The sequence below is a fragment of the Camelus dromedarius genome, chromosome 4 (genome assembly GCF_036321535.1).
Source record: "Camelus dromedarius isolate mCamDro1 chromosome 4, mCamDro1.pat, whole genome shotgun sequence".
Lineage (NCBI taxonomy): Eukaryota > Metazoa > Chordata > Mammalia > Artiodactyla > Camelidae > Camelus > Camelus dromedarius.
The window spans coordinates 28,298,875-28,875,590 of record NC_087439.1 but is presented as its reverse complement, the minus strand read 5'-3'; the positions used below and the strand labels follow the sequence as shown (position 1 = coordinate 28,875,590).

The 576,716-nt window shown below is 35.5% G+C and overlaps 3 protein-coding genes across 16 annotated transcripts; 1 reads left to right on the top strand and 2 right to left on the bottom strand.

The window, feature by feature from the left end:
- Window positions 1-91,542: 91,542 nt before the first annotated feature.
- On the bottom strand, window positions 91,543-421,293 carry MBD5 (methyl-CpG binding domain protein 5). 9 transcript variants are annotated; one of them, XM_064484759.1, is made up of 16 exons: window positions 420,566-421,160; window positions 284,388-284,499; window positions 283,581-283,676; window positions 260,399-260,546; window positions 210,808-210,930; window positions 156,307-156,480; window positions 147,027-147,699; window positions 143,763-143,865; window positions 142,514-142,694; window positions 136,035-138,170; window positions 122,915-123,940; window positions 121,106-121,314; window positions 116,521-117,729; window positions 106,059-106,132; window positions 95,050-95,125; window positions 91,543-92,149 (listed from the first exon to the last, which is right to left on the bottom strand). In XM_064484759.1, exons 7-16 carry the CDS (start codon window positions 147,137-147,139, stop codon window positions 92,078-92,080), a joined length of 5,199 nt encoding a protein of 1,732 aa, XP_064340829.1. In that variant the 5' UTR covers window positions 147,140-147,699; window positions 156,307-156,480; window positions 210,808-210,930; window positions 260,399-260,546; window positions 283,581-283,676; window positions 284,388-284,499; window positions 420,566-421,160; the 3' UTR covers window positions 91,543-92,077. The 9 variants fall into 9 exon arrangements, 8 of the variants coding, with proteins under 8 accessions (XP_064340829.1, XP_064340831.1, XP_064340828.1 ...); XM_064484761.1 differs by lacking the exon at window positions 284,388-284,499 and adding an exon at window positions 263,315-263,355; XM_064484758.1 differs by lacking the exon at window positions 284,388-284,499 and adding an exon at window positions 155,907-155,982.
- Window positions 421,294-421,385: 92 nt separating this feature from the next.
- Window positions 421,386-485,321, top strand: ORC4 (origin recognition complex subunit 4). Of its 5 annotated transcripts, none has more exons than XM_010974755.3 (14): window positions 421,391-421,638; window positions 455,467-455,540; window positions 458,117-458,193; window positions 458,764-458,854; window positions 464,474-464,549; window positions 465,007-465,092; window positions 467,627-467,675; window positions 469,496-469,647; window positions 472,209-472,382; window positions 476,510-476,596; window positions 479,528-479,636; window positions 480,377-480,472; window positions 480,554-480,621; window positions 482,783-485,321. In XM_010974755.3, the coding sequence occupies exons 2-14, from the start codon at window positions 455,484-455,486 to the stop codon at window positions 482,969-482,971; spliced, it is 1,311 nt and encodes a 436-aa protein (XP_010973057.1). In that variant the 5' UTR covers window positions 421,391-421,638; window positions 455,467-455,483; the 3' UTR covers window positions 482,972-485,321. The 5 variants fall into 5 exon arrangements, with proteins under 5 accessions (XP_064340825.1, XP_010973057.1, XP_064340826.1 ...); XM_064484756.1 differs by lacking the exon at window positions 455,467-455,540 and adding an exon at window positions 461,948-462,035 and having other exon boundaries at window positions 421,392-421,638; XM_064484754.1 differs by lacking the exon at window positions 421,391-421,638 and adding an exon at window positions 454,237-454,256.
- A 384-nt stretch (window positions 485,322-485,705) lies between these two features.
- On the bottom strand, window positions 485,706-569,907 carry ACVR2A (activin A receptor type 2A). 2 transcript variants are annotated; one of them, XM_064484753.1, is made up of 12 exons: window positions 569,718-569,907; window positions 569,193-569,325; window positions 519,228-519,435; window positions 515,694-515,803; window positions 515,355-515,509; window positions 501,096-501,239; window positions 499,101-499,244; window positions 497,969-498,114; window positions 496,149-496,263; window positions 493,530-493,668; window positions 490,182-490,312; window positions 485,706-489,481 (listed from the first exon to the last, which is right to left on the bottom strand). In XM_064484753.1, exons 2-12 carry the CDS (start codon window positions 569,245-569,247, stop codon window positions 489,287-489,289), a joined length of 1,542 nt encoding a protein of 513 aa, XP_064340823.1. In that variant the 5' UTR covers window positions 569,248-569,325; window positions 569,718-569,907; the 3' UTR covers window positions 485,706-489,286. The 2 variants fall into 2 exon arrangements, with proteins under 2 accessions (XP_064340823.1, XP_010973045.1); XM_010974743.3 differs by having other exon boundaries at window positions 569,193-569,907.
- Between the last annotated feature and the right edge of the window lie 6,809 nt (window positions 569,908-576,716).

Here is a 576,716-nt window from a genome sequence, read left to right as displayed (position 1 = left end):
ATCCTGGCTCTAATCTCAAAAAGCACAGGGCTCAGAGTGAGAGGGGACCATACTATGACAAGGAGGAGACAGGTACGGAATGGGGAGGGGAGATATTAATGGGTCTGGGGACTTCCCTCTGGACCTGTGTGGACTTATTCAGCTATTATAGCTGAATCAAGCATGGATGGACGTCACTTTGAAGTTCTTAAAGGGACTTATGGGGTATTCCTCTAGGCACAATATTATTAGGATCTTCTCAGGATTACTTTATCCAGACTTACTTTGAATATTTACCAGAAAGGATATCTGGGAAATTCATTCCCAAGTGGCAAGTAAACAGAAAGAAGTTTTACAGGCCTGCTGGAGATGGGGGGGAGGGCTCTCTAGACGCTGTACCTATCATCCTTCCAAACAAAATCTGAGAAGAATGCGTCATCATATGCGTGAGAAAATAAAAACCTGAGGAGGATGAGGCTTTTCCAGCAGAGGAAACAGTGAACTCGCTCATGACATACCGGCCAAGTGTCAGAATCTGCTTAGGACTCCCCAGGAGATGGGACTCTTGCAGCCAAGTCAATGGACTGCCAACAGCAGCAGAGGAGCAGGGAGGAGGACATTTAAGAGAAGAAGTTGGCAATATAGACCTTGCTTCCAGGGGCAGCTGGGAAGTAGAGACAGAAATCTCTGCCTGTCGGGATGGTTTCCCTCCACGCCCCACAGCAGGGGTGTTTCCAGATTGTTAGAGGAGCACGGGGCGCAGGAGATGAGAAGTGTGATTCAGGAGGGAATGAAAATAGCCCAACGTGCTTCATCTCCCCCCCGGCCCAGCTCCCAGCTCCTCTCTGTCTCTGCAGAGTCTGTGATCATGTCTGAAGGCAACTTCTTCCTATACCCCAAAGGCTAGAAGCTTCTGAGAGCTCAGCTGTCAGGCGAGCACCCGAGAGGGACAATGACGACAGTGAGAAGCCACATTCAGGCTCTTCAGCACTGGGAGATGAAGAGAACGCTAGCAAGTCTATGAATGGCCTCTGAGGCTGTTTCGCGCTTATAAAGTCCTCCTTTCTCCTTTTGCTGAAAACTCCCATGGAAGTGAAAGGAATCTCTGTCTTGTTTATCTCAAAGCGGGGTTTGTAAAAAAAAAAAAATTTTTCAACATTATCTAAGTAGCTCCTTGCTGGCTAATTTTCAGGGCTAAATATCTCAACTGCTCCAAAACATTTATTTTTCATATTAGTCAAAGAAACCGGTGATGGGGTCTGACATCAGATATATTTTCCATTTATACATTCTGTTTCTCTTTCTTTAGGGAGAGAGCCAATGCTTAAACCTTTTCAGGAGCTTCTTTTTTTTTTTTTTTTTTTTTTTAACAACTGCTCACTGATAAGAGTTCATCAGAATAAAATCAACTTCAGGAAGCAGGGGAGTTACTGCAAAGTGTCCTTGTTATTTGGGATCAGTGAACTCCAAATCCCTTAAAGCTGTTGCAGACCCACAAAAGAAGCCTGTCCCCCTGTAGAAAAGTAAGCAAGAGTGTGCCAGGGACACTGGAGAGTCATGGCCTTTATCTGGGGGTGTGAGTGGAATTCCAGAAGTGATGTCTAAGTGAGTGTGTACACCGCACCACTGCCTCACTTCCCTCATGTCCAGGAAGCAGGCACAAAAAAGCTGTGTGTGTGTATGTGTGTGTGTGTGTGTAAGCTATAATCATGCTACAATTACATCATTCAAAATAAGACTATAAATAATTTCAGTGACAGAGACACACTGACACACTCAAGATACCTTAAAAAATGTTTGTTGGGAGCCACGCTTCTGCTTCTGACACTACTGCTGCTGATTTTTAAAAAAATGGAAACCCCCCCCCCCTAAATCCAAATACCCTGCCATTGGGAGATCAGGATTGGAGTAGCATTGGATGACAGGGTGGTGGGTGATGTGTCCAAAGTCACATGGGTGGCTTCCTGTTCCTTCCGGCCTGTGCCTCCATTTCATTATTTCTGCTTTCTCAGAGTTTTTGCTTCCTCATCTTACTCATAGTTTCTGTTTCCTCTTAATTTCTCTGGCCATGTGTGGATCCAACTGTACCTCGCAATCTCTCTCAACACACCCTTTCAGCCCCGAGCTGTCTTCTCCCTTCCTCACTCACCATGTGTTTCCACATCCCAGATTCTGGGAGCGAGTTTGATGGCTCAGCTCTTCTTTTCCTATACAGCTGGCTGTCCCGAGCTGGGCTGCCCTTAGACACAGCCAGCTGTAACCTAGGCATAGGATCACGCGGTTCAAACAGTGACAGTCTTGACAGTCTCTTGCTTGGGGGCAGTGGATGGGGCAGTTAATAGGAGATTGTTAGGAGTTTGGGTACCACAATTGACATGTCTAATGTAAATGTGTGAGTGTGCAGTTAAAATGTCCTCTTAGTTTAAATTTCTATTAAGGATTTTTAATATTGGGTTTGTCTCACAGGAATAAAGTTCATACTTGTGTGTATGTATGTCTGCCTTATCCTGCATAAGAATTCTGAATGAAAAAAAATACCAAAGAATATGCATCTCAGTTGAAATGTTGCCTTCTCATGGAGTCTTTCCTGACCATCAAATCTGAAGGAACCACTGAGTCACTTGCCCCCCAACTCCCCATCACTTCCTTTATTTTCTTCATGGTTCTTATTACCTGAAATTACATTAAAAAATAATTTAGTGCCTCTCTTCCCCTCTCCCTGAGACCATAAGCTTCTTGAGGGCAGGGACTTGGCTGATCTTGTTTAGCATTTTATTCTCCAGCACCTGAGACAGTAACAGGCACAATTAAATATGAGTTAAACAAATGAATTAATAAACAAATGGAGTCGATGATGAATGCATCGGAGAGCTCCAGCTTTAGTGTATACAAGAATCATTGGTTCTTGTTAAAAATGCTGATTCTTTACAGATACCATGATTGAGCTTTTCTGGGGAAGAGCCCAGGATTCATCACTGTAAACAACCAGTGATTCTGATGTGAGTTTGCAAAGACCACATTTTGAGGTACACTGATGGAGTTGAACCTGCAAGACCTTTGACTTGAAATTCCCCACCCAATCAATACAATAACAAACGTGAGATTACAGGGGCAAGCACTTGGAAGCTTGGAGCTTGTTCCCTGTGTCATCAAGGGCTGTCATGAGCTATGTCCTATCAACTAATCTGTTGTTCACAACCAGATCATTGGCTGCTTTTACCAGAAGAAAGAGAAATGGACGCTGGGCCAGCATAAACAGCAGATTTCCACTACAAATATCTTGGCAAGATAGCATCACTCCCAAACTCCTCTTCATGGTGGTGAGGAATATTTCATGACCTGATTTCTGAAGACCCACCCAGCCACACCTGTCACAGCTAACCAGTCTCACTATTAACAGGGAAATGCTGACCTTCTGGCAGCTTCTACCAGACCACCATGCTCTTTATCACCTCTGGGCAATGGCATGTTGGTAAATGTTCATCAACCGGATCTTCCAAGGCAAAAAAGCCCTGCTAAGTAGTGTTTGCCAATTTCTGTGGTGTAAATTCTCCCACCATGACTGAGTGCAGGCTGTCGGCATCAAGTCACTAAACGTGAGGTTGGAGGAGAGGCGCACAACTAACTCTTCTGGGAGGTATGCATGGGCTCCAGCCACCACTTCCTCTGGCTCTTTGCACAGTCTGTTTTTTCTGCCTAGAACCACCTTCCCCAAGTTCCTCCACTCCCTGCCACAATTCCAGGCTAATTTCTATAGAGGTTCAACCTGTGGCCCGGCTGTAGCCACCTTGTCTGGGAGCAATGCTCCTCCTACCTGCTTCCAAGTTCCCTGTGATTCCCACTAGTGCAGATGCTCATGAGCATCTCCATTAGACCACGTGACATCCACCAGACTTGCATGGCACCCAGCACACAGTGAGTACTCCAAAATGTTCATTGCATGCCTGAATGACTGTACCCTTGTGTCCCACAAAATCTCTGCACAGGGGCAGCTGTCAAGTTGACCTGGTACGAGGCCATGGTGAACTTATTTATTAAAGATCTAAACAATGCAGTTTGGAAATGACTTTCCAAGGCTGGTCGCTGGCTCATTCTCACTTCATTAAGATGCTTATGCCCCAGAGATCAATGATTGCACTTTTTGGTCCCTAGCCGTGTTTGCCTTCATTGTCCCTGAAGCCCCAAGGAGGCATTCATTAGTGAATGAGCACCTCTCACAAGGATGGAAGATGTCTATTTGTGAGCTGAGAGTTTCGCTTGTTTTTATTTGTGAGAAATGCTCACCAGAGGGACAATAAAACCATCAGGATTGGTGGGGGTTGGCACGGCAGAGGATGCTGAGACAATGGTGGGAGGGAGATAGGGACAAGGACCAGTCAGGAGGAAAATTTGAGAGTTACAGATTCATTCTCAACATATTTTCTGAGCTGGGAGGAAGTGAACATTCTATAGTCAAAAGGCTTTGAAGGTTGGTTTAATGTTGCACCCTCTTTCTGGGAAATTAGAGATAACAGATCCTTCTGACCCTCAGCAATAAAATATAGATCAGCACCTCAAAGAAGGGTCAGTGTCTACTTGTATAGGAGGTAGGAAATGAACGGTTTAAGCTCTCTGGGTACCCAGTGGAAGAGACCCGTGTGCCCGTGTCCCTGTCCTCCCCTGCGCCTCCACCCCAAGGGTTAGGGCTGGAGCGGTGCACAGGCACACATTCATGGGCGCACCGGCTGCAGCGCAGACAGGAAGTGGACGGCCGACAGCTACTGCCTCCTGAGTGTGCTTTTATAATTATGTGGACTCTGTTGAAAGGGAAGGGAACAATCATTTCTTGAGCCTTGTAATTTCCATAGCATCATTGTTATAGGAAGAGTTTTTTCCTCTTTATTCTTTGCTTCACTGACTCCTTATATTTCCTCCAACAGTTTCTAAAACAGTTTCACATAAGAGCAAACATTTCCAGAGCTCCATTGCATACCAGCCCTGTAGTTAGATGGAGGTAGGAAAACAGAGGCCTTGATCTCTGACACTAAGAACTTTACAGACAAAAGAAGAGGTTCTTTATCTGGTACCATGATTGCCAAGGGAGTCCAGAGATGGCCTTCAGGGGTTTTGCACATGCCTTGACCTTGAATGCAAAATTTCAACTGTTTGGGGAAAGGACCCATCACTTTCATTGGTCTGTCAAAAAGGTTCCTTCCTGAAGCCCACAATGTTAAGAGTTGGGCGATGATGTAATAGAACAAGGCTGCACTCAAGGGATCAGGAAAGCACGTGGTCTCAGAACAACCCTGTGTGGGAGTCAGAGCTCAGAGGTGATGCCCTGAAGGAGAAACAGGTGGGCTTGGGCCTTGGACAGGTGAGCTTTAAATCCTGGCTCTGCCACTGAGCCACCGGGGGACTTTGGGCAAGTTGTATGACTTCCCTGAACCCTGGTCCTCACTTGCTGTGAGGTTTAAATCGGACAAGGTACACCATGTTTGAAAAGCTGTGCGACACGGCACAGATTATTTTTAAACAGCGTGTCAGTTATATTTCCCAATGCTGTGCTCAATAGGTTCTTCCGTCTCCAGACCCTTTTCAGGTGAAGAACTTCTAACTTTAAAGCAACGAGTCCAATTGTTCATCTGAAAAGGTACAAGAAGTACTTATTTTCTCTGTTTCTAGACTTTTGTGAATGTTCTATAGTGTACTGAAATTTAGAAGAATTTTACCTGGAAAGGTGTCTGGAGGTTAAAGAAAAATAATATAGAGCCTATTATTTGAAAATGCTGCAGCACACTGTTTAAAAATAGGTTTGTCTATGTCCCCAGATTTTTCAGACACCTCTATATACAGGTTGTTGAGACACCATTATACTTTGTTTTCTCCTGGGGAGGAAGCAGAGGGGTGTGAGTCCCAAGACAGCAGCCAGCAGCACAGCGAGAGGCCCCCTTGTTCCTGGTCTGCACGCCGCCAGCTGTCCGCCGCCAGCGTTGCCACCACCCCCAGCCTCTGTCCCTCCCAACTGCAGCAGCCTGGTGGCGTCTAGCTGTCCTCCTCCAAGTGCTCATCCCTGACCGATGACCACCCTGGGTCTGACCTCAGGGGAAAAGACCACTAGTCCGAGAAGAGTTCAGCCGCATCTATTCACATGAACACGGTTTTTAAAAAATGATGGTTAGAGAAGGAGAATCCTGGAGGAGTCTTTGTCCCCGCTCCTCAGGTGGGGTGCCCTGCTGGGTGCTCCCAGAGGGCCCTGCACTTCGCCCTCTCAGCTCTTTGCACCCGGATTGCAACTGCTTGCTTGCCGCTCTGTCTCCCTCCCCGGCTCATATCCAGTGCTCACTGGTCCTCCCTGGCTCACAACCAGTGCACACCAATGCTCACCAGCGCATCATGGGGCCTGCATGTGCTCACAAGTATCTTTCAAAGAACTACTTCTTGAAGAAACTGTCTTCCTGAAAACGTTGCTACTGAGATTATAAAGTTACACTTGGAGATAAAAGTTACTCAACCAAGAAATGTCTTGTTAGTAAAACCAAACATCTGAGCTACAACTTCCCAACTGCTTTTCACCTATGAAGCTGTGACGCCAACATAAGAAGATACATAGCGTGCAAATCAGCAAAATCACTTGAATCAGCGAATTTTACTGATGAAGCAGGGAGCACTAAGGTGCTATCTAAGAGTCCTGGATCCACTTCCCAGGCAGTTTCTCTGGGTGAGCAGCACACCAAAGACACCTTTGGGTCGGGAAATTGAGGGAAGTGGTTCCCAATCCCAGCAAGGCAAAGGTTCACCTAGAAGGTTTTTGCAAAATACAGTTTTCCAAATTATAGTCCTGGAGATGCTGATTCAAGAGGCCTGATGTGGAGCCCGGAATCTGTTTTTAAGTGCTCCCCATGATTTAGTTAACCATTTAGGTTTGGGGACTGACTTCTGAGGGACCTGTAACTGAGCAGCCTTGGACTGGTTCTCTAGGACTCACATCTCTAAAGCAGTGGTTGAGTATGTGTGAGAATCACCCACAGACCTCATTAAAAATGCAGATTTCACATCCAGTAGAAAGTGGCTACAACGATGAAGAGAGTCAACAGCAAATATAGGTAAAAAGTGGGAGCAGCTGAAACTCTCATGACATTGCTGATGGGAGCATAAAACTGTGCAGTATTTTTGAAAAACTGTTTGGCATTTTCTTATAAGGCTGAACATACGTCTACTCTGTGATCAAGCAATTTCACTCTTAAGAATTTACCCAAGAGAAGTGAAAGCATATGTTCACATAAAGACTTGTGTACTAATTTTCAGAATAGCTAAAAACTAGAAACAGTTTCTGGTGGGCACACTCTAAGGTGGCTCCTGATAATCCACAGCTTTGTATAATTCCCTTTCCTCCAGTCTGGGTGAAGTTTGTGACTTGTTCTATCCAATATAGCAAAGGTGATGGAATGCCACCTCATAATTATGTTATATAAGATTCTGTTTTACAAGACTGAAGAGGGAGCCTCTCCTGCTGGCCTTGAAGGAGCAGATAGCCATGCTGTGAACTGCCTAAGGAGAGGGCCACATGGCAGCTGGTGGCCAGTAAGAAGCCAAGATCCTCAGTCCCACAATTGCAAGGATCTGAATTCTGAACTTGAAAGAAGTCCTGAGCTCCAGACAGTAATGCAGCCTGGCTGACACCATGATTGCAGTTTTGCGAAATTCTGAGCACAGGGCCCAGCTAAGCCATGTCTAGACTCTTGACCCATGGAAATTGTGAGATAATAAATTTGTGTCATTTTAAATCGCTGCATTTGTGGTAATTTGTTATACTGCATAGAAAAGGAATACACAATTCAAATGTCCATCAACAGATGAGTGTATAAACACAATGTAGCACATTCCTGCAATGGAATACTACTTAACAGCAAAAAGGAACTAACTATTGATTCATGTAATGACATGGATGAGTATCAAAAACATGTTGAGTTAAAAAAGCCTGACTCAAAAGAGTATATGCGTGTGATAGAAATGAGAACAGCGGTTGTTTCTGGCGGTGGGGTGGGGGGACTGGCTGAAAGGAAACTTTCTGGAATGGCAGAAGTCTTGGTTGGGGTGGTGGTTAATGAGGTACGTATATTTGTCAAATCCCATTAAATGGTATACTTAAAATATCTGCATTTAATTGTATGTAAATTATACTTCAATTTTAGTGCCTCTGCCTTCCAGATTCCGATTCAGTGGGTCTAACCCAGGCAGCAGGATAGATTCTTCATTATTAACAAGCATCCCCAGACAATGCTAATGCAGAAGTCCTTAGACCACATATTTAAAAACACTACCAAGCAGTGGGTTATTTAAGGAAGAAGGATGGAGGAATCAGAAACATATGGTTTCTTCTGACTCAGTCTAGCTTTTTCCCAAGAGACCTGTATTCTAATTAGAACAACAATGTCTTCATTTGTTTTTCAGCCAGTCAGCAAGCAACTTCATTCAGTTCAATTATTTGAGAATTTTCCAACTACTTGCTATTTATCTTATTCAAAGAAATTGTAACACATAGCCATTCTTCCCAAAGACCTAAAAATTTAATTGAGGAAAAACGCCTGTGTATGCATGAAACTGGAAACTTCAACTGCAATGCAAAGCAAACAAAATCATCACCCACTCTACTCGGATCTAGTTTTTCTTGGTCACTTTCCCGATAGCCCTGCTTTTGTCATTTTATCTTTAAAGTCACCTTTTTATGGGATAGTTAATCACTTTAATGATCATGCAGACGTTGTTCCCCTTCCTAGATTTCCTCCATTTTTCCAGTCTCAAAGGCTTTTCTCTCATTTTATCCGCTTTTGTTCTGATTGGCCACAGACCACATTGCTGAGAGGTTGCAGGAGCTCTCGGCTACGGATCATGACAGAAGTCAGCCCCACCTGCCTTCCCCGATGTCTTGGCGAAGCTCTTGGTACTGCCCCGTATTTCAAGAACCAAGAAAGGAAACTTATTCCAATCAGACGCCCAGCTGGACAGATGAAATACAACATCTCAATTCCCAGATGCTGCTGCTCTTCACTGAGCTTACTTCACTTGGGGAAATTTCTGTTAACTATCTTAGCATCGAAATTTAATCCTAATTAAGTCTCACAATCTATAATGTTCATGCAGATTCATACTTTTGAAAGCTTCCTGACAATTTTCTACTTCATTTTCCTCCATTCCAGGTCATTCTAAATGATGTTTTTCTATTATGGACAATAAAATGGTCAATGGTCCAGAAAATAATGTTTATCTTTGGTAATACAGATGGATATTTTCTCCTTTATAATGGAAGAGTAAGATACACCAAATTGGAAAAGGCTTTTCGAACGTATTGTTGTTACAGTTAATTCCTATTCATCTAGGATGTAAATCCAAGGGCCTAAACAAAACAGTACATTTAAAGAAAAGTAACCAGGATGGAAAATGCACAGGGAATCTTTGGTCCAAAGCAGGGAAGGCTCAAATGGGCCTTCTAAGATAGGACGCACTGACTACATGACTCCAAGAAGTAAAATCATGTCTAGGCTTGGAAGGAATGGAGTGACAGGGTTTAGTGCAATAAATAAGGAGCCATTTTCTTATGATGGCTATTGAAAGCTATATTAAGCTTCTAGGGATTGTTTACTCATTTTCCATGTCTGCCATAAGAAATCACAAATTTAGCAGCTTAAAACAACACCCAGTTATTACCTCACAGTTCTGTGAGTTTTAGGGTAATTTGTTACGGAGCAACAGAGCACTAACACATGTGGCTTTATCCATAATGCATCTTTTTTCTTGCATTCCATGTCTAATCCATCAGAAAATCTTACTGACTCTATTCATATCCATAATCTGACCATCTCTCACTATCTCCACTGCTACCACCATGGCCCATCATCTCTCTGCTTCCACGCCTGCACTGCCTCAGTCTGTTCTTAAAGGAGAACCCGTGATCCTTGTAAGACCTCAGTTAGATCATGTCACTCCCCTGTTCAAAACCCTGCAATTTTTTCCTCATTTCACATATAAAAGCCAAATTATTAGTGACTCTGCATGTGGTTCCCTCCCCACCCCATCCTCTCAGATCTCATCAACTGCTAAAATACACCCACCCCCCTCCCTATCCTCCCATCTCCCCCAACACTCCACACTCACCACACTCACCTCTTTGCCTCTATTTAAATTTGCAAGCCCCTCCACCCTCCACACCCCTCCCTATATCCTTAGCACTTATCACTGCCTGACAAATGTTCAGGGCCAGGCCATTTCTGTCTAGCCCAGGACTCCTCTAATAGGCAGTCTCACCCCAGAGTTCCCCTCTGGGTTGGCAGAGACACTGTTAGATTTGCATAATAGTCTCAAGGTTTTCTTTGCCCAATTTTGCCTCCTTTTCCTGTTATCTTTTATAGGCATTACCCCCACTCATTTGTTGCACTCCTAATTCCATCTTAGTGTCTGCTTCCCAGAGACCAGAACCAACACATGTACTGGTAGAAGCACTTTACTTATTATTAATTCATTTAAATGCTTGCCTTTCCCCCCTTTTAGCTTCTACTCGTAGAGCTTTCAAATTTTCTTAGGATCTAAAATCCTAGCAGCATGGGAATTAACTAAGCTTCCTAAATCCTTATTTTTATCAGCAAAACTCTTCCTGGTTCTTAATCTTAAGTCATGACAAAATCCCATTTTTCCTTTTTGGAAAGAAAGTAAACCTTTGCTAGACCTTTTGGCCCCTTTAATTACCTCTGTCTTTTCACTGCCACACTTTCTAAACGAGCTGTCTCCTTTTTCTCTCTGTACACCTGTTCATGGACTTGGCCATCTGACTTCACCCTGCTCTCCTGGGACCCTGCTGTGGCTGGCACTCTCAAGAACTCCCTGCTTGGAACTCTTGCCTCTGCTGGTTAGTGGCCCATATCATCTCCTTTCCCCTCCTCACTCATCTATTTCTTCTGGATTTTCTTTGCTTTCTCATCTTCTCCTCCACCTCTGGTCTGGATATTCCCAAAGGCACAGGACTTGGGCCTCTCCCTTCTGTCTCTGCACACTTTCTTCCAGAGAACTCACTCATCCTCATGGCTTTGGCTGTCACTTGCAGATTTCTCATGATGTTGGCCTCTGTCACTTCAGTGCTTTCTTACCACTTCAGAAATTCCATAGAGGAAAGCTGGACATGGAAACCAGAAACCATAAGTGTAGACACTAGTAAATTTGATGACCAAAAATTTAAAACACTTTCATGGTTAAAAATCCAACAAAGGAATATGAAAACAACCACTGAGCTAACCTATCATAACCAAAGTTAATAGATTAATCATACATTGAGAAAAAATATTTATAATTTATATGGCAAATGACTAATTTTCTTACTATACAGACAACTCTTACAAATCCATTCAAATACCCCAAAATAACCCAATAAGGAAAAAATGGGGAAAAAGTATGAATAGAAAATTTATAGGGTTAAAGAAAGGGAAGTGGCTGCTGGGACAACTGGATGTTGACATATGAAAGAATGAATTTGGACCCCTACTTCACAACATATACAAATGTTAACTCAAAATAGATCAAAGTTCTCAGTGTAAGAGCTAAAACTATAAAATCCTTACAAGAAAACATACATGTAAATCTCTGTGATCTTGGATTAGGCAAAGGTATCTTAGATATGATGCCAAAAGCACAGGAACCAAAGAAAAAATAAATAGGCCTTTTTCAAAATTAAAAACTTCTATGCATTAAAGGACACTATCGAGAAAGTGAAGAGACAAGTCACAGAATGTGAGAAAATATCTGCAAATCATATACTAAGGGATTGGTATACCTAGAATATGTAAATAACACTTACAAGTCAACAATTAAAAGTTAAACAAGTTAAAAATGAGCAAATAAACAAATTTTCAAATAGGCAAAGCATCTGAATGGATATTTTTTCAAAGAAGATACACAAATGGTCAATAAGCACATGAAAATCTGCTCAACCTCAATAGTCACTAAGAAAATGCAAATCAAAACCATAAGGAGATGCTACTTCACACGTACTAGGGTGATTATAATTTGAAAAAAAAAAGGGCAACAACAAATATTGGTAAAGATGTATAGAATTGGAACCTTCATACACTGCTGATTGAAATGCAAATAGTGCAGCCCCTGTGGAAAAGTTTGGCAGCTCCTCAAAAAGTTAAACACAGAGTTACCATATGACCTAACAATTCTATTTTTAAGCATATGCTCAAGAGCACTGAAAATATATATTCATACAGAAACTTGTATGCAAATATATATAGCAACATTATTCATAATAGGCAAAATGTGGTAACAGCCCAAATGTTTATCAGGTGATGAATGGATAAACAAAATGTGGTATATCCATACAGCAGAATATTACTCAGCCATAAAAAAATAAAGGACTGATACACGTTCAACATGGATGAACCTTGAAAACATGATGCTGAGTGAAAGACACCAATCACAAAAGGCAACATATTACTTGATTCCTTTTAGAGGAAATATCCAGAATGTCTTGGAACTAGACAGAGGTGGTGCTCATACAATCTTGTAAATACACAAAAACCACTAAAATTTATACTTTAAAATGGTGAGTTTTATGGTAGGTAAATTATATCTCAATAAAAAAAAAGTGGCTAATAAACATGGGAATACAAGATCAAACTCACTAGCAATCTTGAATATTCAGACTAAAACAACAATGAGGATTCATTTTCCCTATTAGATTAGCAAAGATTTAAAATCTATAACACATACAGCATTTCATGGTTGGAGAGAAACACTTATATTCTGCTGGGGGAAGAGTAATCTGGCGTATGTGTTCATACTCTTTGAACAAATAACTTCACTTTGAAGAATTTATTCTATACTTATATTTGCACATATAAGTAATGTTTAAAGCTGTTACCTGTAGTCTTGTTATTAAGAGTTAAAAACTGAAAACCATTTAACTGTACAGCCATATAATGAATGGAATGTTAAGCTACTGAAAAAACAATAAGGTAGCTTTATATGGAAAGATGCTCCCAGTATATTGTAATGTTAAAAAAAGTTATCATATATTGTTATGATATACATATCTATATATAGGTATATGTATATCAGCTGTAAACTTCTAAAAATGTTATATTATATATAACCATATACCTTATATATAAATATATGTACATTATATATAAAATACATCCCATTTTTACCCAAAATGTATGTTTGCATGCATATTAATTTGTAACATACAGATTAAAGAAACATACATTAAAATGTTAATAATGGTCTTTGGGGATGAAAGAAGATGAAATTTGGGGGAAATTTTACTTCTTATCTATGATTATTATTTGTTTTAAAAATAAGCATATTCAAATCTTCTGTAATCAGAAAAACTAAACACTATTTATACAAATTAATGAATATCTTGGAAGCTCAAAACAGAATATGTGTACCTTATGGCCCATTTTAAGGTGTTTTGAAGAGACTATTTTAGAGAAGTAAATAAAAGTTCTTAGAATCTGCCATCTAAGATATCCTGGAATCCTATTTTTCTTGAAGTAATTCTTTATATGTGTTTATCATCAGTTAATTTCCCCCCCTCTCTCACACAGTTACTAAGAGTTTTTATATTTTTCTACCTAAAACATAAAAGAGCTGGGACTTTGGAAGTAAGAGGCTTCTGCTAGTGGACTGTAATCCTGCTACATAGAGGGTGGCTATGCCTGTGAGGAATGATTAATGGCTAACATTACTCTGATTATCAATAACTTCACAGCTAACAAAGAACTCTGCACTTCTCACCTCATGGAACTGAGGGACCTAATGCTATTGCAGGTTCCTGTCTCCTTAATCACTGTGTCCCTGGGATCTGGCTCAGGCAATGTGCACCATAGGTGTTTTTTCTAAACTGAACTGAACTTGAGGAGAGAAATAGGCAGAAGGATCCCAATTAATCACATGCACTGAAGGTTGGGGGTGGAAATAGGGCATGAAGAGGAGAATGGTGAAAATAGGAATCACCCTGAAGCCATTTAATAGGATTTCAAATTTCCTCCCCCTTCCCATCTTACCTTTATGATCTAGACAGGGAGGCAAGACAGGAAGTCCAGAGGAAAGTGACAAGGGGGAAATGGACAAAGGGAAAGGACAAAGGTAAGTTTCTCCAAGGCCCCGTTTTCCAGAAGCCAGTCATAAGCCCTGAACTGCAGGGTAAGTGAAGAGTATGAAGTTGGCCTCGATCAGATAACCGTACCAAGCACTTCATTGTTTGTCCTCTAATCACGGTGAATTGGTTTGGGGGCAGAGGGGGAGGTTGCTGTTATTATTGCTTTGTTTTGTTTTTTGGTTTCTTAAAGCCAGCCATGGTCTGGTCTCTCTTCAATATTTAGCTGAATTATGTCAGGAGGTTGCTATTTGAAATTGTCACACTTTTCAAAATCCTCAACCAGTGGGGAGCATGGTTATAATGCAAATGGTCCAAAGTCTCCTTCAAAACTGCCAAACTTGAGGTTTCAGGTTGTGGCTTGCAGTTGCTTTAAATTCTCTCTTTGCTCTGAATTCTGCTCAGTTCAAATGAAATTCATGCTTCCCACATCAAGACAGACAGGGAGCCATCTGAAATTTCCTGAAACACCTGGTACCAGGCAGGTTGAGGCAGGCAAACCTGTCATGCTGCCCTTGACAGGTTTGTGATACCATCTTTTTTTGGTCTTTATGTTATTTACTGGCAAATTCCAAGTAATCTCAGTACTGATGAATCCAAAACAGCTACTGTGACTGCGCTATCACCACCCCCCAGAGTACAGACTTCCATTGGTCCAGAGCAGAGATTTTGCAAACTGGAGGCGATGTGACCCATTGGTGGGTGGCACAAACAATTCAATTGATCATGACAGAATTTAAAAATAATATCAAGTAGAATAAAATGGGGGGGAAGGTCAGAATTTATAGTTCATAGGAAAGTAAGAACTGTTCTATGATACAAGTTTTAATTATATACATGTGTATGTTTATTTATGTTGTAGGTTACAATATTAAGTGCTTTTCTTACAGTCATTGTCAAAAGAGGTTGATGGCCACTGATCTAGAGTGGAAGTTGGCAAACTACAGTTTGAAGGCCAAATCCAACTAGTTGCCTGTTGTCTACATGGACTGCAAGCTAAGAATGGCTTTCACATTTTTAAATGTTTGGAAAACAATCAACAGAAGAATATTTCATGACTTGTGAAAATCATGTGAAATTCAAATTTCCATATTTCCATATTGTCCATGAAGGATTATTGGAACAAAGCCATGCCCATTTGTTTATGTACTGTCTGTGGTTGCTTTTCCAAGAGTTGGGTAGCAGTTGCAACAGACACTTTATGGTCCATAAAGCCTAAAATATGTACTATCATTACAGAAATAGTTCACTCACCCATGATCTAGAAGACTCATTTTTATGATGCACGTTCTTCAAGTCTGTATAGCTGTTCAGCTTGGTTTGCAGAAGAACTGGGGCTAAGATCCGAGAGGCTTAGAGTATGAGATTTGGGGAGAGTGGTGGACACTGCCGCTTCTCCCCACATCCCCTGGGATCGCCTGTCTTGTTTTGTGTCACCCTCCTCTGGCATCCAAGCCTTCCAACAGCCCGCATCTGCAGCTTTTTCTGCAGAGGCTGCCTTTGGGTTTCTGGACCTAGAAGAGCCCAGGAGTTTCACCTACCGCAGGCAGGCCCTTGGCCAGGATGCAGGGGTATGCAATGCTAATTCTCTTGCCTCAGGTCATGAGGACAAAACTCTGCAGGCTAACCTCCACTCCAACGGGTACCCTGTGGATCAGGCCATGTTCTCCTCCAGACTTGCTGGAATCACAGTCTTTTTTGTTTTGTTTTGTTCTGTTTTGTTTTGTTTTGTTTTGATTGTGGAATCACAGTCTTGTTTGACCTCTTTCCCTTCTCTATCCTGCCTGCCCCATTCCCTCTCAGAGCTCTTTCTTAACACTTGGGGACACATGGATCTCAGAGTCATCTTCTGGGGAAAGAAGATGTCTTCCTGCCTCAGAGAGAAGGGGCGGGGGTTGGGGGGTAGGACTGGGGAGACGTTTACAAAAGGCAACTTTATGGACAAAACTCTGGCTTAGGGTGCCACCAACCTGTCCTGCTGAATCTGGACACTTTGCATGCTGCCGTTGGTGGTTTTCTCCTTGAAGACGAACCTGCAGTGTGTTGCAATCTCAAACAGCTCTGGGGGAAGTCAAGAGAATTGAATTCTAATTCCAACTGATCCGCTGGGCAAGTAGTAATCTCTGTAAGACTCATTTTCCCTCACTTGAAAAAGAATTAGACCAACCAGTTTTTAAGGTTTTCTCTCTTTTTGAGTCTTGTTGTGAAATGGATGGTTGAAACCACCTTCTAGATGCTGACTAATTCCCATCCGGCCATGGAGCCCACAAACTTGGCTGGGCTCCAAAATCCAGACCCGAGCACACAACCCACACAGCAGAGGTGCCAGACCTGTCACCTCAGGTGGGCACCCAACTCCAGGGGGTCAAGTGCTCCCCTGCGGCAAACCCAGATGTTGGCAGCCAGTCAGCAGCACTCAGAGTCTTGGCTTTTCTAATGTAGAGGCACTACCTGTGGTTTGTGGCTTTAAAATTAGGAGCTCTCCCTCACCCCCCATCCAGCCTGGACTCTGCTGTGCTGGGCTTCCAACATGGCACCAAATCTTTGGGCTGCTCTCCTTTTCTGTCTCAGTCATGCTCCATGGCTGGCCGTTTTGCACCAATCCTATCAATGTACCAAAGCACGCACCTGTGGGAAAGAACATCTCCAGTGGACACACAGGAAAACCTATAAAGGAAATAGGGAGTGTAGGGTGGGGTGACGAGAAGGTCGGTGACTGTAAGATGGTACCACTTTATTTTTATCTCACTCACTATAAAAACTTTGAACAACATAGAAGGATAAAAAGTATTTCTTCAGCCAGGTCTAAGGACCCCGAGGGATTCTAGACATGTCTGAAACCTGTGAGTTCTTTACACAAAATTATTTACAATCGTATCTATTCATTCTGATAATATTTTGATGATTAAATACGAAAAGCACAATCATCCCGATTCCAGAGGACAACCACATTCAACTTAAAACCAGACCTCAATTTTCTCACCTTTGCTTTCACTTGAGTTTACAGCTTCAGGAGTCAAGAGACAAGGTAAAGGTGTATTTTTTCCCCCACAATGAAATCACTTTATTGTTTACTTTCAAGGTTATGTAAATAATCACGATCATTTAAAAACATTCCAACAACACACGGAAGGGCAGGGCAAAAGTAAAAAATCACTCAAAATCCTCTTCCTCGTGCCATAAACATGACCACTCTTTCCTGGTTTTTAACTTTTCATGAGTTGGAAAACAGGTCTAACTGCCATAAAGGTTGGCAGGTTCCAACACCAAAATGATAACTGTCACTCTTATGTTGAATTCTTTTCTCCTCATCAAGATAAAACTTCCCTTTAGCTGTGGTAATTTGCACTTGAGTGGCATTTTCATACACGAAGACTTCAGTTTTAAAAATTATTTAATAAATTGAGAATTCAAGTTGACATCCTTAAAATTAACATAATTAAAATGAGTAATGTACTACTTTAATTAATGAGGAATAGAGAGAAAAGACCAAAAGCAGATTTAATATGAAAATGGTGCGTTTGGGCTATCTGAAAGCCACAGGACATCATACTGGTGGTCTTTTGAACATTTCATTTGCAGATAAAGTAGAAATGATGATAAGAAAGCTTGAATTATGGTCATTTTTTAAATGACATGAATGACTCATTTCCATTTTTTATCATTTTCTTTCCAAGCTTTGACTGTGAACTCTTTTTTGAAACTGCATTTTTTTCAACATCTGCAAAAAATACAGCAGATTCAGGAATTTTCCAGTTCCCCACAATATTTGATGCTTCAAAAATGTTACAATAACCTTACTTTTAAGGGAATAAAACCCATTTAGAGTTATCAGGTGTCATATTATTAAAATTTATTCATAGTTTTAGTTAAATGTTGTCTGATAATCCTGAATTTCAAACACTGACATGAAATTTTTCATATTTTAAAGCATAATAGCAATAGAAAGAGTATTGTCAAAGTCCAGTGCAAAATGATTTAATATAGACTTGTACCTGAGAGACACATCCCTCTATAATTATAATGTTATCAGAGATCTCATTTCATCATAACAATATCATCTATCAATTTCAGTTTTTCTCATATAATTTTGGGGCATTTAATTTATAACTTGCCCTTGGATTTACATTTCTATTAATGCTCTCACTTTCTGGGATCCCCTAGTTGATGCTAGGAGCACAAAGAATACACTGATTTCTAATACTTGTACCTATGTAAGTAAAATTTAGGATTAAATATTTTAAGCTAGTAGTGAATAGCCAGCCAAAGAACTATTTTTCTTTAGGCAATCTATACATTATTCAAATTTAAGAAATTCCAGTGTAAGGCTAAAAAAATGTTTCTTCTTCCTGTTGCAGGCTTTAGATTGTGAAATATGTATGTAATATATATAATATATATGTGTGTATATATATATCAGTGAAACCATTTATACGTGCTATTCTTTTTTGTTATTGAAGTATAGTCAGTCAGTTTACAATGTTGTGTTAATTCATACATGCCCTTTTGCAACTTGAATTTTTTCTCAATAGTATGTCACAGAACTCATTCTTTTTAATGGATATAAAGTATTTTGTTACATGGCTGGTTAGCCAGTCCCTCATTAAAATATTTTTGTTGTTTCCAGATTTCACATTCTCATAAGGAACATTGAGATGAACATCATTCTTCATTTTGTAAAACTGTGTAGGGAAATTTTATAGATGTGGAATTTCTGAGTCAAAGAGAATGCACCTTTAAGTTTTCGTCTACATTGTCCAGTTGGTTTCCAAAAAGGCTGTATCAATTTTGTATTCTACCCTCAGGGTAGGAAAGTGTTGCCACATTCTCACCAACACTGAGCATCATAGAACTTTAAATCTTTGGAAATCTGACAGCACAGAGAAGTAAGAATTGTGTAGAGGATAAATTAGGAGTTTGGGATTAGCAGATACACACTACTGTATATAAAATAGATAAAGAACAAGGACTTACCCTATAGTATAGGGAACTATATTCAATATCTTGTAATAACTTATAATGGGAAAGAATCTGAAAAAGAATATACGTATTTTTTTCTTTATTGTATACCTGAAACTAACACAACATTGTAAATCAACTATACTTCAATTAAAAAAAAAAGAATTGCGTGTGAACTGGGTTGACGGTATTCTATGTTTCAAATGTGTACTGTGACTGTTGAAATATAAAATCATTTCAAAGTGTTATGGCATTAAGTTATTTATCATTATGCATTTTCTCAATCAATAATGACCAGAAATCACAGGGAATTCTCCGTGGGGCAGTTGCTAAGTGTGTGTGTGTGTGCAGGTGTTGGTGTGTGTGTGAGGGGGGTGTGTCTCGGAAGAGATTAACTGATGAGCACATGATTACTGCCTTTGCTGAAGTGGAGTACTGATTGTCATGGATGGCTGAAGATCACCTTCTCCTGAAGAGACAGAATAACAGGGCAATTTCAGAGTTAAACAAAGGTATTTGCCATCACAGAGTCCAAGACTGGGTCTTAAACTCATTAACATAACACAAAACTTTTAACTTGCAGACAATTTGTCTGGCCTTTTGTCTGGAAGTGGAGCGAGGCGATTCCGGAAAGAGCCACACAGGACGATGCAGGAAAGAAAAGCAGCCCGACATCCAGGAGCTGGTCTGGACCTCACAGTTCCGTCTTGTCTCTTGTTGAACATAAACGATTTCACAGAACACTAACGTCCAACAAAGCCAGTCTATGACCACGATGGCTTAGGACAAAGACCAGACCACCCTGTTATTATGTCTGAACATGGACTAACATGGATGTTTCCAAACCACAAAAATGACCAAACATCCTCCTGCGCTGGCTAGTAAGACCGGGTGCTGCTTCCTTACCGATCCCAGCCTTAGCTTCCCTTCAATTCTCTCCCCTTCTAGATAAGATGCATTAAGACGTCAAATCATAGAACTGCCTTTGCTTTCTGACAGCATCCAGTCCAGAGCAAGGCCCTGTTTCCTTGACCCTCCTCAAAGTCACATAACACAAGCTCAAATCTCATCCTAAGTCCTTCCTAACATCTCCTGCTGAGATGTCAGTTTTCCCTCGCTGAAATGAGTAATGCACCCAACTACGGATACGTTTCTTCTGTCCGTCTTTGGCTAAAGGACGCTGATGGGGGGAGCAGGTTATCTTCTAGTAGAGTCATTTCAGGGGACCACACAAGGGCTGCTGCCCAGAACTATTTCACCTGCCTGCCTTCTACAGGTAAGACCTGAAATTCCACCGTGAGAATGTTGTTCCTTCAAGTCGCTGATGACAACTTAGGCAGAAACGTTCTCAGAGGAGAACAAGCCTTAAAAACACTCTCAATCATAGAGTAAACCATTTCTGCATTTCATTTATTTGTTAAATTTCCTTACATTTTAGCTCTGAAATTAGGACACCTCCTATGATCTGTGGCATCTTAAATTCTTTGAAACGTGATACTTCTGAGATTGAGTTTCCTCAATTGTGAATTCTAGTGGTGGATTAAATACTGTTTCCCAAACCTTAGTTATTTGCATACAACTCTCACAATTTTTGCTATATGCGTGTGTTAGGGAATAATGTTCATATTATATTTGTCTTCACAGTAACTCACTTTTATAATTAACTAAATGTAGTTTTCTCCTCATAATAATATCCATGAAATCCTGAGCAAGATATGCTAGTTATAGCTTTCCCTAAAACATATTAAAATGCATATACAATGATAAAAAGAAGTTGTAAAGTATTGCTCATATTCCACCTAAAATCATCTCTCTTATTCCCCAGTAAGTAGTGGCTGTGTCATCCTTGGACAACACTGAACTAGCTGATCCCTAGGTGTCGCCTTGGCTTCTAAGTTTGGTGTTTCTCTGGTTCTAAGAGGGGCACAATCTGCCCACCAAAGTTTACAGTCTAAGGGTCAAGACTGACATGGACAAATAGGAGAAAAACATACAATCATACATATTTTTAAACACAAAATAGATCCTATTAACTATTCATATGGCCTTTAAGTACAGATAATTATGTTGGAGTCACTGGACCTTGAAGATTAATTAGCTTTATGTTGGTATTTTTACCACCAGTTTTCTTGATACTTGGAAATACACATGAGGGATTTCAGATACAATCTTTGTTTCAAATGTTTTGGGGGGTGGGATTTTGTTTGGGAAATAAGGAAACAGATTTGTTCTGAGTAGTCTGGGAAAGCATCTTAGAAGAAAAAAGATTTTCGAAATTACACAAACTCTTCCCTTTGTTACGACCAGCCAGAGGACCTTCTAAGCCTTGTAATTCAAATATGTTTGGTGGACATTGGCATGGCCCGGGAGCTTGTTAGAAATGCAGTTTCTCAAGTCCTAACAGCAGCCCTGCTGAATTGAATCTGATTTTGATTCATATGCATGTTAAGCGTGGGACACATTGCTCTAAGCCACCAGAGCCTAACTTAGCCACTGCTTACCAAAAAATGGTCCTGCAAGGACACATTCCAGGTCAGGCAGCAGGAAACCCAGAGGTCCCTGATGGATTAAATACATTAGATTCATGTGCTTCCCCTCCACGTCTTTGAGGGACACCACATTACACAGAACACTTAGGAAGTGAAGATTTATTTTATTTAGGGGAAAAAAATAAACATCAATTTAAACTAAAATCAAAACCCCAAGCCACAACTTGTGGTCCAACAGCTGACTGAGTCTAAGAATAAGATGAAAATAATACTCATTTTCTTCCTTCTTTGGACCGTCTCTACCATCTCACTCCCCCTGTACCCGCTGGCCCAGAAACACATCTGTTCTCCACGGTAAAACTGCAAGCCTCAGTGTGAACACGTAAAGTGATAAAGATTCATACAAAGAAAAATATTTATGGGTGAATTTATTCACATGAAAAAGAAAATGTCATGTTTTATGTGGAGAAGGCACAGGCATTTCTATGAGAAAACATTTTCCCTGGAAAACATTAGCCCAGAGGATTCCTTTATCTTAGAACCCCTGTTTCTTCTTTTATTCATTCATTCAGTCAATACCCAACAAATATTCATGGAATGAATGAATGAATGAAATCATTTCCCCTCATGGACAATAGCCTAGAAAGCCTCCTTCCTCTTTCAGCCCCTCTGGAAACTCTGGATTCTTTCCAAAGGCCATTTGATAGGATGTTTTCTGCCCTCCTATCAGCAGAATAAAATCAAAAGCGTTTTTCAAATTTTCAGTGACTAAGCAGAAATTGGTTATTAAGAAGGCCAGATGAAATGAGCCAACCAGAAAAAAAGCAAACAAACAGCCAGTGGCTGCACATAACCATGGAGATTCTGTCTTTTTAAGGGAGCCACACTCGAATCTTTAGACACAAGAGAAAAATTGCTTTATTTTTAATATATTCAAATTCCTTATTCCTAGGTTTCCATTCTGAACTCAAAATATACCAGGCTCCAATACTGCCACCATTTTATTTCTGTGTCTTATTTCATCAACGTATTCAAAAATTTCCCGACTAGCCTCTCAACGTTTGCTGTGGGAGGTGATAAGGTGTTATCGTTTGAATATTATCTCATGTAATTACATGTCATAACACAGACTTTGATATATCCATAGGAATAAGTCACTTATTCAAGCTTAAATTTTCCTCAGTGTGGACCTTCTGACAGGCACATTTCAAACCCTGAATATTAATGCACTTTAGTTTTCTCCAGGGGCTTTCAAGCAAGGAGGAGGAATAGGAAGGAATGGCCAGTTATTGTGCCCCTATTCTGTGCCAGGCACTCCCTGGGAGCTTGGTAAGAAATAAAGGTGGACAAAATACAAGAATAAAAGATATCACAAGTGACCTACTATGTGCTGGGTATTATTTCAAACTCTAAGTGTCTTAGGCAGAAATTCTAACATACTGCTTCTCAGTCCTGGCTGTACAATAGAATCCTCTGGAGTGTTTAAGAATATTTACTAATGCCTGGACTCCATTCCCAGAAATTCTGATTCAATTGATTGAGGTGGGACTGGAGACATGAGGGGTTTTTTTGAAACTCCCTAGGTGATCTACCTGTGGGCCAAAGGTGAGAACCACTGCTGTGAAACATGTAGTTCATAGTATTATATTAATATCATCCATATGTAAGCCTAAGTGGTAAATTTATTGACAGTTCAGTGTACATAAGGGATAGAATATCTTTCTTTATGATTCTTGAGAACATGGGCCAGGTCTTTTATTTCTAGTATCTGTCACAGAGTATAATCACTAAATGTGTGTTGAAGATCTTAAAGATGACGATTGGGAAGCTGCTTGAAGTCACATTCACACTGCCTGGCCCATCTCAATCAAATATATGTTTGTTAAGTGAAAAAATTCAATTAATGAAGGAATGATGATGGGGTGACACAGGGTTGTATTACTTCCTTGAAAGAAGAAAGACAGAGAAGCCCTGCCAGCGCCGCCGGCCCCGGCTCCATGGAACTCTCCTACCCGTCTCCTCAGCAGCGAATGGTGAGCATGAGTTCTTTGCCACAGACGAACTAGAGAGCCCCGAGCCCTTCTCTGGGACAGCTGTGGAGGTCCTTGCACCCTTTTCTGCTTCATCTGAGGCTCCTCACTGCCAGGGTCAAGTTGTGATCAGATGGGGAGATGAGGTAGAGAGTGCCTTCAATGGAGGGGATCTGACACGACACTAGCACCACAGAAGAAAAAAGAGTTCCATGGACTTTGGTAGCCAATGGCTGAATTCTGCTGTGAGAATATCTCCTTTATTTTCTTACTTGGAGTCAAACATTTGCCCTTTAAAATTTTTTCCCTTTTTGATCCTAACTGTGGTGGAACTGAGCTCTCAGGCATTGAATGAGATTCATAAGATTGAGGGATATTACACATGTGTATGTGTAACTATAAGTTGTATGTAAATGTCACCTTCTATGAAAGAGTTCCTTTGAACAATTTGTGATGCCAGAATCTAGGTAGCAACTCCTGCTGCCTTGGTACAAACTATGCAAGATGTATCACATTGTGTCCTTACCATTGGAGCATCCCACTAGATTATAACATTTTATTACAGAGATTTGGCTAGATTGGGAGTCAAATTATTTCATGAAGCCTATAATAAAAGACATTTTCTGACATTGTCACCCTCGTTGGTGGACATCAGTCTCTTCCCCAAATGCCCATATACTAGAGAACTTTCCAGTATTTGACATTACTCTATGTATCTGGTGTGTGAGGCTCTATGTAGGATATTCTAGGAGGAGGTCACATGCTGTAGCACCAGCCACTGTAAATGCAGGCAGAGTTCCCAGGTGTCTCACCTGGCAAGATATTAGTTCAGACAGAAGCTCTTACTGTTTCTCAGACAGACACACAAAGGGCAACCCCTGAGGATACGCACAAAGACAGCAGGAAGTTCCTCAGAATTCTGGGAGTCCTGACTACACACAGATGCATTCCAGGATACCATCTGGAAACGAGGACATTGGCAGAAGGGTTCACTTCTATATGATGGCAAAATTGTAGGAGAAGGATCTATGAACAAATTAAACAACTTTCCTTGTGTTTATGTTCTTGATTATGTTTTACAATGCACCTGACTTCTAGAATGAGGAGATAGGCTAGAAATACATTTCTGTATTATACAAGATATAAAAATACATAGATCCAAATGTCTCATTCTTTCTTTGAAGGTTACTTCTGGTTATAATCATCCCATTTCACCTGCAAACTGCCTCTTTATCAGCTTCTACCAAATTTCTTTCCTCTTTCCTCTTATAATTTTGCAGTAGCCTTTCTCCTACTGTTCCAGCATCTTCAAAACTTTCAATCACCCATTTATCAAATCAACTCTTCCTCCCACCACCAATATTTAACTGCCAGGGAATAGTTATGATGAAGAAAATCAGATGAAGTGCCAACCATATTGTCTTCATTTCCCTGACTCAAATCTTTCCTGGGATTTTGTTTATAAAAGATTGACTACATCATCCATAGTTTGATCTTTTTTTTTTTCCTTTCACATTTCTTCAATTTCTCAGTTTCTTTACTGAAAGGAAATGACTCGAATCATCTAGAGAAATATATTTGAGAATTAGAGTTGAACACTAAAGGGGATATAATAGTTTGCTAGAATTCCTGTAACAAAGTACCACAAACTGGGTGGCTTAAACAACAGGAATTTATTGTTTCACAGTTCCAGAGGCTAGAAGTTGAAGACCACAGTATGGGCAGGACTGGTTCCCCCTAAGGGCTGTGAAGAAGAATCTGTTTCACACCTCTTTCCTGGTTCCTGATGCTTTGTTGGCCATCTTTGGTGTTCCCTGGCTTGTAGAAGCAACACCCCAATCTCTGCCTTCATCCTTACACAGCATTCTCCCTGTGTGTGTGCATCTGTCTCCAAAATTCCCCTTTTTATAAGGACACCAGTCATATGGATTAGAGCCCACCCTAATGACCTCATTCTAACTTGATTTCTTCTATAAAACCCCTATCACTAAATAAGGTTACATTCTGAGGTACTGAGGGTTAGGACTTCAAATTCTTGGGGAGGGGGTCACAATTGAACCCTTAACAGGGGATTACTTTTTCTGAGCTGCATGTGGGGACTGGGCTACGCCTTGCTTCCTCAAGAGCAGACTTGATTAGACAATGGGCAGTTCCTCTCAGTCTCATCCTGCCTTTTGACCCACGACATTGGACTCACTTGGTATCATCCTTCAAAGGAAATAGGCGTTACTGGAGTGAGTAGAAATAGTGACTGGGTTTCAAGGAACCTGCCCATCATCCCTGTGGGAGAACAAAAGCTCCCTCCTGCTCTCTACATCCTTGTTTCTAGCCCTCCTCGTCCCTCCCCACTCCCCACCCCTTCTCCCCAGCTGTAACCCCATCTGACATTTTCTTCTGGCCCTCCTCAGAAGTTACTCTGGCTTCAATCACTACCTGCTGCTTTGCAGAAAGACAAGGAAGCAGCTTATGGAAGTGTCTTTCTCAAACAGCAGATATGCTGAGCCTTCCTGCTGTGCACCCTTTGTCCCCCTCAGCCCTTGCCAGCAGAGAAGGACAATCAGTGACCCAGCAATAGGCTTATCTATGACTAAGGAGGACAGTGGGAGGAGCTGAAAATGCCACACTGGAGGGGAAATGAGTTAAAAGCGATGGAGAGTAAATGAAAGAGTCCACATAGCCATCTAGAAATTTCTGCCTGAAGTTTTGGTTCATTTTCCCAACCAGTCCAAGAAGTTTCCAGTGGCCTCCTAGTTACAGGACAGAGCACAACCCTTAGCCAGCTCTCAGGCCTATGGGAACAAAGCTGCAGATCTGAGTGGTGGTTTAGGTGGTTCTGTTTTTGTTTTTATTTTCCCAGCAGAAAAGCCAGCATTTGTTCTCAACTAAATCATTTACAACTTCGTGTTTTCCTGATGCTCTGACATCAACCAAAATAAAAGGTACCTTTGCCTCAGGGAAACCTGTAAGCCAACAGAGTTCACGCAGAGACTAGAAAAGCCTCCAGAAAGCCATCTCCCAATACATCTGGGTATTAGACTTCCTAGAAAGGTAATTATGAGGGGAATCAAGAGACTAAGAAAAAAGGAAAAGAAAAGCACATTTTGTTTGGGAAGATTTTGGCAAAGGGCATAACCTGGGTGTGTTGGAAAAGGCAAACATCCTAGAGAAAGAAATTCCTCTTACCAACTCTGTGGCTTAACCTTTTTGAACCTCAGTGTTTGGTTTTTAAACTTGCCAGATGGGGAAAATAATTCCTGTCTCAAGAATTAACATTAAGTGATTATAAAACAGTTAAGAAACAAAGTTTCTCTGTGTAGCACAGGGAACTATATTTAATACCTTATAGTAAGCTATAAAATGAAAAAGAATATGAAAACAAATATATGTATGCATACATATGACTGAAACATTATGCTGTACACCAGAAATTGAAACATTGCAACTATACTTCAATTAAAAAATAAAATAAAAATAAGTAAAGAAATAAATAATATTAAGTGAGATGATGCAGAATAACAATGACGAGTCATCTGTAGGTAAAGTCTCCCACCCATTTCAATAGAAGTATCTCAATATAGTTTGGATTCAAAGATAGAAAAGGAAAATGAAAAACAATCAAAGTGAGAAAAGAAAAGTAGCTGCTTAAGGCTGAAGCACCTCTCTGCAGGGAACTTGCCTACAGGACACCTCTTACCCTGTGGCATCGGACTCGCCAAAGCAAAGTTGAGACCACTGACGTGCTCTCCCAGGAGCTGCTCTGACTGCGTTCTCCCCAATCCAGACTCAGGCTCCTTCTCAAAGCATGTAGGTTTGTGTGCCCAGAAACACATCCACCTGCACACACATGTTTACTGACTGACAGGGAGACTTCAGTGCTGTTCTGCCGCAGGAGCTGAGGAACCAGGGAGACTACCTTGAATGACTACAGCTCACTCTAGTGCCTCCCTTCTCTCCTAGTAGTGGACTCTTTGTAGTGCGCAGTAACTGGCCCTTGTGTTGTCTTGTCTCTGCCCGTGAATGAAGGGCTGGGAACAAGTCTGTTATTTCTCTTTTATGCACTGAAGTTCCACGATCCTGAGCAGACAGTCAATTCTCAATGAATGAATCTAAACTAGATTTCCACTCTGGCTGTAACAGCCAACTTGTGTTGGATCAACTCTCCATTGAACCCAACTAAATAGCTGAAGTTTTAAAAAGAGCTATCTGTTTGAAGTCATCAGAGAGTTACCATGGCAGCAGAAATTAGGGGCAGGGTCCTGGAGAGAAAGGAAATGCACTGAAGTGAGACCAAGGTTGGGGCCATTTCTCCCCTCTGAGCATTTGCTGATTCATAGGAGGGATGGGGCTAAAAGGCTGGGGAATCTGACCCGAAAGTGATTCTATTCTGGGCAAATACAATCCGCAAGTGATGGCTACTCAGCTCTATCGCAATAAAGTTGGGGGGAAAACCAAAACAAATGCTCCTTGAACTCTAAGGGGAAAAGAAAGGGATGGCTAAGGGACAGAGGAGCTGAACAAGCCTCAAAGGACTGAGAAAATAAAAACTGGAGCCATGGGTCCACGAGGAGAAGGGGCCTCAGGCTCACAGCTGTGAACCCGGAAGGGCTGGAAGGGCCGCAGTAAGAAGACAGGAAGAACCAGGAATAGCTCTGTCATCAGCAAGGCTGAAATCCAACCTCAGATCAGACCAACCCAAGTCTGGATTAAGGCAAACGGTCCTACTCAAACTGCTTTCCGGAAGCAAAAGTAAATCCACTCTGGAGGAAGATAACACTATGCAGAATTTCTATACTTTTTCATACAAGTATTCAACGGCATTTACCTTCATGTAGCTCTCCTACCCTTGCCTTTCGGATCCTCCTGATGAGATGTGGAAAAGACATGGACAGTCAGAAACCCCAGCCCCTGGTCTGTTTCCTTATTTAGAAGGTGAGACAGGTTTATCCAGCTTTGAAACTCGCCGTTTCTGCATGTGGAACTGGACTCTGCCTCACCCTCGCTGTGCTGCCTCCTGTTTCAATCACCTCTTATTTACCCCACTGGTGAGGGAGGGATTCCTGCCCCAGGGCTATGGGGATGGCTGAACAGAGGACATCCAGCACTGGTCATATTGGTACAGATATACTCACAGCCCTGTGCACACACACGTGCTCACAGCCCAGGGAAGGAAGACACTACATACCACGCAGGGCCACACGGGGGCTGCACTTGGGAACAGACTGAACCACAAGGGGCTGCGGGAGGCAGGCTTTGTAGTATCAGGAGGGTGGGAGCAACCCCTAGTTCCTGAAGAAAGATGTAATGGGCTTGTCTGAAATGTTCCATGGGCTGGCTGGGAAGCTGGAATCCACTTCTGGGGAATAAGCAGGAACTGCGCCTGGTCCTTTTGATAAGGAGGGTGGTTTGGCTAAAGGAGCTCTCTGTGGGCACCGAGCGGGGAGGAGAACGTGCATTTAAGCCATTTGAGGCTTTCCTAATTTTACCAGTTGTAAAGATGGCACACAATTTTGAGCCATCATTTCAGGCCTCCCATCACACCTCCCAAGAGAGGCGGCCACGTATCTATGCCCAGTGCCCAACTTTCACTCCCCTCTTTAACTTTTCACTTATCCTTACATCTTATGCTCCGTACTGCTTACAGTTCCATGGCTCTCGCCAGAGTTTGGGTCCTTATCACCTCCCATCTGTGGTGATAACGTCATGTAATAGGCTTCTCTGCCTCCATTTCTCCCCTGGTGGAATCTATTCTTGTCACAGCTGACATAGTAATTTTCACAAAATACCACTTTAACCACATTGCTTCCCAGCAGCAGCCCACAACCCTTCCATAGCTCCCTGCTGAACTTGTGATTTGGCCTCCCCAGTGGTGTGAAAATGCAAGGGTGGCTGGCACAAGGACAGGCCAGCTGAGCTAAAGGTGATCTGCTGAGCTTCAAGAGCCAATGCTCTCACCTCAGGATAAAAAACTAGCTACCTGGCTCTGTGATGCTACTTTCTAAACATGATCAGGTAATAAAACTTAAAAAGTAAAGTTAGTGCCAATTATCTTATTGACATTTTTCTTTCTGGTAAAATAGATCATCTTGGTTGAAAAAAAAAAAGGCTTCTTATTTATCAGAGTCAAAAGGAGTTATTTTCATTTTGAATGATTAAAAAAGATGTGGTTGGAATCATTTTAATTTTTCCTGAATTGATCCTTTGCAAGAAAAAATTGGGGAAGGTAGGTCCATCATAAAGGCTTTCATTTTCCCCGCTAACTCCCCGGATACATTGCCTGTCACGGGGACCACACAGTATCTTCATCACATAAATCCATCACTCACTCATCCAGCTGACTTTTTAAAATAGTCTTTATTTTTTAGAGCAATTTTAGGTTCCCAGGAAAATTGAATGGAAAGTGCAGGAAGTTCCCATATACACCCTGCTTCCATACTTGCACAACCTCCCCCACAACTGACATCCCACACCACGGGGTACATTTGTTACCTTAGATGAACCTATATTGACACATCATTTTCACCCAAAGTCCATAGTTTACATTAGGGCTCACTCTTGATGTCAGATGTTCTATGGACTGGACAGATGTATGATGACACGTATCAACCACTGTAGTATCACACAGATTTTCAGTGCCCTCAAAATCCTCTGTGCTCTGCTTATTCATCCCACTCCCCTCACCCCCAACCACTGGCAACCACTGATCTTTTTATTGTCTCTACTATTTTGTCTTTTCCAGATGTTACATATTGGAATCATAATATGTAGCCTTTTCAGTTTGGCTTCTTTTACAGAGTAATATACATTTAAGTTTCCTCCATGTCTTTTCATGGCTTGATAGCCCATTTCTTTCTAGTGCTGAATACAATTTCATTGCCTGGATGTACCACAGTTTATTTATTCATTTACCTGCTCAAGGACAGCTTGGTTGCTTCAAAGTTCTGGCAATTAAGAGTCAAACTGCAGAGGGGAGGGTATAGTTGCATGGTAGAGTGCATGGTAAGCATGCACGAGGTCCTCGGTGCAATCCCCAGTACCTCCATTAATCAATCAATCAATCAATCAATCAATCAAATTATCCACCCCTCCCAAAGCAAACACACAAACAAACAAAAGAATCAGACTGCATCTTACACACATTTAGCCTTGTAAACAAACCTACCTGGGCTGGCCAGGCCAAATGAGACTGTGGTGGGATTCCCAAAATGCAGCAGCATCATTAAGCACTGCTATACACGGGGAGTGTTTAAGACAGCTGCTAACTCCACCCATGCACAGGGCTGCATTATAGGATGCAGGTCTGGGCACTTTTCAGTGATACCAGATTTCCCCAGTAGAAATTAGATGGTTAGCCACCACAAGCATTTACTGAGTTTATTCAATGTTTGAGTGGGTGATGAGGTAGGTAACATGACTAGCTGCCCTCAGGAAGGCTGGAGAGCTGCGTAGAGAGCTCTTTACTACAATAATGTTTGTAACAATTAATATTTATTGAGCAAGTACTAAGTGCCAACTACTACTGGAAGGTATTTCCTCCAATCCACACAGTGACCCTACAAGGACATGGTACAGAAGAGGGAGCTGAGGCTTAAGAGGGTTAAAAGAAAGCCCTCTCCAGCTGAACTGCATTCAGGACAACCTGGACCTGTCTCCTGTCCATTTGTTGGTGTCCACAGGAAGCTACTCCTTGAACTCTAAGGTCCAAGATTATGTTCTCTGTTACTTTCCTTCTAAGCCAAGCACAGGATTAAGGATGCCAAAGAAAAACTTTTCCTTGGATTCCACATACACACCCAAATCCTAAAAAGTACAACAGGTCTCATCCTAGCCAGGAACCTTGATGCCTTCCTCACAAACAGCTTGGTCTCCTGAATTAGAGCAAGATGAAGACAGCTAGCCAGACAGGACTGTTCACTTAAGAGGGAAAGGGAAGAAGGGAAGTCATTCTGAGCCTTTGGGGTAGCAGACTCTGCAGTTTTTGGCTATCTGACCCAAGAGATTTCTGTGACAAGCTTTCCAGGAGATATGTTGATTGAAAAAGAAGACTGGCCAGGGAGATCAGAAAAGGAACCACCACCATAACAAAATAACAAAATACTAAATAAAGCAAAGCAAGTAAAGGAATTAACAAAATACAAGGAGAAATTATTAAACTGAAAACAGTAAAACTAATATAAACAAGTCCCAAAGCTTAACAATAAAAATATGATAGGTAATCCATACTCGTATTCAACGGAGCTGGTCTAGCTACTGCCACTGCTGAATGTCCAACTGACTAGCAACTGTAACAACACTGAGTTCCCAAGAAAGTGCCATCCTTCATGGAGACCAACCAATTGGTGGTAAGCTGGTTATATTGAACTCCTCCCACTCTGCAAGGGTCAGTGTTCCCTCTTGACTAGAATGGACACATGTCACAGGTTTTGATTTGCCTTTCCAACATCATTGTCCAAGGACTTCTAGAATGTTTCATCTACCAACACAGAATCCTGCACGGTAACACAAAAATCGAAGGGATTCATTTTACAGCCAGGGAGGCAGGCTGTGGGCACATGACCATGGGATCCACTGATTCTATTATTCACCACTCCACCCAGAAGTTGCCAACCTGATTAAGTAATGGGATGACAATGCTGAGGTGCCAGCCTAGAAAGGATACTATCTTCTAGGATGCAGAATGCAGCCTAAATGATGACCACTATGTAGAGCTATGTCCCCAGTGGGTAGAATTCATGAGTCCAGGAGTCAAGGGGCAGGGGAAGGGCTGGGAGAGGATGGCTGTGCTTACCATCACTCCCAGTGATCCATTTGGGAAACATAGGCTTATAACTCCTACAAGCCTCTGTCTGCAGGTTTAGAGGTCTTGGTTCCCAGAGGGAGAAACTCTTCCAATAGGACTCACAGAAAAAGTGCCATTCAACTTTAAGCTGTGACTGCTGCTTGTTCACTTTAGGCTCCTTGAGCAAAGAGACCAGCAGAGAGGCAGAGGGATTACTCCCTTGGCGGGGGTAACTGGCCCTGACCAGCCGGAGTAGGTGGACTACTTTTACACAGTGGGACAAGGTAGATTACATTTGGCACCTGGGTAATCCATTGGGTGTCTCTTGGTTCTCCCCTGCCCACATGTGATGGTAAATCAACAAGTGCAGTTACTCTGACCTGAGGAGGGCATAGCAACCAGGGACTCAGAAACCTCAGGGGTGAAGAGCCGGGTTCCCCCCAACAGGATAGCCACCTAGACTAGCAGAGGCACTAGCTGGGGCTGAGGAATATCAAGACTGGATAGTAGACAATGAGCATCAGTTGTACCAAGATCAGCTGTAGCAGCAGGGGCTGCAATTTGTGTCATTAACCTTATTTCAAGTTTCTGCAGGGAATGGAGGTAAGTGGAGGACATGCTTCCAATGAAATGAAGTTATTATTCTAAATGGTACGCTGAGTGCACAAGGGGTGGACTGTCCGGGACACTGTGCGTGGCCTGGAATCCCTCCTCAGGACTGAGGTGCTCACTCCTCCAGCTGTTGGAGGAGTGTTGTTTGCTGGTGGCATGGCTCTCAGTGGAGTCTCTCCCCAAGAATTGCCCTTGACTGAAGGAAGCTACCTCACGCAAGATCATGTTCCTTGCTGGTCAGCCAGGACCTAGTTGACATGAGGGTCCAAAGACCTGGCCCCCTACCTCAATTTGAGACATTTCTGGATGGTCTTCCCAGCTTCAGAATTGAGGCCTCTGCATCACAGCTCAACTTCTCCCTCCATCCATCCTGTTTCCCTCACTCCCTCATGGTGTTGTTCCTGCAAACACACCCAAAAATCCACCTGCACGTAAATCTCCATCTCACAGTCTGTTTCCTAAGAAATCCAACTTATAATCCAGGTGATTGGACATTTTAGAAGCTGGCTCCACCTGCTATTTTGTGGCTACCAACCACAGTATCCTTAAGAGGCAAAAGGGAAACTGAGGGCAGGGAGTATAGAAAGATGGCAGAGAAATCCCAGGAATACCCTCCTTGTATCCTTGGCTAATGGTTGGCTGTTTAGGGCAACAGCAGCAGGAGGAGTGAGGCCAGAAGTTCCACAGGCTCAGACGTTTTCCTTTTCTCTCAATGTTTCTCACAGCGCCTGAGCCAGAGGGCCCTTCTCATCACTCTTTTGCGCTGATTATTCTGCCTTTTGTGGCATCTTTGAGAGGCCTCCCGTTAAGCAATCAGCAAAAAAGCTAACTACCGCCAGGAATGAAAATAAACGTGCTCCTTCCACTCTGCTCTTAAATGTCTCCTCAAAGAGACACTAAGGGATATATTTCCTAAGCAGGACATGGCTTAACATCTTTCTTTTAAAAAGGACTTTTAGCAGCCTACAGTAAAAGGTAACTTTATCCAAAAGGAAGCTTTATCAACCTCAGAATCATTTTTTCACATTTCAACTTTCTAAAAGTGATGTAATCGTCTATTTGTCACCAAAAGACATTTAGAGCATTTAGAAACAAAGGTATAGACAATGAATGAATCAGAAGATTACCACTTGTGGTTTTGGGAGCCCAGCACAGAGAGGGGAATTTGGCTGTACACTTCAGCCAGATTTTCCCACAGTTCCAAATGTAGACGTCTCCATGTTTTTCAGGTCGGCATCGGAGTAGGGATACATGGCAAGCAGAAGAATGAAAAAAACGGTAAATGAAGGGTTGCTGCTGCTTCTGCCTTGCCGCCAGGCAATCATACCGAGGGAACCAGAGAGTGCAGGTAGGTTCAAAGAGACCAGCCGTCAGCGAGCTCCCCTCCCTGCTCAGGGCCTCTCCCAGGCTCACTCTCCAGGCCCCAGGAAGCAAAGGCAGGAGATTGCCCCTTGATTTGTATTATAATTCTCTCCACTCAGGCAGAAAGTAGGGCTTTGTGAGTGCCAACTGGTGTGTGGAAGGAGATGGCTGGAGGTATTTCCTTCAGCCTGTCCCTGGCTTCCTGCCACGCAGGTAAGGACTGTTGTGTAGAATGAATGCTATCCGTGCCACCTGAGAACCTTCAGGTCACTAAAGGGACAGTGTATCATAAGATGCATTGACGCAGCATCCCATCGGCCTCACAGTCAATTTCCTAACACACTGGCTGTCCTCTCCTCTCTTCCAGAGGCTGAGCTGTCTGATATGCTTTTCCGCCAGCAGATGGCTTGACATCTCATGGCTGGAATACACAGTTATAAGAATAAGCACAAGCAGAAGGGGGCCCTGCCCCACCCCCTTGCTCTTCCTCGGTGGGGTCTCCAGTCCTGACCCTCCTTTCTGCTCTTCCTGGCATCATTCTCTGGCTCCTTTCCCGAGCACCAGGGTAGGGATATCATCAGAAGGCCCAGGAGCTTCTTTTATCAAGATGGCCTCACAGAAGAGCCACTTTGCACCTACCAGCAGTAACTGAGCCAGGATGTGGTGATGCTGAGAAACGCCGCCACATACTCTAGAGGAGGGCTGGGGACGCAGCAGGGCAATGCCTTCACACACACCCACGCTGCTTTCACCGGCTCACACCCGGGTCTGGGCAACACTGGCTCCACAGGGGACATTTTCTATAGCAATCCAGAAGGCTCTTCATTTGTTTTCATTTAGGAATGGTTTTAATCCTTGAAGATGGCTGCAGTCTGACCAACATGCCCACCTGCAGGCTCAGGAAGACTTCTGGTTCCACAGAAGAACAGAAGACTGTGTTCCATCACGGCCCAGATATTTTTACAGAACATTTTTCTGAACCTCTACTTCATTTGCCAAGTCCTCTCATCAGAAGCCTTTCCACCATCTGCAGGTCCAGCGATCTCATTCAGTCCTGTGGCTTTAGTCAGCTTGCCCATGGAAGAGATGAAACATGACCGCTGCTGTGATGGAGTGAGCTGGTGAAGACACTTTGTGTGTGATCAGGCTGCTTCTAGAAAAATCTCTCCACCCTGACAAACTTCTGTGTGCTAACTATGGATAGAAAGTTGGCTGAGAAAACACTGTTCTTAAGTCCTGCCATTGAGGTGTGGCCCATGCGATGATGGAAGCGTGTACAGAAACAGCATAGGAAGAACCAAATTATCCTTTTTCTTTCTTTTTTGTTTTGTTTTGTTTTGTTTTTTTCCTTTGATGAAGAGGTGGTCAGAAACCCTCACAGACAGGTGAATGGGATGTTAAAATACAGGCCACAAATGCAGGACTCACTGGAAGGAATATGGGCCCTGGAGTCACACATCAAGGTCCAATATTGCCTCTCCTCCCCATCAGTTGTGGGGCCTTGGGTAAGTGACTTAACCTCTCTGTGTCAGGGCTTCCTTCTCTACAAAATCAGGAGAAACGAAAGTCCCTGTCTCACAGGCTTATTGTGAGGACTGGATGGGTTAACACACGTGAAGCTCTTAGCACAATCTCAGGCATATATTAAATGCTCGGTAAACATTAGCTAGCAGACAATTTTGAAACATCTGCTTTTATTTTTCCTGTGATGGGAATCTTTCCATCTTGCCTTACAAAAGGAGAAGAAAAGCAAAACCCAAGAGATGGGGAGGAAAGAAGAGAGGAAAAAAAGATGGAGCTGGAAAAGTGAAAAAAGTGAAGAAGCAGGAGGCAGCTCCTGGGGGTGGGTGGCAGGGTCTCCCACGTGGGCTAAGAGAGAGACGTCTCCCCTGGAGGAGTGAGTTATATATTCCAAAGAAGATGCACTGCCCAGGGTCTCACAGGAACCAGAATGAGATCATTCACAGGGCTTCTGAGAAGGCTGAGAGGCTGAGTGGCCACAACTGCGAAGAGGGCACACCCTACAGTTTCACATGTCAACCCAGGAAGTGATACAGCATCAGCAATGGGGAAACTGAGACAGGGCACCCAAGGACGCCCGGCCACACACTTAACATGTGCTGTCATGTGTGTTATGTGTGTTGTTATATGATATACAGAATCTTCTATTGATTAAACTTTTTGATATAAATATGAAACCAGAGTATTAATCTACTGCTTTATATCTTTAAGAATGCTGGGGAGAAGGGCAGGGAGCACCATGTCGTTTGACTATATTTCATGCCATTTAGTACCTGGCAAGTGTGTGTTAAAAAATGACTTGATGTGGGTTCCACCAAGGGATGAAGAGGTGTTTCCAGGTCGACAAGCAGGAACCAGACAGACATACTAAGCAAGGGGAAGAATGTGTCTGAAGCCTAAATATGAAGAGCAGCATGGTTTACACAGGATGCACCGGCAGTAGGGTCTTACCTGAGCCTAAAGAGCCAGGAGAAAAAGAAGAGGCTGAGGGCTGGGCTGGGCTAGGACATTGTGTGTCTTGTCTGGACACTCGAATCTCATCTTTCTAAGCTGTGAGAAATCACTGAATGGTGTTGAGCAGGGAAATGTCAGCTTAGAAACACAGCGGAGAAGGGTTTCAAAGGGACTGCATTTGGACAGTGGGAAAAATATGGTCTTCATCAAGTCTTGAGCTAAAGCAGAAGGATGCCAGGGGATGGGCAATGCACCTCCTGGAAGTGAAATCAGAACTTGGAGAGCTTATCAATAACAGAAGGGATGACTCCCTGGTTTCTAGTTTGGGTGATTGAGGGGGTGATGATGGCAATTCAGACAGAGTGTGTACAAGTGTGGAAGATAACTTCCTTTTTGGACGCAGGATGGAGAGGAGTGGCTGGTGGGTAGGGGAATGTGTGTATTTACAAGTAGAAGGAGTGGAGTTAGTGAAAGATGCTTTCTGAAACTCAATGGACAAGACGTTTAGGTTACCTACTGTTTTAAATTATCTTTGCTACCTCTCTTCTGCAGAGAGGGAATATGTAAGACACTCCAAAGGCAGAACCAACAACTCACATTTGCTACGTGCTTCCTTTGTGACTTCTTCAGGGAGTTAAGTACTTTACCTATATTACCTCACTTTCTCCTCAAAAGAGTCTTATGAAATGAATATCATCGTTGCTAGTTTACAGGTAAACAAATTGAGATTCAAAGGGATTGGGTAATGTGCTTAAAAGCCTCACAGTTAATAAATGGTAGAGCTGAAACTACTGTATGAGAGTAAAGAAAATTTCAGGAAAGAAGTAAGAAGAATTTTTCATCATTCATATTCAGTGGAGGGAGGGAAAGACTGATGAGAAATTTGGATGAACACATGCATTTTGGCAACTTTATTAACAACTTACATTTATTTTATGTTCATGCTTTCAAAACATGTTCACATGCCTTTATCTCAGACTTCTCATAAAATATCTACATGAGGCTGCCAGGACTGACGCTAGTATTGCCACCAATCAATGAACAAATGTTTGTCCAGCATCACCATTGAGGGAATCACTGCTCACAGGGTGTTTGCTGAGTTTCCTTCATGCTCCTGCTCATGGGAGTTTACAGCTGCTAGAGAGTTGTTACAGGGTACAGTGTAACAACAGGATGGAGGATGCATGCTCAGGATCTCATGAAGGCTATAAATCATTACTTTTTAAACTATATCCCCCAGATCTTAATGCCTCTAGGGCAGTGGTTCTCAAAGGGTGGAAGGATTTTGTCCTCTGGCAAAATGGGGGACATTTGGCATTGTCTGGAGATGGTTTTCTCATTCTCACAACTTTGGGTAGGGGGTGCCACTGACATCTAGTGAGTAGAGGGCAGGAAAGCGGACATTCATCCTACAAGGCACAGGACAGCCCCCACATCAAAGAATTAGCCAGCCCAGGAGGGCAATAGTGCCAAGGTTGAAAAACCTGCTCCGAGATAATAGTTACTTAACTTGAATTTCATTTTTTAAATTATACTTAATTTTAAAATAGTAATAAAACAACAGATATACTGAAAATTATTACATACTAAATTTTAACACATTATACTCAGCAAAAGATTAACTTGTGCTGCCAAATTAAATGTTTTTGCGGAGAACTTGGACTAAATCTTCCGGGCATAGTTATTGTAAAGGAGAACGATTTCTTAACAAGATTATCCACTCAGAAGAATATCCTACAATTTCCAGGTAAGTCATTATTTTTTTTAAAGTGACCATTTCTAACTCTGTGTATATCAGGGTTTTCTCAATAAAACAGAAACAAATTTAGAAGCTGAGGCTGACACAAGACTGCAAACTTTCATCCACATCACTTAATTTCATATTTTTGTATTTATGAAACAACCTAAATGATTGACTTCAAAAGTAAATGTCCTTAAGTTTGAACTTACAGATTTGAATTAATGAAATAGTGACCTCATCTGGAAGAAAAAAATAAAGGCCTGTGCTACTAAAAAGAAATTTTAAAACCACTGGTACAGGGCGTAAGATCCAGGGCCTGGCCCTCAAAGTGTGCCATTCAGACAGGCAGCATCAGCTTGTCCAAGTGCTTGGTGCACGTGCAGAATCCCGGTCCCCACCGCAGACCTCCTGCACCAGGATCTGCACTTCAACAGGCTCTCGTGCATCTTAAAGAGTTTGAGAAGTGCTTGATCTACAGGCCTTCACAGAAATGGACTCAAGTAGGGCCGAAGGTAGTAAGGCCCGCAGGCACGTGGGGGTGATTTCAGCAGGGCATGATCCGAATTAACTACACAGGGAAATGCGAGGAGGGCATTCCGGGTGGGGGAGGGGCAAGGGGAGGGGGCTGGGAACAGACCACCCTGGCCAGACGCCGGTTCTGGCAGCAGAACCCTTCGGAGAGGTTTGAACTTGGGGCTGAGAGAGGCCGGCCACCAGCCAGCCCCCCACCCCCGCCCCCCGCGCTGCTTCGGGTCTTCTTACCTTGTTGACCGAGCAGCCTCCGCTGAGTTCCAGGCCAGGGTCCCCAACCACGTCGCCACCATGAATCAATTAAACCTTCAATAGCCCCGAGAAGTTGGGGCTCATTATCTCCATTTTCTAGATGGGGAGCCAGCCACTTCCGGAAGCTGTAATTACCGAAGGTCAGAGGGCACCTGCGGCCGGAAGCCTGGGCCGTAACAGCGCGTTCCGCCGGCCCTTCCAGCTTCTCCCGCCCGGGGCACAGAGGCCGCCCCTGTGAGCTCGGGCCGGGAGGGGGTGGGCTGCTGGCACCTCCTCTCAGGCTGGGCTCTGTGGAAAGAGCAAGACTGGAAGCTCCGCCCGAGGGAGCAGGCGGCCGAGGGGGCTGCTGGAAAGATGCTGGGACGAGGCAGCCTTGGAAAGTGAGGGTGGGGACCATGCTGGGCAGGGTGCTGAGGGGAGGGCTGCGAAGGAGGCGGCCAGGGGCTGTTCCCGAGAAGAGCAGGAGCTATGACAGCCCCCCAGTCCAGCAGCGAGGTAGCTTCAGTTGAATCAGGAATAGGCTAGTTTTCTTAAGAATACAAACAGGCCGAACTGAAGGCTTGTGTGTCAGCTGAATTCTTCACAGGCCCGCCGTATAAGCCCTGGGAAACAGAAGGTGCAGCAGGGCTGGTGGCCTTTGCTAGGTGGCTGTGGACACTTCTGGGGACAGAGCAAGGGCTCCTGGTCCTGGTGGAGGCTGCATTGTGGCCTGCGGCATATCCGTGGAGGGTGGGAGACAGAGGCCGAGGTTGCTGGTGGGGAGAAGCATTGCTTCTGCCTGGGACCTCCTGATCAGCCCTAATTTTGCTAGGAGTCTGTCACAGCTTTCCCTTGACCGGATTCTAGCAGAAGGCCGAGTGACCAAGGGATAAGAGGAAGGGCCTCCATCTCAGCAGGGCCCCCTCCGCCGCCATCCTGAAGTCGGAGCAGCTGGGACGCCCCCTTGGCCCCGCCCCCACCGCTCAGGGCATCTGTTGACATCCAGCTGGGACCCCTTAGCTCTGCCTTGAGGCTGATTCATCAGCTCCTGGAGGCTGAGTGTGTCTAGGCCCTGCCTCCCCTTGATGCTGCCCTTTGATTCCTGGCTAATGATTCCCAGCTGTGCAGGGTCCTGAGTTTGTTCGAACTTTCTGGGAAGAAAAGGCTCTGAAACCTGAGCCCTTTGCTAGGTGGCTGCGGACACCTTGGGGACAGAGCAAGGGCTGCTGGTCCTGGTGGAGGCTGCACTATGACGTGGGACATATCCGTAGAGGGTGGGAGGCAGAAGCTGAGGTTGCTGGTGGGGAGACCAGGGAAGTCACCCTCACCTCTTGGTATCTCAGGCCTCCTGGACAAGCCTCAGGCGTGAGATCTGTCCCTAAATTCAAGGAGTGATCTTTGGGACAGGTCTCAGCCGAAAGAGTCTAGGACTTGACCGGAGCAGAGGGACATGGTTTTTTTTGCCTCTCCCCCAAATTCCCAAAACTGACTCTTCTGGGATGTTTAGGATCTGTTCCTGACAGCTGCAAAAACCCAGGGAAGGGGTAATATTAAGGTGAGAACTCCTTACTATAGGAAGGCTTCTGTAAGGTACAGCTAACAGAAATTGGCAAGGTTGGGGAGAGGTGAGAAAAGTGCGGAGGCCCCAAGTTCATTGTTACATACGTGGTTAAGGGGTCCCCTAGGAAGGGTGCTCCTCTGTCAGGTGGTCGTGTGGGTGCATGAGAATCTCTGGGGGAGCACTTCTGGGGAGGGTGGGGGGAGAGGAGAGAAAGGAAGACAATGAAGCTCAAAGCTGAGTGGTCAGCCCAGCACCAGCCCCAGCCCAGGCACCTGATTTCAAAACCTGGAGCCCTAGGCGAGATAGCATGGCCCTGTCATCAGATACTACATAGCCACTAAACCACACTGTTCTTTAAGACTATTTAAGTAGATGGGAGACCCTCATGATGTATTCATAAGTGAAAAAAAAAGTTTGGATTACAAATAGTACATACAGATCCCACTTATTTTGTTGAATGCACAAGCAGACACACACACGTACATCCAGTATGGTAACTGGAAGTCACCAACACATCCACAATGGTTATCTCTTCATAGTAGCCTTGTGGGTTATGTTTATTGTCTTCACGTTTTTGTATATGTTCCAAATTTCCTGCAATCAATGTGCCTTGCTTTTGTAAACAGAGAGGACAATAACTGTTTACTTAAATGTGCCACAGGTTCCCTTTAAACTGTGTGAAGTGTCAAAGTCAGTGTGCTGTGGGCCACTGAGCTGGGGGCTCAGTGGCAAGGTTAGTTGCCCCAGAGCACCTCTTCCCCCTTCTTCCTTCCTGCAGGAGCCTCAATGCTATCTCTGTCACGCTCCATTTTCCCTTCCAGAGCCACTTCTCTCTTCTTCACTTTGAGCCCCGGGAGGCTGCCCTTTCTGGACATCAAAAGCCTCAGTGGGGTCTGGCTAATAAGGGATGCAGGCAGGAGATCAAAGGCAGACAGGAGCTTGAGGCTGCGGTATTGATTCCTCTGGCTTCTCCCAGTGGGCTGGCTGTGTCTCTCTTTTGGAGTCTGTGGCTCCTTCAAAAGGCCCACCCCACACAGCTGTCTCCAGGTTCCCTGCCCTACCCCTGCAGGCTTTGGGGTGGAGCAGTAGGCAGAATGGTGGCTCGACAAAAGACACGTCCACATCCTCATCCCTGGATCTGTAAATGTGACCTTATTTGGAAAAGGGGTCTCTGCAGATGTAATTAAGTTAAGGATCTTGAGATGAGGAGATAATTCTAGATTATCCAGGTGGCCCAAAATCCAATGACAAGTGTCCTTATAAGACAGAAGCAGGAGATTTGACAGATGGAAGAGAGGAGGCAATGTGACTGTTGGGGCAGAACTGGAGTGACATGGCCACAAGTCAGGGAATGCCGACAGCCACCAGAGGCTAGAAGGCAGAGACCAGAGTGTCCCCTAGAGCTTCTAGAGGGAGTTCCCAACTTTTAGCCCCCAGAACCATGAGAATAAATTTCTGTTGTTATAAGCCACCTATTTGTAGTCATTTGTTACAGGAACTGTAGGAAACTAAAACAGGTGGTAATGGGTGCTCGGTTAATAGCCCTGGTGGTAGCCGTGGTGGTGCCCCGGTATTTTTGTGGTTTCTCTATGCCTTCCCCAAACCTTTGTAAATAATCCCACTCTTAAACTCTCCTCCAATCACCCAGTTGGTGTGAGTCACCCATTTCCTGCCTGGAGCCTGTCTTACATGGTTTCTGCCTCCCCCACATCCAGGGGTGGATCCTGATTCGTCCAAGCAGTCTCCTAGCTCTGGTCAAGCAGAGGGAAACCTGGGGGCTTCTGGGACAGCTCCTTGCTCCTGTGAGGGAGCCACAGGAAGAGACGGTCCTCCCCTCCCACGCCTTCCTCTAGACTTGAACATGTCTGGGCATGATGCCTGTCATCATTCTTGACACCACTGTGAGGCAGCTAGTGAGCCAGTGAATCCATCTACCAGCACTGAAGGTGGTCCTGCTCTGGCCTTTCTGTCACATGAAATAATATATTTCTATATGTCTTATTTCAGTTCAGGTTAGCGTTATATTGTTAGCGGCCGGAAGCCTATTAAATGATGGAGAATTAGATTGGGTGTATGTTGCCTTAAGGCGAAGGTGGTCAAATGGCTTTAAATATCCCAGCAACTTAAACCAAAACTTCCAAAACTTGAAAAATCTTGATAAAAGATATTCATGACATATTCAATGTGCTCACTCTTGGTTGGCAAATAGTAGGAAAACAAAATGTGTGGACATTTATAGTCAACCACCATGCTAAACAGGGAGAGGGCCCGAAACAACAGTAATAAGTTACAACGAAACAACTCTGTGTAACATAGTGGGGTTTTCAGTTCAGCAAATAGCCATTAAACCCGCTATGTACTAGGCACTTAGCACTGGGATATCAAATGGGAATGAGATATTGGTCATTTTCCTTGAGAAGCTCATAGATTGTTTTTAAAAAATCTTTCTTTCCCAGGTTATATTTTATCCAAATCACGGAAAAATAAATGCAAAACTTGTACTCTTCACTTTCTGTACTACTGTTGATTGTGTACTTGGTGAGAAATGAACTCATTAAGGTCAAAATGAATGCAATTCAGAGGCAGAAAAATAGAAAGGAATTTGATTCAGAAAGATCACATACACAAATTGTGGGAGCAAAGTTGATCTTTACCCAGAAATATTGAAAACTAAGTTGTGCTTGTAAAGTATTATTTGGAACTGTAGCCAAGTATTTCCCAGGGTCCCAGTTTGAAGAGAATTGGTTGAAGGCTTCTGGGGGTGGGGACTATCGTTATAGCATAGCCTGTGCACCAAACTTCAGAGAATAAAACTGATGGAGATAGAGCCATTTCTTCACCAGCCAAGACCTCTGCCCCTCAGTTCCAGGACCTGGCAGTAGACGTCCCTCAGCAAGTATAGAGGGGTTCCTCAATCAAAAACCACTGCCACCAGCCTGCTAGTTCAGTAGATAGCCATTCCTTTGAGTCAAGTAGGACTACTCCACAAGTCCTCTTTAAAATACTAGGACCATTGGGAGGGATATACAAATTAATTCACAACAGTAATTCTTTTAGTTTTCAACAGAGCTCTGAGAAAATGGGGCACTGGGGATGAAGAAGGGAGCTTAAGGAACTGTTGTTTGGGAATTCTGATACAGCTGGCTCATTCAAATTGGAAATCCCTGGGAAGGAGAAGGCTGAGTGAGGGGCCTGGTGACTAACCACTTACTTGTGCCTCTCTCCTTGGCCCTATTTCTCATCTCTGCCTAGCCATCCTCTTTTGAGAAATGCTTAAATAGAAGCTAGCCTCATCCAATGAACTTTCCCAAGGTTCACTCCATGGGACACTGGTTCTACAAGATACTCTTAGAAGATGCTGTGTACTGAAAGCCCTTGGAGAGTCATATGTAGGCACGCACGCTGATGCCTCTGAGAAGTCCTGCAGATGGGAATCCTAATTGGTGTTCACATAACCCAGCATTTCCCAAACTTTTTCTTTTTTGATAAAAGAATTCTTTTGTGCATATGAATTATGTCTTTGAAACATATTCTGAGAAATGCTTATCTGATGCTTGTGGTCTTCAATTGCAGCATTTGCAGTCTGAGTTTTCAGATAATACAGTCCTACACCTCCTTCTTTTGCTGTTTTCCCTTGTTGATGCCATCCTATAGCATGGGAGCAGGAAAGAGAAGAGGCCACATGTACCCTGAACCCTCTGCTGTTTCTTGTCGGCTTCCCTAGCAAACGATTTAGTTGGGAACTGAGAATCTAGATAATTCCTTACTTTATAGTGAGCAGATTAGCCACAGATTGCAATTATCCAGACTCTCACTTATTTCTTAATTTGGAAAAGTTGGAGTTGTTCTTAGTAAAACTTGGCTCCTTTAAAAGCAGTAGCCACCTTCGTAAGCTTCTTTTTATTATCTTATAATCATTGGAAAGAGCCAAACATCTCTCCTCCCCAAGGACAGCTGGTTTAGGAAAACTACCATTATTCCTGGCCGAGCATAGTTCAAATAGAATCATGACAGGTGTGACTGGACGTCCAGGATGTTGCCTGGAAGCTGCCAAAGTACCAAGTATCTGAGACCATGAGAGACAGAGCCATGGGCTCACTCTAAAGGGAGAATGCCATTGGAGGATTCTACACAGGGGAGAGACAAAATCTGACATTCATTTTCCTCTGTTACCACCAGAAGAGCAGACCTTTCCAGTCATTTATTGTCTCCTGAACTTGCAGCCCTTTCCTGCTTTGCTCGTTGTTTGATTTGTCCCAATTTCCCACCCTTCCTTTCTATTCCCTCCCAAACATTTCCATTGTGTCTTCTGGACACTTCTGCCCCCTAACTCCCTGATCTAAAGTTCTCAGCCTGTAACGGCCTTCTCTACCCCTCCCCTCCTGGGGCCTGGCTGGTCCCCAGGACACTATTCCTACAACTCTTTCTGGCAGAGCCTGTTGGATCTCGTAGAGCCCATGAACTTCAGGGTCAGGAGGTGGTGTTCTCTACGTGTTCTCCATTGTTGCTCCTGGAGCATAACTCCTCCTGTTCCCTCTTACAAAGCCCCTGCCTGTCAGAGGGTCCTGCCGCCTGACTCTACAAATAGATCACATGTCCTTGGTCACTGAGAGCTACATCCCCTGTTCTCCGTCTTCCTCTCTGCACTGCTCTGCACTGCACTTCCTCTCTGCCCATCTCAGTGTAGTTAACCACACTGACGCCCCATACAGCACCCTGGATGCTCCCCTTCTCATCTTGAATGACATTTTCTTCCTCCATTCCACCTCAAAGTCGTAGTCTGAACCTTGTCACCACCAGAAACAGTCCGGCCTCTGCAAGCTCAGATGCCCACTGTCTTCCGCAGCCTCCTCTCCTTCAGTGCACTTGTTCGAGGGCAACAATTCTTCAACTCTGTCCCATTGGCTCCACCACTTTTTACTATCCATCAGCTCCCAAGTGCACTCACTCCTCTTGTATGGTTCATGGTCCATCACTGTACACACTCCCTTCAAAAACTCTCATCCTCACAGTCCCTTGACTTCTATTATAGAATCTTACAAAACACTAAATGGATCCAACCATCCATTTCTCCATACCTGCACTCAAGTAATTTAATGTTACTATGGAAAAGCCACGTAAGCAGACTGTTTCCACTTTCAGTTCATGATCGCAGCCCTCAAAGGGCTACTCAAAATAGCTGGGCAATGTTACTGTGTTTTTCCAGTAAACCAGTGTTCATATTTTCTGAGGCAACTTTTCTATACCTTTTTTATCTTTAAAACTCCCACAACCCTTCCTGCTTCTTACCCTCAGCCGATGAAGTCTGCCCATATTTCACTGAGAAAAGGGAAACTAGCAGATGTGAACACCCTCATTTTTCCATCTTAAATCTACACATCTACAATCGTTGGCCTCTTTTTCTTCCCTCTGGTCAGTGTGTCTGTCCCCCATCAAAGGCCCATCAGTCCACTGGTGCTCTGAGTGGCCTCCCTCATCCATTCAGTCATCCCTCATCAGCGTCTCCCTCTCTGCTGGATCACGCCCACTGGTGTACACCCATGCCTTGTATCTCCCCTCTGTTTCTTCTGTCATTTATACCATACTTCTAAATAACACAGCTATTTTTAGCTTCTTCAATTTTATACACTTTCAATTGCTTTCCTGCACCTTCCTCATGCACACTTCCCCCCTTCCATCCTCCCAATGTAATTATATCACCATTTTTGGCTAAATCAATGTTCAGTGTTTGCATTACCATGACTTAAGTACTCACAGCTGAACCATATAGGATGTTATGCTTTTATGGGTCAACCTTCTTTTTCTTGGAGTTACTAATTACCTAATTTTTTCATTGCTTAGTTTTAAAAATATCTATTACTAAATTTTTATCAAACTTGTCAAACTATAAAGCCCCTCTCATGAATTGCAGGTAACCAATCAACATGGCTTCATAGACTTGAGTCCAGTGCCTTGACCCTTGTGGCTGAAGTATGGCTTAGTCGGCAGTGTTGATCCGTGTTCTTGAACGTGGTCCCTCCAGTGTGGTGGTCAGAGAATAGCTGGGCTTCTCACATCACAGCTCAGGACTCCAAGAGTGAGTGTTCTAGCAAACAAGGTGGAAGCTTTATGGCCTTTTAGGACGTTTTAGGTAGTGTTTAAGTTAACACTACATCACTGTTTTGTAATGGCTGACATAGTCAAAAGCCCACCCAGACTCAAGGGGAGGGGGCATAAGTCTCATGTCTCTATGGGAGGAATGTCAAAGAATATTTGTGGCTGTGTTTTTAAACTGCTAGAGATACACACACTCATACTTGCATTTGAGTGAAATGTCTTTGGAGGGAATCACAAGAAACTGGTAAGGGGAGAAAGGTGACTAGAGACAGAGATAGGAAAGAGACTAACTTTGCCATATAAGCCATTCTGTATCTTTTGTAATTCTGCATCATGTGCTTGAACTACCTTTTCAAAAAATTAAATATTCTTAGGCACATGAAAAGATGCTCAACATCATTAATTATTAGAGAAATGCAAATCAAAACTACAATGAGCTATCACCTTACATCAGTCAGAAAGGCCATCATCAAAAAGTCTACAAATAATAAATACTGGAGAGGGTGTAGAGAACAGAAAATCTTCCTACACTGTTTGGTGGGAATGTAAATTGGTGTAGCCACTGTGGAATTCCTTAAAAAACTAAATGAGTTACCATATTATCTGGCAATTCCACTCCTGCATTTATCTTGAGAAAACTCTAATTTGAAAAGACACATGCATCCCAATGTTCATAGCATCACTATTTACGATAGCCAAGACATGGAAGCAACCTAATGCCCATTGACAGATGAATGGATAAAGATGTGGTACGTATATAATGGAATACTACTCAGCCATAAAAAAGAATGGACTAATGCCATTTGCAACAACATGGATGGATCTAGAGATTATTGTACTAAGTAAAGTAAGTCAAGCAGAGAAAGACAAATATCATATGATATCACCTATATGTGGAATCTAAAAAAAGAATACAAATGAACTTATTTACAAAACAGAAACAGACTCACAAACATAGAAAACAAACTTACCAAAGGAAAAAGGGGGAAGGGATAAATCAGGAATTTGGGATTAGCAGATACATGCTACTATACATAAACAGAAAAACAACAAGTACCTATCGTATAGCACAGGGAACTATATTCAATATCTTATAATGACCTATAATGGAAAAGAACCTGAAAAAGAAATATATATATATATATAATATAATATATATAGAACTGAATCACTTTGCTGTACACTTGAAACATTGTAAATCAACTATACCTCAATTAAAAAATTAAATATTTTGACCATGTCACAGCTTTGCCTGGAGCTACACCCACCCCTAGAGTCCACATCAGTTTCTAGGATACTCTAGACCACTGCTGTCCAACAGAACTTCCTGTGATGATTCGAATATCTCTGCACTGTCCAATGTAGTAGCCATTAACCACACATGAGTATTACAATTAAATTAAATTAAATTTTAATTCCTTAATGGTACTAGCCACAGTTCAAGTCCTAAATGACCATAAGTAGCTGATGGCTACATCTTGGACAGCGCAGCTCTAGAATGTGGGATGCACTTACACAAATGGGATGAGGGTGGGGGAGCATGAGATTCCTTGAGTCAATGGTCTCTAAACATTTTTACACGCGTCTTTCCTTAAACAACTTTAAAGAAGTACATACCCCCTTGCAAAAATCAAAATTGATGTCCAAATACTTCATCCTTAGTTTGAAAGTTTGTTTTTGTTAGGCATTAAAAAGATTAAACATTTCATAAGATGAGAACGGACTATAATTAGAATAAATATTTCATGAGATGGTTTGATAAGATAGCTTTAATTACTGAATAATGCAGACTGAATCTGAAAGAACATGTAAAAAATTTAGCACCACTAACCTATCCTGCTTCAGTTGTTCTAAATTTAGAGCATCTCAATGTGGGGCACGCTTCACCCTGAACAGAAATATGTACAAGACAGGGAAGGACAGGAAGCCCTGAGGGGCCAAGATGCCTTGATGAATCATTAAAGAAGATCCCCGAAACCAATATGTCAATCTCCCCTTTTCCTGGCTTGAGGAAGATTTTTACACCCCAGAGCAGAGCTCCATGTGAGATTACGATGGGTGAGGGCGACATGGGAACTTTTACGAAATGATTTTAGAAATCTGTGCTTGGAAGTGAAAACTCTGAAAGTGGATTCTCTCTAGATCATTCATGAACACTCCCCCTTGAACAGTCTGTAGACCCTCCAGGGTACTTGAACCTGGATTTGAAGACAGCTGCCACAGGAAGATGGAGGCTAAGCTTGACACCCAGGTCTGCTGCTGCTGCTGCTGCTGCTGTGGATGTTTCCATGGAAACCTGCCAAGGAGTGAAGATGAGGGCAGTCCCCTGGGGCGCCTTGAACCGAGGCAGGGTCACCCTGTCAGCATCCCTGCCACAGGCCTCTGGTCTGCTCACCAAGGTTTGTTTGTCACTAAGGTGGAATTCTGGCCAGGGTTTCTTCCACAGAAGTGTGCTTCTCTTGTCTGGAGTTTTTAAGCCTGTTCTGGGTTGAAAGGACCAAACTCAGGGCTGCCTTCCTTCAGGACTTGGGTAGAATTGGCAGGACAAGACTGATTCCTTCCTACCAGTCAATTCTGCTCCAACATTTCCCTCCTCATCATTGCCCCCTCCTGCCCTCTCCATCTAATTACTTCAGACGGAATGTAGAGAATCACTGTTCATTAGAGCAAGGGGATCAGGGCTGAACAGGGCTGACTTGGTGCAACCAAGCGGGCAGTGGACTAAGTAAGGGCTGGTTAGAGCCTCCCTCTCAGGTGCTGTTATAGCTGATCTGGGATTGCTCATAAGGTGAAAACCACAGGAGGTCAAAATTTCTCTTTGAAGTCTCTGAAATCGGCCTCTGAATGCAACTCCCAGGGTGGGATTTTTGTGCCACAGTGGAGACCAATACAGCATCTCTCAAAACGTCCAGTATGAAAATCACTTTTTTTGATTCTGGCCAAGTAAGGATAAAATGGTGTTTCTTTGGTCAAATGCTAAAGGTATGGTTAGCTGACATCTCAGCGTTATATTGTATAAAAAGCATATTTCTTTAAACCCAAGAATCATACTCAGTATGTGGGTACTCACACTGTGAGGGGCTGGAGGGAGCTGAGACCCCCAGGGCAGAGCAGAGCCCTGTTTCTCACGCCCCACCTGACATCAGGGCTGGACTCATGGGCAGAAGCACTGAACGTGCTTAGATGGTCATTTAAAAACTCCCTGCCCCTCTTTCTTGGCCCAGCAACTTGTAGCTGATGCCAGGCACTGCACTAAGCAGTCTGTGCAGATCTTTCAGACGGGGGTTAGCACATGAGCCCCGCAACCTCACCCCTCTCCCCATTTAGAAACCCCACCTCTGTCTACTTGCAGAGTCATAAGAGGCATTCACACCGAGGTCCCTGAGACTGCAGGAAGTGGCAAAAGTGGCAGCAACGAAACACCTGTGATCGAATGAGTGTCTAAATGGAGCCTGTCCTGGAGGGGAGGCCATAGGAACCCAGAGACACACAGCCGCTGAACAAGCTGAATTGAAAATGAAGATGGATGGGTTAACTCTGGAAAAATGAAGGCACCTCATTGGCAAGAGGAATGCCATCTTGATGATCTTCAGGGGAAGAGGCTTAAGCCAGCATTACATTTTCTCTCTCTCTCTCTCTTTTTTTTTTTTTTTTGCCCTGGGGTGACATCTAAAACATCAATTAATAACTACTAAAGTATGTTGTCAGTTTGCCTATAATTGTCATTTTAAAGAAAAGTGATTGCCTACTATGAAGATGGTTGGTTTAACAGCTTTTAAGACTTGTATCCATTTATTCTCTCCTGCTCACCTAGGTGGTGCTCACTCGTCTCTCCCTGGAAATTGATTCCATATCAGCACTGTTACAGGATCACTTACACACTGCTGCTTTTCTTCTCCCATCCCGTCCCCTTCATTAAACTTACACTGTCCATTTCCCAAAATGCCACCAGGGAAGGTGTGCTGAGGTGAGCTCACAATGCGGGCCCCCTTGGGCCACTACCTAAATAGCCCATCCCACCCTGCAGACGCCAGGGAAGAAATAAGGACGAAGAGGCCCTGGGAACAAGAGGCCAGCTGCGGATGACATCAGCTCCTCAAGGGAATCGTATTTCTGGTCCAACTCTGCTGATGACTGCCTTCTGGTATTTTTAATGATAACTTGACTGATGCTACATTACCTCTTCACTATGTTTTATTTGAAGTACCCATTATCAAACTATCAGGATGTTATTTATCCAAGTAGAAAAAAGGCTGGTGTTTCCCTCTTTAGCTCGGAACCCAGCCCTTCTGCATCTCCCTCGACATCGGGACACATTTGTTGCCATGCCCCTGGCTCTGCCTGCCCAGAATTATTAGTTGTCTCATACAGTCTGCTCGCACACCGTTAGGGGCTATCTTTTAAACATCTCTCCAAGCACCAGCTCACAATTCTGCTCCCACTACAGCCCTGTGAGATGCCCTTCCCCTCCTCCCACTCCTTCAAGGCCTGGTTCAAGGTCCCTTGACACCCAAAAAGTATTCTCTCCCTTCACCCATACTGATATCTTCTTGCTCTGAACTCCAGGAGCACTCTCAACCTGCCCAATTCCATGGCCCCTATTTCTGCCTTGTAATTGTTACTGTGTTTCTACGGACAAGTCTTTGCTTCCCAACCAGATAGACCTTCACCTTCGTCAGAATGCAGACTCTGGTTTATTTACCTTGATGCCCTCTGTCACCACCCCACCCCCACCACGACTGGCACAGTAACTTGTAAAAGCATGTGCAGCATCGGCTCCGAAACATGATGGACAGCCTCCACACGTGCAACTTATGGGCTCCATGGCTCTGCTGAAGGGTTCTTGCCCAGCCCCCCTGTTCCACTGCAGACCCATCAGAAACTTTGGTTGCATGGGCCCAGGTGGCCTTGGGGACCACATCCTGGATGCTGGATGGCAACCACTTGGGTGGCCTCTGCCACTCTGGGTGGGATCACACTGAGAGTTAAGGGTTGTTGAGTCCCTCAAGCAGTAGGGAACTCAAGATCACAAGATAGAAAGGATCCAAGGTAGGCCCGGCCTTTGCTGTATCTTTCACTGGAATTCCTCAGATAAGTGAAAAAAACCTTTTCATTCCCAGCCACCTGAACACTGTATTCACTGTTCCTAGCCCTATCACCTCCCACCGCCCACCTACTGTGTCCCCTGCAGGGGAGTTGTAGCCCTTCCACGTGGCCAGGGGTGGAAAGCTCACCCAACAAAGGTTTACTGAATGCCTACCTTGTGCCAGTGAACAAATTAGACCCCTGCCGCCATGGAGCTTATAATTTAGCAGGGGGAAGGCAGACAACAAACAATGCACGTAATCCAGAGCAGTGTCATCCAGGACGCTGGCATGTGGTTGAGTGCGACGGGGAAAAGCCGCTGAAGTAGGATGGGGAAACAGAGTTGGGCAGTGAGGGTCAGCGAACCGCCTCAAGTATTGTGGGTCACAGAGGCTAGAGAGCTCTTTCACTTACGGAAACAGCACTTGTATCTGCTCTGGGGGGAGTTTCGGGTAAGAACGGGGAGCCTGGTAAAGCTCAGGGTTGTGGTGGAAGAGGCGCTAGAAGGAAGTTCCTGGGACTGTCCTGGTGGCACTTGTATTAGTTTTCCGGGGCCACCACAACGAAGTGCCATGAACTGGATGCCTTAGAACAACAGAGATTTGTTGTCTTACAGCTCTGGAGGCTAGAAGTCCAAAGTCAAGGTGTCAGCAGGACTACGCTCCCTCTGAAAACTGCAGGAGAACCTTTCCTTGCCTCTGCCTAACTTCAGGTGATTGCTGGCAATCTGTGGTGTTATGTGCCTTATGCCTGCATCACTCCATTATCTTCCTTGGTTGTCACAGGGCGTTCACCCTGTGTCTCTGTGCCTTCACATGGTCATCGTCTTGTAAGGACACTGGTCATGTTGGATTGGGGCCCCTCCTACTTCTTCAGTACACCCTTATCTTAACTAACCACAACTGCAATGACCTTATTTCCAAATAACACCCATGTTGAAGTACTGTGGGTTAGAACTTCAGCATACCTTTTTTAGGGGGGCACAATTCAATCTTAACAGTATCAGATTGGGAAGAAATGGAGTGCAAGCCAAAGACAGGTGTACCCTCAGTGCAGTCCAGCAGGAAAGAGAGGCAGGGACGGCCGTGAAACTCTCTTGAAGTGGAAATATTTTCAGAAGGCAGACAAACAAGACTGGGCACAAAGGTATGGGTTTGGAAGAAAATAAGCCTTGCAGAGCAGAGTGAAGGGAAGAGAAAGTAGGGCAAGAATGAGGATGGCGGAGGGAGAGGGGGAAAGTGGGCGTCTGAGCCCAGGAGGGCACACGGGCAGTGAGAGGCATGGGGAAGGGAGGGCAGGAAGCATGGTCTGAAGGACAGGAAACCGCAGACTTGACGTAGGAAATCTCGTCTTTGCAAGTAATTATTTTGGAGTTCATTAAGCAACTTCCTGCCTGAGGCTGGAGAGCAGTGGGTTTTCTGTCCAGCAAGCTGATGGTCTTGCTTTGTCTTGCTTCAAAAGTTAGAAGGGCACCTGGGAAGAGTCCAGGGCCATGGCATTTTGAGCCAGGTCCCCTGAGCTGTGGACCTGAGATCAGGCTGACAGACTCCGCAGCTCGGGGGCTGGCAGAACTGCCTGGAGGAGCAGAGCTGCCTGCTTTGGGAGGTGAGCCCAGGGCCTCGCCAGTCACTGCCACCCCACCCCCACCCCGGGAGCAGGCACAGCTCAGGTCCTCCCAGCTCCCTCAAGGGCAGAAAGTAACTGGCAGCAGCTAGACTTCCCCATACCAACCTTCCCATCTCTGCTTGGAGGGTAGTCAGCCCTAGTTCAGCTGCGAATGAAAGCGTTGGGATTGGTGTAGCGAATTTCTCCATCTGGGGTTCTAGGGAGCCAGATATTGCCTCCTTCCAGACACAGTGCTGTAATTAGCACAGATCATTGTGAAACACTGACCTATTTTTCACAATCATCCCTCAGCAGATTTGGAAAGGAGGTGATGGTCCTTCTACAACCTCTAGTCATCAGCATCCTGGGCTAACACACTTGATTTCTAGATGGAAGTAGTTCTGAACCTCTCATGTCCCCTGGCAGTGTCCATCAAAATGCCCCTATCCTGTGTTTCATTTTGTTTCCTAATAGCTGACAAGTATTTAATTGGATAAGGCAATTAGAACAACGTAAAAGAACCTGAGGTGTTAATAGATGATAATCCTTAACTGACTATTTGATTCAGAGATTTTGGTTTCCCAGAGCAGGAAGTGACTCTAGGCACTTAAGCAGAGAAGTCACCTACTGGAAGGCTAGGCATCACTCATGGTGTGGGCAGAGGGCACAAACCAGGCTAGGGTGGGAGGCCCCGCAGAGGTGACACTTGGGAACCATCTTCTTGGCTGCTGCCCCTGGTGACTCTGGACGCTTGGCACCGCTCCCTTGGACTCCACTTGGTCATGGCAGCTGTGGATAATCTCCAGCCAGCCTGGGCCACTTCCCCAAGACGTCCTGGGCTGCAGCACTAGGTCGGAGCACCTGGTCCCATGTCAGTCTCCACCTGTCTGGAGGTGGGGAAAAGACCATCCATAAATTTTGTTTCTATAGTGGAAAGTGGAGCCTGTTTTCCTATTTTGGGATTCCTCCTACTTTAGAATTCCTCCCAAATAGGAAGTGCTCAATGTGGGCAGCCCAAAAGAACGGTCTGCTAGAATAATACTTATGTATATTCATAAGGGTCCCCAGGACAACTCCCTAATCCAAAAGAAGCCTCTCCTGGGGATTTCAAGCACCATCCACAGCAGGTGGATCAGGAGACTTGCCTAATGTCATAGGCAGAAGCCCTGGAGTCAACGCTCAGTTCCTCTGATTACAGATCCAAGTGCAGTTGACCGCAGTGGCCTCGTTAAGTGCCTTGCACATAGCTGATGTCAACCAATATTTGTTAAATGAGTGAACAAATGGTGGGCCTTCCACTATGCAATCACCTACCTCAAACATGTCATGAAAAGAGGCAGGATAGAATTATCAATCAATAAAATGAAATTCAAGGGCCCTGGGGTAAGGGGCTTATTCTCTCCAGATCTCAGTCTCTTTGTCTTGTAAGATAAGAAGGTGGGATAAGACTGATTTCTAAGAACGTACCTTCGAACAAACTGCAATAAAAATTTTGGTCACATATGAGACAGCTGGAAACTTGAACACTGACTAAATAGTCTGATGACGTTAAGGAATTACTGTTAATTATTTTAGGTGATATACTGATGATGTGGTTTGATTTTAAAAAGTGCCTTTGTCTTTTAAAGATGTATGCTGAAATAATTTTGGATGAAGGATTTGCTTCATCATGAATTAGAGTATGAAAGCAGGTAGGAAAACAGATGAAAAAAATTGATCATCATTAGCAATGCACACATGGGAGTTTGTTACACTATTTTGTCTGTTTTTTATATGTTTGAAAATTTCCATAATAAAATGTTTTTGAAAACTCACAACTCTCTTTTTTCCTGCAGCCCCTGTGGCACCCATCTCAGGCAGAGCCTGGTAGTTGCTCATCCAACATATCTTGCTCCTAGGCTCTTTCCTCAAAGAACTCCAGTTCCATCCAGGTATCCACTCTTCCATGTACAACCCTGTGATCAAGGCTGGGTCACCTCATCCCCACCTCCAGCCCTGATTTGTCTCAACCAATCAGAGCGAGTTCAGCCTTCTCACCAACCATTGGTTCTGGAAGGACATGGGATGCAGAAGCAGTTTGCCAGGGCTTCTGAGAAGGTCCCTCCATATTGTCCTGGGGGATGGTGGAAGCAGCACTTCTCTCCTGCTAGAAGGAAGGAAGTGGCCCCAAATGCCACCAGTAGCTGTATCGCATCCTAGAGGAAAACTAGCCCCAGGATGAAGCTAATATGCTGAACAGCATAGCAGAGAGATGGAAAACAGCTGGGTCCTTGAGTGCTGAGCTGCTGGATCAAACAACCCTGAAGTCCACCCTCTCTCTGGATTCCCAGTCACATGATATAACAGCTTTTCTTTTTTGTTTGAGCAAATTTGATTTTTTCAACCAAAACCGTATATAACCAAGAGTATCCTAACACATACAATGTTCAGTGAACACTCCCCTGGACTATGGTGAATGAGGACCATGCTAAAGGCAGGGAGGCCCTCGTCCCCCAGTGACCACCACTGTTTGGGATGCAGGAAGATGACAGTGTAGGGTAAACCAGAAGGGGAGCAGTAGAAGACATTTATCAGAAGGAGGAGGCACTGGGATGCCCTGCACCATCTTCACCGTAGAGTGACATTTCTTCCTAATGTCAGACCATCCTGTTTTGAATGCCACTAACCTGAAGCTCCAGACACAAGTATAAGTGCCAGCAGCAGGAAAGCTGTGCCCAGCTCCTGCACTGTGGATCGCCTTTGGAATACAAGGGGACCCATTCCTTGGCAGAACAATCATCACAGAAATTGTGCAAATCCATCTGTATTATTAAGGAGAAAGGCCATTTGAAGGAGCAAGTGGCAGGGGAGGGTATTCAGCCTTTGGAAGGCTCTGGCTTTCCCCACACATTAGAGATGGAATTGCCATCCGTATGTCCCACTTCTCTCATCCTTCTTAAATTGATTTGAAATCCAAGATGGCGCCCTTGAATGGAGCCTGGAGGCATTCATAAAGCAGAGAGCATCTGCGCTTTCTGGGAGCTGGTGGTGAACATTTCAGGAAGCAATTAATACATAACTGAGGAAAACCTCAGAGTAGGGGCCATCCTGGACTCTTCTGTCTTGGCACGCAGCCAAGCCCAACTTCTCGCCCGATTACTCCTTAGTCTCTTGTTGATTGATGTTGACCCTCCCCTTTCCACCTTCTCTTCCTCCGCACCTTTGCAAATCATCACCATCTTTCACCCAGACGATTTCAATAGTTCAACAGTCTCCTTGAATCAATTCTTACCTTCTTCCAACTCCATTCTTCCCATAATAGCCGGAATGATCCTTTAAAAATGCAAATCTGCCAGCGCCTTTTCCTTTCCTAGAACCTGTGGATTGCTTCCCACTGCTGATCATGTCCTCCCTGCCTCTGCTGACCTCCCCTCCCCTCCCCTCTGTACCTCCCTAGTTCCCGCTGCTCTAGAATCCTGGACATCTTGAATTCCTTAAACACAGCCATTCTCTCACCTCAGGGCTTTCCATGTGACTGATCCATCAGTTTGGAAGATATCTGCTTTCTACCCCTCCCCCTCATTTAAGCATAGCCGACTCCTTTAGGTTTTATCCTAAATGTCACTTCCTGGGGGAGAAGGTTTCTTACTCTCTGCCCCACCCCCAGCCAGGTTACATCCTCTTTAGGTGTGCCCACAGAATCTTGTCCTTCTTCGTAACGGACAATACAGTTGAAAACTTTTGCTTAATATGTTTTTTGGCCATTAGATTTAAGCTTAAAGAGGGTAGAGATTTTGTCCATGTTGCTCCAAGCTCCATCCCAAGCACCCACACACTGCCTGGCACGTAATCAACGATTAGTCAACAAATCCTGGTTGGCTGCCCGTCAGGTGTGGCCACTGCTGAGGCCTCCGAGAGTGCGGCCTCAGTGACCTCTCGGGACTCTGTTTAGCTCTTAAGCGTCCACAGAGCTTGACGCCTACCAGGTTCCCACCGAGGGAACAGAGCATGGAGAGAAACAGGGGTAGACACATCAGAATCCACTTTGGAACCTGGAAGAGAGAAAATGGCTTATTAGAATTCAGGACATGCCCCTCATGAGCAGACTTGTTTCTTACTGTTTGCACTAAAATGTTTGGTGTGACTCAAAGGTACAGACAACAGACTTGAAACAGAAAGCAAAGGCAGAGAGGAAGAAAGGCTGGAGCCATTTCCTGTCCCCCTGCGGCACACACGGAGAGGGACCTCCTCCTTCTGCTGCTTCCTTGGTGATAAGTAGAGGCCTTTCCAGTCCCCACTCTCCCCTGGGCTGCAGGGAGGCGTCAGGGGGAGAAGCCACAGCCACGATGTCCGGGGTGGGGCCGAGGGAAGGGCCAGGGAGGGGACCCGCTGGTCTCTCTCTCCGGGGCATCTGGAGTAGGTCAGCTTCCCCGGGGCCACACACACCCCCCACCCTGCCACGCCAGGCTGTTGGGCCCCCCTTTCTAGAGCCCCCTGAGCCTCGTCTCCATGCTGGGCTTGAGAACACCCGCTTGTCTTCAGAGTCAGCCACGACCACTTGAAACTCATCGCCATGGGTCCTTCTGGAAAGGATGTGGAGTCAGCTGTGGAGAGGTGGAGACTGTTCTGTCAGGGAACGGATTGCTGAGGGGGTGGAGGGGGAGCAAGGGCCGGGGTAGGGGTAGGTGAGGGCCACGAGAGCCCAGGGCCGGGTGCCCGGACCCAGCCAGGCGACTAAGGCATCATGGCCCCCGTCAGGTGCCCTGGGAGCCCGAGCTCGTGGAGCTGGGGAAGGCCAGGAGCTGGCAAGCCCAGGGGTGGTTTGTCAGAAGGTGCAGGGGTGGCGAGATGCAGCAGGCCTAGGCCGAGAGCACTTCACTTCCCCCAGGCTCACTGTCTTCTGCTAACACGGTCTTGCCGATCTGAAGAGAAAGGCACGTGGATTCCCTGGCACACGGGAGGCTCTGGGCTCAAGAGGCAACCTGTACGGTTGTTACACAGAGCTGAGCTCACGAGCCTGCCCTCATTCCTCCAGCTCGCCAGGCCACCTTCAGAGCGGTCTCTCTAACACGCCAGCCGGTCCTGTCATCCTCAGCAAGGAAGCTTTCGATGCCTCCCTGGGGCCCGTGTCAGAACTCCAGCAACTTTTCTGCTGAAGTATCCCTGACAAGGGTATCGCTCGCCCCGGAGCAGCAGAGATGAAATTTCTTTTAAGTCCCTTGTTCCATGTTAAAAATTCATGTGAATTTTTGTATCTGACTCCATAATATATTCATGCTTGTTTTAATATAAATATATCATTTTCTTCAAATATTCAAATAAACTGTACAGCTCTAGAAAGTTGCTGGGAGAAGGGGGCTGGGCTTAACCCCTCACATCTGAAATTCTGTTTAATTTTCCCCGTAACCCTATGAGATAGAGCCTTTAATTTTTCTGTAAAAGAATTAACACATTATAGCCTTTAGAGAGCAGGCTGTGAGCCTCCCCCACAACTTGAGTCCCTAAAAGGAACCCTTGGAAACCGTATCCGTGGCACCATCATGTCCACTGGCCTTGCCATGTTGTAGACCACCCCTGCCCCCTGGAGTCTGTGAGGTGTGTCTTGGCTGAACTGCCACTTGCAGACACAGTTCTGACCCTTTTAACGGAGAGCAGTGGCCGCCTGCCCATATCTCATTCTGTTAATTGAACGTAAGCTTTGGCCTGAAGTCAGCTCGGTCAGAAGCCAAGAGAGGTGATAAAGGGGGAATCTAACTCAAGGCTCTTACCTGATCTCTGTTTTAGATGTAGCTGAACCTGATGAGGGGGCATCGTCCAGTGGAGTCATGAGCTGGTGGGTGGCTCAGGGATCTGTCGGCATAAAGAGAGGAGGTGATGTGGACTTCAATTTAGAGCCTGGTGGGGAGGCAGGATGGAGCGGACGTCATGGTGTCTGTCCCCCTGCCCGTGGTTGAGGGGATGGGACTAGAAAGAAGCGGCAGGTGCTCAGTGAGCTGCTTGCAGCAGACACTTTGGAGAGCCAGGTCCAGAGAATGAAATACATCGGGTCACCCATGTCTGTAGGGAATACAGGGGCTCAAAGGGAAGGCAGTGCTCCCAGAGATCCTGGCCAAAATGGTCACGCACGGCTGCACAGGCAGTGGTCAGCAGTGAGGGCGCCAGGAAGAAGGTCCTGAGAGACGAGATTGTTTCTCATGCAGAGAAGGCTCCAGCGATACCCAGGGGAAGCCTTCAAGGGGATGCCAGGGCAGAGGCAATGGGCCAGTATAATTTAATATTAACATCTATGTGGCCAAATAAATATCCAGGAAAGGCTTGGGGAAACTCAGTTTAGAGAAAATTTCCTTCAACCAAGTATATAAATACATGATTTTTTTTTGCCTATGTATGTCCCTAAAAACAAAAACAAAAAACCCAGACTGGAACTTATACATCAAGTGAATTTGCCCCTTTAAAGTGGTACCTCAGGCAACAACATGAATGGCCTTGGAGGGCATTATGCTGAGTGAAATAAGTCAGACAGAGAAAGACAAATACCATATGATATCACTTAAATGTGGAATCTAAAAAATAAAACAAACTAGAGAATATAACAAAAAAGAAACAGATTCACAGATACAGAGAACAAACTAGTGGTTACCAGGAGAGGGAAGAGGGGAGAGGCAAGATAGGGGTAGGGGATTAAGAGGTACAAACTACTATGTATAAAACAAATAAGCTACAAGGTTACATTGCACAGCACAGGGGATATGGCCAGTATTTTATAATAACTATAAATTTTAGTTATTATAAAAAAAACTTCAAAAATTATGAATCACTACATTGTATACCTGAAACTTATATAATATTGTACATCAAATATACCTCAATACAAAAATTCAAAAATAAAAGTAAAGTGGTACCTCAGAAGGTTACACACACACTCCAAGATGCTCACGATATTTGCAGAAATTATATTTGGGAACTGACTTCAGAACCCTCCTGTGAGTCATGCTTTAGAGTCAGCTGGTTTGATCCCAGCTTATTCTTCAGATTTGCCTTTGAGTAATTTCTGTCTGATTCCAAAGATAAAATCCTCTCGCAAATTATTATGCTCTTTAACCAAGCCCGTTTCTCTGGAGACAGTATATTTCTCGAGCCAAGGGGCACGTCTGCTGTGTCTGTGGCCACCCAAGCTCTGGCCGCGCACTTCAGCAATGCTGGATCAGTATCTAGTTCTGCGGTTGTTCACTCCGTAGGGCAGTTTCCATCACTGTCATGTCTTCTACACGTTGCAGGCATCAAAACGTCTGCCTTCTCTTCTCAGGTGGCTTTTGGTATCAAATAGTTAATATTTATTCCAGAAAAGGAAGGGTTATTTAAATCTGCACCCACCAGAACCCACAGTAGAAACACTTTCTGGAATGAGCGTCAACCGTTTAGCCTTATCTGTCAGTTGACGTCACAAAGAACAGTCTGTCAACATTTTCCCCGACATTGCTTTTCTTTTCGGGGGCAGAGAATAAAGATGAAAAAGCATAGCTCTGGGAGCACACAGAACAGAGAGCTGGCACTCAAGGGATTGATTATGTATTCACTTATTTATTACAGTTTTTAAAAAATGGCCCAGCTGCTTCGGCTTACACAAGCTGGGCTGAAATATTTCACTCGATAGGGTTCTCATCTGGCGGTTACAACACTGAGTGATTTAATACTGAGGGTTTTTTTAACTCTAAAAGAAGAAAATCAAAATTAAGTAAAAAATAATATTAGTGCCTAAAACTGGGATTCAAACATTCAAGTGTTTTCAGGGAATGTCCACTGCCTTTTTTCCCCTCCTCCCTGTGGGTTGAACCACAGGAACCACCCCTCTTGAAAGAATTTGTCCCATTGCTCACCAGTGTCTCTCATGTGATCTGGAAGGCCCAGGCCCACACCTGTTCATCTGCAGCCTGTAAAATGCTCCCAGGTAACTCGGATGCTGATCCTTGGTTGAGAATAGGTGATCTATATCCTATGGTTTCTCTCCTACGATCATCACTATTCCTGACGAGTTATGTTCTGGGCAAATGATGGACCAGCTCAACTCCAACTACCCCCGATAGGAGGAGGAATTTATTGGCTCATGTAACTGGGAAGTCCAAGCGGAGATCTGGCACAAGACGTTGCTTGACTGAGCTGTCAAATGCTGTCACGATCAGGAGTCTCTCATCCCTTGGCTTGGCCCCCTTCTGGTGGTGTTTTGCTCAGACAAGCTCTCTTGTGGAGGCAAAAGGGTGGCCGGCTGCTCTGGCCTCAAAACCTCCAAGTCAGTCAGGAAGCTAGGCTTTATTCCTCAACTGTTGGAATGAAATTCTGTGATCTGACCCTCTCCTTGGTCTAAATGGAGTCTCAAGTAACCCATCTCATCTGTACCAGGCTGTGTCCCCTGGAGGAATGCAGAAGCCAGTCTAGATGTGTGAAGCAGAGAGGGATTTAACTTCAGTATCAGCTGCTTACAAAGTTGTTGGATCGTCTGAGGGAATGAGTTCTGGGTTGAATCTTTAGAAGTGACTGCGAGAATACAGCAGAACTGACCCGCTGGGGAGTGGTGGGGGAATCAGGAGGCCACATGACAACAGCTGAGTTCAGGACCACGTCATATCTGTGAATCAGAGATCAGGAGGCTGATGGCACCATGGCCATTGCCACCAAACTGCTTCTTAAACCCAAGACTTGACTGACCAGATGCTGGGCCACGTCTGCAGGAGAGAATGTCTCAGTGAGCACGTACGCCCGCAGGAAACATGAATGTCGCAGGGGTGCCATCTCTTCCGCACTTCTGCCTTCCAAATCTAGTTTGGAAATTTGGGGATAATAATTTGCATTCAGATTGTTGCCTGTGGAAGAGTCTGGAAAAAGTAGGTTTTAGCTGTACAGTCTCGGCAGCTCAGGATGGCACACTGGAGAGCACTGAAAGTGATGCCGAGGGCCAGAGCCCCACATGGGGAGGCTAGGAGGGTGCAAGGCTGCACCCCCAGCTTCTGGGACCAAGGGAAGGGGCAAGTCCACCCGCAGCCTAGGGACTAATAGTGGGATGAGGTTGCTTGTCCAGAGGAAATTAGTTTATAGCATGACCATTATACTGTTACTGGAAGGAGAGGAAAAAGATGCTAGGTGACAAAACCCCCAAAATGTCCCCTGCGAGGTATAGGATGCTTTATGGTTTGCAGGTACCTTCACCTGCATCACTTCATTCGATTCTCAGAAAAGCCCCACGAGAGAGAAGGTCAACTACTATGATCCCCTTCTTACAAACGAGGAAGTCCAGACTCAGAGGTTAAGAGCTCACTCCAGCTAACCCCTTCCAGCTGGTGGGAGGCAGTGCTTAGATTCAGACCCCAACTTGTGACTTGAATCCCCTTCCCTTGGGCTGGATTCCAACGTGGAAGAAACTTTTTTCTGAAACAAAATTTCCAAGCCCCGGCTCTCGTGCTCAGAGCCCTGTGCCAGGCGCTTCTGCAGGAGCGCTTCCCCCTGCTTTCTGCTGTCTGCGTGGCCAGACAGGAGCACGGGGCCATGGAGGGCTCTTTACAAGGAACCAGCTAGGAGATCTGCACGAGCAGTTTGGATACTTCGCCCTCCTTTCATTTGGCCTTTATTTAAAGAATGAAATAGGGAGTTTCATGTTTGTTTGCTTAATACTGAGTGTTCCAAGATGCCACAGTATCATTTAAAATATCTGAATTTAGGGCATAGATGGGCTCCTGTTCTCCCAAACAGCAATATTTTTAGCATTAGCCATTCCCACGTAAATGCAAAATCTTCTTTGATAATAGATCAAAGCAAATCCCTCCTCCCAGCCTTCCTTGTGGGCTGCGAAATGACAGGGTTTGCATAAACCAGATTGGAGCCGCGCAGAGCTGCTACCAGCATTACAAATGCCTCCTGGTGTCAGCACCCGGGAAAGCCTCGGCTGCTGCCTGATCAGCAAGAGCTTCCCCACCGCAGACCCTGGGACACTCGGCCACCACAGTGACAGAAATCTCAAAACTGGACCACGTAGTATCCGAGCAGCACCATGTCTTGAAGAAGGGGACTTGCCTTGGGGCCAGTGGGGCAGCAAGAATTGGAGGGTAGTTCCTTGGGGAAGAAGAGGAAGCTCAGGGCCTGCCCACATGGCTGCTGCCTGCAGACGGCTCCATCCCACTGGGCAATCAGGCCAAAAGTGTTGGTGACCAAGGAGGTTCTTCCTCTCCACGTGTGTGGTTGGGTCATCACACCCCTAGAATCCTCAGTCTGTCTCAGCGTGGGCTGCTGTAACAAATTACCACAGCCTGGGTGGCTTAAATCACAAATATTTCTCACATTTCTCTTCTTCTCAAGTCCTCCCATGCTGGAGAGCAGAGGGTGGGGGGAGAGAGCGCTCACACCTTCTTCTACAAGGACACTAATGCCATCATGAGGGTTCTACCCTCATGACCTAATCACCTTCCAAAGGCCCCACCTCTTAATACCAGCACATTGTGGGTTAAGTTAGGATTTCAACATAGGAATTTGAAGGGACACAAACGTTCCATCCATAACACTATCCTGCTATGGAGAAGGCCCTTAGTAGGAGCTGGTTACCCCTGGGTCCTGCTGCAAAAGTGGCCAAGTTGGGCTAGTCTTCTAGTCACTCACACCAGGCCCTGGAGAACTTCAATGATATTTCACACGCTGAGCTGATTGATTTTCTTTTCTCCCATTGCTTCATTTTGACCAAGTTAAGACAATAGTTACATTATGGACTGAATTGTTTCCTCACCCAAAAGTCATATGTTGACATCCTAACCCCAGTACATCTCATCCTTGGGCTTAATTGCCTCCACTTAGAATATTGCTTTGGAAATGCTTTCACCAAGTGCCCCCAACCTCAGAAGAAGTCATAACCTTGGTGATCCCAGGGTGTCCCACAGCAACATAACTATCTCTAAGATCTCCTCCTTGACCTTAAAAATTAATGTGGAGTATACCATCCTACTCTGTAACATAGGTGGGTGTATATCTGTGTTTTGGGTTACTTGTAGCTGAGTGGAGCGAATGCTCTCTGAGGATGTGTCATGTCTATGGTGGTGTCTTCTAGTGCCTCCGGCACATCGCTGCATATATCTAGGGGTCTACGTACCCCAAGTGATCAGCCAAGGCTTAAGCCAGGATGCAGAGAAAATATTAGAACTCCAACTCCTAAGTATTTTTAATTGTATCATTTGGTGTATGTTCTACCCATATTATTAATATGTTACAGCTTTGAATGCAGTATAGGTATTTACATGTCAATAAACAGATAAGCAAACAGGCACACATTACAGGTACTTGTGGAAGTTTTCACTAAGAGGTTGCTACTTTCAGAAGTGTTGGGAGCACCTGGCAACAGTCCCTTCCTTCCTTCCTTCCTTCCTTTACTTCCTTCCTTCCTCCCTTCCTCCCTTCCTTCCTGCCTGTTTTCTTTCTTCCTTCCTTCCTTCCTTCCTTTCCTTTTTCTTTTCTTTTCTTTCTCTTTCTTTCTTCCTTTCTCTTTCTTCCTTCCTTTCTTCCTTCCTTCCTTCCTTCCTTCCTTTCTTTCTTTCTTTCTTTCTTTCTTTCTTTCTTTCTTTCTTTCTTTCTTTCTTTCTTTCTTTCTTTCTTTTTCTTTCTTTCTTTCTTTCTTTTCTTCCCTTCCTCCCTTCCTCCCTTCCTCCCTTCCCTTCCTTCCCTTCCTTCCCTTCCTTCCTTTCTCCTTCCTCTCTCCCTTCCCTCTCTCCTTCCTCTCTTGCCCTTTCTCTCTCTCCTTTCCTCCTTTGTTGGTTGCAGTCCTAGCTGGTGAGAAAAGGCGGGGGAGGTACAGGGCACCCCTCGGTCAGCTTTCTGGCTGATCTATGGAGGATGCAAAGACTGGCTTTCCTGATCCTTCCACGTGTACTGCTCTTTCTCTCTCTCCTCTCCTCCATCTCTCGGACTCCATAGGAGGGCAGCAGCCGAGGACCAGTCGGCCAGTGAACTGACTCCTTAGAGAGGCCAGGCCAGGCCAGGCTCGGTGGGCCCCCCGTGGTGCTTCCTCCCCACCTCCCCCAGATGTGCCTGGCCCCTCCAGGACCCCACACCTCTAGATGTTCTGGTCTTTCTTCACCTTTCCCCCCACCTCAGTCTACATGAGTCCTCCCCACCCACCACCTTCCTCCCCAGGAGAGGCCCCAGTGAACACGTCCTGGCCTTGCTTTCCAGGTGGGGAGAGAGCAGGTGGCTGTCATGGCTCCATCTTTACTAATTGGAGGCCTTGGGCTGACCCCTGGGACACCTCGCCTTTACTATCAGCCCATCTTTCCCACAGCATTGCTGTGGGGATTTGGACACTGGAAGTTTATTAAGGAGCACTGAACAGCTTGTGAGCCGTTTCAAACAACTTGTCAAGGCTTAATGGGACAATATCTGCTGGGCATAGCTGCGTGTGTCACGTTGATTTTTGTTTTGTTTGTTTTTTGGTTCTTTTTGGGGGGGTGGAAATTAGGTTTAAAAAAAAATTTTTTTTTTTAATGGAAGCACTGGGGATTGAACCCAGGACCTCCTGCATGCTAAGCACATGCTCTACCACTGAGCTATTCCCCCCCTTGCATGTTGATTTTTTGAGGAAAATGTTTTTCTTCCTGTTCTGTGTAGTTTTCTCCTTTCCCTTTTCTCTCTTTTTCACCCAAGGAGATACCAAAGCCCCCTATGCTTTTGTTTTTGGAAAGTCTGTGCCCTTGAGGGGATGAGGAGGAGGAGCAGGAGAGAAGGAGAGAGGGGTGCCTCGTAGGAACTCAGCCCACAGGGAAGAATAATCTGCTCCCCTAACCTGGGGGGAGAGGGGGTCTGTGGGCTCCTTGGGCCCCAGATCTCTGCCTTCTCCTGGCAGCACTGGGCGGGGGCTGGGTGGCTCCTTGCCCCATGCAGCCTGCATGTCCTCCTAGTGCCTGGGACTAAGAACTTCTCTCGGAGGAATCACATGAATGTTGTGGAAAATAAACCCCAGGCTGGAAGGGACTTAGAGATTCTGGAGTCCAACTCCCTTATCTAAAAAATGGAGACACTGCAGCACATATTGGTTAAAATGACCTGCCCATGATCACACAGCTAGTTAATGGCAGAGTTTCTTAGGCTTTTATTTGGAAAATAGTTGGTTTAATAATTTTTAAAGATAGAAACAGGGTGATATACAACATGGAGTTTTTACCTTCTCAAATTTAAATGTAGCAATCTAATATTTTATAAGCATTTTATCATTTCAAATGATCACCCTATTTCACCCTTTAAGCCTATTTAAGATGTGATATAAACATATATATACACATATATACGTGTGTGTATACACATACATACAATGGAATACTACTCAGCCATAAAAAATAAAATACTGCCACTTGCAGCAACATAGATGGACCTGGAGATTGTCATTCTAAGTTAAATAAGCTAGAAAGAGAGAGAAAAAAATACCATATGATATCACTCATATGTGGAATCTAAAAAAAAAAGACAGACAAACTTATTTGCAAAACAGAAACAGACATAGAAAACAAACTTATGATTACCAGGGGAGGAGGGGTGGGAGGGGATAAATTGGGAGTTCAAGATTTGCAGATATTAACTGATATGTATAGTATAGATAAACAACAAGTTCATGCTGTATAGTACAGGGAACTATATTCAATATCTTGTAGTAACTTATGGTGAAAAAGAATATGAAAATGAATATATGTATGTTCATGTATGACTGAAGCATTGTGCTGTACACCAGAAATTGATACATTGTAAACTGATTATACTTCAATAAAAACACACACACACACACACACATACACAAAAAGACCCAGAACTGGCCACATTTCTTTAAAGAACAGTGAAGTCACACCTTGAGTCTCAGGGACACAGGATTCTCACTGACTCCCAGGATCCAGAAGGCCAGGGACCCAATAAAGACACCACCAAACTCAGGCAAGACCTGAAGTAATCTGCTTTTGGAAGTCACATCCCCTTGTCTGCGTGGACGTGTGGGAAGTCTGAAAAACTCTCCAGCAAAGTCCCAGTGCTCCAGCAGGACTTGCTGGTGGGTGGGATATGAAGTGAGGGGGTGGGAGGTGTCCAGGGTGGCCCTGGCCTTCTGGTTTGTGGATTTGTGAGAAAAGAGGATGGGGATGGGTCGGTGGCTGGGCAGGAGGCAGGAATGCACAGCTCAGATCAGGGCAAATCAGGGCAGAGGGGCCTGTGAGGTGGACGTGTTGGGCAGTGGGTTGAAGAGCATGAGTTTGGCCTTGAGAGGCTGGAGCCCTCTGAGAACAAGACCTGCCTATTTGCCATTGCAGCATTAAGGCTTCCCACGGTACCTGGCACTTCACAGAGACATATTTCTGGGACAGAGGAGTCAATCAGCCAAAACCAGTGAGGTTATAGAGGGAAAACACTTGAGCGAGTGAATCCAGGCCCACGTGTCCTTCTCTGAAATCTTGGTTGGTAAGTCATCTGTGTTCAGTCTCCCCACCTGCCCACCTCGCTCCCGGAGACACGAACAGCCAACAGGACGGGGTGAGGGAGGGCACTGAAGCCTAGGGGACCCCACAGCCTAAGGCATGGCATCCGTAGCAGAGCCAACCATTTGTCTATTTTTCCTTCCAGTTTTCCTTTTCTTACTGAAGAGGGACTGTTCCTGAGCCAGGTAAGCTCAGGCCAACTGGCCCCGCGGCTCGTGCACATCTCGGTGGTCGTGTCCTCAGCCCTGGGTCCGTTTCCATGCTCCGAGCCTGTTCTATTTGGGGAGGGGCTGGAAAGCGTTGACTGGGTCTGTGTGTGTTGGGAGCACTTAGGGGTAGAGGGAGACTGTGACGCTGTCTGCACACATTTCCAGAGCAGGAGAAAGATGTACATTGCGACCCTGTTTAATGGCCTTTGTGACTTGGCTGCTCTCTGAAATGCACATCAGGCATGGTGTCAACTTTAGGGTTTTCAAGAATGAGGTACCAGAGACAAACTTCCTGAAAAACGAATCGAATTGTTAGCAAGCACCAAGAGCCTCAAAAATGTGCAGACTTTCGTCCAGCGATCACAGTTGGCGACATCTATGTGGAAGACACGCCCCGAGCTGCCACCCGAAGCATGTCAGGCTGTACGCCCACTCACGGCCACCTTTGAGAGGGCTGCCCGCCGCGTGGTCTCCACAGCCCCATCTGCATGTCACACTTAAAGCGTTCTTTTATGTAGACTGGTTCTCTTCTTAATTTTTATGAGGAGACTTTCTCTTTTGTCTTGACGTTCTCAGCATCTCAGCACCCTCAGCTTGAACCCAACAGTCACTTTCGATCTGACTTCACCATTTTAGGGACACACCTGATGTCACACAGAGGTCACATTTTCTCATACACACATTTGGAGATTCTGTATTGAGGAGAGAGTTTTCCTCTCTTGAGGTGCTCATTTATTCTAGTAACACAGCCACTGCTCAGACACCCCCTGAGGCTCCTTTCAGAATTGCCTTAACCGCTGTCTTTGGAGTAACTTTGATGACAGCAAGTCTGTCACTGAGGAGGTCAATTTAGTTTTAAGAACTACAGGAAGTCGTATCAGGCAAGTCCAGTGGATAGAGTGGGTAATTTAGCTAGGGGATAGCATTTGGGGTCAATCATGAGAGGCAACTGTGAAGCTACAAGATCCCCCACCCCTACCCCATGGCTATGCAGGCTCTTCCAGAGCTGTTTAGACTAGGGGGGCATCATTGGGATATGTAGGAATGTCCCACAGGGCCAATTCAGAGGGCACTGGGGGCTGCATTACCCATGCCATAGACACTGCTTGTCCCCTCAGCTTCTCCCCAGGGCCAGGCTGACTCATGGGCATATCGATGACTGCCTGTGTGAGGTATTTTAGAGACATTAGAGATGATCCCCTCCCTTACTCACTCACTTGCTCATTTACTTGTAACACAATATTTAACAACTATTTGTGAAGGGATGGTTCTGAATCAGGCATTGTCCTATGTGCGAGGGAGGCAATAAAGAACAAGGTAAACAGGATCCCTCTTTTGCTAAAGACTATAATCTGGCAGGAAGAGACAGTCATTGAACAGATGATAATGCCAAAAATTAAAGAGTTAAATTTTTGAAAAACTCTAAAAGAAGTCAAAATATTTTTTAAAATTCTTAACAATGAGTTTAAAGTTTAAAAAGAATTCCTTTCAGTGAATGGATGTTCTTCTGCTAACCACAAACAAAACTTGAGAGGAAGGCATATAGAGATGTGGTTAATTACTAACACCTTAGTATGAATCAGTTACCACACTTCCCCCTAGATTACAGCCGGAAAAGGCCTTTATTCTAAGGGTCATATGGTAGGATTTTAAAAAACAGCTTTATTGAAATATTATTCACATGACATACAATTTACCCCTCTAAAATGTACAACTTAGTGGCTTTTGGTATACTCACAGAGTTGTGCACTCCTCATCACAATCCACTTTAGAGCATTTCCATTACCCTAAAAGAAACCCTGCACCCCTCAGCCATCTCTCCCCAATCTCTCTTCCCCTAGCCTTAAGCAGCTGCTTTCTGCCTCTATAGATTTGCCTAATCTGGACACTGTATATAAATGGAATCATAATGTGAAGTCTCTGTGGTTTCTTTCACTTACAATTATGTTTTCAAGGTTTACTCACGTTGTTTCATGTATCAGTACTTCATTTCTTTTTATCACCAAACCATATTCCATTGTCTGGATATAACACATTTTGTTTGTCCATTCATCAGCTGATGAACGTTTGGGTTGATTCTACTGTTTTGGCTATTATGAATCATGCTGCTAGGAACAGTCTTCACGTGGACATAAGTCTTCACTGCTCTGGGGTATGCGTCTGGATGGAGAATTGCTAAATCATATAATAACTCTACATTTAACCATTTGAATAACTGTTAGACTGTTTTCCAAAGCAGCTGCACCATCTTACATGTATAAGTGCTCTGTATATGTATATGTAAAGATAAAAGTGCTCTGAATTCCCCATATCCTCACCAACACTTGTTATTATCTGGCTTTTTGATTGCAGCCATCCTAATGTGTGTGAAGTGATGTCTCATTGTGGTTCTGATTTCCTTTTCCCTGATGGTTAATGCCGTTGAACATCTTTTTCTGTGCTTATTGGCCATGTGAATATCCTCTGTGTCTGTTCAGATGCTTTGTCCATTTTTATTGTTTTTTTATTAACTATAATAGTTCTTTATATGTTCTAGACACAAGTCTCTTATTATATAAGTCTCTTATCAGATACATGATTTGCAAAAGTTTCCTTCCATTCTGTAAGTTGTCTTTTCACCTTCTTGATGGTGTCCTTTAAAACACGGTAGTTTCTAGTTTGATCATGTTCAGTTTATCTTTTTTCTTTTGTTCTTCATGATTTTGGTATCACATTTTTTTTTAATTGCCTAATCCAGGGTCATGAAGATTTGCAGCTATAGTTTCTTCTAAGAGTTTTATAGTTTTAGTACTTACATCTTGATCCACTTTGAGTTCATTTTTGCAGATGGTGTGAGGAGAGTAGGCAGGCAAGTTTTAATATAAGTTTGAAGAGGAGGGATACAAAGCACAGAGGATACCCAAGAATAAATGAAAAAATGTAAAGAAACATCAATAAAAAATTAAGAAAAATGGAGTCATTAGTTCACATGAAAGAAACTTTTTGTGGACAACTCTATGAACCCCACTTTGAGACTACCACCAGTAGGTGTATGGAATTCATCCAAGTGGTAGAGATGGCGAAGTGGGAAGACATTCCATGCAGAGGAAATGGAGACCACATGAGATCAGAGTGCGGTGCACGGGAGGGTAGAAGGGCAGTCGGGCTGGCTGCAGCACTGGTGTGACAGGAGGAGATGTTGGTGGGGGATGGGAAGAGCATGTAAAGGGCCTCTATGTTGGTCTGCTCAGACTGCCACAACAAACCACCCCAGACTGGGTGGTTTCAACCATAGAAATGAATTTTCAAACAGTTCTGGAGGCTGCAGGTTAAAGAGCAAAGTGCTGGTAGGTGGGTTTCTCCCGAGGCCTCTCTCCTGAACCTGTAGACAGCTGCCTGCTCCCCGTGTGCCTGCATCCCTGGTGTCTTTTCTTCTCATGTGGACACCAATCCTATTAGATTTGGGCTCCATCCTTATGACCTCATTTAACCTTAATTACTTCTTTAAAGGCCCTGTTTCCTTATATATAGTCACACTGGGGGTGTTAGGGCTTTGACATATAAATATTGGGGGAAGGGTTCACAATTCAGTCCATAACAGCTTCCAGGGCTACATTCAGGGGCCAAGGCTTTACCCCACGATTTCACTCAGCAATGATATGTCAGGTTTGTGTTTTTAAGAGTCCGCCTTGGCAGCAGTGTGAATTCTCAGAGAGGGCGGAGCTGGAGAGGGGGCCTGGCGAGGGAGCTGCAGCAGGCATGTGGGATGGGGTGACGATGCCTGAACTAAGGCAGCGGCAGGGGGAATGGAGATTGGATGTGGAGGGATAAAGAACCGTCTGGTGGAGGGAGCTGCTCTTCACCAAGAGGAAAAAGACAGGCAAGGGGCATATTTAAAGGGCAGCTAGAAGAGCACCCCAGAACTGAGGTGCTGGTGGGGCAGAGGGAAACTGAGATGAGCCTTAACGGATCCAACAACAAGAAGGCTGGAGGCGAGCTTGCTGCCCTGGTTTCAATGGAGGGCTCCATGCAAGCCGCAGGGCAGTGGGCAAGCCTGGGGCTGCCCGGCCACCCACTCTTCACCCCTCCTGGCAACAGAATGGCAAGTTTACGAGCTCTGCTCTCAGCTGGTGCCCTACCCACAAGGATAAAGAACAATAACAAAACTTACAATGCAAACCAAGACAAAAGCAAGGAATCAAGACATGTAAACACAGAAAAGAATATTTTAAAAGTGAACACAAGGGAAGGAGTAGAGAGGGCAATTGTAATGCTCTTCCGCAGCGTCTTGAACAGGGAGGAGGAGAGGAGATGAGGTCTTTTTGCTCAGGGTTTTGTTTTGATCTTTGATGAGTAGGGAGACTTGCTGGGAGAGGCAGGCAGAGAAGGAGAAGCTCGAGGTTCCTGGGAGAGGCTCGCAGGGAGTCAGGAGGGGCTGGCGCAGATGGAGGACTGGTCTTAGACAAAGGGAGTAAGAGGTTTTCAGCAGCAAGAAGTCAGGAGGAAAGGACAGCCACACACACGGCACAGGCAGTTTCATCTTGGGAGGTGAGCGGGCTTCCCCCTCCTGGGTCACAGGATGTATCAGCTGGGGCCTTCCTCCTACTCTCCTGTGGAGGAACCTCAGCCTCTCCCGCCCAGTCTCCTCCCGCTGTGGGGGGCGAGTGATGGGTTCTCACTGGGCCCCAGCTCCACTCCCTCGCTCCCTGCAGTGGGGGGAGGAGGTGACGGGCTGAGACACTGACTCCTCAGAGAGCCTAGGCTGGAGGCCAGAGGAGGATTTCAGAGATAATAGTAAGGTGCTTTCAGCCCCCGCTTTGCAGAGCCTCGCCTTGGTGGGCAGGATTCTGGAACTTACCCTCCCCTTTGATCGGAGCACCTCAGCTCATGTCTACCTCCCTTGTTTCAGCTTCCTCGTAAGATTTCTTTAGAAGAAAGCCTTTTTCTAAAAACCCACAAATCTAGCACAACCGCCTCGTTTTTCAGATAAGGAGGCCCAGAGAGTAAACCCTCTCGCCTTCCTTGTTCTCAGTTTTCAGTTTTGATTTTGGCGTTGGACATTTTCTTACATTGAATCATACTTTTTACCCAAGTTCCAAACTGGAACCAAAAGAATTACAGTGAAACAAATTTCCCTTGAGAGCTGAATTCAGGTCAGAGACATTGGCAGTGGCCGACAGGCAAACAAGCGGCCGGAAGCGAAGGAGGCACAAGTGGGAAGCTGCTTCTCTTCCCTCCACTTCCTCCCGTGCCGGCAGCCGGTGAACACGGGCCTGGAAGCCGACTGGCAAAGGAGCCGGGAGGCCCTGGTCTCCCGTGTCACACATTGTGTCCAGAGTTACATGCAGCCTTGGAAACACCTCTCTGCCAGGTGCCCCCTGGCCACTGACTAGCCCCTCCAGGGTCAGATCGTGTGAGGCAGGAAAGAGAAGAGAAAGAAAGGGGGACACGTGGGAGGGGTTTGTTCCCCTACCAACCTTCCCAGTCCGTTGCTGCCTGGTTGCCTGTCAGCTGGGGCTGCCAAAACCAAACACACATGCTAGGCAGCTTAAGCAACAGAAGAAACACGTTTCTCACCACTCTGGAGGCTGGAGTCCACGAGCAAGGTGCCGGCAGGTCTGGCTTCCCCTGGGCCTCTCTCCTTGGCTTGGAGATGCCTGCCTCTGCTGCGTCCTCACATGGCCTGTGTCTGTGCCTGCGCCTCTGGGGTCTCCTCTTCTCGTTTACGGACACCAGTCCCATTAGATTAGGGCCCCAGCCTTATGACCTCATTAAAGGGCCTGTCTGTACCTGCAGTCACATTGGGGGTTAGGGCTTCAAGATAAGAATTTGGGGGGACACGATTCTGTTGATAAATGTCCCTTCACCCCTGAAGTAAGGATGCTTATCCTCTCACCCAACTCGTCCTGTGTCACCCAAATCAAGCCTAGTGCAATTCTCGATAAGTCTTTCAACAGCGCAGACGTGGGCTGGGAACACAGGTGCTTCTGCTTCACTCTGAACTCCTCCAAACCCAGCTGAACGCCGGGAAAGGTGCCCTTGCCTAATACAATGCACGTGGGACTTCCCTGCCCTTTGGAGATTTAGGTTAACCTTGGCCCAAGCTCTAATTCTATGGCCTTCCTACAGTTTCCTTGCCTCAACATCTCCGGTTTCTCTCTGACTTTCTGCCAAGTTCCTTGGGCTTCTGGGTCCCAGACTGGATACAGGAGTCCCTCCCTTTACAATTTACACATGCGCGTGTCCAGACACAGGCAGCATTTTCACGTACCTCCCTGATGGTTTCAGGTGGGGGCAGAGATCACATCGTACAAAACAATCTTCTGCTGTCTCCTCCTGGCCCCTCTCAGCCCCTACTTTCCCAAAGTCCAGGCCCCCGACTGATCTGGCCTCTGAGAAGTGGGGTTCAGGACCTGTGTGTAGAGAGTGCTGTGGTGTGCCGCCCAGATCCCCTCTTGCAAGGCTGAGGCACTCCCCTCCCTCTCCCCTCCCCATCCCCTGACCCCTTCGCCCCTCCCTGTTCCATCTGCAAGGGATGTTGCCTGCTGAAGCTCTCACAGCTGAGTCTCTTCCCAGGCCCTGCCCTTGACTCAAGGGAGCTGTCTCACCTAACAGGGCACCCTAGACCCAGGGACTTCTCGAAAGAGGTGGAGTACAAAGGCACAGCCCCAAGTCTCAGTCTGGGACCACTCTGACAGGCTGTTCCAGCTCAGGCTCCCCAGGGAACTGGCTGCTGCCTTTGATGCAGCTTCTCCATCTGCCCAGTCAGGCTGCCCTTGCTCCTCACAGGTGTCAATCCTGAGAGCATTCCCTGATAAACTTCCTGCGCTCAGGCTTCCACCTCAGAGACTGTCTCCAGAAAACCTGACTCAAGGCCTCAGGTCTGGCTGCCACAGCGGGCAGCCCCAGCTTGGTGCTCTGCACTTTCCCCAGAGTCCTGGCTAGTCAGATCCTGTCCATTTGTTATCATTGTCCCCACTTTACTGACAGAGCCACTAAGGCTCTGAAAGGAGGAGGCATGCAGGTCCAACCTCACTCATTCCACGTGTGGCTGTGTGCAACTCCCGTTGGTCTGGTTAGTTAGTTAACTTGTCATGCGGCACTGTGGGTGCCTGACAGTAAAACTAAGAGACATGGTCTTGGATACGGGGGAAGGAAAATCTCCCTCTCACCCTTAATCTCATCCCTTTGTGCTTCTTTGCACATCTGCTAGGCAATAATCCCTTTTTCTTTTGAACATTTCCAGTCTCTCTCTCCCAGAAAGCTCAAATCTCCCCCTTCTGATTTAGTTTGGGTTCTTTTGGTGGCCAGGAACTGAAGCCCATGCTGCAGAGCTCACATAGGCTCAGATGATCTCAGAAAATCCAGTAAAACTCAAGTGCCTGCCCTTAGGAAGGGTGGTCTCATGTCCCTTTTGAGAGGCAGTGATCAAGGTGGCTAAAACAAGGACCTGGGAGCCAGCCTACTTAATTTGATATCATGGCTTTACTGCAGGTAACCACAACTTCTTTTGTCTTGGTTTCCTCTGTAAAATGAGGTCAACCATAGCACCTGTCTCTTAGGATTGCTTTGAGAAATAAATGGGGTAGTACTAATGTGAAGACTTACATTATGAAGCACCGTAGGTTGGTTATTGTCACCTGTTACTCATGGCTTCTCTACTTTTCTCCTTGTATCTGTTGTTCTCTTGTTCTTCTTTCCCAGTCACTTCCTGTGGGTCCTCATGACTTATGTGTATGCACATGACCAGATAATAGCCACTTCATTCCCCTCTACTTAATTTTCAGCTCCAGGATCCATTCCCAACCTGCCTTTTGGCTTGGGGCTCCTATGAGTAGGAAAGTGATTGTCTCTAGTCATCTTCTTGAGACTAATCATTCAAGCATCAGGTCATTGGCAGCTTAGTTTGGCCCTCCTTCAGTCAGGTGCCCCCATTAGTCCAATCATCTGAGTCTGGAAGCATGAAGAGAGCCGATCCCCTCTCCTCTCAGCAGGCACAGTGGGCAGGGGTAGACAGTATGTGAGGGGAGTGGCGGGAGGGCAGAAACCCCACGTACACTCATTGCCTCATCCTGTCAAACAGCTCAATCCTTCGACTTCCTCCATCACTATGGTTTCTCTCACCACACAATATGTTGAAAGAGTATCTTTTTTGATAGTTTTGCTTCCTCTTCACCTCCTTTACCCCATGCACCTGACTGCCGCCTCTACCCACTTACCTCGAAGCATTTCCTCGAAGCCCCTATTTGTCTCCTAGAAACAAAATCCACAGACATCTCAGTCCTTCTTCTCTTTGAACTCCCTGCATCATTGAGCCTCCCAATCACCCCTCCTCTATGAAATCTCTTATTCTCCATGCTGCTAACCATCCTTCTCATCCTCTTGCCTCACTCATCAGCTTGGCAAACTTCTGCTACTTTAACAGATACTCGGGTGTCAATCCTTCTGTCTTGTAAGATTGTAAGCTTCTAGAAGTCAGAGACTGTGTCCTACACAACTCCATATTCCACAAAGCCTTCCACATAGTAAGTGTGTAATTTACACCATGAGCGTTTTATTCAACCTTTGATTTTGTGCTGCAGTAACAACCTCCAAATCTTAGTTGCTTAAAACAACAAAGGTTTATTTCTTGCTCATGGTTCATGACTCTTGCAGGTCAGCTCTAGCTCTGCCCAGCTCTGTCCAGCTGCATTCTACAAGCCTCATCCTTTGTGGAATTGAGAGCAAATGAATAATGATCATTTAAAATTTAAATTTGTGGATAAAGAAAACAGCAAGAACCATGACAGAAATATGCAATGGCTCTTAAAACTTCTTCTTGGAACAAGCTCTGTCACTTCTACTCACAATCCATTGGCCAGATCTAGTCCACAGCCTAGCCTGATGCTGGCGGGTTACAGAACCAGGAAGACACCACAAGTATGATAGCCACGAAGCCCTTTTATACGAAGAGGGTTGTGGACAATTGAAGAAAGTGCTACAGTTTCCACAATGTGATTAAACAATGCCTTTTAAGGCACCACTGGCAGAGAGAGGCTTAAAGGTATTGCATAGCAGGTGTCATGGCATCCCTATTTCTACACAATCCATTTTAAGTTATGGCTCCAATCAGAATATAACTAACTCTTCACATGAAAATGAGCATAAAGCACTTCCTCCTTTTGGTGCTGTGACTGTTTTTCCATATCCACAGAGAAACAACAGCCATCAGAATGTGCAGGTGGTAGAGACAGGAAGCTACAAACCCACAATACTAGGGCCAGATTTTTCAGAGCTTGATGAAGGAAACTGAAGCATTTAGTAGGAAACGATTGACACTTAGCGTTTAATGGGTATGTTTTCTGCAAAGGTAGGTGCAAAGGCTGAAACTTACCAAGAATCTGTGGAGAGAGGCAGCAGACGACACTGGACAAGAACACAGGAAACTCTTAAGTTGACCTAGATCAGACCAGAGCTATGCCTTTCACTAGACAGGTTAAGAGTTATTGCCGTTTCCCTAATGAAAGGGAACCAGAGATGATCCTTGAGGGCTTTTGTTGTTAAGCACAAAGAATAAAATCTGTCCGGTTCGCACCGTAAAGCACTGGGTTAGTCTCAACAAGTACTTGGAATTGGTTTCATAGACTCACTGAAGAATTGTTATGTAACTGGACCGAGTGGGACCTACCTTCTCGTGAGATTCCTGGTACCTAGAGTGGGCAAAACAAGGTCAACAGCCGCTCAATCCAGAACTGAGTCTAACTGAGGTTTGTGTGTGGGGGGGGTATGATCAGTGTTGTAGGCACTCAGTAAGTATATGCTCAGTGGAGGAGATTCATCCTTCCTGGAACAGACTGGGCCTGATGCCAATTCCTGGGAAGGATGAAGAGACCCCTAGTGGGACCGCAAATAGTTAATGAATTCCATCACTCTGTCAGAGCCGTGAACTACTTGTTACAAGGCGCAATTTAAGAACCCAGAGGCTAAGGCCCTTCTTGTTAGCACTGGCTGATTCTGAACTATCTATGATACAAAACTCAGCTCCTAAACTAGCCATAACAATAAATCCCACTATACCAAAACCCATTGTGACATTCTTTGCAATTTCAGTGAAGATTTTCAGAGGCATGGGGGAGTTCACATTGCAAAGCACATAGATTCTTTCTTGTAAATTTTTTTCACAAGAAAGAAATCTCTTTTAGATAAGTCTCTTCTGAAATCCCCTCCTGATTCTGTGGGAAATGGGATGGGTTGGAGGGTCGGAGACCTGCCTCTATCTTCATCCTTCCCCCACAACAGTCAGTACCTCCTCCTTCCAAGAAGCTCTCTCCTGCCCTGCCACTCTCTCTCTCCTGAGTGGCTGGGAGGCTCCCTTCCACTCCACAAAGGAATTCTCACAGCATCTTTCCCTTAAGTCTAACTTCCTCCTTCCAGAAACCTTCACATAATAGCTACCAGGAAGATATTTTATCCATTTTGTTATGAACTGTACAAATATGTTTTTTGTGTGAGGTTGGATATAGTTATACATCCACTTATTAACTTTGTGAAATCTGTTTCACTTACCTGATTGTCATCTTATACATGAGCCTGAGGAAACATGACCATTTGGCCTAGTCGATACATTTGGCTTGGACCCTGAGCCTGCCTGGGCTCCATTCCTGGGGCTGCCACTTTCTACCTGGGTCAAACAGACAAATTACCTAAACTCTTTCTGTTTTAGATTCCAGATTTATGAAATGGGGAAATAATAGGATGGGGAGTGGTATGTCATTTAACTCTCACAACACGTACAGTGCTTAGCATTGTTTCCGGCACACGGTTATGTGTTCCCAAAATGTTAGCAATTATTTTTACCTTAGCAATATTCATATCAGTAAAGAGAATATATTCCAATCACATATTCTGTTAAAAACTTATGTAGTGGTTTTAAACATGTCTGCAAATTTTTATCACTCCATCAGGAGAGGCTGTCGAATTCCCCTCTTGCAGAATAGGGGCTGGTTTGGGGCCCCCTGCTTCTAACCAAATGAACTGGGCAGAAGCAATAACACAGGACTTAGGAGGCTACGCTAGCAAAGGCGATGCAGCTTCCACCTGGCTCTTCCTCATGTGTCGTGGCACACTTGCTCTTGGAACCCAGACGCGATGCTGTGAGGATGCCCAGAGCACACGGAGAAGCCATGTGCAAGTGTTCCGGCCAACAATGCCAGGTGAGGTCCCAGCTGACAGCTAGCATCAATCAGCCACTGGACATTCATTATGACTCCTCAGGCACCATCTGACTACAGCCAAGACCTCAAGCAACAAGCACCTCACCGAGCTTGGGTAGGGACACACGGGTGATGAGCACACAGCACTGGTGAACCTTGAGTTGCCACTTATGTTCTCTGTTCTTATTTCCTAGCTTTTTTCATGGGTGAATATCATAGTTGCAGGGCAACGTATGAGTCACATGTCATCATCTAAGTGGCCTCATTTTTAGACATGTTGACAAATATACCACTTTTTTGTCCCCTAGGATGCAAGGATGTGACACTGGAATATGCCACCCCCATCTTCTCTGCCATCCTCGATACAATTATCAGGTTTTCAGGTCGTTTCTTTGGTCTTAGGGGATTTGTAAATCTTGGCCATGGGAATTACATGGGACAGACATTGGGATGGGCTGGTGAGGGTTTCTCGTGCCCCTCAAAGCTCATCCTATGCGGCTTCCTGTTCAGGTCCTGGAAAAAAGCATTATCTTCTTGCCTCAGGAGTTTTGCCTCATATAATCTTTATAGTGAAAAAGAGAAAGGCAAAAATCTATTCCAGGGGAGATAATAGCCTGCTGTGAAATATAAGAACAACATGAACACATCAATTGGATTGTTTCTGGTTACCACATCTGTTTGATTTAATTCAGTCCAACGAAAAGGAGAGTGTAACGTGCTAGGGGTTGGGGGGCACCCAAGTTATACAGAGAGAGTGCTTCAGGAGACCATCTCTTCGTTGTCTACCCTGAGTAGGTAGAACTGATGAAGATGAGCACCATAAGCCCTAGCAAAAGTCTCCTTCATAAACATGGATTAGCTAGAACAAGCTGATCACTAGCCCTCATCCATAGAATCTCAGAACATTAATCAAAGAAGAGCTCTATTGTTCCTTTAAGATCATTAGGCACAGTGAGTAGTGTGACTTGACCAAGTCACATGGATAACCGGGAACAGAGCTGAGATCACAGTATAGGCTTTCTGATTCCAACTTTATGGCTCTGGGTTCTAAATAAAGCCCAATTAAATTGCTGACCTTAGCCTGGTCATTCCTCATGCCTTAATTTTGGAGGTCAGTGATATCTTGACTTAGCCTCTCAGAAGGAAACTGGGTTTTTGCTTTGAGGTCAGTGGAGTAAACTTGAGCTGTTGGCATTTTCCCAGGAGGATAGGAAAAATTAGCCACCCCTCTTCTATGGTCAGGGTGACCTTTATAAAACAACATTGTATGGTGCCATAGAATCTGATGGCCATCATAACACTCATTACACTTTAATAATTTTTTGGTATCTGTCTTTGGCACTAGACTGTATATTCTGTGAGAGCAGGAACATGGCAGCCATAGTTACCATTGTATCCTAGAATAGTGCTGGCATGTGCCAAGTGCACAATAAATATATAGAGGAATTGCTCGTTTGGTTTAAAATGTTTCAAATGGCTTTCCACATTCTGCTGGCCTAGAAGACCTGCTGGCACCTCACTTTTACCAGGAGCTGACTCCTGCTTACTTTCTGGGCTTATTGTCTACCTTTCTCCTTCCTGGACATCACATTCAAAGACTTACTGAGTCTCTCCCAGTTTCCAGAAAGCCATGCTATTCTCTACCCCTTCAACCCCCCATCCTGCCCTGGCCTTTGTACTTTTTTCCCTCTCTCTTGAGTGTCCTTTATCCCTCTTGGTACTGCCTGAATTCCCACCCTTCCATAAGTCACTTACCTGATTCCCCAATATTTAAGCCTCCCAGCATCCAAAGCTCTTTGTAATTCACACCTGATTTGTGGCTCTTGTCAATGTATTGGAACTATTGTTCACAAGTCTTTCTCATTCACTGGAACAAGAGCCTTTAAAGGGAGGGGCCTTTATCTTAAAGATAAAATGCTCCATAAATGTTTATTGAATGAACAAATAAATGAACAATTTACCTCCCTTGGAGATCTTGGCGTTATTTGGAGAAATGGATGTCTACCCGAATTGCTTTTTGGAAGTCACCATTGTCTATTTTTTAGGCTTATAAAGTCTCCAGAACTCTAGGTTCAGATCAGAAATCTACTGTGAGCCAGTATCCTTCTGAGCTGGGCTCCCCAAGAAAAAGTGTCTCAGGATAGTTAACTCCAAGATTTCTAGGCAGTTTATCTTTGTGCCTTGAAACGACCTTAATATATGAGTCAATACCTTATGCCATCAATAGACAACATTTTGCATTTTTTGCAAAGCACCTTCATATGTATGTTCATGTGAACTTCATGACAACCCTGTGGGGTAATATCAGTTCTCCTAGGGACAGATGAGAAAATTCAGGTTGAGAGAAGTTAAGGCACTTGCCCGAGGTCACACAGATGAGATGGGACTAGAACCCACTTCAGCTCCTTTTCCACAATACTATGACCTTATGAATGAGCTGCCTAGAACCACACACCAGAACTTTCCTGAGGCTGGGAGTGCACAGAGTACACATGCAAGTGCACACTTAGGGTGTCTGACCCAGGTGTGTGAGCTGACAGTTCTCCCATGATGCTGTCAAGCCCTCTTCTACCGGAGCAGCAGCAGCAGTGCTGGGCCTACGGTCTGGCCCTTGCATACTGGATCAGCAACCCTCCTGAGCAGGTGACCCTGTCTCACATCCAAAGAGTTGCATTTGAAAAGCACTTTGAGCTTATGGAAAGATTAGGGTTATTCATATAACCTAATATAAAACATGGTTTCCATGTCAGTTATCAGATTTTTCGTATGCTTTCCTTCCTTTCTTCTTTCCTTTATCTACCATTTAATTAGAATTGAGCACAGAAAGTCGAATAAGAAAAACTGGGCCCCTCCTCAAGGAGCTCTTGTTGACAATTCGGTTCAATCACTGCCTTTGCTATCAGAGCAGCATGTTATGACCTCCCAGCATTTCATCACTTAGAGTGATCTCCAAAGCTGAGTGCACACAGCCCTGGCACAATGCAAGATAATCCACTAGGGTGAGAGAGGAAAAAATAAAAACTTCTATTTCTGTTCGGTTCATCTCGATCTTTCCTAATTTTTATTTTGGGTGTTTTATAACACAGAGAACATATTAATGCAGGAGTGTACGTAGTACACACACACGTATATTTGTGTGTAGTATGTCTTCAACTTTATTTTTATCATACTGATAAGGATTTCTGATAATAAAGTTTGGAAACCACTGCTTTAGAACAAGAAAAAGCTATTCTTTGAGGCAGGAACCACATCTCTTTTTTTATTTTGTCTTCTGCTAGAAAGCTATGGTATTCTCTATGGCCTGACCTCTTGGCTGACCTGGCTGCCTTGGTAAGCACAGAAACACAGTGCACAGACTTTCTCCTCCTCCTAGGAAGCCACACCTGCTCCACGATCACCTTGGACATTTGGGAAGAGCTAGAAAGCCAAGGGAAAGATGGGGGTCGGGGGAGTCTCTCTTCAGCTTTGCCGACCCTTGCTCAGACAGATGGCTTGTCCAGAGAGAGCCAGGGTGTTACTCCACGCCAGTTCTTGCATGCTTTCTTTTCCAGCTCCTGTGAATTCTTGCTTCCCACTCTTTGCCAAATAAACCAGAATAGTGAGACTCAACCTGAAATCACAGGCGTCTGAACTTCCACGCTTGTTTTGAAATTTGCAGGAACCTACCAATTCTAGATAATCCTTATTTGATTGGAAAAGGGGGACAGAGCCTGTAACAGGTCTCAGAAGATTTCCTAAGGATATCTTCCCTGACCATGAAAGCTGCTTAAGATTAACTTGGCAGGGAGAGCTATGTTCTAGGAGGGTTCAGTCATAGTCCAGGGACCAAAGCCTCGGGCGGGCGACCAGTCATCCTGGCCATGTTCCTGACAAGCAGTGTTCCACAGTGGCCCAGGTTGCTAAAAAGACAGGAAACCCCAAAGAGGCCCTGCCCCTGGCAACTAAGCATTCAGATAAACCTACTCCCTGCACCAGTGTTTGACAAATTCTGCCCCCTCTTTCAGTAAGATGTGACTAATATTTCAGCCTGAAAAGTATTTTTCATACACTTCAATACTGCACCTAGTTTTTTTTTTTTTTGGTCTAGGTACAAAAAAATCTAGGTTACAGTATTTACACATAAACTTCCAATTAAGAAGTAAATAACAATCCCTAACAGCAGTGAAAAATACTCCTGGATCATTGGTTCTTCCCTCTCCTCTTTTAAAAGCATGCCTCAGGGTATTCTCTCTCTTCATCTTCATGCTACTCTTCTGAGGACAGCTCACTCTAGGCTAGTTAAGAACACCTTCTTCCCACCCTCCGTGTTGTCAAATCTTTTGGGAACTTCCTGACACTTGCTTGGTTCAGAGTCTTACTTCTCTCAAGAGCACCTGTGTTTAAATCACAGAAGAGAAAGAAATGGTTCAATGTGAACAGCAGGACCCCCTGAAGTGACCGGTTCTTTCTTTAAGGTAAGCAAGGGCTGTGTCATTTCCATCCATGGATAAAGGAACTGATGGAGGCTCTGCCGCTATTGTTAACACTAATAAGACCAGCATAACATTTACTCTACGCTCGACATACTTCTTTTTGAGGGGAGGAGGTAATTAGAGTTCTTTCTTTCTTTTTTTAATAGAAGTACTGGGGATTGAATCCAGGGCCTCATGCACACTAAGCATGCATTCTACCACTGAGCTATAACCTCCCCTGATACTCTTCTAAGTGCTTCACATAGATTAATCTATTTAATCTATTAATCTATTTAATCCTCAAGCAACTTCATGATCCTATTATCCCCATTTTCAGATAATGAAACTAAGGCACAAAGGAAGTAATTTGCCTGAGGTCATACAATCACTGAATGACTGGACTCACACCCTAGGAGTCTGGCCCCAGGACCTTCTCAATGACTTGTCTTAAATCAGGGAGCCAGTCAGTGGCAAGAACAAGGACACCAAATTTCAGTCTCTTAAGTCTCTACATTCCCCAATTTGACTGATTTTGTTGTTTACACTTTTCCGTCTTCTTGAGCTACTTACTTGAAGAGCTGGTTCTAACTTCACTGAAGGTTAGAAGTTCTGTTAGAAGCTCTGGGTACCACAGCCAATGCACTTCATGGAGAAATCATTCTCCAGACTAGCTTATTGACACATCGTTTTGCTGGTCCATTTCTGCACATGGCATTATGCCAGTGGAATTCACCTACGAAACACCCAGGCAGCAGATTCAGAAACTCTGGTCTGGACGGGGAGCATCAGAAAAGGTCTCAGTGCTGCCCTGGACAGCTAAACAACTACCTTTAAAGGTTTCCTGGGGAGACAGCCACTCTCCCCACAGCTCCTCCTTATGTCTGACAACACCTTTCCCTGGGAGCAAGCTCCCTCTTCTCATCGAAACCTTTCAACCTGCAGCCTAACAAGGCACGTTCCCTGAGTACCTGTGATATGCGAGGCACTAAGAGCTTATCTGCTCCTTTTTTTTTTTTTTAATATGCTGAACAACTCAAATGGCTTTTTTTTTTTTTAATGCTGGGGAAAATGTTCACCTTTCAATGGTGAAAATACTGTTAACGCAGTTAGAGAGGAAACAAAGTAAAAAGTAAATCACACATACACACAAATATATATATAAATTGACCAGAACTCACAGGACATGTAAGCAATGTTTCCTTAAGTAGAACTACTGTTTTTTGTACTTCAAATAGACTAACATATTATCTCATTCAATCCCTAATTAAGCCCATGAGGGAAATGCTGTCATTGTCCCTCTTTGTCAGATGAGGAAGCTAAGCACACGTAGGTTAAGTAACTTTCCCAAATCAAACAGCTGGTTATAGGCACAGTGTAGATTTGGACGAGAGGACCCCTCTCCTAGGCCCAGTTTGTAAACGTTATAACAGACCGCCTCCCTGTTGAGCCTCCATTTCCTGTGCACAGGACCCTGTGCTGGAGAGAAGGGCTATCTGAGGGCATCTGGATCATAGGATTGGATGCCTGTTATGGCATTGCTTCTGCCTTTTTTTTTTTTTCAAGTGATAATTAGCTCTAAAAAGTCCTCGAGGCCAGTGTTCCTTGACTGCAGGAGGTGACTAATTGTGGTTGGGGATACCCTGAAGGGCACGTAGATAATCACAGGCCAGAATGGATGATGAAAGTCCACTGTGGTCTCACAGCAGAGGTCCTTGTTGCCAGATGGCCTTGTTCTGGGTGCTGACTCCCTGGGGTCCTGCTTTCCTGTGCTTTCATGATCCTTGCTGCCCACCTGGTACCTCCGACATCTCTGCAACTTCCTGTTTTCTAGTGCCATGTGAAGGATAAAGAGATGGTGCCAATGGCCTGGACCCGACCTGCACTCACCTGTGTATTCTAGGAAGCAGGCCTCGCTCTCTAGCAATCTACCAAGAATGCTTTGGGACTTCAAACTTTCCCAAACTCTGATCGTCAGAGTAGAAACATTATTGCTCTACTGACAGAGCACTCATTTGTGTGAAAGAAATAGGGAACCATGTTGCCGGCAGTAGCTGTACGTGTGCCGAATGGCATTTCCTCGTGACTATTAAAGTGAATTTACACAAAGAGAGTTAGATACGTACCTCACGACTGGGATAGAACTCGCTCAGCAATGTAATATGAAGAATTACGGTGGGACCAGATCTTTTAAAAATTTTGCTTTTAAAAAAATGCTGCAACTGGAATATAGCCAACATTTTACAATAACTTCTAAGTGGAGAATGATCTATAAAAAATCTTGAATTGCTACTCACTAGGTCGTGGAACTAACAGAGGACCGTAAATCAACTGGACAAAAAGAAAATGCTGCACTTGATGTCGTCCCCCTCCAACTGCCGGTTCTCCACCCCACCGCCAGAATAATCCTTCTCAACCACAAAGCTGATCCCCTCAGCTGCTCTTTAAAGCCCTACAAAGCCCCCCCTGCCGCCACGCCGCTGCGCAGCCTTGATAAGACCAGCCTGGACGCCCACTTTGCTCTGTGCCCCACTTCTCCACACACTCCCCTCGCGCTCTGCCCTTGCTTCCTCTAATCTCCAGGCGTCACACAAGCCCTTCTCTCTGCCCCTGACAAGCTCTCCTCTACCGTCCCCCAGGCCGCACACTTCTCCTTTGCCTAATTCCAATTCACCTTTCCCTGATCATCCTCACTCAAGCCCCGTCCCCATTAAACTGGGCCAGGGGCCTGCAACGTGCTGCCCTATCCAGCCCTTACCACTCTCTGTGGTACTTACATGTCTAAGTGGCCTGCTCCTTGGGCAGCTCTGTGAGGGCAGAAAAGGGGTCTGTCTTACTCACGATTGCATCCCCGTCGCTGCGTGTGGGGTGCAGCATAGACTGAAACTCAACACATATTTACTGAGTGAATAAATGTATCAGTGTATCTCCGAGATCTACGGAACTGCTTCCGTCAGAACTCAGAAGAGGATCACACCAAAACTAACGATAACCTGAAGGAGGCTACCGCAGAGCGCTGTTAAAGCAGACACACACATACTCACACTTCCCCTTGGCCAGCTTCCTCATCTTGACTCAAGGGAGGCAGCTGCACTGTCACTGGGAAGCCTTCCACCAAAGTGGGCCAGCAGTCTTCTCGCAGACTCTGAACCACAGTACTTAAGGAATTCCCCTAGGCCTTACCTGGGAGTTCTCAAACCATGATTGTCCCGGTCAGTCTTACGACCAAAAGTGTCAAATGTGTTCCAAATGAGACTGAAGCTAATGTATTCACTTCCTGAACTATGGACTGAGAAGCACTCCTTTGGCATGGGTTTTGTTTTGGATTTTGATTGAGGAATCAGTTTCCTGTTGATTACTGCATGCAAAACATGCCCACATTTTACACAGACATATGTTCCATAACTCATTCTGTTAAGGCAGTGGTTTTCAAATCTCACTTTAAGTGTCTCCCACCCACACCCCCTACTCCCACCCCCAGAGACATCTGGCAGTATCTGGTGTCATTTTTGATTGTCACAATTTGGAAGGGATGCTACTGGCATCTGGTGGGTAGAGGCAAGGGAGGCTGCCAAACATCCTACAGTGCACGGGACAGCCCCCACAACAAAGATGAGCTCACCCCAAAGCCCAAAATGTCAACAGCGCTGAGGCTGAGGAGCTCCGCGTTGAGGTGACACTCCGAGACATCCTGGCGCACAGGAACTAAGCCCTGTTTGTCTGTGAGGTGCTTTCCATGAGGTATGGAAACAAAGCAGAAAAGAACACATTAAAAAGCAGTAAGAAGGCTGTGGTTCTTCCCTTCCCTGTGATGTAGAAATTAAGATGCACAGCCTATTTCTAAAGTAGAATAATTTCATTTGGCAAGGTTTCCCAGTCCCGGATCAATGAATTGCCAATGGAAATCTCATAATACAAGGCATTCGGTGTGGCATTGAACAGACTCTTGAGTGTGAAACATTTTGGTGGCTTCAAAACCATATTTGTTTTTCACATTGAAAATGTTCAGGTCATTTTCTTTTCCTAAGATTATAACCATTTGGATAAAAATATCCATCGGATATGCAGGTGAAATGTAAATTGCTGCTCTTCTACACAGACAAGCCAGTGTATTTATACTTAATCCATAAAGGCATGATGTTACAAAACACATTTGTATATTGTGAAGCCATCTGGCATCAAACTTTCCAATTTATAGACAACTTTGTATTTACATAACAAATTATTAAGTCAACCATTTTTCTGGTTTATAAAAGATCACTGAGGTACACACACAGTGTGTATAAAAGCAGATAAGGCTGATAATACATATTTACAGTAGATACAAGTTAATCTTTCATATTTGAAGATAATGCTTTTTATATATTTTTTCTGTATCAGACTCCCCACTGTTAGCAGGATTCCCAAGCTTGAGTTGTTTATTGCTTTTCGGCTTACTGATCCCATGTTCACTTCTGGATTGTTTACACATATGAATCACTAATGTTCTTATCTCTTTGGCTAATGCAAATGTGATAGAGTGAATGAAAGAAAAAGATAAACTAATTCAATATTACAGTTCTGGCTGGTTGATATAACTTGTTCATAGTCCCCAAAAGAGTCAAGTAATGCACAACTCATTTTACACTACACACAACATTGAAAAGTCTTGAGTCTTGCATTACACCACTTGGGCATAAATGGGCAAAATAAACAAGATATCAGATTTTCGGTAAGGTCTAGAATCTTTGCTTTCTTTTCAGAAAGAGCAATGTCACACGCACCCTAGATTTTAAAATCTCAATGCAAAACCACTTGTGACTTACAAGGGAACATTGCAAAGTGCATGGAAAATTACCAAAGTTAACTACAATGTGTTATCATGGTCTGAAATGAAAAAAGAATTACCTCATGGGATAAATCAGCTAAGAATCTTCATAAAACTCATAGAAAGCAGAATAATCACCCTCCACTCCTACCCAAATTCTGCAGTGTTATGTTCAAAAAAGAAGGTTGTGTTCACTTAAAAAACAGATACAGCAAATAACTCAAAGTCAGGGTTCAAATAAAAGACTAAAAGTGGCCCATGATATCACAAGGAATGAATATTCTTCTCAGAGAATTTACATGCACAGTGGTGCTGAAAAGTACAAACCAAAAACGTTTCCTTAAATAAATAAAAACCCTGATTGCTTTTAATGCTACAAACAAGACAAATTAAACAAGAGCTGCTCAGTTAGTGCTCATTCATTTGAGATAATCTTTAAAAACTACTTAAAGGTGTAGTTTATTCTCCTTGTGCTTCCTAAGACTATTAAAGGGCAAAAAATAAAATCAGATTTCCTTTTCCAAAAGGGACTATTACTTTCTTTAAAGGAGCAAAAATTTTCCTTTCTGTTTCCATCTTCAGATTTGTTGGGGAAAAAAATAAGTTTATTTTAGGAAATAAAAAATGTGCTAATGTTGAAGGGCTAGCCTTCCTTTTGAAAAATGAATTGGCTTTAATACAAAGAGAAAGAAATGGCTCTATGGGCAAAATTCAAGTGTGAGTGACCAAGTTTTTAATTGTAAAGTAGGTGCAACATTTAAAAAAATGTTACAGCACTGCATGACCTGTAATGCTAACAATATTTACATTAACTGCTTACATGAAACCATATAACTACAAAAGAGAGGGGAAAACACCCATGTGGACTGAAACAACACCCTGCACCCACATCGAGCCATAAGCAGCCAGTGACATCATGGGCACAAACATACTTTACATGATCTACTGATGTAAAGTATTCATGGGTGGGGAAGCACAAACCTTAAAATATCAGAAAGAAGGCTTGGATGACACAAATTCAGTCTGAAGACAAAAAAGCAAACGCTAAAAAAAATTCTACACACTGACACACACACACACCCATGTATATGCAGACACACCCAGTACACAAACACACGCATATGCTGGGAATCTGTCAATAAAAACCACCCTGTAGACAAAACAGTAGAAAAGCAGATTGCTGGGAAAAAAAAAAAAGGACAACACTAATGGTTTAAACATACCAACCACATCAACTTACAACAAAAATACGTCAACTAAAGTACACAAAAGAATACTTGGGGTGACTGTGTGAAGAAACAGGCAGGCAGTCCCACCATTAAATGAAAGACAAACTCAACCTACCCCCAGGAGGAAGGGTTCCTGCCTCCAGGCCATGAAGCCCAGTGTAGCCGGTTGCGTTCCATCAGTCTTGGGGGTAGGAGTGAGGGTGGGAGTGAAAAGGACAGAGAGACACAGGAGACCTGGGGGAAGAACTAAGAACCGTTGATATCAAAAGTGAGCCCAGATGGAGTGCTCTGTGCTGTGGCCCCAAGAAACCAAATGAAGGAATGACCTTGGTCTCCTTTTTCCTGAGTTACTGGAACTCTGCTACATCACGGGAGTGAGGAGTTTGGGGTTGCGGACAAGAGAAAAGAAGAGGGAGGTGGTGGGCATTAGAGGGTTCAGAGCCTGCCACTGGAGGGCCTTAAGCATTAAGCTGCTGAGTAAGCCCCAGGCGAGGGGAAGAGGCCGTGCTCTCCGAGGGGTCAAGGGTTTGGAGGCCGGGTTGATGGTTCTAAGAATAAAGGGATAACAGATCCCTTCCTTTGACAATCCATCAATTGAAGTCAGGCTGTTGGCCTGAAACTTGGCTCAACTGCCTGGGAGCTAGGGTTATACCACCACCACAAAAACTGTGGAAAAAAGACGGAAAATTATATTGTGCTACGTTTCTTATTAATAACCTTGTACTTTACAATGGCTCACAGTTTAAGGTTTGTATACTTGCAATGTAGTATTTTCTCTCTACATTTGTTTCACATTTTTTTCCTTACTTAATATAACATAAATAATTTGGTTAATAGATTTAACCTGCACATTTCAGCCACATTAATATATATAAGAATCTGTTAATGGTATAAATAATTATTTAAATAAAATAAATCTGATATGTTACATAATACTGATAAAAAATTACCATTGCTAATAATTTCGTAAGCCACCTTAACTTCTGGTCTAAGTAATACTGATGAGTGGATATAAAACTTTCTTTGATGATTTGTATTTACTTTTGCTACTACAGAAAAAATTAATTATAATCAACCTTACCTCTGATAATGGTTTCAAAGTGGAGCTTTTGCCTCCATGTATGGAAACAAAGTTTTATCTTGTCAGGTATGGTCTGCAAAAAAGAAAACTCAACTCTGAGCTTCAACGGTGGTCCAGCATAAGCTACCTAGTTCAACAGGTGGCTATCAAATGTTAACTACAGAAATGACTGAGTAAAATAGCCCATCTAAGTTTTTTTTATATAAAACCTATTCTACTTTAAAACTTAGGTAAAAAAAATACGCAACAAATGGTTGCAGTTTCTGAATTCTTAATTTAGACCTGTGAGCCCTCATCCCTTTAGAAATCTGCAAGGTTTCGATTTCCTAGACACCCGAAATCAAGTCCAGCACTTCCAGGCAAGGTTCATTCCAAACAGACAATATAAATGGACACTCAGTGGTGTGCAGTGTATGTCATAATTCAGGTAATAACATTATCATGCCTTTTCTCTGCTGTTAAGTACAAAAACAGCATCTTTTACATTATCATAGAAAAGCATTTAGGTTGTATTTTTATTTATCACTTTACACTGGTAGTCTCTGGTAGGTGTACTCCATAGAAACCAAAGAATTTTGTACACTATTTCTTTGTACAATAAAAGATAAAGTGTGCATTAGGTACGCTTGTACATGACAATATTGTACATTATTTACATTTCTGATATCACCATGAAATTCTGTATTTTCTATATACAACACTGAAAATTCTTCAGAAACATTTGGACTATTTCTTATAATCACAATTTTAGTATTATAGAAAAAGAGTTTCTCAGTAATCTCTTGACCACTTATCACTCTCATCATTCAGGATTCCGATTGGTTTTCCAGCATTCACTATCCTTCCTGATCAAAAAAATATTGTATCACGGTATCATCTTTTAGCACCCTGTGGTGGTATCTATCTGCCACAGTATAAATATTGACATAACAGTGGCTATATCAATACTTATATACAGATACATCTGTGCATATTCCTTTAAGAAACACTGCGTGTTGGTGGAGTAGTCCCTGTTATCTGGAGATCTTCCTCCTCTTGGGTTTGGGAGGTCTCATTTGTCTGTCTCCCTGTGGGATTTGGTGAACCTGGAAATAAAGAGGTAGGGGTGAAAAAACAACAACAGAGATTGAAATCATAAACACCATATGATTTGTGATGAAGAAACAGGGTAGGGAACAGACTCTGGCTTTCATTTTCAATCCCTGCTATCCTATCCTGAGGCATTTAAAATATTTATCCAGACCCCAGGTCTCAGTGTGCCCACAATCACCACAGAGGATGAGGACTCTTGGAAACTGATAAGCAGAGCAACTCTGTGGACTTCCCATCCAGTGGACTACAGAGGAGGAACTGGAAAAACTGTGAGACATGGGAGGTGCAGTTGCTACCCCTGCCATACATTTAAGAAGACCTTTCTCACCGGAGATCCTGGGGTCATTAATTTCACTAGCATCTGGAAAAGTGGCTAAATCTATACTAAACATACCTTCTTCTTTACTTCATCACCTTACATATTTTTTAACTGCTAAGAAGGGTCAAAGATTATAAACACACACACACAGCTCAGCCCAAGAAGGTTTGTTTATGAGAAGGATCAGGATGAAAAACAGAATAGCACCACCACCTGTTGGCAAATCTGAGCTTGTGTAGTCTGGGAAGAGTAATTCATACAGCTCGTCTTCGTATACCAGCACGGAAACTAGCAGCATTTAGGTCTGTGTATCAGACTGAACAGAGGCGGAGCAGTAGCAGAACTCGATTCCCAGGTATCAGACAGCAGGTATGGTTTTGAGAGGCAGAGGACACGTGGTGATCAGGTGCCCCACGTTGTATCATGACTGTTGTGGTACCGATAGGAGGGGGCAAGGTCAGGACCCAGGAAAGGCAGGATGGGCCCAGGGCACCAGGGCAGGGGTGTAGCAAATGCTTAACAACCAGCTCTCTGTGGAGGGACACAAGCCCATTGTAGCACATGCCAATTTCTGTGGTATAAGTATTTCCACCACGGCCAGTTTCAAGCTACAGAACTCCAAGTTAGGAAGAGATGTGCACAATCAGCTCTCGAGATCCACTGCAAGTTGGCTCAATTGTATGTTTTAAAGATAATGTTTAGGTAACAGCAAAGTCCATTTGCTATTCAGGGTCAAATACAGAAACCTTTAAAAAATGTATTTTAAAAATAACACCTATGAGTTTTTCAAACTGCCTCATCCTCCTAGCCCCTCCATATACATTCCTTAAAACCACTAGTCTCTGATAAAGAGCCAACTGAAACCTTTTTAAAATTGAGGAAAGAAGCCTTTATTCAGGTCCGCAAATTAGCAACCTGTGGACTAAATGTGGCCTGGAAAGGTATTCCATTTAGCCATATTTTAAAAAATAGTTGTCAACACTAAAATAATGAGAAATTTTACTTCTAGACTTTCAGCATCTTACGAAAAATGGGAAGATCTTTCAACACTGGCACGAATGCCCACACAGCTCAGGTCTGCTGGAGCAGGAAGCTCCTCCTGGAGACAGCACACCCCCAGGATGCCATGGTCCCCATCACTCCTGACTGCCTGCTGGCCACAAAGACCGAGTGTCCTGAAGCAGAAACTAGAGAGATGCTTGCCCAACCCATTTCTCTTCCTGAGCAGGCACCATGCAGAAGACAACGACTAGTCCCCTTGAGTTAAGGAGGCCACATGATTGGGTCGGGCCAGGGGAGAGTCAGCAGAAGTGATGAGCTTCCCGGTCTGGCCCGTAAAGCCTATTCCAGCAGTCCTCTGTGTACACACTCTTCTCTCACCTGCTGAGCTGGATGCAAAGGATATACTGGAGCACTCTGAGGCCCTAGGGAATGGTGGTCACTAGATAGAGAAGGAACCTGGCCCTTGGATGGCTGTGTGGGGCAAGCCTTTCTCCAACCAGAACCAGACCCAAGTGAGAAAAAGGCTGAGTCGGTGCGCAGCCTACCTTGACCAGTGCATCTGAGCTGGCATTTCTCAATCCACTCAAATTGCTATTTCCTTACACCTGACTCATTTTACTTATTGATATCGTTTGCCTGGCCCTAGAAGTTGCTTGAGTTTATAATCCCTGCTCCAGACTTTTCCTATAATTCTATCAGGAGATTTAATCTCTCTGGGCCTCAATTCGCTCATCTTTGAAATGATGGTTTGGATCACAAAAATCTCTGAAACCCATACCAGTCCCAACATTCTATGAATCCAGAACTTACCTCTGTCATTCAATAGCCACTGGATGGCTTGTTAGGATTCAACCTTGTTAACACAGTGTTAAGTAAAAGGAAAAGAAATTACCTTTCATTGCTGAATAGCTTTCAATAATTCACATTTTTTAAGAGACTACCAAAATTATATTTTGAGCGTTTACATTAGCCAATATGTAATTTAGAGAATAATAATTGAAGTTCTCAGATTCAACACTATTCCATGCCCCATTCGATACAAATGTAAAGAAAATGTCAACTCTACTTCTTTAAAACCAGAGGTTACAGTGTTAAATAATTTAACAACAGAATTTTGTGCCAAATGCTTTTTTTAAACGTAATGGTAGAAAGGAAATGAGAGATTTATACACTCTTGATCTTGACCTTGTGTTCAATTTCCCTTTTAGTTCTATGGACAGAGTGAAATTTACATTACTGAATATTTAGGTGACGATAATGACCACTGCTATTCCGAGAGTCACATGCAGAAAGCTGTGAATTAAACTTCAATATTTGCTGCTCACATTTTAAAAGAATGTTAATGTAGGGGGAAAAAGTTACTTATCTCAGAAAAAATACATAGTTGATACTACTAGGTTATTTTTTTTCTTAAGTTATTTTTAATCTTTCCTGGTATCAGTCTTTTTTTGAGCCTAGTAATTTAGTATTGCTCCGTGAGCTGCTTGACAATATTTAAGAGACTTTACCAAAAAGTATAATACAATTTAGTTTCAAAGAAACACAGTATAATGGAAAAATAAATTAACTTACATTCCCAGACATTTTGTCCAGTTCACTCATGGCCTCATGAATAGCAGCTTCTAAATGGTTATTTAGCTTTCCACTTCTGGAATTAATGAAGACAATATACCACATTAATAAATTGAAGAAACAAAATCTCAATTTAATTCCCTAATCAGGAAACAGAAGTACCAATTCCATGAGAGAAAGTCAATTTATATTCACATTTGCACAATTCAGATGACAAAACACTGGGATTCTCACAACTGAATACTAATGGTAAAGTCACATAACTACAGAAAAATGTAAACCCGTAACTGGGGAAAATGGATTCTTTCCCCTTCCATACACTTCTTCCACAGTCATGCTTTTGCAGGAAAGCTGGGCCATGGGTCTCTTTTCCTGTAGATGCTGCTTGTCCTTCTCAATTCCAGCCGGCCCTGCACTGCCTTTTGTTCTGGCTTGTTTCTCTCTCAGGCAGCCAGGCTGTGTGGCCAGAGGAAGGGTGGAGGGGCTGAACTGCAGGCTCTGGCCACTAGGGAGCGCCCTCTGCCCTCTCTGGAGCTCCTGGCTTCAGGAGCTGAGGGAGTGAAGGCTGAAGTCCTGAGGTGCTTTCATTCTAGGTGGGAAACAGCTTAACTCGCTACACCCGAGGCTCAGCCAGTTTCCCCCAAACCAAAATGACAACAATTTGAGCAGATAAAGAATGACAGTCTCAGAATGTCCATCCCTCGTCTGGCCTTTTCTGTGCACTCAGCGTACATTACCCGTACCGCTACACACATGGACCGTCTGCCATTATTGAGAATTACACCTAGGAAGACACTGAACTAATTACTAAAATCAGGCAAATCCACACTCTCCATCTCTGTATTTAAGTCCATTCTAACAAACTAATTTTTCCTCCTTTATGCATATGAATAATTACTCCATTATTCTGAGTACAAAGGTGATTCGTTTCATTTATCTTGTCATGACAATTACCAGAAAAGCTGCAGAGGTAAACCTTTCCAAAACAGGCTGTTAGCATGGCTTTTCAAGAGTTAAGTCCTATCCCAGCATCTACATGGAAATTGGAAATTTGCAGTTGTGGAAGAATCTGGCTCGCACTCCCATTTAGATTGGCTCACATCGTGTTTAAAAACATTTGAACTTTAGTGGAATGCTTTCAGATGAGGCCTTTTGGTTTACCACAGCCCTCCCCAGGTTTCCCCCCTCATACACCAGGACTGGACAATTCATACATTTACTTTCTGTGTACAATCTGAGTGGTATACTGCTAGGTACATCGTGGATTCTCCACATATTTACTAAAAAAAATATTTGTCTAAAGCTAACATAACAGTTCTATATTTTGGGAAACATACGTGCACTTAAGTCAGTTTAACTGAAAGGAAAAATACATTGGTTTTAACTAAATTAAAAGGGCGATGCAGCACCAGTTGCTTCCCACCACCTTTTGTTGGCCTGTAAACCAGCCTCTAGCTGTTATGTTTTTCCCACTTACTTTTAGAAATATAAACAATGCAGAAAAGTACATAGAATAAATTAGCAACCTCTACCAAACCCACTTCCAAGAAAAAACTGTTAGTAAATTACGTACTTCCTTTCATTCTTTTTTAATTAAAAATTAAGCTGAAGTTCCCATTTGTTATTAATTCCTAGTCTCATTCTTCCCCACTCTCCTCCCCAAAGGCAAACTGTGTTGTGTATGCTTTTAGTGTGTTTTTATATTTTATATGGTATATCCATGAACAGTTCCTAGTATTGTCTTCTATGTGTTTTCTATCTATATACACACAAAAGGTGTCCTGATAGGCTGACCATTCTGTAACTTATCTCTTTCCCTTTTACTGCTATTTTTGAGCACTGTCCAAGTTGATATAATCTATTTACATACTATCTTTTATTTATCTACTCATTCTAGTTTTAAGGGGCTCTGGGATTCTTGTGGAGTCGGTCTGAGTTATTTTCCCAATGAGGAGTTAAGCATGATACTGGGTGACTGGGTAGGAATCCAGTCCCAGGACTCTGCTGAACTGGGGTTGGGCTGGGACCCCTTTTGTGAGCTGTTTGGCAAAGATCTCGACAGTATCACACACTGCCTAGTTGCTTGACAATATTACACCTTGTGTAATGTGCTATATAGATTTATCCTTACTATTTCTTTTGTATTTGTATAAAATATTTTTATTCGTATGAAAGTATAAACATAAGTTTTAAAAGATATTTTTATTACAATATCTTATGGGTTTAAAATTGACTATGTAAAAGTTCTAAATGTCTAAAAAAAGGTAAAATGTTTCAGCGAAAAACCATCAGAGAATCTTGGTTCTCTCACCTTTACCTTAATAACAAAAATTTTTTAAAAATAGCTAGTGTGTATTGAAAATCTTACATGTGCCAAGAATTATGTTAAATCTTTATATACATTATTTCATTTAATCCTTATAATAATCCAATGAAGTAGGCATAACAATGGTTTGTATGCAATACTTCATGACTTTTCAGGGAGAACTGGTGAAACCAATTATAATTTTATAATGAAGAAGATGGATATCTAACTACAAATAGTTTTCAAAAGTAATGAATAGAGTCATAAAATTTTTCCCTGCCTATGAAACATTGCAATAATATCACCATTAAAATATAAAAATAATTCAACATTATTGTTCAATGAATAAATAACATTTTAGGAGTTCGTGATTTCATTCTTCAACAAGATATTTAAAATGTTCATAAACACCTTGTGCTAATTTAAGATAATTAGTATAATGTTTTTCCTTTAACAAACTTAAGGAGTTATTAGAGGGGGAAATGACTACTTTTGGAAGAGAGAATCAATACAGAGACGTGGGGCATGAAATTACATGAATACATCATGAGAATCAGGAGGTAAAGAGAGACTCTCCCAGATGGCAAGTCTGCATACCAGTTTTTATCCCAGCTCGTCAAGTCAGGAGAGAATGAGCTTAGAAGAGGAAGAAAGCTCCGTGAGTTCATGAAATGAGTAATCAGTCAGAATTCAGTCTTCGAGTCCAGAGGGCGTCCTTGTGGAGTCTCTTCTATTTTCTCTTCCCCATGGACATTTAATAATAAACATTTTTACTAATGGACACTCTAAAACCTACTTGATTAAGCAATAGACATTCATATAATCACATTTCTAGTTATTAATGGAGCTAATTGCCACTTCCCAACTTCAGTGCCTATATTGTCACACATTATCCTTATCTTCATTAATTAAAAAAACAGGTACACATCTGTGAACGTGTATGAGAAATAAGAGGGAAATGAGAAATTGCATACTGCTCTATACTATTAGTTCAGAATTTAAGCAACTCACTTCGTGTAGGACAGAACAAATTGCGATGAGAACTAAATGTCAAAAATCTTAGATTCTAAAACCTAATCCGTAGAGAAAGTATGCAGATTTAAGAAAATATAACACGTGAGAGATCAAGGTGGTGGAGTAGGAGGACACTGAGCTTACCTTCCCCCACAAATACATCCGAAATACAACTATATGTAGAGCAACTCTCGCTGAAAATGACCTGAAGGCTGGCAGAATGACTCTCCTAAAACCAAGGCTATAAAGAAAGATCCACATGGAGTCTTGCAGGAAGAGAAGAAGAGCTATCTGGCCAGGACCTGCACCCCTAGTGGGGGACTCAGAAGAGGGGAGATGTCACAGACTTCTAGATCCTCCTTGGAGAGCAAAGGGTTCAAGCCATATATTAGGCACCCCAGCCCTGGCATCTGACACTGGGAAGATTAGCTTCCTTAGCTGGTTCAAAAACAAGAGGGGCTTATTGGAAGGCTGTAAGAAACCAAGACTCTGCTCTTGAAGAGTGCACACATAGACTTGTTTACCACCCCCCGTCACAGACAGGAGGCAGCAGATTAGAAACAGCCCAGGGCTCTGGCTGGCTTGCCAGGATCACCCCAGCACACTCCCCAGCCTGCACTGGGCTCCTGCTCCAGCTTCTCTTGCTCTGGCACTGCTCTCCACTAGGGCGGAGGCTGCCATTGCCAATGAGAGTGCACACGCTTAGAAGGGATGGAGCCTGCACAGACCTTGGCCCTGACTCTGATCAGAGAAGAGGCAGCCATTGGCAAAACCTGCTCAGTTGTGTGGCACCAACCCCTCAAGCCCTGGCCCAATCTCTAGCTAAGGCATGCACATCAGGGGAAGAAATGAAACCAATACAGAAGTGCAGCCCCAAACCCTCAGGACCCAGCCATAACCCCAACCAAAGCAGAGACTACCATCACACCTGGGAGAAATTCAGCTCCCTCAGGGCTCCTGTTTCAGCTCCTCAGGCTTCAACCTCACCCTTCATAGGGCAGTAACTAATCACTGACCAAAGAAAAAACCCTAGCTTGCACTTGGTTCTGGCTCTAGTGCCTTCAGCTCCAGTCTTCCTCCCAGGTGGTAGCTGCCAACACACCCTGGGGAAAGGTGCAGCCAGTGCTCACTTCAGATCCTGCTCCCCTACCAAAGCCACTGGCTACATGCAGACTACAAAGGTATGCTCCCACACACGGACACACCTTCAAGACCAGGACAGGTAACTGTTTCACCTAATTTCGCAGAGATAGAATAAGTTAAACAAAATGAGAAAACAGAGAAATATGTTTCAAGAACAAGGAAAAAAAAATTCTGAAAAAAACCCCAAAGAAACAGGGATAAATAATTTACCTGATAGAGAGTTCAAAGTAATAATAATAAAAATGCAAATTGAACTTGGAAAAAGAATAGATGAACACAGTGAGAATTTTAACAAATAACTATAAAATATAAAAAAGAACCAGGAAGTGCTGGAGAATACAATAACTGAAATGAAAGATATACTAGAAGGAATTAACAGCAGACTAGGTGATACAGAAGAATGGATAAGTGATCTGGAAGATAAAATAATGGAAATCACCCAATCAGAACAGCAAAAGGAAAAACCAATTTTTAAAAATTGATAGTTTAAGAGACCTCTGGGACAACATCAAGAATACTAACATCCGCATTATAGGGGTTTCAGAAGGAGAAGAAAGAGAGAAAGGGGTAGAAAATATATTTGAGGAAAATATGGCTGAAAACTTCCTGAACCTGAAGAAGGAAGCAGACTTCCAGCTACAGGAAGCACAGAGTCCCAAACAAGATGAACCAAAACAGATCCGCACCAAGACATAACTAAAATGGCAAAAATTAAAGACAAAGAGAGATTTCTAAAGGCAACAAGAGAAAAATGCAGAGTCATATACAAAGGAACCCCCATAAGGCTATCAGCTGACTTTTCTGCAGAAACTTTGCAGGCCAGAAGGGAGTGGCATGATACATTCAAAGTGCTGAAAGGGGAAAACCTGAATCTTAGGATGCTCCACCCAGCAAGGTTATCATTGTGAATTGAAGGAGAAATAAAAAACTTCTCAGAAAGGCAAAAATTAAAAGAGTTCTAAATACTAAACCAACCCTAAAGAAATGTTATACCGTCTTCTCTAAAGAGAAAAGAAAAGGCTGTAACAAGAAGTAAATATCTATAGGAAAGGAAAAAATCTCATTAGTAAAGGCAAATACATAGTAAAGGCTAAGGATTAATCATTTAAATAAACTATTATGAAGATTAAAAGACAAAAATTTGTAAAATCATGTATAACTACAATACTCAGTAAAGGGATAAACATGAAGATGTAAAAACATGACATCAAAAACACAACGTATGGAGGAAGGGAGTAAAACATGTAGATCTTTTAGAATGTGTTTGAACTGAAAGGACTACCTATTTCCAACAAACAGATATAGTTATAGGTCAACAGATATGAACCCCATGGTAGCCACAAATCAAAAACCTACAATAAGTACCCAAAAACAAGAGGAAAAGGAACACAAGCATACCACTAAAGAAAACCATCTAATTACAGGGAAGAAACTAAAGGAAGAAGAAAAGAACAGGAAAGAACTACAGAAACAACTAGAAAACAAGTACTACAAAGGGCAATAAGTACATATCTATCAATAATTACTTTTTTAAAAAATTTAGTGGGGTGGGTATATCTCAGTGGTAGAGCACATGCTCAGCATGCATGAAGTCCTGAGTTCAATCCCCAGTACCTCCTTTAAAATATAATAATTACTTTAAATATCAGTGGACTAAATGCTCCAGTCAAAAGACTTTGGGTGGCTGATTGGATAAAAAGACAAGACCCATCTATATGCTGCTGATCACAATGGTATAAAACTAGAAATCAGTTACAGGAAGAAAAATGCTAAAAGCACAAACACACGGAGCCTAGACCACATGCTAGTAAAAAAAATCAATGGTCAATGAAGAAATCAAGGAATCAAGAGGGGAATCAAAAAATACCTTGAGACATATGAAAATGGAAACACAACTTTCCAAAATCTATGGGAGGCAGCAAAAACAGTTCTGAGGTAAGCGTACAGTGATACAGGCTTACCTCAGGAAACAAGAAAAAATCTCAAATAAACATCTTAACCTTCCACCTAAAGGAATTAGAAGAAGAAGAACAAACCCTAAAGTCAGCAGAATCAGATTGAAAAAGGATCATACAGCATGATCAAGTGAGATTTATTCCAGGGATGCAAGGATAGTTCAATTTTCACAAATCAGTCAATATGATACACCACATCAACAAAATGAAAGATGGGAAAAAAGCACAATTATCTCAATAGATGCAGAAAAAGCACTTGACAAAACTCATCATCCATTCATGATAAAAATTCTTATCAAAATGGGTACAGAAGTAATATATCTCAACATAATAAGGGCCATTTATGACAAAGCCACAGCTAACATCATACTCAGCAGTGAAGAGCTGATTTTCCAATGAAATCATTAAGAAGACAAGGATGCCAATTCTTGCCGCTTCTATTTAACATAGTACTGGAAGTCCTAGCCACAGCATTCAGCCAAGGAAAAAGAAACAGTAACAGACTCCTAGACACAGAGAGTAATTACCAGTAGGGAGAGGGTGGGGTAAGGAGCAAGATAGGAGACGAGGATTAAGATGTACAAACTACTAGGTATAAAATAAATAAGATACAAGGATATAATATATAGCAGAAGAAATAGAGTTAATATATTATAATAACTTTAAATGGATTTTAATCTATAAAAATATTGAATCACTGTTGTACACCTAAAAGTAATATAATACTAGAAATCAACAATATTTCAATTAAAAATGAAGAAAATTTAATACACTAAATATCATTTCTTGGTTTTAAAGTAAAAGTGTGATTTATCTTATCATTTTATCACTCTCTAGCTTCATAAAAATCAGGTTACTGAGTATATTTATATGTACATATAGAGAGAAGATTTGATACTCACTTAAATGAAAATCATATCTAAAAGGTATGTAACTTTTTCTTTAATGAAGTTATTTCCTCTTTTAAGTACAAAATGACCCTGAGTAATTCTTTAATAAATATGTTAATATTTCTTTTGTGATTAGGCTGTAATAAGCATATCACTTTAAATACATTAATTTTGTACAGCTTGATTGTAGGATATTGAGGGTTGAAATGACTACATAAAATGCTCTAAACATCTACTATGGTGATAGAATGTTTCAACTGGCAAAAATATGTGACAATTTTGTTTGTTTCACCTATATCTTTACAATAAAAATTACTGTTTATTAAATACCATGTGCCAAGTACTTTGTTAAAGTTCTCTTTATATTATTTATATCATAAAATTTCTAAGAAGTAGGTATCAATATGCCTATTTGAGAAATGAAGAATTTAGGCTCAGAGAGGTTAAACAACATATCCAAGGGTACACACAGCTATGTAGTGATGGAAACAGGATTTGAACTCAGGTCAAAAACCAGCTTTTTAACTGCCTTGTTGCAAATGCCACCTTCTTTTCTTAGTCTTTCTTTCTCCTTTCCCCCTTAATCTACAAAAGTAGTCAACTCTCTAATATATCAAAAATTCTTCCAGTTATTCCTCAGGAACTTTGCACATTAAGGGTAGAAAGAAGAGTAAATAATCTGTATCAACTCTCTCTACGCCCTTCTTATTCACTCTTGAACCCATGTCCACTTTGTTTTTACACCTCTACTGGAAACTCTACACTTTTGTTTTATATTCTACCAGAAACTGTTTTCAAGAGATTACCAATGGCCTCCAAATTGCCCAGTCCAATGGAGATGTTTTAGATCTGTCTTACTGGACCTCTGTTGATCATTCCATCATCCCAGAAATTCTTCGTCTCTGGCTTTTGACACACTACTTCCCTACCCCTGATTCTCCTCCTCCTTTCTGATCATTAGTCCCATCTCCTTCAATATCTGTAGTAAATGTTCAAATGTCCCAGCATTCAATCCTTAGCCCACTGTTCAAATTAGTCAAAGTATCTCTGTGCGACTGCAGTCATTTTTACATAATCAAATACCACTTCTTCCCAGTTACAGACTTGTGCCTGTGGGATCACAGGTACCTCACATTACACTCAACTCTCCTGTGTTCCCCATTTCAGCATTCCCACTACCCACCAAGTCACCCAAGCTAAACCCCTGAGATCTGTCCTTGATTGCTTGCTCTTCTTCACATTCCAACCAATCATGGTGATGTTCTGTCAGTTTTACCTACTAAATATTTCCTGTCTGCACTCATTCTCCATTCTCATTGCTCCCCTCCTGGTTTGAGTCCTCATCCTCCCTTATCTTCTGCCTCCTAAATGGATATGCCTGTCTCCAATTTTGCTCCCCTAAAATTTATCCTCCCTACAGCCATATCTAAAGTGAAAATTCAACCCCCTGCCCTCTTCAGGCACTTCCAATAAGATAAAGGGACTTATGAGGCCTTCCTAGGCCCTTCAGGATCTGTCTCCTGCTTACACCTTTGGCTGCACTTCTTACAATTTCCTGTCTGACACTTTAAAGTCCTCCAAATCCAACTGCTGATCTCATCTAAAGGCTAGTCCACCCCACATCATCTTGACCCTTGTTTCCTTTGTCTGGCTAATACCTATGTAATGTGTAAGGCTTGGCTCGGTATCATCTCCTCTACAAAATCTTCCTTGACCCGAGTTTAATGCCACTTTTCTATGACCCCAAAATACACTATACATATTCCTGTCATTATAACTTTAACATTTTAATTATTTGTTTCTAGAACTGCCTCCTTCAGTAAACAGTGAAGTACAGGGATTATAGCATTGTGCCTGACTGGCATAGATTTTTGCTATGTTAGTTTCTTTGAATTGGGGAATAAACAGATGATTAAACATATGGGTTCAACATATCATTCATCACTTCTGTGATCTTCAACAATTATTTAAGCTATTTGTGTCTGAGTGTCCTCATCTATAAATGGGTTCAGTAATTCTGGTCCATCTTTGATTGGGAGGATAAAATAACGGATTTTAAATCGTACATGTAATATGTATTCTATTAGGTATTTACAAGGCAAGTCAATCTACTTAGACAATGGTACAATAAATAAAGCTGCTTTGCTTAATATTTTTGTCTTTTACCTCTCCAATCCGTACTCTAAGTTCATGGTTCCATGAGAATTCCTTTAGATAATGCCACTTAGGACCCATATAAAATCACCACAAATAGTAAATTGGCTTTGAAGAAAAGATATTTAAATTGCTGTTTGTTACTCATTACCTTTCAGAAGTTGCTTAATAGCAAACTGATGAGGAAAATATAGTTCACTTCAAGGCAGTATATCCAAATATTTGGAGGAATATTTCATTTTTGGGTTATCAACAGTTTTGGATATATCACACATAATCCAGCTAAGTGGCATATCTCATTGGAGGAAAGATTTTAGGAATCTTTTATGTCAAATAAACAAGTAGTATTGAATATTCTACAAATAGCAAATAGCCCATTGCAATTTTGTGATGTAGGTAATTTCTCTCCTTTCATCCGGACCTTGTATTAATTTTACAGGCTTTATCCTAATACTAAGCTCTGTGTTGTGCCACTTCAGTCAGAGTAGAGGGGACTTGCCTCACTGTGTTTCTTGTCAGATCTATAGCGAATCTGGTGCTTCGGCCCTCACCAAAATTGTGCCAACTTGCTACTTTCCAAAGGAGTCCTGAACATAGGGACACAGGAGTTTTCCCCTTGCAGCTGGCATCTTTTTATGAGACAGTGAAGAGAGTCTCCTCAAGATTGTTCAGGTTGAAAATTTTACCTCTGGCAAGAATTACTGAAGACATCACTAAGATAAAGAATGCCCTTTAATAGATATTATTATCATTATATAAATCCTTACACAAGATACACTACTAGCCATTATGATCTCATAATTCTCATATGTTTGGTAATATGAAAATTATAGTAACTGAATAGATACACTGTTTATATATATATATTTTAAATAACTTTCCATGTACATATATAGAAGTGTATTTATAGTTCCCTACTCTAAAATAATAGTTATGATAGATAAAACTACATTGTATTATAGTAGAAATTGTGTTTCAAACATTATCTACTTGTCCATACTACATTTACTCAGAATAAAAAGATCTAAAAAAACTTGAAGAATATTAATGTCCCAAAGTTCAACTTCTTGCTATCATTCCAAAGAAGGCCCTGCTCCAAGAAAAAAATAATTATTTACCATCACTTTGACTAACAGTTAATCTGCCAAAATTATTCCCATGTGTACAACTTGGAGGTACTCCCCCTTTGTGATGTATTTGAATTACAAAGGGCTAGACTCTTGCTACATTTTCAGAGCCTATTTAATTGCTGCATGTTGAGAATATTAATCATATTTTCTTTCCCACTAAATGAGACGGATGGAGACAGAGGGCGTAAGGAAAGAGCTGATGAGGAGGGAAATCCCACACACAGTATAAACCGTTAAGAAAATATTTTCTGTAATAGCTAATTCATCTATAATGGTCCTCTGGCATGATACAATTAAACTGTACTTAGGCAGGACCCATGATGGACAAAATCAATGAGATTTCCATTGTCCCTTTGAAGACAAATCAGTAAATTATACCCTTGAAAAATAAAATGGAGAAAAAAGAAATAATGCTTACTTTCTGTTCCTTTTCCGGGCTCGGCTGTAGGCTTCTAAACCTTCTGTTAGTGTCTTCAACTTCTCGGGCTCCACCTGAGTGAAGGCATGAAGACCAAACCACATTACCAGACCTGCAATTGTTAACACTGTTTTTAGTTTCCTGCTGTACAAGCAGGTGCTGCACTGGGGGAAAGGAGGTTTAAATTTCACTGCCCTGTCAAATGTTTTGTCCTTGCTTGAGCAGAGGTTGACTCCATGGCTCCAGGCTGCAACACCAAACTGTTGGGCTTTCAAGTTGTCAACATTTTGAAAATAATGTTTTTAAGTATAAAATTTGGAATTTAAATAACCAATTCACAAAATCACATTAAGTCAGAGATGCTGGTTGGCTTTCTCCACTGCCTGATACTCAGCAAACGCAAATCTGTATTCCATCAGGGATGGACAAGAGCAGTGGTTAGTGGAGGGGGTGGGCTTTGGAGCCAGCAGATGGAAGTCTGAATCCGAACTCCTCACTTCCTAGCATGAATAGAACACTTCAATTTCCTGAGCCTCAGTTTCCTCCTCTTTAAAATGAGGACAATAGTACCTATCTTCCTGCTAGGATTGCTGTGAGAATTAAAATGCACAAGTCACGTTGAACACTTAGCCAAACACAGAGCAGCTAGTGTTACCTAGTATGTATCAGGCTCTGCAGAGGCCAGAAAATGAGAGGGGCCAGTGGGCCATGCAGAGTCCTTAATGATGGGGGAGGAGAGTGTTGCTGCACCTGATGGGCACACCCTCTCCCCCATCCTGCTTTAACACCGTGTGATGCCTGCTACCCCATCACAGTGCACCACCAAGTGGTGGCTGGAGGTTTTGTGGGGGAGGGGAGGTACAGTCTTTGCTACCTGCCCCCAGTAATCTCTATCATGGTTCTTAAAGCCATTTCTTCTAAGAAAAACAATTAATAAATAGTAAAACCTGTACATAATTTGTGAATAAAAACACACTTACAAAAACACTGCTACTTTAACTGATCTTAAAAAAAAACACACACAATCTAAGTAGAAACAGTACTGCTTGCTGTATAAATACAGCTTCAAAATCCCCCATCTCTTAACCCAATTTTCCCCCGCCCCTACACTACTTTTATATAAAAATTCAGAGGTTGCCAAAATGCCTAATGGGTAAGAAAATATACACTAATAAGTAAGGAAATTAGTAACTTTCTCTTTAACTCTTCCTGACTCATAAGCATCATTTATAAATAATTTTTCTTTGACCCCTTCAAATCTAGTACACAGTAATGATTAACAAAGGGTTTCTATTATCAAGTCTGAAAGCAAGCATTTCTAATTATTCAATGAGAAAAAACAGTCAAATAGTAGAAACACTTTCCTTTTTATGATTTTTATATTTTATCTTAAAGGATCCAAATATATACAGAAGTTCACTGGGGATACCCAATCTATTGTATGCCAGAGACAAGAGACAACTTTGTTCCAATAACACTTCCACAGGAGTGATGAAGTATCTTACTGGGATGACTGAAAAAGCTTAAGTAAAATAAATATATCCATGTGTTGTTTTAAAAAAAAGTTCCTGGATACATTTTCACATTTCATGTTAGAAATGAGATTTCAGCTTGTATTCACTCACACAAAGAGAATATGAAAGATATTTTGCACATTACATTTATGTAATTTATAGCTAATTCCACTTATATTTAAATTGCTTTCTTGGCAGCAAGGAGAAAGCTCCCCTGTAACATAACCTATTAGACACAAACTGGTGTACTGAGCGATCTCAGAAGGGACTGATGCCAGCAAAAGCAAGCAGATTCACAGTGAAACAAAGCAACGCACCCCAACGAAAACATACACTTTTGGTCTCAATTTTAAAAAACTAAGTTAGGTCAAACTATTTTTTTTAAATTGTCTATTTTTATTTTTAATTAAGTAAGGAATAGGGGCAGTAAAAACATTACTTATGCATTTATTATGTAGAAGGCACTGTCTTATTATTTAATGTAGTAATACTGCAAACTAGTATTGTTTTGTTATTTTATAGGTAGGACTAAGTGAGTTAAGTAACATGGCCAACACTGAAACTCAGGTCTCTCTTCACTGTGTCAACTCCAATATACTTTGAAATATACATAATATATGTGTGTGTGTATACATACATACATACATATATACATGCATATATATATTTATGCACACACATATTCAAAAAATTAGGTCAAGTTATTTTAAATCCAAGTATATTTTAACAGAAATTTAAATGATACTTGCTCAAATTTATCTTCAACAAATTTTTCATGCTTGGATAATTTTCTGGTGATTTTTCTGAACTAATTCTCTACCATAACTTCATTTAAATATGCCTCTAAGGCTCTCAGGTACTCTCCTAATAAACTATATTATTTATAAAGGATTCAATGACCTTGAAAGAGAAAGCAATAATGGTGCTTTCTGAAACTAAATATAAATAAGATACTCATCAGTCTGTATTTCTGACATGACAAGATCACACATATCCAGGGGTAAACGTTTAGTTTATTTGGTTTCAGAATTTTAGTGCTCTTCTCTATTGTGAAATATAATACATGAAAAGTGTGTGCTGTTTCTGGGGAACTATTCATGCACTTACACAATATTCAAGAAAGTCTTTAAAGATACCTCTCTGCAAAAGGTATCAGGGAGCCAAAAAATTTAAATTTCTAGTCAAACAGAAATCACATTTTATGATTTAATGAAAACTCCCTCATAAATTACTTAGCTAACTTGGAAATGAAGAAAGCACTGGGAATCAAATACATAAATATAACATTAAAAAGATTAAATACATACATGTATTTTTAAATAAAACTTATACTGAATGAGCAAGTAATTTAAAACACTATTTTAATCTGTAATTTAATAATCTTATATTCTTGTATATCCATCCACAAATTAGAAGTTTTCCATCAATTATTTGATTCCTGTCTTGGTGAGAAATTGGGAGAGGACTTTATAACGTATCTTTACTCATAATCTGTCAACATATGCTCATTCTAGTAACGATGATGCTAACAGTAATGGCTATCATGGGATAACTCTTTGCATATGTGTCATTCAAGAATTAGAAAAAGATACCCAGAATCTATATGTACTTTCAGCTCATACATTACTTCATGAATAAATTTACACATATTTTTTCACTCCTAAATCCCTTCTTTCATTCAGATTCTTGAGATATAATAATTCTTTGACATAAATAGACCTATAGCCTGTTCAGCAGAGCTAGAAGCACACCTATAAAGCCAAACATTGTTATATGGTGAAAGTCTAAGAGTTTTCTGAACAAGTCTGAATCTTTGGTTACTTATTTTGTTCATAAGGCACATATTAAACATTCAGTAATTTAATTAAGTTTGATTTAGAGTCAGCACAGTAGCATGGAGTATATCCTTAGAAGGAAGTCAATAACAAAAGGAGACACAAACATTTCAGAGAGCCAAATGGGCCCTCTGAAAGCAAGGTATAATATATATTAGAAGAACCTGGATCAAAGAGCCTAGATCACTTTTGAATAGAGCCCGTTAACTAGAGATGATGTCAAAATTCCCTGCAGGCTTTAATCCCTGATAACAGGATTAAAGCTCTCGGTCGTTACTTTGCTGGTACTGGGCGTTGAGGCAAAGCTGTCACACAAAGGTCAGAGGATGGAGCACAGCCACTGCGCAGATTTCAGAACAGAGACAGAACAGCTGACTTCAGTCTCCCCTTTCCATTCTTCACTTCCCCACCCAACTCTACAATGCCACCAGCTCCTGTTGTTGGGGGAATGGTATCATGCAAAGAGTACTAAGCTTAGAGCTAGGAGGCCAGGACTGGGGCCTGGTTTAACCGCTTGCGATTCGTGTCCTCAGGGATGCCACTTCTCTGAGCTCCAGTTTTCTCATCTGTAAAATGGAAATAACTGTGCACATGTTTATGGGTCATTGAGAGGATCTAAAAAGATAATAAATATGAAGGTGCTTTAGAAACACCACAGCAGTCTTTCCCAAAGTGCCCCCAGTGGCATGTGAAATTGTTATAGGCAGAACATGAATAGATCTTTAAACATTTTTAATAGTTATATATTCATACAAATTTATACTAGAAAAATACAAAAACACTATGCCTATGATTTCACGTATATCATATCTTAGAATAAGACTAGAAGTTATTTGCAAGCGGCTTGAATAGTGCTTAGTATATAATTTGTGTCAAAAATATTTCTTGAATGAATAATAAATGAGTAAATAAATTTTAAAAATTTTAACTCAGTATAAGTAACATGCAACTTGAGCTAAAGTCTGGAAAATGCAGTTCTGAAGCAGTAAGCAAATATGAGGCATTTTTTAGGTTTGTTACTATCAAACATTTATTAAATAGTAAATATTTTAGTCTTCAAGCTGAAAAAGTCCTGATAAGTGCAATATTTCAATATTTTCACAACTATGGAAATGAATGATAAATAATTTGAGGTAAAAATTTGACTCACCTGTGACAGAAAGGATGAATCTAATTTTCCAACAAGAGTACTTAAGGAAAAATCTGTAAAGTGAATCACACTTTTTCCAACTGGACTAAGCAAATCCACATTATTACAATTTTAGTCAGTGGCACTATCTGAGGCTTTGTGTGTGTGTGTGTGTGTGTGCACATGCTTCCTTTCTTTTTCACTTTGGATAGCAGTGTTTTTAAGTACTAGAGAACTATACTACAGGACTAGAGTAAATCTATTCTAAATTTGACAGCAAATTTCATATTAATCCACAGCACATAAATAGAATTAAATGCTTTGAATAAATTCATATTTTTCAAGACACACTGTATAAAAGTTCATGTAACAGGAGCGTGTATTTGCCTCACACCTGAAATTCCATTTACTACTAACCATATGAAAGCCGCATTGACAAGCTCAAGAACTCTGTGCTTGGTCTCAGTTATATATGAAAGGAGATAGGCCTCCTTTTCCTTCTTTTCCTCATTAATATTGCTCAAGAAGAAAAAGAGTTCACAGTATTCCACAATTTATTAAAGTTTACAGTCTTAACCTATAAGCTTTGTACTCAGTTTATCACTTTAGTCTTTTCCTTAATATTCACATTTTTGATATTACCTAGTTTCTTATTACTGTTCAAATTTTGATCAGGCACTGACTTTGCCCGGATATCATCTTGCTTATTACTTTCCAAAAACTATTTTGCTCCCTTTTGAAAGAGATTCTGTTGCTACAGAGCACTGATAGCCCCTGCCACCCTACCAGCCAAAACACAGCCCCAGTATTGTGGATATTGATTGGGTTTAGAGAAAAGAATTCATTTCCAGCAGAGGTTAAGAAAATACATAAGGCAAAGGGAATACACAAAGAACACTTTCAACAGAGAATATAGGTACCAAAGAATACAAATAGCTAACACTGACAATCAAACCCAGAAAAAATGTTCTGCAAATTAAAATGTTTAAACATCACAAGAGGGTATACCACCCAAATTTCGTTCCTAGGCTCAATTTCTTAAGTTACACATCCCCAGAATGCAAGTATAAGCTGTCTTTGGTTTCACTCCATACAATTGTGTGATACTGAGCTGATATATAGTGATTGTCCCCAAATAAATTTGGTATGAGTTTTAATAATGTCCTCAATGACTATTCAAAGAGCTACTTTTATCTCTACCTGCCAAATATAACTCTGTGGAAAAAAGTCAAAGTGTAAGTCCAGAGAAGGAGTACCCTACCCATTGCTTTTAAAAACATGTCTTCATTTAATCAGGTGAGGTTGAACCAAAATGTAGAACTTTTCTGGGTAATCAGGAGATGTCTTTACCTGTCCAAAAACAATAAACATTTCATTGAAAGGAAACATTTCAGAGCCAATATAGAAATACTTTCCAAAATTTGGCTCAAGTCAGAATACACATTGAATGTAAAACCAATGAAATATAAAGACCACTGGGACAATTTTCAAAAGGAGTAAAAATGATCTACTCAGAAAAAAATAAGAATTTTATTTTTTGGTTATTACTCGAGAGTCAACTCTTTTAGGCTAGTTAATGTAAGATCAAGGATGGCAGATGTTGATTACAAAATATATTTTAGAAAAAAATATTTTTCCTATTTTAAAATAATTATTGAAATAAATACATAAAGAATACCATTTCCTCTCACAGTTGCATAGGCCTAAAATGTTTGTACATTATAGTGTATAGGTGTAATGCCAGAGGAAGTCATTGTCCTTTCCAAGAATTTCTTAATACTGTGCCAAGATCTGGCAGTACATTTCTCCTGTCATGACTAAGCATTTGAGTCTTATTCCTGGCCACTAAATCTGAAATTATAAAGGGTTCATGCTTCAGAGAGAAACTTGCACCGTTCCTTTAGAAAAAATATAAATGTCTTCTAGAACATACTTCATTACAAACTGATAAAGGAAAAAAATATATTAGTAAGGAGATACCACTTCTTGAATGGTAATCATACAAGGCACTTTAGGACAGTATAATATAAGTGTGGTTCAGCCCAACTTTTCATAGACTGTTAAAAAATCTCTACTCATATACATTATTGAGTGTGTTAGGGAGTAGGAAGGTAGAGGAAGAAAGTCTGAATTTACAGCTTTTAAAAACACTGGGGAGAGGGGGAATTTCAAGTTCATTCAACAAACTAAGTGCTTAAAAATGCTTCCAAGAAGAACTGCTGCTTGAAATGAACAACTCATGTTAATTTATAATCAGATACACCAATTTGTATGCAATGGCCCTGAGGTTCATAAAAAGTAGTTATAAACTACTTCATTAAATATATTACTTATTATCCTTTCACACACACCCCCAACCTGGTTAGTAAATCTGTTATTCATGGATAATGCATATGTAAACAATAATGAAGGTCAAATTACTGCAATTCCATAGTGGTGGAATTCAATTAATAAGGTTGTTTAAAACAGAAAACAGAGGGAAGGAAGCTAATTTTGAGCCTCTTTTGTGTACCATCTATTTATGGTATTGCATTTAATTCTTAAACATCATTCTGAGTAGGAATTAATATTCCCACTTGAAGGATGAGGAAGTATCAGCTCTGGAGATTAGTAAACCTGCCCAGGACCATTTAGACAACTGGCAGAGCTGGGCTTAAATTAAGCTCACATCAGAATGCCGGAAGCCCCAGCCTCTTTTTGCCACACCCTGCTTTCTCTCCAGTTCTCTGTAGACTGTTCACACAGTGTTTGGTGCTTAGAAACCATACCTCCTAGAAAGTAATCTCAGAAACTGCAGGAATTTCTAATGCATTATTAGCAATTCTGTTGCATTTCATACCCTGCCAAAGTTTAAAAATGTCTTTCTAAAATCATAAGCTGACCAAGTCATTTACTATCACAACAAACAGTTGGCCAAACTATCAACTTATAGACAACATGGAGATCTCAGCCCCTGGCAGATGTCAGTGCTCCGATCATAGCACTGACCTCTCAGTCCAGAGACCACGTATGCAACCTGAAAACATGAGAGGTGCCCGGCTTGCTCTGAATTAGTAACCTGCAATCTTGTTAATTCATTATTTATTTTTTTCTACTTTGCCTTCTTCCAAAAAGAATTTGAAGTGACTTGCTGAGAACAAAGACTGTAACAGGAAATAAATGATCGGTTTGTGAGATGTAGGGGATGGGAGGGTGGAGACGAGATAATAAATCTGTTCTAAAACTTGAGTTAACGTAGATTTTATATGGAGGGATCTGACAGGATCTTGGATTAATTTACTTTGGTGGACAAAGAAATACTAGTATGAAAAGCTGAGAGGCTACAAAGGTTTTAAATGATAATGTGTAAGAAAATTGTTTACCAAAACTTTTCTTCTGAGATACCACAAAGATAAATACTAGGGGTGGAATTAGTAAGATTTTACTATAATAAACAAATTGTTTTTGAAGTCAGCCTCTATCTTTCTCTCTTGACTTTATTTAAATGTTAGGCATCACCACAGTATATAGAAGGAAACCTAATACGCTGCTTACCTTTTTAAAAGCAGAAGTCTGGCAGCAAATGCACAAGACTTTATCCAACATTGTGAGGACTAAGGTGTTCTATGTAAATAAAATTTACATTATAATTGGTTCACGATTTTAAACCAATTTTAAACTTGGCTGCAAATGTAAACGTGTTTCACAGGAAATCCTTTCAAATAGATCATGCTTTGCCTTACACAGATACTGACCATAGTTTAATCTGTTCTTGATGGACCACGATCATCAAGACATCAGGCAAAGGAGACCTGGCTTGAAGACAGAAAGACCTGTACTTGAAATTTCACCTTTTCTGATGTTGTAAATTGAGAATGATGTTGGCTATCTGGGCATCATTAAATAAGGTATGAGGAAGGCCTTCCTTTGTTTTGTGAACAATAGGAGGGGAAAAAAAGCACTTGTGAAGTAGTACTTTGTTTTCTAATGTGCAAAAGTGAAGTAGTCCTAAAAAGACCAGAGGTTTCAAAAAATGTTAAGTGCCCTAGAGCTTTTAAGGCTGTTATACCTTGCTTTTTAATGATATATAAATATTTCATGTGATATCATTAATATTTTATTATATATTTTCAGTTTTTCACCTCTAAATGTCTGCTTTCAATTATTTCTTCTGATTCACTAAAAATGTTTTTAGTGTATCTTTATATCAAGGTTTTGATATCAAAGTTTTGATACAAAATTACAGTGTCAGCCATTGGGAGGGAGGATATTTGAATTTACAGAAAAATTTTATGTTCCCTATTAGGAATCCATCTATTGTCTATAATGAGGGAGATGAATCTGGATTTTTGAAACATTTGTTATTATTTCATAGTGACTGAAAATCTGTTGCTTATTTAAATAAAGCAAAATAAATGTTTCATGGACTCTTAGATAATGATTTTTTTTTTTAAGTGCATCTTCCTAAACATCAGTGATGAACTCAGTCTCAGGAGTTTGCTAACAGACTAAGCAGAGGATTAGGACCACTGCTTAATGGGAAATGTGTTAAAACTACATACCTTTATTCTCCTGAGGACATAAAAAGATATTTAGACAAGGCATTTAGGACAGGAAGAATGTTTCCAGGAAAGGGAGGCCAGCCATAATCTTTTCGTTAGTTAAGCTTTTTTTTTGTAAAATGGCACATAAAAAAGACTTTGTTTCATTTGCACAGAGATTATAAAACAGCTCAATGTCTACATCCTGTATTTGTAGCAGTTCCATTTATATCATAAAAACCCAATTTTGCTGTTTCTAATTACTTTTTGAATAAACTGTCAAAAATATTTAGGTTTATCAACCTAAAGAATGTTTGTCTGGTCTCAGAGAGATTAGAGAATAAAATGTTTTGTGAATAGGAGTATGGAATTCATTTTCTTATCAAACATAGAAACATTATGCCTAGAGTGTACCCTGACAAGTATATATTAGGCATTATAAGCAACAGGTTTAAGGACCTCCCGGTCATTTGGAGAAAGACAATCCTTTTATTGTGCTGGCAAAAATGCTTTTGGTTTCCTGCCATTAAACCTAAGTGCCAGTGGAGGTTTGAGCAGAGTTGAAATAGTTTTATACAATATACTCTTTAAGAGAATAATATATACCTGTAAGAGGAAGTTTTACTTCCTAAGGAGAAGAAAAATTACATGTTTCTTGATCATATGTGGGGAATGTGCATTATTATCTCCTCCTGGCCAGGCATAAATTTTTCTATCTACTTTAAACATTCTGCATATTTCTTGCCTAGTGAGTCAATTCTACCAATTGTGAGGGGGGAGAAAAGCCCAGAAGACCCCTACTAATTTCTTCTAAATTGAATGGTAGTTTCATGGAGAAGTTTTCATTTAATTTATGTGATCAGATTGTGTTAAGTAGAACCAGACTATGGGGTTAAACATTCCCATATGTTATAAAGACCCAGAACTTTTCCTGAAAGGAGACACTATTCTGAACTCAGATGTTACCTGCTGCTTCCAGAAATGGCTGCAACTCCATCCCAATTTTACCCTCTCCCCAGCTCTATATGTCACATGTCATCATCTGGGAGAGATGCAGTCCCCTGGCACTTACTGTCATCTGGGAAGACCCCTACCTCTGCCACACTGCTGGATTCCAACAACCACCAGGTTTTTTTCCCGAGTCATTGCTGCTTGCCTTCATTCTCTGTGTATGGATGAAGAATTAGGCACATGCAGGGAAGGAAGGCAAAGTTAATAAAATTCTGGAAATCTGGTTCCTGGGTTAGAGCCACCCTAAGCCCTAGTGGGATCTACAAATGCTTCACAACTCACCCCTTGACGACATGACATTTTGGGGACTATAACCATCCCCTCTTCATTTTATGCTCCAGAAGTTTGTGAGACCTCAATGAGTCATGAAGAATCCAAAGTGATGACAACCAAAAATAATAATTGATATCTGAACAAAGGTTAATATTTGACAATGGATAAAGATTGGTATACCTTCCTGTCCTCGGGGCTTTGTTGACAAGAATTGTGAACGTCGTCTTCTCTTACTAATTTTCCAGGCCAGGAAGTCAGTCCTTTGATTTGGCCCCAGACCAAGTCGCCAACGTTGAACGTCCTTGGCCTGTAATGTATCAACTCATTTGAAGAGGGGGAGTCTGGATTCCTTAGGTCATCTTCACTACTAATGCTTTTAGCGTCTGAAGGACTAGGTACACACCCATTAATGCTTTTGGCATTAAAGTCTCCATTGTAATGGATGTAGTCTTTGACCAGAGAACTTTCCAAGCTATTTGAGGAGCTTGGAGATTGCTCCTCCAGGACCAGGTCTTGCTTTGTGGTGCTCAGCAGCTCTCCAAAGCCCCGACTCTGTCGAGGTCTGTTCCCATTAATGTGTGCACATCTTTCCACAGTGTTCTCTAGTCTCTCCTTAAAACTCATCATAGTTCTTTTGTAGTTATTATACCTGAAGTTTTCTTCCAGAATTTTATCCCCTTGACAGTTTCTTGGTGGTAACAATATTGGGTGCTGTTCCCCAGGAAGAAATGGCAGTGCAGAGATGTTGTTGGGCCTTTCGTGACAAGGACTACTGTGGATATGGCCTGGATGATCTAAAAATTCCTCACACTTCCACCTGTTTCTCTCCCCTCTGGGGCTTTGCTCCCCATCCCACTGCTTTTTAGATGCATGGCAACTTGCCGACTTGAAATACTCAAACCCATCTCCTTCGTTGGAGTTTTTCCCATGGTCCATGTTGCTGGGCAGCCGAGCCCCTCTTGCGTTCCTCAGCCGACCATCATGATCGACACTGCCCATGTTTCGTCCATGAATGACTGCACTGACAGCACTGGGGAGACTTAATGGGTCACCAATCGAAGCAGTGAAGGCACTCATGGCACTCAGAGCTGGAATGGGGCTGATCTGAGTTGTACTGTTGACTGCAGTGGTGATGACAACCTGCATTCCTTTGCTGGCTGCATCAACAACAGCTTTGTAAATAGCATCCACAGAAGCATCACCCTGGCCACCCATAACAAGGCCATCCTTCACTTGCTGACCAAGAGATGGGTCAATCCGCGGTTGCAACTCACAAGGTGTATCTTGGAAAGGTGGAAGTGTAGTGTTTGGATTTTCAGGAAGTGCTGTGAGCCCTGGCTGAGTGCTTATTCTTTTGTTTAGGAGAGCTGCATCTTCCTGCATTCTCACCTTAAAGAAATAGACAAGAAGCAGTGAGAGAAAGAGAAAAAAATTTTAAGATCTCAAAGAGAAAGACCATAATTTTAGGATTTATCAGAAGACAAACAAATATAAGAAGGAAGAAAATAGAACAAGACTCAAAAATGAAATTAAAAGTCACTCTCTACAGAAAGGCTTATGTCTTTATCATATTTGGGTACTGTTTCTTTGATTGAAATCATGTAACAGATTTTTTAAAAATCATCATTACTAAACATTCTCTAGAAAAATTAAAGTTCATGTGGTTGGACACAAAATGTTTCCAGGTGATGACTCTATGTTTTTAGTGTCATTACAAGTTTTGCAACTTGAGATTCGAAGAGAGAAACAAGTCCTTCACCAGTGCTGCTCAAATTATAAAGGGAACCAGATTTTGAAAATGATTTCTAACTCACTGATATTTCTACTGAACTAAGTGAAATATAATCTAAAATAAAACAAAATACGTATACTCCTTTCTTAACAATAAAATATTTCTGATATGACGCTAACTTTTTGAAGTCTTTAGATAGGGTAGTAACATCTACTCTCAACCTTATGAGGCCACTGGCTGAGGGACACCCTGATGCTGTTAACAGTGAAGATGGCTTTCTATAGAAGTGACTCTCAATTGGGAAGAGGTGAAGGGAGGGAATGCCCACCAGGAAAGAATATCAATGCTCAGGACAGGAATGATGAGTGCAGTTTGAAAAAGTCCACAGGTTATTCTAATTTCACCAACCCCAGCTAAGAATTGTGGCTCCAGATCCTTGATACTTCAGATTTTTCGCCTCAAAGGTCACTCTCTTCTTGACTTTACATTCTTCCCTACTAAACCAGAACCTGGGATCCATCAGCACATAACTACTCTCTTGCCAGTCTCCCCTTGTCTACATCCACTAGATAGTTTCCCAATCTTGGATCAATTTAACTGCCTGCCTCATCTAACTTTATTTACCGTGAGGATGCTGACTACCCATCCATAAGAAATTAATGGCTTCCAATCACAGCTAGGGGCCTATGTTCTCACTGATTCTGTGATCTTCTCCTTAGGTATCTCTCCTCTTCACAGTATTCAAATCTTTATCTACTTCCTCAAGCCAGCTGCTAGACCATTCCCTACACTCTTCTTAGTCGTTAACCTTACTTAGCAGAGAAAATGGAGTTCACAGGGTAAGAATTTTCATAATTTTTATGCCCTGCTACTCCCTGGCAGCACACAGTTTTCAGTTCCCCATCCTGTGCTGCTTCCCAGTGTAAGTGGAGCCCCTCTGCTCTCTGAGAGTAAGTCCTTGGTTTATCCTCTGGATCCCAAGTCCCTCCTCAGGGATTCTGCGTTATCTATTATCCCTTCTCTCCTTTATGTTCAGTCTCTTCCACTTCTTTTTGGTCTCTTTCCTTTAGCATTCTACTATGTGCATGGCTTCCACATTTCAAAAGGTTGCATTCAACCTATGCCTGCCTTGGGGCAACTACTTTATTTCTCTGATGTTCCTCATAGTTGAGTTTTTGAAAGACTAATCCACACTCTTTAATTCCTAACCTTTTTCATCCTTCCATCCACTGCATTCTGGCTCATGCTCCCACCACTCCACCAAAACTGCATTCCACCAAGTCACTGGTGCTATTCTAACCGCTGACTCTAATGGATTCCCCTCAGGCTTTATCTACTCATTTGCTCAGTGACATGGTTACGCACTTCCTCTTCTCTTCTAAATTATTTTATTTTGAGACACAGATGAATATTTTCTCATTGTCAAAAAAGAGAAAAGTTTTCTTCATCACTATTCCCTACCCAAACCTATACTTCTGTACCCCATTCGATACCATTTTTTTCTCAGAAGTAATCAATTCTGGAGTGCATCCTTGCAGACTGATTTTTAATACATTGAAGTGTGTAGGTGTGTATCTAGTTTCCCTTCTTTCTTTCAGTCCTTCCTATCTCTCTTCTTTCTCTCACATAAATGGTATTGTATTTTAGTATTGTTCTAGGACACTACAGTATTGGAATTTTGCAATCTTGCAAGTCTCTCCATATCAGATTGTATAAATCTACCCAATCTGTTAAACTACTAGGTAGATGGATATAGCATAACATATTTAACTACTTTCCTATTGATTGTATAAGTGATTTCTAATTTTTGACACCACAAATCAGGTGGTAATAACCATTCTGGATTGTGACCTTTTGTTCACATTTGAGGATTTCTCCAAAATAGACACATAAAAGTTGAACTGGGTCAAAGGAGATATATATAATTTATATAAATACATATATTTTAAAACTGATAACTATCAAATTACTCTCCAAAAGGACTGCATGACGATACAATCAGACCAACAGTATATCTGAAAGAATCCATTTCCCCACACCACCGTCAGCAAAGGATATCATCAATCTGATGGATATATTAATGTTGTAATTTGTATAACTCTTACTATTCTTTCCATGTTTATTACTAATTTTTATCTAATTTTCTCTGAATTGTCTGTTCATTTCTATTGCTCATTTTTCTAATCAATTATCTTTTTTTCTTCCAGATTGATAGGTGCTCTTTTTATATTTTGAATGGAAATTACTTGCTATTGTTATGTAAGTACTTTCTGCCAGGTAGCCCACTTCCCTTTAACTTTGTTTAGAATACCTTTGATCATTCAGATTTTAAAAAAAAATTTTATTTTGGGGAGTAGGTAATTAGGTTTGTTTGTTTGTTTGTTTGTTTTTTAGAGGAGGTACTCAGGATTGAACCCAGGACCTCATGCATGCTAAGCATGTAGACTACCACTGGAGCTATACCCTCCCCCTCAGATTTTAAAAAGTTTTATGTATTCAACTCTGTTACCTCTTCTCTTTTTGACTTCTTGGTTGTGTGTCTTGCTGACAGAGCCTTCTCTACCCCAATATTATTTTAAAAATCTTCTGTATTTTCTTCGTGCATTTATTTAGTGTTACATTTTCCATCCAACTCCTTAGCCTATCAGGAATTTATTCAGTTTGTAGAACTAAAAGACGATCACGTATCTGAAGCCAGGGAGAGAGTGGTGAGAGCTGGGGCTAGAGAGTGAGGCAAGGTAAGCATATTAAAGATGTAGATTTTAATCATGGGAACACAGGGAAACCACAAAAGGGTTTAAGAAAGTAACATGATTTACTAACAGCTCTAACAGAACCACTGAGATGCTCCAGGCAAAATAAAATAAACTTCACACAAAAAACTGGAATGTTTAACAATATCCGTTACTGAGAAATAATAGTCAGTAGAGGTAAAAAGACATATAACCTCCTTCTTTTGTCTCTTCTTCCAAAATAAGTAAAGTAAGTAGTAGACATTGTTTTCTACTAAAGCAACCCAGGAAAGGAGAGTACCTGAAAGTTCTGAAACAGACAAGCCATGGGGTTATTGTTAGCTGGGCAAGGAATTGTGGACTGTCCTTGAAATGCCTGGAGGTTCTGGTACCCCTGAAGAAGCTGCTGCTGTTGTTGACTTGGAGGAAACATCTGATTGTTGTTTAACAGCGACTGTAGATGAGTCAGTTGGTGGTTATTCAAAGTATTGTTAATTGAGGACATGTCACCTATAGTTTGAAAAACATAAAACATAAGTCAATGTGATTCTTTGGAGGTCCTATGCCTATCTTTGTTGAGGATTCCTGAAACAAAAACTAAAAACTAGACTTACATGGTAATTCTTTTCTCTTTTTCTCCTCAAAGTCTTACTAAATGGTAAGGAAAGAGTAGTTTTGTTATTTAATTTCATCTTTCATAATTAGTGCTTTGATTTTGTATCATGGAGAGACTAGTTAGTCTTTGGTCTATCCACTAGCCAATCCTTATATATTGATCTTCAGTCTTACAGAATTCCTTGAAACTGTTGTTATTAGAGCACCTACAATTAAAGGTTGAAATTAGTCCTAAATGCCTTAGCAATCCTAGGTATTTGATAAGATGGTTAAAACAAGTGGGTCTGATCAGGTGGTGTTTACAAAATTTGGTTTTTAAGCCACAATCGTCAAAACTACCACCAAATAAAATCAGATTTGGTCTAGAAACATGTATTTTATTTTTAAGTAGAAGATTGCTGTTTACCTAAAATTAAAATTGTAAAGAAAGCTAATAATATAAAAGAATTCATTGCCATAATCATTAAAAATAAATATTATATAATTAGGGTTAGTTAACAACTAAATTTATATTCAAAATTCAAAATTAACTTGTTTTGAAATTACTTTGAAATTATTTTGAGGATAATGTCATAGAAATTGTCCTATAACTTGAAATATGTAACTCTGTAATGCTTTTTAGATTACTTAACTACACTGATCTCAGTGCCAAATAGAACTAATTAAACTATATTATAAAGGCTTCCATGAAATCTGGAAACATATTTTTTTTACATATTGAAGATGCCCTTGACAATATCATACATATTTGCCCATGTTTCCAGGCTTTATGGACACCATCTCTGTATTGTCTATTACAGTTACCTGTATCTATCAGTTGCATATACTTGACATTATTTTCTAACGTTTTGGTGATAAAATAATCTACCTAAAATTTTTTTTGTTTTTAAGCCACAAAGTTCTAAAGAATAATACTGTCAGAGAAATTCTAGCAGTAGCTGTTGGGGCTGTCTGTTTCCTTGAACTTAGGCGAACTTGAACTTTGAATGTTTTTATGCCTTGTTTCTTATTTTGCTGGATAAGCATTTAGTTTTGTTTATTTAGGGATCACCTGGAAAAACACTTCCTCAAACTGTTTTCATCCACAGTGCAGCTGCTCATACTAACCCTGTGATGCCACACCAACTAAAATTCAAATAAATGTTATTTTTAAGGTGTACCTGTGCTTTATTATTTGAAAAATAAGACTCTACTTGGCTTAAGAGAATGATAGGTAGGTTAGGTTTAGGTGGCATCAGAATTAGGAGATTAAGGAGAAAGCAGATTAAAATGGTATTTAGTATTGCTAGAATAAAGGAAAAGGAAAAAGCCATTTTCATGTTTGTATAACTATGGTTGTGTGTGGGTGTTATTATATTTAGTTCCTTAAGCAAGCTGTGACATAACAAAAACATTTTTAAAAATAGTGTGACAAAATGGAGTTTTTTTTAAAAAGGAGAAAATAGAATTAGAAAAGCGTTTCTTTTGTAAAAATTTGTGAAAAAATTTAACTTACCAAGCAGACCTGTCCCCAGTAGAGGGTTAAGTAGCTGTGGCACCACAGAGTTACTGTTGAGTTTAGCTGGACCAGGTGGATTCCCAGCATTATTAGATATATTCAGCAATGTTTCTGCCATTGACACCACTGCTGTCCCACCAAGTGTTGAGACAGTCAGTGCTGCCACTGCTGATGATGTAGTGGTTGTGGTAGTGGTTGCCTGAGAAGAAGTTGCTATGGAAACCTCTGGATGATTAGTGGTGTTGGCCGATGCTGAGTTCAGGATACCTCCCAACAGCTGGGGATTCAAGGCCATTAATCCTGAGGCCCCAGTGACAGCTGGGAGGAACAGGGGGTTAAAAGTAGTGTCACTGCCTGCAAAGCTTGGTAAAGGGTTCCCCAGGGGGCTGGTTAAAAGGGTCTCAGCTCGGCTGTTCTCTGACTGATTGCTTGGCAAATGGTCTGATGGGGCTGTCATCTGTGTTAATGAGAGTAAAGGGGTATTTTGCTGTTGCAAAAGATCTGAGATGGTCAGATTGAAAGATGGCAGGGGAAGCATGGCAGCTGCGTGGGCTTGGTTCTGAAGCAGGGCTGCTAAGAGTTGAAAGCGAACAGGCTGCAATACCTGCCCATCCATGTCACCGGAGAGAAAAGCTAAAGCAGCGTTTACATTCGGGTTGAGAAAACCTAAAGAGTGGAGGTTGATCTCAGACTTGCCTTCTCCTGCTGAAGGCTGGAGGATATTTAATAGATTCTGGTTTAGGAGATGCTGTTGATTCACTGGCAAAGAGATAGGTAGAGAACTGAGGAGGCTGGGGTTCAAGGGGTGTGGAAGATGGTTGTTTGAAGTGCTGTTGGATGGAAAATGAAGTGCGTGCTCCTGGCCAACAAAAGGAAAATCACTCCCAATGGGCAGCTGACTCTGCAGTGGGTTTCCAGCTGCGGTGGTGACTATGACGCCATCTTGAAGAACAGATGTGGTCTTTGTGATGGCGGGGTGGTTGGTACCAGCTATGGCTATGGAAGATGATAGTCCTGAACCGCCTAAAATAAAGGGAAACAAAACCACTTGTTAATTATGGATGTTAAGGAAGACTACTCCATAAAACTACATTGAGATAAATTTCAATTAATTTGTTACATCATCTTTGTAGTTTATAACCAAATTAATTGTAATTAGAGATGATTTGACATGTTAATGAAACTTTAACTTCATACTTCCTAACCTACTTTGAACATAAACATATTGAAAAAGTTTAGCACATTAAGAAATAGCTGTTCCTAACTATCAAATATCTTGTTTTCCACAGCTGGACAAGGTGAAAATGGGAGAATCTGTGTTGTAGTTCATTCAACTGGGGACAAAAAATAACAAGATTTTGTTTTTTAAAATATATTTTTACATTTTTTTTTAAAGTTCTTGGTCTTTATATATAATACTAGTACTTGCTTTTAATGGGAAAAACAAGCAGAATACGCATGAGAACACAAAACAGACAATAACAAGTACCTATGTAGGTAACTATTACCATTTTGGTGTATAGTTTTCTGGCCTTTTCCCACCTGTATGTGTATAGTACGCAGATTACATATATTTTTTAACAAAAACGGAATCATACTGTTTTGTAACTTTTTTTCATTTATCAATATATTGTGAATATCCTTTCATGTTAATGCATGTTAACTATAGGTCCATTTTACTAGTATCATGTATGGATATACCACAATTTAATCAACCCATAATTGTGGATATTTTTATCATTTATAGTCTCTTACTTTTGCAAGAAACACTATGATAAACATTCTTACTCACTCATTTTTGCCAATATGCTCAATTATTTTCTAAGGATAAATTCTTAAAAGTGGAATTCCAGGGACAAAGGGTTTACATATTTTTAAAGCTCTGGGTACACACTGTCAGACTGCCCTCCAGCGAAGTTGATCAATATACATTCAATTCACATTTCTATAAACAATATAGGTAGTGCTCATTTCTCTCACCAACACTGCATTTTATCATTATTTTTAAATCTTTGTCATTCTAATAGCAAAAAGATAATTTATACTCAAAGTCAGAACAGTCCTCACTCAAATAGCATTCTTAATCTTGAAAGTCCTGTGTATGCTAGACAGGAAAATTCAGGGAATTTAATCATAAAATTTTAATTGCTTATAATAATTGTATTAGTTGTTCTCAATCCAAGCTGCACAAAGAGTACCTGGAGAACGTAAGAACAAAGAAAGCAGTGTCTGGGCCCTATCCAAGACCAGCTGAAAACTCATCTCTCGGAGTACAGCCTGGGTAGCAGTATCCTTTGAAATCACCCTGGTGATCCAGACACACAAGGGGTGAGGTGGGGAGAGTGAGAACCACATTCTGTTGAAAGGAATCTACATTCATTTTTTTTTGAATAATGTCTTACCCTAAAGAAATGCAGTTTTATATAATACATGTGTTTGGCAAATATTTATCATTATAAGCATATACATTTAATTTATTAAACTATTAAACATGTATACATTATAATGAACAATACCAGTTTTCCTGAAAATGTAAAATAATGCACTTTACTGCTGTAATATGCCATCGTAACAAACTTTATATTTGACCACGTTACCACTGAGGACTTGTCCAAATACACAGAAATGTATCCATAGTTGAAATAGTAGTACAAATATAATGATCTATTCTTGTTTTCTCCTAACAGAATAAAGCGAGAATTTTTCCTTTTTGACATACAGACTTTGTATTAATATTTTTAATCATGTGGCATATGGATTGACCCGATTTACTGACTATCTGATAAAGTTTGGCATTTATATTTTGATTTTTTTCATCCTTATATAAAACACAGGGATGGACATCTTCCTGCATAATATACTTTCCTACCTTTGAATTTTTTCTAAGAAACGTTGGCATGATTATAGTGAGAATCAAAAATAGATAAATGAAAGGCTTGCAATGTGTAAAAGTATACAAATAAAAGCAGTTATCATTGTCATCATTATTGCTGACAGCTGTAATTCACTGTGGTGATGAGGTAACAGTAGTAAGTATAAATCAGCATATCCAACACATGTATCTCTATAGCACGACCGCAATCTTTCCTAGCTGTTGTGGTCTACTTTTTTTTTGTTGTTTACAGTTCTCAGTGTTTCATTCAAAGGAGGAAATAAAATGCTGAAGTAGTCATACGGTATACAATTCTTTAAATATTAATTCAGATTTGTAATAAAACAATCAACACCTTAAACATTTCATTGCTTCTCAAATCTTGCTATTTCCATAAATAGGTACTGTGCTTTGTTTGCTTTTGGAAGCCATATTTTTAAACAAGTTAATAAAAAAACTCTTATTTACTAATAATCACCATTTGTGGCCTTTTTCCTATCTGCTAAATAACAATGACATATTTAAATATACAGACCACCATTTCCCTAATCAAATACTCTAGTGTGCAAATGACAATGCTTTGTAGATGAAGGACTTCTTTAGAGGTTATTATTCTTTTATCTTTATTTTGTAAGAGAGAAACATCCATATTTAGGATTCATAAAACTAACCATTTGGGGACATTATTCTAAAGTTCTCCATCTAAATATTCTTGAGGAATGACAAGAGAAATATAGTTACTCTGGGTATATTTTTGCATCACAAACAAGAAGGTGGTGAATAATACAAGCTTCTTAATGATAATATGTGGATCAAGGCCTATTTTTTATTTTCTCTAATTTTCAACACATCAATTCAACAATCAAGTATATTCTGATGAACAAAAGGGTAGAAATGGTGACACAAAACAACCAACCAACAACAACAAAAACACAACAGCCTGCTCTTTCTTTCCAGAACTTAGAGTTTAGGCAATGTGATAAACATACAGATCTCCCAGTCTCTCTCAAATATACATTTATTGAGAGCTTATTACGAACCAGGAAATGTTAAAGCTCTTTGCCTACAGCTAGTGTAACTACAGTGCAATGTGCTAGGAACTGTAGCAGGTTTATAACAAGGGGGCAACTGTAAAACTGAAGGTGTCAGGAAAAATGAAGCAAGTGATAACATTTGATCTGGGATTTGAGAGTGGAACAGCAGATAGAAAGTGCTTTTAGCAGAAGCAAAGCAATTTTTTTTTTTCCAAAAAGGAGATAACAAAGTGCATGGAGGGTAACAGTGTCCTATGCATGCTCAAAACAAAGAACTATGACTGAAAATATTGTATGCTGCTTTCCCACACACCCCAGCCCTCTCACTCATGGTTAAGCTTGCTGCCTTAGATAAACAGTGAAGAAATTTCAAATCATCTTTCTAAACCATTTAAGGTAAGGATCACTTCTTATTTCCCTCTGTATTTCCAAGACCTAAGAGTCTCTAACACGTGGTTAGCATTCAATAAATGCTGGTTGAATCAATCTATTAAGATTGTAAAACTTACATTCAACTTCTAGAAATCAAATCATTGATGCTGGGTGTGTGTGGCAGGTGTGTATGGGGAAAAGGAGGTAATACAACCCATTTGTTGAGAAAGTGAGAACAGACCCTCTATAGTACTGGTCCAATGCCAGGAGACAAGGCACACTGGAAAGGAGATGGCCGGACGATGACAAGTTACTTTAGAAGACTCCCAGGTGTACCAAGGAGTTAAAATGACTAAAGGGGAAGAAGTCCATTCCAAGGTATTCTGAGCTCTTAAAGTCACTCATTAATGCTTGGGGTCAATTGAAAGAGGGTTGAATTTTTATAGCTCAAGGGAAATTGTAAATTGCTTATTTCTGAACCACTTAGTCTTAAATAGGCATTCTCTGGTGAACTTACTTCATAGTTCTGCATAAAACCCATCATCTGTTGAAGTAGGTGGGCAAAAATGTTTTCTTAAAGCTGATTGTTTTTTTTGGAGGTGAGCAGCCAAGATGTTTTGTGCTTAATCTAATGAAAGAGGTAGTTAAAAAAAAAGTTTAAAAGAATTAAAAAAAAAAAAACAAAAAAACCCCAAACTATTCACTAAACATTTAGCAGTTAAATAACCAAAAGGCAGCTGGGAGCCTGGAACAAGTTAGTAAGTTGGAGACCTTTAATTGGAAAAAATGATCATTTCACACCAGCCAGCAGCACCATGAACTGGCATAATTTCTTTTTCTCATTGTTTCTGTTGCTTTTAAAAAAGTAGGAAAGAAGACTGCAAAGCCAGCCAAGTAAACTTTCCTGGTATGAGATCATGTGCTTAGACACCCAATCAGAGACTGAGATAGTCCAGTACAATGAGGAAACAACAGTGGTAGCTTTTCCAGTGGGATAGATTTCAAACTATAAACAGTATTCTTTACACACACATATAATTTATGATGTGTGTGTGTGGTTGTGTATGTGTGCATATACAGAAATAGCATCAGTATCTTTATAATGATTTTTAAAGAATATTTTCCTATTACTAAATCTCATTCTTAAGATGTTTTATCTGCTTCATTTTTAAAAAAAACTTTTCAAAACAAAGGTATGTCTACGTCTTTAGATTTCCCTTCTTTGTCACCAATATTCTTTGAGAAAAGTCACTGTTCGTGTAATGCTTGCTAAACTCTTTCACGGCTGGCCCTTGAATAATAATATTGTTGTACATGATTTTGTGTGTGTGTAAGAGAGCATAAAGCTTGTTCCAATTGACCAATAGGTGTTTTTAAAGTGTCATTATACTGGTTTGATCTACAGCTCCAATTATGAATAAATACTATTTAATGCTAGAAAACATTTTCTAAATTAATATGCCCAAATACTGATTTTTACCCATAAAAAATGTAAAAACCTAAGAAATAAATCATATAGAAGGCACTCCTTCACTATTTGACCTTTATCATTTGCTTTGGCAAGTATACTTTAATTGCAGTCAGGGTCAGTGGTAATCCTTAATAAAAATGAATGCTTCTAGAGACAAGAGAAAAATATCATGCCCTAGTGAGTCTAATGAATATAATTCACTTTTCAATCCCAAGGAAATAGTAAAATTTTCTCTCTATATTTAAAGGGTTGATTTAAGAAATTGGAAGATAACTTTTATGAGAAGTCTAGATCTTCCAACAAGATACAATTTTCTCGTGCCTTAGCAATGACATGGTAACATGTATTTACAAAAATATACCAATCTCTATCTTTGTGCCTTGGATCCTGATGTAAATTCCTAGCATTCCTTTACCAGGAGTAGGCAGGAAGCCCTAGGGACTAGTGGCTATTTGTTTTCCACAAGGAAGGGAGGGAGGGACCTAAAACTAAAGCATTTAGGAGAAAAATAAGAGGAGGAAGGGATCAATGGCAGTATCTAAAGAAATACTTTCCACTCTCATCAGGGCCAACCTCTGGGGTAAGAGGAAAGACCAGTGGAAGGGATGCTGCTTGAATCCTGGAATATGAGATCTGAGTGGTTATGACTGTATTGAGGAGGCCGGTCTTATGGTGGTAATGAAGTCAGACAAAAAAATGTGTTTTACTACTGATCATTTCTGCTTTCTTAATTAATACACAGAGTTACTCTGAAAAGTGTTGAAATGAAAAACATGCTTGAGATTTTTCACTGTTTCTCAAGTAACAAAGGTTTTTTGTTTTTTTTAAACAAATGCTCTTTATCACATTTTTCTTAATAGTTATTGTAAGGAAACGTTGAGAAAAGAGGTTAAGTCTCTCGCTTGGTAGGATTTCTGTTCTCTGAATGTGCTAAAACAACAGTTAAAATGCTCCATCCATCAATATTCCAACTGGAAATTTATCTCATTTTGTTTAATGAGCAGAGCAAGCTGAGTTTCTAGATTTTGACAGCTAGCTTTGTATCCTTCCATTGTAGACTATTTTATCTGTGGTACACAGCACACACTAGGTACTCAGTAACTATTTGCTGAGTTAATTACCTCACGAGTATTCTAAGAGTGTTCAGACCTATTTGGGGCTGTAAAATCAATTTAGAATGCCCAACTAGTATATTTTGATAAATGAAATAGGAAAGAAAAAAAAAAAGAGTACATTGTATAGCTTGGGTATTATTTTGTAGAAACTGTTTCTGTTAACTTACATATATGAGTGCTGGGTCACGTTCTGTTAGCGGGTGATAAAATCATTTCAGTGAATCATGACTGTCGTAAAAAATAGAAACTAAGATAGGATGAGATAGAATGGGATCAAAAATGTCAGAGTGCATCACATGTAGTAAGTGTTTTCTTAGGAAACTTTTATTTGTTGTACATTAAAAACGTATCTCCAGTGAACTGTAATGCAAGCTAATTTCTTGCTCTGGTTAGAAGTTTAAAAAAAAAGTTTGGAAAACACTGCTTTAGGACCAAGCCTCTCAGTTGCTCAGCTCTGTGGGGGCTGGTCTATGGAGTTGTGCTCCAGGAAGCTTATTTATTAGACTATACTATGAGTGGTATCCCTGTGGAGCTGTACAGCACAGGCGCCCTGCTCTAGGGTATCTGTGATAAATACTACTCTCTTACCTATAGCCATGAGTCTTGGATAGATATTTAGAATTTCCCTGGACTAGCTCTCACCCCAGGATTATCTCAGCAACTCCTTCAGATTTCTGTTTGTCTAGCTCTATTTTTAATCTGTAAAAAGGTGAGTTGTTATTTTGAATTTGCAATAAGTATAATTCTTAGAAAATAATTTTTACTCTATTCTTTGCTTTGTCGGCATTAATGTTGCTTGATGTAAGTTCCTAGAAGATAAGAAGTTTACGATTTGATTTATTTAGTACTTCTGCATGTGAGAATGAAATCTATTTTGATGACACCATAGGAATATTTTTAAGCATTAATTTTAATGAGTCAAATTTTTGTAGAGTTAACATTACTGCCTAGAACTTGGGTACTTTTAGAAGCTGCTTCAATGTTTTTAGACCACTTGATTTTAGTAAATAATAGCTTAGGCATCTCCTAGGGAACTGAAAGATTTCTAGTGGTTTTACAAGTGAGCTTGGTGTATTACAATGGAATAAAATTCTTCCAATTTGCACACTGGGACAATTTATTTCTTGAAAGGTACAAAATAGATCATTGAATCAGCAAACATATCACACCACTCTGAGTTCTGTTACCACCTTTGATTACATAAACTCAATGTCTGAAGTCAAACATATTTTAACTCCTTCTTTTGTACACAAGGAATCATTAAACCTGGAATATGTAAACAAAGCAAGTGGTGTAACCCTGATATTAGGAAACCTTAAATAGCAAGACATTGTCTGTTGTAAAAATATCTTACAGCAAAGAAGAAATGGCTCATTTTGCAAAAATGTAACTAAAAGAATAGACATAGATTTTTATCACATAGTCAAGAATTTAATATAGTTTTGGTATTTGGTTAAAAAACAAGAGCAGAGGGCAACTTTCAACCTAGAAGCCTGTGCATCAATCAGATGAGGGATAAAATCTATGCATTAAAAAACGTGGGTGGAAATACTTTCAATAGCAACTATGATTAATTCAGTCACAACCTTAAAGGAGTCTCTGCCTTTCTTCACTCTACATTAGTCTATACAGGACTAGAAGATCATTTCACACAAACATCCCATATCCTGAGAGAGGTAACATATACAATAATCCACCCTGGAGCATTTTAATCTTGTTATCTTTTTGCACCTATAACCTCAAATGTAGGAAATGACAATTTCCCTTTATTTTCTTTACTGGTATGTTTTGAGAATAAATAAATACATAGAACGACAACAACAACAACAACAACAAAAAAACAAGCTTCTACTTTGCAGTATTTTATCCAAAGTGTTATTTTGTCTTCTCTAATTTTCTTATACCTACCATATCAATGGCTGCACTGAGTTTCAATCAAATGTATTTTGTGCTGAAAGAAAACACTTTTTTCCAGAGTTTAAAAAATATATATAAATATCCATGAGCACATATTTATTCATAGGTTTATTTATATTCTTGTTAGTCACTGTATATCTTTAAGAGTTAAGGCAAATAAATGAGTTATTTTCTCTTCTGGTACAAACTCATTCTCTGACTATAGTCCTCTCTGAAGAGGACTATATTTTCATGTGCTTAGAAGAGATGATTAAATGTTTCTTATTAGGAAAAAAAAATAAAACTCATTTTAAAGTGAAAAGGTTATATTTAATGACTTTATCAGTATTGAAGGAAGGTACGGTTCAGTTATTAACTGGTTAGCAGGATAGTCTAAATCTTTTTGCTTTTTTGAGAATTGTGAAAAGCCACAGGGCCAAGGAAGGATGGGTTGTCATGTGGACACTGACATGGCTGGGTCCTCTGCAGAGGCCCAGGTTACTGGCATGAGTGTTTCTGTTCTCTGGTAAACATGAGGGCAGCAGTCAGAGGCCTGAGGAGGCATGGGCCTGATGAAATCTGCCAGTCAGGGGCACTTGATTTTGGATTCCTCCCTAAACCAAAACACCACGGGACACATGTTGGAACCACTTAAGTGCTGAAACTTGTCTCACTTCACAAACTGGAAGTTGCTTTAAATGTACACTACTGATGGATTTCAGAACATACCTGCATTCAGCAGTTTGAGTGTTTGGACTGAGAATCAGGAACCTTGGGGTTTGGTTGCCAGATCCACCAGAGCTTTGCTTTACAACTTGAGGAATGTCACCAAGTATCCTACTGGTCATTTTCTAAATCTGTTACATGGAAATATTAAACTTTTCTTGTCATTTTATATCTAAAAAGCTAATAGAAACCTGTAAACTTTACAATGAAAAGTGTTTAGAGAGCTTTAGTGGAAAAGCAATTTAAAAAACCCAAATAGAATTACTAAAACCTTGTACGTTCTTAAGTTTTACAAATGTTTTCTAAGAATTTAATATTTTTTATCATATATATTTATTTTTTACTATTTTTGTCTCCAATTCCCATATGGGAGTCCTACGGGTATTTACATATAAGCCTAAAAAAATCAGTATTTGAGTTGTTTATGACAGAAAAACTCTGTTTAAAAGAAATTTCTGAAAATAAATAACCAATCAAATTAAATGTTTTCAGAGTGATTTCTGGTTTTAACTGTTTTCACTGAGGTCTTAAGGTAACATTTTTGAGCTGTTGCTTAGGAGAGTGGAAAAAAGGCACTGGATTGAGCAGAAGGTCACTTGAGTTCTGTCCAGCCTCCACTACCACAAGGAAGAGTTGGGCCATGTTACCTGGGCTCTCTTCCACCCTCACTGTGCTATCATGCTCAGAATGGCAGACTAGCATCTGCAAAGTCGCCCCCTTCAAAGGTCTGCTGACATATCACTCAATAGGAAACCCTTTTTATCTGAATAAGTGAGGTGATACAAGTTGATTTAAACAAAGGTTACCAAATCTGACACACAAATGAGGGGCAGCTCTCTTGATATTGTGGACATTTCATTGAGTGACACAAACATCCTAATTAATATACTAGGATATTAGAGTCCAAAGAGAGAAGGCAAAATAACTTGACTTTTGTCTAAAAGTGCATCAGAATTTTACATTAATTTTACAATTAATGCACATTGCATCAATGTGCATTAATTCACTATCTGTTGGATATTTTTAAAGACTTGAAAGTGGAAACAGTATTTTTGACAACTAAATGTTTCAGATGAAGAACTTACGCAGCTGGGAAGAAAATGGATTTTAGAATCAGATGAACCTGAGTTTAAGTCCTAATTCAGTTATGTATGATCTTGGACAGTTATTTAAGTTCTCTGAGGCTCAATTTATTCATTTGTAAAATGAAGACAAGAATACTTTATACTTTGGAAAACTGCATAAATTAGAAATAATACATGTGAATCACTTAGCATATTAGAGGTAATAAAATGTGTTTTTCTTCTAATGTCTTACTGGTCTGCTAGGAACACCTAGCAAAACTTAAGGGGATAGCTGTGACTGTCATTAGCTGTCTCACTCTGAATGCCCAGCTTTGGCATTTATTTGATGGATGAATAAATGTCAGTGTAAATGACTACTTAGCCTAAGCAATTATAATGACAGTATATTCAGTTGACACAGTTGACTGTGTATCTACAAGAAACATATCAGAGATCTCGTCAATATTCAGCTCATCAAAAGTTACACTAATTAGTAAATCTACCCATTTTTATAACCAGCTGTGTATCAGATCTATGTACATTAATTAGTATTAATTTTATTAGGTTTAATGCTTAAAAAATTCTTACTGACCTAGATTTTTATCAAGCATATGCTTCCTGTTAGCTCACACATGATTGGTTATATCCATATCATTACTAGACATTTATTCCTGTCCCTTTTAGCTATTTTTATGCTAACTTTTCTTATATTAATAAATTTTCAACATGTGTGTTTTGACACTCCCAGCACTGGCAATCCAGATCTGATGTTTTACAGAGATGCATGGCATAAGAAAATACATGTCCAAGACTATGTAAAATAATTCTAAACTTGACAATCAGAAGAAACAAGAATATAAATAAATGTTGGTCTTTTCCATTATAGATAAATTAAAATACATCATTAATAAAAATATGTACACTTTGCAATATGAACTCAGACCTGAAACAAAGTAAGTTGAGGTAAGGGATATCAAAATTTAAAGATATAATACAATGAGACTAACAATGTCTCACCTAAATGATTGAAGGTATACTTAATAAATATAGCGTATTTTTAAATAGCTACTGATTTTATGTAACTTTAACCTGCTAAACGCATAAGATTAAATTTTCATTTGTTTAGAATTATCCAAAAAGGAATGAGTCATTGAAAAGCTGGAAGCCCCTTTGGAATAAATATCCGGTTAAACACATAAAAAATAGTTTCATGAGATTCCTTAGGTTAAGAATATCAAGAAGGCACTAATCATTTCAATTATCTTCTTTACCTTATATTCTTTTTAACACAAGAGGTCAATGAACAGTTCTTCATTAAATACTGACATCAAAACATAACACATAACACAGGTTGTGGAAAATGGCAGGTATAAGCAGTGACGCCAGGAAGGAAAACACTTGATTTTGCTACAAGCAACAAAGACATGTAGGTCATAATGCTGTTCCAGCACGGTGGGAGAATACAGTTGACATATATCTACACAATAGCTTATTATTATTAAAAGCCTCAGCAGTTTTCTCATTTCCAGTAGCAATCGGGTTTTAAAGGCCCACTGTTTTCATATCTGAACAATATTGCCTCTACAATCATCTTTTATTTCCTCCCTGTCATTTCCCACCAATCTCTCAAATCATTAATGTTGGTCTGGCATATTCATTCCAATATTTTCATGATCAAATTTTTTGATGGCTCAATGAATTTATCTCTTCAGTGCTTCTTTACAGTTTTTTATAGCAATTTCTGAGGATGCTACTGAACAAAATACAGTTCTTTCTAATGTGTCTACTTTTAAATAAACTTGTCTCCATTAATAGCAGGTGAAGAGATACAATAATGTCAATGGTAAAAATAATGGTTTAGTTCTACAAGAAAACTGTAAAATAATTTCAAGATCAAAAATTCTGGAAATCAGGTTTTCAAGCCTTTTTTTATTAGAAAACTTAAATTATTACCTTTTTAAAAAAGGGAGTAGCCAATATCCATTTTTGAATTTTTTTCAAACAAATAGTAATAAAGAATAGCAAACTAGGATAAGAAAACACATTAGAAGACAGCTTTCTACTTCATACAACTTCTAGTTACCTTTTCCTATCCATTCACCTATTTCTGGTCAGCAGCAAGAACAAAAAATCCATTTATTTTTGCCTTTTTTGGGTTTTCCAAGATGAGCTTCATTTACCTGAATACAAACAAAATCTAAGGGAAACGGCTTTTATATTGGCATAGACCACGCACATGTCTCATGAACCAGGAAATCCTGCCTTCTATGGCTTCTTTTGTAGTTTAGAGTCCAATGGTTATATAACCAACTGAAAGTCAAACAAAATCAAAATGACACAGATTGACAACAAATAACGGAAACACATGGAATCCTCTTGGCTGTTATTTTTTTCTAATAGACAAGTCCCTAGCACTCTGTAAATAAAATTATAAATACTAAAGAAATGATGAGAATTTCACAATGGGGAAAGGATCATTTCTTATCATAATAAATATTTTGGTACAAATTTTAAAAAACGTATAAAAGTTTAGTACCTTTGGGTACTTTTTTCTAATAAAACCATACCTGCTTCAGAACTTGTTTGATTATAGCTGCTAACAATGCTGTTTGGTATCACTGGAGTGGAGGACGTTGAAATTCTTGACTGAGGTGGATTGGGATGTAATGAATTTCCTAAAGCCATGCCCGACTGACTGAGCATCCCACAGTTCCCGCTAGCCTGAATCTGATTTATTAAACCTGCAAGATGGTGGTTTGGGACTGGACTGTTACTGTGAACAAAGTTAGTGTTTGCATTGTGGCAGTGCACGGCTTCCCCTCTTAAAGGTATGTTCTGTGTCAGTGAATTCTGAAGAACACTGGAGTTCATATTGGGATCGGTAAAATGCAGCTGGTTAGCAGAGCAAGGCAATGCAGTATTTGAGCCCCCACAACCCGGGGTACTATTGCTACTCAAGTGAGAGCTTTGACAACTCATAGACTGTAGTAACTGAGACATTGAACTGATGGGAAACGACCCCTGACCCTGCTTCCTTAGCAAGTCGGGTCCAGGTTTAGGAACTGCAGAACTATCCATTTGAGACTGTCTGAGCAAACTCAACACTGTGGTAGGTGGCTGTTTTCTTTTCCGCAACGAGTCTTTCTGCTGAGACATCAGCTTATCTCTTAGTGCTGCTCGACCACTTTGCCCTTCACCTGTTGGGAGAAGCATGTTGGCAGTAGGAGGGAACATGGTGTTTAAAGTGCTATGTCCTTCAGTGTTGCCACTGCCAGCAACAGCTCCAGAATTGCTACTGCTGCTACTGTTGTTACCAGCAAGTTTGTTTTGATTTGCTAGCTGTGCTTTGGCTGCTGCTGAGAGTAAACTACTTGCTGGAAAGGAGGCAGCGTTGTGCTGGTTCAAGATCTGATTTAAAGGCATTCCCAGCAAACCAGGCTGACTCTTTACAGAACCACTTCCGGCAGATGCAGTAGGAAAAGCTGCACTGCTTGGGGTATTTAGTACATTACTCATTCCAGCAATTAATGGGTTAGGGATATCCTTGTACTGATGATGTCCATCGGACTTGGTAGAAGGGCTTGATGGCATTGATGGCCTTGGGGACCCTATTGTTGACCTTGGTGACCTGGGTGGAACCTTAATACCACTACAAGTGGCCTGGGGTCCTAGAGGTGGCATCATGAAATTTCCGTGATCTGATGATGTGGAAGATGAGCGTGATCTTTGGGGCGATGCTTCAATCCTTCCAATTCCAGTCCCCATCATGTGCACTGGGGATGTCACTGGAGAAGGGGACAGGGAGGTTGAAGCTGAATGCTGAATTCTTTGTACATGACTCCCATGATTCATGTGACCAGGTTTTACGGTTGGCAAAGGGAGATTACTTGGCAAAGGAACAACAGCAGGAGGCATGCTTACATTCATCACAGGTACCTGAGAGTGGACATTTGAATGGAAACTAGTTGGATTAATGATAACAGGGTTCTGATTCACCGGTTTACTAGGTATAGGGTCAAGAATGCCAAGTGGATCTTTCTCAGATGTTAATGGCTTTTTCTGAAGAGCACAAGAAGGTGGAGGAGGGGGAGGTGGGCCTTGGGGTGGTTTGTGGTGGAACATTGCTCGTGGTATTTCCATATTAGTTGAAAAATTACACATTGGTTTTTTCATTACTGGACTCTTTGTAGTCAAGGTTGGGGAAAGAGGTATGTTAGTCCTTCCAGCCATTGCACAGGATGACTGTACAGGAGAACCATGTAGCATTACTGAAGGTGGAGAAAGAGGAGTCCTATTCAGGTGAATAGGACTAGAACTGGGAGCTCCATGAAACCCAGGATTACTTCTTGTGAAAACATCAGGGCTTCCAAGTGGGTCAGTTCTTGGAGAGATTGAGCCATCTCCATATATCTGGGAACCTGACGATGCTGGACTGGGCAGGCCTCCATGGCTGCCACGGAATGGAGATTTCTGTCCGTGTTCACTGCTGCCCAATCTCTGCCGGGGGTAGACAGGGTGGAGTTCTTGTTGCTGGCTTCCAGGCAGTTCTTGTACATACAGCCTTCCCATGGCATTTGACGATCCAATCATTAACTTGAAAGGATTCTTACATTCAGGCATTACAGAATTTGTAATTCCTTCATGAGACTTATTTCTTACAGATCTTGGAGTTGCTGCCCGTGAAGGTACTACTGGAGTTGCATCTGATGTGAAAGAGAAACAAAAATTTTGTTAGTAGTCTCAATTCTTTCGCGTTGGGATGGGGTGAGGGAAGGAAAAGAGGAAATGAGGAAGGGAGGGCATCCGGAAAAAGAAATCGGTGAATAGAAAATTTGCAATTAATAGAAAGTTCTGTACTCTACATTAAATTTTGATTGAACAATGCACATTATTCTCCCTTAGCTGACCGAAGGTTCTCAGTAACTGCTCATTACTCCTGTTTATCTCGTAACTGTTGAGAAAGGATGGGGTTCTGAATCCATACATACTGGCATTAGCCACTCTAGTAATACATATAACGTGCAAAATCAAGATCGACAGCCCAGATGGAAATGCTGATGTTACTATCTTTTGGATTTGAAATTTTTAAGAACACAGTTAACAATAGAAAATTACAAACTGTGTGGCGAAATATTTTTGTGGGTGATTTAAATGAATTGTCATTTTCCCCAGAAAAAATGTTAATCGTATAAATATCTCAAGCCTTACTAAAATCTCCTCAGGACAGCCACAGAAACTCTTCCTTATCCCAACACTTTTACTGTGAGAGTGAAGAAGTCTTAATTTTTGTGAATTAAGTGAATGGGATTCTGAATCTTTTATAATGGGCGTGATAACAACAGTAAACACTGATACTGCAATCACACTAACTTCATATCAAGTTTGTAATACTGAAACGCTGCAATTTCTTTGCCCTTTATCAGTCATTGTTGTAAAAACAGCCTTAGTCAACCAACTTTGGTAGAAGATTGTAATTCTTTTATTAGGATAGAATTCTTAAGCAAAATTTAGTCAGAGTATGAACATCTTCAGTACTGGGTTCCAATTGAGTATTCTCTTTTTTCACAGTGCATTGCTCCCTCGCTGGCTTTTTGGAATCCATTCAGTTCTTTTGGAGATCAGACAGAATATAGTCAACAAAAGCAAGCTGGTTCATCATACAGAATTTTCATTCTATCATGTCAGAATTCTAGGTTTAAGTATTTTTTAGCCCCTAACAATGTTTAACTATTTTATAAAGTTGTGACTTCTAAAACAGGGATGGCACATGAAATTAGTTTCACATGCAAATTCCCATCAACTGGTTAGTGGTGGCTGCTCAGAGAGCTGTGTTGAAGGATGCTGAGCTGTAGCTGGGCTCTGTGAGAAAACACCAATGAGTCTACAACAGGCACAGGAGATGAGGGTGGTCTGTTCATACCATATACTGGCCATCTCAATTCTGAGACTTACAACATATCAGCAAGTATATATGGATTCATTTGCACCCCGAGGTATATTTACTTAAATGGATAACAGCACATTTAAAATAAATACACTTCTCCTACCAGCTGGGTAGTATACAGGTCAAATCATAACATAACAATTTCTAAGACAGTGGTTCTTAACCTGGGGTAAACAGAAGTCTTGATATGGTATATTCAAGAAGAGAATGTGGCAAACATTTATTTTTCTTGGGAAATGTGGGCTTTCTGTTTCTAGCATTGTAGAGATTCTTTGATAGAGTGATTTCTGAATATAATATATGAAAAGTTGAGAACCAATCAAATAAGAGAATTGCAGCAGATGAAATCAATTGAATTTATTTTCCTGATAAGGAAAGATTTTTAAAGTTTGTAATCAAAGAAATAATATGTGAAAAATATTTGAGGCAATGTGCTTGGCATATAGTAAGAACACAGTTGTCTGTGTTAACATCACTAGCATTATTAGAGGACTGATTGCATCCTCTTTAGTAATAAAACCACCAAGCTGTATTTTTTTGTTTATCTATATAATTATCTACAGTTCAATAACTAAAAATATAGACATTGGCATTTTTATATTCAACAGAATTTGGAAAGTAGCTGTGGTTTAGAAAGGATTTCTTTCATACTTGAGAAAAATACTTACCATCTTTAAAATAACAGGAATACTAAACAAATAAACAAAAGTCATGCTATTTTGTTATGTTGCAGTTAGGAACTCAAGTATCACAAGAGTTGGCAAATGTAAATGCCAGGCACCTGTTTAGTGCTTTCCTGTATATTCAGAAGGAACTTTCCAAAGAATAAACAGAAACTAATTATATGTTTATGGATGTAAAATAGAAAACTACTACATGTGTCTTCTGAACTTTTAATGATTTAAATCCCAACCTAATACTTTAAAGTTACAAAATTGAAATCAATACTATGTTTAAAGCTGGAAAAAAGAGTAGAAATTAATCTAATAAATCATAACATTTTAAAAGGAAATGGAGATATACCTCTTATACCTGTACTAGTTAAATATTTACATTTAATTTCAATAATGAAACTTGCATGTATAGGTATGACAAAGGGCCTAGATCAAGATTATGCTTGAGTCATTAAAAAGGCAACAAGATAGAGGTGAAGCAGTTTGGTAAGATGTGAGAACGGCAGCAGATGTGAGTATGTGCAAACACATGTGCAAGGTAAGATGCAAAAATGAAAACATACTTACACCAAGGTTGCAGGATAATGGTACATTTTAAGTCATTTATTACTATTAAATGTCTTCAAATTATTGCAATATCTTATAACTTAAAAAAAAGTAGCTCATTAAAAGAAAAAGAAAAATTTGCTAAAATATTTTTCTTTCTTACATACCTTAGTGGAGTAATTTTTTCTGATCATTCCTGTTAAAGTTTAAAGGTTAGAGGGTTATGGGAGAGGAGCTCTCTGCTAGTAACTGCCAGATTTGTCTTTCCTGGCTCTCTTCATGGGAATTCTAAGTGTGAATCTTTAATGACCTATACAGTGTCACGACTTCTCTTTGTGTCTAAAGCTGTCAGTGATTTAGCCTCAATTTAACTATGCAGGCTTAATTTTCCACTCAAGCCAGATTAGTTTCCACATCATTCCTTAATTATGCCATACTCCTTTCGGACAAGAATTTTCTTATTTCCCTTATATATCTGAATCCTACCATTTTCCAGAGCTGGTTCAAATTTGCGTTCTACCGTGAAGTCTTCTCTGATCACTTCAGGTTATAGTCCTCACCCCTGTTTTTCAGAACTGTGCAGAACAATGTTATCCTTCATAAACAAATGCTTTGGTGTTCAGGCATAATTTATCCAGAACCATTATTTAAGTGTTAACTGTGATATTTTGGAGAGTTCATATTCTAGCCCTTAAGAAAAGAAGTTCCTCAAAGTGAAATTCCACAAATTACATATTAATCATAAAGGGAAAATGTACCTCAACAATGTACATAACTTTAACAAACAATCAAACTTAATGTCATCACTATAGGATAAACTGACATTATGTGCTTCTTAATGAGGACATAACATCACCTAAGCAGCAATCCTACCAAACTGTGTTTAACCTGAATATAAATATGAGGAAGTAATTAGGCAAACCCAAATTGAGGAGCATCTGTAAAACTGGTGTAGACTCTTCAAAAAATACCAATGTCATGAAAGATTTAAAAAGACTGGGGAACTGATGTAGATTAAACAAACATTAACAACTACTTGCAGTTGCACAGTCTTTGCAACCTGGATTTTAAAAAAACATTGAATTAAAAAAAACTGTAAGAAATTATTAAGACAACTGGAGAAATGTGAATATAGACTGCATAACAGTAACACTATGATATCAGTTTTAAATTTCTTGAATGTGATAATTAGACTGTGGTTTATGTAGAAGAACATCCATGTGTACTGAAATATTCAGGGATGAATTGTCACAATATATGCAACTCCTGCAACAAAATGTTAATTGATAAATCTAGGTGAAGAGTACATGGGTACTCAATGAGCTGTTCATGAAATTTTTCTGCAGCTTTGAAATTTTTCAAAAATGAAAGCATGTATGCATATATGTGTGTTAGATGGAGGTATAAAAAGTTACTGGCAGGGTGACTTCTGTTAGTAGATGTTCAATAAGTAACTGTGAAATGACTGAAAGAATGACACTGCTAGTTCCGGACAGCATTGCTAGTTGCATTTGCAGACGTGATACCACACATTCCAATGCAGCCCTAGTAAAAATAAAAAGACTACATTTGTTTCCTAAAAACCAGTGGCACTTTCTCTTTTGTTAGCTCAGCTCTATGTACCTCCATAGCATATGTTATGTGCCGGTCAGTGTTTATTCTGCTCACTTAACTAATGATCTGGATAGGAAATTTTGGGAGACAACTTCATGGGAATTTTCCAAAGTAATTTTGTTTGCTCTTTGTAGTAATATGATAAAATCCACATAATTTTAAATGCATTGTGCATGTCAGAAAAGCTTGGCAAAGTGATTTCTAGTGACTCCTTCTCCAGGAGAAGAGTGGGAGAGGAAAACTCCTAAACCCTTTGCATATTACATACTTGTTCCTCCTCCGGGACTGGTGAGCACCAGAGAAGGATGTGGGGCTTCCATGCTTTTATGAAGTGTGGCCACTGCAATGATTTTTCTTTTATGTATGCATAGCTTTGTGACATCTTCATCTGCTTTAACATCTTCTGCAGTTCTCTGTTTCACAGCAGCTCCAGGATCAAAATTAAACACCTGGAAAAAGCACAGTCTTTGTTTAAAATATGTCTGTAAAAATATTAAGTAAAAAGATCTCCTTGTTAAAAAAAAGTTTTGCATAGATTAACCCATAAATCTGAATAAAACTTTCTCAAATTTTTAAATTTAAGAAAAGCAACTTTATATAAAACGTAATAAATACTTCCGCTGAACTTATGGTTTTTAGTGGCTGGGTAAATAATGAAAATTATCCTGATTCTAAGATAGCAAAGAGAAGCATATGGAAAGGTATAACATATCTGATAATGTTCCCAATTTTAGATACTTCCTGATGTTACAACAATACAAAAACAGATGAAGTATAGTTTAAAAAAACCCTAAAATCTGACATCGCTGCATACTAACTTTTTCTTTGGCTTTATTTTATTGCTATATTAATATCACCTTATCACTGATTTAAAAAATATACTACTCTATTTAAAAATACTTATTGTGTATATACTTACAAGCTGTTTCAAATGGTTTTTTTTTGAATGGGGTGACACACAAATAAAAAGATTAAGTTGTCTATTAATCTTTAGTTCATAAAATTAGCACTATTACAGACATTCAGAGAATAATAATCTATTTCTATAGTAAATATTTTATCATCTAAAATGATTTTACTTTGTGCCTTGTGAAGGAGTAAAACAGTTTCATTTTTGGCTAGGAGGTTCAGCTTTGTGATTTTAGAAATATTTGTGGCAGATTTATCAACACCAGTGCTAAAAATAACACTGTAGACTGAGCAGTAGGGAAAGAAAATATTGCACTGTTAAATAGTGAGCATGGGTATAGCTCTAATTAAAAGATGCAAAAGAGGTTTTGATGAAATATTTAATATGAATATAGGTCTGTCACCTTTGAAAATGATTCTTGGACTTGAACTATTTTCCACAGTCTTTAAGCATTCCAAAATGCATGCAAAAGATAACTAATTAAAGACTTAAAAACGTATATATAATTGGAGAAGTAATATAAACATGAAATGCCAAATGAGAAAAGCAAATATATGAAACACCTAAAAATAGGAAATTGCTGATACATCTATTGCAAAATGGTTACCTTGGGAAGAATAAGAGGACATTCCAAGCCACACTTGCATGTTCCGTCAGTAAGCAGGTATGTTTTAACCTGCTCCAAGCAAGATAACAAAGACCCACTGGGACTGTAAAAATAGTTTAAAAAAACATCAGGAAATAATTCTGACTGCACATATTACATGAAAAAGGCATAATTTATAGTCTTACTGTCCTTTGCAGGATAATATTTTCCTACTAAGGAAAAGCATTTTCTTTGTCAATATTATGTTAGCTACTAAATTATAGCCTTTAACACTATCGCTCTTTCTTTTGAACCAAAATATTTCTCAGAAAAATACAGATCTTCATAGAAAAGTAAATATAAGTATTTTGAAAACCAAGAGTGGACTAAGGATGGGAAAAATGCTATTATTCTTAAGAAAGAGCAGGCAAGAAAGGAACAAGAAAACTACATGGAAGTAATCACTATCATTTTAAACTAGAAGATCTACTTCTAAAGCTGTTTGAGGGAAAACTGAAATTTAGGAACATGCTGGAGGTCAAACCAGGAAGTCACTAAGTTTACAAAAGTTTGAGCCAACAAGTTCTGCCCTTTAATTTTGGAGTCTGGAACCAAGTTGTCCGTGTGTGAAAACTGGCTTCTCTTTTTTTTCCCCCTTCATCTATGAAGATAGATCAGTGTGGCTCAACTCAACTTCTACTGAAGAGCCAAGCTGCACTGATAAGGAGAGAGCCACGCAGAGCTGACAAAGAATGGGGAACTCTTGAGGAAACAGAGATTTAGATGGCAGCAAGGTGCCTTGCAGGTCTTTGGTTACTCACTGGTTACTGGGTAGTGCTCTCAATGTTACTAGTCGTCAGGTCACAGAAGTCAGCATGATAATGTGAATACTGATCAAATTCAAGTCTACAGATTAAGTACTAATTCAGATGACAGGATAAGTCTTTAATGTTTTATTTACAATGAGGGTTAGTTTAAAACAAGCAATTTGCACTTTAGGACTTTTATTAATGTGTTGATTTTACAACTTGTATGCATATTATATTTTGAAAATTATTATATACTTTTCATTCAAGAATATCTTTTATTTATGACTATTTATCAGAACCTTCACTTAAGCTTTCTGATAAAATTTATCCAGAAATAAAACTCCCCATTTTATAAGCAAAGCATTACACTACTGGTGGAAGACTATTCTGCTTCTACAAAAACACAGGGAGTAGTTTTGTATCTATGAATAAACCAGCTTTAAAATGCAATTCATATTTAATTTATGGACTATCATATAAGTGAATTTTGCATGTAGAAAATCAGAATTAAAACCCTCAACTTTGTTAACTCACCCATTCATTTGTTTAGGCTAACAATATTTTTCAGATGATACACAAAGAATAGTAATTCCCATACTACAGACTAGAGTTCCATCCCATCAATATGGGCAGCAAGATGTTTTTGGAGGTCTGATAATTTTGATGAAATAAAACCACAGTCATCATGCAAAGACTTGGTAAATTTTGTGAAAAGAAACTGTCTAACGTGTTATAGTTAAAGAAACTGTGTGACTGAATCCTAGAGGAATTTAATTGTAAAATTAAACTTGAAGACAAGAATTCCTGAATTCTATTACAGTGCTCTACTCTAGACTCTTTAAAAACACTTCCTCTCAATCAGTCAGTTGGGTTCTTTCCTTCAGTTGTTGCTCTTTAATTAACTTTTGGGAGTAATAATTAACACAAAAATAGTTACAAGTCTTATGGCATAGATAAAGCTTAGAAGATTGGAAGCAGGTGGGAAATTCAATGTGCAGCCTCAATGCCACCCTGAGGCAGGAGCAGCTGGAGACTAACCTAAAAATTGTAAGCAAACTGCACATTGCAAAGGGAGCTGTAGAAGGAGGGCTAGCTTCATATATGTTCAAGCAGTAATTTAACCAGTCATATGAAAACAAATTAAACCCATGCTAACTGAATTTATCTGAAGGTGTTTCACCTTATCTAGCAAGGTTAGTTTCCAAACTAATCTTTAGTGTACAGACTGGATTGGGAGAGCTCAAACTAACTCACAGTAACAGTGACGTCTACTCAGACTTGGAAAATCATGAACAAGATAACTGACAGAGTCCCAGACTTTATTTGCTTTAACTTAACTCTCTCAGCAAGCTGAAAAAATTATTTATCTTCCACAGAGGTGAAGATGAAGTAAAACAAAACAAATAAAAAACCCCGAAAATGAAATTATCAAGATTTTGGAGTTATTTGCTCTAAGTTGAATATATATGTTGCTGCTTACAAACTAGAACAACCATAAATATGAACATTAACACTGATATCTTGCTATATTATACTGATAACAAAGTATTTCTGGCAGTTTGTTAACAAATTAAATTAAATTCCTCATTCGTATAAATACATCTTTGCATAAATGAGAATTCTGTTGAAGCTGAGAGACAAATAACCACACTGAAAGTAATAGCATTAATGTTATGATGCACTGAGATATCTCTTAAAAAATTCTATTTGTAATAGTTGTTGCAAAGATTTATGGTATCCTAATCATATACTCATTGATAAACTACAAAGTAAGGAACTTAGGTGCCAATTACTTAATCATAAGACTAAAACTTCTTGCCAACAGTTCAGTTATTTCATTCAACTTGTTCTACATAATAAATGCCGTCAAAACTTTAAAAAGCAGGTATTTACATGTTATTTGCATGCTTTTTACTTGTGAGATGACTCCATCATGACTTTTTCTTTTTTACTATTATAAGCAGGAAATAGAGTTAAAAACTACAGAAAAAACAGGGGAATTATTTTTAGTTAATATCAGGCATTAAGAAACTAATACTTGAGATTGCCTGTATATAAAAACACTCAACCTAACATCAGAATAGTCAGCTGAAGCACTATGAAGGACACTATAATGCTGTCAAGAGACACTGGGTCTATTTTCAGTATTTCACATTCTTCTGTGAATACAGTAATGATGCTTATGTTTCTTTCAGAAATCTTCATATTTTTCTTTATCCTTGTTACAGAGATAAGCAGAATGAAATTTTATATGAAAACGAACAAGGCACAAAAATTCTCTCGTTACCTAAGGCAATTTACATTGCAAAATAATATAGAATAAAAACACTCGAATATTTCCAGCACAAAGATCATTTATTCAAACTGATTTGAGGTGCTGTCAGTCTCAGTATTTTTCAACCTCAGAGGAAAAGATTATCCTCCTTCGTTTTGAGATCGCAAACTTGGAGGTAATGAGGTAATAATAAGGGCTCACCTGACATAAAGCACTCCGTTTTGATCCACACGACGCTGCCAACCCACAGGAACTTGTATAGCTGGAAGACCTCCATCCTTGTCCCCTCCGTCACACTCCTTGCCTCCATTCATTTTCTGTGTCTGCTTGGGACTCCCCAAAGATATCAGCAATAAGATGATATCCTTATTTTACAGGGCATCATGGCTTTCAAAAATGGCCAACGCAGCACAGTTTTCCCCAGACTGTACAAAATGCATTGGGAAGCTTCGGCTCAGTTTGGAACCAAGTCCTTGAAATCTGCCATTGTAGAGAAAATCAGTTTCCCATTATCATCTACATTAAATAACCAATATTTAACTTCTAAGGATGGTCTACATGGGTAAAAACGAGTGCTTCTGACTAAGGAAAATCATATTCACCAATGCTGGCACCTGTCTGAAGTGGGGGAGGGGAGGAGTGTATGTTTTTAGTTCAACATTTTGTCTTGAACCTTGATGCTGGACTAAAATGACCTCTATTGTTTAGAAACCGGTCTCATTTCTACAGTGTGAGTCAGTTAATATTTCCAGGTACTACCCGCCTTTATAGGCCACATTCTTTAAACTTTCTCTTCATCTTCCAATCTGAATCCAAGATGCTGCACGTTGGTTCATCTGATGTTTTCATGTCTTCAAAATTCCAACAATGTAGCCTGAAACATATGTAAATATGTAAACACTATATTTAATGATGGAAAATTGAGAAGCTGTACACTTTTAAGAATAAACTGGTAAGTGTACCAAACCACTTTGATGTCCTCTGCTGTCAAAATCACATGTTGAATTCAACTCGTTCTCTTCTTCCAACCTGATCCACTTACTCCAGTTAAACCAATTTGCTTGCTCTTCACCATTGCAACTTTCTCATTACCCATAATAATGGCATTACACATATACACACACACAACCTCCTTCTAACTCACAATAAAAACACAGAAACATTATCTATCACCTCTTAGGACCTGAAAACTAGAAAGCTGTGTGTTAATCCAATCACTTTTGAACACTTTAACTCTATATAGCCCTATGACTGACTTTTCTAATCACCATATTGAGCTAAAGAAGAAAGGATTTCCTTTTTTTTTTTTTAAGAAAAAATTAAAAGGAAATAAACTTACAGTACATTACCAAGTACGAGGAGGTTTTCCCCCCGTTGTTCTTGGATATGAGTGGGAACTGCTTTGCAGTTAAGACAAATTCCCTTCTACCATGGGGTATGTTCTTAATTCCTTTATTAAGTCACAAGTTGCTGTCTGGGGAAGACATACTGGCTTGAAACAGCAGCAATCAGTGCTAATGTGGAATGCTTATAAGAGGTCATCTTAATAGAACTGTTAAATAAAAAAAGATGGCAAATAAAAATTTAAAAAGATTTAGTACTTAATCCTGGTGGAGAATGTAATAACACAATTGCTAGCATTATTTGTTGTGGCAAACAAGCCTTTTTATAATCAATTTAATATACACTGTATGATTGCACTGTGGGACTCATGAAATTACACTGAAAGATGAATGAAAAAAACTGTTCCAGTGTTATAGGAGTGAGACTTGTGGTTTGTGATAAAAATATACAGTGACAACATTACTCACAGATTAAATGCTGAATCTCAAACAACTTAACTGGAAGTGAAGAAGATATGCTCTGGAAAACTATGTTCAATGTCTTAAGATTCATATAGAAGTATTTAAACTGTTTTAAAAATTTAAATAAAAATTAATATTTTGTTTTAAATATGCATGTATTACTCAATCAACAGATTAAATAGTATAAATAGACACAAAACTACTCAATCTGCATTCCTAAAAGCCTACATATTTAAGTTAAACCTCAAACCTTTTTTTAGGTCTCTTCATTGGGAAAGCAAGAAAATGCTTTGTAGTAAAAGGCATCATGTATTCAGGCATATGCCTAATTTGCAGCCTTGCCTGTGAGACAGATTAAAGGTGTAATGAAGCATATACTAATTTAGCTGAAAGTCAGGAACCATGGAGATAGGTGTGAGAAACACTGGTAGGCACTAGGAAAAGGAGTAAAAATGTACTGGGAGGAACGTGGGGTAAAAGTAAAGTGCCAAGCAGTACATTCTCAACAGTGACTCAAGCTACTAATCTGCATTGCTGGGTCCACTCCACAGGGCCTGGGACAAGCATCATTGTTGTTAATAACATGGGGAATGTGTCAGAAATGCAAATCCACAAGCCTGACTCCAGGCTTTCTGAATTAGAATCCCTGAGGGGACAATCTTCTCAAACAAGCCCTGTAGATGAGGCTAATGCATACTCAACTTCCAGACCCACTGGTTTAGACTAACGCCATTGCTTCCCTTCCCCAGGACATGGCCAGGTTTACATTTCCACACCATGGGGGCAGCCAGCCCTTTACTTCCTTTTGTTCGTGGGAGGGTCATCCTTTTTTTGGCTGAAACTTCAGCATTCTAGAGGTAGCTCAACTGTAAGGGCCTTAGGAACCCCCTACAGAGCAGGGGTCCAGTATCTACATAGTAATCTATTTATCTGTAAGTGGCATTGATTTTCTCAACATTCATTTTGTAAATTTGGAAAATTCAGAGACATTTGAAGATGCAAATTAAAACTGAACTGTAATCTCACTGTAGAATAATAACCACTGCAAACATGGATAACTTTCTTTCATTGCTTTTAGAACGTTTTAAAAGCACACACTAAAAACAGTTCACTATAACAATCTGTGAATCACCACTCCAAATTCAGAATGTAAACATTTTGTCATTTTTGCTTATTTTAAAGAATAAAACACTTAGAAGATATTACAGATGAAGTTCAATACTACCTCTTCCCTCCATCCCACTTCTCTTTTTAGTCCTATTCCCCCCTCTTCTAGCCAAGAGGCAATCAACATTCTTATTCTGCTCTGTATCTTTCCAGGCTATGTTTTTATATGTTTATTCCCTATGTATATATGTAAACAATATTTGGTGTCGTTACATGTATTTTAAAAATTTTACATAAATGCTATTATATATTATCATTCTGAAACTTGCGTTTAAAAGTTAACATTGTTTTGAGAGCTATCTCTGTTGAGATATATAGATCTACCTCTGCTGCAGATCCAATTTGTTAATTTTTAGCATCTGAATAGTATTCTATCATATGACTTTACAGTTATTCATCCATTGGTAGATGAGTCACAGTAACATCAGGTTACAGGGTCTACACATTCAAGCTTTTCAGGCACTGTCAAACTGCTCTCTAAAGTACTTACACTGATTCTAATTTTTTAAAATGTATAAATGTGCCTTTTTTCCTTTAAATATTGAATCATTACCACTTTGTACTTTATTTACAACTTGAGCATTTTTCTATGGCATTAAATATTTTTGCAAAATACGACTTTTAATTGCTTAGATTTTTCTTGGATAGGTGTTTATAATTTATTTACTTACTTCCCTTTTGTAGACATAGATTTTCTCCTAAATTTTCACAATTACAAATAAATCTAAGGTAAATATCTCTGTACATAAATCTATGGCCATTTTGATAATTCACTTAGAAGTATTTACTAAAATAGAATTGTATAACTTTAGGGCCCTTGATAAATTTCTTAAAGTACCAAAGAGTAGTTTTAGGAAAACACTTCAGGCCATGTTTCTCAGACTTCTGAAACCTAAGCATGCCCTCTTTTGCTAAATATCAAAATCAATTCTATTTGCCCCCAAGATTCTGATAACTATCTTCTACCAATCATTTAAGATTTAGTCAAGTTTTATTTTTATAGTTTTATTATTAAAACAACAGTTTCTCCTCTTTTCCAAATTGAATATAAAAAAATACATATTCACAACTTTTTCACTTCACCTTCCCTAAAGATAGCATTATCACCCACCATGTTTATATGGCTTGGTTAAGCCCAACAAACACAGGTTAAAACAGAAAAGATATTATGATATGAAAGGCAACACCATCTCACTAATACTCAGGATCAGGGATAGATCTTATACTTTGGACAAAACTTAAACTTATTTCACAAACATTTCTGGCAGCAATAATAAAATTCAAAAAGTGGGATGTCCTTGTGTATGTGTTCAGAGGAGAGTATCTTCCACAATTCTACTAACATTTTCATTTTCCTACTGCCTTTCAATATGCAAATTAGTCTATGAGAGTTGGGTTTTGATGAAGTAACTTGATTTACTTCTTTGTATTGGCTTCATTCAGAATTCAAATTAAATGTTACCTCCTCAAAGAGGCTACATTGTAAACACTAGGTATTCTCTCACACTCTGTTAATTCACCGATAACTCTTATTATCCGATTTTTTTTCTTATCATTTATTTGCTTGCTTATTGCCTATCTCTCCCCATAGGAATGTAAACTGCTCAAAGCAGGAAACTTGTTTCTCTAGGTTCCTCCCATAGTCCCACTTCCTGGTATAGTGCTCGGCCCAAAGTACATGCTTAAATAGTTTATGAAGGCTATGTATATTTTAATTAGCTAACATAGTTTTATGTTCGAATTTTTACCATGTAGGCTTGTAAAGTTTTAGCAACATTTGCGTCTAAAACGAAAGACAGTTTTTAAGAGAACTCAGTAGAAGCCAGTAAGTATGCACGTTGACATAAAATACAAAGAATTATTTTGTTTTGCTCTAGATTTGTCCCAAATCATCTCCCAATCTCTGAGAAATAATTTCTGGGTAGAAAACATATGATAGGGCTTCTAGGAAAATTAACATGCTAACTTTATACTTTATTTGTACAGTGCATAGAGTTTTATTTAAATGATTTATATACACACTTTAACTGGATTAATACACAAACTACTAAAATCAATGATGTAACAATATAAAAATTAAACATATTTCAACATATTAATTGCTAATTAATGCAACAGACCTTTATTCTGTCTGCTTTACCAACATTCTTATCAACATAATAAATTCACTGTTATGCAGTGCTAAATGTATATTTTAAAAGTTATACCCAAGACACCACGAAGACTAAATATCAGAGAATATGACATCATGAAAGTAAGTAGCTAATCTTCTGAATAACATCAAATGTTATACATTCTTCTGAATGATATCACACAAACTAGATTAATGGTAAACATAACTAATTGATTTTTAAGTCATGTGATATTATGAGTAAATTCTATTAAAATTTTTATAATGACATCATGCATTACTCTTGTGCTCAGTGGTGTTACTGTATAAACAGTTGGACAGAATGAATACTGAATGAACTATTGATTTATCATGGAGAGATGATGTAAATTAGGTGAAACACCAATATTTAGTATGTGATATAAGCCGAAATTATCATTTATACTTTTTATACAGTGATTATAAACTTCACTCATGAACTATTCGAAGTTAAGAAGTAGACTCCACTCTGACATTTGCAAGAAAGAATGCCTCATGTTCTCCAATTGAGAAAAAAGGCTCACATATAACCTATCTCTATACTTCAATTCCAAAACAATATGTACATGCAACAACAGATATGACTGGATTAACAAATAACACGAGCATTAGCATTGTGAAGAGTAATGTCTGAGTGGCTACAATATTATTATCATTTGGATGGGTAATAAATGGATATACTCATCATCTTTCCATCATTATTAGTTAAATTATGCTTGTTAGAGTAACCCTAAATGACATTTCCCCTTTTCAATTATCTTTCACCGTCATATCGATTATTTTAACAGCTCCTTCCCAGCACGTAGCCAGCCCTTCCATCCAACTTTCTCATCTGTTTTTCTTTTCACCTGTTTATTCAAGCTATGCATTTTCACTTATGATAGAGCATACTTACCTTTTGGTTATATCTTCTTTCATAAAAAAAAAAAAACAAACAAGCTTCCAATAGATTAGTCTCATCTTAACTCTGGTAATTATTTTCATTTGGTTCTTATCTTCACTGTGCAGCCACCTCTCCCAAAACATACCTCTCAGATACATCTTTTGGAAGAGACCTAATGCCTCTGCCAAGCTTTGGTTACTCACCCCAAAGTACGATTTACATTACCATAAGCACATCTTTTCTGCCCCGATCACCGAAACTCTCTACTTTCAAATCTCCTTGCCCTTTTAGTGCAGAAGAAATAAACATTCAAAAACTGCATGATGATCACATTCACGTAGAAAGGTTACATTTTTTCACAAACTGTGAAAAGTAGAGGGATAGGTTCCTGAGAGTAAGGCCAGTCCTCAGAGTCAAGGTAACAAGCATCTTAACCTATGGCCACCTATGGTGAGGAGGATTATTTATACAGGCCACTTCATGCTACCAACGTTCAGCAACTTACACATCTAGTCACACACAAGCCTTTAGAGGACTAAATGCTGAATGTCGTAGACTGAGATTGGCCACAAATACCTTGCAGTTCCTTCCATTAAGAGGTGGGATTTATTTCTTGAGACTTTGAATCTAGGCTGGCCTTGTGACTTGCTTTTGAACAGTAGAATGTGATGGATGTGCTACTGTTCAAGGACTGAGCCTAAACCTCAAGAAACCTTGTATCTTCCACTCTTGCTACTTGGAATGCCATTGTCACAGGAAGAACCTGAGCTAGCCCTTTGAGGATGAGAGACCATGAGAAGAGAGAGAAGTCCAGCTGAAGCCCCAGATATGTATATGAACCCAGCCAACACCAGGCAGAACAGGGATAAGCTGTCCCAGTTGAGCCCAGCCTAGACTTCCAACCCACAGAATCATGAGTATTATTTCAAATAGCCAAACACTATACTGGAAATGATCTGAAAGTCAAAAAATAGGGTTTTATTTAAATTAATTACAATATTGAGAAGCTATGGAATTCTACCTTTTAATAGTTTGTAACCTTGGGCAAGTTAAAAAAAATGTCTTTCCTTATAAAATGGAGACTATGACCTTATAGAATTGCTCTGTACTGGGGATACAATAAGTTAAACATCTTAAACTAGTGCCTAGCACATAATAAATAATTAAGTTATTATTTATACATAGCTATTAAAATCATGTTGCAGAAAACCTAATTGCACTGGGAAAGGTCCATGACATTGTCAGGTGAAAAAACACACAACGAAGTTGCATGTATAGTTATAAATCTTTATTTATAAAAGTGCTACTGTATATGTAGCTATAGGAATAGAACAGTCCTATCTTTTCAGTGCTTGTCTCTGAACAGGAAGACAAGGAACTAGCAGGAACATGAGTGATTTTTATTTTTTAATTGCTTTTCTGTATTTTCAAAATTTTTTATAATGAAAATGTGTTGGCTCTGTAATCAGGAAAAATATTATTTCCAAAAAACTTAACGTCATAAACAGCTAATTAATGTTTCCTCAATCCCTAAAAGCATTAGGGAAGATTTTTAGTGGAAACAGTCACACACTTTGTGCCCAGTATTATGCTATTATTTTTCTTTCTGTTTTAGCCAAGTAGAGAAAAAGATAGGGAAAGTCAGGAAGAATGCCACATTAATCTGAATGAATTAAATACTAAAAAGAAAAATTAAGGTTATCCCTTTCATTGGTTCTAAAATGCCTCAAGTTGTCACTCTTACTTTCCTGCTCGGAATGCCATCTCCAATTCCCACTCACGTTCTTCACTAAACCAACTTCTGTTTATCTCAATTAAAATGTCACTTCTTCAGAGAAGACTTCCCTGGTTTCTCCAATCATTATCTGGCTTTTCAAGTCTAAACTAGGTTCCCTTTATAGTTCTCCCTTATAATCTTCAGGAATTCACATATATTACTGCACATAACTGAGCATTTTCTTTGCCCTTGCCATTCTACAAGACTACAAAGAAAAAGTGATTGAGACAGTTAACTTCAAGTTAAACCTTCCCTTTGTGCCTTTAAAAATACAGAAGAAAAGTGAGGATTTGTATGCTTGTAGAAAATGCTTACTATACATTTTACTTTCTTAAAAGCCCAAAAGTGAACAATCGCCACCTCCCAAATACATATTCTTAAAAAAAAATTCAGAGAACTTTTTTTAAGTATAATAATAGTCATACCAGAACATCTATGAACTAACTGATAAACTCATTATAACTCTGAGGGAAAAGGTATCATTTATTTCTGTATATTAGGCATCAACAGAGTTGGCTATTTTTGCTTTTCTGTAGTGTAGCAACGTTTCTTATGAGGAATATTTATAAAAAATACTTGCTAACATTTACATAATCCTTTTAAGACTGCACTAAGGGTTATTTTCACATTTTATCTATGCATTACTGGTATTTTGGCTACTCAAGGTATAGCTCAATAGGTCACATCATTCTTGAAAAATAATGTACATCTATTTATCTATCTATCTATCTATCTATCTATCTATCTATCTATCTATCTATCTATCTATCATATTTAACCAAAACTGTACTAAGAATGAAACAACTGTGACGTATCCTTTTAGGGGTTGTACAACATACTGAAATAACTAATGTTTATGTACTATTACTTAATAGATGTTTAGCATTCTTCAATTCACCTGGCAATGGATGCCAAGTTCCTACCTGGAGTGATCAATTCTGTCTAGAGGTAGTGGTGCCCCTTCCAGTAACACTGGCAACCAAGATACTCAAAGTGAAAAATAGGACAATTCCTCAGCCATTGAAGGAACAAATATATTGTCTCTAAATATGTATAAATACCTAGGAAAACTCAAGTCTAATCAACATCTCCAGCAAACATAATTAAATGTAAAAGATAACCATAATCTAACTAATTATCTGATAAGGTCTCTCAAGATGCAGAAGGAAGAAGGTAGTCTCTGTGAGGATTCTAGACAGGGGAGCCCCAAACATACAATCTCTACTAAGTTCAATTAAATAAATGACCTTTTACTGTGTTTAGCTCACACATCAGGAATGAGATGAGTAAGTAGTAATACCTGAGGATGTTTAGTAGTGTCATATGAAAAGTGTCTCAAGGAAACTCCATTTTGTCTTTGACTGCTCACTGGACTGCTGAGGAAGGCAGAGAAAATGTAGCAATCAAAGAAAACTTACGTACAAAATATTCAGGTTGGAGAGGAAGGGAATTTCAATACCACAAAGCCAGGCATAGAATAGCTTAGAGAACATGCTGAAGAAAAGAAAAACCTGTAGAAAAGAAAGTCTCCAATTTAACAAATACATAAGCAAAATGTAAAACCAAGTTACAAACAGGGCCAAATCGCACCTGCAGATGTATTTGGCTCGTGTACAATTTGAAAATGATAATACAAGTGAATTCACTGACAATATTTAAATCAAAAGATTTCACATGAAAATGTGAATTTCCTGCTTTACCTGAGAAACTGGACAGTGTGGTAACACTAGGTCAACATTCCTGCCTTGTGCCAATTATCTGGAACGGAGCAGGGGCTGCTCCTTCAGGAAGGACTTGGCTCTCCAGTTCACTGCAGTGGCTTCCTGCTTCATTCCCACCAGTCTGGCCTCTGTAGGCACTTGGGTTTCCAACCTCTGGAACAGAAAGGACCTTGAGATAAGGCTTGAAGTGACTGTACTCCTTGACAAGAGGTACAACTTAGTTTTTTTAATGACCACTTAACCTACACTTTATAGTTCCTTCACAAAGGTAGAGGATGAGCTCTCAGTGGATCCTCACGCATTGTTAATACATGAAGGAATGCCAGGAAGCCAGTTGAAACCACAAGCACACACAGTTAACTTTCTTAATGAAACTGATTTGACTCTGAGACTCTGATGGTTGTTGAGTTAAAGGAGGTAGAGGGTACAGAGAATTCTCATCCAACTTCAATCCTCTTTCTCTCCTTTCTTAGCACCATTGTTAATAATACCACATTAACACTATCTCAGGAACTTATCTTGGGATCAAAGAATTATGAAACCAAATTGTACATTACCATTATTGAGTTACAAAATGACATTCTCCCCCTGACTTTCAAAATTGCTTTCTTTTAGCAAATAAGAAAAGAATTTAGAAAGACTTTCAAAAGTATACTTGAGGCCTTACGTACCTCTTACTTAATTTTCTTCTAGCTATCAGGGAGGCAATGACAAGGTTCTTTCTCAACTTAGGTAAAATAATCTTTGGTGCAGTCTAACTTATTTTGTGCTGTTTCCACAGTCATTGAACAACCTTCTGGTTATTTCATGGATTTCAGAGGAGCTTGAATATCATTAAGTTGGTGACTTGGATATCAGATATAAGTATTTCAGTCAATGAAAACAAACAAACAGGTGGCCTGGTTTATAAACTAATTTCTTGGAAATACAGATGGTCTGTGTCAGAACTTAGAGGTCCACCACCCTTGAGAGAAATGGCAAAATCAATTTTTTAAACTGGAAGTGTAGAGATCACATCTTAGACTGTAAGTACTCCACAAGGTGCTTCTTTCCCTCTGAGATCTTTTATATCTGGCCTACTTTTTCTTTTGTCTTTTTCCAGCACTGTATTTAATGTTTTAAGTGTTTACTGGGGATCAACTTCATGTGAAGCACTTCATGAGAAGATACTAGGAACCCATTCATAAAGTGAACACAGTCTCCCATCTTAAGGAGCTTACTGCCTGAGTGGTGGAGGGTAGGGAGTTGGGCAGTCAGGTAAACGGGTAAGAACACTGAGTGACACCAGCTATGACAGGGGTCAGTATGGAGTGCTACATAAGCACAAAGAAAGAGCTAGTCTAGTTTTCAGGGATCAGAGAAAGGGGGAGGCAGGATACATCTAAGGATGCATAGAGTTTATGTAGGCAAAGAAAGATTAGTAGGAAGCCCCAAACTTCACCTAATCCATGCAAATGATCTTAGTTCCAAAAGATTAATATTGAAGATCTTATATTTGTCTGGTAATAATAATTCCAATATTGTACTCATTTTTAGCTGGTAAGAAGCATAAAGATCGCATTTTGTTAGACCTTTTAACCTTGAGATGTGATAAGTGGTGAGGCATTAATGAATATTTTCCACAGGAAGATCTGGATGCCTCCCCGATGCCTTAAATAGAAAATGATGACCTGACATCTAGATAAGCAAATACTGTTTTGTAGAAGAAATAATGTGAGAGAACGATGATTCACTTCAATAAGAAAGTAATATTAGATGTGACTGCAATGGAAGCAGAAGCTAAAAGAAGCAAGATATGGATAAGGGAGCCTTAGCTTATAGACAAAGTAGTTCAAAACTGCTTGGAAGTATATCCTTTAATAAAAGAAGTCCATAAGCAATGAAAATAAGATGACTATTGTGCTAAAGTTATTTTAGCCAAATGTACAAATACTGGCTGACATCCTACCACCTTCTGGGATCTTATACATACACATATTAGCTCATTTAATCTGTGTCACAACCCTATTGGTAAGTACTACTATTCTTTCTTTTCCAGAGTTGAGGAAACCGAGGCAAGAGAAAATAAATAATTTTACCTTCTCTTTTCCTCTCTGATGATTCGTTTTCCCCTTTCCTTATTTTTTCCTCCTTAGTATTGATCACTATCTAATATACTATGTATTTTACTATTTACTCTGTTATCGTGTACCTTCTATGATAAGAACATAAGCTCTGTGAGCATATTAGTCATTGTAACAGACAAAAATCCTCGCTGCTTTCTGCCCTGGGTTCAATGGCTCCTTGAAGGCAGGCCTTGTATCACAACTTCTTTATTTCTCATAGCGCAAAGTACAGAATCTTACATATGCTGAAGCCAAAATACTTGTTGAGTGAATGACGAGCGTAATTAGTCAGTAAGGATATGCAGAGCCGTTGCTGTGCTTAGCACTGCATGTGTCACCATAAGGTAGGGAAGCACAAAGTACCATCAGTTTTCTCAGAGAACTTAGGACCAGAAATATAATCATAAATAGAAAAGCTCTTGATGATATGTTAAAATGACTCAATAATACACAAGGTGGTATTAAGAAAAAAAAAAAACAAAAACAAAAACAAAAACTGTAGGTGCGTATTCAACCAAAATTGAATAAAGATTAAATAGAATCTACTTTTCTTATTTTATTTTCAGCTCAATTTCTGGATTCAGGGACTATCTCCAGTGCCTGGAAGAGTATCTAGCACACAGAAAATTACTTGTTGAATAAATGACTGTCTGCATACAAACTATGACATTAAATGCTAAATGGCATGGGATAAACTAAATATACCACAGGAACTCAGAGATGGGGTAACAAATAAGAGAAAGAACAGTTAACTAACAGGAAGTTTGGTATCCACAATTTTCTCGCTGTATAACTTTGAGTAAGACATGTAACCTGAGCTTTAATTTTTTTCAATTTGTTAAGATTAATGGATTGTACTAGATCAGTAGTTTTCAAACTACTTTAGTTGTAGATCTTTCTTGTCTAATAAAATCTAAATGGAAACTTCATTATAGAAAACAAAAAAGAGATTTCTTGGTAATAATTCATTTTATAGGACCAAATTATAATATTACTTATCAAGATCCATCAATAAGAATAATGGACTATTTTGATTAATACAAACTGTGAAATCAACGCATATGGGTGACAGTTGCAATTCTAAATCATCTTCATCAACAAATTTATTTCTATACTTTGTTCTGACTTTATAATATTGAGACAAATCTGATTACCACAGAAAGCTATTGCAAATGGCAACTTTTTTTTTAAAATAGCAAATTTGGCTTTGGCAATGCAAGATCTCGGCAATCAAAACGGTCTAGAAGCTTGAAGGAAAGTAAAGAAAACCTTGTTTCCAAAACTGAATGACTATATCTAATCACTACTCATGTTTCTGGTCATGAACACAAAACATGGGCAAGAACTACCCTAAACTAAAATTAAGCAGGAAGACTTTCTTTAATACCATATTATCACATTAATTTGCCATTGCAAAACTGCAAAGGAGTGATAAGGATATGCGGCATGAAGACGCACCTACGTCACGTCGTGTTTATTTAACAGAGTACACGTTTGCTGCAGCTGTTCTCCTGCTTGCATAATCTGATCTGGATATATAACAGTGGACTCAAGTTTTTTTTTAAAAAAGCCCAGCTGAAAACTTAAAAATAAAAATGCATACTCATAAGAGGTTCAAACATCTACATGAAAATTGGTATCAAGGCTTTAGTCAGTAGTTCATAAAAATAAAAACTAGCAGCACAGTTTATTTTTGTTTCACGATGTGTTCATGTGTTACAAACTGGTATAACACATTTCAGTGGGCATGTTATTTTTATTACAGTGTTAAAATACTTAATATAATTTTATAATTTAAATTTGTGTCCAACATTTGGAAAACTGAAGAATCTCCTCTGAGCTGGATGTTCTTCTGGTCCTTCCAATACTGCCATTTGTACATAAGCTAGAAAAGCAAGAAAGACTTTATAAAGATGACTTCAATGTTTTCAGTTCAATTTTATGTATGTTTACTAAGGTAAGATACCCAAGGGACAGGGAAGAGCCTGATCAAATTGAAGTGGAGGACTTGTGTGAGGGAGTATCATAAATACCACTTTAAAAAACATGTCAGTCTTCCTATAGGATGAACCTCTATGCAGATAAGCTAAAAACAGCCTTGGTATGATAGACCCATGACATTTCTAATATAAGCACTGTTGGTCTACAAGTATCTTAACTTACAAATGCAATTTCATTCCTATGTAGTTATTTTCTGATAATGACATCTGTCAGATAGAGAATAACTTTTCAGTGATTTTGCCTTTATTTACTTGAAGAACATATTCTGATTTGAACTACAGAGGAAACTCGCTTAACTGACCTCCACATAAACAAATCACTGAATTAATCAAAACAGCATTTCCATTTGAAACAGACAAATGCTTACTTCTGCTCTTACCAGTTGTATTCTATACTTTCTAATATCAGTTGTGGTTTTTCCAAAGCTGTCTGAGTCAATAACACTTGCTGGTGTCATTTAGGAATTTAATAAAGTATTCTGTAAACAAATGAAATATAAAAAGAGAATGACTGTTCCCATGAAAATTAAGTCGAAAGTATAGCTTTTAATACCAGCCTCTTAAGGAATGAGGTTGAATGAGATGGGAAAGAGGAGAATCTCAAGGAGAAAACTCTAAAAATTGTGGTTAAAAGCACAAATTCTGGATCCAGACTGCTGAAATTAAAATCTCAGTTTTCCTACTTGCTGTGTGACATAGGGTAAGTTATATCTCTGTTTTTCAATTTTCTCATCTGCAAAATGAAGATAATATTAATATCTACCACACAGGATTAAGCAAATCGAATACATGAAGACTTGTAAAGTACTTAGTGCTTGGCTCATAGCAAGCATTATGCAAATATTTGATAAATAAATAAAAATAGCTGGCTGTAAAGGAAATCTCAATGACTCCAAACAACTGAAATCACAAATAATGTATCATCTGATCAAATTTCCATACAGAATGTCATAAGAAAATGATATCCTCAAATACCCCTGTGTTTGTAAAATTTTAAAAACAGTCACTTATACATAGGCAGCAGTGAAAGCCAATTTGAGGTCAATGATTACGAATTTATGGCAGAATCTAAAATGTGATTGTATTCACCAGAACTCGACTTATTAGACAAGACAGCAGCGTGGACAGAGTTGGACCTCTGGCTTATTGAGTACAGGCATAGAAAATACAAAAACAAAAGAGATTATATGATGTTTGGAATTTAATATCAAACTATCCTAATATACAGAAACATTTACATAGAGTAGGGCAAGAGAGAATGACAAAGCAAATATGGCTAAATGTTAATTGATGAATTTGTATGAACAGAGTTCTTTGCACTATTGCAACTTCCTGGTAAGTCTGAAATTATTTCAAAATAAAAAGTTTTAAAAATGTAAGAAAAACACAAACAAAAATAAACTAGGATCAGGGTTTTGAAGAGGGATGGGCAAAAGACAGAGGGGCAGTGAAGCTTGAGATATGGCAGTTGTGTTACTGAAATATGGAACTTAGAATCTAAGCTGGAATAAAGGTTTAAATGAAGTTAAAGAACAAGAAGTACAGGTATCAAGGGAGGAGGAAAGAAACTAGGGGTATATAAGAAGCAGGAGAAACAGTCTGACCTGAAGGAGCTAAAATGTTGGGGAGATGAAACATAGATCTTTGAAAATTATAAGGCAAAAGTGATTAAATGCTCAAATAAATAAAGAGGAAAGAAAAATTCTATATCAGGTCAGAACAGGTTAATATTATAATGGGCTGTTCTACTGTTGAATCTCTTCCCTACCTTGCCTAATTCCCTTAGCCTCATATATAGGTTGCAATATAACTCAAGCTTAAAGAACTGTTTACACACACACACACACACACACACACACACACACACACACACAAAGAAAGAAAAAACAAAAGAAAAAGAAAGACAGAAAGAAAGTCAATTCATTTTACATGAATGGAGAAGGACTAAAGACTACATTTGGTAGGTAGAGAAGGTTAAACCCTTCTAGAGAAGTTCACAGAAATGTGCTCTCTCTTAGGTGTTTATGTGGAATTAGCTTGGTCTTGAATATTTAAGAAGACAAATGACTATTAAATGAGGTATGATTAATAGAAATAAAGAAATAAAACTCTCAGCACTTGAAGTCAACATGCTCATTTACTTAGAAAACCCAAATTGGAAAATTATTAGAACCAATGATAAAGGTATTTAGAAGGTACCTGGGTATAAAACCAACATACAAAAACAAGAAGGGGATGATAATTGCCCTATCCAATAGTAAAATGTACTTAAAAAGTTGTAGTATTGGTACAAGAGTAAGAAAGTAGTGTAATAGAAGGGACTGGACACAAATAAACCCACAGATATGCAAATTAGTTCATGCAGAGATGGCATTTTAAATCAGTAGGAAAAAGATGGCCAATTCAATATATAGTGCTGGGACAACCACACAGTCACTTGGAAAAAAAATGAGTTACTTCCATAATTCATGTAATTCCCCACAATGGATTCCAGATGATTCAAGACTTAAATAATAAAACTAAATCAAACTAAAATATTATGTATAAATGCATTAAGACAGTGTAAAGGAATATGTTTATTTGTACCATATTTATGAAGGTCTTCTAAAGGAGATACAAAAAACAAATGCCATAATGAAAAAGACTTAAATTTGACTACATCAAAATTTAAAACTTCTGTTCAGCAAAAGAATCACCAAAAAACTTAAAAAATTGATAGCCCGGGGAAAAGATCCATAACATATATAACAGAGTAAGCATTAGTATATGGAATGTATAAAGAACTTCCAAATATTAGTAAAAAAGATAAAATCTCTCCAGTCAAAAATGGACAGTAAAAATGGATAGGCAAACAAGAGGAAATGCAAAAGGCCAGTAAGCTTATCTTATGTGACATTTTAGATATCCCACATAAGGATTTAGTACTTTTAGTATCTATGGATGGTGAAATTAGGTTCTTTTTCACATCAAATGCTATGAATTTCCAACCTTTTCTTCCTTGGGTGGCTTTAGTAAAAGTAATCTTTTTTATCATATCTTCAGAGACTAAAATTACATATTAGTTCAAAGAAACATTATACTGAATATCTACTATCTATCTAGGTGTTCAAAAACAAATAACACATGGTATGTTCCCTCAAAATCTGTGGAATAACTTCTGGAAACCACCTGGGAACTTTATTTAAGAGGCATGAAGCAATCAAGTACTTAGGACAGAATTATGTTTATTTTTGGCAATCTACACAAGCTGAAGTTCTACTTTCAAGAACTGACTCAGGTATGAATTTTAAAATATAATACGGAGGTGTATAAGGTCCAATTACTCATATCAAATTCTGTTTTTCTCTGTTCATTAACTTGGACTTTAATTTTTACAGCAAAAAAAGTCTAGAACACTAAATATAAGCCTTTATAAAAGAATTTCACTTTGTTTCTGTGTTTTTTATTATGTAAACGTCCTTGGAATTCTTCAGCTTATAATTTAAAGATTTTCCTTGGTGACTTAAAATGTTTAAAACCCTTTTTTGGACTGAGAATGAAAACATGACAGTAATCTTGATACTAACATTGAACATATCAATATGTTACATTTCAGTTTCAAGAATACTCAGCATGGAAGAAACTCTTGGGAATCTGGAATGATTTGGAGGTTAAAACACTAAAGTTGGCTTAGGAGGCTTTAGGAATATTAGGAGATGAGATGATGCAAGCAATTTTATCTCTGGGAAAATCAATCTAATGTTAATGAAAAAATTTCTATGGCAACCTGATACAGATGCAAAAGTGCAGAACAAAAATATAAAGCTTTTTTTAGTTCTAACTACAGGTACTATTTGAAGACTTTACTCTTTATTGCCAATTTTTATTTCTAAACTTCAATTGGGGTATCTTTTAATACTTTAATTTTTATAGTTTTCAAGAAGGATACTGATGTCTCAGATTAACTAGTTAGCTAATAAACTAGTCTACTGACCTAGAGAGTCAAAGTATCTGGAGCAGGTTATGTACCTTTTAGTACCATTTATTAATTGTAGCTCATAGCTGAGCGCTATTACTATTTATTGATTCATTATTTTTGGCAGAAAGATATCCAAATTAGAATCAGAAAACAGATGTTGGCATATAAATCATCTATTAAATTTAGCAGACAACAACAAAACATAGCTATGAATTTTTACACTAAAAAGAAGAGAAACAAATAAAAGGAACTTACCTAATTTATAAGAAAATAATCCTGAAACCCTTAAGTAAACTGCAAATTTAGACTACCAGGTTATTTCTTACTAGTAATAAATAATTAATAAATAAATACAAAGATGTGATTGCAATGAGAATTCTAATGTTTCAGGCATGAATAGTTCAAAAGACAACTGCAGCAATAATTTGTATATTTTAAGTATGACAATATCATACTTCAATAGACAATATCATTTTTGAAAAAAAGGCAGGATATTGTAATACAAATGCCATGATTTAACAATTGTATTATGTGACTAATGCTGAATGATAAAGAGATTAAATTCCATATTAGTTCATGTTTTTAACCTTCGTTTTAAATCAGACATCACAAACAGCTCAACTACCATATAAATTCTATTTTTCTATGAAAATATCTGGTAGCCTCAATCAAGCTCATAAATATATATGACTATACAAATAAATATTCATATATATATATAGTAAAGCCACTGGGAAATTTCATATTACCAAGCCTTCATTAATCTTACAGAAATACAAAGACTTGCATTAACAATTAAATGTGAAATTATATTTAGTAAAAATGCATGTTGTGAGATGATAATGTTAAACTTTTTCATTCCTTCAGCAATAGAGGCGTACAGTAACTGGGTCATACTGAATCAGTAATTCGGATAATGAAAATTTTACAATACCTATATGTCCGTTCTTTCACGGGACTTTTTAATACTTAAGTATTAAATAAAATCTTTGTTGAAAAGTTAGTTTTATGATTTGCCTTCTAATATGTTTATTCATTCATTCATTCAGTAAAAAATATATGAACTAAGTATAAAATCAAATGAAATTATTTAAATCCTTCATTTGGGTCCACTACACAGTTCTAGGCACTGGGGATACTACAATTGGGAGGCTTACCTTGTAATGGTGGAGACAGACCAAAAACCAATAAACAAATACATAAATAACTGCCAGTCATGTTAAATGCTATGAAAGAAACAAACAAGGACCTAAGAGAGAACAAGGGTGAGAGGTAGGGAAGATCTCCTTTACAGAGATGGGAAGTTCTCCCTGAGGAGATGAAATTTAGTCAGATCTGAAAGATGAGAGAGAAACTGGCCATGAGAAGAGAATCAGGGGAAGTGTATTCTAGGCAAAGGAAACAGCAAGTGCAAAATTCCCAGAGCTGGACAAGAGCTGGGTATATTCTAGAAACTGAAGGAAAATCCATGTTGCTGGAATGTAATGAAGGAAGAGGGGAGTGGCATGAAACAGGCAGGCAGGGAATCACGTAGGGCTTTATTATGCATAATCATGTTGTCAATTTTATTTTAATTGCGAGGGGAAGCTATCAAAAGAGCATAAGCAGAGGAGCGTCAAGGCTTTAACTGCACTTTAGAAAGGTATCTCTTTTTTTGCTGTGTTAAGAATGGATTGGGTGAAGCAACCTGCTAGAAGTCTTTGTGATAAAGGCTGACAACCTGACAAAATTTTGGATGCCTGTTCACAACTGTGTCTTAAAACTGCTTCTCTGTATTTAACTCTGACTAAAAATAATAGGTATAATTGGAATATAATTGAAGAAATGGGTCATGTTATCTTGGATATTGTAATAGCGCAGGAAGGGCACAATGGGAGTGGTTACACAGGGATCTTGGACTTTGGAAAAGTGTATTTTAAAGTATTCAAAGACAGATAATAGTGCATTATCCACATCTATTATAAGGAAACCAAAGAAGTTTTTGAAATTAAAAAAAAAAAAAAAAGAAAGAAAGAAATGACACTCTGACCATGACTAAGTAGCCTAAGCCCAAAGATGAAGAAACCAGAGAGTTTTCTGTAGAGGTTCAGGGAGTTGCACAGGGAGCTTTCTATGTGGCCTAGATATAAAGAGGTCACATTTAAAAAGTAAAAGAAAAGGCATATAAATCTAAGAGTCAGCCTTCAAGACTTTATGGGATTTGACCTCTGAATACTTCCTTAACTTCATTTTGCACCACTCTCCTCTTTGTAAACGATTCTCCAGTTGTGGCCTTTGTGCTGTTCCTTGAGTATGTCAAACTTATTCTTGACTTTGGGCTTTTACAGTTAAGTTCACTCTTCTAAACTCTTCTAATAATTGAGCACAAATAGCACAGCAAAATGCCATATTGTTTATATTCTTCATAACACATATTCCTAACTAAAATAATTTGTATATAAAGTTATGACTGGAAAAATAAGATTAAGAAAAAGACTTTAACTTGGATAAATACTGTAGAAATAAAATGAAATTAACAAAAAATTAAATTTCAATTTTGTTTCTGTTTTCTTGATCGAACAGAATAAACCTTATGTCAAAATGTAAAACTAAAATTTGATTAAGAATAAATTATAGGATTCTGGCTTCCAGCCAAAATGTTATTATAGGGGTCATATTTGCCCTCTTGCTTAAAATAACCAAAAAAAAAAAAAAAACAGGTAAAAGATATGAAACAATGGTTTTTTAAGACACTAGACATCAGTCAATCAAGGACAGTGACCTTCAGAAACAAGAAAACAAAGCAGATGAGCCCTGGAATGTCCTAGCTTACTGCCTTGAGTGAGTTTCTAGTCTGTACGCAAAGAGGGTGAACCCAGCTGGAGCTCAGCAGACTGTAAGTTGAAGAGATGTAGCTGAAGAGTCAGGGAAGATCAGGCAGTGTGTTTGCAGGACAGAGTGCTGGAGAAGAGAGAGCTGAAGAGAGAGAGAAATGAAGAAATCTATGGAGAGTTTCCTTTGAGTTTCCAGGTGAGTACTGATCAGTCCATGCATATGAGGTAAATAACCGAGGCTGAGGGAAGAACTCCCTGAAAGGATAGAGAGAATGGCACTTGGCATTTACAATGGGCTGGGAACTAGAATACTTCGTAAGTCATGAGGCACAGGGTAGAATACTCAAAAGTGTCTTGCCAGGAGTGGGGAATACATAGATTTAGACTAAGCACTGTTCTGGCACCACCTAATGATTTTTAAAAGCAAGACCTGAATGGGCAAATTGTTATTTCCAAGTAGCTTAACTGCATTCCAGAGCAAAGCTGAAGAGAATATTTAAAAGCATACAAAAATACCCAAGACCCAACAAGGAAAAATTCACAGTGTATAAGATGAAATAAAAATCATCAGATATAGAAATAAAGCAGAAAAGTAAAATGCATAGTGAGGAATATAATCAGTTAATCAAGGATGAAATTCCAGGGAAATATGCTGAGTGAAAAAAGCCAATCCCCAAAGGTTACATACTATATGGTTCCATTTATTTAACATTTTTGAAATGACAGAATTTTAGAAATGGAGTATAGATTAGTTGTTACAGGAATTAGGGGTAGGAGTAGTGTAGGGGCAAGTAGAAGTAGGCATGGTTATATAAAAAGGCAACATGAGGGTTTCTTGTGGTGATGGAACTGTACCTTGACTGTGGTGGTGGGATAGAGCTGTATAGAACTAAACACACACACATGCACATGGACGAGTACAAGTAAAATTGGGGAAATCTTAACAAGATTAGGGCTTTGTATCAGAATATTCTGGTTATGATATTACACTGGTTTTACAAGATATTACCATTGGAAGAAACTGGGTAAAGGGTACATGGGATTTCTCTGTATTATTTCCTACAATTGCATGTGAATCTATAATTAACTGAATAAAAACTTCAATTAAAAATCAATCAACTGAAACTGATCCAGACTGACAGATTTTAGAATTAGCAGATAGGAAGACTGACAGTTATTGTAACTGTATTCCATATGTTCAAAAATATAAAGAGATATACAAGATGGTAAAAAAAAAAAAAAGAACCCAAATTGAACCTCTAGAGATAAAAACTATGAGATGAAAAATATACAACAATAGAAACTATCCAAAATGAAATGGAGAAAGAAAAGAGATTGAAAAAAAAAATGAACAGAGTTATCAGTGACCTGTAGTATGATTCAAGTGTAATTCAAGTGTGTAACTGAAATCCCTGAAGGAAAGAAGAAAGCAGAGGACAAAAAAAAAAAAAAAAAAAAAAAAAAAAAGATTGATGAAACAATAGCTAGAATTTCCCAGATGTGATGAAAACTATAAGCCCAGAGACCCAAGAAACAAAGTAAATCCCAAAGACAAAAACCATGAAGAAAACTACGCCAGACTGCTCAGAACTAGAGATAAAGAAAAATTCTTAAAAGCAGCTGGGAGATGGGGAAATATGTTATGTACAGAAGACCAAGGTTAAAGATGATAGCAGATTCCTCACTGAAAACAATGCACGTGAAAAGACTATGAGCTCTCATCTTTAAAGTCCTAACTCTCCCCTCCCCACTACACAAATCTGTCAACCTAGAATTCTATATACAGCAAAAATATCTTTCAAAAATGAAGGTGATATAAAAGCTTTTTCGCATATACAAAGCTGAAAGAATTTATCACTAGAAGACTTTCAGTACAAGTAATGATAAAGTCCTTCAGCAAGGAGCAAAATCATACCAGGTTGAAATTTGGACCTAAGACAAAGGAATGTAGAGAACCTATAAATACTAATTGTATGGCTAAATACATAAACTAATTTTCTTATATTTAAATTTCTTTAAAGATAATTGATAATTTAAATTTTAAAAAATGTCTTGTAGGATTTATACTCAGTGTAGGGTTTATAGCCACATGAAAAAGGAAGATAGAAAGAGAAGGGAAAAGGAACAAAGAAAAATGGGACAAATATAAAATAAGAAACATAGGACAACTAGCAAAATAACAGACTTAAATCTAACCATATCAATAACCATAGTCAACATAAATGGTCTAAATACCCCAACTGAAAACCAGAGGTTGCTAGACTGTATAAAAAAATAGAAAGCAAAGCTCAACTATATGCTGCCTATAAAAATCACACTTAAAATATAATGACAAAATAAATAAAAAATAAAATTACAGTCAAAGATAAATTCTATTAACAGTAATCGAAAGAAAGGTAGAAGAAAGAAAGGGGCATTTGTTTTGGCCCAAACTGAAAACAACTCAAATATCCATCACAGGTGAACAGACAGGTAACCTATTTGTGGTATATCATATAGTGGAATATAACTCAGGAAAAAAAACAAACAAAACCACTGACTCATGTGATAGCAAGAATAAATCTCAAAGTGATCATCTTGGGTGAAAGAAGACTAATGAAAAAAAGAACATATGCTGTATTATTTCATTTATATAACATTATAGAAAATGGAAACTATAATGACAAAAAGCAGATCAGTGGTTCTTGGGAGCATCAAGGAGGTGGGGAGAAAAGGGAGGCAGAAACTAGAAGGAAATATAAGAAAACTTTTGGTGGCAATGCATATGTTCATTATGTTTTTTTATTTAGAGAATATTTTATTAGTTTCTGTAATCAAACCCATGTAGATAAGACCTTACATATTTACTACAGTGCATTACCCCTGTACAAATGGAAAAAATTATGTTTAATGTTTCTAGATCAATATGGCTGTTAATTTCTATACAATGCCAACCCATGGTACAACTGGGATACTTTTTCCAAAGCTGACAGCACAGCTAAAGTTTCCAAAAATTCAAAAATTATATATATATATTATATATATATTATACACACACACACACACTATATTACATATATATATTTATTTTATTTATATAAAAAGGCCAATAGCAGTATGTTATGCATCAATAGGAGCAATAGTTTTTCCAGGTTCTGCAGTCATCTGAACAAAGTGAGAGACATCCAGCACGTTCCATTAGAAAAAAAAAGGTAAAAAACAAACCCCCAGAAAACAGCAAAGTTCTATTACTGTTGTGGTACCTGGCACCATTTTTTAAAAAAATTAGCTTCTCAATCATCATCTGGAAAGAAAACATTCTAGAATAACGTCATTAAAAACATCTCTGATTAAGCACAGTCACTACCATGTATCATAAAGCAAGTACAGGATATTTTACATTCACAGAGGTATGACACGGTAACTGCCCTACATCTATAATATTAGAGGATATAATTAAAAAGGCATTATTTGAGACTTGATTCTACTTTTCTAGCAGAGGGCCCAAAGGATGGTTACGAGACAACTCTGGCACAGAGATCCACCTTCTTAGATTAGATTTCCTTTCTTTACTGGCACAGTTCTAGGTACTCACTGCTCTTCATGAACATCACCTAAAAACTATTTAAAAAAACAAACAAACCAAAAAAACCACTGGATTCATACAAAGATGACCGAGTAGAGGCAAGCAAGACTCAACGTAATAGTATTTTATCAACTCTGTCATGTCTGAATAGTAAGAGCTCCATGGAGGAAAGGAGATGCCAAGCATCACTTCAAAGCTTCAGGCCACAACCAGAACACAGCATCATTTCAAACAGAAGCAGTAGCCAAACACTGCCCATTTGGGTATGTTCAAGGATGCTGACATTTCATCATCTGCTCACTGATCCAGGAAGAAGGGGAGATCAGTTACTGTACTTTGATTGTGTTAAACTCAGCCATCATGTTACAGAAATAGCAAACTGCCATAATAAAAAATAAGGGTCCTCTATCCAGCACCAAATACCTTCTGTTCTTCACTATATTTGTTCATTATCTTAATTGTGGTGGTGGTTTCACATATGTCAAAACATCAAGTTGTACTCCTTAAATATGTGTTGTTTATTGTATGTCAACTATTGCAATAAAAAAACTGTTAAAAATAAATAAATAAAAGAAGGAATGACTCTTCCTTACATAATAATTCCAATCAATAAATGCAGAAGAAATGAGGAAGACAGAAATCACTATTAGGACACCACAGTTATAACTGTGGCAGGCGTGATCAATGAATGCTAAAAATAGTAGGTGAAGGTTTTAAGAAGAAATAGGATATTTGTGTAGTATCAAGTATCTCGTTCCAAATATCTATTAATTACAAAGAAGGAAATAGAAACTTTACAGTGGAGAAACCTGACAGTCACCTACGAAGCCAAGTGATCAAGGATAATATCATCAGTAATAAGACATACCAACATCATGTGCCATCTGCTCTAATGCACTGAGAAGGGGCCATCACTGCCAAATATCTGTCCCCAAAACACATAATCTCAACCTAATCAGGACAAAACATCAGATAAACTCAAACTGAGGGACATTCAACAAAATGACTAGTTAGTACTCAAAGCGTCAAGGTCATGAAGGGTAAGGAGAGACTAAGAAACTAACAGATTGGAGGAGACTAGGGGGGCAGGAGAATGAAATGTAATGTGGGACCCTGGACTATATCTTGAAAAGAAAGTACATTAATGGGAAAAATAATGGTGAAATCAGAATAAAGTCTACAGTTTAGTTGATGATACTGCATCAACATTAATCCTTAGTTTTGATCACTGGATTATGGCTATGCAAGATGTTAACATTATAGGAGGGTAGGTAAAGCCTACATGGAAATGCCCTGTATTATTATTATTTTTTGTATATATATACATATATATACAAAATATATATATATTTTATTGAAGTATAGTTAGTTTATAAATTTTTGCAATTCTCTCAAGTAAATTATTTCAAAATAAAAACATTTTTAAAAGAATAAATTACATGCTCAGACAGGTGAAGAAATAGTAACAGATCTCTTACCTGCATCTTGACCTACATGATTGCCTGAAAGAAATGAATGAGAGAAGCTGGAGATGAAATGACAGGATTGATGATGGTAACCTTTGAAGAACAATAGAGACTAGAAGAGATGCTGGAAGACTAGATAATGAAATTCTTTCTAATTGTTTTGAAAAGGAAAAGAATGTGAAGATCTCAAATCAGAAACCTGTCAGGCTTTAAATTGTGCTTTTTAAGACCTGCAAGATTTCTAGAAGGAATTAATGAACAGATAGCTTTGCGCATGTTTAGAAAGGAAGGCAGTGATAACTATGAGCTAATTTAGCTTCACCAAGAACAAGCCATGTCAGACTAACCTCAATCATTTCCTGAAAGTATTGCTTGCTTGGCAGATCTAAAAAATACTCTAGAGCTAGTAAATTTGATTTCAAGAAGGTATTTGGCAAAGTCATTATAAATCTTGTGGACCAGACAGTAAAATAAAAGCTAGATAACATTTCAAAAATTGTCTATATTCATTATTGACTGAATGACTACATATTTATATTTATGATTCAATGTCCAAGTTCAATCTCTTATTAGAATTCTCTATTGGCAGATCAAAAGGCTTCTTCTCTGCCAGCCTATCCAAATAAACATTTTCCATTAACTAGGATGAAGAAACACTGAGATGGAAGAATGACTGATGATTGCAGAACAGAATTAAGATACAAATATCCTTAAAGGGACTTTAAAAATCACCTTTAAAAATAAGATCAAATGGAAGATGGAGGAGATGTAATTTATAGCACATGATATAAAAAGACATTTTTTGGCTCACTTTAAGCTCAGTAAGTCTTGCTGAACAATATAGTTGGTAGAAGGGCCAAAAGGATTATACTTATCAGAGAGTGATATTTGGCCTACATTAGGGTGGGGAATTCCTCTGATAAACTGTAAACTTTTCCATATTTCATTCATCAAATGTCTTTAGTTTACAGAAAAATGAGAATAAGTGAATTTTTATGATAGACAGAATTTCCAAATGTCTTTGAAACAAGAATCTCTCTTGAAAAAATCATCCTGCCCAAAGAGAATGAGAGCCAGGATCTCATTAAAACTAGTTTTTAATTATACTGGTGAATATGGGTAGAACAAACTCTCTGTTAGTAAAATGGAACAGCCTCCTTATTAATGTATCATGGCTAATACTGGGTGAAAATATTTCATATATGCTAATTTGGCATAGGGCCAGGATGGCAGTAGACCTAGAGCTGGAGAAAATAAACAGGAGAAGACAAACACTTATTAAACACTGGTAACAGATGCTGGGCAGTAATTTTCCTATTGTGCCTGACGTGCTAACGTTGCTTTAACTAGAACGAGCTCCATTTTTATATTATATATTAAGATTCCATTAGATAAAAGTTTCCTATATTTATAAATAAAACATGCCCTCCTCAAACCAGTGATCTGTTAGAACGTAAGGATTAGAAAACAGAAGTATAGGGGCCACAGAATACACACTCATGAATTAACCAGAGCAAAATAAAGCCAGATATAATCAAGTAGGCCATGTAATCAGTTTGCCAGGGATTGGTAATCTTTGGTAAATAGTTTGTCTCAATAACAATCCCTTTCCATTTCACACATTTTTATCTCATAGAGAGACAGTGAGGGACGGCACTAGGATTTTGAGAGTGAGACTAGAGAGAAAGGATACAATTGAGTAATATTTGGGATCTGAAATAAGCAAGTCATAGTAATTATATAGATGTGCAGGGCCTGAGGATGCTGTAAGGAGTCTAGGAAGGGGATGGCAAGTAAGTTTTAATTCACATACTATCTGATACAGCATGGATCTCAGCAGAAAAATAAGACAGTGCACTCAAATTGGGTAATCTGTGAAAACTTTACCTGCAGAGATGTGGACAAGATTTAGGAGAACTGGCAAGAGAGAGTATATGACCCCAGGGCTAGCAATACCAGAGACCCATTATCACCCCTAAGTCAGAAAAGAGCAGTTTCTGGAATTGAAGAGGATGTGACATGAGTTGTGTCATTCAGTGAAGGGATGCAGCCAACCTGTGGCAACTGTTGTAAAAATAAATATCTCAATCTCATTCTCCTCCCATTTTATGATCTTCTGTGAATGCCTCCCAGCAAACCCACCAGGAAGACAGAAGGCGAGAAAGCTCTTGATTTAGTCCTAAAGGTGAGTGTGTAAAGAGCTGGGTGAGAATAAGCAGGATACCAATCCTAACTGATTGAAAGTTTGCCTGAAACACCATGTGGAAAAGGATTCTGTGTGTCATTTAACCTTATTAGAACAAATAACCATGAGAGGCATATGCCTATTATGAGATGGAATGAGGCAGTATCAGCATGTGCTCATGGGTCCTACATCTGTAATAAGCATGGGCTGGATGAAAGGCAGCCTGTGTGTCATATGTTTTCCAACTCTGGCCTATGAAGACTTTCATACTTCTAGTTTGTCTGAATGGAAAATAGCTATGCCAACAAATGAAACAAAAAAATACAAGAGGAACAAACTTGGGAGCAGGGATGATAAATTCAGTTTAGGTTATGTTCACTTTGAGATGGTCAAAGATCATCCATGAATATGAAGTTTAGTGGGGAAGTCTAGCCTGGAAACGGGAATTTTGGAATCAATAGTGTATATATGACAGTTGAAACCATAAAAGTGGGAAGAACATAGACTAAAAAAGTCATGGGTAAAAACTATAAAAGGGGGAAGAATATAGAGTAAAAAGAGTCATGGGTAGGTAGGAAATCTGGGGAATATCAACATTTTAAGTAGAGGGCACAGAAAAAAAACCCATAGAAAGAAAAAAGAGCAAGAATATTCAGAAAGTTACAAGCAGCACCATGGAATGTAGATTCATAGAAACCAAGGGAGTAGAATATTTGTAGAAGAAAGCTGCTATGAATGTCAAATGTTGAAGAATAGGCAGTGAAGTAAGGACTGAAAACTTTCCACTGGATATGACAATTAGAAGATTACTGGTGCCCTTGGTGAGAGCAGTTCCAGGAATATAATGAGAGGAGCTCAGATGCAATGGGATGAGAAGTTAATGAAAGATAAAGATGTGAACACTGCAAATATTGCTCTTCTGAGTACCATGGAGGAGGTGGATGAGTCAATGGTAGCTAGATGAAAACAGGATCAAAGGAGACTTTTTAGAGTGACAAAATTAAACTATGAGAAGGAACTAATGGAGAGAAAATAAATAAATAAGAATGAGAAAACTATTAGAGACGGCTGGAATCTGTTTTATCAGTATGTCCCTAGGGGAAAATGTCTTCCCCACACCCCTCAATACAGGTGATTGATTATGGTAGGGATTTATGTTGGTTAATGACCTATTAAGAAACAATGAGTTGAACCAATTGGATTCTCATAGTTAGGAGTATGAACTAAGAAATATGGAAATAGGTGGCTGATTAGCAGTGGAAACTCAGATGAAAGGGTAATAAAATAAAAAAGAATAGTGCAGTAGTAGTAAGCAATATTAAAGCTGAAGTTAGAAAAAAAAAATGAATGGATAACGAAAGCATCTGTAAGGGTGAGCACAAGGAAGTTAGATCTTAGAGAAACAGAAGAGTACACAGATGTGTGGGGAGAGGCAGAGGCTCCATGAGAGACCATGTGCCTCTGGACGAGTGACATGGAAAACCGTTTTGGTATCTGATAGCTTTCCAGTTATGGTTCACTGGTATTGTGACACTAACTCACCTTTTCTCTTAACATGATTGGGTTTCTTTTCCTTGAATCCTAAACTCCAAAACTAAGACAAGGACTAAAAGCAAAAGCATGGAGGAGATATGAAAGGAAAAGTCAAGTGGAAAGGGTTGCCTTGAACAGGAAGGGAAAATCCAATGCTCAGTGATTCCAGAAAAGAAAAGACAGGTGTTGATGCAGGAGTATGGGAGGAAATCCACAGCTCAAATATTTATCAAAAAGCAAAAAAGATTAAAATTAAATGAGTTAAATAAGCATTCAACTAAGGAAATTGGAAAGGAGCCAAAGAGCAAGCCCAAAGAAACAAGAAGGAAACATAAATACAGGGAAGGTGATGTAGAGAACACCACCAACAACCACCACAACAGTAACAAATAAGAAGACTAGCAAATCAAAAGCTGATCATCTGAAAAGATTAATACAATAAGCAGACTTCGGGCAAGCCTGAGAAAAGACAAAAGACAATGTGCAAATAAACAAAATACAGAATGAAAAAGGGGAAATAACTATGGACACTACAAGATTAAAAAAGAATGGGTATTATAAACAATTATATATTAAAATATTTGAAGAGATGAAATAAATAATCTCCCAGGAAAATATAAAATATCACAACTGTTACATGAAGAAATAAAGAACTAGAATAAGTAATACAGAAACTGAAGTGGTAGTCAAAAGCTACCCCTCTGAAGAAACCTCAGGACCAGATGGCTATGCTGGTAGGCTCAACCAAATTTAAAGACATACAGAATTTATATTTCATGCAGTTTGTTCCAGAAATACAAAAAGAGCAAAAGTTATCCAAGTTATTTATAAAACTAATATAATCTTAGCTAATAAGATAAAAATAATGCTGCAAAAAAACAGTCCAGCCACATGGTGAATTTAGTATGGAAGAAAGCAAAAATACGACCTCACACATTTGTTAATGTAAAAATGCATTTGCTATTTGTAAAATCTTGAGTCAGAAGATTTGTAACGTAAAGCAGTAAAAAGTATAAATAATATACTAGACAGTAATTAAAGTTAACATTGCCGAAAAGTGTACCTTAAAGTTACAAGCATGACATTTTCCTTCCAATTCAAAACTACAATGTATCCTCAGTGGTTCTCAACAACTCCTTTTCTTACTCCCAAGAGATTAGTCCTGGACAAGGAGATGTCTGCTGTTGGCCCCCCAAATCTGGTATATCCGGTTAAACTGTTAGGATAATGTAGAAGCACTGGTTTATAATGCATAGGAACCAATGAAATAAGCAGTTTGTTGTTTTGATTGTTGAGGGTGCACAATCTGTTTCTCATTATGGCTTCAACATCTACTCCCTGCTAATCTGTGAAGATGACATAAGGCTAGCAATGCCTTTGGAAAAGGGAGATGTCACTCACAGACCATGTTCTTGTTTCTGTTTTGTTACTTTAACTGGTTAGGGGAAGAGAAAACCTTGGGTAATGCACTGTTTACTTCCCTTAATTTCAGATTTTTGACCCTGGAAGTGGTTTATTTCTTTATGTTAGTATCATAGGAATTGAAGAGGAGATTTTGAAACCTATGGAAAACATTAGGTGACCAGATTTAAAAGATTAGATAGGAATACTTTCCCACAGGATTATCAAACTTCTCAGTTGTCTAAAGCATACTGATAGTTTCTTTTTCCTTTATCCAGAAATTCTCACAGGAGTGACAGCTGAATAATTTGTTAGAAGGTCTTTATCTTTACTTTCCTTGGTCTCTATATAACAAAAAGGATAACAAAAGACCTGCAGCTTAAAACATTTCTGGAACTAAATCCCAGTAATGCAGAGCTAGAAGAAATATACTGTAACTTCTACTCAAGAATTACAGGCTGTATTTAAGAGGCTGAAGGGCAGTGATTTTTTTTTTTGAACTTAGTTTAAAAGTGCTCCAATTTGCAGTAACATTGAATGAAGGAATGAGAGAGAAACTTTCATTGTAAACATTATCCCCTAAATTAATATTTCTTTTTCAAAAGTTAATTAAATTAATTAATTTATTTTGGTGGGGGGAGGTAATTAGGTTTATTTAGTATTTATTTATTCTTAGAGGAGGTACTGGAAATTGAACCCATGACCTCATGGATGCTAAGCATGCGCTCTACTACTTGAGCTATAACCTCCTCCCCCTGGACTAAAATATTTTTTAAGTGAATCAAGAGATAACAATTCCTAAACTCATTGTAACAAAAAAAGAATGGGACAGATTTTACAAATGCTATCTATACTCCAGACCTGACAAACAAACACAGGGCAGTCATAGGCTGCAAAGGATGAAGAGAAGTTCCTCAGGTAAACTAGTGAGGGAAGACCATTTAGCTCAGAACCAGAGCTGAGGCTGGTTCTCCTTAGTTTAAGTGCTGTTTGATTTAAACCAAAGTATGAAAGAACTGTAATGCAGTTATAATACCATTAAGATGTATTTTGGAAAAATGTTCAGCATCACTAATCATGAAGGAAATACAAATCAAAACCACAATGAGATATCACCTCACACCTGTTAGAATGGCTATCATTAAAAAGCCAAAAAAAAAAAAAACCAAGCAAAAACAAAAACAGGTATTGGCAGGGATGTGGAGAAAAGGGAACACTTGTGTACTGTTGGTGGGCATATAAATTGGTGCAACCACTATGGAAAACAGTACGGAGTTTCCTTAAAAAACTAAAAAATAGAATGACCATATGATCCAGCAGTTTTACTTCTGGGTATTTATCTAAATAAAGTGAAAACACTCATTTGAAAAGATATAGGCACCTCCATGTTCACTGCAGCATTATTTACAATAACCATCAGATGGAAACAACCTAAGTGTCCATCAATGGATGATGAATGGATAATGAAGATGTGGTGTATGTAACAGTCCATTATATATTTATATATAATGACATATTATTCAGCCATAAAAAAGAATGAAATCTTGCCATTTGAGACGGCGTGGATAGAACTCAAGAGCATTATGTTAAGTGAAATGTGTCAGGCAGGGAAAGACTAATATCATATGATCTCACTTCCATGTGGAATTTAAACAAAACAAAACCCAAGCTCATAGATACAGAGAACAGATTGGTGATTGCCAGAGGCAGGGAATGGGTGGTGGGTGGAATGAGTGAAGATAAGTCATGGCGATGTAATGTACAACATGTTGACAACAGTTAGTAACACTGTGTTGCATATTTGAAAGTTGCTAGAAGTGTAGATCTCAAAAGTCCTCATCCCAAGAAAAAAAATTTTTTTGTAACCATATAGGGCGACAGTTGTTAACTTGACTTATTGTGGTGATCATTTTGTAATATATACAAATATTGAATCATTATGTTGTACACTTGAAACTGATATAATGTTATATATCAATTATACCACAATAAAACAGTAGTAATTTGGAGGATGAAACATACCTAAGAAGGCAGGGAATAAAGCTTTTTTAGTTCTCAGGCTATGGTGTACGTAAGTGGTTCTGGAATTGTAGAGTGTTAAAGAATCATCAGCACTACTTGTTAAAACGCAGATGCACAGGCCAGACTGATCATATTCTGAGAAGATACAGGGTATCATTTAGGCATGTGTATTGTTTAACAAGCATCTCCAGGTAATTTTGGTAGAAATGGAAGTCTAAATGCAACATCTTGAAAAACACTGGTCTAAAATCTAAAAAAGAAATAAGGCTATTTGGCAGTTCCCCAGTTGATTTTGTTAATGAAAACCAATCAAATCCCATGACAAAGATTTGGAATTTGGAATCATGCTATGTTACTGTGTATTATCTACACTGCTCTTACTACAGAAATAGCTATGGCAATAATAAAATGTCTTGTCTTCCAGAAAACCCATTCTAATATAAACTTTGGTCTACATTATTAGAAAAATAGACATCTGCAATAAGTAGCACCACTCATATTCAGATAAAAACAATGAAGTAATTTCTACTTTGTGAGAAAAATGTAAAAGAGAAATTATATAATATAGTGTACCAGACTGAGGGAAGCTACAGCAAAAATTATTAAATGTTCTATGCTTTTCAACAGTCCAATGTGTCAGAGAGAATTGAAAAAAATGGATACATGCAAAGGTCAATAGAAATATTCTTTTATAGAATACATGTTTTATATCTATATCCCTTGAGGAACAAATGCAAAACCTGAGACAAATATTAACTTATCTATTTTCAGAATAATGATTTGTAAATATTTGCTTTTATCTGACAACTTTATCAATACATTTATTAGGTTTCAGGCTGTTAAGCTTTTATAAGATACAGAATAATTGAAGAAATATGCCTACTGAAAAACATCTGGACACTTCCATTAATTCTTACATGTTTACTAAAATCAGGCAGACTGAACATATTAGATGGGAATGTTGTCTGCTGTTGAGAAACTCATTTTTTGTTTTAGGTGACCCCAAAGTACATTACTTGCGAAATACATGATGTCAAAAGAAAAACACTCTAGAGTCAAAAATTACTTTCAGGAAGGAAAAAGATTTAAATAGTATAAATTACATTAATTCATTGGGTTTTTGCTAAAATTCCTCATATAGAACGCAGAGAAACATTGTCATTGAACTATTCAGTATAGCAAAGCAAGACTGTGTAAAAAATATAGCTGGGCTACAAATTAAATCTGTAAACATTTTTTTGTTTGTTTGTGTGCTGAAATACAAGTTTACATGATAAAACTGTTTTTAGATACAGATTTATCTCCTAGTAAATACTGTTCTTTAGCACTGTTTTCTGAAACTTCTAAAAGATAATCAACATTTCTCTAAGCCATTTATGAAAGGTAAAAAATACCTTGAAATATAAATTGTGACTATCTAAGACTAAATACAATAATCAGAAACCTCAGAACGTTTTCTTCTCTGGTCTCTTACATTATTAGGTTATCAAAGAGTCCTGCGAGTTTCACTTGACTGGCTTGAAATGTGGACTTTACAGACTTACATGGTTTATGAACATGTGTGTTAAAGGATTTAACCATTCCTATCTTAATTAGGTCCTTTTTCTAGTTAGAGAAATAGAAAAGAAATTCCAAAACAGGTTAATATCAAGTAGATATTCCCAAGTAGAATTCCTCAAAAACTGTTACGATTTTTCACTGGAATCCCATTGATCTATGAATCAATTTGGAAAAAAATGACACCTTGACTATATTTAGTCTGATGTATTAGTGTGACTCTCCATTTGGAACTTTAATGTTGGTCAATAAAGATTATAGTTTTTCCATAGAGATCTTGCATACTTTTGTTCGTTTTATTTCTATGTATCTTTAAGTCTTTGTGGCTGTAGTAAACAGCATCTTTTCTAACTTTTTTATGTTAGAAATTCAACTTATTTTTGTATATTGATTTTCTTAGTCAGCCACCTTGCTAAGCTCTCATAGTATTGCTAAGAGTTTATCTGTAAATTATTTTGAGTTCTCCATGTAGACAATAATGTCTACAGATGAAGGCAGTTCTATTTCCTCCTTTCAAATACTTATATTTGATTTCTTTTCTGTTTTTGCTGTGGGGACTGACTTCTATCGCAATGTTAAATTGTCTTGTTAAAGAAAATGTCTCTATTACTTTGGTAAGAATACTGTTTGCTGCATATTCTTGATAGATACCCTTTATCAAGTTAGGGAATCTTCCCTTTTTTTCCAATTTTGCTAAGAGATTTTTTTTCCCTCCACCAATTTTAGTTGAATGAGTCAACTAAGTTTTTTAAAAAATCTATTGAGATGACCATGTTTTATCTCCTTTAATCTTTTACTATGCTAAATGACACATATAGATTCTCCCCCACCCTAATGTTAAACCATGCTTGCATTCTTTTGATGTCCTTCTTGGTCCTGATGTATTTTCTTTTATTATACATTGTTGTCTTCCATTTTTTAATGTTTTGTTTAGGATTTGATGTTCACATTCATGAGTGAGGATGAATGGTGCTTTTACTTTCTCTTGCTGTCTTTGTCTGGTATGGATATTAAGGTTTTGATATAGATGTATATTGCTGACTTTGGGGATATTCTTTTTTCTATTCTCTGGAAGAGTGTAATTTTGAAATGATTTTTATTTGAAAGGTCAGAGGTCAGTTTAACTGTCAGAATACTGGTTTTGTTTTTGTTTTTGTTTTTTTAAAGAGTAGGTTTTAACAAAGTATTTAATTCTTTTAATGATTACAGGATTACCTCAACTTTCAGTTTTTTCTGGAGATACTTCTGGTAAGCTATAATTCTTAAGAGTTTGTATATTTTACTTTTTTCAAAATTTATTGCTATAAAGTTGTTTTAATATCCCCTTATCCTTTAAATTTCTACTTAATTTGTAGGTGTGTACCCCCTTTTTTACTGATAATATCATTTATTTCTGCCTTTTCTCTTTGATTTTTAATTGAGTAAACATCTAGAGATTTATCTACTTTACAGGTCTTTTAAAAGTAATTTCAGGCTTTGCTGATCCCACTTATTAAATGTATAGTTTCCATTTCATTAATTTCTGCTCTTTGTTATCTCATTCTTCCTTTTTTTTTTTTAAAGCTATTGTTCATTTCTAACTGATTACATTGGAAGCCTAGGTCATTGATTTTCAGCCTCCCTCCCTTTCTAATGTAAGCATTTAAGGTTATGTATCCTACACATTTGATATGTTTAGTTTTTGTCCAATTAGAAGGATTTCATCTTTGGTTTGTGAGTTATTCAAAGGTCTTTTTTCTTTAAATTTCCAAATGTTTAATTACTTAAAAATTTATCTTCTGCCATTGGCGTTTATTTATATGTCAGAAAAAAAAAAGATGTGACCTGTAAGACAGTTTTCTGAAATTTATTGACATTTTGTGGAAAAAATATGGTCAATTTTTGTAAATGAGTAATCACTTGAAAAGAATGCATATTCTTTAATTATTGGGTGCATAGTTCGATCAGACAAATGTATGTTATAATTTATTATGATACTGAATTGATCAATTTCTTTCTTTAATTTTACTGAGTTTTAATATTTTAATATGTTTTGAAGCCATGTTTTTATGAGTATAGAGACTTGATATTGTTACATATATATATTTTTCCCTTTTATCTCTTTTGTTTTGCCCTGGTTGTTGGGAATTTTAGGCATGTGCCAGTTCTCTAACATTTGTTCTTGTTTCACTTAAATTTTAACCATTTCTCTCACCTCCCAAACCCTACCTCTTGCAACCACCAATCTATCCTCTGTATCTATAAGCTTTTTTTTTTCTTTTAGATTTTACATATAAATGAGATCATACAGTATGTGTCTTTCTCTGACTCATTTCACTTAGCATAATGCCCCTGAGTTCCATGTTGTCTCAAATGGCAAGATTTCATTCTTTTTATGGTTGAATAATATTCCATTGTTTATAGACATCATATTTTCTTTATTGATTCATCCATCAATGGACATTTAGGTTGTTTCCATCTATTGGCTATGGTAAATAATGCTGCAATGAACATGGGGGATTCATATATCTTTTCAAATTAGTATTTTCACTTTCTTCAGATAAACACTCAGAAGTGGAGCTCCTGGATCATATGGTAATTCTATTTTTAATTTTTTAAGGAACCTCTATACTGTTTTCCATAGTGGTTACACTAATTTACGTTCCTACCAACAGTGCACAAGAGTTCTGTTTTCTCCATATTCTCCTTAACACTTATTACTTCTTGGCTCTTTGATGACAGCCATCCTAACAGGTGTAAGGTGGTATCTCATTGTAGTTTCGATTTGCGTTTCTCTTCTAAAAAATTTGATAGTAATTCAGACTTGAGCAAGAATGTATTACTTTTCTCTTTTTAAATATTACTACATTTTCTTTTCAATTAAACATTTTAATTTTAACCATAAATAATAAAATATGAATATCAATTTCTAATGTTTAATTATATTTTTATATGCTGTACCTCAGTCTCTCCAAATTCTTTCAAATCCTACCAATATTAAAAATAGGAAGTAAGCCACAAAATATTTGTTACTTTCCAAATAGGTCAATGGATAGCAAAAAGATTATATGTTTGTAATTATCTGATCACACATTTATAAATATTTTCCCAATATATATTAAAATATATCTAAGCTATATACCAAATTCTGAGTTTAATTAGAATAGTGGACACTATGGAAACTAGCCAAAATTAATAAATAAAAAGTATTGTTTAGAATTAGGGAGTTATTTCAAGACGGAATAAGATCAACATCTCTCTTTTTTTTAATAATAGGAAAACCTTAAATATTTCTGGTAAGAAAAAAAACTCTCTAACACAGCTGATGGGCTATTTATAATACAGTATAAAAATTGAAATTATCCTGATAAAAAGCTGAATTATTTATTCCATTTAAAAGCAATACAAAAAGAAATTTAATCATGCTCTCATACTTGCAAAGCTATATACCTTATTAAGCAGTAAAAGAAACACTTAAAGAAATTAGATGTTATTCTTCAATTTTGGAAAGACACGTTCCTAAACTCCTACAACAGGTTAGCAGTTTTGGAGGTTAATTTGAAAAAGCAGCAATATGATTCAGGACAACTTCTAACTTTATTAGGAAACCAAGTGTCATTAAACCGATTTTTTTTAAACTATTTTATTTTTGCTTAGAATAGTTAAGGATTAATATATAAAACTATTTTACTCATACAATCTATATTTTTTTAAGAAGTGAACATATATGTAAATTAATGACTACTGCAGTAAGCATTAAAAGAAAAAGGCAATTTATATGGCTTATTTATAGTTCCTTGCATATGCACTACATTACAAAAGGAAATATAGAAAGGTATTTTTAAAGAGGGTTTCCAGGCTCAGTTTCAAATCTTGACTACATAATAGCTAATTTCTGTATTGTGGGAACATCTTTTCAAGTAAATGTAATGTAATGACAAAGTGGGTACCTGTATTTCATTTGTTCCCATGATAAGCTTAAGAAATATGTACTCAGTCAAGTAACCAAGGTTTTGGAACACAAAGTTTAAATTCAAAATATGAACTCACTTTCCTTCTCCCTTCATTCCTATAGGCACCCACAGTCAAGACTATCCCTAAAGAAGGAAGAGGATGTAGAATATTTACACTGTGCAGGAGGCGCAGAAGGCTCAGTGAAAGGGAATGATTGGAGGAGGCTACAGAGAAGAGATATTTTTCAACCTCCTTTTTATATTTATATTATTTTCTACATTCTGATGAGAAGAATTTAGGGGAAGCAGTGAGAGACATAACTGCAACATCAACAGTAGGACTGTAAGAAACAGAGAAAGTAGTCAAAGGTGGCTTCTATTAATTAGTGGAAGCTGTCCACTAAGAAAAGCATAGCTATATCTTAGTGGCTCTCAACTGGCAGTGATTTTGTACCCCAGCGCACATCTGTCAATTTCTGAAGACAATTTTGATTATCATTTTGGGTGTGTGTGTGTGTGTGTCTGCATGTGCTACTGGCATCTGGTGGGTAGAGGCTAGAGATGTTGCTAAACCTATAACGCACAGGAAAGCCCCCAACAACAAGGATTATCCATTCCAAAATGTCAATAGTGCTGCGGGTGAGAAACCTTGCCTTACAACCACAGATGTATTTCTCTCCTTCAGTTCAAGCATGAACGATGGTTAGAGTTCATATTTGGTGAAAGTGATTTACTGAGAAAATAATCTGTGTGCTTACTGAAGGCAAAAATTGGGATAAATTTCCCAGAGAAAGACAATGACTTACATCTGACCCCTAGATATTTTTAAATGATGCAATAAATATTTAAGATGAAAATTAATCTAGTTCACTGTTATCTGTGGACACTGGTCACCTATGGATGCCACAAAGTTTTGAACACTTTCTTTATATTTAGTTAACTTTTTACAATATGATTCCAATCTTCTTAAGGCAGAAACTGGAAAACTAGGATTCTCAGACTGTCTTGCAGCTAGGCAAGTATCTTTGGTCCCAGCAATCAAATTTACAGAGTGATTTGAAATTGGAAGCAAGCAGCCTGAGGATGCAACCCTTTTTGGAGAACTTATTTGATTCTTTGGGGATAACAGTCGTGTTGAGACAGATGCATCGTAAGTACTGGGTGCCAGTAGAAATAGTATTTTTTGCTAGAGGAGCTCCTGGAAGATGTCTGGACAGTTTTATTAACTTCAGAGCTGGCTCTCTGGTCCTGTTGGAGTCTGTTAGCAACTAAATTAATACCTTTTAATGTATCTCCTTTATTGTTAAGCTGACCAGAGAGGGTTATATTATTTATAATAAACAGTCTTGATGGATACAAAAATATATGGTTTAAAAGTATTTCTTCCCTGAACTCTTTTGTTACTAATAAAATAAAGATTCAGCAGTAAGCCTAAGATATGCTATTAAACCATGGTGTTTTGGATCTGGTGCTTATAAAATTTTCATTAATAATGTATTTTATATTTTAGAAAGGATGCTAAAAGAAAAGTCTAAGGCTGTGGCATTCAGGATCAATATTTAACATCATTAACTCTGGGGTGTATGTATCTTTTTGAATTAGAGTTTCCTCCAGATATATGTTCAGGAGTGGGATTGCTGGATCATATGGTAACTCCCACACCACTAAGAATGGCCATCATCAAAGAGTCAACAAATGATAAATGCTGGAGTAGGTGTGGAGAAAAGGGAACCCTCCTACATTGTTGGTGGGAATGTAGTTTGGTGGAGTCATTATGGAAAACAGTATGGAGATTCTTTAAAAAAACTGAAAATAGACTTACCCTATGATCCAGGAATCCTACTCCTGGTCATATATCTGGAGTAAACTCTAATTTGAAAATATACGTGAACCCCAGTGTTCATAGGAGCACTATTTACAGTAGCCAAGACATGGAATCAACCTAAATGTCCATGGACAGATGACTATATAAAGAAGTTGTGGTATATATAAACTAGGGAATACTACTTAGCCATAAAAAAGAATTAAACAATGCCATCTGCAGCAACATGAATGGACCTGGAGATGGTCATAATAAGTGAAGTAAGTCAGAAAGAGACAGAAAAATACCATATGATATCAGTTACATGTGGAATCTAAAAAAAAAAAAAGGACACAAATGAACTTATTTACAAAATAGAGACAGACTCACAAATATAGAAAACAAATTTATGGTTACTGGGGGGAAAGGGAGCAGGAGGGATAAATTGGGAGCTTGGGATTTGCAGGTACTAACTACTATATAAAAAATAAACAAGGTACTACTGTATAGCACAGGGAACTATATTCAACACCTTGTAATGGCCTATAATGAAAAATAAAAAAAGGAATAAATGTATATATAAAAATAAATCACTATGCTGTACACCAAAAATTAACACAACATTGTAAATTGACTATATTTAAAAAATAGATATTAATGTATGCTAGATAAAGTGTAGGTTCACACCTCAGGGGGGAAAAACTTACGAAGTCAACATAAAGGAAAGGCACTGTAATGGATCTTGGAGTGATAAGTTTATGCTAAGAAAAGATTTAAAGGAAAAAACAGGTTTGAAGCAAAGAAGGATTGAATTCTAAGTTTTTATTTATACACACATTGTTGTATATTAAGCAGAATCAGCATTCGGAAAGTCATCACAAATCTGTCCAGAGACAAGGGAAGTAGGAGTAGAATGAGGAAATGGGGGTTGGGAAGCTGGATTATTCTTGCATTTTGCAAGCATCTATTGAGGGTTGACTCTTACAGGTCTTAATGAGGCTGTGAGTTATTTAAAAGTGAGGAGGCCTTGATTGTAATGGATATAATTTTTAAGAAATTAAAATTTCAGTCAAAGATACGGTAATATTGGGGCATGGGATTAAGAGGTACAAACTACTATGCATAAAATAAATAAGCTACAAGGATATATTGTATAACACAGGTAATACAGCCAATTTTTATAATAACTACAAATGGAGTATAGCCTTTAAAATTGTGAATCACTATGTTGTACACCTAAAACATGTAGTGTACATCAACAATTATTCAATGAAAAAGACTTAAAAATGGATCTAGTAAAAATTTATCAATAAAAATTCTGGTAACGCAAGTAAATAAATAAATTAGATAGGCAACACAGAGATATATAGCTATTATTTGATAATAAATTTAAATGGAATAATCTACAAAAATATTGAATCACTATGTTGTACACCTGAAACTAGTATAATATTTTAAATCAACTATGTGTCAATAAAAAAAAAGAAGTGGTAAAAAAAAAAAAAACAACAGAACCTGGTCTTATATTGCTTAAGGATCTTTTACACTGTAAAAGAGATGATAACTGAGGATTGTTAAACATCTACATATACATTCAGAATTTTTACATCCTCTATCTTTGTAATAAAGACCTTTTTAGTAAAAGAATACATGAGCATTGTGTATACACACACATACAGAAAGATAGGGCCTGTGTGCTAATGTACTAAGCTTTGCAATATTCTGGGTGTGGCAAATTGGCATCTAGTTAAGTTACTCCAACTCAATCAAGTATCCCAGTATACTATATAAGCGATGTTATCAGGTAAACCTAGATTCAATACTTAAAAGGAATGCACGAAAAACGAGGGTATGGAGGAAAGCAACAAAGTCAGTTATAGCATTAAGAATAATTCTAATTAGTACATACAAAAAAAAAAGGATCATAGTCATCTGATGACTACTTAAGAGTATTTTATTTGGTTTGTGTTTTGAGGATTTTTCAATAAATGTAGCTGGTTTCAGAGTCTCCAAAAAAGGTGACTTGCATGTAGACAGAAGCTTATCTATTTTTAAATTTAAGCCATCACCAATATTTATATCATATCAATACCATTAGTTTAAATTTTTCAAAATCGTAAAGGTTTTAACATACTTTGGTTCAGAAAGTCTTACAGTTTATCAATTATTGGAAGGATAATGGATGTAACATATGATAAATGAAAGCAAAAATGGCATTTGTAAAACCTCTCCTTTCAACAGCAGATACAGAACACGTTTTTATTTTTCACTATATCAGATATAATCAGTAGGAATTATTGCTCTGTTAGGTCACTATGTACTTTTCACTGTAATGAAATGGTATCACTGAACAAGACTATTATTCCCTAAATAGACTGAGATCTATCAAAATCATGAGTGGAAATAAAAAAATAAGTAAACAACTTCTCAAAGATACTTTCTTCCTCTGCTCCCTGAAAACTTTGAATAGTTAAGCTTATTCAAAAATTAGGTTTTGCTTTCCTGTAATATTATATAACCAATTTTTAACTTTCTACTAAAGTCTGTACTTACCAAAGTTAAAATTTAATTTTGCAGACACATCTAATTCTTTTAAAAATTAGATGAATATATACAACTGAACAATGTGTTCATTCCAGTATGCAACTAAAAGATAATATATAGGTCTTCATTACACTATGGAAAGCTAATTAGAACAACTGATCAAAGAAAGGCTAAATTACTTTTCCTTAGTTACCATGCTAGCAGAGTTGGTGAAAATCAGAGGCAGAATTGTAGAAAATAACAAAGACTGCCCAATATCCCAACTTCAATTACAAGTGACTTTTCATTAAGTCTTTTTTGTATAATATTTAACTATTAAACCCCTCAAAATTCAAGAGCCACTATATTTTCTTCCACTTAACCTTATTCATTTAAACTCATGTTCTCTTTGCTAACCTTTCCCACCTTCTTATCTTTCATCTTGATTTCTGTATTCCCACTCTTCTTTATATTTGGAAATCTCCCTCTCTGTTCAAGGCTGTTTCTCCAAATTTATTACTATTACTTTGCAGAAACACTGCATCATGATGCTTTTCCTACCAGTGAAGGCTCACAGTGTAATCAAGATTTACTGTCTTTCACATACAAAGATGAAGGTAACGATCCAACAATCATTTAGTAGGACAAGAATTTGAGTTGGGTTTGAGTAGTAAAGGATAAATTTTCACTAATGAATCTATAGTTTTCTTTGGGTACCTCTGAAAGCCAAAAGTATGTGTGAGTTGTGTGGCCTGAACTGGTGCACACCAGTTAATGATAAGGAGGCCAATAGTCAGAAGAAACGAGAAATATTTTCTTAGGAAAAAAATTCCCATTATTATTATTTTGGGTATCTAATGTAGATGACAAGATTGTATGTGTAACATTTAACATATCAGAGACAGTCAATAAATTGGTAATGTTAATAAGACTAATGTTTACCTTGAAAAAAAGCTGATTTGGATCACAAAATTTACCTCATATTTTACTAACCCCATCTTTGGTAGCCAAAAATCACTGTCTTCCAGAACAACCCAGTATGGGTCAGGAGCTCTTAGCACATTGTGCTTACTTTTACCACATTTATTATATTGCACTGCTATGGTTCAGTTTGCTTGTCTTAAGCAATTTGAGAATGGAAACTACATCGTCTATGTTTGCACCTTTAATCCAATTATAGAACCTGGCACTTAATGTGCATGAATTATACTGAATGATTGAATGAAAGCCAAAGCAGCTTTTCCAACTGGGCATTCAATCACGAACACTAAGGGTGTATTTAATATATTGATGTTTTCTATAGGAAGGTCACTGGATGTATAAGAGAATTATAATACTGGTATTATGGACAATCACTTTTCAATTCCCTACTGAACTATTTCTTTGAACCCACACCAGTGAGGAGATTAGACAACCAAAAATGGCTTTCACAAGAAGTGTAAGAGGATGATGAAACCATCAGAAGTAATACGGACATCAACTTGAGATTCTGTGCTTTTCTTTCCCACTCTAAATTATGAATTTCTTAATAAAAAATCAGAAAGTTTAGAGAAGCTTTAGCAAAATTCTTAAAATCTTGAAGTTCTGGAATTAACTTAGTATTTATAGTCACTTCCTAACATTTTTTTTCTCCTTCTGCTGGTTGTTGATATGCTATAACCTGATATTCAGATAAAAAAAAAAAAAGAAGAATGGGTTTCTCTTTTTTATTATGTTACAATAAAATTCTGGCTTCAAATCTGGGAGTGAGACAGTTATTCCCTTGCTAAAAAAAATCTGAATGAGAAAAAAAAAAGTAGGTCAACACTGGCGCTGAATCCTTTCTTATGTAAATAAGAGTGCCAAGATTTAATTCTATAAAATAATCTTCCATGATGACACGTGACCATTTTCTCAGAGAAATTATATGGTTGTTAAAAGGGCAAGAATATTTATTGACATGGTTTTATTTAACACATTTTGAATGTGGAGTATAAAAGTGTTGGTGGAATTAAAAAAATAAGATTCAACAGAAAAAATCATTTGCTGAAATGCTTATACACTTTCCTTTTCTTAGAAAGCTAATAAATATTCTGTGAGAAAACAATACTTCATCTCTCAACATTTATAATGTTAAGAATAATAATATTCCTTCTTACACAGAAGCATCAAAACAATTTTAAAAACCTATTTCAAACATACTCATATATTCACACATACTTGGTCCCTCTTAGTTAATCCCTCTTACTTAACACTTTTGTTTTTGGTTTAGATGCTTAGATTAAAAAATTATACCAGTTGATATCTGAATCTATTACAGTCTTTGTCTCCCAATTATCTATGAAATGAAAAATATCTTTAAAAATTAAACTACAGTACAATTTGGTTCTCTGGATTTTACTCTGACTTGTCAACTCTCAGTATGAACCAAAAAGTAATATTTGAATTCTGAAAAGAGTCATACAAGACCATATAGCTTATGGGTCCAAATAAGGCAGAATTTATACTTTGAAAAACGTGAAAGAAGTAAAACATACTTTTACTTCCTTTATGTAAATATATATATATGTAAATAACACATATAATGTAAATGCCAGGTTTAAAAATAATTGTGATGCACTCAAAATATTTAAAGATAGTGTAAAAATTATCCCATTTAAAGAATAAAACATACTATAGTAATTTATGACACAAAGAAAAGATCAAAAACTAGAAATTTTTTCATACAAAGTCTTTTTAAAAAACATCTTTCTCTAGGAAAACTCCTACACTGGTGGTGGGAATGTAAATTGTTGCAGCCACCATGGAGAACAGAATGGAGTTTTCTTAAAAAGCTAAAAATAGAGTTACCATATGATCCAGCAATCCCACTCCTGGGCATATATCCAGAAAAGATGAAAACTCTAATTTGAAAAGATATATGCACCCCAATTTTCAGAGCAGCTCTATTTACAATAGCCAAGCATGGAATGAACCTAAATGCCTGTCCACTGATGAATGGATAAAGAAGATGTGGTACACACACACACACAAACACACACACACACACACACACACACACACACACAGGAATATTAGTCAGCCATAAAAAGGAATGAATAATGCCATTTGCAGCAACATGGATGGACCTAAGGATTTTCATACTAAGTGAAATAAGTCAGACAGAGAAAGACAAATATCATATGATATCACCTATATGTGGAATCTAAAACAATGATACAACTGACCTTATTTACAAAACAGAAACAGACTCACAGACATAGAAAACAAATTTATGGTTACCAAGGGGGAGGGTTGGGGAGGGATAAATTAGGAGCTTGGGATTAACAGATACAAACTACTATATACAAAATAGATAAACAACAAGGTCCTACTGTACAGCACATAGAATTATATTCAATATCTTATAATAACCTATAATGGAAAAGAATCTGAAAAAGAATAGATATCCAAATTGCTTTGCTATATACCTGAAACTAACACAACATTGTAAATCAACTATACTTCAATAAAAAAATTTCTCCGTTTAATACATAATCTATCACTATACAGAGTGATGAGAATGATTATAAAATATAGAAGGCAAAAAAGATTCCTGGACAAAGCTTTTGTTACACTTCAATTAGCCATGTAAAGTGGGGGACGAAGAATAAGTAAATGTGTGGTGGGTGTGGTGAAGGCTGGGGAGAATGGATGTATTAGTTTTATGTGTCTTTTGAAATAGCTGTCTATTGTACATTCTGTATGTTCATTCACTTAAATATTAGTACGTTGAAGTCATATGGGACATTTAACATAGAAAAACTTAACATGGCTCACAAATATAGTATAAATTAACTTTTTTTGAGGGAGGGGTTTAATTACTGTATTAATTTAGTTTCATAATTTTATCAATTTGGAAAAAAGGAATAAACATTTCTAAAATTTGACCTTTTTTTCTTATATACTTGGAACAATTTGATTCATTATAATGAAACAGGCTTTAACTCTCAGTGGGCATACTCAAGCTAAAAAAAAGTATTAAAACTTTTTATTTTAGTTAAATTCAAACTTAGAGAAATGTTGCAAGAATAGGATGAGGAACTCTACAGAAACATCATACAGATTCCTCAACTGTTTACATTTTGCCCCATTTGCTTTGTCATCTAATTATCTATTTGTCTAATTATCTATTTATCTAATTTGTTCTTTTGAGAAGAAACTGGAGTACTGTGCCAATTTACCTCTAAAAACTTCAGTAAGCATTTCCTTGGAACGTGGACATTCTCTTCTATAACCACAATACAATTTTCAAAATCAAGAAATTTAATATATCTAATACACAGTCCATATTTAATTTTTGGTAACTGTTAAATAATGCTCTTTGTAGCATGTTATACATTTTCTCCTCCCCGCTCCCCTCGCTCCTCAAGCCAGGATCCAATCTATTATCAAACATTACATTTAGTGGTTAAAGTCTCTTTAGTTTGCTTTAAATGGAACTTTTACTTGGCTTTTCCTGATAGCAACATTTTTGAAGAATGCAGACCAGTTATTTTGTTAGAGGTCCCTTATTTTGAGTTTTTCTGATGTTTCCTCATGATTAGCCTTGTGTTACGTATTTTGGTGGGAATACTACAGAGACAATGCTGTGTCCTTTTTAAGTGCATCATAACAGGAAGCATACGAAATGTCAGTTTAATCCGATATTGGTGGTGTGAAATTTGATCAGTTTGTTAATGTGATGTCCACCAGTTTCTCTACTGTCATATTACTAACTTTCCTTTACAATTAAAGAGTATATACTTCGAAAGTATTTTATGTAAAACTTTACCCACTAATTTTAGCTTCCATTGATGGTTTTTCTTACTCCATTCTCTCTTGTGTTAGTTGTCATTCTAATCTAAGGAAGAGCGTTCTCTTCCCTCTCTTTTATTTATTTATTCATTTAATGGATGGGTTCTTATTTTATTCAGTGTATTATAATTCATTATTATCATTATTTATTTTGATGCTCAAACTGTCTCAGATTTGGCCAGTTAGGGTCTCTTCAGTCTATCTCCTACTCCATTTCATTGATCTTTCCCCAAGTATTTTCTGTAAGTAAATTTTCCTCAAAAGAACCCCATCTGATCTATGTACCACTCTACCTCCAAAGAAATAAAACCTTCTTTCTTTCTTTCTTTTTTTCAAAGCAGAAAGTTACTATTACGTCACATTAAAAAATGTTTTAGAAGAATATGCTATGACACATGACACTGATTACTAAATAAAGTGATGAAAACCAACACTGTTCCTATTTTGGAAAAACTGTTTCTTCTCTAGCTCTTATTTCTTTAGAGTTGTAACATGCAATTTGTAAAAGTAAACAATAATATATGCATGATTTTAGAGTGTTTTATGTAAAAACCATGAAGACTAATACTATATAACAACTTAAACATCTTTAACATTCTAAAATCATGCACATATTATTTTTAATTAATTAAAATGATCAAATTAAATGTGGAGTTGTTATAAGATAATACTGTGACCTAAGATATTTTTCAAATAATGCTGATCTCTCACAAGCATATGGTTGGAGATCTTTGCTTATAAATATAGTGTCCTCTTTTTTCCTTATAAGGAGAAAAATGTAAACAGATTAATTTAAAATCATTGACTACAATATTTCAAAATTACAAGGAGGTTTGGAATACATTTAGTTCTGTATTTCCCAAACTATGCTTGGAGGCTCACTTAAAATATGTGGTACAGACATAAGGTAATACAGAAACTTTTAATATTATATCCATCTTTTGGAAATTCACATTAACTATGAGTAAAGAAATTTGCTTTACCTTGTTTAATCCAGAATTTCCCAAATTTGAGCGCAGAACTTAGAAACTTTTAGAAGTTCATGCATAATATTGAGCTGGGAAATGGTAATCGCTTCATTTTTCAGAAGACAATGAGCTTTTATGATGTCTCATAGATAGCTGATGGCAGAATCAGCACAGAAAATACAAATCCCCTGGCTACTGGTAGTTCCATGCATCTTGCTGCAACAGATTGCTGCTTATTATTAACACAAGACCACTTCAGAACATTTTTAGCTGGAGTCCTCTTTACCAAGAATTACTAAGAGCACAATATAATTATTATGAAGCATGCCTTGATGCTCTTATTACTGTCTACTGATTGCTGCCCAAAATACAGGATCAGTGGTTGTGTGTTGTGGAGTCTAGCTTATGTAACCAAACACACTAATCATTAAAAATAAGTAGCTATGGTAATTTCCTATTTGTCTGACTGTGCAAATAATGTGAGCCCTTCTTGTATCAAAGACTGGATCTTGTAGAAGGTTGAAAGAGCTATATTAGGAAGTACTGGATAAATTCATTTATTCAGCATATACCCTACCATTTAAAAATGGCTTTGCAACAGCTTATTGAAACACAAGCAGGACAGTTAGTTTCCCAAACTGGTGTCCTGGAGAACACAGCTCCGAAGAATGGGATTTGATGCAATGCAGAATAGTGTTTCAGGCCAAGTAAGTTTGGGAAATGCTGGTTTTACAAATTTATTTTCTCTAGGAGTTGTACATGATAAGGGTATTGTGAATTTTCAAGAGAAAAAAATATGAAGAATGTGTGTGTGTGTGTGTGTGTGTATTTTAATTCCCCAAATTTACTTGACAACTGGTATTTCCTCCCCACCTTCATGATACAGCCTTTAGAAGACTGTTCTATGAAACACCAGTTTGTGAAATACTGATTTGGAAAAAAGAAAGAGCAAATTCATCCAGGAGCTGGAGACAAATCAGAGGTAGGTGTCTTGTTCGATTATAATGTTTCCTGTTCTGATATGCCTCCCATGCCCATTTCCCCAAAAAGTATTAATACGTTCTGCCCACACTTTCTGTTCAGAGTCCTGGCTCTGGGCCACTCTCTTGTATTCACTTATTGTTTATTTGTTTATTACATCTCATTCTGCTCAGCTTCTGCCTCACTTAGCTGCAGTCCTTACTTATTTCTGTGTCTCCTTGTACTTCAGACAGATCCTAGGCGCCGCGTTTCCAGCTTACAGTCTTAAGACTTTTGGTCATCTGCCCTGGTACTCTTTAGTTCTCCCTGGCTACATAAAGAAACCTATGAATTAGTTTGGTGAGCTAATCTTTCTATCATCAAGAGGACAAAGAAAACTATGAGTTGATCCTTAGCACATATGTGCTTTAATTTTCTTAGCTGAGAATTGTGACGTAATCTGTTATTTCTTCTATTTTACAATATTTTTGCTATGAGTAAAGAGAAAACAAATCAGATTCTTTCAGTACGTATATAACTCTCCACTTGAAAGTCAGTGATTTGTGCAGATGCTTTAACTCATTCAGTGCTTCCCTTTCTGGGTTTTATTTTTCACACAGAAGTATTAAAGGGTAAAATAGCTTTCCACACTAGGAGAATATGGCTTCCTGAATGTAAAAGCTGACTTTCTGGAAGAGATGTTCTGTATCAATCTGACAAATGATAAAATAAATTCTCCTGATGAACATAATTTTATAATGCAGATTCTAGATACTATTTTATTTTTAAATAATTTAACACAGTTCACCCAAAATTAGGAAATGGCCAAAGACAAATTACACTTTTTTAAGGGTGGATTTCAAAATTAGTAAGATTACTGTAATTCTAAACACAAGGTAAATAATGAGGGAAAATCCATAATGAGTCTTATCTAACTTGATCTAAAATTTAACAATGAACAATGATTATGTGTGCATTTTTAACTAGAATATAAAAGCATTATGTTTTACTATTTGAATATTTTTAAACTATATTTTAACATCAGCTTTAAAAATGATTGGGCAGACTTTCTGAGACCTTTTGAAATACCAGCAATATTAAACGGTGTACACCCTCTAATTCTAGCATGTGGAACCAGAATGTTTCTGAGGTTTCACAGTAAACATCAGCAATGCAGCACACCCTACTTCAATTTTCAGTATCTAGGTCACATGGACCACTTAAATACTGTGAATAGAAAAAAAATACAAGCAGGAAGATTTCTGTAGCACTACCAAGAAATCATAACATTGAAATTATGGAAAAAACAGCATAATATAGTTTTTAAAATAATTTCTATGTAAAATAGAAGATAGTGCCCTAAAAATGAACTTCTGTTCTATTATTTAAGCTGAATAAAACATTTGAGGAGTGTTATTTACTTAATAAAATGTCTTTTGTTTTTACTATTCCCTCAGGTATGTGTGTATGTGTGTGTGCGTGTACAATGAACAGTCTGGAACAGACAAGAAGATACTGAAAATTTCCACTTACAATTAAGGTAAATAGGTATGATAATCATGATATAGGAAATTACAATCTTTTTATTTATATAGGAAACACAAAGGGTTGACAATATATCTTAATTATAAACGATGCTCAGTGGTTTTGCAATTTCTTTTAGCCATAGTCACATAGCTGCAGATATTTGGAGCCTGGAATTGTATTTACTGTAATTTTTATTTTTAGTCTTGAAATCTACTGAATTTATTAGGTTATGGATTTAAAATTTCTCCTTTTCCCTCCCCCAAGTTATGTGAAAGACAGGAAGTAAACGAGAGACCCTAATAATCTATAATAAAACTCTGATACGTCTTATAATTTTTATATGTGTATATTTCTTTTTAAGGTGGATTAAAATGAAAATAACTTGTTTAAGTACATTTTTCTTAATCTATTCAATAACTCTAAAGGGAAATCACACATACCACAATGCAACAATTAAGACGGGAAATACTGAAAAACTACATTTAAGTGACTAGAATTTTGATAAAATTATTCTTTATATATGGAGATTAACAGACATGTTACTATATATAAAACAGACAAACAGAGGGGAGGTTATAGCTCAAGGGATAGAGCGCATGCTTAGCATGCAGGAGGCCCTTGGTCAATCCCCAGAATCTCCTGTAAAAAAAAAAAAAACCAAAACCTAATTATCTCTCCCCTCCACCAAAATAAAATAACACAATAATACAATAATAAATAAATAAATAAATAAGATGGACAAACAACAAGGACTTACTGTATAGCCCAGGGAATATATTCAATTTCTTGTAATAACATATACTTTGTACACTTTGCTGTACACCTGAAACTAATATTGTAAATCAACTACACTTCAATAAAATTTTTTTTAATTAAAAATATTTAAAAAAGAAATTATTCATATTATAAAAACTTGGTTATAATCAATGTATATTTCTTGAAAAGCACTAAAGCTTACAAGCATCTTTTAATTAAGCACAAAAAGGAGCTACTTAAGACTGCAAGGAAAAAGGAAAGTGTTACTTTTTACATGTAACATTCCATGAGTTGGCAGTAGTTTGGTTGGCACCAAAATTTTCATATAGATACAGATTAGGGAATTTGGATTAGCGGATTTACTCTAGTTATGGAGATATTCCAGAGGTGGTTTAAAAATGTGTTTATAGTATGAAGAAAGAAGGGGAAATAAACATTATATATTTTATCTAATTTAAACATCATTGCCACCTTATGAGATAGTATTTTGATCTTCACAGCTGTCAATTTACTGCAAATAAAGGATTATAAGCTTCTAGCAGTCAAAGGTTGGTTTAAGACTAATTTATTGCTATTCTATGCAAAATCACGTTTATGTTCCATGATAAGAGATAGGCTGGTATTCAGTGATAGGTGGAAAGCACTGCTAGAGTAGGTAGAGACTGGATGATTTCTGAAGGTAGTCATTTCTGTTCTGGCCTGGGGAATAATAAATAAGTATAATATATTAATATTTTATGTTTATATAATATGATTATGAACACATTTTGCTTTTAGTAGAAGTATTATTTCTAGATGACTGCATATCATTAACTACTGATCTATTTATGTCTAAGAATATGTTATTTATGTCATTGTTTTAATAAATACTGTTACTATCTTTATTGTGTCCTAGGTGCTATAAGCATCACATAATTACTTCCAGGAAAACCTAATCTGTTAGTTTATGGTGCTATACTTCAAACTTTAGATAGAGTGATCTTTGAAAAATGACATTTGATTTGGTCATTTTTCTGCTTACAAACATTCAATGACTTCTAGTTAAAGATGGGAGCAGACCATCATGGTTTTTGGGTTTTTTTTTCTTTTTGGAGGGGGGAGGTAATTAGGTTTACTTATTTATTTTTAGAGGAGGTGCTGGAGATTGAACCCAGGACCTCGTGTGTGCTAATGATGCGCTCTACTGCTTGTGCTATACCCTCCCCCTAGACCATCATGTTTTACTTCTTTTAGGACCTACTAAAATGACAGTATAGGAATAAAAAATAAACCACCACAATGGATGGGGGATAGACCATCAACAGATGAGAGATTTCAAAAAAAAATCAATGTGAGCAGGAAAATATAGAGAGAAAAATGCTGTGGTGGAGCACAGGAAGCCTCAGTATACAGTGCACACAAAGTGCCAAAAGCTAAGACGGGACCCATAGATCTGTAGAACCATAGAGTTTCAGTACATGGTAAGAGGGCAGCAGTGAGAGCAGGAGTGAGAGGTAGGGCTGCAAATGGGGGGAAATTTTAATGTTTGTACACAGAACAGTTAGCATCCACATCCGCTGAAGCAAGGCATTCCCCAAAGAAACAATCAAAGAGTTCCTCTTGAGAAAAATCAATCGTAGAGCAAAGAACAGTTTTGATAGCTAGCATTTAGGGACTCTCCACTGTAATGATTAGTTCCCTGGCCTAATTACCCTACACACCTGAAATCAGTAAAGCTGCCTTTGTATGCAAAGCTCCCAATCAGCTATTTTCTCGCTGTTAAATATGAAACTGTAACCAAGAATTGCCAGATAAGTAAAGAAAGCTTCCTGCATAAAAAGGAGAAATTTAAAAAAGCAAACAGAAAAAAGAAGCTGAACTGGAGGAAATGGGTAATTCAGGAAAAAATGGTAAACTTTAAAAAGAACCATAGCTAGTATCCTCAGGGATAGTGAGCAGACGGCATCAACAAAATAATACTAGCGTGAAAATAATACTAACGTGATGATAATAGCAATTATAATAGCAAATATATGTAATGCTTACTCTGTTCAAGATTTTGTTCGTAGAGTTTTATGTTTAATCCTCAGAACTCAGAGACAGGTATACTATTATCTCCATTTCAGATTACAACAGAGACAGAGAATTTACAATTGCTCAAGGTCACAGAGTTACAAAATGGGAGATGGGGATTCCAACTCAGTCTGGCTCCACGGTCTGTGCTCTTAATCACTACTCTCTTGTCTTAAAACAAACAAACAAACAAAAGATAAACAACCCCCCCAGAGAATATGAAAGACTCTTAGAAAGTGAAAACATAATTTTATATTTCAACCCTATAAATCTCTTATTTTGGTCTGGTTTTAGGAATTGAGAGCAATGCCTGGAAATAGATTTTTAAAAGAAACAGAAAATATCATTGTAAAGATGAGACATTAGATGTTCAGTTCATGGGATCCTTCAGGGAACAAAAGTTACAGAAGGAAAGAACAAGAAGGAAAAGAGAAAAAAAGGGAGGCCAGCACCAAAGAAATAATACAAGATGGTTTTCTAGGGATGAAACGCCTCAGATGAAAATGCTCACTGACTACAACATGAACAGAAAAAAGCCTACACCAAGACACACCCTTAGGAACTGAAAAAACCAAGAAAAACAAGAATGGACCCCAAAAATTGCCACAGGGAAAAAGCAGATGAGCTAAAAGGACTAACTCAGGCTGTTGATAATAAATTTTATTAGACTGTGGTGCATTGCCTTCCAAGTTCAGAGGGAAAATGATTTGTACCCTAGAATTCTAGACAAACTAGAATTCAGATGGCGAGCAGCTGGACAGGGAGCAACTGCTTATCCTCACCACACTCTTCAAATACGGTACCTTTTCTACAAGTTTTAATACAATCATTGTTCCGATTACTATAAAAAAGTTAGTGGTAGAAGTACAAAATGTCAGCTTTTGGACAGTGTCTCCTGTGGAGCAGGTAGTCAAAGCGTGGCACCTTTTAATCCTTTCCCTTCCTCTCCAACACTGATGTAAGCACCCCTCTTCTCCCCTTTCCCTCAGTCAGGCCCTGCCTCCACGCTTGCACCTTCTGATGTTACAACCTGGAGACGCTTCTAGTGAGAATAAAGAATATTTCATACACATGAAAGTTCAAAAAATTTATCACCCGTATATTCTTTCTTAGAAACTTGCTAAGGGATATTCTCCATTAAAGGAGGATGTACAGTGAAGGAAGAGAAAAAATGTGGGTTGAGGAGAGCAGGAAAGGGAAGCCGCAGGAGGACAGCCGTGCGACCGGAGGATGGAAGGCTCGAGAAGAGCAGGTCCCAGGGAAAAGAAGAGAACAAGAAAAAGATGCCCCAGAATGTTTCACACAATGGAGAGCTGGAAAGAACTGGGAATGTGATAAAGGAAAGAAACAATGCAGGAAAAACAAAAAACGCAATTAGAGATTTTTACGAAAACTGAAAAATTGCCTTAGTATGGACATAAAACCAAAAAAGACTACTTGGGATTACAACCAATCATTAATTCAGGTAAGTCTATACCTGGCATTGTTCTAACCACTGAGAATATAGTCATGAGAAGGAAAATAATAAACCAAAAAATCAAATACATTAGTTAAAGTAGATAATCCTTATCATCTTGAAGCTATAGTCAAGAATGGGGAGACTAACAATAATTTTAAAAATTAGGTGAAATAAAATATACAGTTTATATTAACAGTAAGTGCTATGGAGAAAAATATAACAGAAAGTAAAGCAAGAATCTCAGGTAGGGGAGTTGCTATTTCCAATCAGACGGATAGGAACAGGCCTACTGAGCAGCTGCCACCTGGGTCAAGGACGTTAAGGGAAGATCAAGCCATGCGGTCCTGTGGGCGAAAAGATGTTCCCCAGTGGAGGGAGCAGCAAATGCAAAGGCACTTCTCACACAATAACATACATACTTAATTGTTATTATAAAATATATGTAAATAGCATCAATTTTAGAAATACAAAAATGAAAGAACTGAGGGCCAAACCATGGAGAACGTGGGCGCACTTATCCTCATCTGATAGAAGGGGACAATCCCAAAGCAGAATGAACAGTTAATGAGACAAGAAATAAAGGCATTCGTTTGTAATCTGAAGTTACAACAGAGAAATCAAAAACAGAGATAAAACCAAATGAAGAATGATAGGGAAAAGGTGGAGGTGGGGTAGGAAGAGAGTGAAATTATAATGCTTCCTTTATCTGTGTGCGTGTGTGTAACTATATGATGCGTAAGAGTGATACATTAAAAAATCTGAGGTGGAAGCAAATTACTTAAACCTGGATAAATGAAGATAAATATTAGAAGGAAAAGAGGAAAGAGAAGTGAGGCTTCAGAGGGAAAAGCTGAACCAAAGAACTATTGATTTTAATCATGTACATATATTAATTTGATTTAAGCATACACATTCGCACACACACATAACCCCTTGGAAGTTTTCTGTAGCTCTGAGGATAAATGTAAAACTTCTAAACACGGCCTACACGACCCTGCCTGCCTCACTTTGTGCCTCCCTCCCCTGCACTCTCTGCTGTAGTCACACTGGCCTCCTTTCAGTTTCCTGAGCAAGCAAGCCCCTACGCTGTTCCTTCCACCTGACGTGCCTCCTGCCCAGTATTCACCTCCAGGCTGACTTATCCATTAGGCACAGTGGCCACAAGTGCCTAGGGCCCACAATACTTTTAGGAGTCCACAAAAAATGTTTTACTTTCTTTTAAAATAAGAAAAGAAAACCTTTTAGGTCAAAGAAAATGTTTTACTATATAATATTAACATATTTGTCTTCATTGCCAGTAAAGTTGCAAAATTTGATTTTTAATATTTTCATGGAGGAAGCAACATATGAAGGCAGAAGTGTCTAGGGTCCATAAAAGTCATAATGTGACCCCCTGCCCATCTCACCCCTCCATTTCCACTTGACCTTGTGAATCCTACTCATCCCTCAGATCTCAGCCCCCAAAACTGAGACCTTTTGCCTGATTTTCCCAGACTACGTGAGGTCCCTATATATGTTCTCCCATTACTTCGTAAAATGAAAATGAAATAAATTGTGTAATTTGGTGTTTAATGGAATCAGGAACTGTGCCTACCTCATTTACAGACTGTACTCTCAGCACAAAGCCTTATACTGTATGCAGTGATGAGAGACCCTGAAAGACTGAGAATTTTCTACTGTGGCTCTTTCAAGCCCTGGTTCAGTTTTCTGCTCCTGAATCTATTACTTACGATTTAATCTCTTATTGACTCAGTTTCCTCATTTAAAAATGAGGATAATAATGCAGTTTTGAGTTAGAATGTTAGAATAGTGCCTGGCATACAGTAAACCTGATGTAAAGCCTAGTTATTCTTCCTCATGTTTGTAGCTGATTATAAGAACATTACTCTTTAGTACTATCATCATCACCATCATCATCATCATAATCATTATTCCCTAAACTGAGTGAGTAAGTAAATGTTTTGGTTTGTTAATTTCCTACCTCTTACTGTCTATTATGTAAATACGTTTTAAAAGCAGGGGAGGATCATTTTAACAATGTAAGTCTCAAAGCTTTTAGGGAAGAGTTAGAGCAAAGAGATATAAGGATGGGAGGAAACTGATGTTTTGGTAACTGACAATACATAATTATCCATGAATTCAAGACTTTGGGAATTTCAAAACATCCACACTAACCAGTCCATAATTTTACATAAGATCAGGTTAGAAGAATGTTTTTAGCAAAAAATAGTAAATCAGAATTATCTCAAACATAAATTTCCATGAAAATCTAATAAAAATGAGAGATAGAATTTATTATCTTAAAAAAAAAACTTACCTATTTCCCCTGAATAGATGCTCTATACAGTGGAACACAATTTTCAGTAGTGATACTACTTTCTTGGGGTTACAATTTTTATGCATAATTCCTTCTGCAGGTAAATAAAAATACATACCCCAAAGCAGTAAAAATAAAGCAACAGAAAGTGAAAAGCCTACCAAAGGGTTTTCATTTTGGTAAACATTTATCTTAACATTTTAAGCTTCAGACTCCTAAGATAACCCTTGGGATAAAGTGACAGACTCAGGTTTGATTCCCTCTGGTATTTCAAATAGTCTCCATAAACTAAGGACCATTTTTTGAGAATAAATGACTGGCTAGGAGTATTAACATCCTGAGGCTTTGCCTGGGGCCTATAATCTCACCTAATTATTACTCACAGTCACTCAGAAAAGCCTCAAGCTAAAATTGTGGTTGCTATTTAGAACTAAACTTGCAAATTCGCTTTTAAAAATCCTTTTTTTCTTTCATGATTTCATTTTCTGTTTAATTCATGTGCACCTTTAGACATGAACTGCAGCAAGCATTAAAACCCAGAGTAACAGTCAATCTGTTTTGAGTGTTGCTTTCTTTACTAATTTATAAGAAAGATAAGCCATCTTTTATTTAAAAAACCAAAATAATTTTTATAAATGCGAAAATGAGTTGAGGGATGCAATATTCTCTGAAAATTAGGAATAATCTAGAGTCAAATTATGCCATAAATTTCTTTATTTAGACCTTCTACTTTTTTTTTTTTTTTTTTACTTAGGGTGTAACAATATTATTTCTTGTCATCTATCTTGCTAAAACTTTCATTCCTGCTTTATCTCTAGGATTGTCTGTTGCAATTCTCTCTGTTCTTCCAATAATTCTATCAGCTTTAGTTGATAGAGAAATACAATTTCCTACTGATTTTAACACGTAGAAGTCTCTTTTCTTAATTACAGCAATGAAGAGTGAGGGCTGTGTGTCTCAGACTGCCTGGGTGAGAGTCAGATCCCTTACCTCCATAAAAAGGGATAATAATAATTCTCACCTCAAAGCACATTGTACAGAGTAAATGAAACAAATGAGTCAAAGTATTTAGTTGATTGTCTGCTACATAGTAAGTACTCAATAATTGTGATTTTTGTTAATGATAACTTTTTAGAGCCTTTTATTTACTTCTTAAATGTCTTCTGAGAAAACTGGAAAAAATGTGTGTGACTTCAGACAAATGAGTTAAACTCTCTGTTCTTTTGTTTTCTCATTCATAAAACAAAATAATCTGGCAATATTTACCCAAAGAATTCTCTTAACTATAAAAATTTACATGATTTTACTTAGCTATGACAAAAGTTCAGACTTATTTTCCTTCTCTGTTTTTAATATGTATTGACAATCCTATTTCCAGTTGAGACTAACTCTGTTTTTGCATTCTTCTTCTTTGAATAACAACCATATTTGAGGATATTGTATACTCTTTCTGGTACTAGTAATCATGGGATATTTTCTTAATTTTCTATGATGAACTTTTACATTCACTATCAAACTGCACAGAAAGCCCTAAATGTTGCTTTCTTCTGAATTGATACTTCAAAAACAAATCAGATACTAATCACATATAACATATGAAATTCTATCTAATCCGAGGATTAAAAAAATACCATTATGTTTCTGGAGAGGCATATGTAAAGTTTTACTCAAAATACTTGAAAAGTCTCTATTAAAAAAAGCAACATAATTCACAATTTAGGATAGTACCTCTGAAGACAGAAAAATGAAATTTCTATCATGCTGTAAAAAGAGTTATAGAGTCTACTAAGGTATGACTTTAATAAAAAGAGGAAACTGAGGCTTTTTATTAAGATATAACTTTGGTAACAAAAATGTTTGGGTCGTACAGATATGTATATTTAATCCATGAGAGATGAGCAACACAAGTATTTAGCATAATTAAATTCTTACAGAGCCTATTTTAAAATCCTAATTTATAATCTGAATTAATGCTGATGTTTGGTGTATCATTATAAGCATGTTGTAGTGAAAGCAAGACAAACCATGGCAGATATGAAATATAGGTTAGTTAAAAATACCTTTAAAGTCAATTGCATACTGAAATATTTAATGATTTAATGGCTGAATTTGCTTCAAAATAACATAGGAGGTATAAATGAAGAAAGTTTAGCTTTGGGTCCTTAATTATTGAAGCCAGACTGAAGTATGTGGGGGTTCATTATACTATTCTACCAAATATTCTATTTTTGAAACTGTCTGTAGTAAACAGTTCAAAAAAAAAAGCAATGTACAGACATCAAAACCAGAAGTCGTGAGGAAGATGACCAATTTAAACTCATAAAAGTGCTAACCTTATATGGCAAAAAGAAAGCACATACTGTTTTGATTACTGTAGCTCTATAGTATTGTCTGAAGTCTGGGAAAGTTATTCCTCCAGCCTCTTTCTTTTTCTTCAGTAATGCTTTGGCAATTCTAGGTCTTTTGTGGTTCCATATAAATTTTATTATGATTTGTTCTAGTTCTGTGAAATACGTCCTCGGTAATTTGATAGGGGTTGCATTAAATCTGTAGATTGCCTTGAGCAGTATGACCATTTTAACAATATTGATTCTTCCAATCCAGGAGCATGGGATATCTTTCCATTTTTTAAAGTCTTCTTTAATTTCCTTAATCAGTGTTTTACAGTACTCCATGTATAAGTCTTTCACCTCCTTGGTTAGATTTATTCCTAGGTATTTTATTATTTTGGATGTCATTTTAAAGAGGATTGTTTCTTTACTTTTGTTTCCTGTTGATTTATCGTCAGCGTAAAGAAATGCAACTGACTTTTGTACGTCAATCTTGTAACCTCTACCTTGCTGAATTCTTCGATTAGTTCTAGTAGTTTTTGTGTGGACCTTTTAGGGTTTTGTATATATAGTATCATGTCATCTGCATATAGTGACAATTTTACCTCTTCTTTTCCAATATGGATCCCTTTTATTTCTCTCTCTTGCCTGATTGCTGTGGCTAGGACTTCCAAGACTATGTTGAATAGGAGTGGTGATAGTGGGCAGCCTTGTCTTGTCCCAGATTTTAGTGGGAAGCTTTTGAGTTTTTCACCGTTGAGTACTATGCTGGCTGTAGGTCTGTCATATATATATATATAGCTTTTATGATGTTGAGATATGTTCCCTCTATACCCACTTTGGTGACAGTTTTTATTATAAATGGGTGTTGAATTTTATCAAATGCTTTTTCTTCATCTATTGAGATGATCATGTGGTTTTTGTCCTTTCTCTTACTGATGTGATGTATTACATTGCTTGATTTGTGTATGTTGAACCACTCCTGTGTCCCTGGGATGAACCCCACTTGATCATGATCTTTTTTATGTGCTGTTGGATTCTGTTTGCTAAGGATTTTTGCATCTATGTTCATCAGTGATATTGGTCTGTAATTCTCTTTTTTGGTAGTGTCTTTGCCTGGTTTTGGTATCAGGGTGAAGGTGGCTTCATAGAATGAGTTCGGGAGTATTCCCTCCTTTTCAGTCTTCTGGAAGAGTTTGAGAAAGACTGGTATGAGTTCTTCTTTGTATGTTTGGTAAAAGAAAGGCTGGAGGAATAACTCTCCCAGACTTCAGACAATACTATAGGGCTACAGTAATCAAAACAGTATGGTACTGGCACAAAAACAGACATATGGACCAATGGAACAGAACAGAGAGCCCAGAAATGAACCCGCAAACTTTTGGTCAACTAATCTTCGACAAAATAGGCAAGAATATACAATGGAATAAAGACAGTCTCTTCAGCTAATGTTGGGAAAACTGGACAGCAGCATGTAAATCAATGAAGCTAGAACGCTCCCTTACACCATACACAAAAATAAACTAAAAATGGATCAAAGACTTAAACAAAAGGCAAGATACAATAAACCTCCTAGAAGAAAATATAGGCAAAACATTATCTCACATACATCTCAAAATGTTCTCCTAGGGCAGTCTACCCAAGCAATAGAAATAAAAGCAAGAATAAACAAATGGGACCCAATTAAACCTACAAGCTTCTGTACAGCAAAGGAAACCATAAGCAAAACAAAATGACAACCTAAGGAAAGGGAGAAAATTTTTGCAAAAGATGAAACTGACAAAGGCTTGATCTCCAGAATATATAAGCAGCTCATATGACTTAATAAGAAAAAAACAAACAACTCAATCCAAAGATGGGCAGAAGACCTAAACAAGCAATTCTCCAAGGAAGAAATACAAATGATCAACAGGCACATGAAAAAATGCTCAATATCACTAATTATCAGAGAAATGCAAATCAAAACTACAATGAGGTATCACCTCACACCAGTCAGAATGGCCATCATTCAAAAATCCACAAATGACAAATGCCGGAGAGGCTGTGGAGAAAGGGGAACCCTCCTACACTGCTGGTGGGAATGCAGTTTGGTGCAGCCACTATGGAAAACAGTATGGAGATTCCTCAAAAGACTAGGAATAGACTTACCGTATGACCCAGGAATCCCGCTCCTGGGCTTATATCCAGAAGGAACCCTACCTCAGGATGACACCTGCACCCGAATGTTCATAGCAGCACTATTTACAATAGCCAAGACATGGAAACAGCCTAAATGTCCATCAATGGATGACTGGATAAAGAAGATGTAGTATATTTATACAATGGAATACTATTCAGCCATAAAAACCGACAACATAACGCCATTTGCAGCAACATGGATGCTCCTGGAGAATGTCATTCTAAGTGAAGCAAGCCAGAAAGAGAAAGAAAAATACCATATGAGATTGCTCATATGCGGAATCTAAAAAAAAAAGAACGTAAATACAAAACAAAAACAGACTCAGACGTAGAATACAAACTTGTGGTTGCCAAGGGGGTGGGGAGTGGGAAGGGACAGACTGGGAGTTGGAAATTTGTAGATACTGACAGGCATATGTAGAATAGATAAACAAGATTATACTATATAGTACAGGGAAATATATACAAGATCTTGTGGTAGCTCACAGCAAAAAAAAAAAAAAATGCGACAATGAATATATGTACGTTCATGTATAATTGAATAATTCTGCTCTACACTAGAAATTGACACAACATTGTAAAATGACTATAACTCAATAAAAAATGTCAAAAAAAGAAGTTGAAACTATGTAAAAACTGCAGAAAGTACACCAAAGTATTATTGATACTTTTCTGTATTTTTAGTTTTCCACAGGGAGTATGTGCTTCTTCTATAGTGGCTGCCATAACAGTTTCAATAAATGTCTACTAAGTATTTTTTGAATGGAAAAAAAAAAAAAGAAAGCACATAAAAGAAAAACAAAACATTATAACAAAATGTGAAAAAATGGGAAAGTGTATTTGTAACACATGTGACTTACTGTTAATATTTTTAATATGATTCTTGATTCTTCTCAATCAAAAAAAAATTAAAGACCTCGGGAAAAAATTTTAATGGGTCATAAATGAGATAGTCATAAAATAAATATAAAGGACAAATAAAAATATAAAAAGATATGTCTCACTAGTAACCAAATAAAATGAAAATTAAAATGCCATACACTTTGATCATTTCAGATTTACTTAAAAACAAAAACAGTTAATATCAGATGACAAAACTATTAAGAAAGCGGCACTATCATATGCTGTTCGTGGGAACGCAAATTGGTAGAGCCTTTCAATATATTTACCCTTTTATCCACCAATTCCATTTTTAAGAATATACCATAAGCTAGCATTTTCCAAAGTGCTCAGTGGGATGTTGACAAATGCTATTCTGTGAGTGTATGTGTAAGTCTAAATTTAATTTCAAATGTAAATTTATACAATTTTTTTTTAATTTCCTTTTTCAAATTTTTGCTTTGTTTTTTTAAAAAATAGACTTTTAAAAATATGTTTTAGGTTCATAGCAAGTGAGCAGAAAGTACAGAGATTTCACCTCTCCTCCCTTCACACGTGCACAACTTCTCCAAGTATCAATATTCTGTAGACAGATGTCAGTTTAAGGAAGGATTCTCTAGTCAAATAAGGTTGACTTCTAAGACTTAGTATATTACTATACACTGGTATTCTCCAAGATGCTGAATAATAGACAGTGTTTCCTCATGTTATAGGAACTCTTTTATCAGAGAACATGCTTAGTAACTAAAGTTTTGCAACGGTTACTTTTGGAAACTATCCTAAAAAAATCATTAGCCATGAGTACAAAGATGTACAAGGATGTTCACTGAAGTCATATTAACTGGAGGAGAAAATTGGAAAGGCCCCAAACACTCAGTAATTGAAAAGTGGTTATATAACTTACATTATATTCTTAAACTGGAATATTATACAACCATTAACAGTGGTAATGTGAATGTTATTTACTGACATGAAAAATGCTGTAATAAATAGAAGCATTCTAGCCAAAGAGCATTTATATTCCATTATTTCTAGTCATAACAATAATATTTATAGATATATATATTATGTACCATATACATATATATCAATAAATTCAGAAAAACATACAACAGAATATAAAGAGTACTTATCTCAAGGTGGTAGGATTACTATACTTTTCCATATTGTCTTTCTTTTTGTTCACAATGAACACATATTAATTTCACTATAGAAATATTTTTTTAGATGTAATTTGTTTATGTGTCTTAACTATTTGGAGATGTCTTGTATTTTATTCTATAGATATCAGATGCTTTTTATATTTAATAAAAATTATGTCCATAGACAAGAAAACTATAAATACATGAAGAATTCATGGAGAGAAAAAAATTCCTACCTTTTGGAGAGAAACTGATGAAAACATAACATGTGCTGTGAGACCCAGCAGTGTGATGGAGGCAGTAAATCTCTAGAATGCTCTGTGCCTTTATGAATCCCTATAAAGGAGTACCTCTTCTCTCTGTAGCAGAAACAACACAGACACATTTATTTAAAGAAGTAACAGAATGAAAATTATCCTTAAGTATACATTGGAGCTATACAGGCTGCATTTTCAAGTGAGGTCTCACAGATAGACAGTTGGAAAAATTACCACTTATTTGTTGTATGACCATGGGAAAATTATTTATCCTCTCTGTGCCTCAGTTTTCTCATCTGTAAATGGGGATAATAATAGTACCCAAGTAGAAGGGTTGTTATAAAGATGAATAGTCATAAAGTACTTACAGCAGTGCCAGACACAACAACAATAGTATATGCTAGGTATGTGGTTTTAAAAAATAAATACCTGGCTGGGGTTGATTACATTAAGAGACTCTCCACAGAACATTTTACTGTCAGTGACATTTTACTTCTGTTAACATCTCAAGTAATTCTCACTTTGGTGCTGTGAGTGGATATTATTACCATCTGGCCCTCAGCTTTGCAAATCAGTAACTTGAGTCTATCAGCTCCCTAAACTGTTACAAACAAACTCACAAGAAACCGATCATTTCAAAAGGGGAACTTTTTTGTTGATAGCCAATGGATTGGATAAAATACTATTTACTGATACCTGGTCTATTTAAGTACCAACTACTTAGCAATTGACTGATTAGTATAAAATTAAAGTAGGAAAATTAAAAACTCAAATTAGACCTTCCATCAAGTCACAGTAGTGTGCTTTTCTACTGTTAAACTAATTTCCTTTTACACTTGATATGATACCTTGAGAAGGGACAGCATCAAGAATGGAGTATTCTTGCCTAGACTATTTAATCCAAATCCAACAATAAAAAATTTCAGAAAAACCTAAATTAAGGGGCATTTTGCAAACAATTGGCCCAGACTTTTAAAACATGTCAATGACATGACAAAAAAAAAAAAAAAAAAGAAAGAAAAAGGCTGGGAACTTTGTTTTTTTAGATTAAAGGAGATGAAATGAATATGACAACTGAATACAATGCGTGATCCTTGATTGGATCTTAGATCAGGGAAAAAGACAGAATTACTGAACAGTTGGGAAAATTAAAATCTAAAGTTCTAAAATCTCTATTAATACACTGAAAATTAACTTTGGTGGACTATTTCTACAGATAAAATTATTCATCCATGCGTTTATATTCACCATAATTTATTAAATATCTATTCAATGTGATAGGCCTACAGATAAAAAAAATTCTTGCAAGTAACAGACCCTAAAATATCATCTTGGCTTGGCCTTAAAGGGGTCAGGTGAAATGTAGTGAGGACCCCTCTATCTCAGTCTGGCAAGTTAGCAAAATAACTAAACCATCATTTTATATATTTGGGACTTAGGCTATCTTCCTACTTAAGTGTTTTCTATTCTAACGAAGGGGAAAAATTCAGAATGCTAGAGCATGTTGCTGCTTCATGCAGCCTTCAATAAAGTTCTGCAAGAAAGTGCAGCACATTAGGGAGCAGAGAAGGTGAAGAAGAGACAGCTTTTACAAAAGAGCTACTTTTTATTTGTGGCTGAGAATCAGATGATCTGGAGCTTGGCAGGATCGAAGAAGCCAAGTTATAAATGTTTTATAATTATCTTTTATTTATTGTTGAATAGGTTATTTGCATGATATAGAATTTGAAAGATATAAAAAGGCAGTGAAAAATTCTCTTCCAGTCTTGTCCCCAGTACATCTATTTTCCCTCCCCAGAGGCAAACCCTGCTACCAGATTCGTGTATTCTTCCAGAAATGTTTAAGGCATTGCCACATCTACACATGTATTTACAGAAATGGAGTAGGTTATATACTCTGTTCTGTATCTTGTTTTCTTTATGTAATATGTTTTGTCAGTTGATCATTTCAGTACATATAGAGATGTATTATTATGTATTAATATCATAAAGCTTATACTGTAAAAACAATAAAGTAGACAAGAATGCAAGACGATGTAACAGATGTTTTCCCATGCAAAGGAAATAAAATACTTGCTGCCAGGCAGGAAAGAGCATTGAGGTATCTGAGTGTAGAGTACTGAAGATGACTGAGAAAGGTACCCGGGAGGATTTGTCTGTGTATTGGGGGAGAACATCTGAAAAGTTACTGAAGCCTCTGCCATGAGAGGGGTGCAAAAGTGGCTTAGACTGAACTTGGAGACATAAAAGAGACTAGGGTTTAAAGAAACAGGGTAAAGAGTACATGGTCCTTACAATTGGAGACCACAGCAAGGACTATGGCAGTAGATTCAGTGTATGAAGTCCAGAGGCTAAGCAAGAGGAACTACATCTCATGGATGATGGCATATGGTGCCCAAGTGCCAAGTGCCAAGAGTCACTCAGCAGAGAGAAGAATGTGGAAACCCATACTCATCCACTGATGTCAGGATGATACGAGTCTCCTAGGAAGCTGGGGAAGTGTAGAAGGAAAGGAGAGTATCACCTCTACTGTTCCTAAGATCAACTGAGACAATAAATATAGACATATTTTGATAAACATGAAACAGTATGCAAACGCTAACTGTTAAAAATTTTTAATAACATTAGCCCAATTTCTTCACAAAGTATACTATGCCTTGTAATAGTTATAACTTATTTTCACAAAAATCAAAGTACCCTATTAAAAGTCTGGACATAATGGGTAGTATTTGTGAATATATATTTTATACAAAAAATATAAGAATGTGCAATTGTTGTTCAAATTATTCCAGGTCTTGCTTGTGACAGAAGATCAGATGGCTTTCCTATCAAATTTAAAAGGTTAGGCTAGTATCCCCCAAATCTCCACTTTACCCTTTGATATTTATGGTTGTATGCTCCAAAAGCCTGTTCAAATACTTCTGAAAACACGTATTCTGTATTAAGTGCTTATTAAGTGAATTTTATCAGACTTAATTAGTAAAGCCTAGAGTAGTAAATTATTTTATTATTTATAAGTTTAACACTACCTAAAGAGAAATTGAAAAATGGTACCTAGACTCTATAAAACTTCATAAATTTGTAAAATAAAATCTTCCAAAGTCAGAATAAAAATTGGAGGTAAATGGATATCCCAAATGAGCTCAAAGTCTTTAAAAGGGCATTTGTTTTCTTAAATAGATCCATCTCTTCATGTCTACAGGATTAATCTGACTGGTAATTCTTTTCTTTTTGGCTAAAGCAAAAGTAAACTTCAGCTCAACTCTTGCTTCACTTCTCAGAAACTAAGTGCAGTTGAAATAAATGCTGCTTTACAGTATTTGCTCCATCTGATATGCCCTTGATCTTATCTCTAGATTAGGCTCCTTTAGGTAAAGGATCAGGTAATCAAGTAATAAAGATGATTTCTGGTCTCATCTTCCATTATCATTACTTAATAATAGCAATGAAAATAATGAGAAAATCAAACATGAACTATACATTTTTTCATGATGGAAAATATCCAATACAAAATGAAAAAAATGGAGCTATAATAGCATCTTTTAAAGAATGAAAATGATGAAACAAGAATGAAATTCTCTAATTAAAAACAAGTTATAATCTCAGGGTCACTGGTAAAAGTTTAATGTGAATTAAAAATAGCATCAGACAGATAATTAGTCAGGAAACAATAAAATGCTTAAATTCCAGTCCAACAAAACCAACAACTCTTAATAAACTGGAGTTACAAACTTAGACTACGAAGAATCTGGTATTATAATAAATATACTTTAAATCAGTTTTGTCCTTCAAAATGGTTATATTGGGAGGCCATAAACCAAGCCCAGAAATGCTAGAATTGTTCGAAAAATCTTTGGAATTTCTCTTTTGTAACTGCCTCTACAATTAGCTTTTTGCACACACAAGATCCCTTGTTGTTTTTGACCCCAAAAGGCATACATAACTTTTGACCCACTAAACTTAGTTTGAGATGACATTTAGTTAGCTTAAGAATTCAGATGAAACTGGTATGTGTATTCAAAATAATGTGTCAAGGAATTAAAGCAATCCATAAATATTTTGTGCAAAGGCAGCACCCATAATTCTAGTTTCCAAAGTGCTTCTGAGAAAGGGTCAGATAATAAACTTTTTAAAATGTTGTTTGTCACCTTCCTTATAATTACATCTTAAGTTAGGAATAAAACAGCAGTCTCAATATGTAGATATATCAAATTTCAGACTGTGAGAATAAATTTTCATAAATGAGTAACTTCTAGACATTAATTTAATTGAACAAACACTTACTGAGTGTATTCTATGCATTTATAGTAGTACAATAGGAAACAGAAAAACAGAAAAATACATAGACCAAGTCTTCAAAGCACTTATAAGCTAGTGGGAGAGAAAGCTACATACAATAATCAGCACAACATTCTACTTTAGTTCTAGGTTTGAACATCCTGAATGAAGCTTAAAATCTTAGTTATGTAAGCCAATTTACATTCAAATGTTTTAGTCCATAGTTTCTCATGTTAATTCTTTCACCACTAGCATGGTTTACCAGTATAAATACATATCACATTACACTATATGAATTTATTTGTATATCTGACTCCTCAGCTGGCCTAAGAGCTCCTCCACAGCAAGAACTAGGGTCATAGCCCAGTATCTGCTTTGGTGTACATGCACAACAACTGTGTGAATCGTAAGGAAGGAACTTAAATCATTGAGAATGCAAAGTGGTATGAGAAAATCGAACAAGGAATAGTTTTGATTCCCACTGGAGAGCTTGGGTAAAGCTTCAAAAACAAAGGAGCATTTAAAGAAAACTGAAACCTTAATACATAGAAATATAAGAAGAAAGAGATTATGGGCAGGTGGAACAGGACAAATGTGCAAAAGGTAAAAAAAGTACTGAGTATGCTTTAAAAATATTCATAACCTAGTATCATTGGAATTCTCAGCTTTTGTGATTGATTGATATATTAAGTATATACATTAAGGAGTAATGGACTAACACCTAGACAAATTAGCAGCGATCTGAATGGGTCATCCTTCCCAGATCTGTCCTACTGGGGGACAGATATAGGTGCCACAAAAATGGACTTTGGGAATCTACCCACACGTCTGAACACAATTCAGATGTCTACATGACTTTAGAATATAATGTAGAGTACTCTTTACCAAATGGTATTTCATGAAATAATGCATTCTCAGAGAAATGCAAATGCTTGTAGAAGCCAGTTCAATCCAATATATTTTCCCAAATAATTTGACCATGGAATGCGTTTGTCATAAAATTCCTATTAACATCTCAGTTTGGAAAATACTATTATAATTTCCCTTTGTTTCAATATATAAGGTATCAGTATACTTTAACTTAAAATTTGAGTGACCAAATGCGTTTATTTCAAGCATTATGATATTATATTACTACCAGGTATAACTCCTAAATATCCATTAGTTTGGTAGAAAACAGGATCTGAGAAAGGATCATAGCAAATAAGCAATTATTAATATAAGTTTACTTCTGTCTTTTATACCCAAACTTACATGAATTATTTAATAGTTCATGGTGGATTAATCTAGCCTATAGTGGAATTTAGTGAAATAAACAAATTTGACTTAGTTATACCTCCTTCAAGAATATAAAGAAAGTGGAAACAAGATGAATGTCCACAAATAGGGGAATAGCTGAACAAATTTTGGTACCTCCATACTACACAATATATTGCAGTCATTAAAAAAAAACTTTAGAGTTATTTCTACAAAGTACTGTAGAGTCAGAAATGCAAGGTGCAGGTGTGTGTGTGTGTGTGCATAATTCCATCCTTTAAACCAATGATCAAGTTCCTCTCTCTCTAAATATGTATGTGTATTCCCACTGAGTACAGGAAGAATATACACTAGGTTAAGAAAAAAAGACTGCAAAAATATGATCATAATTTTACAGCTATATAAAGTAAAAATAAAATTCTAAGGAAATGAAGAATATTAAAAGCTAGAGAATTACATCAAAGTTGATTGTAACTAGTATAATAAATCTTCCCTATTTGATTTCTTTGATGACTACCCATTGATTGCAGTGGGGGCTGGGGCAGCTCGGATGTACATTTCTTAGCATGAGTTATATACTCCTTCATGATTTGGTTCCCACTTTTCTCACATCCCCAGTAGACATTCTACATTCTAGCTATACTAAATAACCTAACATTTACTGGAAAACTCTGTGTTACTTCATATTCCTGTGCCTTTGTAGACACCATGTCCATTGACTGAAATGTTCTTTTTCACTTCTCTGCATGTTGAACTCTTATGTAAAAAATGTATGTGTAAGACCTATTCAAACAAGTATTAAAAATACAACCCATCATATAATAAGCATTAAGTAATTCAGGAATTCAGAATCTTGACTGGGGTAGTCAGGAAAAGCTAGTATTTGAATTAGGTCTCAAAAGGTTAGCACTTTAACATAAGTGAGGAGAGAAGGTACAGGGATACCTTGGAGATACTGTGGATTCAGTTCCAGACCACAATAATAAAGAGAATATTTCAACTAAGCAGCTCACACAAATTTTTGGTTTCCCAATGCAAATAAAAGTTAGATTTTATTAACTGTAGTCTATTAAGTGTGCAATAGCATTACATCTAAAAAACAATGTACATACCTTAATAAAGTATTTTTTTTTCTAAAAAATGCTAACTATCATCTGAGCTTTCTGGGAGTCAATCCTTTTGCTGGTGGAGGGTTTTGTCTCGCTGTTCATGGCTGCTGACTGAGGGGGTGGTAGTTGCTGAAGGTTAAACTGGCGGTGGCAATTTCTTGAACTAAAACAACAGTGCAGTTTGCCACATCAATTGACTCTTCCTTTCATGAAGGATATGTCTGTAGTATGCAATACTGTTTGATAGCATTTTACATACAGCTGAACTTCTTTTAAAATTGGAGCCAATCCTCTCAAATCTTGACTCTACTTTGTCAACTAAGTTTATGTAATATTCTAATTCCTTTGTTGTCGTTTCAACAATCTACACAGCATCTTCACCAGTAGATTCCATCTCAAGAAACCAATTTCTTTGTTCATCTATAAGAAGCAACTCTTAACCTTTCAAGTTTTATCATGAGATTGCAGCAAGTCAGTCACATCTTCAGGCTCCACTTCTAATTCTAGTTCTCTTGCTATTTCCACCACATCTACAATTACTTCGTCCAGTGAAGTCTTGCACTCCTAAGTCATCCATGAAAGTTGGAATCAACTTCTTGTAAGCCCCTGTTAATGTTGATATTTTGACCTCTTCACATGAATCACAAATGTTCTTAATAGCATCTGGAATGGTGAATCCTTTTCAGAAGGTTTTCAATTTACTTTGCTCAGATTCATCAGAGGATCACTGTCTTTGGCAGCTACAGCCTTAAGAAATGTATTTCTTAAAGGATAGGGCTTGAAAGTTTAAATTACTCTTTGATTCACAGGAGGCAGAATAGATACTGTGTTAGTAGTCATGAAAACAACATGAATCTCCTTGCACATCACCATCAGAGATCTTGGGTGACTGGTGTATTATCAGTGAGCAGTAATATTTTGAGAGGAATCTTTTTTTCTGAGTAGTAAGTCTCAAGAGTGGGCATTCAGTAAACCATATTGTCAACAGATGTGCTGTCATCTGGGCTTTGTTGTTCAATTTATAGAGCACAGAGTAGATTTAGCGTAATTCTTAAGGGCCTTAGGGTTTTCAGAATGGTAAATAGGCATTGGCTTCAACTTAGAGTCACCAGCTGCATTAGCCTCATGTAAGAGAGTCAGCCTGTCCTTTTAGCTTTGAAGCTAGCCATTGATTTCTCTTCAATGAAAGTCTTAGATGGCATCTTCTTCCAGTATAAGGCTCCACTGAAAATCTGTTCTGTAGTGTAGCCACCTTTGTTAATTATCTTTGGTAGATTTTCTGGATAATTTGCTGCAGCTTCTACATCAGCCCTGGCTTCTTCACCTTGCAGTTTTCTGTTATGGAGATGGCTACTTTCCTTAAACCTTATGAACTAAACTCTGCTGGCTTTAACCTTCTGCAGCTTCCTCACCTCTCTCAATCATAGAATTGAAGAGAGTTGGTGCCTTGCTCAGAATTAGGCTTTGGCTTAAGGGAACATTGTGGCTGGTTTGATCTTCTATCTAGACTACTTTAACTTTCTTCATGCCAGCAGTAAGATAGTTTCACTTTGTTATCATTCATGTGTCACTGGAGTAGCGCTTCTAATTTCCTTCAAGAACTTTTCCTTTGCATTCACACACAGGTTGGCTAATTGTTTGGTGCAAGCGTGCTAGCTTTCAGCCTATCTCAGCTTTGGACATGCCTTCCTCACTAAGTTTGATCATTTCTAGCTTTTGATTTAAACTGAGAGATGTGCTTCCTTTCACATGAACACTCAGAGGCTGTTATAGGGTTATTAATTGGCCTAAATTCAATATTGTTATGTCTCAGGGAAAAGCAAAGTTCAAGGAGAGGGAGAGAGGGGAACAGCTGGTTGGTGGAGCAGTCAGAATACACATGTTTATTGGTTAAGTTTGCCATCTTGTATGGGCGTAGTTCGAGGCACCCCAAAACAATTATAGTATCAACATCAAAGATCACTGATTGTGGATCATCATAACAAATATAATAATGACAAAGTCTGAAATATTAGGAGGATTACCAAGATGTGACACAGAGACACAAAGCGAGGAAAGACTGTTGGGAAAATGGTGCTAAAAGATAGTCCACATCAGTGAATAACAGGAAATGACTGGCTCTATCAGTCATTATATAAAACAGAAAAATACCCAAGAAAATGGGGATATTTACCAGAGAGAGCCAAAGAAGGAGAAGGCTAAGAAGAATCCTCCCAAAGTCAAGACAAACCTCTCAAAAAACAGCCTCAAAAACTACTCTAGAAAAGGGAATAGAATTTAATAAGATCAGTCTGTGGAGTAATAATTTGTGTTGTTGTGCTTTAGAAAAACAATAGAGTATTCCACTGGCAATCAGAGGAATGTAACAGATGTGTGAGATGCCAACAGAAGCAGACAGTATAGTAGCGATCAGGGAAAGGGACAGTCAAAGAGAGCTGTGTCACAGCCACTGTCATTCCAGGGTGATCATATGCAGTAATTAAGACAGTATGGTACTGGCATAAAGATACACACACAGATAAACAGAACAGAATTAAAAATCCCCAAACAAACCTTCACATTTATGATCCAACTGATTCTCAAGAAGGGTGCAAAAACAATTCTACAGGGTGAAAAATGAAGTTAAGCCTGTTTTTCATACCATGCACAAAAATTAACTCAAAGTAGATCATAGACCTAAATATACAAGCTAAAAGTATAAAACTCTTAGAAGAAAATATAGGAATATATTTTCATTATCTTGGGTTAGGCAAAGTCTTCTTAGATATGATATCAAAATCACAAGTGATAAAAGAAAAAATAGATAAACTGTACATGATCAAAATTAAAACTTTTGTGCTTCATAATAAATGGGCTTGTATTTAGAAAATATAAAGAACTCTTAAAGCAATAATAAAGACAACTCAAAAACAGAAAAAGCATTTGAATAGACATTTCTTCAAGAAGATATACAAATGGTCAATAAAGACATGAAGATTCTTAACATCATTTGACATTAGAGAAATATATACACCACAATCAAGTACCAACTTACATCCAATAGGATGGTTATAATAAAAAAAAAAAAAGATACTAGCAAGCATTGACAAAGATATAAAGAAGCTTAAACCCTCATATACTTTTGGTAGGCTGAAAAATGATGCAGCCATTTTGGAAAACAGCCTCAGTTCCTCAAATGTTGAAAACAGAGATACCATATGACTCAGTAATTCCAAATCTACTTACATGCCAAAGAACAATAAGAACATATGTTCACACAAAAATTTGTATGCAAAAGCTCACAGCAGCATATTATTCATAATAGCTAAAAAGAAACAATCTAAATGTTCATCACTGATGAAAAGATGAATAAAATTGGTATATCCATAAATGGAATATTACTGAGTAATAAAAAATGAATGAAGTAATGATATATGCTACAAAATGGATGAACATTAAAAATATTGTGCTAAGTGAAAGAAACCTGTCACAAAAGACTGCATATTATATGATTCCATTTGTAAGCAATGTCAGAATAGGAAAATCTATATAGACAAAAAGTAGATTATTGGTTGCCCAGGGTGGGGTAAAGGGGGAAACACAACTTGGAGGGAAATGAGGAGTTACTGGTAATGGGTACAGGTTTCTTTCTGGAGTGAGAAAAATGTTCTAAAATTGATTGCAGTGCATGCTGCACAACTGTGTCAATATACTAAAAAACATTGAATTTTTTAATTTAACTGGGTGGATTGTATGATGTATGAATTATATGTCAATAAAGCTGTTATATATTGCTTAAAAAGTTAATGGCCCAACTATACTAATACATGCAGAATATGGGCAACAATGCCTGAACTAGAACCCTGACATAAATTGGGTTTTAGAAAATGAAGTTTTGTGTCAGCAATTTGAACCACCCATGTCAATGACATTAAGCAATGCATGAGAGAAATCAAGGAGCAGTCCATCTCAAGCACAGCTTTCCTTTGGTAGTGCACTCATCTGTTGCTTAAAACATGAGGTTGGACTCAGCACACATAATTAGGTCAAAGCTATGAGGGGCAATTCTACCTGGTCTTACAAGAAGGAAATTAAGAGCAAATGATGGGTAGAAAGGGCAGGAGTCTGGAGTTGCCACACTGAAATGGGCAGGCAATTGTTTAGCTTGGTCTCTTAAGTCAAAAGAAGGCCTGTTAGGCCATGAACAGGAGGACGAATTTTGTATTGAGGCCTCTCATTTGTAAGGAGGACAAGTCATGGCAGTATGACTGTGAATTTGATCAAGTCCTCAGTACTTTAAAGTAGTTCTAGTTTTCCCTTTTTATTTTGAAGTTCCTAAAAACTGTTAAAATCAGAGTTTTCATTTTTCAAAAGTATGTCTTTCCCTAGAGAGGTATGATTTAAGGATTGTTTCCAAAATTTTTTAAAAAAGCATCTTGTTTTTTTATTCTAAAAATAATACATGATTTCTATATGATTGCTAGAGAATACAAATAAGGGTAAGAAAGAAACAGTTCCACCACTCAAAACCAAATCACTGTTAAATTGTTAGCTTTTTCTGTATCTTCTTCCAGACTGTTTCCCATGATTTTTTTTAATAAAGCAGTGATAATATTACACCTAAATTTTATACATTTTTAACAAAAAAGTCCATGTTTCAAAAAAATTCTTTACAAATGTTATTTATAATAAAATACCACTGCACTGTATTCTGCTTATTACCATTCACTCTTATTTATCATTTAGGTATTTTCCAAAATTTTATTATTATAAATAATACTGCAGTTTCCTTGGGATAATGCTTTTTCTATACTTTTTAAGAATAGATTTTCAGAAACTGGGTTTTATTAAAAGATATTATCAAAGGATAATGATATCTTTAGGCTTCTAGTATATATACATATCTTTATTGCCTTCCAAGAGTTGTACCAATTTACATCCATCAGCAGTATAAGAAAATACTCATTTCTGCACATTGTCACGTGTCATCCTCACTTTGATGAGTATTATCATCTTAGAAAGTATTTGGAGCATGAATCTGAAATTCCACTCACAATCCATATTAGAAAAAGAATCATTCTAAGTTTAGTAATGGGGTAATGGTTAATATTTGCTATAAAGGCTTTGTGTAGTTCTGTGAGAATATCATACCATACATTAAATAGGAGCCAAGTTATTTTTTCTTATTTTGGAAAAGAATGGAGTTTGTATCAGACAAATTAAATAAATATTTTGGCCGTGTCTACTATTAACAAGGCACAATAGTAGAAGTTGAAGAGTATGATGGATTATAAGAAGCTTATAGTTTGGTTGGAAATATGTAAGTATAAAAGCTCAATTACAATAAGAGCTTTAAATAAGTTTCAGGAAATAGTGAAAGAGCTGTTTACGGCTGGTATAAAGTTATCATCAAAGAAGCAATATGGAGAATGAAACTTCTAGCAGCTCACAGGAAAGATAAATCACTTAAGGCTAGGATGAGATTTATTTCCTAATTATAGAACTTACTTACAGATATAGGAAACCTAGAAAAGTCTCTGTCTTAACATTATTCAAAAATCTTTGAATAATAAATGCCAGAAATTTTACAGTTCCATTTAATTAGTGTTTTATAACATTTGTCCATTAACACCTCCTATTTCGAGCTGACTGTTTTTTTTTTTTATTTCTATGTCAGCACTCCTAACAAATTAGCTTGTGATAGATTAACTAAATTCACCCCTGCAGTGAGTGGTTAATTGCACCTGTGGATCAGCTAGTTCTGTCATCAAGGCTTTCTTTTCCTTGGTATGGATTTGTACTTGGAGCTCCTATTGTAATGTAGTAGTGAGTCAACTAGTACTATGTTCTTTTGTCTAATATCTATTGCAAAAAAAATATATTTTTTGGCTGGTAGAGTATTATTCATGCTAAATGAAGATCAGTATCAACATTGGCAGCCTAGTTTAACCAATGCTATGAGTGAATTTCCATCTTATTACCTTGAAGAAATTGATTCCTTTTTTCCTAAGTCTAAAGTTGACAAACATACATTTTTATGGTACTTAAAAAATATATAGTTGATGAATTTATGTCAGAGAGGAAAGCTTTTATGTTAAACTCAAAAACCTTCAGAATCTGCCACCCAGAAAGCCACAGTTCCTTATCCAGAAGACTAAAAACATAATAGAATTCCCATAATTTGAATATACATCACTCAAGCAAAAGTTCTCACACCATAAAATACTGACTAATGCATGCTTCACTCACTAATTGTTCCCTACTCAAATAGTGTTCCGGGCTCAACACTGTAAAGAGGCTGTCCTTACCCACTGTGACAAAAATTTTGCTGGTCGGTCTTTCCTTAATCACTGGATGTTGTAAATGTATATATCCTTTGGGGATGCTATTTATGGCTATATATAATGTAACGCAAATTAACTCAAAGTCAATACGGGAAAAATGCAGAATTTTATGAAGTTAATGAAAGTGATATTCGAACACTACTCAAATAACACATAAAGCCAGTTAGACAAGTTAAAATGAAATAGAGAAAACAGATGATGATTCAATGGGTGCTCCACAGGAGAATAATTTGAGTATCAAAGGACTGAAGAGACCATTGGAAAGACTAAAAAGAAAAACAAAACAAAACAAAAACCTGTAAATATTTTTGCAAAAAAGGACATTTGTAAAAGCATGCCAAAAAGTTAAACATTAAGGGCAGGATGTCATATTGTGTTATAAACTGTTAGAAATTGCAAAAAAGGAAAAAAATGTTATTCACTCTGTTAATTTTCATTATTTCCATAGTTAAAATTATAACTTATCTTTAAATAGCCTTTAATTTTAAACTTTTGATAATAAACTGCCCCTCTCCACTCTCATGCCCCTACTATTTACCATAAATCTTTAGTTTCTATTTCATTTAGATTCCTCATCTTGGTACCAACTATTCTTAGATAATAAAAATAATACAGGACGGGTCATAAAAAGAATTTTTGTTTTTAAAAATAAGTAAAACCAGATTAAGTGAATTTCTTTTTAACATAGATGTCAACTTAATTAAATAAACAAAGCATTCCACAGCTCTGATACGAGTTAACAAAGAAAGCAAAGTCCATCATCTTCAATCTTTGTTTATACCACAAGCAATTTTAAGAGTATGGGGTGTCAGATGAACAAGTGATTAAAGCTCACCTAAATAAACAGAGGTCTGCAAAGTTTAGAAGATTTTAATTAATGAGTAGTTATATGGTAAGTCAGCACATCAGCTCAGAGATCGAAATGCAGAAGAAATATGATCATAATTCTGATTAACTTTGCAGTAACACTTCTCAGCAACTAAAGTTTTTTGGAAGATAATGTTAGAAGTCAAATGACATGGATATGGAATAATCCATCAGGTGAAAAAAAAGCAAGGATCATTTGCGAAGTGATAAAAATAAATGATAATTTTCTAAAATGGTAAGAAAATATGTTTGTTTATTAAGAAGGAAAAAAAAAAACTCTGTTAAATAGTCCAACCATTAAATCAAATATCAGATTTCATGTTTGTAAGAATAAATACTTTAATCAAAATAACTACTTTTTTTCTGGCTGAAATGTTACTGCTAAATACTATATGGAAACCTAAAAATACTGGTAATAAAAACAAGAGTTTACAGATATTAAAACCTATTAAAACTTTAAATGATACGGTATTCTGAAGAGGAAGTGGGAAAAAAATGAGTGAAGTGGCCATGTACAAAAATGTAGTGAATTAGAGTGCATGACACAATCAACACTGGCTATGCAATAATATGGACATTTGTGGCCAGGTATTCTGATTATTCAAGAGAAGCCAGAGATTTGGATTTTAATGTAAAAGTTCCCAATTTTGAAAAATTATGTGACACAAATGATGGAAGCCTGCTGGCTGAATCTGGCCTGTAGGACAGTCATTTGCAAACCTAGTATAAAGGTATGCTATTTTGGTTATCTATGGCTGATTTACATATAAGTACAGAAAGAAAAGGTTTCAAACACGTTAGTCCAATGTTCTCAAATCAATCCTATTAATACTATTCTTTCTTTTAGCAAATTTACAAATGAAAACACAAAGTTATAGTATCTTCATAATCATGCTTTCATTTCTAAATGTTTTGACACGGGGTAGGAGGCAAAGAGAAAAAAGAAGATGTATGTGCATCTGAACTTGGGAATATTTAGTGAAGAACAATTACCATCTCAAAGATACATGACTGCAATCTGGACTACTTTTCCTGCTTTCCTTCAGTTATCCCTTAGTTATTCAGAATGATGGGATGCTGAAAACCAAGCTATTTGTTTTGGGAGCAGATGGGCAAATTAGCTACTTTAAAATGTGATTAAAATATGAGGCCTCTGTTTAGTATTTATTTTTCTTTTTTAAGCTTCAGATTTTAGGCTTAAGCAACTTTCAGCAAGAGAAGGACCAGAGCTGCCACAGCCCCAGTCCACTGCTCATGTCTCTGCATGGAGAATGCTGTAACATTACAAACAATCACAGCAAACAAAAATCAACTCTATCTTTTCCCAAGCCTGTGAGAAAAACTCATTCATACATTGTAGGGGAGTCTAGTGAAGTTGTCCAGCCTTTGCAGAGAGCAACTAGCCAATAATTATTAAAATTAAAAATGTACTTGCTCTTTTGTATCCCAATCATGGCGGTTGTGATACAAATCTATACATATGTTAAAATTCATAGTATGGAACATAAGAAGAAAGAAAAAAGTCAGTTTTACTGTACGATAATAAGAAGACAAGCAAGTGTGCCTAACATGTGGGCATCGAGGTTGTGAGTATTTTCAGGTTGATAACTGCAGCACTTAAAAGGTGGGCAATGCTGACAATTCCCATCCATCATGTCATCTAACTGGATAATCACCCTGTTGAGATAGGGACTAGTCTTTAATTTTTGCAGAGTACACAAAGGCTCCATGAGAGGGGAAATGACTTGCCCAAAGCTGCATAGCTAAGTAGTACAGAAGCTTGGACCAAATCCAGGCTGTCTGCACAATTCCACCAACAGACTCCATCTCTATGCTCCCACTGTTGTTTTGAGGTGGTTGAAACAATAAAGATATTTTTAAAAGAATGCATTTACTTTTTCATCCTGTAACCCTACTTTGGAAATTTATCTAACAGATACTCTATAAACATACAAAATAAAAACGTCCACTTTTTTTTAACTGTAGCAATGCTTATATCAGCAAAAGATTGAAAACAACTCAGAGATTCCTGTACAAGGGGCTGATTAAATGAAGTGTGGCAAGTACTTCCAGTGAAGTACCATGTGGCTCTAAATAGGGGCAAACAAGCTCTCTATGTATTGACATTTGAAATCCTCCTACCCCCCAAAAAAACTCCAAGATAAATTGTTCAGTAAAAAAAGTAAAGTGCAAAACAATATACATAGTATGCTACCATTACACAAGAAAGGTAAGAATATACCTATTTATGTTACTGCATTTGTGTGTGTAAAAAAACACCAGAAGGATATGTAAGAAACTAGTAACAACTTTGACCAGAAGTCAGTGGTGGTGGGGGCAGATGGCTACAGGAGCAAAAGTAAGATTCTCAGTGAATACTTTTTAATATTGTTTTGATTTTTTAATCATATCTGAAAAGTTAGGAAGATAGTTAAGAAAGAGGTTAAAAGCTGCTGAATGAAACTACAAGTTTATGTGCCAACCTTTTACTTGGTTTCCAGGAACAGCAGTTTTAGTTTAATGTTTGTCCTGCTCTAGCAAGAACAAAGCATGTTCTACTTTAGAGTAGTTTATTTTACAGTTGAGTCTGGAGAAGGAAGGGAAAAACTTTACTAGAGACTTAGCCAGGGAACAAATTTCTTGTGATTTAAAATAGAGTCATCAATTAAAGATAAACAGCTTAGTTCTTAGTTTTCTTCAGCATAGTCCACTACAGGTACGTAATAATTTTAGCTGAATAGGGAAGGAAATGCCTGCTCAGATGATCTCAGAACTAAAATGAGGATTCCTTTATTGCTGTTTCAAATTGCTAAGAACTAAATATCATATGCTGTGTTTGAAAGATCAAAGGGTTCTAAAACTTTGATCTCAGCAGTTAAACTGTCAAATACAAACACTAGATAATGTCTATCTACTGCCATCCCCTAAGAATCATTCTTCATAGAATCCTCTCTGAGAGTTTACTTTATTATAAAAGTACAGGATGGATTGTAAGTGAAACAAACTTTACAGGCTCAGGGTAACTTACTTTCCATATGAACTCCGCAAAGCTGCTGTAATGAAGACAAGCAATCATAGCTTATATTTCTAGAGTGATTTATAGCTTACAGATTGCATTCTCATATTTTATCTAACCTTTACAAATATTTGGTATGTGGGTATTCTTATCTCTGTCTTAGTAATTAAGAAAATGAGGTTCAGAGAGGTGAGACTGCTGGATAAAATCCCCCCTCTAGGATCTGGCAGAGTTCAGATGTGTACCCAGATTTTCTAATTCTGAGCTCAAATGATTTTCTTTTATCACATAGTTATATACAATTATCAATGCCTGTCATAAATATACACATGATTAGTTCAAATATAACTAATGATAGTTACATCTGATGACACGATTAAGTCTTAAAAGTTGGACTGTAAGGAAAAAAATGTCCAGTACTCAAAATTACCTTTGAAGATAATTTAAATAATCCATAAGGTATAAACATAGTATGGGGGGGGGTAACCATTCCAATAATACTTACTTTCAGTTTAAATTAATATATCACATATACTAGGGTATATACCTAAAATATAATTTTCTACATGTATTATTTATATATGTTTCACAAAAGAGAATTGCTCTAGATGAATTTATACAATTAAACATGCATATCATGCAACTTCACTGTACGTATAATGGCTAATAATCACTGAGGGCTTACTACCAGTCACATATTATGCTGATGTTTTATATATTACCATATTTAATCATTTACAGGTGACTTTGAGGTAGGCACAAACTCATAAATACAGATGAGGAAGCAAAAGGCTTCGAAAGGTTGAGTCTCACAGGAAGTAAATACCAATGCCATGGATTGAACACATTCGAGTCAAGAAGTCATGCTCTTAGAAGAGATTGGGCACGTTCAGGGTGGTAGAAGTCATGCTCTTAGAATATGAATTGGTATTCTTGTTTTGATTCTGTGGCATTAAGGCAGTGGAATGAATCTTATATATATCAAAGATGATGGGTTTGACAAAGATTCATATCCTAATTTCCAAATTCTTACATGAAAACTATATTGACAGAACTTCTGGTCAAAATGGCAGTAGGAGTACACATTTTAGAGACTTCTCTGTTTCAAATACTTAGTAATTATAGATAAAGTATCTAGAGAAAAAAATTAAAAGATATAGTTGTACTAAAAATAAAAATTGTTACGTAACAGAACGCAAAGTAGTCAGCAAAACTGATAGCATAGACTTGTTTGGTTCCACGTCTGACAGCAGTCAGAGGCACCAGGGGATAATATTCCATGGTAGTCGAGATTAAAAAGAACCACCTGGCAAAGGACTTGAGCCAGTCTCAGTGCACGAAATCTGCACTGAGGAGTGATTCCCCAAACCATACAAAGAGGTTGAAAAAAGCTCTTACAACTAAAGTTTATAAAAGCCTAGGAGGCCAAAGGACACAGACAAAGCTTAAAACGCAGACTGAGCCACATACTGTCTCAGTGATTAAGATAAGGAGAAAAAGATAGAGAAAAAACTTTCCTTCCAATATGAACTTGCAAACTAATTTCCAAAGTACATGAGGTAAATTAAATAGAAGAAGAAAGGTCAACAACCTCAACAACTGGAAGGGTATGTAAGTTAAAAAAAGAAAAAAGTATGCAAGGACAAATAAATACATGGGCAATCAGAAAACATCTTAAAAATAAGAGTTTAAGATTTATAAAGAAATATAGGCATAAACAGCACTATAAAAAAGGAAAAGAAAATACAAAACAAAATCTAAAGAAAAAATGTACATGAAGAAATGCAACAAAAATTCTTGAAGATGAAAATATGTTAGTTGAAAAAGAAGACCCCAGTATACAGGAGAAATTCTGGACTGGATATAGTAGAAAAGACAGTAAACCAGAAAACAAGATTGAAGAATTCACAAAGAATGAGATACAGAGATATAAAGAAGTTAAAACTGTGAAACAGCTGTTAACAGTCATGAAGGGTGGAAGCTTTAACATATATCAAAATAGAAATTTTAGAAATAGAATATAGAAGGCATGGCAGATAAGCAGTGTTTAGACATATGTCTGAGATACTTCCAGTACTAAAGATCAATGTGATCTCTAAGATCGAAAGCATCATCCCCATTAAATCTACAGAAAGATACATGAAAACAAATCCATACCTCAACCCTCACACAGGACAAGTGTAAAAATCAAGGTGGATAAGAAAATCTTAATACTTTCAGACAGAAAAAAAGATTATCTGTAAAGTAATAATTAAATGGCAAACATCTTATTTGTATCAAAAGATGAAAAAAGATATTAGAGGAATATCCTTAAGGTACTGAGGGAGAAATAACTGTAACCAGATATTTAAAGCTACCTGACTACCACTAAGTAGTGAGGTCAAAATAAAGGTATTTCTAGGCCTATAAAAACTAGTTTACCTCCTAGATCTGTTTATTGAAACAACTACTTCCTAAAACAAGAAGAAAACAGAACACTGAGGGAAAGCATGGGACATAAAACATAACTGTGAACACAGAAATCAAATTAATGTCTCTTTTGAAATAAAACCAACAAAACACAAAGGCATTAGTACAATTCAGAAAAAATTAAGAAAGATGGCAGATAAAATATGCAAAGATTGTTTAGGTAAAGGATAGATGAAATGATTTTAAACTTTATGACAAAACACTATAGTACTTATGTATATTAAAATTTGTGGATAATGACTAAAAGGATAGAAATATAAAGCTACAGCTTCCAAACGAACAGAGGAGAAAAAAAAAGCAGAAAAAATAAATATCACTTAAACAGTTGGTATAAAAGGGGGAAAAAAGGAAAGAAGAATTAAACAAAACCAAAATAAAATGATAAAAATGAGTCAAATGTATCTATTTCTACAATAAATATAAATGCATTAAGTTAACTTCTTAAAAATAATATGAGAATGGAATTAGGAAAATGAATTCAGCTTTATGATTTAGATGAGACGCACCTAGAAAAAAATGATTCAGTGGTATGAAAACAAAGAATGGAAATGATATTTCAAACAATAGCTAAAAGAAAGTAAGAAAGAGAAAATTTGAACTACACAGTAAGTTTTTCTAGCAGCAGCAGAACACAGTACCAGAAAACAGAGAATTTCCTTCAAGTACATATGAGATCACTGATAAAAAATGAAGACATATTTGTGGGAAAGTAAACTGGTGTAGCCACTATGGAAAACAGTATGGAGCTTCCTTAAAAAAACTAAAAATAGGCTTACCATATGATGATCCCACTCCTGAGCAGAGGAAACTCTAATTTGAAAAGACACATGCACCCGATGTTCGTAACAGCACTTACAATAGGCAAGACATGGAAGAAACCTAAATGTCCATCAACAGATGAAAGGATAAAGATGTGGGGTGTGCGTGTGTGTGTGTGCGTGTGTGTATGATATATGATATATAAAATGGAACACTATATATGATATATAAAATGGAATACTACTCAGCCATAAAAAGAATAAAATAATGCCATTTGCAGCAATATGGATAGACCTAGAGATTATTACACTAAGTGAAGTAAGTCAGACAAAGACAAATATCGTATGATACCACTCACATGTGGAATCTAAAAAAAATGACACAAATGAACTTATTTACAAAACAGGAACAGACTCATGGACTTAGAAAATAAACTCATGTTTACCAAAGGGAAAGGGAGGCAGGGGAGTTTTGGATTAGCAGATACAAACTACAATATATAAAATAGATAAACAACAAGGTCCTACTGTATAGCACAGGGAACTATTCAATACCCTGTAATAAACAATAATGGAAATGAATATGAAAAAAATACATAAAATTGAATCATTTTGCTATACACTGGAAACTAACATAACATTGTAAATCAACTGTACTTCAATAACCAAAATGAGGATATATTAAACCTCAAAATAAGCCTCAGTAAGTATTAAAGATTCAGAATCATATAGACCAGAACTCTGATCATAATGAACTATTAACTCATGTAAAAATACATGAATTTCAAATGCATTATATTAAGTGAAAGAAGACAAAAATCAAAAGGCTACATATGGTATAATTATATTTATATAACAATCTGGAAAAGACAAAACTATAGGGACAGGAAAAAAACCATTGGTTTCCAGGGACTGGAGCTGAGGAGAGGGGTAGACTACAAAGGGGCACAAGAAAATTTTTGTGGGTAATGGAGGTTCTATAACTTGACTATGGTGGTGGATAAATGAATATGTACATTTGCTAAACCTTAGAACTGTACACTAAAAAGGTAATTTTACTTTATGCAAATTATATCCTAATTAAACTGATTTCAAAACCCTGCTCAATTAGTTAAAACAGTAATGAAAGTATTACTTCAAATGCATTTATTAAATTAGAAAATAGCTTAAAAATCAATCAAATGTTTCAATCAAAGAAATGAGAGGAAAAAACAGTAAATGTAAGAAAAGAGGGAAATGATACAGATAATGATGTGAAACAATTTCTAGTCAGATTGATGAAGAAAACAAACAAAAGACATTATTAATGAAAATGGGACATAATCACAGATAAGGTAGATTTGAAAAATAAAAGAATATTAAAAACTATTTTAGAACATATTTGACAGTTTGGAGGAACTGAATGATTTATACATATATATGCCTAGTTTTTTTTTTTTAATCTGGCAGAATTCAAGTAAAGGAGTGGGTTGTAAAAAATGCTTCATAGTGTCATACTACAAAGTTTAATGATCTAAATTCCTCCAAAATCTCACTAGGGATGTTTTCCCTGTTACTCAAATCTTATGCATCTTTTGCCTTCCAAGGCTCTGTGCTTGCCATAAGCTCTTCCCATTTCTCATAAGCTCTCTAATTGCCTTCCTTACATGATTACTGTCCATTCAACCAGACTTTACCCTTATTTTGTACTCTCAACTGGGCTTAACATAATGCTCCATAAATACTGTGACAGATGAAAGTGGTTCTTTAAGAATAATGTTGCAGAAGGGAAGACACAGTAGTTTTCTGAAGTTATACAGACAAGAGTAACTCAATTGAGTATATTAAAACTGGGAAAAAGACAGACTTTCCTTTTCCTCTTTCCTAGGTTTGAAGTTTTTGAAAGGACTAATGTAATCTTTACCAAAAATGCTGAATTCCTAATAGTGGTCACGTATAGTACTGCTCTTTATGGTAAGAAAACAAAAAACAAAAATCATATATATGAAAAGAAGATGTTTGTTCTGAAGAGTCACACTAAATATTTCCCTATAAAACAGATTTATGTCAAAAAAGAGCACATCACTTCAAAAAAATCTTAGATGGTGACTAAAAGCAATGCATAATTCTCAACTGGAAACTAGATTGGAGAAAAAAATTACTACAATAGGACAGTATTGACATAATTGGCAAAATTTTAATATAGACTGTATATTAGATAATAGAATTTTATCAATGTTAAATCTTCTGAATTCAGTAACTGTTTTAAGTCATGTAAAAGAATGCTTGTTTTAGAAGAAACTTGCTGAAGTATTTAGGGAAAAATCAAGGTCTGTAACAATCACCAATGGTTTAGCCAAATAAAGATAAGTGATGCATGTATATAATGAGAGATAAACCAAATATGGCAAATGTAGAAAACTGATTGTAGGTGAAGAGTATAATGATATTAACCTATTTTCCCTAATTTTCTATAGTTTTGAAATTTTTCAAAACAAAAATTTAAAAACAGTCAAAACAAATAAATATGTAAATATTCAAGAAATATTTCAAATTAAAATATGTTTTCAAAAAAATGTTAGAATATTTTACAACTATGAAAAACATGAAATCAGAAAATACTACTTTTAAATGAAATGAAAAATATGATCACCAAATTTATAAAAAGGAATAAATGCTGCAATCAGCAAATAGGTGATTTCAGAAGACTATTTTGAAAAATTCTCCTAGAATTTAAACTAAAAGGAAAAGAAATAAAGGACAAAGAGAAAATGATTTGAGGACATGACAGTTAATTTCATGTGTCAATTTTATGCTGCGCTCCGGTGCATAGTGGTTTGATCAAACACCAATCTAGATATTCCTAGGAAGGTAATGTGAGTGGGTCTCATTCAATCACTTGAAGGCATTTAGAGCAAAGACCAAGGTCCTCCAAGGAGGAAGGAATTCTGTCTATAAGCTGTTTTGGGATGCAAGACTATATTAAGTTCTGTTGGAATTTTCAGGTTGCTGGCCTCTCTTACAGATTTCAGATTTTCCTGAAACTGCCACAATTGCACGAGTCAATTCCTTAAAATGAACCTCTTTATATATATATATATATATATGTATATATACATATATATGTAAATAATTTCTTCATATATACATATATGCATATACACATATGTATGTATATACAGATACACATACACATCACATTGGTTCTCTGCAGAAGTCTAATATAGAGGACAAATCCAGGAGGTCCAATATAATAAGAATTTGAGTAGGAAAAAAAGATAGTAGATGAAACTGAAGTAATAGTCAAATAATACTAGAAATTTTCCTGAGATAAAGGAAAATATGGATTTTCACAATAAAAGCACTTACTCAAACTTAGGCAAAAAAGACTTACACACAGAAAACCATGGTGATACTTTTAAACTTATAGAATTTAAATAATAAGAGAAAGACAAAACCTTATATGGGTCTCAGTAGGAAAAATATGTCATCTAAAATGAAAAACATCAGACTGACACCAGACTTCTCTCACATAATCATACATATTAAACCTGATTAAAAAATGGGCAGAGGACCTGAATAGCCATTTTTCCAAAGAAGATACATAGATTGCCAACAAGGACATGAAAAGATACTCAACATCACTCACTAATAATTAGGGAAATGAAAATCAAAACCACAGTGAGATACCACCTCACACCTGTTAGAATGGCTATTTTCAAAAAGACAACAAATCACAAGTATTGGCAAGGATGTGGGGAAAAGGGAACCCTCATGTTCTGTTGGTGGACATGTAAAGTGGTGCAGCCACTATAGGAAACAGTGTGGAGATTCCTCAAAAAAACCTAAAACTTGAGCTACCATATGATCCAGTAATTCCACTCTTGGTTATATATCCAAAGAAAACAAAAAGAGTAATTCAAAAAGATACATGCACTCCAATGTTCAATGCAGCATTATTTATACAATAGCCAAGATATGGAAGCAACCCGAGTGTTCATCAACAGATGAATGGATAAAGAAGATGTGATACACATCACATACACACAAATGGAGTATTACTTAGCCATAAAAAGGAATGAAGTCTTGCCATTTGTGACAGCAGAGATGGAGCAGAGGGTATTATGCTAAGTGAAGTAAGTTAGACAGAGAAGCCAGACAGAGAAATGCAAATATTGTATGATTTAATTTATGGAAAGAATCTAAAAAACAAGAGAACAAATATAACAAAACAGAAACAGAGTTATAGATACAGAGAATAATCAGGTGGTTTCTAGAAGGGAGGTTGAGGGGGAAATAGGTGAGGGAGATTAAAAACCTCCAGTTGCAAAATAAATCAGTCATGGGTATGAAATGTATAGTGTGGAGAATATAGCCAATAACTATGCAATATCTCTGTATGGTGACAGATGTTAACTTACTGTGATCATTTTGTAATGTAGAGAAATACCAAATCACTATGTTGTGCACCAGGAACTAACATAGTGTTGTAGGTCAATCATACTTCAAAACAAATTAAAAAAACACACTTATAGAAAGAGATCAGATTTGTGGTTTCTAGAGGCAGGGAGAGGGGTGGGGGAATTGGATGAAGGTGGTCAGAAGGTACAACCTCCCAGTTATAGGATAAATAAGTACTAAGGATGTAATTAACACTGCTGTTTGTTATATACTAAAGATGTTAAGAGAGTAAATGCTAAGAGTTTTCATCACAAAGAAAAATATATTTTTCTTATATTTAATTTTGTTTCTATACGAGATGATGGATATTTACTAAATTTAGTGTGATAATCATTTCATGATGTATATAAGTCAAATTATTATGCTGTACACCTTAAACTTATGTCAATTGTATCTAAATAAAACTGAAAGGAAAAAAACAGTCTAGCATTGTTAAGTATATATGATGGTAGGGAATGTCCCATATCCACAATGGACGCAGGCAAATTCAAGTATTCTCACTTTCGAGGGCACATATGAGAGATATAATGAAAGAGAAAAAGAGAAATCTTTCCTAAAAATAGTGTGAAAAATATAGAACAGAAAAACAAATATATTTCTCCCCACAACAACAAAGAGATCATTCAGTTCTTTGTCTAGGAAAATAAGACCCTTAGGCTAGTCTAACAATAAAATAAAGTTCTATGCTGCTTTTTCTATGCTATAAGAAAAGCAATTCTATGCCATATAAGAAATTGTATGTTAGAATATTCACATCTTAAAAATTTGTAAGCAAAGTTTAAAATTAAAGGACTAGACAAAGGGATAAAGGTATATCAGGCAAATAGAAACAAAAAAGGAGTAGCAACATTAACTGCACAGTTGAAGAAATAAAATAACATGTACTTTAACTAACAAAGTGGACTTTTAAAAACTGATTAGAAGTATAGATCTACAAAAAGGACATATGTATATATATATTTTTTTTTGGGGGGGGGGATGAACATTTTTTAATGGAGGTACTGGGGATTGAACCCAGGACCTTGTGTGTGCTAAGCACGAGCTCTCCCACTGGGCTATACTCCCCACTATGAACTTTTACACTACAAATAACATACCACTGAAAAAGGAAACAAAACAAAGCTGTTTGAAATTCAAGAAAACATGAAAAGATGGAAATAATTGTTTTGGGAAAATAACTTCTTTTACACAGTGTTTTACAAATCAAGCATCCAGAAGTAAATCAAAGAATTAACCAAAAACAACGGATGTACACAACTTCATATGTAACAGAAATATATTTTCTTCAAACATCATGTAATATTTATCAAAATTGATTATATTCGATACTACAAAGAAGACTTCATTGAACTTCATTAAAAAATTTATAGGCCAGACACTAATCACAGAGCAATAAAACTGGAAACTACTGACTAAAGATAAAGAGACTAAATAATACTATCTAGAGACTAAAAATCATTCCCCGAAGAGGAAATAAAAACATAAATTGCATATTTCACATTTCAAAAATAACAATAAAGGCAGTCAAAAGTTGTTAAGATGGGTTTCTGCTATGAGATGAGAGGTTGAACCCATATTTCTATCTCTTCTCTAGAGATCTTATTAAAATATTGTTAATGAAATACTTTTTTAAAGGGAAAAACATATAAGGAAAAAGGATGAGGGGTCATCTGTCAGTGGAAAAGGGAATTTAATAACTTCAGAAAGAATGAAAGTAGGAGTTGTAACTGTGATAGAGCAGAGTTTGAAAAATAAAGTTGAGAAAAATCTTTAAAAAGTTAAATTAAAAGTAAGGATATAATAAGAGTTACAGAGGACTGATTCTAAAGGGTTAAACAGTCAACTAGTCCCAGAATGAGAAAAAGTAGGGACATATAATGAAAAAAATGATCATAGAAATAACAGTATATAGATTGTCAGAGATAAAAAGTATATAAGACTTCAGATTAAAAAAGCCCTGGATGCCAAGTACAACAGATTTAAAAAATACCCACACTTAGACATATCTTTATAAATAAATTTTGGACTGCTAGAAGAGATCTTACAGGCTTTGAGAAAGAAGAAACAAGTCAAATATCATTCATCTGATCAGCAACACTGAAAGAAATGGAGCAATATCTCAAATTTGTGAGAAAATGGTTTTGAACTCAGATATCTAATAAAGGCAGATTTCAAATATCAAAGTACACTAAAAAGACTTCCAGTCATACAAGGATTTCCTATGTACCCTTTCTTGGATGATTACTTGAGCTTGAGCATCCAGCAACAGAGAGGGAATCAAGAGAGAGGAAGACTAGGGAATATAAGATGGTAGATCTCACTCAGGAGAGCTGATTAGACACTTACATGTTTAAGTGTCAGGCTAAAATATGGAAAAAAAATGAAGAGAATGAAGGAAAGATGAGTAATTCAAGAAAGAATATTGAGCAAAACCACAGGCAAACTTACAGTTGTACATCGGCAAAAGGAAACTTAGTAACAATCTATAGTGACTGTGGGTGTAGAGCATGTGAGAGAAAATTCAAGCAAGGTAAAGTTTTTGTTTTGTTAGGATATACTGATTACCTCTAAATTTTATTAGAAAACAGAAGTTTATACATATGGGTGTAGGCAAAAATTAAACAGAATATAAAATTTCTAAGCCATCAAAAGAAAAACCAAAATAAAGAAAAAAGTCAGATTAGTTCAACAGGAAGCAGGAAAAAAAATAAGATGACCAAATAGGCAAGAAAGTAATAAGTAGAAAACTAAACAATTATGGGGCAGGAAACAGGGCAAGAATATCAGCTGTCATAACACATACTAATGAATTTTATCCCTCCATTAAAAGACAGACTTGGGCTAAGAAACAGAAAAAAAAATCCAGTGAAATACTAGTTTAAAAAGACACACTAAATCAATATGATGGAGACATGTTGAAAAATAAAGGATGAAAGTGAGGGAAGGAATAGCTCAAGTGGTAGAGAGCAGGCTTAGCATGCACAAGGTCCTGGGTTCAATCCCTAGAATCTCCTCTAAAAATGAATAAATAAGCAAACCTAATTACCCCCCAAAATAAATAAATAAAATAAAAGGATTAAAAAAGAGATAAGCCATAAAAATGCTCACAGAAGTAAGTAGGTATCAGAAGAAAGTTTTCTAAATGAAGGTAAAATTCATTACCGGGACAAAAAGGATGTATCAATTGAGAAAAATCAAATTCCAACAACATATATAATAATCTTCACACTTTAGTCATATTTAGAAAAATTATTAGCAATATATGTATATGTAAACACACCCAGACACACACGTATTGTTTAATAATACCAGGAGAAAAATTCAAATCTACAATTATAGCAGGAAACTAAATAGAGTGCTCTCAGATATCAAGCAGTCAAAAATGCGTGACAGAAATACCAAGTTTACCAACAGAGAATATATTTTGTATTTAGATGCCCATAGAAAACGATTATCTATTAGGTCATAAAGAAAATTTCGATAAATTCCCCAAGTAGAAATTATGCAGACCACATTATCTAAACTGAGAAATAAGACTAAAAATCCACAATGAAAGAATAGCTAAAAATCTTTAGAACAAAAAAACCCAAAAAACAAACAAGCATCTTCCTAGACAATGCCTGTATTAAATAGGAAATATATAATAAATTAGGGTATCTAGAAACAATTGATCTCAGAAGAAAACATAGAACTTTAAACCTATTTATTAAAAAATAAATTTTGAAATATATATACCAAGCACTTAATTCAAGAAGCCAGCAGAAAACAATATAAACCTAAAGAAAAGAGAAAAAAAGAGATAGTGATAAAAATGGAAAAAAATGAAATAAAACTAAAAAGGTAGACTTGAAAAATCACAGCAAAAGCTGTCTCTTTAAAAAGATCAATAAAACAGATAGTTCTAGTACTATATCGATAATTTGAATGATCTTAAAGAAAGAAGAAGAGCCTTTAAATTCATTTTATGAAACAGTGTACTATGCTATAAAACATGACAATGACAAAAAGAAACTGAAAACTAATCCTACTTATTCAGTAATTCAGTAAATATTTACCAAATGTCAACTCTATGCCAGGCACCGTCCCAGAAACTCAGAATAAAATAGTAAATAAAAAGACAAAGTCCTACTATACCTTTATGGAAATTAAGGTTTTAAAAATAAGCAAATCAAATTTATCACCAAAGAGTTTACATGGGGGAATGAGATACCTATGCTGGAAAACTGAATAAAATATATTATTATGTTAATAGGTCAAAAAAATTCCATATGATTATCAACATAAATAACTCAAGTTATTTGATAAAGTTCACTATCTACTTCTATTTCAAATACTCTAATTAGAAACTGAACAAGGTACACTTATCAACATTATTCTGTAAGCATTAGCTAATACAATCAAATAAGAAAATTATGATATACAAATATTAGGAAAAAATTATAATTATCATTATTTGCTAATGATAAAATTATCTACATAAAAAACCCAAGTGTACCAACTAAATTAATAAGATAGTTCATGAAGGTGGTCTATTAAAAACTAAATATACAATAAAAATAGTAAGAGTTTCATATAAATAGAAACAGTAGAAAATTTAATTTAAAAAAGAGTTAACAATAGCAACAAAACATACATAACTTGATAATGGTAATAAACCTTACAGAAGCTATACTATTAAAATCACTGGGACTAGGATGGGCTCTTCTGGACAATAGGTTATTTTCATGGAAAAATAAAATTAGATCCCTACCTCAAATCATACATAAAGCAAATTCCAGGTGGATTTAAGACCTACCCATGAACAGCAGACTTAAATATAAGATTTTTAAAAATTAATGAATACTACACATTGTTCATCAACATATATTTAGAAAATATGTAAGAACATCCATACATATGAACACATTAAAGAATAGTAGTTGTCTCTGAAGAGGCAGGACAGAAGAAGAGATGGAAAGTGGGCTTTAGTTCTGTCAGTAATATAGTATTACTTTTTTTCAAAGTGGGAGAAAAATCAGAATTGTGTAATTTGATTTGACTGAAAGTTATTTAATTACTTTCTGCACTTTCAGTATGTTTGAAATATTTTACAGTGCAAAATAAAGTCAGAAAAATTCCTACATCTTTATCTGATCTTTATTTTGGTGTAAATTATGAGGATAAGTTACTAATTTTATTCCAAATTGCTGCACACAATTTATTAAATAATCCATCATTTCCCATTTTAATTTGAAATGTCACCTGTATCATACTGTACATTTTTTACACTTGGATCTATTTCTTCCTTTTTTGTTTATTCTGGTCAGAGTACCACTGTTTTAGGTATTAAAATCTTTATGTTCATTGCAGCATGATTTAAAATAGCCAAGTATGAGAAGTAACCTAAGGGTCCATTAAAAGCTAAATGGATAGTGAATATATATAATATATATATAATGGACAATCATTCAGTCAAAAAAAAAAAAAAAGAATTAAATCTTGTCATTTGTGATAACATGATGGACCTTGAGGGCATAATGCTGAGTGAAATAAGTTAGACAGATGAAGACAAATACCATATGGTCGTACTTATATGTATAATCTAAAAATCAAAACAAAAAATAACAAACAAATCAAGCTCATAGAGACAGAATAGATAGGTGGTTGCAGAGGCAGGGGGTAAGAATGTGGGCAAAACTGGCGAAGGAAGTCAAAAGGTACAAATTTCCAGTTATAAGATAAATAAATCAAGGAGATGTAATGTACAGAACTGAACTATAGTTAATATTGTATCGCACATTTCAAAGTTGCTAACAGTAAATCTTAAAAGTTCTCATCATAAGAAGAAAAATATTTTGTAACTATGTATGGTGACGAGTGTTAACTACACTTAACTGTGGTGATCATTTTGCAATATATACAAATATGGAATCATTATATTGTACACCTGAAACTAATATGTTGTATGTCAATTATACTCAATTAAAAAAAAAACCTTTATAAGAAAGTTAAAGATGTACGGACAACCAAGTCTGTATTACTCGTCCCTCTCTTCACCACCCTTCCTCCTCTTGAGTCAGCATTAGACTTGTACTTCCTGTGTGTCTATCATCTCTCACAGCATTCACAGTAAATGTTAGAAGATCTATGAAGCTTGGAAACATTTATATCAGCTCCATGAATATAGGGATCTCTCTGTTTTGTGCTTTGCTGTATCTCAGTAGCTTCCACAGAGTTTAACATAGGGTAGTCCCTAAAGAAGTATCTGTTCAGTAAACTCAATCATTTTACCAAAAAGACCTCAAAACACAATCTCCCCCCAAAAAACTAGGATCACACGATGCAGACTAATGTGGAGGAAAATTTGCATCTATTTTGTATTTAGTCAAACCAACATGTAACTGTTAATGTGTTTTTATATGTCTCTCAGCAAAGCTTTATAATTTTATGATTTTTTTCAGATAACTGTTCATGAAATTTTTTAAATGTTCATCATTGGTTGAATTTTTGTTATTATTGATATCCTTTTTATCTTTTCAAAATTGATTATTAGTAGATAGGAGAGTTACTATTTTGTAAGTTTTTTTATCCAGCAAACTTGCTGATATATTCTTAATTTTACATAGATAAAAGTAACATCTGAAAGTAATGACATTCTGTGTCTTGCTAGCCAATCTGTTTTATTTCTTTCTTTTTCTTACTGTATTGGGTAGAAATTTTAGTATGCTGAAAAGTTGAAATGCTAATAGGTAATCTTCATTTTTTCAGACTTTCAAATGGTATGCTTGTTTTTTTGTTTTACTTATTTAACTTCTGTAGATATCATGTATCAGACTAAGGAATTTTCCTTCTATTCCTAAATTGCTAAGTTTTTCTTATATTAATTGTTGAATTTTATTAAATGCCTTTCAAACGTCTACTGAGACAATTGTATAGTTTTCTGCTTTAATTTGTTCAATGTAGTAGATTACATCGATAGTGGTTTTTTTTTTAATTTAACTATTCTTCAATTCTTTTTATAAAGCCTGCATGGTCTGGAGATACTAACACTTACACACAAACATTACTCACTTCAATTTGCCAATATTTTATTAAGGATTTTTGCACCATAGTTTTCATGAGATGGGTCCATAATTTTTCACACTTGTTTGGTCTTTGACTGATTCTAACATTACAATCAAAAGAAAAGCTCTGGAACTTTTCTTGAAACCTTTCTCTTCTCCACCCTAGTCTAAGCCACCATCTGAATTATCCTCTAATCTTCCTTTTTTTTCAAATTTATTTATCTTTTTCTCTTTCATGATTCATTTTCCTTACCCTCAGCTTACCACCTCACACTTGTTCTAGAATGTAAGCTCTGCAAGATCAAAGAATGTGTCTCTTCTCAGAAATTAGGCCTATGTCAGGCTACTATCAGGGGCTCAAAAATATGTTACATTAAAAAAAAATCCTACTTTTCATGAATCTATTAGAATAGTGAAGACAAAGAGCTTAAAATACCCATACTGGGACGTTGGGGAAAAATAAACACACATTTACATGCATATAACTTTTCTGAAGAGTAATTTGAAGATTACAACCAAAAGTCTTTAAAGTAGGATACCTTTTGAGCAAGCAAGTGCATTTCTAGCAGTTTATTTTTCTAAAGTAATCTAATAACATGAAAAGCATTTTTTATCAAAGTATTGTTTATGATAAATAACTATAAAACAGTTTCAATGTTCAATGATATGTGATTTTTGAATAAATTATGATGCAACCATAATGGGACAGTATGTACTTCTAAGTAAAACTGTCATACAAGATGTTTAGGAAAAATTGTGAAGTTTAAAAAGACGCTAATATAATGTGTATCATCATCCTCTTTTGGCTTAAAAGTAAAGGCTGGGAAAATATACACAAAAATACTGTTGTTGTTTATCATCAGGTAGTAGGATGAACAAAGACTTTTTTCTTTTCTTGTAGCTGTATTTTTCTACTTTTTACCATGAACATTGTTTTGGGAAGTAAAACAAATTTAAAAAGAAAAGAATTCTCATGCTGTTACCAATTTAATGAAAAATCTATGCATTGGGAAGTAATATCAAATACTCAAGTGTGTGTGTGTATAGGTGGCTGCCCAGTATTTGAATACATTTCTTATTCTGGGGAATCTCAAAACAAATTGGAGTCTGGGACAGTCCCTTTCCTAGCTCCTCGGCTACTAACACGTAGTCATGTGACCCAGGTTCAGTTAAAATAATGCTGCCATCCAGGACTCTACATTTTGTGAGAGTGATGCAGAGATGTAGAAAATCATTAGAGATTATTCATCAAACCTGCAGCCAAACTGAAGACCCCAAAATTCAATGAGTGTCCAAAGGCAGCAGAACTCAGTGGCACAATAAAAAATGTCCAGTGAAAACTATGAGCAACAACTTCTGGAGCAGAATTTTCTCCTGGTGAGATATTGACTAGGCTTTGCCTCTTTTGGTTTCTACTACTTTCTTAAGCATGGTACTCCAGTGTCCCTACGAAACTTTTGAGCTCTATATAATATGTTTCCAAAAAAGTCCTTTTCTGCTTTAGGCAGTTGGCTTCTATGGTTTAAAACCTAGAATCCTGATTGGTACAGTTACCAATTCGTACAATTGCCTAGCAATTATTACCAATAATGCTCTTGCATTTCAGTAATTGTCACTATTTTTCTCAGTATTTCAAAAGCTTTTTAGAAAGTACATGGGCTTTGAAGCTATCAGGGATCAGGTCTGAATACCAGAAATGGTATTTACTAGTTGGGTGACCTTGGACAATAGACCTAATATTTTTCAGTCTTAATATCTTCATTTGTAAATTATTTTGAGGATTCAACAAGATCATGTTAAAATTTCATGTTTCATGCTTATCTCAAATCCCTAACTCTGCTCCCTTATTCCATGGCCTACATTATATCCACCCTTTCAACTCATGCATACCTTCATCACCTTGAACACAACTTGCCAACATGATCAACCCTTTCTATCTCATCAGGGTATGAAACTCCTATGCATAAACTCAAGTATATTTCTTCAGTATTAGACATAGTTGCGGGAGTTCTGGTAGAGATATTAGAAGTAGCCCATATAAAGCCAAGCTGCCTTTTGGGCAGACTCACAATGCCATGTTCAGATAAAAACAAACAAGAAAAACATCAGCCTATGTCCAAAAAGCACTGAAAAGTGAAAAGAGATTTTAAATCTTTACTCAACTTTCATGAAGAAGCACTAATGTAGGATTTCATTGCTAATGCATAGTAAACGATCTTAAAATTCTCTTTTGTCCTCTCTTAAATCACAGAGCAGGGCAGTTGCCCCAGAATCTCATCTTATACCCCTAAATCTTCCTCAGACTATCTCTCCACGCTCCACCCAATATGCCTTTTTCCTTCAAACATCCCCCTCTCCAGTCTTTCTGGATTATTTTTCCCCTTTAACTTCCTAATGTAAATCAATCAAGCTTTTCGGCTTTTCAATTCTCCTCCCTTCCCAATTTATAAAACAGTACAAAGAATTGGCCCTGAAGCTGAGCAGGCAAACAGGAAAAGACTGATTAATCTTTAAGTATTCATAACCTTTATCTTCCCCATGCCTTCCAAGATTTCTCCTTTCTCTTTTCCTCTCCCTTCTCCCCCCCATCTCTCTGTCTCTTTTTCTTTCTCTCTTTCTCTCTCACACTCACACTCAGACACACACACACACACACACACACACACACCTCACAACTGTATAGATTTTGGCCATGATATACTTTGATCTCAAACCTCAACTGTGTCTTTCAAAATGTGTGGCAATCCTATATTTCCCTGCTTAGTCCTCTTCTCTATTTTTTAGCCCAGGTCTTTCTCCTCAGTTCCAAACTCACAAATGCCTCTACTTTCTGGACATCTTCATCTGGGTGCCTTAGAGGTATTCCAAACACAAAATTTAAAGAGAATGAAAAACTCAACAACTTTCTCTCTAAATCTTCTCTTCCCTTCTGTGGTCTCCATCCCAACTATCAACTTCTTACTTAGTCAAACAAAAGGCCCTGGAATAATCCGTGACGTTCTTACTTCCTTCATACCCCATATTAATAAATCACCAAATCCTGATCTTTCTAATTCCTAAAATCTCTTGAAAATGTATACTATGGTACACGTTAGCCTCCTCTACTTGAAATCAGACTAGCATCCATGCTTTCTTCTATTTGGTCTTCCTGTTCCAGGTCTATCTCATTTCAGCTCATTGCTTTTACTGTAGTCAAAACAATCTTTCTAAAATGCCAATCTCATTCTGTTACTTAACACCAAGGGTTCTGGAGTCTGACTGCTGAGTTTTGAACCCTGGTTTAATGACCAACTAACAAAGAGAATTTACACTACAGTGGTTAAGCACACAGAAGCTACAGTTTGTCTGCCTTAGTTCAAATCTCATCGTCGCCTTTATGAATATATGACCTTAGAACAATTACTTAACTCCATAGGGCTTTTTTTTCTCAATTGTAAAACTGAAATAACAAAAGCACTTATGTCATAGAGTGGTTGTGAGGATTACAATAATATAACACTCTTCTAGATTAAGAGCCATATAAAGATTTGTTATTATTATATGGCCTTATACAGATTACGTAGCCTTTCTGTACTTAAGTCTCATCTATAAATAGAATTAATACATACAATACAGTTTTTTTTGATATTAGATGATATAAAAAGACTAAGATGTTGTATCCTCTCTTTAAGCATTCCCAGCCTTCCCAATACTCCAAGGCAGAAATAAATGTATATGACCCCACTGCACCAGTATGTACTCTGTATCATAGCATTTATCATATATGGCTACAACTGACTGCTTCTGTGTCTCCCTCATCACAAAGGATGCTCTTGGACTGCAGAAGCTACATATTCCCCACTGGTTTTCCTACTGTATATCACAGCAAAATTTTATCGTACAAATGAATGAATATATTCATAGTGTCTTTCTCAATCTCTAGCAAATAGTAGGTGGCCAATATATGTCAATTCCCTTTATCAATTTTCTCAGTCCGTGTTGAGGATGGAAGTATGACAATCTCCTACTAGAGTTCTCTCTGCCTTGAATCTTGATCTTTACCAGATAAAGTACCAGGCCATTGAGTGAGCCCTTTTACCTAGGCTAAAACAACTGTCACCCCTGAGTTTCAGTATCCCAGCCTCAATAATCTCCTGATAATAAGAGATTAAGTCCCTATTTCCACTTCTGAGACTTCTTCTGAAGGACCAACACCAGATAAAAATGTTTCTAACAACAGCTCAGGATACATTCTTCAAACACCCAAGGCCATGTGACACGGGTAAACTTGATTTTTCCAATACACAACTTCATGGATGAAGAAGGTTTGTTCAGTTTAAAGATTTTGCCTTGGAGATCCCTCAACTCTCAGAGATTTCTCATAAAGTTACCAGGTATTTAACATGCTTCGAAGTAGAATATGAATCAATATCTTGCAGTGTTTCCTAATGGGGACATCTCTGATATGCTGGATAAGAGAAATTTTTGTTACATGGGACTTTTTCATGCTCTGCAAGAAATTTAACTCTATTGAACAGTTCCAGTAGTGTTCACCAATGGCAGTAGCTCCCTCCAATCACCGGTGGCCAACAACGCCTCTAGATATATTCAAACTCTTTCAGTCATGGGTGAGGGGGAACAAAAATGATCACACTTAGTTGAGAATCATTTTCCAGTAAGACCATTCACACAACCTCTAAAATATATTCATTTCTCTAGTATACTTATTACTTTGTCTCTGATTTCCTACTGATGAAAGCAAGGGAGGAGTTGCAAAGGTTATGATTACTTATTTCCCCTCTCAAAATGATCTTATTTTTGACATTTATAAGTGAGATGTTAGGAGAAATCAATATTTGCATTAATTGTTGAATATGTATACATTTAAAAAATATTACCTTTGAAATGTTTTTACACTTACTAAGTTTTAAGTTAAACATGCAGAACTTGGCACTCACTAGCAAAATTAGGAAATAATAACTCTGAAAAATGACCATAACCCTTAAAAAAACCGTGACTAACAGATACTTTAAATTGAATAGAAGTATGTAAAATGTATGCTTTAAATCAATACAGACAATTCTACCTCTAGCTTATTAGGTATAGTAAGCTACTAAAAACTTTTTTCAATATTATGAATAGATACTAAATATTTTCAAATGACTTTTGTTGTTTTCATCAAAACGGTCATACAAACCAAAAATATTACGAAAAATGAAGACCAATCATTTTTTATTTTGATGATAACAAGAATGATGAGTCAAAAGGAAGTTCATAATGCATGGGAGGTCTTGCCTTTCTTTACTCATCATGACAATCTCATTGTAACAAGAAGATACAAATCAGTAAAAATAATGATTCACATACATCAAACAGTAAGAGTTTCTGAAGTACAGCATTTCTTGAGTCAAAAGGAAATATAAACAAAGTCATAATTTATAATGCAAACCCAGCCTTCTCTGTTTTGAAATAACTGCTCTGGCAGGTTTCTTACATTGTTTCAAAGCAGGCAGGCATTCCTACCTTTCCTTTACACACCCATCTGCCCCCTACTTTTTTTTTGCTTAAAAGAATATTTATTAAGCATTTTTTTTGTACTCATAGCACTGTACTAGGCACCCTGAATTATGGCAGGGTAAAATGAAGGAAAGGGGAAATGCAAACAAAACAAGACAAAACAAAACAAAAACCGAGATAGCACTACACTATTAGAATAGGCAGAGCACATAGGAAAAAAATTTTAGGGCAGTGAAAATACCAAGTATGGTATTATAGTGATGGATATATGTCATTATACTTTTGTCAAACCCACCCATAGAATGTATAGCGCCAGGAGTGGAGCCTAAGGTAGACTACGGACTTTGGGTGATTATGGTGTGTCAATGTAGGTTCATTCTTGGAAATAAATGTACCATTCTGGCTAGTGATACTGATAACGTGGGAGGCTATTGATATGTGGAGTCAGGGGACATGGAAAATCTCTGTACCTTCCTCTTAATTTTATTGTGAAAGTAAAACTACTCAAAAAAATAAAGTATTTTTTAAAATGAAGGAAAACAAGAAAAGAGGACTTATTTTTTTTAAAGCCAAACTATTTTTCAAACAGTTTATTTTTCTGGCAACAAAATAAAGCCTTAAAAGAGAAGTAGATAAAACAGGCATGCTGCAAGTAATAAAAGTATAAAATGGTCAAGTGGGATAGCAGAAAGAACAGTAAACTGGAATTAGAAAGCTTCGGATCAAATTCCAATTTCTGTGGGAAACTGGGGTGTTTACTTTTTCTAAGTCCCAGTTTTCTCTTTTGTAAATTAAGAATAATAACATTTCTCTTAGAGTTGTTTTGAGAAGTAATGAGCTAAATCTCTGAAAGCACCAATGTAGTATAATGACTGGCACACATAACTAAGCCACCTATTAAATGTTTCTTTTCCATACTGTCTGGGAATGAAAAACGATGCAGGATCACTATTTGTATTTCATTAACTTGCCTAAATTTCATAACCTATTAGGGGGAAAAACACTGATACAGGAGAGCAGGAAAGCCCTAGTTATCTTCATTCAAACCTACCTCTGCCTCTCTGTTCTCTACCTTCTGTACTATTTTGTGGCACCAAGTGAAAAAAAGGTATATTTTATGACTAAATATTAGTTGTGACAGCAGAATTCAGAACATACTGTTTATTACATTAGGAAAACAGTCTATAAGGGCAGGTACTTCCAGAAGAACCAAAATAGAAAGAAGACAAGAATGATAAGAACTAGCTAGACAGGCAGTTGTACAGGGCAGGGCTTCTCAGCTGTGGCACTATTTACTTTTGGGTCAGATGATTTTTCGTTATGGGAGGCTGTCCAGTACATTGTTGGATGTATAGCAGCATCCCTGGCCTCGTATCATATTGTACTCATTAACAACCCAAAATGTCACCAGACATTGCCAAATGATCTGTTAGAGGGAAACACTGCCCTTGGTTGAGAACCACTGATTCAGATGGTAAGAGTGGCAGGGAGCAAAAGAGTGAGGTATCTAGTAATACTGTCCAAAAAGATACAGAGTTTAAAAAAGGCACAATTTAAAAATATTTATCAGCACAAAAATGACATAGGTTTATGTGAATCATGTCTGGGGAAAACTATCAACAGTAACTCTCAAGTAGATAATGTACTATCTACTTGATACTACAGAAGAAGAATGAATGTAATGTAATGACTGTGACAAAGGTCAGAAGTTGAGAGAAGGGAAAAATGGAGTGGCTGGGGGTAGACACAGACATGGGATTGAGTGAGCTCAGAGGTAACTTTTTCAGTATAACCATTTATATTTTCTCCTTAAATATTTTTTTTCCAAAACAATAACTGAGGAATACACAATAGTAGATTTTGCCCTCTTAGAAAAGTGGGCAGATGGATAGACAGGTAAATGGATCAGAAATAAAGGATCATTTGGAAGGGAAATCAGATTAAAATATAAGAAATCTTTTGCTAATTTTTCTGTTTTGCTTTCCCTTAGTGAATAATCAAAGAGCCCAATACCAGTTTTTGAAAAGTCAGCCCTTATTGTAACACTAGCTCTGTTATATACTAAGTTTCCACCCACATAGATATTTCTGGGCTATTTTGTTTCACTGGCCAATCCATGTATCTTTGCACTGGTATAATGCTGTATTAATTACTTAAGCTTATAACAAATCTCCATATCTGGTAGGTCAAGTCTCCCCATCTTATTATTCTTCTTTCATTACTTTAATCCCTTCTTTTTCTTTATTAAACAGATTTGTTTTACACTTTTGATAATTTTAAAATCTGAAATGTTTGTAAATCTTATTCACTCGAATATTGTTTTTGATACTCTTTCATGATACGTTATTATGCCATTTTTGATTATAAACTCATATTTTTAAATTTTACATGTGGGAAATTTTTGAGTCTTATGTTGAAGGTAGATTCTTTCATAGAGGATTTATATTTGCTTCTACCAGCAAACTTATTTAGGGAATTTTAAACTTGAGACCACTGTAAATTCTTGCTTTAATTTCCTTTTTTGTATCACCTATAGTGTGAACTTCAGCAGCAAACCCACAAGACCAATCTGTGGTTACAAGTGATCAGGGAGACAGTCTTTTAGTTGTATTCAGTACTAAGATTTAAAGCAATCAGTTTTTCTTGCAGTGCTGTGAAAGGTGACAGGCTGATTTTATTATGCACTCTTACAATGAAGGTGCAGATATCTGGAAGTCTATGCTGAGGGGACTTTATGTTTAAACTCTCCATCAAAGAAGAACCTGGATTTTGATTGTCTTCTGTTCCTCTTTCAACAAGTAACGAGTACATGAAAACCCTAGCCCAGGATTTACCAGGTTCAACAAATATTCTAGGCTGTTTCTCTCTGAATTGCACTTTTACCTAGGTTTTTTTGTTGTTTGTTTTAACCTCTTAGGCTAAACAAACCATCACCATCTTTCACACTATCTTTCCATTTCATAGTTGCATACAAACACTATTTTATATCTAGCACATCAATTTTAGTTGTTTACCATGAGATGTTAGGGTATGCAGTTCACTATAATAATAAGACATAAAGGTTAAATTTTATTTTTTTTCTTTCAGGCGTATCTATCCTTCATTTATTTCTTTAAAAAGCCTCTTTTTTTTTTTTTTCCTGGTTACAAAACCCCAGATACTCACCTTGGAAAAAAACTCAAATGATATGGAAGTGTAAAAGTAAAAAGTTATAGTCCCCCACCCCACCTCCACATAACCCTAAGGAAAATACACTGTTAATAATTTGTTCTCATATGATATATATTTTTATTTTAAAAAAACAAGTACTATACCTACTCATATTCCCCTACTGTTCTTTAACATGGTTTTAAAAAAGGTGTATCGGGGAGAATTTAACATACCATTATTTACAGCTTTTCTTTGTGAACCTTTTCAAAAGAAAACACTGTCTTGAAAATCTTGAATTTACTCCTCTTATCTTCAATTTAGAACCAAAAATTAAAAATAGAACTAGCATATGATCCAGCAACCTCAATTCTGGATATATAGCTGAAGAAAATGAAATCAGTATCTCAAAGAGATATTTGCATTTCCATGTTCACTGCAGCATTGTTTACAATAGCCACAGACATGGAAACAATGTGTCTGCCAGTGAATGAATGGATAAAGAAAATATGAAATATATAAATAAATGTAATATTATTCACCTGTAATAAAGAAGGAAATTTTGCCATTTGTGACAACATGGATGAACCCTATGTTAAGTGAAATGTCACACAGAGAAAGACAAATACTGTATGACCTCAGGTATATATGCAATCTTAAAAAAAAAAAAAAAAAAACCCCAAAAACCTAAACTCGTAGATACAGAGAAAATTGGTGGTTGCTAGGTGTGAAGGGAGGTTTAGGTTGGGGAAATGCATACAAACTTCCAATTAGAAGAATAAGAATAAGTTCTAGGGGTCTGAGGTATAGCATGGTTGACTAGAGTTAATAATACTCTATTGTATACCTGAAAGCTGTTAAGAAAACAGATCTTAACAGCTCCTCTGCTACCCATACACACAGTAGCTATTTGAGGTGACGGATGTGTTGACTAACATTGTGGTAACCATTTGCAAATATATACATATATCAAACCACCACACTGTACACCTTCAACTTACACAATTTATTTGTCAAATGTATCTCAATAAACCAGAAAAAATAAAAGGAGGAGGCAATTATATCCTAATTTCTATGATGACATGCATGTATACCGAAAAACCCAAGAAAGTCAATGGAAAAACTAAGAAGAAAAGAATGTAGAAAGGTAGCTCGTTATATAATTAGTATATGGAAATCAATGATTCTTCTTACAAGTCATCCCAGTTAAAACTTAAAAACTAGAAACAAACCCATTTAATATGAGAAACACAAGAAAAATAAACAACTCAGAATAAACAAATCCAGATATCTGCAAGACATGTAATTTGTTTTCAGAATAGATATAATCAATATTCTAAGATTGGTGATTCTGCTTAAATTAATAAATTATTTTAATATCATTCCAGTTAAAATATCAATAGGATTTTAAAATTTTGAGAGCTTGAAAGATGATATCAAAGTTCATATGGGTAAAAGCATGTCATTAACTAGGAATACTTGGAAAAAAAGAAAGGTAAAGAGGGAACTAGTCCTTCCAGATATTAAAAACATTGTAAAGATACAGTAATTAAAGAGTTTAATTCTAGAAAAGAAACAAACAAATAGAAAATGTATGAGAGTCCTGAAATACACTATAATATATGTAAGATTTTAATATATGATAAAGGTGACATTTTAAGACAACATTATTCAATAAGAGCTGCTGGGACATGATAAAAATTTCACATAACTTAAAGATTTAAACATAAAAATTTTTTGTTAAAAAAATTGGGGGCAGTGGATGAATAGGTAGAATACAGAAAATTTTTAAGGCAGTGAAATACTATGTATGATACCATGATGGTAGATACCTGCCACTACATATTTGTCTAAACCTATAAAATATACAACATCAATAGTGAACCCTAATGTGAATTGTAGACTCTAGGTGATAAGGATGTGTCAATGTACATGTATCAATTGTAACAAATGTACCACTGGGTTCAGGATATTGATAATGGGGGAGGCCATGTTGTTTGGGGGCAAGGTGTCTATGGGAAATCTCTGTGCTTTCCTCTCAATTTTGTTGTGAATCTAAAACTTGTAGAATAAAACAAAGTACCTTAACAAAAATTAACTCATAAGTGTAGGGAAGAAAGAATGGTGTTATATATTTTAAAATCTTGGACATAATTTTCATAAGTCACAACAGAAAAGAATGATAATTTGACAAAACCAAAATCAAAAATTTCAGTATGGGAAAATGACACTACCATAAATTGAGTTGAAGGGTAAAACTAAACCTCAAATTAAATTAAACATTTGAAATGCATGAAAAAAGGCACATTTTATTAGTATACAAAGAGCTCTTAGAAATCAGTAACATGAAGGCAAATAGCAGAAAGGCCACTAGCAAAGAACAGTGGATCTCCTGTGTTAATGTAAAAAAAAGAGAAGGCATATAAAAGTATACACATGTATAAGTGTGTATGCATACGTGCACATCACATATATGTGCATACATGCACTTGAATAAGGATAGATTTCTAAAATGTTACATTAAAAAAGTTAACAGATGTTACTAGTGGGAAGTAGAAACAGGGTGGTTTCAAGTTGTATTTTTTAGTTTACATTTGTCTGTATTATTTTGTTCCTCATTTTAAAAACTCTTAGTTATGCATTGCTTTTATAAATCAAAAGCAAAACCTGACACAAATAAATTACTTCTGTAGAACTCCACCAGTAAGTAACTAGCTGACTGTTTGAACCAATGTATTCATTTCTGTGGTCCCTCTCCTCACTCTCTGACAATTATTACATGTTGAATTATATTATGGAGTTAAAAACATTTCAAAATAAGGGAGTAATTTAGTAAAACAAAAAGCAGTAAAATTCTAGACAAGAGAAATTTACTAAATGAAGGTAGCAAAATTTTACTTATGAACTTTCTTTTTAATTCTTAAATTGCTTTTGATAGATACAGCAGAAAAGAGAAAACAATTATTACTGTTTTTATTTTGGTTCTTTATAGTCTGTAGAACTGTAGAGTTTCGTCTAGGAATTCCTTTCCCTTCATTCCCTCTGGGGATCCAGAATCAATCAAGTCCTGTCTTACAAGACCCATCACGCTCAGACTTCTCTTTTATGGATGCTTCTTCCCTATCCTCAGCAGTTTTTCTTCCAGGAAACTGCCCTCTCCCCACCAAGATTCTAGCTATTAACAAGCAATAGCTGCATCAAAAGCAAGTTTATCAGTTGCATGCTCAGTAAAGAAGCATGCAGACAAGGAACAATGACGGTAATTAATGTAAAGATCTGAGTCTTACCCTTTAGAAGAGCAATTCGAGATACAGTATATTGCATATTGTATACAGTTTAAGAAGTTTCTCCCCAAAGATCCTGAATCAAGATGACACTTTTTCTTCAACAAATTGAACCACCTAGAGGAAATGGACAAATTTCTAGAAACATACAACCTGCCAAGACTGAATCAAGAAGAAACAGACAATTTGAACAGACGGATCACGTGTTAAATTGAATTTGTAATTTAAAAAAAAAAAAAAAAACAAGAAAATTCCCAGCAAACAAAAGTTCAGGACTAGACAGCTTCAAAGGGAATTTTACCAAAATATAATGAAGAGCTAACAACTATCCTTCTTAAACAATTTTAAAAGACTGAAGAAGAGAGAACACTCCCAAATTCATTCTACGAAGGCACCATTCTCCTGATACCAAAACTAGATAAAGACACTACAAAAAAGAGGGTAACAGGCCAATATCTTTGATGAATATAGATGTAAACAAAATACTAGCAAACTGAATCAAACAATATATAAAAAGGACTATACATCATGATCAAGTAGGATTTATTCCAGGGACACAAGGATGGCTCAGTATTTACAAATCAATCAATGTGATAAACCACATTAATAAAAGGACGAATAAAAATCACATGGTCGTCTCAATAGACACAGAAAAAGCATTTGACAAAATTCAACATCCATTCATGATAAAAACTCTCATCAAAGTGAGTACAAAGGGAACGTATCTCAACATAATAAAGGCCATTTATGACAAACCCACAGCTAAGATCATACTTAATGATGAAAACCTGAAAGCCTTTCCTCTAAATTCAGCAACAAGACAAGGATGCACTCTTGCCACTGCTATTTAACACAGTATGGAAAGTTCTAGCCACAGTAATCAGATAAGAACAAAAACAAATGGGACCTAATTAAACTTAAAAGCTTTTGCACAGCAAAGGAAACCTGCATACTGTTTTCCATCGCGGCTGAACCAATTTATATTCCCACCAACAGTGTACAAGGGGGTTCCCTTTTCTCCACAAATATGACATATTAGAGTTGGAAAGGACCTTAGCAGTTTTCCATTCTGTAAGAATTCCATAAGTCACCCCTATCCCATCTCTAATCGTCACCATAACTACTACCGTCACACTCCTAGCAAAGGGTTATTCAATCTCCCTTGGAATTCTCCATTGATGTTAAATCCTCCACCTAAGAAATCAGTCCATTCCAGTTTCAGATGTACCCTGAGCCTTGGAATATAGACATCTGAGGGCAAAAGTACAATTTTCTTACATTTTAACCAGGTATTTTTACCAGAGATACAGGGTGTTTATTTCACTATTACTGATGCTCTTCATACTATAAAGTCTTTACTATTTCATTTGCTTATTTATCTCCTCAAATCCTTTATTTTTCAGTTCCTAATTAGTTTGTAAGTTTTCCTAATCATATTAGTGCATCTCAAAGTAAATATTTTTATTCCCAATTTTTGTGAGGTATATTCTCATCCAAAAGTCTAGTATTCTTATATCATGTTCACTTACAGAGAATCTGATTCTGTGAACTAAATAATGTTCAAAGTCATGCAGCTAGCAATTGGTAGAATCAAGATTAACCAGTAGAGATAGGACCAAAACATGTTTTTAAAAAGCGCCCAGGTTATGCTGAAGCATAGTCAGGGTAGAGAATTACCACTCTACTAATTCGATGCAGTTTAGAAAATCCGATCCCACTCCTTAAATACATACTCAGCTGTTCATTTAACCATGTATTTTGTTTTTTTCCCAGTTTCAACATTCTTTCGGAAAATGAGATAAAAATATAAACCAAAGCCTTAAGTCGTTTAGGCTTGAGTTCTGGGAAATACAGAACATATCTCCAGCTTTCAGCATTGCAAATTCTCTAGTTTCTACCTCTGTTTACCTTTTATACCACATTCAAGGAAAATATTCAGCAAGAAAGGTGTATAACTGAGTTTGCTTCAGAATTAACTTCCCTTCCAATAACACTCCTTCTGAATGCTGTCTACAAGCAAAGGGGCTAATTACAATTTTCTTCACTAACTTCATAAACATTTATTGAGTGCCTATTATGTGCAAAGAATAAATTGAAGCAGGTTATACCTGCAAGAGAAGTATGTTTTGGAAATTTTATGTGCTTCAAGCAAGAATGGAAAAACATAAGGACCCAACAATAGGATTTTATAATGCTTTACCTCCGTTCTCTTTCAGAAGCTCCAAGAGAAGAAAATACATATAAAATCCTTTTACTGAAGTGGTGAAATAAGAGTGTATTCCCTGTATAAGTTTTATTACATGAAAAACCTGTGACAGTTGTCTAAATATATGGGATATGGCCACAAAAAAGCTATGATAAAAAGATACTGATGATTGTACACCGCATACCAAGTATGTCAGAAAGACTTCACTAGAATAAGCAGTTGAATTAATGTTAAAAATATATAGTGGCTATGTTCATTTTGAAAGGTCATCAATTTTCCTTAATTTAAATCAAATTTCTTACTCATGAAAATAAAAAGTGATCCTGATCCTGAATCAAGTATAGCAAAGGAAAGACTGAGTCAGTTTGTTTACAAAGTACAACTATCAGTACAATTATAAATGCAAATGCTATACCATCTCTAAAGTCTTTAGGACATTTCATTTGTTGATACATGTAATATAGACACATTCCTTTGATCATAAAACTGTAACACTATTACTTAAACTCTGATCTCAAGTAAACCAATAAAATAATAACTATTGTTCCATAATTTAAAAAAATAGACCTGTAGAATAGATGGGGGAAATTAGAAATTGTGTTCAAGAAACGATGCTGCGAAATCATTATAAGTAAAACATGCAGTTACACAAGTGGAAAAGCCTCTTTCCTAGGAGAAAAAAATTCTGTTTCTAAAAATCAATTTTTCTTCCCTAACTTTATTTTCAGTTAAAAAAATATATATACATATATTTAACAGTGTTATTAGTTGAATTGTATTCCCCCAAAAAGATATGTTCAAATCTTAATCCTCAACACCAATGAATGTGACCTTATTTGGAAATAGGCTCTTCGCAGTGGTAATCAAGTTGAGATGAAGTCATGCTGAATTACAATGGGCCCTAATCTGACATGACTCTGTCCTTATCCTTATAAGAGGAGAAGAGACATAGACACACAGGAGAAAAGCATGTGATGAGCGAGGCAGAGAGTGGAGTTATAAGACTATAAACCAGTGCATGCCAAGAACATTGCCAACACCAGAAGCTAAGAAAAAGGCATATAGCAGATTCTCCCAAATGCCTTTAAAAGAGGATGGTCCTGTAGACAACTTGATTTTGGACTTTTAGTCTCAAGAACTGTGAGAGAATAAATTTTTGTTAATTTAAACCACCTAATTTGTGGTAATATGTTACAGTAGACCTAGGAAACTAAAACAGAGACTCACACCTCCTGTTTCCTTTTATTTTTCTAGTGAAATATCAAATCAATTTCTCAGACTAAATAAACATATGATCAATGTATACACAAAAGATATTTAATCCAAAGAAAATTCTTCAAATTATTCTGCCTTGCACATGGGATATTTCTCCAAATCATAGTGGTTGATATAAAGTTAAAATTCTAGAACAGGCAGTGAGTCTATGAATACCCGAATAAAATTTTTTTTGCAAAATTTGTTATATAAATAGTTTTCATGACACTAAAAGGTTAACAACCATATTTTTAACAACTATGTTTTTTAACAGTGGTTTCTGGATAAACTGCACTTTTACATGTTTAAACATATAAACTTTAAACTGCTCATTGCGAAACTTCAATGTGAACAAAATTTAGTAGCAATACAACAAACATGATGTAAAAGAAATTTGACATGAGTATAAAGAACAAATTCATTACCGCCTTTGCAAGAGTTGAGCTGACTACTATGAGGAGACTTGTTTTCATGCATTTTTCAAAAAGTAGAATAACTGCATCACCTATTTATTGAATTATGTGCTCTGCAAGTGCCAAGTAGTTAAGCTTTTTACTTATATTATCCATCCCATTTAATCTTTATGATTATATTATTAGTACCAAATTTTAAAGACGTACAAATCGGAGGTCAAAGAGATTTGCTCAAGGTCACACAGCTGGGGGGTGCGGCACAGCTGTGGTTAATCAGTCTTAACCTGTTCTATGAATTTGTGTTCTTGTATAGCAAGCTTATAAGTCATATCAGCTAATCGCCTTTCTAACTACTTAAAAATTTTAAAATCATAATTTGCTAATCAAGCTTAAAATATGGGAAATAAATGAAATATTCAGCACTTTTGATTAGAATTATAAATATCTATGGCTTACTAATGACATAGTCATAAACAGAATGCAATTCAAAGAGGACAAAGGGCTGGTTCTTAATATAATGCGGAAGAAATATAAATTACAGCCATCCCTGACAAAGGATATGTTGCTATGGTCAAGGTTATTCAACTTAAGATCAGATAAGAGATGACATGTGGGTGAGTTAAAAAAGGAAATATTGGAGAGAGAAATTTGACAATAGGTTTCTTATGGAGAAGCAATGTTTATGGGAACTATTTCCATTAATTTAGCAATGATAAATTTTAACTGTTTCCTTAAATAGTTAAGTGGATTATATCAAGCAAAGATTTAAATTACGATTAAAGTGTAATTCTGAGAAAAGAAGTTTTAGAAACAGTCACGTGATAAAAGGGTTAAGAAAGAAATCCCTGCTCCTACAATCCATTACACTATGTTGGTTTACTGAAGGAAGCAATGAAATATATTTCTTTGGAGATCCTTAAAAACAGAAGGCATACATTATCAGCAGTTCAGAAAGGTTTAGGTGTGTCTCTGCCAGGAGGCAGCCAGTGGAAAGCCACTTACTGTTCTATAAAGCCTAGTGACTGCATAACAATGCTATTCTTCTAACTATGAGGAAAGGGCAACACAGCTGCTTTTTCTTTTCTTTAGTGATCAGGATTTGCTGTCCAAAAAGTTGCAGAATAATTTGAGTATAATTAGATGAAATTTTCCCCAACAGAAAAGCAAGAATTAATTTTGACTCTAGTTACTGAAAGAAAACTCAGAAGCTCTACACTGGGCTTTTTAAACATTTATGGCCTCCTTTACTTAGAAAGTGTCCCTTTATGTACAACTTAAAAAGCAGACTCATTTGCTGAATGACCTTAGGCTTATGAGTTGAATTAACACTAAATTAAAAATTCTGAACATATCTAGAGTTTCTTTGTTCATGTAAAATGCTTTGAAAAATTCAATTTTAGTGCATTCTACTTAAGTTTTTATGAGTTTGCTTGTATTTCATTTTATATTCATCTACTTAAACCTTCATTTTTCATGAAAGTGGAGAAGGCAGATTCCTTATATTTATTATTATTTTTCTTTATAATGTAGACAACTTCCTTCCAAGCAAACTCTCTTTAAAGGGTAATGTAATTAATTTCAATTTTGAAGATGGCACTGTTGCCCACAATCCTTGGCCAACTATTTTTCCAGGAGTACTAACAGCTTCTGTGAAAGTAACTAAAATTTCAGAGGGATCTTGTGATGTAGAATTCTCACAAAATATAAAGCTGTTAGATATGTAAAGGGATGTCATCATATTCCAAGATTTTACAGCACTTTAGAATAGTTGTTTAAAATAAGCGAGGAAAAAGTTTAGGAATTAAACAAAAAAAATTCATGTATGGTATGGACAATTTTAAAATAGACAGACAATAATTCTAACTTCCAAAACTATTCAGTATTTGTAGTTATATGACATACATGTCCAAGATAGATGCAAAGAACCCTGTTTTCAAACATGGGTATTTAATTTCTGTTATTTCAATTTTTATTTTGTATTTAGGGATTCTATACTATGTAGTACTCCAGATAGGAGCAAAAGTAGCTTAATGTAATTTCTGACATGCAACAGTGCTCAGAAGAAAGAAAAAGAGGAGAAATAGTAATGCCTGTATAAATTGCTGTGTTAAAGAATGCTTTTTATTTTTTCATTAAAACATATGATAATTCTACTTGTTTCCACATACTTAATAATAAAAAACTCATAGCACAAATATTTCATTGCTTGCCTCCAAAAAATTGTTGACATCCTCTGTGGCCATCTGCCAAGGTGGTCATTCCTCTATGTTTGATGGAATTAGAAAAGTGTCAGGGTTCTGTGGATTGATGAAGGAAAAGATTCTGTGCTCTTGACTTTCGGTATTTATTCCCTTGGTCCTGTTAAAAAGGAAATAAGGGTAAATTTACCAATTTTGAACAGATAGCTAGTTATTCTATATTTCTTTAGATTTATATTCAAGGACATTTTGAGATTCTTGGTCTCATTGAGAATCACAGAATGTTAGTCTCACACACAGGACTTGGTAAATTTACGACTCCAGATAAGAAAGAACTATACCAATCAGATGATTCAGTCCCCATATTTTGTACCATAGGAAGCTAAAATCCATACAGGTTAAACAACTCAACCAGTGTTATAACCAAATGGTGACAGAGCCAGCATAAGAAACTAGTTCTTATTAGTCCAAGTTTAGGGCTCCTTCCTCTAGTTGTCTCCCAGCAGGTAGAAGAGAAGACTCTTTGGAGGAAGGAGGGAGTTTGGGAATAGCATTATCATGACCAAGCTAATCTCTCAGCCCTATTGCTTAGAGAAAAAGACTAGAAAGAAACAATGTGGTGTTTATGGTTAAATAATACTTAGATTAATTCAAAGCACAGCATTTGCTCAGTGCTTTGATATTTTATTAAAGTATATTTATTTTTTAAAGTATAACTAAGATATTATTTTATTAAAAATGACCAGTCACTGCTAAATTTATGAATTTCATCGTTATGATAATTTATTTCTCCCAATCCTTCCTACTGTAACAATCTATTACCCACATAGCCAAAGAGTGATATTTTTATTATCCAAAGAGCAACAAAGTAATATTTTTGAAAAGAAAATTGGATTTTAGACACTCTCTTGGTCAAAACCCTTCAAAGAGATCCCATTAACATGTATGATAAAATCCAAAGGCTTTATCTTCCCGTAGATGACTGGGCGCCTTCCTAAACAAACTTCCTACCTTCCAGCACTCACCCCTCTCCCTAATGTTCCTGATTTTCTATATCCATATGTGCTTAATTTCCATTTATATTTATAATTTCTAGGTACTATACAGACTAACACAATCCCTGGTGGGGGGCAGAGGTGTTTTGGAATTAACTATTACTTGAGTTTTTAAAGGTAATATGGTAAATGTACAGTAATTATGTAATAGGCACCCTTCCCCGCAATCTGAGAGGTCTGGGACAGCACTCTGAAATAAAATATGTTAATATCTCTATAGCCAAACATATATTCATTCTATGTGGTATTTTTAAAATAGCTCATATCACTTTTACTACTAAATAAGTTAAGATTAGGTCAGGTTTTACCATTATATTACTTGCAGAAACTTTCAGTTTCTAAATTTTGGAACTGCAGATCAGGGATTGTAGAATACACTACATATTTCTTTGTTTACTGCCTGTCTCTCCTATCTATGTTCTCAAGACCAGTTTGTTTTCCTGCTGTATGCCCAGTGCCTAATAAATAATAAGTACTAAATAAATATTAGTTAAGTGGATAAGTGAAGGCTTCTGTAAGGATTAGTTTTTTGTTCATTTGTTTGTTATATTGTAAGTAAATCCTATCATATAATAATAGAATTCTTCTCAATTGAAGGAATAGTTAAAAATTATTTTAAAAGCTTCTTAAAATTTTTTCCTCTTTTATAGTTCACTGAAAGAAAAAATATGATAAACAGCATTTAGATAAAACTACAAGAAACAACACCTGGGCTATGTAACATAGTGGGAAGGGTTCTCAAATGGAATTCTAGAGATCCAAGTGCTTCCCTGCATTCCCATTTTCTACTTAACCACTTATTTATCATTTATCCATCCATCTTCCTTCCATCCATCTACCGCTTTCTCTTTGATTTAGTAATCTCACCATTCTCGGCCCAATTCACTACCTGTAAAATCAGAGGGCAGAACTCAATCTTTAATAGTTCTATGATTTTACTAACAGTTAAATAATTGAGGCAGTAACCACTCTGACTCTCCCCGAAGTCAGCTAGCCAGTCCGAAAGATGTATAGTCTTGTTCATCTAATCTCCAGTTAAAAAATTAGAGACTAGTTTTTAATTAAAGCCTGTTTAATTCCAATGAAGTGACACATTTGCCAAATATCTACTTTACGCCACAGATACACAATACTGAACTTTTGTTTCTGCATAACAGTATGCCTAGTAATAAACATCTACTGAGCATTTACTGTGTGCCAGGCATTATTTTAAGCTCTTCACATATAGTATTCCTTGCTGTCTTGACTTTTACTCTGAGGAACAAGTGCTTCAGATAGCTGTAGGTCCAAGGAAGATGAGAGACACGTGGCACAGACGCAGACCCACCCTACACGTGGAACCACGTCCAGCTGAGCCCAGTCTGGATGACACCTACTCCTGCTTACCTGCAGACTTCTGAGCAATAATTAAAAGGTTATTGTGGTATGCCAATGAGATTTTTGTGGTGGTCTGTTCCTGAACCCGCACCAGGAACCCAGCCCTGTTTACTCATCACCCGGCTGGAGCCAGTCACTGAACAAAAATCAAACACCAGGGAGAGGGCTCACGAGGCTTGCGGCCCTCCCTCCACACAGGAGGAATCATTTTCACTTGCTCACAGGGTGCTGCGTACACAGGCCTCCAACCTGGCACTTCAAATGAGAGGTCCTGGTGTGAAATGGCAGGGCTCACTGGCAGAGTGCAGAAGGCTGCGCGCGCACCTCAACCCAAGATGGCGGTGACGGGCGTGTGCAGAGAGGCTGCGCCCAGCACCGCATTCTGGAACCTGAGCAGCTCAGCTGGGCCCGCCCCTTCCCGCCTGACCCAAGCCCGATAAAGCTGCCCTGCCCCAGGTCTGGGAGAAGCGTTATGCTCTAGCATGTAATCTCTCACCTGTTGACTCTTTGATTAACGAATAAAGATTTCTTTTGCTTCTGGAAAAAAAAAAAAAAAGCTTGAAATTCGAAAAAAAGAACTTGTAAAATAGCTTGAAATTTGGACCCTCAAGTGGGAGCCCCCATCAGTGGCTTTACTCTAGAGAAAGCTGAAGGCCCCAGAGTTCCCCTGGTTCCTTTTCTTCCCACCTGTCAATTTCATGAGATACTCTAGTATCTTCTCAGGCAAATGACGTTTTTAAATAAGCTTCCCAAATTCTGTTTTTCTTCTCTATGTAGAGAACTGCACTTTAGTAAAGTTGCATAAAGTAGATTTCCTTTTTAATCCTACGTATTTTATATCGTTAAAAATTTTTGTTTATAAGGAGCTTTCTATATTTCTTTTGATAATGAATGGTAAGCAAACATTCGGGATTATTTGTATCACTGATTCACTCAAACTATTTATGAGAAACACATATATTCTAGATATTGTTTTGGGTACTGGAGATACAGCAGGGATGAGAAACAGTCTCTGCCCTCATAAAGGAATAAGAAAGAATATGTGGAATATAATTTAAAATGTACATCTTAGATCTATACAGTAAGGAGAGAAGAGTAGCTTATAAGAGAGAGTATGAAGGCAGAATGTCTGAGGAAAGTTTATGTGCAATCCTTAATCTATACTTAATCTTCAAGAGGAATATATCAGCATATACAGGGAACCCTGCAAGAAATCATAAATAAGAGTAAACAGTAAAGTGCTACTACCACCCCAATGGCAATGTTTGTATTACATTTTTCACTCTACCAGTGATTTCATATATACTCCTAAATGTAACCTTTTCATACTTCTTCCAGATGAGCAGGAAAGAAAATGGAGCCTTAGAGGTTTGAGAAACATGACTACTTTGAGTAGTGGTAGATCCAGCTACAGCCTGGTTTCCAATTTTCCCGGTTTTCCTTTCCATTATACGACACTACATCATCTTAACAAAAGACAATTAGTTTCACAGCAGGCAGTGCTGAAATTTCCTTTTATTTACTTCTGTAAGCTACTTGTTAAGTGGGACAAAGAAGCAACATTACTGGGGTCACACAGAAGCTGTTGGTAAGAAATTGAACATCTTTTGTCATCAGATGTAAGCTCAAATCACTTTGAGATGGCATGATAGAATTGGTATTGGACAAGTTTAAGAATTTACTACCACAGCACATTTTCCCAACCAGTAGATTTAACCATCTAGAGTAGGCTTTGGCAAACTTCAGCCGGCAAAACAAACCAGTTTACCACCTGTTTTTGTAATGTCCCTCCAGCCAAAAATGGTATTTACATTTTAAATGGTTCACAAAGCATCAAAAGAAAAAAAATCATGACACTTGGAAATTATAAGAAACTCAAATTTCACTGCCCTTAAATAAAGCTGGCACAGAGTCATGCTCACTTGTTCAGGTATTGCCTATGACTGCTTTCACACCTAGACAGCAGTTGAGGACCTGCCGGCCAGCGAAGCTTAAAATATTTACTATCTGGCCTTTTACAGAAGAAGTTTGTGTGATCTAGACAGTCACAGAATTTTCCAAGGAATTCAGAATGTTAAAGGCAGTAATAACATCTGCTCAAATTTGTAATTTAAAAAATTAACCACATAGTTATTTAAGTATTTCCTCCCCTTACAATGGAATGATCTGAGAGCACTTGAGACATATGACTGAATGACTATCCCAGGGGCCTGAGACTTAGGCAGCTGATCACTTGGATGGCTTCCTTGACACCATGGTGTTTGTGATTATTATAGAGGTTTAAATTGTTTAACTACCAGCCCTATATTTTCAAATTTACTGCCACATAGATTGCTGGTTAAAGAAGCAAGCACAAAGAAACATTTGGTGACATATAATTAATGAGGAGCATAAAAATCCTATGAAGCCTGTAAATCTGCCTTAAGATGACTGTCATCAAATCTATAAGTTGCATTTATCTAATCAAAAGGAACCCTTAGAAGACTCAAATACTTTAATAAAAGTCAGTATTTAACAGAATATGGTAATTTAAGAAATGAATATGGTGATGAGCATATGCAAAATTTCCTTGAGTAAAATTTTCTTATTTGGAAATTAAAATCAGCTGATTTTGAAAGCAGATTTACAGGCTTCATAGGATTTTTATGCTGCAAACAGTTTTCTAAATATTTATGTTTTTGCAACTTATCACATTTAGAAATGATATTTTTCTGAATGTTCACTACCGAGGTCCAATTCCCCTTGATTTGCAATCTTCATAAACTTTGTGCTGTGATCCAAATTTTAACAATATGAGTTCCCAACATTTTTGTAACTTATGACATCCTTCTTGAAAATTTTAACATTTACCTATTTAAAAAATGTTGAGAAACAATGTATCAAAGAATAGGGAAAAAGTGGTAATATTTATCCTCTCTACTTATTCATTTATTATTCTTTGAGCAAACAGATGAGGAGGAAATTCTTTGCTAGCTATTGTAGAAAAAAGCCAAAGATAAATGACATTTTTTGTTTTCAAGGAGCTTACAGGCTGGTGGCTGCAAGATCAAGAGGTATACAGACTGTTAAAGTACATTTTGATAACTTCTTTAATAAATGTAAATTATGATGCTCATAGATGTAAAGAAGCTGCTACATTATAATCTAGAATAAAAATGAACTCAGTTCCTGGTGGTGAAAACAGAAGAGAGAGAGTGAATGAGAGATATTAATAAGGTACACTCCACTGGGCAATTAGATAATGGAAGTAAGACAAATATTTAAAATTATTATCAATAATGATGTCCTTTACTTAGAGATATAAGAAATGAAGGGTCTAGTGAATATTTACTTAGAAAAAAAAGATAAATTGAGTATTTCCTCAACAGATGACCAAACTCTCATTTTCTCTTAATTTCTAGACAGTACACACAATACTTTAATGTAAAACTTTTGGGAGCCAGAGGTGTGTTGGAATTAAGAACTTCTTAGAGTTTTGAAAGGTAAGCTTAAATCCATCACAACTATGAAATAAACATACCAAAAAAAAAAAAAAAAAAAACCCCACAGGTTTTTGATGCCTAAAACATACATCAAAGACTGCCCAGAAATAAACGATAATTTTAGGCTTCTTATCATTGTAGAAAAATAACTGATTCAAAAAGAATAAACTATCATGAGTTGATGAATAGGTATACAAAATGTAGTAACTCATACAGTGGAGTATTATTTGGCCATAATAAGGAATGAAATTCTGACACATGTTACACCATGGATGAAACTTGAAAGCATTATGCTAAGTAAAAGGAGACAGACACAAAATACCACATATTGTGTGATTCTATGTATATGAGATGTCCAGAATAGCCAATCCATAGTGACAAAAAGAAAATTAATGATTGCCAGGGGAATGAAGGGGAATGAAGAGTAACTATTAATGGGTACAGGATTTCTTTTTGGGGTGATGAAAATATTCCAGAATAAGTGGGAAGGATACACAACATTGTGAATATACTAAAAAGCACTGAATTGTACAAGTTAAAATTGTGAACTTTATAGCTTATAAATTATATTTCAATAAAGCTGTGATTAAAACTTTTTCTATAAAAAAGAATGAACTCATTTTTTCAGAGAATCTTCAATTTCTTAAGTATTAAAAATAAACTGCTAAGATGAATTAGACCAGGGAAATATTCCTCCTTGTGACTGTTAATAACCCACATTGATCTTATAAGATGTAGCTAAAGACAAAAACAAAAACAAAAACAAACCAGCAATAAAGTTCTTCAGATATTTCACATTTAAAAATTTAAACACAAAAAAATCTAAACATGAAACACATAATTAGTATGGATAAGTAAAGAAACATAGGAAAATAATTAAATAACAGACTAACTTTGGTTTAGACTGTAGTTTTTCCTTACTTCAATGACATAACAAAAATTAAAAATTCTAATTAAATGCTGAAAATAGTTATAAAGAGTTAATCTGGTAATTTCTTTTCTCTGAATTCAAAGTCCAAATTCTTTTTATTCCAAATTAAGTTAGAGAATATTTAGAAACCAATCTAAAAACTACAATAGGATCACTGTGAACAATGGTTTTTGGAAACTGGAGTAAATTTAAAAATGAAGATTTAACCAGAAGAATGAAAGAATGAAGATATTAGAATCTGTCTGAATTTGAACCACCTTATGTTTTAACATGCAGAAAATGAATTATAGAGGGAAAAAGAAACAAGGAAAGAGACAGCAAAATCCAGCAAAATCTATGTTCATTTATTTGGGTCCCATACTGATGTTCCAAGGAGGCTTGAGCTGAAGTTATTATTCACTAGAATACATAAATTGGCTTGATAATTCATGTATTAAGCTCAGCTGAAATCTGCTTCCCCTGGCAGATCACATCAGTGAGTAAAAAGCAATTTACTCCAGTGGATTGGGAAAGTCTAACTGAAGTTACAACTGCATAATCTTCATATATATATACATGAAAACTTACATATATTTACTGAAAATTTATAAGAATAAAAAAGCTTTATATACATATATATATATATATATGTAAATATATAAAACAGGAAACCAATGCACTTTCTTTAATATTCATAGAAAATAAATTGTAACAGGATAATATTCTTACCAAATTATCAATGTTTTATTTAGTTATCTAAATTATTTTTATTATTAATGTATTTTACCCACAATGAGCAATGTAAGTATAATAACTAAATCTCATTTTAGAAATATAACACAATAATGATTACTAGATTCTAGTAGGTGGCCATGAGATAAATTCAAGCAGATCCCAATTTATTATGTGGTAAATCACAACACTTTTTTGTTGTTTTGGCCTTTTAAGATCATAGTTTCTTATTTAAAAATTTAATAATATAAAGTATAAAATATAATTGGATCTAGGTAATTTAGTAGAATGTGAGCTTCCTAATCATTTTATAAAACCTGCTATCTCTTGAATAGTATGTGTAAAATAATGTGGTATAACAGAAGTATTAGAAAAAATAATTCAGCAGTCTTTCATAAGTAGTACACTCTAAACATTGGAGATAGAAAGGGATGATGGGTAATGTAAATATATGTGAAGATAACATAGTGGTAGCAACTGACTTGTATGAAAATCAGTCTATAGATCCTATTTAGGATGAAGAAATTGGCTAATGCTTACAGCTGGAAATAAGTTGTTTTAATCGCTTTACTTTTTTTCTGAAATGAAAAAAATTATTAAAATAACATGTAAAGATACCATGATCAAATAGTATTTATTATACTTCTTAAATAAAATCCACATTAGAAATTTAGTTGAAATTGAAAAGCAATGAACAACTAATGCCTTCAACAGGTAGTAATTTTTTAAAAATATTTTTATTACCAAGTAATATATGAAACAAAATCTCAAACAACACAAAAATATGTATAATAATATATACACAATCATGTGTAGCAAATTGAGCTATATAGACTATTATGTTGACATAATCAGTTTTAGAAGATGATAAAAAGACTGTGTTCATGACACTTCCAAACTCATTCTATGAGGCCCTGATACCAAAACCAGACAAAGACACCACAAAAAAAAAAAAAAAAAAAAAGAAAAAGAAAATAACAGGCCAACATCATGGATGAATATAGATACAAAAATCCTCAACAAAATATTAGCAAACTGAATTCAACAGTACATTAAAAGGATCATACACCATCATGATCAAGTGGGATTTATCCCAGGGACATAAGCATGGTTCAGTATCATAAATCAGTCATTGCAATCATATTAACAAACTAAAGAATAAAAATCATGTGATCATCTCAATAGATGCAGAAAAAGCTTTTGTCATAACCCAACATCCACTTACGATATAAACTCAACAAAGCAGGTATAGAGGGAACATAAAACACAATAAAGGATATATATGACAAATCGACAGCCAACATCATACTCAATGGTGAAAAGCTGAAAGCTTTTCCTCTAAGATCAGGAATGAGACAAGGATGCCCACTCTTGCCACTTTTATTCAACATAGTATTGGACGTCCTAGCCATAGCAATGGGACAAGAAAAATAAATATTAAAAATCCAAATTGGAAAGGAAGAAGTAAAAAGTTACTGTTTGCATATGACATGATACTTCACAGAAAAAACCCTAAAGTCTCCACCAAAATCCAATTAAAACTAACAAATGAATTCAGTAAAGCTGCAGGATACAAAATTAATATACAGAAATCTGTTGCACTTCTATACAGTAACAATGAACTATCGATCAGAAAGTGAAATTAAGAAAACAATCCCGCTTACAATTGCATCAAAAAGAATAAAAACCTATGAATAGATCTAAGGAGGTAAAAGACTCGAATTCAGAAAACTGTAAGATTCTGATGAAAGATGACACAAAATGATGGAAGGATATATCATGCTCATGGGTTGGAAAGATTGATATTGTTAAAATGACCTTACTACTTAAGGTTCATTGAACAGTACTGGTTCGTTGTAATCTTTATCAAAATGTCTATCGCATTTTTTAAAGAACTAGAACAAATAATTCTAAAATTTGTATGGAAACACATAAGACTCTGAGTAGACAAAACAATCCTGAGGAAGAAGAAGAAAGCTGGAGGTGTCAAGCTTCCTGACTTCAAACTACACCAAAAAAAGAACCAAAAAAACCCAACAAAAACCCTGAAAAAGCTACAGTAATCAAAACAGTATGGTACTGGCACAAAAACAGTATTAATTGAACAGTATAAATGGAACAGAATAGAGAGCAAACAAATGAATTCACCCTCATATGATCAATCAGTCTATGATAAAGGAGGCAAGAATATACAATGGGAAAAAGACAGCCTCTTCAATAAACAATGTTGGAAAAATTGGACAGCAATATGAATAAAGATTAAACTGGACTGCTTTCTTATACCATATACAAATAAACTCAAAAGGGATTAAAGACTTAAACATAAAACATGAAACCACAAAACTCCTAGAAGAAAATATAGGCAATATGCTCTTTGATGTCAGTCTTAGCAATAGTTTTTTGGATATGTCTCCTTAGGCAATGAAAACAAAAGAAACACAAATGGACTACATCAAAGTAAAAAGCTCTTGAACAGCAAAGGAAGCTATCAATAAAACTAAAAGGCTGTAAAGAATGGGAGAAGATATTTGCAAACAATATATTTGATAAGGGGTTAATATTCAAAATGTACAATGAACTCATACAACTCAACAGCAAAAAAAAAAAAAAAATCTTATTAAAGAATAGGCTGAAAACCTGAATAGACTTTTTTTTTTTCCAAGACATACAGCGGCCAACAGGGTCATAAAAAGATGCTCAACATCACTAGTCATCAGGGAAATGTGAATCAAAACCACAATGAGATATCACCTCACACCTATAAAAATGGCTACTATCAAAAAGAAAACAAATAATAAGTGTGGGAGAGAATATGGAAAAAAGGGAGCTCTTGTGCACTGTTGGTGGCTATGTAAATTGGTGTTCTCACTATGGAATACAGTATAGAGATATCTCAAAAAATTATAACTACCATATGATCCAGCATTTCCATTTCTGGACATTTTCCCAAAGAAAACAAAAACACTAATTCAAAAAGATATATGCACTATATGTTCACTGCAGCATTATTCACAATAGCCAAGATATAGAAGCAGCCTAAGTGCCCTTTGATAGACGAATGAATAATGAAGATGTGGTATATAGATGCAATGGAATACTACTAAGACATAAAAAAGAAATTTTGCCATTTGTTGGCAACATGGATGGACCAAGAGGGTATTATGTCAAGTGAAATAAGTTAAAGACAAATACCACATGATTTCACTTATATGTGAAATCTGAAAAACAAGTGAACAAACATAATAAAACAGAAACAAAGTTATAGATACAGACAATAATCAGGTAGTTGCTAGAGGGGAGGTGGGGGTGGGGGTGGGGGAAGAAATAGGTGAGTGAAATTAAGCAAACTTCCAGTTGCAAAATATATCAGTCATGGGTATGAAATGTACAGTGTGGGGAATTATAGTCAGTAACTATGAAATATCTTTGTATGGTGACAGATGGTAACTAGACTTACTGTGATAATTTTGTAATGTTTAGAAATACCAAATCACTATGTTGTGCACCAGGAAGTAACCTAGTGTTGTAGGTCAATTATACTTCAAAAAACAAACTCATAGAAAAAGAAATCAGATCTGTGGTTACCATAGGTAGGGGCAGGGATGGGGGAATTGGATGAAGGTGGTCAAAATGTATAAACTTCCAGTTATAAGATAAATAAATACTAGGGATGAAATGTACAACATGATTAATATGATTAACACTGCTGTATGTTATATATCAAAGCTGTTAGGAAAGTGAATCCTAAGAGTTCTTTCTCATCACAAGGAAAAAAAATTTTTTTTTCTTTTTCTTTTAATTTGTATCTATATGAGATGATAGATGTTCACTGAACTTATTGTGGTAATCATTTAATGATATATGTAAGTCAAATCATTATGCTGTATACCTTAAACTTACACAGTGCTATATGTTAATTTTATCTCAATAAAACTGGAAGGAAAAAAACCTTCTGTATTCCTGGAAAAAATCAAATGAAGGTACAATATAGTATACCAATATCAATGAAAAGATAAAAGTAATAATAAAGGTTAAAAACTACATTTGGAAGTTTTTATATGAAATATAAAAATATGTTTAATAAACCCCATGCAGAAACATTACTGGAGACACTTAATTAAAATTTAATTTGCTTCAAATAAATTCTTTTACTTATAGAACAGAGGCACCTGGTGACACTATTTCTATTAACTTTATACTTCATGAAAATATCTTCTTTGCTATTAAAAGTTTTCATTTAAAGTTTCTAAGAAAAATTAGTAATTAAAGAGAAAAGCTGGGGAATTAAGAGTCCATATAACTGACAAACAGGCAAAGAGTCTATAAAAATAACTGCAACAGTCAAGTGATGTTTATAGGCAACTTAAAAAAAAAGAATCAACTGACAGCTAAAAAATGTAAAGCCAAAATTAGATATATAGCAAAACACAAAATTGTTTCTAGTCACTTATTCCAACTGGAAGAAATGAAGAGTTCAATAACTGAAATCTATGGAGAACACTACATACTGACTCTCATTAAATACAGGTAGTAACTTAGTACCCACTAGTAAAAGGGTCTCATTGTTGAGTTGTTTCTGGATTTGTGTATATTTCCTAGAACCAGCCCACGCAGAGAATTCAGAAAAGAACTCAGATAGTGGGTCAAGTGAAGATACTCTACCAGATGGCTGTGGTGTATACCTTCAGTGTCTAACGATTATCTCCAATATCATGCCTTGCATTGCTTCTAAATGTAGCCCACATTCCCTCTTTACTATTGATTGTGGGTTATTATTTACATCTTTTATGTAAGTTTAATCCAGCCTTTGCTATTTCCCTCTTTTCATTTTCAACGTTTTTTCATCCCCCTTTTTTAATGTTCTCTTACCAGCTGTACTCACTGGATGTTCAATCTGGCTGATAATCCATCTAACTCTTCTGATACTTTTAAGAATTTGTTTCATAGTTTCATAGAATTCTTACATAAGTTCAAAACAAGTACCATGTTCATTTTTAAAACTGCAAAATCTAAAGTAAAAGAGTAAACAAGTAAGCACTCTGAAATGCATTCCTGTCTTTAAAATGGTCACTACCTGTCTGTCACCTCAATTTTTAAATTGAGATCTATCTTATATTTGCCACCTGCTAATGTAGTAAAAATAACAGGCGTGGTTTACTAAGGATCATTTGATGCTAGTAGCTTTATTGTCTATACTGAGCATATAAAAACATGCTCAGCTAAACCTTGGGGAAATGTATCTAAGTTTTATATAAACATAAATAACCATATATGTATTACTTGTAAAATTATTAAAATGAGAACATTCTATGTACAATGTCCTATAACTCACCTTTTTTATTTAACAAGGGCATCTTTCCATAATACCATAGAGAGGTACTTCTATAGACCAGATGAGACCTATGTCGTGCAGTTCAATGTGGCTGGAGAAAAACCCATAACCATACTGACTGGACTCACTTGTAAATTCATGAAGAACTCAAGTGGGCTCTTAATGCTCCCAGCGAACCATAGTATGATCCCCTAGTTTATTCAATCTCTCATTTTCTTAGATAATATTTTCACACCTGTTCCTCAAGTCTTCTCCCTCATACTCCCAATCTAGTCTATATGAAATCCAACTGACAATTTCAAATTATATCCAACTCCAATGACTTCTCATCACTTGCACTGCCACTCTCCATTAGCCTATATGTAATTATAATTGGCAAAACCAATCAGAGTAAGCTTTTCAAAATTTGTCAGATCATATTATTTCTCTCCTAAGACATAAACAAAGTCCAATGGATATCATTACTTTTCTGACCCCATATCCTACCACTGTCCCTCTTGCTCTGCTCAAGACACACTGGCCTCTAACCCTTTTATTTACAACAACTGACTCATGTTCCTCCCCAATGAGTTCAAACTGGTTGTTCTCCCTACCTGGGAACATTCTTTCCTCAGATATCCACATGACTAACTGCCTTGCTTCTTTTAAGTCTTTGCTTAAATTTGCTCTTTCTTGATAAGACTTATCCTGCTAATCCTATGTAATATTGCAACACCTCCTCCTAATTCGACTTACCCTCTTTTATGTTTTTTTTTATAGCACTTATTATCTTCTCACATACATTATCTATTTATTATGATCATTTTTTAATGTCTGTCTCCTACCACTAAAACGTAAGCTCCATAAGGACTGGGAATTTTTTTTGTTTTGTTCACTGATCCTAAGCACCTAAAACAGTGCCTGGAACAAAGTAGGCCCTCAATAAATACTTGAAGAAAAAAAGAACAAAAATTTATTCACTTAATTCAAATAGCTAAGATATACATTAATTTTAAAACATTTTAAAAGCTTAAAATATTTTATTGTAAAATTTACCTCCCACTCCTGTTCTCCATGTATCCAATTTCTATTCCCTCCCCATGAGATAATGTCATCACTGTTACTATTTCCTTGTGTTTCCTTGCAGTGATTTTTCTGCATAAGTAAGCATATATAGATGAACATTCTTTTCTCCATTATCTTTGAACCACAAAGGTGGCATCCTATATATACTGCTCTGCATTTGTAATATTTTAATTTTAATTGTAATTAGAAAAAAATGAATAGACCATGAAGATTTTTATTAGAAATAACAAGGTTCTTGGTTGGTTTATAACAGCTGAACAGTATTCTATTCTGGATATCATACAGTTAAATTTGACCCATTTAGATACACATTTAAGTTTCCCCAACATTTGCTTTTAAATATTGCTAAGAATAACTTTGTATCTATCTCATAAAGGACTATATCAGTGGATAAATTCCAAAAAATAATTAACTAGGTCAATAGAAAACGTGTTTTTCTAATTTTGACAGATACTGCCAATTACTCTCCATATGGTTTGTGTCCATTTATATTCTACCAGGAACATAAAAGAATGCCTCCATTCTCACCAAGCTTATTAAATCCAATTTTGAGAAATTTGGAAATTCCAATAGCTGAGTAGTAGTATTTCACTGTGGCTTAAACCTGCTTTTCTTTTATCAGGTATGAGGTTAAAATTTCCATATGAGTAAAAGCCATTTGTATTTCTTCATTGTTAATATTCTTTCATGTACTTTGTCATTTTTCGGACAGCAATGTTAGTCTTTTAACTTATTTTGTATTTTTTAAGTATATTTAAAAAATTTAGCCACTTGAATAGGAATTGCAAACTTTCAATGTTTGTAGTTTGTCTTTTGATTTTGCTTATACGTATGTGTGTGTTAAAAAATGTGGTCAAATTTATGAATCATTTTATTTTATGGCTTCAAGATTTTGTTTTGAAGGGTTTTTCTACTCTAAAGTCATAAGAAAAAACCTCTCATGTTTTCTGAGTACCTCTGTGGCTTCATATTTTACATTTGAATATTTGATCCATTTAGAGTATATCTTGCTGTATGGTGTGAAGTGTGGATTCAACTTTCCTTTCCAGATGGCTAACCAGTTGTCCCAACATGTACTAAATGGTACATTTCTTCCCACTGATATGAGATGCCATCCTCAATTTCAACTTATAAGTCTATTGCTGGAGTTTATAACCCTGTCCATTCTGTCATTTCATACATCAATATAGCCTTTTCAACTAGGGTTCTGTGACAGAATTAAATTCTACAAAAATGCTATGTGACTCTTTTAGTACTTTCCTAATCTCCCAAGAAGAGTATATAGCTAATACCATTTTACATGCAGAGGAAGTTAATTCACTACATACATAGGCTAAATGATGGCCATCTGAAGATACCATGTCCTAATTCCTATAAAATGTAAATGTTACCTTATAAGGAAGAAAGGTCTTTCCAGATGTAATTAGGTCAAGGCTTTTGAAATGGGGACACTACTCTGGATTACCCAGTTGAGTCCTAAATGAAATCACAAGGGTCCTTATAAAGAAAAGTAGACACACACAGAAGGGGAGGTTATGTGGCTCCATACCCTGAGACTGAAGGAGTGGCATGACCATAAGCCAAGGAGTGCTTGCAGCTACTAGAAGCTGGAAGAGGTGAGGAAAGGATTCTTCCCATAGAACATTTAGAGGGAGAACAGATCTTGATTTTGATTTTGGCTCAGTGACACTGATCTCAGACTTCTGGTATCTGGAACTGGGAGAGAATAAATATCTGTTGCATTAAGCCACCAAGTTTTTGGTAATTTGTTACAGCAGCCATAGGAAATTAACAGCATATCTTAGGCTTATGGCACATACCCAAACACCATGTATAGGTACAATATGGCACTAGGGCTTAATTTAAAGTCATTTTGTTAAACATGGAAGTTGCCCATATGGCTCTTGTCCCACAATATCTTAGTGAATTTTCTTGTTCTTTGTAGTAGTCACTCAGTTGATTAACTAAAATCCACTGGATGGCAGTTCCAGGAACACAATCATATGATCTGCACATGGGCTTTTAACTTCATCTTTTAAAATTTCTTTTAAAGTTCTATTATTTTTCTCTTGGCTTTTTCTCATGACACTGGATATCTTTGCAGTGTTCATGGTGTGTTCAAATGCTTTCAACATTTCCTTATTCTTCTCTCACCCCCATGCCTGCTTGATCTGTTTTAGACTGAAAGGAGAATTAATAAACTTTCCAAGTCTAGTGTTTTTGACTATTTTCCCCTGTACATGCATTTTTTGCATTGTAAGTGCTGATGCCACATTATCTGCTTTGTAGATGTTCATAACTGCTGTATCTCATTGTGAACTGCACTCTTGGCATTAAAAAAAAATGACTTTGTTCATCTCATTTGATGTTTATGTGGACCGATTCCTCTGGTCTGACATTTAATATTTGTTTGCCTTTATCTGACTTAATTTTTAATCTTGTTTAGTTTTCAACATTTTAAAAGAAATTTAGTTGTGCTTCTTACATATATTAGAGAATAGTATTTGCTCTGTGATTTAGCTGGAAATCCACTTTCTAAAAAACCAACATGAGCTAAAAGCCCATTTACATTAATTTTTCTCTTGTCTGATTCCCTTCAGTACAATATTAAATGATAACTGTGATAGTGGGCATCTGATAAATAGAATTGTTTTTGTTCTTTTATTTTAACTTGTTTTCTTGATTATTTTAAAAAAGAAAATATTTTATTATTAGTTGTTATCTCGTTTTTCTCCGTGTATAATTTCTCTGTAGGTATCTTTGTTCCATTAGTTATCTTTTTATAATTATAAATTTATGCAATTTTGTATTTACAAATTAACTTCTGTAATTTATGTAAATTTGTCTTTTCTCTATTCAAGATCTGTTAGTTCACTTCTATAAGCAATTAAGATATTGGCATATTTCCAATAACTCTGTCCTGCTCTTTTTTTCCTTCATCATATTTCAGTTAATATTTTAAAATATTTTTCTCTGTACTGTTAAATTCTGCTTACACTTTTATTATTTTCAGCTTTAATAGACATTCTTTGACTTGGAGGAAATAGACAAATTTACAACTACAAAAACCTGGATGTAAAGGGGAGAAAACAGGTCAAGGTAGTGCATCATCTCTATTTTTAGGGAATACACTGTTTACATTTTGTTCTAGTCTTTATTTTATAGGTAAAACCTTTTTAATGCTTACTGTTCATCCTTCTGTGGTAATTTTTAAGTTATTTCCCCCTGAATGGCAGTAGTTCATTTTCTAGGAATTTTTTTCAGCAAAGGCACACTTAATAACAGTATTCTCCAAGTTCAAAAATTGTCTATAGTCTTTATACCTGAAGACACTATGAATTTAAAATACAAAATACATTCTTTTGTATAAGGTCCTGTAGATGTTACTCTACTGTCAGTTGGCCCTAAATGTTGATGTGGATAATATTTTCCTCTTTCCCCCCTTATCAGTGACTTAATCATTTGTTCTAGTGGCCTGTAATTTTCTTTTTTTGTTAGTGTCTTTGTGTGGTTTTGGTATCATGTGATGGTGGCTTCATAGAATGAGTTTGGGAGTATTCCCTCCTTTTCTTCATGTTTAAAGTCCAGTAAGTTCATGAAGCTATGTCTCAGTAATTACAGTTCTAGGTTAATTTCCCCTGGTGTGCCTTTTTCAATATGGAGATTCAAATTACCTTCTATTTTATAAAAGTTACTGAATTTTATCTTTAAATATTTGTCCTTTTATTATTTTTCTTTAGTGTCTCTATCTCAATTTATCTACTTATACACAGAATACAAAATTTTCTAATTATTTTATTCTTTCTTTGGTTTCCTTTATTCATTCTTCTCATTTTAATGTTATATATTCCTGAAGAGTACCTTCTATAATGTCTAGTCTCTCTTCTGTTTTTTTCAATTTCATCTTTGAAATAAGTACTTCTTTTCTAAGTTTGGCCAGCTCATAATTCATCTTCTGATGTTTTACAACATGTTTCTCAGAGTTCTTGCTTTCTGGATCATCAGTTTTTCTCCTAAAGTTGATTGGTTTATTCATGTGCTCTCTTCTCCCTCTGTCTCTGTGTCCTTCTATCCATCCCTCTGTGTTCCCTCCTTTCCCTTCCTTTCTTTGTGGAGAAACTCACTCAATATATTTCCAGTAATATCAGGATTCAGATGTAATCACCAAACTCTGAAACAGGCAAGAGCAGCTGAGACCTGGTAGGAGCCACATAAGAGTAAGTGAAGAGAAGCAGTCTTGGAGAAGTATAGTGGTAAAGAACACCACAGGGCGGCTCTCAGAAAATGATGGCAAGAATATGCCCTGACAGTACATAACACACCTTAAGTTGCTACAGGCCTTGTTTATAGTCACAGGTATGGGAACAGAGGTGAGTTGAGTTGTCAGTAGAATGCAGCAGTCTCAGGTTTAGAGAAGTAGAGAAGGTAGGGGCGACACAAAGAATACACAAACAAACCCTTTTTACAGGAAGTTTGTGTCCGTGGCAGAAGAGAAGACTATTTCTTGGAAAGCAAACTTGGAACAATAGTCTGGACCCTCCCTAACCGCCCCCCTGCCCCCCACCCCCCACACATACGTGGTGCCAGATAATACCATTACATTCAGTTGTGAGTAAAAACAAAAAGGAATTAGCAGAGTCCTGGTAACAAAGATACTCTAACAGGATGAAAAGAACAGCAAAAGATAGTGATAGGCAGCAATTGATCACTAGGAAAATGTTACCACAATGCAAGGAAGAGGTTGGAAAATAGATCATTTTCATGTTTATTAGTCATTTGCATTTCTTCCTTGATAAATTACATGTTCAAGTCTTTTATATAAATGGTTGTCTCTTTCATATTAAATTGTTAGCACTTTGTATATTAATAAAATCATCATCTTCCTTGTTGTAGATGCCAACTATCAATTCTTATGTCTTCAAGTGCTTTTTAATTTAATTTATAGATTTTTCTAATTATTTAAAAATTTTATAGTAAAAATTACAAATCTATTATTTTATGGCCTGTAAAGAGTTGCTTTTAAAACAAAATATTAATGTTATCATTATGTTTTCTAAAGATGCTTTAGATTTCACAAATCACATCAATCCTATGCTCAAAACCCACCAATGGCTTCTTGTTACAGTTAAAATAAAACCTAAAGTTTAAATAACTTAATGTGACCTCTAAGTCCCTTACATGTCTGGCTCCTGCAAGAATTTTTTTAGGGGAGATATATAAATATCAAGGATTTCTTTGTAAGTAAGAAAGGATTAAAAAGAAATAAAGACATACTGTCAAAGTATGTAAGAAAAACTGAAATAAGATGATAGAAACACACTCAAATGCATCAAAAATTACAGTAACTATTATATGTTTACTGACAATTTCTTTTTGTTAGTGAGTCCATGAATTTCCTGCTTGTGATCTCTACTCCTTTTTCTTTTTGTTCATGGAAATAACTTTAATTATTCTTCTGATAATACATGGTTACAGTAAAATGTCAGACTCTGGAGATAAAGTGAAAATCTTCCAGATTTAACTATAATTTGGTATATATTGTACAGAACATTAGACCAGATGGCTGTCATTTTTTTCTGAACACTTACCTGCCCTGAACATCATAACCTTACATATTTGTTTGTCAAAATATTTACCTTTTACACAGCCTTGACACACTGGCAGTATGGCAACAGTTTTAAGAGTGTAAGAAAGTTAATTGAGAGCATCATTAACCAAAGTTTCTGGTTATAGAATAGTAGAAAACTATTGTAATACAGGATTAATTTAGGTATGTGGCAGTGGGAATTTAAGTCAAGCAAGCTTGGGCAGATCATAGCCTACTGGTCAGGGTTAGTACATTGAATTCCTGTTCAGTTCAAAAGAGGACTGACTGTTACAAGGCTCAGATATGGACACTGAGATTTTCTAGGTATGTCCTGACTGAAAGAAAAGTGGGTATGGGGCTATACCTGCAGCTGGGGAGACCATCAGGTATTATCAGTACCCATGGGAGAGGTACTGGAAGAAGATAAGGGGAAACTTGAATAGATCAAAAAGCATTAAAGACATAAATAGCATTCAAAGAAACCTCACAACCAGATAGTTTTACATATGATTTTAAACACACATTAAAGCAACACTAAATTCATATTATATAAAGTTGTTCTAGAAAACAGAAAAAGAGTAAAAGCTACTCATATCATTTTATAAGGCCAGTGTAATTTTAACTGCAAAATCAGATAAGGAAAATGAAGGAAAAAAATTATAGCACATTACATTTAAGAACGTAGATTCTAAAATCCTAAATAAAAAATTTGCTAATCAAATACAATAATATATTAAAATACTGTACCATGATCAAGTAAGGTGTAAACTATCCATATAATTGACAACATTAATATACCACAGGGTAAGTATCACATGATTATTTTAACAGAGGCATAAAAAACATTTTATAAGGTTCAATAGTTCTTTATGGTTAGAATACATGGCATGCTAGACATAGAAGAATCTTTCTTAATGTGGTGAGGTTTTCTATTAAAAACCTTCAACGAGCATTATACTTAAGTGAGAAATTAGATACATTTTCTTTAACATTGGGTATAAGATGAGAATGCCTACTGTCATTTAACACAGTTTCACGGGAACTGACTGAAGTCTTGGAAAGAAGAAAGAAGTAAAAGTACAAGGATGGGAATGGTAGAAATAAGACTGTCATTATTTATAATTGATACATGATCATCTTAGAGGAAAGAATGATCTATTAAGAGTAAGAGAGGTCAGCAATGTTAGAGCCAAGATCAAGTTTCAAAAAAATCAGCAGCATTTTCTATACATCAGCAGTAGACATCAAGAAAATACTTTAATTGAATATTTAAAATATGAGTATCTACTTAAACATCATGTATAACATTAAAAAGTTGAAAAATTGGAAGCAGATTTTTTTAACTATTTAAAACTGATAGGAAATGAATATCTAGAATATACAACAAATTCTTGAAAAATACTAATCAACAAACAGGAACCCATATAAATAAAGAATATGAACAAGGAATTTCAGAAGAAGGAAGCCAAAAGGGCAAACAAGAATATGAAAGAAATAGTCAAACTCATTAGTGATAAGCGGAATTCAGATTGACACAATGAGCTATAGAATCACACACATTAGACTGAGAATATTAGAAAGCTAGATAATGTCAAAGATTGGCACGAATGAGGGGGTTTCTACTGGTGAAAGTGTGGACCAAAGTATTTACTTGGTAGAGGTTCTGGCAGGACTTGGCCAAATTAAATGTAAACATATATATCCTATTACCCAGCAGTTCTGTTCCTAGGTACACACCCAAAGAAATCCTCACCAAGTTCCCTGAGAAGACAAATATGAGAACGTTTATCATAGCATTGCTTGTTGTGACAGAAAATTAGAAGCAATCTGGGTGGAAATCACTGGGAAACATGGATAGTTAAAACATGACAGCTACAAACCACGGAATAGTATGCAGTAGTTAGAAGCAATGTAAACACAACAACATAAATAAATGACAAAAACATAAGATTAAGTAAAATAAAACAGTAAGAAAAAGAATGAGAGGCATAGTACAATACCATTTATGCATATTAAAATTTCATGAGCATAAATGGAGAAGGCAGGGTAGAGATATAGTTAAGACAAGCTCAACCATGAGATAGATAAACACTAAAGCTGAGATATGGGTACACAAAAGTTCATGGTATTTTATTTCCTGTTCTTTGTTATGTTTTTTCAAAATTTTATATTTAAAATACTTGAAAAATATGCATGTATAAAACAATACTCATGGTATGAAAAAATATATGAACAAAAGAGAACAGTGTAATAGATATTAGACTAACATATTAGAATGATTTCCTATGGGGCAAGGTCAGCAGCATGAGAGCAGAAATGAGAAGAAAAGAAAATATATAAATAAATTAAATAAGTGCTTTGCAGGAACCAGTGATGACAGTATGCCATGAATTAAGGAGTGTGATTAACTCTATTTTCTACGCAAAAGGTACACTGAGAAGGGAAACTTTTTTTTTTAATCAGAAGGATCTATGTTAGACTGTGGAGATAAAGGAACTATAAAAATAATTGTCTAATTATTATAATTCAGAAAACAATTGAATAGCTCTTCTAAGTAAGCAAATCACATTTATAACTATAGAAATAAATTAGAAATAAGTAATGCCATTTATATTTTCAAGAGAAGTCATTTCTGACAATAATATTCATCGTAGAAAACTAGCAAAATCACTAAGCTGCTAACTAGAAATTAAGGAGAAAAAATAGACTCTAAGTAATTGCACTCTAAAAGAATAAAGAAAAATAGAACAAAGGAAAAAAATTCCCACACCAAAGGCTGTAAACTATTTTGATTCACACAGTAGCAACAGTCGATTTTTTCAAAGGAAAAACTTTATGCTGATATTGAAAAAAATAGGACTTTTCAAAATCTGTATTTCTGGTTTCTTCCGAAAAAAATCATGAGATTTGATTTTACTGGCCTCTTATTCCCACTTAGAAAGGATTTTAGAGCTGAATATTCTCCAAGGTTCTGGTGTACCTACTTGTCACACAAAATTATTTAAAGTACCTTTTTTTTTTTTTTGCATTTTAATATCTCACTCAAAATTTTACTAAGTGTATTCAGAAATTTACTTAGGAATGTAAGCATGTAAGCAGTCATAAGAGACAAACAAAATATGCTAAGTGAAAGGATATGGTAGGTCAAGACAAAGCTTTGGGGACTTAAGAAATAGTGAGAAGAGGTTTAGTATTCAGAAGTAATACTATGAGTATTTGAAACTATGACAGGGTTTTTAGAAGTGGTTAAAAAACAAGGTTAAGGAACTAATTAATACATACATTTAAAAAATACAGTGGATAGTAGCTTTCTGTAAAATTATTTTTTCAAGTTTTTCAAGTTAAACTCTACTGAGTTATGCACACAGTTTTGATGGACGCTTATTTAATCTCTTCTCCATTCTTCTTAATTGGTTTGCACTCTTCCATAATACATCAATTTTATCAACTGCCCATTATTAATGAAATCTGATACTTCTGACAAGATGGTATTAGGGCATAAAAACTTGTGTCTGAATACGAATGGACGTGGTTGTGAGGTTGCTTAGACAGGGCCAGTGATAAAAAAGTGAGCAAGTTTAGCAAATCAAATTATAATCTGGCAACCCTGACCATTTAAATTAGATTATTTATGAGGCTGTAGTTATTACTCACCTTGAGTGTCTATTTTTTTTAAAGATCTTGTCTGCAAACCATATAACATTCAATATCTACTTCCCACATGCAGAAACTGGTATCTTCAATAAGCATCTAAAAGAGAAACATAAGAAAATATCATGAATTTAAGGTTATAAATATTTTTTCATTTATTTTAAATACTAAAGGAAACACTGAAATTTTTCTTTATGGTTTCTTTAATAACTGTGGGCAAAGGGAGCTGTGTATCATAGGACATTTTAAATGTAATTAAATAGTAATAATAATGAGATTTTTTTTTTTGCTTTAGAAGAATCAGAAAGCACTATGGAATATGTATTTTGATCCCAGGCATAGAGTTTAGTACTTTCTATAGTATTAATTTTATATGGCTAACCTAATTTCTATAAACATTTTTAAGAAATATAATTTTAAACACATTGATTCTGATGTCCCATATGAATGTAGCCCCACCCTAGAAAATACTTTGCTTGTTCAGAATGAATAATTACAAAAATATATACTTGATTACATCTGAGTTGCCTATAAAAATCAAAATCATAGAAATCAATTAGTTAAATATTCTGTCTTCATGAAAAGGTATTTTTTATCCCTTATTATGTAAACTGCCCAATCAGTGCTTTATACCAAGCTAATAAAGCTTAGCAGAGGCCTTTTAAGAGAAATTGCCTCTAATAGAGAACTGAGATTATTCAGAGAAAATGTTCTTTGTAGAAATAATTTTATTCTGACTTTCTTTGCTTGTTTACATAAGCCTGAGACAAGCAGTCAGGGAAACAAGATGTGGACACTACAGTGCCATACCTTTAGCATATGGTTTTGAGTTCTATGGATTCCAAAGCCAATCAGTAGTTTTTTGATGAGCAACATCACTGTTCCTTTTGGTCATTAGTGTACGTCGCTGTTTCAGTTGCAGCTACATGTTAAAAACACCCGGGACACTTCTAAATGTATGGTGACAGTCTATTCCTTACATATTCTGAGCTAACTGGTATCACGGGGGCCAGGACCTAGCTATTCTTCAAAAGGATTAAGGAAGGATATTTATTCTGCAGGTTAAGAAATGATCTTACCTCAACTACTTGACTTAGTTTCTATGGATAGCTAATAAGACATTAACTTCAAAATAAAAAAATACTGCCAAAGGATCTATGAAAATTAGTAAGGTACTTGCCGACCTGACTAGAGTATTTAAAATGACTAAAAAGCTTCCATGACACACATAAACACACACAAACCTACTTCAACAATGACAACGTCTTAGATTACATGGATCTAAGCATGGCATAATTGGTGGTTGCAGTGAATCTCAAATTCCAATGCACTTAAGGACCAAAGGTACTACTTTAAAATAAAATGGGGATTCTCAGGTGCCATGCCCAGAGATTCTGATTCAGAAGAATTCAGCTAAGGCCAAGGTGTCTCTTATTTTTAAACATCTCAGGTGATTAAAATGCAAAAGGTCTACATTCCCTGTAAAACAGTGCTCTAAGTATTTATGAACAGTGACTACTACTAGACTTTCAATATTAGCATTTATAAAAACATTCTTGAGTTTTATTCTGAGATTGTATTTCTAATCTTAGTAGATAATCCCAAAGCCCACTGGTAACAAATAACTTTAAATGTAAGAGTAAATAGGACTTGAGCAATAAATCAATGCAGTTAAGCTAAAATAATGTTTATGGATCATATATTTTGTAAGCTTTGCTATCCTTCTAAGTAAACTGTGTAGGTAATCGATAAAAATACTTGTGGGCCAAAAATAAAAGAGAAAACTAGGTTATATTCTATAATGAAGACTTAATGTAAAACCTCATATATAACTAGAAACATGCCCTCATTGTTTCAAAATTAAAATTTTTTGTCCCTAACTTAGTGGAAGGTAAAAGCTCAAAAGGTAGCACAAATACCATTTGCTCTGTTTAAATACAAAACCAAAAATTTGAAAAGAGAATGTCTTGAATCATTTCCCTTAAGAACACACACACACAAACATAACTTACTAAAAATAACATGGAATAGACTGTTAATATTCTAGTTTTGAAAATTCATATAAACAAGTCCAGAATTACTTCACAACAAAAACAATATATTCAACATCACATACCCTTCAGATTCTTTGTGACAAAGAAAAGTTGAATAAACAGAGGCAAATATCTGAGTCTTGACTATACATAATAAGGATGGTGGTCAACAACTACTAATCCTTTAAAGAAAATTATACATATTTTCTCCTACCTACCTAATTTGGAAATGCTCCTAATAAAGTATTCTTTCTACATGCGTGTGCTGCCAAAGACTTTAGGTGTTTCTACTAAGTTAACATCAATCTTCAGTTTATGACTTCAGTTGATTCCTTCCTCAGGCTTAGTGCTGCTTAAAAGCTAGGAAACAGTATGGACTTCCCAAATGTCTTCACGAACAGTGAGCTATTCTACCTTTCAAATCTGCAAGATACGCTGCAAGCCTGCCTCTGTGGTTTACAGCTAAGAAATGAAGCCCCAATGTCTTTCGGCAAGACTCTTGATTTTCTATCACCTGACCCCATCTGTCTTTTGCTGTTTATCTCTCATCTCATGGTCAACCAAAACTTAGCTCAAATACTGCTTCCTCCTTAAAGGAAATTTCCATCACCTGACACTACAGCTATCTTTCCCTTTTGATTTCCTACACGAATTATTGCAAATTACTTAGCTAATTAATCAGGTACACACTTATGGTCCCTTACTTCTGTCTTTTATTATTATTTAAGACTTAGCATTTTCGTTTTATTCCCCTAACTAGCTTATAATTTCCCAGCAAGCCCTAGCCTGAAAGCATTTAATAAATATGTGATGATTTTACTTGTTGGTCTTTCTAATAATAAAATACAGTGTTCTTCAGTGATAAGGTGAGGTACCCAACATTTCTTTTTAGTACATTTTATAACTATGAATGATTTAAAAATTATAAAGGGGGGAGGGTGATAGCTCAGTGATAGAGCCACATGCTTAGCATGCACGAGGTCCTGGGTTCAATCCCCAATACCTCCATTAAAAAAAGAATGAATAAATAAAAATTATAATCTATGTTGCATGAACTTTCCTATCTGTTCTAAGCACTACCACACCTCACTCTCTTAATGTCTCATAAACCAAGTAATTTTGGTTAACTGAGAATAGTAGTGTAATAATTACTAGTATTAATAACAACTAAATTAACAGGAATGGACAATTTTCAGTATATTATACTCTAAATATACTTAACACATAAGTCATAGGAAACATGGTTTAGTGTTTCCTTAGGAAAACTATGTATTTTAATAAGAACCAATAACTCTGTAAATTATACACTATATCACAAAAGAATTCAACCTATACGTATTGCTCTTTAATTATTAAAAATACAGACTTCTAGACAATGGACATTAAGTAGCTCCAACATTTGTCATATAAGTTGCTAAAACTTCTTCCTTGCTTTTTAATACAGTAGTAAGAACTAACACTTATTGATTTCTAAATTCTAAGTAGCATTAATTAATTTAATCCTCACAGGAATCCTACAAAGTGCTACTATCATTTACATTTTACAGATAAGGAAGATGAGGAACAGAGAAAGTAACTGGCCAAAGGTTTCACAGCTAGTAACTGGCAGAGCTGGTTTTCAAACTCATACAGTCTACAATTAACTACAGTATTTCTTGAAGGCCCTCTCCATTACACTAAAATCTCCAATAGTTCTGAAAGACTTATCTAACAGATCTTCATATCCATTTCTGCCTTCCACCTTCCATCTTTATACAAGGTTTATCAGGTTTCCCACTGAGAGAAGAATGTCATGGTGGTCTACTTCCAACTCTTCTTCCTCACAATAAGATGATTTCTAAGTTCTCATTTAGCTCTACATGCTTTCTATTATTTCTGTACCATTTACATAATAAAGCCTGTGTGATATTAAGGGTTTATCCTAAAAACCTCATCTTGCTTTTGAATGTAATGTTATAAGCCTAATCACATTAAGATCCATTAATGGTTCAATACCGGGATATAAAATTTATGGTTTTAACTCAATTTTTTCTACAAAAAAATGTGCCTTCTTAAAATATCACTGCACCCCCAATTTAAAAATATGGCAGTTTTTACAGAAAGAAAACATGCTTTCTACTTCCCTGAGCTATGTGATTATATCCCAACCTAACCTTCATAGGTGATTGCTTTCATAGCATTAGCAGTATGCAGTTTCATAGCCTTCAAGATTCCATTTATTCTGATCTGACAGTGACTTTTGAAAAAACTCCAATTCACAGATTTCATATATGACTGGATAGAAACAGATTATAGCAAGAAATTACAGAATAAAATAAAATCTCACAGTCTTAAGAAAACAAACATTCAAAGAATTAAAAATATTTTTAGTCTATGTTTAGTTTTTTTTAAGGTTTCCAAATTTCTTCAGTATAGCAAGAGTTCTAATCATGCAACCCATGGAAGATTTGTTTCCTCAACCGTTTTTATCACAGAGACTAATCTTAGTATGAGCATATTCAAGCCATTCTTAGTATCAGTGAGGACCATTATTAGGTTTATTCCAGATCATGTTTTTTTTTAGTGAATCCAGAATAACTTTTACTTATGGTTTTATTTATTTATTTTTGCAGCTATTCCATCTTTTTGGTAAACAGCCTAAGAGGCCCTTACTGTCTATGCCCAAGTCACTTTCAAAAACAAAGAACCATTAGTTACTCTAAATCCTTTCTACCAAATTAAGCCTTGTCCTTTAGCCCTCTTGCAACTTGTTCAGATGATATGACTTCAGTATGTAGCTACATTTAAAGTCCAAAGCAACCGAATTTCTATGAAAGTTGACACTAACCAGGCTATTCAAGGCAATCACGGTAAATGATGTATTTTCATTAGAGAAAAAAAGAAAAGCCATCTCTTTTTTCCTCTATTTTTTTTCCCCCACTAGCATTCTCCAAAAACATCCATCCGGTCTAGGCAGAGTATTTCTTCAGATACTCTGAAATAAACAATTTGGTTCTGAAAGACCACCTTAATTACACCCGTTATTTGGGGAATACTCATGAGTGATTTTTGGCTACACTAATATGCAAACACCTTGAGAGCTGACCTTTTTTGAGAGGAGGAATTAAGTACAACATTTTGCCAAATACAGTACCAAGAACATGCGTATTAACATTCTGGCAATAATACATTCAATCTTAGTCATATTATCCTTTTGGGCTTGTTGATAGACAACTAATGAGCTAAGAGAGATGGGGCCCAGTAAATAGCTCATTTTTTACTGTAATTCTGTATAGTCTCTCTCAACCTCAAAAGTAGGTTCTCAACATCTTGAAAACCACTATGGATTGAGAACTCAAGGCTGAGAAAATCAGTATGTTGTAGAGAAAAAAATAGGACTCGGAGAATGAAATCAATGAGTGAGTCTTTGTTAGTAGGTTTACATGCAATAAATCAAAAATTCTAGAAAAGAATTATTTCCATTTATCCTTCCGTGTGCTAGAACTTTTTAAGGACATCCTCAGTGGCAGTGTTATAGAGAAACACCATAAAGCTATTTCATATAGCTTTATTATATTTTATAAAGCTATTTTACATATGGAAATAATATTCTATGACCTTGCTCTCTGCCCTCCTCTAAATGCTGGCCCTGTTAGAAGTTCATGACTATAGGATGTTGATGCTGTCTTATCTTCTCAGGTTATCTTATCCGGCGTCCTCAGTAGTCTCTCAGCTTACTTCTAGCAGTAGATCCCTCTTTTATCCTTTTTTCGTGGCCTCCTTAAAACATCACTATCACTGACTTCACCTTCATTTTCTTTTCTAAAACATCATATTCCTCTTTCTCTCATTACCAACAGGAGTTGCCTATATTTCCAGAACGCCAGAAATGAAATATTTTTTCAATGCTAGAAAGTTCTATAGAGGAGCAGGAGGAGGAGGGGAGAAAAGCAAGAGTGAGCACAACTACTACTGATATTACTGTTCAGGATTATGCTAAAAGCGTAGATGGAATTACGGGAAAGGAGACTGGGATATCAAAGAAGGAATTTCAACATCAGAAAGTACGCTTAAATTTCTTCTGAAACATGGTAACCTTGAAGGCCCTTTCTAACTTCATGAGTCTTTGCAATTATGATTAGGAATCACAAAAAATTTTGTGAGCAAACAAGAAAAGAATGTTTTGAAAAAGTATTCACACAAACACGAAAGTTGTACTGCCCCTTTTTGGAGGCAGACAACAGAAATTCATGAACATTTAACAGAGTAGAATTCTTTTTTTAAATTCTAAAGCAATATGGCAAAATATAGGTATTAGTTGTACCAGTCAGCAATTTATTACCTAACATATTTAACTAACTCAAGGGTTAAAACAAACAAAATCCTATAAACTGATGGTAGGCCAACATGGAGAATAAAACAAAAACCTGGGAAGTGATGCTGAAATTCATGCTACCAAAAGAAAAACTGCAAAAGAACTGGAATTTTGCCCAGCAAAAAAAGCTGTTCTGCTGCTGCTGCAACAGAAAATGGGTCCATGACTCTGTGTGTGTGTGTGTGTGTGTGTGTGTGTGTGTGTGTGTGTGTGTGTGTGAGAGAGAGAGAGAGAGAGAGAGAGAGAGAGAGAGAGAGAGAGAGAGAGAGAGACCCTACTGCTTTTGTACACAAAAATTAGGAGGCCTCAAAGAAGTTTCACATATTTTCAAGTATTTTAATGGTGTTATAACAACATTTTGGGGCATTTGAAATGTAAGACACTGTCATCTCAAAGTAAAGCACTATTATGAAGATAGATTTCATGAAGCTATTATAAACTCAGTTCAATGCCTAAAATGAAATTCAGATTCAGAATATAAACCATAATGCTTTGTTTACATGGTGGTAACAAAGATAACAATAGGTTTAAAAGCGGTCCACTGTATTGAACTGAACAAATTACTAGGGTGTTACAGGAGCTTTAGCAGAAAGAACTGAATCAGAACTCAGAAAAAGTCTTTTTAGAAGATGTTCTCTGTATAAAAACAAAATCATGTAAGTTAAAAAATTAATGAGATATGCTTGGCTCATTAATTGGTACTTGTTAATTAAGACTAATTTGAGAGAAAACTAATTAGAGGGAAGATATATTTAAATTAACTTATAGAAAAACTTTATATAAATACAATTTTAAAGTATGTGCATACAGACAAAAACTGCTCTCTTATAGAGATTTTTGAAATAAGCAGCTTCACAATACAGCTACAGATTATTAAAACTGGTGTATAAACTGCTCATAGGCAAACATTAAATTTATGCTGTAAGATTTTTAAAATGTTCTATAATATGGGAAAACCCTCCTTCCAATATTTATGACATCGATAATGTAAAGAAAATATAAGCTTTTATGTAACACATACTTTATATATAACACATCTTTTATACAACACACATAAAGCCAAAGTGACTTTTCATATTATAAACAAAACAACCCTGCTAACTGATGAGGACTGATGAGTCCTCATTCCTCATTAATGGGAATAAATCTTCAAGGTAATATCCTTAAGAAGAAAAGAGATTTTAGCCAGCGTAACTGACAAAAAAGCAACAAGTAGTTATATCTTAGGAAAATATTAAAAAGTCTTAAAGAAATGGAGGGGGAAAAATGAAAATTTCCTAACCAAGTCAAATTCTACCACAATTTCCAATAGAAACAAAAAGGTAGAAGGGAGAGGTGTTAGAGCTAAGTGCAAGAAGGTGAAGTCCCCATATGTTAACCCATTGGAAGAATAAAATGACAGAGAAAATGCACAGAAGAATAGTAATGTCACCCTCAGCGTGTCTGAAAAAAACATTAATGTGATGAAAGTATCAAAGCCAGCGGTGCTTGGGGGAAACACTAAGCTCCGACTTTCTGCAGATTTTGGTGCAGGCATTCATAATGGCAAAAGAAACGATATTATGTGAGAAATTCTGTGAGCCAGCAATAATGCCCGATTTTATGATATCTGGGAAATAGCTATTTTTAAACAAAGGAACAATATTTCAAATCCTACCAAGAACAGCTCAGTATTATGTCAACCTGCCAAATAATGAAGAGTTTTGTTAGAGAAAATAACACATTGACAAAAGAATAAAATACTTATAAGCAGAAAAAGATGTCTGGATTACACAAATTACCTCCAGGAGCAAACAAAGATGGGGTCGTTATCGACTTGGTGAAAGACAATTGAGAAATCAGAAAATGAAATCCAAATTTAAGCAAACACAACCAAAAAGAGTTCCTGCGTCACTCTTACTTAAGATTTTTCAGATTTAGAGAATTGTCCTGTCAAGTTTTTTGAGATGTACAAAAAATTAGTGGAATATCATTTTAGATCTTTCAAAGGTGACAAGTCAAATGCTACACATATAAAATGTGAAGTATTTCCAGAAATCTGTTCCATCTTCTCTGTGTTTATAATGAACTGAATAACTATGTAGAAAAATAACTGCTAGAATGTTTAAACCAAAACATTATAGGCCATTTTGCTCTGAGTGAGTTAAGCTTTAATGGCACCTCTCACATACAGCTTCAAATACTACTTAAAATTAATCAAATATTAAATGTTCCCTATATTGCCAACATTTATAATGTAGTGATTCTTCTGATGATTCCTTAGTACTGAGAATATAGCTGTAAATAGCACTGTAGATACAGAAATAATAAAAAGCACCCTGTATAAAAATCCGTAAGTAAAATTTTAACTAGGTATAGTAAACTGCAAATCAATATGTAGAAGTAACTTAGTATGATGGGTTCATGTTCAGTAAAAATTAAATATAAAACAAAAATATATCTATTGACTGGCTGGTTGCAAGAGAGAGAAAATGAAGCAAAAAAAATAAAATGATATATTTAGTTCATTCATTTAGAAAATAATAGAAACAAATTATCTCAAAGCAGTCCATCTATTGGTAACAGATGCCTCCCTATTGGATTAAAGCAGGTCACATTGTCCTTTTAATTGTTCAAAAAAGGCTGAATATTGGTAATTACATATTGTTCAAAGTAAAAGCATTAGTTAACATATTTAATTCATTTAATTCCATGAAATATAGTGATAAACCAAGAAATAATGTATTCATTGACTAAAATCTGCATTTCAAATCATTTTTCTACCACACAAAAAGGTGAAAGAAGAATAAATACATTCAGTGATTTCTGCTGTTACAAGATTATAAAGTTAAGAGATTAAGGTTTTAGCAAGTTTGAATATACACTATATACATTATTAGGTAAAAATCATCATTGTTTTATTCTTCTTGGATGTGGATAAAGATGTCAGAAGAAAAAGTTATAAATGAGAGCAAATTCACATTTGGAAAAAAAGCAAAACAACAGTCTTTACGATAACTTAATAAATTTTTTGGCCAAAGTACAATAAGTTGCAAGCTTCCTCTACCAAATTATTGCAAGTTCATAATTCAAAAAAATTGTTGACTATAAATAAAGGCAATCTATGTTAACTAGAGATTGATCAATCAATCAATCTAATTGAAAAAGGACCATATAATAAAAGTTTAGCAAATACCTCAAGAACGGAATTCTCATTTACGTCTGATCCTACAAATAGGTCTTAAAAAACAACATAAAAACGAAAGTTAATTCTCATTTATGCCTGATCCTACAAATATGTCTTAAAAAACATAAAAACAAAAGTTAATATAGTATTAAAAACTTTATTTACCTATCATAACATTAGATGTACCAAGATTACCTATTCTGATATATTCAATGTTTGATCAGAATGAACAGTGTGGCTGTACCAGCTGTTAAATACTAAATAGTGAAAGACTTCTGTACTTGTTGGAAAATGGCCACTACTCCAACTTCTCCACATGTCTCCTTCTCTAGGGACCTCTCCTCCACCAAAAGTTCTCCAAGTTTTAATTTCTAAGGAGATAACACTTGGCAGAGCATAAAACCTCCAAGTCCCTGGCACCCACTCTGACTGGTTGGTGCCTGGGCCATACTAGCCTTTATGTAATTCAAACTTCTCCTCTGTTAATAAGACTGGGAGAGTAGCCCAAGTTTTGAGCTTGTAGTAAGAGAGACTAGATTACAGCAGCTCCGCTAATTGGGTAAATCACTGGACCTTTCTGAAGTTTCAGTTTCTTCTTTTGAAATAGTTATTACTAGCTGTCTAGTAGGGCTGACTGTGGATTACATTGACATAAAGTCCTATTTTTAGCACATGGTAGGCATACCATTTACTTTCCCCTCACCCTACACAGTAAATACTACATAGAAAAATAAGCAATAACTGTAGTCCTTTACCACAAATGGGTCCTGTTTTAAACATTTACTTTTGAAGCAAGTCTGGTAATTAGAAAGCATTATCCCCATAATAATCTTATCAAAGTAGTTATGTATGTCAACAGTTTTATAAATTCCAATTTTATCCATAATGTACTATTCTCATACATGAAAAATGTATTAGGCTTTCATATATGATAAGCACTATTCTAGGAACTTAACATTTGAGTTATTTAATCATCAAAACAACCTTATATAATAGTGTGCTCTTATCATGCCCACTTCATAAATGAGGAAATCAAGGCAAGGTGAAGTAATGTGCTAGGTCATATTAGCTAGTAAGTGGCAGAGCCAGGATAGGACCAGGGGCCTATGTTCCTGATCACTACACTATATTGTCTTTGAAGTTACTTCAGTCATAAAACCTACAAGCACTTATAAAAGTCAACACATTGAGAAAACAATACACAGTAGTTCCTTAACTTGTGATATAAACAAAACTGGTCAAACTAAGAAGAACAAAAAAGTGCTACACTGAATTTATTTTGCATGCTGGTGGCTGGAGGAAAAGCAGACTGAGGCAGATTAGATTCGTGGAGATATTTAGGCTTTGAATGCTGCTATCATTGGTTCTTCATCACAGCTAAGTTCCTGAGTTACCTTTCCTTTTCTTATTTACATATCTATCATCAGCTTTTACAAATGTTACTTAAAGGGTGGGAAATGCAGCAGGAAGTGTAGGGTCCCTGACATGGACTTGATCTCTCCCTCTTCTTTTAAAGTAAGTATCTTTTTAAAGACAGTCTGCAAACACTTTGCTACTGGTATTGGCCTGGGCTCCCAAATCTGCATTATCAACAGTGACCAGGCTCTTGCCTGGCACCTTTCCCAAAGATTAAGAGACTGGGCATATTTGTTCCAAAGGGGTTAATAAACTCAGCTGCTGCCCGACTCTCTTCTTCAGACTAGACCAAGTTCTTCTTTTTACCCCAATACTCCTCTGAATGTGCTGTTGATCATTTCTGGCTTTGAAAGATTGCTTTTTAAATTTAGTTTTTGTTGTACTAAATGGTTTCTAACACTCTAAGTATTTTTAAATTGCTCTCTTTTTTTCTGAGCATTTCTATTTTTCTTTGAGCATTTAATTACATTCTATTTTTAGTATCAAGGTGGCTGTTAAGTATTTTGTTTATTAGGTATATTAAACATTGTAAATACTAGTTTCCAGTCTCCTAGGATCTTACTACTAATTACGATTCTGTTTTCAATTCTTGGCATTTTTAGGTATCCCTAAACATTTATATTTGAGCATTTTAAAGGTAATAAGGTTTTTTTTAGTTTAGACTATAGATCTCAGTGAATTTGTTACTACTATAGTCAATTATTTTGGTTAAAATGCATTTTTCCTTACTTCCAGTGTTGACTTTACTATTCATATTAATTCTAGCATTTTAAAGTTATGTTTAGAATTTTAATAAAAGGGTGACCATATTCATTTACTTATATAACTTTGCTAGTTTTTACTAGTATTTGATGGCTACTAATTTTAACAGTTTCAGGTCACAAAAAATGGAAAGGAATCTATCATACTAAATATTTTCAGTCCCAAACAATCAATACATCATCTTTATAACTGTCCATTTACTCTAAACAATTTATCATAACACTGTAAAATAAATAAAACCAGCAAAATGAGAAGGAGTCTCATCTTTGGATTTGTTAGTTATCTTAGTAGGATTTCCAAGGAAGCAGATTCTGAGACTAGGACTGAGTGTAATTTATTTGGGAAGTTCAGCATAACTGGTAGGAGAGTGGGGAGGGTGATAAGAGAAGGGCAGGCAGCTAATACAGGGTACATTATTAAGACAGCTAACACAGAAGCCAATGGAAACTTAATCTAATGGGGGAACCTGGCAAATGGTGAAACATACATGTCTCAGAATGGTCTAGTCCAGGGCCAAGGAAGCTGAAACCTGCCAGTCATTGTTTAAACTTTTTCCAGTGGCTTCCAGCACCTCAAGGCAGTCCTTACAAATAGATGTTAGCCTTTGGAAGCCTTATGAATACAGAACGGTAAGGGGCTACAAGAGCACGTGGACAGAGTACCACATTGTCCGTTAAAGCTGTCAGGTAGTCCCCAGTCACCACAGTGATCATTCTAACAAAGTAAATTTAGCCCAAATGTTGGGAAATTTTGGCAAATCAGTTTTACTTGGAAGCTGAAAGTAGGGTGACAATATAAGATAGTTCATAACTTCTCAATTAAAGTACTAACAAAATAGGAGTCTGGTACTAAAACGCTAGGAAACATACGTAAGTTCAAGGAATAATATTAGCCTATGATTTAACACTTTCAAGAAATAATCCTTACAGATTTGTATGTCCCAAACTATAGCAAGGACAAACACCCTCCAGAACAAAGAATGTGCAGAATCATACCAAATAATCTGTCTGGTTGGTCCCCTAATAAATGGCTACATTCCTACTGCAACTTGAAGCACTTACTATAAAAAAAAAAAATCGAACTATGGACTAAAGTCATTTGGAGGATCCACAAATACTTTCTTCAAGAAATACTTTCATGATCTAAGTAAAATTTCTCTTCTTCAGATTTGAATTCTTCCTCAACTTTAAATTCTTTATTGGCTCCTGTCAGTATTCCTTTGACTTGAATTTTAGGGCCTCCTTCTTTTGAAGTATTCCATAGCTTTTGTGTTTCTTGGGGTCAGGTGACAGTTGCTGATCAGGAGAGTTCAGGTCCAGGTCCTGGCATCACCGTAATGCCACAACTCCTGCGGTCAATGAGATGCCAAATCTGATGGATTATTATTTCTGGATCTTCACTCTGCTCAATGTCTCACTTTGGATTAGCACTTACAGCCAACTGGACAGCTAAAACAGACTGAATGGCTAAGTCTTGAGACCTTTGGGCCATACAGAGGCATCTTTGGTCACATACTTCCCACTGATGTAGGTTTACTAAAAAGCAGTAATCTTTCAAAAGCTAAACATTATCAGTGAAAAAGACAAGTGTATGTAAACCATGTATCTATACCAATAGTGTAGCTGTGAAACTGATTTATACCTGTGATTTTTTGCATAGAATAGAGAAAAAAAAAGGTGGAAAGCAAGGGTGTGTGTGAAAGTGAAGAAATGACATTACCCCTTAAACTGAGTAATGTTATAAATTATACTATTTGGGATAATTATGCATGCATTTGCTTCTTTGGAGTTACATTTTCACAACATAGTTGCCAAGCATTGGTCTATCTTTACTGCAGAGATTAGTGTTCCAGACATTCTTAGGGCACTTCTGCTATTACTCTGTGGACTTACTTTTAAAGTATGTATGTGTTGAAAGGGTATTTCTAGGGGGTGGAGAGGTGGGGAGGTAGTAGGAAATGAGAAAGGTAACAGATTCACCTTAGAAAAATATTTTCCTTCTCAAAATGAAGTCTGGTAAAGAAATACAGCAGTAAACGCTTAGGAAATAAAGCAGTAAACACTTGGGAAAAAAGAATAAAATTGTATTTTTGTATATTTTTAAAAGACCAGCTTGCAATAAAATTATATACTGTTATTAATGCTTAAGTAAAACAATCATTTTATGTACAATATGACTAATTTCTCATCATCTCAAATTTTAAAAACAAGAATAATAGAAATTTACAGTTGGAAGAAACCTTAGCAATCCCTCAAACCTTGCTTCATTTTTCAAGAAGAGAAAACAAGGCTAAAAGGTTGACATGCTGAAGGTCAAAGCGGTGATAAAAGGGCTAGGATCTAGGTCTCCTCATTTCCTCTCAAATGTCCTTTTCACAAATAATTTTCAAACATTAACATAGTTTTTATGCAATTTGCAGAGCTTTTCATTTGAGCTCCACAACATAATATCTTCACACATATAATACTTGTAGGAAGTTATTATTAGTATTGCATCACTGTCCATGATGAGCATATTTCAAATCTGGGTATCTCTACTTTTAATTCATTTTTTCACTAAAAGAACAGTCGAGAAAAGATGTTTGTCTATGACTATATAGTAAGAACTACATCTTGACTATTTACAATTCCATTAACATGAAATACATCTGAACTGCTGTAATTCTTTTAAAATTTTCAGCAAGTGACCAGTCTCAAAGAGCTATTTTCTAAAAGTCGTACCTTCTAAAATTAAGCGCATTATGGAAAAGGGCAGAACATGTTAGTTTTTTTAAAAAGCTGCCCCAGCACTCTAACCCAAACTTTTTCTTTTTTTCCCCTATGTTTTTATAGTTTTTCACTCCTCTCCAACTATAAATAAATAATATGAGGAAAGCACTTCTAACGGCTCTTCATCAATTCATAAAAGGTTTTTAATCAACAGTATAATACTACTTCATTAACAAGTCCTCTGGGTATAGAGTTTTTTGGCTTGGACATGAAACAGGCTGAAAGAAGTTCCAGTCTTCAAAAAGTTGGCTCAGAATGAAGGCCAACATGAAGATAACAGGTCTCCATAAACTAGTCTAGAGCCACCTGAGGGAAAGGTCCATTTGCAATAAGAAATACTGTGAATGTAGTTATATTTTCTTCAAGTGCATAGCTGTTTAATTATGTGAAGAGTAAAATAGCTTTTGAGGGGAAACCATGACAAATCAACCCAATTTAAAGTACAGGTTCTAAGAAAACGTGCTTTAGGCTCCTGCTTTGGAGGCTTGGAGAATGCCTTCCTCTTGCCATGGATGCTGTCCAGTGGCACAGAGGCAATATTCTCTCCGAGCACAGCACAAATATGGCATTCATTAGCTCTTTATAAATCAGATACTCAGAATCTAGAATGCCTAGACTCATCTACCTAGTGAAGGAGACAATCTGTAACGATTTAGTCACAAAAATTACAGGTTTTAAAAAAAACAAAAATTAAAAAAAAATTTTTTCCCCATCTGTGAAAATCTGATCTGGATCCAAGCAATACTCAACTAAGTTTCTAGTTTCTGCCATACACTTTCTCAAATATAATGTGATTTAATCATCATTAAAATCTTAGGATACAGGTGTTACCCTCCTCATTTAGCAGATGAGAAAACAGAGCTTAAGAGAGGCCAAAGCTCTGGCCCTGGACTGGAAAACCAGTGGTAGAACCTGAGCCCAAGTCTAATACTCTACTCCATCCTTCCACATTGCTTTGTTAGTTGTCTGCACTAAAATTAAGATTTCTTACATTTTAAAATTATTTATTTCTCTGTTTTATTAGAAAGTGATCAAACTAGTTTATAAAATACCAGTACCATACATTAAAATGGAAATAAGTGAGGCAACTGAGATGAGGAATAATTTTGAGTGGGAAAAGGTTGAGAGTTGTAGGAAATGAATGTTTTTATGTATCATTATGATGACAGTACAGGAACATACTAATATACATGATCTGATTTAGCAATATAGTGCTTTCTTTTTGGAATATCATTAATTCAGCAATGTTGCAAGGTGTAATCCCTCTGAAATTCTCTTTTCTCTAGGGTCCTCTCATTTCCAGTGACGTAGCAATCAACAATAATCCAAAAATCAGACAAGGTCTACCTTTTCCCACGTGACCAAGATGATGTGATCTCTGGGAGCTCTGCCCCAGGAATCTAGTTCCATTCAGTAGATGGTTTTCAAAGGTAGAAAAATATTTCTAATATCAAATCAGTAAATTACCAAAAAAAAAAGCATACTTGGAGCTTGGGGGTTCCAGTTATTTCTTATTTGATGGAATAATGTAGAAAGTCTATGGGAGAACTAGTGTAATGACCAAGAACATCTACATAGATGTTTCTAGTTCCAAACATATTTGTTTCAAATCAGATCAAACTCACTTCAGTAAATTAAGTTAGTACAATACCCAATTCTGATCATATTACATATTATGAAAACTGGAAGGTATATTACACATTGTATATGGAAAATGGAAGGAAGAAAGCATAAAAAGAGTCAAATTTCTCTTAAGCATTAGCACTTTCTGGAAAAACACCTACAAAATCCATTTCAAACATCTTTTCAATTAAATATTTATTAATTAGAATTCAAACTACAATTTCCTCCTAGGAGAAAACAGAGTGTATCCATTTAGCATAGCACCAAAATAGCACACAGTATAACAAGGTTTACAAGCCTGGTTTTTATCCTACAAATGTTTTTGGATCTTGTGACATAACAAAACCTCATTAAACTGTGAAGAAACCTGACATACTCCTCAGCTGGGCTAAAGGGTGAAGTATCAAGTAAGTCTGTCTATATTCAAATTCACGTGCCTCGAGATGATTGACATAGTGGAAAAAGTGCAAAGGGAAAGAAGTTTAACTCCACCCCAGCTCAGTCCCATTTGCATATGATCCTGATGGGTACAAACTTTGGTTTTCTGGATAGGTGAGGTGCTTTGTGGTTTACTGAGAACCTATCATTCCATATCCTCTACTTCTAAGCCTGCTACTTTAAGATCCTGTGAGGAGACAAAATTATTCATCATACACATTTCAAATTCTCCTCTCTGTTCACCTATCTACGTATCTCCTTCCTTTCTTCCCTATCTTTCTTGCTTCAAGGATAGAGATTAAATATGGTAATGCTTACTTCTCCAAACAGACTATGGGAATAAATAGATATCACTAGTTTGACACTGAAATTTAAATACTATGACTAAAATGTATCTTGGAACAAATAACAAGTGCTCACCTACCAAAGGCATTTCCTGGGTTGTTAATAAAACCTGGCTTTTGAAGCTACAAATAATTTATTAACTCCACTGCACATATCTCTGCATATACAAAATTCATGTTTATTCTTTAGACATCCATGTTGTTAGCATTATATATACATCATAGCTCCTCTATTAAACTAACATTAAAGGATATAACTGGGTCTGCTCTCTTAATTCAATACAGTAACATTTTGAAACCCTACTATGTGAAAGACTGGTTGAAGGTGCTCTTGGGCATTTTAAGGAGAACAAAGAGTTGGGCATATTAATGTCTACAAATCACCAAAGAAGCTAAGGTACAAATAAAATAGCATGGACACTAAGAGGGGGGAAAGAGTAATAACTCCTCTATATCTTAAAGAACTGATATAAAGCAAATTAAATTCTGGTGAACTGAGATTCAAAATCCAATACTAAGGGAAATAGATGCAAATCTATCCCCAGTTATAGTTTAAACAAAAAACTCATAAGCTCCTCGGCTTATCCTTCTCAAAGATATCTCCCACAATAGACCCAATGTTGTGGAATGATCCCACTCCACAGCTTCCTGTTATATTTCACATGACTTCAGAAGATGCCATCACCTCTAGGAAGCTCTCTCACCTGATCTCAAAAGCTGTGGTTGTTTTCTATAGCATGTAATGACTGCCCTACCCACATTATTTACTGATTATTTATGATATCACTACACATTTATACAACTAAAACTTTGGAGACTTAACTGTCCGTCATGCACTGTGCTGAATTGCTTTACCTGTGTTGATTCTCTTGATCCTCCAACAACTCTTTATGCTACTTAACAAAATTTACCCTATTTCATGCATCAAGAAATGAAGGTTTAGACCAATTAAGTCACATGCTCAAATTAACAAAATTAATAAACTCCAGAGCCCATACTACTGATCAATAAGCAATACCACTTTGCTTGACATTTTTATAAATGTTATATTAAAAACTTTTTGAGAGCCTGAGATATCATGACAATTCCAACTGCTTCATGTATATGAGACAATTGTACACCAAAATCGTCTGTGGGACATTTTAACACAGATACCCATAACCCACCCTAGAAAGTATAGATTCATTTTGTCAATGGTTGGATTGTCCTCTGTATGTCTAGAAAACCCCACAGGTATTTCTGATGTGCAGTCAGGGTTGAGAGCTAATGTGCATTACACACTTTTAGAACACAGACAAATTCTTAATAGCACGAGTGCCAACTTGGATTTCTAAGTGGCTACCTGGAACACTGTTAAGAAGGATACTAAGGCTACTGCAAGCTCAGATTGCCTGGATTCAAATCCTGGCTTTGGCACTAATTACCTGTATGACCTTGTGCTTCAGCTTTCTTGTATAAAAACGTGGATAATACCAGTATTTATCAGGGTTGCTGAGATGATTAAGAAGGTTACTAAGTAAAGCATTTAGAAGAGTGCCTGGCACATGGAAAATTTCAATAAATATAAGCAATTGTCATGGGAGTGGTATTCTAAGTACATAGTATCTGCCAATTCAGATCTGAGAAATGACACTCTTGGGGGTTGACTCTTAATGAGTTTAATGCTGCACCTATGAGAAAAGGCATTACATATGTGCACTTCTAAGTTAGAAACACACTTAGAACACAATTTACTTGCAAATAGAGGACTATTTATATTTGGGGCTTGGTGGTAGTGATGTCCAGGGTGGCACAGAAAAATAAAACCTATGTTGTGTAGTAAAAAAAGCATGGATTTAGAAGCAGGGTCCTAGTGTTTGAGCTTCAATTTACTACTCAATTTAGTAATTTACTCAATTTAGTACTCAAGTGTACTCAATTTATACTCGCTTTGTGTTAATCAGAACAAAACATTCGGCTTTTTTTTCCCCATCTGTAAAGTGGGTATATAATGTTTTTACTCTGCAATGTTTCTGTTACATGAGATGATGGATGTGGATGTATTTAGTATACAGTTGGACGTATGGTAAATATTCAATAAAGGTGATATTCTAAGCTAGTTCCCCAATCCTATTTAACCTATTTAGAGCTAAAAGACATATAAACTGCCAAGTATAACCTCCCAGTTCAGTATGTTAGTAACATTTTCTCCTATTCTGGCTCTTTGTACCATGAAGGTTAAGGTTCTGGATATAACGAAGAGACCACTGACAAAATCAGAACCCCCATGGCTGACGATCTTAACAGAGTCAACTGCAAGAGACTCTAGTGGAGAAAACTTTTGTGTAAACCCTTGGGACAAGGGCTTCATGAGCATAAAGGAGCTTTAAGGAACACTTCTAATTTTCTTCTCATCTTTTTCTGCATCCATTTGTTTTACAAAATTGTCCAAATACATAATTTTGTATTCAATGTTCTTCATATGACATATTCTTTTGAGCATTTTCCCATTTGATTAAAAGTCCTTTACAAATATTATCTGCAATAGCTGCATAGCAGTCTAGTGTATAGACATATCATATATAATCACTCCCTTTCTACTAAGCATTGATTTTGTGCATAAATTTTTGCTATTATAAATAATGCTGCAATGAACATCCCTATTCATAAACACTTCTATATTATTTTCTTAAGATGAACATTTAAAAAAAATTTGTTGAAGTAAAACTCATATAACAAAATTAACTATTTTAAAGTGAACAATTCAATGGCATTTAGCATATTCACAGTGTGGTGTAACCACTACTGCTACTTCTAAAACACTTCCATCAGGATGAATATTTTGAGGAATTACTAAGTATGAACACTTAAAATTTTCTCAGTATATACCGAGAGAACCCATTTCATAGCACAGTGGAGGTCCAAGCATATTACGTATTAAAAAGTAAAAAACCTTGACAGTGAGAAAGGTTTAAAAAATATATCTTTCTTCATTTTCAGTGATCACTAGTATGGTTTTAATTTTTAAAAATATTTACTTGTCATCTATGTTTATTCTTTTCAGAACTGTCCATAGTGATAAGACAATTCTTAGAGTTTTATGAGGCATCTGCAGTAGTTTTTATGGTCAGTGCTTTAAAGGTTTTTATGTAAGGGATACATGGGCTTGGGCTGGATGAAGTTAAACATGAGACTGTTCAAGGTTCCTGGAAGTGCCAGAAAGGCTACTTTTGTGTTTCAGGTACTTATTTACCTAGTTTGGTGAAATCATTCCATTGTCTATGATAAAACACGAGGCTTTTAAAAAATAGTAACCAGAGGTAGAAAATTTGAAGCATTGTTGTAAGAAAACAGAAATAAATATTTTGATTCAAATATTAATTTAAAAATGATTTAAATAGTTAATACTGATCCTGTCAATCTATGTGACTAAAAGCAAAGGAATTCTAAAATTCATAAGGACAATAATAGTGCACAAAGTATGATAGGGATATTTCTTTAAGTTCTGAAAGTCAGATCTAAAGATACTGCTAAATTAAGAATGCAAAGTTTTTAGATTCTTTAAAAAGATGCAACTCAGATTCATACATCAGATTTACTTGGGTGGGACACTCTCTGAGAAAAGCCTGATCCCTTTGCTGAAATGTGATGAACACTAACACAATCTTTTGATTTAAGTAAGTATAAATTACTGTGAATTCTTTCCCATAAACAATTCTCATTGATTTTTGGTCACAATTAACTGGGCCTTCCTTTATATTATTTAAATTCACTAAACATATATTAAGTGCGGCTAAGGAAACACAGAAAAAAACAAAAACAAAAAACCCATTAGACCTTCAAAGAGCTCACACTAGTAGAGAAGTTTAACATATAAACAAACAGTTATAGATTGAGATCATTGCAATGAAAAGATCACATAGAAATGGGTGATAGCACAGAACAGGAAATGATTAGCTTTGAGTTTTCAGGGAAAACTTCTTACAGGAGATTTCATCTGAGGTTAATTTTGAAAGCAAAAATGAATTCATGAGGTCTTTAGCAAAGGCTAAAGAATATTCCAACCATTTGCTATGGCCTGGAGACTTAAAATTTTCTCTCTTCTGGAGGGTAACTATAAGCAGTTCCACACTACTAGTGTATAAACCTAAGAGTAGGACCTGAGGGAGCTAATACTGAAGAGGCAAAAGCCAGATTAATGAGCCTTGTGTGCTGAAAAGGGAGCCTGTATACAGTGTTGGTAGGAATGCAAATTGGTGCAGCCACTATGGAAAACAGTATGGAGATTTCACAAAAAATTTAGAATGGAACTATCATGGGATCCAGCTATTCCATTTCTGGGTATTTAACCAAAGAATACAAAAATTCTAATTTGAAAAGATAGATACATCCCTATGTTCTTCATAGCATTATTTACAATAGCCAAGATATGGAAACAACCAAGTGCCCATCAACAAATGAATGGATAAAGAAAATGTGAATATTTTATATATATATATACATATATAAAACTATATATAACATATATATATAACTTATATTTGTACACAAACAATGGAATACTACTCAACCATGAAAATGGATGAAATCTTGTCATTTGTGACAACATGGATGGACCTTGAGGGTATTAGGCTAAGTGATATAATTGAGATGGAGAAAGAAATAATATGTGATTTTACTCATATGTGGAATCTAAAAAACAAAACAAACAAACCAAGCCAAAAAGAAATAAATACAAATGTACACAGAAAACAGTAGTGGTTACCAGAGGGGAAGAAGTTGGTGGCGGGTGGGAAGGTTGGGGTAGGGATGTGTGAAGTGAGTTGAGGGGATCAACGAGAAATTAAATTTTTGGTGGTGAGCACTCTGTAGGGAACACACAGGTAGAAATTAAATGTTGTACACATGAAACTTACATTATAAGCGAATGTTACTTCAATAAAAGTAAATTAAAAAAAAAGAGAATGTGTGCTGTTATAGAACTTCAATTTAACCTAAAGTCAATAGGAAATCATTGGTGGGCTTTAATTCTGGAAAATAAATGACTATATTCAAGTTATAAAATGATCCTTTTGGTAACAAATAGATTAACTGAACACCCTAAAACGACCTGAAGACATCATGATCTGACTCCTTCGTACCTCCCCAGCTTGAGTTTGAGATACTCTTCTCTGTCCTGTATCTAGTGACATTGTGCTGCATTCAGTTCTATTTTCTAGGCATTCATGCAAGTGGTCCCTTTTCTTGGAAACTCTTTTCTCTTTGAGGATCTAACTCCCACTTATCTTTTAGATCTTAACAGGAAGATAATTCTCCTGGAAAGCTTGCACTAACCCTCATAAGTTGGATCTGCCCACCTGCCACTAAGTACTAAGGCTGCTCATACTTTCCTTCTCAAAATACTTGTTACACTGTCATGTTATTAATTGCCTGTACAATTTTCTCTCCAGTTACCCTGAATTTTGTTAAGGACAATGGTCATGTCTAGCGTTACGACTATTATAACTACACCACCTAGTCCAGGGTCTAGAACACAGAAGCTGTTCAAAACAATCTCCTGAATAAGTGCTAAGGCTGAACATGAAGTGTGAGGCAAGCAGCAGATCAGTTAGCTGACCAACAATAAAGGCTAGAACTGAGGCAAAAGCATTAAGAATGAAGAGGATAGACAGGAGAGTAATATGGGAGTCAGAATCAATAAAACTTGGTGAGTACTAGATGTAAGAGAAGGAAATGAAAGGAGAATGATAGGTTAAGTAGTGAAGGAGAGTTCCCAGTTTTTAAGAAAGGGGTAGACAGGACTAACACAATCACATTTCCTATAACTCTCTGACCTCTCTCCTACTGCTCCCTCTCTCAAATAAGGCACGCACAATGGCTACCTCAGTATTTCACCAAAATGCCAGGCACACCCCTGCCTCACAGTGCAGCTGCCATTTCCCCATCCTGGAACAATCTTCCTTCAGATATCCACATGGCTTGCTCCCTCATCTTCTCAGATCTTCACTCAGATGGTATCTGTTCAGTGACTGACTCCCTCAAGACTCCTACTTAGAACTGCAACTCTCATCCTCATCTTGGATCCTCAGTTCTCTTCCCTGCTTTATTTATCTCCACAGAATTTATCAGTATCAGGCACAACACATTTTCTTTGCTTTGTCTCCCACTAGAAGTAGGTTTCCTGAGGAGTAAGGATTTGTAATTTGTTTACTTCACTACTGTATCCTCAGGGCTTAGAACATAGTAGGCACTCAGTGAACATTTAATTAATTAATTGAATGAAGAATGAACAATGTTGTCCATATGGGCAGAGAGAGGGAAAAAAAAGCATGCAGAAGATGATTATAAGTTCATTTTTAGATGTACTCCATTAGTAAATGTCTCTGGGACATCCCAACTGGTGCTCAGGAAAAAGGTTTCAGCTGGTGCCATGAAGCATTTCATACCCAGAGACATGTGCAGAGAAAAAAGGAAAATTTTAAAGCCTAAAGAAATTGAGAAACACTAATATTTAAATTAATGTATAAGTACATTTACTGCAGTGGTTCTCAAAGTACGGTGTCTCAGACAAGCAGTATCAACATCACCCTTGGAATTTACCAGAAATGCAAATTCCCAGGCCCCAACACAGACTTAGTGAATCAGAAACTCTGAAGGTAGGGCCCAACAAACTGTTTCAATAAGCTTTCCACATGATTCTTACTGATACATGCAAAAATTTTAGATCACTGTTTTTAATGCAAATGCAACAAAAATAACATGAGTTTTTCCTCAAAAGAGAAATAGAACTAGACAAGCTGATTCTAAAGGTCATATGGAAAAATAAACATTAAAATCTTGTCATTAGAGATGAGACAAATTGGCAAAGACATCAACGGAAAAGAATGAATAGTCCAGAAATAGTCTCTATACATAAAGGAATATAGTACCTGACAATACTAGTATTTTAAGCCAGAAGAGAATGGTGCAGAGATTAGCACTAACAGACAATGGTTTGTGGTTAGCACTCACAAACAATGCACCAGCCAAATGAATAAAGAAATGGGACAATACATTCCTGGAAGAAATTATGTTTGAATTTTCATAAACTGAGAAGAAGCAAAGGTCTTTCTAAGCAAGACATAAAACCATAGGAAGAAGACTGGAAAATTTGACTATTTGAAAAAAAATTGGAAAAAAAATACTGTAAACTGTACCAAATGACAATTAATCAATTAGAGAGAGAAACATTTGTCATATATAAAACAGGTCAAAAGTCTAACCATCCTAACTCACAAGGATCCATTACAAATCAAAACTCGCTAAAAAAAAAAAAAGAGTGAAGGATATGAAAAGAGCCACTATTAGGGGTGGTGTGTGGTGACTGGAGAAAGATTTACAAATATATAAAAATGTATTAGAAGAATTTAAAACAATAAAGAGTTATTTTTCTAATCTTTGAAACTGACAAAATATATTCTATAATTAAATGTGGCAAGGGTGAGAAAAAACAGTATTCTCTTTTAACCATGGACAGAGGTATAAACTGATGAAACATCACTGAAGTAGCAATTTAGCAACATCCATCAAAATTAAAAACAAATACATCTCACATTTTATAGGTAGAAACTTAAGCTATAGTGATATCAGCACACATGGTCAAAAAGATGTAAATGCAATAATGTTTACTCTATCATTGTTTGAAATAACAAAACAAGAGGCCAACCCAAATATTTGCTACTAGAAAATGTGTAAGTAAAGGACTACCCATCATAGAATACCAAACAACTAAAACCGTAACAGACTGAGATAGCTTCATCAATATGGATCAGTATGAACCAATATAAGGTAAATTACCAAGTTTAAAAAATGGTATACAATAGAGTATACAGCATATTTCCATATGTATAAAAGAAAACATGGATCTTATCTTGATGCACATACATGATTCTCTAGGCATATATATATATATATATAAAGAATACACAGAAATTTCTAATAACTAGTTAATATACTGGTTGTGATCAGGGAAAAGGGTGTTTATGGTAGAATCTTTATTTACAATACTCTTTTGTTCTATTTGTACTATTTGAGTTATTTTTTATAAACACAGCTCAATATTTGGAATGGGGGAATAAACAACTCCAAAATAGCTGCTGCATAAAAGCAATGATAACACTGGCAAAAACCATCAAAATCACCTTTTTTCAAAACTGAAAACTAACTAAAGGCTTATAACAATCCAAGGACTATTTATTCAAGATAAATGGCTGAATCTTGGCAAAAAGAACAAATCTTACAGCATTTTAATTTTCCTTAATCACATTCCCCTTTCAGGTTCTAGAGTAGCCTTGAAAACCAAGAGCCACACAACTTTGGTAGCTACATAATCTAGCAGCCTACCAGAATGTAAGGGATTAGGACAGATTTAGAGTTCCCCAAAATGTCCATCCCCAGAGAACTGTCACTATTTGACTTATCTGGCAGCACATTAAATAGTTCCATTTTCAGGGCACTTCAGTTCATTTGACTCAGATCTACCTCAGTGAGAACAGTCTTACCCCCTGGGGCATTTGTTGAGGATAATCAGCAGCAATTGTTAACACTGAAGCTACTGGAGATGCCTATGATAGTGGTTAACAAGAGGCCAAAAACAAAAATTAAAGGGAAAACTGGAGAATGAGATGTCCACCTGGAGCTATGAAAAGCTCCAACATATTCTTGAGACCCTACAGGGTCATAAACATGCATAGGGCTTTGTGCATGACCATGAGAGATTCGAGAAGGTTCTAAACTGTCACTTCTGGTTGGCCTTGAGGCTCTGTGCAAGCAGAAAGTGAAGGCTAAGGCAGAGTTGTAAACTACCTGGTGAAGTATTGAGGACATACTCCAACACATACACAGAGCCCCCTTGGTAAAGGCTGAGAGACTTATTAGTTCAATCTCCCATCAATCATTAGATGACTACTAACTAAGGTAACAGAACAGAGACTTTAGCAGCCACAAACAACAAATAATACAGATTTTACACAAAAATCACTTAAAAAAAGAAGTAGCAGCAACAAAAGAGACATCAACAATAACAAACCCTAGGGAGGATGGCATCTGATTTCTAGAGTTGACAATTATTCAAGATATCAACAAAAAAATATAAGATGTGCAAACAGGAAAGTACAGCTCATAAACAGAAAAAATAGCAATCAATAGGAACTCTCTCTGATGAAGCCCCAAAGCTGGACTTAATAGATTTTAAATTACCTACAATAAATAAGGCCAAAGAACTAAAAGAAACTATATCTAAGAATTAAGTAAAAGTATGCAAATGATGTCTCACCAAATAAAGAGAAATAATTTTTAAAAAAGAATAAAATAGAAGGTCTGGCATTGGAAAGTATAATAACTGAAATGAAAAACCTCACTAGTTTGAACAGCGTATTTGAAATGGCACAAAAAAGAATCAGTTAACTTGAAGGCAATGAACTGAAGACAGGTCAATGGAGATTATCCAATATAAGACACAAAAAGCAAAGAAGAATTTAAAAAATTGAGTCACAGACACCAGTGGGGCACCATCCAGCACCCCAATGCATGCAAAATGGGAGCCCCAGAAGGAGAGAAGAGAGAGAGATAAGAGCAAATAGAATATCTGAAGAAATAATGACTGAAAGCTTTCCAAATATAATTGAAAAAACAACAGCAATCTTAATATTCAAGAAGCTGAACAAATACACTCAAATAAACTCAAAGAGATCCACACTCAAACACATCATAGTCAAAATGCCAGAAAACAAAGACAAGAGATAATCTTGAAAACTGCAATAGAAAATAGACCCATTATGTACAAGGGATCTTCAATAAGATTAAAGGCTGACTTTTCATCAGAAACCATGGAGGCCAACTGGCACTGGGATGACACATCCAAAGTGCTAAAACAAAAAGACAGCCAAAAAAAACCTTACATCCAGCAAAACTATTCTTTAAAATGAAGGAGAAATCAAGTTTTTTCCAGAAAAACAAAAACCGAGGGAGTATGGTCCTAGTTCCACCCAGGAATCCTTCAGACTAATACTAGACAATAACTGTAACCTACATAAAGAATCAAAGAATCAAAGAGCACTAGTAAAGGTAACTACATAGATTAATATGAAACACAGTATAAATATATTTTTCATTGTAATTTTTTTCTTCTCCTATACGATTGAAGAGACATCTGTGTAATTTAAAAACTTTCCTGATGTGTTGATAATCTGTAAAAATGTAATTTATATGACAATAGTAGTTAAAGTGAAGGAGGGAATGAAACTATATTGGTGCAAAGTTTTTACAATGAAATTAAGTTGTTATTAATCTAAACTAGATTGTTTTAGGGTAAGTTGTTAATTATACTCACCAGGGCAACCATTAAGAAAATAAATGAAAAATATAGTAAAAGAAACAACAACAGAATTGAAATGGTATATAAAAAAATCTATCAAATACAAAAGATGGCGATAACAAAAAATGAGAGAGGAAAAAAAGAAAGGAAAAACACAGGCAGCAAGTAGCAAAATGGCAGATATAATTCTTACCTCATCAGTAATTACATTATACATAAACAGGATAAACACTCCAATCAAAAGTCAGAGATTAGCCGAACAGATTAAAACACACGATCCAATTATACACTGTCTTAAAGAGGTACACTTTGGATTCAAAGACAAAAATAGGTTGAATTTTAAAGGATGAAGAAAAATATGCCATACAGAAATAACCAAAAGAGAGTTGGAATGGATACACTAATATTAGACAAAAGAGACTTTAAGACAAAAATTTTTACTAAAGATAAAGAAGGATACTTTATAATAATAAAGGAGTCAATCCATCAGAAAGACATAACTATTGTAAACATATATGCACCTAACAAAAAAGTCCCAAAATATGTGAAGCAAAAACTCACATAACTGAAGGGAATAAACAGAAAATTGAACAATAATACTTGGAGGTTTGCTATTCCATTTTTAATAATGGACAGAATAACTAGGCAGAAGATCAATAAGGAAATACAAGTCTTAAATGGTATTAAAAATCAACTAGACCTAACATATTTATAGAACACTCCACCTAACAACAGCAGAATATCATTCTTCTCAAATGCAGATGAAAATTCACAAATGTGTAGAAATTAAATGACACATTCCTAAATAATCAATGAGTCAAATAAGGTATCATAAGAGAAATCAGAAAATATTTTACATCAATAAAAATGTAAACAGAACGCATCACAACCCCATGATTCACAACTAAAGTAGTGTTTAAAGGAAAATTTATAGCTGTAAATGCTTTAAAAAAAAGAAAAACAGAGAGAAGAAAGATCTCAAGTCAAATCAGGAAAAGAAGAGGGATATTACTACCAACCTCACAGAAGTAAAAAGAACTGTAAGGGAATACTATAAAATTGCACGTCAAGAAATTAGATAATGTACATAAAATGGGCATTCATTAAAGAATTTTGTTGTTTTTAAACATTTGTGTATTATAAATTCTGCAAAGTGTGAAAACAACACAGAACTCTCACAAAAAGTGGGATATTGTATTTTTTTAAATTGATTTTATTATGAAGGTAATATATGTATTTAGTTTATGAAGTAAAATAATATTAAAAGGCTTACAGTGAGAAAACAAGATTCTTCTGCCACACCCTTTCTATTTTCTCTATGTCCCCAGAGGCAATTATCCTCAGTGCTTCTGGCTTTTTCCTTAGGAGTAAATCTGTATATTTTAAAGTGATATTCTTATTCTTCTATTTCTTCATTTATCAATTTTAAACATTATTGGTTGACTCCTAATCATATATAAAGATTAACTTTTCTGTATACTTATCCTACATTTCCAACCATCTTTGATGCCAAAATAATGTTACAATTTTGAGTTAACTGAGTATCTTATGTTTATGTATTATGACTTACAAATACTATAGGCGAAGAAGTGCACTATGAGCATGCCTATTAATTCATTTCACCTCATTTTTTCCCACTCACCTAATTTTCTGTGTACTTAGTACAATCAATATGTACTTTTCCAACATCACTGCTACATGCATATCATAATTTTTCTATATGCTAAAACCTATACCACTTTATACTGTGTATCCTGGGGAGTCCTTTCCTTAAGGTTCTCTTTTTAAGAGTACAACATAACCTGGTTGTCCTTTTGCTTTGCTGAATAGTAGCCATGCTAATATTTTTCTTTATCCCTTTCCTGAGTGGGATCCCTTATTTTCAGCTGTCTATGTCTGTCTCCTTTGTAATTTACTTAATCATCTGGATAAATCATATTCTCCAGTAATTTTCTGAGAATCAGTATATAGAAATTATTTTGGGGGACTGGAGGGAGTCTTCTTTTTATTCTAGCATCACATTTGACTTGGTTGGGTATAAAATTCTAAGTAATTAAACTGTTTCCCTTATAATTTTTAAGAAGTTGTTCCACAGGGTAGTTGTGGAGAAGACTAATGGCATTCTGCTGCTTTGGATGTAAACTATACCCGTTCCTTGCCCTTGGGAAGCTCTTACCATTTTTCCTTTATCCTTGGTATACTGAAATTTTGTCATGATCTTCCAATATGTGGGTAAGTTTCATTTAATATTCTGGATAGTCAGTGGGCTTTTTCAATGTGAAGACTCATATCCTCCAATTCTGAGAAATTTAATCATATTATTTATTGGATAGTTTCTTTTTCTGTCCACTTTTTCTATTCTTTTTAAGGAAGTATTATTTGCTATATGATAGGTCTTCTGAGTTAAGCCTTAAATCTCATGTTTTTTCTGCCTTAAAAAAAAATCTGTTTCTTTTTCTATTTTCCAGGAGCTCTCTGTGTTTCCTCTACCAGCCTATTTAAGTTTGTAACTAAATTTTATTTATGTTATCATATTTTTAATTTCAAAGTTTCACTTTTTCCAATTTTAAAAACTTCAATAGCATCTTGTTTAATGGATTCTGTATTCTATTACTTAATGGACTCATATCTTCTCTTAACTCTTCGAGGATATAGTTTGTTTTTCTCTAACTTGTGTATGTTTCTTTTCTTTTTGCTTTTGTATTTTAATTTTCTGGCTACGTTTATTGTCAGTTTCCTCTGGATCTCATTATACTGTTTATTTAGGTGTATCATGTTTTTCATGTTGGAGGTTTTCCTTAAATTACTGGACAACTGTTGGAGTGAACTGCTGGACATTCACTCATGTTAAGAATTAAACACCAAAAGAAAGTGTGTGGGTAGGACTTATCAACTGGTGGGCTTCACTGAGAGTTAATTAGCTTAATCAGATAAATTCTCTTATTTGTAGAAGGATATCAAATGTCAGAATCTGAAGATCTCTTGCTCTGGGGATATTCAAGAAGCTCCAACAGTAAAGTGTTATTTCCTTACTTTGTTTTGCTAGAGAGGTTGAAACTACTTCAAGCAGGCTTTCCAAAACCTACCACAATTTCAAGGATATTTTATAAATACATTCACCTAGTCTGATATAAGAATTATTTTGTAATTAATTCTGATAATTTTAAGTGATTTGCCAATTTAAAATACTTCAAGCAAAAATAAAATTCAAACTGGTTAAGACATTTCCACAGACTTTCACAATATGTTAGACATGTTTTATACATCCTCTTACCTTTAAATGCATTTTAAAAAAAGTATCTTGGACACAGTATTTTAAAATTCAAGTTTTGGATAACTCTCACTCAGATAAATATAGAACTAGAAAAGACTTTGAGCTATTATTCCAAATGAACTATCTTATCTTATAGAACAGGAAACAGCATCTGAATCATTATTCCAAGGTAAAACAGCATCTGAATCATTCTTCCAAAGTAAATTTTTTTTGAAATTTCAAAACACGGATTTTTACCAGTTCTGTCTAGAAGAAGAAGGGTTTTTCTTGTAGAGATAAGCAGATAGAAAATTTGGGGATTTGAATTAAATACTCTCTCTCCCTTGCCCTCCATATACATTCAAATGTCAGGTCATGCATGTATGTTCAACTTCTGTATCTCAAGATTCAAATATTTCTTTGCTTTCCTTTTGCCTCAGTTAATTTGAAGTGCTACTATTTTTGATGAGGTTAGTGTAACAGTTTTCTAACCTCCCACTTCATATTGTGCTCTATAATGATCCTTCTACATACAAATTTACCCATTATTTCCTTAGGCAACATTCTTCTATATTGATATAAGTCATGCTGTGTAGCTATATGCTACATCCTACAAATTTATGAGGACATGCCATTTTAAGACTAAGAATTATTCATAATGAATTAAATAAAATACTTGATAAATATATTTTTTCCTATATTCTGACTGAAATTTAAACCTGAACTCTCTGGTTAGACTGCTTGGATTTCAATGTGAGTATGGACATTTGTCCTCATTTTTGTGCCTCATTTTTTTACATCTGTAAAATTAGAATAATATTAAGATTATCTCACAGGATTGTCTAAGGACAAAATGTGTAAAAACACATAAAGTCTTAGAACTCATGTGACACTGTGTATGAGGCCTTGGTAGGGGATCTCTTATATAGTATGAAATCAGTAAACATTAGTACTGCTACTGGCACTACATTTTATTAGTGTTATTTTTGTCCCCATAGTTGTTCTTGAGATTTGTTTCTTTTTTAATCTGTCTTCTGATAAATAATTTACAATACATAATCTTATATTAATATAAAATTTCATCCACCACACTGTACATGTTGGATTATTACAATGGACCCTGAAGGACAGGTAAGGTTTTAACAGGTAAAAATGGAAAAGGAGGATGCCTGAGGAGGAGGGAAGATAACCATTAAAGGAACAAGAGACAGGGGCCATGCAGGGAATCTATGAAGAGCAGAAGAATGGCCCGATTTGAAAGGAGTCCCTTACAGAACAGAGAAGTAAAGGTCAAGATATAAATGGGTTCAAAATCAGTTTAAGTTGTTCAAAATTAGCAATCAAAAAAGTTAGTAGTGAATAACATTATGAATAAGTTTCAGACAGATTGGACCTATTATATATTATTAATGTATATGAAGTGTGAACGCAAATGCTATATATTAGGTGAGAAAATCAGGAGGAACAGATCTTTTGGCTAAAAACAGGAGGACTTAGGGACCTTGGGCAAAGAGCTCTAAGGAAAATAAGAAGATAAGCAAGTCTCTGATAATTATGTATAGGCAGATTCAATTAAGAAAGGGCTGGATTCCATACAAATTTTAGTATAGCCTTTTGACAATATTGATTCATCCAATCCAAGAACACAGTATATCTTTCCATCTGTTTGTATCATCTTCAGTTTCTTTCATCAGTGTCTTCTAGTGTTTGAAGTACAGGTCTTTTGCTTCCTTAGTTAGGTTTATACCTAGGTATTTTATTCTTTTTGACGTGATGGTAAATGGGATTGTTTCCTTAATTTCTTTTTCTGCTGTTTTGTTGTTAGTGTATAGAAATCCACCTGATTTCTGTATATTGATTTTGAATCCTGCAACTTTACCAAATTCATTGACGAGTTCTAGTAGTTTTCTGGTAGCCTCCTTAGGATTTTCTATGTATAGTATCATGTCATCTGCAAGGTGGTAGTTTTACTTCTTCTTTTCCAATTTGGATTCCTTTTATTTCTTTTTCTTCTCTGATTGGTGTGGCTAGGGCTTCCAAAACTATGTTGAATAAAAGTGGTGAGAGTGAGCATCCTTGTCTTAGTCCTAATCTTAGAGAAAATGCTTTCAGCTTTTCACCATTGAGTATCATATTAGCAATGGGTTTGTCATATATGACATTCATTATATCGAGGCATGTAACCCACTCTATGCCTACTTGCTGGAGCGCTTTTATTATAAATAGATGTTGAATTTTATCAAAAGCTTTTTTGGCATCAATTGAGATGGTCATATTATTCTTCAATTTGTTAATGTGGTGTATCATATTGATTGATTTGCAGATTCTCAAAAATCCTTGCATCCCTGGAATAAATTCCACTTGATCATGGTGTATGATCCTTTTAATGTATTGTTGAAGTCAATTTGCTAGTATCTTGTTGAGGATTTCTGCATCTATATTCATAATTGATACTGGCCTGTAATTTTCTCTTCTTATCTTTCTTTTTGTAATATCTTTGTCTAGTTTTGGTATCAGGATGACAGTGGCCTTGTAGAGTGAGTTTAGAAGGGTTCCTCCCTCTGCAACTATTTTGGAATAGTTTCAGAAGGATAGGTGTTAACTATTCTCTAAATGTTTGGTAGAATTTGCCTATGAAGCCATCTGGTCCTGAACTTTTGTTGGTTAGCAGTTTTTAAATTACTGGTTCTCTTTCATTGCTGATAATAGATTTGTTCATATTTTCTATTTCTTCCTGATTCAGTCTTGGGAGATTGTACCTTTATAAGAAAGCATCCATTTCGTCTAGGTTGTCTTTTTTGTTGGCGTATAGTTGCTCATAGTATCCTCTTACGATCCCTTGTATTTCTTTTATGTTGGTTCTACTTTCTTCTTTTTCATTTCTGGTCTTATTGGGGCCGTCTCTCTCTCTCTCTCTCTCTCTCTTTTTCTTTTGGATGAATCTGGGTAAAGGTTTATCAATTTTGTTTATTTTTTTCAAAGAACCAGCTTTTAGTTTCATTGATCTTTTCTATTGTTTTTATAGTCTCTGTTTCATTTATTTCTGCTCTAATCTTTATGATTTCTTTTCTTCTACTAACTTTGGGTTTTATTCTTTTTTCTCTAATTGATTTAGGTGTAAAGTTAGGTTGTTTGAGATTTTTCTTGTTTGCTGAGGTAAGCTTATATCACTATAAACTTCCCTCATTTTAACTGTTTTTGCTGCATCCGAGAGGTGTTGGATCTTCGTGTTTTCATTTTCATTTGTCTCTGAGTATTTTTTTGATTTCCTTTGATTTCTTCAGTGATCTATTGGTTGTTTAGTAGCATATTGTTTAGCTTCCACATGTTTGTGGTTTTTGCAGTTTCTTTCTTGTAGTTGATTTCTAATCTCACAGCACTGTGGTCGGAAAAGATGCTTGGTATTTTTCCAATTTTCTTAAATTTACCAAGTCTTGCTTTGGAGGCCAACATGTGATCTATCCTGGGGAATGTACCACATGCACTTGAGAAGAATGTATATTCTGCTGCTTTTGGATAAAATGCTCTATAAATATTAAAATTTGAAACACAAATGGAAACAGAAGATCCTGAGTAGCCAAAACAATCTTGAGAAAGAAGAATGGCGCTGGACGAATCACGCTCCCTGACTTCAGACTATACTACAAAGCTACAATAATCAAAATAGTATGGAATGGGCACAAAAGCAGACACAGATCAATGAAATATAGGAAGTCCAGAAACAAATCCATGCATTTATGGTCAATTAATCTACAACAAAGGAGGCAATAATATAAATGGAGAAAAAGTCTCTTCAATAAATGGTGCTGGGAAAACTGGGCAGCTACATGTAAAACAATAAAACTAGAGCATTCTTTAACACCATACACAAAAATAAACTCAAATGGATTAAAGAATTAAATGTAAGGCTGGATACTGTAAAACTCCTAGAGGAAAACATAGGCAGAACACTCTGACATAAATTGCAGCAGTATTTTTAAAAATCAGCTCTTAGTGTAATAGAAATAAAAGCAAAAATAAACAAATGGGACCTGAATAAACTTAAAAGGTTTTGCACAGCAAAGGAAACCATAAAACAAAAAGCCAGACTACAGAATGAGAGATATTTGCAAATGATATGACCGACAAGGGACTAATTTCTAAAACATACAAACAACTCATACAGCTTAACATCAAAGAAAACAAACAACCCAATCAAAAAATGGGTGGAAGACTTAAATACACATTTCTCCAAAAGGCATCCAGATGGCCATCAGACATATGAAAAGATGCTCAATATTGCTAATTATTAGAGAAATGCAAATCAAAACTACAATGAGGTATCACCTCACACCAGTGAGAATGGCCATCATTAAAAAGTCTACAAGTAATAAATGCTGGAGAGGGTGTGGAGAAAGGAACCCTCTTACACTGCTGATGGGAATGTAAATTGGTGCAGCCACTATGGAGAACAGTATGGAAGTTCCTAAAAAAACTAAAAATAAACTTACCATCTGATCCAGCAATCTCACTCCTGGGCATATATCTGGAGAAAACTATAATTTGAAAATACACATGAATCTCAATGTTCATAGCAGCACTATATACAATAACCAAGACATGAAAACAACCTAAATATCCATTGACAAATGATTGGATAAAGAACATGTGGTGTATATATACACAATGGAATATTACTCAGCCAGAAAAAAGACTGAAATAATGCCATTTGCAGCAACATGGATGGACATAGAGATTATCATATTAAGTGAAGTCACACAGAAAAAGACAAGTATCATATGAGATCATATGTGGAATCTAAAAAAAAATGATACCAATTTTATTTACAAACTAAAAACAGACTCACAGATATAGGAAACAAACTATGGTTACCAAACGCAAAAGGGCAGGGGAGGGATATGTTAGGAGTTTGGGATTGGCATATACATATTACTACACATAAAATAAGCAACAAGGACCTACTGTTTATCATATGGAACTATATCCAATTTCTTGAAAAAAAAAAAAAAGAAAAGAAGGGGTTGGATTCAATGAACTGGATAGGGAATTCTTGTACAAGGATTTTCTAAGTAAAATTTCTGCCTAAAGCTACTGCCTAATTTAGTTACTGCTTTAATTAGCAACCAGATAAAACCTCACAATTTAGTCAAGTAACTTTGCTGACCTAATGACTGCTTCACTGTCCTTTAAGTAAGGGAGACATTAAAAGACAGAGCTACAGAACCAAAGATTTTTCTGGAACGAGACCCCAAGTGATGGTCACAAATGTACCCAGAAAAAGACCAGTGTCTTATCACAGTTGCCTAATTTGTTCATTTAGAAGCTTTCTTGGTTTCAAATTTTCTGAAATTTCCCTTCTTTTAGCCAAAATTTCTGCTTCTCCTTTTTCTATTTATATAGAAATTTATGTAGGACCATCCTCCTCCTCCCTCCAAACTGTAAATTCAACATGAATATAATGAAATGGAGAATATAGCTTTTTGTCCCAGGTTCTTTATTCATAAAACAGGTATCACAGCTACAGTACATCTAAGACTATGCTTCTATAGTTCTCTGGAAAAGTTGAACTTTGAAATCAAACAAATTATTTCCACTTAACTTGCTGAGGAAATGGGTGCCTCAGAGTGCGTCCCTGGTTCCTTTATCTCCTATTTCTAGTAATCTTCCTTCTGAGGACCACCAGGTTGGTGATCAGGCGACTTAGAAAACGTGCAAGGCCATGGGATATGCTGAGATTCTGGAAGAAAGTATTAAGTATCCAATTTTGCTCCCTATGATATTGACAGAGGCGGGAGAAGCTGTGGTTGACAGGCCAGATAGTATCATCAAAACTCCTAGGGTTCTTCAAAATCTCAGCCTTTGTTAAAAGCAAGCATATGCCCACGTGTGTAGTCCTAGGAGTTCTGGCTGATGTTTGTGGAAGACCTTCTAAGCAGACATAAAAATGGTCAGAGTCAGTCTCTATTTCTAAGGGGAACTTTAACCCAATTAACCCTTCTGTTGCCTCAAAAAATGGTGAATAAGCTTGCCAGTTAGTATATTTAAAGATCACAGAGCAATGTTAGACTTCTCACCAATCAAAGGTTGCACAGAATCATTACTAGGTGAAGGGAAATAATGTATACAAGGAGCACCAATAATCAGAGAAAGAAAAAGCAAACAGAAACAACAAGGATTTACTGTACTGCACATGGAACTATATTTATTATCTTGTAATAAGATATAATGGAAAGGAATCTCAAGGTGTACACCTGAAACTAATACAATACTGTAAATCAACTACAGTTTAATCAATAAACAAATTTTTTTTAAAAAAGCAAACAGAACCTGGAGACCTGAGAAGCACCTAGTAGACTGGAATTGCTGGAGGAAAAAGAAAAAAAAACTAACAAAGTAATACAGAAAAATAATCAGCTTTAAAAAATACTCTCCATTTATAAATTTAATTTTTAAATTTAGAAACAGGATAACTGAAATAAACTATGTACCTGTTGAGCCTAGAAATACTGTCACAATTTTAAGACCAAATGAAAGAAATATCTCAAAACAAAAAGCAAATATACAGAAAGGGAAAACTTCAGAAAAAACAGACATGGAAAATAACTCCAAGAGAAATATCAGGTAAGGAATATGATAATCACAAAAAAAAAAAAAAAAAGAAAGAAAGGAAAAAGAAAACACAGACAGGTTAGGAATAAAGAAATAACATAAGTAGAGTTTCCTGGTTTGAAGAAATTAAGTTTGTGAATGAAGGGGTTCACTAAGTCCTAGGTAGATTAATCAAAGTGAGAAATACAACTAGACATGTTTTGGGAAAATTCTTGTGTTATAATGATTAAGAGAAAATAGTATAAATTTCAAGAAAGAAAGAATAAGTTACTTCGCAAAGAAAAAGAATCGGATTGACATTTTACTTCTTATCTGCAATACTTGAACCTGGAAGATAATGGAATCCTGAGGACAGAGAGAAAAAAAAAAAAAACTGCCAACAAACAATTCTATGCCCAATCAAGTTTATTATCGCATATTGTGCAGGTTAGAAGAAGGAATTATGGATATACAATGATGACAGATAACACCACTCCTCTAACTCATCTGAGGAAAATACTCAAGAAATACCTGAACTAAACATATGAATCAAAATAGAAATCTAAAGATAGAAAATGATCAACAGAAAACAGTGCAATAGCCTTGTGATGTATGTTGTAACTAAATGGATAATGACTGTCTGACTGAGAATTTGCAATGTAACTAAGTAGTAAGGATTCTTAGAAGAGATATACAGAAAGGGAAAAATCTAATAAATCTTAACTAAAAATGTTGAACTACAACAGCAAATATGAGTTGGAAGTGGGTAAAGGAAAGTAAAAGCACCCTAAAGGCCTCATCTGGGAAGGGGAATGAAATAAGAAATTAAAACATTCTAAAATTTCATTTAGGAGAAGAGAATGGATTGGTGGAGAGTTCATTTGGTTTCTGGTTTCCGCACAGTTGTAGAGAACTATGTGTTAGATAATGAGTATCAAAAAAAAGCACATTATTTCTAGATTAATAAGGAACAAAAGGACATAATAAACTAAAAAAATGAAATGAATAGTAATTTGAACAAATCAGTAAAAATAAAAAGGAAAAAGAGCAAACAACAAAATAAAATAATAAACATAAAGTAATATGGAAGAAAGCCAATGAAGTATATTACTTTTCACTCTACAGTGATAAGATTTCTCTTAAACAGAGGAAGTTTCACACAGGGTTAAAAAGCAAAATCTGGCTATATGATATTTTACCAAAAAACACGAAAGAAATTATTAAATATCTTTCTTGCTTTAGTGCTAAGATCTTAAAAATATAAATGTAAATATATATGTCTAATAGTAAGATAAAATAAGAACCGAGCCTGACAAGTAGTAAGTAAAAATAAATTTTGTTCAAAGATTGGAAGATACACGGCTATTTAGCAGAAAAATACTCTTCCATATTCCAGAATACTTTGAGGAATCTTTTCTTTATGACATTTGTAGCAATCTGGATACCTTCCCTTATTTACCTTTGCTCTGCAAATAAATTTTCCTAATGTAATGTGAATTCTGGGACAATTATTTTTCTCTTCAAAATAAGTTAAAAATAGTATGTTTAACTTGCCTTTTTTCCCTGAAAATTGTATGGTTTTACTTAAACATACTATTTTCTATATTTGACAACCAAAATGACAAGAAAAACAAAGAAAAAATGAAGGCAGAAATGTTACAGTAGGAAAGTTTATCCAAATGAAAATTAAAACTTGGGGGGTAAACAAGGACAAATTCATACCTAAATATTCTACTGAGAATAACTTACTTGGAATGGTAAAATTTGTAAATCCAAAGTTTATAGGGTAAACTGCAAAACCAAATCTCTTGAAATATGAAAAAAGAAAACTGACTCTACCCTCAATGACATTTAGTAACACCAAGAAAAACTTACACAAAGATTGTTCTAAAAATAAGGTATGTATGCTCCTTTAAAATACCAAGAAACAAACTACTATTGGATCCCAGGAATAGCAGAGGTAAATTTTTTGATTTCCTTTATAAATAATTGTATAACCCCTCCAAATTACGTACTATGAAATGCTAACTGTGAAATTTTTAAGTAACATTCTGATATAGTGCTATCAATATCCCCAACAATTAAAAAAATTTGTTAATCATGGAACACCCAATTATTTTCATGTAGCAAGGATAATATATAAATATGTAAGATATGTTACTTTTCTAAGTTACCCTTCAGATAAGTTTTCACTGTTTCATGCATTTTATGTAAATGAACAAATATTCTTATGTAAATGTATGTATGTGCCTGCAAAAGAAAGAAATATATAGCATCTATAACCTACAAAATCAGGTTCTGGTTAAAAAGAAATCACATTAGATTTTATTTTTCCAGAGATATCCGAAGTATCTTGAAAAATGATGTATGACAAATTAATGATTTAGAAAATTTACCAATCTATCCTTACCGAACTAACCTTGATAAAGAGACTGATTACAACTGAAATCTCACTTTTACTCCTGCATAACTTTCTCACAGAATTGTTTGGGAACTGTCTCATGCTTAGTCACCCTCCAAATATGATTTTTATGAGCAAAAGCAGTTAGCTATTTTTGTGTTATGCAAGATGGGAAAAGATGTATGAGTATTCCTTTTTGAGCAACATAATTTGATTTTTATGCTTATTCAATATTAAAAAAGTAGTTCATTTTTAAATTTTAGAATTGCCATATGGATGTACTTCACTGAATATCCATTGCTACTGAAAGCCTAGAGTACTTTTGTTTACAATAAGAAGTGAACGCAACAGAGAGTAATTTATGCATTGTCTATATATATTTTATTTTCTTTTGTTTTTGAACAGTAGACTTAGAAGACTAGATTAAGATTTAGTCACTAAAAATTTTTAAAAATGAAGGAATATATCCTGAAAACTACCACAATGCATGTAAAATTCTTTTTGTAATCTTCTAATAATAGTTTTGATTATTTATTGAGAACTTTTAGTGTGCCTGCCGAGTGCTCAGTGGATTATCTTATTTAATTCCTACAGTAAATCTGGGCAGTAAGCATAATTATTTTCATTTTGCTAGTAAGGAAACTAAGTTGGAGAGAATGGGCAGAATCATGGCTCAAGTCTGACTTCAAAGCTCTTTCCTCTAAAAGATAATATAAAGGTCATTTATCAAAAACATTTAACTCTAAGATGACCATGTGCAAAGTAGTCATTAGTGATAGTTTCCAAAAAGGAACACACACACACACACACAGACACACACACAGATCTCTAAGGTAGATAGGAAATCATGCTGAAAAGGTACAGTAATATCTCAGTCATCTGGAACCACCAAGGAATTGGAAACTTTAAGTAAAGGAGATTTTTTCCAGATAATTAAAACATAGCACTCTATTCACTGTTTTACTTAAGGGATTTTTCCTAAATACACATAATCCATTTTCCTATATTCTTAATAGAATAAACTTTTCAGAATAACATAACTTTTTCTAATAATGCAAATTTATTCTTATTAAAATTGGAATCTCTTCTGATTAACAAATTCAGTGAATGTGCTGTAATTATAGTGGTGAGCTTAGCTGTCAATGAAAGTAGTGTATTTGCTCTTATTTTAATAGGACCCAGGTGACCATGCTTCTTGAATTTTTCTAATATTTGCCTATTTCCTCTTGATAGTTGGCTACTGCAAGCGTGCCTACCTCTGCCCTGCATTCCATTTTTAAAAAAATCTCTGAACGATTGCAGGTTGGGAAATAGAAAAACAAGTAGATCTTTCAGTCCTCCAAACAACCTTCCTCTCCTCTCTATTCATTCAACAAATATTATGTGGCTACTTTAGGTGCTAGTGGAGGCTTACAAGCAGAGGAGCCCCAAATAGACTATAAGTATAGATAAAGGCATCTACATAAACAAGAGCAGAGAGTGAAAAAAAAAAAAAAGGAAGAAAGAAAAAAGAAACCCTCATAGCCTATGGTTATGATTATATAATTTTAATATAATCTGGAGGCAAATCAGAAGTCACTTGCATTGGCCTTTCACATTACTGGGCCACTGGGCCCCAACCCCACAGTCTTCTTCAGATCTCAGATTCTGCCTAGGAATACTTTATTAAATCACCCAGCTGATGTTGATGCTGGTGGTTGAGGATCCACATTCTGTTGAATACAATATTATAGGAAACTGGGGGTAAAAACAATATCAATATTTCACTTGAAAAAAAAAAAGATAAAGTTTTATAGAAATTGGAAAAAGAAAAGAGAACAGCTGTGGCAGTTCAGGAATGAACTGGGTAGAGCTTTGGGTACAATATCTCTCAGTATGGTTCACTTTACACCTGTAAAATAATCACCCACAGTGCTTAATAATAAAATGTGGACTCCACAGCTTTATCCCAGATCTGGTAAATTAGAAAATGTGGAGCCTAAGCCCAGGAATCTCCATTTTTAAGAAACCAACATTAAAAATCTAAAAGTAGGCTTTATTATAAACAGCTACAACTGGAAGCTACATTAGAAACAAAATTTCCTTACAACTAAGTCAAAATAGATTTTCTACCTTACATATATACAAAGGCCATTGTTTCATTCCTTCACTAAAGATTTATGGAGCACTTATATATCAAACAGTGCATCTAGATTTTGATACTATAAACATGACCAACAGATAGTCCCTAAACTAAAAAGACTTAGAGTTCTAATGTTTTTAAAGATAGTTAAATCAATAGTTGTTTTTTTTTTACCTAATAAACGCTAATTAATTTCTATTTTAGCATATGGACAAGTGATCATTGCAATGAGTTGACAATATAATTTTGATCCATAAATCCTCTTTAAAAAACAGCAACAAAATAAGTCCTTTTGAATGACCTCTATACTGCATTTTATGACAAAGAATTTCTCATTCATTTATTATTATGAGGAAATGAGATGTTATGGATGAATGCAGTTTTCAGGTAAGTGAAGTTTCACTTAATAACTGCCCAGACTATTTTGACTCTAATCATTTTTGGTGAGATTTATAAAATATATTACATATTAGCTGGCCTCTCCTACCTTGCCCAGGAGAATCATTAACTATCATTAAGTGAGTAAATCCTTGCTTCTACTCACTCTGGAGCACATTGTATGAAGAAAAAGCTGGATATCAAATCAAGGTCTGCAATTTGGCGGGTCTGTCCTCAGGACCTTTGATTGGAAACTCATATTTAACACCACTGTTTTCTCCTTGTATAGTGTCTTAATACACATGCCAGTCTCTCTTAATGAGGAATCATAAGAATTTCTTTGGTATGATAATTCAACTGGTTTGTAAGACAGATTCCTCAGAGTTCCCAGAGTGAATTTTGTTTTTATCACACAGCTTATATTTTAAGTTAGATGATCTCAAACAGATGTTTCAAATTTGACAAATTTTGATGAAAGATTTTTACATGCTTATTTCTAGATATTTGTATGGTGACAAACAGAAATGCCCCTGTCATAGTAAGCAATAAACTGAAAATAATTCTGCATGATTTCATTGACCTAGTTCATCACTTAGTGTACTGTTCTATAAAAGATGATACTCTAGAGGCATTTGAAGTGTACAGGGTCATTGCTATACTGTCAGCTTCTAGAAGCAGCATTTCTAATGTACTATGTAGGAGAGCTGAGAGCTCTCAGAAAAGCCAGGAGACAAAGTTTAATCAATTTACCTAAAATTATATTAAGATTTTCTCAGTAGCATATTAATAATTTTTTTCAAAATAGTCAGAGTGATTATAGTACTCTCTTTTAGAAGAGTAATGCATGGGCTTTGAAACTATTATTTCCCTAAATATTCAGAGACTTTGCTTCTAGATCCATGGAGCAGAGACTTTGCTCCATCTGTAACAGAGTTATTCAAAGACTACACAAGCTACCAAAATGTCTGCAATGTCACAAAATTACTTAAATGTGAAAACTATATTTGAGTCACATACATTTTAACAATAGAAAATTAAAACTTTTTGAAAGTGTCAATTAGGGAGGTAGTCCAAATTTCAGAAGGCTATTATTAAGTAATGTTTAAGTATTCTATAGATGGAAGTTAGTACAAAAAGTAAAAAGAATTTAAAGTCCCATATTATCTAATAATACATTAAATATGAATACCAAATTCTGCACTGCCTAGTCAATTATTTAGTAGAACATATTTACAATATCTGAAATATCAATTTTATAGCATATAGCCACAAGAAAGCTAAGCTGATGTAGCACTAATGAGTTCTTCCTCCAAATTTCAACAGTTTCATCAACTGCCAAATTCTTAAAACTTGTTACCAACAAAATGTTCCTTTTTTTCCCCTTAATGATCGGTGATACTTTCAATACAGTGACAACCTTCTTTGTACAATGTACTATCTGTATTTTCACTGAGCCTATCTTTTAAGACATAAGACTATGTTCTGAGTCACTATTTTGGTTAGTAAATCCCTGAAGTTTCTTTCAGCCATACTTGTGTTTCCTTATTGAGGACTGCGGACAGTTCTTTGCTGATTTTAATTCTCCTGAAGTGTAAAATCTTTAAAACTGGAATTTGATGGGTAAAGGTGTTTTAGAGGGTATTATAAAAATGACAAAAAGCAATTTGAAATTGATAGCCTATAATAAATAGAGCTTCACTCATACGAAATCAAAACTTTGCGCCGAATCTTACAGTTGTGTTGATAGGAACATTCAATTAGATGCCAGATTTTTTTCTTAAAGAACCAGGAATTGTACTGGTATACTGACTGAGGATAAGGACAAGCACTTCATACACGTGAAACCTATTAACTTAATTAAGGTTTTTCTAAGATGTCGAAGTGTAGCTTTAGATATTTGCTTCTGGTAGAACAGTTTTCAGATATTTAAAGAATGACTCATTGGCAATACATGCATATACATGAATGGGTGTTTATGAATGTGTATGTATAAGACAATTTCTACATGACTCTCTTGGCTGATTGTTACCTTCAGTCCACACATGGCTATATAGTACAAAGGAAAAAAGAAAAACACATGAAGCAAGAAACTCAGGACTTAGTTTCTGCTGTAACCCTAATTAATGTGTGACAAGTGTTAGTCATTGGCCTTCAGGGTACCATGACCTTTTCTACCTAAAATACAGGTCTATTTTAAGGTTCGATGATCTATGTATTATATTATATGTATCTAAAGTAATATATGTGGACATGTTTTTTAAAGTACAGTTTCTTAACTTAAGTTTTTTAAAGTCACAGTAATTTATTACTAGTAATTAAGTACTGAAGTTTGCAATTTTTTTTTTTACTGATTTTTAACTTAAGGAGTATTTAATATTACCCTTAAACTGTAAATTACATTCCCTCTCTCTCTCTTCAATTAAGTGCATTCTGATATGCTTTTTTGAGTAAGGAATGTGTTGTACTTGTGACTCTACCCATCATGTAGTCATGCTGGATAAGAGATTGTCAACTTCTATTTAAGTATAAACAGCTAGGGGGAAAAGATGGTATTATCATTGTTTCTATTATTAAAGTAGCCCAGGTTAGAGGCCTCCTCTTAAGGCTGTAATTCATACAATACAACATGCTGAGAAACATAAGTACAAAGGACTGCTTTGTTTTTTCCTTTTGGTGTACGTGTGGAGTACGGGAAGGAAGCACGTAGGAGAGAGCCCTCACTATATACAGTGAAAGACAGCATGAACACTCTGAGTATCACACATGGAAGGTAATATTTACCCATCTAATAATGAAAATTGTATTTCTTTATCCAAAACCATTAGTAGTTTTTCCTTTGTTAAGGTACCTACTTCTTGACCTATAATTCTCAATGCCTTGGATGGGTAGATAACATCTCTTGAACACATTTTAATTTTAGTTATGGCTTCCTCTTAAGAAGGTTAAAAACAGAAAAAAGCATATTCTTATAATACCAACATATTTTTCATTTTCCTTCTAAGGTAGTCACATAGCTTTGTAAACTTCTTTTTACATTCCTTTTTCAGCATAACAAAAACTTTTCATAGCCAATATTGTAAAAATATTTGGAAATATTTTAAAAACACTTCACAGCATTATTCATTCCTTCGATATTTACTGACCTATCAAGTGGCAGCTACTCCTTGTGATAGCTAGCTAGCTACACAGTCCTAGATCTTAAGGAAGCCTAAAACAAGAGACACGAAAATAAATATGGCATCTCCGGTACAGTGTGATAAGTGTTGAAAGGAGTTAAGCATGGGGGCTACTGGGCTATGTTGGGGACATCTCTGAGGCTGAAGATAGTCTTCCAAGATGACAACAAGGCTGAGTCCTGAATTCTTCATGGGCAAATGAAAATTTGGGTAGGGTATTTCAAAGTAGAGGGAGTATCATAAGAATTTACATACTACATTACATGTTTGTCATAATCACATTTACTTTTTAGCAAGATGACTATGATTGAAGTATGCAAAATGAATTAGAAAAAGGAAAACCAAGAAGTTAACCACTAATCTATTTTCATAATGTACGTAAATTAGCAATATAACTTATAAGTACTTATATAAAATGAAATAAACACAACTTAATTAAGCCATCTTTGGTAATAGTGAGAAGCTAAAAACAGAGCAAAAACCAAAACCCATGCTGAACAATAACAAAACCCCCTAATTTGTAATTAAGGGACCGGTTAAAAATTATGAAAGACTCATGCCATGGAATAATATGTAGCCAATAGAAAGGATTAATCATTGTATTTCTAAGTCTAAAGTGCTAAAAATGGTAAAACATAACCTGGATTCAGAGATGTTTAAAAAAATACATCTTAGAACTGATTAAATATGAAATTATATATGTATATATTTTTATATTTCAAAAACACATTAAATTTAAAAAGCATTTCTAAATGTACATATTACGAATCCTACTTGTATATAAAAGTATATGTGCTTATATGTATTTTATGTTACATGTATTTTATTTGCATACATACATATATTTCTTATATTTAGATAACTACATTTTCTTTATTTGATATATTATAAATATATATGTACTTTTATTTTTTATTAACTTATATATATTATTGCCATTCCTAGATTTTCAGACGGTATTCAGTTAATATGTCTTTCTGGGGAAAAAAATCCATTAAATTTAACATATACTTCGATTGTAAGATATAATTTCATAAATGTTAAAATTTGAAAAAGTTTGCATCTGAAATGGTAGGAATACAGTAATGCTTGTATATGCAAGAAAAATGATTAGAAAGATGCAGGAGGAATTAAAAATTTAATACTCCAGGGAGAACACAGTGGGGAAAGACAAACTTATTTTTCATTTTCTACCTTTTAAAACTTTCAGTAATTTTTAAAAAATAACATGACGCATTACTGTTGAAATTAAAGTTTCTTAAAATAAAAAGGTCACTACAACATTTGTTTTAACGGCCATCATTTAAGTGTTCTAACCTTTGTCTTGTTAGATCCTTCACTGTTTTTAGTTCCTACTTTCCTTAGTGTTCTATCCAGTCTCCTTCACTGGATCCCTTCAACTGCCCAATTTAACATCTGTTCCCCCACATTTCAGTTCTCAGCAGTCTTCTTCCTGCACAGATACCTCCTTTGGAGACTTCATCTATTTAAATGTTATCAGTTCATACGTATGTTTCCTTAGGCCTCACTTCTCATATGTGAATAAGATATAAAATTGGAAACAGTTTATTACCAGTTGTCTGGGGACATTTCTAAGTGGGTATCACACAGTCAACAGACAATGAACATATTCAAAACACAACCCACCTTATTCATTTTCAATTCTACTTTGATAATTGTTCCATTTCTTGGTTACTGAACCAAACACTCATGTTAGAAATCTCAGAATCACCTCTGATTCCTTTCCTTTTTACTAGGTCCCCAATACAGGCAATCATCAAACAATGCTGAATTCATACCTACATTGTTTCTAACATTCTCTCCGTTTTGAAGTCCTATAACTTGCAAACATCTCTCATTTGCATTATAACAGCATTCTGAGTAGTGTTTCTAATCTCCCATAAAGTCATTTTCCTAAAATACATAAAAGCTATTCACTTGATACTCTTAACCTGAAAATCTGAAAAGCTTCCCATACTATAAACCTCAAACTCCTCAGTTCTTAATATTTCCAAAAATATTTAATATGTACTTATTATGTGCCTATATATGTGATAAAAAAGAGAAAGACTTAAAAAATTAGGATTGGAGGTAAAAGCTAAGGAGAAGAATAGCACTTGATGTGACCACAAATTTGCATATTCTTAGCTACCACTACACCCCACCCAACTCACCACTGCCCACCCCGATCTGTCTACCCTTAGTTTACTCTGCCTTCGGCCAAGTAATCTGGCTCATACGTGGTCTCTGATATTCACCTACCCTTCTTTACAGGAAATAGAACAGTAAAACACAACCTTATAAGTGATAAAAATGGCCAAGAATGAACTCTATAACTCTTCAGATTCTACAAAGCTGCTTTCACATCCACTGCATTTAACATAATTACTGACCATTTACCTGACATTTTGAGTATAACATAGCACAATCTGCTGATCATAGGCAAAAGATAGTCAATCTAATTTATAGGTAAAGGTATATGTTTTCTTCATCAAGCCATCCTAAGGAAAATTTAAAAAAATAAAATATATCATTTATGCAGTCTTTAGGAAACAAAATGTTAGATATAACTAATTTTCTAAGTAACTGATATTTACCTCTTCAAATGTCAGACTTAAAAAAAAAAAACACTTCTGAAGAAAAGCATTCTCAACTATACCATATACATTCCTACCTTGCTAAGTAGAAAGATACAGGACCATTTTCATTTTATTTGATGATTCCAGTCCATCTGTTACGATACATAGTCACAATATCATTTTGTGTCACTCTTTTTTTTTTCAGACTTTTCTTTAAATAAAGGCTATATCTTTTCCATCCAAATACTTTTACACATCTCTATACTCAGGTATTGCTTCTAAGCTTTTCTGTACTGGATAACTAGAAAATGATGTTAAGAGTCAATAAAGTTAGTAAAAGTCTAAAGAGAAAGGAAACAAGAATTTCATGATAACTATTTTCAGTCCTCCTCTGAGTCTTCGGATTATTTTACCTTTGTATTTGGAATTATACTCAAATTGTTGCTTGTGCTAAAATTTATTTCCTATTAAAAGTGGGGAGGTCAGTTAATTCTAGAATTTCTCTAGGTAGCTAAAAGAACAATTTAAAAATGGTATTCAAACTTTATAAAATGAGAGTAAACCATATGTAATGATTATTCATAAGGTAAGGAAATTCACATGCTGAAACTGGTGCTCTCATAGGTGACTCCAAAGAAACTCAAAGAATTTCATTTTGAAACTTCTTAGATCTATATATCTAACTCATAACAACACGAAATAAGAAAACATTATACCTGTCTCCTTTCTTTCAATTTACATCAAAAGAATTCTCAGAATTCAAAATGACTTTTTTTATTCTTATATAAAATGACTAGAAACTTAGTTCTTTAAATTTTAGGATTTCCTTAATGAGTCTATTTCCTCATGGCAAGATGTGTTGCTTTTCATAGCTATTCATTCATGTTCTCTAAGGAAGTAGCTTAGCTAACTAACTAAATATCAAAACCAAGAAGATGCCTCTCAAGATTTTTTATAGACATAGTATACGGCTTCTTAAAAGCACCTTGGTCTGAAGATCGGTCATCTGTAGGAAGAGTAAAGATGCAAATACAAACCAACCTAACTTAAAATCTTTCCAAATATTGAACAAGGGTTTCTGAGTCCTACATTGCATGATTTTGTAGATGCTAGATATGAAGCCTTAGATGAGCTTGCTTGAATATTCTTCTACTAAGAGAAATACATATCATTGTAAAAAAAAAAAAAAAAAAAGAAAGAAAAAGAAGACCAAGAGATTGAAATAAAACTCTGCTTAAAGAAATGCCTAAATAAGCTGTACATGTGGGATTAGTTTATGCATAAATTATGCATATTCTTAATAGAAATAAGATATATTAGCACTTACAATGAAGCAAACAGCTATTTTAAATGCTTTCCTTGTAAACAGTTCAGTCTTTAGGTAATGAAATCAGTCAAGCCCAATTTTGCAGATAAGGAAACTCAGGTGCACAGAAGTTAAAGCTGCCCAAGTCCAGAAAACTAGAAAGTAGAAGAGCTGTTAATATAACTGAAGGATATTTTAGTTACTGCAGTGTCTATATGATGTGGATTCTTAAAATACAAAACATTAAATCCAATGTAAAAGTGGAGTAATGAGTATTTTGAATCCAACAGTTTAAACATCACATTAAACAAACCAGAAATAGAAGGGAACTTCCTCAATCTGATATAGGTCATCCATAAAAAACCCACAGCTAATATCATATTTAATGATGAGAAACTGCATTCTTTCTCCCAAAATCAGGAACAAAATTTTACCACTTGTATTCAATATGGTATTAGAGTTTCTAGCTAGGCAATTAGGCAAGAAAAAGAAAGAAAAGATAGCCCAATTTGAAAGGAAAATGTAAATTGATCTTTATTTACAGAGGACATGATTTTATATATAGAAAATCCTCAGTAAATCATCAGGATAAAAAAACAATATATGAAAGTCAACTGTACATCAAATACACTAGCAATGAATAATCTGAAAGTGAAATTAGGAAAACAATTTCATTTACAATAGCATGAAAAGAAAATACTTGGGAATAAACTTCCAAAAAGTGTAAGACATGCTTTAAATTTTTAAAACTATGAAACATTATTGCAAGAAATTAAAGTAAACCTAAATAAGGTGAAGAAAATGCCACACTTCTGAATCAAAAGACTTATTAAGACTATAAATAAAATTCTTGAAACTGTTTACAGAATCAATGCAATCCCTATAAAAATTCTAGCAAATTTTGCAGAATTGACAAGCTGATTAGGATTTCACATGGAAATGCAGGAATAACTCCAATAATCTTGAAAAAGAGAACTCACACTTCACATAATGAAAACAATGTTACTGGCATAAGAATATACATGTATATTAATGGAACAGATCTAAGAGTCAAGGAATAAACCCTTACACAACTGGTTTTTGACAAGGATACTAAGACCATTCAATGGGGAAAGAATAGTCTTTTCAACAAATGATGCTGGGTGCAATTGGATATGAAAAAGAAAATAGTGGTTCACTTCCTTACACCATAGAAACATTAACTCTAAACAGATCATAGATTTTTGATGTAAGAGCTAAAATTATAGAACTCTTAAAAGAAAACAGAGGAACGTCTTTGTGACCTTGGGATATGCAAAGTCTTTTTTAGATATGACACCAAAAGCACAAGCAATAAAAAAAAAATAAGACTTCACCAAAATTAGGAACTTTTGTGTTATAAAGAATACCAAGAAAATGAAAAGACAACCCACAGAATGGGGGGAAACATGTGTAAATCATGTATCTGATAAACGACAACCCAAATGTCCATCAACTGATGGATAGCTAAACAAAATATAGTATATTTATATGCTGAAATATTATTCATCAATAAAAAGGAATGAAATTAAGATATATACTATAACAAGCACAAACATTATGGTAAATGAGAGAAGCCAGACACAAAAGACCACATATTACATGATTCCATTTGTATGAACTGTCCAGGACAGGCAAATCTTTAGGAAAAAAAAAAAAAGTACAAATTAGTGATTTCTTGGATCTTGAGGGTAGGGGTAAGGGTCAGGGAGAATTGCAAGTGACCATTAGTGGGTACAATCTAAAAACTGTGTTGTTTACTGCACAATTCTGTGAGTATATTAAAAAATCACTGATCACACACTTTTAATAAGTGAATTATTTGATATAAATTATATCTCAATAAAGTTGCTAAAATAACTTAAATTTCTACCTTATACAAACTTCTTGTGAATGAAATCTACCATAGGTGACCAGGGAAGATGCCTCTTTTGTGAAAAAGAATAAAAATATTAAAGTATTTTAGTCATGTACTCCCTAATATGACCAACACCAAGTAGAAGAGTTCCAGTATTAAACTATTATCAGGTATAGTGGTGTAATATTAATCATTATAAAGATAAATGATGAACTTTTAACAGTTTACTTGAAAATACAATTGATTTATAACAATAATTGAATATGGCAAATTAATTCATTTTTGTTACCAGGAGCACATTTTGAAACTAACTTATTGGGTAGAATGGGAAGTCACCCATCTTTTTAGTCAGTCCACGGGAACATTACATAAGTTCACTCATCTTTTGTGAATATTTACTGAGTACTGATTATGAGCATGGCACCGTTATAAGTGCTGGGTATTCAGTGGTGACCATTCTTTGAGGGCTACAGTGCAATAGTGGGAATACCTACTCTAGTAATAAGCAGGACAAGGTGCTTTATTGTGTTTTATGCTTTATGGTGAAGACTTCCCAGGACTCAAACAGTTTTTCCTTTTTCCTGGAGCAGATCTAAAATTCTTTTTTACTGAAGATGTAGCATGCTATAAGCATGAATTTTTAACTGTCTGTTTGTTTTTTCCCCCTAGACATGAGATCTTGAGCAAGTTAGTTAGATTCACATCTGTGCCTTAACTTCCACATCCACAAAGTGGGAATTATGGTTATCTACCTTACTAGATTCTTATGAACAGTGAGACAATCCATTTAAAGCACATAGACTATTGCCTATGTGCTTGAGTAAAGACTCAATAAACATGATGATGATAATGATGCTGATGTCGGCAGTGGGGGTGGTTTACATATATGTGTTCCTATATGTGTTCCTTTATGTACTGAGGCAAATTTCTCTTCCATCCAGGTCTGTGTTCTGGTTAGGCTCTCTCATTATTTACAAAAGCAATATAACGTTACTCTTTGTTCATCTGGCTTTCAAAAATATATGGATATACTCTGAAATGGCAATTTATAATCAACGATTTCTATCTAACTTCTATGCAATGTCTAGCTGCAAGAAGTGATATGCAGGAAATTACCTGAAGGTATCGAAATTTGCCCATTCTTCTATGTATTCTAAGTTCTATGGTTAGATAAAACACAATCCCCAAAAGGCTACAAAGGTGTGTATATATATATATATATACACACACACACACACACATATATATATTAGCCCTTTGCAGAAACTCCATTTTTCAGACGCTCCAATTTTTAACTGAACAACTAGAGAATATCCATAAGAAATTTATTTAAGCACTTGTTATTAAAATTCTGTAGAAGCTATAGCTATGTACCTTTTGATTATAATCTCCAAAGATTCTTTCACATTCTAGAAATGCCATTTTTTTTCAGCTGCTTTTTGGGTAATTACTTTGAAAACACACAAAGAGAAATTATGTTTATGAAAATTATTTGTAAGCTCTATCTTTTTCAACTCTTTTAGGTAGTATTCTTAAGTACACTTTCACCACCAAAAGGCTATAAACTCAAACTATATTATCTTACCTATAGTATATAAAAAGGAATAAAACAATAAGGAATGACTTATTTGACCATTGCAATGTATGGAAAAGGAATGAACCTCTATTCTCCAAGTTGATCATATTCAGTAATAAAAATTCACTGTTTCCCAGACTGCCCCTTCCAGGGAATCCCTGCAGCCAGATCTACCAATGTGCTGAAGAAGCCCGAGAGAGACAACAATACTGTTAATAGAAATCTATCTATACAAATAAAAATTACTGGAAAAGGAAAACCAGCAGCTCAAAAGAGAAGAGCAAAGTGAACAAACTATGCAAATGCCACCCAATGAAGAGAAACTATGCAAGAAACAGGAGAGGTGATTGAAATTTTCTAATTTTGTTTTCAGTTAAATTTGAGGGGTTTTGTGGCAATAAAACAAGAATAAGCTACCATGGAAAAGAAGTACTCAAAAACAAAACAACAAGAAAAGGTTGTACTAATCTGTGCACTCTCCCAATACATGAAATTTAGGTTTTCTCAACTCAGGTGTTTTTAAATTCAGTTAATCTGAGAAAAAATGGATTAAATCCACTGTTAATTTGTAATTCTTAGATGTTTAATCTTCAGATGTTTCTTGTTGGCAGAAAGCAATGGTAAGAAGAGGCCTGGTAGGGCATTTCAAAGTCAAGCAGGACTGAGGAATTCTTTTTTGAGGGAAGTCCTGTACAGTTAAGAAGTCTGGCAGACATCCCTGGCTCCTGACCACTAAATACCACTAGTGCTGTGTCAGTCATGGTGATAACTTAAAAAAGAACCTTGCATTTCCAATATGTCCCTTGGGGGAACAGAGACGGGAATAGAAAAGGAGGAGTACTAGCCACAAAAAAGAGGTAAATACTTAAATGAAGAAAATACAAACAAGATCTCTAGTATAGAATACAGGAAGATAATTTTATAATCGTGCAGTAGAGATTTTCTTTCACAGCATGACACAAAGACCAGAAATCATAAAAGAAAAGACTGATACACATGACTAAACCAAAATGTAGACATGATAAGTTGGCAAAAATATTTATAACTTACAAAAGGTAAGTATTCTTAATATAAATATTAAAAATATCTGGTAAATATTCTTAATATAAAATTCTACAAAATTAATTTAAAAAACTATCCAAAAGGAAAACAAATGAAATGAATAGACAATTCACTAAGAAGGAAATTTATATAACAATAGGAATATTTTAGCACTTATTATGTGCCAGGTGCAACAGGTACATAGTAACTGCTTTATGTGAATTTCATTATTAGGAGGATATATGGACTTCTCAACAATTCTGTAACATGTCTTCTAGAAATCACATCAATTTTATAGTAAGGTCAATTACCTTACCAAAATTACACAGCATGCCAATAATGAAGGCTGGGATCAAGCTCTAATACCAGAGTATAGAGTTTTATCATTGTTCTCTACCAATAACAATTCCACGGCTGCAGGTGCATTTATTCTATGGAATAACAAAGCACATAGATATCTGTACAAGAAAATAAGTGCCCTCACTGTTTGTAATTGAGAAAAAAGAAAATAATCTAAAAAATTATCAATAAGGAATTTATTTAATAAAATACAGTATATTCATATAATACACAGGAATTAAAAAGAGTAAGGTAAATTTAGGTAGTAATATGGGAAGATTCTTAGCAATATGTTGGTAATTTTAAAAAGCAACTTGCAAAACAGAATTACAGTATGATCTCACATTACTTTTATTATTTAGAATGATTAATAAAAACATCCCCATTTTGGAAAAAAGGGAAAATTACACTTATCAGATAACTTCCTATAAAGTTTCATAGCTTTTATTATATTGGTAAAATATCTTATTCTGTGACATAGGTATTACTTTTAATTTATATTAGAAATTTCTAATATGTTATTCCTAATGATAGCAGGTAATAACTAAGTAATTCTCACCTTTAAATGATTAATCAACAATTTTATAGCTTCCTAAGAGGTTATCTAGAGTTCTCAAACAGGTTTTAAATCAGCCACCTTCCTTATGGCTTTCTCTAAAAATTATATTAAGCTATTTCAGGATAGAGTAGAGTACTTTAGAATAAAGTAATTAAGCAATATGTGTCGAAAATTTTAAAATTTCAGTCCTCTTTGATCTAGCTATTATATTTTTTTATTTAAAGGAAATTGTGACCAAAGATTTACTTCATCAGTGTCATCAGAGCACCGGTATAATAAAATATTTAAATCAACAATAGGAAGCTGTTTAAATAAGTCATGGAACAACTACACAATATTATACAGCCATATAAAATGACAGTGCAGAAGAAAATTAAATAACCTGGAAAAATGTCCACAATATATTGTTAGTGAAAAAAATTCAAGTAACAAAGTGTCATATATAATATGAACTCATTTAAAAAACAGAAATCCCTAAAGAGAAAAATCTGAGAGGGTAAGCACAAAAATGATTATCTCTGGATGGTGTAATTACATGTGATTTTTTTTTTTCCCTAAATGGAGGTACTGGGGATTGAATCCAGGACCTCATGCATGTTAAGCATGTGTTCTACTACTGAGTTATAACCACCCCCCAACACGTGATTTTTATTTTCCTCTTTTCCTTCTGCTAGATTTTCTAAAAGAAAAAAATATTACTTTGCAGTAACAAAATTACTAGTTTAAAAAGTAGAAAAGAATCAAAATTGCGTGTTGTATTATGTTTACCATATGGTATAGTCATCTTCAGATTATTCACAGAGAGGGGGAAAATGTGATACAAAAGCGAAGTAATGGGAATATCATTTATTAATCCAGTTTCACCATCTTGTCCTACTCTTCCTAGCTGCCTCTTGTATGCTAGAAACTGGCTGTTCACAACAGAGTAAGGTGTACTGAAGCTTCTCACATTCCATTGCAACAGGAGAAGTAGTGAAATGGTTCCTCCATGCATGTCATTTTAAGATCCTCTGTCCTCTAACAAAACTGGGGATGGCAACAACATTTTAATTAGAGATTAGAAGCCGTATCAGTAAATTCCAAAAAAATCAATAGTGCAAGTTTGAGAGTATTTACTATATAAACCAGAAAGTTTCCCACAAGGTAATACTCCCTGCAGATGAAATACAATATACTTGCTATTTTCTAAGAGTTTAACTTTATGTGCAAAAGGGAAGCATCAATCACTGAAAGAATTATTATGAGAAGTAAGAAGATGCTCTAAGTCATATCACCCATTCCTCAACTCCAAACTCACCTGAAGTGTTAGAGATGGAGAGCATTTGTGTGATAAAATCAGCAAGTTTTTTAGCTACAGTTTAAAAGTGAACAGCTTCAGATGCTACACAGTAGAGGGGCTGACTCATTGCATGTTAGAGTACAAGTAATACTGGTGATTGTTATCTACATATCTGGTCTAATGAAACTTTTAGATTTTCAAACAGATGCCTGAGTTTTACAGCTAGTCAGTGGCAGAACTGGGCCTCCTAGAATTTCTGAGTCTGATTGAAAGTTTTCGTTTTTTTTTTCAAGTTGAGCACTGTAATAATAGACCAAATGAGACCGACGAGTCATAAACAGAATTATGATGGGAATTAGATTTAAATACAAATTAGCATAATTGGGTGGCAAAGTAGATAATGACTCAATGATAAGCATTCAAAAATTGTAAATTTGTTAAGAGAAGAAACAGCACTTTAGATTCTATTTTTGTTAAGTATTAGAGACCATGAACTGCAAAGAGGCTGATGTGATAATTCCTCATGCTTTTAAAATTTTGAAATGTGTGAAAAATTCATAAAGACATTCATTTTTGTGTAAAGGTTTGTTAGGCCACTTTAGGAAAATAATTCAAGAGAAGCTAATAAATGGTATAGCTTTTTTTTTTTTAAAGAAGGAAAGTGTATTTTAGTTTAGGATATTTATGACAGAACAGAAACTCCAATAAAAATACACATGCTGAGATTTCTTGGGGAATAGGATTTCAGTAGAGACACTAGAGGTTCTCACAAACACGTATGTGTGCACACATAATTACACACACATAATTTCTTATATAGGCTGAAAAAACCATGAGCTAAAACAAATTGTTAGAGAAATTACTACTAAAGAGTAAGGCTATATAACTGTATGGCTGTATAGCTACAGAATAGCTAAATTTAAATTTTATGATATTATATATCAAAGTTACAAATATATGTTTCACTTTTCCAACTTTTATAAAAAATTTCAAATTTAAGGAAAGTGCCAGTAACAGTACCCCCAAAGTACACCCAATTACCTTTCACCCAGTTTAATGTATTTTTAACCACTTACCACATTTGCCCTCCCCTCTTTATGGATATGTGCTTGCACGTGTGTGTATCTGTATATAGACATATCCTTTTTTTGCTGAACCAGCTGAGAGTTACTTGTACACACTGTGGCACTTGACCCACATATACCTCAGTATGTATCACCTAAGAACAATGATACTCTCTATACAATTGTGATAATACAATGATCACATTTAGGACACTTAACATTGATACTTAATATAATATAGTTTATAATCCACAGTTTTGTCATTTGTCTCCAAAGCATCTTAACCTTTTGTTGTTTTTCTGTTTTGTATTTTCTTTTACCAATTAGGATTCAATCAATCTTCATTCTCTTTTCACTAGAGCAATTCTCCCATCTTGATTGGTTTTTCCTACCACTGACATTTTGGAAGAGTCTAGGTCAGTTGCTTTGTAGACTGTTCCTCATTTGAATCTGTCAAGTTAATTCCTCATAGATCTGGGTCAAACATTACTGGCAGGAATGTAACAAAAGTGGCATCTTTTCCTTCTGAAGTAAATCATATTAAGAGGCACATGATGCCAGACTGTCGTTTACTGGTGGTGTGAAGTTCAGTCATATGGTTAAGATGGTAGCTACCAGATTTCTCCATTTTAATGGTACCTTTCTAATTAATAAGTTATCTGTGAGGTGATACTTTGAGACCATGTGAATATTTTTTTCACCCAATAATGTCAGCATCAACTGGTGACTGTTCCCTGAATTGATTATTACAATTGTTGTAAATAAAAGTGATTTTCTATTTCTTTCATCCTTTCTATATTTATAGCTGGCATTCTTTGGTAAAAAAGCACCTTCTTTCACCCGTTCTTCTCTCTAATTTCTTCTATGTATCATTGCGGACTTATGGATTACTATTTTTAAGTGTGTGTTATAATCCATTTCTATCACTATTTACTTGATTTGGGATATAACTGGCCCAAATATGTGCAGAAGGAGCCCCCTTAAAGCTGGCTTCCGTGTCCTTTGGACATATCTCTTCAATTTTTGAGCCTTCCCCAAAATATATTTGAAAAACAGTGCCATTTCAAAACATAAGTCAATATTATATCCAATAGAACTCTACTAGAAATATTCCGTCTAAACTCAGGGAAAAAATAAGAATATTAATTATTACAAATATTATTTTAATGGTTTTGAATATTTTTTACAAATGTAGAACAACAGGAAAAGAAATACAATGAATTAACATACTACAGGAAGAGGCAAAATATTATTTTGATACAATGATTGGATGCTATGAAATCTAAAAGAATCAGTGCAGAAATTATAGAACTGAGTTTCATACATTTTCCAGCTATAGGTTAAATATACTAAAGTAATAACACCAAGTTATAACTAGGTAGAAAATATAATGGAAGAAGAGACTTAATTCCAAATAACAAAGAAAAACTGCATTATTTAAAACATAATTTAATGAGAGTTGCATTTAATCTCTATAAAGACAACCATTAAACTTTATTAGTAGATTTAAACTATGACTTAAATAAATGGAGATATATTCTTGAGTGGGTGGCCATAATATTATAAAATGAGCATTTTAGTTAAATGTAGTAGATTAAACAAGTGTTCATCTCTACTCCTTCCTGAAACACCATTTAAATGATAGTAAATGTATGTATTTTTAAAATTACAATACTATGAGAAAAAACAAGAAAGAAGACAAAAACAGAAGATATTAATACACTTTTGGAAACTGTGAGTTGGACTGATAAAAGATAACCCAAAGGGTGAGAAAGGTGAGGGAGAAAGAAATGGAGGTAGGCAGGAAGAAAGAGAGGAAGGGAGTGGGGAGACAGAGAAGGCAACTCTACTGCAGAACCTCAGAAACGCTTAGGAACAGTATTTCTGGATAGAAGGGCATAATAGGGTTAGGACTTTAAGTGGAAATATTTATTCACAATTTTTTAAAAGAGGATGTCAGACTTATCTCCTTCCCCACTCTGGAGCCAGGTGACTACTCAAGTAGTTGACTGGAGTTTTATTCTGTAGAAGGTTGAACCAGAGAGGTCTTAGATTACCAGTTACCAAGAAGAGTTGAGAGTGGAATATGCTGTCTTGTTTAACAACTGGGATTAAGTAAAGGTTTATTATACCACCACTCCCTTTCCCTTGATTGCCTCCCAGAGTGCTGACATCCAGGCTTTTACTCCAGAGGCAAGACACTAGAAAATTTCCTCACTTTGTAAACTGAACTGCCCAAGAGTAAATACCTGATGTACTGGCATTTGGTGATCTTTCGAAAAAGAAATCAGTTCATTACTCATTCAGATCTCAGTGACGCTCTCCAATTAACAAGCTCTACTCATAACGCAAAGAGACAGGAATTCAAGCCATAGAAACAAACAAAAAAAAGTGAACTTGTAGAAACTGATACAATTCAGGGAAGAGAAGAAACTTCAAAAAATGTATTTAAAAACATCACAGAAATAAGAAACTATATTGTATCCAGGAAACAAGAATCAGAAGCTTTAGAAAAACTCTCAGAGAACAAGAAAGATCAGAAATGGGAATAAAAGCATAAAGTCATAGAGAAGATTCAAAACTTAAGCTAAAAACTCTTCTCCAAGGTAGAAGCAAAATGACAGAGAAATGAACAATAGGGAAAAAAAGATATGACAAACAGTCTAAGAGATCAAACATCCAAATAAAAGGAGTTCCAACAATGCAAAACAACAACAATAACAACATCATCAACAACAGCAATTATAAGACAGAAAACTATCACAGAAACAAAACATGCAACATTTCCAAATGTAACACCCAGGTCAAAGGATGAAAACAGAACAAAAAGGTGAATCGTTAAGAAAGTATAAAATGCTGAGGAAAAAGAGAAGATTCTAAAAGATTCAAGAGACTTAGCAAGGAGAAGTCCTATACCTAAGAGGAGAATCTGAAAGTTATTGGTCTTTTTAACAGCAATACTGTAAACTGAAACATAATGGTCTTAAAATTCTGAAAGATATGGAATTCAGGAAACTAAATTAAAACTATTTTTCAGCCCTGTTAATACTTCCTGTTAACAATTATGGTACACAATTTTAGAAACACTAACAGAAAAAGCCTAGATAAATCAGAAAAGCAACCAGACAAACCTGGACTGAATTGTCTCAACCTATCATTAGCTTTGTAATCAAAGAGTTACTTAGCTTCTTTAAACCTCTTTCATATTTAACCAGAGGATAATAATGCCTAACTCATAGAGTTATTCTAAGAATTAAATATAACTTTTTTGAAACATCAAATTACATCTGTTACCATTAAATGTTTAAACAACTGTAGAAAATATATTAAATTTTAGTAATTAAACAAATAGAATATAATGTGGTCATCAAATTGATCATTGCAAAACCACGTAGAAACATGGAAAAATAATTAGAAATTGCCAAAGAAAATGGCAGATCATAAAATATATGTACAGAATAATCTTAACTACATAAAAATACATGTGTTTAAGCATTAGAACTGAAAAGTCAATATACAAAAACATAAGTAGCTACATTAAAATATTGGCATTTTAAATTATGATTCTTAAGAATTTATTTAATGGCATGTTATCTATTTTTAATAATGTTCAGATCACTGTACAAAACACAAATAATTAAAAAGAAAATATGTTAAAAATCATTTCAACCTTCATTTCCAAAAGCTATTACTTTTAACCTTTTGAGACTGATTATATTATATACACATATACGCACCATTGTTTTTCTCTGTTCCCTGTCAACAAATTTTCACAAATTTCTTTCGATGGTATAAATACTTCAAAGAAATCTTTTAAAATTGCCATTTAGTATTTTATTATATAGAGATTTCATACTCAACTTAACCCATTCTCTTACTTCTTTCCAGTATTTTAATTTTCTATAAGGTGATGTAATAACCACTCTTATGGCTAAATCTCTGTACATACTTTTAATTCTTTTTATAAATTCTTAGAAGTGAAAGTAATGTGTCATAAACGTAAATATCTTAACGACTTGGATGTACACTGCCAAACTGCTCTGCACAGGAGTTGTAGCAATTAATATCCTTGCCAATAAGAGATACGAAGGTATTTGGATATTTGAATGCTTGTTAATTTGGGGTTTCAAATTCTGTTTCTTTTCTTTTCTTATTTACTTTTCTAATTTGATAAGAAAAACGGTACTATATAATTACTTATACTAGTATTTCTTGGATTACTAACAATTTAAAATATTTGCAGCATTTGTGTCTGTATATGTCCTTTGTCCAATTTTCTTGATGCAGCATGTTCAGGGTCAATTTGGGATTTTAGTCTTGGTTTTGCCATTTACAGGCTATGTAACAGACTTCTATTTCCCGTAACTAGAGTACCACTTGAAAACAACTAAAACAACTAAAATAAAATAAGAAATATTAAAAATATTTCTTAAATGTTCCCATGAGGTAAGAAAAAAAGTAAGGAATTCGGAGGAGAAGACTAACTGAAGACTGGTATTCAGAGTAGTAAGGTAAGCACTTAAGTTGTCTTTTACCTTGAGAATATTTGCTGAATCAGCTGAATTTAAGTATTAATTTTTGTGGCCTTAAAAGGTGGGATGTCCAACAGTAGACCCTCCCATTCTGTAGAGGCTGGAACCACAAAGCACTACTCATTTAGTGTAAGAGTTAATTAGACACAATAATGATGATTATGATAATAATAGGATACACTTATAGAACTTACTGTGCTCTAAGGGCTTCAAAGATATTAACTCATTTTATTCTCACAAAAATCATAAAAAGATACCATTATAATCCTTATCTTAGAGATCAAAACAGTGAAGAACAAAAAGGTTAACTAATTTGTTCAAGGTTAGTAGTAGAGCCAAAAGGCAAATTCAGACAGTCTGGATCTAGAGACAGCGCTCTTAAGCATTATGCTATACCCCCTTGCTCCCTTCTTTAAGAGGAAATACAAGGAAAATCTCAGGAAATACAAGGAAAATTGCCTATCCAGAACTTTGGCACGGGGATGGGAAAAATAAGTCCTTTCTGATCACTTATAAACACATACTAACTCACTACTCTTTTGCTCCACAAAATCTCAAACCAAGAATTTAAAGTCGTCCTATAGCAACAGTATTGTACTAATACTGTTATTGGGCACCTGATAGAAACAAATGTAAACTTTGAAAAATTCACTTTCAACACAGGTATCAAAATATTTTCAAATGTAAAATTCAAAGAAAAATGACTAGCTCAAGATTTTAAAAAATCATTTAAATATATTTAAAAACAAGGCATTGTATGTAAAACAAATAATCAACAATACATCACAGAATCACTTCTAAGAAGCTACCAGATATTAGAATTACTGCACACACAATACATACATTTAATATGTTTTAAGAAATAAAAAGTCTAACAATGTAAGAAAATATGAATTCTGAAAAAGAGCTTTAAAAAATGCAAAGTATAACAATGAAAGCAAAAAAAGTCAATAAAAAGGTCAAACAGTAACTTCAATATAGTTGAAATGAGAATTAAAGAACTGTAATAGAGAAGTAAATTATGTCAAATGTAGTCCTGACAGGTAAAGAGGCATGGAAAATATTGTGAAAAGATCTCATATACATTTAAATTAGAGTCCTATCAAAGAGAGAAGGAAGCAGAGGCTATACTGGGAGAGTGAAACTGTTGATACAAGAAAAAAAAAAGATATCAAAAGCAAACAGAAAAAAGGATAAACTACATTAAAAGGACTGACAGACCAATAATTAAACTTTTGAAAGAAATAGAATCCACAAGAAAGTAAAATGTATTTTTAATAGGCTAAAAGAAATTAACCCAGTAACCAAGAATTCTATACCCAACAAAATTCTTCTAACAATGAGAGTGAAATAAGGTCATTTAGAGATAAAGACTGAGAGAGTTTATCACTCATATCCTCAGTGAATATATTTTTAATCAAAAAGAAAATAATACTAGATGGAAGTTCTGAAGTGTCTGAGGAATGATGATGAGGGAAAAAATGACAAATATAAGTAATATTAACACTATAAAACAATGATATTTCTTACAGAATGAAAAACATATATAAAATATATATAAATTGGAAAAAGACAAGTAGAGTTACACTATCCTCTCCTAAGGTGTTTTTTGCCTGGGTAGAGAATAAAGACATGTATATAATTTAAAAAGTATACATGTAAAAAAAAAAAAAAAAAGGATATGAACTGAAAAAAAATACTAAAAAAAAAAGTATACATAGTAACATTTCTAGGGTAAGCAAGTAAAAATAGAGTATGACCTCCAAACTACTAGGAAAAAAAGATTAAAAAAAAATGAAAAACACAAAAAAAGTCAATAGAGGAAAGGAAAAGAAACAAGGGAATGATAGGAAAAGAAACAAGGGAATGATGGGAAAACAAAAACACTAAGTAAAATGGTAAAAATAAACCCACATATATCAGTAAATAGAATAAATGTAAATCAACTATATGTCCCAGTTAAAAGATAAAAATTGTCAGATTAGATTAAGAGGTTTTTAGCTATATTGCTTTCTCTTCCTTTCAAAAGATACATACATAACAAAAATAAAAGCACAAAGTGGAGAAAGATATTAATGCAAATAGTACCTAAATTACATCAATATCAGTCAAAATACACTCTCAGGAAAAAAGCATTCCTAGAAATAAAGAGGATTATTGTTAAATGATAAAAAGTTCAATTCTTCAGGAAAATATAACAACAAACATGTATGCTACTAATAACCTCATAGAGCAAAACTTGACAAGAAAAACTAAACAAACAAGGCAAAAGGGGAGATTTATAGTTTAGCTTAGTGATTGAAAGGTCAAGAAGATAATGTCAAAAGAACATAAAAGGTTTGAACAACTACCCTTATCTAATGAATATATATATATGTATGTATAAAATGGCACCAAGAGTTGTAAAATACACATTATTTTCAAGTACATTTCCAAAATCGACCATTTCAAAACCTGATCACATACCAGATAGACCACAAAAGCAAGGCTTAGGAACTTAAATAACTGATATTATACAAAATACATTCTTTAACAATGAGATTAAGATAGAATTTAATAACAGATGACTAGAAATAATTCAATTGTTTTGAAAATAAGAAGCATACTTCTAAATAACTCAAAATGAAAACTGAAACTAAATATTGAGAGCTAAATGACAACCAAAATTCAAAATGAAAACTTGTGGTATATACCAAGATCAATAATTGAAGATAACTTTATAAACTTAAATGCCTACTATGGAAAAGAAGAATGAAAATGAGTGATCTGAGAAGCCAATAAAATAAGTTTTTATAAGAGAAACAAAATAAACTTTAAAAAAGCAAGAGTCAAAAGAAAGCAGAGGATAAGAAATAATTAAAATAAGAACAGAAACTAATGCAATAGAAAATAAAGATAGAATAGACATGACAGAGAAAGCTAAAAGTTGATTCTCTGAGAAGCCTAATAAAACTGCAAACCTCTGGAGAGATTTAGTAAAAAGTTGTAAGGAAGAACAGAAGTAAAAAAGGGAAGAAGGGAGGAAAGGAAGAGAAGGAGGAAGAGAGGCATGTAGAAATAACTAATGTCAGAAACTACATAGCTACAGATATTAAAATAGTAGGAGCATATAAAAACAGCTTCATGCTAATACATCCAAAAACATGTGAAATGATCAAAGTCCTAGAAAAATAAAGCTTACTGACACAGATTCAAGATTAAATAGAAAAATCTGAACAATACTATTACAGAAATTGAATCAACAGTAAAAGTTTCCCCACAAATAAAATACCAGGTCAAGCTGTACAATCTAAGGTGTTATTTAACCTCTATGATTCTTAGTTTACTTATTTATAAAATGTGATATTATGTTATCCCATTATATTATCTTGTAAGTTTTATACTCTCTCTCAAGCAATTGGAAGATTACACAAAAAAAGTATATAAGACATCTGTAAACTCTAATGTGTTACAAAAACTATAAATATTACTCACCCAACTTTAGATTTAAATCAGAAAGCCTGTAACTTAAAAAATAGACACATTCCAAAGAAACCACCACAAAGTGAAATTTTCTCAAGGCAAATCTTATTTTGCTGCTTCATCCACTAAATAACTAATGACACATTCTTTAGAAGAAAAATTGGCTACAAAGTAATACAACTGCAAATTAAGACTGCTGAAAAATTTTAGATCAATATTTTAAAGTCAATATTGTGTGTTAAAAATTTACTGACAAAGTTATAAAATGTAATTTAAATAGTAAATTTTTTTGTCTCGTGCAATAGGATAAAAAGCCAAAGGAACAAAAATATTACTGCAGAATGGGAAGAAGAAGCATAATGAGACATTTCACGGGTAATGAGTTAATGCTTTTTTCCCTCCTGAAACACAACCTTCTATGAATGTGTGCTTCATAAAATACCTATAAATCTATTCATATTCATTTTTTCATGTATGCTTTCATTCAACAAAGATGTTAGTGCCTACCAAGTATGAGGCAGAAGATTAGCTGTTGAGGATACAAAGATGAAAAACAGTGAAGCTCACAACAATTTTACATTCCAGCGAGGGAGAAAGAGAGAAACAAAGAGAAGTACCTGAGTACACACAGGGTATTAGAGATGTTTATGGAGGAGGTACATCTAATGCAAAATGAAAAGATCAGAGAATGTCCCCAGAAGGAATGACTTCTAAGCTTTATATTAAGGAAGAATTAGAGTTATCCGGGGGATGGGGGAGATGGATGGCCATTCCAGGAGGAGGGAACTCAGGCCACTGCTGCCACAGCTCTTCATACTCCTTCTTAGAATCTCATCATGCACACAGATTTATACTATACTTGTCAAGCATGGTGCCTGCAATAAAAATTATTTCATAAATAACAGGATTTTATATTTACTATTGAGTAATGCTAAAAATGAACTTTAGTAATCTGAGTTTTATAATGTGTTTAAATTATTCTCTTAACTCTGGCAAGATGTCTTAAATTTATTTTGAAATCAAACTTCAGAGATCCGTGTTTGACTAAAATACAATGACATTTTAAAAATCACGCCCATTGTGTCTGAGTTTTCCATGGACTGGCATACCTAGAAATTTTAAGAAGCCAAGGGATCTCTGATGGGATGGGAAAGTTGGGTGTATCTCTGCTTCAGAACAAGAAAGGGCACATCACTGAATTCTGAGGCTAACTTACCAAATTATTCCATGTGCTAACTTACCACATTAGCATGTAGCATGTATCAGAACATCAATAGGTGACCACTGTCCTGGCTCCTCTAGCAGTGACTGGCTTTGGGGAATATTTCTTATACTATCACTTCTACCTTAACTTTTCTATGACTCCAGTGATATTTACCCATGAGCCACTAAATTAAATACTAAAATATTTTCCAGGCCGCAATGTTTTCAATTACATTAATTTTGATCTCTGTGAGAAATGCCACCCTTCCGTTAGGAGTATCTGTTACTCTGAAGGCAAAAAAGGTCACTGACGGAAAGCAAAATAATATGAAGATCAAGCAGTAAGTAGTAACAGCGCTGGAGTTGTGTGTGGCTTTGGTACAATAAAGAAAAAATAATAACACAAGTGGATAATGTACATTTTATTTTCTTCATGCTGCTTACCTGGATACATGAGGAGTTTATTCTAAGGCAACAGTCTGATTTCTCATAGAATGTTTTATTTTCTTACTGGAACTTATTATATTCTGATTAAATTTTCCCATCTATCTTTTCTTGCTGAGTAGGAATGTTCTGGTCTTGTACAACATAATAAATTATGCTTTTCATAGTTTCTTTTGTATACTTTTTTGGTCATAACAAAGACCTTAAAATGTTTTTGATTTGCCAGTGAACAGACTGTGAGCTTCTAGCAGGGCCAATGTTCTGCTCTCGTAAGTCTGCTTTGTAACTGCCTTACACAAGTAATCCAACTCTATATATTTAGTTTATATATTTAGCTTGTTGAATACAGCAAGCAATTTAATTCTAATCACTCATATAAATGTTAAATCAAAATCAAAATTATATTCACCTGAGAAATATTACAGAAAAATTACAGGTACTGATATTAAACTGAAAGAACTCACCATTTGGAATTAGATCTGGCCTAGAATCTTATTGTTACCACTATGTCACAGCTGTGTAACAGAAAAGCTACTTCATTTCTTATAGCCTTTTCTTCTCTGTGAAACAGAATAACACATACTCTTTTGAGGATGAAATGAAGTAATCAATGTATATAGCAGCTGGCAAAAATAGTGGACATTACCATTTTCAACTTTGCATTTTATCAAAGTAGGCTGTGAGGTCTTTCTTAAGGTCAGTGACTGAGATTTGGCTGAAGTAACTGAAAACAATATTCTGCTTAACTATATTCCATTCATTTGTCTCTCCATCCCACTAGCCTATAAGCTTCTTGAGGATATGAACTTTATTTATTACTGCATATCCAGCATCCAGTAGTGATGGATGATCAGTAAGTATCAGTTTGATGAATGAGTATATGAGTAAATGAATGATCTCTTCTGCCTCTTCCCTCTGTAAAGCACAAAGACTGAAAGGGAAGACCTTAGAAAAGTGGAGAAAGAGGATATTCAGAAATTGCAATAGGTTAGACAAGAATGAAGTTAGCAGCTTTCCAAATGAGTCTTTCCTAATTCAGAGTACCCAAAATATACCAGAGGTATCAGGTCTGAGGAATTTCAGAGGTAAAACGGTCCCCATCTTGGTTCCTGAAAATTTTGTAAATCAGACACAGTTCTCCCTCAGTTTGTTTAACCTTTCTTTCCTGACGCACTCTCATTTCCTCATGTTACCCTAGTCTGCAGATCCTTATGATAACCTCCAGAAATTTAAAATCTTTCTAATTTATCCAATTTAAATGCCCTATACCTAGGATCATAAACCTGGCAGGTTTCAAGACAGTAATGATCTCATACATTTTTTTCTTTTCATTCATTTCAACTTAAATACACATGAAATAATATTATAAAATTATTATATAAACACATTCATGAATTGACAAAAGTGCAAGACGGATCCCAATTTTTTGGAGAGATAATAAGGACATCTGACTAAAGATTCCAAAACTATGCTCCAATTCTTGGAATTTTTGCTTCCGGTCTTTAACACTAATTTAAACTAGGTATCGATTTAATTATAACAACTAGAGTAGAAATCACTTTCTCCCTCCCCAGGGCTGTCAACGGGAGATGAGGGACTTGTTCCCTTAAACAAATCACCCAGTGAAGAATTACTTTTGAGTCAGAAACATCTTTCAGCATTCACTGTCTACTGCAGGGAGTCTATAAAAAACATTTCTCTGGGAGAACAAGTCCATGCTTTTGCAGGCTCCTGTATTTACATCTCTTCCTTGCTGTCATCTGCTAGGTAAATTCCCTTTCAAAAACCTCTTTCATTTTTTATCCTCTGGCACCTGGCTCATAGGCTTTCCCTTTCACCCAAAAGTTGCAATCAACCAGAGTAACCATAATGTGCTACATTAATAACTTCATACTTATCTTTCATTTCTTGATTTTTCTTGGTGATTCAATCAACTGCTTCTACAGACATGTCCCAGATATTACTCTTCTATCCTAAAATAATAAATTTAGTCATTCTACTCTCTCACTATGAGCTCCCAACATTTCAGCATTCTCTTCTAATTATAATCCTATATATATATAGATTCTCAAGCAAGTCATCTCCTAAGCAGGAAGTGCAAGACAATCCAGTGAAGTACAGGAAGGAAGCCTTAAAACACTTTAAATTATTTATATTTTACATTTTTGTATAATTTATGTTTTTGTAGAAAATATAAAGTAGGTTGCAGGTTACATAAGTACACTTTATTAAAGTATACTTATGTAACTTATTTAATATATTTAAAAGTTCTACATAAAGTATAATAGTATAGAGGTAAATGTACATAATTTAAAAATATATATACACATTGGTGGTATGTGTTAAATAAAATTAGAGACCACTTCTTTGGCTACTTTCTTTTGTCCTTTCACTTTACTTCCTTCCCTTCTCTGCTTTTATTGCTTTGTACATAACTTAAACCACTCTTCTGTCAATATATTCAATTCCCCTGCGCCACTGTCCTTCCATTGTACCTGGATTACTGAGTGCTTTAAGAGAAAAATAACAAGACTTAAACCTCTTCAGACAGTGGCCACCATAAAACCTTGGACAGCATCCTTAATTTGGGCCTCAATAATGCCTGGTAATTCCATTCGCTTTTCCTCTTTAGTTCTCTCATCCTCCACAGTGGTTATTTCAAACATTTATCGCTTTTCTAAAAACTCTGTCCTTACCATCTCTTCCCTCACTCCCAGCAGATCATATAAAGTGTTGGTTAACAACAACAACAAAAAATCACTGCTCTTAGATAAGAGCTCAATTTTATCAATTTTTCTATCAACAATGCTACAAATTGTAATATTCATAGATTTCCAACATTCTCTTCTTCCCTCCTCTTGGAATGGAAAGGTGTTACTCTCTCTGTGCTCTGGTTTTCGATAGTGTTTCCTCTTACCTGTTTATCATTTTTGTTGCTAATCTGTTCAGTCTCTCTACTACTCAAAGCAGTTAAACATGCTCAAGTCTCTCCCATTTTAAAAAGAGCCCTCCTCCAACCTCAGGTTCTCTCCAGCTAGTACCCTTTTTTTCCTTCTTTTTACATCGAACCCCCTGGAAGAGTGGAGACATCAACTGTTTTCTTTACTCTACCTCTCACTTAACTCAATTAGAGCAACTAGGCTTCCATAACCATTAATTTAAGCATTAACTCCTATTTATATTGGCAAATTCAATGACACTTTTTGATTACTATTTTTCATTACTTCTCAGCTTTTGACTCAGCTCTTTCTTTGCCTTGGAGACATTAGACAGTTTTCTGCCTATTTCACCGATTATTAGTCTCTTTTGTGTTCTGTTCATCATCAGTGGTTCTCAACCTCAGCTAAACCACTGGGGGAACTTTTGAAACACTGCATGTCTTTGGACATACCAAGACCAACTGAATCACAGACCCCAGAGTGTGGAGCCTAGGCACCACATTTTTAGAAAGTTCGTCAGGTGACTGAGATACACTGTGAAAGTTAAGAAGCTCGCCTTAAATGTTGTCCACAGGCTCTCTTTCTTTCTTACAATATGCATTTCCCTGTACAAAATCACCTTCTCTTATGGTTCCTGTTATGATCCATATGCTGATAAAACACAAATGTATCGTTAGCTCAGATCTCTCTTCTGATCTCCAGACTTACGTATTCAAATCTTTTTAGACATAAATACTTTAATGTCTTACATACCTCAAACTCAAACTGTCTCAAACTGAATCAATCATTCCCCATCCCCCATATAACCTGCTCTTATTACTGCCTACCCAACAAACTACTAAATTCCAATAATTATATCTCTTAAATATCTTCCCAATTTCTTTCTTTCTATTCCTATTCTTCATACAGGTCACCACCATTCCTTAACTGCACTGATGCTAGAGATTCTTAATTGGCCTCCCACCCACAATCTTGCTCTCCTCCAATCCATACTCTTCACTGCAACAAGAATGATTCTTCTAAAATGCAAACTTTATTACATTACTATACTCACGTTACACAAACCTTACCATGCTTTCAAACTTCCAGGGGCTTCTCCTTGTCTTCAGAAAAAAATTTAAATACCTTAACAGCTCATAAAGTCCTTCATGACTGTGCTCCTCCCTGCCTTGCCCCTACATTCAAAGTTCAAATACTGAACTTCCAGTTCTTTGATGGGCCATCCTTCCCTCTCCTTTAGGCATTGATACAAGAATATTTCTACTGAAATAACTTTTCCATCTCTTTTCCGGTCTAACTACTTACTTTTCAGGTCTTAATTTCAGGCTTCTGGGGAGGCCTTTCCTAAATTGTCCAATCTGTGATAAAGACCAGTGGTAGAGTTGGTGGTCAACAAATGGTCAAATGTAAGTCCTCTGCAATTTCTACCATGCCTTCCAGTTAGGATGGGGGAATGAGGTTGATTTCTGGTCAGTAAGATGTGGAGGAAAAATATGTGAGTCACTTATAGGACTGTCCTTAAAAATGTTCAATTCTGTAGCTCCCGCTTCCTCTGTTATGGCATCTGAAGAAGCCACAAGTTTCTGGCTTGGATGGAGGAGCAATGCTTGATATAAACTGGACGTTACTTGTGTAAAAACCAAGTAGTGTGTGATAAATCACTGGGATTTCTGGGTTAATCTGCTACCAAGCTTAACCTAGTCTACATTTACTAATAACAATATAGGGGGTCTGCTGTATACTTTCCCAGGATGCCTTTCCTACTTAGCACAATTTATTATTGCTTATCTGTTTGTCTGCCCTGATAAGACTATTAGCATTTTAAGGAAAAGTTTTGTGCTTCCACTTGCTGCCTTTTCCCTAGAATCTAGCATAGTGCTTAAAACATAGAAGGCACTGAGAAAATATTTTAGTATATGAATGAATGGATCAATATAATCTACTTTGTTTAGTAGAATACTATAGTGCCACCAGTTTGAATTTATAAGTAATGCTATATACCAGATACTTTATATGCCAGTATTTTTCTATATCTTTTATTTTTAGTTAAAAGCAGCTATATATATTTTGTAGACTTTTTTTTCACTAAATATGATGTACCTTTCTTATTACATACTCATCATAAACATCATTTATAATGAGTATGTAATATTCCCCTGTATATAAATACTGTCATGTGCCCAACCAATTCCTGTTCTTGGACATTTCGGTGGTTAGGAAACCACCGAAATGTCCAATTATGGATGTAAGTTTCCATCCTTGTTCAACTTACCTTTAAATAGTTTCTCCCACATTTTAAAGGTTTCTTTTTTTTATATACTATAGTTTCCCCCAGAGCTAGAATTTTCCATAAAAATTCTTATTCCTTATTGTATTCTTGGTAGATGTCTTGAATTGAAAAAAAAACACTGATAGTATGTACTGATTAAGTTTTTAATGGAGAAAAATTGAAGCTATCAATTCCAAAACAAAGGGTACTACCATATATTGCATAAATAAAATATCTGAACAAACAAAATATAAACCCATTTATGCCACAGTTAAAAGGAACAAAACAGAAATGGACTGTTCCACTGACTTTGATGATTCTCTTGCTACTCCCCTCCCCCCATCATAATTCTCCAAAGATAACTGAAATTTTGATTCTAAGAACAGTAATAACTAAGGAAAGCACAATGCTTGGCATCAGCAGATCCAAGTTCAAGTTCTGGCTACTTCAGTTAGTAGTTGTATGGCATTAAGCATGTTTCTCTGTATTTCTATTATTTTTAAGAGGGTGTATCTCTGTATAAAGCAGGGTTTCCCAACCAAAACGATTCACATTTTGGACTGGATGATTCTTTGTTGTTGGAGGCTACCCGGTGCACTGTAAGATGTTTAGCAACATAGCTGATCTCTACCCACTAGATGCCAGTAGAAACATCCTGAAACCCTCAGGTGAGGACAATCAAAGATATCTCCAAACATTGTGAAATGTGCTCTGTGGAGATGAGAACTGTTTTAAGGACGAATAATACTTTATAATTCTATAGCATTGTTACTTCAGCAGTTTATCCCCCCCTCAATTTTTCCAGTACTCCTAACAAATTACCAGGTTAAATGTTTACAGTCTGTCAGCATCATTTGCTTTTTCTTCCCTGTTCTCTTTTAATGTGCTTTTAAATAATCAAAAGCATAGCAAAGAAGGAATAGCAGCATGTAAATCAATGAAGTTAGAAAACTCCCTCACACCATACACAAAAATAAACTCGAAATGGCTTAAAGACTTAAATATAAGAGGAGACACAATAAATTTCCTAGAAGAAAACATAGACAAAACATTCTCTGACATAAATCTTAGGAATATTCTCCTAGGGAAGTCTACCCAGGCAACAGAAATAAAAGCAAAAATAAACAGATGGGACCTAATTAACATAAGCTTCTACAGAACAAAGGAAACTGTAAGCAAAATAAAATGACAACCTATGGAATAGGAGAAAATATTTGCAAAGGATGAGACAGACAAAGGCTTAATATCCAGAATATATAAACAGTTCATACAACTTAATAACAAAAAAACAAACAATCCAATCCAAAAACGGGCAGAAGACCTAAAGAAGCAATTCTCCAATGAAGACGTACAAATGGCCAAGAAGCACATGAAAAAATGCTCAATATCCCTAATTATCAGAGAAATGCACATAAAACTACAATGAGGTTTCACCTCATACCAGTCAGAATGGCCATCATTCAAAAGTCCATGAACGACAAATGCTGGAGAGGCTGTGGAGAAAAGGGAACCCTCCTACACTGCTGGTGGCAACGTAGTTTGGTGCAGCCATTATGGAAAATAGTATGGAGATTCCTCAAAAAACTAGAAATAGACATACCATATGATCCAGCAATCCCCCTCCTGGGTATATATCCAGAGGGAACTCTAATTCAAGAAGATACATACACCCCAACATTCACAGCAGCACTATATACAATAGCCAAGACATGGAAGCAACCTAAATGTCCATCGACATATAAAGAAGTTGTAGTATATTTATATAATGGAATACTACTCAGCCATAAAAAAGAATAAAACAATGCCATTTGAAGCAATACAGATGGACCTAGAGATCATCATTCTAAATGAAGTAAGTCAGAAAGAAAGAAAAATATCATATGACATCACTCATATGTGGAATCTAAAAAAAAAAAAAAAGAAAAAAAGAAAGAAAGGACACTATGAACTCATCCACAAAACAGAAACAGACTCGTAAACACAGTAAACAATCTTATGGTTACCAGGGAAGGGAGTGGGAAGGGATAAATTTGGGAGTTTGAGATTTGCAAATGTTAGCCACTACATATAAAAATAAAATTTAAAAGTTTCTTCTATATAGCACAGGGAACTATGTTCAATATCTTGTAATAACCTTTAATGAAAGAGAATATGAAAACAAATACATGTATGTATATGCATGACTGGAACACTGTGCTGTACACCAGAAATTGACATATAACTGACTACTTCAATTAAAAAATAAAAAGCTTATCAAAGAAGAAAAGACAATGGAAAAAGGTAAATGTTAAACTGATTATATGATTTGTCCTGGGGTAATTAAAAATTGATAATATTGCTCTTTTAACTCATAACAGTATTTCAATTACTTTTCTACATTATCTTTTAAGAAGTAAAGGGTACTTCAATTTCCCTTCTCCCATACATGACCATTTAAGGTGGCTTGAGAGCTCAGGGATCCCAATTAACATTTAACACTGCAAACGCTGAAAACACCTGCTTCCTCAAACTGAATGTTATTTTTTTCAAGTCCTGAAGGTAGCAAGAAGATTCCAATAAGAATCTAACTTATAGCAATGGAATTAATTTAAAAATGAGTGTTATGCATGGAGACACGTATTGCTCATAATAAGCAATTTGTATTTATACTATACCACACACTCTAAAAACACTTCATAAATGTTAAATCTAATCATTAAATGCTCCCACCTTTTATAAGGAATAAATTTTAAGCACCTGAAAATGAAGTCTTCAAATAAAAGTACTTCCTTAAAATACACCCTATATTATCAAACTTTAATACTAAGTAAATCAATTGCACTTTTTACTTAAATGCTGATTGTAAATGTATTCAATAGATTAAATAATGCAACCAACAATACAAAATATGACAGGTGATCAGCTATAAATCATTTCCCAGAAAATACTTTAATTTTGTATTTCCTTCAAGATCTAATGTAGAAATAACAGAAGGAAGTAGTTTAATTTCTAAAGCAACAGAATAAGGAAAAATATGTTCTCTCAAATACTTCTTTAAATAATGTTATCTTAATATTCACTGTGTTCTTTTAAGAATTTGAAAATGAACATTTCTATGACAAACAACATTTTCCCACCTGTTAAAAAGACTTGCTGAATCTGGATTTCTTAGTTGTGATCCAATGTTTTCAAGTGATTAGGCACATGCTGAGAGTAATGTTAACCCTTAACTATATTTAGTGAGCAGAGAGAATAACTTGCCATAATTTTATTTATTCATTTATTATTTATATCTTTCTAGCTTCTAGTAATGATTTAAGATGATTCACTTTATCTTTTATACATTGGTGTTATGAGGCAGCATTTAATGTTAGAGTAAGTACTGGCTTTGGAATCAAACACACTTAGGTTTGAATTCTGTCTCTGGCATAGTATCCATGGAACTTTGATCAAGTCACTTATCTTACTCTATATTAATAACAGATTCTATACCTACTAGCTCTGATACCTGTGTGTACCTTGCTTGTGGCTGCCATTTCATAAGTTACATTTCTTTCTCTACAAAAATGGTTGGTTAGAGTCTTAGAAAATTAAACATGTTATTTTTCACAGTAGTCTTTCCTAGATCAAAAAAGATAAGGCTTTGGTACTGTGTCTCAGGAAAAACTAAATATCTCAAAATATCAATGTAGATGCCATTCTAGATTCGTTCTTTTTTGAAGTAGTTTATTTGTATTCACACCACTAAAATCAGTGGTATTCAAATACTATTTAATGGTTATATATGAAAATGATAGGAGAATTATTATTTCAAGACAGATAAAATGTAAGTGGGATAGTGAAAATATTTTAAAGTCCCTGAGAAAACCTTCATTTGGCAGTGGCTCTTCAAATACAGGGCTCTGTGCTGAATTTTGCTTCTAAAGATCTATAGGAGATACTAGACTATAATAATCTTCAGAATTCTAATACCACACAACACAGCTCAGACACAGTCTGGAGGTCTCTATTCCAAAAACAGGGGAGCAGATCCAGCCCCTGTCAGGCTGGGACAACCAGAGAACAGAAAGGAGGCCCCGCTCAACAACAACAATCAGGGCAGGCTATGATCACCACAACACCAACCACATCCCCAAACAAAGGGATAACAGCCAACACACATGGAAGAAAGATGTGGCAACCATCCATTCTAAAAACAGCACTTGTGACAAAATTATTAGACATGCACAGTCTGCACAGGAACACTTCCACTTAAAAAAAAAACAAACAAACAGCCCTTCAAGATCACAGTAGATAACTGATACTCTTAAATACACAGAGAAATATATGTAAAATGAAGAAGCAGAGCAACCACTCCCAATTAAAAAACAAGAGAAATTCCCTGAAAGAACAATGAAATAGACCACGACAGTCTACTAGATCATGACTTCAAAAAGGCGGTGATAAAAGCACTGAAGGAAAGGAGAGAGACTATCAATAGAAATGCAGAATACTATAAAAAGTAAATAGAAACCATAAAGAAGAGTCAATTAAAATCAGAAAACTCAACTGTTGAGATAAAAGCCAAGCTAAAGGCAGTTAAAAAGCAGACTAGATGATGCGGAAGAACGAATAAGTGATTTAGAAGAGAGGATAACAGAAATAACCCAATCAGAACCACAGACAGAAAAGCAAATGAAAACCAATGAAAGCAATATAAGGGACCTATGGGATTATAAAGCATGCCAATGTACACAAAATAGGGGTTCCAGAAGAAGAAAGAGAAAAGGGGATTGAAAAGGTATTTGAAGAAATCAAGACTGAAAACTTTCCAAACCTAAAGAAGGAAACAGATATTCCAATACAGGAGGCACAGAGAGTCCCAAACAAGAACCCAAACAGACCTACACCAAGACATATAATTAAGATGGCCAAAGTTAAAGATAAAGAAATGATTCTAAAGGCAGCAAGAGAAAAACAAAGACTTAGTTACAAGGGAACCCTCCTAAGGCTTTCAGCTGATTTCTCTTCACAAACACTGCTGGCCAGGCGTGGCAAGGTATGTTCAAAGTCCTGAAGGAGAAAAAGCTGTAACGTAGGATACTCTACCTAGTAAGCCAATCCTTTAGAATAGGAGAGATAAAGAATTTCACAGACAAGCAAAAACTAAAAGAATCCAGCAATACTAAACCTATCATAAGAGAAATACTGAAAGGTTTACACTATATAGAAAAGAATCAGGAAGCTATAGAAAGGAGAAAAGTGGAAATGAGATAAAAAACAATGAGCTGCTAGAGAATAAACATGGAGATGTAAAAGAGGACATCAAAATCATACAAAGGTAGGAGATGGGGGCAAGAAAATGCAGATTTTCTTTTCATATTTCTTAGGATTTGTTTGAGCCTATATGACTACCAGTCTAAAGCAAAGAGATATAGTAATGGGTTAATATACTGGAAAATCAGGGTAACCACAACTCAAAAGCATACAATAGAGTCATAAAAACAAAAAAGAAACCAAGCTAATACAAAAGAAAATTATCAAACCACAAAAAGGAAAAGAAAGGAACAAAGAAGAAATACCAAATTAACTGGAAAACAAAGTTTAAAATGTCAATAAACACACATCTTCCAATAATTACCATAAATGTCAATAGACTCAATCAAAAGATGCAGAGTAACAGATTGGATAATAAAACAAGAACCTACAATATGCCGCCTACAACAGACCCATTTTAGGGAAAGGACACACATATACTGAAAGTAAGAGATGGAAAAAGATATTTCATGGAAATGTAAATTATAGGAAAGTGGGAGTAGTAATACTCATACCAGACAAAACAGACTTTAAAACAAAGGCCACAAAAAAAATTAAACAAAGGCCATAAAGAAGGACACTATATAATGATAAAAGAAGCAATACAAGAAGAGGATATTACAGTCGTTAACATTTATGCACCTAATATAGGAGCTCCTAAATATATAAAATACTAACAGACATAAAGGGAGAAATTGATAGGAACACAATAATAGTAGGAGACTTTAATACCCCACTAATATCATTGAACAGATCTTCTAGACAGAAAATCAATAAGGCAATGGAGATGCTAAATGATGCAATAGAAGAGTTGGACTTGGTTAATATTTTTAGGACATTACATCACCCCAAAACAGAATATACATTCTTTTCAAGTGCACATGGAACATTCTCTAGGATTGATCACACACTCGGACACAAAAGAAGCCTCAACAAATTTAAGGGATAGAAATTATTTCAAACATCTTTCCTGACCAAAATTCCAGGAAACTAGAAATCAACCACAGAAATACAAATGAGGAAATAAACAGTTACATGGAGACTAAACAATATGCTACTGAAAAACAAATGGGTCAATGATGAAATCAAAGAAGAAATTAAAAAATACCTTGAGACAAACAACAATGAAAACACAACCACACAAAATCTATGGGATACGGCAAAAGCAGCCCTAAGAGGGAAGTTCATATCGATATAGGCCTATTTCCAAAAAACAAGAACAATCTCAAATAAACAATCTAACCTACCACCTGAAACATTTAGAAAAAGAACAAACAAAACTTAACAGTCAGCAGAAGAAAAGAAATAATAAAGATCAGAGAGGATATAAATAAAATAGAGATTAAAAAACAATATAAAAATCACTCAGACCAAGTGAAGGTTTTTAGGAGTGAACAAAATTGACAAACCTCAGGCCAGGCTCACCAAGATGACGAGAGAGAGGACACAAATAGACAAAATAAGAAAGGAAAATGAACAAATTACAACCAACACCACAGAAATACAAAAAAAAAAACAAAAAAAACAACCCAAAAAACAAAAAAACAAGAGAACCTAGAAGAAATGGTCAAGTTTCTGGAAACATACAGTCCACAGAGACTGAATCAAAAAGAAATAGACCACTTGAACAGATTGATCACTAGAAATTAAATAAAATCAGTAATAAAGAATATCCCTACAAACAAAAGTCCAGGACCAGATGGCTTCACTGGGGAATTCTACCAAACATACAAAGAAGAACTCATACCAATCCTTCTCAAACTCCTCCAAATGATTCAACAGGAGGGAATACTCCCAAACATATTCTATGAAGCTACCATCACACTGATACCAAAACCAGACAAAGACACTACCAAAAAAGAAAATTACAGGCCAATATCATTGATGAACATAGATGCAAAAATCCTCAACAAAACATTAGCGAACAGAATTCAACAATACATAAAAAGGATCATACACTATGATCAAGTTGGATTAATTCCAGGAACACAAGGATGGCTCAACATATGCAAATCATACAACGTGATACAGCATATCAACAAAAGAAAGGACAAAAATTCCATGTATATCTCAATATGCAGAAAAAATATTTGATAAAATTCAATGCTCATTTATGATAAAAATTCTTACCAAAGGGGGTACAAAGGCAACATATCTCAACATAATAAAAGCTATTTATGACAAACCTACAGCCAACATAATACTCAGTGGTGAAAAGTTAAAACTTTCCCACTAAAATCTGGAACAAGACAAAGATGCCCACTCTTACTATTTCTATTCAACACACTATTGGAAGTCCTCGCCACAGAAATCAGTCAAGAAAGAGAAATAAAAGGGATGCAGATTGGAAGAGAAGAGGTAAAATTGTCACTGTATGTCGATGACATAATACTACATACAGAAAACCCTAAAGGCTCCATACAAAAACTACTAGATCTGATAAAAGAATTTTGCAAGGTAGCAGGATACAAGAGTAACATATAGAAATTAGCTGCATTTCTTTACACTAGCAATGAAATATCAGAAAAGGAAAGTAAAGAAACAATCTCTTTAAAAATTGCATCCAAAAATATAAAATACTTAGGAATAAATCTGACCAAGGAGGTGAAAGACTTATATGTGGAGAACTACAAAACACTGATTGAGGAAATTAAAAATGACTTAAAGAAAGGGAAATATGTCTCATGCTTTTGGATTGAAAGAACTAATATTGTTAAATGGCCATATTACCCAAAGCAATCTACAGGTTTAATGTGATCCCTATCATATTACCTGTGACATTTTTCACAGAACTAGAACAAACAATCTTAAAATCTATATGAAATCACAAAAGACCAGAGCTGCCAAAGCAATATTGAAGAATAAGAAAGAAGCTGAGGGAATAACCTTCCCAGACTTCAGATAATACTAGAGTTACAGTAATCAAAACAGAATCACACTGGCACAAAAACAGACATATGGATTAATGGAAAAGAATAGAGAGCCCAGAAATAAATACACAGACCTACAGTCAATTAACCTTCAACAAAGGAGGAAAGAATATACAATGGAGAAAAGACAGTCTCTTCAGGAAGTGGTGTTGGGAAAACTGGACAGCTACTTGTAAATCAACTAAGTTAGAAAACTCCTTCACACTATACACAAAAATGAACTCAAAATGGCTTAAAGACTTAAATATAAGACAAGACATCATAAAACTCCTAGAAGAAAATATAAGTGTAACATTCTCTGATATAAATCCTAGCAATGTTCTCCTAGGGAAGTCTATTCAGGGAACAGAAATAAAAGCAAAAATAAACAAATGGGACCTAATTAAACTTATAAGCTTTTGCACAGCAAAAGAAACCATAGAAAAAATAAAATGACAACCTATGGAATGGGAGAAAATATTTTCAAAGAATGAACTGACAAAGGCTAAATTTCCAGAATATATAAACAACTTAATAACAAAAAAACAAACAACCCAATCCAAAAACGGGCAGAAGACCTAAAGAAGCAATTCTCCAATGAAGATTTACAAATGGCCACTAGCACATAAAAAAATGCTCAGTATCACTAATTATCAGAGAAACGCACATAAAACTACAATGAGGTATCATCTCACACCAGTCAGAATGGCCATCATTCAAAAGTCCATGAACAACAAATGCTGGAGATGCTATGGAGAAAAGGGAACCCTCCTACACTGCTGGCGGCAATGTAGTTTGGTGCAACCATTGTGGAAAACAGTAGGGAGACTCCTTAAAAATCTAGAAATAGACTTACTATATGATCCAGCAATCCCCCTCCTGGGCATATATCTGGAGGGAACCCTAATTCAAAAAGATACATGCATCTCAATGTTCACAGCAGCACTATATACAATAGCTAAGACATGGAAACAACCTGAATGTCCATCATTAGATGACTGGATGAAGAACTTGTGGTGTATTTATATAATGGAATACTACTCAGCCATAAAAAAGAATCAAATAATGCCATTTGCAGCAACATGGATGGACCTGGTGACCATCATATTAAGAAAGGTTTCAAAAGGCTTGAGGTAATAAAGAGGAGAACAGTTTCTCTTGGACTGGATGTTAGAAAATGCCATTATTCAAAATATGGGATTTAGATTAGCTTCTGTGCCACAGTCAGCAATAATTACTTTACTAATCATAACAGTAATGGTGGGAAACCTCGCTTTACACTGGCTACTAAGAAAACCAGCCCAGCCATTCCTTGTTCTCTCACAGTTAAGCAGAAATGCTCTGAACCTGGGCAGTGTTGCTCAAGCCTGCACTTGTTTCAGTAGTCATGACCTGCTATCTTGCTTACTCAGAACAAATACAATTTGTGGCAGGGGTCAATCTGCCTAGTGTTTCCTTCTCCTTCCTTCCTACTGACCCCTTTTATGCCAGCTTCCAGCTCAGTAGCTAAAATCTACTCCTCTATTTTCAGGTGCTTCTCTGACTTAAAATTATACTTCAGCTTCTATTATTTGAGAATTTATATTCTCCTCTCTGGAGTACCTAATTTTCTGCCTGAAGCTCTGCATTTGCTGAGACCCTCATAATCTGTCATCTCTTACCAGCCTAAATCAACTCTGGTCCCTGGCTTCTCTTGGCCTGCCTCATCCTGTGTCATTGGTAGCAAGAAAAGTGCTGTTACTCTTCTGAAAGTATTGGTTTAGTTATAAAACATGTCTTCTTCCTATATTGTCTTTTCATCACAGATCCCTCCAACAACCTCCATAATCAAATAAAATGGAAGCCATTAGCCAAATATTTTTAATAAAGACAAAAATGTTATATTAGGAAAAAGAAGGAACACATTTAAAGACAATCAAAAATATTTAATACAACTCTTTAAAAACCCACTGTCATTAACAGTATTGATTTTTAGCCAAATAAATTTTTAAAAATGATGGCAAGAAGAAGATATTATTAGGTAGAGATGGGGGATAGTGGAGCAGATTGCTTAAGAATGAGAGCAAAAGGCCTCAGGAAAAAAATCAGCCTCTAGTAAAAGAAATAGCAAAAATATTCTACAAATAGTAACAAGATACCGGTATTAACATAACGGCTTTCTTCCAAAGAATTCATGGTGATGTATTTTTTCAAAATGAAGACTATTTTTATTTTAAAAAGATGAGCCAATATAGGGTAAGTTTGAATCATTCTTAAAAGTATACATTTGCACACTGAAGGCTAATCATTTGGTCCTAAAACACGCAAACAAAACCAGAGTTTATAAAGTTATTTTCAAAATATCAGACAATGATTTTAATACTCCCAAATTTCCATTCAAAGATCAATGTAACAAAATTTATACTGAAATTATGACATCGAAATCAACAAACACTGTACTGAAATGTTTAAATATTTTTAAAAGTTTTATTTTAAGAGATAGAAAATAAGGATAAATAGTACCTCAAAGCTGTTTTATCTATTCCATAGCTATTATAATACAGTAACTTTTGTTTTATATGCCTTTGCTTTTGGAATATTTTAAATTCTAGTTGGGTAGAATTTTATAATCCCAATATAAAGATGAAGCTTTTAGTTAGGCATGTCACAGTAAGTTGGTGGCCTACTATATAAGGACAGAAGCATAGAAAAGGTTAAAATGATTTACCTAATACTAATGATAAAACAAGGTAGAGATCTTGTTAAATTTGACTGCGTTTAATTCTTTTAAGTCCTACATAAATATTCTACAAAATGAAACTAAGTATTAAATTGCAAACAGGCAAAATGGACTTTAAATAGTATTTCTAATTCAAATTTTCATTTTTTGTGCAATCTTTATCTAGCAGAAAAAAGTCTCTTAATAGTGAAAATATAAAGGATTAAAAAATATTTTCTATGAATGATATAAACAATGGATAAAAAGAGAACTATTTCTATAAGGGCATAGTAGACTACAGGACCTTGACTGGGTCCTATTGGGTCCTGCTCTGTATCTAATTTTTAAATGAAATATGTTAAGTGAATATTATAAATTGAAAAATATACATAATATTCTTGACGGGGAACCATATATGATGTCTTTTCATTTCATTTTTAAGAAAATCATTTTTAACAAAGAAACTGTTTACTGACTCTCAATCAAGCAGAGGTTATGATTTAAAATCATAAATAATACTAATATGCAATCAATCCTTTTCCAAAAATATTTTCCACTTGATAGTACATATTTCTCAATGTTTCAAAAGTCATAATCTCTTTCATAATGAAAATCAACCGACCAAAAAGTGACTTTGTAAATATGGTTATAACTTGATTTTTGAAACTAAGGTTTCATAACATTTTATAGAGCAGAAATATTAGATGGTATTAATAAGAGCAAAGGGAGAAAACAAATTTAATACATTTGACTTTTGATTAATTTCACTGATGGAAATGGAAATCAGCAAACATGCGCAACAGAGTTCAGATTCTGGGACCGAACAGATCTGGATTTGAACCCCTACTCTCTCAATTAGTCTCTGAATAACTATGGGCAAGTGACAACTTCTTTGTGCCCATTTCTTCATAAATTTGTTGTAAGGATCATAGGAAATCGTGCCCATAATGGGCAAGAAACACAATGCCTATTAAATATTGGTTATAATTATTAATAAGACTTTTATGGAGGATAACCTACTCATTTCATTGGAAACATGCCAAATGGTCTCAAAATCGTACAATGGTTACCAGCAAAGAGGTAAGATTACTTTATTCCTTTCTGGGTTGCAAATGCATAAGATTTCTGTAATAAAAACCTCCTTCCCCTGAAATAACATGCAGATTAAGTAATGGAAGAACAATTGTGGAAATATGAGGTTAATGTTTTATTCTTCAACTGTACAGAAAACTACAGAAGGTTTTGTTTGTATCTTTTATCACTTACCCTAATACTTAGCACAGCTCTGGTGCATGGTAGTGACTTAATAAATATCTGTTGAATGACTCAATGAATGAGCTAATGTCAATCACAAAAGATATAGAAGGGCCAAAAGAGGAATACTGGGAAATATAACCTTCTGAGATAAAGAACAATCCACAATGAGATGCTGATGGTCGTGGGCAAGTGGCAAACACCTGAGGAGTTGAGAGAACCTATCAGAGCCAAACGGAATAAAGAGATTTGAAGGAAGCTTGACAGTGAGATGGATATGTGGTCTGGAAAAGGAAAGATACCACAGGAAACACTTAATGAATGACAAGAATTAGAAAACTCAGGGTTCATAGTGAGAGATTCTACCATATAAACATACCAGTGGTTCTGGAGAGAGCAGTTTCAGCCTAAAACTACAGAGGTGGAGTATTAGAGAAAGGAAATTATGCTTTCTCAAAGTCTAAAGGATCCATGAGAAATTCCTCTGGTTTTCCAAATGAAGTGTGAAATATTTCCTTAAAGAAGAAAGAAGCATAGAAGGACAAAGCAACAAAAAGAATCAGGCTACAGAACAAATGAAAGCAGAAAGATTCAGGAGTCTAAAAATTATTTACACAGAATCACACTGAAATGAATACAAGGAAATAATGAGTATATTGGCCATGAGGACAACTGAATGATTTATGTACTAATTAATTCAATCACTTTCAAAATGAGCAGTTACTGATACCTTGTATGGTGTGTGTGCTAAGACATCAAAAATTTCCTCACTAAAGCCTGAGTTACAGTGCAGAGGCACTGTCTGGAAGAAACAGGAGAGTTAAAACTATGATTCTGGGACAGTAGGGTGCATCAAGTCATCTAAGCATGCATCTGGGAAATCTTTTGAATGAGGGCCACCCCGGGTTGTGCTGCAATGGGGTCCATTTATAGAAAGCAGATTAGGATTTACGGGACATACCTATCACTTGTTTACTTACTGTATAGTAGTTTACTGGAATCTGTATGGAAGTGGCTCAAAGATCTGCTGTGGATCCGCAAATGCTCAAGTTCCACAGTTGGCCTTCTGTATCTGCAGATGTGGAACCTGTGGATACTGAAGGCTGACTATACTCTCGTTCCTCCTTAGAGCCAGCTGTTTTGCTATGAATAGTGGGGATGGAACTGCTTATCAAGGTTGATTTTGCTTGGCTCCATGTTGATACATATGCTATAATTCAAGGCATCTTTAATCCTTGTGACAAGTTTTAAATTTCTCTGGTTTTACAGCTTAAACCAGGTAAGATGGTAAAGGGATAGGGAATTTAAGTAATTTACAATGGAACATAATTAACTAGGAGTTAATTGCAAACCTCATGTGTTGTTTATTCGCTAATATAACATGTACTTGTTGCATTCCTACTATGTACCAGATACTACTCTAAATGCTATGGATACAACAATTTAAAAAGACAGACAAGAACCCCATCCTCGCAGAGCTTTTATTCAGGTGTTTAGGGGAAGGCAGAGCTTAGGAGGAGACAGTCAACAAGTTAACATTTATTTAATCACTTTTACATTGCCTAGCACCCTGACACCGTGAGCCATGAGCTGCTTCTTACACTGAAATATATTCCAAAGAAAGTATGGTCTTTGGGTACATGAATTATCCTCACATTTAATATAAATATGTGCCTTTGAAACATTTACCATAATTAGAAGCAGCAAATGCTTTTCTATATTTATTCCTAGTTGTCTTTATTGCATTTTGTAAAAACATATTTATTCTCATCATGAAAGTAACAACCATATTACAGAAATACTGGAATCTAGAAGAAAGAAAAATAAGATTCTCATCTTAGCACCTTAATACAACCACTCAGGATTTCACTACAATTCCTTCTAACATTTTTAATGTTTAAATAGTTGTATATTTACATAAGTGTAATTATATGGAATAATTCTGAATATTTTTATATTTTAAGCATTTTCCTTACTTCATAATTTTTTGTTTACTTTAAAATTTAGTAGATCCACAGAATAGCAAAAGAACCACAGATGTATTTATCTTTCTCCCAGACCATCTAGAACCATTAAGAATGGAAGTAAAAAGTTTATTTTAAGCCTAACTAGTCTTTAAATTGAGGTGCAATTAAAGAAAAAAAAAACTAAAGGTTTTAAGCCTAAACAATGCTAGATCTGATGCTAGATATTTTCTAAGCATTATTATATATAGTAGATGTTGTATTTACATTACCACACATTTCTACTTTAGTGGCTGTTGGATAAAATTAATGGGAGAATTAAGAAGATCATTTTTTGATAATAAATATTTATTTAGCAACAAGTAAAATATTAGGTTCCAAACATATAACCCGAAAGTTCAGAAAACTAAAGAATCACTTTTTAAAGAAAAGAATATTTATCCAAATTAAACTTCTGCTTCTCTCATGATTCAACATTCCTGGGTCATTTTTTGAAGTTAGCTGAAACTTGCTATCTGTAGAAGATATGTCTAAAACTAAATACAGAATACACTGAATTACCATATATACTAATTTTATTGAAGGATTATGATTTTAATACATCTCTTGCATTTCAAGATATAAATGCTTCAGGTGGACCATTACTTACCCATATTTAGTATATGAGGGAAAGATTAATTACCTGTCCCTAATTCCATACCTTCAGACTTTACCTTCACTTTGATTCTAAACTTCCTTTACACAGTAAGATTACGGGGTTCTTTTTTCTGTTTGGATTTTGTTTTAATGTTCCCAAAAGATCTACTATAGATAAAGTAGGATTTATTAACATGACAACATGATTTATTAAATTAAAATTAAGTTGGCTTCAGGGATCTGGACATTAATGAAAATGGGCTAAAGCAAGTTTTAATAGGCAGAAGAGTGGCCATAACTATAATTGAGATAGTGATGCCTTGGATGGACAGGGACTGCCTCTCTTGACTTGACAGTTTCAGACACATAGAAAATGGTTTATTTTCTGAATTCACCCACTAACCAAAAATATTCTATGAAGCTTCACTTTCTCTAGTTTGCATTATCAAAACTGACTATGCTTCTCTAACTATAACATCCTCAGGGGCAGTTACTTCTGCCAACACTACTGTCACCCTCTAAAACATGTGAAAGTCACTGATACAAAGACAGGATGAATGAGGTAAGGCCAAACCCTGTATTTAGGATGTTGGCAACAAAAAGCCAATGGTTTTGACAATCTGCTGGTTTTCAAATAGAAGGCTGATAAATTACAATGCCAACTCGACATACAAGTAAACATGCACCCACTAAATACACAGTATACAAGCTGAGAATCTGATTAGAGTTACTGGACCTGAGCCTTGTCTGTCATCCAGTCACAGTCATATAACTAGAAAGAACCTTAGGAATCACTTGGAAGCTTGCTATTATTAAGAAAACAAACTTGAGGGGTTATAAAATAGATGAGAGTAACATTTAAGAGATCAAGCTCTAAAGGTCCAGATCTGAAAGAGGATTTCCCACAAATCTATAAGAAGTTCCTATAAACTCAACAGGATAGACGCTGACCTGGACCAAACTAGAATTTTACACATTACTGTTAAACAGGTGTTTGTGGCATTGACAATTTACATTCCACATATTAGAATACCATAAGTAGGTCCTAAAACTGGTGTGGAATCTGTCAGAGTTCTATAATCTAAAATGAAAAAAAAAAAAGTGGGGATATAATTGAATTGAACTCTGATGGTCAATATGATGGTCTGTATTAAGTGTAAACTCAAGGTATCTTTTCTCTCCTCATGCTACAGCAATTATATATTTTGGACCCTTTTCCTCCAAAATTACTTTAGAATAAGCCAAATTTGTTTTATACAATTCTATTCCTCTATTTTGAATTTTGCTTCCTTTATTTTGAACTTGAAGTACCAGGAGTGATTTTCACTTGCCTTCTGTGTCAAGTGCCTCATTCACAGTAGGGACTTTATACATAGTCTTCGAACTACATATACTTTGAACCACAACCTCTTGCTCAGTTCGAGAAATGTCTATAATTATAATATTTCATTGAGAAGTCCAGTCTGTAGAATGGAAAATAAAAAATCTACTTTTATATATACTTCCATCCACTGCCTTTGATTTCTGAAGTCCACAAAGTTTAGGTTTTATTTCTGTGAGGAAGCAGATATCCTCATGGTTGCTTTACTTCCTGTTCCCAAACAAATCATTACTTAGTATCTGCATGTACGCACTTTAGGAGGTCTGATCATCTTGTAGCTACCTAACTATGCACCAAACCTAATACAAATCTAACGCCCAGTAACAAGACCACTCAAATGGTCAGTAAAATCATCGTTCAAACAACACAGAAAAAGGTTTATATTTCCAGGGAAATGTAATATCAGATCACACAAAAGGCACACTGTTAAAACAGATCCTGAGCTTACTAGATAACTGTGTGTTTTTTATCTGACAATGGGCTAGATAGCAGTTAGTTTGAGGAACTTCAAATTTAAGTACAGATGTTACAGAACAGAGGTCAGCAAACTTTTTTTACTGTAGAGAGTCATATAGTAAATATTTTAGGCTGTGTACCACTTAAGGTCTCTGTTGAACATTCTTTTTTGTTCATTTGCTTTCTTAACCCTTTAAAAATGTAAGACATTTTTAGCTTAAGGGCCATATAAAAACAGGCCGCAGGCCAGATTTGGTCTGTGGGTGACACTTTGCTGATCCCTAATATAGAATAACCTGTCTCTTGCCTCTATTAGACTCTGAGAACCAAGAGAAGAGAGAGGAGGGATGGAAGTGTTCAGTTTACCTTCCTAATTTTACTGTCTAGGACAGTGACTTGCATATAGCAGCCATTCAATAAGCATGTGATTAATGAATGAGTAAGTGAATGAATGAATGGATGAATACCTCTGTTAGCAGCCCAGTAACAGAGTTACTACTTACAATGTTATTTATTTGTACTGCTTACCAATAGCTAGTTGTCTTCTCTAAGGCATGTAGATGACTAACTTCATGACCTCCTTGTGAATGGATGTGCTACTTCTGCTCTAGATCATTTAGCTGCAGATGTGAGACCTTCCAGGGCTCCTTTTTCCCCTCCTTTCTTTCCAGCATGATGATCAGCAATGATTGAAATGGTGGCTGCTCCATAAGATCCCTAAGTGACTATTATGAGCAGAGATATCTCTGACCATGATGGACATGCAAGAACAAGAAATAAACCTTTGTTGTTTTAAACCACTGAGTTTTTGTGGTTGTTTCTCACTACTTCATAATATAGTCTATCCTGACTGATAACACTACTAATTATACTCATCTTCAGACTGCACATGCAACCTATTTTAAAACTCACACCTGGCTGTAGTACAAAGTAGAAAGACAAAAGTATCTTTATTACTCTGCTAAAAAATCAAGTGCTCTGAGTTTTGAAACTAGTTTCTAAGGGTGATCTAGGGTAAATCACAAATCATTTCATTTTTATGACCTGTTTTCCTAACCAGCATAGAATAATCAGGATACTTATTTTCTAAGACCACACTTGCAGGACAAATTAAGAAAAAAACTATGTAGATGTTATTTACAATTGAATAAGTTGGCTAATTACTAACGGTTTATGTTTTCCTGGAAAATAGTTATTTTGATCATTAATGCATTTACATGGAAACAATAAAAATTGGATAACTACTTTCTCATATATTTAATTATTAGAATGTAGATTGCTATTTTCTAAAATCTCTGTAAGAGAAATTATACCTATAAAAGTATGTCTAATCAATACTTAATCCTGAGAGAAAAGCTATAGATTTAGAAACACTTACGAGATACATCAACCAATCACAATGTATGGATCTTACTTAGATTCTGATTCAAACAAACTAAACAAACAAAAACAAAAAAACACAAAAAGCCAAACTTACAATACACCTGCAAAAATATGAAAACTGACTGATGTATAATGATAATTAAGGACTATTTCTAACTTTTGAAAGTGTGATCACATTATTTTTTAAAATTGAGTTCTTGCTCTTAGATATAAATATAGAAATATTTATAGATGAAAAAAGTTCTAACAGCTACTGTTATAACCGTTTCAGGACAATTATTTCCATTTCTCCTACCCCTGTCTAGAGCTTTAGTAAAGAAGGGTAACAGGATAGAGGTGAGACAAGGGAAAAAGGTATAGTGTACAGGGTTCTAGACTCCTATTCTGATTTCAAACAGAGTAAATCAGTTTTCACCTCTTCCTATGACTACCAAAAAAACCAAGAAACATACCTGACTAAACCCAGTTTATTCCAGTATGCCCTAAAATCTTGTTATCTTTGGTTACTCCTCCACTCACCTATAGTCTTCCTTAGTTGCCTCATTCTACTCTTGGCTGCTTCTTCCCTGAGCCATCTTTCCAATATTCCTTCCTATAATGCTTTTTCTACTGCACCTCTGTTACTGCTACTATAATTACTAATTAACAACTGACAATCCCCTATGCCTCATTATCTTCATAAAATGCTTCCTCTAGAGACCTATTTACCTTTATAGAAACCCAGAGGACATCCTTCTCTGGTAGCCCTTTCTGGAGGAAGAAGCCTTTACTCTCCCAACACCTCTGTATTAACACCGTAACAGGGTTGGGGCAGGTGGAGTAAGAGGTCAATATTCCTCCAGCCACTCATGATTACTCTCAAATCATTACTGCCATATCTTCATGTAAAAAATTCTATTCCTTTGAGGTTTATTATTTTCCACTTATAATCACTACACTTTTGTTTCCACCAAGGCAATATTTTTGAATGTAAGAACAAGGAAGGAAGAGTGCTAAGGAAATCATTTACACAGTTTTAAACTGATTCATGAAAAACAATTACAACACTGAATTTTAACATTAACTTCAAATCCACCAACTTTAGCATTGTCTTCCCCTTAATTCCAAGAGTTTTATTTGTCCATCAAGAGAAAAGGTTTAACGGGCAGTCTTACTCACCTATACTTGCCTCCCTCCCTCACCAAAAAAAGCACAGTAAATCTAAAATTAGGACAACAGTGACCTCTTTCTCTTCAAACTGACTTCATCACCACTGTAGAATCTTGATCTGATCCATCGTCTTGTCACATGGTACCAAAAAATTATCACAGTGAGAATCTCACACTTCTAAGGAGTGCATGCCATTAGATTAAATCAGGTACTATATAAGAGACTAAAATATTTCCTTGTGAGGATTCTTGGCCAGTTCTATGGGAGGGGCCCAAGTCCTTGGGTTTGCAGAGAAACCTAGATGGAGTACTCACTTCATCTATGTATCACTTCATTCCCTCTCCTGTGCCATTTTGTTAAAAGGGTAAACTTTATAGCTGCATATGTGTACTCCAGAAAATAAAACAGAAATCTGTATTTCTCAATCAAATCACTGTGGTTTAGAAAATTTAGAGAAAGCATACATAAACATTTACCCCTGGTGAAGGAAATACTACTCTCAGTCAGACCCAAATGATCTACCTTTCAGGGGATATGGAAATTTAGAATGAAAAAAAACTTTTGAGTTAATAAATAAGTAATAATAAAACTGATACGTTCACAATACAAGAGCCTGTCATGGAAAGTGATGATCTATTGTCAGAGACAATCAAATGCAATTTTGTTCAGTTTTCATACAACTAATTCAGGTGCCCTCTGAAGAATTAAAGTGGAATGTTATGTGATATGCTAAATCTAAAAGCATTCAACTTACCACTCAACCAAATCCTTGGTTGGTATATAGGTTATATCCCCAGAAAAAAATAACGCTAAGCCAAAATAAATCACAATAAAAGGAGCTAGTATAACATAGATACTTTGAAAAGCATCTTGTAGAAACAGAGCAAACCATGTTGATAATTTCTAAAACAGAAGTTTTACACATAAAGACTAAAGTCTGCATTTTGGCCCATACATTATTTTCAATTTTTTTTTTGGGGGGGGTGGTAATTAGTTTCATTGATTGATTGATTGAATGGAGGTATTGGGGACTGAACCCAGGACCTCGTGCATGTTAAGCACAAGTTCTACCACTGAGCTATACCACCCCCCACTTAAAATGTTTGATACCTGGTAAAACAGGAATCTGTTTTGCATCTAAAAATATATTATCCTGAGGGATGACACTGTGTGAGATGGTATAATTTAGTAAATTTATTTTTAACTAAATGATGACTCATTTTCCCTATGCAGATTTCAGGTAACTATATATGTTTACGTAGTCCATCACCTAAAGGTGTTTGTTATCTGAATTTCAGTAGGTCTCAAGACATTATCTCTATTATAATAAATGCTATTATTATATTGGATAGTATGAGCAGGGTAGAACCTATGTTTGAATTAACACACTGAATTCTCTAGATACATATAATGATTAAAACAAGGAGAACAGATATGTACATTTAGCTGTGATTTCTTCCAGAAGATAACACCTGATTATGTAAGACATTTTTAACTATGTACTGTCCAAAGAACTTAAAACTTTTCCTTCATATAATCTTTCAAATTTTGTATTCAATCTCGTAATGAACATTATTAAAAACAAAACTTAATGACTACAAACTCAGAATATGTTAACCTTTTATTCCATTTTCAACTAAAAAGATACTCAACATAACACCTTCTATGAAAAATCTGTAGGACAAAAATAATGAGCTTTGTTTTTTAAAAGTGTTTAAAATAGAATGCATTTTAAAGACAGAGGGCAGCCTGAGAGGACTGAAGGACAGAAATCGGTAGTGCTGAATTACAAGAGAGAAAATATCTTAGATCATCTTTAATGAACAGAGATAGTACAACAGGTAGAAACATGTTGGGCATATTTTACCTACAATATCATAAAGCACTGAGAGACCTCAGTTTGAGTCCCAAGGTCTTTTACTTAATCACTGTGTAACAGCAGACAATTTACTTCTCCTCTCTACATGCTAATTTTCTCATCTCAAAAAAAGGGGTTAAGTGGGGGGAGGGTTTAGCTCAAGTGGCAGAGCACATGCTTAGCATGCATGAGATCCTGGATTCAATCCCCAGTACCTCCATTAAAGAGAATAAATAAATAAATAAACCTAATTACCTACCCCCTGCAAAAAAGGGGGGGGGTTAAGAATAGTATTTATATCACTGGATTATTAGGAGAATTAGGTGAGGATACAAAGTAACCTAGCACAGTATCTGCCTCAGTAACTAGGGCACTCTGCTAAGGGCTTACATATTTATTTGCACATAAACATAAACCCGTATCTAACATCTACCCTTTCTTTTTTTCTTTCGTTCTTTCTTTCTATTTCTATATATACACACATAAAGAAAAAGTACATCATAAACAATTATCTATGTATATTTACATATGTAGGACAGTTGGAATGTGTCACAAAGGAGATAATATCATAATCTACTAAGCTGATATTAGTGATTTTAACTTTAAATGGAAATAATTCTCAATATTTTAACCTCTGTCTACATTTTGTTAAATTATTACTTTATCTGGAATTATCATCAATGTATGGCAATATTAAAGTTTTATACTTACATTTTAAGACCGTTGTATAAATAAAATAGTATTAAGTTCTTGTTTAATGTTATTTCTGAATTTCCAATTTTCACTGTAGTGAAGTTACCAGACTTTTCTATAATTCTAACAACCTAGGAAGTGTTAAGTAGTGTCAGAGGAATGGCATAAACTTTAACAATGCAATGAAAAAAAAATCTCCAAAATATACTTTTGGACAAGATGGTGAAATGTGAACTGGACATGGGCTCTAAAACTTTTATACCTTGTATCCTACCAATTTCTCCATCAAAAAACTTTGGTCTCACCATGATTAAAACGGAATTGTCATCTTGCCTAAGGATTTTTTGCTGGTTTGCTTTTCTAGGGGTTCTTTTAATAATTTAAGTTTTAACAACTAGGGTGATATTTCAAAAAAAGCAGTTGGGATTATTTCACTGTCCTATTAGTAGCAAACATACTACAAATATCAAATTACTGAAATGGTTATTACATGTATCATCACATAAAAACACCACACTGACTTAACAATTTTATCCCTAAAGTAGAGTGCTAGGTTGATATAAAGAGGTCTTTAGGGAAGTGTCACATGCTTTTGTCCTTTGATCTTATTTCGTACTTTAATGAAGACATTGAAAAGATAAGGGAAAAATGGCCTAGTAATACTTTGTATATATAGGAACTGCCTACTGTAGAGTTTCCTACAAGCTTCTTATTATCCAACACTGTGACATAGCTGTAAACACAGTAACATACTATGAAGTGACAGTTATTTTACGTTAAATCCAGGAAAAAAACACTGGTTGGATAACGATTTACTGTGAGCTATTAAGAGAGACTCCTGTCAATAAAGAAAAAATATAAATGCCAACAATAGTAGATTGATCAAATAAATTATGGTTCTTCCATTTAGCAGAATTCTATCTTGAATTTTAAAGTTATAAATATGTATGACATGGAAAGATATTTATGATGTATCAAATGAAAAAAGGCTGTATAACGGTATGCACATTTTGATCCCATTAAAACTTTAAATAGAAATATATACATCTCTTTTTTTGTCTCTCTCATTTCCTCGCTCCCTCTACCTTTTCTTGTGTATTCACGCAGAGTACCAAAAAGTATGGAATAAAAACATGTATGTTAACAGTGGGTATCTCAAATGAGATATACACAAAGTGCTGATTGGTTACAATCATCACTCATCATTTCCGTACTTCTTAAGATGGTCCCTAAATTATAAAAACAACAAAAAAGAAACCTATCAATGCACTATCAGTGGGAATACTTGATGAGTGAATAAATATTGCAGACCAGACTTTCTCCAACAGAAGTTACTTCTTCGAAGTATTCTATAACCTAGTGTGGAAAGAAGTCTTTGGCTCAGAAGATACGAATACAATTATTTCAAAGAGACAGTATTACTGTGAAATAACTAATTTAAGATTTGCTTCTGTTCTTTTAATACATTGTCTCTTTAGCATGATCCCCAAAACAAACTGTAGCCAGATCTTCAAATTCCACTAAAAATCTTCTTAGGTCCAACTGAATATGCTGATTCACAGGACAACCAAAGGCTACCCTGGGCAACAGTCAACTCAGAATGTTATAGGACAAGCACTGATTTTTGCCAGCAAGGCAGTGTCAGCTGTTCTTCTGCAGGGGTCCTTGTAGCAGTCCACATAATGGTTCATATAGCCATCAGGGAGCTTTCTTTTCTGGCCTCCTAGATCATGGTTTCAGTACAAGATGAGAACCACCTCAGGCAGATGAGGAAGCTGCACTGATTTAGAGGTCTCATGCCCCACCAGGAGTCAGTATCTCTTGTAACTTCATAGCATATATTCCAGGATCCCTTCAAGGGACACATCATTTATGAGTCACCATATTCAGGGAAATGCAAAGATATGGCTTCCTGCCAGGTATTTATAGTGCTATCAGTACAGATGAAGTTTATCAATTTTTACCATAAGCAATGTTGCCTAGTGACGCAGCTGATATATTACCCTTATCAGGTTACCAAGGAAACAGAGCTAGCAGTTAACAGAAGGTCAAACTCTCATGCTGAAGGGGAAAAGGTTTTGTTAAACCTGCCCATACAGGGCAAGACAGACTTTCTTGTAGCATTGGTGCAAGTTGAGAGTAAGAATGACCACTCAGTTACCATGAGCTTTTAAAAGTCAGCTTTGGAGGATGGGCGCAGGGATAGAAGTAGTAGATCACGTAAGACACGGAAAAGGAATTGAATGAAATTATTTTGTAACCCTGAACAGTATCCTATTCCATTTGTTTTAATCTAGTTAACAGTTGAATAAACATGGAATCTAAATTCAATGTTATTGTTTTGTAAGTAGATAGAGTGAGATCCTAAAATATAAGTAACAAGTGATCTGGAATGAATCTATAGAATACAGATTAATTCACTGAGTCTTGGAGATTATCAGAATTTAACAAAAATTCATTTATGTCTTGGTAAATAAGTAAGACGTTTACTGAATTTTTGAAGATTTTATCTTGCTCTATGTCTAATGATAATTTGTAAAGAAAATCAAATATAACAAAATGCCTAACAATTACTGAGTGGTTTTTAATTAGAGTTCAAAATGCTTTTTTGATGTAGGTACTTTTAAAGCTCATGATAGACATTTCAGTGCCTACCATAGTGTTTGGTTCAGAGTGAGTGCTCAATAAGTACACTGAAATAATGAATATTCAGAGTATACATTTTATATTTTATTTTGCACAGTTATTGTGAATAAAGTACTGCGAATAAAGTCAAAACTTCTATCAACATTAACTAGCATTTCTTAGTATCAACCAGAATAGGTAGACGGTTATTCTTAAATCTACAGTCAGTTCCACAGATACTTATTGAGCACCTTTATGTGTCATGATCTCTGTTAGGTGTTGGGAACACGATTTTTGCTAAGTGCTCCCAGAAAACTCAAACATGACAGAGAGTACAAAACTGGATGGTGCCAAAAATGCTCTGAAGAAGAACAAAAGAAGTTGGACAGGATGTCCAAGCCAAATTTCAAATGATAAGTAAAGATGAAACAAGTACAGATAAGTGAAGTACATTCTTCACTGAAGGAATAGCTTGAGCAAAGGTCTGGAGGTGAGAAAAAAATAGTATATGTGGTAGATTTAAAATAGTTTATAGTACTGCTGAAGGAAATACCAAATACTAAAATGCATACATAGTGAGAGATGAGATATCATTATGAGATGAGCATAAAATATTTACCTATTAATGCATGGTATTTAAAATCAATAAATGTTTATAAATCTATCCAGTGAAAATAATGCTGTAAATGTCTCTTGGCTCCTCCCTACCTCATAAGCCTTAACAATACCATCTGCTTAATTTTGGAACATACAAATAACAGATATGTCTTATTAACCATACATCAATTAAATGCTAAGTTCATCTTTTCAGCTCTGCTTTTATATATTCCAGCCAATGAGCATCAGTAGACAATCTTCCTACTTTTAAGAAAATTCACACAAGGCAGAGTTTAGTGTTTTCTACTGAAAAATTGTATAATCCACAGAATATTCAAATGTATCATTTTATTTTATAACATTCCTATTCCCCACTTTTCATGTCATCTAACTGGAGGTCATTAAATTTAACACATTCAGCTTTGAAAAAATTCACTTTTTAATTCATATTATACTGTGATATCTCTATATTAATTTTCTTTCCTGAGAATAGTTTTTCCTACATCTTTTTGGAATGATGATCTGAAATTCTCATGACACTGCTTCTGAGTTGTTACTGTCAAAGAAAATAGTCTGGTTTCAATCATGGGACAGAGAGTGTTCACAGGCTAGGAAAACACAGAACACCTCACAAACTCATCAGTTTGCTCTTTTCAGCTGATAGTTGGAACCTCTAGTTCGCACAGCCTACTGCTTCAGATTCCTCCAAACATAATGGTACTCTCAGTCTACTTCGCTCTCGCTTCTGCCTTAACAACACTGGGAAATGACAAGCTATCCAAAGAGAAGAAAGCCTCAACATGGGGGCATATATGACTGGAAAGGGGCCTGCTAGGCCCTTCTTGGTACATGTTCCAGAAAAAAGCAAAGATGTTTTACCTTCCCCTGTTCCTTCTTTGAGCACATGGGGCTTACTGATGTGAAAACTGAGGATGAAGCTGGGAGCTATCTATTCTCAAATCTTCCTTTGGAAAATAGTGATGCCTAAGTTTATTTTTTCTCAGATGTTGCCTGTGCATCTGCATCTCTGTCAGACTCCAAAGTGTGAAGAATCTCACCTGGTCACTGGGTTGTAGGACTTCAAGGGAGTAAGACAAGCAGGAAGCATAATTTTAGGTATCAAGATGTGACCACAATACATAATTTCAGCTCTGAAGTATGTTATCAGAAATACATTAATATAAAAGTAGTGGACTATACATAAGAATGAATTGTCAATATTTTACATATTCTGTTTTTTTTATATATCAATTACTAAAGTAATAAAGGGAGGAAAAAAGGAAGACAGGGAAGAAAGGAAAGAAGTAAGGAAGGGAGGGGAAACTGGCTAATAAAAAGCCTCCAATTATTTGTCAGGTATTTATTTCAAAGTTAGTGCTTTTTTGTTTGTCAGTAGGTAAGAGAAAAAGGGTGAGTTCAGCTGTGAGGCTTGTTTAGCCCTATGCAAAATGGCTGAGAATGGACAGGATTAGGGCTGGAGGCATTAGCTAGCCTCAGAGAAAGGTAAGTAGCAGCAAAATTAGTGTCTAAGGGGTTATGAAGAAGAATGTACATTGGATCTAGGGTAGCACCAAATTCTAAATGATCTTAGCTGGCAGGAGGAGCAAGATGGAAGGGATCTTTGTGTAGTGGTGACATTTAAGGTAAGTAGTAGGAATAGCAAGTGTCTTTGAGATTTACCCTATTTAAGGTAGAAGCATAAGGACTCTGCCTGGTGTAGAGGCTGCAGTCCCATGAGATCCCAGGAAAAGGCAGTTTACCATTACTGGACAAGTTATGAAGACTTTAGTCTGATCAAACAGGGTGGTAATGGTGGGAAAAAGCTATACTTTATTGGCATTAGAGCACTTACAGGCTCAACCTCTACAGGTACTTGGATAATGGGCTAAAACCCAGAAAGATTAATTTCCATGCAAGAATGAGATCACTAATACCCTGACTCATAAACTGGGTTGGGCAGGGTCTGTAAGTCAAAGGTCTCAGATACTGGTAAATAAGTAGCAATATCATAATTGGTATATTCATATGTTTACAGCATGTATAAACTGTATAGTCGTGGCAGAAGTTGCCATTAGAGAGGCCCTATCAAGATCACCAGTACTTTATTTTTTTTTATAAGGGAGCCCTTGTTCACACACAGGAAGTCTCATCCAAAATATCCATTAGCACAGGAGTCAGCAAACTAAGTCTATTGTTTGTTTTTCTAAAAAAAGTTGTACTGGAACACAGTCATACCCTTTCATTTATGTAGTGTCAGTGGCTAGTTTTGTGCTACAAAAGCAAAGTTGAATCTGGCTTATAAAACAGAAAGGGGCTTACTACATGGCCATTTACAGAAAAAAGTATGTTGACCCCTGCATTAGGGGACTATCTAGAAAGAATCGATTCCTGCCACTTATTTTACTTCTATTTCACAGGTAAATTAAAATCTGGATGTTTTTCAAAGGCAAGGTTTATACTGAAACAGAGACAAGAAATGTATAAGGGTCTTAAAATTTCAGGAAAAACAAATTCAAAACACTTGAAGAATACCTTAAATTCTGAAGACACCAAAGCAACATTGGTACTCAATCCATCTACAATCTCTAAAACAAATTTTAAAGGTAATATGTACCTCAAATTTCTTTAAAAACATTTTGTGGTTTTTCTCCATGTTAGTGATCAAGATAATTCTCAAAAATTTTATTAGAATTACTGAAAGAGAAAGAGGCTATGCAAACTGCTTCTCAAACTGGGACACAGATCCCAAGGAATCTATAAACATGTTTTCACAACACAAATACTTGTGTTCTCCAAGACAATTTGTAATTTTTTTTGCTTGTACTTTATTTTGTTAGTGGGGGTGGGTGATGGTGGTAGTTATAGCTCTTGTAAGAGACATATGAAAGAAAGTTCATACCTGGTTTATATTGATATATATATTTAAGAAACTTTCTAGAAAAGAATGTGCTATGCATATATATATTTTTTTCTTTTAGAGTAGGATATACAATAGTAAAATTTAAGAAATTCTTATCAGAATATATCAGTGGACGAAAGAAAAATGACATACAAAAAATCATAACATAGTTAAAACTCAAGAGTGATTTTACTATTTGAATGCCATAAATTACTAAAAACTCCTAAACCAAAGTTCAATCTAGATAGTCCTTTGCCTGTTATAGTTATCACACATCTACAAAACAAAATGTCATTTACATGAAGTTAAAATGAAAAGACTTTAGCAAAAGTTTATATATTATTCTGAGTTATAGAATACGGAAAAGTATTAAAGGTATAAATTACTAAGTACAAAATGTAAAAGTATATACATTTTGAAAGCATGTTAAAGGACTCAACTTTCAGTGATTAGTGTAAAAAAGAATCTAGTTTAGAAAATATGGAAATTTTGAATAAAGACTATATTTTAAGAGCAGAAACCACATAGGTTTCACTTTTTATAAACCAAGATTCTAGGAAGTAATGTCAAAATTTCATACCTTGCAACTTTCCTCTCACCAAAAAAACCTAAAGTGATATTATATATCTGTAAATACATATTATTACATGTATTCATCTCAAGGTTAAGACTGCCAACAGAAAGAGAATTTGTAGAACAATTTTATAATTCTGATTTCAATCTAACATGCAAACAAACTGGGAAAATATTTTCAGCCAACATGACAAAATGTTAATACCAAACTATATAAACACTTTTTGTATTCATAAATCAAAAAAATGAAGCCTTCAATAGTTGAAAAGAACAAAGTGAATATCAATGGATATCTTACAAAAACAAAAGGAAGTATCAATGATAAAAAAAATACATGAGAAATATTTATCCTCAGGATACAAAAAGATAAAAATTAAAGATGTTAAAGAAGAGAAAATCCAAAGCTTTTAATGGTAGTTAGACATTCTGATACACTGCCTTAGATATAAAAATTAATTTCATCTTTCTTAAGAAGTAAATTGACGATATGAAAAACAGCTTTATAAACATTGATTCAGGAATTTTATTTTCAAGAATTTTAGTCTTTGGAAATTGAAATGTTGACAAAGTCTCATGCAAAAAAATATACACTGCTGTGGAATAATAATGAAATATTACAAACAATCTAAAGTCTAAGATTAAGGGAATGGCTAAGTAAGTTATGGTATATACACACAAAGAAATATTACATTTAAAAGTTTTGAATAACATGGAAACATATTTATAATAGGGTAAATTTCCCCTTTTCTTTGATTAAGAAAAACTAGATACACAAAGTACATGAGTAGGGGAAAGGGATAGAGAAAAACCACAAAGGAAGGAAAAGGTAGAGGAAAAAAACAAAAAACACGTTAAAGTCTTAATAGTGGTTCCTTCTAATTTTACATACTTCCTAGATTTACCAGAGTGACTATGAAGTAGACTTAAAATTAGAAAAGAGAAACAGAAAAAAAAAATCACCACTATGCCATTAAATACTATTATCAGCTACTTGTAATTAGAATAATCTTATAATTACAGATCAGTCTGACTTGCAATTCTAATGGACAAGCAGGGTTATTTCCCATAAAGGGAAGAGCATTTTGTAAAGGAGTTACATTCTAAATAAAAATTCTATGGGATTGTAAATGTGTACAAAAATTGAAAAATTAGTAAAAATATTATTTATATTTGATTTTTAAAGACCTTGAAAAAATTAAACCTCAAAAACTATTTCAAAAGCTGTTCACCCAGAGATTGGGAAATTTTTTGCAATGAAGAAAATGTATAAAACACAAAGAATAAAAAGAGAGATAAAGAGTATTAGCATAAGAAATAAGTCTTATCTAACCATTTTATGATCCTGGTGGAAACATATAGACTCTTTAGTTAGAAAATAAATGATAATAAAATGGCAAGATGACAGGATAAACAGCAGAACTATATTTATGACTATAAAGGGCAGGCAAAATGGTACATACAATTTGACTGAAATAAGGTCATTTAGGGAGAAATGACAAAAATATATTTACAGAACAAATAATCATGCACTATCGCTCATTATAAGAAGAAACTTGGAAGTAACATTTTTTTCCAACTTCCTCTGTGAAGTCTTCTGTTTAACACTCTGAATTCTGGGCATTATTAAGAAGGATACTAACAAAATATCTTTCATTTTAAAAAGTTTCAATGAATTCTGGACTACTCAAGAGCAGTCCATACCTGTTAGGCCCTAAAATAACCAGTTTACAAACGTATGCAATGTTAAAACAGACTAGTACAATTAACCCTCACTATTATGGAAAGAACACATAAGGTAGAAATTTATCAAGTACCACAAGAATGAATGACAAAAATTGCAGGACACTCAACTCATCTACAAAACAGAAACAGACTTGCAGATACAGTAAACCATCTTACGGTTACCAGAGAAAGGGGGTGGGAAAGGATAAATTTGGGAGTTTGAGATTTACAAATGTTAGCCTCTATATATAAAAATAGATTTTAAAAAAATTCCTTCTGTATAGCACAGGGAACTATATTGTAACAACCTTTAATGAAAAGGAATATATGTATGTATGTGCATGACTGGGACATTGTGCCGTACACTAGAAACTGACATATTGTAACTGACTGGGCTTCAATTTAAAAAATTGGTTTTATACAAATCATATGTGTAATTAAAGATTTATAAAATGGGTCTGCCCAGTGGGACATTGTTAAGGCATGGGTCCATGCACTTGAGGCCTCCAAATATGTGAAAGCATGTCACCAGTTATGAAGAACCAAGATTTCTCCTGGCCCTGTGCCAGAGAAATCCTTCAAAAAACTGGAAAAATTTCTCTTGGTTATTTCTTAATTGAAAAGCAATTTTAAATGTATTTAAATCCAGACTATTAAACAACAGTTTAATTATTCTAGTATATTGGCATAGCTCAGTTAATATTAATTAAATTTCTACTAGTCTAATGTATTAAGGTAAAATTGCTTTACTGCATCCAAACTTAAAGAATACGATGACAGCTCTAATGTATAACATAGTGACTACAGATGGTATCGTGTAATTGAAATTTGCCAAGAGAATAGAGCTTAAATGTTCTTGTAAAACAAAGGCAGGAAGGAAAGAAGGGAGGGAAGGAGGGAAGGTGAGAGTGAGGGAGGGAAACAGGGAGGGACAGAGGGAGGGCAAAAGAAAGAAAGAGAGGGAAGAAGGAAAAAAGGAAGAGAGGAAAGAAAGGTAAATACATGAGGTGATGGAAGTGTTAATTAACTTGACAGAGGGAATCCTTTCACCATGTGTATGTACATACATTGTACCCTTTAAGTATCTTACAATTTTATTTGTCAGTTATGCCTCAATAAAGCTGGGGGGGAAAGCGTGTGGTAATGCCAACAGGGCAGAAAAGTTGTTTATGGGGCACTCCATTACTAAATGTGTAAATGCTGCAGCTCATTACATACATGGAAAGCAAATAGTAAACTATACTTTTCCTCAATTGTGAGAACCAGGTTTCATGTATGTGCAAATATTTTCATATTAAAAAGCCACTGACAACTCTTCAGTTAAATGACTTTATAAATGATGTTATGATGAAAACATGCAAACTACAGAAATAGATATATGAATTTTTTTAATACCACAATGAAGGATTAGTAAGAAGTTCTTGCCAGGGTTCTTCATCCCGAAAGTCTTCCTTCTGTTGTTATCTATGATATTAGAAACATCACAAAGGTATACACATAGAAGACTAGCTACTATAAAATCTTATAAAGTTTTCATTTACTTACTCACTCATTCACCCATGCATGCATCCAACCATCCAATATACATCATGAAACACTTTCATTGTGTTCCAATGATTTAATTTTTGAAATAGCCAGGAGAAGTTCATATCAAGCTCATATAAAGCCATTATGTTCTTCTGGAATGCCATGCTTAATACACAAAAAAATACGTTTTCGCAGGAAGTTTTTAAACTAATAACCCAAGCATAGTTTTTGCCTAACAGACATTCTTTGAGCAAATCTTTTAAGGTCAGACAGAAATAATGATATCTACTTGAGAAAAACTTCAAGCACTGTGTATCCTATATAGAAGTTAGAGATAAATGGAAATGTGGGGAGACAGATCAAACTTTAGGATTACACTTTGCCCATTTTTTTAACGAAGTTATGAAACTAAATATAAATGACAGTGCAGAATATTTAGTAGTAAACAAGTCAGAGCCTCTGAAAATCTTCTTTAAAACATCTGTGATGCAAATAAATAAACGCAATCTGGAAAATAAAAATCACATTTATATATTGGAACATGTTAAGCCATCTATGGTCTAAATTTGCTTCTTAAAGAGATCACACATACTACAAAAGATCTACAGCACAAAAGTTATACAAATATGAATGCTGGCAACACTGAAGTAAAATGGGTTTGAACTCAGGCTTGTCTCACTTAACTAGCTAAGGGACATTGATCAATTAAATTTAGCATTTCAGTCTTGGCCTCATTATCTGGAAAATACAGACACTACTTAATCTGTAGGTTATCTGTGAGCATTTAAGATTTAGTGTCAGAGAAAACAGTTCATGGCACTGTTAAATAATACGTAAAAGTTCAACGTTACATAAATAATACATATTGTAAGATGGAAGTAGAAAAAAAAACAAAAGAAAAAATGCTGACTCAAACTTAGAAGTAAAAGGTAGGGAAGTAAGAGTTACTCCTCTCTCGTAAAACCGTACTCTAACAACAATAGCCTTTGAGTAGTTTAAAGTACTTAAAAGAAAAGTACAGGGTAAAGAACATTGTTGTTGACATAATGTCTTTGGAAATGAGCAGTAAATCACACTGAAACTTTTTATGACTGTTTTTTATAATCAATAAATCTGAACCAGATTTACAGTAGTACTTATTTCAGGGCCCAGAAAATAAAAGAAACAAATTAGAAAATAAAACAACAACTGAACAAGGGTTTCTAGAATAAGTATGGGAATAATTTTGTGGGCATTCTCTTCATGCTACTGCTAATATCTAAGATCTAGGATTCAAGGGGAAACACTTAAGCCACTGCAAATGCATTTGACTAAATTACAAATCCTTAAGTACACTGGACATTTTCTTTAGCATGTTGGATTTAAAGTTGGAAAATCTGATCCCAGTAGTATATTATGGGATTCCATAATCCTTTTACTAAGTAACAAGGTCTTCAAACTGCTCATGTCCCATGACCACAATTACCTTTAACTGTAGAAATCAGTAACAAAAAAGATATTCTTACAGGCTTGAGGAAAAACAAAGACAAAAATAAACAACAACAACAAAAAACTTTAAAAACCTCAGAAGTCACTGAAGAAATCACAACAGAAATCAGAAAATATTTATAAGAAAACAGTAACAAAAACCATACATATCAGAACTTGTGGGATACAGCCTATACAATACTTAATGGACATTTAATGGCCTTAAATGCTTACAATAGGAAAGCTAAATGAGAAAGCACCTAAATTAAAAGTTTTAAAAGTCAGCATACTATACAATGAACAAAGCAAAATAAAAAAGTAGAAGGAAGAAAATGATACAGATAGTTACAGAAAAGAAATTAAGTAGGAAATGAACATCTAATAGTGTCATCATATCCAAAAACCAGTTCTTCAAAAAGATGAACAAAATTCATAATGCCATTATAGGGCTACTCATGAAAAACATGAGAAGCATAAATAAAAAATGTTAGATATGAAAAATGAAATATATATTTAACACATATGATTAAACAAATAAGAGAATATTAGGAACAACTTTATGCAAATAAATGTGAACACATAAATGACACAGATGAAGTCCCAGAAAAATCTAATGTTTAGATAAATAATAAACTAGGACCTTAATTATTTTTTAGCCACTAAAGTAATCATATCAAAAGTTAAAAAGTTTCTCATGAGAAAATAACAGCTCTGATAGATTATAGATGAATTTTACTATGCATTCAAGAAACAAAATTGTAATCTTATACAAACACTTTCAGAGAATAGAATTAAAAAAGGGTGAACTCATCAAGTAATTTTACAAAATAAGACAATTACAGAACAGCCTTGCTTCATGAATTGAGATGCAAAATGCTCAAACTAAACATTTAAAAATCTAATCCAGTGATGTATAAAAAAGATATTACAACATGACTAAGTTGGTTTTATAACAGAAACGCCAAGCTGGTTTAATTTGGAAAATTGCTTAAATGTAATTTAACATCTGTATTAACAGATTAAAGGAGAAAAATCATATAATCATGTCAATAAATGCATTTAATATAACTCAATATTTGTGCATGATAAAAACTTTTAATACTAGGAACAGAGAGGACTTTAAAAATCTAATAAAAGGCATGCACAAGAAAAAACTCTTACTTAAAGGTGATGCAGAAAGCATTTTTTTTTTAAAGATCAGCAACATTATAAGGACGTTCATTATCATCAGCATCATAGATACTAACCCCCATATAAAGGCAAAGAGAAGAAATAATAGGTATAAGGTTTGGAGAGGAACAAACAAAAGTTTTATTATTTGCTGAGAATGATTATTTATATTAAAAAATACCCTGAGAATATACAAATAAATTATTAGAATGAAAAAGAGTGTTTAATAAGCTTTCTGGATAGATAACAAATATACAAAGATAATACATCTCTGTACAAAAAGAAAATATAGATAATATATTTTAAAGTACCAAAACTATAAAGGAAAAATATATAGGGAGATTTTCAAAATTTTCTGAGACATTAAATAATAAAATATAAGGAGAAGCATCCCATGGTCTCAGACATAAAGAATCATTATAATAATGAGGTCAATTCTAAACAAAATCCCCTTAAGGTTTCTTACAGACCATGACAAACTGATCATGCAATTTCCATGTAAAAACTACATGACAAAAGTTATACTATCTGCTATAAAGAATCAGTTTAAAGGTGTAGCAATTAAGGCAATGATTAGACAAAATGACCAATAGAACACAATAGTGAGTCCAGAAGTTGACCTATACACATATTAAAACACAATTTAAGACCAACTGGATATTGAAAATCAATGGTAAAGGAGAATCTATTCAATAGTCAATCCTGGAACCCTTAAGTACAGAAGGAAAAAAATTAAATTAGATCTTTATCTCAAATTCTACATAGAAATAAAATTCAAGCGCAGGTGCACACAAAGACCTAAATGTAAAAGACAAAACTTTAAACAAACAAAAAAGTTATAAAAGAATTTATTAAACATAACACATAAAGAAGAATTAATAAATTCTGTTCATCAAAACACCATACAAATTGCAAATGGGAGAAGACACTTGCAATACACATAACAGAGAATTAGTATCCAGGTACATAATTCCTCAGCTGACAAAATGGAATCATAAATGTACTATACACATATGAAAATATATTTATCTTCATTAGTAATTTGGGAAATGCAAATTAAAACTATAAGATGCCATTTCACACCTACCATATGGTAAAATTTTTTTTAAAAAGTCGGGGTAGGCAATACCAAGGGTCAGAGAAACAGCAGAGCAATGGAAACTCTCATTCCCTGGTGGTAAGAGTATATACAATGATTTTGGAAAACAGATGGAATTTACTTTGTAAAAGCTGAATATGTGCACAGACTGTGATCCGGCAATTCTTATGTAAACCTACCTTAGAGTAGTACTTCTCCAACTATTTATTGAGAACAATCAGTTGTATTTTTTAAATGTCCAGCCCATCATAGATCAATACTATGTAAAATACAATAAAAATGAATACAAGGTAATTGGTCATATGATTGGATGTTGCAGCTATGAAAGTTTCTAAGTATCATCAACTTCTGTACTTATTTTGTCACAGACCAGTGACAGTCTGCAGATCAGTACTGGCCCACAGAACATTTTAAAGAGCATTGTGTTAGAGCAGTGCTATCCAAGGGAATTTTCAGTGATAATGGAAATGTATACCTGAGCTTGAAAGATAGAAATCAAAGTGTGTTCTGATCACAATGGAATGTAATGAGAAATCAATAGTAGAAGAAAACTTGGAAAATTCAGAAATATGTGGAAAGTATACAACACACTTCTAAATAACCAAGAGGTCAAAAAAGAAATCAGAAGAAAAATTAGAAAATACAACAAGTGAAAATGAAAACACAATATATGAAAACTTATGGTATGTAGTGAAAGCAGTGTTAAGATGGAAATTTATAGCTGTAAATGCCCACATTGAAAAAGAAAAAAGATTTCAAATCAATAACATAATCTTCACCTTAAGAAATTAGAAAAAGAGTGAACTAAATTTGAAGCACGAAGAAAGTAATAAAGATTAAAGCGGAGACAAAGAATAAAGAACAGAAACACAAAAGAAAAAAAATTAATAGAACCAAAAGTTGGTTCTCTGAAAAGATCAACAAAATTGACAAACTTTTAGGTAGACTGATTTAGTAAAAGAGAGAGAAGACTAAAATTACTAAAATCAGGAATGAAAATAGGAACATTATTACTGACTTTATACAAATAAGAAATTATAAGAGAATACTATGAACAGCTGTATGTCAAACAAATAAGTTAACCTAAACGAAATGCACAAATTCCTAGAAACACACAAATTACCAAAACTGACTAAGAAAAGTAGAAAATTTGAATAAACTGAGGAAAAGCAAAAGGATTAAATCAATAATCAAAAAATTTCTAACATAATGGTCAAGGACAGGATGGCTTCACTGATGAATTCTCCCAAGGGTTTACAGAAAAAACACCAATTCTTCTCAAGCCCTTCTGAAAAACAGAAGAGGAAAGAACACTCTCTAACTCATTCTATGAGACCACTATACCCTGATACCAAAGACAAATAGAGAAATCACAAGAAACCTATAGACCAATATCTCTTATAAATATAAATGCAACAATTATCAATAATATATTAAAATCAAATCCAGCAGCATCTAAATGGATTACACAAATAGCTAAGTGGGACTTAGCCTAGGAATGCATGGCTGGGTCAACATTTGAAAATTAATCAATGTAGAACACCATATTATTAGAACAAAGGGAAAAAACCATATGATTATTGCAACAGATGAAAAAAAATCTGATAAAATACAACGCCACGTAATGCCAAAAATATAATGCTCAACAACTAGAAACAGAAGAGAAATTTCCTCAAACTAAAGGAGTATCTACGAAAAATCCTTAAATAAGATCATATTTAGTGATGAGACAGTGAAGGCTTTCTTTCCCCTTAAGAACAGGAACAAGAAAAAGATCTGTATCAACATGATACTGGAAGTTCTTGCTGGGTCAATTAGGTAAGGAAAAAAATAAAAGGCATTCACACTAAAAAGGAAGAAGTAAAAATATCTCTATTTGTAGGTGACAAGATCTTATCTATAAATAATCCATCTACAAACATGAAGTTGTATGAAGTTTTTATGAAGTGAAAACACAAGTTTTTATGAAGAACCCATAAAAAGTTATTAGAGCTAATGACTTCAGCAAAGTTGTAGACTATAAAATCAATATTTAAAAAGCAGTTGTATTTCTAAATACTAGCAATGAACAAACCAAAGAGGAAATTAAGAAAACAATTCCACTTAAAACAGCATCAAAAGGAATATAAAAACTTATGGACAAAGTCAAACAAGTGCAGGACCTGTACACTGAAAACTATGTAACATTGTTTAAAGAAGTTAAAGAAGACCTACAGTAAATGGAAAGACATCCTACGTTTATGGATTGGATGGTTAATATTACTAAGACAGCAATAATACCCAGATTGATCTATAGATTCAATACAATCCTTATCAAGATTCGAGCAGCCTTTTTTTTCTTTGCAGAAATGGACAAGCTGATTCTAAAATTCATATAGTGAGGAGAGTATATCTCAGTGGTAGAGTGCATGCCTAGCATGCACAAGATCCTGGGTTACATTCCCTGTACCTCCATTGAAATAAATAAATAAAAACCTAATTACCTCCCCCTAAAATTAGAAAACTTTTAAAAATTAAATGTAAAATTATTTTTAAAATGTTCCAAAAATAAAATTCATATGAAAATATAAAGGATCCTGAACAGACAAAACAATCTTAGAAAATAAAAAAGTTGGGGGACTCACACTTTCTGATTTCAGAACTTATTACAAAGCTATAGTACTCAAAACAGTGTGGTACTGACATAAGGAGAGATACATAAACCAATGCAATACAACTGAGAGTCTAAAATATAGCCATACAGTTCTGGTCAACTGATTTCTGACAAAAGTGTCAGGACTCCATTATAGGGGAAAAATAGTCCTTCAACAAATGGTGTTAAAGAAATTAAATACACAAAAGAATGAATTTGGACCCCCACTTCATACCATATACAAACGTTAACTCAAAATGGATCAAAGAGTATTGTGCAAGATCTAAAAATATATAACTCCTAGAAGTAAACAGAGTTATAAACCTTTGTGACCTTGAATTAGGCACTGGTTTCTTAAATAAGACACTAAAAGCTTGAATAACAAAAGAAAAAATAGATTAAATGTACAATTAAAAAATTTTGTGTATGATAGGATATTATCAAGAAAGTGAAAAGACAACACAGAATGGGAGAAAAAATTTGCAAATATATATATTTGATAAGGGTCTAGTGTCCAAAATATATCTATATGTATGTGTGTGTGTGTGTGTGTATATACATACATATATAACTCCTAGAACTCAACAAAAAGGCAGTAAAGAGAAATAGCTCATTTTAAAAATGAGCGAAAGAGTTGAATACATATTTCTCCAAAAAATATAAGTAAATAGCCATTAAGCACATGAAAAGATGTTGAACACCATTAGCGATCAGGCAAATCAAATCTAAACCAAATGAGATAGCGCTTCACAACAATTAGGATGGCTATAATAAAAAAGACACATAATAAATGTTTAAAAGGATGTGTAGAAACTGGAACCCTCATATACTACCAGTGGGAACGTAAAATTGTGCAACCACTTTGAAAAACAGTCTGGTAGTTCCTCAAATGTCAAATATAGAGTTATCATATGATCCAGCAATTACACTTCTAGGTGTATACAAAAATTTGTATGCAAATGTTTACAGTGGCATTATTCACAATAAATAAAAAGTGAAAGCAACCTAAACGTTCATCAATTGATAAATGGATAAAATATGTAGTATATACATAAAAAAGTATTCAACCATAGAGAGGACTGAGGTATTAGTCTGCACTACTACACAGATGAAACATGCTAAGTGAAAGAAGTCAGATACAAAGGCCACATATTGTATGGTACCATTTATATGAAATGTCCAGATTATGCATATATAGAGAGACAGAAAATATATTAGAGGCTGCCAGAGGATGGGAGAGGGGGAAACTGTAAGTGACTACTAAAAGGTTTCTTTTTAGATTAGTGGACATATTCTGGAGGTAGTGGTGATAGTTCCAGAATATTGTTTATATACCCAAACCACTGAACTGTATATACTTTAAAATGGTGACATTCATCTTATGTGAAAGATACATACCTCCTCTACCCTCCAAAAACCAACTAACCAACACAAGGTAAATGCTCAAAAAATTTTGGTTCTTTGCATCCTTGTTCAAAAGACACTGCCACAGGATCATCATGACCTTGGAACACAGTAGGAGTGTAAAACCATAGTACAGCGATTATTCTTTGACTAGTGGCGACCCAAAGATTTCCAGGAATTTCCAGTGCTATCCGAATTCCTCCCTTGGCTCAAAGGAAAGGTTAAGAATGGCTGACTCCCTGGGATATCCCACAAAGTCCACATGCCACATGATTTCTAGTCTGTAGAAAGCTAAGGTGCTGTCCAACTTCTGGGTATAACCCAAGGGACTGAGAACCAGTGAATACACACCATCCATCAAGCCAGTCCAGTCAGTCAACCTATCACATGTGTTGTTCCCAGCTTTCAACAACTACAGGAAACTTCTTCCTTACCATCTCCCTACAATAAGGCCAATTTTAACTTCTGCTGCTAGCACCACCTCTCAGATTAATATCACTAAAGAAATCCCATTCCTTTGTTCTTCCTCCCTCACCCTTTGACCTAGTGTTCAGTGCTCACTGTTCAGAGCACTGGCAGTATTTTCTTAGACTAGGCAAGACTTCATGCCTGATGAGTGGACCACTCCAGTATCCCAGACTGAGATGACAATTTTTCAGGTTTCTCTCATACTCACCCTAAAGGATTTATCACTTTTCAACCACAGAGAGTTTCACCTGAGAAGATTCAGTTCCCTAAGTGTTTTCTACTCCCATCCTTTTCTCTCTTAGAGGTTTTCCTATCATTTGTCTTTCTCTGAATGAGTTATGTTACCTTAATCTTCCTTTTGAATATGCTCTTCCTTTTCCCTGAATAGTCTCACTCCTCTCCTCTCCATCCTCCAACTCCAAACCAGCAAACTGTTCTTCATTCTTCAAGTCAGTCTTGATAAGCACTTTCCTAATTCTCCCAGAGATTCAGGTGCTTCTTCTTTCAGTTCTTTATTTCTTACAACCCCCACCAACTAAAGCATTTGCCAAATTAATTGTTGATTTTCAATATGTAGTAGATAGACTGCAGATACTCACTAAATTATAAATTCGTCAAGGACAGAGGTTGTGCCTTACTAGTCTTACTAATAATTTCAGCACCTAATAAATAGTAAGCACTCAATAATTATGTCTGAAGTAAATGAGTTTTTTTTTTTTTTTTTTTTTAAGACTACTAGGAGCCACAATATAGTCGACATTTATGGAGTCCTACTGAGACCTTCTTATGGACCAGGTGCTGTGACAACAGTTTTGTACGCACTCTATCTGAATCTTCCTAAAAACCCTGTGAGGTAGGTAGAGTTAATAACTCTTTTATGAAGGGGTACAATAATGCTTAGAGAAACTAAGTAGTTTAGGATTTGAACTCAAATTCTGATCTCAAAAGTTCATGCTCCTACCCACTTTATACTTTAAAGGGAAAGGATAGGAAATAAATTGATATAAGAGGATTGTTTCAAGAGAGCATATTTAAACATTTGAGAGTTATCTATGGTATCTTAGTGGAGGTTGCTTTGTAAAGCTTTCTAAAATAAACAAACACATGCATGAAATCTTACAGACAATGGTTTCTCACTATTTGCTGCTTCTGTACTTCATGCCTTAGTACACGCTGTTTGACCAAGCCCTTACCATCTTACCCACCTGCAGAATTCCAATTCTATAAAACTCATACTATAAAATTCATACTATAAAACTTTGCTGGGGCATCACTTTGGACTTGAGGTTTTTCTATCAAAGGAGATAGTCTCATAAGGGGTTTCTGTTCCTCACAATTAGTTTACTAATGTATATTTATTTCTAGATACTATATTTATTTGCTAACAGGTCTGTCTTCCTTATTTACTCTGAGTTGTTTCAAAAGCAGAGTCATTTTCTCACTCATCTTCATACCCTTAGTGCTCATGTAGCACAAAGCCACACACACGTCTGCTAAGGTGTTTAGTAAAAATATTGGCTAGTTGAATTTCAATGCCTCCACGTTGGGTCTTTTGTAGGTTTTGACGTATCACCTGCTGCTAACTCTGGCCAAGCAGGATGTGAAAAACATCCAGACTTGCTATTGCCCATGTTTCTTCCTTTTCAAAACTTTCCCTTTCTCCACATAAAATGCATTCCATTCCTTTTGGTTGCAGAGCCCTTAGTTTAATCTAGGTCTGTCTGACTCTCTGCAAAGTCCAAATATACCTAGGACATTCATCTATTACGGTTTTGGCTAGATTTGAGAGTCCAAATAAAAACAAAGCAAGCACTTCATAATCTTGAGGGTAGACAGACACTAAAAGTAGGGATAACTACCTTATATGATGATAAAAGATAAATGTGTGTGTCATTAACTAAGAAGGAGCAAATTAATTCTGCTTGAGGAGGGTTAGGATGATTTGATAGGAAGTGACACCTGAGTTAGGACTTGTAGTAAAACTATATTCTTTTGGATTGTGGGCGAGAGGAGCAGGCAAGGCAAGAGGCACCATACAGAAGACTGCACTTGTGTAAAGGCAAGGAGATCTGAAGAAGCACAACATAATTTTGAAGAGGAAGCAGCTGGGTGAGCTGCAACAAAAGAGACAAGGGGAGACGTAATGAGAGATGAGGTTAGAGGTCTAAGCTGAAGTAAAATAGGGAAAACAAAGGGCTTATGTGCCAGACTGAAAATAAGATTTTGTATCAGCCAAGATGATGGGGCACCCCTTAAGGTTTTTAATCAGGGTAGAGATATAACTAGATTTATGTTTGGGAACAACTAACTTCAGCAAAAGATAGAATATGAACTAGAGAAGAGAAAGCCAGAGGCAGGTTAATTAGCTAAGGAGACTATTAAACTATCATTGCCTAGTCAAAGAATGAGCTAAGGAAGTAGCAATAGGCCTAACAGGAAGATAGAACTGAAGAGATTTATGGATTAGAAAGGTGTCAAATTTAATAGGGTCTGGAGATTGACTATGGAGAAAAAGGAAAAGGATGGCAGACGATGGAGACTGGAATGAACAAGGATGACACCACCAAGACAGAATATAGATGTAGAGACAGGTTTGTGGGAGATGTTTTAATTAGTTTAATTATACAAATGCTGATTTTGAAGGACCGCTGAGTTTGTACTGTTAACCACTCACTCTAGGACTTAATCATATACTGTCATATTAACTTAATGTGTTTGTGTAGACATCTCAGTCAATGGTAAAACCTTTGAAGATCTTGTATTTTATTTCTTTCACAGTATCACTAGTATATAGAAAGCCTTTATTGAAACAACAACAAACCCTTAGTGAACTGATTTGATCTGTATGGACTATGATTGTATACACAAATCAACACACAATTTTATTATCCATTTTAGAACTAAGGAGCAAAAGTCTTCAAAATTTCTAAATTGCCAGGTACAAAGAATCCTAATATATTTAATAGCATGAAGGCAAAGGAGAAAGAAGTGACATTTCTTCTTTTCACTTGCTAGTAAGTAGAAGATATTTTTCCGTCTAACTCTCAGTCTGCCTTTTATCCTGGAATAATTAGTCTCCAGGCTTACTTGAGAAAGTGATCCAATCCAAGTTCAATTTTTTTATTCTCCAGTCCCAAGCATTATGGTGTCAGATATTGGCTCTGCCAAATAATGTATGACCTTGAGCAAGTTACAAAAGTGGATCCTTACTTTAAATCTATAAAAGAAGATAATAAGGTCTATCTCACGAGTAAGGATTAAATGCTACATATAAAATTGTCTATAACTATGTCTGGTACATAATAAGGAGGTAGAGTGACTATCTTTCCTTCAAGTGTTCTTCATGAGTGAGAACCATATGCATTAACTTTTTAAAAAATATTGTTTTTAATATAAAGACTTTGGGCATACAGCTGACCCTTGAACAACATGGGTTTGAATTATGTGGGTCCACTTATAGGCAGATTTTTTCAATAGTAAATATGACAGTACTACGTGATCCACAGTTGGCCATATCCACAGATGTGGAACTGGGGATATGGAACTGCAGATAAAGGATGGCCAATTATAAGTTATAGGCAGATTTTTGACTGCAGGGAGGACCAGTGCCCCTAGCCACCACATTGTTCAAGGGTCCACTGTATTTTAAAGTCATCTTCCAAGTTAGTAAAGCACAGTGGTTAAGAAGTCAAGTACTGATATTTAACATTGTTTAAAATTGACTAGTCATGTGACCTTGGCTGAGTTAGCTCACCTCAATATGTTTCCTCATCTATAAAATGGGAATAAAAATTGTACTTACTTTGAAGGTGACTACATGGAATAAATAAAATAATGCACATAAAATAAGTACTTACAATGTACTTATTAGCACAGTTACTGTGCTAATTAGTAAGTCATCTATTATAACCATTATAATCTATTCTGTTAAATTTGAAAATATGTCATTTTTACTGCAGGTATAAACTATACTATTTGTGTATATATTTTGTACACCATTTGTGTGTACATACATGTGTGTGTGCCCTTCAGGGACACACGAGGAAGTCAAAGGGAACCAAGAAACTGAATTCAATACAAAGAAAAATATACCGTAAAAGAAGTACATAGTCCTATAGGATCAATATTTAGTCAGAAATAAGGCTCAGTGGGAAACTCACTAACTAAATTTTAATCGTTGTAGAATAACTATCTAAACTGCTTTTTTATGTAAATTTGGATAACAGGAGACATGAAAAAATTTGTATTTTCATGTATCTTCCAGAAACCTTAGGAATAATAGATTTTATGATATTTACTGAACTAAGTTTAATTTGCTTTTAAGAAAGAAACATACAGATGAACATTAATAGGTCTTTTTATCTCACCAATGAATAATATAATAATAGCACAAGTATTTTTCCCACACAGAAATGGTATTCTGACTTACCTACTGATCACTTTTAATAATTTTTTTCCCCTTAGCAATGAAAAGCTTTTACTGAGCAATTTACCATTTTACCTGATCTCCCCTGACTTCCAACAACATGTTTGATGAGACAGTTGACTTATATGGTACAAGTGTTGACAAGGTAACTTTTTCTTCTGTGTTTAAACAAAGAGTAAGACTCTTAAGAAGAGTACTGGACTCATAACCTGTCTATCATTGTCATGGTACAAAAGTGTTCATGCAATTAATACTAAATAGTTTAGCTACATGGGCACACTAGCTCACTAATCCAGATTCAATAATTTGAAATAAGATAACAGCATGTCCCTGTTAGTCTAAAGTTCAAGCCTGAATTTATCTATGAAGGAAACCAGCAAAAATAAATTAAGACCATAACAAGATTTGGATGGAAATGTTTGGTCAAACTTTACATACTATTTTTCAAGCAGTCTTTGAACTGTTTTAGCAGCATAATTAATATACCATCACTTAATATGTGCATTACAAAAAAGGCTGATTCATTCATATATAGAGGTGACTCCTAGAGACAGCTCATATCACTATGTACATTTATTTGAAGTAAACCTACACACATTTTAAAATAATTCTGTAAGTCTCGCTTTTCCAAAATTCACACTGTATCGAACCTCAATTAGTCTGTGGGTAACAATACTTTAAAGTAGTTATCATTGGAAGTCCCAGTATGATGTCTCTTAAACACCTCAGTAACTGTTGATACATTTTTAGAGCAAACAGTATATTTCACAAAGACTAGAAATGAGTTAAATTTATTTAAATCTCTATATCACATATACCTACAAGACCCAGGATATAAAGTGTTTTTCTCATTTCTTTTAATTAAAATAAGCAACTCAGCACAAATAATTGAATTTCTTTATAATCTTGATGCTCATTAACATTAAAGGCACCTAGTTGATATTCTGTAGATCAGTAAGATATTAGTAAGTTAATTAGTATGGTTAAGTCAAGTATCACTGAAAACCTTATTCCTAGGCCAAGGGCAGAGTGGTAATAATACATAAAGCTCTAGAGCAATGATTCTCAAACTTAAGTAGTGAACAGAAGAATCACGTGGAAATGCTTTTTAAAATGCAAATTCTAGAACCCAGGTCAATGGAAATTCTAATTCAGTAGCTTTGGGGTATAGCCCAGTAGTCTGTAACAGGCAACTTAGGTGATTCTGGTACAAGTAGTTCAAGGTAAATTATTAGTCTTCAGAAGGTCACAAACCCCCGATACATGAACAAGGTAATACAGAATTTTTCATAAGACACCCTCCCTCAAGAGAACAAAGCTTTTATCAGACTCTCAAAGGGAGCCAAGACCCAAAAGAAGGTAACAGCCATGTTGCTTTCGGAAGCCCTGAGGTCCCAGTAAAAAAAAAAAAAAAAAAAAAAAAATCCCTGTTCAGCAACAGGATTCCCATAACTTGTGAGACTTCTTTTAGCATTACTAGTCTGGTCTCCTTTTCCCTTTTTTTAGGTGTAGAGGCAGTCACCTTGCAATTTTCATAAAATTACCAAATGCTAGTATGGAAACATTATCAACATTACTGGTTTCTTTCTAAGAGATTATGAGATCTGTAACTCTACTTGTAGCTTTTTTTTTTTTTTTTGGTTCCTTTTTCATCTCTCAAATTTGTGGAAATTAATTTTATTTTACTGTTTACTTAATGACAATTTTAGAGGTAATATACAGCTTTAAAAATAATGTAATAACCTTTGAAATGTAAAATTTTAAAAATTGTCCTTGATTTTGAAAGCTGGTCTAAATATCTTTAGGTATCTAAGGGCATTATTTAAAACAAACAAACAAAAAAACACTCTGGACTTTTACTTGAAGTTCTCTATAGCTTATTCACAGCTGTGAAAATGTTTTATCTATAAGTCTTAAACCACCTTCCTTCTTCACAGAGGCATATGCTACTCATCAGTCATATAAGGGAAGATACAACTTTAAAATGTTCTATAGACACTAAAAATAAATGGTAGGAAAAACTGCCAAGGAAGGGAGAGATGTACAATCATTGAACCTTTAGTGTAGCAGCACTCTGTTCATCAGGATGCTTAGTTATTCTAATGGCTATTATGCAGAAAAGGAAGGAAAAAGCATGCTTTTTCTGAACCCTAGTAACATCCACCTAGTAGCTCTTATTATAATGTGTATACTGTTTATATCTATATACATTCTTATAAAAAAGAAATTCTATTAAAGCAAGAATACTATATGCTAATCACTCATCTGCAACTAAACTGCTCACTTGAGGTTTAGTAGCTAAATATTACTTTTGTACTTATCTCTTGTGTATCTGTTCACAGTGAAAGGTAAGCAGCAAACCAGGAAGTGAGCAATCTCCCTTAGGGGGCTAGAGCTCTTCTATCCTTGTCACTCCCAGAGTAAAATACAGACTAAAGACACATTTAACTTGTTAAAAGACTACATTATGCTGTGGGAAGATTTCAATGTGTATGTTTCTATGTTAAGTCCTTCATCTCTAACTATTGAAGGAGAAAGTCCATTGCCCTTAAGAAATGTCAAGTTACAAGCAAACAGATATTAAGTTTTTTGTTTATGCTTTTGTAGAGGGAGTGTAGAGGGAAAGGAGAAGAAAGGCAGTGGAGAAAAGGCAGAATCTTCTTTGGCCCCAGTAATCAATTTCTGCAACAAAATACAAGTAACCTTACTCACTGATAAGCATGAGTGTGCATGTGTACGCCTGGACAAGAGGGAGCCCTGTTAATTACAGCCAGTTTTCATCTTTCTGCCTAAGAAAGACTATGATGGCAGGGTGGTGGCTCCTGGAGGTCCATTTCAAGGCACTTCAGGACACTAATGGCTATATAATTAGTTATTTTTAAACATTACTTTCCTGAAACTTCTAAACTCACTTCAGTTTCACCTGACTAGTCAGAAGGCCTCTCTCCAAGTTTTCCCCTGGGTTGAGTCAGGATGAGTGCTTCCAGCTATCTCACTGCAGTCTCAGCAACTAGAGTTGAGGATCCAGAAGCCATCCTCACAGGAATTCATCCCACTCTAGTGCTACTCCCAGGACAAGTTTAGAGTCCAGATTTCGCAGTGCCATCAGCGCTCCAGCTATGTTTAAGGATCTCTGAAGAGTAAGGCATGAGCATTTGAAGACAGAGGATCTCAGTCCTAAAACATTAATTGTAAATACTGGCTGCACTTTAGCATCATCTGAGGAATTTATAAAAATAACAATATCAGGATCTGCACCTTTAGAGATTCTGACTTAAATGTAGGTCCTGGATGATTTTAATGTGCATCCACTAGAACTACCTTAGAACTTGAAGAAAGAAGTATATGTAAAAACAAAGAAAAAGTATTGCTTTAACATGGTTGAATTATTAAGGGTGTGGTAAGTAATTAATAAATTAATGAATATATATATGATAAAGATTACACTGTATGTGTTATCAAAACTGACAGTTTGGACAAATAAAATATTGTCATTTACAGCAATTATCTATCACATTTATCTAATTATCATGAATTTCAACAATGATTATGAATACCATTAAATATATATCAAAATAATCTTGTTAGTTTTATTAATTAGATGACAGAAATGTAGAAATAGAGAATCATAGAGAATATCTGTCCATATTCTACATATTCTGTCCATATACTATTTTGGACATGAACTTATTTATATTTATAAAAATTAGAGAATATATTACCTATCAGTAGGGTGTTCTTATTAACTATCAAACTATAGCCCAGTATTACAGACCACTGGATTCCTTTCTACTAAATGAGGAGCTACAGCACATGCCCAAACTAAGAATCAAATATTCTGAAACATAACTGACAGGTCAGTACTCTTGTGCTTAATTAGTACTCACATAATAATGTTATTTTTACATACAAAATCCCTTACTCCACATATTATTTTCATACAGACTCTACGAAATAATTTCAAAGATAATAAAATTAAACAATAAACAGCAGTAACTTAATAAAATGAATATATTCAGATGTTAGAAGCAAATGAAGTTTCTATACGCAGAATACTTTTTCATTAGTTTATGATTAAAATTTCAAAAATGCTTTACTTTCATTCTGATTACTATTCAAGCAGCAGTGGTTTCTGACATTTCAGCACTGAGTTTTCCTGTCTCTCTTAGCCAAGGGTAGGAAGTGAGTTTTAAAACACTTAAGTATATGAAAACAGCTTTCTATTTAAAGGAATTCTTCAGTGAAATTTTTTCACCATTTACTTGACAGCTTTTGTATGCTAAATTTTTCACGTAACAAATTTCTTAAAATCTGGCACAACAATAAAGTAAAAATAGTATGTGTCCCAAAGAGACAAAACTACAAATATATACCAGAAAAATAGAAAAGTTTATAAAAAAATTATACCCTAACTATAAATGTATAAATATCAAGTGAGATATTTAAAGAAAAAAAGTTTTCTTGTAAATTAAAACATGTCCATATTATACTATATCTGGAAGAATGATACAGTATTGTTATTTCTAAGATAACAGATCTAAGGTTGTAAAGCAGAATATGCATTTTTAACTTCCAGTTATTATTTTTGTCTGTAGTCTGTTGCACCATATTTCTCCTTTGCCATATGTATTGTAGGTGGGCTGTTTCCTGTTGTTACTATGTCTAGCTTTGCAGACTCAACTTTCAAACAGTTTATTTACTTCTCAAATTGTGAGCCTATAAATGTGCTTTCCTGTGCCTAAGTCAAAGTAAGTTACTAGGACATGTACCTAGTTTTACTATTTAATATACTTTTTACAAAAAAAAAAATTCAAATTCTTTGTTAACCTAAAAGAATTTAAACAGTAATACTGAAAATCAAATACAAAAATTATAATGGAGACAAAGATGAATTCATATAAATCTCTTACAAATCCTTAACTTTAACTATTAGTTTAGTTAAAACCTTGTATGTGATTGGAATATCCTTTAATAATTTATTACTAAGTCTTTTCTTATCAGAAATAACCAGAATTAGTCTACAGTAACAGGATTTCAAACCAATGTTAGATCAAAACCATCCCAGGAAAACTTGTGCCTTTAATCTTCCACCATCCCGTTTTTCTTTTTTCCCAGGAACTGTATACTGTAGCTAAGTAAATTCAAGATAATTAAAGAAACAACTTTCTTCACTGAGAAAAAAAAGTATACCTCTGAAAAGTTATGGTAGGCATGAGCTTGAGGAATCACGGCAACAACATAAGTGGCTTCCAGGAGCACAGAACTCGTTTCTAAATATTTTATACAAATATGGACTTAGAAAAATTCTGAAAGATTTAGTAAGTGTTAAAGGAGAACAAAAAGAAATCTGAAGAAATTCAAATAAAATAAAACAAGCATGTAGAAATAAGTTTAAAAAGTATAATTTCTCATATTATATTAGCTACATCCAAGTTCAAAGTATCTGGCCCAACTTTCTAGGCACCTTGTCTTTCTCCTCTTTCAGTTTCCTACTTTAATCCAACCAGAAAATGTAAGTACACTAGGAGGCAGGGGGCCTTGGTCCTAAATATACCACTTGCTCTATGACCTTGGATAAATCATTTACTTTTTCTGGATCTTATTTCTTAATCAATAAAATTGAAAGGCTGAAAATTTCATATGTTTATTATTGTCACCTAGAAATGTCTGTCCTACAACGTAAGTTATAACTCCATTCTCTAAGTATCTGAAAGAACTGTTCTTTGTAAAGTCAGTCACTCTTAAGCTCCATGTTCCCTGACTGTCTTATTTATTGCTGAATATCTGACTCATAGCAAGTAGTTAACATGTGTAGAACAAGCAACTGAATGAATAAATATCTATGCTTCTTTATACTGCTATGAAAAACCTGAGATTGCTTCTTAAGTCCTAGGACTTTCGTTACCTAACTGCATGTGTAAGATGAATACACGGACAACAATGTACATTTTTTCTCTCTTTGAGAAAAATTCCTGCTTATGAAAATATTATTATTTTCTGGAATCAGGGGTTGATATCCCTTAGCAGTTGATGGTAGCCTTAATAAGATCTAAAATGTCCAAGACATTCTCATTTAAAGAGAATAATCCTTTACACAAGCCATAACTTAATAAAAATTATTTTAAACATAACTTGATTTGTTTTAAGGAAACAAAATGGTTTAATCACATCAGGCTTTACAAAATAATTTGAGTTTTCAAACTGGGTTATTAGGTGATTAGGTTCCCTGAGTCTATGCCCCTACTAATTGGCAGAATAAATATATGTTAAAAAAAAAAAAAAAGAGAGAGAGAGAGCAAGTGAGAAAACATTTTGCAGAACTTGATTAAAATTTAAACATTATTTCATGTGGAAAATAGCAAGGACATTGTGTCTTTGAGTCAATTCCTTGCTATTTTAAACACATAGAATTATGTTTGTTTGGTTTTCTATAATAAAAGTGACAGTTATGTGAAGACACAATTGAACTTATTTACAAAACAGAAACAGACACAGACACACAGACATCAAAAACAAACATGGTTACCAGGGGGAAACAGGGTGGGAAAGGGTAAGTTGGGATTTCTAGATTTGCAGATACCACTGTATATAAAATAGATATACAAGAAGTTTCTTCTGTACAGCACAGGGAACTAGATTCAATATCTTGTAACCTATAATGAAAACGAATATGAAAACGAATATATGTATGTGTATGTATGACTGAAACATTATGCTGTACACCAGAAACTGACACAATGTTGTCTGTCAATTGACTATACTCAATAAAAAAATGAAAAAAGTAAAAAAAAAAAGTCCCCATAAATGTTTGCAAAGTATTTGACTGAAATACTAAATTTTAACTTTGGTTAGTTTTAAAGAGAAAAATTAATAAATTACTTTACATAAAATACATCGTAAGCAACTATGAACAATAATTACAAATTTGAAATCAGACACTCTTCTATTATTTGCCTAAGCAACCATTTACAATTCTCTTTTAAAGAGATAGTTTTGAGTTTTCTGGCCATCATCATTTATCATTTTCTGGATCCCAACCAAACTGCTCATCAGTTTCTTAAACTGATCAATTATAGACACTATGCAATATTTTAAACAAGAAAAAACAAACATCTATTTTAAATGTTTCTCTACTATGTCTAAAAAATACAAACTTATAATCCTAGTGCTTTTCAAAAGTTCACTGTATAATAATTTATTCTTTGAAACTTTGGATCACTTTTCACAGAAACTAAGTATTAAGAATGATGGTTAAGTTTCTTGGATGGCTCAGAAAAGCACATAGAACCAACAGTATATAGTAGTAGAGTACTTACTGATAATATGAGAAATAGGAAAGAAGTGTTTGATCTAATTCATCAAATGAGGGGAGGGGAAGCCAGTTAATAACTAAAAATAGATACTCAACCCTTAAATGTCCTAGGGGATAGACAGGCCACCAGTTAACTTTAATCTTTTTATCATATAATATTTTAGTGAATCAACCTTAAGTGAGAGCACACATCCAAAGGAGATACAAGCCACTGAAATTTTTGAAGAACCGAATAATATACCTTTAACATAAAGTTTGCCAACTAATAGGTTTGTTGTCTAAATACTTAATAAGGAGTAAAGATGCATGACTCAACATACTGACACATGGAATATTCTGAATTCTAATTTTGGTCTTTCTATTGACTTTAAAAACTGCCATGGCTATAAAAGGTTCTGAACTTTCCGTATGTCATGTTTCTTTATAGGAAACAATAGGGATATTTTTTTCCCACTATCTCTCAATAATAAGAGTAAGAAGTAGAAAATAATACAAAGAATTTGGCAAATATAAAATGCAACATAAAGATGTGACATCCTTTTCAAGGAACTGTGAATTTGTTTTATTCTGCCAAATGAAATTACCAAATTAGATTCCTATCAAAACATATTAGTCACAATATACAGACAATCCATATAATCACTATTAACAGTTAACACTTTTATAGTACTCAATATATGCCAGGCACTTTAAAAGGTGACATATACACATATATATCTCTTATTAAATAACCCTGACGTGGGTACAATTATTACATCCACTTTGCTAATGAGGAAATTGGGGTACAGAATGTCACATAATTAGTTAAATGGCAGAAAAGGGATATGATCCAAACAGACCGGATCTAGAGTCCAGGCTCTTAATTTTTTTGCAATATTGTTTGTCAATTGTGGAAAAATTAAGACAAAAAAAGGAGATCTACTTACATTTCACTTAATAAGAATTACCAAAAGCATTACTGTAAGCTCTCTGTATTTACATTACCAAAGTATGATTATTTATTCAAATTTCTCTAGTATCTCAGTTAAACAACATCTACAAGTGCCCATTTTATTAGCAAAGTGCAGAAAAGCAAAAAGACAAAGTAGATCAAGCCCTCCCATGCAGAGTTTCATGAAATCTTAAAATAGTTTTAGGAATAACAGATTATTTTATTTTTTAAAACAAGGAGAATAATTTAAAATTTAATGTATGTATAATCTCTCAAAGATTCTAAACCACGGTTATTACTCATAAAATAAACAGAGAAGGAAAAGGAAAGGAAACTAGTTCTTAGTGAATGTCCACAACATGCTAGGACTTCATAAGCATAAGTATTCTACCATTTAATAGTTACAACTTTGAGAAAGTTCAGAACCTTAACTCACCAAAGGTTCCATACGATAGTACTCAGTATATAGATCCCATGCTCAAACCCAGGCATGTTTCTGAAGCTCTAAAGCTTGTTCCCTAATTACAAAAAGAGTATAATGGTATTATCGATCATCTGTGAGTACGATGATTAGAAGAGTATAGAAACGTATTATTAAGTTCAATATTTAATTTTAAGGATAAGTTTATAACCTTTCTTTCCCAAAGCTGTAGGCTTTTAACAAGAGAAAATGGTATTTGTCTCACTTTTACATTCTTAACATAAGTTATTGGATAGGTGCTTGCAAGCTGTGAAATAATATGAGGAAACACTTCCTGAAGTTGTGTTTCTCAGAATGTTTTCTCTGGTTGTTAAGATTAAGTAAGAAAATGTACGTAAAATGCTTAGCACTGTGAGTGGCACAAAGTATGCACTCAGTAAATGTTAGTGATTACTACTGCAGTAAAAAATCCTGTTCAGGGTTCTTTAATCATATTTTTTAAACTTTATTTGATGAAGGAAACTTCGGCAGGGATCACACCTATTAACTTATCATGTAACTAGGGATCTTTGGAATATACTTTTATAGAAAGACAAGTAGAAAGCTGTAAAACAGAGGGAATACATCAATCCCTGAATAATTCCCAAGTGATTCTTCATTTTTGTTCCTCTAGAAGGTACAATGACCCCTTAAAGTTATTAGATAAATTTAGTAAACTGTGTTTTCAAATACTAATAAGCTTCTCAAATACTTCTGGTCTATGAATCATCAGTAGTCTGCTAGACACTGCAGAAAAATAAATCAATGCCAGTGGTACTGTCTCATTTAGAATGTTTTATAAGTAAGTAAAAAAGCAAATACATAACTAAATAAATAAGCACTGAACTAAATTCTGTAGTTTCTAATTATAGATGTTAATCTGCTTCAAAAACCATACATGAGAATGTCAGAAAGTTAAGTTCAAGATCACCTAATGAAGGACTCACAGACATAGAAAACAAACTTATGGTTACCAGTGGGGGGAGGGGTGGGAAGGGATAAATTGGGAGCTTGAGGTTTGCAGATACTACTATACCTGAAATAGATAAACAAGTTTATACTGTATAGCACAGGGAAATATATTCAATATCTTGTAGCAAACTATAATGAAAAAGAACATAAAAAGGAATATATGTATGTATATATATGACTGAAACATTCTGCTGTATACCAGAAATTAATACAACATTGTAAACTAGCTATACGTCAATAAAAAAAAAAAAAATCACCTGATGAAGAATGATGCCCTGGCAGAATTCATCGACTAAAGTACTGTTTCTATTCAATGAATGCTTGCATATATTTTACCTTTTCCTTACAATTTAACACATTTTGTGATATTTTGGTCTTAATAAAATTCAAGTGACATTAATTTTTAAAAATGTTGTTAATACTTGGGGCATTTCTTGAACCTTTAGTTATTAATTAGGTTGTTTATTAATACAGACAGAAACTCGTGTTCAAAGATGATTAAAATTTAAAGATCAAAAATGAAAATCTTATTGACAACACAGAAAGCTAAATGGAAAACAAGAATTAAAAATTAAATTTCTTCAACTTTGTCTTTAAAAGTACTACTCCATATTTTCAAGGCTAACATAAAGGCCTGAAGTAATTGATGTAACTTAGTAATTTATAATTACTTCTGACTGCATGAATTACTCTAAAACAACAAAGTTGGCATTTACTGTTACCATTTTGCAATCCTACTTTTCTTAAAAGAATTTAAAAAAGTTCTATGTTCTGATAACATTCACGCAAATATGTCCTAGATTTGAAACATTCAGTTTGTGAATGTGATGTCTTCTATTTCCTCTGTGTTGGTATGCTCCAGACATCACACTGTTTCATATATAGGTGCCAGTTGTGGGTCTTCCCAAGTTGTCCAACTGAATGTGACAATCACTTGCTACAATCTCCCACACTAGCCTAGTATACTTGCAGACTTATTCTTTTTCTTCATTGTTCAAACTCAGTCAATCACACCTAGGACATTCTCTTGAGTACACACAGACATCAATTTTGAACCCCTTTCTTGCTTTTCTTTTCTAAACTCCACCTAGTTATGTTTAGGGCACAATGCTATATTCACTACTTCCCATTGTTACCTGTGTTAAAGGAGTTTTAGGAGACCTAACCACTATAACAATGATTCTATGAGAAAAAGCATTATGAGCTTTAAACTGAAATAGAAATGAATTCTTATAACACAACTCTTTTATTAGTACAGTTGACTCTTGAACAACAGGGGTTTGACCTGCATGGGCCCACCTATACATGGATTTTCTTCAGTAGTATATATACAGTGCTACATGATCTGTGATTGGTTTAATCCTCCCATATGGAAGAACTGCGGATAGCAATACTGTCTATAAGTTATACTTGGATTTCTGACTGCTTGGAGGGTTGGCATTCCTAACCAAAGGTTGTTGTTCAAAGGTTAACTGTAATGGTAAGTTTTGTGTTAAGTGTAAAGAATATTAGTCTAAGTTTAAACACTGAGTCAATGCTTCCTACATAGTTTTAAAAGAAAAATTACTATGACTTTTTTGAGTGAAACAAAATACAGAGACATTATTTGAGAGAACTTGTTAAGCTTGCCATTTTTTGGGGAAAAAAAAAGTCCAGTACATGGTGGTAGAGAATAGGTAGGCTGATAATTTACATGATGGGGCCAGCTGGAAATAAATTAAATGCAAATAAACCTTATGAAGTAAATGGAGAAAATGTAAGATATCTTTCTGTTAATTTTGGAGTTTATAAATAAGATTTATAACTTTGATTATATACTATTTACTACTGATCCCATGAACCTGAATATGAATTTTAATTATGAAGCAAAAAAAGAACCTCAGTATCCTTGGATAAAATTTTCCTATTTTAACTATAGTGTTTCATTTTCAACGTATATTCACACTATGGTTGCTTCATGGACAGATTTTCCTGTCATAATTGCAAAGAACTAATCACTGTTTTATTTTTCATGCAAATTATTTTTTTCCTATTTCTTTTCTGACCTGCATTCTGGGAAATGAAGTTTTGAAAACATAAATGCAAGGTATATCATTTCTAACCAGTTTCCAAATACATCAGTTTATTTTGAATTTTAATCTTAGCTTTCAAACTAGTAAATATAAGCTTCCCCATCCCCTTATTCCATTGGAAGCTTTGTCTTTACTTGAATTACTCTTTTCTGCGCCAACTTAGGATCTCTCCTTTACCTAAACTCTGATTAACTCATGTCCTCCCAGGAAGTCCACTGTGACTAACTCTACAGAATTGCTTCTTTTACTCTGCATATTTACATACTCAATTTGATGTTATTTTACAAAGGCTCCTGAAGTGGTTTTCAAATACATGTTTAAGTCACTTTAAAAAAAAAAACTTATCTTAAAACTTGTTTTATTTTTATCTTCTATTCAAACTAGTACATAAATACAGGAAACTTAAAAATGTTAAATGACTATTCCATCTGTATTTTGAATGAACATACAATAATTTGGATCACTGATTAAAATAACAAAAGTCCATCTTAGGTCCATATGTTGTATCTTACCTCAGACTGAAACTGACTTACTGTCTACTACTTTAGACTGACAGTCTTTGCCACTGGTTCCCCAGTCTATATTTTGCCAGGATAGCAAGAAACGCATTTTGCAATAAGAAGCAAAATATTTAAAAATCAGGATAAATTACATTCCTTGTTCCTGTCTCAATTGACTAAGCTTTTCACACTGTTAGATAAGATTAGATCAGCCTAACAGACTTTATTCTGTATCAAGCTATGATGATTGTTAGCCAATATTCAATTCTCTTCAAGGTATTCAAGAGATACATTCATGTGATGATTAGGGGTTAGGACTTGACAGCAATTTTCTTAGGTCATTCTTTTTCCTTTAGTACATAAAAATATTTTTTAGTACATAAAAATATTTTTTCCTTTATAAATTACTACATGAATATGAGCTTATTGTTAAAAATAAACCCAAGTAATACTAAAGTATGCAAAACAGTAAGTTCAACCTTCCAGCATCCCACATACATACTTGCTATAAATTAATTTTGTACATATTTTTCTGACCATTTTTCAATGTATTTACATAAATATAATGCATATATATTATACAATTTTTAATTTTGAGTATATGTGCATATAGCACAAAAATACATTACATATGTATGCAACTATATATGCTTATACATTGTATGCACATTTATCTGTATTTTATTCTACATAAATGGGATCATACTGTGCACATTATTTTGTGAGTTTCAACTTAGCTTATCTTAGTGATTTTTCCAGATTTTTAGCCTACAAATTCAAATTTTGCATAGTTGTTGTTAGCTCTTATCTTTAGATACTGTAGTGAGGTTTCTAACTTTCTACCTTATAATATTCTAAAATAAATGGATCATTACTTTCAGTACCAAGGAAAATGAGTAATACAGCTTTTTTGCATTGTAACAGTTCTTAATTAAAAGTATTTTAGCAAGTTTTCATTCAATTCAATGTCATTTTTCATCATTCCTAACATGTTCAAATTTCCTATAACTTTACATTTTAATAAAAACATATGTATGTACAAAGATAATATATATTTAATACATAAAGATCTGAAATTAATAAAAACTAAAATTTAGTTTTATAAAAAGAGAAAGTAATATAATATAGCAAATTTGTCTACTACTCAGAAAAATTAGACACATACAGAAGTCATTTACTGACTCATTGGGGTAAATTTTGCAGAGAATAGAGAAGCTGCTGAATAAATGTTTTTAGAGAATTTTTAACAGCTTTAAAAATTAAAAAAAATATAAAAAAATTAAAAAAAACTTTAAGGGGGCAGAGTATAGCTCAGTGGTGAATGCTTAGCATGCAAGAGGTCCTGGGTTCAATTGTTCAATCCCCAGTACCTCCATTAAAAATAAATAAATAAATAAACCTAATATCCCCCCAAAAAAACCTTAAGAAAAAAAACTTTGATATATTTTATCAACATACTTAGAACAAAGAGATCACAAACAGCAGGAGCAGCACACCAGAAAAGCAACATAAGATTAAATTAAAATTTGTATTATGTGGATCTAGTCTCCTCTCATACATAGAAGAACACTGCGGTAATGTGACTGTTACTTTTGTTTTCTAACAGACAAAATATTGCTATGTTCTTCATACTGGAAACAGGAGTCAAATCAATTGGATAGCAGACTTAATATCTACTATTGAATTTACTAATCTTAAAAAAGCTAAACTGAACCATTTAAGGAAGATACGCAATAATAAAAGCTGTTAGGTTTTATTATCAAAAAAGATTGTTAAAGGAAAAGCTATACTACTTCTAGAAGAAAATATGCTTCATTTTTAGACTTCAATGAAAGAATTATATGTTAATACTTCCTAAATGAACAAAAGGAATTCATAAGGAGTGGCATGATTTAGGAAAGCCTATGGCTACACAAAATCATTGCCATCATTACTGGAGGTATTTGTGGCTGGTATGAGCTTTCTGATATATAGTGAACTGAACACTGTAGCTTTAATTGAAGTTTGAATGTTATAAACAGTTAGATGTCTGGCTCTGGCCTGCATTCTAATACCATCAGCAGAACAGAGATGGGAAGCATAAACAAACCTTTTAACTAGATTAGTCTCTAAAATGGCCAAGAAATCCTTCAGCAAAAACTCTTGTGTGACAAATGTGGAAGAAAGAAAATGATTTTAGAATAATGCAAAAAAACAGCCTCTAAATTTGTCATTATTGGAACATGTAGTTAACTTCCTAAATATTTTGATGTTGCTTAATATTCATTAATGATAAACTTTATATTTACTTTCCAAATAAATAAAAACCCTTTTTATCTTACATAGCAGCTGTTTCTTAGATCAGTATACCCCAAGTAAGGAAGCTATTTAAAAATCAGTATTTTTTTTTGTTGGATGTGGAATACTTCCCTCCCCTAACATCAGTGACTGTATGTATACACTCTAGATTATTATTTTTAGATACTAGTAATATTAAGATGTCTGAATGTATAAATTAAGTTAGTTAATGGTCAACAGATTAGTAGGCACTTCTGGACTCAAGGTGTATAGAAAAAATAGCTTTGAATAAAAGGATAAATTGAAGTATAATTTAACACTCTGCCAACCTTAAGAAACACTTTAGGTTTACTTCTAACTTCTGAGATATAGACATTAAATTAAAAAACAAAAACAAAAACAAAAAAACCTGGCAGGACAAGCATATACTAGTTTTCGCACTAGCACCATACAGAAAATTTCCCTCTCACTGCTGTAATCTTGGTTGGTTGGCCAAGAATCCAGTGTGCAAAATTTTTTCACCACTCAAAGGTTGGTAACTGATGTATATAACTCATTTTAGTTCTTTAAAACAATACATTCTAATAAATCACTCAAGGACACAGAATTTAATTACAAATTCTCCTAAGAAAAGGTTCTATAGGTCAACTGAAATAAGGACTCAAATCAGAATTACAACAAACTTTGAATGAAGTATATGCTTTTCACCAGGTATAATTATCAGATTTTTTCCATTATGTCTAGCTACATTAGAAGGTATATCTTAATATGTTCAGCCTAGTTCACACCTTGTCTCTCTGAAGAGTTACACTGAGTCATTCCAACTTCTGAAATCTTAGATGATAAAGAAATACCTCAAACAGAAATGGTGAAGAGTTAGAATCTTTACTTTTAACTGAATTACCTTTAGATTATCTAAGGAGATTATTTAGGACCACAGATTTATTCTATCCCACTAATTATTCAGACTGTTTAAAAGCAAGAAACCATATTTGTTATAAACTTTCCTTTCTGAAGTATAATAGATGACACAGAATAGTTCCTTAGCATTTAAAAATATTTCCAAACTCTTTAGGTCATAAAGCATTGGCGTAACATTTATAGATAATAGGGTCAATGTAAGCATATAAGATGAATGTGTATTTACTTAGGATGAATATGAAAGTTACTTAATTAATAAAACAGAATTTTAAAAAATTACTCCTTTCGCCTAAAAGTAAAGGATGTAAAAATCACCTTGGTTAGCTGGCTCAAAAAGTATCTTAATTCAATAGCTGCTTTAGAGAACATCTGTATAATAATTTAGGCATCTAGAGATTCCAACAAGTTGTCCATTCTTATACTAAAAATATGACTCTAAGCAGTACTAAAAAGAGTACATTAAATTTAATCCTATACATATAATGCACTAATTTTGAAAATATTGTAAGATAGAGGGTCCAGAAAGTATGTATGTATATATACGTGCCTAAGTATTAGGTAATATAAACTCCCCTTTGTTTACAGGTTTTCTGTTATCAACAGAGTTACACAAAAATTTTTCATAGTAAATATTCACTGAGTCACTAATTGTTGGAACCTCCAAACTTCATGAAACAAAGTGTTAAATTTAACTTCATGTAAGATAAAAGAAGTTCAATATGTAGAAGTCTTAAATGTTATTTCTGTCATACAAAGAGAAGATGCATTTTATGTATACTTTACTTCAAGTTGCACACCGGTCTGCATCTATGTTCCTTATAAAGAACTGGATTTTCTATTTGTCTTTCTGTCCTTGTAAATTTTCAGAAAATTTCCATCACTGTTTCAATAAGCTCCTAGGGCCATAATTTTACTAATGTTTACCAGAATACTTACTGACTGATAAAACTTCTATTCTGACTGTGTTTTTAATTAGAAAGTGTCATGAATTTACTATGATGGAGTATTTTGCTGCTATATGATAAAATCTTCTTTTGTCAGTAATAGGTTTCCTCATTTTTAACATGAGGACAGTGTTACAAAGTTCACAGAACCACTGTAGGGACTGACTGGGATTGATAATATTTATCACAGTGCTAGGTACTTAAAATAAATGGTAACTATGATTATTACTAAAACATAAAGTTAAGAAAGAATGTGAAAGAGATCAGAACTGATCCTCAGAAATCTATTTACCTTCACAAGATACTGTACCAGCAGGGAATTCCTCCTTTTTTAAATTGCAAATCAATATTATTATAAAGGTATAATTTTAAGGAGAGCAAAGGAAATCCAGGAAATCTCTTTCTCTCTAATATACTTTAAAATCATAAGAAAACTATGACAGAACTAAGATAGTATTCTCTGTTTTTGAAACATCCTTTGACTAAGAAATCTCCAACTCATACTAAAGTTACAGAAACTGTATCACATAATAAAGATTAAAAAGTGCAATTGACTTAGAACTAGAACTGGAAAGTTTCTCATGAGGATCTTGGAGAAATATATCCGGTACACATAAAAAAATCCCAAAACTCCTAAATAGTTTATATTATAATTATCCCGTGATGATTAAATCAAACTGTCAGCTTAAACTATGATAGAAAATAACTAACGATAATGTACAATATCTTCCAATGAATTATGAAAGATAACCTGTTATATGAAATGTAAAAAGACAAAAGCCACTTTTGAGGGAAAAGAAAGTTTACGTTTAGAGAGTTTGGGGTTTTCTCCTTTTTTGTAATAATTTAGTACGAGATATTTTAGTGAACAGTGTTGGTCATCTTCAAATAAAAGTATATAGTAAGAAAATACCAGCAATGATAGCCACACAGACTATTTCATGGTCTAAAATTAGTGAATTATCTATGGAATAGAAATCCCCAGAATATAGTCTTAAGTGGAAGTTTTTTCTTTATGTTTTTCTATTCTAGTAAAATACAGCAATATCCTTCTTAAACATGCATTTTCCCACCTATCAGTATCCATTTGGTTAATAAAATTTATTTAGGTATAAACATCAAAATATGTGACCAATACACTTATGGAATACAACTAAGATATCTCTTCACATTAAACTGTAGGGGCCATCCTTACTTCTCAGATGCCTATCACAGTGTCTGACATACAGCAGATGCTCAATAAATGTTTAATGAATAGCTAAGTACAATCTGTTTTGCACATACATTCAAAATACAGACAAGTTTGCAAAGGTACATAAGTTGGACATAGGCTTTCTGGCTGACTTCCTGGGGTCCCACTGATGACTAGGAGTAAATCTTCATATCCATAGAAAACTGGAAAGTTGATAATTGTCTGGGTGAGGACCAAAAAAACAAAGTCAGGGAAACAAATCACCTCAGTAATGGTTGCTTTATAGAGCTGGTAAAAAGTAGCCTACTCATTCCAGTAACCTATAGTACCAGTCACTCAATGAAATGAAATTTAAGTATATTCTAAACATTTGCTAGTACATTTTTAACTGGAATTTTTGATCATCCCTTATTTAAAACAAATCACTGTTGTCAAATTGCACCCTGTACAAGTATTAGAGGGAATATGTTTTTACTTATTATGAGTACAGGATTTAATTTGGCTATTAGAAAAAGTGAGAACCATAGTAAAGATAAAAGAAAAAAAATCATGGTAGTGAAGAAATTGTAGCAGGGAGAAAACGAAAAAGGAAGAAAAGGAAGGAACTCCACATATGAGAGTCAACGAATTCAAATATGCCTAACTCTTATATAAATTATGACATACAACCGTAGGGCCTACTGTGCACCAGACACTGTGCTATGAGGGACAGAAACGTTAACAAGACAAAAATTTTAGCCTTAATTAGTTCAGAGAGAGAATCACAAGTAAACATTCATAATACAATATGCATTTACATATATACATAATACATATACATCTTTAATACAAGAGAATGAAGTATATTGACTGATTAATTGGAAGAGTAAGGGAAAAATGAGCATGAGGCAAAGCTGAAATAATTCTCAAAATAGAAATAATCCACAATGAGAGAAATCAGTACCTCTTAAAAAAACAACAAGCTACTCTCCTATATATAAATGGACAAAATATGGCTTTACAGCCCTTTTCCTTAATATTCTTAGACTATGACTCCATATAAAACCCTTAAGTGCCATAGACAGAATTGTGCATGATAGTTTCATTTCTGACAAAGGAAAATGAAGTAGTGCAGCATAGTGAAAATGTCAAGAAACCGGAGTTCTCTGGTCCATGTCCTGTCTACTTCCAGGCCTTGGAACTCTGCACAAGTTCCTCAAGCTCTCTGAACTTCAGCAATATGAAAAATGAAGAGCTGGATGAAGTGACCTCCAAGATATCACCTCCTTGAAAATTATAATTCAAAATTATATCTTAATACTAAAAAAAAAAGCCATAATAAAAACAAACAGTTTTCTAAAAGTAAATCATTATCCAACTTAGAGGAGGTCTAGAATCTTCAAACCATACAGGATTACCCTGGGGGTGGTGGGATAAGAAACGTTTTCAAAGGAAAACTGAAACAGAGTAAGTAAAGGTATTATCAAGCTGTAAATTTTCACTCAGCTGCCCACTGGCAAACTACTATCCCAATTATCTACACAATTCACTTTACTTAAAATTGATTTCCTCACTAAATTCTTCTTTCCATCTCTTATGTTAAGGTTGCTGAGGTATTAAGGTAAAAACGAGAAATACTAGGTGGACCTAGAATAGTAGTATTGATGCTGGGAGACAAACTTGAACTTGGCACAGATGTCTGCTAGGGTGCACCAATTACACCTCAGAAAAAGGTAAGAAACTGTTCAAATTTATAACTGAAAGGAAGGAAATAGGACCATGTTGCTTACTGCTACATAGATTTTTTTCCCCATGTGTGTGAATGTCTACTTTTTCACACAGTTAGTAATTAAAATTTTACAGAACAGGTTTGTACATGTGCAATGTTTTTCTGCCACTATATTATGTTTTGGCTTTACCATCAAGAAAAAAAAACTAGAAGTATGATGTCTTCCTAATATTTATGTCAAATATCCTTCTGGATTTATTTTTTTCAATCCTTTCTAGTCGATCAAATTGCTGTTTTCATATTGCCAGTCTGATCACAAAATTGCTGCTTTACAGGAGAATATTTTTTGCTGACATAAATTATGGGATCAGAGATACCAATGCAGTTACAAAAAAGGGTGTGTATGAGAGAGAGGGAGAAAGAGAGAGAGAGAGAGAGAGTGTGTGTGTATGTATAAGTGTGCATCCATCTTTAAGGAAAGGATAAAGAAATGTACATGTGAAACAAAATACCACTTTCCAACGTGAGCCCTAGTAAAAGGCCTACATCACAGTCATACTTTCTAGCATTTGTGAAATCAAATACACCACTGAATTTGAAAACCATTCACTAAGAACATACCACATTAAAAATGGAGAATGGTAATTTTTATCAAGATTGTTACACTATAAACCTAAATTTGGATTTATCTTTCAAATTATATCTCACTACAATGAATACACTAACTACAACATCATGATTTGACTCATGAAAACGTATTTCAAAAATTTGTCTCCTTTCACATATAGTAAGCAATTTGGTTCAGTACCCCCAAGAGATGAAAAACTCATCTCAATTTACAACAGTAAATAAATAATTCAGTTAAAACTGAAAGTGGTACCAATCCAGCAAACTATTGATGGAGAGGTTTGGCCTTCCATGAAGCCAGAACAACATAAAAGTTTTCAATGGGGATTACTTGTTCAAACAAGTTACAAAGATTAGAAAAATACCCAGGTTAATTATGAAATAGCTAATATTCTCATCTTGTGTAAAATAAATATCAGGAGCATATGTAAGGAGAGACAATACCAGTGGTACTTAAACTTTAAGCATTTTACGCTTTTAACTTTATATGCTGATATATGAAACAAACATATAACAAAAAAAGCAATAATACAAGTCAAAACCTATCCAAAGGCCTCTATCAACCAAAAATGTGTAATTTTCTATGCAAGTCAGACAAAACGAAAAAAAGGAAAATTAAACCCAGAAAGCAAAAACCAATCAAGTCTGTTCCAACACTTAAGTCAATATCCAAATCACATACAGAACCAAAAAGAGGAAAACACTCAGGTCTACAAATGGATAAGCAGTTCCGATACAACCAGATCCCGACATTTTCCCACTCAGAAACAAATGCAGTGGAGCTTTTCCTAAGGAAAAAGGAAAAAAGCTCTCCAAATGAATTTTTTAAAGTGACATCTAGAAAGTGTGCCTCTTTCTGTCTCTTTCCCTGGCGCCTCATTGGAGGAAGGAGGGGGTTGTTTTTGTATTCTCCCCCACTGGAGCAAGACACAATCAGATGTTAGTTGGAGGAGAGAAACCACTTCTGACAACAGCAAATAAAAATAAAAAGTGCCCTTCCTCCTCTGACAGGATGGGCACCCACCTCACACACCCCTCCCTACTCCAACCCCTCCTTCACCACCCCCCAGCACCACCCCCTCCTCACCCCGGAGCTCCACTGCGTATGTGGTTTGGTGCTACTGTTGCCCCGGAGTTAAAGTCAGAGCCAGAGGAAGGCAATGAAGCCCCCACAGACACACTTACCTTTCCTGCCCCCCACTTTTGAGTGCCTTCCCTGGAGCTGTGGAGGATGACACAAAGGGTAATAAAGGGGGGGGGGGAGTGGAGGAGGAGGAGGCGAAGGAGGAGGAGAGCTGGGGAAGTGGCTGCTCCTGGGTGTAGTGAGATGTCTCCAGCCAGGGCCAAGCAGCAGCAGCAGTAGCAGCAGCAGCAGCAGCAACAGCAGCAGCAACAGCAGCAGAGAAGGGTCTGTGTTGCTAAGAGGCTTTTGGTCTCTTTCTCTCCTCCTCTCACGGCCAAAGAGGAGGAGGATGGAGGGGGCTCGGGAGGGAGGCTAGTGGAGGGGTGAGGGGGTAGGAGTCGTGGATGGGGGTTTTCGAAGAAGAAACTCCTTCTCCTTCTCTCTCAGGCTCAATCTCCCTCTCAGGTCTCAGGGCTGGAGGGTGGGGGAAGGAACTCAGCCGCCTTCCCCCCACCCCCCTCAATTCAAGGTTGAAGTGGGGTAAAATTAGTGTCCTGTCCCTTTAAAAATAGAAATAAAAGGTGCCCCCCCTCTGCCACTGCCTCTCTCTTCATCATCAGCTGCTGCTGCTGCTGGGGTCTCTCTGCTTGGGGGGGAGGGGGGGTTCGGGTAGAAGAGACGGGAGGCACTCACTGCGCATGTCTCTCTCTGACGGGAGGCTGGTTGGTTGAAGGCAGGAGGAGGGGGAGGGGAGGAAATGAGATGGTTTCCCAGAAGGCGCCGAGGCGCTCGCGACCCGGAAGACATTGTAGCAGGGGGTAGCGGGGCGGGGGCGGGGAGTAGGAGGAAGTCGCTACTCTTTAACACCCTCAGCCCCCTCCTCCCTCCTAAGGGAAAGTGGAGGAACGGAAGTGGGCGTGGATGGAGGCGAAAAGAGGTCACGTGTTTGAGAGAGAGCAAGGCGGGGTGAGAGAGGCGGTGCTTGCGCGGGGCATGCCGGGAGTAGTGGCATATCGTTGGCAGCAGCAGGTGAAGCGGATCAGACTGCGCGGCGAGGGGGGTTCGTGCGGCGATTCCCGCGGTCTCCAGAATCCCGCGCTGCCCTGGTAAGGGCAGACAGACTTTTCCGTGAAAGGTAACGTTGGGGTAGGCTCTCAGACGAAGGCCAGGGGCACCAGTGCGAAAGGCGAATCGAAAAGGGGAGGACGGAAGTCTGTGGAGACTGGGAATGCGGGAAGGGGGCAGGCTTGTCTAGGCCAGGCAGGCCAGAAACTAGGCGGGCTCCTGTCTTGTAGTCGCCCTATGAGCCTGCAGCGAGGAACCCTTGACGAGGATAGGGAGTCCTGATGAGATTTGTGGCAGGTGGTGACTACACCAGGTGATGGTGAGGAATGTGATGGGCCAGATATAAGAGAGAAATGGAATCGGTGGAGCCTCAGCAGATGATTGTGGTGACTGCTTCTTTCAGTTCAGAGCAGGGAACCTGTCGGGAGAGAGACAAGCTGTGTGAATTTTGACAATTTTGGCATTCGGTGCATTGCTTACGTTGGGTGTTACGACCATCAGTTCCTTATTTCGGTACCCTCCCAGGAATTCGGAGTGGCTTTGGGAAGGGAGCAAGCTGGGAAGTCTGGAGTGGACTTTCCCTCCATGTCTTGCGTTGTTGCTGCAACACAATGCCTGTGGCTGGTATCAGAAAGGAATATGGGATTGTGTGATCCTTGATATTGTGTCTTATGGTTGATAGAGAATGGACACCATCAAAGTTTTCCCTTTCCGTGGTGTAGAAGAGAGTCTTTTAAATGAGTGTTTTAAGATTCTTAAGTTACTAGCCTCGGATTTAGAGCCTTTGGTTTTCAATTAAGTGCTACTGTTTTTGCTGGAAATAATGTTTCCTTCATGTTAATGCAGCATATTTAAGAAAAGATTCATGGTTTCATTAATAAAGCTTTTTTTAGTAAAATAGCACCGTTTCTTTTTCGTGTTCAGTTCATACAATTATAACTGAAACCATTCCAGTCTTTCCGTTATCTTTTGTAAAGGTGCTTTGCAAAATTATCACCCATTATATAGTTGTGTTTAAGACCGAGAATCTGAAATTCCTCATGTTTATTGTGTTGGTATTAGTTAATTCTGTAGTAGGTCCTTTAGGATACTCTGTCAAAGTTACTACTTATGTTCTATGTTTTACTTATTTGTTTTGTCAGTAGATGCTATTTATGCATCATTCCCTAGTGCTTTTACTGCTTTCTGTGTGTGGTAGTCTTGTCAAATAGAGTAAGAACTAGACCCCCGTGCCTTAAACTTCTGTTTATATTAAAACCAAATGTTTGTCACTTTAGAACAGAAAAAAATTACAGCAAAACATTAAAATGCCTTAAATAACCATTTTAAAATCCTTTTTATGGCAAAATACTGAATGTGCAAAAATGCACAAATCATGGATATGCAGTATAATGAATAATTATAAAGCAAACACTCTGTAATCACTGACAAACTGAAGAAGAACTTTGCCGGCCCCCCACCATCCTTCCTGTTTATTCCTCCTTCCTCACCACATCCAAGGGTTAACACTATCTGGATTTTTACAGTAATGATTTCCTACTTTTATTTTAAGTATTTTTTATCCACATTTGTCAGCATTCTTAAACAACATACATTAGTTTTGCTTGTTTATCTATATGTAAATGAATTATATGTTATGTATAATTTTTCTCTCATGTTAGCTTTAATTCATGTAGTCATTGCTGTATAGTAAGGACTATAGTATAGTAAATGTGGTGTGGTAAGTTTTTTCATGAATAAATTAATTAGCTCAGCTCGTCTAATATTATGGACATTTGTATTGCGTCCAGTTTTTAGCACTTAGGAACAATGCTATGATGAATGTTCTTACACATGTATTTTATATACACAGCATGCATTTTTGTAGAGTGTAGTTTACGCCAAACGTTCCAAAATGAATATTATCAATTTATATTCCCACAAACGGTATATGATAGATTCTTTTTTTCTGCAGTTTTGCCTGCAGTTGACATTTTTTGTTTTGCCATCCTGATGAATACAGCTCTATTACTGTGTTAATTTGTAGGTCCTGGTTATTAATGAAGTTGAGCATTTTTTCAATAATTTATTGGCTAATTGAATTTCTTCTAAATTATCTTTTTAAGTTTTTTGTGCAGTTTTCTATTCAGTTGTCTATGTTTTATGTAAAGATTTGAGCACTGTGGCAAATATCTTCTTTGTGCTTGGAGCATTTCTTGAATCCTGAATAATAACTTTATCTTCGTTTAGTTCTTACTGATTTATATACTATTATTGTTGTTATTTAATTTTTTTTTTTGTAGTTTTAACTCTAGGAAAAATGTCCCATATTTGTGCTATCCAATACAGTAGCCACAAGCTATTGAACACTTGAAATGTGGCTGGTGTTACTGAGGAACTGAATTTTTGGTTTTGTAGTAATTTAAGTTTGAAAAACTTGATTTGGTTGCTGGAAGATCCTTAAGTAGGTTTGGAACAACTTGGGTATGTAAATTTACTTTCTCAACTATAAACTTTATAAAAATTAAAGGATCAAGTATTTCTGATGACAATTTAGCATCTGGATTGTCATGTTTTGTAGTGTCAAATACACCCCAGATTTCTAAGGCTTAGTATGAAAACAATGTAAAATAAGATTTTTTATTGTGATTACCTGTTGAAATTACAATAAGTTATGATATATTTTACTTTTTAAAATGTCGATACTAGAAAATTTTAAGTTACATATGTGAGTGGTATTGTATTTCTGTTGGACAGCATTGTTTCTACCATCAATATTGAGTTACATTTTCCTATGTATTTACCATTTTTGTTGTTCTTTATTTCTTTTTGCATCTCTGAATTTTCTTAGGAGAACTTTTTCTTTTGCTTGAGTATTCACCCTTTAGAAGTTAATTAATTTAGGTGTGCTGCTGACCAAAGTACTTAATTTTTTGCTTACTTTACAGTGTTTTGTTTCACTTTCAATCTTGAAAAATGTTGTGAGGGTACTGAATTGTAGGACTGTGGTTGTTTTTCGGCACTGTCAAGATAATGTTCCACTGGTTTTTGGCTTCCATTATTGATTTTGAGTAGTTAGCTTTCAATCTGATTCTTGCCTTTTGAAAGAATTCTGTCTTTTAAAAATGTTTTCTTTGTCTTAGATTTTCTGCTATTTTTTTAATGTTTTTGGGTGGAATTCTTTTTCTTGTTTTGGATTCATTGGGATTCTTGACTCTGTGGATCAGTGCCTTTTTAAGAAATATATCACCTGCGTCCATTCTTACTGTTCTACTTGCTAAAAAATGTAATAGTGGCTTTTACTGGCATAGTATTTGTAGTTAGTTTATTGTCTGTGGCTCATAATTCCAGTTTCTGAATTGTTGTATGTGTCTTTTTTGCTGATTCATGATTTTTTTTCTTGTGTTCCTGTGTACTGATTGTATTTGAATAAATGTAGGCATACACGAGTCCTAGAATATTGTCTTTCTCAAGAAGACATATTTTCCTAGGAAAATTGTTTGGGGATGCTACCAATTCCAAGTAACTTAGTTCATGATCAAGAATTGAGATTCCTTCTATTATACACATGAGTTAAGCAGACTTAACTATTTTCCTTATCCTGGTAAAGTTGCCCTTAATGTCTCAGAATTGGTTGATGGTTTATCTGAGTCCACAGGCCACGTATGGGTTCTGTGCTTTAATTTTTTTTCCAGTATCTCAGCAAAGTCACCAGTAACTCAGCCTTTGTTCTTGTTGCTTAGCGTTTTATTCTGAATAGGCAAAAGACCTCAGGAAAAAGTAACTAGGTGTGTAGTTTATTTCTCTCATTTACCTTCTCCTAGATTTTGACATGTAAGTTCATACTGCCTCATTTTTATTTGTTTAATTTTAATTATGAAGTTTTTTTTATTGGCTTTGCAGTTGGATCGATTTAATCTGTCGTCACCATCAATAGAACCCTTTTTCTTCTTTTTACATTTTGAGACTTTATTTCAGATTCTTTCTGCTTCTAGCCAAAAGTATGTTTTAACTTGTCATATATTACTGAAAAATTTTAAAATCACATTGACCTCTACAGTATAAGAAGCCAAATTGATTGAAATTTAGAAAATATTTTAAGCAGTTTTTTCCTTCTTTTTTTAACTTAACAGTTTCAAATGTAAAAGAACACATGCTTAAAGTTTCAACTACTTCTACATGGTTTATATTAAAAACAGCTCATACCTATTTATCACAGGTTCAGTTTTAGAGAATACTGCCCATCAGAGTTATGCCATGGTGGACTGAAATGATTCAGCCTTTATTCCCTCACCTTGGAAAGCCACCATTTCCTCCACTCTAGGGGCAGACACTTCAAAAAAATTTTTCTTGCTTGATTCTTTTGGTATTTACCTCCGTATTTCCAAGTAACATCTTGCTACCTCTTGATTTTTTTCCATTTTAGGCATTATCTGTTGACTTCCTACTATGGAAGATATAATTTTAGATTTTTTTTCCCCACAAAATGCCCAACCACTCCCCCATCATTCCACTGATACCTTAGTTTTTGGTAGATAACAATTCAGTGTCTGTATAGTTTCTGAATATTTATCATTAATTCAGTCCCAAACTACGTGCTAGTTATCAGTATAGTTTCCAAAATACCAATTTAAAAAAAAATGAGTTTAGCCATCTCCAAGAAATATCTCCCAGAACATTTTGATCTCCAGTTTAGGCTGGTTGCTTATGGTTGCCCATCATGCAATCTCTGTCCTCACTTCTGTTTCCTATATCCCATGTAATCCTTTGTCTTGTGTACTCCTTTTGTTTGGTTGCAATCTCCAGTAGCTATTTGAGAAGGAAATGTTGTGAGGCATTATGTTCCTTTAATGCCTAACTGTACCCTAACTAGTTGTAGAATTCTAAGTTGGTAATGTTTTTCTTCAGATTTGTGAAGGAACTCTGTGTCTGATATAAAATTTGAAGCCATTCTTATTTTCAACACCGCACTTTGCTTTCTTCTCCCTTATGGAAGCTTCTACAACCTTTTTGTTTGAAGCTTATATAATGTTCTCTTTTTTGTAGCCAGTGTTCTGAAATATCACATTAATGTGAGGTGACATATTATTAGAGTCTGTAGGCATCTCCTTTGCTGGGCATCTCATGTGTTCTTTCAGTCTGCAACTTGTATCCCTTAGCTCTGAGAATGTTTCTGATAGATTTTCTGTAATTTCCTTGCCTCTATGTTTTTGGTTCTGGAACTACAGTTAGACATTGTACTACTGGACCTGTTTCTTTTCTCCCATTTTTCATGTCTTTCCAATCTTTTCCTTTTCACTTTCTGAGAAATTTGATTTTTCAAACGTTTGAGACTTTTTCTCCTATCATATCTTTAATCTTCAATACCTTTAAAAAAATCTTTTTATTTTTTCCATGACATTCTGGTATTTTTTTCTCTTTATGGATTTTAAGTGTTGTTTTGAGGTTTATATCTTCCTCTGTGCTCTATTTTTTTCTAAGTTATTCTTTCTGTTAGTGTGTTTTAGTCTTTTTCATTTTAGAGACTTTCCTCAGCTATATTATGATCCTTGATTGTGTGTTCAAATTTATGTAAGCGGCAATGGAAACCTATTTAATGTCTCTGAACTTAGCTAGGGCTTGCTAGCTATTGATGGTTCTCACTATGGAAAGATTTGGCTGCAACATATTTGGGAGAAAAAGAACCCTGAGGTTAATTTCTTTAGGTATTTGGAAGCTTTTTCTCTTGGGTTAATAAGAATTCAATAAGAAGGATTTGCCAATCTTCTGCCTCTAAGTAAGTGATTCTCAACTGTGGCAATATGATCTCCCCGAGGACATTTGGCAATGTCTAGAGACACATTTGATTATCAAGAATAAGATGCTACTGAAAACTGGTGGATAGAAGCTGCAGGTGCTGTTGAACATCCTATGATGCACAGAATAGCCACCCATAACAAAGAATTATTCAGTTCAAAATGCCAGTATGGGTTATCACAAGAAATCCTGCTCCAAAATAAAAGCTTGATTGCCAGTGCTGAGAACCAGTTGAAAACAGAGCTCAGGAACTCAACATTCAACTTGTTTTTCTTTTTAATTTGATACTCTCACCTTCTTCTGCAGCTGGTATCCCCGAGTGTAGAGTCCTTCTTTGTTACTCTCTGTAGAACCTCTTGTCTTTTTGATGGAGTGGAATAGAGGCTTCTGTTTTTTTTAACCATTTTAACCCTGCAGGTCTTTTGGAGATGGCTTTATCAATGAAATCTAGCTCAAATTAAAATACTAGTTATTGAGTGACCTTGATGTTATGTGTTTATCCTATTTGAATAGGATTGGCTGATGAGACTGGTTAGCTTTGAACATTTTACTAATGCTTTAATGGGAAAATACAATATGAGTTGAAAATTGTAATCTAGGAGACAGATGAAGTCTTGAATAGACTGTTGTTCCCCATCCTTTTATTTCAATTTGCTTCCCTCTTTTCACTCCCAATCTGCCTTAAATGTTTATCTTTAAATATGTGTTGGGGTTGCTAGTTTTTCTACATTTTTCCCCCTTAATCTCACATTCTTCTCGATCTTTCTCTGCACCTCCAATAAAAACACATCAAAATCTTAGTGTTTTATATTTTATACTGCTTCCTTGTTTAATTGAGATTAGTGTAAGTTTTGACCTAAAGGTTGAAATCAGACTTGGCAAGACTAGAGTTCTAAATGTGTTAACTTTTCTTTTGGCATACACGTGCATGTTTTTACATTCTCCTGAGTGCTCTCATCTTTCCACAATTTATAAAAATATACATTTTTATATAGATGACCCAGAAATGTCAGCTTATATTGCTCTCTGAAAATAATCACTTTTAGTTCGGTATATGTCTCAGTCAACTTACTTTATAATAAGTAAATACCAAAAATATTTTCTCTAAAATCTGGGTGGTTTGTATCATGTCCAGTGTGTTTTAGCACCACTCTGATTCAATGTCTGATGGGCATAATGTTTTTAAAAATTCATGTTGAAAGTTTATATATGTGACATATCTGTAAAAGTTAAAATTTTACTGTCACAGCATTGATTACTTTGTATACTCAAATTATAAAATACATTTTTTAATTTAAATATGCAAGATAATTATTTTTAAAGTTACCAAAAAGGTAACATACATTCATTGTAAAGTGATAAGAGAAAGTGAAAATCGTCTGTCGTACCTGCACCTGGAAATAATAAGATGTTCATATATGTAATTTTAGTGTTTTTTACCTATGTTTCTGTTCATTTATTAACAAAGCTGGATCATAGATTTTTCTTCTGTACTTTTAAAAGAAATGATATGATGTAGCTGGCATCTTTCCATTGTATTAGATACTTATGTAAAATAATATGCTTATTTGCTGTATATTGCAGAAATCTCCTACCAGCTACTGGGAGCTATGTTCCTGAGTAATGCTGTGATCAGTGTTGACAAGAGAAAATAAAAAATTTTCTCTATAAGTGTTCTTCAAACATCTGATTTCTTTAAAAACAAGAGCAAACATTTATTTTAATTATTATGAATTACTTTTAAAAACAGTTTTAGTTAAAGTAGTTTTAATGTAGCTAACATTTCCCTTGAATTACTGTCCACTGTTTTGCAATCAACCCTGTTGGGTCACAATCTGCTAAAGCAGATTTTGTCCATACACTTTTTTTTTTTTTTTTACTTTGTTTTATAGGTTGTCTGTCTTACTGACTTAAACTGACTACTTTTTGTGCTTACATTTTGTTTTCACAAATTTTCTATAAGCTCGTATTCCCACCTGGTGTTTTCAGAAATTGTGACTTAGATCTTTCCTTTTTTAAAAAAAATTTTAAATAGATGGGGTCGGGGGGCGGGTTTTGGTTTGTTTGTTTCATGAAAAATTGAGTGTGGAACATTCCCATAAATCTGCACCTACCCAGCTCCTCTTACCTTTAACCTAGTTTCCCTTATTATTAACATCTTACCTTAGTGTGGTACTTTTATTGCACTTGATGAACCAGTATTGATACATTATTATTAATGAAAATCCATAGTTTACATTAAGATTCACTCTTTGAGTTGAACATTGTGAAAATTGACAACTGTATAATGACATATATCCACCGTGACGGTATGCTAGAGAATAGTTTTAACTGCTCTAAAAGTCCCCTATGCTCTCTATCTTCCCAACTGTCCCTTGAACTCTTGGCAACCACTGATCTTTTCAATATCTCCATACTTTTGCCTTTTCCAAATTGTCATAGTTGGAATCATACAGTGTACACCCTTTTCAGATTGGCTTTTTTTCCTTAGCAATATACCTCTTAAGTTTCCTCTGTTTCTTTTCATGGCTTGATAGCTCATTTCTTTTTAGCACTGAATATTTTATTTTATAGATGTATCACAGTTTGTTTATCCATATACCTATTGAAGGATATCTTGGTTGCTTCCAAGTTTTGGCAATTATGAATAAAATTGTTGTAAAAGTCCAGGTCTTTGTGTGGACATAAATTTTCAATTCATTTGGGTGCATACCATGGTGCATGACTGCTGGGTTTTGTGATAAGAGTGTGTTTAGTTTTGTAAGAAACTGCCAAACTGTCTTCCAAAATGGATGTACCATTTTGGACTACAGTCGGTAATAAATCTGAGTTCTTACTAATGCATGTCCTCATCAGCATTGTTTTGGATTTAGCCATTCTAACAGGTGTAGATTGTTGTTTTTAATATGCAATTCCCTAGAGATATGACATTGAGCGTCTTTTCGTATGCTTGTTTGCAATCTGTATATCTTACTGTACATTTTTAAACTGGGTTGTTTTCTTATTGTTGAGTTTTAAGAGTTCTTTGTATATTTTTGGATACCAGTCTTTTATCAGATACGTATTTTGCAAATATTTTTTCTCAGTCTTTGACTTGTCTTTATTCTCTTAACAGTGTCTTTGGCAGAACAGAAATTGCTAATTTAAATAAAATCCAGTTTATCAATTTTTCTTGCATGGTTCATTCTTTGGATGTTGTATCCAAAAATTCATCACCAAACCCAAGGTCACCTACATTTTCCCTTTTTTCCTTTTTAGAAACCTTACAGTTTTGTGTTTTATGTGTAAGTCTGTGATCGATTTTGGGTTAATATTTGTGAAAAATGTGAGGTCTGTGGCAACTCATTTTTATGCTTGCCAACGTCCAGTTATTCCACACTGTTTGCTGAGAAATGGGGAAAGAATTGTTCATGGTTCTATTTGCAACATTGTTTACAATGGGTTTTTGATTCCAATTCTATTTCAAATTTAAGAACCAGATTTCTAGCATTTTTTTGTCATTTTTTACTCTATGTTCTTTTGGGAGGAGATAATTTATTTTATTTATTTTTAGAGGAGATACTGGGGATTGAACCCAGTACCTCACGCATGCTAAGCCTGTGCTCTACCACATGAGCTATACCCTCCCCGCCTAGATTTCTAACATTCTGAACATTGCTTTTTTCTTATTTACATATGATATTTACATGAGCCGGTGAGAATCTTTGATTCTCTTTATGAATTCTGTGTGACCTTCATCTATAAAGATTTTTTTACTCTTTGTATAGTTTTATTAACAAAGATTATATCTGTTGCATAGAATAAAGTCAGAAGCCCTGTATCTTTTTTCTTGATACTGGAACTGTTTAAATCCCTTTGAATTTCTTTTTTGAATGTTTAGTTAAAAATTATATTCCCAAACTACCTAAATCTATAGCCATTTTTGTGCTCTGTTTTGAGCACCCATTGCATTTCTTTTGTGATGACTAATTTGTTCAGGTTTTCTCCCTTTACTTTTCTTACTATTTGTTATTTTATTAATAATAATTTCATGAATTATGTGCCTTGATCCTTATTTTTGTTATACAGTCTTGGTTTACTTAATTTCCTTTATAAGTTACTTATTGCAAATTACGTATTTTCTTCTTAAATAGTAAGTTTATTTAATAGTGTATAGTTCTCAGTTTCAGCCTAGGGTTGTGGGGAGGGAACAGGCTTCCCCACACCACCAAGCACTTCTGAGACACTAGGTGGGTGTCCTACAGTTCAACTTAATTCTGACACTATTTATCGAGAGATAGTATCAGATTCCACAGATTAATAAGTCAGCCCTTACAAGACATCCCATTGCCCCTTCAGATGTAAGTTGCAAGTCAAGGTTGTCACCTGTACTTCTCATCAACCCACTATAGATCAGAGGTTTCAACAACCCCCCCACCATTGGGTTTGATTAATTTGCTAGAGCAGCTCACAGAATTCAGAGAAACATTTTACTTACTAGATTCTCAGTTTATTATGAAGGAATGTAACTCAGGAACAGTCACTTGGAAGAGATGTATAGGGCAGGGTATGGAGAAGGGATGTGGAGCTTTGACATCCTCTCAGAGTGACTGCTACACTCCCCAAATCCCCACATGTTCACCAACCCGGAAATTCTTCAAAACCCATACTTTGGGAATTTTTATGGAGGATGCTTCGTTACATAGGCATGATAGATTATTAACTCCATTTTTAGCCGTTCTCCCTACTCTACAGAATAGGGGGTGGAGTTGAAAACTCCAAGCTTCTAATCATGAATTGGTCTTTCTGGTGACTAGCTCTCATCCAGTACCCATTCAGGAGCCCACTGAAAGTCGCCTCATTAGAACAAAAAACATTTCTACCACCTAGGAAATCACAAAGATTTCAGGATCCCTGTGTCAGGAATCGAGTTCGGTGACCAAATAGTAGAATAAAAAATGCTCCAGATGCTCTTATCACTTAGGAAATTACAAGGGTTTCTGGAGTTCTGTGCCAGAAACCAGGGATAGAGACTGATCTGTATTTTTTTATTATCTAATAAATACCATAAGTTCTTCTCTAAATTTTACCTTGGTCATATCCTCTGGATTTTGTTATGTTTTTGTTTTGGGGTTGGGTTGTTTTTTTTGTTTGTTTTTTTTTGGTTTGTTTTGTTTTGAAGAGGACGTTTATAGTATTCATTCATGACTGACTCTCAATATTAATAACTAGATTATCAGTACTTTCATTGCTTTTTATAAATTCTAAAAAAAGGTATATTAGTTATTTGATGCTGTGTAGCAAGCCAAGCTACTTTAAAACAGTTGCAACCAGTAGTTCCTTAAAATAGCATTTATTTTCTTACACAGTTTCTGTGGGTCAGAAATTCAGGAGCAGATTAGATACATGGTTGTGGTTCTTGGTCTCTCACAAGTTATAGTCAAAATATTAGCTGGAGTTGCAGTCATACAGAAGCTTGACTGGAGCTGGAGAATCTGCATCTAAACTGGTTCACTCATGTGGTTGGCAAGTTACTACTGACTCCTGGCAAGAGGCCTCAGTTTCTTACCATGTGGACCTCGTCATAGGGTTGCCTTACTCTTCCCTACATGGCAGGTGGCTTCACCCAGAGCAGGAGGTCCAGGGGAAGTCAAAGCCTTTCCTCCAAAGTCACACTCTATTATTTCCACAATAACCTGTTGGTTATACTAGCCAGCTCTATATTGTTGTAGAGGATTACTCAGACATGCAGAGTAGAAGATGAGAACCTTAGGGAGCCATTTTGGAGGCTACTTAAAGTGCAAATACCAAATTTTCCTTTCGGATATAAGGAGAGCCTTGCATTTTGAGTATGAGATATTTCTCAAGAGGGCCAGAAAGTTATCTGGGGCACCACCTTCCCTTCTCAGATCTCAGTGCGGACTCTAGGTATCTTCTGAAGCAACTCTCACCTTACATAGAGAACTATAGTTGTTGCCCTCAGTTGGGATAAATGGAGCTAATGAGAGTATTCAGGTAGAGACTGGGAAGCCTCTTTACCATTCATTTTCCTTGTCTTTATAATTTTTGTCTTTCTGCTACTTAAGCTCTTAGAGTTATTCTGGAGTTCTGCTGAGCAAACTTCTCTCAGTTTTCTTTTAGAAATATTGTGTTGTAACTCCCTTTTTTCTGCTGGCTTTTTAGCCCATGTGCTTTGTACCTTCCAGAAATTCTTTAGCGTTCAGGTCATCTCAGCTTTTTAGCTTTCCTGATGGCACAGATTTATCCTTTTTGTTGTTGTTTCTTTTGTAACATCAGTGACATTTCTGAAAGAAGTCTAGGTAAGCTAGTATACACTGTCAGCCTTCTTAAAGGGAAAACCTGTACTTCCTAGCCTACCCCTTTGTTAGGTTTGACTCATTGTTATGCAGCCTGGTGTACCTCCGAAGGAAGAAAAGAGTATTCCCCCTTGTGCTTTCTCCTGTTTACTTAGGAAACACCATTTTTATTAACAAGTAGATTGCACCACAGATCTAATGTTGGAAATTCCATGTCTGTTTACCTGTTTGTTGCCTTTTTAAAGGAATAATCTATGATGAGTTAGTTCTGTTTTATTTGAGAATTAGGAAATTGATTGGTTAGGATATAGTGGAGTTTTTTTCACCTAAAGTACTGAGTACTCCTTATAGCCTTAATAAGGAGACTGGTGCTTTTATTTATGGTTCTTGGGTGTTTTTATTTCAATGAGGTTGGGTTTTTTTTATTTCATTACTTCAGTGGTTAAGGAATAGCATTTTCTTAGAAAAGAGAATGGTGTTTACATGAAAAGGTTGTATAAAGAATGACTTTAATCTATAATGGAAAAGAATCTGAAAAAGAGCATATATATGTATGTGTATAACTGAAACACTTTGGTGTATAACTGAAACTAACACAATGTTGTAAATCAGCTATACTTCAATTTAAAAAAAAAGAATGCCATCAATATTAAAACAGTGTATATGAACCTATCTGCCAATAACTGACCATCAGTTAGCTGTTTCACTTAACTGTTTAAGGGGGAAAAAATTTGCGAAAAAGGATGGATATATTGCACCCAAGTTCTTAACCTAGGTTTGCCTGCCACTGGAGCTGTGCGTAAATTTGCATCTCAGTTTTTCCCATGTGAAAATGAGGGAGTTATGTTTGGTGATCTTGCTAAAAATAAGTGAGTCTGTAACTTTTATGAAGATGCTTTGGATATTTTATTGCCTTAAAGTCATTATGATGTACAGTTATTTTGCAGTACAAAGAATAACTTTAGTTTTTGAGCATTTTCCTGGTTTGGAGTCTGAAAAGGATAATGTTTTCCCCTGTTAATAGTATGCTGTTGTATAAGAAAAACCTCTAAGCTGTCTTTTTTTTTTTTTTTAATCCTTTTTAGCATTCTCTTCCATAAAAAAAAAATTTAAGATCCTATTACAGTAAAAATGTTTAAACTTAAGTTTTCTTCTATCATGGCAAACTTACTTAAACCTGCTGATGGGACCGGGGTGGGACGCACTGTGTGTTCATTAGTATTCTTGAGTAAGCACAGTTGAAGAGCATAATTTTTTTGGCCGTAGTACTCAAATTGTAAGAATTTGGTCTCCTTATGTTTCCTGCATAAGCTGAAAGTCTCATTAGAAACATACTGTTCTTAAAGGTTTTAGGGAAAATTCTAAGATTTGGGGTTCACATGGATAATTTCTAGAAATCCTCAAATGATTTCTCTCTAAGGCAATGTTATTTTCAGTTTCCTTACAAAAATAGTTTAATTAACATTTGCTAATTAATTCACTGAAGTTGTAGCGTATCATATTTACATTTACATAAATTCAACTGTGTGAGCATGTCAAAGGAAAGAATTATTTAAGTAGTGGGTAGGACTGTTCATTATTTTTCTCAAATTGAGCATATGCCCTGGAATAATTGCTTTTGCAGAAAAGTACAATAGTGTACTTTATGGGTACTTCAGAGCTTTTCAGAAAAAATATTGCCCATATATCCACTCTCCTTATTCACTGACATTAGTGCCCAAGTCTTAAATCTTGAGTCCCGTATATGATACGCTCCTCTTTTCAAAAAGTGACATTTTCACTGATTTAAGTCTTTGTTTTCTTTATACTGTTTATCCATCCAAGTACGCACATTAGCTTTAATTCACAAGCTTAATTTCTTCTATTCAGCATGTTTCTAGTCAGATTCCATGTGCTCAGAGAATGTAGACTACTGTTAGCCAGTATAATATTTCTGATGTAGTTATGAGATAAATCAGTTCCAGTGAAGTCATACAGTGCATTCCAGAAGCTGAAAGGTTTTGTGTTGCTTCTTTCACTAGCTTTTCTTTCATTTCATAGTTCAGAAGTAAATATATTTTTAGATACGTTTTAAAGAAGTCCTCCCAATATTCTTTTTTATTTACTGTTTCATGTTAATGCAGAATTTATACTTTTCATCATTTGTAATCATAATTTATGATTATGTTAATCATAAAATACTGTACTAATTTGTAAATTTCTTTTCCTGAAGATTTCATGTTACTAAGCCTATGATTTCCCTACTGAAGGTGTTTACTTATTTTGTGACTATTTAACCATCATGTTCTCAAAAACAACCCAATGGGCGTATTCAGTGTCAGGATTCAAATAGATACTTTATAAAGTAAATACATTTACTAAAAGATACATATGTATGTGTATGATATATACAGGTATATGTGTGAGGATGTGTCTCCATGTGTGTATGTGGTTCCAGGCACACTGCTATGCTGTATTGAAAACGCCTAGGTGAGAGACAGTATGGCTTTTCTGGAGAACTGCAAACCTTTCTGTGTTAATTATTTGGTCAGTTTTGAGTATTACATGTTATAAAATATTTTTCTTAATTTTAATATCAATGAAGAAAATAGCATGTCATCATATGATTAGACCAAAGATTATTAAGCCTTGGATTTATTTGATCTGAGTGAGTTCCTAAGTAAATTATACCCCTCTATATTCACTGGGTACAAATGAGGAGAAAAAAAGATTTCATAAAATTGTCAGCAGTTACTCCACTGTGGCAAGTTTATCTAGAAATCACAAAAAGCTGTAATTTTATTTGAAGTTATGCTTCAGTTCTGGAGAACTCAAGAAAACATCTTACCAGAAACAGTGCTCCAATTTGACTTATTACTAAATCTATATAATTTCATAGACAACGTTTTCAACCTGATCTCTTTAAGAGTGCTAACAATATGTTTGCTTCTCTGTTGACTTGGAATTTATACCTATTTTGTCCCTTATTTCCCCCACTGTCAACAATTCTTTTAACTATTTTAATCTATATCTTGCTACAAATGCTCCAAGTGGAAAGAGATGTGGATATTAATTCTAGCTCACTGAAAAACAGCTTAAATATATTCTTACCTGTTTCATTTCAAGGAACAATAACAAAACGTGGAAACACTTCATAGATTTCTCCTAAAATGCCTTTTGTTTTACATTATTTGACTGCTTATCTAACCAAGAACATTTTGTGGCAGAGTTCTAGTCTGTTCATTCTTACTCTTCTTTGAAAAATGTCAACCATACAGAGTTAGGCACTAGATAACCAGTAGTAGAATTTGTATTTTAGAACTTTTACCTAATTAAATGGAGATTGGCAGTGGTATTATTTTCAATGTTTTCTTTAGTCATCTTCAGCAAGAGAGAATTGATACTTTTTTTTTTAATTTACTAAGAGTTCTTGTGACAAAGTAATATGCTCCTCTGCTGGAACCTTAGGTTTTTGGCCCAAAAAAAGATTATTGAAGAAAATAATGCTTATTTGTATATTTTTTATTTTCAGTCCCATCCTCCAACTTTACGGAGGTTGTAGGAATTCTGTCAGTAAATTTCATCTTCTCTCATGTAAATTAGTCGCTTTTGCAAACTGATTGGAAAGTGGTATCTTTTTATATTCTTAAATGGTTATAAAACTCACTTCTGCTAATCTTTGCAGGAATATCTGTCAATACGTTAAAAAGTTCTCTTAGTAAGTTTATTTAAGTACATATGTGTAAGAATTTTTATAAGTGATATACCATTTTCAGCCACAAAATCGGAGATGAAAATTTTTTCAAAGTTCTCTCTCCATAGCACAAGTTTCTTTCAAAAAGCAGCTTCTTTCCTACTTTTACCTGGAAGTTTTACATAAAATATTTTTGTTTGGAGGGTATTTTTCCTAAGCACTATGCTTTTGACAGGAGGTCACTTTTCATTCCATGAAAGATCTGCAATTTATTGGAACACCTGAGTCATTTTTATTTCATTTAAAACATCATAACAATGCCTTTAAGTTCAGCAAGTTAACTAGATTTATTAATTTCATCCAACTGGGCCCATTTTACCTACATTATGTGATAATAAGCTGAAATTGAATAAACATATGATGGTGCCACTTGTAACCCCTATCTGTTACTAATCTCCCACTCTTTTCTTAGGACTCCTACTAACACAAGGATCAAGTGAAGATATTGATTAAATATTATCTAAGCTTAATTTTGTTCTTATTTTTAATAAATATTTGTAAGTAAAATTTAAAAATTTTTTAAATATTTTCTTTATCTTTGAGGATCATTTAGCACCAACTATCTTGGAACCCGTTGATCTGCAGGATACGAAAAACTATTTTTTGTTTCTTTGACCTAGTTGGACAATTCTGAAACTAAGTAAATAGGACATGTTCTCACCGTTTTTCTCTTGTAAATGCTCTCTTTGGCGTACAGTTTTATGAGTCTTGCTCACATTACTACTATGGGCTTCATCTTATTTTCCTTTCTCATTATGTTGTCATTTCATTGACCATTCTTTTGAAGTACTAGTTTACTTTTGTATGGCTTGGCTAAGGTGCTTCACTCAACCCAGTTTGCGTCAACCAAAAATAATTAGCAAACAAATAAAACTTGCCCCTCTTTTTGCAGTATTTCATTCAAAAGGCAGGTTATTTTATAGTACTTCAAAAGATTTTAATAAAACTTAAAAAAAATATTTTACCTGGTCTAGATTATTTTTTGTTACTTAGCTGAGCTACTCGGTTCTTTTTCTTTGACAGATTAATCCACTGATTCTATTTCTGGTTTTCTCCTTTAAGGTAGTAATAGGAAAAATAATAAGATATGTGTGTGAATATATTGTGTGTGTCTATGTGAACAAATATATGTATATATGTAAATATGTATAAATGTGGCAAATGCTCTTTTAAGTGACAAATACTATGAAGTGGTATCTAGATTCTCCATTTTGGTGAATAGTTGGGGTGGAGGGGTGTACACGCCAGCACTTGTGTTTATACCAATATTATATACTCAAGGAAACATCTTATCTTGGGTTACCAATAGTGATATTGCTAATGTGTAGTTTCCCTGAATTTAACCAAGTAATAATTGTAGGAATTGCTGAACTTTGAAGATTTATTTAAGAGATTTTATAAAGGATCCCAATCTAAGATTTTAAAAAAATTTCCTTTTTAATACTGTGTTTCAGTTTTGGACAGTATTGTCTTCCTACTGTGAAAAATGAAAAATTTGCATTCTTATTCTTTTTTTTTTTTTTAGTTAGGTGAAATTTCACTCATTTTTTTGTATAATTATTTTCACATTATCAAGATTTTTAAGGTTTAACATTCCATTGTATGTGTAGACTATATTTTGATTATCCATTTACCTGACAATGAACACTTGAGCTGTTCCCATGCTTTATTAATTGTGAATAATGCTGCTAAGAACAGGGGTGTACAGATGTCTCCTTGAGACCCTGATTTCAGTACTTTTCAGTATATATACCCAGAAATGGAATGACTGTACCATATGGTAATTCTGTTTTTAATTTTTTGAGGAACTTCCATACTGTTTTCCACAGCCTGCCATACCATTCTACATTCCCACCAATAGTACAAAATGTTCCAATACCTCCACATTGTCTCCAACACTTGTTTTTTCTGTTTTTTTTCGATAGTAACCACTCTAAAGAGTGTAAGATGGTGTATCATTGTAGTCTTGATTTGGATTTTCCTAATGATTAGTGATGTTGAGCATCTTTGTATGTACTTATTTGTAATCTTTTCTGGAGAAATGTCTATTCAAATCCATTGCCCACTTTTGAATTGGGTTATTTGTTTTTGTGTTGCTGAGTTATATGTGTGTGTATGTGTGTGTATATATATATATATATATATATATATATATATATATATATATATTTAATCCTTATCAGATAAATGATTTGCAGATATTTCTCCCGTTTTGTGGGTTGCCTTTTTATATTAATAGTGTCTTTTAATGCACAAATTTACAATTTTTCTTAAGTCCAGTGTATTTTTATTTTCTTTTTGTTTGTTTGTTTTGCTTGTGCTTTTGGTGTCCTATCCAAGAATCTATTGCAAAATCAAATGTCATGAAGATTTTGCCCAATGTTTTGTTCTAAGAGATTTATACTTTTAGGTCATTTATTTAGGTCTCTGATGTATTTTGAATTGATTTTTTAAATATATTGTGTTTGGTAAGGGTCCAGCTTCATTCTTTTGTATGTAGATGTCTAATTTTCCCAGCATCTTTTTTTGACTGTCCTTGCCCATTGAATGGCCTTGGCACTGTTGTCAAAAATCATTTGACAGTGTGTGTGTGTGTGTGTGTGTATCTTTTCTGTTCTGTTGGTCTGTATATTTGTCTTTATGCCAGTACCACATTGTTTTGGTTAGCATTGTGGTAAGTTTTGAAATCAGGACGTGTTAGCCCTCCAGCTTTGTTGTTATTTTTTAAAGATTGTTTTGACTATTTAGAGTCCTTTGAGATTCCATGTAAACTTTAGTGTGGGTATTTCTTTTCCTCCAAAAACACCACTGGGATTTTGATAGAGATTGTGTTGAATCTATAAATCATATTAGGTAGTGTTGCCGTCTTAACAATGTTTTAAGTCTTCCAATCTATGAACATGGGATGTATTTCCATTTTTGTCTTCTTAAGTTTCTTTCAGTGGTGATTTGTAATTTTCATTGTACAAGTCTTTCACCTCCTTGGCTATGTTAATTCCTAAATATTTTATTCTGTTTGGTGCTGTAGTAGATGGAGTTGTTTTCTTAATTTCCTTTTCAGATTGTTTTAGAAACGCAACTGATTTTTTTTTTTTTTTGTATTGATTTTGTATCCTACTTTGCTGAATTCATGTATTAGTTTGAACAAATTCTTTATGGAATCTTTAGGGTTTTCGGCATACAAGATTATATCATCTGTGACCAGAGACAGTTTTACTTCTTCTGCTTCAATTTGATATCCTTATTTTTCTTGCCTAATTGCTCAGACTAGAACTTCCAGTACTGTGTTGAATACAAGGGATAAAAGTAGTTATCTTTACCTTTTACCTGATCACAGAGGGAAAGCTTTCGGTCTTTCATCATGATGTTCACTGTGGGCTTTTCATAAAACTTTTATTATGTTGATATCATTAACTTCTGTTCCCTTGTTTAGTTGAATTTTTAATGCTTCTGCATCAGTTAAGATAATTCCGTTTTTTTTCCCCCAATTCTGTTAATGTGAAGTATTATATAGATCAATTTTTGTATGTTGAACCATCGTTTTATTCCAGGAATAAATCTCATTTGATCATGATGTAAAATCTTCTTAATATGCTGCTGAATTCAGTTTGCTAGTATTTTTTGAGGATTTTTACATCAATGTTCATAAGGATATAGGGCTGTAGTGTTCTTCTAGTGTCTTTGTCTGCCTTTGGTATCAAGGTAATGCTGGCCTCAAAGAATGAATAGAAAGTGTTCCCTCTTCAGTTTTTGGAGAAGTGTAGGAAGAATTGATGTTCTTTAATTTTTGGTCAAATTCCCCTGTGAAGCCATCAGGTCCAGCACTTTCCTTTGACAAGAGATTTTTGATTCAGTTTGATTTTTTTACTAGTTATTTGTCTATTCAGATGTTCTATTTCCTTGTGATTTAGTCTTGGTAGATTTTGTGTTTCTATGAATTTTTCCATTTTTTTCCAGGTTATTCAGTTTGTTGGTATGCAGTTTATAGTACTGTTATAATTTTTTTTTTTATTTCTGTAGAGTTGATAGTAATGCCCCCACATTCACTTCTGATTTTATTAATTTTAGTTTCCTCTCTTCTTCTGAGTCCATCTAGCTAAAGATTTGTCGATTTTGTTGATATTTTCAAAGATATGACTTTTGGTTTCATTGATTCTCTGTGTTGTTTTTCTGTTTTCTATTTGTCTGCTTTGATCTGTTACTTCCTTCCATCTGCTAGCTTTGGGCTTAGTTGTTTTACTCTTTTTATAGTTTCTTAAGGTTAAAGATTATGTTATCGATTTGAAATCTTTCTTCTTTTTAAATTTGAGAGTTGATACATCTAAATTTTTCCTTTACCACCTTTTTACCTGTGTGCCATGAGTTTGGTATATTTTGTTTTCATTTTCAGTCATCTCTAGGTATTTTCTGATTTCCCATTGTGATTTCTTCTTTGATCCATTGATTGTTTAAGTGTGTGTTGTTTTAATTTCCACATATTTTTAAACTATCTCTTTTCTTATATTTCTAACTTCATCCTAATTTCGTTGGAAAAGATACTTTGTATGATGTCTATCTTTTAAAATCTATTGAGACTTAATTTGTGTCCTAATATATGGTATATCCTGGAAAATGACCCATGTGCATTTGAGAAGAATGTGTATTCTATTTTTGGGTAAAGTATTCTGAATATGTATGTTATATCTTGTTGATTTATTATGTCATTCAAGTCCTCTGTCTACTTACTTATTTTCTGTATGGTTGTTCTATCCATTGAAAGAGGAGGATTGAAATCTCCACGTATTATTGTAGAACTGTATTTCTCTGTTCTGTCAGTTTTTTCCTTCATATACTTTGATAGTCTGTTACTTGGTGTGTAAATGTTTATAATTGTTAAATCTTGTTGTGTTGAACTTTTTATTAATATATAATACAATTCTTTGTCTCTTGTATCCATTTTTGATTTAAAGTCTATTTTGTCTGATATTACTATAGACAGCTCTGCTCTCTTTTGGTTATTATAAGCATGGAATGTCTTTTACCATTCTTTCACTGTCAAACTAAATGTGTCTTTGGATTTAAAGTGAATCTCTTGCATAATGTTTTTTATCCATTCTGCCAATCTCTGTCTTTTGATTGTAGAGTTTAAATCTTTTGCATTTAAATTATTACTGATAAGAAAGGAATTCTTTCTTTTATTTTGCTGTTTGTTTTCCATATGTCTTATAGCTTTTTTGTTCCTCATTTTCTGTATTACTGTCTACTTTTGTACTTAGTTGGTTTTAGGGGGGAGAGGGTAGGGAAACATTTAAATAACTTTCTTATTTCTTTTAGTGTAAATTCATAAGTATTTTCTTTGCAGTTGCCATAGGGGTTACTTTGAAAATTCTAAAGTTACAACCTTCTAGTTTGAGTTAATACCTGTTTATGTTATTTCAATAACTTACCAAAATATCTGCTTGTTTACTACTGCATCTCCACCCCTTTCAGTTGTTGATGTCACAGAATTATATCTTTATATATTGTGTACCCAAAAACATAAATAAGTTATTTGAAGTACATTAGTCTTTTCAATTATGTGGAAAACAAAATAGTTAAAAACCAAGTTGCAATAATACTAGCTTTTAAAATTGCCTATGTATTTTTATTGAGATTTTTATGTCTTAATGTGGCTTTGAGTTACTGTCTAGCATCTTGTATTACACCTAGCAGAACTCCCTTATACATTTCTTGCAGTGCAGGTCTAGTGGTAACAAATTCCTTAGCTTTTGTTTACCTGGGAATGTCTTCAGGCCTCCTTTGCTCTTGAAAGGTAGTTTTACTGGATATACGCTGCTTGGGTGACTAGATTTTTTTTTTTTTTTTCTTTTAGCATTTGAAAATACTGACCACTCCCTTGTCTCCAAATTTTTTGATGAGGACGCTGCTGATAATCTTACTGAGAATTTCTTGTATGTGAAGTGTTGCTTCTTTCCTGCATCTTTCAAGACTTTCTCTGTTTTTTAAAGCTTTATTATAATGTGTCTCTGTGTAGCTCTCTTGGAGTTCATCATACTTGTTACATTGTTCAGATTCTTGGGTGTTCATATTCATGTCTTTCGTCAAATTTGGAAAATATCAGCTGTTATTTTTTTCATATGTTCTCTCCTCCATTTTTTCTTTCTCTTTTCCTTCTGAGACTCCAACAATGCTTATATTGGCCCATTTGATGCTGTCCCACAGATTACTTAGGCTCTGTTCACCTTTCTTCAGTCTTTTTTCTATTTATTTTCCTGACTTGGTAAATTTTATTGTCCTGTCTTCATGTTCATGGATTCTTTCTTCTACCTGATCAAATCTGCCTTCTAATTCCTATATTAAAATTCTCACCTCAGTTATTGTACTTTCAGCTCCAGAATTTCTTTTTCAATTTTCTGTTTCTTTATTGATATTATTTCCATTTTGTTCATACATAATTTTCTTGACTTTTTGCACATCTTTTATTCTTTGAGAATCTTTAAGACAGTTGTTTTAGAGTCTTTGCCTAGTAGATCTGCTGTCAGGTCTTTTTAAAGGACTTCTGTTTATATTTTTCTTTGAATGGGCCATACTTTCCTGTTTCTTCATGTTTCTTGATGTTTTTAACTTGAAAACTGGGCATTTGAATTTAATGATTTGGTAATTCTGGAAATCAGATTTTCTCATTCTGCAGTGTTGGCTGGTTTTTTGTTGTTACTTTAGTTTATTGTTTTACTGGGTTTTTTTTTTTTTTTTTTTTTTTTTTTGGTAATTGTTGTGGTCTGCCTCCGTGCCAAAGATCAACCTGACGTATAAACTTAAGGTCTTTTCAGGTGATTTGAGCCTGTACTTTTCCCTGGGCATGCACAGTGACTTCTTAATTTCTGTCATATATGCAGTTTCTTTTGAATGTCCTAGTATTTGATGTCTGGCTTCCCAAAAGAGAATAAAAGTAAAATGAAGGGCAGGGCAAAGCATGCTGGCCCCCTGGAATACCTCAGCAGGTGCAAGAGGGACTTGCACAATGAAGGAAGTTGGAATAGCAATGGCCACCTCTCTCTTTTCCTCTGAGATGAGAGGCCATGATCAGATCACAGATCCCCGACATTTGGGCTACATCTTACCCAGCCTGTCACCACGAAAATTATATGTGTTTCGTAGACAAATAAATATATATATAAAACTTATACACGTGTACATACAAAAACTCACACACATGATAATTGAAAAATATGCTAGAGACATATTGTTTGGTCTTGTTATTTCATGTTATTAATTTCTTGGGCTAAAGGAACTTAATCATGAAATGATATCACCACATAACAATATCACCCAAAATTTTATATCTAGTTTTTACAGCTGACAACAAGTTGAGTGCCTAAAATCTGTGGCATGAAGAACTTGTGACTTAAGACAGCAGTATTATTTTGGTGAAGCAGTAATCTGCTTTTGACTTTGAAACATTTATTTTATTAACTTAATTCAGTGATTTATTGCACAACTTATTCTCAGGTATTGCTGCTGGTATTCCAAAACAAGTCTCATGATCTGTGCCCTTGTAAGATTTGGTAATTCTAAGTTAAGACAGTAATATTAAAAATTAGTTTGAATTTTGTCATGATATAGATGTTGTATGTTGTTGCTAGTCAGCATGCTCAGAGGTATTTGGTCAGCTGACTAGAAATCAGAAAAATATCTGACTTGAGGGACTTTGTGAAGAGTCTGTCTACATTGGTTTTCCCTTCATGGTTTGGTACTCTGTTAGTCCAAAGGAGAGTGGTTAGCCTAAGATGAAGAGGTTAAGTTAATTGTTCATACCTAGTAGATTTTTGTTTAACATCTGTAGGATGAAAAACCACTTGACATCAGACTGGATATTGAACTACATTTGAAAATAAGTTATTAATGATTTCTTTTTCTGGTTATGTTTTTAAGTGTTAAGAGATATCCCTAAATATTTTTATTGTTGGCCAAATAGAATTAATGTAAGATATATGATGTAGAGACAATGAAGTAGAAGTAGAAACTCTGAGTGTAGGCTTAGAGCTGAGGAAGTCACCATTAGAAAAAAGAGCTATAACTGTTTATGGAATCTCAGGAGTAGAAAAGGGCATGCTTCATAATTCTCAGGAATCTATCAACATGTAGGTTTTGGAAAGCATACGAATGGGTAGTTATGATAAATATACCACCTCAGTTGATAAGTGGAAACTGAATATACACATGATTGAATTTTGAACTTAATCATTTAATTGTTCTGCTTTAGTTAACATGTTTTTAAAAGTCTGAAATTCTAAGTATAGTTATGATAACTAGTTGCTAATAAATATATTGGAGTATTTCTCCTTTTATCATCCCTTCAATTTTAAGTGTGTTAAGTTGTAGAGATCTTAATGTCATGAGTAATGTGGATAGATTATTCTGAGCAGGCAGCCTCAGGTGGCATATTTTAATAATTCTTGTTATTTTTGTCCTTTGTCAGTGTAGGAATAAATTTTAAATGGTCAGTACCTTTCTGATTTGTAATATGGAAGTGCTCTGGAATTGGTGTATTGAGAATCTTCTCCAACATATGTAGGTATCCACTTTTATGTGTGTGTTAGAACTTTGCAACATGACATAAGATAGTAGAAAAGTCAGAGCTGCAATGCCACTTATTTATTTGAGCCCATAGTGTAGGGCAGTGGTTTCTAGACCTGATGGTATAGCAGAGTCAATCAGGGAACATTGTATAGATTCCTAGATTAATGACTGAGACCCAGAAATCATATTTTAGAAGAGTTTTCCCATGTGATCATGATGATAATTGGGAAACTGATACAGAGTAAAGCAAATACTCAGTTGATTCTTTGTGTATGTTTTCTAATTATAGTTTAATGTTTGCCTTGTGTCCAAAATTTCATTAATGCAGGCAGGCTGATTTTTTCTTCACCTTTTAAAATTAGGAAGTATAATAATTTGTGAGTTTTACTCTTGTTTTATGAAGAAAAATGCTTTCACTGGACATACCACATTAAAAGTATCTTGCTAGGTGCACTGGGATATATAGTAGTGGAATACTATCATTGAAGAATTGACTATAACCTAACTGCCCTACAGTTTGTCTCTTTATACTACTACATGGTCTCTAAGAATGTTACAGTGCAATCAGAGAGATGAGAAGAATGATTAGAATTCAGAGAAATTTTAAAGATGCCTGTTAATTTTCTCTGTAGCTTTGGCTTTCTCTTTCTCTGGACAACTTCCAGAAGAAGATAAAATATTTGAACAGCATGACCAGGATGCCTTTCAGTTCAGTGCCTTAGATTTGGACATTTAAGAACACCTAGGAGAAAGACTATTAATGTAAAACAAATTTTATCTATTATTTGTAAATGTACGTGTGAATGTTCAGCAAATGGTGTGCTTTACTTGGCTGTTGTATAAATGAATAAATTGGATAGTTTTTTGTGTGCATATTTATACATGGGTAAAATGCCATTGTTTAGTTTTTTGGTTAAGAGTTTTTAATTTTTCAAATTTAAAGGGTTTTTTAGTTTTTTGTTTTTTGGTTTTTTTTCTTATTGAAGTAAAGTTGATTTGCAATGTTTCAGCTGTACAGCAAAGTGATTCCATTATGTATACCTATCTATATTCCTTTTCAGACTCTTTTCCATTATAGATTATTACAAGATACTGGATATAGTTCCTTGTGCTATACTGTAGGTCCTTGTTTTTTATCTATATTATGTATAGTAGTATATATCTCTTAATCTCAAATCCCTAATTTATCTCTCCTACACACTTTTTCTTTTGGTAACCATATATTTGTTTTCTATGTCTGTGAGTCTATTTCTGTTTTGTAAATAAGTTCTTTTGTATCATATTTTTAGATTCCACATGTAAGTGTTATCATATGATATTTGTCTTTCTCTGTCTGACTTACTTCACTTAATATGGTAATCTCTGGGTCCATTCTTGATGCTGCAAATGGCATTGTTTCCTTTTTTATGGATGAGTAATATTCCGTATTCAAATTTAAAGTTTTTTAAAAGAGTAGTCCCCGCCATATTTGTATTCTGGTCTGGGGGTAATATATAGAGAAGGGTCATATAATTCAGAGCCAGCTTTAAATCTCACATAAACACAACAATAAATAAAGGCAAGAACAATAAATTAACCAAGAACAACACATTGAAACAATAAAGTAAACAGAAAGAAAAGTTGTGTTTTTTGGTTTTTGTTTTCCTGCTTTACTGCCCTTAACAAACTATCTGTGGTAGTCTCTTGGGTTTTCCATGAGTAATCTCATTCTGAGCAGTATTTGAAACATCTTGCTGTTAGCAAAAAAGAAAAAGAAAAAGAAAAGTGTCTTTCTTCTGTGAATCTTAGTAAATTTCTCCATTCTTTTTTCACTACAATTGTAAGGTTTTCATAAGTGACACTTTCCGGAGTTCAATGTGTAGAGTAAGTGGCAAAGCAGGGCAGATTTAAGTTGCTCAGGTTTTGTAAACAAAGATCCCACTGATACTTACCAAGAACTATGCAGGCATACTTGGTGACACTAATCCAGTTCTTTTCCCCCAACTTTGACTGTATATCAGAATAATAACTTTTACTGCTTGGGGGGAAAAAAAGGAGGTGGTCTCTGTCCAAAAGATTTAAGTGTATTGCATAGGGTTCTTTTCTTTCTGTTTTTGAATATTCATTCATTTTGCCCTTGTCTTCCTGGATACTACATACTTTGCATTATAGTAAGTGACACAGTCTTTCCGACAGTTTTCTAACATTAGTGCTTAACCAGTTCCTCATTCATCTTGTAATTGGGACAGTGAGACTGTAATCTTCATTTAGCTCTTTTATTTAGCTGGCTTCATCAGAGCAAATGTCTGCCCTCATCTCCTGAATCAAGCACATATTTTTTGGCCTTTCTGTAATTTTTAGGTACTAATTTTTTGGTTTAATTTTTTCCAGCCTAGACATTTAAATTTGTTCCAAGAAATATTGATGAATCAGAAACTATTATAATCAACTATACTTAAATTTTTTTTTAATTTTAAAAACTATTATAAAAAGATTGTCTTCTGTGCTGTTAAAATACACATATCAAAACAATTTAAAAATTCTTTGCAGGAAAGAAAGGTTTGGGATTTTTTTTTTATATCAGGGGATGGCAAATTTTTTTTCGTGTCTTTTCACTCTGTTGTTTAAAAAGTTTATGTGATTAGGCAACCAAAAGAATCTTCCAAATAGATCACAGAACTGTATACTTTTTTGGGATATCCTCAGAAGGCTCTCTAAATTATCAGATGATAGGACAAAAATCTTTTGTTATTTTTCAGTAACAGGAGGAAAGAGAAACTCTTCTTTTTGTTTCCCCTTGTGGCTTATGGTCTGTGGTCTCTTTTCCTATCTAGTAAAAAGCCTTCTAGGACTTCAAAGCTTATTTGTTTATCTACCGTGATGAAAGTCCCTTGGCTTCTTGATGCCTATTTTATTCCAAATTCTCCTGTTTTTCCCCTCATGGTCTTCAAATACTTTTCACCTTAGATTTAGCTTGGTTTGAAGAGATGCTGTCTAGACCCATGGATTTCTTTATCTTCTTTGGCTTCTTATCAGTTTTACCAGCTTTGGTGTGGAATGCACAATAATTGAGTCAGTTTTATCAGTAGCTCACAAATTGTGGTTCCATTACTGGCAACAGGAACATCATCTGGGAATTTATCAGAAACAAAATTCTCAAGCTCTGCCCTAGACCTAGTATTAAATCAGAAACTCTGAGGATGGGGTGTAGCAGTCTTAATCACTTCCAGGTGTTAAATGGCACTAGTGTTTTGGAGTCTTTAGGGTCCATGTGACTCTGTAGGTTGATCTACCCATGATTAATTTTTATTACTAGTATTCAAAATTATAGTATTTTATATTGAGGAAAACTCAATATCCATACCATTTGAAGTTGCCCTCATAGTTCTGGGGTACCTTACTGAAGCTGTACTTGATACTTCATTGCACTGTTGAAGTACCCTCAAAGAAATTGTTTAGAACAAGAGTCTGATTCTGTGCTTCAGTTTTTTTTCCCCTCCATCTCTAATTGTTTCTTGCGTTGGTTTTTCTCTCCGATGTAATTTAATTTATAAAGGGTACTGTGTATCACCATGCTTGGGGTTTGATAGCATGATATATCAAGTGAAAGATTTTATTTAATCCTAACAATAACCCTATAAATTAAGTAATACTTTTCTCTCAAATTTTACAGAGGAGAAAACTAGGGCTTAGAAAGGTTAATATGCAAAAGTCAAGCCACAGAACCAAGAATTCAAATTTAGGACTAGGTGATGACAAAGCTCTTAAGGACAGTTGATATTACCCTCAATCTCAGTTTTCAAGTTCTGCTTCTCCTTGACTGTCTGAATTTGCATATATCTTAAATTTAATGTACAAGTGGTCTTTTTTTGGACTTTTTCTTGCTGACAGTTCTGACTTCAAGAGTGTCCTCTAATACTTCTTTTATTTCCTCATATGTGACTTATTTTCTAAGAAAAATTTAAAACTTCTAGAAAAATTCTTTTGTTCTCATTTTCACTTCTTTTGCCTTTGCTTTTCTGGTTTAACTTCAGAATGAAAGCCTTTGAACCCTGTTTTTTCATATGTTCAGTAATAGATTTAAAATCTGTGTTGCCTAAACTGGGATTTCAAAATGTAGAATAGATAAACAAGATTGTACTGTGTAGCACAGGGAAATATATACAGGATCTTGTGGTGGTTCACGGCGAAAGAGAATGTGACAATGAATGTATGTATGTTCATGTATAACTGAAAAATTGTGCTCTACACTGGAATTTGACATAACATTGTAAAATGACTATCACTCAATAAAAAAACTGTTTAAAAAATAAATAAAATAAAACTGGCATTCAGTAACTGCAAGTTTGAAATTAGTAGGAAGAGTATTCCAAATCACAGCAAAATTAAAATGATGAATTGGAGGATGACCGGAGTACTTGTAGATATTAATGGAATAAGTAAAAATGTAGATTTTTGACCTACTAAATATAATCTTCATTTTAAATATTCCTCTTAATACTCCAAGTCTTAATTGAAGGTAATATAAATAAAATATGAAATATGCTATCCTAATTCTAGAAAGAAGAATATATTGCTAATCTTTTTTTTTAATGTGTTACTAGCACACTGTCAATCCAAGATTATAAAAAGATATAAATAATTGATAATCTTTTTCTAAATAATTGACTTTAGCTTCTGTTGTATCAACAGACTTGCAGTTTTGTATTGCCACTTGATTTTTAGATTATTTGTTAAAAAAAAAAAAGAAAGAAAAGAAAGAAATTGGGTACTTGATCTTTTGTTAATCTTGGGACTTCTCTGTTAAAAGAAATAAATTTTGTAGCCAAATTAACTATTTTAACCATTTTGAATTTCCATTGCTGTGACACTACAGTGATAATATGATACTGTATATACTTTACGTGAAGTATAAATCATTCTGTATTTATTATATATATAATATATATATACATAAGTACACATAACATTTCTGTAACTTGTTATTCTTTCATACTTGTCAGGGTTTTTTGTTTTTTTTTTTTTTTTTTTTGAGAGTCAAGGCATATAATTAATTATTCAAAAATTTTAAATTTAGCTAAGCTGTTGATTTAATCTAACCTGTCTCCTTTTTGGCAGCTAGTTCACCTGTGGACATTCTTCACTGCCTAACATTCATTTATCAGATTTTTTTTGAAAGCCAGCTGTATGCAATTATTGCACTACTTGACTTGTATACAATGATAACAATTCCTGAGTCTTTCTTTCAAGGAGCCTGTGGTCCAGTGGAGCAAGCAGATAAGTAAATACAGAGTTAGTTACATCATTATGTGCCAATTAAGTTCTGTGAAAGGGAAGATAGCATACATCCTGAAAGCACTTGAGGGACACATAACCCTTAGACTTTGCCCTGAGTAGGAGTGATTAGGGGTTGCACAGAAAATATTTCAGAGGAAATAATATGTCAACTAAGACCTGAGCTTGGAGCGAGTCAGGGTACAGTCAATTGTTGATTGTTCCAGGCATAATATTAAGAGAAAGAGCCAGTAAGCTAAAGTGAGCAACTAGGCCTTCAGAGCCTTCCTTTTAAATGATGTTAAGGAATTTGGAATTTAGAGTTTTGAGGGTTGAGGATGGAACTGAAGGAAGGGTTTTTACATGAAAAAGTGGGTTTGTTGTTGGAGACAACAAAGAAGCTGTCATAGATTTCCAGTCAAGAAATAATAGTGATCTAAAGTGGGATAGAGGGAGCTATGACAGAAGTGGATTGGGTTTAAATTATTAGAATAGACTAGTTGTTACTTGTCTGAGATTGAAAATTAGGTTTGTTCACTTTAGCAAAACATAATTTGAGAGGAGGATTGCTGGAAACCAATAATCCAGAAACTGTAGATGTTAAAGAAGTAGTATGAGAATGAGCCATTCTTTGAGATTATCCACTTTACTGTTCCTCTTAATAGTAGAAATAAGTAATAGTAGCTTCTACCAAAATTTCTACAACTAAATAATTGTAGTCACCTAGTTTTTGCACTTGATGACTTACTTGTGCATAGAAATTCAGCTCCTTTTACACTGTATTTCTAGTCCCACTGTTTAGACTAACAAGTACAGTCATAGTATAGAAAGCACAGTAGGAAGTGGAAGGAGGAGTCTCATGATCCGCTGGTAAAATTTGAGGAGAAATTCAGTCAAACTTACTTTAATCATCTATTTGCAGATAGTAAAGATTTAGTTAGACCACTAATACTCATTTTTGTCATTAAGCAGTTGAAAAAAAGCTATAAAATTAGAAGTTTATTTTTCCTAAGCTTCTTATTTTGAAATTATTGAAGACTCACAGAAGTTGCAAAAATAGTTCATAGTGAACCATAAACCCTTCACCCAGCCTCTCTTAAGGGTGACATAGTGCAGTATCAAAACCAGGAAGTTGACATGGGCATTACACGGTTAACCAGACTACAGATCTTACTCAGTTTTCAACATTTTTTGCTTGCACTCACTTTTGTTTGTATAATTCTCTGTGATTTGATCCCACCCCTGTGATTTGTGTGACTACCACTGCAATAGAGATACAAACTGTTCCATCATTACAAAGACAGTTCTTTATGCAACCCCTTTATCGTCTCCTAGCCACCATGAATCTGTTCTTCATCTCTATAAATAGCTTGGTCATTTCAAGAAGGTTTTTAAAATGGAGTCATACAATATGTAATTATTTTGGAGATCAGCCTTTGAAATTTTTCTTTTTACTAAGCATAATGCCCTTAAGATCCATCCATGTTACTGCATGTATCAGTAGTTACTGCTTTTTTTTTTCTTTTTTTTAAACTCAGTTACAGTCCTCTGTGTATATGAATGTTTCATTTCCTTTAAGTCCTCTGGCTCATTGAAGGATATCTGTATTTTCGGTTTTTTGACTGTTACAAATAAACTTGTTATGAATGTTCATATTACAGGTTTTTGTTTGGACATATATTTTCATTTCTGTAGGATAAATACTTGAGAGTACAATTTGTGTTGCATAGTGAGTGTATGTTTAGCTTTTTAAGGTACTGCCAAAAAGAAACTTTGCAGAATGGCTATATCATTTCACATTCTCACCAGTTGTTATATAAGAGATCTGTTTTCTCTGCATCTTCACCCGCATTTGGTATTTTCTTTTTTATCTTAGCTATTAAAATAGATATATGCTGATAACTCGTTGTGGCTATAATTTGCATTTTCCTAATGACTAATAATTTTCAACATTTTTTTCATGTGTTTATTTGCCATCCATATACTTCTTTTCTTGAACTATCTATGCCTTTTGCCCATTTTTCTGTTTGACTACTTATTTATTGTTTAGTTTTAAAGATTCTTTATATGTAAATCCTTTGTCAGATATCTGGTTTGCATCTCTCAGTCTGAAACCCATCTTTTCATCTATAAAATTAGAATTGTCTTTTAAAATATTCTTTGTAATAGTGTGGAGATTTGACTATTACTTGGAGGGACAGGTTGTATTAAAAACAATCTTTTGACTAAGACTTAATTTGCAGTCAAAATTTTTGTAGGTTAGGCACAGAACTAGTAGTGTGTATGTTTCTTTCATGAATGATCACCAAATGAAGAAAATGCAGCTTTTAGTGGCTTACCTGAAGTGTACTTGATGCAGGGAGGCAGATTAGACACCTTCCCTGTGGCCTCAGGCATTTTACTTAGGTCTTCTGAGCAGTGTTTTCTCAGCCTATGAAATGGGGAGAAACATATTTTAATTCCATTAGTACTAAGAAATAGCTAATAAAGCTCTAAAAAGATAAAGTATATTATAAAAGCTCTCCTCCACTTTTTAAAAATTCGCTTCTTATTGTCTAGGGGACAGTTTTTCCATTGTTTCCTGTGATTTCAGATGTTGGCTTGTAGATCTTTTTGAGTCAGGAGTATCTTAAACCAGGATGAGGATATCATTTCATGTTGCTAAAACAGTTTTTTTTTTTTTTTTTTTGCCCACACACAACTCTGACTTAAGGGAAAAAAAATAAAATAGATAGAGTAAAATTAAAATCATTAATATAAAGAAAGACTCGCAAGCAAAGTGCCTTGTTTAGAGAAAAGGCTGCTAGAAGGTGCCGTAGGGTAGCTGAGAAAACCACTTTTCTCCTAAGAAAGAAGCTTCTTAAGGGACAAGACATCAGTAGAGGACTCTCTTCTTGAGTTTCCATTTTGAGTGTCTGGAGCCAGAAGCCCTGTGGGGTTTAGGCCTTGGCTGTATAGTTAGGGGGAGTCAGACTTGCTTGCTATTTGTTTGTCAAAGCCTTGCTCAGCTGCTGTCCTGTTAGCATTTCCAGAGAAGAAAACAACATTCCAAGGGTTGGCGTCTCATTGTTGGTATGTGAAATTAATAAATATGAATATAAAATATGTCACAGTGGCTGATCTTACTTCAAGTTATTTTTAAAAACTGTTGGCTAAGTAGCAGTTAGTTATATATAACCAAGTATATACTCCTATAAATAAATAAATAAAAATAAATAAATAAATAATAGTTATCTGTAATCAAGTATAACCTGGTTGAGTTTACCTGGCTCTGTGACTTACATTCTGTTTGATTTTGGTCAAGTTACTTAACCTTTCTGTCTTTGCATGTGAAAGCAGTATTATGATTGTACTTATTCCATAGGGTTATTCTGAGGATTAAATAAGTAAATAAGTGCAAAGCACTTGAAACAATTTCTGATTGAGCTATTATTACCTGATGAGTAAAGTAGTTCTGCAGGAAATTACTGTTAAAAAAATTAGATCTTTTAGCTGAAGGTGTTTATGAGTATGTTGTCCTTAAAGAGAATTTTACAAAACATTTTTGTTGTTGTTGGTATATATGTTTTCCATTCCAGTTATCATTGCCCATTTTATTTTGGATGTTATGCTAAAATGCTTGGAGTTTTTAGGTATCCTCAATCTGGGGACGCTGGCAATTAACTAAATTTTGTTTAGTATGATTTGATTATGGATAAAGAGAAATATGGGCAATTATGTATGTGTACAGAAGAGACATTTTACCCAGTCTGTAATGACTGTGTGATTGGTGAGTGGAGCAAGAAAGTGAAGGCTTTCAGAAAGGAATGATCATGTGGGATGGATGCAGGAAGAAACATTCTATATAAAGGAAACACAGGGTTTTTTGGTTTGTTTGTTTTTTGTTTTTGAAGGCAAGGAAGGGAAGGTGAACAATAGAGTGAAAGGAAAAGTAGGAGTAATTTTAAGAACCATCTAAAATGTGAAATTGGAGTGTCAAATAAGCCTATACTTAGACAAAGAGGAGCCACTGAAATGTTTTTTTCTGGTTTTATTGAGAAATAACTTACATATATCACTTTATAAATTCAAGATACACAGCACGATGTTTTGATTTACATATATTGTGAATTGATTGCTACAGCTAAGTTCAGCTGAGAAATTTTTAAAGTTTGAGAAATTTCAACATTTTTCATGTTTTGAAACTTGTACTTTGATTCTGTAATAGTAAATTTTTACATAATCTATGTAAGCCAATAGTCTTTATTATATTCATGCTAAAATTTTTTATTAATTTTTTAAGGATTTCAGTTTGTTGAAATGAGCGGTCGTAAATCAAAGAGTAACAGCTTAATACAAGCAGAATATCTTTCACAGGTTAGTATATATTTGCATTAATCTGAAGGTCTTGTTACCATGCAAAGGTGATCAAAGAAATAGTCATCATTTTAACTGGAATTCTCCGCTTAGCATGTGTGAAGAATTACTCTTTCCATTTTCAAGGGGAGAGTATCTTTGCTACTTCCTAATTTCATCCTCTGTAAGTCTTTGGATAGGTGGAATCTTACTTTACTCATGTTTTCCTAAATGTGCCCTAATTTCACTTTAGTATTATCTTCAGAGTTTTGTACTTCTTTTGTTAAATTTATTCCTAATTGTTTTATTCCTTTTGATGCTATTGTAAATTGAATTTTTTCTTAATTTTATCTTTTATTAGTTCATTGCTAGTGAATCTAAATGAAATTGATTTTTCCATGTTAATCTTGTATTCTCCAATGTTGCTAAACTCACTTATTTAATAGTTTTTTTAGTTTATTCCTTGGGATTTTCTATATATAAGATCATGTCATCTGCAAATAGAGATAGTTTTACTTTTTCCTTTCCAAACTGGATGCCTTTCATTTCTTTTTCTTGTCTGATTGCCCTGGGTAGAACTTTCAGTATAATATTGAATAAATAGGAAGAGCAGACAATCTTACTTTGTTTTTGTTATTGGGGAAATGCATTCAGTCTTTGACCATTGAGTATGATGTTAGCTGTAGGTTTTTGTAGATGCTCTTTATCAAAGTTGAGAAAGTCCCCTTATATTTCTAGTATGTTGAGTGCTTTTATTATGAGCATTTAATGTTTTCTTAAGTACATGTATATCTCTCTTAAGGAACCCAATAGGGAATGGACTTAATATTTTTACTTTGGCATTTCTATTTTTCTGCCTTGACCAGAACTACATTTTTTAAAAATCAAAACTAAGTATTATTGACATCCCTTTATAGGACCTTACTTTCCTTTTTTTTTTTTTTGAAGGAAAATGTTTAATTCTGTTTTTTTTTTAAAAGATTTAACTGAAGTATAAGTATAATTTACATATCTTTGTAATTACACAAATCTTTCATGTGCAGCTTAATTAATTTCTATACATGTATACACCTGCTTAACTTTGACCTCATATCACTTTAGGATTTTTGAACCTCGACTATTCACTATAGCTTCACTTCACTTTATCTCTATTTTGTATTTTATACCTAGTTGTTGTCTCTGTAATAGACTTTAATGAAGTTTAAAAAAAGGAAAAGACAGAGGTTGTCTTTTGATTTTGAGCCGTCTTATGTAGGTGGAGGAATACACACTGTGATTAGTTGAATCTATATATGTCTCTTTAAGTCTTTTACAGTTATCAGGTATTATGTAAATGATACCTATATTGCATTACAGATAGCTGCCTTATTTAACCTTCAAAAACTGGCCTGCCAGAAAAGTGTTATTGTCTTCATTTTATAGATTAAAAACATTAAGATTTCGGGAAAAAAAACTTTAAAATTCATGTAATTGGCTCTTCTGGCACCAGTCTTCTTATTCTTTTCACTTCCTCTATAATGATAAGTAAGGATTATTTTATCCTCAGTGAATAATTTGCTTTACTGAGCCTCTGGTACATGTGAAAGAGAACTCAGATTTATTTCTTTGGTACGGGAAGGATCAGTCCCATGCTGTCAGTCTGGGAGAAGCAAATAATCTTGAAGGCTTCTTGTTTCTGCTGATGGGGCTAAATCTGAAACAGCTTTTTAAGGTTTTTGTCCCTGGAGGACCTTTGTATTAGCAACAAACGCAGAAAAGGAATGATTTTAATGGTCCATTTTTTTTTTAAAGAATGTGGTAGATTGTCTGACGTATTTTTTTGCAACTAAGTCTGAGCCCTTCATTCTAAGGCAAACTCAAAATTTAGCTCTTTACAAGAATTTTTGCTTAACTGATTCCAATGATTTCTTATTTTATAGCCTAAGTGAATATTATTTCTTCTCTATAACTGAGCATTTCCTTATATACTGAGTTACTACTTTTTTGCATGTTGTTTCTTGAATGTGTCATTTCTTTCCAGGATATTCGTAGTATTTTTTTAGGCATAGATCCTGTTCTTTTAATAGTATTGTACTCTGCATCTAATAGGTCCTTAATAACTATATGCACTTTTAAAGTTTATTTCCTTAGAATTCTGACTTCTGTGACAGGTGCAGATTGATAGGGCTTGAGCTAAACCGGTTTAGATGTGTTGGTCTCTAGAGACGGAGGTGCGGTTTATGAGCATTATTAGATTTGATTACATTATTAGATTAGATTCTCTCCTGTCTTTGTTCCTTGGCTGACGTGTTACACAGTGAGGTATTCCTTCATTCACATACATTGAAACAGCCCTCAAATTGCTGATGTAGCTAAAGTAACTAATTCTCTTGTTGAAACCTTCACAACTAAATTCTCTTTCTCTGGGACTTGAGATAGGTCAAAAGAATTGTTAAATTTTACAGTTTAGTAAAATGCCAGAACTCATGATGACATGTTATTTAGGGAAGGTTGAATTGATTCATTAATACCTAATTCTGACTGCTATAAATGTGTACTCTTGTTTGTTTTTGAGTGCATGTATTTTCATTTATACTTGTTCACTTTATTTTCATCAGGTACAAAGAATTTTACGTGAAAGGTTTTGTCATCAGAGTCCACATGGTAACCTGTTTGGAGTACAAGTACAATATAAGTGAGTTTAGCTGTCCCCTTGTCTGTTATGAAACTACTTACAGATGCCCTTTAGATTTTGCAAAAATTGTCATACACACAGTTTATCTTAAACAAGGCTAATGGACATTATTATAGTTGTAAAACTTTGCCTTGTGTATAAAAACAGTGACTGTTGTGAAGCAAGAGCAGATATAAATATTTTCATAATGAAAAAACCCTTTAACTTGCAGTCTTATGTCATTTCTATTATCTGCTATTGTGGAAAGAATGCTGATCTTGCACCTCATACTCAGCAACTAGCCATAGAGTAAAAAGGTCCTAAAAGTTGCCACTGTTGTCCTTTGTCCCATACCATCAAAAAGACCAAGATATTTCAGTCTTTCTTGGTTTCTTCTTGAGGTTTCCAGAGAATCAGTATCTGTGTTCTTTTGTGTAGAACTGCTTAAAGCATAAGTCAAGTGCCCAGAGGAAGAGAAAAAAAGAATGCCTGTTTTTTGTGCATATTCAAATTCAGCTTTTAAAAAATTATTATCTAGCAAATTATTTCAGTTTTCTTTTTTTAAATTTTGGCCTATTTATGTCATTTCAGACACTTAATTGAGCTGCTAAAAAGAACTGCTATTCATGGAGAAAGTAACTCTGTTCTCATTATTGGACCCCGAGGATCAGGAAAGACCATGGTAAAAGCTGCTGATTTCTGATGTTCCGTTACTTTGTAGGCATGTGATGATTCTTATAGACAACATTGAAAATGTTTTCATTATTCTCTTATTAACATTTTGCTTTTTTTCCTTTTAATCATATTAGACATGTTAAACCTTTATACAGTTAGGGTAGTTTATTTGAGTTGAGCAGTCTTTTTTGCCTTATTTTTCCTCACAGTAACAAGTTTTCAGTGATGTTTGCTCCATTGTGGTCTTTTGTCCTTGAAGAATTTGTGATTGCCAATGGAAAAAAAATAAACTAACATTTATCGAGCATGTTCCTTATGCCTTTTATTTATGTTCTATCATTTATTCTTTACGTTAACCCTGCGAGATAGGTATGGTATTGTCCCTCTTTATAGATTAGGTAACTATCATACCATGAGTTCTTTTTTTCCCTCTTAGTTTATTATTTAACTCTAACTCAGGTAGTTTTTTCATATCATACTCACATCTTCTAAAATTCTCTCCTACTTTCCCACTTTATTATATTTGCTTAGTTACCTCTAAAAGATACTCCTGTTTTTTCCCCTTATTTTATCTTTTTACATTCTTAATTCAGTATATAAGCAAATTATGGCTGTTATATTAAAAGTATTAATATTTAATTGTAAATTTTGTTTTCTACTATATTCCATGCAATACATTTAGATTTCTCACTAACATACTTTTTAATTATGTGTAGAAGTAAAATTTTATATTATGTATTATTTTGTATTAAGTAAAATAATGTCAAATAGAGGTAAAATTATGTTTTCATTTTTTTAAGCAATATGTGTTGACTGTACTTTATGTAATATGAGGAGATTAGGACTTGAGGGTATTACTGTCAGCACTCATTTCCAAGTATTGTTTGAAGTACATAAATCTAGATAATTTCCTTTCTCTTCTTTTTTAATCTTTTAAGAATTCTTTATTTATTAAATTATAATCATATAGTAATTTTTAGTTTTGATGCTGTGTTTGATTTCATTCAGTCCTTCTATACAACCACTGTTTCTTTATTCTTGAGTTTTTATTATCATTATCCTTTTGTTTGACTTCAGTGCTATTTTGGGTAGTTTTTTACAGAACTATGTGACTAAGATGCTTTTGAGCTGTTAGACTATTTTAAATCATTAACAATAATTCTATTAACAATAGAAGAACTGAGCAAAGATATGCAAAAAAAGGTCATAGGAAATTAATTACAAATAGGTCTTAAACTTAAAAATATAAACTTAAAAACATGTAAAATTTCACTCATAATAAAGTTAAATTAAAACTACAACAATTTTCTTTACCAGGTTGACCAAAAAAACCTGTAAAATTGATAACACATTGATGTTCTTGCTGGTAGTATAAATTAGAATCGACAAAATCTAACCACATTACAAATGCATATATCCTTTGACTCAGTAACATTTCAAGGAACTTACCCATGTGAAGTGACATATGTACAAAATTACTCATTGCAGCACTGTTTGCTAATAGTGTAAGATAAGAAACAATGTAAAGGCCCATCAACAGAGTTCTAGTTAATATATCATGGTACATCCATCCATATGATAGACAATTATTATAGCAATAAAAAAGAAAAAGGAAACATTTGTATATAGTCCATAAAAAAAGGGGAAAGAAAAGAAGTCCATATTTCTGTTGGTTTGTATGTGCACCAAAAATTTACTGAAATAGTGAACAATAATACAATTGGTTATTTGTTGAGGGGAATAAGACCTAGTCAAATAGGAACAGAGGTAGGAATCTTTTCACTGTGTATCATTTTATATTTTTTGGTGCATGAACTACATGACCATAAAGTCTGTTTAAAAAAACTAAAGAATATGAAGTTGGTTGAATGCAAGGGGGAGAAACCCCACAACCTAGTTAACATAACAAATCACTAAAGAAGCCATTCAGACCACAGAAGTATAAAAAAGAAAGGAAGTTTAGTAATATTGGGAGATATTTTAAAAAACAGTATTTTAAATACTTCAAAAATTATTTTACACGTTACTTACAATATGACTGGGGTTGTACTCTTGGGTCATAGTTTCTTCTCCTTTGGAATTACATAGATTTTATTCAGTTTGTGTTTTGTTGGAAAACTCCAAGGGCAGGCTTTTCTTTTTTACCTTCATAAACTGCTGTATCAATCTAATGTTTAGGTTATGCAGTCATAACAACCCCAAATTTCAGTATCTTAACACAAAAGAAGTTTATTGTTTACTTTTGCTGTTTGCCCAGTGTGGATCAGTGAGGGGGCATTGCTCCTTGCAGTCACTGAAAAGAAGTGATGTAGTTTATCTCAGCATATTTCCCGACAAGTACTCCAGTGGAGGGAGGGGAGTGTGATGAATCATGGACACTTTTAATTAAAGTTCCCACCAGGAAGTGGTACAGAGACATTTCACTGTTCACTGACCAGAGTGAGTCACATAGTCACACCTAATTTCAAGAAAGCAAGGAAGTGCATTTCTCCTAAGTCCCTAGAAAGAGAAGTTAACCAGAAGTATGGTTCACATCACTGAAGACCACCACAGCTAACTTGTTAAGTTTGTGTGCGATTTTTCTCTATCTGGATGCTTGTAGAATTTCTCTGTCTTAGCAATGTAAAAAATTTCACAGGCTGTATCTTAAGTGTAGGTCATAAAAACTGATATAATCTGAAAACCCTCTTAATGTGAATTTAGGTCTCTCTTCAATAAAGAATAATTTTCCTTTTTTTCCGGAGTCTTCATTATTTTATTGTCTTTGCATAACACATTATCATTAATACTTTAATTCTTCAGAAAGCTCCATAGTGATACTCTTGTATCAGTACAGGAGAAAATGAGATCTAGGAACATACTGATTTCCTACAGTTCTCTAAAGGTGTATGACATTGAGCATCTTTTCATATGCTTATTTTTCATCTGTATATCTTTGGTGAGGTATTTTATGACCATTTAAAAATTTTTTTTTTCTTATTTGATATATTTTAAGAGTTCTTTGTATATTTTGGATATATCAGATATGTATTTTGCAAATGTTTTCTCCAAGTCTATAGTTTGTTCTTTAATTCTATTAACATCACCCTTGGCCTAGCAGCTTTTACTTCTAAAGAAGCCCAACTTACCAACTATTTCATGGATCATGATTTTGGCGTTACAACTAAAACTTCATCACCAAACCCAAGGTCAAATAGATTTTTCTCCTATTATCTTCTAAAAGTTTTATAGTTCTTTGCATTTTGCATTTAGGTTTATGATTCATTTTGAGATATTTTTTGAAAGGTATAAGGTCTTTGTCTAGGTTCTTTTTTTTTTTTTTTTTTTTTTGCATATGAATGTCCAGTTGTTTTAGCACCATTTGTTGAAAAAAACTCTTTTCTTCGATGAATTACCTTTGGTTCTTTGTCAAAGATAAGTTGACTATTTGTGTGGGTCTATTTCTGGACTCTGTTCTGTTCCTTTGATCTATATATCTGTTCTTTCACCAACACCACGCTATCTTGATTACTTTAGCTTTATAGTAAGAATTGAAGTCAGGTAGTGTCAGTCTTCTGACTTTGTGCTTCTTCAGTATTGTTGTGGCTAATCTGGACACTTCACCTTTGCATATTGACTTTAGAGTCGATTTATCAGTATCCACAATTTTTTGTTCAGTTGTGGAATTTTGTGTTTTATCTGTAGATCACATTGGGAAGAATTGGTTTCTTAACTGTATTGAATCTTCATATTCATGAACATGGAATATCTCTCCATTTATTTAGGTCTCTCAGTTTCATGGTTTTCCTCATAGATTTTATACATATTTTGTTAGATTTATACCGAAGTATTCACATTTTTTGGTGCTAATGTGAATGGCATTATATTTTTAATTTTATGCTCTTAAGTATTTGTTGCTGGTATATAGGAAAGCAAGTGAACTCTGTGTGTTAACTTATGTCTGAAACCTTGCTTATAATTGGTTACCAGTTCTAGGAATTTGTCAAGTTGTTGGGATTTTCTTCATAAACAGTTGTGTTATATGCAAACAAAAAGTTTTCTTTTATAGTGTGGTTTGTTGAAGTGGTTTTCAACAGTTCATCAAACAAAATGATGTTAAACATAAAATCAGAGCCAGGGAAATACAGATATTTTATAAGTAAAATCTCAAGAGTGGGGGCAAGAACATAGCATATTACTAAGAAAATATAGGGAAGCTTATATTTTTGAGAGACCCAAGTTTGTATCATCTGGGGACTAACTCTTGTGATAGGGTCTGACTTGATCCAAAGGCAGGGAAATACCACCTTACCTTATGATGGTTTTCTGTAAAAAATGTTGCCTCACCTGGGCTTTTACTCATAGTTTGACAGTTGATATTTTGAAATTATCTTTTGTTAAGAGGACCTAGACTACCTGTGATCTGAGGTAGAATTCCATATGCTTTAAAAACTACACACATATACCAGGAATAGCTAGTACGTTTGATACCCTATTGTGAAACCTAGTAAGTCGAAATGAGGGTATTTGCTTCTTAATATTGTGCAGAGATGTTGCAGTGACAAACAGAGGTAGACTATCACAAATACAAATTGTATTTTGTTTTTCAAAATAGCTTGCGAGTTGTCTCAGTGCCTTTGTTGAATAATCCTTTTTGTCCTCATTAAATTTTGATGCCGTCTTTACTAATTTTTTAATAGAGCCTATTTCCTGGACTGTGTAATTTGGGATAGTACCCTTCTGTTTTAGTATTAGAAGGTATAATCCACCATTACTCTTTCTTTTAGAAAGCTTTTTTGGTTTTTCTTAATTCTGTTCATTTCCAAATTTGAGAAAATGTATGCAATATTAATATGAAGAGATTTATATGATACTGCAATATGAGTGATACATTGTCACAAATCAAAAAATATAAAGAATGCATGTATGTGGTGTAAAAACCTGTAATTATAAAAATGTGAAGCTTTATAATTGAACAGTTTAAGGTAGTGTAACACTTTCTGGTGTATTTTTAGTAATAATTACTATTATATTTTAAACATTATTAGCAGTTTTTTTTATTGTAAGCTCTAAGTTTTTTAAATAAGGGCTTTCTTTACATAAACAACTAACAAAGGCAATATCTCCTTTTCAAATTAACCTTTAATATGTCTTTTGACTTTCATTTCATAACATACAGAGTGGTTCACAGTATTTCATAGAAATTGATGTGTTGAGGGTAGACATTTCACAGTCATTTAGCATTGTTCTGGTCTGAACTGATTTTGATAATAATTTAGTAGAGTAAATGCTGGAAACATCTAATAAAGTGATGGAGACATGAAGTTCTTACGTGGCCATTGTTTTATGTGACTTGTAGAGAAATATTTCTTTGAAAACTTGAGGGTTGTTTCTAAATTTTTGTTAGAAGTGTGGGCAGCTGATTGAGAGTGTGGCATCAGTCCTGACTCTGGCATCTTAAGAAGAGTCAGACATTAGAAGTTCTAGTTAAATCTTTTATCTGTAAAGAATCTGCAGATTTTTTTGTTTCTTTAAAATGGCAGTCTGTTTATATTCTGTTCCTAATACTCATGGTTTGAAAAAGAATGTGGGCTTACTATCTTTTACATATTATTAAATATTTCATAAACTTTTAAATATTGTTTAGTTAATAAACCACGCATTGAAAGAACTAATGGAAGTAGAAGAAGTGAATGAGAATGTATTACAAGTTCACCTAAATGGTAAGTATGTCATCACTTTGCCACTGGAAGTGATGTAAGCCATGACAGCTTTTTATATTATGAAACTAAATTTACTTGTATATTTTAAATCTGCATTCATAATTGTATTTTAAAAATTAGATCCTTGTTTAACATTTAAAAACTTTAGCATACTGTACACAATGTTTTTTAGAGACTAAAAACAATAATAAAGGAGGCATATAGTCTCTTGTTTTTTGTCTTGATTTTCTTATCTCTTTTGAGTAACACTAACCCCAAGGAAGGTGACTGTTTTTATTAAATGTCTTCACTGTGGAGTTTTTGAAAGGAAATACTGTGAACTAACAGGCTTTAACTTTTTTCTTTCTAGTTAAATTTTAAAAAGCATTAGAAAATTTATTTGACTAGAAAATAATCTGCATTATATCAAATACATATTTCATTTTAATTTAATACTTTTAAATGGGTTTTACTTCAGGACTGCTACAGATCAATGATAAAACTGCCCTAAAGGAAATCACAAGGCAATTAAATCTGGAAAATGTAGTTGGAGATAAAGTTTTTGTAAGTATGATTTTTATTTTTTTTAATTAAATAGGCTTCAAAGTAAACTTTGTAGAACATAGATATTTTATATTTCTGTAAGACTAGGAAGGGTTCTAAATTGAAATATGAAGATTCTTGTCCTAAGAATGTGTAAATGTACCAGGACGCATTTATTCATCAATCTTTATGTTTAGATATTTTGGAAGTAGACTATACTTGCTATAAAATAGCTAAGAAACCCAGGATTATGTAGATATTATCTGAATTTGTTTCTGTATCTGTAAGATAAATATTCTGATTCTCTATCCTTGAGACAGATGAATATGTTTTTTTCAAATATTATACTGTAGCAGTTTATTTCTAGATGAGATTTATGAGACTTGGATAGCATGAGAGTAGTGGAAAACACACTGACTTTGAAGCTACAAAAGGTGGGTTTGAGTCTTGCCCTACAACTACTGACTAGCTGGCGATCACGGCTAGGGAATATCTTGAATTGCAGATTCCTCTTCTGTTAAATGGGCATTTTCTTTTTATACTTCTTCACAGATTCATTCTAAAGATGTTTTTATGTTTTTTTAAAAAGTTGGATGGTAATATACTGTATAAATGTAAGTTATCTCTTACTATTAAATGTTTTCAGGAGGTAACCCACACTTCATTATTGTAGTTTGGAATCTCAGAGCAGTAAACATCAGTAACTTAAACTGATTCGAAATGTTTTGGAACTTATATTAAACTTTTTACCTATCACTTGATTTATAAGGCTCAAGGAAAACATGATTAACTTAATTTGCAGCTGCTGTAATTTTCATGATGAGATGATTCATCCTCATACTGCTTAATGCAATTAAAGTGAGTTGTGTACATTCCAAGTTCATCTTCTGATCACTGGTGATGCAGTGGTGCCACTTTAATCTGTAAGCTGTGTACTCTTCTGCTGCAGTAATACTACCATAGCTGTATAAGCCTCCTAACATTTAGTAATTTTATTCTTTAAAAATTATCTATAAAAAGTTGAGCCAGTTATTTGTCACCCTTCATTTTCTGCAGGTCTTTGAAGTACAAGTTTAAAATTTTCCTTCTACATATATCTGTTGTTCTACCTCCTTTTCAGAATGTAATTTTGAAGGTAGTGACCCAGCTGGCAAAGGAGAGTTACTATTATGTAGACTCAGTTTGGCTTTTGGTTTCCCATTGATGTAGATTCGTGTTTCTGACTTTCCCAAATAGAGCTGTTCATATTGGATTCATATGAAATAATACATGGCACATTTGGTTATCATCTTAACCATCACTGGTGTTATCATAATCCTCACATGTACAGATTATTAGTTTAAATTCTACATTATATAGATTAGGCACCTGAGGCTCAGAGAACACAATTAGCATGCCTAAAAATCATACAATGACAAAGGCTGGACGTTGAGAATGTAAGTCCCTTACCCAGAGCCTTTCTGCTTGAATATAGCAAACTTGTATGTTCTTTTATATATATGTGTGCATATGTATATATATTTATATATGTATACATATTTTTGTGTGTAAGTTATATATATAAGTAAATTCTTATAATATGTGTATATGAATTTATCTGAGTATATACATACACTTAATGTCAGGTATAATAAAATAGTCTTTAAAAAAATGCCAGAAGACAAGCAACCTTTGAGTAATTTGACCACTGATTTCCCAACAGATTGTTTCTGATAATACCTTTACGTTATGGTAAATACCTCTTACTCTGCCTACTTTGGAAACAGTATTGACTTGACAGCATTTAATCATCACAAAATATGTAGAAGCTCTTTAAAACCTATTTTATATCAGTTCTCTTGACTGGGAAACAAACAAATGGGTTTCTTTTCTCCTTTACATCTCCTCAAATTTAAAGTTGGCTGTTTCTTTAAAAAATCTCAATGAAGTAAAAATTGACTTTAGTGAAAAAGTACTTTAACAGGGCCTTTATGCACAAGCTGGAACATCTGGATAATTCATCTGCTACTCTGTTAATTTCCATCCAGAATATTTAAGTTGTATCCAAAAATGTTTTGGCTGTGTTCCAAGTAAACATAGCCAAATTTGATATGATATGTACAAATTGTATAGGATGCTCTTGAATAGAGAAACATTGTTATATTATCTAATATTTGAGGCAAGTTTCTTCTACCTTTTCCTTTTGGACAAATTTTACACTTGCAAGAGACTGATGTGTTTGAAGATACAAAGTGCAAGATTTCTTGTTGTCTGACTGTACTTAGAATATAACAGTTTTTAAAACTACCTTTAAATAAAGTTAACAGTTTTATGGACTTTATCTAGAAAATATAAAATTTTGAACATGACATAATAATGCCATTTTTAGTGCTGTGCTATCTCTGCTTTTGTATTTAAGTTTTAGATTGTAAACATAGAGATATTCAGCTCAGAATCTAGCTAATGACTCATTTACCAGAAAGAAAATACAGTGTTACAATGTTGAATTATAAGAGGGCTCTCTAATTCTTTATTTCACTAAACTTCTAGTCATGGTATCTTTTATTGTTATTCAGGGAAGCTTTGCTGAAAACCTTTCATTTCTTCTGGAAGCTTTAAAAAAAGGTAAATATTACTGTATTTAATAGTGTCAAAAGATATTTGTCTAGCTTTATTTTTCCCTTTATTATAATACATGCTTTTATAAAAAACCACAATAAAGTAAATATAAAATAGAATGAAGTATTGATCACTGCAATCCCTGATAATAACGATTATTCCAGTTAACATTTGGTTTCATAACTTTATTTACCTGCAGTATATCATTGGTATAGATAGGCATAATTTTTTATAAAATAAAATCCTTTCTATATTGTTGTATAATATATGTCTTTTCACTTACTAACAACAGTATGTTGTAAGCATCTTTTCACATCAGGAAATACTGATGTATATCAGTTGTATGGTTCTCATATATTGCACTTTAAAGATATATTAACTATAATTTAAAATTGTAAATGTAACAAATTATAACTTATTAATCATCAGTTGTTGACTTTTATTTCAAATTTTGTATAATTAGAAAGAAATGCTTAAATAATTAACCAGGTATTTCCTGAGGTAAATTTCAATGAGTAGAATTCTGTATTGAAAGCTTCCAAATTTAAAAGAATAAATATTACCAAACTACCCAAGAAAGTCTATTTTCTAAGCATGTTTAGAAGTTTTTTTTTTCCCACAACCTCAAAAACAATTATTTTCATGTTTGCCTATTTGATAGAAAAAATTATATCTTACTTTAATTTACATGGTTTGGGTACTGATGATGTTCATTTTATGTTTTAATTGGTCATTGGTATGTCCTGGTTTGTATATTTCCTGTTGGTTCTTTGCCTTTTTTCAGTGGTTTTATCTCATACTTCCGGGAATTCTTGCATTTGTTTTGTTTTTTTCTTTTCCTAAATTTGGCTTGGACTTTTCTGCTCAACAGAATTTGTAAACTTTACATAGTCAAAATTTTCTCTCTCCATATTTTGAAGACATTCAGTTATGTTTTCATCTAATGCATATATTTGTAATTCATAATTTGGCAGGAATTTATTTTGGTAAGGTATAGAGATCTAATCTTGAATAAAACACTTTTCACATTGATATGTAATGCTGTGTTTTATCTAAAACTGTATTTTTATATTATGTAGATCTGTTTTTAGACTTTTGAGTTGACCCTGTGGTTTTTATGACATTTAGGTTAGTACATGTGTTTTGTTATCTATTGGAGTAAGTGTCCCATTATCAGATCTTTTTCCACTTGTTTATGCAAATGTAAAGTCTTAGACTTTAAGGTAATAGTGATTCCTCTGCTAAAGTAGTTTCCACTGTTATGATGAGAAAAATGAATCCACACTTTTCTCTGCTTTTCACATACTAAAATTGTCGTTAGAAGGAGTTAAAGTGGCTTCGGTTGGACTTCATAGTGTAATCATTGTCTATAAAAATTATTTCTGTGTAAAGATTTACTTTGCATTTCTACTAACTAAGTCAGTCTCTTCGGAAATAGTAGTTTTGTGTTCCTTATATTTAATCCCAAAATGTTTTGGTCTGTGTATTTATTAAAAGATCCTTGTCAATTTTCTGATGACGAAATAATTACGTTTACATAATTTTAAAAACTTAGTCTCTGTTTAAATGATATTTTTAACTTTTCATCAGTAAACTGCTAGACTCTAGTAATTAGACTATAAGCTACTTGATAAGGGCTATTGTCCTATGAATAATGTTTTTTATTGAATAAATGTACATGCATTGGTAAGTGCCCTACCCAAAGCAGGTTATCAATATATGTTTGTTGAATTGAGTTTTAAAAAATGAAATGTGGTAAATAGCTTGGGAACTTAAGAAAGGTTGATATAACTGGTTATTGATATAAAAACCTTATATTTTCTTAGGTGACCGGACTAGTAGTTGCCCAGTGATCTTCATATTAGATGAATTTGATCTTTTTGCTCATCATAAGAACCAAACACTCCTCTATAATCTTTTTGACATTTCTCAATCTGCACAGACTCCAGTAGCAGTTATTGGTCTTACATGTAGATTGGTAAGTCTTTCTATTTAAAAAAATTAATTATAATAATATTTAGAAAATTAAAGCTTAATTACTGACTTAGTCACTTATGTAGGTCATTTTTCAAACATGTTCATCAGTGCCTCATACATTTATCCCAACTTTTCAACTCAGTTGAGGAAAACAAAACATTTATCACAGGTGCTCATAAACTAATGCCTCTCTCCCTCCAATGGAATTACTGAATAAAGAATGTGAAGTCAGATGATGCTAAAAAATATAGTTTATACATTAGCGAATAAAGAGAAAGTTTTAAAATCTCACCACCATTTTATAAAAATTGCTAATAATTTCTACTTTGTACATTTAAGATTCTTTCCATATTTTGAAAATGCTTGGAATCAGCTCAAAATGATACTATACCAACTCTGTAAATACACATTCTTTGGAAATGCAAGGGATTTTTTTCTGTCAAGCTGTCATAGTAGATAGTGGCTTCTTTGCTCCTTGGTAGATTTCAGAAGGATTTTAACCATAGTTTTAATGTTACTGTGACAATACTTTGTGAAGACTCCATAGACGTTGAACTATTTGTACTTTTAGACAGCTTACATAGGTCTTTTTTGTTTACCTTCTTCTCTTATCCTCATATGAACTTTCTTATTGAATTAGGTAAAACTTGTATTTAGAGTCACCTGTCTTCTTATACTTTGGCTGCCATGCATCCATAGCTTTCATCCTTCTTTTCCCTCCTTTTTTGCAGGCTTATTTCAGGCCCTTTTACTTCCTCTCTTTCTACAGCTCTTTCTCTTTTTTTAGAAATGTCAAACTCTTCATTAAGTTTATCTTCCGACAGTCCTTTCAGTATTATTTCTCTTAGGAGTGGCTTTCTCTGTCTTCCTTCCCCAGTACTCTAGAGCTTATGATGTATGCTTTCATAATAAGCCTCTCTCAGAAAAATCTGGCTGGTTCTCCACGTATCTTAATTCTTTTTTTCAAAAGGTAGCAATCTATCACAGGGGTTAAGGAAGCACATTCTTTCTTGCTAAAAACTCTTCCTCTGGTGGAAGTGGCAGTGGCAAATGTTACTGACCCATTGAGGGACCAAAGAAAGGGTTAGTATCTCCTTAGCTGTATTATCAGAGGCTTTTTTTTTTATTCTGTATGTATAATTCTCCAACTGTGCAGTTCTTCAAGTCTAAGTATATCTGTATCTCCATGTTTATAGGGAAAGAGCAAAAAGATAGATGAAGCAGTGATTTTTGCCAGCAAATAACCTCTTCCCTGTGGCAATAATTTTTTTTAAACTATTCCTTCTGTCCTACATTACCAATTTCTGTCATTACTATGCACCACTCAAGTATCAGTTACTGTTAACCTCTAAAATTTTTTTACTTCCATCTCTTCCTATTCCCAAGTTCAGGCTCTTAATTATTGCTTGCAGAATGTTGCATCCACTACCTTTCAAACACCTACCTGTCTGGGTGATCCGGAACGGCTCCCTAGTAGAAAATAAATGTATAATATTTTCTGTCTTTGAACATTACTTTTAATTCTTTTATGCTGGCACTACATCTTTCTTTAGCCTATAGAAAGAAAAACCTATTTCAGGTTTTTCATTCACCCTCTCCCTCTAACCCCAAGCAATTAATCTTTCCTGTCTTCCTTCCCAAACTAATCATGATCCCTACTTGATTACTTTAATTCTTTCCTCTGTATCATTGGCTTCTTAACCTAGTTACTATGAAAATCATCTGGGTAGATTGGAAAATTCATATTTCTGGGTCTCACCACAGGTTTTCTGTTCTTTTCCTTAACTTTTTTTATTATAGAAAATTGACACTAATGTTGATTTCTAACTTTTTAAGGAAGAATAACATGAATACAAGTAGTTTTATAAATGTTACTATAAAAAAGCCAGAAGACAATAATTTACCAACATCATGCTGTGTTCCCACCAGCTTCCTCTTCTGTAGTTTTTTTCCTTAAGTCTAGCATGGCTTTAGCTTAAATTTGTATAGTTTAGTGAAACTGAACTTTTCTCCATTACATGCTTTTTCTTGAGGCTCTGTTACATAAAAAAGCGAAGATGTTTAAATTTTCATGTTAGTTAAGACATCTAACTACATTTTATTATCTTAGTTTTTTACCTGAATTCTTCATAGAATATACAAAATACCTTATTGAAACTCTTCATATTACTGTGGCATATAACTATTCAATATACTTATCATTTAAAAAAAATTATTGTTGGTCTTGCGGTGTTAAAGATTACCTGAGAAGAACATGGTTAGAAAAAGGCATGACGTCACCAGGCCTATAAATGCTTAGAAGGCGACTGTTTAAACTAGCTTGCATTAAAAATATTTTTAGAAGCTTGTTTTATTTCCATGCCATAATCTCTTACCTACTGCCTTGTAACCCCAAGTAGATCAGGGAATAATTTGAATTTTTAGAGGCTTGTGTAATTTTTAATGCTTATTGTGCATTATAGGATAAGCATTGCTAATTGTAAGTGATAGTTCAGATAGTTACATCTCTAACATTGGTATGGTCTAACATGCATCTTACTGAGATTTTTGTTTGTTTTTAAGGATATTTTGGAACTCTTAGAAAAAAGAGTGAAGTCACGATTTTCTCACCGGCAGATACACTTAATGAATTCATTTGGTTTTCCACAGTATCTTAAAATATTTAAAGAACAATTATCTCTTCCTGCAGTATTTCCAGACAAGATTTTCGCTGAGAAGTGGAATGAGAATGTTCAGGTAGTTTGGGACAAAGACAATAATGTTGAAGTAATTTTTGTGTCTTGCTATGCTATTTGAAAGCAGTTAAAACTTGCATATTTTTAAAATTTGTAAATTAATATAAAATTTCTAATGTTACTGTGGCATAAAACTGCATGAATACAAATTATACTTTTTTGTATGTGTATTTTCTTTTAAAAAACAGTTTATGTCACAGCTTCTAATTTTTTTTCAAAAGAACTTTAATGAGATCTATTTTATTTATATGTGGTTTATATTTTATATTATTTTGGTAATGAACTTTAATCATTAAAAATTTATTTCCTTTATTTTATAAGTTTAGCAATATATTAGCTTAGTAATGTTCATACCTATCCAGTGTGGATTTTTTTTTTCCAATTCTCATAAACAAGCTCTTTTCTCATTGAGTCTATTAAGAGAAAATTCATACTGTGACACCTTTGGTTATATTAGCTACATTGACAAATCCCATCTTTGAGTCCTTGGAGCCCTGAGGGTCTTAAGTTAGAAATGCACATACGCATGTTGTTTTAAACATTTACTGAACCTTATGGACTCTGTAAATTTACTTATGCTTAAGCTGAAGAGCCTAAATTTTACAGGCCATTATTATATCAACTGAGCTTACTAGCATCCATTTATCTTATACTGACAAGTTTTAGTTGGCAGAGAGAAGGGAGAGAATGTATGGGTGTAAATATGTGTTTAATGACAATTAAAAACCGGTGTTACTGAATAAATCTCACACGTTAAAGTCTTTCAAAAATGTGGGTCCTGTGAAAGTGGAAAATAATATAAAGAGTCCTTGGTTTTGAAAGAATTGGGAAAAACTGGTCTGTAATGTTAAATACTAATGAGTGAGGATGAGTAGATCTCTGCTTAGAGTTAAACAGTCTGTATTCACTGGCACTCAAAAAAGATTGTTTTATGTTAAAGTAGTAATGATAGATTATATTCTTTTTACTACAAAACCTTAAATATTAATACCATATTAAAAGTGAGAATTTTTATTTATTGCTCTTAACTGATTCTTGTTTTTTCCTGCCTTTATTGAGGTATAATTGACAAATTAGAAGTTGCTTATATTTAAGATGTACAGCTTGATACTTTGATATAGATTGTGAAATACCACAGTCAAGCTATTTCTTAGATTTCTTTCCTTCCTGCCTGCCTCCTTCTTTTCTTCCTTCCTCACATAGATTTCTTTCCTTCCTTCTTGCCTCCTTCTTTTCTTCCTTCCTCTCCCATCCTCCACTCGCCTCCTCTTTCTTCCTTTCTTTCATGTGTGTGTGGTAAGATAAACTTAGGTTCTATTCTCTAAGCAAATTTCAAGTATACAGTGCTGTATTGTTAACTATAGTTACATTGCTATACGTTAACATCTCCAGAACTCACTCATCTTGCATAACTGAAACACTCTTCTTTTGATTTTAAAATATAGTCTGCTCATGTAAGCACTATTAATTTTGACACATTTTCTATATTAGAAGTTTATTGAACAAAATTAAATCAGTGCGTAAGAATACATGGTCAAAGGTAGAATTTTCCCTTATGTCCATGCCCATCCTCGCTGCTTTTACTACAAAGTAATTATTTCGTTCATAGCATTTCAGACCTTAGATACATGCTAAATTTGTGTGTACATAAGGATACAAACCTTAAATACTGTTTTACCTTTTTTACTTTTTCTAATTGGGTAACTTATATATAAGTTTTTTCTTGATAATATATCTAATTATAAGAGTCCTTGCTTTAAGAACACTTTTTATAGTTGGTGCTCTCACATTGTCTCTTCCCTTACATAGGTCTGGAGTGGATCAGAGCTCTGGATCTTTGCCATCTGAATCCACTTTTGAGTGTCTCACGGACTTTCACCTACAACTCCTGAACTGATTGTCTTGTTACAACAGTGTGGTTTTTTTTTTTTAAATTGCTTTACCAATCAAATGTAGTTTTTCATAGTATTTAAGTGTCTATGCTTTCCCAGAGCTTTTATTATTTTCACCCCTGCTTGCCTTCTTTTCCTAAGATGACTACATAAGCCCAGGTTATACTGTGCTGTCATCCTTCTTTCTGTCCTTCCCAGCTATGTTGTATTCTGAGCATCTTAGAGTGAGTATATAAAGGAAGTAGATGGTGAGGGTTACTGGTGAAGCATGACTTTGTATGGCTCAGAAAATGGTAAGCATGTGGTAGTAAAGTGGCTAACTCTTAGGCTTTTGGTCTTTTTTTGCTGATGTTACATCACTGATTTTAGGGGCAGATGGTAAGGATGAATGTGAGCACTATCCTGTCATCTTTTTTGACAGTCTTGCTGTTCTTTCATAAGATAGAACTAGTACCACTGGAGCTTGTGTCTCTTAGTTCTGATATTTTTTTGCCTTATCTTAATTATCATTTGCCACCTCCCTTTGAAATGCTAATAAATGAGCATTGAAAAAATATGTCAGCACCATGGCCAGAGGCCCTGCCCAGGAAAGAGAGGGTGCATTGAGGGAGCTATCCTCTCACTCAGTGCTGACTATCCAGCAAGTTTTTCTGATTAACATAAACCAAAAGCAATGATATAGTAGCAGGTTGCTAATAGAATCTCACCCAAGAAATATCTTCAGGATAGGCCGTAACCTGCACATCCTGCCTAACTTGAATGTTTTAGCCCTACCCACAAATGAGTCAAAATATGTAAGTAAGCAGAATAAAAAGCACCTTGGCATGGCAGTATAAGAAAAATCTTTGTATAAAAGAACATTTAAAAGGACCATTGCTGATTCTCCTCAAAGGAAATGCCCTCAAAGTACCAGCTAAGTTCAAGAAAGATTTACCTACTGTCTTAGCCTTAGCCTCAGCCTGTTTAGTTAACAGAAGTGAGAAAATTTAGCAGGAACAGTCTAGGAGATTTAGTACATCTACTGCTGCCACTGACTTATCCCTGGAGCAGCATGAGTCCTGAGGTACTAGTGTAATCCTATAACATTCTCCTTAGAACCTAGCTATGAAGAGGGCACCAGCCAAGCAAACTGCAGTGTGAGCACATTAAGAACTTGTTTCTGTAGCTGCTACTCATATGCTCATCATTGAAGAGGAACTATATCAAATTCCCTGAATAACAAGGGAAATCTGCTTTATTTCTGGGAATTTGCCCCATGTTCTTATAAGGGGTGTTGTTAGTCAGTTATCTCTGTCTTACTATCCTTACATCATTTCCTGAGCCAACCAAAAAGGAGCTTTCAGTCCAGAGCAGTAAGAAATTTAGTCATTTTACAAAACCCAATATCTAACGTCTTCAGTGACTATCATAATTAAATATAATAGGCATCCAATAAGTGGTTATTGATAATAGTCTTGTCAAGTAGTTTATAGTGTTTGAATCAAGGAAAAATTAAAAATGTAATAAGTTTTTTTAAGGCTCACATGTAAATCTTGTTGACTTTTTAAAAGCAGATTAATAAATTATATAAACAAGAAGGTGATAGCTTTCAGAAGAAAGGTGAGTGGGATTCAGACCTCTAAAAAAGTACAGAAATAAGCAGAAAGGCAGAGTTGAGAAGATTAACCCTTTGAAGCATATATAAGTAGAGCAAATACTGTTTTAAAAAATAATTGAATTTTTGCAGAGTAAATTTCTTTCATCAATAGTTTTATCATCATATATTCATCTGTTAGGATGTCATAATCTGCATTGCTCATTGTTTCCTATAACTGAAATGCTCTTTCTTCTTTGTAGCCTATTGATTCATACAATTTAAGCATTCTTTGTAATACTTCACCTTGTTTTCCTGAGTATGGTAACTCTTATTCTCTGTTGGATTTTGTGCTGCATTTTGATCATGCCACTAGTAGGACTCTATAGTTTCCCTTTTTAGACTAGAAATTTTGTGGTAGCAAGGATTATGTTTTATCTTTGTGTCTTTGGAATTAACATAAAGGGATAAGAAAAAAAGTAGAGTGGAAATTTGATTTTGATATTTGTGTTCCACAAATGAGACCAGCACCTATTTAATAATGAATAAACACCACATAGACTTAATGAGGTACACCAACCAGTGAGGCACAAGATTATATTTAGGTTTTACACTGCATTTTTCTTTAATTCGGTTTTGATTTTTTTTTTTTCCTCTTAAAAGAGTCTCTCAGAAGATAGAAGTGTGAGAGAAATACTGCAGAAGCATTTCAATGTTAGCAAAAACCTGCGGTCATTGCACATGCTATTGGTTTGTATTAGTTTTATTTTTATCACTTATTTTCTTTAACTAGTTAATTATGTTCTGATGGGAATTGGTTACACCTCTAGATAAATTTTTGGAGAATTAACATATTTACTACATTCGGTCTTCCAGTCCCTGAATATGGTATATCACTTCTTTTATTTAGTTCTTCTTTGACTTCTTTCATCATCATCTTATAATTCTCACACACAGATCCTGTACACGTTTACAGTGTGTACTTAAATGTTAATTTCCTTGGAGCAATTGTAAATGATATTTTGTTTTTAATTTTGGTTTCAGCAAGCTCATTGTTAGTATATAGAAATGTGATTGATTTTTGTGTCAATGTTGTATTCTGCAACGTTACTGAATTCATTTATTTTAGGAGTTTTTTTTAATAGATACCTTGAGATTTTCTATGTAGACAATCATCATCTGCAAATAGAGAGGTTTTTTCTTTCTAATCTGTATATCTTTTATTTCTTTTTCTTATCTTTTTGCAATGGCTAGAACTTCTTGCATTATGTCAAATAAGGACAGTAAAGGGGGGGGGGAAGAATGGTGAGGGTGGACAGTTATCCCATTTATCAAAAGCATACTGCCATTTTCAACAACAGCTGTCTTTATCATAAAGGAATTCTGGGACTAAGAATTTTTAGAGTAGAGATTTTAGTTATTTATGCCAAAATTGGACTTTATTTGCTAAACTTATGGTATACGGAGGATAGACAAACACATATAGACACATGTATGTACATATACATACACCTCTCATTATTTTGGGAAAGTATCTGCCTCAGAATTGTCAATATGAAAAACCTTTGTTTTGCCAGTTTCCTATTACATTTTTAATTCAAGGTAATGGCTTAATTTTTGTTTTTCTTATTTAAGAGAAGTTTTGGAATTAGTGGAAATTATAAAGAAAAAAAGACTTAACAGATTAAATATAGTTTGGATAATTTTTCAACAACAACAACAAAAAAATCAGGAGTTCTACACATAGAAAAAAAGCCTCATTTGCATAGCCAAAAGTAAATTTCAGGTAGATAAACCTAAATGTGTATACAAAACCAAAACTTGAAAAAAAGTAGAAGAAAAATATGAGATTATGTTTGTATTCTTGAGCTAGAGAAAGATTTCTTAGAGAAGTTACACAAATCACAAGCCATAACAGAAAAGATGGTTAAAGTTAATGACACTGAATTTTTAAATGTCTGGACACCAGAAGATACCATAGAAGAAGTGAAGACTTGATTAGGAGAGGAAAAATGCAATCCATGTAATCATCAGCACTATCCATAATATATAAAGAGCTTCTACAGTAATCTATAAAGAAAAAACTAAGAATATGAGCAAGCAGTCTACCAATATAGAATCCCACATGACTTATAATTTGCAAAGATGTTTAACCTTTCCAGTAATTAGGGAAATGGTACAATTTACACTTTACAATTAAACTTTTTTGTTCTGCCAGTCTGGTAGGTGTCAGAAGTTTATGCCTGATGGGATGGTATCTGTGACTATTAAATTTACTGCTGCCTACTAGTAGTGTAAATATACATAGGTACTTTGGAGAGCAATTTGGCAAATTTAGGTATCTCGAAAGACTTGGATGCACAAGAAGGCATTACAAGATTGTTTAATGCAGCGTTGTTTATAATTGCAAAAAAAGGAAATTACAGATGCCCATCAGTAAGGAAATAATAATTGTGAGTAGATCAAAGGAATCTAACAAAAAAAATGAGTAAACTAGGATCGACATCTTGACATGAATTCAGTGAAGAAACAGTTGCATGAATACAATATAGTATTTATCTAAAACTTGAGAATTACTCTATATTGTCTAGGAATACAAAGATATGTAGCAGAAGAATTAGACATGCATGATTTTTTCTCTGCATGGAGAAGAGTAGAGAGTCACCCAGGGCAAGAGCCAGGGGCTTCAGCTCTAAGTTTATATTTCGTAAGCTGAGGAAGCGATCACAGATACTCACTATATTATTCTCTTGCCTTTTTATATGTCAGAATATTTTATAATAAAGGAAAAAGAAGAGATAAAAGGAAGGGGCTACTGGGTACCTGGGTTCCTCCCAGTAAGGAAATGAAGAACAAGGATGGCCAAACCCTTCTGTTCAGTTAAGGACCCTGGGCCCTGGTTAAAAGGGGGAGTTTCTAGTATAAATATCTCCCAAATATTACTAGATGCTTTCGCTAAGAAACTATTGTTTACCTGGAATTGAAATTTAATCAGATGTCGTGCATTTTTATCTGCCAGATCTGCTAACCCTATTGATAGGACTAAATTTAAATGTTGAGTCAGTTATATTTCAGTAAAATAAATTAAAAAATAAAATTTAGATGATGTGAAAGTTACAAATCTTCAAATCTAGGAGTTTTGTTAGCTGTTGGAAAGACAGCTTTCTCCATAAAAAGTGAACTCTGCTTTCAAGGACAGTTGTTTCTGGGTATAGTTTTGTTTTTCTTTTTTTCTTTTTTATACAATTTAACATAAAGTAGCTGGCTTCTGTCTATCACTCAACAGTAACCTGGGTTGGTTAACTGGGTGGTAAGAAAGTTTTTACAAGTCACAGATTGGTTTGGTTTGGTTTGGTTTGGTTTGATCTGGGGCTTTGAATAATATTATTTTTGGTCTCTTCTCCTTGCTGTGCTCCTTTTTAAATGTTTTTCTCTTGAATTGTAAACAAGATATGTAAGTGGGAAGGAGTAGTGAAAGCAGCAAGAACTTTTTTATGCTTTACATTTATAAGGCATAGGGATTGAAATACTGTATTTTAATAGGGTAAAATATGAGAGAATAGCTTTCCAAAGCATTAATATTTACTCTCCCATAATTCTAAATTAAGAAGTTTTGTTCAGTGATACCTCCAAAATGGCCAAGTAAATAAGTATTTGTTTTTCTGATCTGCATTTCCCTAGATGCTTGCTTTAAATCGCGTAACACCGTCATACCCCTTTGTGACTGCAGCACATCTGATGGAGGCAAACCAGCTGTGTAGCATGGACTCTAAAGCAAACATTGTACATGGTGAGAAACCTGCTTGATTAGTAGCTTTTTTTTTTTTTAATAACTTTGAGTTTATATAATAGAATGCTTTTCAAAATTATAAGTAACATTGGGCATAGTGTTTTATATACAGAATACTTTTATAGCCATAGATTCTTTAACTGAGCCCTTTAAAAAATACTATTATTCTCATTTAAAGTGAAAGAAACTTGACACTGCCTCCCTTGCACATTGGAAATCCAGCTAAGACTCTTGCCGGCATTCTCATTGCACCAAGTGCTACGGAACAGCACTGGCTTTTAGCAATTTGCATTCACTGTCCCTTTTGAGAATCTAATGAGCCTTCTCTCCAGGAGAAAAATTTAGATACAATTTCCAGGGGATTAGGAATTGTGAATAATCCAGGGCCCTTTGTGATTTGTGATTTAAAGTAACTTAATAATTGCAGCTTTGGTTTATGTTTACTGTGGGCTTGTGGAAAGTTCTTGATAATATTGTCTATAATCCTTATAACATCTCTGGAAGTTTAGAAAGATCCTTATTTTACAGATGTAAAGCTCAGGGAGGTTGAGTAACTTGCTTTAAGATTTAATAGATACTAGTGACCGAAACACATGCAAACCTGGGGTGGTGTCTTGATCACTTCCCACCCCTCAAAACCATGGTCTTTCGCTTTGTCCTTCTGTTTGGAAGACAGTTATTTCAACCTTAGGTATCAGCAAGTAAACTATACCTCATAGTTTGTTTCCCTTTTATTACAGGTCTGTCAGTCTTAGAAATCTGTCTTATCATAGCAATGAAACATTTAAATGACATCTATGAAGAGGAGCCCTTTAATTTTCAAATGGTTTATAATGGTAAGATGAGACTTTGATAGTCCTTTCTGACTCTACCTCACTGCTTATTTAAAGGTACTAATGTCATTGCTTTCTGTCCAGAGTTTCAGAAATTTGTTCAAAGGAAGGCCCATTCCGTTTATAATTTTGAGAAACCTGTTGTCATGAAGGTAAGATTTTAAATTCGTTGTTACTTTTTTGTAGATAGGTATATTTTTACATATAATGTGATTGTATATATAATAGTTGTACTTTCATTAATTTTGAAACATTAGGTATTATCATAGGGCTTTTTTCAAAACAATCTAAAAATGAAATATTTGAATAATTCTGAACAATGCAGCCAGTTGTTTTATAGTTTGTGGGGGTATACCGCCCTCTAATGTCTCTTCCTAGCACTTGCAGCCTGAAAAGGAACTTATTACAGTCTAATACACAGATACAACCCTATCCTTTTCCACCCCGAGTTGGCATTATAATTTCAGCAGTAAAAAGAGACACAGTGAGTCATTAAGAAAATAAAGGACAAAATCTCACTGGCTGGTGAGAGTATACAGAGAAAGTTTTGTTAGGTGTTGGGTGAGGCATGAGTTTTAAAATTTGATGAACTTTATTTTAGCAAACCATTGTCCACCAGAAGTATAATGTGAGCCACATAATATAATTTTAGGTTTTCTAGTAGCAACAAAAAAGTGGGGAAAAAAAGTGAAATTCACTTGAACAGTAAATTTTAATATACAAAAATCTTTCTATCTGTAGTCAGTATAGACAATTATTAATGAAGTGTTCTTATTTTCTTTTGTGTTAAGTCTTTGAAATTCTGTGTGTTTACACTTAAAGCACATCTTAATCCAGTGATTATTCATTGGAAATAATTGCTCTTTAGATTCCTGAAAAATTTTAGCTGAAGAAGTAAATTTACATTCTGAAACTGTTTCAGACATATTTAAAATTTTCTAATATCATGTTTGTAATTAAACATAATGAAACTTAAATAAAATTAAAAATCAAGCCCCACATTTCAAATCCTCAGTAGTCCTGTGTGGTTTAGTGGTTACCTTTTGGACATTTTTTTTTAAAGCAGTGGATGCATTAGTTCTTCATCATCCTTTATAAACCCTAAGAGTCCAAATTTTATTACTTACAGCAAACAAAAAATGTGAGATCAGGACATTGCCATTTCTTCAAAACAATAGGAAGAGTATTTAGCATCCTGGAGGTTGGTATTCTCTCCCTTCCTGATGTCCACATCTGTCTGATAGTCAAAGTATGTGGAAGTTGTATGAATGGAAAGGGTTAGCTGAACACTTAAATTTTCATGAATAATTTGCAGCTGCTCATTTCTATGTTTTAAATTTTAAAAAAATTTGCTACCTAGAAATATTTTAAATCTTCTCAGTTTTATTCAGCCCCAGTTCTTGCAGTCTCCAGTACTTTCTCAGAAATAATTGGTATCTGAGCTATTTTGCTTTTATCAGAAGAATTTTTATGGTACATAAAGAATATATTCCAATAATGTTTTTCACAGTGAGGCTTAAGAATAGAAAGCTCAATAATCTGTTTCAGTATATCAATATTTAATGGTTAGTAGGTCATGATTTATGGGTTTTTTTCATACCCTGATAAAATAAAACAACAATCACGGTTAGAAAGACATGATACATGAATATCAAAGGTAAGAGGAAGCAGACAGTAGAGTCCTATTAAGGTGGGGAAGATGGAAGAAAGGGACTTTTTGACAGGTGGTGGCGGTCTCTGTCAGACTTCAGGGAAACAGGAGCCTGTCCTCTCCTCCATACTGGTACCACTCTGCCGAACCGTTTATTTATAGTGTGGATCAGCTGAACAGATGTGCTCCAAGGGTTCTTTCCTGCCTCCCTCTTTTTGCAGCTGTATTTAACTTTTACACAGTAAAGTCTTACAAAAGTAGAAACAAAATGTAAATGCAAAGTTGAGTAACCTACATAATTAGTCAAAAAGTACAGGTCTTATCAGATGTTACGTTTTTGTAGAGAACTGGAAACCTTCAGGTAACTTAAGGACTAGGAGAAGGTATGATATAGAATAGGTTAGGAACAAGAACCATATTGTGCAGACTGAACTGTTTGCCCTGTTTACATTCAGTGATGCAGGGAGAGAGAACTACATTGGCACTGCCTCACCTCGGGTAGAAGGTTTTGTGGGGTTAACAAGAGTTGTTTTTGAACATTGCTCATCTCGGTTGCTTTGTTTCCTGGCACGTGTCCCACTGCTGACCAGACCCTGTTTTCTGGATTAACGTTGTTTACTGTGCTTCCCCTATTCAACCTCAACTGTTCTCTCATCTTTCAGGCTTTTGAACACTTACAACAATTAGAATTAATAAGGCCTATGGAAAGAACATCAGTAAATGCGCAGAGGGAGTACCAACTGATGAAGCTACTTTTGGATAACACTCAAATTATGAATGCTTTGCAGAAATACCCTAACTGTCCTACAGATGTCAGGCAGTGGGCAACGTCCTCACTCAGCTGGTTATGAATATAACCCCAGCTTCAGTTACGGAGTTTCGGGCATACTGTTCTAAAGAACTAAAAGCTATTTCCTTTAACAAGATATGTTATTACATTTTCTTATAAACATGTATTTTTGTATTTATGGGAGACTGTTGCACATGCAGTGTCATAGTTGTGCCTTGCTTCTGAATCATAAGCAGTTACATGACTTAACAATTCTAGTGATTTAGATTATGTTGTAAGTAGCTGTTCAAAAAAATAAATGTGACTATTTTAGGGATTGAACCATATGCTTATTTAACACTTGTGAAGTATTTATGTGTTACATTTGAAGAGTTCGTTTTAACCCAGCAGCCCCAGCAGCTAGATGTTTTTACAAACCTTAAACAAAACAGTAAAGAAACAATGGTAAGAGTTGAGGTGTAATGAGTAATCTTTTGGTCCATTGGGAGGTGCTGCATTTTTTTCTGTTCCCATGGAAATTTTGGATTCTATTGCAGACGCAGGACTTCTAGTTCAGGAGACTGACCAGTTTGGGCAGAAGATAGTACAAACGGAAGAAATAAGCCAAAAGTTTGAACATTTTCTTCCAGACTTCTTAAAAAATATGGTACTCATACCATAAAAAAATCTCTTGCAGGATTTTTTAAAAATGCAGATTCTTGGGCCTATTCTAGGCCAAAGGGACCAACACTTGTCTTTTTAACAGGCACATTAGGAAGTTCCTGGGGAACTACTGCCACAAATAATGGGGCGTGTATGACAGTGCATCCAAAAGTAAAGTCCTGAGAGGAGTGTGGAAATGCCACAGCATCACCTTATAAATTCAGGAACTGCTTTATGTTTAAAGTGAAATTTAATAAGCATTCATTAACTGTTAGTGACTTCATTCATTCAAGAATATTTGTCTCTTATTTTCATAGAAGGTTTACAAAAGACAGTCCCTATCCTTGTACAGCTTGTAATCCTTTTAACTGTCAAAGGCCGTGAGATAGTCACTGTTACTTATAGATGAGAAAAGTAACACAGTAGTGGCCATGTCCAGAGGATTGACAGACTCTGGAATTCAACTCATGTTTTCAGTGACACCAAAGCCCCTGGTTTTGAGATCTCAGGCTCAGTAATGGTTTTCTTACCATGCATTTTAGAAAGTATACTCTAAGAAATGATTTACTTGGTTTTTAAGAAATTCTGTATTTAGAATGGAATATAAGATTTCTGTGCATGAAAGTAGCTCTTCAGTAGTTGCAACCTATTTTGTTGCATACAGAGGCATCCTTTCCCTGCCTCTCAGTCTTCAGATCAGTCGTTTACTTTTCAGCTGTGTGTCATGAAAGCTAAGGCTTGCATCTGGTTCTATGCAATAGTCTTCAGGTTTTTACGGAATATTTTGCCAAAGTATTCATCATGTAGCATCACTGTTACTAGAAGCAAGGATTTTGCACTTGAGCTAAAATTGTCCCTTTAAGAAAATTTCTAAACTATTTTAGGAAAGTACCCTCTGCTCTAAAGGTGACCATAAAAGCCCCTAAATAACTTGCTTGAAGATTGCAAATTTTTATGTGCTTAAGATGCCACTGAAAGGTTGAACGCTCTCATATGCTTTGGTGACTCCATAAGAGCTACAGAAGACCCAGCAAATCAGTGAGAGTTGTAAAGCAAACTAGAAAACTTAGATTAGCAAAGTCAAACGAATGAAGCATCTACCTACACTCCAAAAACATTTTTTGAGGAGGAATGTTGATGTTCTCCTTTCCATATTCCCTAAAAAAATACGAAGAAGCTGAAATATACCTTAAAAATTTTAAAGTAACTTCATCTCTTAAATTGCTTAAACCATCATCAATAAAATAAAACCCAAATCTGAAAAGTCCCTCGTAAAAAAACTTTGGGGAATAATGTAAACAAATATGGTTTAAAGATACTTTCATTTCCTAGAGGAGGAATGTAGGCTGTTAATAGCACAACCAAAAGACCAAAAAGCAGGGAGGAGGAGCGTTAGCGGCAGCAGTGGTTCTCACTCAGCAGGCCCTCCAGCTGCCCTACCAATTAAGGAAAACTCTCCAGTTTTGCGGACATGCATGTGAATGACTCTGAGGAATTAAGACCTGTTGGTTCAGACTTACCACATCACAGTGCTATGTATGTTGATTATATATTATTAACTTCCTGAAGAATCTGTTTTGCAGAACACTGTGGAAACGATTTCCGTCTTTCTGTGATGCCCCTTCCTTCACCTTTACCCTAAAAAAACTGAGAATCCATTGGTGTGAACTGTGACACTCAACGTGACAAGGTGGGGCTCTTGCACCCTCATTTTCTTGAAAGCCATGAGATAAAAGATTTTGCAACATTAAAAATGTAAATGAAAGCTAGCTTCTTTGATGATCACTCTTACTGAGGACCCTAAGTTAATGTACCAGAATTCTTCCCTTCAACTGGTAAACTAGTTACATTGTTGGAAAGTATAGTTTCTATCTTTGATGTCTATTTCCTAAGCCAGTGTTTTAAATCTCCAAATGAAAAGACAAAGTAACTAATGCCATTTAGCTTCTCTTGGTAAAATTGGCAGGACCAACATATGTGCTTTATAGTGGGAATACAATCTGCTTACAAAACAGGAGGGAAATGCCACAACTGACAAACCTCCCTTTCACCACTATCCCCATTCTTGCAGATCTCGAGGTGTAAGCCTCACTGTCAATTATAAAGCTCATTAAGAACGTATAGCTAAAGAAAAACTGCATATGCAAATCATACCGTATTTATTTTTTTATTTAACTTGGGAATGGAATGGGGATAGCATACATTTTATTTGTACAATATTTAACAATCACTTACCCGAGGTGGGGTTTTATGGGGCTTTTTTTTTTTTTTTTTTTTTAGCTTTTTGTTAAATACTTGCAGAAAAAAATAGCAAGTACAATTTGACAGTAGTACAACAACCTGTGCCCAAAACAGACAAGAAATACAGAGTAAAGCTAAAATAATTGCTTACCAATATTTTGAGAGGTAACAAATAGGATATGGGTTGAGACTGCATAAAAAATGTACTGCTGGTTGAATATCTGAGGTAAATGATGTTCAATTAAGATGCTACTTGTATCATTTTGCCCATAAATCAGTAATTTTATGCACATTATACCAAATGTTCCTAAAAAGTAATATTTTAAAAAGGTAAAAAAGAGAAACTGGAAAATATCTGTGGTGAAGCTTTTTTTTAAACAGTAATTAGTTTATTCCACTAAACTATCATCTGACCAGGGTTTTTTTTCCCCCCTATCAATCACCTGCATTTTACTTAAATGTAGCTGTTACACAGGAGTGAGTAAAGGGGAAAAAGAGATTCTTTTTAATTTCATGATATATGATTCATTTTTAAGTTCCAAACTTTTTTTTTTTCCTGATTGTACTTTCAAAACATCACCATGAAAGATAGTGCAAGTTCATGGGGCCAAAAATTGTGAGGCACAGTCTCTGTTCTGGAATTCACAAGGTACCTGTAATAAACATTCAAACAAGAATCACACATCACATGCTAAAAACTTCCTAGCATCTAAAATACATACAAGAGCTGTGCAGGGCATAGACTTTGAATAAAGCCAAAACACTGGTTAATCCATCAGTCCTATGGCAGTTGATCATAAAGCATTCCTTACACGGAGATCTGGGCAAGGTAAAGAGTGTAAGTTAGAGCAGCAGTTCTGATGGGTGTCATAAAGGCAAAATACAAGACGAATCATAAGGAGCACCATACACATGAGGAAAAAATTATTGGGGTCTCAGTTTACCCCAAAACAAAGAAGTCATTTTTCTTTTCTTGATCTTTCTTTTTTCAATCTCCCTAAGCTTAAACTTTTTGTTAACTTGCCCACTCTATGCTGACTGTAAACCAAACATGAAAATGCCCTGCAAAAGAAAGTTTTAACAAGACTAGGTATCAGGACAGGTAGTCACTGGAACATTCTTATTTTACTGCTTATAAAAAGTATTTTTCTATCAATATATTTCTCAAAAGGATACAAGTTTTAAAATTGGTTAGCTAGAGTTAAGTACAATACCCAGGATTTCTAAAAATTTTTTCTAACAGGAAGAGAAAACTTTACTTTGTGAATAACTGGTCTTATAAAATTTATCTCTAAGTGTTCGCATAAGCCACTCATCATAATGTTCCTTGTTTTTCTTTTGATTTGTTTCACTTTTAAAAATGGGATTAAATGTTCAGGACAGGTAGAAATTAGTCTTCAGGAGATTAACAGTTTTCTTGTATGAACATTCTCGTATTTTCCCTTCTTGATTAGTTTCAAAGTGGAAGCAAAACTACATCAAGAAACTGAGACGCTAAGTACTTTCTGAAATAAAGGTGAGCTCTACATTGAAATGGGAATTCTTAGGAAGACAACAAAACCTTGGGTACATGATGTGACCAAGAGCACAAAGTTCTGTATGGTGTGTGGCACACAGACAGCAGTGCTATTACTCTTCTTTCCCTCCCTGCTTAGAGTCTGTTGACCTATGTATTATTTATAAATAACAATTAATTATTCCCAGAGATTAAGTGCATGTTATATGTAAAATGTAGTGTACTGTGTGGTTAAATAGCCATTTGAAGATAACACATTCACAGTGAGCTCCTGATAGTGACATGTAAAAAGTTATTTTATAAAATTAATGTATGGATTTTAAAATGACCTGACAAAAGTACAATAGCATAATACTGGCTATTTGCCGGTCAGTAATCTAGAAATTCAGGGAATTAATGTTTTACTTTGGCCTGTATAAATTTGAGGAAGAATCCAATTATACTCTAATGTAGCATTATTTTGAAAAGCACTTTGGCACCTACCTACCATCAGTTCCATTTTCTTACCAAGGATAAGGCATGAACGACCCTAAATTAGTGTCAGAGTTGGTTGTGAAAGCGACGTGCGGGAGGAGGCTAAGCTGTGTTACCTGCGTCAACACTGGTTACCTCTAAATGTCGTTGCATATTTTAAGTTATAAGTTGAACTTGTTATCCCTGATTTGTTTTAAAGCAGTTAACATCTGATATCTGTGCTTAAAGTTTTAAATCTCTACCCTAGGATAATTCTTGACATATCACAGACATCAAATATTACTCTGACAAGATGGCACCAAGAGGAAATATAGTGATAAAGTTACAAGTCTCAAAGCAGAGTGAGGAGTTCTGGGTAATGACACTTCCTGAGGTGATCCTAAAACAGTGATAAAGAATGTCCCACACACTGGTGAAAAGAAATACACTACAACTTTACATATATAAATAGGAAAAAAATATTTTAAAAGAATAAAAATGAAGAGCTTTCCAGTGTCACAGCTCACTTAAAAAAAATTTAAATCATGCTTTAAATTTTCTAATAGTTCCCAAACACGGCACACCTAAAAAATATGCAGGTAAGTATGCAGTATTTTGGGCACCGGATATAAGATGAACCTGTAAAACACAGGAGAGAAGGGGAAGTGACACCATTTTTGTTTGTTTTTGTTTTTTCATTTCAAAAAACAGCACTTTTTTTCCCTTAAATTATTACAAGCTAGCACAAGAACAGCTAAAACACTGCTTTATGAAAAATGGCCACTTCCTGTTGGCACTAAGCATAGCTTACCCTTTTTTCTTAAATAACACAGTGAATTTGTAATACCTTGTTACAAAACATGGGTCAATTTATTATTCAAATTTTGTTAGTGTTTTTCAATTTTATAATTTAGCAACCATGGAACTGAGGTATACCTTGTTGAGGGAGGTTAAAGTAATGCTTGGAAGCCTCTTTACTGTACCCCACTTTGATGACTTTGTTTATGTACACAGAACAGCAGCACACTAAACATTCACAAGCTGTGTCATATTGGCATTACAATAGTCATTTATAGAAACACAACAGCAAATGCAATAAAAACAAGTTACCCTTTTTAAAATCTGAAATGAAAAGTTTTTGATTTAAAAAAAAATAGCAGTAGTTCATTTAAGGAATTAGTGTCTTCTGACAGACATTATGAAATCTGATGTCAGTTTTCAAACACTTGATTAGCCAGGTCCAAAAGATCCTTGATTTGGAGAGGGCCACATTCTTCATGTACACTTTTTTAAAAGTTTCTTTTTAGAGTCTACAGCTTTTCTCTTAGTCTCACGTCCTTCATGTCTCTGCCTCAGGCAATGCCGTAAGCCTCCCAGAGCCACGTTTTGAAAGGAGAGTCTTCCTTCCGACACGTCCTGGAGACATCCTACGCATTTCACACAAAATAAACTGCAAGCAGTTTCATTAGCTTAGCAGCTCCAGTTCAGAGTCCTGTTTCTCAGTGTGTACGCATGGTGCAACCATCATAGACTAGATTCTTTGGGAGGAAAGTCAACATTCGTCACCATCGTGACCACTGTTACAATGTCCTCTGTGGTAATGATACTTGTTAGTCTTTGCATCTGAGTAATTCTTTCACCTACACATCCAGCCGATAACCTGGCTTCTGCATCATGATCCCAACATTCTTCTATTGTTTCACAGAGCATTGCCATTCCCTGAAAAGGAAAAACACAGTCAAACGTGACAGCAATTTTTGTCTTCTATTAGAAAATAGAATTAAACTTTCATAAAGAAATTGCTATTTTTGTGGCTTAAAGACAGACAGTTTCAAGATTAGCCAACTTTGATGATATCCATCCACATTCACTTTTGAGAATCTATTCTATGCAGGAACATGAAAAGCATTCTCTACCTGGCTTTATCCATGTTTCTAGTTATACCTAGACCAACATAACCAAGCCAGTACTGTTCCCACCTTGGCCTGTCTGGTCTCTTAAATTCTTAAGAACTTGAAAATCTTCCAATCCCTAATCAAAATGCTAAAACTGCCATGGAGAGGAGAAAACTGGGTGCTTCGCTTTTTAAAATGGCATCACGTGGAATGGTGGTGATCAGCAAGGTGACCCAACCATCCACAAGCACTCCTTTCCCTGGGAAGGTTTCCTAAGAGGGGGCATCCTCATCTGCACAGGACGAGAGGGATGACAGTCCCCTAAGGCTCTATGACCTCACCACCACCTCCCTCATGAGTACACAGTTACAGCCCTAATTCTGTTGTTTCTAGAACTCTAGGACAATATCCTGTTTGAAGATCACCTCCCCAGAAAATCCTGAGAAAAAAAAGTGCAGAGCTATAAATCATTCCTCTGACAAGTATATTGGAAATTCAAGTGAAAAGCTAACTGTTTAACTTACAGCATGTTTCTGCCAATAATCTCTTAAAACAGGCCTCTTTTTTTTATGCACAACAACTTCCTGCATGTCTTCAAGAGAGGGATGTTGGCCAATTTCCTCCTCAAATGGTAACATGTACTCATCTACAGGTCCTGAAATGTAAAAATTTTTAAAAAGGGAAAAAAATCATTTTAATTCAAAATTTTCTGACTTCCAAATGAACGAATTTTCTAAAAATACTCTGCATCACCTTTTTCTAACTGTTGCATGCTATAATGACAGGAGAGAAACAACTTCTCAGCTGTACTTACACCACAGTGTGACACAAACTTTAATTTAGGGGAAACCAAAAAGTCTAAATTTGGCAGGTAAACCTACTAAGGATTGTGTAAAGAGCTTTTTTATCCATTGTATAAAGGCATACCCATTTCTATTTGAATACAGGCTATAGGAAACCACTGATATTTGCAAATCAAGGACACAACAGCCCTTTAAGTTACTCCCTCCTATTGCAATTCAGATCAGACTGTAAACAGTAGTACTTTCATCTCTGAAGACTTTGGATTCAACCTCTTGTAACCATCTTTATTCTGTGACATGCCCAGACCCCCTACACACTCCACATAAGGAACTATATCCCAGTCACACCTCTGCCCTAACAAGAGCTGCCAAATACTTAATTTTTTTCAAAATCACTAATGTACTCTCTGAGCAGGGTTCCCAACAAGTCAGAATGTGCCTAAACAGACAAGATTTATTCTACAACATAATGATTCGTTTTCTTCTTAGGCCTACTTAAATACAGAAATTCAGTTAGGAGTTAGCAATAACTAATATTTAATGAGGATTTGTTCTGACCAGGAACTTTCTATTATTTACTTCCATTTTACCCTCACAGACTGAAGGCTGCCATTACCCTATTTTACAGGTAAAAACGAAGCTCTAAAAAAGTTCCATAATTTGCAAAAAAAGGGCATACAGCTGTGAAGTGACAGAATTGGAATTTGAGTCCATCTGACTCTAAAGTCTGTTTTCAGTCACTGTACTGTATCCCCTTGACAGAAGTTGGTCACTAATAAGCAATTTCAGTGGCCAGATTTGTCTATATATAGTCATAAACCTTGTACAAGCTCTCAAACCCAATAAATACTTCTGGATAGAATATGTTATAAACAATGATCAAGAAGGAGGCTGTCTAGCTCAGCCCTCTCTGAGTGTAAGAATCCTTGATGCCTGGAGAGTGAGTCTCTGCTTGAGCACTACGGTGACATTTAGGTGTCTATTTTTATCCCCTGCTACTCCAAGTGTGGTCCACAGGTCAGCAGCACTGGCACTGACTGAGAGCTTGTAAGAAATGTACATACTGGGCTCCACGCCAGACCTACTGAGTCAGAATCAGACTTTTAACAAAATTCCAAAGTTTGGTACACACATCAAAGTTTGAGAATCACTGAATTGAACTATCAACAATTAGCCATCAAAAAATGTTAAAGCACTCACTTTAAAAGCAGTCACTCATCCATCTCCTGTGTCTCAATTTCTAACGAGTCAAATGCCTGACTCTCTGCAATTAAGTATTTCATAGCATATGCAAGGCATTTAAGAAATGTAAGCATCTATCCTTATCTTTTTCCATAAAAACTTCCCCGATAACCTCTCCTCCCCCAAAACAGAGCAATTCCTCACTCCTCTAAATTCCCGTAACACTCCCTTACATTTCCCAGGTACTACATTCATTTGAAAACATTTACCTAGGTTAGCTAGACAATTCATACTTACCTTCCTCTAGAGTTAATTGTCCAGGATATGTTTTATCACCTTAACGTTTTAAACTCTGCATTACTTGGGTATCCCTCTTAACACCATTTCTAATGGTTTGCTTTGAAGAGTTCATATTAATGAAGTTCTTAAGAAATTTATTTTCCTATACCATCTGCCACCTAACCTACTTCTGCCTCCATAAATGTATATAATAAATGTATTTTGTCTTCCACTTTGAGCTAAAATGCACTGAACAGCTTCTTCTTCCTACAGACTTCTAAGCTAAAATTATATCCAAATTGCTTCAGCCTTTCTTAGGTTCTAGATCCACTCCTACGCCAAGCCCCCAATCTTGAAAGAATGAATGGCTGTCCATTCCTGAGCACTCTCTACTAAATTCCCTTTAAAAGCATAGTATCCCAAATCAAATTTCATATACTTGAGGTAGTCTGTCCTACACTTAGAAACTATTACAGTACTAAGAAAATATAAACACAGGTTAATTTGGTTATACCTTTTATAAACCAAAATTTAAAAAAAAAAAAAAAAACAGACCAAACTAATTTACACTAGTTTGGGAGTTTAATAGGAAATCGACCTTATATTCTCACATCCAAAAAAGTATAATGTAACTGGAGAGAGTAGAGACCTTCTGAGGAGCACTAAAGACAGAGTACCTAAAATACTACAATTCTGTCACCAGGAATGTAATAGGGAGGTTTATAATCAATCAATTGATGCAAATATTTATGGGAACTTGAATAAGGACTTCAAGAACAAGAACAAGGTGGGTGGAGGGTTCAGCTCAGTGGCAGACCATGTGCTTGGTGTGCACAAGGCCCGGGGTTCAATCCCTAGTACCATCGTTTAGAGGCGGGGAAAAAACAAGGACAAGGACTAGGAATCCCTTAGAACCAAAGTGCTTATGTTCACAGTAATGTCTACATCGGACTTTCAAAGGTTTAAGGAAGCAGAATTTAACCCGTGATATATCTAAACATGCTCAGTTCTATGTCATGGAGGACAGACTGATAATTCAACTGGTTACTTAGGTATCTGCTGCTATCACAGGAGTGCTGAACAGACTCAGCCTGAGTGTCCTGAGAGGCAAAATCCCCTGACTACATACACTTCCTCTCAACCCAGAGTTGACTTTAACTCTTAGGTATCTCAGGACCCACGTAACCTAACCAAAGTAGCAGCGTTCTCTCTGCATTTGGATCAGAGTTTCAAATCTAAGTTTCATAACTTAACCACTTTGTGGCTAAAATAAACAAGCTACTCAATTTCTACTTAAAATTTGAGTGTCAAATTCCTCACAAGTAAAACTGAGATAATAATTATCTCCAAAGTTGTTTTAAGAAACAAGCTAAAGCTATGTGAAGTGCCCAGCAAAACATCTGGTAATGGTAATGGATTAATACAGATCAGTACCTTTCCTCTCCTGCCCACCCTATCCCCTGCCTCCTGAATTCTCTTTAAACTACCACCTCTTGGAGTTTATTTTAAAAAGTTGTACTTTAAGATATTACCTTTGAGTGTAATCACCCCTTTTCATACATGTGAAGTAGGCATATATGTCTTTTTCAAAAATACTTGTTCCCTTACCATCTGCAGCAGTACAGCGAGAAGCCAGTTCCCACAGGACTAATCCCATGGCGTACATATCTATCCTCAAAAACGCATCCCTTTGGAAGTTTATAGCACCCTCTAATACCTCTGGAGCCATATACCTCCGGGTACCAACCTGAAAAAGATGTTGAAAGCAAATAGTACTCATTCATTAACTTTATGAACTACTATTATATGATTTTGTAAAAAGAATCAAAACCAAGTGTGGTCTAATAGTAGGTAAGATAGCTAAATTATGACCACCAGAACTTTATTCCATTTCAAGTAATAAAACATCCAAGATCCTGGAAACAGTGGGAGCATCCATCAGTAGGGGCTGCTTAAGTAAGACTACTACTACTATGCCGCTCCTAAAAGAAAAATGAGGCAAATCTGTAAGGACTGATATGGAAAGATTTCTAAAAATACTATAGGATCAAAACAGCAAGAACAAAGCAGTATACATATACTAAGATCCTGTCTGGGTACACTTAATAGATACATCAGCAGACATTATTCTGGAAGAGGCTTAGGATCTTCTCCCTTCTGGAAATAATCACGAGAAACTGAACAAGGGTTATCTGTCGGGAGAAGGACAGAAGAGAAAAAAGCTGTATGCTTTACAACTGCACCTTTGCACACTGTTTGAAATTTACCTTGAAAAATATATATCCCTTTTTGAGGGTGTCTCTCTGTATTTAACAATAACTAATAAACAATACAAAACATAAAAAGAATTAGCCAAGGATGGATAAACTTTTTAAAGTTCTGTTTGCTCAAAATCTATGTATTTGTTTCTTCAAGAATTCTGTCTTGGAGTTCTTTACTGGTATCTGTCCCTAACAATTTGGTGTTTCTTAGCAACGTAACTATGGCTACTTATCTAGTAGAGATAAGCTTTGGTTGGTGCTCAACACAACTCATATATGAATGCTTAAAAAATTTCTGTGAGACAACTGGGTAGATCACAATCTACTTAAGTTTTAGGGAGTGGCCCAGATATTGGTATTTCCAAAGGCTCCATTCTTAAATGACTGTGTCTCTAAACTAGAAGTTATGCAATTATCTGCAAATATACATAAACAGAACAGTTTAAAAAAAAAAAGACAGATCACTAAGACCTGAAGTTCAAGTTTTTATTTCATTCAGTAAGAACATTTTAAAGAAAATAAAAGGAGCTTCGCCTTTTTTGCTACTTTCAAATTGTATTTTAATTGTACTATAAGCATTTCCCAATGTGTATGCCATCCAAAGTACTTCTTTTCTTATGAAATGATGACTTCTATCTTTTTAGTGTAAAATGTCCTCTCTTTTATAAATTGATAATGATAAAATTGATAATAGATAAAAATCTTTCCCCCCAGTATTCTTCACAATATATAGAATGTGCAATAACATGCATTTTGAAATTTTCTGACCTATGAAATCCAAAGTCAAGGAATCAGTGATGTATTATTATCTATTATTATGTATTACTCTGTATTTATGTACTACTACATATGATTATTACATATTATTAGTTATTTTTACCCTCATCATGTAACCCAATCATGAGGGCATTAAAAGACATGAATGAGTCTCCAAATTTTTTCCTTAAAAAAAGGGGGGGTGGTGGTACCAAAGGATTAAATTATTCCCAAAATTTAGTCTTATGATAATGAATCATAAAGTCAGCTCAGATGTTTGTCCCTAGGCTTCCTGCACAATCTCCCATCTCAGTAATATTTTCCATAAAACTGCCTTCGTTCCCAAATACATATGGTATCAACTTTCCTAGAACTATGACTGCTGACTATATTCTTAAATCATTAGTCAATACTGCCATAATCTGCTGTACTGTGTTCTTGGGGGTCAACAGGATACACTGGGAAAAAAGAAAGCTTAGAATTAGAAGACCAAATAATTTGCATGATTTGAAAGATGAAGTAATGATTATGCAAAATCATTTGGTTTGTAGTAAGGAAATACCACCTTTCAGGTCAAAGTGGTTTGAAAACACCTTTCCTAGCCTCATAGTTTCTGAGAATAAGATGAATTTTGTTCTTCTCCTCTTTGGCCTTCCTTAAAGGCTCCCATCGCTGAGATCTCTTTGTGCAGACCTTGACTAGAGGTAGGCTCTTTGCTCAAGGAATTCAGAGAAAAGCTATAAAGGTGATTAAAAAGTTAAAGAAGCAATAATGACCAAGAAACTATTGTTCTAGAAAAATGGGCACTAAATCTTAATACATCGTAGCATGACTAGTGACTAATTATTCCTCCATTCCTCTTAAGATAGTGAAAGAAGTTAAAACTACTGAGTTAATAGTAAGAACTCTCTAAGAACGAGGTCTATTAAAATGTGTTGGATTCTTCTTTGGTTAGTTTTAAAAATAGAATCCTATGACATCTAAGTTGTCTTACAAACTGATCTAAACCAACTGAGGTCCTAACAGTCCTTCACCACCATATGAAAATGTCTTCCTCAGCAAATTTAACATGTTACTCTTAAGTGTCATTTTATTAGATGTTGATTTAATAACCACCACAATAATTTTAGCCCACTGATCCCAGATATGCCATCTAAGAAAATATGGGGCGAGATTATTTTTTCTTACAGTTTATAGTTATCATCCTTACCTGTCCATGGGTATCACCTGCAGACTTGCCAGCCTCAAACTTTAATGCCAACCCAAAGTCAGCAATGCAAGCTGTCAGATTGTTTTTCAACAGCACATTTTTACTTTTGATGTCCCTTGCAAACAGAAAGACAGATAAAGTATTCAAATTAAGTTTAAACAAATTATCTTCTAAATTTTTCACTGAAAGTGGGAGGAGACTATGTATGCTATAAAAGAATAGTTACCTGAAAGCATGAATGCAGAAAAAGAGAGGGAGAAAAAGCTTAAGCAAAGTCTCCACAGAGTTTGAAGCACAAGAGTACAATGACAAATCCCTATTCATCACATGAACAGTAAGAAGGAATTCTCTCCATAAAGCAGTTTTGTAAGAGAGCTGCCATTCCAAAAATACTGTCCAGCCTACATGTCATCTATGTCATTCCTACCTACCAATTATAAAATTGTTGTTTTAAAAGATAATAAGCATATTTCAGAGTTTACAGCTAGAAACTCTCATGTAAACTGAAATTTAAAAAAAAAGAATTTTTAAATAATAGCTAAATTGGAGCCTTTTGTCTACTGGCACCAGCATACATTATTTTAATGATTCTTATATTCATCAACCTGGCTGTACAAAAGCATCTCTAGAAATATATAACACATAGAAACTTTTCTCCATAAACACACTGCTCCAGCTGGATCCTGATGTTATGCAGAGAGTATGTGTCTTAAGGCCATCAGATATCCTCCTCTACACACCAGCCTCAACTGGTCCATCCAAGAGGTACTCTACCCTAGCTAAATACATACATAAATAAATACATCTATGCCATGAGCAATGGTTAAATTTATGTGTACAGACACAGAGACCAAGAGTGAGACAGAGGAGGCACAGATACCCAACAATACAAAAACCAGCTTTAGGCTCAAACGATTTCTAGGGACCCTAACTCAAAGTAAGCTTTGGCAGTTCCAAAGGATTAAGTTCCTTATTGGATTAGGTGACATGAGCAAACATCCAGGAAGAGGCAGTTAGACTGTACTTAGGAAGGTGAGAAGGGGAGCTATTTCTGAGGTGGTCATCCAAAGTTTTCAAAATCAGAATTTACATTAGAATTGGATTTAAAGTAATGTCTCCTAGCAACTAAATAACCACCTGGTGGCACTCAAGTATATGTTAAATGAATCAGCTAATTTAAAACAACCATCTTTAAACTGAATGTAAGATGACAAATTGATCCCATGTTCAAGGAAGTTAAATACACAGTAGCAAACTGAATCTCATTTTTAAGGAAACGACACTTTCTCTTTTAAGGATATGACAATTGTTGGGCCAACAATCCAACTTTCTTCACTGAAATAGAAAACTCAGTAAACCTAAATATTCAAATGATGCCTCCTCCCTCCACATCAGCTAAGGTAATGATCACATGGTCATTCAAACCACAAGCAAAAAAGATACTCAAATTCTCTCCTTAATTACATCCCGCTATACCTATTTATAATTATCTTTGAAGTAAATCATGTTTGAGGTAAAACAAATTTCTTTCTCCTTTGAGAGAAAGAAAATACACTTTCATTCTTAACCATGCTTTCAGAATGAGACAAACTAAAACATAAGTCAATAATTACACTTCGATAATGATGTTAACACATAACATTATCCAAAAGGACTACCTGGCCAATCTCGAACCTAATTTGAAAAACAAATGAAAATCAAGTAACTCCTATCACATCATTAGACAACTAGGAGAAAAACACATTTTGCCCAGTGGACTGAAAGTTTAAATAATAAACAAATACTGAATTATTTGGGAAAGTAATACAATTTAGCTCTACCTGTGAGAGATGGCGGGTTTGTGGCCATCTTTTAGGCCAGGTATATCCTCATGTAAATATGCCAGTCCTCTAGCCATGGTTTCTGCAATATGACACAATTCATTCCAAGAGACCACATTAGCCTTAAGAAAGTCTGACAGTGAACCCTAAAAAAGGGGAGGAAAAAACAACTCTTGACAAAAGCCATATGTATACAGAGACTTTCCTTTTTACTTTTAAGAGGTTATGGAAGGCAATTTATCTTTCCTTTCACTGAATAATATCCAAAAAACAATCTTTCTGGAATGGTTCAAGTTTCACATCAATAAACATTTGAAAGGAATGCCACTAATCTTTAAACATTTGCTACAAGCACAGTCAACTCCCTCCTACTTAGAGGTCCAAAGTTAAAAAGACTACTTGAAAATTTAAATTCTAGAAAATATTTTCAAAGTTAAAGCATACTGCCTATAGAGATGCTATACCATAGGAGTAGGAGAACAAAAAATTAAAACATATAACAACAACTAACCTAAAGAATCTTCCTCTAGAGATGCTGTCAACCTTTTGGTCAAGAATTAAGGAAAGTAAAAGAACCACTTTTTTCTGACAATGATGAAACTGACTGCCAAAAAGAACACAATTTCCTACTTCATTAATGAGTACTTTTCATACGAACTGTGAAAGTAGAAAAATTGAGGAAAAATAGCAAGTGTATTTGGTGGTAATTACCCTATAAATTAGTGACAGATCAAAAGATCAGATAAATTTCCTGACTCGTTTTGTCACTAAGCAACACTGATTAAAGAATTTTAAGAAACAAAACTCAAGCTGAAAAAGTGGTTCGTGTAATAAAAATGGATAGTAAATGTTACTAAGCACTGGCTATACTAAAATAATTATTTGTAAGGTAATTGCAGCACAAGAAATCAGGGACAAAAGACTGATATTATATAATTAGAGGGGTAGGTTAAAAAGTTGCCATCTTTGCTCTTCTATTAAGATAAATTATTTTTAAAATAGGTTTTTATTTATAAATATTAACCAACTATAATAACACACTATTCCCAGAAAAATAAGTGAGGACTTTGTAGTCAACATTAAGAAGGTAAGCCTTCTGACTTTACTGAGTTAAAATGGAAAGTAGTTTTACCTTTTCATGAAATGCTGTGATTAGCCAAAGATCCACATCAACACTGGTGCCTCGTTTTTCTGCACCAATGAACTGTAATATGTTCTCATGCTTCATTCCAGGCAAGCTATAGACTTCATATTCATTTTGCCATGACTGTTTATCCTAGAGTTAAAAAGAAAGAATAGTAAGAATGCAAAGAATATAGGAAAATAAACATATCTAAGAGATTGCTCAAGTAAGTTCTAAGGCAAAATTTTTTAAGGCTAAGGATTAAAGATTCTTTGGCTTTCTTCTGTCCTGTTTTTTAATAAAAGAAAACTCTTGACAGTAGGTATTGTTCCATACCAAATGCCGCCTTGCCCCATTTCTTCAAACATACTTTTTTGTGTTTCTCATTTGTAAACAGAAGTTGATCAGAAACGCTTCACTTCTGAACCTAACAATGACAACACATTCTGTTTATAAGTCAGTACTACAGTGTAATTTCATCATGATGTGAAGTCACTTGTGTTACTATTAAGAGTCAAATTCCGGGAGAATGACTTCACCTAATAGAAAACAAATTGTTCTGAAAAACTAACAGTATATCAAACATTCTTAACAAAACATTTAGAATACCCTGCACAAGTCAATGAGAGAACAATGGGGTATAAATACATAATACAATAATTTGAAACACCATTGATTCATGTGTGCCTGCGAGTGATCCATGCCTATTACATGTGTACTTATAAAGGATTAGTTTCTTTCCACGAGAAAATAATGAAAGTGGGAGGCACCACAGCGTAATGGTTAGGAACCCTTTAGATCCAAACTGTCTAAGAACCTTTGGCATGTTACATAATCATTCAGTTGCCTCATTAGCAAAACAGGGACTGTAGGCTCTGCCTCGTGGGGTTGTTGCATTATATGAATACCATGGGTTGTATTGTACGCACAGGTGGCAGATGGACGCGTACTAGTGAGCAGTCACATATGGAAAAGCACCTCCATCTGACACAATAGAGCCATTCAATAAAAGGTTAACTTCTGTAACTGTTGCTACTCCTCTAATTTTTACGCTTCCTCACATGAAACAAGATGCCTTGTCCTTGGCACACAAGACTTCCTCTGAGAACTAAACCATAGTTTATAGTATCTGCATTGCTACCAAAAAAAAAAAAAAAGGTAATACACTTGTTCACTGACTCTAAGAAAAAGGCTGTTGAAGAAGTTAAGAGGGCAAAAATCTAGGTATATTAAGACAAAGAAATTGAATAATTTTGGAATAAGGAATATCTACTATCTAGGTGCCTGCATCAAAAACCCAGCCAGGATCGCTATACTGTGCATGGAATTAGCCACAGGTGTGTATAAGCAGGAGCAAGGGAAGAAGGAATCAGCACAGATCTCTGTACCACCAATGGAACAAAACAAAACTTAAGAGCAGCTCAGAGGTGCATTAGATCAGGATTTTATGAGGTTGGCCCCCTTTAAAAGAAAAACAAGTCAATAGTAAACCAATTATTTGGAGTCTTGATTGACTGCCTCTGAAAACTCACCAAACAAAAATCTGAAATGATTACATAAACACTCAAAGTAGAATAAAAATGAACCAGTCTGATAATATATCTCTAAACAAATTCTAAAACAAGAACACTACTCTTTCAGTCTTGTTTGCTTTTTCTGACAATGTCAATGGGACATTAAAAGTTAACCACTCAAGACAATGAATTTTTTTTTTATTAAATCCTCATCTTCACTTTGTGTTTCTGTAGAATGTTTACTGGCAAAAGATCTCCTATATGCTCATTACTGTAATTTCACCACTCCAAACAAACATAATGATTGTTGTACCATTAATTTCTCAGATGAGATGCAGACACAAAGCAGCTAGCCACTTTCCCCAGTGTCACAGAGAAGCACCTTGAAAATTATGGCTTGTGTTTTCAGACTGTTTCTGAGTTAACAATGACCTTGCCAGTTTCATCTTTTAAAAAATATATGCAGACTAGAACACTGCAATAAACATACCTGTATCGGAAATATTTTCACAGCCACATATTCATTGAGTAACTGGGCTTTCCAGACACAACCAAATCTTCCCCTTGCCTTCACTTCTAGTAACTGCAGTGGCTTCAAACCTAGTAATGGAGAAGGCGGGGGTGGTCCTGGGTCCTACAAATAAACAATAATAGTATTATTAAAAAGTAGTACATGATACCTATCATTTCTAAATATCAGGAAAAAAGTGAGTATACGGAGGAATCAATTGACAGAAACAGGCTACACATACAAATGACACTAACTTCAATCTTGCCAAAACTGAGTTCTCAAGCATTGCTAATTATCTATAGTGATCACAAGGCAAGGAACTTGAATTAAGAGTTTATATAATAACATTCAACACTATTGCTACATATACATAACAGGAGAAAAGATCTACAATATTTTTTATTCAGTTTCACTAATTTTCCAGAGATTTCCTGTGACCTGTAGGATACTACTAACAGCATTTCAATGATTTCATCCAGTTGATACTTCCTTATAGGATAAGGATTTAAACAGTGCCCAAAAGAGCAAATTATGTCTATGTCTCAAAGAAAACCTCTTCTCAAAATCTATTGCTTTCTCCAATGAGTGTTTAACTTGAAATCTTTCTTCATTAATACCAGAAATACCCACAGCCATTCTCAACAATATTACAGATAGGTATACCAAATACAAAGCACATAAAAGAAATACATTGTTAGTGTTGCTATAGATAACTGTTCTGTTCATTCTAATTTTTCCACCTTGTCACAATTCGTCCCTTTGCTTATAATTACTTTCCAGAATTGATCTGAGTTAAAATTAGTGCTCTGGGACTGATTGGCAAAGAAACTACAAATAATAATTCAGAAAATGGGTGGTCATCATAGTAGATGATAAGGTATGGTAAATGACAGAGAAGTGTACTGCTATAGTTAATTTTTAAAGTGGAGCAAATATAGTATATAAATAGGAGTACAGCATGTCCAGAGATCACCAAGGAATCCTCCCTATTCTAGGCAGAGTGGCAATCCTTCACCGAAAGCATTGTATCAGTTCAGTATCTGCAACTAAAGCAAGAGGTAAGAAGCCTTTTGGAAAGCTTCCAAAGGAAAGTACTAACATGTCTGGAGGCCTGCATAATGAGTATTGTAAGGAGGAACTAAAATTTCTGTGGCAACAGTAACGGACTCTATGATGGCAGGTAGCACCTAAGACACCTGGAAACTGTATGTCGTCCCTTTATCAGTGCCTCTCTCTCTGCCTTTTTCTTCTTCCCTTTTTATAGAAAAAATCTCCTCTTCTAATGCCTCAAGACTGTTAGTGTTCCCTTTAGGCATTAGTCAGCCCACCGATGCCACTCAAGATTTTTAAAAGTTGACATCTACATTAGAAAGACCCTCAGCAGTAGAAACAGTGCAAGGTATTAAAGAGAAAAAGTAATGCAATTCCTTCTAAACTAGACAATCTTTATAAAATGGGTTGAGAATTCCCTATTTTAAAACAGTATGATAAACGAGAACACTTCCTGTGACTCATTGTAAATCAGGTATGTATTTTTTAAATGTCTACAAAAGTTGCTTTTCCTTCACACAGTCAAAACAGAAAAGGTTAGTGGAGCTAAAGAGTGTTTTCCTTTAACAGAGTGACAGGTCAGGGAAGTCAGACATAAACCTCAGAGAAGTATGGCCCCTCGAATTACGATTCTCAGTGGGAGGGGACATAAGGATCTCTGGAGAAGCTTTATCAAAATTAAGCCTTCCCTCCCTCATACCCTGACTGATCATGTATACCTGTAGTAAGAGATTCCACTGATAAAGAGTATATGACTTACGCGAATGTGGAGACAGGAGGGCGAAAAATTCAAAACCACTATTCCAGAGGCAAAGGAAATCACTCAGTGCTCAAAGGCCAAGAATTATTGGATAACTGCATAAAATAATAATTACGCTAACTAAGCAGAAAAAGTTCAATTTGAAAAACTTTAACTATAAAGTTAAAGTCAATGATTCCTCCTCCTTTAGAGACAGAAAAGTTGAGTTTTCAAAACAAGGATACCAAAAACTAAAGTATACCAAAAACTAAAGTATACAGATAATGGCTGAAAGCTGAAGAGGGAAAACAACCAGGTAATGAGTAACACGGCTCTACATTTAAACACTAAGATTTTTAATAACTTGTATAATTGACTGATAATGTCTCTCTAGATAACATGCACATTACTCATTCTCTAAAGAGTACCAGCTACATGGATATGATTCAGACTTTATAAAATAGAATTTAGATGAGTTAATCCACATCTCAAATTAAGAATATGTCAGTAGTTCAAAACACAATTTTAATACTAACATCAATTTTAGGAAACAATAATTTTCAATGCCTATGTTTAGAATAAAAAAAAATCATTCAGTGTTTTCCAAATGCATACTTCAAAGTTCCCATAATTTTTCAAAACTCTGTTCAGCAAGTTTCTAAGCTACTGTTATTTCAGTAAGAAATCTTAGATCATTCTCCTAATACTATTACCATTATAGTCAAAATTATATCATAACATGTGCTTTGTCAAAATTACTTATAAGCAAAAAGCTTAAACTAAGAACACTGCCCAATTTTCAAAGGGTGAGAAAAAGGTCTACAAAGGCACATTCCTATGAATTGTCAAAACTTTTAGAAATGTTATGTGATTTTAAATAATAATCTGTAATTCATAAAAGGATGGGTTCAAAAATGAGAACTCTGTAATAGATAACTCTGTATAAAATCTATAATGCCAATCAATATATCTTTTGCCTTTTAAAAATTATTAGAATATTCTATTTCATACTTTTCAGCTCTTCATTATGTTTATAGGAAGCTTTAACTGCCTCTCTCATATTTAGCTTTTACTTATCCTATAATCTAAGAATACTGGAAATGATTTTCAGTTTATCAGCACCATTGTACCAATTTACCCACAAAAAAACTCAATACTTGGTTCTAGGGATAAAGATTTATATCTTTAAAATATATAAGCACTTGGGGGACAAATTCAGACTTAAACTTCACGATGACAACATTCTGATGTTATCCATAAAACATGGCTTTGCCCTGCCACAGAGCAAAATCACTTTTGGAGGGGCAACTATAAGGACTATAGAATTCCTGAAAACTTTCCCTAAGTTCCAGTTCCCTTTCAGTATCCATGCTATTTTGCAGTTAAAAAGATGCATTAGAACATGACTCTGATTACATCTCTTCTTTACCCACTTGTATGTTAAAATTACGGCTTCAGAAGAAATCATGTTGAGAAGCGACAAAATGACAACAGCTGGAAAAAGTGCCCCCAGCCTAGCACTACTATCCAATATCTTCACTATAACCAATAATGGAATAAATAATTAGAAGTGAAGAACTGTAAAGCAGTCTGTGATCATTTTACTTATTCTGAGTTCTCCGTATCAAAAGTGCTTTCTAATATAAATAAAGCTTCAAATCTCCAGGCAGCAAAAGATCAAGTTACACTTTTCTAGCTAGCCCACTTGCAAAAGAAGCCAAAAATGAAAGAAACTACCTAAAAATACTGATTTCACATTAAAAGATAATGGATTAGAATAGAAAGTCAGCCCCTATTAAAAAAGAGCACATGCTGACATTTATATTAATGACATACTATAAAAATTAACCAACACAAGGTTTTTAAGGCTGAAAATCTAGCCATTAGGTGTTAACTTCTAATCAACTAAAACAGCTGTTTCTCTATTTCACCTTAGGTAAGTATAAATACTGTTAATCCTTTGAAATCAAAAACTATTACTATGGCAAATCAATCATTTTCTATTACTAAAAGTGAGGAAAAAAAAACTATAAATGTATAAACTATAAAGGATGCACAATAAAGCAACAAAAACAAAAAAAAATAAGAACAAAATGTTTAGTATGCACCCACAAAAAGTTCCACAACCATAAAACAAACATCAATGCATCTTACCTCTATCATTATATGAAAGGCGTGCTTGTGAAGAAAAAACACAGGCAAAAGAAATTACGATTTATATCCAGAATGAAATGAAAAATGACACATCAGTTACAAAAGTGAAGGAAGGAGAATGATTTAGCTTTTTAAAAGTTGACAATGATCCAATGTATCATATTTCTAAAATGAGAATTGAGAACACTTTCCTTATAAAGAAAGGAAAGTAATATATTAAAAAAAAAAATCTTGGACATTACCTATCAGATAAGAGGGTATTATTATAATACAGATGACTCTAGTATGACCTCAAGTTACCTAATCCAATGGACTTCAAGCCAGCAAAAAAACTAAAGCAAGTCTTAAATAACTGTTACTTATTTTTCTGAGACGTTCTAGGGCCTAAATTGTAAGAGTTTAAAAAAAAAAAAAAAGCAATTTAATTGAGAAGCTATGTTAGAATTGGCTTCTGGACACTAGAGGGCACTATTGCCTTTAAAAAAAACCTTGTGTAGGAGCTGCACAAGACATTTTTATCAGCTAGAGTAAATTTCTCAGACCACACTCTGACAGTTGTATTAAGAATCTAGAATCTCCAACTTTCTAAACTGTTTTGCTCCTCTTTCACGGAAGACAGGAGAATCTTACAGTGAGACAGAAAAATGTTTTGGTGCTCCTGTGAGTATGTGCAACATAAATAACCCAAATAATGCAAGAAAATAAGACATGGGAAGAATGAGATCAGAATTAGGTAGAACACAGTGACAAACCAGGCCTACGGTTAGCTAGTTCCCCAGCCACATCCAGAATGCAGAAGTCGATCAGTGGTGACCCTGGGAACAAGTATCCATGCATACTTTTCAGGCTCAGGACACTCAGATACTGATAAAGAACAAGATTTCCATTCCCCAAGTCATCCCAAAACAAGTAAGAGCCCGAATTTAAAATCCAGAGAAACAGTGTCACCAGTGTAAACAAATTCCTCCATTCACTGATTATATTTCCTAGTTTCCATTATTTCTACAGAGAACAAGAGCATCAATGAAAAAGATTTGACAGCTCATTTATATGTACCAGTTGCTTAACTAGTTTCTCTTGTTTTTTGATTTTCTCCTGTGATAATGATTCAGGATTATTTATAATTCATCTAAAAGGCTTAGGTAATCCTACTATCAAAACATCTTATCAGTACCCAAGGGTAAAATTCATCCCTTGAAAGAAATACATGCCAAATGAGTAACTAGACCATAGTTTCCCAAGGCTTAAACATCTCTCAGGGTTTGTTTTCTATCAGAGATAAAGATGCCAGTGTAATAGCACTATGCTAGGAGGTGCTAGCCATGCATCTTACCAAAAAGTGTATCTTTGCTCAATATACTTCTCAATAAATGAACACCAGAATAACCTATAGAACGATCTAAATTAAAAGGAGACACCCAGAACTGGCCTCAATGCATAAACTATGTTACAAAATAAAAGAGCTAAAACAGAATTCCAAAGAAATAAATTCACCAAAATACACAAATAGAAAAAAAAAAAAAAGTAACCAAACAGAACAGTCTGGATTCACAACTTTGAAAATGAAACCTGAATATCATACCCTGTGACTGGAGATAACAGTGAAAACCAAATCAGCACATTAATGTCAAGTAATTAGATTTCTGGATGAGAAAGAGACTTGCTGCTTATTCCTTAAGGGGAAAAGAAATTAACTATTGCAAACATCAGAAAGGAAAAATTCTCCATTCATTCAGCCAACCTTTACCAAGCACCAAATTTGTGCCAGTCCCTGACTACCCAGGCTCTCATGAAGCTTACTCTATAGTGTGGGGAAGACTAACTGAAGCACCGTATTAATGAATGCATAATTATAAAATGAGAGCTTAATAAAAAGGAATTTAGTTATCTTGAGCACCGGTAAGGAGAAACCTAACTTATACTGGGGCAAGGTAAATAAGAGATCTTTCTGAGGAGAGGATCCTTGAGATATGGATTAAGTACTAAAGGGAGGTAGTTTAGGTGGAAAAAACAGTACTGGGACACATCCTAGATTTCTGATTTGTGCAACCAAATGGTTACTGGTTTCATTTACTGAGAAACAGATTTGATATGTTAAGTGGTTTGGAGACATCTAAGTAGAGATATTTAGTAAGCAGTTAGATACAGAAATAGAATACAAAGAAATCTTTCTAGAAATATGGATTTTATATACTATAAATATGTATATATGTACTATACATTTTCTTACTATTTAAACCATTCCAAAATTTAAATTTATATATTCTTTCTAATAACTCACTCAACAACTTCTTAGGATAATCAAGAAGAATTAAGTACACCCTACCCAAAGTATTTGAAAACTGACAAATTCTGCATTTGTTTCCTCTTACTCATCTAATTACCCTATATTCTAAGAAATGTTACAATTGCTAATTTTAAAAAAGACCATTGCCAAGAAGATAGAAATAGAATGTGCAAGGAAATAATATAGTATGTGTATCAGGACAAATGTTTCTGAGCTAAGGAAAGCAAGACATTATACATTAACAGATTCAATAATATTGATACTGTCAAATGCACAGCCATGATTCTACCCAATTAGATCTTCAAAATTCCTCTGTGATATATCAATTTCTGCTTTCCACAGTTTCTCTCATGTAACTCCTCCCAAAAGCAAAGCAAAGACAGACCAAGGTGGATTAATGAGGATTCTGAATAAGCTCCTGAAGAAGTGGTTAGCTGCACAGCTACCAGCCAGCGCTGGGGCTACAAGTCTGAAAGAGATGCTTCAGACTTGCATGTCCTCTCTTTAGGCTGCTTCTCAGAAACATCAGGTTTATTACTGGGTATAGAAGAAAATTTATTTTTATTTAGCATTTGTATTCCACGAGTAAAGCTGAAAAAAGGAAAAGGACTATACTATACATTAATAAATTGTGATGTGATAAAATGGTTATGTTTATCTGCAGGGCTATATGCAGTCACTATAAAAACTATTTTGAAATACTCTGATCTTTCCTCTTAACTGCTTTAGTTTTTTATGGACCCCACCTAATAATTTACTGAAATAAACCATTCAATTAAAATTACTTCAAGAGATAATAATTCTTGGACATAAATGCCCAGGGTTTGCCACTCAGCAGACTGACTCTGGGCCAAGTCACTTCACCTATCCATGTCTGGTTTTCTTATCTATAAAATGGACTTAATAAAACAGAACCTGTATCACGGGGTACTGAAAGATTACATGAGCTAATAGGTGTACAGTGCTCTATATAGTGCTTGACAGAGTACTCAAAATGAATTTTTTATTAATTTCAAACAAAATTATTTCAATAAATCAATTTTATAACTGAAATCAATGGTTTCAACAAAAATGATTCCTTTGGAGTACAATTTTGAGGTTGTTGGCAGTTAACAGCTAACACTTATTGAGCAGTTCACATTAGTTCACCCCGGATGCAGCTCTTCTCCCAATCACTGCAGAACCGTCATCAAACATTTCCCCTCCTTTCCTCCATCTTTGCCCGAAACTGTTGAAGCAACTCCCTTCTTACTCTTTTTACTCTTCCTTTGCAAGGTGCAAAGTCAAACAAAGTCAATGAACCTATTTTTAGTACACCTGCATGTTAACTGCGAGCTCCAAAAGGGCCAGCAAGGACTGTCCCTGCGCCACCTACCACTACACACCCAGCAGGGTACCTGGCATACAGTAGGCACTCAAGCAGAAGGTAAGTAGTTAATCAAAAATAAACAAACTTGAATCCCTCCTAACCTATTTGATACAAGCAGCTTTCACTAACAAATGGATTTCTTCATTTTTATTATCTCAAATTAATAGAAAAAGGTTTCACAGAGATGAAGTAGTAGGAATGAAGGAACAGATCTAGGACGAGGTCCAGGAAATAAAAAAAAAAGAGAAAAGCAAACTCCCTTCTTCCTATCTACCATCTCCTTGCCAGACAAGAAAAAAAGAGACCCTATGCACTCCGGTCGATATCCATCAGACACATTTGTAAACTGGCAAACAGGGTAAGGCCCTCCACAGGCTAAAGGAAAACTGAACTCAAGATTTTAAAATATGTCATTTTTAGAAATAATAACCTTTTGATTAATTTTAATGTGCAGCTTTAACTTGTTTTATAAGTTTTTTATAAAGTTTTTTTTTCCTCTTTCTCCTCTTCCCTTTTTTTTTTGCTTTTGGACATAGAATTTCAGCCAACCTCCAAGTGGGCCTGTCTATGCATTTGTAAAAGAAAACAGCTTATATGCCTAATTAGAGTAAAATTTGTCAAGCTGCATGTCTATGGATAATTTATGACACTTATCCCCACAATTAGTTTAGAAGTGTATATAAAAGTAAGTTGTAATTTAGGTTACCAATACAAAAATAATCACACAGAAGGCAAAGATATTTGTAGTAGCCCTGTACTATTTCTTAGGTATCAAAAAAAAAAAAAAGGAAAAGAAAAGATGCTCAAGAGTAAGATAGCAGCATGATACCATACTTTAAACATGCTAAAACAATACAATTAAAGAATATTTGTGAAAGGTAGGTTCTACCTCTTAGCAGAAACCTAACACAAACTCTAAGCTAATAAAACAACAAATTTTGGTGTTTCATGAGCATACATTAAAGCTCCACTAAGTTTCACTTTAAAATACATCATCCAATCAGAATTAGATTAAAAGTATTGAGCTGAAAAGCTGTCCTCAGTATACTATTAAATTAAAAGAGAGCAATTGTAGAATAACATTTTATAGTTCATAATAAAGAAAAAAAGTATATACTCTAACAAATGAGATTAGAGAAAGATGTTAAAGGATACACACCAACCTGTTTAAACTGGTTATTTCAGGAAAGTGATAAAGGAAAGGAAGAACAAATGATTCTCTCCTTTTTTTTTTTTTCTTTTTGGACATACTTCTTTCTGTATAATTTGTCTTGCTACAACAAGCAAGTATCTATAATTAATTTTTAAATAGAGGAGAGTTTTTTTTAAAGAGAAAGTGAAGAGAAAAAGCAAGAGAGATGTGTTCATAAACTCCAACCGTTTAGTATCAACCTATTTCAAGGTGTGCTTCTACAAATATATTTATTTTGCAAGTATAATTTAATATTAGCATATTAAATGGTTAATAAAATTTAGTAAACGTCCCCATGCATCCTCCCAAATAAAGAAGCAGCACTTTCCTAAACTGACTTGGCTGAATGATGTTATGCTACCCCTTTAGTATCTTATTAATTTTAAATGGGTACATATATAGACTCATGTTCAAAAGGAAAATCCTACAAAGCATTTTCACAGATGGCTTGTTTCTCAGTGGACAGAAATTTGACAGAGCGTGAAACAACAACCTATAATTATATTAATATTAAGGTCAACAGGATTACTTTGTATGCATAACTGAATATTCCAAACATCTGAAAGCCTTTAGTCCTTATCAAACCAAAACCTAGACAAAATATCATGATGTAAGGACTGAAGAGAGTGATGTCATTTCAAAAAGTATCTATGGTGCTACTACATAGCCTCTAAAAATAAACAAGAAGCTAACTTCATACCTTGTTAAAAGTAGGTAATTTCTAGCCCCTGAAATGCATTCTCTTATCAAGTGGCATTTTTATCAGAACAATATAGATTTTAAAAGACAGGGAACTTGAGCTCACATATGGTTATGAAAGCAATGCAAACACAGTTTTATTGAAACCACATTAATTCTAACCACACTAAGACTTCTTAATAATAGAGTCAATGCATCAATTCGCTCATATTCATGACTCACTGGTACTAGAAAAACCAGTTTCGTTCAGTTTACTTACTGCAGATTATAAAAGTGTCTACCTACTACATGTAGAAAGATAGTTTCAGCATAGGCAAAAGAAAAGTGACCTAAGTGATGCAAATTAAAAGGATGCTTCACACCAGTAATTATATAAAGAACTGAATAATGGCATTCTCTTATAGAAGCCTGGAATAGTTCAACTTATTCTCCCCCAAGAAATATGGCCTCATGATTTATCTTAAAGCAAAGCCCTAAAGCACCTGAAAGGTTTATTAAACAAATTCCCAAGTATACTTCATTATCACCTTGGTGTAATTCTAAATGCCACAAAGTCAATTCAGCAATTCACTGTTTACAAAATGGTTATCACATACCAACGCTGTGTGAAATACAGTAGTGATTACAATACACACCTTGTCTTCAAGGAACTTATAATCAAGTATGAGAACAGAATATGCTCACAAATGACTATACAGCCTTTCTCAGTCGAGGTTATTCACCTGAATTGCAAAAGGGAGAAACTGATTTGAGCATTATTTTCTCAATTCTTTCAAGGATGGCACCTAATTAGTACCATTCTATATGCACATGATGGTTGGCTTAGCGTGTAACGGGAGAAAAGAATCAGAAGGCAGAGTATGGAAGACCACATGTCATGCTCCAAATTTTGTATTCTTTGCTACTGGATCACTGAGAGCTCTCAAATATTTTTAAGCACAGAAGTAACATAATCAGACACATAAAATGTTATTGAACAGCAACAGAAGAGATTAAGAGAGAGAACTAGAAGCAAGAAGACCAGCTATAAGATTATAGAAATAATCTCAGCCTCTGGTGTAAGGATGTCCTGAAAACAGCAGGATCAGGAAGGATGAAAAGTGAATGAACCAGACTTCATAAATGACATGGATCCAAGAACAGGAGCTGTGACATGAAAGCTGCCTCCAATGCTTTCATCCAGGATGGCCAGGAGGACAGTGCTAACGTGAAACAGTGTCAGAAACATAGTAGTTACAGGTTAAAAAGAAAAGAATGGCTAATTTTTTTTTAAAGTACACTTTCTATCCCTTTAACTATGCTAGATTTATTTTAGAATATTTTTAAATTTTAGAATAAATAAGAACCATAATTAAAGACCAGATTTTAACGCACGTATATCCCTACATCACTTCTTCAGAATAAAATACTAACAAACCAGAAGAAACTCTAAACAACTTGATGTCTTGGAAATAAAGAATCCCACCATTTAGAGTAAAGAAAAAAGAATCCCATCTTAATAGGCTGCCAGAACCAGCTTATTAAGAGATATATGTGAGTATCTCTCAGGCCTCCAGAATGACCCACAAGATTGATCCTCTGTCCCTCAAGGAGAATAAAAAACTGAGGTTGGACCCATGAATGAGCACAGTGTATGTAACTTCAGTCCACTCTGCTGAGAATCACTGTAATTCTCTTCAAGTATAATTCTTGTTGTAGGAATGACCCAGCAATAAGGTATCGTGAGCCTTCAGCCAACACTTTAAGAAAAAGTTTCCCTAAGAAAAGGAATGACAAATTCTATGTCATTGTCTAAAAGTATTTGAAAAATTAGAGGAAGAATGTTGTAGAAATGCACAATGTGAGATTTTTTTCCCAACTGGTCTTGAAATTAAATTTAAATGTGTGGTGGTGTTTTCCCTATCTACTTTACCTCTCCCTCAAAAAAGTCTTAAATAACTAGGAGGCAACTCAGAATCATAAGAATCCTAACCTACAACCCAATCGACGTTCATAAACCATATTCTAAACTGTGTGCAAAAAAAAATTTAATGGAAAACACATGAATATGTCCTTCTATTTATCTATCACTCATTTATTTCCCCTTCTGTCCTCTGTGAGATGATGTGGTCATGTTATTGCTCATTTTTGTGGTCAAACTTCTAACGTCCAAATGTAGGAAAATAAATTAGCTTATAGAATGATTTTGAGATGGCAGGGATGTTTACTGAATTATCTGAAACAGTAGAGGCATGTGCTTTCTGGAAAAACAGAGGCAGAACAGCATAAACAGTAAGAGCAAAGCTTCAGTATCAGAGAGTCCTTGGTTCAGATTCCAGCTCTGATACCTGTGAGCTTTGCCATGTTTCAATTTCTTTATCTATAAAATGGAATTATAAAAGCACATAAACAACCCTGTGAAGTAAAATCAGATCGGTGCTTCCCACACCTGGCTAGTCACCAGAATCGCTTCGGAAACTTATCAGAAACATAATATCCTAGGCCCCATTCCATACATTCAGGGGTGTGGTCCAGAAATTTATATTTCTTAACAAATTCCAAAGATGATCCTTACATACTGGTCACAATTTGGAAATCATGAGGAAAATTTTACGTATTTTATGTTTTTATATATTCTTATATTATTTATATATTTATATATTATATATGTAACTTACCAGCACTCTAGTACATTATAATGTTCAATTAATTATCACTCATTATTTTGAAGTAGAAATAAAACTAAGCATTTTGTAACTAGATGGCCACTAACCAGTCTTGCAGAAGTAGTTTACATAAACCTCTCAACAAAAACGAGACAGACTTACAGCATGATACCATACTGTCTGAGTCACAGTGAGGGATGACATAAATGAAGTTCCACATTAAGGACAATGCTCCTTTCCCACAACATGTTTATGACAGAAGGAAAGCATGAAGTCACGCATGCCTAATAACTTTCTTAACAAAGCTTGATCATTTCAAGTCATTCTATCACAAAACCTTTAAATTCACCCCTTATTTTTCAGTAATTCATACAATTCATGCAAATTCACCACAGAATAATGCAAACACTAAATAAATGTGTACAACAACATTAACCATTGCAACAAATATCTAAAACCCACAGAGATGGATACTCATTGAAGATTCTTGGTTCTTAGATATTTATGAATAATAATCCATTTTTCCTTTAAAAAAAGTCTAAACCCTTGAATTAATTAGCAATTCTAAATAAAATGGCACCATATATAAGATAATCAGCCCTTTTATAAAAAAGTCCAACCATACTTTTTATCAATATTTTGTACAAACCAATGTTACCTACAGGACTACATTATTATTTTTTAAGTTCTATTAAGAAACTTAACAAATTTGTTTTTAAATGTAATTTCCAGTTGTTTCCATCATATCACAAATCCAAGGTAAATTCAGACACTACTAAAGTACTAAATATTCTCTCTTTTAAATGTAGGTATTTAATAAAAAATAGTTACCACCCGTAGAAGGTAAATATTCCATGGCCACTTGGAGCACACTACATACATTTATTAGGCACCAAATTTTTCTTTTAAGTGCCTTTTAGAGATGATTTTTTTAAATAAATCCAAAACTTAGCTACTGATGTTTAAAAGGTAAAATATTTCAGCTGTTTAAAAGAGTATGTTTACCTAATTTAAATAAGGTATTTTACCTTTGGGCTTATTTCTCCATATACACATCTTACAACGATTACGAGGATCAGTGATCTAAAGCTAACAGACTGCTGCAAGCACTGAGAAAGGAGTATGTTATATAAATAAAGCTTAAAGAGAAGAAGTTGTTTTGGTCATTAAATTATAGGACTTTTCCATTTTCTTCTACTAAGTTTTAACCATTAATCCTACTGGTATTAGAGAAACAAAGTTAAACCAACAGATTCATAAGGCTGTGGTAATCTGATCTTAAGAAAAGCACAAACTAGAGTTTAAAAATGTCTCAAGCAAGTATAACCAAAAGTTATCATCTTTCCTCTGCCTGCAAAATATTAACTATTTATATTAAAAGTCCTTGTAAAGCACTGAATCAGCTCCAACTATCCACATGATAAAGAATGAGGAAAATTTCATGACTTTTAACTACCCACCACACCTATATTTTCAGATATATCTGGTGTTCAGGGAGTGAGAATCAAGGGCATTAAAAAAGCTTTTCAACTTCAGTACACACCTGATATGCTGCAAATAAAAAAATATATACCTGGGACTACCAATAACATGTGATAAGAACTGTTGACTTTCTGCTCCTTTTCCCCAAAGCAACATTTTTATAGATATATCTTCCTGATGCCTTTGAAACCTCTCTACGCTACACTTTCCTGATTATATTATGGGGTCCCTCCCATGGTTAAAAGGATGTTTTGGCAAGGTGTCTTCAAAAAGATACAAAAACTTTTAGAAGAGAAAATGGAAGAGAAAAGAGGGTTATGATATCACTTCTCCATCATCAATTACTTCTCAAAAAACAAAACCCAGTTTATCTCATATTTTAAAATACTATAACAATAAAATTCTTCAACGAAGAATAGGGATGGGAATAAACTTCCTTCTACTCTACCTCAACCCTTAAGTTTAGGACACAGCAAATTACTGTTTGCAAAATTAGCTATAGTTTCCATGACAATAAACATTCAAAAATTAACTCCAAAATGATTTGTCACAACCTACTGTGGTGATATTTCTTTAAAATATAGAATCTAAAATAGCACAAAGTACAAGACAATAACTTACTTGAGTTGGAACAAGCACAGGAGGGTAAGCCATCTTATGATGTCTGTACACCCAAAATGCACAAATGACAATCCCCGCAATTAACATAAGTGGCACCAAGGAATAGAGCAAGATGTTGTAATAGGGTGGCTTAGGTGTAACTGGATTCGAAGTAGCTGTGGAAAAGGGGAGGAAAAAACCACTCAGATTCGGTCTACAAAATTCCACAATAAATATTTATTATAGGGTCAAATTTTAGGAGAAAAATAAAGAGTAAGAGAAAGTGGGAGTCAATTACTTCATCAACACAAATATGCCTTGTTTTCAGAACAGGGCTATGTGTTTTCCCTGTGAACTTACGCTGTGTGACCTCCATCTCCGGAAAATAAGAAAACCTCTCGTTACACATATTGCCCTCACAGCAACAAAAATAAACTTCAGGGCTGTCTTTTTTTTCTATACAATCAGTCCTATAAACAGTAAGAGGAGAAATAATTAAAATCAACATTATTATTCTGAATCTACAACAGATTTTTTTAAAAGATTTTCTCAGAGATAAAATAATGAGTAAGTCGTTCATAGCCAACTTCAAGATTTTTATTAATATTCAATGATCAATTCTTAAAAGCCAAAAATGTTCCTTGAATCCTGTTATTAAATCTCATCAGGAAAAAAAAAAAAAAAACCCAGGTGATTTTATAACAATCACACTGGCTCCTTGAAACTACTTCTTTAATTTGGTTTTTAATGATCAATCTAAGGCAACCAAACATCTTTTTTATTACTTTTTCAATTATTAGAAAAGCTTGAAGAGGAACATAAAGCCAGTGAAGAAATTTGATCTAGGAGTGCTTTTTCTCACAGGAAATACAGCTTTCCCATTTTATGAATACAACAATTGAACACTATATATAAAAAAATTATATGTGTGTACACAAATACATATACATGTATGTATACATACATACACACACAAAATACTGCATGCTCATATCTTATGGCAGAATATATTTCAACATTAGACCTAAACTAGGTTTGGGAATTAAACCATTAGGCCATTTTTTGCAGCAGATTTAAATTTCCTGAGCAGAATGAATAGGGTTGGGATAAGCAAGAAGTAAACAGCCATATGTAACAACAAACATATAGGATGTAGTAACTCAAAAACTGATTGGACTTCAGTTGATTTAAAGGGTAGGGGAAAGGCAGCCTTCTATATAGGAACTGAGTTGCTGAAAGGATAGGGATTTAGCCTCTAGATCAAATCCTAACAACCACTAAAAAATAGCTATACCTATTTTTAAAAAGTCAAATATTTAAATATTGCTATTAACATCGCATGGATTTAAAGATATATCTTACAAATAAACTGTGAACTTTGGTAATGACTGTTAGATATTATAATAAGGTTGAATTTAACTCTAAAGTGAAAAGTTCAAGAAATTTCAGGGTGAAGGCAGTTTTAACAAAATCAAACTTTAAAATGAAATCTATACTAATATCTATTTAGTAGAAAATAAAACACATGAAAGCTACGTTTTTAACAATACATAGAGAAATGTACAAATTTAAAATTTAATATTTAGAATCATGCCTCAAATTATAGGTTTAATATGATTAAATACCTAACCTAATTAACTCAAGAAAATTACTTTTCACCATCCAATTTAATTCTTTTTATCAGTCTTTTCCTCCATACTTTGATATTTCTTTAATCTTTTTTTCCTTTCTCTTACTTCTCTTACTACCCTTAATATTCATTTTTAATCAAATTCAGAGCATAAAACAAAAATTCATACATTTTTAAATTACCATTTAACCCCTAGAAACAAAGCTGCCGTAGTAATTATCACTGTAAGAGCATTTTCAATGAACAACCCACTCACCATTATGAAAGTTTAACCTCCAGCAAACTGGTTTTAGGTGAGAAGCACAGTAGCTTTCTTCTATAAAAAGAACAGGATCCCTGATTTCAACTAATTTATAAAAGATAGTTTTGGATAAAGATGATCTCCAAACGTCATTTCTTCCCCTCCTTACCTTTCTTTTTTTTAATTTGAGATATAACTGACATATAACATTATATTAGTTTCAGGTGTACAACATAATGATTGGGTATTTGTATATACTGTGAAATGATCACCCCTGTAAGTCTAGATAACATCCATCACCACATATAGTTACAAATTCTTTTCCTTGTGATGAAAACTTTTAAGACCTACTCCTTAGCAACTTTCAAATATATAATACAGTATTATTAATTATAGTCACAATTACATTACATCCCCAGGACTTATTTACAAGTGGAAGTTTGTACCCTCTTGAGTCCCTTCACCCATTTCACGCACCCCTCACACTCCCTGGCCTCTGATACCACGAATGGTTTCTCTGTATGTATGGGTTCTTTTTTTTTAAAATTCCACATGTAAGTGAGGTCATATGGTATTTGCTTTCCTCTGTCTGATTTATTTCACTTAGCATAATACCCTCAAGGTCCATCCGTCCACCTGTGTTGTCACAAATGGCAAGATGTCCTTCTTTTTTTATGACTGAATGAATAATAATCCACTGTATATATAAACTATGTATTCTTTATCCATTCATCCTCTGCAGACACTTAGATTGTTTCCACATCTTGTCTACTATAAATAATGCTGCAAGAACATGGAGCTGCATGTATCTTTTCAAGTCAGTGTTTTCATTTCCTTTGGATATAGACCCAAAAGTGGAATTGCTGTATCATATGATAGTTCTATTTTTAATTTTTTGAGGAACCTCCAAAGTGTTTCCCTAGTGGCCCTACTCACCCTTTCATAATAGCAAGTATCACCTGATGATCACCTCTGTTAATAGGCTAATAATCAGAAATACAGCTAATATGTATAGAGTAATAATCCCGGGAAAAGTCACAGATTTAGAAGTATATCCTAAATACTAAATACATATCTAAATGACTATTTTAATTTCTCATGAAATGTGGAGCTAATTCAATTTTCATGAGCTTATTCAACACATTTTACTATTAATCACATGTGGCCAATCAACCATAGATTCATGGTAATTAATTAAGGCTCCTGAAAGTGGATCAGGAAGTATCTAGTATTCCATGAGTATATCAGTTATTTGGCTCCAAAAAGTCTCGTTATCTAGAATTTTGCAGCCTCTGCAGTCATCAGCATCCACCAGCAGTGAAAATCCTATGGCCCAGGCAGTTTAAGTGATCAGCCCAACATTTAGGGACACCTTACAGAAAAATCACAGGCAGTCAGTAATATATCCACTGTATTTTATTTCAGGTACAGAATAAAACTATTTAAGTGAGATCTTTTAAATAAAATGTAGCTTTCTATGAGGACTGTGTTAGTTCTGATGTAATTCTGAACGTCAAGTTAAAATGTCTCTTGGGATAAAGAACAAAGGCCTACTTTGCAAGAAAAAAAGGGGAAAATGTAGTGAGATCAATTTCTTCCAGATACATAAAGAGGGAAACTAAAAGGAAATTAAATACTATGATTAAGCTTTATTCTCCTTCAGGATAGATTTTCAACAGACATACTCTCTTTTAAAGCAATTTTTAAAAACCTTTTTCCTTAAAATTGGCATTTAAAAAAATCTATAATCCTAAAAACATAAAGAAATGTTTCTTATCTAAAGTTCTCATTACTTGGTAGATTATTCAAAGTACATCGAACATAAAACATAAACATACTATATTTTATTACTTTAAAATACTTATCTTGTCATTACATCATATTATAATGGCCTTCATAATCTCATCTTTAAAAAAAAACTTTTAAGTGAAAATCCATGCACTGATCTTTCTCCTTCTAAAAAAAAAAGAGGGGGTGATGAAAATTATTCAGCACTATCATAAAAAACAAAATGTTTCCTTACCTGTCATAGCAGTTGATATCATCCAGCCAACAACCTTGCTTCACTATTTCAATGGAACCAGAAATATTCTTCCAGGTAGCAAAACAATGCCGCCGTTTATCTTTGTCACCATAACAGGATTCAACACCAGTTCGATTGGTTCTATCTCTTTCCCAATTAGCATTATAGAAAATACACTCCTGAGTTTCTGATCTACCAAGTATAGCACCTATAAGATAATAAAGCAACAACTTAATATAACTGTATTCATTCTTTAAGAGATTGTCTCCCAGTTGATCAAACTTCAGATCTTCCTAAAATATCAATAATTTACTGTCTTCCTAGTTATGTAACACAGCGTTAAGGTTTCCAGGCCAATCTCTGTACTTTAAATATAATTTTAAAAAATAAAAGAAAGCGACCATATATATCGTAAGATTTCTCTGTAAAAGGGCAGTTTCACTTCATTTAAGACTCTCATTGATGAAAAGCAGTAAAACGTAACTTTATTAAATCCTGACCCTTGATTCTTTCTCAATATTCTGTGTGGCAAAACACACTTCTGCGGCACACTGAAGAACAAAGACTATCTCCAGATAAAGCCCTTGCATGACTGAGCTGTGAACTAAACCAATCCGTTATTCAGACTTGAGTATCTGGCAGAAATGTTCTCAAAAATGAACCAAGTAGACCTGTTTCTTCAAGGAAAACAACTGACAGTATGCATTACTAATGATAAAACATGAGTTTCCAAGCAAAAATAAGAATTCTGGAAAATTTGTATTCATTATCACCATTAGGCTAACACCTTCCTGATACTCAAAAGAATTCTTTTTCATAAAATCAGTGATGATATTAACAAATATGACTTTTAAATATAGGAAAATGAAATGTGCCAATATTTAGAAGGTCTATATAATTCAGAGAACCAATATTTTCTAAATGAATTATGTGTGATGCTCGAACATTCTTAAGTAAAACAACTTTCATAGGTTAAAAAAAAAAATCCATTCAATGTTCAAGATAGTCAAGTAGATTTTAATGTTACCGACTTCAAAAAGTTCATTAATGGTTTCAGATTCCACACTGTGACTAACTTTTAAGAAACCATCTCTTGTCTTAACTCTTAACCTTAACCCTAATCCTAACCCTAACCCTAAGTAAGTAAAGGAACTGGAATACTTAAAATAATTCTGAAAAAGATGTACAAAAGAGAATTCTTACCATCTGTTTTTAAGACTTACTCTAAAAGCTTCAGCAATCAAGACAATGTGGTCTCAGTGAAAAGACAGACACATGCACCTATGGAATAAAACTGGGAATCCAGAAACAGGCCCACACATATAAGGTCAACTGATATACAGCAAATTGATAAAAACTGATAAACAGCAAAGGGGCCAATGCATTTAGAGAGAGAAAACATAGTCTTTCAACAATTGATACTGAAACAACTGGACATCTACATACAAAACAAAGAACCTCAGCTCACAGCTCATGCCATACACAAAAACTTTACTCTAAACATATCATAGACCTAAAATAAAACCTAAAACTCTAAAACTTCTAGAAAAAAAAGAAAAATCTTGTGACCCTAAGTTATGAAAGATTTCTTAGAACACAGAACACATGAGCCAAAAAAAAAAAATTGGTAAGCTGAACTTCTTAAAACTTCTCTTTGAAAGTTAAGGAAAAAAGTCCAACTGGAAGAAAATATTTGCAAATTATATATCTAAAAAAATAACTGATATTCAGGAAATAGAAGGATCTCTCACAACTCAATATTAAGAAAACATACTATCCAATTTATAAAAAAAGGGCAAAAGATTCAAATACATGCTTTGTCAAAGAGACATGAGTGGGAAATACTATTAAAAAGATTCTCAATTTCACTAATAATAATCAGGGAAATGCAAACTAAAACTAAATCTAATATTGATTAGAATTAATAATACAAAAACACAGTCTCAAGTGGTGGTAAATACATAGAGCAACTGGGACTTCCCACATGGTTGTGGGAATGCAAAATGGTCCAGCCACTTTGGAAAACAGTTTGACAGCTTCTTATTGTTAAACATGCATGCTGTGTAGACAGCAACCTCATGTCTATGTATTTACCTAAGAAATGAAAACATATGCCCATGCAAAAATCTGTACATGAAATGTTTAAAGTGGCTTCATCCATAACCACAAAAAACTAGAAACAACCCAATATCCAGCAGTGGTAAATAGAAAAATAAACATCTATACAGTAAGAAGAAATGAACTAATGATAGAAACAACATGGATAAATTACACACACATTACACTAAAAATGAAGAGAGACTACAAAGGTTATCTATTAAATGCTTCCATTTACATAATATTTTGGAAAAGGCAAAAAGTAAGGGGACAAAAATCAGATTAGAAGCTGGAGGATGGGGAGAGGGCTGATTACAAAAGATTATGAGGAAACTTTTGGGTGTGATGGAAACATTCCACATTTTTTATTGTGTTGGTGGTTATATGACTGCATTGGTTAATCAGAACTCATAGAATTGTATATCTAAACAATAAACATTTTATTCTATGTAAATTATAATTTAATAAACCTAACCAAAAAAAAAAAAATAAAGAAACTACCACTTGTTGAGTTGTGGTATAGTATCAAAGAAAAACATCCACAATTATCTACAAAAGCTATTAAAATATTCCTCATTTTTCCAACTAGTTTCATAGTTTGTGTATGGCCAGATTTCCTTCATATCAAAGCAATGTATCATAACAAACTGAATGAAAAAACAGACATAAGAATCCAGTTGTCTTCTACTAAAACAATCATTAAAGAGATGTGCAAAAATTTCACTAATTTTTGTTGTTTTGGAAAATATTTTTTTATAAACATCTATTCTTTTGCTAACATATAATGGACTTATTATTGCCACTTTTAAATAAGTATTTTTTATTTTCTGCCTTAATTTCTAATAAGATGAATATTTCTATAATACAGCCTACATTTAAAAAAAAAGACTGGGGTTCTAAATTTCTAAGTCTAAAGAAGTTCTGAGACCAAAAAGTTTGAGAACCGCTGCTCTACAATGCTTTAGCAGCACAGAGATATAGTTACAAGCTGCTGAAATCTGTGGCAATAATGGCGCTGTAGACTTCCTCTCAACTATGAAGAAATCACAGTGTGAGCTGACATGTTGTAAACTATGACTGGTAACTCTATGTCCACTGTATTCTATAAAGGAAGGGCTTCTACCACTACTCATCTGTGTACAAATAGTAACCATTTTCTAAATTATTCCTTTTCAGAAATCTGTTGAAAATATCAGCAAATTAAGTTTCATCCTTTACTAAATAATTCTAAAGCAATCATGCACTGCCCACATTATCTCAAAACAGGGGATGGCAAACTTTTTCTGTAAAGGGCCAGACAGTAAATATTTAGGCTTTGTAGGCCACGTGGTCTCTGTCACAACTACTCAGTTCTGCCACTGCAGCACAAAAGCGTCCACAGAACAGTAAATGATTGAGGTCTGTTACATTCCAATAAAACTTTATTTATGAACACTGAAAACTAAATTTCATGTATTTTTACATGTCATAAAATATTATTTAAATTTTTTTTAACCATTTAAAAATGTAAAAATTATTCTTAGTTCACAGGCTGGATTTGGCCTATAGGCTGTGTGGTCAGCTACTGCTTAAAACAACATTCTAATTCCCACAGTCTAGTAATCTGCCTTGTGTTTGTTTTGTTTTGTTGGGGAGGGTCTTCTGTGAATGATCACTTGTGTAATTCACGTTAAAAATCACTATTATTTTTAATATCCAAAAGAAGGCTCCACTGAGACATAGGAACACCACTTAAACTAAACAAAACTGACATAAAAGAAAGAACATTTCCTAGAACAGAAATGCCAAATGGGTTTCATTTTTGGTGTCAATTCCAAACAATTAACAGTGGCTGCTGGGAGCAATGTACTGAGAAAGACTTTGGGGTTAAAGGGTCTTGAAATTAGTACGGAAAGAAGGGAAACAACATCAATATCTTTTTTTTGCCACCTCTGATCTAGAAAAAATATAAACAAATGATTATTTTCTTCATTTTAAAAAATGCTTCTTAATTATGTAATGGTAAGTTAAGCTCTCAGAGTGATTTTTCTAGATCTAGACTATCATTTGATTGATTATTTTCCACAGAGAGAAATAAAACTGCTTAGAGGGAAAACCGACAATCTTGCCATCCTCTCCTCAAGTTGATTCTGTAATCAGTCTCTATACCATCACATCCCTAACTGACCAATAAATATAATAACATGATAATTATAAAAATAAATCAAATTATATGTATTTTTATGTTCTTAAGTGCACATAGTGACTTTGAAGGTATAGTTCAAAAAAGCATGGCAAAAGTTACCTATATTTACTAATCTGTAACTGCATCTCTCAATTTAAAAAATTCTGAAACTTTAAATTTCTACCATAGGTTTATTCTATCAAAGTGATTCCAAATAGTTAATATTAATTTCATTTTTATATTATTAAAAATAAAAAGTTTGTGTGCACAGTTTACTACAATCGCTCTTAACCAATGATGTGCACCAGAATCCCTATTTCTCAAATTTGAGTTTTCTCAAATTCATGTTTGTGTGCCATTTTGTAGCCATGGGAATGAGTAATTAAAAAGTATATTGGCGGGGGAGGAGGGAGTACAAAAACAGATATATAGATATATACTATGTATGTGTTTTCTTTTTTCCTTTTGGCAAAGACCCATTGGTGATCTAATGTTTCTCCCTAGGTAAGTACTACTGGCTTAGTAAACTGTGACCTGAACTTGGAATTTAGTTTACAAACTGTGACTTTGAACAAGTTACCAAAACTTTCACTGCTTGTCTCCATACTTGATTCAATTTCCCTAATAATTCCATAGTTTCATAATTCATACTCAGCCAAGTTATATGAACCAATAAATCTAGTCACAGAATCCAGTATCAGTTATTTTAGATATTTCTATTTCCAAAGTACCACTTATCCATAATGACTAGTAAGGACCACTTCATTTTTCTTACCATTAAAAAAAAAAAATACACAGAACCTGAAATTTGATAGAATATTTGGCTTCAAAATAGCCCTACAAAAGTCATATTCAGATCTAAAATACTCCTCCTATAAGGAAAAAGTAAATTTCACCTAATATGACTGCATTCGAGGATTATTAGGGTTTTGTTTTTTAAAGTGTGAAGCATTAAAACAATACACGAACCCTAATTTTACACAATATCTTTTAGAAACAGAAGAAGGACTTCACAACTAATTTTCTGAAACCAGTATTACCTTGATACAAAAAGCAAAGACAGCACATACGAACACACACACAAACACACACACACACACACACACACACACACACACACACACACATAAAAGAGAAAGAGAAATACAGACCAAAATCTCTCACTAACTTAGAAAGTCCTCGACAAAATGTTAGCAAACAGAATCCAAAAATGTATTTTTTTTAAAAAAAGTATCACACCCCAACCAAGTGGGATCTATTCCAGGCATGGAAGGTTGGTTTGATTCAAAAATCAATACATGCAATCTGCCAAATAAACAGGCTAAAAGAGAAAAATCATATGTTCTATCAGTATAACTGGAATAGAGGGAAACTTCCTCAAACTGACAGACGGCACCTACAAAAACAAAACAAAACCAAACAAAACCCTACAGGCAACAGCATACTTAATGGTCAAAGAATGAATGATTTCCCTCTAATATCAGAAACAAGGCAATGATGTCTACTTCCACCACTGGTACTGAAAGTTCTAGCTATTGCAATAAGGCAAGAAAAAGAAATTAAAGGCATACCAATTGAAAAAGAAGATATAAAACTGTTTCTATTTGCACATGACATAACTGTCTATGCAGAAAAACTTGATGACAAACCAAAAAAATGGTAGAACTAACAAGTGAGTTCAGTAAGGTCATAGGATACAAGATCAACACACAAAAATCAACTGTATTTCTTTATACTGACAATGATTAAGTGTAACTGAAATTAAAATTAAAAGTACCACTTACAATTGCTCCTAAGGAAATAATTACATACAGTCTAGTAAGACATGTTTAGGATTTGTATGATGAAAGTTATAAAATGTTGAAAGAAATCAAAGAAGACCTTAACACTTGGCAAGACATACTGTGTTCACGGACTGGAAGAGTCAACATAAAGATGTTATTCCTCCCTAACTGATGTGTAGGATTAAACCAATTTATACCAAAATCTCAGCAAATTTCTTTGTAGACATAAATGAGCTTATTCTAAAAATTTTTGAGAAAGGATAATAAAGGGAGAGATCATTCTTCTTGATGTTAAGGCTTACCATATAGCTGCAATAAGCATAACAGTGTGGTACTGGTGGAGAGACAGATACATAGACCAATGGAACAGACAGAGGACCCAGAAACAGACCCACACAAATATGCTCAATTAATTTTTGACAAATGAGCAAAAGAATTTCAATGGAGGAGATATACCCTTTTTTGGAGCAAGGGCCATGGTTCAAGCAAATATTTCTTCACTGCCCTCTCGTTTACAATCTATCATCTAGTAGTTCCTGAAAGCCTAGCTCTTGCAAAATGCATCCCAGACTAAATCCCACATTATGTGACCATTTTCAAGTTGTCTCAAGGCAGATGTAACAAAATCCCAGATTTCCTTTAATCAGGACTCCTCCTTCCCACAAAATATACACTACTTACAATCCAATATAAAATGTTGTATTTTCTGTTTATTCACTGTTTTTATTTAAGTTTTCTATATATGTCCTTTTATATGTCAGAATGCCAAGGCATCTAAGACTATCCTACTTACCCCTCAAAAATAAACAATACTTAATGAATGATAAAAGTGAAAACGCAACGTTAACAACTGAATAAAAAAAAATCAACTACTACTGCTCTCCCCAACCTCTTTTGAAATAGGTAGATGAAATTAAAGAATATTCTACAATTATGAATTGTTTAATTTCTTTTCTGATTAAGATGACAATGTTTTTCACAGCCCTGTGACCAGCCTTATACTATGACAATTTTCCTATGTATGTAACCAACATTAAACAGAAAGAAAAAAACTATTTTGACAACTTACAAATCTGAGGCTCACTTCTGGACAAGTATTTTCATGCTGTCTAAAACTATCAACAAGTCATTGAGAACAGAGTATAAACAGGTATGCAACTGAATGCCTTCTCTAACCTTATGCCTCCCAAAGGCAACTCAGTCCTCTAGAAAGGGTTAATAAAGTTTCAAAAAAAATAAATACAACATGAAAAATAATTTTTGTTTCCCTTTCATATGTCACTGCTTCCTACCACTCTAGGAGTAGAATACATGTCCAGAGAGAATCGGCTATAGTAGAATGATCAAACTGAATGATGCTTTTAATCCAAAACATTTTAGAGTACAAATAAAAATATAAAATTGTATCAAAAACATTATATAAAAGAATGACTTTAAGCAAATAATTGGGAAATTCTGGTACAGTACCCTCATGGCACAAAGAAACCCTAAAATAAGTCAATGTATACAGCATTTTATTAGTTCAATAGGTATTTTTTAAGAGTCTCTCACTATGTTAGGTAGTCATCCAACAACCCAGAAACTTGCAAGTTACCTACCATAAATGAATATCATGCAACCTTCAATATGAAGGATACCCTAATTTTCCCCAAAGAGTTTTAGAAATTTTTTGACCAACTTGAAATATACAAACCTTTGTATATTTAAGTCCACATAATTTAACTCATTTAGTTTTACAAATGTTTTAAAACATGAAGCACAAAATTTTTACAATTTTGTTCAAACTTCACATATATCTTTCAACAAGTGTCATCTCATTATTTTCTTTTTGAGTCATCTAAAAGTATCAAAACTTGAATTATTTCCATTTGTTTGAGGAGCAATACTTTTTGAGGTAATACAGAATACTGACACTGTAAATGTCTTTCCAAGCCACAAATATCCATTCACATAAATACTAAGACTGTTTTTTTTTCCCATTATTCTATAGGTATATACTGCGATGGACATAAAATTACTTACAATATTGCTTTTAAAAGTGTGCTTTTAAAGGTTGTTTTTTTTTTTGACAACTTTTGTAAATAGTTTACAACAAATTATTATAGTAAATCAACCCACCCCCCCCAAAGAATAATTTCTTATCTGTTTAAATTCCTTATCCCCCTTTTACCTATCCCCTCAGGAAACGTCCATAAACATTCAAAATCAGCACTGGCTGGCATCATTTCATTTCTATCTTGTCTTGTCTATCTTGTCTATCATATCTAGCTAGTCTATCTTCTACAAGCAATATACTTCTATTCAACATAAAATTATTGAGAAAGAGCCTCAAAATACTAAAAATTTTGCAAAGTCTCAAATACAAAATGACTCAGGAATAATCTTTGGAGGAAACCTTACTTTATATTAAGTATATGTAGATGAAAAAAACTGATCATATGCTTGTACTGTAAATTAAAACACCAAGATAAGGGCTATAGATAAATGCAGTAGGAATTTGGAGATGATAACCTAGGACTTCTGCTAGACTATCTGTTATCATCACTGTATCACCAGTACCTGGCATAGAACAGGATCTCAATAAACATGCACTAAATCAATCAGTTCACAAGGAAATGAAAAAAGAAGGCTTTATGGAAGAAATAGAACTAAAGCAGGACTATTAAGGACAGAGAACTGAGGTACACAGAAACAAAGAAGATCATGACCAAATAAACAGAGCTGTGAAAAATCAAGATTGTTTTCACTAAACATGAAGATTCCATATTCTTTACTGGGTATAATCAAGACAGGTTTGCAAGACATCGTAAGTTAACAGAAAGAAGTGATATTTTTAATATTACCTGAAAACAATCAGTAAACTGTGCTGGAATTTAAAGAAACTCAGTAAGCTACACTAACTACCCAATAAAAAGGAAGAATCTATACTATCCATGCTGACCAGATGGCCACAGATATCAAAAAGACTGGCAAATTAGAATCGGGGATCAAGTTTTTGCTTTCCATAGTCCTTTATTTGGTCTAAGTATAGGAAAGTAAGATATAAGTGATCTGCATTGGGTGTTTGGCTGTTGATACATGTTTATTCTTACCTTGTGTGACAAAATAAAAGCCTGATCCCAATTATATTTACCCTTTATTTCTCTTTGTTGCTAACCCTCTTCCTGATATTTGGTCTTACTGTCATGAAAGATATGTACTATCTGGAATAAGTAAGATATCTTCAAAGTTAAGGCAAAACAGAAAAATATTTTTGCCTATAGCCACAAAATGTATGAGATATCTACAAACGCCCAGATCTCAAGATTAAAATAGTTCTACCCAGTTCTCTGGCACTCATTCAAAATATGAATTACATCAGAACAGGTACAAGTAGATATAAGTATTACCCAGACTGTGTACAACAGATTTCTGATATTAGCTGTTCATTTTGGGGGGGATAGGGAGATCATGGTGACTACAGCTGGAGGCCAATAGTCCCATCAGAATAAATGTACAAAATTGTATTTTAATTGTATTGTACAAAAGCCAAAAGTGGGTATAAACTTAGAGAAGAATAAGAGATAAAAGGTAAATTCTCAAAATCAGAACAGACATCCTAAGACAGATTAAGGAAATACATACACACACACACACACACACACACACACACACACACACACAAAGTAGTTCTTACTAAAAACAATCTACAAGTCTCAATTACTCTGAAAAGACACTATGTACATTAAGGGTTTTTAGTGCTTTATTTACTTCAGAAGATATAGGATTTTTTTTAAGTAAATCAAACTCTGATGTAAAAATGGATCACTTCAGCTGCCATGAAAATAATGTGAAATATTTACCTTGAGGAACCAGTGGTATTAAGAAACTAAAAACAAAACAACACACAACAAACAAAAACTCATCACAAAAGTTTTCATCAAAGTAACACCTGGCAACTTAAAACCAGCTATTGAAGAAAATTAGAAATATTTATTACAGTAGTTTTAAACAGGAGTACATTTCTATTAAAGAAAAAATGCAAACTCACTATAACATTAAATAACAGACATATCACTTTACCAGCCTTATTTTCAAAATCACCAACAGCCTTCTTCATATTTATAACTAAGATTCTTAATATTAGAAACGAAAAATCTAAAATTCTTATTACTTCTCTGTGTTATGTAATTTCTTTCCCACTTCAAAACTCATTTTAATAATTTGTTTTTAAGCACCTATAAACACATCAGAGGTCTTCCGATATCCTTTCTTTTCTATATTAATACACATCATAGAAGACATGTCACCTTCCCTAAGTGACTGCCCTTTGCTGTCTGTAAGTATTAAGAAGAAAAGTAAAGTCCACAATGTCTCAAAAGACTTCCGATAAACAAGTTAGAAATATAAGGAGAATAAATTTTCAAATAAAATTTCTACATGGCAATGCAACATATAGGCCCTTTCAATCTCTCTCTTTTTTTTTAACTACACACCTTCCTACCACCAGTCAATCACTTTCAAAGGAAAACACAAACGCTTTCTGGCTTTCTTCTCAGAATTTTTCTTTGCTTCTCCTGTTATACTCTGTACTTAGTACTTACTATCAGTCTGACAAAATATGGCAAGATTCTGTCCATCGAGCTCAAGTAATAAAAATTAAAACACAACTAATGAGGAATAAAAGAAAAATATAAACATTGTAAGTTGTGACACTAAACACAGTGTGTGCATACACGTGTGTAGGAAGGAGAATAAAAGTACTGAGGAGTCAACATTTAACCACTGGTTATCTAAGGACTCCTAATATTAATTCCTGGCAAATTACTAAGATAACCACCTAAAATGTATTTTAACTTTGCTAACTCACAACTGACTAATTTTCCCCATATAGCTAGATAGTTCCAAAATTAGTATATATCTACTTTTATACAGACCAAGGTTTGATGAAAAACATAAATCTCTCAAACCTCTTTCTTAAAAAGCCTCAACATAAAGTTTTAGAGACCCAAAGAGAATACCAAATTTGTAATGTTAGAACTTCCTTTTATAAAAGAGGTAAGTAGAATCCCTTTAAATAAATCCCTTACAATTTTCTTACTTCTTAATTCACTTAATTGTAGATCTAGTTTAATACAAAGAAGTGCATTTCTGTATAGCAAAATTTTAAAAGGACTTCATATTTAAAATTCTTCTTTAACTACATAAGATACTCCACACAGGGCCTGTTCAATTAAAAAAATGCTAACTAACCTGTGCTGAATTACTAAACATTAAATAACAAAGGCATCCTTTAAAATGTTCTCTCCCAAAAGAACTTAAAAAAAATTAAAATTTCTTTAAAAGTCATCTCTTTAAAGGTAACAAGTTTTCATTATCTTAAGGAATGTCTTGAAATCTGTTTGGGCAGAAACACACTTTAAGTTGGTATATTTGGTCAGTAACCTGTAATAAAGCATTGATTTTACCATCAACCACCAAATAACTTCATTTTCCTGAATACATAAAGCATATACAGAACAACAGGAACCAGAAAAAGAGCAAATCACAAAACTCCAAGTTTCTGATTCAACTGATCAGCACCTGGGGCCACATTTAAGATTATAATTTTCTAGGACAGTCCAAGAAAGCCTGGCAAATTTCCAGACCTCAATCTTTCTGTGTCTTTTTAATAATTAAAAGGGGAGAAGAGGAAATAAAAGACCTGCTTTCTTCTAATTTTAACCAATATAAGTAGGCTTCTCATAACATTAAGAAGGTGAGATTTCCACAAAGAACCAGAAAAATAGGAGCCCAATGATTTCGCCTTCACAAATGAGAAAATTCCACCCTTCTGCCCTTCTGCCCCGGAAGAACACTTTAAAGTCTATTTTGGTAACATGCTACATGAAATCTTAGGACACTATGTCTTTCACACAGGTAGAGCATCTTCTATATCTTCTACATTCAGGTACTTTGATATTTAAGTATTAAGCAGAAATAGTGAAAAAAAACTTTTCAAAATATGATATATGTTGTAAGTTTAATTAGGTCCTATTTGTTTATTCTTCCATTTATTTCTATTGCTTGGGTAGACTTCAACCTCAACCTGGGAAGAGAAAAAATGAGAGTCTTAATTTTCAAAACAAGACACTAGAAGTATAAAGTAGGAGAGAAACTTAAAAATCTTTAGATACCTTTGAACTTCAATTAAGGCTTATTTTAATTTTTCCTGTAAGGTAAAAACAGGAAGGCAGGCATAATAGATAAATGATCAGAAGGTCACAAAGACTAGGGAATTTCAAGTATGTTCTTTATCAGTGTACCTTATTTAAAGGAAAAAAATCATGTTAATGTTTCTAAAGAAGTAGGATTTTATCTTAGAACTGAATTTAGAAGATAAAAAGATGAATAAAAAAATATAAAATTCAACTGAGACATCCTGACTTAATATACAAAAGTGCTCGCTAGTCATCACTGTTTGGTAATACAGAATACCCACACCAACTCCTTACTGGTAGACAGGTAGTAGGGATACCTTAGAAAACAAATAAACCCTCTATAAAAACCATCATACTAGCTATAAAGAAACCATACGTTCATACTTAATGAATAAAACAATAAAATGTCACCCAGTTTGTCAAATTAAAATTTATAGATAACTGAAACAAAACAAAACAGCAAAATCATTTAGTCATAAGCAATAGAATTAGAGGAAATCTAAGCTATTTTTTGAAGGAGGTATCAGTGGAGTAAGAAGGTTATAAGTCACCACTTTCTATCCCTGGACAAGAGCAATAGCCTCCTTAGCTGATTTCCCAGGTTCCACTTTTATCCATCCACTCAGAGCCAGAAATCAGATCCTTCATTAAGGCAAACAAAATCAAGCCACTCCCCCAAATTAAAGCCATTCAATAGCTTTCCACTACTCTTGGCCTTAAAATAAAATCTGAACAAATCCTATAAGGCCTTCCACAATTTGGCCCCTCTTCAGCTTTAATTCACACCATACAAGTAAACTTCTTTCTTGGAACATCAAACTCTTTCAGACCTTGATACATTCTTTCTACCACTCCCTCCCCATCCCTAACCCCTTTCAATGGCTAAGACAATGGAGGTAAAAACTGAGAAAATGTCTGGAGAACTTGAATAAGAATTACTAGATCATGAAATGAAAAAAGGCAAAGTATCAACTCTTAATTTGGAAACAGTTCTCAAATAACTGAGAACACAATTTGATTATATTTAGTAGGTTTTTAAAAATACATCTATTTACCATCTTCTCCTCTCCATGTCTAACAAACTAATCTCTAAGCTCTTAAAAAATTAAAATACTCAGTTTATTTTCTATAACCAATACCTCACCCTCCAAAAATAAAAGCTTCATTTGCTACTTAATTCTTAAAAGGGAAAGCCCTTAAATCCAACAACTTTTCTTTACAAATCCTTAAATCACACTAATACAAAACATACACACATCCTCTAAAACTCAGAGAAAACTAAGCAGAAGTTTCAGATAAACATTCTAAATTAAATGAATATTTGATTCTAGATTACAGTTACTAGCCTCTTGCTTATTAGTAGAAATATAAAAATTATACCTGTAAAAGTCATGTTTGCCTATTTTAAAGATAAATGTTATCAATCAACACCTTTTAACAATTACCAAAGTTGTTTTAGATACTGACTTGCCTGGATCCTATAAAAGAGTAGTAGCAGGAATAGTAAAATATAAACACACTTATTTTTATTTAACATTATAAAGTGTATTTTATCTAAATCTTCTACGTTTACAATTTTAAAACATTTCCTCCAAATCTCTTCTAAACTTAAAGAAAACATTTTTTCTTCAACACTTTAATAGTCTTGCCATATTAATACTGCCCAAAATCTAACAATCTTGCTCTGTTACTTACCACAAAAGAATTATTTTAATAATAATAAATTTTTCCCTCCACAACTTAATGGAACAAAACATATACTACAGGTAACAATTTTTACTGGAAGTATTCACATTTCTCTGCATAGGCCTAACTCCAGTTGGGTTCCAGACCACTGCCACAAAGTGACTATCACAAAAAGCAAGTCATATGAATTTTTTGGCTTCCCAGGGCATATAAAAGTTATGTTTACACTACACTGTAGTCTATTAACTGTATAAAACTGTATAACTGTGTAAAAAAAGTACATGTCTCAAGTAAAAAATATTTCATTGCTAAAAAAAATGCTAACTATCATCTGATCCTCAGAGAGTCAATCTTTTTGCTATTGGAGAGTCCTGCCTCGATACTGAGGGGTGCTGACTAATCAGGGTGGTGGTTGCTGAAAGCTGGGGTGGCTGTGGCAATTTCTTAAAATAAGACAACAGTGAAGTTTGCAACATCAATTGACTCTTCCTTTCATGAATAATTTCTTGATAGCATGTAATGCTGTTTGATAGCATTTTACCCACAGCAGAATGTCTTTCACAATGGGAGTCAACCCACTTCAACCCTGCTGCTGCTTTATCAACTAAGTTCATATAGTATTCTAAATCCTTTGTTGTCCTTTCAACAATCTTCACAGCATCTTCACCAGGAATAGATTCCATCTTAAGAAACCACTTTCTTTGCTCATCCATAAGAAGCAAATCAAATCCTTATCCATTCAAGTTCTGTCATAAGATTGCAGCAATTCAATCACATGTTCAGGCTCCACTTCTAATTTAGTTCTCTTCCTATTTCTACCACATTGGTGGTTACTTTCTCCACTGAAGTCTTGGACTCTCCCCTCAATCCATAAGGGCTGGAATTAACTGCTTCCAAACTCCTATTAATGTTGATATTTTGACCTATTCCCATGAATTACAAATGTTCTTAATGCCATCTGGAATGGTAAATCCTTTCCAGGAGGTTTCCAAATTACTTTGCCCAAATCTATCAGCAATCACTATGTATGGCAGCTATAGCCTTACAAAATGTGTTTCTTAAATAATAAGACCTGAAAGTCAAAAATTACTCCTTGATCCATGGCTGCAGAAAGGATGTTGGGTTAGTGGGCAAGCAAACAACATTAATCTCATTGTATATCATCAGAACTCTTGGGTGATCAGGTGCATTGTCAGTGAGCAGTAGTATTTTGAAAGAAATCTTTCACCCCTGAGCAATAAGTCTCAACAGTAGGCTTAAACTATTCAGTAAACCATGTTGTAAACAGATGTCCAGGCTTTGTTGTTCCATTTACAGAGCACAGGCAGGATAGATTTAGTGTAATTCTTAAGGGCCCTAGGATTTTCAGAATGGTAAATGAGCACTGGCTACAACTTTAAGTCACCAGCTGCATTAGCCTTAAACAAAAGAGTCAACCTGTCATTTGAAGCTTTGAAGTCAGGCATTGACTTCTCCTCTCTAGCTATGAAAGTGCTAGACGGCATCTTCTTCCAAGATAAGGCTGTTTTGTTTACACTGAAAATCTGCTGTTTAGCACAGCCACCTTCATTAATTATCTCAGCTAGATCTTCTGGATAACTTGCTGCAGCTTCTATATCAGCACTTGCTGCTTCACCTTTCACTTTGATGTTATGGAGACAATTTCTTTCCTTAAACCTCAGGTATCAATCTCTGCAAACTTTAAACTTTTCTTCTGCAACTTCCTCACCTCTCAGGCTTCATAGAACTGAAGAGAGTTAGGGCCTTGCTTTGGATCAGGCTTTGGCTTAAGGGAATGTTGTGGTTCGTTTCATCTATCCAGACCACTGAAACTTTCTCCATATCAGCAATGACGCTGTTTTGCTTTCTTATCATTTGTGTGTTCACTGGAGTAGCACTTTTAATTTCCTTCAAGAACTTTTCCTTTGCATTTACAACTTGGCTTTTTGGCACAAGAGGTCTAGCTTTCAGCCTATATCAGCTTTCAATATGCCTTCCTTACTAAGCTTAATCATTTCTAGCTTTTGATTTAAAGTGAAAGACATGTGACTCTACCTTTCAATTGAACACTTAGAGGTCAGAGTAGGGTTATTAATTGGTCTAATTTCAATATTGTTGTATCTCAGAGAATAGGGAGGCCCTAGGAGAAGGGCAGAGATGGGGAAACAACTAGTTGGTGGAGCAGTCAGAACACACACAATATTTAACAGTTAAGTTTGCTGTCCTATATTGGCAGTTTGTGGTGCTCCAAAACAATTACAACAGTAACATCAAAGATTACTGATCACAGATCTCCATAACAAATATAGTAATAATGAAAAGTTTGAAATATTGTGGGTACTAACAAAAACGTAACACTATGACATTCAGTGAGCAAATTAGAAAAATGGCACAAATTGATTTATTCGACACAGAGTTGCCACAAACTTCAGTTTGTAAAATATGCTATATCTGTGTAGTGCAATAAAGCAAGGTATACCTGTATAACCACTCAGTAGTTAAAAAATTTAGTTTTCAAAGAGTAAAAATGCAGCATGATAAATGTAGCACTAACAGCTTTAATCAAGGATCAAAATAATAGGAGAGCATAGACATTCTAGACTAGCCTCCTTCAGAAAGCTTTCATATAACTATCTACAAAGCATATTACTCACATTTAGTTCACAAATTTTATCACCTTAGCTAATGTAACTTTCACTTGAAATGTTATGTTTACATCGAAAACAAACTATGTTTTACTTCAACAATAATCAACAGCTGGTAAGTTTTCCTATCTACATGAATGATTAAACTATTTTCTAATAAGCCACCATCTATACCTCATTAAAAAAAACAAACAAACAGAAAAACTCCTCTTTACCTAAACTAATAGTAAAAAGAACTTTTTATGTTCAGGAGTATGACAGACATCTTTGGAGAAGTAGAGTGAAGAACAGTAAATAAAATTAAACTATTTACTTTTAAATACAATAGTGGAAGAGGGTTAACACATGGATACATCTTTGCTTATGTAACAATAAGTTTAATAAGTTAAATATATTAAAAAGAATTGTTGGCCCACCTTGAATGTCATTTCACTATTTCTTCAACATCCTCCCACCCAGAAATGTATACATCCATCATTTTTTCAAGGAACAAAGGTCCACAGAACCCTAACAACTCACAGGACTGTTCCCAGTCCTTTATTTGTGAAACATTTAAACATGAGGTAAAAAAATTCTTGTTAGTAAGCCACTGAAAGATACCAAAATAAGATTCAAAGTTCAAATACAGGGCACTTTCCTCCAAGCTAAAAGCTACTTTCCCAGTAAATACCTAAGAAAAAGGCAACAGCACTGATTTAAGTAAAGAAAATGGGTTTTATCAAACCAACTTTTATTTTTTTCCTCACTCTGATACCTAGGAATTTTTAAATTTTTATAAGCTATTTCATTAATTATACAATAAAAAGGGAAACCATGAAGCCAAGGAGAGACACAAAAATTGAGATATATTAAAAGAAAAATAGAAGTAATAATGAGTGAGCAGACTGTTTAAATGAGAAATAGAAAAAAAGACCTAAACCTGAGGATTTTTCATGGGAATGAAAGCATTTACTCATTTCAGGAGGTGAATGCTAGTGTTGCAGAAGATGCTTGCAGGAACAGAGTACTAGGCATAGAACAAAGCTCAACAGTTTTTCTTAACAGAAGTATTACACATTGCCTATCTTATTTTCCACTTCTCTATTTTGCCACATAATTTAAAATTTTCACTAATGGATGGTAACATCTTTGAATCCCTGAAACAAACTTTAAAAGAAAGGCTGAGAAGCATAGACTCATTCAAGATCCAGCCATGTCCTACAGTTTTTTTTTTTTATAAAAATGTTTTCTGTGAAATTAAATAGATTCAACCTGCAGGTGGTAGGTTTGGCCCTTCACTTGACATCTGTGTTAACATCACCTTGAGTTCCTATGGAAAACACACACACAAACACAAGTGGAGTTCTGATGTGCAATATTTTTTCATGTTCACCTTCAAGCTAGAAGCGTACTATTCCTAATTCGTGCCATGCAGCCAGTGCCTACAATTTATACCTCTGGAAGCAACAAAAAAACAGAGCGATGTTTCTCAAAGTGTGGGCCCTGTACAACCTCCATCTAACTCACCAGAATGCTGATTTTTGGCCTCAATCCTACTAAATCAAATTCTTTTAAGGTGTGTTGTCTGGACACTGCATTTTGTAATAATCATTTAATAAGCATTTCAATATACTAAATTATGGGGAGATATTATATACTAAAATAAGAGTGTTTTTAAGCATGAAACACTACAACACAAAGTAGATACCCAGTAACAGTCTGCCCTCTCTGGAAATGGAGAAAATGGGAGATTATATTTTATCCCCAGAAAGAACCCCCATGGTGGGAGTGGCTTTTTGTTCTGACTTGGTTTTCTTGTTTGCTGAGAGCAGAGTGTTTAACTGATGAAAAAAGAGTATGAAAGGTAGACTAAAGATAATCCCTAAAAAAGACAATCTAAACAACGGAGTCACAAAAATTACTTTAAACATTCTAATATTATTAGGAATTATTATTAATATTAAACATTTTAAATCTCTAAATTTAAAAATCAGAACAGATATTAGTCTTTCTTTCAAATTATATATTCATCTGGTTTGAATGTCTGAGATCCTACTTGGCTTCCACGCAACTAATAAAAGCAAAAATGTAAATGTAAATGGAGGAGATAAAAATAAACTCTTTACTTTCTGGGTAGGAATTCAGGTATCAAGTACTTAAAAAGAACTGTGAACCACCAAGTCTTACCTAATACAGAAATCATTATAGATTTATAGCCAAGAGTCACTGCAAATATATATATATATATATATATATATATATATATATATATATATATACACACACACACACACGCATACACACACACATAGATATGTATTATAAATTACAATGTATGTATATATATTATGCATTATATGTTATAATCTATAGGAGTCTAAAATTTAACTATCTTTGCACTTATTTTTACAAACTTAAAAGATACTTTACTTAATCCTCACAACAATCCTACAGGGTAAACAGGAATAGATGTCATTATTTCTACCTAACTCCTATTCTAGGCTTCTAATACAATGAATAGATTCATACTTGAACCAAAACAGAACTCAGAATCATCCTTTCTGGTGGTTCTCAAACTAGATGTAGTGTGGATGAGTTACACTCGGGTGCTAAATAAAACTTCCTTGGCTCTACTCACAGAGACTGACTCAGTGGATCTAAAGTGGGGCTCAAGAATCTGCATTTTTAATCAGTACTCAAGGTGACTCTAGTGCTGGGAAGTCCTCAAACCACAGTTTGAGAAACACTAATCAGTTCAATTCCAACTAAGTCTCAGAAAGATAAAGTAACTGGGTCACTATGTGGGAAGCTGGGACTCAATTTCAGATTTCTGTTCTATTTTCACTATACAAACAATTCACAAAACAAGATTTAGAAGGTCTTTCTTCATTTAGTGATTATATGTAAAGAAATTTTCATCAACAATTAATCAAGAGGTTTCACCAAGCCAAAATCTGAAAACTGCTTTAAGGAGTAATAGCTTAGAAAATGTGGTATGAGTGTGTATTTAAAAACAAAAACAAAAACAAAAACAAAAACAAAAACAAAAACAAAAACAAAAACACAAAACAACTCTTTTTCCTCTCCCTGGATATTCCAAACTAGGAGGAAAAACAGGAAAATACATCATCCTGGTCACGGTCACTACATGTATAAATCTCATTCAATCCACGTAATTCTATGAAGTAGCTACTATTTCTGCTCATTTTATGAAGAAACTGAGGTTTGAGTGGTTGTAACTCACCAAGGAACATAAAGTTAAGTGGTCAGGGTAGGACTGGACCAAAATTAAAAGCATGATACTTTGTGGCCAATATCCCTATCACTAAGTCCTCTTATTCACTGCCTAAGCAACACATTTTTGAGAGTATTCTTCATAATCTTTCATCTGCTCTTAACTCACCAAGAACTTTGTCCAGTTCCTATTTCATAAAAATCAATCATTTACCCCAGACCCTTCCTCGCTACTGTATTACTGTATTAAATCATCTCCCCTTGCCTCCCTGCTACCCATGTTATTTCTCTGCAATCAATTTTATATGTTGATCTCAATGACTTCTTTTGGGTGTCATTATGAAAAACTACTATTCTGTTCCAAACTATAATAACATTGCCTAACCTAAAAATCCCTTGGTTGGGAAAGACATCTTCCTTAAAAATGGTAATCAATTATTTTGTTCCTCTTATAGAATACTGGCCATTGTCAAGTCCTGCCATTTCCTATTTTCATCTTCTTTTAAATCTCTGCTAAATTTAAATTTAAAAGGAGAGAAATTTTCCTATTTTCTCTTCTTTTAAATCTCATCTTCCAGTTGGTTTCCCACCACCTACCAAAGCTGTTTCACATCAGCTTCTCAGACTCCCCCCTGAAATTACATACCAACTCATGCAGATTACTTGCACTACGTCTATCTTAGAGATTCATGTTTGATTCTCTTATGTCTTCCCCAATTTCTTGGCATCACCATAATTTTACCACTTTACACCTAAGTTGTCCAATACAGTAGCCACTAGCCATGTGCAGTTACTAAGCACTAATCTGAATTAAGATATGCCATGAGTGTAAAATACACACTGGATTTCAAAGACTTTGTACAAAAAAATTTAGTAATTTTTATACTGATTACATGTGGAAGTAATATTTTAATATACTGCATTAAATAAAATAGATTATTAAAAGTAATCTCACCTTTTTTCACTTCTTTAAATGTGGCTACTAGAAGATCTAAAATTACATTTTGTGGCTCACAGTTACGGCTTGCACTACACTTCTTTTGCAGCACTGCTCTAGATACTCCACTATCCTAAGCTTGACTGGCCCAACGCCCTCTTTATAACACATGCCATATGAGACCTTCTTAGAACATGTCCACTCTGTCTGTTCAACTATCTCTTGAAAGCTGTAACAATTAGTTCACCCCATTAAAAAATTCAAAACAACGTTTCATCACAAATAATATATGTGTACATTTCAAGAAACACCATCTGGAAATGAAGTTACATGAATGTCTCCAAAGTGGGAATTACAAGTTAGGTGTCAAGTAAATAAGCTATTCAAAGGTACAAAAACCTATTTGAAAAATAGCTCTCTCCTATACTTAGAAATTACTCTCTGGGATTTTTCTCATTGCTTTTTCTCCTGTGTACTTAAAAGGTGCCTCCAAGAAGGTAAGGCAATGGCTATTTCTAATAAAAGAAAAAAGGAAATCCTAGAAATCATAGAAAGGCAAGTATAACTTCTATTGCTAAAATATCTCTATGTAAAACCAGATATACAAGATTTTGGGAGTTAGAAGATACGTTATTAAGAAAGAAAATCATTATAACTTTCAGAAAGGATGCACTTAATATCTGCCACAAATCTTGCTCAACCAGATGACCTGGAGACAACGGTAGGTGACTCAGACTCCTACCATGGTAATCTAGTAGCATTTCTGTCAAAGGAAGAAGTCACACCAATACTTTAATTGTATAAGCCAAGAGATATATCAACGACAACTCTTCTGAATTTGCAGAAGTAGCAGTGATAAACCAAAATATGAGATAAAAAATGATGGCAATCTTTTGATGTCACACTGGCAAAAGAACAAAAGAGAGATGTTTCTGTTGAAAAATACTCAGAAAATACAAAACAGAACACAATGTAAGCTATCAATGCTTTAAATCAACTACTTAACGTATTGAATATCCATGAAATCCAACTTGCCATTAAGACAGTATAAGAGGCTTTTTACATCAAGGTATATTTTACTTTTAATCAGGCTTTACATAATATGTTCAATGTTGAGAAACAATGTATGACTCCTTTTTGACAGTTGCAAAGCTGCTAGGTGGGACACATTTAAGAAGCCAGCTATCAATCATTAAAATTTTACTGGGTAGAATACATACATACTAAACCATGGATTCTATGTTTTCAGTGCTAATTCAGGTGAAGAAATGGAAAGTATGTCATCAGGTTTGCCACTACTTGGGATTAAAAAAACTTGCATCAGAGAGCAAGCAATCTTCACTAAGAGTCCCAAATACAGCATCCACTCAACAAATTGGTTTTCTCCTACTCATGCCAAAGACCAACAAATAAACAAAATCAAGTCACAAGAAATATAAATGGGAAATAACAAGCAAAAGTATGAGCAGAAAAATTAACAAGATGTCAACTTGAAGAAGAGCAGTAAGATGGCAACGTGAGCAGCAATTTAAGATGATCCCCAAAAGCAGGAGGCAAGTTTGTCGTTAAAATGAAATCTTAACAGATGGTTAAGTAGGGGACTCAGTCCTCAGAATATTTATAAAATGAGTTTTTCAATACATATCTGCTCAATTTCAGTGACACTAAAAAAACAGTACGAGGCGTAAGAGCAGATGCTCCACTCTTTTGCTGCTAAGATTTACCTGCAGCAGATAGCACGGCATTTTACTTTTTTTTACCCCTCACAAAATATTGATATATCACCTGTAAAACTTTATTTATAATTAAATACATCATATATACATAAATGTACAGGCACCAGGGCTAGTTATTCTGCAAAATTTCCTATGAGGGATAAGATACAAAAAATTTTATTTACATAAAACCCTGATTTTAAAAGCAGACCAAATTAAATTATTTCTTGACGTCCCTTCAGGTCCTTAGAATTCATTAAATATATTAAAATTCAAAGAAAGTGATTAGTGGAAGGTAAGTGGAGGAGAAAACTTATCAACAATTAATTTAATAATGATGTATTACTTCTCTGGCATTTACTCAACACTGACCAAAAGGAAGGAAAAAATGTCTTCCACAAATTTTTAATATAAAAATCTGCAAGCATAAGAATTAGAACTTTCAACATAGCAGGGGAAATACCTTGCCACATATGAGCTCTGGGCACAGGAGGGGAGTTTCAAACATCAGACAAGAACTAAATCTAAGCGCTCAGAACACGCAAAATGTTACAAAAATACACCAAAAGAAAAAAAAGAATCTTTTTCTGCCTTGGTGGAATCTGCAATCCATTTTCAATATTGGATATAGCAAAATTTAGAAATTATTTAAAATAATTTGTGTGCTTAGTTGCAAATTAGGAATGTCAAGACTTAAAGGGATCAAAAGGATTAATTAGAAAAGGCTTCACAGAAAAAACAATTTACGAAAAAGATTCCACTATATTTGGAAAGTAACAATATTTGATTGTCTTAAGAAGGAAGAGGGTACTTGGGGAAAAAATGGCACACATGCAGAAAGAAGTCTGTACCGAGAAGTAATGAAATAGGAAGCTCATTAAAAGGAAAGACAGAAGAAGTGGGGTCTTCACAATATAGTGAGTGGATTAACCAAACAGGAGAAAGAAGAGAAAAATTAAGGAAAACAGTTCTTGCACCTAAAAGACACATGACAATTACCTATGGTATTCACAGTCCCTACATAGTGACTTTACAGGTCAGCAGTCCTGAAAGTGTAAAGGGTGAAGCTCCATGTTAGGCAGCCCACAGGGAACTAGACAGGCCAAAGAACTGTACAAAGGGTGATAACTGCTCTCAAGTTGCAAATGCTTGAAAAAGAAAAATCAGAAGTGGCTTGTTAAATTCAGTATTCTAGCAAGGTTTACTTCACTCAAAGACTAATTCAAGAAAAGCACAGATAGGTAGAGTTATTTGAGATTAAAAGTACATATTTGATTAAAGAAGTAACAGAAATGACCATGTTGAATATTAGAGGGAGGAAGAAATAGGCCAACATTTATTTTGATGCTATGCTACAGAAGAGTACAATGACTAACAGGCATGTCTGAATATTGAAGGTTTCCTTATGCTTCAGATATTTCACTCCACTAAAAATTTGTTTTGCTTTGAACCATCCTCCTTACACACCCTCCTCTCACACCAACACATCCCTCAAAACACACCCTCACACCACCCACCCGCCTCTCACCTCTCACACTCCTACACACACTCTTTCTCTTACATACCACCACATATCCCCACACGTAACCCCACACACATCCTGCTTTCACATACCCCATACCCCTACACAGATCTTCCTCTTACACACCCCCACATACCTTTACAACTCCCATACACCCTCACATCCTCTCTTCTCACATCCCCACAAGCTTCACACCCCCACAGGGCTCTCACATCCCCTGAAACCCACCCTTATCCAATGCAAATATGCTATTCTCATTGTCCCTCCCTTTCTTAGCTCCAACCCCTACAGTCACCTTTCCTCCCTCAATTCTCAACCCCCACACACAATCACTTTCACACCTATCTAAATTTTAATTCATCTTTCAAGGCTCACTGAAGTCCCATTTCCTTTATGAATCTCTCCAGTATACCTTCACTTTTTGATGACTTTTCTTGGTCCTGGATTTCTTTGTTACTCAACTGGTATTCAGCTGGTTTCTCATACAATTTAGCATTTAAAAATAAACTATATTGTAACATTTCCTGTTGATTTATATACAGAATTCTCTCTTCAACTAGAGCATAAGCAGTGGCCACAGCTTTCTGTCTTCTCTACAGAAACACAATAAAGGACACATCCCTTTGAACCTGTCACCCTACCTGCTATTTCCCCTCTTTGACCTAATCTTGTCTAATAGCTCTCAAACACATTCAATCCCAGGATTTCCTCCCACAATTTCACAGTATCACATTTAAATATACAACTTAGAGGGTCTCACAGTCATAAAGTGGACACTGGGTTAAGGGAACACACAAATGGCAAGAATAAACAGTCAGTCTCCTTTATGAATGATGCAAAATTTTTACAAATAACCTGAAAAAGCATGTGTACAGCAAGACCTCCAGACTTACCGATTTCAACAAGCAATTCTAGGATACAAGTTGCCATGCCAAAAGGGTGCAAACTTTAGAAAGTTCCCTTAAGGGTATAAAAATGTAAACTAGAATATGTTCTAAAATTAAAGTAAGAATAATGTAAACTATCATTAAATGATTATCTCTCTGAGGGGAAAAAAACTAGAAGTCATCAAGGATTGTTTTTAAACATACTAATAGATAATGACAGAAGTGCCAATATATACACAAACGGCAACATCTTATAATCTTCAGGAAAGAAACTGAAAAAATTAATATAAAATAAAATAAAAATTACTAAAACTTTGCACAAAATAGACAGGCTACTCCACATTAATACTTCAAGAAAATATAAAGCCTCTCCTCAAAATTCAAGAGTTGGTGTTACTTCCCAGAGTTGTTATAGAGGAAAAAAGGAAAAATAAAATCTTAGGGCATTGTATTCAAGGCTCCATTTCATCTGTATTCAACTTATTTTTCTAACAATATCTCCCATTCCATTTTCTACCTTTTCTCTCCTGTCCAAAAGAAGTATTGCATATCCATAAAAATTACCATTGTTTACTATCTCAATGCTCTTGCATGTGCTGGCCACTCTGCACAGAATCTCCTTCCCCATCAAAGGCCACTTGGTGAAATTCTACCATTCTTCCCAGGTCCAATCAAATGCCATTACTTCCCCATATAATTCTTTTTACACCTAATCAATGAACATGAGCTGAGCACCACCTCTGCCAGCTCTGAGCCTGACACCAAGAAACGAGAGACGAATTAGACAAATCCCTTACAGATCTAACGTGAAGAGAGAAAACTGGAGAAATGGTCAATCAATAATGTAGGAAGTGTAACAGTAAGTGGATGAATAAGATGCTATGGGAACACAGATAGGAGCATCTAACAGCCTGCTAGGGAAGAGGTGTCCCACAGGAACTGCAGGAAGTACAAAATGAGTGGAGTTTGGATGCAAAAAACAAGTATGAAGGGAGAGATGAGGACTTTTTTTCAGTGTTACAGGATCAAAGTGGGAGGCAGTGAGGGGCAGGAAATAAAGTTGGAAAGAAACAATTCCAGAGGGTACTGTATGTCACGTTAAAAAGCTTGACCTTCAGCCTGTGTAGGTGATAAGAAGTCTATATGAAGGATTTAAGCAGTTGACTGTCAGGGTCAGATCTGCACATTCATGACAGATCTCTCAGTAGCTATAATCTCCATGGTTTCTAGCAAAGAGTGTAGAAGATAGGTTTTCTTTTTTCCCTGGTGCTTTTTTGTCTGCTTTTTTGGAAGTGGGGGAGGGAAAGGTCCATTACAGAGTCCAGGCAAGGAACACTAAGGGTAGAAATAACACACTGGTGATGGGAATAGGCAAGCAAGAATAACAAATATTCAGAAGGTAAAATTTACAGGATTTAGTAATTTCTTGGATTTGGCAGAGCGCTACATAGTAAGTGTTGAAGATGGCACCCAAATTTCAGGCTCCAGAAGGTTTAAATTGTAATCTTCTCCTTTCTATAAACTCTATCCTGAACCAATTCCTCAAACACATAAACATCTCAACTTTAACTTTCTTCCCATCTCTTTACATCCCTTCTCAGCCAATGTTTCCTAAAAAGTAGCTGACCACGGCCAAACCCACTTCCTTACGTACAATTTACACCTTATCTTCTACAACATGGTTTTTGTCTCCACCATTCCACTGAAATGTTTCTTGCTGAAGTTACAAATAATCTCCAAATTGACAAATCTAGGGGTGACTTTTCAGGTTCTATCTATTTGTTCTCTCTGGCACTGTTGAATATTCCTTCCATCTAGATTTCTTATAATGACACTATACTTCTTTTCCTTCTATCTTTCTGTCCACATCCGGGTCTCCCTTACAAGCTCTTCCTCATCCTCTCCCTTTATGCTGAAAAAGTTAGCACTTTCCAGAGTTAGATCTTTGGTTCTCTTTTTATTCTTCCTTCTGAAAAATAAAAGTTGATATCATGCCTGTAAATTCACTGGCTGAAGCTCTCAAATCTCTCTCCAGCTTAGATCTATATCATTAACTACTTATCTGACAACCCTATCAGGATGAGCCACAAGTAGTCTGACCTCAACTTAATGAAAGTTTAACACATCTCTTTATGCTAAAGCACTAATCTGATGAAGCACTCTTTGGCTCAAAATGGCCCTTGTCAGCCTTCAGCATGAAGTTAACCCTCCTTTGAAAATCAAGTCCTAATCCTGGCCCACCTATGCAGACTCACCCATCACTGCTCCATGTCTCATAACATACGTTTTGATATAGGTCTCACGAACTAATTCCAGTTCCTCAAACATGTAATAATTATTCATGTTCCCATATAAATTGTTTTCTCTGCATTTGTCTGGCCATTCTTGGCTCTTTTAATTGCTTTCTACTCAAAGTACAGGCATCATGGGGAGTTTATTAGAAATATAGAACCTCAGGCCCCACTCCATACACACTGAATCAACATCTAGATCTTTATATTATCTCCAAGTGCATATTAAAGCTTGAAAAGCACTGCTTTGATTTACCATGACCACTATTACAATATACAATAGGTATCACAGAAAAGGGTAAACCTAGCACACATAGTTTTCAGAGCCTTAGTCTAAATCATTACCTTACATTCCCTTGCTTTTGACTGAGTAGTAACCGATTCTGTAACTGACTTTCCTGTTCCTACGGTCACCTTTCTCCCTCTGGATTTAATACTTCATACCATTTTGCTGGCATTGACATTGGCTCCACAGAACAATTCTCACTCTCTGCCCTGAGCCTTTATGTCCTCAGACCTTGGAGGTTTCCATAATCGCTGTCTCACCACCAGGAAGCATATCCACTAGACTTGACAGGACTACAGAAAATAGTCCCTCCCACTTTATTCACCTGGTAAAATCCTAATCATTCTTCGACCACCTCAACCATCATTAAGGGAAAACATTCCCTGACTCTCGCCAAACTGAAGTAGGTCACCTTTCTCTGTAGTCCCAAGGCACCCTAATATATAGATATTATGTACTGCATAATTGCTAGTTTACTAATCATTCTCCTCCAACTAAGCTGTGAGTCCTCTAGAGTAAAGACTGCATCTTATTCATCTCCATATTCCCAGTTCTGACATATACTTTATGTTTGCTGGATGACAAATAAGTCTGGAGCTGAAGAAGGAGATCAAAGTTAGAGATATAACTCTGGACATCTACATTTAGTTAAAAACTAAAGAAGAGAGATGGGATTGCTTCAGCAGGGAAGGATATGTAGATTAAAAATTCCATAGGGATGGAACTCTGAGAAACACATTATTAAAAGAATGGGCAGATTGAAAATTGAGGTGGTGAGGGGCTATAGCCAGAAAAACTGAGAGAGTTAAAGGTACAAAAGAATTTCAAGAAGGAATAGGTAGACCACAGCATCAAAGTTACAGGAAAGTCAAGTAGTAACTGAACACAGATAACAAGAATCCTGCAGATTAGGCAATTAGAAAATCATTAATCTTTGAGGGAATTATTTCACTTCAGGCTAACAATGGGTTGAAAAGGTACAGATGTGAAGTCAGGGTAGGATAGAAACCTTTCAAGACAGTGAGAGGAAAAAGAGAGACTCACACATTAATTTACTGAGCACTGGACACTAGGAATGCAGTGATGAACATAAGGGCCATAATCCCTATCCTCATGGTGCTTTTATTGTAGCAGCAACAAATTCAGAAAGAAACAAAGCCAAGAAGAACTCAAACAGACTAAACCAACTAGAATCTGAAAGGCATCCCGTACCTAGTAAAACCCTAAAAGATAACCAATGCCTCCAAAGAGAGAGAGAAAGGAATGTCCATTAGTGCTTGATATCATTAATTTTAATAATCAATGTGTCAAATGTTTTTGTATTACATTTGCAGTTTCAAAAATACGTATTATGTTTAGAGTATAAGGTTTATCACTCTGAAGTGGCTAGTTTCTTAGACAATTAAAGACTTCATATTCCTTTTATAACCTCCATAGTAACTGGCATACTGAGAAACAAACATTAAGGTGCTCCTTAAATGACAGATGATTTCAATTATAGCTAAACAGATTAAGAAGACAACAATATTAGTTTTTCTATAAATTCAGTGACTTAAATTCAAGCCAAATCCCTATGGATTTGTTAGTTTCTACTCCTCATTTTCCACCATTTATTCATTCTTCCTAGTCTAAGAAACACAGAAATGAGCGATTTCCTTTTCTTCCTATTCTCCTCCTCATCATTCACTTTTCTACAAGCTAATCTATAATTTAGAAGTTATAGTAACAGAAAATTGAAATCCTTGGATTTAGAAAAACAAAGTATGTATTTATCTTTTTACCAATCTGTCTTAATATGAAAAAGGGCAAGGGAACCACAAATCCAAATGCCAGAACCACTCATACTTATCTAACATTTCTTCCTCACCCATCAAGCATAGGTAACAAGTACCAAGTGAGCAATTAACAACCACTATTATTAAATTCTTTTTCAAATATGAGTCAAAAAGAGCCTGGATTTGTCTTTTTCTACATGAGCAAATTTCAATTAATTCAACCTCTATGAACCAAGGTATAATCATTTTTAAAAGATGCATTTCCTTTGATTATTTGATTCACTAATTACTCAAGTGGTGATCACAGTAAATGAATTCTGACCTAGTTCTGATTCTGGCTCACTGTATAATCAAAAGGAACAACTTTTATTTCTCAGTCTTTAAACAGCTCTGGACAAACAATCACTTTTATTTAAGAGGTGGAGAAAGCTCTGCTCTAGAACCGATGGTACATTATCAACAACTCAATTTGATAACTAAGTTTTTTTTTTTTTGTTTTGTTTTGTTTTTTTTACTATAGCATAGGTTTTAAGGAGTACCATACACAGCAGCTGCTATAAGGGTGGCAATCGGGGAGCAAACCCTGGCAGAACAGACTCAAAGAAAGTCACACTGCCCTGGAATTGGTAACTCCTACTTTAATATATATTTCAGACTATTTGATTTAACAGAAAAATAGATTTAATCCCTACAGGCCTAGGTTACATACCCTGCCTCTGCTATTCACCAAGTTATATATACCTGAGCAAGTCACTGAGTCTCATTCTTCTCATCTATAAAGTGGGGATAATATTTATCTTGTAGTGGGTGAGTCACACACATTATCACTAACACTTAAAAGCACTTAGCCCAGAGCATGCAATAAGTGGTGGTTGTTAAGAATGACCGTTTTAACAAATGATAATCATTAATAACATTATTGTTTTACATAATGATTGAGCTGTGAATCAACTTGCCAGTTCCAAATTTGACCAAAGAAATGTAATAATGTAAAATTGTGGCACATGTGTAATGGGACTCACCTAATAATGGCCCACTAGGAAAACAATTTTAGCCATTCTTCATCAAAAGCAAAAGTGATTAAGAAGAGCACTTCTGCAGCAATCAAAGGAAGAATTTACCTATGAATTTTCTTCAGCAACAATTAACATACGTGGATTTATGGCTGCCATCAAGCTATCCAAGCAAGAGCAAAATAACCTCTGCCCTGGAATTAGAGCTCAACTTTAGTGCTTGCTACTGCTGTATTGCTACTTCCGGCTTCCCCCTTACCTGGCCAAGCATGAATTTCTCAAAGTGTGGTACAAGGATTATCTGCAAAGCAAGTATCTCTAGAATAAATGGCTGCAAACATTTCCTCCACTACGGGTGGGAGATGGCAGAGGAGGATGAGAGAAAAGTTGGTAAGCAATCTCTACTTTTCCAAAAAAACACAGAACTTAAAAATCAGGGTTTAAGCTGTAGCTCCACTGGTTAATGACTTCAGACAAATTCTATTATCTTGCATCTGAGCTAAAACAAACAACCTATCTCAAACAGGTTCGCATAGTAACAAAGAGGAACATACCCAAAATCACTTAGAAAACTATAAAGCATTAATAAAATTTATCTTCCTAGAAATGTTGATATTCAAATATTGAGAAAATAAAACTAGATACACTTTTAGAAACTACAGTTATTCCCCTAACACACACACTCCCTTTTGTCTTCATTTTGAAAAGAAGGTTTTGAGGTGCTCTTATCTGGGAATATATTATTGAATGATGCACTACTCCATTCTATAGTTTTCTGAAAAGATCCCTCCAGATTTCTATACAAAACAATACCACCAAATTACAAAATTGGAAATGTTAGTACAGTCATCCCTTGGTATCCAAGGGGGACTGGTTCCAGGACACCTTCTCTAACCTCCAAGGATACCAATATCCCAGGATGCTCAAGTCCCTTATGTAAAATGGCATATAATCTATACATCCTCCTGAATACTTTAAATCATCTCTAGATTACTTATAATACTTAATGCAATGAAAATGCTATGGGAATGGCTGTAAATATAATGTAAATGCTACAGTAATAGTTGCCAATGTGCAGGCAAATTCAAGTTATGCTTTTTGAATTTTTTGGAGTTTTTCTCCCCTGAATATCTTTGATTCCCAATTGGCTGAAACCTCGGTACAGAACCCATGGATATGGAGGGTCAACTGTATTCTTCCCTGAAAACCAACTGATGTTTTAGAATTAAGCTAGCTAGAGTCCAATATATATATAAATAAATGTAAATATTATAAATCAAACAAATACTATTGCATCCTGAACATCATGGCTATCTGCCAATGAGTCAGTTTCTCACTAAATACACTGGAATGTCCCCAGTTTTACATTCATTATACTGTGCTCATTCATATTCCATAAACAGTTCAAAGCTAGACATTGTGCTAGGCAAAAACAAGCAGCATCAGCAACTATTTTTTTAACTTTATGTTTTAGAGCAGTTTTAGGTTCACAACAAAACTGAAAGGAAGATACAGAGATTTCCCATATAGCCCCTGAACCCACACATGCATAGCCTCCCTCATTATCAGCATCACTCAACAGAGTGCTAGATTTATTACTGACACATCACGATTACCCAAAGTCTGTGGTTTACCTTAGGATTCACTCTTGGAGATGTATACTCTATGGGTTTGGACAAATGTATGACATATATCCAACATTATAAAATCATACAGAGTATTGTGACTGCCCTAAAAATCCTCTGTGCTCTACCGATTCATCCTTTCTCCCTCACCCCACTGCTGGCAACCACCAATCCTTTTACTGTCTCCATAGTTTTGCCTTTCCTGATGACATATAGTTGGAATCACAGAGTATGCAGCCCTTTCAGATTGGCTTCTTGTACTCAGTAATACGCATTTAAGGTTCTTCTGTGTCTTTTGATGACTTGTTAGCTCATTTCTTTTTAGTGCTGAATAATATTTCATTGCCTGGACGTACCACAGTTTATTTATCCATTAACCTACTAAAGGACATCTTAATTCTTTCAAATTTCAGCAATTAGGAACAAAGCTGCTATAAGTATCTGTGTATAGGTTTTTGTATAAACATGTTTTCAATTCCTTTTAGTAAATACCAAGGAGTGTGATTGGGAAACATGTGGTAAGAAGATTTTTAGTTTTATAAGAAACTACCAAACTGTCTTCCAAAGCAGGTGCACTGTTTTGCATTCCCACCAGCAATGAATGAGAGTTCCTGTTGTTCCACATCCTTGCTAGTAGTTGGTAGTGTCAGTGTTCCAGATTTTGGCCATTCCAATAGGTGTGTAGTAGTACCTAGTTGTTTCAATTTCCATTTCTCTGATGACCTATGAAGTGGAGTATCTTTTCATATGCTTACTTACCATCTGCATATCTTCTTTGGTGAAGTGTCTGTTATGGTCATTGGCCAGTTTTTTAATTGGGTAGTTTGTTTTCTCCTTGATAAGTCTTAAGAGTTCTTTGTTTATTTTGGATAACAGTCCTTTATCAGATATTATCAAATATTGCAAATACTTTCTCCCAATCTGTGTCTAATCTTTCAACTATGTTTGAGTTATTTAGAACGCTTACTGCATGCCAGATTATCATTAAAAGCACATTACATACATTAACTTACCTATACCTCATAACAACTGTATAAAATAAGTACCATTATTATTTCCATTCTCCAGATGAGAAAACAATAGCACAGAGAGTTCAAATAACTTGCCTTAGGTCACAGAGACAGAAAATAATGGAGCCAAGATGCAAGACCAGCCACTCTGGCTCCAATGCTCTTAACCTACATTGAACACTAACTTAGCACTCCACTGAGTGAATCTAAAAGAACTGTGTCAGCTGGTAGATGGATACATTAACAAGCAATTATAATACAGAACATGGTAACAAGCAATTATAATACAGAACACCATAGGGGTAAGAGATAGGGCTAAAAGATATTAAGTCCAGCTCTTTAGATATTACAAGTTGAAACTAATTCTATGTGAATTAGTAATTCCCACAGCAAAATCAAGACTCTCAGCCTGAGAAAAATAAATACATTTTACAAGGGTCTGTCACTTTCCATTTAATTAACCAGTATCTGTACACCTACGGTTTTGTTACTTTTCTAGTTAAGGACTATAGCTTTCCTATAAGTCTATTTCTTCCCAAGACAATTCCAAATCAAGTTAGAAATCAAAATCAGCATAAATTTATTTTCACCATACTTGCTAATACAAAAGAAAGAGATGTCTTAAACGTGCATTATGATTTTTAAGTACTTAAAGTGTGTAACTGAAGCTAGACTAACCAAGTATTGCTTGAGAGGCTTTTTCCTAATAACTTAAAAAAAAAAAAACTATTTTCAATTAGCATATCAAAGCTACATATCACCAAATCCAAGACTTCTGCTTGTAACATAATTAATAGCAGGTCTTTTTTACCTACATCCACTCATAAACTGCTACCTGGGAACAGCCAACCCATCTGGGTGGTCAGGTGGCCCTGCTACTTGGGTTTTCCTCCTCATTCTACTTTCAGATAAAGACAAGATTATATTACTCTTCCTCACCAAACTTCATCCTCAAGCCCTTGCTGTTTCTAGTATGAGTTAAGAGCCCATATTGGTAGTGAGGTATGAAGGAGCAGGGATAGTAGTACAGAGTGGGAAGAAGGAAAAATAAAGGCAGAATGACAGAGCCCCCTCTTTTCTAACACATCATATCATTCTTCATGTACATATCCTAACCATTTTCTTCCAGTGGCCCCATCCTAATATTTAAGCCAATGCCTTGTCGCAAGAAATCTGGTGAGTTGCCACCAATTGGGACATTTTTTGTCCTCTGAAACACATTGGAAGTTATACATGGCTTCTCTCCCTACAGGGAAAACCACATGGTATAATGGATGAAGCATGTATTCTAAAATAAGGTAAGCATCTGTTTGAATCTCAACTGTAAAGCATATTAGCTGCATGACCCTGTTTTCTCATCTATAAACCAGGTTAACTACCACAGGTGATTCAGTACCAGAAACACATCATCACAAACATTCAAGAAGCTTCCTTTTTATTTTCCATGTGGCTATCATACACAATAAGAGGAGAAAAAAGATCTCAGGATCTGTGTCTCAATCCCATAAGACACAGGCTTTCAAACACTCTGACCACAAATCACAGTAAGAAATACATTTTTCATTGTGACCCAGTAAATATATACATTTAATCACACACATAACCAAGGTTCCACAAAACAGTACTACCCTTACTATGTGATTCTTTCTGATATTTTCTATTTTCTTCCATTCTTTCCTCTCTCCCCAACAACTTTCTCCTCCCTAATCACACACACAAAGCTCTTCTTAGTCGTCATCATACCACCCTACTGAAGCCCAAGGGAGCAAGGTACTTAGGATGCAAAGCCCAGTGGGGAAAACTGAGAGATCAGGAGAGAAGGCAATTCTAATAGTGCTGGGGAGAGGCTGTGTTTCTTCTGGTCCAAGAAGGAACACTAATCCATTTTTTCCCTCAGAGACAGTGTTATTCCTGGGGATAAAGTTGTATTGCTGGAATACAAAACACCGGAGGTAAAACAGGCTTGTAGATTGGTCTGGGAATGTAACCAAGACAGATGACGATTATCCTATAAGAAAATGCTTCCTAGCTTCCAGAGTTTATGGAACATAATACATTTATTTCTAAGTTGGGGAAGGGTGCTACTCATACAATATTCTATGCCAGGGGTTGGTGAACTAGTGCCCACAGTTCAAACCCAGTCTGCAGCCTGATTTTGTACAGCCCCTGAACAATGTTTTTACAATTTTTGATGGTTGAAAAAAAGAATATAATATTTTGTGACGCATGAAAATTATATGAAATTCAAATTCCAGTATCTATAAATAAAGTTTTATTGGAACACAGTCACATTGACTCATTTACGTATTGTCTATGACTACTTTTATGTTACAACTGGCAGAGCTGAGTTGTTGCAAGAGACTGCCTAAAATATTTACTATCCAGCCCTTTACAAAAAAGTCTGTGGACCCCTGTCCTAAGCACTTGAAAGCATTCAACATTCATTCACAAGTATTTGTTAAGCACCTATTATGTGTCAGACAATAGGGAAACTACAGTGAGTAAGTCAGATATGTATTAACGGAAGGCAAGTGGGAAAAAAATCGGAGGAATGAGAAGCACTTAATTTGCTGTATGAATAATCAGCAGGCCAACATGGCTAAAGATGAACTGGATAAAGGTCATATCAAGCAGTATCCTTAAGGTCACTGTAAGGAACAGACATTCTTCTTAGATTTTTAATATATATTCAGTGGCTTATAGAATTAATCCCTTTATTCATAGACAGGGTAAAGATAAATGTCTACTCATAAAGAATCATAAATTCTGAATTAGTAGTGTTATAGTTCACTTGAACCCTTCCTATTGGTCTCTACTCCTTGAAAAAAAAATCAGTGCATAAATTACAAATATTTCAAACTTTAAAAGTTTCATAGATATTAAGTGTGCTTGTGTTTGTGCATGTAGCCTTTGATTCTCACTGAAATCTTGTGAGGCACTATTCTAAACTCCATTTTACAGATGAAGAAACTAAGGTTATGGAATTCCTCCAGTTCACAAGGTACACCACACCATGGTAAAGAAAGGTCCGACACCCAAGTGTTCTCCCTACATAATGTATGGTATTTCTACTGCACCAGATCCCAAACTGTATAACTAATTACTTTCACTGAATTTGAGATGAAGGACCTACTGCTACTTGTTTTTGAGAAAACCATTCTTTCCAACCAACAGCTACACTTGTACCAACAAGATTAGCTTCTGTTTCTCTTAATTAACCCTTACTGCTGAACCACTTGTTCCAATGGTAGAAAATTCTATAATCTTGTAACAGACTCAGCTCATCTACTCTTCTGCTCTCTAGCTTAGTGACCTGATTTCTTTCCATATTATGGAAATAAAACTAGATATTAATTAGAAAAATACTACTTAATGAGGGTTGCTAAATATATGTTGCTAGACTAACCAGGAATTACAATTCATGGTGTGCGGCTATTGCTGAACTACAGTAGTGAAAGATAAGATCTGTGGATAAAAGATCAAAACTACCCTTCACTGATTCAAGAAGAAAAAAAATAACTAACAGTATTCTTCTCTGACCCTAATCTTTTAATTTTACTCCATCTTTCAACTTGAGTAGTTAATTCTTCATAAAAAATCATTCTGATAGAGGTAGTTAGTGGAGAAAATACTACCTGACAGTTTAGGCCCTCTCAGCAGTTAAAGCCTCCAATTTAATTACTTCTATTATTTCCAGCCCTCTCAGCTAAAAGGTAATCTCTACTTACATTTTAACAAACAAAATAATTAGCAATTAATTTCCTAATTCAACACCTAAGCCAGGTTTATGTATCTCTAAAGAACTAAGAAAGAGAATATTTTATACAGTTACACAGTAAGATTGTGTCATATAACATTTATACAGAACAAAAGGATGGTCAGTAGATACATAATTTTTTTCCTGAATCATTTTATTCTACTCCTAAATGCCTACTAATCAAATTCCATAACCTTAGTTTCTTCATCTGTAAAATGGAGTTTGGAATACTGCCTCACAAGATTACAGTGATGATCAAAGGCTACATGCACAAGCACAAGCACTGTCCATTTAGAAAGGTGTCTTATTCTACTTCTAAATGCCTACTAATCAAATTTCTTTACTTTTACTATGCTCATCTTGAATAATTAATATCTCACAACTGCCCTTACTCATTTTTTATCATTTTCTTTTGTCATTTCATTTCTTTTCATTTCTCAAGAAATCATTTTAAAGTGTACTTACACAAGTTAATTTCAACTCTTAGCTTAAATAAACACAATTAGCAAATTCTATATACTAATCTTGCCATATGAAACTTCACTACCAGGTTACACAAAGTCTAGCAACCAGTTCTTTTTCTAGAACTACTTTATTTAAGGTAATAATAAATAAAATGGCCTATAATATTTACAGGGTGAAGCTACACTCCCTTATAGAATAAGGTGGCGAACCAAAGACAGATTGTTAGCTTTACCTACATCCTAAGTGAAAAAAAACCAAATGAAACCAAATAAAGAGACAGTCACAATTGTATTTCTAAATTCAGCAAAGTTTAACATCTCTTTGGGTTTTATCTCTGTGTAATAACGCAGATTCTCCTAGTCAAAGATGCTGCTGCTGAACTTCTGCCAACATAGAGTTGATTTCCCTGTGCCAAGCACCACTTCCCTGTCCCACCAACAGTAGAGGCTCGAAATCTTTCAGATAAAAATAGTCAAGCTAACTACATAAGAGTTAGAGGCAATGGCCCTGAATAAAAATAATAGCCCACAATATTAACTATTTATCCTTTCAGTCTTTATTGTGAGAACTTGATAACCAGTAAAGATACCAAATTCCTAAGACTTAAGATACAAAATATGCTGAGTTTCTACTTCTGAATCTTCAACCATATCAACAATACAGTATATAATACGTTAAAAGAATAGAGGTGATATTATGAAAAAACAGGCATTTGAAAAGGAGTAAAGCCAAAGTTTCAGAGAGAAATAGGAATGCTTAGTAAGGTAAGAATATAAACTAGCAGATGCATAGAATCTAAAGATAGGAATTTACCACAAAAATTCAATAATCTGTAGTCTGTTTTATTATCTCTTTTTTGAGGGTTTTTTTTTTTGAGATGTCTTATTCAAAGTTCTCATATGCACAACAAGCTATCCATTTTTCTTAAGTAATAAGTAGGGGAAAATGAAGTGACTAAGAAAATAAGAGAGGAAGACTGGTAACATGTAGGCAAGTTCTAGAATACAAAGCTAGAAGGGATCTTGAGAGTCTCTCCAGCTTACGTTGATATAATAGCCTCCCAACTGGTCTTACTTCCTCACTCCTATGAACCTCCAATGTATTTTCCAGATAGCAGACAGTGATCTAAACACATAAACCAGGTCAAGCTCCTCCTTAAAACTCTTTGCTTCCCATTGCCCTTTGCATTTTATTCTAACTCCTTCCCAGCTTAGATCAAAAGCACTGCATGCCCTTGTCTCTGTCTATCTCTGCAGCCCCATCCCTGCATTCATTTCTTCAGGCTCAGTCAAATATTTACTGAGCTTCTACTCTGTGCCAGAAACCACACCAGGCCCTGAGGGTACTGTGATGAACAAGTGAGACACTCTCTCACAGAATTTCCACTTTAATGGTGGAAAGGAAAGATAATAAATAGGTAGATAAATAAACTAAGTAATCAGAGGTTGTGATAGGTGATGTGAGGCAAATAAAGAGTCACCCTCTCAGGACCCTGTCAGAGCACAGATGACAATTTGTAACTAATTTACTCATTTGATTACTTACTTTATGGCTGTAAGCTCCAAAAGGGCATTATTTTGTTCAATGCTATGTCCCAAGCACTTAACACTGTGCCTAGCATGTAGTTCAATATTTATGTGTTAAATGAATTAATAGTTATTTCATCCTCGTTAATTCAGAGATGAGTAAAGTCTTCATGGCTGCCAAGGTCAAAAAAGAGTCAGTAGGAAAGCAGGATTTAAAAGAGAGACAAGTATTAAGTTTTCATTGAAAAGATTGTACTACATTCAAAATACTGACCTCAAAACTCTATTGACCATGTTTCCAAAGCTTATAGCTGGTTCCCCAAAACAGTTATGAGAATCTTTCAAGACTTGCCTTTACATCAAGTTTTAAGACATTTAAGGTTTAAGCAAAAATGTCTATGGAAAATATTTTAAATTTCAACAAGTAAACAGAGACAATGATTTATGCCAATGTTTCCTTTTAATGCATGCTAGTACAATGAGACCTTAAAGAACTCTTTGTAGAACCACGATATCTGAATGTTCTAGATATTTCCCGGCATCTGTTTGGCAACATTATTGACATTTCCTTCAACTGAATCATTTAGTCAGAATATTATTTTATATTAACTTATAAGTAATTTACCAGCAAATTTAAAATATCTCCCAAGATCTGAATCTGTATTTTTAATTTTATTTATTTATTTTTTAATTGAAGTGTAGTTGGTTTACAATGTTGTATTAATTTCTGGTGTACAGCATAGTGATTCAGATAGACAGACAGACAGACAGATAGATATTCCTTTTTCATTACAGGCTATTGCAAGATATTGAGTATAGTTCCCTGTGCTATACAGTAGGATCTTGTCGTTTATTTAGTTTACATATAGTAGTTAGTATCTGCAAATCCAAAACTCTCAATTTATCCCTCTACCCCTATCCCTTTCCCCACTGGTAACCATTAGTTTGTTTTCTATGTCTGTGAGTCTGTTTCTGTTTTGTAATTAAGTTTATTTTTGTTATTTATTTAGATTCCACATATAAGTGGTATCATATGGTATTTGTCTTTCTCTGTCTGGCTTACTTCTCTTAGTATGACAATCTTCAGGTCCATCCCTTGTTGCTGCAATGGCATTATTTTACTCTTTTTATGGCTGAGTAGTATTCCATTGTATGTATGGATATGTGTATATATGTTATTTATATATATATAATATATATATGTACACCACAACTTCTGTATTTTTAAATGTTTTACATGCTACATTTTTAAAAATAAGACAAAGATAAGTTAAAAACTAGTATGTATGTAAGATCTACTATGAACTAGCTAATGTGTTATGTGGCATATTATTTCATTTAACACACCTTGGTTTACAAACTAAAAAAAAATTAATATCAGAGTTTTAGAAACTTGCCAAGATCTGATAACTTGCCCATGCCCTTTCTTATTGAAATAATGCCTTGGAACAAGCTTGATTTACAACATGTAATCATAAGGATGTGAAGATCAACAGATTTTTCCCATAAAGGTCTCATTTCTATAAAATATAAATTATAAAGTTAGTAATCATAACTAGGAAAAACCTTCTCTCAAAGATTTAGATATAGATAAGCTTATTATTTTATTATTATATGTAAAGACAATTCATTTTAAAAGGCAGTCATCACTACCTGAGTCCTTCTAATAACTATCTTATTGCTTTACATTTATTTTTCTTCAGCAACATTAGAGCATAAAATGATTCCCAACGTGATTATAGCTAATAGTCAACTAAAGAGAAAAAGCACTTTTATCTAGTCCAAAAGAATGGTATTCAAAAGGTTTACGATTCAAGCGTGAATAGCATATTCCAACTTCAGAAAGTTTCTAAATCTCTTCTGTAGAATAGTATCATTTACTGTGAGGAGCATGCCTCACATAGATTTCAAAGAATATAATCTGAATGACTGGTATGAATAATTACTGCAATTAGTGTAAACTGACCATTACTTAAACACAAACGACATACTGAGCTACTAGTGCTTAGAATTAACCTCACAATGGAGACATATTCACCATACAGTGCATGTATGTAAAAGAATATTACATGCTGTCATGTTTTTTACATACTCTTATTCTTTACATACTCTTATTTTTCCAAATCTATGTCTGTATTTTCACTCATGCTTATATTCTAAATCAATCTCTTCCTGTAGAATTTCTTTAGTTGTGAAAATGCTTCCTATTTTCTTATGGGTTGTTATTTCTTTACTAATTTTATTTAGTAATGCTACCATCCTACCTTAATTCCCAAGGTGTTTCTCTGTTCTATATGTATTTGGGACATCCATCAGGATCTCTATCATCCACTCCTATCTCCTCTTGGTTTTACCTTTTATCTGGATTTAACCCCTTCAACTGAAACTATTCTACTTCAAGCAATTATAAACATCTTTTCAGCCCATAAATCTCTTCTTCAGTTCTAGTCAAAAATTCCTCCATCTCAACTTGCATTCCATCCATTCAAGTTTACTCACATGTGCTGTGTTCCTGATCCTATTTTGTTCCCTTTCCTTCACATTAAGATGAACATACTTCTCAACTTCCTGCCAAGACTTGTTTTTCCTATTATTAGGATCTATCTCCTTCAGCAAGTCTTTCCTAAATGAAAAAATTTAACTGTTCAAAATTACAATCTAATTTTGTTTTAGCACTTTTATGTGTGCATAATTCATCCAGCTAGTCCAGGAGAGAGACGAGCTCTGCCAGGGCAGGTCCATGTTCTCCCTTGGGATCGGTTTTCCCTATAATCTTGAACCCAGTACATGTTCTCTATTGTAGATTAAATAAGGAGCACATTTTTTTCAGTGTACATATTTTCACTGCATATATTTACATATGCAGCTTTCTTCTCTATTCAGAGTATTGGGTGGAGAGAATAAGGGATTGTTGAACTAGGACAGTATTTTTTAGGCATTTAAAACCCATTAGTGGGTCACTGAATTAATTAATGGGTCATAATCAAAAATCTGTAATAAAATAGAATATAAAAATAAATAAAAGTGTCCTGCACACAGTAAGAGTTAGTTTATGAAACACCTATTCCTGATACATATACATACTTATGTATATGGGAACTGAATCATGATGCAATGTGTATCTCTTATTGTGGGTTACGTTCAAAAAACTGAAAGCCACTAAACTGGAAGGACTCTAAGATGTCTTCTAAATCTATATCATTCAAATTCTATTAAAAGATTTAGTCTAAGGATCAGAGACACAGAATTTTAAAAAAGAACAAAACTTAAAAGACACCCAAAAGCTAGAACATTCCCTTACACCATATACAAAAATCAACTCAAAATGGATTAAAGACTTAAACATAAGACAAGATACAATAAACCTCCTAGAGGAAAACATAGGCAAAACATTATCTGACATACATCTCAAAAATTTTCTCCTAGAAGAAATAAAAGAAAGAATAAACAAATGGGACCTAATGAAACTTACAAGCTTCTGCACAGCAAAGGAAACCAGAAGTAAAACAAGAAAAAAACCTACGGAGTGGGAGAAAATTTTTGTAAGTGAAACCGACAAAGGCTTGATCTCCAGAATATATAAGCAGCTCATACAACTCAGTAAGAAAAAAATAAACAACCCAATCCAAAAATGGAAGACCTAAACAAGCAATTCTCCAAGGAAGACATACAAATGATCAAAAAGCACATGAAAAAATGCTCAATATCTCTAATTATCAGAGAAATGCAAATCAAAACTACAATGAGGTATCACCTCACACCAGTCAGAATGGCCGTCATTCAAAAATCCACAAATGACAAATGCTGGAGAGGCTGTGGAGAAAGGGGAACCCTCCTACACTGCTGGTGGGAATGCAGTTTGGTGCAGCCACTATGGAAAACAGTGTGGAGATTCCTCAAAAGACTAGGAATAGACTTACCATATGACCCAGGAATCCCACTCCTGGGCTTGTATCCAGAAGGAAATCTACTTCAGGATGACACCTGCACCCCAATGTTCATAGCAGCGCTATTTGCAATAGCCAAAACATGGAAACAGCCTAAATGTCCATCAACAGGTGACTGGATAAAGAAGATGTGGTATATTTATACAACGGAATACTACTCAGCCATAGAAACTGACAACATAATGCCATTTGCAGCAACATGGATGCTCCTGGAGAATGTCATTCTAAGTGAAGTAAGCCAGAAAGAGAAAGAAAAATACCATATGAGATCGCTCATATGTGGAATCTAAAAAACAAAAACAAAAACAAACAAACAAACAAAAACAAAGCATAAATACAGGACAGAAATAGACTCACAGAGAATACAGACTTGTGGTTACCAGGGGGGTGGAGGGTGGGAAGGGATAGACTGGGATTTCAAAATTGTAGAATAGATAAACAAGATTACACTGTATAGCACAGAGAAATATACACAAAATGTTATGATAACTCACAGAGAAAAAAATGTGACATTGAGTGTGTATATGACCATGAATGACTGAAAAATTGTGCTGAACACTGGAATTTGACACAACATTGTAAAATGATTATAAATCAATAAAAAATGTTAAAAAAAAAAGACACCCAAAAAACAACCAGCAAAATCATTTTTTCTTAATAAAATGCCACTATCAAACTCTAATCTTATCATATTAAGTGAAGTGAAGTCAGAGAAAGACAAATATTGTATGATATCACTTATATGTGGAATCTAAAAACATGACACAAATGAACTTACAAAACAGAAACAGACTCACAGACAGAAAAGAAACTAATAGTTACTAAAAGAGAAAGAGGGGGATAAATTAGGAGTTTGGGATTAGCAGATACTAATTACTATATATAAAACAGATAAAGAACAAGGTCCCACTGTTTAGCACAGGGAACTATAGTCAGTATCTTGTAATAACCTACAATGATAAAGAATATGAAAATATATATATGTATAACTGAATCAATATGCTGTACATCAGAAACTCACACAACATTGTAAATCAATTATGGTATATTTCAATTTAAAGGGAAAAAAAGAAAAAAAAAATTTGCTGAGCACATATTGTGTGCCAGGTTCTAGAAGTGGGTCTGTGGATAAAGGGAAGGAGATCTTCAAGGAGCTCATAGTCCAAAGTGTATACAGGTAAGTAAAACAACTGCAATAATTACTGGAATCTAGGTCATTTATAAAGAACAGAAATCAACTAACTCAATCTGGGTTGGGTGGCAGAGAAAATGTTTCTAAAGAGGTGATACCTCTCAGTCTTAAAAATACTTTTCAGTCTTAAAAACAAGGAGTTAGCCAAGTAAAGGAGGAAGAAATAACATGTACAAAGAGACCATACCAATATATAGTAACGGGTGACATTGAGGAAACTGAGTTGAGTTTGTATATCTGGAATATAGGACTCATGCTGAGGAGGAGCCACAGCAGAATACCTAGCATTTAGGTGACATTTAATTGTCATACCACTATCTGAGGTAGGCACTATTAATCTCCCCATTTAGTAGATGACAAAAACACAAAAGGTGATGTGATCTGCCCAAGGTTAAGTTGTGAATCAAGGATGTAAACCAAGAAAGTCTAACTCCAGATCCTATACTCTTAGCTACTATACCAAGAGGTTAGAATAAACAGGCAGGAACCAAATGATAAAGGACCCTAAATGCCATTCTAAGATTTAAGATTTTATGCTAAAGTTGACATAGTGAGTGAAAGGTTTTAAGCAAGAGTGACATACTCAGATTTATTTTTTAATGAGGTCAATCTGGCAGCTATGTAAATGGACTGGAAAAGGAACTCGTGGCAGGAAACTAGCTAGTCATCACTGTAGAAAGGTACTACAATCATACAGGTAAGAGAAATGATTGATGAGCTAGAGAGCAGCAGTGCTGGCACTAGAACCCAAGTCTACTGTCCACCACGAATGCTTACTTGTTCAGTATCCCTAAGACGTTCCCATTTTTTTCTCTTAAGTCCACAATTCTAACATTTTAAGAAATCCAACCTCAGAGACAACAACACATTCCCTATAGGTTCCCTTACTAATCAAAGCCTGACCACTAGATGTGCTGGGTATATAAAAGTGACTAACAGAAAACTAACTGGAGAATGACAGAATGTCAATTGCTATCTGCAGTTTTCTTACCTTCTTGACTTCTCCTTCTCCTTCCTCTATACACTATTCCTGGAACGTTCATGTTCAATAGTCAATTTGAAACCAATGTTCTGTCTAGACATGACTATTATAACCTAACAGAATTAAAGCTACCAGAGGAAGTCTAAAGTGGTTTCAATGTGGTGGCAATAAATACGCTCCCTGGTCCGGTCAAATTTTGCCTTAAACAGAGATGATGAATGAATAATAAGAGACATACTTTTTGAAAGCAGCAAAGAGTTAACGAAAGTCAGAATATTAAACAAAAAAAAAAGAACAATCTAAAGTTCAAGTCATCTGACTCCAATCACTCCCAGGTGTGTGTGTGGTATTCCAGAAACCAACAAATGAAAGAACAGTGGGAAAGACTATCTGGTCAATTCTCAAGCATTCTAAACTCAATCCATTTTCATTTAAACCAAGGGTAAGCAGTCTTGAGCCATCCTTGATACTAAGCAATGAGTGGTTTCCATAAGCAAGCAGCCTACAGGATAGGGAAATAAGAAAGGACAGAGAAGATAAAGAAGGGAAGAAAGTGGAAAGGGTACTACAATGAAAGGGAATGAAAGAAATGATGAGTTACAGAACAGGGAATAAAACTGATGAGTACTAGAGACCTTGAAAGTAAATGTTGCCTAACTTACCTAACTTACTATCTGAGGGGCATCATGAGAGTGGCAACATAAGAACATGAAAAGACAAATTTAAATCACTGATTTATGAGACACCAAAGATGAGAAGAGTGCTAACAAAAGTAAAAAAGCAACAAAACAGATTTAGAATCTAAAAGGGCAATTTAAAGATTATTAAAGTCTCATTTGGTTTAGTTATGCTTTACTTCTTAAGAAACAATGAGTCTGATGGACACAAAGGGTGAAAATGTCAGTTACTACCAGAGAATGTGTGGGGAGGTGTTACAAAGGCACTCTGAGGCTTGTCTGCATACTTTTTGTGGGAGCAACTTCAGAATTTTTCCTCTCTATGATGCAGTGCTGCTTATTTTAAGAATTTCACTGTTAATTCTTATCCTGGCTGGCTGAGTTAACTTCCTTAAAACCAGAGTTCAAAACATGGCAAGCACTTACTATTTATGGTCAAAGTTTAACCTCAAAAAGGACAAGGGTCAGCAATAGATCATAGAATATTATTTAGCAGTATAGCCTAAATGAGTCTAATGGTAACCAAAACTCATAATGATTCTCAAGAAAATTATGTAATTAAGAAATCACTTTAAAAGTTTCTTGGAATTAAAGTTTGCTAGATAAAGGAAATATTCTTATAAAAAATGAATTTACACCTTGAAACCATTCATAAAACACATAATAGTGAAACTATTTCTTCAATACGAAACTTACAAAACTTTCAGGCACCATGTTAAACTAATACACACACTCACTGACTGTCTCTTTCTTCCTCCGGGTCTCTCTCTCTCTCTCACACACATATACACACCTGCTGTCACCACATTACCTAATGATTTCAAAAATGATAAAAGGAAATATTCACAAAGATGATTATTACAGCAAAGAGACTACAGGATCAAAAGCAAATATAAGTAAACTTGATACCTTGACCAATCATTCATCATATCCATGAACATGCAGTCTTCATAAGCAGTCATAACAAGGATTTGGAGAGTTTAAGAAAAATATTTTGCTGGCTGTTATGAATAAAGTATAAAAGGATGAAATAATGTGTATACCTATAGTCTATTTCTTTGATTATTCTAATTTTAAAAGATAATGAAAATATGAAAAAAAATCAATATGAGGTCACATAAGATCATTAATACCATGTACTTGTAAAATTCAGATGATTGTGGGAGGGGGAGCAGAGCCCTTTTACTAATATACTAATGCTTTTAAAAATTAAGAGTTTAGAATAGGGGTTCTCAACCTCAACACTATTGACATTTTGAACCAGATAACTCTTTGCTGTAGAAGGCTGTCCTATGCTTTAGAGGATGATTAGCAGCAGCCCCGTCCTCTACCCACTAGATGCCAGTAGCATACCCTCCCCTTCTCTCCCACAGTCGTGACAACCAAAAATGTCTCCAAATGTCCCCTGGGGGAGAGCTGCGGGGTTGAGGAGCAAAAGTCACTCAAGCTTGAGAACTACTGGTTTATCACAAATAGAAAAAAATTCAAAATGGGGGGGTTGTTTTGTTTTTCTTCTGGTCTTAATGTTCCAATATGTTACATTAGAATTTGATCACAGGTTACACTTACAAGATTCTGCCTTTTAGTAAACAAAGCATTTAATAGATATCACTCGTTAGTCAAAGTTCAGAAGAGTCCCAGAAGATTCACTGTACTGCCAATTCCCCCTCCAACCACACATACACTCACAGAAACACACACACATACGCACGCACACACACACCAAGTACTGCCTAGCGGAGCTGAAGAAAATGCATAGGATTACTTTATTTCCATTTCTTTTTTCATCAAATATATGGACCAGATTGTTCTAGTTCCCACAGAATCCAAAGGAATTCTCAGCTTACTCAATGCAACTCAAATACCACAAAAGCTGCACCACTCTAGGAAGGATAAATCTAAGTACTAGAGCAAGTATTAAACTCATCCTCACATTTTAACAGATTTAGAGAATGACACAAATTAACCACAATGCTTTAAAAACAAAACAACTAAGAAGTACCCTTGTGTTTTAAAACAGAATGTGAGGAAGGATAAGAGGAATGAAAAAAATCTGAAATCAAAAGGAATCTGAAGGCATTTCAGGATGAGGGCAAAACTCAAAAATGTTTCCCCCAGAATGAGATGAGAGAATTATACACCTGGACATATCCTACAGGAATAGTCTGCATAATCCATCTTGAGTATACATACCGTGAGATGGAAAATGAAAAATCAAAGTCCACAAAATACTAAAGAAAACAGTAAACAGCCATCCTAAATACCTGAAATAAAACTGCTCTTTGCTACTATACTCCATTTGGTTTTTTAAAAAATCAAATTTCTATAAACAAAAAATTGACAAATAGAGAAATTTTAAAATTCTCATAAAAATAGCCATTTTCATGCTTCCACCAAGCCAGCTTACACATTACATAGGAAAATCAATTAGGAAAAGAAACATAATAATCCTTTTTTTAGAGTGTATTTGATGCATAACAAAAGCCCTTTAAAAAATCAGACATTTTAAGTTCTAGAAATCTTCATGTACAAATATGGATTAAAGTCTTTAAGATTATTTCAATTATCTTCAATAGAATTTTATTTAGTTCAACTAAGATTGCTTTTTTTTTAAAGAACTATGCAACAATACTTAATTAGTTCAATGTAAGTGAAATATCTATGTGCTCTATAGCAACAAAATTACTTTATTTCAAAATTTTAGCTATTAACCTCCTGGCCCAGTGAAAACAATCCTACAAGAAACTAACGCTCTACTCTTTTTACTCCCAAACCAAGCAGAGGAAGCTGTAAGATCTGTAGCGACAGCCTGCTTTTCCAGAAGTAATACCTTGAGATGGCTCAAGAATAACCTCCTTTACCAATTAGTGTGACTCAGGTGGGTTTGGGAGGGAATAATATCCACAATCCCTTGGTCAGTGGCCATGATGCCCCTCCTCCCCAAGGGCAGGAGATCAGAAAAAGGGATTTGAACAAGAGGAGTTCACCAACCAGAACATATAGGGGCAGAGGTGGAAGAGTACTACAGGAAAAACATAAACTACATGGTTAAGTTATGTCAAAAAGCAGGTGGTTTAATGTTATCTAGGTATTCATTCATTTCAGAGACACCATTGTTTATCTTCTTCCCCAAACGGTGCACAAAAAGAACTGTCAGCCTGCCTTAAGCATGTTGCTTCTTCCATTTAAACAGACATGATTCTTTTGGTTAATCTCTGGCAAAGATCGCCATTTCACAACACATTCAGCCCACCCGGAACTGATCAATATCACTACAGACATAAGACTAGACTTTATCCATTTATTAACCACAAGGAAATGTACCATTCAGCAAAATTCTATACATTACAAAAGATTCTATTAAAAGGGGGGCAGGGAGGATGGATGGATACACACACACACACCAGAGAGGTACACAAAGAAAAGACTACCACCCTCTAATTTCCCTATGGCAAACGAGATAAAGACATGGCCCTGAAACCTGTCAATTTGTTGTCCCTTATCATTCTACCTCACAACCTAGTAACTGACTATTGAATTTTAAGATAAATAGATCCACTGCCACTTTAAAATTGTTTCATCTATCAAACTAACTCTTCTGTTACGGACATCTGCACACCTTTGATCTAGATGCTGTATTCATTTACAGAATTTCAAATACAAAAGACTAGTTTCCCAACCACTGGTTGCAATCACAGAACGTTCTCACAAAATCAAAATTTCAAGTATAAAGGAGCCAGATTATTCCTCCAACCTTGGGCCAAAACCTCTTTTATGACTACAGTGTATTTGACAGTATGAACAATTTCAAATGGGCTGTTCTAAACCGAAAACAATGCTTCAACACAACGCGTTTAAAATAAATATTCCGTAGGTAAGCAAAATCTATGCCAGAAAAGAGCACATAAATGGTGGTTGAAAGCCAGCACATTACCAACACACAGCGGCATACCTCTTCTGCACTGGGTTATTGTTAATACTCCAACAACAACAACTACAACTATTTTTAACACTGCTGGACATCGAAGTTGAAGAAAACGTGAGGAGAGACCCAGATGAAATTGCTGATAGAAGGCATTGTTTCTCACGGTGAAAATTAAGTAACAACTGACTTGATCTCTGCCGTGATAGTCAGTGAAGCACTAATTAAAAGACGTTTAAACACACACACACACACACACACACACACACACACCCTTATTTTGGAGGATGCCACACTAAGTGACATTTTGGAATACGCCTTTCGAGTCTCAAACCTTTGCATAAATTGTCACTTGTGGTATCTGTGGCTTAACTGCAACCCAACCAGCGCTGTCATCCAGTGTTATGGCCACAAACCATGACTTCTCACTTCCACAACAACAGAGCAGTCACTCTTACCAGTTCGCCAACCTAACTCGGAACGAAAAAATTTCATGGAGGTTTCCAGATCACAATCAGATCCGGGGGGCGGCAGCCGAGGGGCTCGGGATGGGGGGAGAACCTCTCCCCAGGCTGCACTGGAGCTCGCCGACCCAACAACTGCGGCCGCCAGCAGCGGCAGCAGCGGCAGCAGCAGCAGCCCCGCCGCGCCGCGCTCCAGGCACCTACCTGAAGAACAAGAGATAAGAAAGACGGCGAACGCCAACTTTGCAGCAGCTCCCATTTTCCCGAGGCGCCGGGAAGCCGTAGGAAGTTCTCGCTAGATATCCAGTTCCTTGGGTCTTCCTCGGAGACAAACCTCCTGGTGTAAAATCAACCGTCATAAAACATATTCGGAAGCCCCGACCAAAAAAAAAAACAAAAAACAAAAAAAAAAAAACACCCAAAACGTTCACGGGGTCAAAAAAAAAAAAAAGAAAAAATTAAAAATAAAGAGAGAGCACAACAATTAAAAAAAATGCACCACGGGGGAAAAACCGCCACACACAAGCACAACACACAAAACCAAACAACGAAAAGCCAACAACAACAAAAGCGGGTTTAAATCACTGTCAAAATCACTGTCAGCTCCGCTCGCCTCTCGGGTCTCTCGGAACAAAACGCCAGGCTGAGGCGACGAGGAGGAGGCGGCGGCGGCGTCCGCTGCCGCCCGGACAGCCCGGGAACCGAGCTGGGTCCGACGTCCGGACCGACCTTCAACCCCGGACACCCAAAGTCCGCGGACCAGTGGCGGCCGAGCTCGCGGCGGTGGCGGTCGAGGCGGCGGCGGCGGCGCGGGGAAGGAGAGGCGGGCGGCGGCAGCGGCGACGGCGGTGCAGGCGGCGGCCAAGTCTGGTCCAGGCTGTGGCTCCGGCTCCGGGCTCCGGGCTCGGCCGCGTTTTCGGTCCTCTGGCCTCCGCCGGCCCCGCCCCCTAAACTTCCGGTTCCGGCCCGAAGCTGGAAGCTAGGCACCGCGAAGGAACGCTCAGCAGCGGCGGTGGCGGCGGCGGCGGCGGCGGCGGCGGCGGCCGGGCGCAGCGCGCGTGCCGGGCCGGGAGCGCGAGGAGATTGTCGGGGAAGTGAGGCGGGAGAGGGGGAGGGGTGAGAGAGCGAGGGCGGGGCCGGCAGGAGGGGGAGGAGGCGGGGCGGACCGAGGCTCGTTACCGCGAGGCCTCGTCGTCCGGCCTGCTCGGCCTGCTGGGCTGTGGGGCTCGAGCGGGTGGGCGGGTGAATGCTGTCGAGGTCTCGGGTGCCTGGTTTCCTAATCGTGCTCCACTGGCCTCTCTGTGGAGCGCACGCCCGAATGGTCTGGGGCAACCCAAGAGGAATAGGACCCCGGGGCGGGGCGGGGCGGGGCGGGTGGCGGGTGACTCCTCCGAGGGGGTGTCTGCGGCGCCCTATCTTTCCTCTGGGGGGACGCCTCGTCCACTCTGAGATTCCCGGCGCCGGGAAGCCGGGTGTGGGCGCGGGTCCTCCGCGCCTGCAGAGCTGCGGGAGCTGGTGTCTGCACCCCCAGTCTTAGCGGTGCGTCCCACCCCTGTGGCTTCTGCTTTAAGCGTTTTGTCTTTCGGCTAAAAGAGAGAAAAGGGAGAAGGGGGTAGGGGAAGCACGGAGGAAGGGCTGTCCACCCGGTCAGGATTTCCACGGCAATTATCACGATGTGCAATATGAAGCCATTCCCACCGTCCCTTTTATACACAAAGCATTGTGTTGAGAACTGTTCTGCATGTAATAAGTTCGCAAACATTTATTAGGCGCTGAAGAGAAAACCTGCGGATTTCGATCGACATATTTGATGGTCAGACAAATGTTTACTTTTCTGAATTTCATTTCTTTTAGGGCTTATTTTTTACCCCTTCCTCCAAGTTGATTGCTCACAAAATGCTGTGCTAGGCACGGAATGGGATCCAAAATGTAAAAGTAGGATCCCTACCTTAGGGAGCTTAAGGTATTTGCTATACTGGAAGCTGCCTACAGAGTACAAACTGAAGAGAGTGGTAAAGGTACTAGCTTTGTCACTTACCACACTTTAGCGAGCTCCGTAAGGTGGGGTCTTATGTCTTCTTTCCCATTTTATGCCAGCATTCAGAGTGTCTAGTATGATACGAGAGGTACTTAATAAACAATTGTATAAATGACTAGGGGATAACTGTCTTTTTTCTTAAATACAATATTCTCACACGTAATCTGCAAATCTGGGGGAAGGGTTAATAATAAAAAAAATAAAACAATACTGTTGGCTGATTCATGTTTTACTTGTGGTTTACCAATTCCCACATTTTCCCACAAAGCCAAGCCTTCTCCCTTGTATTTATAGTGTCTTATTTTTCTCTTCCTCTAAATTACTCTGTATTTCTATTAAAGTCATCCTGTAATTATCTGCCCATTTCTACAACTTGTCAAGGTTATTAGTAATCACTGTGGCTCTTTAAACTCTCTCCAAGATTTCCAGTTCTCAAGTCGTGTTGCTCAGAATTTGAATGATATTGTGCAACAGTTAAGAAAAGTCCCAAGTTGGTCTTCAAGGTGTCTAAATGATCTCATATTAGGTAGTTTTCTGGACTTTATGAGCTAGTCAGAGGAATAAATATAAACCTCCCATTCTCTGATTGAATTAAGAGTTGTCACTAACATTTCTGGAATGGAAGAGTATATTTTATTTAGTATATTCAGGAATTTGATGTTAGTTATGCCCTGGAACAGGCTTCACTGTTGTCTTTATCTCTGCATCACTTCAGTATTGCTTGAATTGTGAAACCAGAGCTAGTGGAATAACTGGAATAACCAGTAATAGGACTAAAACTTGAAAATATATTTCTTACCTTACCACCCAAATTTCCAGTATGAAAATGAAAGAGAAGACGAAAAACTATTTTTCTGTATTATGAAAGAGGAGCAAGAAGTCAAAGTCTTCACCAGACTATATTCTCTGATAAAGAGTTAAAAATATCTCCATGGGAGAAGTTATTAACATCTAGTAACAGTAATTATCCATTTTGTTTCTAAAACTGTGTTCACCCCACCCTCTGCATTTTTTTAACATTTTTTATTGATTTATAATCATTTTACAATGTTGTGTCAAATTCCAGTGTTCAGCACAATTTTTCAGACATTCATCGACATATACACATTCATTGTCACATTTTTTTCTCTGTGAGTTATCATAACATTTTGTGTATATTTCCCTGTACTATACAGTGGAATCTTGTTTATCTAGTCTACAATTTTGAAATCCCAGTCTATCCCTTCCCACCCTCCACCCCCCTGGTAACCACAAGTCTGTATTCTCTGTCTGTGAGTCTATTTCTGTCCTGTATTTACGCTTTGTTTTTGTTTGTTTGTTTGTTTTTGTTTTTGTTTTTTAGATTCCACATATGAGCGATCTCATATGGTATTTTTCTTTCTCTTTCTGGCTTACTTCACTTAGAATGACATTCTCCAGGAGCAACCATGTTGCTGCAAATGGCATGTTGTTGGTTTTTATGGCTGAGTAGTATTCCATTGTATAAATATACCACATCTTCTTTATCTAGTCACCTGTTGATGGACATTTAGGCTGTTTCCATGTTTTGGCTATTGTAAATAGTGCTGCTATGAACATTGGGGTGCAGGTGTCATCCTGAAGTAGGGTTCCTTCTGGATACTAGCCCAGGAGTGGGATTCCTGGGTCATATGGTAAGTCTATTCCTAGTCTTTTGAGGAATCTCCACACTGTTTTCCATAGTGGCTGCACCAAACTGCATTCCCACCAGCAGTGTAGGAGGGTTCCCCTTTCTCCACAGCCTCTCCAGCATTTGTCATGCATTTTTTTAATTCAAAAATATTTTATCCAAAGAAGAGATGAGAATATGTGACTAATTCCTACTTGAATTCCAAAGCTTAAAAAGAAGATAGAAGTAGCTGCAGCTAACCCTACTGCCCCTCTTTCCTTCCTATTTTCTACAATCACTTTTTCTTATCTACAAACCCAACACCTCCCTAACACAATGCAAGCTGTACAAACTGGGTTTAGGAAGGAAGGAGAGGAAAGGAAAAGGAAACATGAAAGGAATTCTGGTCTGCCAGAGCATAAGACAATATGTGTTTAACAGCTTTAGCTAACATCACTAAGTCCCCAAACCTGATACCTAGCCTTGTAGCCACTCCAATGCTAGAATTTCAAGTCCAGAGTACTGATGAGAAGTTCAATTGAACTGCCAGTTGTTCCCAGCTGGAAGAATCTTGAGAAGCTAGTTTAATCTAAAGATTCAAGTGAGTATCATAGACTGCTTCCAGAACAAAGGATGATTTCTTATTATGCTAGAAACTCACATGGCTCAAAAAGGTATGAATTAAGTTTCAATCTTCAACTCTGAAATGGGGCTGGAATTGAACTTGCTTTTGAGATTGAGTAGTATGCCATACATTACGAGGAAATTCACCTTAAAATATTCACCTGCCTTTGGATATACCAACAACCACATATAAGCAAAACATGACAAGTCTCTCTTCCTTCATTTCAGGGAGATGACCAAATCCCTTTGGAATAAGGGATGTTGAATTCCCCTTAGATGAAGGATTTAAAATATTTCTGCTGTTTTCAGCTACTGTAAAAATCTATTCCTGTGTTCAGATAACATGGACATTCCTGAAGTGGCACAAGTAATGAATTTCTTTTATACCTAAGCTGTGAGGCATAACACAAGGGGAACAAACTCGGTAACTTGGTAAGTCAAAGGAAGGCAGATAATAATCAGTATATTTCCATGAATATTCTTCTCACCCTAAATGCTCAAGGTAGGAAGAAAACTCCCTATATTCTAGCTTTTGCTAATGTTATTCTTCCCTTTTCTACCTAGCCATGGCACTACACTGTGCCAATGGGGCAAAAAAAAAAAGACACATACTGAGAACATTGAGGATGTGGGGATGGCTAAGGACAAAACATTGAGGCAGAGTATTTTAGTTTAGGAAAGTGAGTTAGAAGAGTCAAGAGAAACTAGCTATGATGGAAATAATGTATCCAGCACTTTGATAAAAAAGGCTACATCAACCCAGCTAGTAATGAAATCTCACCCATCAGTTGGTTTCTCTGTAACATCCCAAGGGTAACATTTGATTCCCCCCACCCCCATCACCTCCTTCAAAGTCCAGTAAATGTGGGAAATAGAAATTACAGGCTTCATTCAGGGAAGGTTTGTTTTTTTCCCCTACCCTCCAATTTATATTCATGACCACAGTGACTTAATTTTCTACATTATTTCTAATAGTTTTCTAATTATTTTATTTCTAAATTTTAAACTATGTTATAAATGCTATAGCTATTTGATGCCTAGTTTTATAACTATTTTATTTCTAATAGTTTTCAACTATTAGATTATAACAAAGAATGGTTGAGGTTTTGAGATACCCCACCTAAACAAATGCCAGTGACCTAAGTCATTCAAGTTGGAGTAAACCAACACTATTCAAAGTGCAGTTTTCAAGCCAATGTTAGTCTCAAATTATTTATTACTGATCTTCGGTGAGATTAGTATAGACATTAACGACAACTATTTAAGTTTTGTAGAAACTTGACAAGAGTAATTTTACTTTGCTGAAGGTAATAATAAAAATAACTGGGCTTACATTTTATTATTATTTCATGTTTTTAATAATTTAATTTTATTGTATTTTACAAAAGTCTCATAGACTGGAAATTCACCATATAATGTGAAAGGCATTGGAGTAGAGAATAGGCTATATAACCAAGACTCTCAAAAATAGTGCCCTCCGTCCATTCAACAAATGCTTAAAATCTTGAATAAAGCTTTAATGCTATAGTCCTAAAATTTTCTATAATGCGAGACTGCATAAGGATCAGTCATTTTCATTACATTGTCTATCTTTGTGGTATTTATTTGACAAGTAATTATTCGCTGTAAGATTTGTGCTAGGTGTTGATTGTATAGTGATAAATGAAACAAAGTCTCTGCCTTCATTGAGCTTAAAGTATCACAAGGAAGACAGAAAAAGAGCAAGTAAACAAGTAATTGTCAAATGGGAAGGATTATTTATAAAAATTGACAGGATGTTGAGACAAAGAATAAGAGTGGTAGTACTGGATAGGAAGAGGGGGCCTATTTAGAGAGCATGATTCAGGAAGGTCTTACTAAGGAAGTGGCATTTAAATGAAACCTACAAGATGAAAAGGAGCTAGCCCTGAGAGGAGCTGGTAAAGAAGGAACAGTTATGTACAAAACCTATGATATGTTCAAGAAATTGAAAGGAAGCTTTTGTGGCAGTGAAGAGTGGTATGAATAAGGACAGAGAGGAATACAGGCCCCAGACTATGCAAGATCCTACAGGCCAAAGTAAGATTCTTAGATTTTATTCAAAGTGAAGTATCAAGCCATTGGAGGGTTTTACGTAAAGGAATTACATGGTCTGGTTTATGTTTTGAAAGATTACTCTTGCTTTTATATGAAGAACAGACTGCAAGAGATTACCAAAGAAAGCAGAGAGCTAGTTAGAAGGGTGTTGCAGTAAGTCGGGCAAGCTAGATTATGGTACCATGAACTAATATTGAAAGAAGCACACAGATTTAAGATATATTTTGGAAGTAGAATCTACAGAATTTGCTGATGAATTGGATGACTCCTACTTAGTTTCTTGAGCAATTGAGCAGAGGTAGTTTCATTTGTTGAGATGGGCAAGATTTAGAGGGAGAGATAAATTAGAAAAGGGAGTAGAGATGTGAATAGTGAAGGAATTCAATTTTGAAAATGTTAAATCTGAGACACCTGTGAGACATCCAAATGGAGCTGTAGAGTAAGCAGTTGGATGCAGGTGGTTGAAGTTTGGATGCACATGCAATCCCATAGATAAAAAATTGGAAATAATCAGCACACAAATTGTATTTAAGGCCATGGAAATGAATGAGAGCATCTAAATAGACAGTGGACAGAGAGAAGAAATTTAGCAAGTAGAGGATTAAAAGCCAGGAAAGGGGATGAAAAAGCCAGAGAGAGGAGATTAAAACCAAGAGAGAGAGAGATGTCCTACATGAAACTGTTTTGTAAGAGGGAAATAGGGACAATATTGACATCTGTAGAGACATCAGTAAATTGAAGAGTAAAAAGATAAGGGGCCATTGGATGTGTTCAAGGGAGAATGCTTTCCTTGACAGTCGTTTCAGCAGAAGCCATACTTAGGCAGGCAGGAAGAAGAAAGGGCAAGCATAAGCATGTGAGTTTGTAGAACTGGACACTGGAGGGTAATAATATTCCCAGCTGAGAGCTGTAAATTCCCTGAAATATAAAGCAAGGTTTCAGCTTAAAGTGCAAAGGGCATGATGAAAAGTTAGTCCTAATTGAGGTTGGAGAGAAAAGCATTATAGTAGAATTGCCAGGGTTCAGTGAGCACCCATTTGAGGTTGGAGATCATATTTATCACGACTCCAGTCTCTCCAGCTGTTAGTTAACTGCCCAACACATAGTCACGGGCAGGCACAGAGAAGGCAGATGATTGACTTCTTCAATGGTTGAATTAGTTAAGTAAGTGATTTTGAGCTAGAGAGGAACAAGGAAGTTATGGGAGTTGTATAGGGGACATTGGAACAATAAATAGTGAAATTTGAGTTGCATAAGAAGAAAGTATAGTCCAGAAGAAGCTGTTGTGAGTAGAAAGAAGTGGTAGGTGTAACAGATTAGAAGGCTGACACCATTTGGAGGAATCATTGCTTCCTGGCAGATA

What these genes read in the sequence shown, in the direction of transcription:
- MBD5 (XM_064484760.1), bottom strand. Translation starts at nt 147,139, where the DNA reads ATGAATGGAGGCAAGGAGTGTGACGGAGGGGACAAGGATGGAGGTCTT. An exon ending in GTCCTCTTATTCTTCCCAAG is followed by an intron (nt 142,695 to 143,762) that starts GTAACCATTTTG and finishes TGCTTTTTCCAG; the next exon opens with GTGTTTAATTTTGATCCTGG. An exon ending in ACTGGGGACAGGTCTGCTTG is followed by an intron (nt 121,315 to 122,914) that starts GTAAGTTAAATT and finishes TTCAAACTATAG; the next exon opens with GTGACATGTCCTCAATTAAC.
- ACVR2A (XM_010974743.3), bottom strand. Translation starts at nt 569,247, where the DNA reads ATGGGAGCTGCTGCAAAGTTGGCGTTCGCCGTCTTTCTTATCTCTTGT. An exon ending in TGAAAATATTTCCGATACAG is followed by an intron (nt 499,245 to 501,095) that starts GTATGTTTATTG and finishes TTTTAACTCTAG; the next exon opens with GATAAACAGTCATGGCAAAA. An exon ending in CAGGTGATACCCATGGACAG is followed by an intron (nt 493,669 to 496,148) that starts GTAAGGATGATA and finishes CATCTTTTTCAG; the next exon opens with GTTGGTACCCGGAGGTATAT.
- ORC4 (XM_010974755.3), top strand. Translation starts at nt 455,484, where the DNA reads ATGAGCGGTCGTAAATCAAAGAGTAACAGCTTAATACAAGCAGAATAT. An exon ending in TCTGGAAGCTTTAAAAAAAG is followed by an intron (nt 467,676 to 469,495) that starts GTAAATATTACT and finishes ATATTTTCTTAG; the next exon opens with GTGACCGGACTAGTAGTTGC. An exon ending in GGTCATTGCACATGCTATTG is followed by an intron (nt 476,597 to 479,527) that starts GTTTGTATTAGT and finishes GCATTTCCCTAG; the next exon opens with ATGCTTGCTTTAAATCGCGT.